This window comes from Microcebus murinus, chromosome 2, assembly GCF_040939455.1.
Source record: "Microcebus murinus isolate Inina chromosome 2, M.murinus_Inina_mat1.0, whole genome shotgun sequence".
In the NCBI taxonomy this organism is placed as follows: Eukaryota; Metazoa; Chordata; class Mammalia; order Primates; family Cheirogaleidae; genus Microcebus; species Microcebus murinus.
In genome coordinates, this window is record NC_134105.1 from 68,523,544 (window position 1) to 69,057,440 (window position 533,897).

At 34.9% G+C, this 533,897-nt stretch overlaps 2 protein-coding genes, 1 long non-coding RNA gene and 1 pseudogene across 3 annotated transcripts; 2 read left to right on the forward strand and 2 right to left on the reverse strand.

The window, feature by feature from the left end:
* Positions 1–914: 914 nt before the first annotated feature.
* ZNHIT6 (zinc finger HIT-type containing 6) lies at positions 915–50,756 on the reverse strand. The gene is made up of 10 exons (XM_012747571.3): positions 49,921–50,756; positions 48,624–48,689; positions 48,431–48,537; positions 48,248–48,333; positions 44,428–44,531; positions 27,639–27,707; positions 26,204–26,284; positions 24,417–24,494; positions 7,860–7,984; positions 915–4,194 (listed from the first exon to the last, which is right to left on the reverse strand). The coding sequence occupies exons 1-10, from the start codon at positions 50,589–50,591 to the stop codon at positions 4,154–4,156; spliced, it is 1,428 nt and encodes a 475-aa protein (XP_012603025.2). The 5' UTR covers positions 50,592–50,756; the 3' UTR covers positions 915–4,153.
* Positions 4,425–14,058, forward strand: LOC142866360 (uncharacterized). The gene is made up of 4 exons (XR_012916367.1): positions 4,425–4,506; positions 4,623–4,848; positions 6,190–6,299; positions 13,973–14,058. It is a non-coding gene; the product is annotated as an uncharacterized LOC142866360 (long non-coding RNA).
* An 18,735-nt stretch (positions 50,757–69,491) lies between the features above and the next one.
* COL24A1 (collagen type XXIV alpha 1 chain) lies at positions 69,492–349,214 on the reverse strand. Its single transcript, XM_076010342.1, has 59 exons — positions 349,190–349,214; positions 346,951–348,317; positions 339,818–339,871; positions 336,605–336,658; positions 330,206–330,259; positions 326,668–326,721; positions 314,126–314,170; positions 309,175–309,228; positions 307,805–307,849; positions 292,525–292,578; positions 292,143–292,187; positions 277,974–278,027; positions 275,790–275,834; positions 271,005–271,058; positions 270,884–270,928; positions 270,582–270,635; positions 269,945–269,998; positions 265,667–265,720; positions 247,499–247,552; positions 242,256–242,309; positions 240,447–240,491; positions 235,893–235,946; positions 232,759–232,803; positions 197,444–197,497; positions 196,053–196,106; positions 194,769–194,822; positions 193,261–193,314; positions 185,545–185,598; positions 185,218–185,262; positions 185,057–185,101; positions 179,016–179,069; positions 172,237–172,290; positions 166,873–166,926; positions 166,599–166,652; positions 165,064–165,117; positions 164,801–164,908; positions 153,286–153,339; positions 151,413–151,520; positions 140,238–140,291; positions 139,933–139,986; positions 139,100–139,156; positions 137,103–137,156; positions 132,425–132,478; positions 132,269–132,322; positions 125,694–125,747; positions 124,439–124,546; positions 109,570–109,677; positions 107,826–107,933; positions 107,680–107,733; positions 107,050–107,112; positions 103,497–103,550; positions 98,754–98,789; positions 88,143–88,178; positions 88,021–88,047; positions 80,097–80,162; positions 79,316–79,484; positions 75,339–75,448; positions 72,684–72,899; positions 69,492–70,722 (listed from the first exon to the last, which is right to left on the reverse strand). The coding sequence occupies exons 1-59, from the start codon at positions 349,212–349,214 to the stop codon at positions 70,576–70,578; spliced, it is 5,046 nt and encodes a 1,681-aa protein (XP_075866457.1). The 3' UTR covers positions 69,492–70,575.
* LOC142869775 (uncharacterized) lies at positions 156,720–156,810 on the forward strand (annotated as a pseudogene).
* Positions 349,215–533,897: the final 184,683 nt, after the last annotated feature.

Sequence of the window (533,897 nt, forward strand, 5' to 3'; positions counted from 1 at the left end):
GCTAAGGAGTTTTGGTACTTTACTCAGCAAGAAAATGGAACTGGAAACAGAGATATGTAATATCTCGTCAAAGGCTATTGTAAAGGATGCATTTGGTTCTAAAGCTCAAAATAAGTGCAGCCCACGACACTCCAGTACAGAAAATGTTTATATCAATAGTTCATTTTAAAGAACATATGCCGTTTAAAGAAAATACTTTGTAGCAAAGTGCAGATAACCCAATGATTTATTTAAGGCCAATTTTTTTTTTCAAGTAGTCTTCACATTTGAAGCACTTTCTCTGGTACAACTCTAATTTCAAAATCAGTATTTCTCAAATGATGAAACTGGGAAAAAATTTCCAAATTGGTGATGGAAATGGTGCTATGTACATCTGATCAAACCAGCAGCAACATAATGTCAAACATAAATGGAGAGCATTAAAAAACAAATAAAATACCTCAAAAGCCTATAATGGCAACTCCAAGCATCAAAGCAGCAATGGTATAAAGCAGAAATTAAAATCTCTAGTTAATGCCAATGAGGACTTGCAGGTTAATTTTGAATTTTCCTCCTCCTGTTAGTTTAAAGTAGAAATCTCTTGCTACTCAAATTCAAATAGGGTGCAGTGGACATCTGTTACTTTTGTATTCTCAGTAACCATGATTCCTTACCTGCTTCCTACATCCTTTCTTAATGTCCCCTTCCTTTGGGGGAACTCCTTGACTGTTTAGCTCAAAGATGGAATATGAGCCAATCTGGACAAAATCAAAGCACTTCTCCAAAATTTTATATAGATTGCTGCCAGGCTTTGGGTTATTGGCTATGATGAACTAAGCTGAAACATCAATCCACCATCTTATTCTCCTCACTGCCCCTCACCCCTAAGAGAATATCCCCACAAAGAAAATCTGCTTTGAAGAGAAAACCAATCTAGGAAAAAAAAAAAATCAGAACCAAGTGTGGAGGATGGCCAGATGACTTCTTTAGATGTTTGGATCTAGTCATGCCTGGACTTTCCTGTATATGAGCCTTTTATGCGGTTTAGTTTAGTTTTAACTTAAACTAGTTTGAATTGAGTTTCTGTCACTTGCAACTTAAAGATGACAGGTTAATAATCAAAGGTGCACAACATCTACCTGAAAATAAACTTAATGCATTTTAGTGCCAATAGTGCATGGCTTAGTCCCTTTTGTGTTGCTATAACAATATCTGACTGTACGCATTTTGTAAAGAGAAGAGGCTTATTTGGCTCACAATTCAGGTGGCTGGAAGGTTCAAGATTGGGTGGCTGTATCTGGCAAGGGCCTCATGCTGCTTCCACTCATGGCAGAAAGCAGAAAGGAAGCAGGCATATGCAAAGAGATCACATGGCAAGAGAGGAAGTGAGAGAGACAGAGAGAGAGAACCAAGGAAACAAGACTATTTTTAACAACTCAACCTCACCGAAACTAATTCATTACCATGAGAGCAAGAATTCACTCACCCCAGTGGGAAAGCATTAATTTACTCATAAGGGATCTGCCCCCATGGCCTAAATATCTCCCATTAGGCCCCTCTTCCCATGACTGTCACATTGGGAATCAAATTTGAACACAAGTTTTGGCAGTGATAAACCACATCCAAACCATAGCACTGTATGATCAAACAAAAGTAGACCAGCACCTTTATGTAAAATTTAGTAATATGAAATCAGGTACAACACATGATATGAGTTGAATAACAAGATATCAGGTACAAAACACACTATATATCAACCCAATTAAACAAAATGTATAAAGGAAATTGTTGGCATTATAGTTATGTGCTTAACATTTTATTATATTAAATATATCATGAAACCTGAATCCTGCTACTTGCTTCAGAGAAACAAATTGGTTCAACCACACTTTGGAATCTTAAATATTTATTATAACTTTCTTTAACTCACATTTATAATAGGAAGAGGTGCAAGTTTTATTTACTATAATTTATAGCTAAGGATCCCATATGTAATAATTAGCAATTACAAAAGGCCCAACTTCTCTTTGAAATTATTGTATAAAAAATAAAGAAAGCCAAGTGGAGTTTTTCTCCTTTTAAAATGTCATTCATGAACAAAATGCAGGATGTTGAACTTAATATGGGTCAAGGAGTTTGTTTACTCATCAGAATTTGTCAAGAATCCAAAATGGAGAGGGCCTCTAAAAAGAAATTGGGTCTTAATGCTACCAACTTCTAGGGTTTGCAGTGAATTATTCCAATTTCATCCCCTCCAAGCTTTTGACATGGTTACCACTAAAACACATGTTTACTACAAATCCTATGGGTATAAATTTGTATATTAAACAAATGAGCTAATGGTTATATTTAAATTCTTTCCTAGGAAGTAGCCTAAAATTGAAAAGTCTAATAGAATTCTAGAAAATAAAGATGGCAAAGATGCATTAGATCACATAGATATATATTTTTTTCTTTCTTTCATTTTCCTTCTGGGCAGGGGAAAGTAGAGGATAAACTGTTCGAGTTTGGTCCAGTTTTCAACTAGGAGGGATGGAAGTTGACACTTTTCTCGGAATTGAGACTACATAACAAATTTCACTGTAAGAAATTCCTCTCCACCCTGATATTCAGATCACATGTTCTTTTTGAGTACTTTATCTCACTTTTCCCAATAACAATTTTATGACATGTTTGACTCCATTCATCTTATTTCTTTCCCGTTTCAATGAGATACATTTCACTTTTAGATTAAAACTGAATTCCTTGAAATCCCATTTAGTTGTCTCTCCATTTATGTGAACAACATAATTCCATACAAATTCTTCACTATACCAGAAGATTCCTGAAGTTGCTTTTGGGCAGGGGGAGGGGAGAGAGATAGTGAGAGCATGAGAGAGAGATCTCCCTCCCCCCCAACTTACAAGGCCTTATTTTCTATGAATCACATTTCCATTATTACTTTTATACCAAGGGGCTTTTTGGCATTATTGTTTTTGAATTCTCTTCTCCAATTTCTACCTGAAGTTATATATATTTGTGTTCTACAAGTTTCTCAATGCTTATATCTCATTATCTTTTCAGATTTCTAATCTTTCTGAGTCTCTTTAACTAATGTCTCTGGTTTCTTTTTGCTCTAAAACTTATTCCAATTGTAAACTAAAAATGAATTTCATTAATGTCCAATTTTTATCATTGTTTTTTAACCATTAAGTACACACATGCAATACAGATGTAATAATCTTTTACTCTTTCATAGTCATATTGTATTTTTATAATGCTATACATTCCAATAAAATTAGGAAACTTTTCAATATGTGAGATCATAATGTATACAGAGCTGCCATAAGGTATAAATTAAGCCATGTATATACATGAATACATACATATACATTTCAATAATACATTGAAGAGCTCCAAGTTTTTTTTTCTTTAGTTATTGCTAGACACATCAAAACACAGTTTAAAACTGGTCATCACAACATCCCTGTGTGGTAATGATGAGAGTGGATTGGGAATGTGATGAAAGGCACAGAATTCATAAGACATAGCTCACTGTATGAAAACGTACATCCAAATTCCTTAGCACTGATGGTTCAAACAATGTGAAGCCACTGATTTTCTGAACTGAATATAAGAAAATAGCTGTTAATAGTACTTATTCACCTTCCCAGCACAAGACATGGTATGGGGAGTTTACCAAGTATGAAAGTTGTCACAAAAGTGATAATTTACATATATAAACCTCAAAGCCAAGAATGGGCAAGTGATGGAAGATTAGTTCTTCTCCTGTGGCTAGATGTACATCAGGCATGGCCTTTCTGTTTAGTGAGGTTCTACTACAGAGAATGCCAACTTTGTGGTTGATACAGGTGATCCTTAGGTTTGGTGTTACATCACACTAACAAATGAAAAAGTTTTCAGCATATGGAATTAAGCATATTAAAAGCCAGGGCTTATGAAGCATTATGCTGATGAGAGTTCTTAACATGACTAAGAGTCTCTGGTCTTACAAAAGTCAATTAATTCAACAGGCTATAAAATACATTTTTTTAAAAGTTTAGATTGTTTAATTACTTTTTAGACAAACAAAAAATTCCAACCATCTGTTGATAATACCCTAATCATCCAACAGCCCATCAATGCATAATCCTCTGCAACTGTCTGGAAATTTTCACCTTCCACAGAAAAATGCTCAATTTTCATTGCCAAGCTTCTTGGTAGATTCACTTTTCACTAGGGGAAAAAAAAAAGTAAACATATAGTCAAGTGTTTATACTGTTTCTCTTTTTTCCTCTTTTCTTCTCTGTTCTGCTGCATAGCAACAGCAATGCTCATGGGGACAGACAAACTGTGTCATGTCCCAGGCAGCTAGGATATACAATTGTGGCCACATAAATGAGGAAATGATGTCTGAAAGCGGCAATTACATTTAGTGAGATAACTCTGTGGAAGACTTGGGAATGGTCACTTCACAGTGTGGTTATGATCCCATACTCATGCCACTGAATAACAGATCACTATTATCACACAGGCTACTCACATGTGGTAGGAATAAATTTTTCCATGATTTGCTTTTACAACTTAAAATTGAGGGTCGGTATACATTGAGTGTACGTGGGCTGAAGGAAGACTAGCTAATCACTATCTCCTTCCTTTCACAGGAAAGAAGACTCAGAGTGGAAATGGAGCTCCTTTGAAGATCCTGTCTTGCTTAGAGTGAACACTATTACTATTCAGTCTCTATATTGAGAGTTCCTTGAGTATAGAAACTGGATCTTTCCTCCCTGTATCTATCTTCACAGTGTAGAGCATGTTTGTTGGATCAATGTAACTGCAAGTCATTCTGTCTTTTAGTTTTTTCTTCAAATCTGCAAAATGGAGATCAGAGTAAGTGCTCTACTTATTTCATTTATTGTGAAGCTAAAAGGAGCTAATAGATAATAACCCTTTGAAAATTATTATGGTTAAAATATAGGTTATTTTGCTTGAGGCTTATAGCTATTATCACCAATAGGTAGATAAGGAAAATGAAGCTCAGAAAGACAGAGTGAATGCTTAAAACCCCACAGTTTATAAAAGCTGATGCTAAAACCATAAACCTGGATCTTTGCCTCATATTCCAATTGGCAAATTCATTGGAATTTGCTAATATACCTAGATTTCAGATTGTACCAACAACCAAAATGCTGTTTACTGAGTCCTTTTTATGAGTAAGGCACTGAAAGTTCCATCCAAGACATGATCCCTATCCTTGTGGAATTTTATTAACTCTAGTAGAGTCTTTCAAGTGGCTCCATATTACAAGTTGGTTGTTTTCTCCTCTGGCTTCCTCTGTACTGTAGGCAAACTCTATAATAGCACCTATTGTAGTATAAAGTTTACATGTGTGTTCTTGTGCCCAAAGCTCCTCCCCTTGCTCTACCCTATCCCCCTGGAGAAAAGGAAAGGAAAAAAGAGAGTAAGGAATGAGGAAAGGGCAGCAAGAGAGAATAGATGATTTACTGGCCCAATAAGAGACTGATATGTGAGTAGCTGCTATGTCAGGTATTTTCACTAATTTGAGTAATTGATTTGAGTTCCTTCTCCACAGACAGAGGCATTTTCTAATCTTGAGTTAGATTAGAACATCAGAGAAATATATCTGGCTGTTATTTTTAAATAAATGGGGCTTTATAGCAGTATAGGGGATACTTTTCCCTTTCTCTGTCTACTGAAGGTACCTCGTTTTCTTCCTTGAATAGGGATCCATTCTTTTTCCTTAGACTGAAATGCAACATGCTTTTATCAAATCATTTAAATCCACTAGTCTAACTATGGCTAATAAGAGCCTAAGAGGCATGTTACACCATTGTGAGCTCTTCCCATCAGACTGACCTCCAACCTAGTGGGCTACCTTAACTGCTTAACCTATTACAATTAACTTTTTTCATTCCTTAAAAAGCAAAAAGCAAAACAAAAAAATCTTGCCTATTGCAGATTAATAAAGGCAGACTTTTAAAAGAATAAACTGGCCATCTACAATCCTAACAAACATTATAACAACCATCAAGTGTGGAAACTACTGACTCCCTGCCCAGAAACACATTTACCCTCCAAACTAGAAAAGAGACACCTTGTACTATGAACTCAGAATCAAAATCCAACTTTTTTGCCTCCGGAGAGTGAAGGAATTTTAAAGACTTTCCAAAGAAAATGCCCTGTTCTTATATAATTCCCTCCTTCATCTAGAAACCACCCTGCAGAATATCCAATGCTGTGAGAATGTTCAAAGAAACAGACATCTTGAAGTGCTTATAGAAAGAAATGCATGTACAGGAAGACCTGGCATTATTTTTAAGGTGTGTGTACTTATGCTGTGACAACACTGGTATGGTTCTTAAAATCCTGTCAGATCCTCTTCAGTTCTTTGCTAAAGCAGTTCTAAATAATCCTCTGTACTAAAAGCAGGAGCCACCTGTGTTCTTGTAAATAAGTCAAATATCATATACCCACCAGAAAAATAGCAAATTTTACTTAATAAGGTACCAAGTACATTGCCAAAGTAGTCTTTTCTTATTGCTTCATTACAGGACTTGAATGTGCATTCCTAAACAAGGTAAAAGGAGAGCTGTGTGCTGTGTTTATTTACACAGACGATGTTTGCCCTAGCTAGGAACCCACATTACTAAACAACTTTCCCTGAAACCAACATTTAGAGAGAGCAATGTGTGAATTTAAGGAAAAAGTAAGGTATTACAAGCTTTAAAAAAGTGAAAGTGGACATGTAAAACTAAAATTCCTAATTTATTTTAAGAAAATAAAATCAAATATTCTCAAATTGTAAAAAATATAAAGACAAGAATAAAAATAGGATTTAAGAGGCCCATAATTTATTATTAGAAACTTCATCTTTGCTCATGAAAATCTAGTTTCCACTTGTGGCAATGACAAAATCTTGGCCACTTTGAAAAAAAAAACGTATTTTGCAAAGAAAAAAGGTATACACATGTACAGAGAATGGACTACAACATAAGCTACAGCCTGTTACAGCCTGTAATGCTGGTATAACAATAAAACCTGAACCATACATTTCAAATACTATTTAAAAAAACAGAGTTCAATCCAAAACAAAGAGTCTATGCTTCTCTGGAATTTGTTACCACGAAACCTGGCCTATACCTATAACTCTTGGCTGAAAGTGGTATCTAATGGTTTTGCGTTAAGGTGGGTACCTCCCTCATCTTTTTAAAGTAATTACTGAATTTTATTCATCCTCTAGAATCTTGCATTCAGAAACACAATCACTTTACTCAGTTGTTGCAAATATGGAGAAGTCTTTTTATACACCAAACCTTTCTGTACATTTTTTCCAGTTCTAATACTTCCCCATATGGCTAATGAGACAAAATCAGAAAAAATAAAGCCAGCGGGTTTAAAAAAGAGATAAAGGGTCAAGGCAATGGCACTAGCTTATTCTAAATGCAGTCAAAATTTTAAACATAATGTTCCTAGCAATATTATCCCTCTCTATAAAGTAAAATAATAAAAGTATTTTGTAATTCCTCATTTTAGAAATGTTTATAGTCTTAATTAGGGAGTAAATCTATCTGATTAATGGACAGACTGTTAACTAAAAACTATTAGCTTAAAAAAGACAAAAATATACAGAATCACAAGCAAAAATAAAGTCCTTTTATAGCTAGACATTCAATTTGATTCATTCAAAATAAGCTTACATGCTCTCAAACAGAATAGAAGCGGCAGCTCATTTGTTTGGTTCTTTACATTAACTGTAGCTATAGAGTTAATTCTGCAAATATATAAATATAGTGGTAAAACACAAAGAATGAGGGTGGTCACATTTTGCTTCACTTTCTCTAGAGTTGTTCTAAGTATTGTAGGAACAAATTTACGCTTACCTTGGTGAAGAACTTTCATGTCATTACTGGATCCTTTTAATACTACATGTAATGTTGGATACTCAATGATTACTTTGTTTCTCAAATTGTCTAGGAGACTTTTACAGGGATCTAGTTCATGATATCTTATTAATAAAAAAGCAAAACAAAAAACACAAAACACATAATTAATATGCAAAATTACTCCCAAATAAAATACATGAGTCCCTTACATCAAAAATTATTTAAGGTAATGACACTATTTCAGTAGTTATTTCCTTGAAACATAGTCAGTTTAATACCTAAGAAAATCAAGTAAAAGAGCTATTATTATAGAGGTTCTGAAAGTAAATCAAAAGTATATAAAATATTTTGATACTAGGAAAGCTATAGAATAAGTTATCAATTTTCATATCAAGTAGGAAATAAATATTTTTATACAAGGCCGGTGGTACATGCCTGCCTGTAATCCCAGCTATGTGGAAGGCAGAGGCAGGAAGATCACTTAAGCCCAGGAGTGCCAAGACCAGCCTGGGCAACATAGCAAGACCTCGTTTGGTGGGGGGGGGGGGGGGGAGACTTTCATAAGATCTAGGTTTAATGTGTTATTTTGCTTGGATAAAAGAATGACTAGCTAAAAATTTAAATGTCTCAAATATATTTACTTTGAGTCTTAAAAGAAAAACAAACAACTTGCCTATGGTAAATAGTTTCTAGTAACATGATAGGAAAATAACTGGCTACAAAATACTTTTATAAAAAGTCAATTCTAATTATAACACAAATTCAGATTTAAAATTAAATTTGTCCTTCCTTCATTTTGAAATATAAAAAATCAGGTTTGGGTTTCTGACTTACGCGGAAGCACAAAATTTAGGAAATAAGGAGTTTATCATGACATAGCTATCATAGCTAATTACCTGTGAGTAATTAGATACTAATATTCATTAAAGTATGAAATTCTCAAGTCATTAATTAAAAAAAAACAAGTTGGGTTGACTACAGATGCCTCCTTCGAACATTCCCTTTTGCTTGCTTTTTGGGGTGACAGAAAAAGGGGTGGAAAATTTTAGCTAGCTCACTAGTGACTACATAAGGGAATATGCTGGCATATGAATATCATTTCATGTCAAATGAGGAAAAAGTTGAGAACATGTCTACCAGTGTAGTACAGTTCTCCATTTTTTTCTCCATCTCCACCAATGACAGATGATATTCACGTGCAAAATACACAGCCCACGGGATATTCAGATTGATAGCTGCAATTCCATGCTCTTCCCTCCTGCTCAAGAAAGCACACTAGAATACAAGTGATCAAGAGGTTATCGTCAGCATGCATTTCAATTTGCTGTCACTTTAAGAACAAATCATTTACAAACTTTGGTATTTAATTGGCTTATTAGTTAATTTCTTAATTAAATTATCTGTGCCATAACTCACAGCTGACTGAGACATGTAATCATTTATTAAGAACTTGGTGTAGTAATTTCTCTGGGTTCTAAGTTTGCCCCATGCGATAGTTTTCAAATCAGGGAAAATAAAGTGCTTAACAAAATGCAAACCCAAGCCCATTATAAAAACTGATTTCTTTTTAAGAAGGTGATAAAGTGAAAGAACTGTAAAACCAAAACTTCACTTATGCTTCCTTGACCACATGCCCTACCCCAGAGTTAAATTATTCATTTTAGAATCACAGAATATTCTTTACATCAAAAAGAAACTTTAAATACAAAATGTTTAGGTTTTCTAAAAGAGCCACCCTAGTGCCTGTGGACCACAGAACTCATACATTCTTTTCCATGTGTAATGTAATACAGATGTGCTTACAACACTTTAAAAGTGGTTCCAGCATTCAAGGAGTAAATGTTTCACATCTTTTCAACATTATTTCCCTTTGAAATAGGCAGTATTTTCTAAAAGTTAGCAGTAATTATACAAAAGAGAAAAATAAGATTTATTAGATACCCAAGCAGAAGGTTAACTTACAAAGTAAAATATAAAATGAGCATAATTAAATTTTTCTTGGGAGAAAACAAGACCTGAATCCTCAAACAGGAAATTTTCAAGTAGTATCCTACAGAAACCTGTGAAAAGTAATCTTCCGTGCATTTTAACTGAATCGTAAAGCTTCTATTGAAAGAGATTTTTCCAATAAGGGAACGTTTTTCACTTATTTCAGTTTTGTTAAATATTTTCAGTGCATACTTAAAGGTTTTAGGTATTTTATTTCTTTTGTACCATTAAATCTTCATTGGGTTTCTTTAGATTTCCAAAGTTGAAACAGTAAGAAACGACAGCAAGAAAAAAGTTATTCAAAAGCCACACGGGAATCAGAGCCTAATATTATTGCTGATACAGTATAAAGTATGTTCCTACCAGAGGGATGTTCAGATATACATAAAAATTACCATATAACAAGTTATACATGCTTTCAATCTTAAAACTGTAATAATTACACCTGTTAAACTTAAAAAAATTGGTCCTTATTATATGTGCCAAGCAGGCATTGTGCAAAACACTTAGGATGCAAAGATTTATAAGATACTTGTCAACTAATGATTTAAAAAATATTTTATATAAATGCAATGAAAACCTGGGTGTGGTTTTGATTAGAATCACTAGATTTTATTTAGTGTTTACCCTAAAATGTTGCAAACTTCTAATCACAATATTGCTATTGAGTGTCACTGAGTTTCTAGGCTGCAGCTTTCCAGTCTGTTACCTGAAGAGGTCAGAGTTCAATAAATAATTTAGCTGAAATTCTGAATTTCTTAGATTTTTCTATTACTAGTGGTATTACTCTTAGTCTACCATTAATATTTACCAGTAATTTAAAAGTAAACTGTGTAAACTGTTCATAAAGAAAGGCTATCAAAATGAGGTTAACAGTTTAAGGACTTGGAATTCAGTTAAATGAAACAGTTAACTTTTAGTGGTTGCTTGTGTTTGGAGTCTAACACTGTGTTAAGGTTCTAGTTCCATCATTCACTGGTCTGTGTTCCTGTATAAATTACTTCTCTAATCCCCAGTTTCCATGCTTCACACTGGGGATTATGAGAGTACCACTTCAGAGTTATTGTGAGGGCTGAATGATAAAACATAGAAACTGCTAGCTCATTTATTTAAGCCATGAGCACACCAGTTTTACATCTGCATTTACTTAAAACAACAACACATTCTTACAGAAACTTTAGTTCAGAACAAAGTGATTGGATTTCGTTAATAACAAAGAATAGGACTTATTATATAAGCACTGAAGGACGTTTGCCTTCGTATGCATTTTGCCTTTTAAGTGTAGCTTTACAACTTTCAGTGCAAACTTCAAACCATTATTTTATTATCACATGTACTTCCAATAGGCTCAAAGTACTTTTATGTTTCTGTTTCCCTTATTTTGAGGAAAGTTTTAAGAGTCCAGCTTTGCACTACCTAAAACATTTAGGCCTTAGCTTCTTTGCAAGCCATTAAGTCACTGAATCCTGAGGGACAGCTTTATCTTTTTGAAATTTTTACCAACTCTGGTATTTCCATTAGTATAATGGCTCTGCTACCATAAGACAAACTACTTAGGTTTGGAAGAATTAAGATACCAACATTTGTCTTTTCTCTTATCCTTTGGGACCCTGCTCAGACATTTCCTCTTGTTATTTCACTTGCTCAACCTCACGGGCTGACCCTGCTCTGGGCAGCTTCACAGGGGCATTATGAGGGCAGCATGGCTCGGTAGGCTAAACAGGTGTTACAGTGATATTATATAAATAAAAGTTGCCTTGATACTCAAGGGTGTGCTTTTAATCTTGGCTCTGTTACTGACTTTCAAAGAAACTAGTTAAGTTCTTGAACTTTTTTTTCTGTACTTTATTAACAAATTAGGGTACCTTTTTTCTTCTCCTAATTCAAAGAGACGGGTTTTTTCTTTTTAAAGGGAGTCACAAACTACTCTATTTCTTTTCTCATCACTGATACTCCCCATGGATCATCACCTCTTCCACCTCCTTAAAAGTATTAAAACTAAGTTTGAATTTCTCTAAATTTAACAATCTCATAGCAGTCCCTAGGCCATAGTATTTTTCCACTAAAATAAGGTCACTGAATGAGGTGATCACTAAGAACCCCCTAGCTCTAAAATTCCACAATGCTGCCCACAGATAGCACTTAACCTATATTCTTGTATAGTTGCATTTATTTCTCAATCTGGGTTTCTGGGTTAAAAGTACAACTAATTGATTCCAAAATTACATAGGTGAATCTCTGACTTTCTAAAAAAGAATAAATATAAATCCATCCATTATTATCTGATAGCTAAATGTTTTTAGTATTCCATCCTAGCATAATGGAATTATGTGCCTGAATAAATATTTTAGACTATAAATATTTTAAAAAACACAAAATTAAAAGTACTACATAATAGAGTAGAAAGAGAATAGATTAAGTAAAAAAACTGACTTTTAAAATCCAAAAGAAAAGGAAGAAATCAGATTATTAATGAAGACAGAAATAAAAGGAGAAAAAAAGATACATAAATAAAACATAGAAAACAAAACTAAGTACAGGCTCAAACAGGTTCAATTCTTTTTTTTTTTAATTTTAAAAAGGTAGTATTTAAAATCCTCCAGGTATTACTCCCGTGTGACAATTTTTTGCAACTTACAATGTCTAAGTCACATAGAAAAAGATCTTGTCAAAGTTATTTTTTTCTTACTCAATTACAGTTTTTACATTTTAAAAAATCAGTAACTGTTAGTGGTTTGCTGTACTTTATTTCGGCACTTTTATACATCCATGTAAATGAGGACTACTCATGCTTGATCATGAATTACGTAGTACAGAGATACGCCTCAATTCAGAAAGCTCAACAGTTCAGAAGCACACTGGTCAATTTTCCTAATCTAACTATGATATGAAAACTATGGATATGGTGAAATAAAATGATCAATTATACATTTTAAAACTTGTTTTAAAGAGGAGCTTAGACGGTTCTGATTTGTTCTAGATGTTATTTCTTTAGTCTTTTCTGATTCTCAATGGTAAGTTCAATTACTTTTATTTATTTATTTTTTTAGACAGAGTCTCACTTTGTTGCCCAGGGTAGAGTGAGTGCCATGGTGTCAGCCTAGCTCATAGCAAGTCTCCTCAAGGAGACTCAGTTTTCTTTGTCAGTAAAATGGCAGAACAGATATCTACTAAAGGGCTAGTTTGTAAAGATTAACTATAATAGATGAAAATGTTTCTAAAGTGTAATTTGTTAAGCTAGTATCAGTAATAAGATTTTATTCTGCAAAAGTAATTTGGTACCCCTAGCAGGGAAATGACATATTTAGCAGGAATTATGTTTATGATTTATTTATGATGAGACTACTCGGTAGAAAAAGCTTATACTGAACTTTGGTTGACAAACAGAACTGAGTCCAAATCCTGGCCCTGTAAACTATAACTTGGTTTCTTTGGGTAAGTCAATTTCTTGGAGCCTAAGATTCCTATTTTATAAAGTAGAGATATATCACACACTTCATTAGAATAAATGCATGTGAAATATAAACACAGTGCCTGGCATTTATTCATTAATTGATTCCTCAAATATTTATTGTCAACCATGTACAGGTAGTTTGCTAGATAACAGAAGTTCATAGAAATAAACCCCACACTTTATTGTCAGACAAACTTTTCACTGGCACAATCATCATGATAGAAAAATCTAAAGCTAAGTAGATAATCAATAAACATTCTTTCTTGTTCTGTACCCACTTCCAAATGTCTTATAAACTGTCAAGTGCTTTTAATATCTAGGCACTTCATTTCCTAACCTTAGTTACCCCTCTCTCCTTAACTAGTTCTTATTCTTTGTCCCCCCAAATTTATTGAGATATAACTGATAAATAGGAATTGTATATACTTAAGGTGTACAACTTGATTGCTAATTATTTAGTTTTTAAAATCCCTCCTTCTCCAAGCACTTTCTCTTAACTAGAGAATTTTAATTAGTCTTACTCTTATTAACAAAAATATATTTCCTGTGGAGCTAAACTGAATGCAAGAGTCTGATCTTAAATTTTTAATCTTTACTAGCATGTATTACTTTGCAAAATATGATTAAGAGTTGGAAGGAATGTAATACAGTCTTTCCTGTCTTCCAGGTGAGGATACTGAGGACTTGACAAGTTAAGGATCTTACTCAGGGTCACTCAAGGAAATGCAGAGTTGGGACTATAAAGCAATCTTGTGAGTTCCTTCACTCAACTGTTTGCTTGTTCATTCATTCCTCACTCAACACATATTTATTGAGAGTCTACCATGTTCCTGACATAGTTCTCAGCACTAGGAATATAATGGTGTACTATAAGGTATGCACTAGAGGTGAAAGGGTAAAGGCTTTCTAGGAAGAAATGTATGTTCTGTTAGCAAGAGTAGGGTATGTGTAAGGTAGAGGCAAGGATAAGGCAGGTCTGTAACACCGAGTAGAGAGTAGATATGGGAATACACAGAATTCAGATAGTTTTGGTACTTATAATATATTACAGTAAAAGGTCAGTTAGAGAGGAGGTTAAAGCTGTTAGGCTTTAGCTAAAATGAGTATCTGAACTACTTAGACATTTCAATTACTCATCATTAATCCTTCTGAAGAGAATTTACATTGGCTACAAAATATTCTATAACATAATTAGGATGGATAAATTTAGTAGATTAACATTGAGAGTTAAAATACTTCCCAAGTTTTTAGAGAAAACTCTCATTTTATCTTTCACATAATCCCCTTAACCAATAATCAAAATAGTATACATTTAAAACGAGATCATCGCTATGGAAATTGTAGGCTTGTAACCTGTTAAGAATATGACTGTCATTTCATTTTAGATCTACTCTTTGGTATAGCCTCTCAAGCTAAAGTTCTCAAGTTCAAAGCTACTGAGACTTTGACAGTTGAGTCTGTATCTGTCCTGTTAACACTCACCCAGTTGTGCCAATTAGCTGAGCTTCAGCTTCCTTACAATTCTTATCATAAACCCTCTTTAAGAAGAGTACCATTCCTGAAGCCCATTCCATCACTGAAGAGTGTCATCTCTGAGAAGATAAAAATGTTTAATACCCTGCTCTATGTATTTCCTTTGTGTGTGTGGACATTCTTCAGGTTTATTCTAACATTTTCTAATCCTTAAACAGTATCTTGCTTTCTTTGTTCTAGTACTTAGATCCAAAATGTAGTAAAGGTTAACACCATTCTGAACATACTTATCCTGACCATGACTATTTTGAAAAATAATGAACAATTCCAACCAGGTATAACAAAGAACTGTGGCTGGGTTTCACAAAATCCAAGAACATGCATTATGGCCATTTATGGGGCATGTGCTGTACTGCAAAGAACATACTAAGGTATTGGAGGCAGGCCTGCCTAGGTTTGGATCGAGGTTCCACCATTTAGTGGTTACACAGCTGTATGTAGGGCTCTCCATGCAATTATAATATATTTATAATGTCTAATTTATGTATAATATACCATAATTAGAATATTCATAAAAGTGCTTAATAGAGTACCTTCATAGTATTAAGGCACTCAATAAAAGGTTGTCATTAATACTTATTATATTCCATAAAGACAATTATTAGCCTCCAGATTAAACCCTGATTTTAACTCACCTTTGGCAGCAAACTTTTTTTTTGTTTTTTGCTTACACATAACCTAAAATAATTTGGAAAACAATGGTATTTTTGTACATTTTTAAACAGATGTCTAAAATTTCATTTAAAATCTTTACTCACAAGTTTAAATAGATGCAAAGTACATAATTTATGGTATATTATAAATATCGATGATTTAAAATGAAGCATATATCACTCTTAAATAAATTCACTAGAATCTAAATATTATGGCAATTTGATACCAATATCATCCATTTAAAAAATATAAGAACAAGTTATTTTTTAACAGTTAGAAATCTTACTTAGTCTCTTTTCTCCCTGAACTTATATTTCCATTCCAATTCTCCCACAGAATTTTACTCTAAATAGTATGTTTATGCTTGAAAATATTTTACTGATTACCCAATCGTACTTCTCTGCAACAAAAATATATATGTAAATTAAAATTTTAATTTTATTATCTATGACTTTAATGTTTTAAATATTAAAATTTCTTCTGGATTGAATAATTTTAATTATTTTAGTATAAAATTCATCAAAACAACACAAATATATTATAAACATTTAAAGTAAAATTGTATTGAAAATGCATCTTTTAACATGATGGATGAGTACTGATGATGGCATCTTCTACTAGAGGCAACTATTTGATTCTTAGATTAAGTGGTTTTCTCCCATTTATCAATTTAGTACCCATTAATAGAATCAAATTTCAAAAGGAACACGAGAAGTTGTTTAATCCTATCTAGAGAGCAAACTCCTGCTCTTCACTAACCCTTCTTTCATTACCATTATTTTTTTTTTTTTTTTTTTTTTTGAGACAGAGTCTCGCTTTGTTTTCCAGGCTAGAGTGAGTGCCGTGGCGTCAGCCTAGCTCACAGCAACCTCAATCTCCGGGGCTCAAGCGCTCCTCCTGCCTCAGCCTCCCGAGTAGCTGGGACTACAGGCATGCGCCACCATGCCCGGCTAATTTTTTTATATATATATCAGTTGGCCAATTAATTTCTTTCTATTTATAGTAGAGACGGGGTCTTGCTCTTGCTCAGGCTGGTTTTGAACTCCTGACCTTGAGCAATCCGCCCGCCTCGGCCTCCCAAGAGCTAGGATTACAGGCGTGAGCCACAGCGCCCGGCCCATTACCATTATTTTTAAGAGATATACCTAAAAGGCAGAAATGGTCTCTGGCTATTTACATAAGAAAAGACATCTAAAAGTAATTAATACTGTTCTTAGAAATTTTGGAATTCCCTCAGTGTTCTATAATATATGCTTAATTCTGTAGTATTATCAAAATAATCTTCATGTTCAAGATCCTTAGTTTTCTAGTGATAGGAAGTTATTTTTAAAGTCCTAACTTTTAACATATTATTATAAATTTCCTGCTTAGAATATCTTAAAAGTATATTTTAAAATTATTCTCTATAGGCCTAAAACAAGATCATCTAGTTTTCAAATTCCAGTTCAATTAGGCAATGGTTATAGGCTAAGAAATGTGATTTTAAAAAATCCATTCTAGTATCAGTTGATGTATTTCTTTATACAGCTTCAACAACTCAAACAAATAAACGTCTACCTAAAACTTATGTTGAAAACTTGTCAGACACTATATGGGAACTAAAAATGTCCTCAAGGGGTTTGCCCCCCTGGCCAGTATTTCTCAAAATGTGGTCTCAGGAATAAATTATATCAGCCTCTCTCCAGCTTTTGAGGCAGACAACGTAAAAAATGCAGGCCATTCATAGTTTCTGGGTCCTATTACAGATTTACAAAACCAGAACCTCTGAGGGTGGGCTGGTAATCTACATTTTCAACAAATGTTCTAGATGATTACAATGGAGACTAAAATCTGAGAAAAGAAGAAATATAGTTTACATGTTCAGCTTGGAAGATGTTTAGAGTAAGGGAGAATAACTGGCCAGTAGAGGCATGGGCTAGGTGAAAAGCAAAGGGATCTAGCAAGGACCATGCAGCAAGGCAAGTGTGAGTTCATGTCTTGACAGGCAGAGTTGAGAGTCTAGGCATCAGAGTCTGAGCAAGAAACATGAGCTGGGAGGTCAGCTCTGCTCTAAGGGAGAAGGGGGTTGCTGCTGGTGAGTGAGTGTTAGTAAGACTTTACATAGGCAAAATCAATTTCTCTAGTAGGACATAGGAAAAAGTATCTACCTCTTAACTTCACTGAAAATGATTTAAAAATATTTCATATTAAAGATGCATAAGGATCCAAAAAAAGTAAAGTAACCTTAGTTTTTTTGTTTAAAAACATGCTGTCAGCATGGAAATTAAATCATCCAAGAAAAATAGGTCATACTTTTGTTGGTTGCTTTTCAAACAAAATGTATTCCAAAATTATTAACTAAAACGAGCATAGTAGGAAACGATCAATAGAGTCTGTGCAGGTACAACAAAGTAGTATGTTTAGGAAGAGTAATAATTTTCTGTGATACCCATGAAATCAAAGCCTAGCTAATGCTTTAACTTTGGCTTTGGTTTAAATCTGAACTCTTGGTTTATATGCCAATTTTTAGAAGCAGAGAGAAAGTAATCGGTTTGTCCTTCCATCAAAAACTGATAAGACTGAAGTGTCCATGTAAAGATGCCCATGTCCTCCACTGGGCACCTTTTATGCCTTATATTTTAAATACATATTTTCTGTGGTATTTACCATATACCCATCTCCCTACCTAGACTGTAAGCTTTCTGAGGGCTAGTCTTTTCAATGTCTACATATTCCTAGGACTTAGCACTGTGCTGGCACATGAAAAGGGCTCAATGATTATTAACTGGATAAATGAAAAATACAGATTTGATCAATCTTAACTTACTGATATTTTAGGTCAAGTTCATGTTATCAAAAAGCCTACCCTCTGAGAAGGTGCTATTTTTTTCTGAAGTAACTTTTAATTTTATACTGGGCCCTTATTACAATCTCTTTCTCTGTCTCTATCTCATTACATTGAGAGTTGAAGTCACCATTATGGTTAAAAGATATAAAGTCACAAATGACCAATTAAAAAATTCTTTAGAGCAGGGATCATCAAACTATGGACCAGCAGGCCAAATCCAACCCAATGTCTGTTTTTGTAAATAAAGTTTTACTGTAACACATTCCAGTCATGCCCACACATTTACATGGTCTATAGTTGCTTATGCGCTACAATGACAGAATTGACTAATTGTGAACATATGGTCCACAAGGCCAAAAATATTTACTATACAGCCATTTACAGAAAAAGTCAGAAAGAATCATCCTGCATTCGTTTAAATCACCAAAACCACAATGGTTTACAAACATCAAAGTAGTAAAATAAATGTAAAGAACAGAAAATGTATTGGAACTTCTTTATGGTAAATAATTCTATTAGTAAAAGTAAAATCTGGGGTAAAAATTGAACATATTTGAAAAATTACACTTGAATAGACAGAGTCAAAGCTTGTAGTTTTATACACTCTTCAGTCAATAATAACTTAAATAAGTAGCGATACAAAAGCTGTCCTCTGACAGTGTCTGGCATTAGCAAGGTAGGCCTTTCTGGTTCAAAAATCACTCATTCACCTTTTGAGAACAGAAAGTTGGTAAGAAAATAAAGTGGCAAGAGTAGCTTTACTAAGATAAGTATCTAAAATGAATGATTTTCTCTACTAGGAATATAAGCTCCAAAGGGGCAAGAAGGCTTTTCTTTATTCCTATAGCCCCAATGTCTAGAAAAGTACCTGGACCTTAGTGGGCACCCACTAGGTGTTTGCTGAATGAATTCATTTAAAAAGCTATATAAGCTTTTATAAGAGACAAATTTAAACACTATGTATTCTGGAAAGAAAACTCCCAAATAGATCAGCAGCAAATTCCTTAGAGTTAGACATGGATTCTATGGTTACAATTTAAAAGTATCTGTCACATATGGCACAGCTAAAACCTGGGAAAAATTTAAGCTTGCTCTAGCTGATCAGGTATATCATGAGACAATTGCCGCAAACCTCCAAGAATGGAAAACAAAACCAGTGGAAACTGGCAACATCAAGTATATGGTAAGACTTTACTCTGAAGTTAAGGGAATTCTGTAAACTGTAGGATACATTTAAAATCAAACAGCCACAAGGAAACTACACGTTTCTGCCTCCTAAGCACTTTTCAGCAAATAATAAAATCCTCTTATTTAGAATGCTTATCTTAAATTAGAGCCTAACATTTCATAACCTATAATAATCTTCCTTAGATGTTCCCTGAATGTATTTTACTTTAATGATATAACTGTAATTATATATATATATATATAATCAAATGTAAATGTTCATCTTAGCCTAACCATGAATGTATTATATGGAGAATGTTGATTTAAAATCTGATTAAAAAATAAATAATAATCTATGCATAAATCTATCTCCACATTAGTTTCATTATTCATAATTAGAAAATACTTAGAAAACTGGGAGGTTCTTTAGAAATTAGGATAACAACATCTTGAGGCTGACTTAATAATCAGAAATATAAGGATGTACCCTATGCCAATTTAGGTCCACTTTCAGAATAAAAGTTACCTCGACAGGCATTTCTGATATTATAATTGCTGTTGAGTGTGAGTAAAGGACTGTGAAGGAAAATGAAGGTCAGAGAAGTTGAATGCTTAGAACCAGGTCATCTGAACTTCACTTCAGTGCACTTCTTCGATATTTTTTTGATTTACGTTTATTCCCTTTGGCTCTTTGTTAAAATAAGTATTACCAATTTGACTGGTAGCTCCCGAGTTCTTCTCTCTAGCTTTCCTGATTCCTTTCTATGCAACTGCATGAAAGCTGTTTCCTCAATTGCTCTCCTTTGGGTCATGTCATCTTATACACATTTCTGTCACTCTTCTAGAAAACCCTGATATGCTAGTGAAAGCTGAGATTTCCATTCACTTTGCCTCTTCATGGACTTATAGTACACATTTCTAAGTTAAAAATAAATGCTATCTGGGCCCAAGTAGTCTGTCCTATATTATAAAGTTTAAAATAATCGGTATCCCACCATTTACCTTTTCTCACAAACAATTCTGATTTTTTAAACTTTGGAAGAAGAGGATATTTTGCCAAAGTTCAAGTTTGACAGGATTAGTGAACTGGCCCATTGACCCTCAGAGGAGTTCTCTTAGCAGGCTTTTGAGACTGAAGCCATAGTATAGTCATCAAGTGTGTAACATGGTATAGAACATGATTAACATTTAAATAAACTAAATAGACAATATATGGTGCACATGAAGAAAGGAACTGAATGTGAAGAAGAAACACAAATAATAAAAGAAGGGAGAATTGTTTAATGATGGACCAGAGGTAAATTCCAAGGAAATGGTGAAAACTGTTTTGTTTAAACATGAATTATATGGAATTCACTTTAGGGTTTTACTAAACAAAACTGAAAAAATGTTACATTTTATATCAGTACTTATTATTAATTATGTAAGTGTTTGATTCCCAATTTCAGAACTATTGACTTTGGTTAACATGGATATTTTAACTCTGGATAACTATCTTTGCAGAAACCACAGAACTTTCTATCCTCTCCAAATCTTTGAGGGGAAGGTAGGGACTTAAAACATGATGCATGTAAATATACTGAATGTAAATATATTGCATATGAATGTAAATGTATGTAATGTAGATACACTGCATGTAAATATACTAAATTGAGAAGCCTAGGGAAAGGACTATGTAATAGAAAATTTGAATTTTCCTCACTCAACTGTGATCAATAATATAAAGTTTTTTAATAAAGTATTTGAGATATGTTGGTAAGAAAGTGGTCAAGATTTGGTGTTAAAAAAAAAGATTTGGTGTTTAAGATCTCTTCTTATCTATAAAAGTCTTGTAATTTTATATGTAGATCTTTTTTAAGAATCCATTTATCAGTAATGGTAGGGGAAATAATAGTAATAGTAGTACTAGTAATAGTAATAAAAGCATGCACATACTTAGGACATTCATGTGCTAAATTAATTATATTAATCTTTCATGACAGTCTTAGATATTATTATCACCTCCATTTTACAGATAAGGAAACTAAGGCAAATGCGGTTATGTAATTTACTCATGTCAATATAATTAGAGGCAGGCAGAGCTGGGATTCAAATCCAGCTTTACTTCCACAACTTAGACTCTTAAACTTCTACGGAACACGAGCAAATCAAATAATAAAAGAGATCAATCAAATCTAGTTTGAATTGGATCTAGTGTAAGTAATTTCGTTAATCAAACAATGGAAAACAGGAAAAAAGTATCACAGGTCTTTAAAGAACAGTGTTTTGCAATTTAATACGCTGATACATAATTGGCACAAAAAGTACATTTTGTGGGGACTCTTCAGAGATCATCTTGAGTAGTCTAATTCATCATTCCATTAATGAAGGAACAAAAGCAAAGAGATGTTAAGAACTTTCTCAAGTCATATGGCTTGTGAGAATCTGAATCTCTTCCCATTTAAATGCAGTGCTCTTTCCACTACAATATATACAATGGTAGCTTGGTCATATGAATTTTTATATTTCTAAAGGTACACACTGGAACATTGGAGCTGTGTTGTATAAAATATTTCTTGAAGTTAGTTAAGATGGGATTAAGAAATCTTTTAGTTGCATATGGTAAAAATATACATACACCAGAGATACTGAAGCCATCCATCTTCCCTCTCTCTTTATTGCAATATTTGCTTTATTGTAGTGTGGAACCAAACCACCACAATAAAGCAAATATTGCAATTTGAAAAGTCATACAAATTTTTGGGTTTTCCAATGCACATTCAAGTGTTTGGACTATCCTATAAAGTATATAATAACATGACGTCTAAAAAACGTACATACCTTAATTAAAAAACATTTTATTGCTGAAAATGGTAACAATCATCTGAGTCTTCAGCAAGTCATAATCTTTTTGCTGGTGGAGGGCCTTGCCTTCATGTTGATGGCTGCTGACTGATCAGGGTGGTGGTTGCTAAGGATGGGGTAGCTGTTGCAATTTCTCAAAATAAGACATCAATGAAGTTTGCTGTATTGATTGATTCATGAAATACTTCACTGCAGCATATGATGCTATTTGATAGCATTTTACTTTCAAAAGTGGAGTCAATCCTCGCAAACCCTGCTGCTGTGTTATCAACTAAGTTGATAAATGAATGGCACTTAAGTACATTTTGTGTTGTTCTCTGAACAATAATCACAGCATCCTCACCAGTAGATTCCAGTTCAAGACAATACTTTCTTTGCTCATTCATAAGAAGCAACATTTGTTAATGTTTTAACATGAGATTGCAGCAATTCAGACACATCTTCATGTTCCACTTCTAATTTCAGTTCTCATGCTATTTCTACCCCTCTGCAGTGACTTCCTCCACTGAAGTCTCAAACTCCTCAAAGTCATCCAGGAAAACTGGAATCAACTTCTTTTAAACTCCTGTTTAAGTTGATGATTTGACCTCTTCCCATGAATCACCAATGTTCTTAATGGCATCTAGAATAGTAAATCCTTTCCAGAAGATTTTCAGTTTACTTTGCCCAGATCCATCAGTGGAATCACTATCTATGGCAGCTATAGCCTTATGAAATATATTTCTCATATAATAAGACTTAAAAGTTGAAATTTTTATGGGCTATAGAATGTTGTGTTAGCTGGCATGAAACCAACATTAATCTCCTTGCACATCTCCATCAGAATTCTTTGGTGACTAGGAGCATTGCAATGAGCAGTAATATTTTGAAAGAAATCTTTTTTTCTGAGCAAGCAGTAGGTCTCAGCAGTGGGCTGAAAATATGCTATAAACAGAAGTGCTGTTATCTAGGCTTTGTTGTTCAATTTATAGAGCACAAGCAGAGTATATTAATAATTAGCATAAGGCCCTAGGATTTTTGGAATGGTAAATGAGCATTGGCTTCAACTTACAGTTATCAACTAACTGCATTAGCCCCTAATAAGAAAGTTAGCCTGTCCTTTGAAGCTTTGATACTATGCCCTGACTTCTCCTCTCCAGCTATGTAAGCCCTAGACGGCATCTACTTTCAACATAAAGCTGTTTCCTCTACATTGAAAATCTGTTGTTTAGTGCAGCTACCTTCATCAATTATCTTAGCTAGATCTTCCTGATAACTTGCTGCAGCTTCTACAACAACATTTGCTGCAAAAACAACGATGATCTAGTACCTCTTATATTATCCTGGATAGACATTGAACCCATCCTTTGAAGTAAGGTATCACAAAGATGGAAAAACATGCACCACATGTACTCGCTATCAAACCGGTACTAATTGATCAACACTATGGTGCTCACATGGTGCCGGTCAGGTGGGAGGTGGGGGTTGGAGGGGGTGGGGGGGTAAACCCACAGTTAATGGAAACAGGGTACACTGTATGGGGGAAGGACATGCTTATAGACCTGGCTTAAGCGAGATTTCATGTAACCAAAATGTTTGTACCCCCATAATATCCTGAATTGAAAAAAGGAAAAAAAGTGTAAGTAATAGTGATAGCTAGATAATTAATTTAACAACTTGCCACTTTTTTTTTTTTTTTTTTTTTGAGTCAGAGTCTCACTCTGTTGCCTGGGATAGAGTGCTGTGGCATCCACCTAGCTCACAGCAACCTCAAACTCCTGGGCTCAAGAGATCCTACTGCCTCAGCTCTCAAGTAGCTGGAACTACAGGATCACGCCACCATGCCTGGCTAATTTTTTCTATATATTTTTAGTTGGCCAATTAATTTCTTTCTATTTTTAGTAGAGATGGGGTTCTGCTCTTGCTCAGGCTGGTTTTGAACTCCTGACCTTGAGTGATCTGCTTGCCCCGGCCTCCCAGAGTGCTAGGATTACAGACATAAGCCACTGCCCCCGGCCAACAACTTGCCACTTAAGTTAATCAAGCTATTTGCTTAAATTACAGACTTAGAAAATATTTAAGTAAATGAGGAGGGGAGAAATTTTACCTTACTAAATTTTGCTGCATATATTCAACCTTCATTAAAACTTGGACCCCAGTCTGAGAGCGAATGTAGGCTTTCAACCTGAAATAAAAGCATCATATTTAAGGAAGCAAAATTGATTTTTAGTATATTTCAGGATAGTCTTATGAAGACTAAGCATTTATGTATAGCTAATAATACTTAACGTTCATCTATCCAAGTATAGAAAAGGAGGTAAAGATGTTTTCTAACCAAGATCTGGAGGGAAAAAAAAGTCACCATTCCTCTCTGTTTAAATAACATCTTAAATTTAAAAATATGTGTTTCAGTAAATTAAATTAATCTGGCTATTTGACATATTTATTTATTTATTTTTTATTTTTTATTTTTTTTTGAGACAGAGTCTCGCTTTGTTGTCCAGGCTAGAGTGAGTGCCGTGGCGTCAGCCTAGCTCACAGCAACCTCAAACTCCTGGGCTCAAGCGATCCTTCTGTCTCAGCCTCCCAAGTAGCTGGGACTACAGGCATGAGCCACCATGCCCGGCTAATTTTTTCTATATATATTAGTTGGCCAATTAATTTCTTTCTATTTATAGTAGAGACGGGGTCTCGCTCTTGCTCAGGCTGGTTTCAAACTCCTGACCTCGAGCAATCCGCCCGCCTCGGCCTCCCAGAGAGCTAGGATTACAGGCGTGAGCCACCGCGCCCGGCCTGACATATTTATTTTTAAAAAATATATACAATTTAGTGACAGATATTTTGTCTTACTGCCAAGTATATGACTAATGATAACTATATTATCAATTATAAGGAAAGAATGTCAACTATCAGAACTGTCCGGAAGACACTGCTTAATATATGACATGGGTTTGGTTCAGTCAGGGTAGTACCTTTTATCAAAAGCAAAAGAATGAGATTTAATTAGAACTGGATCAGACATTTTAGAATCTACCCATTCTAAATTTTAAACACCAGGTTACTCTGGAACCAAACCAAGCATTCATTCATATCCCAAGCAAGTACTATCTGGTGAAAATAAAGTCAACTGGGTTCCTGCTGAGGAGCACTAATAACTCACACTATATTAACAGTTTCTTTTTTGAGTAATGCCTACCATACGCTAGGTCCTGTACTAGGAACTTTATATATGCTATTTCTTTTATGCTTCATAACAACTCTATCTAGGAGATATTATCATTCTTAATCAGGAATGGAAAAAATCAAGGCCTGGAAATTAAGTAACTTGCTCCTAATCACACAGCTAATAAGGGACAGAACAGCTATTCTAACCCCGATAGCCATGACTGAATCTTTCCACTATGCTGCATTAACCACTTTTGTCCATGCTGTATTTCTGGATAGGAGGCAAAGTATACCTTACTTAGTTCTATGAAGAGTTGGCTGAAATAGGATTTCCTGTCTTTAATAGTTACTTGAAAACTCTTAATTTTCTGAGTTTTTAGTTCAACTTGAAAGGAAGTTTAGTTTAAGGGTTAGGAGTATAGACTTGACTCTAGACTGCCTGGGTTTATCGCAGCTTCCTTGTTTACTAGGTATATGAAGTTATTTAACTCAGTTTCCCATCTGTAAAATGGGTATAATAACAGCAATCTACCTTAAACAATGAGTATAAGCTACTATTGTTACTTATACTGACTGACCTTCAGTAAACACCAAGGAAATGTGACAGAAAGTAAATTACACTGATACATAACATGCTAATAGTCATGGCTTTGCTTAATAAATACGCACATAACAAGTACTTAAACATTTATAATTATTTCAGAAAATTAGAAGATTTTGGAAACATACCTTTGACGAATTACAGGGTCAGACTTTTCAGGATCAATGTAAGGTTTTAGAATTTCATTAATAGTTTTATCATCTGGTACTCTTTTGAATAAAGAAAAAACAACCAGCTATATTATTATTTATTACTTTCTGCTAAAGGTGTTAAATCAGAATTCCTAAATGTTATGAACTTTTCGTTTAAATAACTAATAAAGACCTTTTATTTTACTCCTGGCAAAATAAAACATCCTTTTAAGCAAAAATTACTTAGGAAAAAAGCTCAAAAAGACTTCTTGGACGCACTTAACAAGGTCTTAAAAAACAACATTTTGAGAAGCTCCTTATAAATCAATTATAAAAACATGAAACCTCTTTTAACACACACCTGTACTCAAACATGAAAAGAAAGAAGTCAGGATAAAATACATTTGAAACTTGCAGAAATAAAAATCAGATGATACTAATTTTAGTCAATGTTGAAGTTTATTTAATAATTCTAAATCCTAAAACCAGGTTTAAAAAATTGGTATTAATTTCCTTGGAAACAAAACATTTTAAGTTTTCCAACTTTCTTTTATATACACACACTGTTATAAACTTATACATAAAGCTGTATAAACAAAATTAAGACACTTTTAAAATAGGAATTTTCCTCAAACCTTTACACATATTTATATATACTATTGGCTACATATCCCTATCTATAAAGTAAGTCATTAGTCTATTATGTAACTTCAAATAACGAAGTTCTTCACTAAAATCTATGTCATGAGAGAGGACATTTACGTATAATGTGGATATATGCTAAATATACTACTTAAATGACAACTTTAAAATTATTCTAACCCAAGGAGTTAAATAGTACAGTCATTAAAATTTTTAAATGACAGTAGAGTATGTTTATATATGAAAAAAGTAGGATAAAACCCTTATGCAAATTAACTCCAATTAGGAATATACACATATAATTTCTAAAATAATGTATTTTCTGAGGGATATACTATAATGTTAACAGTAGTAATCTTCGCACAGTAAAATTTTCATCCCTCTTGATTCTCCTTTTATCCCTCCCTTAATATCTGGCTCCCCTGCTAAGTAACCATCATCAGGATTTCTGTGTTACTCATTTCCCTTAGAGCTCGCTCCACCACCTTTGTAGGTATTCATAAAAAGTATACTATTTAGTTTTCTGAGTTTTTTTCAGATTTACAACAGAATCGTACTCTATGCATTCTTCCCTAACTTGCTCTTCTTACTCAATATTATTTCTGAGATTCATCCATGCTGATGTGCATAACTATAGTTCATTTTCAGTGTTGTTTAGCATTTCATTATATGAATATACCACAACTTAGTTATCCATTCTACTACTGACATACATTGAGTGAACAGTTTATTTTAAATACAGAACCTTAAAGTAAATACAAATCAGTTCTTAGTAGTGATGATATAATACCTTTTTTCTATGTACTCAGCTTGACTTTGAGGAAATCGGAGCTTCACATGCCAACAAAACTGTTGTTTTCTAAGAGAGAAAATAATCATGTGAGGATCAAGATAGACAATAAAAGTTTGAATGCAAATAAAACTTTGTGAATTTTCATTTTAAGATAATTCTAATATCATTCTTGGAATTCAAAGTATCTTTTCTATTGAAAGCTAAATTTCTCTTTTCTAGGATTTTAAAAGCTATGTTTTTGAAAGAATATACTTGCAAGGGTTTTTAAAAGAGGAAAAAAAAATAAAGTGAAGCAGTTCTGAATTCCAAGGACTTTACATTCCTGAATTAGAAGGCAATTTCTCATACTTTAGGGGCTTTTGAGATCAATGTGCTACTACTTGAAGTTTACCAATAAATTTACTCATGATTAAATACAATGTCTTTGCCTGACTAGTCTGGAAATTAGGTGAATGAAGTATTGTCCGGTTGATTCCAGCTGGCTGCAGATACACTTCTGAGGCATGAGTACGTGCATTCAGTAGCAAAACAGTAGACAACAAGCTGGTTGCTAAGCAGAATGCACTCTGAGCTAGAGTTCCTTTGCTTTCAGGTCTAAACTTTGGTTTGATATAGCATCAACAGTAACAATTCACTAAATGACTTATTTTTAGGAAAATGACCGTATGTCCTATTTAATATAATCTAAATTTAGTGACACTAGACACCATTTCTTCTTAAAAAATCTAATCCTCCAAATATTGAAACCATTATAGAAATGTAAACATTTTCACTACATGATGGCTTTACACAATGCTTTCCTTACTTAACAGAAATTTTTAATAACACATTGGCAAATTTAACAGCTGGCAGCATCTCTTCCAAACAATGGCCAGCATCTCCTTGAAATGAACCCCTTAGCAGTAGAGCCTCAAAATCTAAAATAATTTTCTTTTAATATAATCTAATAGAGCATCTTCCACCAAACATTTATGTTAGTCAAATTTTTGTCAGAAAACAATTCCATAAACTCAAGTAAAATTCCTTTCATTAGGATAAGTTATCACAGATCTGCATATGGCAGTTTTCTTTAACAAGACAGTTGTTGACACAAACTAGAGAAAGATATGCTTTATTATGCTTATGTTGATAGTGCCACTTATCATACAAGAAACACTCATGTTAAGTTTAATTTTTTTTGATAGAACAAAGTCAAAAAGCACCCTTTACTAACCTAAAGGCCAGACGTTTAAAATCTCAGAGGAAAAAACATAAAAAATATTTCAATGCAAATGCAACATTAACTAGTTTTAAATAAATAATTCTTCCAAAATGAAACACCTTGCAATGTTCATTATTTGTGAAATAGGCAAATATTATCAAGAGGCTGAGAGATAACTATTATACATTTTTCTAAGAAATAAACTGATTTTGTTTATCTTAATGCATAATATGGATTCTTGTTTTTCCATTTTAGCTTATGGGGGGAGATCACCAACTTGTCATCCTACAGAATTATAAATCATACTCAATCACTCCAATCACTGTTCAAGTAATTTCAAGAACCATTCACTTTTTAAATATTTAGTAGATGCTAAATACCTTCAGAAAGTACCTAACATTCTAAACACAAAGAGAGAAAAGCCCTTGGAAATCAATTTATTTGCTGTAGTTAACTACTTGTGGTTATAATAAAGTCATTCACTACTATTTTATTACATATACATTGCTAACTTATGACTATTATAAAATTCTGTATTTGGCCTCAGTTCAAATATGAACAAATTTGAAAAGTATATTTACTTTACAAACGTGATCATGCAATATTTCAAAAACAAAGGAAAAAAGAATAATATAAAAACATTCAATATACCCACACTCAAATTTAGCCCACTTACACAGTGACATATTTTTAAGATTTTTTTTTTCTTCTAAGAAATAAAAGGCTATTGATGTGGTTGATGATCTTTTGTAGAGATGTGGTCTCACTATGTTGCCCAGGCTGGTCTTGGACTTCTAGCCTCAAGCAATCTTCCCACCTCAGACTCCCAAAGTGCCAGGCATGAGCTATGGTGCCCAGTGATCCTTTGTACTACACTTTGATCCAAGGTGGGCAAAGAGAAGTTGGAGGGTGTTATATAAAGAATTGCTGTGAAATGGGTGAATTAATTTTCCTAAAATTCACGTAAGTTCTGACATGGGCAATCAAATCTCTTCATAAGACCCAAGAAAGTAAGTTTGTTTCCCATTTTTCATAATTATATATACTGACATATGTCCCACTTAAAAAATACACATAAGTCAAAATCCCAGCAACATTACTTGGATTACTTGGATTACTTGGAGCATTTTCTAAAAATAGATTCCAAGAAGTACAATCATTAGCATAGAGCAGGGTTTCTCAAACTGAGCAGCGGTGATGTTTTAAACTAGAGAATTCTTTGTTATGGGAGCCTCTGTCTATTGCAGGATGTTTGGCAGCATCCCAGGACTCCATCTTCTAGATCCCACAAGAGGTAGGGAACTCCCACACCCCCAGTTGTGACAACCAAAAATGCTACCAGACATTACAAATGTCCACTGGGAGGCAAAATAACCACTGTTAGAGAATCACTGGGACAGAGGTTTGAACATTTATTACCACTCCTAATGCATTATAGATATTGTTCCTAAATTCAACAAAATGCCTTCAACTACAATAATGCCAATTGTGCCCTTGGCATATTTATATCCTCAAGAATGGAAATACTGTACCTAGAATATTCTAGGAAACTTACAAACTCCAAGGCACTATGTTTAGAATCTGATGATAAGACTAGTAAAGTAATGGTGGTGATTATTAAACCTAATGTTTCCTTCTGGACAACCTGACAAAGTAACAGAAACACTGACTTATCTGAGGCCTATGAAACCCAAGTAATTATTCATGCATAGCAAAGTTTTTCCCCTTCCTCCCCCAAATGTCAACACACACACACACACACACACACACAGACTATGCATTCTCAATGGGGGCAGTATTACCCAAAGGGAGCAAAAATTGGTTCTTTGAAATACCAGTAAAAATTTAGATATGATAATGTTTGTGGTCCTCCAAAGGACCACTGTGCATAAATAAATGTACAGTTTATCTATGGTATCAAAATATTAGTATTATTGGAGAGAAACTGGGGGACAATGTCTCAAAAGGTTCCTTGGGGGACAATAATGAAAAAAAAATCCGAAAACACTTAAATGGTATATGTATTAATGAGGGAAATAAACATGATTTTATACTTGTTCTTAGTGAGTTAATACAGGTCACTTATTTGCCAACTCTTGCTTACTAGAAACTGTTAAGGATCATTTTCTCCCATAGTTTCAGGAAAGTAACATGTGGCTGAAAACATACATTTGGGGAAAGGGGTTGTACGCCCGTGTCATCAGCTCCTCTTAAATGGCATTTCTCTCATATTACAATAGGGTGTAATTCATTAATGACCATAGAAATGTATAGAGAAATGACAAATTTTACCTATAAGATTTACAGAAATGTTTTTAAAATTAGAAATTTTAGGGAGATGTGGCAAAATGGACACTCTCCATTGCTGACAGGAGTATAAATTGGTGAAAGCTTCTGGTAGTTCAATTTCATAAAAGCTATAAATAAAAATTTACAATTGAGGGCCGGGCGCTGTGGCTCACGCCTGTAATCCTAGCTCTTGGGAGGCCGAGGCGGGCGGATTGCTCAAGGTCAGGAGTTCAAAACCAGCCTGAGCAAGAGCGAGACCCCGTCTCTACTATAAATAGAAAGAAATTAATTGGCCAACTGATATATATATAAAAAATTAGCCGGGCATGGTGGCGCATGCCTGTAGTCCCAGCTACTCGGGAGGCTGAGGCAGAAGGATCACTGAAGCCCAGGAGTCTGAGGTTGCTGTGAGCTAGGCTGACGCCACGGCACTCACTCTAGCCTGGACAACAAAGCGAGACTCTGTCTCAAAAAAAAAAAAAAAAATTTACAATTGAAAAAGCACAAATTTTTATTTCAATAGTTTTATTCCTAGGAATTTATCCTAAAGAAATAATTGAGTATGTACCAAATGTCCACTAAATCACTTTATCTAATAGGAAAAAAAATTAGAAACAACCTAAATATACATCAGAAAATTGATTAAACAAATCATGGTAGATCTATATACTGAATTTTAAGTAGTCATAAACGAGACAGAACTAGGTCAGGTGTGGTGGCTCACACATGTAACCTTAGCATTTTGGGAGGTTGAGGTTGGAGGATCACTTGAGGACAGGAGTTTGATACCAGCTTGAGCAACATGGTGAGAGCCCTGTCTCTAAAAAATATTAAAAATTAGCTGGGTGTGGTGGCTTATGTCTACAGTCCCAGCTACTTGGGAGGATGAGGAAGGAGAATCACATGAGCCCAGGAGTTTAAGGTTGTAGTGAGCCATGACGACGCCACGGCACTCTAGCCTGGGTGACAGAGCAAGACTCTGCCTCGGGAGAAAAAAAAGAGGCAGAACTACACACTGACATAGAAAAATGTACATGTTGAATGATGGCATTTATATTCAAAATACAGATTTATACACACATTTACAAATACGAAGAACATGGCCCAGACTTTTAACTATGGTTAGCTTGATATTATAAAAGAACTTAATTCTTACTTAAGAATATGTCTGTATTAAATAAACCTTTCACATAATGACTTGTTATTTCTTCTACTCAGCAAAGTCAGAGATAGTAGTGATAAAAAGGACAGGAGTAATTTTAACAGTCTTTTTAAACTTAAAAAATATTTTATTATTACAAGTATTCATTTAAGGTATCTCTTTTTTATCTTAGAAATTATTACCCAACCAGAACAAGGGTCACTTATCTACTCATTTTGATAGTCTCAAAGCTATCTTCCTAAGAAATCCATCATAACTAAGAGTTACAAATGGAAGCTAAATTCTAACTAGTATTTCTAATACAAAGCTTAAAGGAGCTTGAATATTCCTGTTCTTAAAAAAACAAAATCAATTCTCATTCTACTCCATCACTGACTAACCAACATTTACTCAAAGAACACTTCTGAGGACTCACTAGGGATTAAGAACACAGAGACTGAGAACGGGATGAACCCAAGACAGAATTCTTTTTAGGCAGTGAAGTCAACCACAAACTTTGGGCACTGCATTTTTCCTTCCATTTCACAATTTTCATATGAGAGCTTCTTGTTTTTTATTGACACTGTTACATAGCAAGAATGCTCAATACATTGTGATGTCCAGAAGCAGGACAAGGGAGAGGTTAAGTGGAACTCTTGTTTAAAATCCTGTGCTTTAGGCTTCTCACAGTAAAACAGGGATGGTAATGATATTTATATCACAGGATTAAAAAAATAAGTAATATGCCAAGAGTTTAGAACACAGCACTCAAAAATGTTAGTTATTGTTATTAACACTGTTACAATTCTGCATCCAATTCAATGTCCTGAATTATGAAGCTTAGAATAGAAATAATGGCAGTGCCTTTAACTGAGAATATTTTGCTGTGAGTTCATAAGCAAACTCTACTTAAACTGAATTTTGTGTTTAGTTGGTTAGAGAAGAAACTAGACATGTACATTATTAATACTAGATTATAAGGGGCCCTGAATGCTCTGCTAAGTAATATGGATTCTATCCTGTAATTAATGTAACAACTAAGGTTTTAAAGAAAAGTGAAATGAAGGGTTTACAGGGAGACCCATGATCCTAGTACTTAACTTTCCTAATATGTGTTTCTGTAAGTATGTTCAAGACATTAACCTTTCAGCCCCCGTTTGTAGTTATTAAGAGTATTTCCAACTGCTTTTGAGAATCACATTGACATATCATGTCAATTCAAATATGCTTAAAATTTTTACCTCTGATTTTTAAACATAGGTGACTTCATGAGGTAAGCTAAAGCTAGACTTTCCATACGTTTGATTATCAGTTTAAAATTACCAGTAGATCCTTTTACCAGAGAATACAAGCAAGTAACAACAGTGATAACAATAGTTTATTAAATGTTATTTATGTCAGGCATGGTTCTAAATGTAGTAATTTATTTAATCTTTGTAGAGGTAAATATTATTTCATTTTATAGATGAAAACACATAGGTAGAAGAATGTCACTTCCCCAAGGTCATTATTCAGCTGGAAAGTAGCAGAGCTGGCATGTGAACTCAGGCAGTAATGTACTATACCTCTAGAGTCCACACTCAATCTACTATGCTATTATGAGCTTTCCAGAATTGAAAGTTCAACAATAAACCATGTATTTTTCTGTTTTGCTAATTCAAATGCATCTAAGTTATTTACTTTAAATATGTGCCTCCGTATTTTAAAATCATTTTTAAGAAGTATAGTAGAGGCCGGGGCACAGTGGCTCAAGCCTGTAATAATAGCACTCTGGGAGGTCGAGGCAGGCAGATCGTTCAAGGTCAGGAGTTCGAAACCAGCCTGAGCAAGAGTGAGACCCTGTTTCTACTATAAATAGAAAAAAATTAATTGGTCAACTAAAAATATATGTAGAAAAAATTAGCCAGGCAAGGTGGCACATGCCTGTAGTCCCAGCTACTTGGGAGGCTGAGGCAGGAGAGTCGCCTGAACCCAGGAGTTTGGGGTTGCTGGGAGCTAGGCTGATGCCATGGCACTCTAGGCCCGGCAAAAGAGCGCGACTGTCTCAAAAAAATAGAGAAGTATAGTAGACATTTTGATTATCTACTTGTAAACCATTCCCTACCTCTCACCACCAGCCTTTCTCATACTTTGATATACCATACTTTGATAAATGGACCCCATGCCTACCCTCCAAGGGTGTGTACCTGTTGGCTTAAAAAAATCAATATATTACATTTTCATGGATAGCTTAGGATTGAGCAGATTACCTAGATGGCCTAATTATGATGAATTTCAAGGTTCCTGCTCAGTAATGTTAGGAGAGAAGCACTCCATCTAGATATTTACTATAACCCTGTTACCAGCAGCATCCTATAACCATGAGGTCCAAGCTGACACTGTAGAGGATACAATAGAGAATTAGACATAAAGTGGGTTCCTTGATGATATAAAGTCATTATAGGTATTAACTCCATTGTATCTCTGGACATTCAGTTATGAGAGCCAAAATGTCCTTTTTACATAGTTCAAATGAGTTTGAATTATGTATTTTACTTCGTGCAACATAAAACATCATAACTGATATAAGGGATTAATGTTTTCTTCTTTCTAGGTTTCCTCTTTCACTTATAAGCAATAGAAAAGGAAGAAAGACTAAAATTGTCAACTGTTATGACATTTGGAAGCAGCAAATAATACCTGATAGAATTTCAGGAAAAAAATTTTGTTCCACTGTCAGCTATAAAATGTTATTTTAATTTAAAGTTGAAAGAACATCTATCGAATTTTACAACCCTTCAAAAAAAACCAAAAAAACAAATGCATAAATAGCTATATAATCCTTCGCTCACTGGCACTGAATCTTTTAAAATACATTTCAAGATGAAAATTTAAACTCTTAAAAATAAACATAAATAAACATTCCTTATAAAAATAATCTATTTGATTAGGATTAGTACCGCTATAAGTGTTTTTGGAAGCATGAATACAAAGGATCTGTTTAGTTACTTAATATGGATTGAAGTAACTAGAATTTGGGAGAATGAAAACCATAATTTTATGTTGCATATCATTATGTAAATACTTTGAAAAGTAACAGTTATATATTATATTTTGCCCTTTGAAGAATTAGTAACACCATTACATGATAATAATAGGAAACAGGTTAACTATGTGGCTTTAGTAGACAGTATATTAAGAAAATGGATGTAGCAGGGGAAGATTCAAATGAAAAAGAACATTTTTATTTCCAATAATTGATGAATACTTGAGTACTTAATAAAGCAGTTCTAAACTGGTGGTAGGTGGAATGGGTGGGGACATTTGGAAATTACTGGGCGGTTTGAGTTGTTCCAAGACTGGGGAGCACTTGAGGCGTTTAGTGGTAAAAGCAAGTAACGCTAACCTTCCTGTAATGCATGGGGAAGTCCCACACAACAAAAACTGTCCCATTCAAGATGCCAATAGAGCCCCTACTAAGAAACACTAGAAAGTAGAAAGGAGAGCAGATACATGCATACCAAAAATGAATACCAGCACTAAATGCTGGCATCTGTTTCATATCAACTGTGGAGAAAATATGTCCCATAGGAACTTAGGCTAAAGAGACATAATGGAGAAGATGAGCTATCACATATACTTTCATAGATGGCTAGAAAATATGAAAGAGTAAGACATTCTAGGATTTAGAACAGTGACCAGCCTGAGTACATAAAATTGAATTCATTAGGAAATTAGGTGAGGACAGACTTTAAAGATCCACATTTGGATATGAATCACTCAGAGGGACAGAAGGATTTTCTGCTCAAGTGTGACTCTACCTAAATTCCCTGGCATGGCAGAGTGGGCCTCTCTCCAGCTGCATCCCCCATCACTCATCAACCCCAACCAATCTTTTAGGCACAAAAAAACTACTTATGTTATCCTAAATTTGCTCCACTATGCTTTTGTATCTGATATTCTCACCACCAGAATAACCTTTCTCTCTGGATAAAAACCTATATATAAAAACTGTTCCTCATACTTCAAGAATATGCTCAAATTCCATCTACTCTAGGAAGTCTTTCCTGACCCCTGTTCTCAAAGAATAACCCTTCCCCACAAAGGCTGCAGCAGTGAGCCCCCCCTCTTTGCTACTACTGCACACCATGAGTACACCACCAGCATTAACTATACTACATTGTAAGAGTTTATAGTCTTGCCTTCCCACTGACTAAACTGAGAATAAGGTCAGTGGTTTTCAAATAGAGGTAAATATCAAAATCATTTGGTGCTTTTTAGAAATAAAGATGTCCTAAAGCCCAGTGAATTAGCAGTTCTGTTGGTCAAGCCTAGGTATCTACATTTTGAAATTGCCCCATAGTTAAATCTGATATGCATTCTAGATTGAAAACCACTGTACACAAAACAGGCACTATTACTGTCTTCATCTTACAGATTAAACAACAGGCACAGGTAAGTAACTTGCCAAGACAACACTCTTAAACATAAAGATTAAATTTAACTTTCTATGTTTAATATAAAATAAGCATTCAAGAAATATTAACTATATTATCATTCCTCTTTAAAAAATAAAATACATTGAAAAAGACTTAACATTATTTTGTTTAATGAGAATACTTGAAACGAATTATATTTCCAAGTGCCTGAAAGGTAGCAATTTCAAATGAGAGGGCGATATGCAGAGGGAGTTAATTTCAGGATATGGAATAGGGTACAACACTTGAGAGTTCTAGACAGTACAAGACCAGGAGATGAGATGACATCTTTCACCTACTGGCAATGCTACCTATGGCCAATGGACGTATCTCTGAACGACTCCTGTGGGCACAGAAGCATTAGAGGATTCTGAGTAGGTGACTGACCACTGTGGTAAAGCATGTTTTAGAAAGGTATCCAGCAGCAGTGTACAAGAGTGACTGAGGTGAGGAGACAATGAAGGTAAAGAGAGCACTCAGAGGTGCCCCAAAAGTCCAGAGAGAGACAAGAAGAGCCTGCATAGGACCGTATAGCTGATAAATGCTATAGTCAAGGAAATAGAAAGAAAGGGGCACCTTTCAGAGGCATATTACCAAGGACCAGACTTTGTGACTAGGAAAAGACTTTCCTAACTGAATCAGTTTGGGGACCTCGACATGATCAAGTGTTTGGTTTTCCATTTCCATGAATGTGGGCTAACTGCTGCTGTGGAAGCAGCACCCTGTGATGCGATGTCACAGGAACTGCCTTACCACTGTCTGCACGGCTGCAGTAAGTAAAAGCCTAAGTGGGAGCCATTAGGATTCTATTCTTTCATACCGTTTTTTAAGCCCTTGCCATTGCTCTGAAATTCTTCCATTAAACTATATCAAAGCTGTCACGGCAGAGAAACCACAGAGCTCAACATTTCAATCAGTCAACAAGTTTGTACTGAGTATCTATTATGTAACCCCCCAAGCTCACTGCAAAATCCTCTTGTCCCACCATGACCACAACTGTTAAACCCATCATCTAATTTTCCTTTGCTCTTTTTCTAAAGGCAGTTTGCAGCGAAGTATAAACCTATACTACTTATAAGATATCATGTAAAAATAAAAGTCCTGTGCTTTAAGAAGTATATAACCACATAATTGTTTAAGGACAAATGTGCTACTGATGTTAAACAAAGGTGGATGGGTAGGTACATCACTGCAATACAATTAGAATGCTGTAATTTTATCCAAAGGATAAAAAGTAAATTTTTGGAATTTGTAAAAGGTTTGTTATTTCTTTACAAGAGGGACACCTAGTGGCAAGCTTCTAAAACAGGACTGGACCTCTTAAATACTAATTCACACTTTTGTTTAACAATGGACACACCTTTATTATATTAATACTGTAAGTGCAAGAGAGACACACACACAGGGAACTAAAGAACTCTAAGTCAAAAGGATGGATTGAAAAGTTAAGGACTCACACTTTTAAGCTAACAGTGGCAGAAGAATGGTAAGCAGAACGACTGGGTTGCTTAGAACTCTGGGTCCAAGTCATGTGGAGACAAACTGAGGGCGTGGGTAAGAACGTCAAAAGTTGGATCCTTAATTAAGGATTGGGTGGTTAGGCCACACAAAAGAGTCCAAGGATGGAATTAAGCTAAAGATATTATTGGGAAGGGATCCCTCAGTCCAATTCATTCTTCTAATTGAAAAGTCAAAGTGCATTGCCTCTGTACTTGACCTCTGACCAAAATAGCCAGAAAAATGAAATTAAGGACTTATACAACCAAATGAGATATGTTATCTGAGCACAATCAGTACAGACTCCAGGTTTGATATCCATGCCTTCCTATAGCAAACCACTAAAACTCAACTGAAAAACAGTGGTGGCTATGGATAAAATCATGAAATTTTGTATGATAGTATCAGAATGCTTTTTCAAGATTACATTTATAACCCAAAATGTGTAATGGTCCTGTCCACATATGTCAATATGTCTTTTAGGATTATTTTTAAAAATCCATTTATCTATTCTTAAAATGCATATTCAACAATGCATACTCATGGTCTAAAATTCAAAAAGGTATAAAAGGGCACATAATTACCATCCCTGTCCCCCACCTAATTTCTCTCCCTGAAGGTAACCACTGTTACCAGTTTATAATGTAAGCATATATGTATGTAAATTTTATTTTACACACAATGGCAGCTTGCAATGAACACGGTTCTACGTCTTCCTTTATTTACTTAATATTTCTGGCAATTATTACATATTAGTAGATTTAAATCTGCTTCACTCTTTTTCCATTGTAAAGGCATACCATAATTTATTTAAGCAGTCTACTATCAATGAACATTTAGATGCATACTATTCTTTTGCTATTACAAACAATGTTGTACTATGTATTTTTATACATACTTCATTTTCCATCTATATGGGTGTATCTATCAGATAAATTCTTAAAAGTAAAATTACTAAGTGAACAAGCAATTACCATGCTTTCTTCATTCACCTCTTTTCCACTACTAATCTTACCTTTGTACTGGGACCAATGCCTATTTTAAACAATTATAGCAACATGGTAGAGAAGGTGACCTGAAAACCCTCCCAATAGCACACATTAAGAAATCCTGAAGAAATACAACAAACATATTGAGCTCATCAACAAGGAAGAGAAATCTCTAGGGGCCAAGAGGAAGCAGGAACTAAAAATCATAATGAAAAGTTGTATGCTATCTTAGTAAAAGATCCAGTCCCCCCCCCCATGGTAAGCTGTCTCAACCCTATTTATTGAATAATTATTTGTATTTAAAATGCTACCTTGATCATATACCAGAGAACCAAATATACTGTTAATCCAAATGAACTATAGATTTCTATGCCAACACCATAAAACTTTATTATAATTTCATAAATTGTAATGAGTACAGCCTCATTACTCTTCTTTTTCAGGTTTTTCCTGGCACTTCTTTCATATTATTCTTCAAAATGAACTTTAGTCATTTTCTCAAGAACTCTCTTCCTTCTCAATAGATAATTAAATGAATAACAATAAAAAATAAACAAAATCCCACTGATATTTTGATTAGGCTCACATGAGACTTAAAGGTCATTTAACAAATGTTATTTCTACAATATTGACTCCCCTAAGAATAAGGCACTTATTTCTACTTATTCAAATTTTTCAAGTCATTCAGTAGAGTTTAAACTATCTTCATACAGATCTTTCATATTTCTTTCAATAGTTTTTTTATTGGCACTGGATGAAAGTGAGCATAAAGTTATAACCCCTATAAAAAGATGAGGTAAAGGTGTTACCTCTGAAAGAGCCACAGTCTTAAAGAAGTTTGGGATCTGTTCCAAAATAAGTAGGGGAGACTACATTTCTTTATGAAGCTCCCCTATTTTTAACAGAGAATGTCAATCTTACTTTGGCTTAACTTATTCTTAACATAAGCATTCCTCAACTTCTCTTTGTTCATTAAAGCTACCCATTATGATATTCTTGCAAATTCACTAGTCCTCTAAAATTCACCTCATTGAATATATTTTGACTGATTAATGTTATACCTCACTATGACTATTCAGTGAAAATTATAGTTCCTATTCTTAGAAAAATTCACACATAATTTTGCATATAATTTTAGGAGATCTGGAGTCATACTGGTCAAAATTGCTGCCTGGGTTAGAATGAACCTGTTCTTCTAAGGTACCTATTTCATCTGCTGCTATAGTCACCTGCTGGTAGCTCTTCAGAGGTAATTCAGGCACAATAGCACATTAGTCACACTTCATATGGGGGACATTTAAATTTAAAACTTTTCTTTGGGAAATAATTTTAAACTTTCTGGAAAAGTTACAAAAACAGTACAAAAAATTCTTGACTCAGATTCCTCAAAAGTTACCATTAAAATATTTGAATTTCAAACTTTAATCTGAGTTTTTGACCATATTGTAGCTCAAGCTACTTAAACAAGCAAAGAACCAATTTAATACCTAGGGGGTATTAATAATAACCTTAGTACAAGACCAAAATCTCATATCAATAATTCCCAAATCCCAGTCCCTAAAACTGAAAGATTTGTCTTAACTCCTTTGATGGCAAAACCTGACTGGGCCAGTTTACAGTCATTATGTATTACTATAATGTGAGCATGTATAGGTTTCACTACAGAAATAGTATTATGGTTTGATTTTGCAGTGCTAGCTCAAACCTATGAGAGGTGAATGTAATATATAGTATATGTAGCATATTCTCGAGGATTTCAGATAAGCAAACGTAGACCCTTAAATGTCATTGTATATTATTTGCTATGTCCCAGCACTGTCGTTCAGTTATTTCATTTAATTCTCTCAATAACTCAGTTAAGTCAGATCTTGCTCAAGGTCACTTGTGTATCAAATGATAAGAGGCAATATGAAAATTCATGTTTATCTGTGTCAAAGCTTTAACCAACTTTTGAAAGTTAGTTGGAAAAAGTACTGAAAACTAGTTTCTCAAAAGCAGAATACTTGCTGCATAGTAGCTGAACAGAATTCTTTGGAAAGATTTCATATCCCTTTCTTCTCTCCTTCCAGCAAATATCACTGCAATCATCTAAAACTTTGGTCATTTTCATGTGGATGACTGATAAAACAGGTATTGTGAACAAGGTACTTCTAAACGTCTTTTTTCATTTTTTTCCCCCTAAAGAGGAAAGATAGGACATCAGAATCCTGATTTTATCATATATATCAACAAAAGATTAGAACTATAAAGTCAGTAAGTGTGTCTTCTATATTCATCATAATCAGTGATTCTCAAATAGGGGTAATTTTGGTTCCTCCAGGGGACATCTGGCAATGTCCTAACAAGAAACAAAAAATCCAAGAAATCAGCCTCTCTAATAATTAAAGATACAAAAAAAGTTTGGTAATATTCAATAAAAGTGCAAGTATACCTAAAATAGGCACTATCTTTTTTTTCTTTTGATGAAGGTACAAAGTAGTACTGTTTTGAGAAGGACAATTCGGGAGTTTCTCTCGAAAGTTTAAATGTATGTACTCTGATCCAATAACTTCGCTTTCTAGGAAGTGATCATATAGAAAAATGTCATTTAAGCACACAAAACAATTTGTTCAATAATGTTTATTATAGCATTATGTGTAATACCTAAAAACTAGAAATAAGCTAAATGTTCATGGATATGGGAATAATTAAATAAATTAGGATATAGTCAGAGTTGGAATATACTACTTAAAAATAATGAAGTAACTTTACATCATCAAGAAAAGAGGTTCAAAATATATTGCTAAATGGAAAATCTAGCTGCAAAAAACTATGTGCATATATTCATAAAAAATTAATAATCTTTAACTTGGGGAGAGTCATGTCACTTTTTATAGTTTTATTTAAGTATTTAATATTATGTTTTACTTTATTAAATGAAAAGAGAACATATATGATTAGAAGGAAACATTATGAAATTTTATCAGAGGTCTTCTGTAGATAATGGAATTCTAAGAACTATTTCTCCTTTAAATTTTATGATGTGCATGTATTATTTTTACAAATGCTATTATAAAATGATTCCTTCCTACATGCCATTACTGCCTAGGTGAATTAATAACACTAAGGGTTCCCAGATGATGATTGTGCCATTAAAAACAAACAAACAAACAAACACACACACAAACAAACACACACACACACACACCCCACTAACGGCCACAACTCTACATGGTAGCTATCATCAGCTTCATTTTATAGATGTGAAAGATACTAAGACATTGACTCTAATAATAAAAAAAAAGAAATTCACTCTAAAGCCCATTATGTAATATGTTGCTAATTTTCTTGTGGGAGAACACTAAAAATGTAAGAAAACCAACCCCAAATCTCTATCATTCATGAGCAAAAGGCTAATGCAAAAGTCTGATTTGATACTTCAGAGACCTGGGATGTTTCAAAATAACAAAATATTAACATAAATTTGGTTACTAAGCCCAGAAAATATACTGAAGGTAATATTCTTGGAAAAAATTTCCCACATTCATTCATGTACCTAGAGACACAAAAATGTTACACTTGAAGCTACTAAAAACTAATCTCTGATGACAATCATTCTGAATGGCTTCCTTTGTGTAACAAGAATACATTTTATATTTGGGAAGGCACAAACCAGTTACCCTAAACTTCAAATAAATTATTTCAATTTCTACATATGTCAATTTAAAAATGTACAAAGGAATCCTCTCATACTTGATAAATGTAAGACATTACTTTTGAAAGCCAACTTCCTGGAAAACCAAAGGAAAACCACTTTTACAAATATTTATATCATGAAACATTAAATAAATGTATAACACCATCTCCTAATTATCTAACAGCCTTGAAAAGATGAAAGTTTTATTAGAATAATGATAGATAATTCTAGTGGCTCTGTCTTTTCAATTTATGAACTAGTAAAATTTGATGGTAACCTTAGAATGTGCCCAGCCCAACTCCGATATACAGATGAAGCCCAGAGAACAGGAAGTGATTTGTTCAAGGCCCCACATTTACTAAGAGGCTGAAGAGGAAGGGACTTCCTCAGGTTTTTTTTTTACTCTAAACCAAAATCTTAACTTCTGAAAGGTATTATCCAACAATTTAGCTGGCTACTTAAAGTACTTTCAGATCCTGTTTTCCTCTATTCTGGGGATCTTTCCAACTCAACACTTTAAGAGAGCAGCAAATTAATCTGTTATGTTATCTGTACTCAAAGATTCACTATTAGAGTAAAATGTTTTCAAAGTCCCCTTTTTCCTCATTTCTAGCTTTTAAATGAAATCTCATTTGCAATCCCAATGTAGAAAGGATTATAAAAGTAGAGCTGCTCTAATTAAAACAGTAGAGGGGTCCTACTTTTTGACTTGCTGCTTTGTCCTGGAAGCCCCTGAAATACTTTCATGGTATCTTAGGTCTCAGAGAAACAGTCTTGGTTTTTTTTTTTTTTTTTTTTTTGAGACAGAGTCTCACTTTGTTGTCCAGGCTAGAGTGAGTGCCATGGCGTCAGCCTAGCTCACAGCAACCTCAAACTCCTGGGCTTGAGTGATCCTTCTGCCTCAGCCCCCCGAGTAGCTGGGACTACAGGCATGCGCCACCATGCCCGGCTAATTTTTTATATATATATCAGTTGGCCAATTAATTTCTTTCTATTTATAGTAGAGACGGGGTCTCGCTCTTGCTCAGGCTGGTTTTGAACTCCTGACCTTGAGCAATCCGCCCGCCTCGGCCTCCCAAGAGCTAGGATTACAGGCGTGAGCCACAGCGCCCGGCCAGAGAAACAGTCTTATATCCAATGTATGAGAGTGTTCTAGGACACTGCTACTCAAAATTTGCTTTTCAAATAATGAGCACTACTGGGGAGCTTGTTGGAAAGGCACAATGTCAAACTCCAATGTCAAACTCCAGGCCTACTGAAAAATCAAAACAAGCATATTTAACAAGATGCCTAGGTGATTCATATACACCTTAACATCTGAGAAGCTTCTCAAAGGCTATCACATACACACTTTAAGCCCTAAGTTTTATCCGAGTCACATGACATAATTACTACAAGTTATCTTGTCAATAACCAATAAGAAACAGTCCACAGATCACACTTTGGGCAGCAATGCTCTATAAAAAAACCACACCCTAAAAGAGGTTCATGATCAATCAGAACATACAATACACTAAAAAGAAGTTAACAACTTACTTCTTATCGAAAAATGTTGAATTCTCTTTTCTCTTGGTGAATCCATTGGGTAGAAGTTTTAAGTTAATACCTTGCCTTCGTGCACGATTTTTCATAAAGTACATCTAACAACCCAAAACAAACACAAATTAACTTTAAAATGCCTTAAATTTCAAAAGTGAGTAAAACAATGTTCAATAATATGACAGTTAAGATTTATGGAGTACTTATTATGCTTCACAAACAGTTCTAAGTAGTAATCTCATTTCATCTTCACAATGATTCAATGAAATTGGTATTAATTATCATCTCCAGTTTAGCAGTAAGAATTAATGAGATTCAAACATCATACAGCTATCTCTGAGAGGTATAACTTGTATTCAAACCCAGGTCTAATTCCAGAGCATGTGTCTTTTTTTTTTTTTTTGAGACAGAGTCTCACTCTGTTGCCCAGGCTAGAGTGCCATGGCATCAGCCTAGCTCACAGCAACCTCAAACTCCTGGGCTCAAGCCATCCTTCTGCCTCAACCTCCCAAGTAGCTGGGACTACAGGCATGTACCATGCTTGGCTAATTTTTTCTATATATATTTAGTTAGCCAATTAATTTCTATTTTTAGTAGAGATGGGATGTCCCTCTTGCTCAGGCTGGTTTTGAACTCCTGACTTTGAGCGATCCGTCCACCTCGGCCTCCCAGAGTGCTAGGATTACAGGCATGAGCCACTGGGCCCAGCCTAGACCATGTGTTTTTAACCATATGTTCTGTGAGCCCAAAGAACATCACAGAGATTTAAAAAGAAGACAGGTCATTTGTGGCAATCATAGGGGATACCTATACAATTCTTTATTTCTTTTACTGATGGTTTTATACCATAGTTAGCTGTACATATCCATGATTTTATACTAGATAGGTAGCTCACTCAAGGGAGGAACCATGACACTACCTAGTACAAGGCCTAACTTAAAGTAGCCACTGTTGTGGGCAATACAAAATAGGATATGAGAACATTCTGGCCCTGGCATGTGTTAGATCCACTGACCACCTGGGTTGGTTAAGCTGAACTTGGCAACTCCAGAGTTGTGAAAGAAATAATATTATATCATCAGATTGCTATTAAGTCAAGGGAAGAAGAAAGGTCACTCAAAGAAAAGGCAAGGTATAAAAGCAAGTTTTTTTTTTTTTTTTTTTTTTTTTTTTAAGTGAATGAGGATCTAGAATTTGTAATGTAAAGAATTACAATCAAGTCACAAGCCAAGGGAGAGGAAGGGTCAGCTATCACTGGCTAAGTAGGAAAATGTTTTAGGGTACTCTAGCTTCAGTAATGGCAGTGATTATTATAAGCGATTATAATAGCAATGATCAACCATCCAACTGAAAACAAATTAAGCTGAGTGATGGAATAAAACACCTTCAGGATAAAGGGGAACCAGAAATAAACTCTACTCCCAGAGCACGCTAGGAAACTTGTATGGTCAGACAGGAACAGAGAAAAAAGAAAAAGAAATCCATTGGAAGTTGTGGCCATGGGCCAGTCCTTCCTCAGATTTGCAATGATTTGCCTTGCTTGTGTGCAAAAAACACTGAATACTCATACTCTAGAAAAAAGAACAAAGTGGGAGGATTTATTCTATTAAATAATGAATTTTAGCAAAAAACTGCAATAATTGAGAGAGTGTAGTACTGGTGCAGGATAGACCAGTATACCAACAGCCAGAGACTGGTCCAAGCATATATGGATGCTTGACAGATGACAAAGGTGGTACTGCAAAACAGTAGGGAAAAGATGAATTTTTCAATAAATGGTATAGGAAAAGTGGATTATCCATATAGAAAATTAAATGGGACCTCCACTTTAAATGATACCAAAAATCAATTCTAGGTAGTTTAGAGACATAAATGTGAAATGTAATACTATTAAGCTTTAGACAATAATTATGGGAGAATACTTTCCTAACTTCAAGGTAGGGAAGGATTTCTTTGTAAACACATGTAATAATAACTATAAAGGAGACAAATAATAAATTTGACTACATTAAAATTAAGAACATATATTCACCAAATCTTTTCACTCTGACACTACAGAGTGAAAAGACAAGCTATAGAATAGAAGAAGATATTTATAATAATAGAAGAAGATATTTATAATGAACACATTTAAAACCATAGTAAGATTACACAGCCATCAGATTAACAAAAATCTAAAAGGTCTGACCAAATCAAGTACTAGAAAGAATGTGATGAAAGAAAGAAGGTACATTTACGTGCCACTGGTGGGGTTATAAACTGGTGTAACTACTTTGGAAAATGTTTTGATAAAATCTAGTCAAATAGAAGACATGCATACTCCACAACACAGCAATTCCACTCCCAGGCATAAAACCTAAAAATACATGTTCACATGCAAACCACAATTTATAAACAAGAGTAGTAGCATTGTTTCTAAATTTTTTTTTCTTACAGAAAATCCAAAGCCCATAAAAATAGAATGGATAAATAAATTATGGTATGGACCTAAGATAGAAAAATAAATTTGGAAATGAGAAAGGATTAGGGAAGGACACAAGAGGGTGGCAGGGAACTTCTGAGAAGCTGGTAATGTTCTCATTCTAGACCTGGTGGTAGTTACATGAATGTTTCTTTAATAATTATTTACTACACTGCATATTTCCACTTTATGATTTTTTAATATACATGCTATATTTCATAATTTAAAAAATTTTAAAAGGTAATTTATCTTTAAGTAGAATTTTAATTATGCATAATTAAGCTTGAGGAAAAATAAGTTGATACATGATAATTACCCTTCAGATATGTGTAATGTCATGTCCATACCAATAATACCAATAAAATAAAAGGTTTAAAGGATATGAAAATCTTGCAACTCTAATATTAAAATGGTCTCTGAAAAATGAACAGAATTCCATGTAATATACTACTAATGAATCTCTAGAATAATACCAGTTGCAAACTATTTCTAATATGTAAGCTTTAATTTTGTGTAGTTTTTAAGGAATGAAAAAGGGATGCAAGAGTGTGAAAACTAAGCATATTAGAACAGCAAGTCTTATTAGTTATTCCTTCAAAACCAGAAACTAATGAATTCCTAATAATTCTAACAGAATGACCAAGCCACTATCATTTCACATGGATCACTGGTCTCTCTGCTTCTAATCTTCCACCCTTCCACCTAAAGTCCACACAGCATCAAGAGTGTTCTTTTAAAAAGCAAACATATTCAAAACCTTCCAAAGGTTTCCATTTGCATTTAGTCTACGTTAGAAACCCTCCCCAGTTTCTCTAACCTCATATTCAACATGCTCCTCCTCACCACTATGCTTCAGTCACTCTGCTCTCTTTTAATTCCTCAAACGTATCAACCTTGTTCCTCACTCAGGTCTTTCCTTTTACTTTTGTCTCTACCAGAATAATCTTCCTCCAAATATTCACATAGACAGCCTCTTTCCCATCATTCAGATCACTGTTTAAATATCATCCCTTAGAGAAGCTTCTCCTGACCATTGTATCAAAAATACTACTCTAACAATCTCCCCGCAACCAACACCATTTTCATTCAGGTTAATCTCCTCAGCTACCTTTATTTCTACATTTACTCAATTCTATTTGAAATTATATTTGTTGATCTAAGCATGTCCTGTCTCTCCCACTAAATATAAGCTCCATGAGGGGGAAGGACTTTGCTTTGGTCACTGCCATATTTCTAGTAACCAGAATAGCCCTAGATCATGGTAGCCATGTAATATATTTGTCAAGTGAAAAAAATGAATCTAATTGATTGAAAGGGATTCTAACTGGAAGGGATTAGGTAAAAAAGAATACTTACATGTTTATTGCTTATTGGTCTTTTCAAGAAAGCATCTCTAGAAATATGGTCTGCTGTTCTCGCCACATCTTCCAAAAATCGATAATCTAAAAATGTCAAAATAACAGAATAAACAGAAGAATAAACAAATGACATATACTAATGGCCAGGAAAAATCAATCTGCTATGCATAAAATGGCTTACCACTTAGGAGATTCATTTCAGTGAATTGTTGTATTGAAACATAAGCAGTTTTATCTCGAACTCCATTACATGTCAGTTCTGCTTTGTGTTTCTTTACACAGGGCAAACTAAAGAGACAAAGAGGAAGTACTTTTATATTTTAGAGTAAGAAAGATACAAATGTAGGTAATAAGGTAGGAAGTTACATATATACCTGCAGGAATATCGCATACAACGTGGACATCTGTACTTTGCTTCTTCCGTACCACAAGTTTCACACCTACAAAAGCCCATTAATTAGTACAAAAGCCCAAGTAATTTAGTAAGTTATCAAATATTAATTCTACTTATCTGTTTATAAACTTTGAATGCTGATTGAATTACTTGTCACAATCAATTTATAAACATTAGTCACAGTGAATAAAGTACATGCAAGTATAAGTGGATGGGATTAAGGGATTAAGATTGTTTTAAAAAGTGTATGCAGGTAACTGATAAAGTATTCGACAGCTGTTAAACATCATTTGAAAATTCTTCTTTATGAAATTGTCTCCAAATAATAACTACATTTACCATGGTGTTAGTAATATGTAACTCAAGAAAGCATGTACTAAATTTTTAAAAACTCATCTCACTTTTGACTTCTTTTTCTACTATAATTAGAGAATGAGATTATTCACTGATATTTTAACTTGTAATTCCTGGCAGTCTGGTAATGACTGTGTGATTGCATGTATGTGTATCCAGAAGTCCAGTCCATAAGTTATGTTTAGATATTTTAAAAGCATACATACACACCAGAAAAAAGAATGTAAGACCTGGTCCAATTAAGAGACCAGCAGTAGCACCTTTTCTCCTCAACTCCACACCTAACCTAGAATGGGCATCAAAATAGTCTAGAAATGCTTTTAACCATCATCTGTCCTCAACTGCTCTTCTAGGATCTTGGGACAACCAAACTGCAGCTACTTCTATTTGGTCTACTATGTTCTAGACAGTAATATTCACAAGAATTTGACCACTTTTATTTCCTTTGTTGTCAACCTGATCCCACACTAAGGAAATTAAAAGCAGCGAATATTCATAGCATCTTATAGAAATTTGACAATTGAGTAAGGTCAAATGTGTTTTTGTCTAATTTTAACTTAATCCACTTTGTCATTATTGGTTTTATTAGATTTTTCTCATCTCTATCGTTTCTCAAAGGAATACTGAGTAAAAAGCACATTAAGTCAAGCCAGATCCTGTTCCAAAGGATCTTATGGTCCCTGGAAATTTCATTTTCCTTACTTAATCATTACCCACTGGTCACTAACAACTTCAGACATTTTCACTGAATTTGTGGTCATCTGACAACATCCTCCCCTTCCCAACAACACCAAACAATACCACTCAGACTCCAGAAAAGCAAACTTATTCTTATTTTTCCTTCTGCTGATAGTGTAGTTTCCATCATTCTAGACAAGAGGACTTTAGTTTTATTCCCCCAATTGGCTTTCTCCCCGCCTTACCTTGACATGGCCAGTTTCCGCTTGCAGCCCACCAGGTGATTCATCTGAGGCTCTTCTTTCACCTTCGTATCATCCATCACTTCTTTCTTCAGGAAATCCTTCTCTTCTTTTACAAGCACTCCATCCATCATCTCCTCCTCCTCTTTTATGTTCTGACCAACAAACACCTCCTCCTGCTTTATCTCCAAGTTATCCTTCCTCTCTTCCTTCACTTCTGGCCAGTCTATTACCTCTTCCTTCACCTTCACTTTCTCTTCCTTTACCTTTGGCTCATCCATCTTCTCTTCTTTTATCACCCAACCACTCTGCATCTCCTGTTTCACCTCCAATATGTCTGTTTTCTCTTCCTTCACCTCAGGCCCATCCTCCACCTCCTGCTTTACCCACTGGCCATCCACCGTGCCTTCTATTTCTGGCCAGTCCATAACTTCTTGCTTCACAACCGTTAAGTCCATTCCCAACTCCTCTGCCCTTTGCCCACTTCCTTTCTCTCCATCTCCTGTCTTCTTCATTCCTGTCAATCCATTCCCCTCCTCTCCACCGCCGGCCTTCTCCATCCCTGCTAACTCCCCGACTTTCTCCCTATCCGACTTGGGACTTAACCGCGCCCCCTCAGCTACACTCTGGAGATCACCTCCCGACATCCCTTCATTTTCCGCAGCAAACTCCATCAGCTCACGACCCTTGATCTCTGCTGCCACTCTGTCCTTAGATGTGGCTGCTCCACGGCAACAGGAAGAATTACGGGCCGGAACACAGACACCAGCCCACGTGTAGAGCCGAGAAGACACAACCGCGGGACGCCGGCCTGGCACTGTCGCCCGAATCGCCGTAAAGCAACGCTTTCGTGCCTCGCCACTTTACGACTTGTAGCGGTCTTTACGGCTCTGCGGCGGTCCCGCCCAGATCCTCTGAGAGAATCCGCGTGAGGCCACGCCCACTGTGACTGTCCCCAGGGTTTCGCCACTCCCGGACCCTGGGGACGCCTCCTCCGCCGGCCCTCGGCGACCCGCTGCGCTCTGCTAAGTGTAGAGTGGAGGAGGAGCCCCGCCGAGGGAAGAGAAAGGAACCTTTTACACTCTTGAAATGGGAATACCCACCCTAATCTGTATCAACAATTTAATCTAATCTGGTATGAAAATGGAGTACACACCTGATGTTACGCCTCTCCAAAGCTTTAGTTTTTTTAAACCTATAAACTAGGACGATGGTATTACAAATCTCATGCATGGGACTCAACTAGCAGTGACTGACAAACTCAATGTATGGTGGCTGTTATTAGGTTTCAGGTAGGAAAGAAGGTGTTAACGTAATTCCTTCAACTGTTCCTCAGTAACAGCTTGCATCCGCCTGTTCCCCATTCTCCGCATTTTACAGGACTCTGTAAGAGAACTTTATATATATGGTCGACTTTAAAATTACACAATTTAAAAGCTTATTTATTTCTTACAGGTTACAGCCTGCAAGGTGGCTGTTCTGACAGGTTTAGAAGCACAGCCTCTGAGGAGGCTGGAAACAGGCTGTTTGAGGGAGGGGAGGGTGGAACAGGAATTTATGCCAAATGAGTTGGCCAAGTATATATATTCAATAGGTTATAGGAGGATCTATGAATATTCATGGAGGGAAGACAGGCATGCATGATAAGCAAACATGCATGTTACACATGACCCATGTTAATTTTGGATTGGAGAGTTAACATGTAAATACATTATAATGAGGCCCCATTAAATCAAAAGGTGAAGCAGAGGCAGCAAGGCACTCAAGCAGGCAGCCTCGGTAAAACGGCCAGAATCAGTCCTTGGTTGGTGGTCTTATCAGGAGAAAGTTGCTGAACTCTTGTCCAATCAAAGTTGTAGTTATGGCTCTTGGACCAGGGTCAGTTAGTCAGCTTCTGTCAGTGGGTAAGCTGCAATTGTTTTAATATTGCTTGTCTTGAGGCTAGTGCTTCTTTAGTTTCTAAAGAAAAAGAAAAACCTGTTTATTAGAAATAATAAATAATAAACTGTTTTTTATAGAAAAAACAGTTTATTCTATACAGTGTAGGGGTGTGTGACTTAACACATGCTGGCATGGCCTTAGGTATCTTATTGCCACACAGTCCCTTTTGTCAGTATTATGATTTCTATTTTAACATTAATGCTGGTCAGTTGTTGTGTCTAAATTGCAAAAAGGAGAAGATACGATGAGGTTTGTCTGACCTCCCATTCCGTCATGGCTGGGAACTCAGTTTTTAAGGTTTCTCTGGGGTTCAGTCGGCTGGGGGGCTTACGATTTTATTTTTAGTTTTCTCTCTCTCTATATATATATATAGAGAGAGATATCAGATATATATATATATATATGTATATATATATATATATATTTTTTTCCCCTGTTTAGAGACTTGACCAAAGTTCAATCTCCAGGAGTGGATCTAAACACACACACACACACACACATACACACACACACACACACACACACACAACCAAAACAACCCTTGCATCTGTTTCAGCTACTTTTAAAAATTATTACTATTGCATACTGGGAAACTGGGCATTAGGCACTTTCACCTAATCTTCACATAATGTCTTGTGAGATATATATTTTCCTCAGCTGATGCATGAGGAAACTTCAAAGAAATGGCTTTTAGGGTGGGCTGCTTTGTGCTACCCAATCAGAGACTATTAGTTTGCAGGGCATTCAGCTATTATCATTCATGCACATATTGGTGAGGGAATGGGAATTTTAAATAGGTGAGCAGAGTGAGGAAGGGGCACTTAGTTGGGGCACTACTGATTGAGCAGTGCTGAAAGGAGCATTGAAAATCCACTGTGAGTTGTGAGGTGGTAGCTTCCAGAAGAACAGACAATCTCTTTTGGAGGTACTTAGAAGTGTTAGTTGCCGTTGGGATCAAAGAGAAACTACTGGATCTTCACGCTAGATACATCTTCACACTAGGAAGAGAGGCTAAAAAATGACAGAAAGAATCCATGTTGAACATGTTTTAAATAGTAGAAGTTTGTTCTTTTTACTGCTTTTGTTATTTATTGCTAAATAATATTCAGTTGTATGGATATAGCACATTTGTTCATTCATGTACCAGTTGATAGGCATTTGGATTGTTTCCAGTTTGAGCTATTAAGAATCATTCTGCTTCCACATTTGTATATAAGCTTTTTTGTGGACATGTTTTCATTTCCCTTGAGTAGATCCTAGGAGTGGAATTGCTGGGCCGTATGGCAAATTTATGTTTAATTTTTAAGAAATGGCCAAACTATTTTGCTGTACCATTTTACGTTCCCACTGGCTGTGGGTTCCAGTTTCTCTACATCATTGCCAATGCTTGCTATTGTCACTTTTTGGTTTATAAGTGTGTACTGGTTTCTCATTGTGAATTTCGTTTGCATTTCTTTAATGACTAATGGTGTTCAGCATCTTTTCATGTGCTCATGACCATTTGTATATTTTCTCTAATGAAATGTATATTCAAATATTTTGCCCATTTTAATTGATTTGTCTTTTTATTATCAAACTGTAGTAGTTCTCTCTATATTATGAATATAGGATTGTGGTAGACAGCCACCAAGATGTTCCCCAATAATCCCCACTTGGTAGTCAGACCAATGTGTAGAATGCTGCTTCTTATCCCTGGATAGCATACAGCAGAATTAATATTATGTTACCTCTGAGATTAGGTTTGGAAAAAGGCTGTTGTTTCTGCTGTAGGCTCTTGCTCTTTTGTTCTCTCTCCCAGAGCACTCCCTCTGGGGAAAAAAAGCTGCCTTGTCTTGAGTAACCCTACATACAGTCGCAGGGAGTTGAAGTCTCTGGCCGTTATAAGCTGAATTGTGTCTCCTTAAAATTCACAAAATTCTTCCCCAGTACATCAGAATGAGACTATATTTGGGGATGAAACCATTAAAGAAGTTTTTAAGTTAAAATAAAACCATTAGGGTGGGCCCTAATCCAATCTGACTGGTATCCTTATAAGAGGAAATTTGGACACAAAAAGAGACAACAGGGAACACACAGAGAGAAAAGACCGTGTTGAGATACAGTGGGAAGGTGGCTACCTGAATGTCACCAAGAGAGGCCTCAGGAAAAATCAAACCTGCTAACACATTGATGTGGCGCGATTACAGGACAGGGGATGACACAGAACATAAAATGACGACACAGACACACATGGACATGACAATGACTCGAGTGACCAATGCACCGGTTGCTTTATTTTTATACTTCCCAGACCCAAGGTTAGTTCCGTGTACGTGAGCATCTGAGCATAGCAGCGATATCAGCCAATTACGGAGTTGTTTCAAAAGGGAAACAATTTCCTATGGTCTCAGACCTCAAAACGGTTACTAAAGTTAAGGTGCCGGACAGAGCTCAAAAGCCAAGGCCGAGATGGGCAACATAAAACAATGCAGCCATTTGAAGTGCTTCTTGGTCTCAATCCCAGGTGGGCGGCTCCTTCCTGGCCCCCACGGTTGTGCCTGTTTTAGGTCGCCCCCCTCCATGGGGAGTCTTCCCCGTCATTGACTACCAATCATCAATGGGGGGGGGCAGTTCTTGGGAGAGTTCTTCTGAGTTCTTCTTGTTCTTGTTCTCATGGCCTCCAGACTCCCACCACGGGGGCCCTCCGTGTGGGAGTTGGGAGCATTTGCTTTTGTGCAACAACTCAGGCTTCTTATCAAGTCACAAGGCAGCAACCGTGTCTGAAGAAAATGCTGACTACTGCTGCATCAGACAGCACATGTACATTACAGACTATAGTGAATGATTAGTATAAGGCATAACACCAGAATCAGCCCCCAACAATTGATCTTGGACTTTTAGCTTCTGGAACTGTGAGAAAACAAATATCTGTTATTTAAGCCACTCAGTCTGTGCTATTTTGTTATAACAGCCCTGGAAACTAATATACTGCCCAACAACAAGCAGAGAACTGAGGCCTATGAATAGCCATGTGAGTGTGGAAGAAGATTCTTTAGTCCTAGCCCAGCTTTGACATGACTATAGCTCTGGCTGACAGCTACACTCAGATTCCTGACACCCAGAAATTGCATGAGATAATAAATGTTTATAGTTTTAAACTGCTAAGTTTCTGGATAATTGATACACAGCAGTAGACAATTAATACCTATTTCTTGCATAATTTGCAAATATTTTCTTTTAATCTGTGGCTTTTCATTTCTTTAGTTGTGTCTTTAAAAGAGCAAAAGTTGGCTGGGCATGGTGGCTCACACCTGTAATCCTAGCACTCTGGGAAGCTGAGGCAAGTGGATCATTTGAGCTCAGGAGTTCGAGACCAGCCTGAGCAAGAGTGAGACCCCGTCTCTACTAAGAAAAATAGAAGGAAATTAGCTGGACAGTTAAAAAAATGTGTGTATACATATGTGTGTGTGTATATACATATAAAGTTAGCCGGGCATGGTGGCACATGCCTATAGTCCCAGCTACTCGGGAGGCTGAGGCAGTAGGATTGCTTGAGCCCAGGAGTTTGAGATTGATGTGAGCTAGGCTGATGCCATGGCACTCTAGCCTGGGCAACAGAGTGAGACTCTGTCTCAAAAACAAAAAAAAAAGTTTTACATTTTGATCAAATCCAGTTTATTAATTTTTAAATGAATGGCACTTTTTGTGTCACACTAATAAATCTTTGCCTAGCCAAAGGTTCCAAAGATTTTCTCCTATGTTTTCTAGAAGTTTGAAAGTTTTAGTTCTTACATGTAGGTGTATCACCAATTTTGAATTGGTTTTTGTATATACAGTCATACTACTGTATCTGCAGGGGATTGTTTCCAGGACCCTCGCTGACAGCAAAATCTGAGAATGATCAAGTCCTACTGTCTGCCCTCTGCATCCACAGGCTTCCTACCTGCTGGGTCAGCATCCATGTATTCAACCAACCAATTCAACTGTGGATCAAATTTCAACAACTGGTTGAATCTGCAGACACAGAACTGAAGATACATGACAGCCAACTGTAGTACAAAGTAATGGTTTTATTTCTTTTTAAATGGATATCTTATTGTGTAAGCACCATTTGTTGAAAAGAGCATCCTTTTCCCTTGAATTGCCTTGATGTTTTAAAAAATCAATTGATCACAAATATAAGGATTTATTTTTAGACTTTATACTCTGTTTCATTGTTCTATATGTCTATCCTTACACCAATATTCCACTCTCTTGATTATTATAACTTTATGGTAAGTCCAATTTTGCTCTTTTTGAAAATAATGTTGGCAATTGTAGGTCCTTTGCATTTCCATATAAATTTTAGGGTCAGCTTGTCAATTTCTACAAAAAAGCTTGTTGGGATTTTGTAGGATATATAGATCAATTTGGGAGGATTGTTATCTTAATAATATTATGTCCTACAGTCCATGAAAATGGAATGTCGCCTATTTATTTAGACTGTCTTTAATATCACTTAACAATGCTTTGTAGTTTTAAGTGTATAAGCTTTTCATGTCTTTTGCTAAATTTACTCCTAGGTATTTGATTCTTTTTGATGTGATTTTGAATGGGATTATTTATTTAATTTCATTTTGGATTTTTCATTGCTAACATACAGAAATACAATTGATTTTTATAAATTGATTTTGTATCTTGCAACTCTACTAAACTTATTTTATAATATATCTATATAGCTTAATTCAATTAATTAATATTTTGTTTAGGAGTTTTCATCTGTGTTTATGAGGGATATTTGCCTGTAGTTCTCTTGTAATGTCAGTTTTTTTTTTTTTTAATCAGAGTTTTCCTCATATCTTTATGTTTCCTATTTCTTTATTGCTTCCAGATACTGTTTGGGAGAATTCTCCAAGTAATTTCTGCCTCACTATTTTGTTATTTGATGGTATCCACTCTTTAAGTCAACCTATCCACTAAGTTCATTTCAATTACTATATTTTCATAACCAATATCTCTAGCTTTTTATTGCTTCATGTTTCTAATATTCTTTCTTATCTCTGAAGATATTTCTTTTACTCATTTTAAATTCTTCACTTTTTTCCATTAATTCTGTTCCTCTAGTATAAATTATATCTCTAGCTTTTTATTGCTTCATGTTTATAATATTCTTTCTTATCTCTGAAGATATTTCTTTTACTCATTTTAAATTCTTCACTTTTTTCCATTAATTCTGTTCCTCTAGTATAAATTGTCTAGTTTTAACAAAAACCTCTTAGGGAATGACACTCTTCAGATGTTGCAATATTTTCCCCTGTGATCTCATATTCCCTTGGGAGTATCAGCAAGCACAGTTGTAATTCACATTTTCAAGGGAGGATCAAAAGCATAGGACTTGGATTGTGACTCTTCTGGTGATTCTTTTGGGGGCAATGGGTAAGGAGAAGAGTGAATGAGCCTCATGGTAGAAAGCCTTTGGTGTTATAATCTGGGCTCCATCAGTTCTAGTCTACCCTCCTACAAAGAGAACATGCCTCTCATGTTGACTCCCAGTAACCCTACATTGTCATCATTTTCCCAAGAGCTCCTGTCTTCTATGATAATCATCTACATCCTTGGGTGGAAAGAAGAAGAGGAGTGCTCCTAACCAACCCATATGCATAGCTATGAGGTTCCCTGATGTTCTTCTGCCTCCTTGGGCAGGTGCTGGGATGATCTTGCTGTTTTTATGCCTATCTTCAGTTGGGGTGGGCTGTGATCCACTCAGGCTAATGTGGGGTAGAAAAGGGCACAAACAGAGATTCTATATTTTTATTCCACCCTCTACCTCCATTAGTGTTCCTCTTTGCCCCTTCAGGCTTTCTTCTTCCACCACAATGTGAAGCAACTTCCTTTCCTCTCCAAGGGTTTTACAGAGTTTCCTAGTTAGGCTTAAATTTGTCACCCTGCCTCTCACTTATGTGGAAACTTTAGGATTGTATTTGGGGAATTGGGACAATAGCCTTGTATAGTTTGCTATCTTTTCAGGAGCTGGAAGTCTCTAGATCAAACTTTACAGTAATATTGTATGGTAAGGAATTTCAGAAATTATTTGAAGGGTGTCTGGAATATCCTTCCTTTTGGGCTTCCCATGACATTGCTCAATTTTTTCCAGAACGTCTAAAGGTTTCATTATATTAATAACTTTGAGGCAATGCTTGTCCATGGGCTGTTGCATTAGCATTGCCTGGTGTATTGGATCAAAAACAGATTTCTAGGTCTCTCCCTAGAGTCATTTAATCAAAATGGAGACAGTTACCAGGAAATATTTAACAAGTATTTCTGGGTAGTACTTCTATGAATAGCCAGGTTTGAGAGCCACTGGGTGAAGGCGTTATACCTGCACTTTCCAATATGGTAGCCATTAGCCACAATGGCTATTGAACACTTGAGATATGGTTATCTGAATTGAGATGTGCTGTAAGTGTAAAATACACACCAGATTTCAAAGACTTAGTATAAAAAGGTAAAATATCTCATTAAAATACTTTAATATTGATTACATGTTGAAATGATAGTATTTTAGATATACTAGGTTATGTATGATATATTATTAAAATTAAATTTACCTTTTTCTTACTTTTATTAATGTGGCTATTAGAAAATTTGAAATTACATATGTGGCTCATATTATATTTCAGTTGGACAGTGCTATATTGGCAGTATTATTAAAATTCACATTTTAATTAGATAAGGTTAACATAAAGTAAATATTTAAGAATTAGCTAAGTGTGTTAATTTATAAATTTGTTAGTCAATAAATATTTTTCTCTTCAATCCATTCTCCAAACTACAATCTGAGCATCTTTACAAATCAAAGTCTCATAATGTCAGCCACCTCCTTAAAAACTTTCAATGCCTTATTGTTGCTCTAGTCTAGGATAAAGAACTAAATCCTTATCATGGCCTTGCAAATATCTCACATATTCTGGCCTACATCTGTTTTCCAGTCTTCTCTCTACTTACTCATCTTTCAGATGGCAAGTGAAGCTCTACTTTCCTAGGGAAGCTTTCCTTGACTGCTCCTCCTACACCAGCTCGGCCTAGGTCAGTGTTGTGTGTGTGCATGTGTGTTTCAAAGCACTTAATTCAAATTATAATTATACATTCATTAATATTATCACTGATTAACACCAGTTTCTCCCCTAGACAATGAGTTCATTGGGCACAGTGACGCTGCCTCTTTGCTCAGCTTGAATTGCCAACTCAGAGTATAGTATCTGGTACACATAGACAATAAAACATACAGACATGAAGAAGTTGTGTACCTATCATGTACCACACACTGCCATGCTATATAATTATAAACTTTAACATCTACAGTTTGCCTTCAGGGAGCTCACAATTTAGTGAGGGGAGACAGTCATATAAATAGCAAAAACAAAATACTGAAGCGACTATAGAGCATGACCTAAAGTGGAAGTAGTATGTATTCTTTTGTGGGGCAAGTTGGGAAAGCTTTCCTGATGAGCTAACTTGAAAAATGAATAAGAGTTGGCTAGGAGGAGAAAGCAGGAGAGGTTTCCAGACAGAGGAATGAGAAAGTATAATATGTTTGGGAAACATCAGATGGTGCTGTGGTTTGAATGTGTCCTCCAGAAGTCCATGTGCTGGAGACTTAATCCCCAATGCAATAGTGCTGAGAAGCAGAGCCTAATATAAGAGGTCATTGGGTCATGAGGGCTGTGCCTCATGAACACATTATTATCATTACTGTGAAAGTGGGTTAGCTATCCCATGACTGGGTTGTTATATAAACCAAGTCTGGCCCTGGTTGCCTCTTGAGTGATCACTTTTACCTTCTGCCATGGAATAATGCTAACCAGACACTGGCAACATGCTCTTGAACTTCCCAGCCTTCAGAACTCTGAGAAATAAATTTCTTTATAAATTACCCAATCTGTGATATTGTTGTACCAACAGGAAATGGACTAAGATAATTAAGTACAGCTGGAGTGTACTGACTCTGATGAGAAAGGTTGACAGGTAATCAAACACCAGGTCACCAAGGCCTCGTAAGCCTTTCAGAGAAGCTGCACTTTATCTGGTAGATGATAAAGAGCCAGATTCACTTCCTAAGCTTAGGTTCTAAGGTTGAGGCACAGAAATAAGTAGTCAGGGAATAAACCACAGGTTGTTTCTGGGTATGATTATTCTTGAGCAGGGCATACTGACTTATACTGTGATTTGGATGGACCTATTATTATAACACAAGTAACTATTTCCAAAGAATTGGCTGGATCTATTACTGACAAAACATTATTTGGATCAAACAAATACATCATGGATTTAGGAAGTTCAATCATAACTGATGATCCTCTAGAAGAATCTAACAATTGGGCCATTACTATTAGAGGAATCCATGACCTGATACAGAAGGCATAGTATTTGCTGCAGAAAAGTATGTGAAATAGATATCTAGAAAGAGTTCAGAAAATTTTTAAAAAATTTTAAATTTATTATTACTGCTTTTTAACACAGGCTTAAAAGCAGCAAGTTTTACTAGCCAGAATAATACTTGGTTATGAAGCCAACCTAAAGAAATTCTGATTGTTTTAATTTCTTACTTCCAACTATTAAACCAAAAACTTGCTAATGTCTAACTTTTGTACAAAGTTTTATATTTTAAATTGTAGGAAAACTCGAAAGAACAATACATAGTATTTTCCTGTGGTATATTTATGTAGGATATATTTGGGAACACAAATTATTTTAACTGTGAATATTTTATATAGTATTTTGGCATTTGTGTTATTAGTTAAATGGCTTAACCTCTTTTATAAATTAAAAAGGTTCAAATGAAAAAATTAAAAGTAATATCAATAAAGTTTAAATACAGTTTTTATTTCCTAATAGTTGAGGGAGAGCCTTATCCCTTCATGACAAATTTCTTTTTCATGAAACCGGGTTTCCATTGTTTGCTTCAAGAAGAAGTTAGAAGTTTTCTTGCATTTCAACTGTAAATTTGTCCTGAACTAGATACCTAATAAAATAAAATTATTTTTAATGGATTGTTACTGAGATTATTTTTTGTACTTGTGTACAGTCCTAAAATTCTGCTAGGTACAGCCAAGATGATGGCTCAGATTCCCCATCAGTTGCTCTTCTTTATAGAGGTATCATTTCTCTAACTTGGCTTCAAATTGTACCAGGACTCTGAATCCAAAGCACACAGATTGCATAATTGTGTACCCAGGCTGAGGTGACAACGACTTCATCATACCTATCATAGCCAATTAGCTATATAGGTCATGAGGAAAAAGTTACCCTTTAATAGGCAGAGAACTATAGATTGAAGCCTTAGCCTATACTTATTTTTGACACAATAAAAACTGCTAGTCTAGGGTGGGAGGGTCAAAGTCACTTATTTTGGTCACGACATGAGGTCTGCTCAAGTGCCTGCTGCCAAACACCATGTTCCTATTGCTCAGGTGGTTTCTGTGCCACTAGCAGCATTCCTTCTCTTTGTTTACTGCAAAGTCATCAAACAAGCAAGCACATGAAATCTTTTGGCTTCCTATGGAAAGAACTGTGTTTAGGTTTTTATTTAAGGTAAAAAGCAGAGGCAGATCTAGGTTTTGTGAAACCTGAAGCTCATACAATTTAGGGTCTTCTGTATGAAAAAGAGCTAAAAATTATTGTACTTTTGCAAACTTTACAAATATATATGCCCATGCAAACACATTTTGAAGTCCACTTTAGGGCCTAAAGATTAAATTTATTATCTTCATGGTAATTCTGCCTGAATATCTGATTGAATTTTTAAAAATTAACTTGCTGTATCTTTTAGATTTTAGTTTAATGTGTGCAGTTGTTTACAGTGAAATTGATGAATTTACCCATTATACTTTTGACTAATGATTACCTTTCTCTATGTGTATAAGTATTTTGGTTTGAATATTTGTGCTGTTACTGTCTAAGAATGAATATAACACAAGAAATTATAGGTAAAAAAATGTTGTAATGTGATGATATAGAGCCTTTTAGACCTGAGCTCAACAAACTGCAAGCAGGATAAATATAAATGCAGAGGCAAGTCACAGATAAATTGCTGAGAAAGCCAAAAAAAAAAAAAAAAAAAAAAAAGATTAAATCTTGAAAGAAACAAGAGAAAGCTGATATATTACAAATGGGGAATAAAAATAAGAATAATGGCTAGCTTTCCATCACAAATATTGGAGGCCAGAAGATATTGAACTGACATATCCAAACTACTGAAAAAAATATGCAACTAGAAATTCTATGGGTAAAGAAAATATCCTTCAAAAAGAAAGATGAAATAAAGACAAAAACAGAAAATTTATCATCAGCAGACCTACACTATAAGAAATGATAAGGGAAATCCTCCAGATGAAGGGGCAACTTGGGCCTACAGAAAAAAATATTTGTATATTTTAAATTTTCTTCTCATAATTAAAACATGTATAAAATGTTTAAAGCAAAAATTATAATCCTATATTGTTGGATTTATAATACATAGAGATGTACTATATATGACAACAATAGCACAAAGGATGAGGGGATTAAGTAGAAGTATACTATTGCAAGGTACAAGGTTCCAGTAAGCTATTTTACTTGAAGTAATTCAGTATTAGCTCTAACTAGATTGTGATAAATAAAAGCTATTGTAATTCCTATAGCAACCACTAAAAAATGGAATAGAGGGCAGATATTCTCCCTTTTTATAGATAAGGAAATTTATGCTTCTAGTTATGATGGAATGCTCATATCAGACCAAACCTATTCCTAAGAACAACTATAAAATCCGGATATATATAAAAAAAATAGATGTTTGACAGCATCGATGATCATCCAAAGCATCCAGGGCTAGAGGATTAGTGAGGTAGAAGAAAATACACTGAAGTAAACTGGACCTTCTCCAGCACTTTTTCCCTGGAGGAAATTGCTGAGCAGAACAACAGTGCCCTAGAGCTTTTGGCCATCTCAAGACTGGTGGGGTGGGGGAGTGGGGAGAAGATGGCAATGAAACTGGAATTCAGGAGCAACAAAGGAGGACAGGATCCCTGTAACCACCCTAGGCTTTCAGTTGAGAAAACCAAAGGGCTACCCCGTAGGAGTAATGGAAAACTAGAAATAAACCAGCTCTCAAAAAGTCCTAGAGTCTAGTCTTGAACTAGCTCAATACCTTGATTGGCTTCAACTGCCTGGCAAAAGGAAATTAAATCCTCTTTGGAGGGAGTTATTATCTTACAGAGCCTCTGCAATTTTTTACACCTAATATCTTGCATCTAATAAAAAATGTGTTAAATATGCCACGAGACAAAATCAAATGACTGGAAACTAAAAATTAAAAAACACGCAATAATATAAGTAAAATAGGACATGTAGATGTTGGAATCATTAGATATGGACTTTAAGTCAGCTGTGATTATTATGCTCAGTAAGTGATAAATAAGATGGAAGATTTCCATAAAAAATGACATGAAGACATAAGAATTAAAAAATTATACTATCTAACATTAAGAACTCAAAAGTGAGTTTAACAGCATATGAGACACAGCAAAAATAGGGTTAGTGAACTGAAAATTAAATCAGGAACAATAAAAAATGATAAACTGAAGCATAAGGGGAAAAAACATGAAAAGGACAGAGAAGAGCATAAGAGATATTTGTGACAAAGTAAATATGTCTAAAGTATGTGTATAAAATTTCCAGAAGTAGAGAACAATAGAATTGGCAGTAATAATATTTGACAAAACCCTGGGGAAAAATTTTATAAAGTTTACCAGAGAGATTAAATCATAGATTCAAAAAGGACTTTGAATGCCAAGCAAATAATTACACAGAAATCTACTCTAAGCATGTGGTAATAAAACTGTTTAAAACCAAAAACAAAATAAATCTTCAGAGAAAAAAGACCCAATGTCCTCAAATTAACAAAAATAAAACTTAAAGATGATATTTCAACAGAAATTATGGAAGGTAGAGGACAAAAGATTAACATCTTTAAAAGAAAATAAATGACAATCTGCAATTCTATTCCCAGTGAAAATGTCCTACAAAAGGAAGAGTTTTCAGATAAATGAAAAATGAAGAGAATTTGTCACCAGAAGGTCCACATTAAAAGTACTTAAAGGGGTTCACCAGAATAAGGCAAAGTATCCTAGATGAAAGCATCATAATGAAGGAAAGAAAAAAAAGCATAGATTGGGGGGGGGGCAGTAAGACTGTCAAAGCACAGGCAACAAAAGCAAAAGATAAACAAATGGGATTACAACCAGCTAAAAAAATTCCCCATAGCAAAGGAAACAATCAACAAAGTAAAGAGACTATTCACAGAATGGGAGAAAATATTTGCAAATGATCCATCTGACAAAGGATTAATAATCAAAATACATAAAGAGCTCAACTCCATAGCTAAAAAAAAAGTAATCTGATTAAAACATGGGCAAAAGATCTAAACAATTTTTCAAAAGAAGACATGCAAATGGCCAATTTGTATATTGTAAGTATGTTCAACATCACTAATCAAAAGGAAATGTGCAAATCAAAACCACAATAAAATCTCACTCCAGTTAGAATGGCTATTATTGAAAAGACAAAAATTAACAAATGCTGGCAAGAATGCAGAGAAAGGGAAACATTCATACACTGTTCCTGGGGGAGTATAAAGTAGTATAGCCATTATGGAAAAGAGTATGGAGGTTCCTTAAAAGACTAAAAATAGAACTAACATATGATCTAGTAATCCTACTACTGGCTATCTACCCAAAGGAAAAGAAGGTCATTTTATAAAAAAAAGACACCTGCAGCCAGGCACAGTTGGCTCACACCTATAATTCTAGCACTTTAGGAGGCTGAGGTGGGAGGATTGCCTGAGGCCTGGAGTTTGAGACCAGCCTGAGCAAGAGCCAGACTCCATCTCTACAAAAAATTAGCCAGGCATGGTGGCATGCATCTGTAGCCCCAACTACTCGAGAGGCTGAGGCAGGAGGATTGCTTGAGCCCAGGGATAACCCAGGCGACAGAGTGAGACACTGTCTCAAAACAAACACCTGCACCCAAATGTTTATTGCAGCACAATTCACAATTGCAAAGATAATGGAATCAACCTATATACTTACCAACTGTTGATATATATATATATCATACACATACACACACACATATACTCTCAATGGGATACTATTTGGCCATAAAAAGGAATGAAATCCTGTCATTTGCAGCAACATAGATGGAACTGGAGGACATTTTGTTAAGTGAAATAAGCCAGGCACAAAAACACAAATATCACATACTTTCACTCATATGTGGGAGCTAAAAAAAGTAGATCTCATGGGAGTAGAGAGTAGAATGGCTGTTACCACAGCTTGGGAAGGGGAAGGAAGAGGAAAGGATGAAGAGAAGTTGGTTAACGGGTACAAAAATATAGTCAGATACAAGAAATAAGTTCTAGTATTTAATTGTTCAGTAGGAAAATTATAGTTAACAATAATTTTTTGTATATTTAAAAATAGCTAGAATAGTTGTTCCTAACACAAAGAAAAGACAAATATTTGAGGTGATGGATATCCCAATTACCTGATTTAATCATGACATATTGTATACATGTATCAAAATATTACATGTGCCCCAAAATATGTATGACTATTATATATCAATAAAATATATTAGAATTTTTTAAGTACAGAAAAGCATAAATAGGTGGACAAAATTAAATGAATATTTCCAGTTAAAATATTAATAACTAACAATATCCTGTAGGGTTTTAAATATATGCACAATAAAAATACATGAGAATAATGCCCCAAAATATCAGAGAGAGAGATAAGTGAAATTTAAGTGGTGTTTCTTTTGTTTTCTGAAAAGTGGAGAAGTATTAATTTATATAACCTCTACAAAGTCAGGGATATTTACTGTAGTCTCTAGTGTAGCCACTAAAAGAAAATAAAAAAGTGTATAATAATGTATAATAGCGAGAAGAGGAAAATGGCATAATAAAAATTTTTACCAATCCAGAGGAGAGCAAGAAAGGGGGAAAAAGAAACAAATTACAGATGAGACAAATACAAAATAATAGTAAGATAAGTTTGAATGCAAATATAGCAGTAATTACATTAAATGAAAACAGGCTAATTACTCTAAATAACAGTCTGAAATTGTCAAACTGGATTAAAAATAAAAATACAACTCTATGCTGCTTATAAGCGATACAACTAAATAAAAGGATGCAGAAAAGTTAAGAATAAAAAGATGGACAAACATATACCATGCAGACACTAACCAAAAGAAAGCTGGTATAATTATATTAATAATAGACATAATAAACATTAAGGCAATAAGAAGTACTAGAGATAAAAAAGATATTTCATAATGGTAATCAATCTAACAGGATGATATAACCAGTGGTATGCTAGAGGCAACTTGAACTTGCCTGTTAGAGCCACTGTGTGTACCTCTTCCTGTGTCTATGTTCAGTAATAACTTGTAGCTTGAAATTGACCATGGAATAAGTATTTACACCATGCAAATGGCCAAATGCTATAAATTAGGGATTGTGTCTTCTCTCTTGGAGAACTGGTTGAACATTTACCAGCACACCACTGGAAATACCAATTGTAAATTTGAATGCAACTGATTACATGAATAAAGCAAAACAGTGGGAACCAAAAGGAGAAGCAGGCAAATATGCAACCTGAGTTGCAGATTTTAACACACTTTTCTCATGTAATTGATAGGACAAGCAGACAAAAATAAAAAACTTACCAATATATTCTTAAATGGTCTCTAGAAAAATAATTTATGTTTCTGAACTAAGTTATTATTATTATTTTTTTGGAGCAGAATATATATAGCATGTAGACTGATAAGATATAGTTTTTTAAATTTAGAATCAACCTCTGTGTTCCTTTTTAAAAACATTTCTATCTTCCCTAAACAGGAAAAGACATCTTTGTCATAACTCCATTTTAAAAATTGTGATAAAGGCCGGGCGCGGTGGCTCACACCTGTAATCCTAGCACTCTGGGAGGCTGAGGCGGGCGGATTGCTGGAGGTCAGGAGTTCAAAACCAGCCCGAGCAAGAGTGAGACCCCATTTCTACTATAAATAGAAAGAAATTAATTGGCCAACTAATATATATATAGAAAAAAATTAGCCGAGCATGGTGGCGCATGCCTGTAGTCCCAGCTACTCAGGAGGCTGAGGCAGAAGGATCCCTTGAGCCCAGGAGTTTGAGGCTGCTGTGAGCTAGGCTGACGCCACGGCACTCACTCTAGCCTGGGCAACAAAGCAAGACTCTGTCTCAAAAAAAAAAAAAATTATGATAAAACGTACATAACATAAAATTGACCATCTTAATCATTTTTAAGTATACTATTCATTAGCATTAAGTATATTTATATTATTGTGCAACCATCTCCAGAACTTTGTCATCATCCCAAACAGATACTCTATACATATCAAAAATAATTCCTACCTCATTTCCACTTCCTCCAGCCTCTGGTATCCTCTGTTAAACTCTCTGTATGAATTTGTCTATTCTTGGTATTTCATTTAAGTGGAATTGTATAATATTTGTCTTTTTGTGTCTGGCTTATTTAACTTAGCATAATGTTTTCAAGGTTCATCTGTGTTATGATATATATCAGAATTTCATTCCTTTTTAAGCCTTAATAATATTGTATGTATATATTACATTTTATCTATTCATCTTTTGATCAACCTTTGGGTTTCTACAGCTTTTAGCTATTGTGAATAATGCTTCTATGAACTTTGGTGTACAAATACCTGTTTGAGTCCCTGCTTTCAATTCTTTGGGGTATATACCTAGAAGTAGAATTGCTGGATGATATGATAATTCTATATTTACCTTTTAAAAAACAATACATATATTTTTAACTTTTTTTTTTTAAATCCAAGATCAGAAAGAATACATACTTAACTTTTTAAGGAACCAACAAACTATTTTCCACCTTGGCTGTACCATTTTACATGCCCACCAACTATTCACAAGCCTATTCACTATTCAATTTCTCCACACCCTTGAGAACACTTATTTTCCTTTTATTTTTTTTTGTAATAGCCATCCTAATGGGTGTGAAGTTCTGGGGTGTTTTCCAACAGGAATAACTAATTCTCCAATTCTCCAGACACCATCTTGGATGTCTAACAATTAAATTCAATTCTGACACTACCACAAGTTAGGGTCAGATCCCATAGATAAATGGGTTCAGTCTCCTTTTCAAGTCTTCTTCTTCAGATGCCAACTGCAAGTCCCAGGCTGCTTGTAATTCTGACCAACCAATTATAAATGGAGGATTCCCAGGACCCCTCCACATGTTCAACAATTTGCTACAATGCTCACAGAACTCAGGAAAATACGTATTATTATTTTTTTTTTATAAAGGATACAACACAGGAACAGCCAACTGGACGAGATGCATTGGACAAAGCATAGGGGTGTGGTGCAGAGCTTCCACGTCCGACCAGGGTGTGTCACCTTCCCAGCAGGTCAGTGTGTTCACCAACTGGAAAGCTCTCTGAATCTCAGTGTTCAAGTGTTTTTATAGAGCTCAATCTCCAGGACCTCTTCTTCCCTGTTCCCAGAGGTCAATAGGTGGAGCTAAAATTCCCAATCCTCTGATCACTTAATCTTTCTGGTGATGAACTCCATCCTGAGGCTCTTTAGGGGTCTCACCCTAAAAACCCTTATTAGAATGGTCAGATGTGATTGAAAAGGGCTCATCATAAATAATAAAAGATACTCCTTTCACTCAGAAATGTCAAGGGTTTGAGGAGCTGTATGCCAGGAAAAGGGACAATGACCAAATAGATTTTTGTATTATAACACAGAATTGGTACCTCCTTATGGTTTTGATTTGCATTTCCCTAATAACCATTGATTTTGAGTATCTTTTCCTTCATTGGACATCTGTCTTCTTTGGAGAAATGTCTATTCAACTCCTTTGCCTATTTTTAAAATTGGTTTGCTTGTTTTTTGTTGTTGAGTTGTAGGAGTTCTTTATATATTCTGGATATTAATCCTTTATCAGATATATGATTTGTCAATATTTTTTCCCATTCTATGGGTTGCTTCTTCACTTTCTTGATAGTTTTCTTTGATGCACAGACATTTATTTTTATGGAGTCCACTTTATGTAATTTTTTCTTGTTGACTGTGCTTTTTGTACCCTTCTAAGAAATGACTGCCAAAGCCAATGTCATGAAGACTTTCTCCTATGTGTTCTTCTAAGAGTTTTATAGTTTTAGCCCATTGTTTAGGTCTTTGATCCCATTTTGAGTTACTTCAGGTAAGGGTCTAACATCATTCTTTTTACATGTGGATATCCAGTTTTCCCAGAACCATTTTTTGAAAAGACTGTCCTTTCCCCACTGAATAGCATTGGCACCCTTATTGAAAATAATTTGACCATATATGTGAGGGGTTATTTCTGGATCATGCCCTTATTTTGTAAAAACAGGAAATAGGCCCTATAATCCTTTTGTAGGCCTATAACAGATATTATCTAATAATGCAAATATACATAATAGCACAGAATGGCTTTGCCAGAGGGGCTATCACATATAATAAAAGCATATTGTAACAAAAGAAGAAAAAAATACCACCAAAAATGATTTACAGCTACATTTTTATTATAGATAGGTAAGTGTAGTTTGTTGTGGCTAAAGATATGTTTATAATGGATGAACAAGCTTTTCTATATACCAAGAGGTATAAGCAGAAATATAAAGTTTTTATAATTTAAAACAGCAGCAGCATTTCAAAAGATTTGCTAAATTAAAACTTTACAAAATATATATATACAAAGTATCATTCCAGATGATCATGGATTTTCAAAACAGTATATCACAACTCCTAGTCTCTAACCCAAACCTACTACTGGATGTAGCTGGCCTATAATAATTTTTACAACAATTTAAAAAATAAAACAAAAACAAAAAGAAACCTCCCAATTCTTTTGTGTACAAGCATAGGTTACAATGTGCTGGCTTTGATTCCATACACACAAAGAGAATTTTAAAATAAAACAAGGACTTCACATAAATAGTTTTACTTGTTATTAAGTATGTGACCAAACAAATTAAAATAAGTACTAACAACCAAAACATATCTTGATGTAACCAGTACATACACTCTTAAAGAAGGACAAAGATGAAAAAAGAAATAAAATAGTCTACGAAAGCCATAAGCACCTTGTTTTAGAAAGAGCACCAAGCAACACAAAAAGGCAACACGTAAGAGGTAGTGTACCACTGGCTAAGATGTATATCCCACTGGGGACCTGAATACAACTTAGTGTTTTGGAAAATAAGACATATTAGACTGTGGCTTGTAATTTTTAGACAGAAGCATTGCACATTTGGGAGCATTAGCCAGTATTGCTCCACAGTGCTCTGCGTCTCCAGCTGTCTAATGGGTACTTTGCTCTCAAACAGTCAAAAAATATAGGAAACCCTGAAGAATTCCATATTTATAAATTTTCAGTTCTAGGGAATTCTCTAAGAAAGCTGAAATCCATATAATTTTTAAAAGAATTAAATACTTTATCAATCATAGTCCTTTGAAAAATGCCTTTTCTCCTTCTTAGGAGGAAGTCTTTTCTTCCTGAGATTCTTTAAGATTTAGCCAATGCTTTATTCCATGTGTTTCATAATGACAGTATCTTTCTGCCTACGTTTTTCCCTCTTCAGCAATTACCTGGCCAACAGCGTGAATTCTGAACTAATTCAGAAACTTTAAAGAAAGCACACAGAACTGCTTTCAATGTAATATTTCTGTTCGGTTTTGAGATGAGGAAGTTTTTGTACTTCAATCACTGGAAGTTGGTTAGGCTCCTGGGTGTGAAAAAGAAATGTTGTCTTATGCCAGCTGCCATCTTGAATCTGTAAAATAAGAACAAAACATATGTATTTCATTAGTAGTCATTGTCAGCAGACAATGCCCTTCATAAACAACGTAGGCTTATTTTTACACATTTACTGACAGGAGAGTTGTATTTAACTCACCCTAGTTTTGACCCTAGGGCTGTGTGAGGCACATATAAAATCTTACTTGTCGATTTTCTTATTACAATTAATATTGATAATTTAGTTCTAAAAATGTGGATTAAATGAATAGAAGTCAATAAATTTCGTTTTTCTATTTATGTTTACCTTTAAATTACACTCAAAGTTTTATTCTATTTCTGTAATAAAACACTGGCCCCAAGGAAAAGTTTCTGTTTTTTGTGTGGCAATGTGTTAAGGATTAGAGATAATGAATGGAAAGCGCTTAGAACAATGCTCAATAAATGCTAATAATTACTATTATTAATTGAAAATATTGGGCTTATTCTTTTCTCTATAATGGCATTTTATATTCTAATTTTTTGCTTCCAGAAGCTAAAACCAGGCTTCTACTTCAATTGTCTGTGGATCACTGGACAGATATGAATTAAAAGGCTGCACTATTCTTAATACACGTCATACTGTTCTGTTCTCTCCCATCTGTCCCATCTGTTCTTTCATTTGGGACCTATTCTTCAGGATGGGTATTTTTCTTGGATAAAAGGAAATGAGCTATTTAAACCTCTGTATTTTAGGTAGGATATAACTAGAATCGCCTCAGTCAGAAATAGTTAAAATTATAATATGTTCAATCATCTTTTAGTTTTCTTATTTTCCATTTGGTGGCTCTCCATTTACATTTTTTTCTCTTTGTAGGCCTTTCTGTTTCTTTTATTAATATATGCTCCTTTGTTTCTAATAAAGTCTATGGAACAAAAACATATCACAAAATGTCCTAAGATTAAGATTCAAGAAGACACAATGGAGAACCACAATTGACTAGTTTTGTAGAGTTTTATTCAGTAGTTAATTCACTTACTCATTCACAGAATTATTATGATAGGAATTTCAAAATTTGAAGGAACCTTAAAGATTATTTAAACAGTAAATTTAAGCCATAAATTATTTAAAGTAATTAGTGATATATACATAGAGTAGACAACTCTACTCTCTATAACAGGGGTCAGCAAACTCTTCTCCAAAGAGCCAGATGGTAAATATTTTAGATTTTGGGGGCCATATGGTCTTTGTCACATCTACTCCAATCTGCCTTTGTAGTCTGATAACAGCAGTAGATAATAAGTAAATGAATAAGTTTGGCTGTGTCACAATAAAAATTTATCTACCAAAACAGGTGGTGGGTCTGCTGACTGTATTTTGCCAACATGTGCTCTATGAAACAATGTTTTAAAATTGTTAATTTTTTTATAACATTCATTATTGAATTTTAATGAAAAAATTGGACTACATTTCAAATATTGATTACTAGGGCCAGTCAATCTGCAATGATACCCATATTTGGCATCAGGTACAGGAACTGACAAAACGAAACAAAACTGACCTCTATAACTTGTCTTCCATGCAATAATGAGATTAAAATTACAGCATTGAAAACACATGAAATAAATCTATTTATGTATATGCTCTGATTATCTATCCATCCATCCAGGTATGATATAATTATTTCATATGGGGAATATAAATTAAATTTATGTATTAACACCTGTTTTGCATGTAAAAATCTATGATCAATTGGTATGACAGAAGTTGACAAGATATGATACAAACAAATGATAGATTCTGAAAAATGTATGGTTTACAAGTAGGCACATTAAAACCTACTACCTTACTTACAGATGGTGATTATAAAAAACAAAAACTAAAACAAACTCCCCATACCCCTTACTACCATTCTGTATCTGCAGTTTGTAAATAAAGTCTTACTCTAATTATCTTAATTTTATAATTTTATCAATTTTTAGTCATATCAAACAATTCTAAAAGTACCATTTTCTTACCTTGCAGTCATCTGAAAGCACTTTAGGTTCAAGCAGAGTGTTTTCTTCAAAAAATTGGCCATTCCATCCCCTGAAACCAATAGGTGAGCCTGGGCCACTTGTTTGTGCACTTGACCACTTTGGGGTGTTTAGACAGTGAATGGTGATGATATGGGTGGCTTCTGAGCTCAGTAAATGAAGGAAATTCATCTGGACTTTTCCAACTCCAAACTCCAACTAATGTCATAGAAACAATATGCAGGTTATGAGATACAGCAATTGAGAAAATTATAGTTTGGGAAACTAGAGGAAAGTCCTTGAAAGGCAATCAAAATCTACTTTTTTTGGAATCTAAGCACCAGTTAGTGGTGCTGGTAAATGTTTAACCACTGGCTCTTGGGGGAAAAAAATCTCTGATTTATAGCATTTTCTGATTCCCATGGTAGAAATACTCCCATCATTGCTGATTTCAGGCTACTAAGGTGATGTCACTGAATACGACATTGGGAAGAGATGTTAACAGTGGGCTCTCCTGAGCCTGTATGAACTGGCTGCAGCATACCATTAGGCTACTACATTTAGTAAGAAAATGAAGACAATTTTTATGTTACCTAAAATGCAATAATTATTTGTTTTTAGTTAATGCTCTATTAATTTTTTTCATAACAATCTCAAGTTCTGTCTATGCTTTCATTTGAGATTTTTTTTGTGAGAGTTTCCAAAGATAAGTTACAAGTTGTAATAATAATTTGGTTGAGAAATTTTAACTATGAGAGCTTGAAAGGGCAAAGACAGAATCTTATTCTTTGTGTTGCCAGTCCCTAATACAGTTTCAGTCACACAGTGAGTCATCAATAAATGTGTATTGAACAAATGAATGAATGCATGAATAAGGATTAACTAGAAGAGTGAACAATGTAGGGAAAATTGGAGTTAAGAAGTCTGATTGCACATTTTCCAGGCTTGGACAGGGAAGTAGGTTTTCCTATAGCTCTAGACAGTATTATTATTTTTGTTGTTGTTGTTATTTTGGCATTATCCAAGTAGGGGTATGGGCATAACGTAAGTGAATAGAAATATTCCTAGTGAAGAATTTATACTAATCTCCAAATGTAAAATTACAAAAATACCAGTTATGAGGTAATGAAGAAGGGAAAAAAAACAACAAAAAGAAAAAAGAAAAAGCAAACAACAACAACAAAAAGAGAGGAAGGGCAAAAGAAAGGGTGAAAGGATAAAAACATGGAAGGATAATTATAAGGAACATTAGACTTTAAGTAGTAATAATTCAATTCTTTCATTTTACAGATCACTCAGAAACTTGTGAAATATTTAACCTTTCTGAGCCTTAGCCTCCTTGGCAGTAAAGTAGGGGTTTAACATTAACCTGACAGGGTTGTTATAAGCTTAGAAAGGACAAATGTCCTATACCTAGCATTGTGCCTGGCACAAAGAAGGCCCTGCAGTGGCTTGCAATTTCATTCTCCAGGTTAGGAGAGGAGTAGAAAGTAGAACCCAGGTCCCTGATTGCAAGTCTACTATTCTTTCCACTACCTCCCCAGTCTGCCTGAGGTTGGGTTTATGAGTAGGAGAAATGGGAGCATTGACTCAGTCATGGAGAGAACCAGAGTGCAGCTCCCTTGCTGCTCCTGTCTCCTTCACACAGCTCCCCCACTCCCAACCTCTTTCCTTCTATGATCATCCTGGGCCAACTTTCAGGGGAGTGAGGATGACCATGTGGATATTTTGGAAGTCGGACTACCATGCTGCTCTTCGTTAGAGGTGCACGGGATTCCCTAGGAATGGAAGCATCTTTCCCTCCTCTGTTTTGGGGGTAATAATGGTGAAGGCCTATTGAGATAAATCAATGAAACACTCAGGTTAATGAAGGAAGACCTTTTGGGAAGAGAGGGCAGTTGAACACTATGCAGCGAAAGAGACCATCCATGTTAGCTGCTGCCCTTTTATGATGGACAAAACAAACAATAGGCACATGTATCAGTTCTTTGTCAATGAGATATAAATACTTGGTCTTATATCAAGCTGGTTTAATCACAAAAAGGAAGAAATGCAGTTTTGATTTTAACGTGTTATAGGTAAAATTAAGATTTAGGTTTTATAGATACTTGTTATAACATCTAGTGTTATGACAAACAAACTTGCATTCATTCTAAACATTTGGCTTATAGAATTATACTTGAAAGAAGTCTTAAATAGCATTCAGTAGATGTTTAAGAAAGATTATTGTGTGGCTGATCACTAAAAATTGCAAGCTTTTTTGGCAAAATTTTTCTTTTAATGATGATGATGTAATTTTCAGCAAAACTTTAGGTAATTGATTACTAATTCTAAACACTTCAGCTGTTCAGGGATTTTCTAATGTATATGCATAAAAACATAACATATGTTGCACAATTTTTAAGGAATTTTAAAGAATTTAAAAACTTGATCAGAAGAGTAAGCCAAACTAAGCTAATCATAAAAATATACAATCAAAATGTCAAGATTTACTGCAATTAAATATTTTTAAAACAAAACATTTATATCTTATACAGTGAATTATACCTTGTTTTCATTCTTAAAATTCATAATTATCTAAAGTGACAGAATTTTAAAAAGCATTGTTCATTGATACTGTGCAATATACCAACATATGTTTAAAAATTCAATACATACTTTTGTCACAGAAACAGGAGATAAACACGTCTGGCCACCAGCACTGAAATTGCAGAAAACCTCAATGGCATCTGAAGGACACCCAAGATTTGGATCAATCCAGTATTTTCCTATTAATTTATAGTAAAACACAAAGTTATTTAAATGCCATGCTAAAATATATTTGAACCATCTTTATAAATTATGATACTTTAAATATATATTATCATAGTTTTACCCGTTAAAAAATTTAAAAGATTATAAATATATTTGCGTTAAGTGAATGACTGAAAGCTACAAGCATTATATAAAATCGGTACTAAAAATGCTCTATTTTTCACATACCTATCAATTTCAGGGCATTTCATAATTTTAATCAAAATGACAGAATGGCTTAATTTATTGCTTCATTCCACAGATAAAGAACATGAGCTCAGCAACTAAAAGTGAATTGCTTGAAGTTATATCGCTAATAGAAAAGTTGAACTTATGAGAGTATATATATATATTTCTATTATTAGAGGAGCTGTACACCTATAGGAGCTAATAATAAATTCTTTATGAAAGGTTTTCCACCAAGCAAACTCTTGCTACACAGGGTAAAATGCTTTGAATTAAGGCATTATGTTGTCTAATGGTGAACTGGTAGGGGTTTCATCATTTCTTTCAAGGTAGGCTGAGCTATAACATAAAGTCCTATATCATAATATATCTTTTGTGAGCCTAAATGTTCTGACTCAAACTCGCTCTCCCCTGAGGACACTACTCCCCTTGCAGCCTCTACAGTATTGTGCTTGACAATGGAAAGGTGTCTTTTGTGCTCTTCGTTGCTACTTCCAGACCATTCTTGCCACTTTCTCCCTGAAAACACTACATGTTGAAATTCTTTTATCACATCATATCTACCACTCATTACCCTTCCTGGTGCTGGGTGCAATCATTGATATTTTTCTTTGAAGAGTTTTAGCTTCTGGCTTGCTATCATATTCAGAAAACCTATGAATGACCAAATTCTTGGTGATTTTAAACCCATATGGATGATTCCTCCAACCTTAGCCTCTCAATTCCTTAAACTCTCCTCCACCCCCTTACTTTTCTACCAATGATCTTGTACCCTCTCCCTAACCCCTTATCTTATTTACTAACATCCAAGGCCATGCCATAGCCTTTAATTATCTACATCTGCATTTCCTCCAGAATTTCACCTCTCTTCTCTTTCCAGCTCACTCCTTCTAGAATTCTGACCCCAATAATTTTTTTTTTTGGTCTCATCAGGACCTACTCTCCATTGATATTACCACTTTTTCATTGTCCCTCATGATCACGTGTTCACTTCCCTTCTTACCCAGCTTAAAAATCACAGTCTTTTACTATAATCATTTCCTTAGAAACTTTTTTAATGCCCTTGCCCTACCTTACTTCGTTGTACTTGTCTTATAAATTCCCAACCCTACCTAAATTCAGTTTTTTGCCTAATCTGTGACTGTACCTGCACAGATAAATGTGGCTGGAGAAAAACACAACTGTGATGATGGACCTCAATTTAATTTCAAATGTGTATATAAATCTGCTAGACAATAATACCATGTTTCCATATTCAATCCCTCTGTCACTTTTCTAGTTATCTATCTTAGACCTATTCAATCTTATTCTTGACTGATAATCTTCCAGTTTCCCTGAGACAACTGAAGGAATCTGAAGAGAACTTAAATAAGCCCCCCACTATCTCATCTACCCACCTGTCTGTACTGGCACACATATATTCTGCATTCTCTCTTATAGTAAATAAACTGTGTTCCTATGTAAGACTTATCTTATTCATTATGCCTACAGATTTAAATTCTACCTCTCTCATTCTCTCTTTTGAGTCTGTTTCTGTCAGTTTCCATTTGTTGATTATTATAGTAAAGTATTACTTGGAAGAGAAGATATGTGTTTACCCTATTGGATAAAAGTGGAATCCTGCATCAGATCCTGAGAATTTCTACAAACTTTATAAAATGTTCAAAATTCTGAAGAAAAGGGACTAGGAGGGGTGGATTTATTTTTGCCCCCTAGCCCCACGAAGTCACCAAAAGTACCACTCAGCTTTTTAACATACCTAGGGCAAAGGTAGCTCTACGTGTTAGGTTAATCTCTCTGCTGTCTTCTTCAAAGTTTTGCTTGAAAGTTTCTCATTATTTGTCAGCTATTTTATGCTTTTAACTTTTTTTGTGAAAATTAATTTAGCCAGGTAATTTCAATTACCTGCTTCATTACTAGGAGTGAAAAGTCCCTACCTCCATCATATTCTCTTCAAATCTGATGAGGTTTTAACTACTACCATTACTCTGAACTGCTCTTGATGAAGGTCCTCAATGATCTCTGTACTGCTAAATCCAAAAACCTTTCTCAGTCTTCACCTTACTCAACATTGACCCAGTCGGTCCTTTCTTCCTCCTCGGGCAAATGTTTTCTTTGTTTGATTTCTAGTCTATATTTTGGTTTCTTGACATTTTTTTCACTTAATTTCCTACAACTCTCCCTCTTCTGCACTCTCTCCCAGTCACAGTGGTCTTTTTGCTAACCCTAGAACATGCTAGGTATATTCCCAGGCTCAGGGCTTTTGCATTTGTTCTTTCTGCCTAGAAAGCTCTTTCTTTAGATTTCTTGTGGCTTGCTCCCTTATGTCCTTCTGGTATCATTCAAATATCACATTCTCACAGATGCCTTATCTGGCTATTCTATTTAATTGCACCTTCCACTCTACTTTTTATCATATCCCCCTTCCCTGCTGTTCTGTTTTTCTCTATAGCACTTCTTGTCTCCTGGTGATGAAGTATTATGGAGCACAAAGACCATTCTGACACTTCACAACCCATACCACTTAGCTATTTCTCCTACAAGGAAGGCAGACTCTGAATTAGATTTCATACTGCTTTTGTATGTCTTATAATGTCTTTGTGCCTTTAAAATCTATAGCACCACATTTTTATACCCTCAAATACAGGAAAGAATCAAGCTTAGTGTTATTATAGGCAGCTACAATTGTAAATATTATTTTAGTTCTTATGTTTCTCTAAGGCAGGAAATATCTATAGAAGTTAAGTATTTTATTGATATAAGTAAAATGAATATATTCATTGCACTTGTAAAATGGAAGAAGATGTTTTAGACAAGAATATGTATGTATGTGTGTATGATGTATATATATATACAAAATTAAAATGACCACTATTCACCGTATAGAATTACATAACATAGCTTTTTCAAATAACCATTTTTCAAATCACACATTTTTTCAAATTGGTCATTGGGTTAAGATTAGAGTTTTTAGCAATGACATGACATAATATGATTGCACAGCTGACCACAGACCAAACAGAAATGAAAATAAAATGACATACTATAGCAGACAGGGTTTCCCCTATTTAACTGATGAGTGCTCCTCTTGGTTTAAAACCTGATGATTCTAATTTAATTTATTTTTGCACCTCTGGTTAATGAATTTGGGGCATCTGTGTGGGGATAAGAAACTTCTAAGAATGAAAAACCATCTTCATAGTCATTAATTCTATGCCATTCTAGAATTTCAATGCCATTTTGTATAAAAACCATACTTCTAGGAGTGTGGTGAAGGGGATTCTATATCTTTCTTTATGCTGTTAACTTTGGTGGTTTTTGAATTACCAGGTCTGACAGGAACTGCTGTCTGTCAACCCAAAGGTCAATCCTGCCTATTTTAATTTTCAACAATTTTTATCATTTTGATAAAACCCTGGCAGAGGCCAATTTAATGTCATCAAGAATAAAATACTCTTAATATAACTAGGGGTGGGGCAACATTGGAAGCATATCTTCCTCTAAGAGTATTTTATTCTTGATGACATTAAAATGGCTTCTGCCAGAGTTTTATCAAAATGACTACCATTTGTAATGAAGGCATTGGCAAATCTCAAACACACTTAAATAATAAAAATGAAATTAGACATCAGAGTTTGAGGAAACCAAGAACTTACCATCTGATACTTTGTGTTCACAGTTAAGCAAATCTTTGCAGATTCGTGCTGGGTTATCTCGTGTGCCAAGAGGATTCTTGATGCTGTGCAATAAATTGCTAAGGTAGCTCAGGGTTTTGAATATCTCTGCACTGTGGTTGATTAAAGTCACTTCAGTATTCTGGTAGCTCTGCCAAGTCATCATAAGAATCATATAAGCAAAAAAACCCTAAGGACCAACATTGAGCAAGGCAGAAGAAAGATGTGTTCCTATTGTGTGTAGTGAGTTCGGGGCAGGATGTAAAGAACAGTTTATATTTAAGCATAGACAAATGTGAAGGCTTTATTAACCTTGTCCTAAATAAGATTAAATTCACACTTGATATTTTGGTTTTCAAGCTGAAATAAGAATTACTATGCCTACTATATAACATTTTTTAAGAACACACATTAATTAGAGTTTAAATAAGATAAATGAGTAGTGATGATAGATATATCCCATTTTAAGAATCATGTCTAATTTCATTTAACTATTTTCTTCAGTAGTACCAAATTCCTTACAAATAAATCCTTTAATATTACATTTTTGTTTAAATTATGTTCCTTACAAAACATTCTATGCATATATTTCTGTTTAATTATATTAAAATCACTTGCTTTGTCCTTGAAAATGGTTTCATATTTCCAATCTGGTTTAAGTACAATCTTTGGGATAATGCCACATTTTGGCCTCCAAAAAAATTAAATTTCTGTTTAATTTGTATATTGTCAGTGCCAATATAAATAAAACCAGATATATTACCTCCATCTGTAGGGCAGTATTTGATTCAATCAAGGCCTGAATAGCAGCATTGATATCCATTTGTTTCTGTGTAAAACAAAACCATTTGAGATCAGCAATAATATCAACACTGAGTGCTCTAAAGTAAAGGCTGTAAATTCTGAAAGCACTGCTGTTAAAGTATACTAGACTTATTATCTGAAGGGTGTTTGTAACTCTTATGGTTAGACAGATTTTTTAAATATTGCCTAGTTATCTGAAAGGACAATATGCTGCCTTCATCCAAATCTCAAAGGCCTCCTAATTAAAATAGGACCAAATTCTAGAGCTCTCAAATGAAAAACCATTTGTCTCTGCTGCATGAAAACACACACAGAGTTACTCAGATGGAAGAGAATGAAATATGATTCCCCTCAGTTAATAAATTGTAAAGTGAAGAATAAATAACTGTAGTAGTTTTTAACAGTTACATTCTTGGAAGAAAAATAGAATAAAATACTACTGTCCTGAGGTAGTCACCACATTAGTTTAATGTGATACTTTTGTGGTCTTAAAAATAATTTCTGAAGTTGGAAAATGTTCCATTAGTCCCCAAAGAAATAATACAGAATGAATTCAATCTCCTCCTGCATTTAATAAAAGATATTTTTAGAGAAAGACTCAGCATAACCATTAGTAAAAGTCTTTTTTATAATTTTTTTTTTAAGAAAATAAGCTTGGAAACTAAGAAGCATGAGTTGGGACAAGCTTCTGGGAAAAAGCCTCTGTGTAAGTGAACCAAGTGATCTCATTTCTTTCAGAGTGATTGTCCTGCTAAGGTATCTTTTTACTTGGAGGTCTGTATAATAAAAACTGTTTTCAACAGATCTCTCATAACTCATGGTTGGTAATTTGAAAAACTATTTAAAATGATGGAACAATCGATAAAATGCCGTCTTCCCTGCCTCAACATGTGGTTTTCATATTGGAAAAGAATTGACTCATTCTGCATATATATACTGCCAAACACTGATATATACTGAGGATAAAATGGTAAGCAAAAGAGAAAATTGCCTTTATGGAGCTTCAGTTTAAAGGGGAGAGAGGGATTAATCAAATCACCTCAAAAACACGTAATTACAGATTGTGATATATTCTATGAAAGAAAAGTACATGAGCCTATGAGAGAAATTAAAGTCAATCAAATCTGGAAAATTTAAGAAGTTAAAAGAAATAGTTCAGGGAAGGCTTCCCTGAGGTAGTGACATGAGAGCTAACATCATAAGAATAAATAAAAATTGTTAGAGGAAGGGGTAGGAGAGCTTTCCAGGCAAAAGAAACAATCTTACACAAGGGCTATGAGACAGAAGGAGCATGGGATATTTAAGAAACAGAAAAGATTAGCCTAAAATGTTCTCTGAAGATTAAGTAATTCTCATCAACTTGCTTGTGTGAATGGGCAGGTTTTGGATATGTGTCACACAAAAATCTTGGCACTAAATATGGGAAACTGAATTAAGTGCCAAACACTAGCCACCTTTATATTTTCCACTTGGTCCTCTGTCGGTGATTAAGGGCTTTAATCAGAAAACCTAGCAAAGTTGTTCTCAAACTCTTCAGAATCAGGATCCTTTTGCACTTTTAAATATTATTAAGGGCCTTTAAAAACTTTTGTTTATGTGAGTTATAACTTTTGATATTTACCATAGAAATCAAAACATAAATTTTAAAACTATTTATGTGTTAACTGCTTTAAATAACAAACTCACTACATGTTAATTAAATAAAATATTTTTATAAAAATTGTATTTTCAAAAACAAAAAGTGAGGCCGGGCGTGGTGGCTCATGCCTGTAATCCTAGCACTTTGGGAGGCCGAGGTGGGCGGATTGCTCAAGGTCAGGAGTTCGAAACCAGCCTGAGCGAGACCCCGTCTCTACCAAAAATAGAAATAAATTAATTGACCAACTAAAAATATATATACAAAAAATTAGCCGGGCATGGTGGCGCATGCCTGTAGTCCCAGCTACTCAGGAGGCTGAGGCAGGAGGATCGCTTAGCCCCGGAGGTTGAGGTTGCTGTGAGCCAGGCTGATGCCATGGCACTCACTCTAGCCTGGGCAACAAAGTGAGACTCTGTCTCAAAAAAAAAACCAAAAAACAAAAAACAAAAAAAAAAAACAAAAAGTGGGAAGAATGGCTCTGTTTTACACTTTTGTACGTCTCTTTAATGTCTGGATTAATAGATAATGACTAAATTCTCATATTTGCTTTTCTACTTAATTGGTCATGGTATGTTATTTTAGTTGAAATATATGAAGAAAACCTGGCTTCATAGAGACATGTGGTTGGAAAAAGAGGAGTATTTTAGTAGCTTTCTTCAGATAATTATGGATTTTCTTCTTTGATGCTATACCCAAACTTGACAAGTAGTAGTTTCCTAAAGGTTAGTTGCAATATGAAAACTGAACCCACACCAATGAACTTTTTGTACTCTTTTACATTAAGATCAACGGTTATCTTATACTTTGGTAGAATCTTTTTCCTGTGCTTGATTTTGTTAACATTATGCATTGATCATTCAGAGAATACTGATTCATGGGATTACAGAGATCTTTCAAATACTGGCAAATGTCATTACTTAATGTTAAAAACGACATTTGTTAACATAATTGCTTATGAGAGAAATGTAAGTACTAGAAAGCTGTCAAATTCATAGTAATAGGCACAAGTTTTCCCCAATTTGAATTTTTTACTTGAATGCTTAAAATTTATCATTGGCATCAAATTCTGTCAGTTGTTTTCCTTTTTCTTTTTTTTTGAGACAGAGTCTCACTTTGTTGCCCGGGCTAGAGTGCTGTGGCGTCAGCCTAGCTCACAGCAACCTCAAACTCCTGGGCTCAAGCAATCCTTCTGCCTCAGCCTCTCGAGTAGCTGGGATTACCAGCATGCACCACCATGCCAGGCTAATTTTTTTAAAATATGTATTTTTAGTTGGCCAATTAATTTTTTTTTATTTTTTAGTAGATACGGGGGTCTCACTCTTGCTCAGGCTGGTTTTGAACTCATGACCTTGAGTGATCCACCTGCCTCGGCCTCCCAGAGTGCTAGGATTATAGGCATGAGCCACCACGCCTGGCCAGTTGTTTTCCTTGAAATGGCAGGCTTACTTCATTCATTTTCAAGAAAGCTTCTGTCAAATACTCATTTCTTAATAACATTGGTAGCAACACTGGTAGTCACATGTACTCACCATTAAATTGGAACTAACTGATCAACACTTATGTGCATATGTAGAAATATTAATAATATTCATCAGAAATCAAGCAGGTGGGAGAGGAAAGGAGAGGATGGGTAAATTCACACTTAATGGTTGCAATACAATCTATCTGGGGGAACAGCACACTTGTGGCTATGACTCAAATGCTACAAGGGCAATTTATGTAACCAAAATGTTTGAATGCCCATAATATTCTGAAATAAAAAAAAATAACACTGGTATTCTGTCAAGTAAAAATGATATTCCATGATAAAAGCAGTTAGTTGACTTTGCAACTCAAACAGTTGTACAGAGCTTTCACTTGAGGCAACTATTAAACTTCAGTGTGTAGCATAAGTGCTTTATATGTTCTTCCATTTTATCACACAGAATATTAAAAAGATCTGTACTCAAGATGAGAGATTTAGGAGACAGCAAAAATGGTGGAGTAAGGACCTCCCAGAATTCTCTCTTCTATAAAAGCAATGAGAAATGAGAAAACTGGCAAAAATTGTCACCGAGTTTTCAGAATTATAGAAATTAACAAAATGCTGGAAGAAATCTAAGGAGCATTTATTTTTCCAAAAAGAGCTGACTCAGCTTTATGAAATTTTAACTTGCCCGGTTCCCATGCTCATCTTTCCAGCTCTGTAGTAATCTTGAAAACTGTTATAGTTTATGGGGGCCGTTGTTTTGGACCAGCCTCCTCCACTAGGCCCCAGAAGACCAGATCAAACCAGAATGGAGTTACTTGTGCTAAGTACCATGTATAATCAAATTGAACTTTGAAATGGGCCAGTTTTCCAAAGATCAGGAGATTCCAGTCAACCTGAGTCAGGGAATGAGGAAGTCTCCTCTCTGTTTTGAACCTATAAAGAGAGTAACTTTGAAATGATTGATCTTCGTTTGGTTTTTTATTTCTGCTTTCTTCAGCTCTTTTAAGCCAATCCCCTTTGCTCAGCCACTGGAACACTCATTCTATTTTATAGAATGAAGTGTTGCCTGATTCTGGAATCTCAAATAAAATCCAATTAGACCTTTAAACTAAATTTGTTGTAATTTGTCTTTTGACAAAACTAACAGCCTGCCATCACAATGAAAACCACCAGCCTGATAGCCATGGGAAGAAACAGAATGGGGTTGGCATTATTTCAAAGACTCATTTCTAGGGAATTGTCATTATATGACCTGTCTGGTGGCTTCCTGGAAGTCACCATGTGCAAGTCTGTCTTTATGTTCCCTGACTCAGATCATCAATGCAAAAAGCCTTTTTCCAAAAACATTTAGAGAAAATTGTTTGACTCTGGCTGCCAGAAGCATAGAAAACAATTGGAGAAAACAATAGGCTAACCAAAAAGCTTACAAAAAAAAAGTTGGGAATGAGATGTCCATAGAGATTTTGAAAAGCTCTGACATATTTCTGGGACTCTAGAAATCCATGCAAATGCATAGGGCTGTGCATATATTTAGGAAAGACCGAGAAGGCCCTAAGCTCTCCCTTCTAACTGACTTTGAGGCACAGGCTCTGTGACAGCAGACATGAAGGCTAAGGCATAGTTGTAGTTGTCAATTGACTGGCTTAGCATTGAAGAGGAGCCCCAGTGTGCACACAGACCCCCTTGACAAAAACTGAGAGGCTTACCGGTTAAGAAAATCACTTAGGAAGTCTCTTAAGAAAATTATTAATAGCTGCCCACTAAGCTAACTGAGCAGAGATGCCATTTGCTCACACATGTCAATGAATATAGATTTTATAAAATTCATAAAAGTCACTAAACAAACAATAACAATAAAGAGCAATAACACCAAATTTAGGGTTGGGGGAAAAATCTGATTTCTAGAGATGCCACATTGTATTATTTAAAATGTCCATTTTTCAACAAAAATATTATAAGACATGCAAAAAAATATGAAAGTATGACCCATATACAGGAGAAAAAAGCTATCAATAGAAACTGTCCCTGAGGAAATCCAGATGTTAGACTTAGTAGACAAAGACTATAAGTTAGCTATTTTAGGTATATTCAAAAAATTAAAGGACATCATGTCCACAAAAGTAAAGTATGACAAACATGCCTTACCAAATAGAGAATGTAATAAAGGGACAGAAATTATAGAAAAGAACCAAATAGAAATTCTGGAGCTGAAAAGTACAATAACTAAAATGAAAATTTACTAAATAGGCTCAATAGTAAATTTCAGTAGGCTGAAGAAAGCATCAGTTAACATGAAGATAAGTTTGTTGATATTACCCAGTCTAAGGAGTAGCAAGAAAACAATAATGAAGAAAAATGAACAGGGACCTAGAGACCTATCAGACATTATCAAGCATACCAACATATGCATAATAAGAGTTTCAGAAGGGAAGGAGAGAGAAAAAGGGGCAAAAACATATTCAAATAAATAATGGCTTAAAACATTCCAAATGTGATGAAAAATATTAATCTACACATCTAAGAAGCTCCACAATCTTCCCTAGGCACATGATAATCAAACTATTGAGTGCTTTCCAGGGGTTGACAAACTTTTTAAATAGGGGGCCAGTTCACTTTTTCTCAGACCATTGGAGAGCGCGCACTGTGGGCCCGGGATGAGTCGGCTGCTAAGCAGGACAAGCAGTGGTGGCAAAAACACCCAGAGGGCTGGATAAATGTGCTAGGCGGCCTGTATGTGGCCTGCAGGCCATAGTTTGAGGACGCCTGCTTTAGACAAATAAAGAACCTTGAAGGCAGAAAGAAAGGAGACTCATCATGTCCAACAGATCCTCAAGCAGATTAATAGCTAATTTCTCACAAAAACCATAAGGGTGAGGGAGTAGTGGAATAACATATTCAGAGTGCTAAAAAAAAGACTATCAACTAAGAATTTCATATCCAGTAAAGATCTCCTTTAAAAATGAAGGAAAAATTAAGACATTCCCAGATAAATAAAAACTGAAACTAGCCTGGGCAACATAGTAAGACTCCATCACCCTCCAAAAAAGTAAAAAAAACATTAGGCAGGCATGGTGGCGGCGAGAGGATGGCTTGCGCCCAGGAATTCGAAGTTAAGTGAGCTATGATGACGCCACTGCACTGTAGCCCCAGTGACGGAGTGAGACCTTGTCTCAAAACAAAACAAAACAAAACAAACAAGCAACCCAATTCACAAAATGGGCAAAGGACTTGAATAGACATTTTCCCAAAGAAGATATATGAATGTCCAATAAACACATGAAAATATTCTCAAGATTACAAATCATTAGGGAAATGCAAATCAAAACCACAATGAAATACCACTCCACAACCATTAGGACAGCTGCTATTAAAAAACAAAACAAAACAAAACAAAACAAAACAGAAAATGACAAGTGTTGTTACAAGTGGAATCTTCTAGTTTGGAGAATTTCCACTGAAATTTCCTAAGAAATGTGACCTATTTTGTATGCATGCATGTATGCATGCATGCTTTCATCCAACAAACAGAAAATAAATTAAAAAAGACAGTCTGTAACTTCAGAGGGTTCACAATCTAATTGGGGAGACAAACATTAAAATAAGTAAGTAAGTATGAATAAAGTATGAATGAAGAAGGGGAAGTGATCAGCTCTGTATTGCAGTTTGATGAGGGGTTAGAATTAAGAAGAGTTTCATGGAAGGAACAATGATAAGCTGACTGAAAGAACAAGCAGGTGTTTTCTCATTGTCATTTAGACTTCTGCTCTAGAAGTCTTATTCTTAATGTTACCACTGCCACTTTCCTACAATAGACTCTGCAAGTTCCAGAAAAACAGTATTATACATGTAAACATGTATTCATATTCACCAAGAAGGGAGAAAGAAAGGAGAGAAAGGGAGAAAAGAAGGAAACTAATATTTATTGAGTACCTATAATGTATCAAGCACATATATTTTTTTAATCTTCCTAATACTTCCTCAAAGTATATATGTATTTTTATCCACATTTTGCTCATATCAAAAATTTGTCACATGTCCTACTTCATTTTGGCCAGATAGGAACATACACATTTTTCAAGTGAGACAGGAATTTAAATGACACTTAAATTAGTGAAAATTTCCATTAAATACCTGTCTAATTTGTCAGCAATGTATGGTCCTTTAGAACTTGTTCTTTCTTGGGAAGGCAGCTATGACATATCAAAGTCAGGAAGATAAGGATTGCTGAATATAAGACTGGATTCAAAGCATAAGGAAAACCAAAAGAATAGCAGAAGTAACAAGTGTTGCCCCAAAGACAAGGGTAGCAAGCTTTAGGCTGTAGTAATCAGATAACAAGCAAATGCATGAGAAGTCTGAAGGCTTCTGTAGCCACCAACAACTTAGAAGGAATAATGTAAAACCTAAGAAGTGGGTAACTCTGGCTGGAAAAAAAGAACATTTAAAAAGGGAGAGTGAGGACCTAGATGTAGGAAAAAGGAGGGAATGAGCATTTTTTGAGCACATATCATGTGTCATACACTGTGCTGAATGCTTTGCTTCTTATTTGATACTTAAAACCACCCAAGAAAGTAGGAGATAGCATCTCCATTTTATAGATAAGAAGTCCGAGGTTTGGACTTAACAAGTTAATGTAGTAGGGACAGCCCCATATCAGGTTAGGAAAAAGAAAAGAGTTATGCAAGAGGGATACCTTTTAACAGTGAGTTAACACAAGAAGCTTTAAAAAGTTAATATGACATATTAAGATAAAACCAAACCAAGAAAACTTACTCTTGGGCCTGGTGCTCCAGGTGGACCCTAGAACATAACAAATTTTAAAAATTATTTATTTAGTGGACAACCCAAGAATATAAGCATCAATGGTAAACAGATGTAAATGTAAATAAACTCACTGGAGGCCCTGGTTGACCTCTCGGTCCTTGAGGACCCTGGAAGAAATGGAGACAGAACACAATAAGTATATATTATGCTTCTGGTTGAGAATAGAACTAATATGTAGCTACTGTCATTGCTTTTTTGTGTCAGGTAAGTTACACAATTTAAAATTGTCTTAGTATTTTGAAATTATATGCTCTTGTACTTAGCTATCACCCATGTTCATGAACAAGCTGGATATTTTCTTTCCTGTTTTACTGATATTACTAGAAACTGGATTGCTTATTTTAATAAACTATTATAAATGTAACATTTAAAAATGTTGATACTGTCTAAGCATGTTTTTCCTGTTATTTCTACCTAGCACCCACCTAATCATCAAATATAGAAACTTCAGTGCTCTCAGACACTTCCTTTTCCTTAATCTACCTATAAAATGGTTACCAACTGCTGTCGATTTTACCTCCAAATCTCTTCATCCTCACAGGAACTGTCTTAGTTCAGTGTTAACCATGTATTGTGGACTGAATGCTTGTGTTCCCCCCAAATTCATATGCTGAAACCCTAATCCCCAATGTGATGGTGTTTAGAGGTGGGGCCTTTGCGAGGTAATTAGATCATGAGGCTGGAACTCTCATGAATGGAATTAGTGCCCTTATAAGAACGGACATGAGAGATGATCTGTTTCTCTACCATGTGACGATACAATAAGGCAACCTTCTACAAACTAGAAAAAGGGCTCTCACCAGGTACCACATCACTGGCACCTTGATCTTGGACTTCCCAGCTTCCATAACTGTGAGAAATAAATGTCTGCTGTTTAAGCCACCCAGACTGTGGTAATTTGTTATAGCACCCTGTACTATGACATAATGTTTTTGCCTGTACTCCTAATTTGACTTCCTGACTTTATTCTCTCCACTCAGTTAACTACATTCTACTTATAAAATGGAAATCTAATCATATCATTATTTAGTTAAAATACCTTAGTGGCTCTTTATTGTTTAGAGGATAAAGTATACACTTCTTAATAGTGATAGCTATCATTTATTGAGATCCTAGTATGTACCAAGTTGTGTGCTATATTTCCATTTTGCAGTTAAAAAAACGGAATGGTTAAGTAAACTTGCAAATAAAGGGCAGAGGTAGGATTAAAATCCAAGTCAACTGAATACAAAAGAATATGCTTGTAGTCAGTGTACACTGCTGCCTCTTCTTCAAGGTCTGGTCCTCATTTCCACTTACTTCCCCCAACATATCCTACACACCATCTATAACCAACTAATTGTAGATCTCTCAATTGCCCAAGTTCTTTCACACAGGCATTGTCTTCCATGTACTATGTACTTGACCAGGAATGTTCCTCCCTATCTTTTCTATTTGTTGAAGGTCATTTCTCTTCCAACACTTCTTTAAAACTCTATACCCACCTTTCTTAGCACTCGTGCCACTTCTCCCCTGCTCAACTAACCACTTCTCTTTCTATTTTCTAGAACACACTGGAAAGGCTCTAAGGATCCTTAAAGTGTCTTAGTCACCTTTTCATTTTCTGGAACAAGAGTAATGCCTAAACACAGTAGGTATTCAATAATTTTTAATTGAATAATTAAATGAATGAACACTGTTAAAATTAATAAGTATTAATTTAGAAACTAGAAAAGTTAAAATGTGTATAGTAAGATGTCAAAAGTTATGTTGACATTTTTTCAAAATGAAACAACAGTTATAATAGCTAAGACTGCTTGAAGACGTTGTACATCTGCTAAAAATTAACTTACTTGATGGTGAATTGAATGTTAAGACTATATTGAATCACACCGAGTATAGTTAAAAGATGGCAAAGAAAAATTTAACTTCAACTGAGTATTGAATAATGTTGACACTATGCTTGACTTAATATTATGTATCTTTTATTGCCAAAGCTATTGATTCTAAGTATACTGTGATAGAACAAACAACACATAGTAACTTAAAAAGTGTAGAGTATTCCAACACTATGCCTGATGGACATTTCTAAATTTGCATGGTTTATGATTACAATTTTAAGCAGAGAATGTACAAAAATTGTACCTCCGAAACTACATAAGTTACAGAAATGTCATGTTAGAGATAGCCTTCAAAATATACAGAGGCTTAAAGTGAATTTGGCTATGTAAGTTGCTCCATTTGGGATCAACTTTATAAAACTAATAAACAGTTGTGATATTTTATCCCACTTAGCATATTTATGACATTTGCAAAATCTCACCAATGGTTCAGTACAAAACATTTGTCCTATCTTTGACTTTGAAAGAGGAATTTATCATAGAAGAATGAAGAAACTATTTCTACTGCTGGTTTTCAGTTCATTTCTGCTTGTTACCCAGAACAAGTTAGATCACCACAAATATGATCAAACAAAATACTTCAAGTCCAGCAAGACAGGGCAGGGCAACCCCAAGGTAATAACTGCATAGAATACGGCAAATAGCCAAGTAAAACAAAGTATGATTCCAACAATACAACATTTTATTAGTTCTTTGTTATTACTCTAGTTAGTACAGCATTAAGGAGAAGTGATTCACTCTTATACTATAGAAAGAAGTTTATAACAAAACTATAATTGCCTATGTTATTTTTCTAAAGGGGAACCAAATTAATGTGAATGGTTATAGTTGTTATTTGACTATCGTGAAAGCACTGCCATTGAAAATAGATTTTCTCTCTACTTAATTGCAGAATTTGCATATGATCTTCCAAAAGTAACATTGTGTCATCAGAATTTAAAAATACTGATGACTGCAAGTCCTTGAACCTAGGTGTGTTAGTCTTTTCCTTTTAGTAAATTCCTTCATTTTGTTTCTTTATGTAATTTCCTTTAGGTAAATGTAATCTTGATTTAGCTTCATGATCTTTACTTTAGGCTGGCTGAGTTGTAGAGAGCTTTCCCTTTTCTTAATTATAAATTAAGAAGCTTCCATTGTAGGATGTTTAGCAGCATCCCTAGTTTCTACTCACTAGATGCCACTAATATCTCTCCCTTTTTCCCCACTTGTGATAACTGAAACTGTCTCCAGGTATTGCCAAATGTCTCTTGGGGTAGGTGGGGGCAAAAGGCTCCTGGTCAAGAATCAGTGATTTAAAAAGCTTTAATAGAGAGTTTAATAATATTAAGTAAGATTTATTAGATAGTAATGTAATTGGGATAGAATCAGTGAGCATCACAAGACATAAGGCATGAGTGCAAACAGGAATCTGCCCTTCAAGCTACCATGTTGGTGGTTGGGCTACTCTTGATACAGGTGGAGATCTTCCTCATCCAAATTGCTTCTGACCCTTTTTTTCTGAGAGGCACTATGATTTACAGAAAAACACAATTGCATGGGAATTGGGAGACCTGGGCTCTTATCTTGTCTTTGTAATTAATTTGTTATATATCTTTGAGTGAGATGCTGAAAGTTTGGATCTCAGGTATCTCAACTGTAATATAACAGGTCTGGTGAAGATAATCTCTAACATTCACTTTAGAATTGTGATTTTCAAGCCTTCTATCAATTTTTTCCCTCATGTTTTGTATCTGGAGAAAGAAGTATACAAAATGCACACAGGATGGAAATTTCAAATCTGAAGTCTATATAAATATAAGGGGAATGCGTAATTGAATTTTAAAAGTTTGATAATTTTTCATTTGAATGAATTATACAATCTATGAATTTAAAAATATATATATACATATATGCTTTACTTTCTTAATATGTTAATATTTAGGACATATTTCTCCTTATATAAGTTTCTCCTTATAATGCTTAAATCATCCTCCTCATTTTTAAATTAGAGGCAAATAAAATAATTCTGCTAATCAAGAATTGTGAAGATACATTAACTTAGAGGAAATATTTGAGAAAACATCAATGAGATTCTTCAGTAAATTCTTTACTAATTTTCATTAAATAATATGCTATAAAAATGAAGCAGCTAATCTAAAACTTCATTCTGATTTTGGTCTCTATTTTTTCTATTTTTTTTTTTTCAGAATATTATGGGGGTACAAATATTTTGGTTACATATCATGTTTTTGCCTCGCTCAAGCCAGGGTTACAAGCTTGCCCTTCCCCCATGCAGTGTACACCGAAGCTATTAGCTGTGACTTTGCCCAACCCTATCTGCCCCCTCCCACCTGACTGGCACCCAATGAATATTACTTCCATGTGAGCACCTTAGTGTTGCTCAGTACCAATTTGATGGCAAGTATAGGTGGTGCTTGTTTTTCCATTCTTGTGATACCTCACTTCAAAGGATAGGCTCAAGCTCTATCTAGGATAATAAAAAAGGCGCTAGTTCACCATGGTGTTTTGTAGTTGAGTAATATTCCACGGTATACAAATATCATATTTTATTAATCCACTCATGTATTGATGGGCACTTGGGTTGTTTCTACAGCTTTGCAATTGTGAATTGTGCTGCCATAAACATTAGAGTATAGATGTCTTTATTACAGAATGTCTTTTTTTCCTTTGGGTAGATGCTTAGTAGCACAATTGCTGGATCAAATGGTATTTCTATCTTTAGCTCTTTGAGATATATCCAAATTACTTTCCACAGGGATTGTACTAATTTGCAGTCCCACCATCAGTGTGTGTTCCTATCTCTCTACTTCTAAGCCAGCATTTGTTGTTTTGGGACTATTTGAGAAAGGCCATTCTCACTGGAGTTAGGTGATATCTCATTGTGGTTTTGCTTTGCATTTCCCTAATGATTAGAGATGTTGAGCACTTTTTTATATGTTTGCTGGCCATTATAAAGTCTGTCTTCTTTTGGAAAGTTTCAGTTCATGTCCTTTGTCCACTTTTTGATGGGGTTGTTTGATTTTTCTTGTTAATCTTCTTAAGTTCTATATAGATTCTTGTTATCAGCCCTATATCAGATGTGTAGCATGAAAATATCTTCTACCATTCTGTAGATTGTCTATTTGTTCTAATGATAGTTGCCTTGGCTGTACAGAAGCTTTTTAATTTGATCAAGTCCCATTTATTTATTTTTGTTGCTGTTGTGATTGCTTTGGAGGTCTTATTCATAAATTATTTGCCTAGGCCAATGTCTGTAAGAGTTTTTCTGACATTTTCTTCTAGAATTCTTAAGGTTTCACATCTCAGGTTTAAGTCTGTCATCCATTGTGAGCTGATTTTTGTAAGAGGTAAGAGGTGGGGATTCAGTTTCAATCTTCTGCATGTGGTTATCCAGTTTTCCCAGCACCATTTATTGCATAGGGATTATTTTCCTTGTGTATGTTTTTGCCTGCTTTGTCAAAGATTAGATGACAATATGAGGATGGTTTTATATCTGGGTTCTCAGTCATGTTCCAAAGGTCTATATCTCTTTTCCAATGCCAATACCATGCTGTTTTGGTTACTAGAGCCTTGTATATCACTTTAGGTACTATGGATAGTTTAATAATATTTAATTTTCTTTGATGCTGTTGTAAAAGGTGTTGGATCTTTGATTTGATTTTTGGCCTGACTGTTATTGGCATGTATGAATGCCACTGATTTGTGTACATTGATTTTGTATCCTGAAACTTTACCAAATTCATTTATCAATTCCAGGAGTCTCTTGGTTGAATCTTTGGGATTTTCTAGACATAATATCATATCATCAGCAAAGAGTTTGACCTCTTCTGCCCCTATTTGGACACCCTTAAGTCCGTTCTCTTGTCTGATTGCTCTGGCAAGGACTTCTAGCACTATGTTGAATAGAAGTGGAGATAGTGGGCAACCTTGTCTGGTTCCAGTTTTCAGTGGGAATGCTTTCAATTTTTCCCCATCCAGTATGATATTGGCTGTATTTTTTCTTCTTCTATGGCTTTAAGTTATGTTTTAAGTTGTGAAATTTTGTCAAAATCATTTTCAGATGATTGACACTAGGATATTATTTCTGTTATGAGTTAAAATTTTATTTTATTACCAATGGTATCCCATTATTCCCAGCAGTCCTCTTTGAATTACTTACTCCAAAAATTACTAAATTATATTCTAAAAATGTCTGAGGTCTCATAGAAACCAGGAAATTTTTGTAATCTTTCAAGATTAATTTGCCAATAACATAATAGTTTTAAAGTAAGGGAACAGGAGAGAATTCTACTTGCTATCTTTAAGGAGTTTTTCTTGGGACACCACAAAACTCTGGCTATGTTTACAGAAGACATATGTATCCAGGGATTTATTTTAAATATAACCTATAGGCAGGCAGAGAAGGAACAAGTATAGAAAAGAAAGGAAAGAAACTCTTTTATAGATGGCAATATAGAAACAACTCTCTCAGTGGTGGAAAGGACTTACTTGGGATCAATTCTAGGGTTTACCATATTAAGTTGTAGAATATATGAAGCTTTCTAACTAAGAAACCCAAGTTTATGTTAAAGGGTTTACTCTTCATGTGTTGTGTAATGAGCTGTAAACTTCTTTGTATTTTTTGAAAGTCATTGAATCATTCTTTGGTCTAGGTATAAAACTTGGTAAGAAGATTGATAAAGCCCAATTTGATAGACTGTTGTAAATCTGATCTTTGTACAAAGAGTTGAGCATCTTATTTATCTCAATACAGTAAGTTTTAGCTAATAAAATCCGTTTCCAAAATGCCCCACTTACTGGTATTATCTGAGACTGATCCCCAGGAGGATATTATATTCTGAAACACAGTACTGACAAGGCGTTTTTAGCCAGTCAATTATTTAAACTGTCCCCTTAAAGAAAACAAACCTGTAGAATGTACTGAAAACATCCCAATGAGAGTATAAGAAATGGTACCAAACTTTTCCATAGAACATAGAGAAAAAAAAGTTTAATGGCACATTTTATGGATTAAAGTAATTGCAGAATGATCTCTAGGAATTAAAAGATTACCTTTATAAAGCTCCTTAAACTATAATGAAATCAGAGGAAAGAGGTGATAAAAAGATATTTAGTATCAGTTACTCAACAATAAAAACAGAATAAACTCATAATTCTAATGTGCCAGTTAATCCTTTCTTTCAGTAGGATTTAATTGCCTACAATAAATGCCACTGTGCCTGTTCCTCCTTCCCTTGGGTACTGGGATTTGTACCTTATTTATGAAAAGAACTATGGTAATCCACAGAGCAAAAAACTATTGAGCATGTTAATTCTCGAAATACTACTTTACCAGGCTTGAATTGGAAATGGCTGTTAACTTTTTAATTTTAGGGCATAGTTTCATTTATTTATCAATTTATTTACCAAATATTACCTACTACGTGGCAGGTTCTGTTCTAGACACTGATAACCAATGTACTGAACAAAGTTTCCAGCTCTCATGAAGTTTACATTCTAGTAAAGAAAACAGAAAACGATTCCAAATATTGTTTAGTTTTATCAACAAAACAGGATATATGGAAGAGAATGACCAGAAATAATGAGACAGAGTGCTCAGGGAATGCTAAGATGATATTTGAATAGAGACCTGAATATTGAGATAAAACCAATCATTTGAATAGTATGTGAAAAAATTTTCTAAAGAAAGGCATATTTCAGAGAATAGAAAGAAGGTCCATGTAGTTGGCATGGGGAGTGTGATATACTGTGAGATTGGAGAGGCAAGCAAGGGCTAGTTCATGTAGGGCCTTGTAAGTCAACAAAGGAAATTTAGATTTTATTCTAAGTGCAAGAAAAAGTCAAAGGAAGGGGTTTTAAAGAGGGGAGTGTTATAACCTGATTTATGCTTTAATAGTATCACTCTATTTACTATGTAGAGAGTAGACTATAGTGGGGAAAAAGTGGAAGCAATGAAAAGAAGTCGGGAGTCCAAGAGAGAGATCATGATGCTCTGGCAAGGGTGCCAGTGACAAAGAATGAGAGAAGTGGATGGAGTCAGAACAGTATTTTGAGATGATGGGAATTAACCTCCACTGTCAAGAACACTTATTTATGTTCTATGCCTTTGTTAGTTCTTTTGTGGGGCGGGGGGCTTATCTATTTTTCTTTTATGCAGAATCACAGACACTCAGATCTGGAAGGGAAGTTAAAGGTATCTCTTTTATTAATAATTCCCTACTCTGTGCAGGAATGCCAGTGCAGTAACTCAGAGAGATTGATTAGGCTTTTAGTGAAAGGTGCTCACTATCTTGTAAGACTATCTTGTTGTGCAGTGTTATTTTATTAGGCAGTTCATTTCTACATTGAGACCCCAGCAGGGGTGGGGACCCTGCGGCCTCAAGGCCACATGTGGCCCTCCAGATCCCCAGGTGTGGCCCTTCGACAGAATCCAAACTTCACAGAACAAATCCCTTTATTTAAAGGATACAGTCAAAAGTCCCCACTTAGGGATCCAGAAGGCCACGTGTGGCCTACCCTGATGCCCTCATGGAGCTCGCTGTTTCCCAGGGAGCTGAGCACAGAAACTGAAAATACGATTCATTAAATGTATCATTTAAATTTTGTCCTCTAGAGTTACTCATATTATTTCTATCCTCTCTTTCATAAGACAATATTTCAAATATTTGAGGACAACTATCATGTTCCAATACCTCAAACCTTCTCTAATTCATTTACCAATAATTCATGAAACATTTATTGAATGTCAACTATAAGACAGGTGCTGTCAGGGGTTGGGGACACAGTGTTAAAACAAAAAACAATAATAATAACAACAGATAAAATGTCCGTGTCATGGAGCCTACAGTCTAATGAGGGGAGACACAATAAACAAAAAACCAAATGAATATGCAATATGTCAGTGGTAAGGACACAGGTTAAGGAAAGATAAGGAAGAAGGTGGGAGCACTGCTATTTCACAGAGGCCAGTCAGGAAAAGCCTCTCTGATAAAAGGATATTTAAGTGAAGAACTGAAGGACAGGTGCCAGGCAGTGTACTAGGTCCTGGGTACTAGGGATTATGTGTAGGGGTGGGACCAAAACATCAGCAAGTCTACCCTGAGTAAAGATCTTTAAATAAAACCTCAAGATGAATAGGAACTCTCCATGGAACTCTCCACCATACATAAAGAGTATGGTAGAGAAATGGTAGGTACAAAAGCCAGGAAGAGAGAAGAGAACAGAAAGGACTAGGAAAGGGATGAGATCAGGCTATAGAATCTGTCAGAGGCTGTTTCAGCTGGTCTTTCCAGACATGGCTCCCCTCAGATCCTTCACCAATCTGAGAGATCCCTTTTCTGAATGTGCTTTACTTTGGTCCCTACTTCTCTTTAGGGATTGCCTGACTGGCGCCACTACCTGCATTATTCTGGATGCTATATTTCTACCAGCACAACCCAAGATTGCAGTCATAATTCATTGAGTTTGTAATCCATCAGAACCACCCAATTTTTTTCTACACAAAATGCTTTGTGACATTGTCATAGGTACTTGAGGTTTCCTAATCCTGACGGAAACTTATGTTCCAGCCACAGTACTTGGAGAGGACGTCAAGGAGGCACGCAGAGCCAGACAGGTGTGGAAACTGGGATAATTCCAAGCCTTGTTGCTTTTCCTTTCCCCTTTTCACTTCTCCTGGGAGATGTGGCTTCACTGTGTACATGTGCTCTTGCTTCCTGTTATATTAAGTCTGCTGAGAAAAGGTGGGGGGTCACATTTCTGCAAATTGAACACATCTATTTGAATGCCCTTTAGGGATTCGTAGGCTATCTGAAATAACATAATTTTCCTTTTTAAGATAATTATTATAACTGAAACTTCCTTATTCTGAGTCCCAAGCATATTATATGATGAGAAGCAAAAATCTCGGCTGTCACTATGTAATCTCTTTACTTTTGAATCAAGACTTTATTGCTATATTTAAGTTTATTCTTATGGGCCTTATGTACTTAATTTCAATCTTTGTCATTTCATTCCATGTCTGTCCACTGTTTATGGCTGTGGCTTTAGTAAGTTCAGCATGAATCCCATGCTACGTAGATTTTAGCTGCTCTTGCTGCAACAAGCAAACAAAAAGGGTAACTATGTGAGATGATGAAGATATCAATTTGCTTTACTATAGCAATCTTTTTACGATTCATATGTATCCCATAACATCATGTTGTATACCTTAAATATACACAATAAAAATTTTGTTAAAAACTAAGTTCAGCACAATCTCTGGGGAGGTGGCTCCTTTACAAAATATCTTCTTTAATGTGGAAGAATTGGCATCCTAGAAATGTTGGAAATAGTGCTAGTACAAGCTACTTAGGTCACAAAAGTGCTGTGTACCTTTTGCTTATCCTCTCACCATTGCTTCTAATTGGCTGAAATAAACAACTAATGATTTGAAGCTCTCTTTGGTGCTGACTGGACATAGTAGGTGTATACCTAAACTGAGTTGGCAGTGCTCTTGTTCTGGAACTGGTGAAGAAGACCCACATCTCCTCTCCTGATGCCTGACAAAGCAAATGCTCTGTTTCATACAATGATCTGGGGAGTATGTGACTGGCACGTTCTTAAAATGTTTAGAGCTTATCTGATTTCACTGCAATATACCACATAGGTTAATTCTATAATACTTCCTGACAACTGTAACTTTGTTTTTATTCTATAAGTGACAAAGACATAATAATGAATAACTCTAACAAAGTTCTTGCTTTCATGGAGCATACAGTCTAGTGTCAGGGATACTATCGTCACAAATTTAGTTAAACTTACAGTTTCACCTCTAAAGCCCTTTTCACCTCTGAGTCCCTAAAAAAAAAAAAAAAAGTTGTTAGTTCAGTGTCAATAGTTATTTATTGTTATTAAATGTAGCTGAGATTGTACAAAGAAACATGACAATTTATGATTTTGCTTTTTCTATCAAGACTTCTTTTGTTAATTTACATAAACTGTGATTTTCTTTTATATTTATGAAACAAATACCTCAAAGTAGAACTCCTTCATTAAAGGATATATGTATATGTATGTTAACAAATCTTTTCATTAAAGCTCTAACACACATTTTTACTAGTGATAAAACAGAATACCATTTTTCCCTATATTCCCTTCTGAGAGGTTAGATGTAATATCTCATTTCACTTTAATTTGTATTTCTCTGATTTAAAGTTAGGTGAGTATCTTTCTAAAATAATACTTGACCTTTTCGGTTTGTTCTTCATTTTTCTATTGAGTTTTCTATCTTTTCAAACCAATATATAAGAACTCTTAGTATATTAACTTGTCATATGTTGTTTGTTTTAAACATATTTTTCTTAATCTATATTAATTTTTATTTTATTTATGGAATCTGTTTTCTATATAAAATTTAAAAATTTTCAACTATTCAAATATATTTTGTTCTTTCATAGTTTTCAGATTTCCTATCATATAAAAGGTCTCCTCAACCCTCAAGCTATATTCTAGTTTTCTAGATTATTTTTTTAAAGATTTTTATTTTATTTTTTATATAAAAGTCTTTAAAAGTTCATCTAGGATTTTTTTATTTTATTATTTATTTATTGACTGATATAATTATTTTTTATAGATTTATTTGGTACATTGCAGATTTTTTACATGGATATTTTGTATAGTGGTGAAGTCTGGGCTTTTTTTTTTTTTTTTTTTTTTTTTGAGACAGAGTCTCACTTTGTTGCCCAGGCTAGAGTGAGTGCCGTGGCATCAGCCTGGCTCACAGCAACCTCAATCTCCGGGGCTCAGCGATCCTACTGCCTCAGCCTCCCGAGTAGCTGGGACTACAGGCATGCGCCACCATGCCCGGCTAATTTTTTGTATATATATTTTTAGTTGGTCAATTAATTTATTTCTATTTTTGGTAGAGACGGGGTCTCGCTCAGGCTGGTTTCGAACTCCTGACCTTGAGCAATCCGCCCGCCTCGGCCTCCCAAAGTGCTAGGATTACAGGCGTGAGCCACCGCGCCCGGCCAAGTCTGGGCTTTTTATGTAACCCTCACCAGATTAGTATACCCATTAGGTAATTTTTCATTCCACACCTTCCTCCCAACCTCCTGCCCTTCTGAGTCTCCAATGTCTATTATTCCACTCTCTATGCCCCTGGGTAATTATTATTTGGCCCTTCTTATAATTGAGAACATGCAGCATTTGACTTTCTGCTTCTCAGTTATTTGACTTAAGATAATGGCTTTAAGTTCTATCCATGTTGCTGCAAAAGATATGATTTCATTATTTTTTATCGCTGAGTGACATTCCATGGTGTATGTGTGTGTATACACATGTGTGTGCACACACACATGTACCACATTTTCTTTATCCAATCATCAATTTTATTTAGGATTTAAAACAAATCTTTGGTGAAATGGGTTTCCAATTTCTTATAGCAGTAGTGCTACTCAAAGTAATGCCACCTCCCTTCCCTGTCATTGGTGTAGGAGTGGGCATGTGGCTAAATGCTGGTCAATTAGACATGAAAAAAAAATGCAGTAAGAGACTTGTGCAGAAATCTGCATTTTTGCCATGACAAGATTATAGATCACTTTTTTTCCTTTGGAAAATTGTATCTGGATGTGTCTCTTGAGAAACTGTAGTCATCTTGCTATAAGCCTAATTATGAAGCCAACATTCAAGATAACAAAATAGAGACATGGAAAGAACTTGGTCTTGAGTACCAGGATTGAGTCACAAAATCAACCAAATCTGAAACCTTTCCTACCTCTGGACTTCCTATAATGTGATAAATTTCCTTAATGTTAAGGCTAGTTTGATTTAGAGTTCCCTACTGCTTGCAGCCAAAATCATCCTAATTGATATATCATTTTTATTATAATTAAATTCCTATAAATATCTTAGATTTGATTGTGAGTTCTAGTCTATTACACTGATCTCTTTGTTTCTTTGTACTACCATACAGTTTCATTTACAGTGACTTTATTGTTTTCTTATCCAGAAAAGCAAGCCCCTCACCCCCATCACTATTTTTTGCACAGTGATTTTGCCATTCTCAAATGTTTATCCTTTCATAATGAACTTTTCTAATTAGAATAGAAAAAATAGAATATGGAAAAAATCTGATGTGCATGTTGAATATTATAAGGCCCTTTAAGGTCTATCTATAAACAAAACAGTAAGAAATTTTAATTGAATCATTTATTTGTCACATTTTCCTTAACCAATTAATACATTACAGTCTTGACAGAGAACAATCATTCTATAATCAGAACCATATGTGTTCTTTAGCTTGCTGAAGAAATACCCACTGAAACATGAGAATTCTTCCACTCACAATCTTAAATAGCTCTAAGAGGCAAATATTGAAAGTCTAGGGAAATGTTATACATTTTATTTCCTTTGATTAAAAATCCAGTAACTATGGTGGTGAATTGTTCTCTAAGTTTATCAAAGAGAACAGTTGTACTTAATATTTGAAGCATTCCATTTTTATATTTTTAACCTCTGTATGTATATCCATAATACTTTCAAAGGATTCAAAATATTGATTCTCTACAGGCAATGAATCTTTCCTGTCCAAGTCTCAATTTGACCCTTTTCTGCTGTGCTCCTTCTCTTGTTTGTTTACACTATTGACCAGCAGCGCACAACTTTCCCATGACCACCTCCCCAGTCATTGTCTTATTTCTCTGTTTTATTTCATAGCCAAATTTCTTAAAGCATGGCATATACTTTCTCAATCTCTTCTTTAGACATAGTTTGAATGAAATGGAAAGAACACTGGTCTTGATGTAAGGAACACTAGGTCTACCACCTTGAATGACTTGGTGAACCTCTATAAACCTCATCGGTTTTCTCATCTATTAAATGAAAATAATAAGGTTTACTCTAAAACTTTGCTGTAAGAATTTGAGAAGTTACTATTAAATATTTTCATTTACTCCCTTCTGTACTGTAACTTTTGTACTGTCTTCTACTGCCACTTATTCTCTCAAACATCACTGTTGACCATTCCTTTCTTGAAACTCACATCTTTGTAACCTTGTACTATCCTGGTTTTCCTGCTGTTCTCAACAGTGATTTCTTTCTATCCCTGACAGTGGTTACTCCCAAAGACTCAAATCTTGGATGACTGCCATTCTCTTGCTATCTTTGTTCTCTCCTTCAGAAAAATGGATTCATTTTGATTGCTTCAGAGATCATCTCTATGCTTATGATCCTCCTCCCTCCCTGATAGTCTATTTTCTTTTCTCAACTTCAGTTTGAAGTGCTCACCTATTTATACCTTCTTCATTGCACATATGCTCCTTAAGTTTTCAGGAATCAATTTCCAGAAGAAAATGTATGTCTATTTTTATCATTTGCTTCTAAAATACCCACTTGACAAGGCATTAATAACTAGAATATATAAGGAGCTCCAATAACTCAATAGGAAAAAATTAAATGCTCCAGTTAAAACTGGGCAAGTGATCTGAATAGACATTTCTTAAAAGAAGACATACAGATGGCCAACAAGTACATGAAAAAATGTTAAACATTATTAGTCATCAGAGAAATGCAAATCTAAACTATAATACAATAAGATATCATCTCACCCTCATTAAAATGGCTTTTATCAAAGACAATAATAAATGCTGGCGAGGATAGAAGGAAAGGGGAACCCTCATACACTGTTGGTGGAAATGTAAATTAGTGCTACCACTATGGAGAACAGTATGGGGTTTCCTCAAAAAACTAAAAATAGAACTACTATATGACCCAGCAATCCCACTGCTGGATATATATCCAAAGGAGGGGAGTTCAGTTCATTGAAAAGACATTTATACTCCCATGTTTATTGCAGCATTATTTACAGTAGCCAAGATTTCGAATCAACCTAAGCACCCAGCATCAGATGAATGGATAAAGAAATTATGATTAATATACACAATGGGAATATTATACAGCCACAGAATAAATTAAATCCTGCCATTTGCAACAACATAGGTGAAATTAGAGAACATTATGTTACATGAAATAAGTCAAGCACAGAGACAAATTTTGTATGTTCTCACTGATTTGTGGGAACTAAATTTAAAAAAATTGATCTCATAGAGACAAGAGAGTAGAATGATGGTTACCAGAGGCTGGAAATGATAGTGGGGAGGGGAGGGAAAAAGTGGGGGTTAATGGGTGGAAAAATATAGTTAGATAGTTAGAGAGAATGAACAATATTTGATAGCTTAACATCATGACTACAATCAACAATAAGTTAGGGTATACATTAAAATAACTAAAAGAGTGGAATTGGAATGTTCCTTACAAAAAGAAATGATAAATGCCTGAGGTGATACCCCAATTACCCTAATTTGATTAATTTACATTTTATGCATGTATCAAAACATCATATGTATCCCGTAAAGTTATACAACTATTATGTACCCACTATAATTAAAAATGAAAAATTAAAAAAAAATAGAATACCCAGGCTGATTCTTTGGGGGGTATTCTAGAAATAGGATTAAAGAAAAAAAGTATGAAAAAGAAAAAAGATCTATATTCTGACAAACTTACATTTCTACCTGTTGGGCCTATTATACCTTCTCTGCCAAGGGGACCAGTGTTTCCCTGTTGAGGTAAAAGAAAAATAGTGTCATTATCAACACAATTCATAAAAATTTATCAATTTCTTATATAAAAATTTATAAAATTTCTTGTGCAATGGTAAGATAGCCATGTTTACATAACTGTACTTTTTATTATAAAATCCTATGGCATCAGCACAAATCATAGTAATCTTGATTAAGCAATGTGTGACACAGTTCTGCATATTATTATAGTTACCTATCAGGAAAGTAACATCTGAATAATTTCTAACAAATTGATAAACACCATTATAATTCCCCCCCATGCCTGCCCAGCATTACAATTTTTATGTGGTGATAACTTCAGTGATGCATTTTATATGTGTGTCATTACATAACAAATAAAACTATATAAAAATGAAATGATGACATGTTTTTGAACATGATGAAATGAAAACATGTTTTTGAATAAATTTCTGTGCAGATGTTGAAGGAGCAGATGTTTGAGTAACATGAAGCATGGAATAGAGAAAGTGTATTGGAGGGAACCAGAAGGCATTGTGTATGACAAACTAAACTTCAGTTTCTTCATCTGTAAAGTAGGAATAAGAACATAGCATCATTGTTAGAATATAAAAAGTGCTTTTCAAACTCTAAGCTGTTCTTTGATTAGGAAGTAACCTTCAATAAGCTGGATTTCTGGTCAATTTTTCCCAAACTATTTATGGAGTCTATCATTTTTTGATTAATACAAAATAGTTTTTTTCCAACAAACTCCATCCCAACTTCCACTGGCTGCAAATTTCTGGTCACACTTAACCTGGAATACATAAATGCAGATATCTATCAGGGTTTTTCTTCAAGGTACAGAACATACTATGGATTGAAATAATTGTGCTTTTATCTAAAGTTCAATTCTTAATTATCCGTAGATATATTATACATGGACAGATTTATCTATAATAAATATTGCTTTTAAGCATTTATGTTAAGATCTCTCACTAGTTAACTCTGTTCATTCTAGTTTTATCACAGTCATGTGGTACATTGACTAATGGTTTTATTTTATTTATTTTAATTTCTAATTTTCTTTAGAGACAAGGTCTCAATTTATTACCCAGGCTGAAATGCAGTGGCACGATCATAGCTTACTGTAACCTAAAACTCCTGGGTTTAAGTGATTCTCCTGCCTCAGCCTCCTAAGTAGCTGGGACTACAGGCATGTGCCATCATGCTCTCCTAATTTCTGGCTTTAATATTAAGTTGACATAGTATAAGAGAAATTACCTGATATTTTAAAAGTAAATCTAACAGAATCACTTTTAAGCACAAAAATCAACTTTAAGTGATATTTGTAAACATAGTACCCAAATTTCAAAGATCCACAATTAAATCAAGGACTATTTCTTAACCTAATTGAATGTATCCTCTAGACTGGTTTATCACTAAAAAATGTTAAGAAACTTAACTGTGATGACACTCTCCGAAATAATGATTTGTTAAAAGAATGGAGAGGTATACATGGACTCTAGAAAAAGTGGACCAAAAGAGCAAACAATTGTTTTTATTTACCCTAAATATGTTCAAAAGATGGGGTGTTATAATTTTAATGGTGGGTACCAGTTATCTACATAAATATACCTTTGAAATGGAGAGTAATTAATCCAGGTTTCCCAGTTCAATTAATTTTATTTAATCATCAAATATTTACTGATTTTTGGGCTAGTACTAGGCACTAGGCCACTTCATATCCATTCTATATTTTAATTCTGCAATTTGCAAGCAAGCTTATAACATGATTTGGGCAATTAGATGGTAAATTCAAATTCTGCCTCCTCTACAAAGTAGTCCCATAATGGCCTTCAGCAAATTATCTTTCAGAGACTTTGTTTCTCTACCTGCAACATGAGGATAACAGCATCTCTCACTCTCATAGAAATTTTATGAGGATTAAATGAGATACGGGACACAAACTGAACACCTTTACCTGGTACTCTGTCTCTTGCTAAATACTAGCCTATCAAGACTTTTCATTTATTTCCTATAATGGCTTATTAAACAAATATCTGTGCTTATAAATTAATATTTGTGCGCTAGTTACCAGAACTTTACTATTGGTGGGCTGGAACAATTCTGGACCTGCAAAGCAGTACAGGTTCAGATCCTGGCCTGCAGAAGAGACCAGCACTTAGAGACTCTGCTTCGAACAGGTGCTAGGTAGGTAGCCAACTTTTCTTTGACAATATCAAGAAAGGATTTAATTAATTGAGAATGTAATAAAACTTGAATGAATAAATTTAACTAATGGGAGAATGAAATATAAATTAAGAACTTAAAAGCAGTATTTATTACAGAGAAGCCTATGTGTGTATAACCTGCCTGTGGATAATCAAGAATTGGACTTTACATAAGAGTACCAATTTTCCTTGGTTCTTCAGAAATGATGAAAATAACCAATACATTTATACCTGTAGAAATGTTTAGAAGGGTCTTTAAACAAACAATTCCAATGAAAATATTGTTCTTTGTATTATTGAAAAGAATTTATTGCACACTCAAAACTTTGACTCAAACTGTACAAAAGCAAACTATATAACCAAAATGTGTGTACTCCTGTAAAATTCTGAAATTAAAAAAAAAAAAAGAGGGAAGGGCTGTGGGATTTCAAAAATTTGACTCTCACTTCATAGTTCTTTAAGATTCTTTGCTTCTACAACTGAACTTTGTTCAGATACAGGCCCATCCTTCTTCCTTTGTTCTCTCCACACTTGCTCTAGCAGCTGGTGTTACTCAGAGATATACTCACAGTAATAGCAGCTGCTATTACTATCGCCAAAGTGTTGTTTAAAGTTTAACCTTTTTTTTCCTTTTCAGTTTTATAGACCATTTCATCAATTAAGAGGATGTGATTAATAAAAACTAAAACAAAACAAAAAAGCAACAAACAAAAAAACAATAATTAGTAACTATCGGTGACTTATTTGTCCTATTTATGTTTTCTACAGTATGCAATTACAGGCACTAAATTGCTAATTGGAGTTCTTTAGACTTTGAGTTTTGCAGCTCTTTAAAAGTAATTCCTCATCACTCTCTGGGGATACCTGCCTCTGAGTGGGAAAACATAGCTATTGGGAAATATTTTTCAAAGTGTGGTCTGAAGAGCTCTGGTCATACTACAGCCTCCTCCAGGTGGTGCATGGGGGTGGTGTCTGGTCTCTGCTTGTATTCATGCTTATAACATGAAATGGCTTTATGTTGTTGTTCCTGGTGTGAGTTAATAAATACATTATCCAGTCTTCACAGTAATTCTGGTGATTCTTTTTTAAAAATAAGAACTGGGAAGTATTGGTGGTTGATGGGTATTTTGCTCAAACTAATATATGAAATGCAAAAGGTTGAACTTGGCATCTGCTCTTATGAGTTTCTATCTTAAAAGTCATCTTATTAAATTATTTATCAGAGTATATTAATTTTAGAGTTCTTAAGTCCTACAAAAAGCAAAGAACCACAATTTTGGGTAGGCAGAATGACTTCACACTTACTCTCTGTCCGATAGGACCTTTAGGACCTGATATTCCAGCAATGCCAGCATCCCCCTCAGGACCCTAGATATATAATAAAAAACAAAAGATAAAATTTTTAGCTCTGTATGAACATTTTACAAATGAAATAATATCATATCAATCTATCAAGAATTGGCACAAAAAATGAAAAGTGACAGTTGATGTACATGCTGAAGTATTTAGAAGGAAGTATACTAAGGGCTGTAATTTACTTAGAAATACACAAAAAAATGGAGAGAGAGAGAGAAATGGATAGATAGGCACATGATATTGCAAGTAAGTAAAATATTAATGGTAAAATCTAGTGTGCATAGGTGTTCATTGAAAAATTCTCTCAACTTTGCCATATGCTTGAAATTTTTCATAATAAAATGCTTTGGAAAAAGGAATGAGAGGGAACAAAAGCAAATCATAGGTAAAACTGTTAGCAAAATGTACAATTACGTAAGTTGTAAAACTAACATATTAAAGACACAAATATATTAACTCTGTACCAACTGAAATTTTGCAGATAAAAAAAAGCTTAAATCAGAGATTAAATATTGATATTTCAACATCTCTCCTTTTTTCTACATAGCTAGAAGATTAGCAGAAAATATGTAAACATACTTTGGGGCCTGGGAATCCTTGGAAACCTGTCAAACCTTGAACACCATGTTCTCCCTGCAATGTGAACAGACAAGATAATCATTACTGTACAATGGAGGCATGGTCTGTAGAGTAAGTGCATGGTGAGTTTCTGAGTTGGCACATACAGGCTGCCCTTTCAGGCCGGGCTCTCCACATGGTCCTTGATCACCTTGTACTCCTCGGTGACCTCTTTTACCTTGAATTCCAGGTTGACCAGGTAGCCCTTGTTCACCCTATGGACAGAGCAAAGAAAGGTGATCTTAACTTTAGACTAAACCATAAACATACTAGCTTTTAAATGAAACCCGAATACAGGCCCATCTGTAGGCATAGTATAGGCACTGGGGAAATCAAATTCTGCATGATCCTCTTCACCAATATTTTCCACACAAGTAATATTTAATTAAATGAACAAGAAGAGTAGCAGTGGGAAAAGAAAATTCCAGAGACTGTGATAATAAGTGTGGAAAGAGAGAAGGGGGAAACCTATAAAACTAGGAGGGGGATAGTAGGGCTTCAGAGAGGACGGTAAGGCTGTGGTGTATGTGTGTGTGGCGGGGTGTCTATATGTGATGGAACTCCTTTTTATTTGAACTGATACCATTTTGCTGTGTTTTCCTGCCATCCAGAGATGATTCAGTGAACTGATACCAGAAGCAGAGTAGTCATCTTATGTGTGAACCCTGGTTTTAGTCATGATTTTCTTAACAATTCCATCATGAAAAAATTTCCATTTTGTTTCCTTAGTTCCTTTGATATAAACTGTATTTATCTCTCAAAAGTTCACTTTAAGTATATACTTAATCACCATTGTAATATTTTTTAAATGTTTCTGAAATGAGAGTTGGAATGCCTTTCATACCATTTCAAAAAATAAACTTAAGAAATCAGGTGGATTTTAGAGATAGGCTAATGAAAAATGATAGTGGCAGATTTTGTCTAAAGATTCTTTAAGATTAGCAAATTACCCTTCAATGTCTTGAGACAAAGCTATAACTTCGGGACTTAATAAATATGGCTTTCAATTACAGATTCACGCATAGAAGGTAGGGATCTTTTGTATTTCTTTTCCAAGGTTTAGCACTTGCTCAGGTGGCTTGGATTTTAGTATACCAGGATATTCATGGAATAAACATTAACAGAAGCCTAAAATTGTAAACAGTAAGCAACTGGGTCATAATTTTCAATTTACCCATATGAGTTAGAAACCTGAATATTTTTTAGAAGTGGAACTGTGAAAATCAAGCTAAGAGGTAACAATGATAAGGTTGCCAATGTCTCAGTCCTAGGTTTTTATGAAAAAGCTTTAGACACTTGATTACTCTGTAAGTTATCTGGGCCAATCCTGCATTGAGATACGTCTAAGAGAAGTTTTGTCTGCAAAGTCTAGTGATGTAACAAAACTTCATGCAAAGAATACTAAAGCAAGCCTTAATTACTGTTGCATTGACTCTAAGAAATAGTCTACTGTTATCAGATTTACTAATTGGTTGGTTAGTTCAGAGTTAGCAGAACAGGAAGTATATTTAAGAAAGTATGTATCTGGAAGTAAATAAGATTTCTCAGATTTGGAGGAGAAAGTAGATGATTGAGAAGGAAGAAGAACCAAAATGAGTCAAACACAGAATTTTTTAAAGCACCAGTAGTCCTGGGTTAATGAGTTGTTATGCCAAAACACATGTGCTGTGGCAATCATGGATGATGGCTATGTCACGGCCACACACTTTCCATTTTCCCTAATGTATTTTTATTACTAGTCAAATTTTATTAAAAGCTGTTAATCTTACCATCCTGTGATCTAGACAATAAACTCAGGGCCAGTAAGGATGGTCAATACTGCACATCCATCAGAACAAGATATTAAAGTACCTTTGGGCCTAGAACTCCTGGGCTTCCTGGCAGGCCTGATGAACCCTTTACTCCTCGAGGACCTGGAGATCCAGCCAGTCCTGTTCTTCCTGGGCTGCCTCTGATTCCCTAAATAACACAGATAAGAAATGAATACTGGGGAAGTTCCTAGAAAATCAATCTAGAGGCTCAATAAATGTAGAAAGGGTTGTGTTCTGAAAGGCTGCTGTAGACACACTGCCCACCTTTGGGGATTATCCTGGGCTTCTTTCCCAAATAAGTGAAATGTTTAAAAAATATTTTGGGAACACCTACTACTCACCTGAAATCTCTAATTATAGTAAATATAATGATTTGGGGCTTTTAAAATGAAAAAGCTGAGGCAGTACAAAGTCCACCAGTACCTTCTAACTTATGCAGCCTGGGTGTGAAGTGTTTGTTGCATTCTAACTTTGGTTTATACTCTGGTGTACATGACAACTCTAATAACTGATTAATGTCTCCTTAAGAAGAAAATTCTATTCCTCAACCATACATGATTCCAGAAAATTTACTAAAAAGAGTTTGATTGGAAATAAAGTTAAGAAAATAAACAGTATATACTTAAACCTAAATCCTAAATCAGGGTTGGCAAACTATAGTTTGCAAGCCAAATCCAATCCATTACCTGTTTTTGTAGAGCTCATAAACTAAGAATAGTTTTTACATTTTTAAATGTTGAAAAAATATCAAAAGAAGAATATTTAAAAATGTGAAAATGGTATGAAATTAAAATTTCAGTATATATAAACAAAGTTTTATTGAAACAACCATCCTCATACTCATTTATATATTGCCTATGGCTGCTTTTGCACTATAATAGCAGAATTGAGTAGTTATGGCAGAGACCCTATGTGACACTCTCATTGCTTTGCACTGATGCTTGGTGTACTACAAATTGTAGTGATGCAGTTATAATTTGACAGTGTTTCAAGTGGAACATACGTTGTATTACTGTGATATTTTATTTATTACCAGTGTATATCTATCACATCAAAACAAGAAGATGAAAGTGGACTTTGAATGTTGTATTTCTAAGGCACGTGGAATATGGATTATTTTTGTTATTAAATTAGATGGCAAAACCTTGTGTTTATTTGGCAACAATATCATAGCTGTGCTTAAAAAATACACAGTATACATCAACATTATCGGACCAGGCAGTCAATACAATATTCCCGCCTCACAGGAATGGAACAATCAGAAAAATTAGAAATTTAAGATGGAGTATTTTATCACAGCAGAATTTCTTCACAAAAACATAAAAATGAGGCTGCAACTAAAGTAAGTTTCTGAGTATTCATTTCATTTGTTAGCCCAAAAAGGACAGTCATTTATTTATGATGACTTAATTAAATCATGTAGCAAAAATACACTTGTTTAAGATTATTAGCATTTTGGCAAGAACAGTTGCTTGAAGTGTTGAGGATACTGGAGCAGCATCAATAGTCAATTAGAAAAGAAGACAAACATTTTTGAGCGGTTTTCCTTGGTTTTGGATGAGTCATAGAAGTTAACAATATCGCTCAGTTGTTTATTCAAAGGTTAATGCTGAGTTTAAAGAGACTAAAGAATTAACCTGTATAAAAAGTCTGTAGGGTGACTAAAAATAAGAATATTTTTAAAGAAGTTAAGAAAACACTAAATCAGTACAACTGGAAGTGGAATCTGCTAAAATGCAATAAAACTGATAGCTATAGACCAGATAAAAAGAGTTATTTGACAAATTAACAAAGCTTGTGAAAATGTAAGGTGTTTAAAACTATTGATATTCATTGTATTATTCACCATCAGGTACTACCTGTGTGAAAAGAATTTTCAAAGATGAAATATGTAAAATATATAGAATCTCATTACAGGTCAGCGTTAACTGATGAACAGAAAATTTTGATGATGGGCAACTGTAATAAGGCAAATGTCCCCTCCAAAGACGCTATTTTTTCTCATTGGTAGACTTGTATACAAAAATTTGTACTCAATTATATATTTAATTTCATAAATAAAAATTTTGTGAAAATTTGTTTTCTTTTTTGTTATATAAAGTTCTTAAGTAATATCCTTGATTTTGCTTCTTGTCTTGTAAAGCCTAAAATATTTATTCATATTTACAGGGAAAGTTGACCTCTCTTCTAGGAGATGATTGTTACTCTCTCAGTTGATTCCTGGGATACTGAATTTGGTTATGCAATAGTTCTTCCATGCATTCAACAATGATAAGGAAGGTACCATGGGAAGCCCTCTAAGGAATATAGATATAAATAATACATGGTTTTTGTTTTTAAGAAGCTTAAAATTAAAATTTAAAAATGGAATATAATATATAAATAATTATAATGAAGGCAAATATATAAAGAAAAAACAAACAAAAACTCTTCCAGATCAGAAGATATAAAGTAAATACTAGAGTGGTTCTGAGGGAGGGAAGTTATCTTTAGTGATAATCAGAAAAGAAATTAGTGAGAAGGAATTCAGTGGTCCCCAACCTTTTGGCACCAGGACCCAGTTTCATGGAAGACAACTAGGGTGTGGAGGTGGGGTATCACAGAGGGGATACAGAGTTCAGGCAGTGATGCATAGACTGTTTCTTAACAGGCCACTGATGGGTTCCAGGTCGTGGCTCAGCGGTTGGGGACCACAGGGACAGATAATTTAGCTCAAGATAGACTAAAGTAATTTCTGTGGAAGGCATGGTTGAGAGTGGGATTTAAAAAGTAAAGCCAACTTTTAAGAGTAAAGCATTTTTCCAATAATATTTTCTTCAAATTATGTCATCCCTATTTTATTAATCTCTTACTTATGGTAAAAAAAGAATTCAATATACTTTTTTAAATTATGCATTCTAAACAGATTTTCTTTTGACCACCACATTCACTAAAATAATGTATTTTATATTCACTAGGTGCCAGGCCCTATGCTGACTGCTTATAGCAGGTACATATAGGACAGAGGTTTACATTTCTTAGCTTGACTTTTAAGACTTTTTTGTCCCAATCTATATTGACCATTTTACCTAAATGGAGCTCAATATTTTTAAGGAGCCATTATGAAGGCAAAATCCTCATAGAGGGAGGAATGGAGGAGCTAAGGGAGGGAAAAGGAAGAGGAGGGAAGGAGAAGAAAAGAAGGGGAGAGAGAGAGACAGACAGACAGACAATCTTCACATTGTAGACTTAGGATTCAAGTGGTGTGGTTCTTCCAAGTTGCTTGAACCATAGGCTAAGTGTATTAACCCATCCTATTTCTTGCCTCTGTGTGTTTTACATGTGATTTAATTTGGTTGTGAGCCTTTTTGTTCCACACCTCTGGGAAAGAGTATTTGGGAGTGTAGTTTCCACATAAATGATGAGAACCCAGGGGTCATGAGATGGTGCCATTTTAGAGCTCATCAATGCAAATGAAAACAAGTCTAGTCATAGTCATCTGAGAGTTTGGGATATAAAATTTCAAAAATGTTCAGAGAAGACACAGGTGTTATAACAATGACCAGGTCTCTAATGGGAATATGACTTTACAGGAAAGGCAAGTTAAAAACAAAATTCCAACGAATAGCACCCTCCCCAGTAAAAACAAAAACAGACAAAAGACCTAAAGAAACCAATGACCTGCAGTGAAAGTAGATTTTTAGAGGTCATATATAAAAGATGCAAGGAAGGGCATGTAAGTAAGGAAAAAAAAATAGACTTAGACAAACAGAGTAACTCCACAGTTAAACTAATTGAAAAATTAAGTTACAGATGTAGATAATGTAAGAATTAAAATTTAAGAAGTAGCGGGTTATAAGCCTCCTGTACCTGAATGTGTTATAGAAGAAATGGATGTCACAGGGAGAGATACATTATGTAAACAGATCACCTAGATGATTTAAAGAATCCTTAAGATTTCATAATTCTAAATAGTACCATTTTACCTCACTTAACCTAAAATAGACCTAGACAATATTTAAGACCTTTACTTTCCAACAGAAAAAAATGTATCTTTTTGGTGATACATGATAATGGACATTCAGTTACTATCGAATACTTCTGAAGTCAGTAGACATTTTTTGCTGAGAACAATAAGGATCATAAAACTAGTCCTTAGGGTTAACTGTACACTAGAAACTTCATTTTACTTGCAGTGCTGTCAGACATTTAACCCAGCACAATGAATATATTCCAAGTAATTTACTTGTTCATGTTGGTTTCTTAGAGAGAAATTTGAGGATCGTAGCAGAGTGTTCTCTACAAAGTTCCAAACAATGTCTCATACAAGTAAAGAACAGACATTTCTTATTGTGAATACACAGATGGATGATTAATTTTGCTTGCAAAAGAAGCAGATGTTAATCCCTAAGCATTCTTTGTAATGTCTTCTAAATGATTTGTCTAAAACTATTCAGCAAAGGGTAAGTCATTAGAGCAAAGACTTTAAAGTAAATAGAACCATAATTATTATATTATTATTAATTTTGGTCAGAGATGCTGAAATAAATGAATAGTTTACCTGAGTATTAGAAAAAATTAATAAAATAGTAAGAGTACATGATGTCTCATGGCCAGAGACGTCCATTATTTTCTTGGTCAGGAGCCAGTCTCCCTACTGAAACCAGTTTTAAACCCTGCAGGAAAGTGTTACCAATTTTGATACGACTGAACCTGATGGTTGCCTAAACCTTGCTACTCTTAAGAAATAAGTATTTGGATCAGTAATGACAACATCAACTACAACAACAAGAGTTACTTTTTATTGACTGGCTTCTATTGATCAGAAACTGTAATAGCATATGTTTGTGTTGTTTTATTTAACCTAATGTCAGTTAAGGAAAGAAGAGGGAGTTGCCTTTCACTTTGTCTTCCCTCTGGGGAAGGAAGAAATAGTTTAGTATACACCTGTCTTTATTTTAGAACTGAATGAAAAGATTTAGGAAGGAAAATGGGGCTATATGCATACATTTAGAAGAAAGACACAGAGACAGATTTTTGGAATGACGATGACTGATATGTATATAATAGCGAAACATACCAAAGAGAATGCTCTTTGGTTTAGCTGTCTTATTCTCATTAATATTGAAATAAATATATTAATAAATAAGTAATAAATTTGTTAAATCTTGGCAACCATAGAAATGCACATTTTAAAGAGGATTAGCTAAGGAATACTATATTTAAAATTATGTTGAGTGAAATTATAAATATTTCTGATGTGAGTATCATTGATTTCTCAACAGCAGAATGGTCAATTTAAAATTAAACTGAACTTCAAATTAGTTGATATTTTTCTTTAAAGTACTACTTTCAAAAATTATAGAAAAACTGTTTTTTCCTTTCTAGTGAAAAACACCAAGCACCTACTTTGCACATAGTATTATGTTTATATAGTTATTAACTCTGTAAGAAGACAGTAACTAAAATTAATTTACATTCCAAAGTACAAAAAGTAAGTATGATGTCCTGAAGTTTTTTTCATTATTAGGCAACATAAGTACCGCATTTTTTTAAGCCAGCAAACCAATGAGTTATGAAAGTAATATTTTCCTTCCTTTACTTTAAGCAACTCAAAACACTTCTGTTTAAGTAGGAATTTCTCATTTTATTTGGTTTACTAAATATATCCCTCCTAGGAAAGAAGCGACTGTTTAAAAATATGTGGGATAGTAGTTATTAGGTAATTATATGCAAGGCTACATTGTACATAAATAATGTAGCACTCATAACATTTTCCTACAGTGCCAATCATAAGTAACATAGCCATGTGCTAGAAATAAGATTTATGAATGAGCTGTATCCTGAAGTTAGGAGGTAATTTTAATTTTGAATCTCTAAACATATTAAAGATTATGGAGCCGAAAGCAGGGTTGAGGGAGGTTTTAAGGTAATGAAGTCTGCTTGACTTAAGTCCATTCCCAAGAATATACAAAAAAGTATACAAACTAACCTCTTATTTAGCCTTAATGAATACAGGCATTTTGACATTGTTTTACTTCACAAAGATTATTTAAAATTGGTGGTTTTATCAATCCTGAAAAGTATACAGTGTAAATGCCACTATAATATTGGACAATATAAAAGTATTCTATGAACTCTCTTTTACCCAGGTCTCAACACATAAGCAAAGGACTAACAGGGATTGAAAGAGGACATTTCATTTATTCTTTGGCTTTTAGATATGTCTAGGCTCACACAACTATGTGTTCAGCCTTTTGTTTCAAAAATAAAAAATGCTGTATCTATGTTATCTTATTTGATCCTTCAACAATCCTGTGACCATGCCAAACACCATGAGGGCAGTTTTTTGCCCACTATTCACTGATACATTCCCTAACTCCTTGCTCACATTAGGCACTATGAAAATATTTTTTAAATAAATGGATGTTAGCTTAACCATTTATATTATTATTATGGAAAGATGATACTAACTCAGTAAGTACATGCAGTATACTATGCATTTTATGTGCAATGTTCATTTGAGTCTTGTAAAAACCATATGAATTAGGTATTTTGTATTCATTTTATGGATGGTGCTTAAGACATTAAATAGCTAACACACAGCTACTACACAAAGAACATTCATTCCTCAAATATATATTGAGCTTCTCCTATGGGCTGCACACTGTAAGGTGCTAGGGATACAAAGATGAATAAAACATAATCTCTTCTACAGGAAGAGTTTATAATCTCTACAGGAGTTTACAATCTCTTGGGAGAGAAAGACATGAAGACAAGTAATTAGCAACCATATTATCCATGCTCTGATAAAGGCAGTTCACTGAGGGTGCAGAAGTTCACAGCAGACATGCTTAACTCAGACTGAAAGAGTGTATGAAGGAGGTGACAGTTCAATTAAGTCCTGAAAGATCATCGTAAAGTTACAGGGAAAGATGGAAGAGCATTCGAAGCAGAGGGAATAAATTACATGCACAAAGGCAAGAAAGTAAGGGAAATAACAGAATGTGGGGGGATGTCTAAGTAACTAAGCATACATGAATGAGTATGCATGGTGGTTAAAAATGTGGGCACTGAAACTAGACTGCCTGGTTTGAATTCTGGTTCCAATACTTATCTGTGTGACCCTGGGCAAGTTACTTAGTCTCTCTGAGTCTCAGCTTCCTTTTCTGTAAACTGGATGTGATAGCTATATCTACTTCATGGGGGTTTTGTGAGGGTTAAATAACTTAATACACATTCATCTGTAATAGTCCCTGGAATACATACATCTGGAATAGTCCCTGGCATATAGTAAGCATTTAATAATCGCTAGCTGTTATTATGATTTAAATGCATAGCACACAGGAGGATCAAGGTAGAATATAAGCCTGAAATGTAAACAAAGGCCTGATCATGAAGGAATATCATCCCAAAAAGCATAGGAACTTTATCTCACTGGGAGTCATTGAAGATTCAACTGGGAAGGTTACATTGTGTAGCAAATCTTTCATTTTATTATGAATAAGAAGCCAAATAGACTGAGCTTTGTCTGTTCTGGAAAAGTTCCTAATGAGCAGAAAATGGGCCAAAACAAGCAGCAGCAGGGAGAAGAGAGAGAAAATACCAATCGGGATGAACCATAACTGGATAATCAACCTCTTAATAATCAAGAGTGGACAGGATTTGCTAAATGTAGATCTAGCCAATGCAGATATTGTTTCTTTCTCCAAAATACTGTGAAGAAAATAAATCTATCTTCTTAAAAACAGAAGTTTCTTTAGTGCGACTAGCTCATAAACTAGGGAATACTCAGCCCAGACAAGTGGCAGAGTGGCTGGTGTTCCTAAAAGAAGCTTTCATGGTGGTCCTGTTACTCTATGCTTGGATTATAGGGGTCTGATGAAGTATGTTTTTCCCCTTATACTGGACACAATTCAAAAATGGAAAACTCAAGATTTTCAATGTTCTTTTAAGACAAGAATCTCATTTTAGACAACACTTAAAACTGTGTTCACCTGACAAACTGCAAAGTCAAGATTGAAAGGCCTTGATTTATCCTAAGTCAAGTTGTTAGTTTTGTTTCTTTCCATCCTTTCCAACGACCAGTTTTATTAGTTGCAGCAATAAAAAAAAAAAAAAGACTGGTAAGCCTCCCTTTTGGTGAAAAATGGATTTATGATCTTTGCAAGGAAAAGTTGTTTTCCTTTTCCTAAATGATTGAGGTACTATGCTTGTACAGAAGTTGAACACAATGAAAACAGCATGCTATACTCATTTACTACAGATGTGCTAAGTTGACTGGCCTCAAAACACTCATTTTTACAGCAGGAAATTCACATAGGTATCTGTGAGCCCCAATACTATCCTTCAGTTATAGTCACATGACCTTGAAAAACCATTGAAACTGAAGAGTGAATATGCCAGGAATTCTTTAATTCCTTGGCCACATCAAAAAAAGAGAAAGAACATTGTTTAGGAAAATCAGGCAGTTGCATAATGCTAGAAATCCCAGAATAAATATTTTTCTCAGTGGAAAAACCCAGCAGTCTTTATAGGTGAGCCAAGAAACACCATGGTGCCATGAATTAAAAAAAAATAAAAGAAAAACCCATGGAATGATGTCCTTATCCTTGGTTGAAAATATTCCAGGGAATTTGCTAGTACTTAGAGATGGTATTATTTTCACTTAAGTAGTTTTTCTATTGCCACAGTAGGTTTCAGAAATAATTCTCTTAGAAATAACTTTCCCTAATAAAAAATTAGCCATTGCTGCCTAATTTCACTGAAAAATAGAATGATTCCTTATAAAGCATTATAATTCTAATTTCATTTCTAATATTCTGCAGAGAACAGAGACATTTATAGAAAATATTTCCATATTCATAAACACCAACAGAATGAGCAAATGGTGGGGAAAGTTACTGCTTTTATTTTTATGAATATAAACATTTCAACAATTATGACATCCTAATATCCTAAGTATGAATGCAAAATTTTTCTAACTTATCCTGTGAAAATGCTAAAAAGTAGCAGATGATAACTTATGATCTGATAGCTAATTGCTTACTAATGGCATATCTGCTACCATTCAACTTCATGGCCCTGGGAGATATACTGCAGCAATATTTAACACTACTGCATGTCATCTCAGTTTCCTTCATCACAAAATTCAAGGTACTAATCATATATAAAGGGACACATGGCTCAGGGTGTCTAGGTAACTTGTAAGGTTACTGTTTTTTTTATCATGGTAATATGTATAAAACATCAAATTTATCATTGAAACCATTTTTAGATGTGCAGTGCAGTGGAATTAAGTACACTCACATTGTTGTACAACCATCACCACCATTCACCTCTGGAACTTTCTATTTTTCAAAACTGAAACTCTGTACTCATTAAACAATAACTCTCCATTCTCCCCTTTCCCCAAAACTCTATGCCTATTTCCTGTATCTATAAATTTAATTATTCTAGGTACCCATATAAGTGGAATCATACAATAGTTGTCCTTTTGTGTCTGGCTTATTTCATTTAGCATAATGTCCTTCAAGTTTCATCCAGGCTGTAGTAGGCATCAGCCTTTCCCTCCTTTTTAAGGTTGAATAATATTCCATTGTATGGTTTATGCCACTTTTTTTTTTTTTTTTTGAGACAGAGTCTCACTTTGTTGCCCAGGCTAGAGTGAGTGCTGTGGCATCAGCCTAGCTCACAGCAACCTCAAACTCCTGGGCTCAAGCGATCCTACTGCCTCAGCCTCCCGAGTAGCTGGGACTACAGGCATGTGCCACCATGCCCGGCTAATTTTTTATATATATATATCAGTTGGCCAATTAATTTCTTTCTATTTATAGTAGAGACGGGGTCTTGCTCTTGCTCAGGCTGGTTTTGAACTCCTGACCTTGAGTAATCCGCCCGCCTCGGCCTCCCAGAGAGCTAGGATTACAGGCGTGGGCCACCGCGCCCGGCCTATATGCCACTTTTTGTTTACCCATTCAACCATTGAAAGGCATTTGGGTTGTTTCCACCTATTGGCTATTATGAATAATGCTGCTATGAACATTGGTGTGAAAGCATTTTTAATGATGGATATGTTAATTTGCTTCACTACAGTAACCTTTTTACTACCTATATGTATCCTATAACATCATATTTGTATATCTTAAATATATACAAAAATTATTTAAAAATAAAATAAAATAAAAATATCTTTAAGTAAGTCCCTGCCATCAATTCTTTGGGGCATATACCTTGAAGTAGAATTGCTGGGTTATAATTGTCTATTTAAGTTTTTGAGGAACTGCCATACTGTTTTTCAGTTTATACATCCTTTTATATTCCCAACAGCAATACACTAGCATTTTAATTTCTCTACCATCTTGCCAACACTTGTTGTTTTCTGTTTTTTTTTTTTTTTTTTAAGTAATAGCATCATAATGTGTGGGAAGTGGTATCTCAGTATGGTTTTGATTTGTATTTCCCTAATGGTAACAATGTTGTACATCTTTCCATGGGATTATTGGTCATTCGTCTATCTTCTTTAGAAAAACATCTATTTAAGTCCTTTGCCAAGTTTCTAGTTTTGAGTAGACCCAAAAGCAAGAATAGGCTCTGCAGTAGATTAGGGAAGCTTTGTAAGCTACACTGCTATTTGGACCTTATGACTGAATAGATCTAATAACATCAGAAGAGTCTATAGCCAGTAGAAATGCTATGTGGGCCTTTTGGTAGTCTCCCATAAGAGAATCACAGCTTATATCCATAAGATTTTGGTGATAGGTCATGCTCTCTCTGGTAAATGCAATTTCCCATTTGGAATGCAGCTCTGAGCTTTCTCTGGTTGAAACTGAATGACCGTGGGAGATCAAATGGTTATATGCTCTGATCTGTCTATTATAAACAGAATCCACTGAATCATAAAATTGGATGTGTACCCCAGCATTCTACTCTTAAATGGAAATGGCATATATTGAGACTAGTCCCTAGGAGGTCCAGAAAACACAGAAAAATTGCAAAGGCAGCCAATTCAAATTTCCATGATACTTATTTCTATTGTTTGATATGGCTACATCAGCCTTCCTAGAGAATTTACCAGTTAATGGAGGAGAAAAAAAGATCAGGCCTGATTTATGGATAGATCTGCATTGATTGTCAACATCAACCAGAAGTGGATGCTGCTGTATTAAAGCTAGAAAGATATTGGTATATCACTCTTTCCAGTGGGCAGAACTTGGGGCAATATACATAGTTGGACAGAGAGATGACTTGGAATACAGATCTACACTAATTCAGAGAGCAGAGGCTAACAGGTTGACCAGTTGACCAGGCATTTCACAATGATAATATTAAAAAATTAATGGTGAGTATGTCTGAGGAAGATGCATTTAGATAGACCTCTGAAAATGGAGTCAATGTAAAGATAATTATATTCCATGTAAATATTTACCAGAGAGCATCTTCTATAGAGTAGGCTTTCAATAATCAGGTAAACAAAATGTACCTTTAATAGTTGTCAGTTAGCCTTTTCCTATAGTAATTATGGTGTTTGTTCAAGGGGCCCAAAGGCACAAATCTAATAATGTGAACTTTTCTTCACCAAGGCTGATTTGGCTACCACCCTTGGTGATTGCCAAACCTGCCAAAAATAGAGGTCAACACTGAGCTCCCAACATAGCAATGCTCTCTGAGGCTATCATTTGGAGCTAGCTGCTATTGTCCTCATAGGGGTAGAGACATATTCTAGATATAAATTTGCTGCTCCTACTGAAAGTACTTCTGGTAGTTAAAATGTAGTTCATACATAGCATGAAGAATTATACATCAGTTAGGAGAGACAGAGCTGATGTACCTATAGCAATATGAATGAATCTTAGAAACCTAGTGCTCTGTGAAAAAGCAGAATGGCTTAATATTATTCCCATAACTAAAGGTGAATTTATAAACAAAGTATGTTTTTGGAAGAACACATTCAGATAATATTATACATTAAAATACATAAAATAATTGGCTATTTTAGGGAGAGAGGAATGAGGGGGGGGATTAAAGGAAATCAGTCAAAGACTAGGTACATGTAAAATCTGAGGGCTAATATGCCATAAATTCATTAACATGATTAGCCTAACAACCTGTACATAGGGTAAAAGACAATGAGAGGGGGTGAAAATGCTTAAAAAATAAAAAAGCAAAAGTTGAAAGATCTTTTTTTCTTTCTCTTCTGGCATCTGGGATTCTGGCAGGTGGCTTAGCTCAAATTACTGCACACTCTCATTTAGGTCTCTAAATTTTGAGGAAGTTGCATGAAGATGCATGCATGACAGTTTAGAAATTACATACAGTGCAGTAGAACTAGCACTGAGAGTCCAATGGTGGCAGTGTCAACTGGTGCCACTGACATTGGTGGCATCCTAATTAGACTGCTCCTTGCCTGCAGTGTCTTGTAACAAATATTCCTTAATTTCAGACTGGTTTCTGATCCTCGATATTCAGCTTTTTTGATGATTGTGTAAGCTACCCAGTTTTCCACTTAAGTTATTAGTCAGAGATGATTTTTGCTGTTTGCAATCAAACAGCTCTAGCTAATACCCCAAAGTCCTAATTGGGTTTTGGAATGCAAATAGTCTCATCATCTGGCCTTATGTCCCCTTCATTCTTGTCTATTTTAGATAAACTGGTGTTTGACTTCATGCATAATCTTTTGCATAATGTATAATTCTACACAGCCAATAAAACTAGTGTGACAGATTCTAGGAATAAGGCTTAGAGTGGCTTTGAATGGAATCAGCACCTTATTTGCATTAATTTAGTGTTTTCTGTGTTGGCTCTACTTAGCCATTAAATTATTGTCCTTTAATTATTACTTCACTATTGAAGTATCATGTAGAGTTGTTAGAAAATGTCTACTTCCTTGCTAGAAACTATTAACAGAAGCAGACAACAATCAGTTGCCATATTGCAGTTTTTATGCACTAGAGAACAGTTCATAATTTTATAATCCATATCAATGTTTTCATTCCATGGAATTTTTAGTCCTTCCTATGGGATCTTTAGGTATCACATATTGCCAGAAAGAAGTAGTTTATCACAATGAACTATTAAATGACCTGACATAAAAAATAATTGATGACTAATGTTTTGGTGGATACCTCATATACCAAATATCTTGTATTCTTGATAAACATATATGTAGGATACTGGTTTCTATTATACATATCTGTAAGGAATATCTAAATTAGTAGTATTTTGGCCTGAGAAAAAACAACTTCCTATTCCTATTAATTAAATAATAAGTTAACTATTACTAATATATTAATGAAGTAATTAAATTTATTTGCCATGATTAATATTTATAATTCACTTTTTCCATTTTTTTTGACTGACAAATAATATTTATATATATTCGTGGGGCACCTAGTGATACTTTGATACATATGATGTATAGTGATCAGATTGGGATAATTAGCATATCCATCATCTCAAACATTTGTCATTTCTTTGGTTAACATTCAATATCATCCTTCTATCTATTTGTAATTATATATTATTGTTAACTATAGTCACCGCTGGGCCCATTCACATATATGCTATCTCTATGATTAACTTATATGTAGCAGCAAGAAACATGACATTTTCAAATGCAGTTTTGCTTGTTTGAACTAAAAGATGCACTATCACATTTCTCAGTAAAATTTAATCTACAAAAATGCAGAACTTCAGACGAATTCAAAGGTTTTACTGTTATATTTCTATAATTTCACAATCTCATTATAACACTATCAAATGGTGAGTCAGGAGAGTAACACGAAGATTCAGGCTCAGTGCACGAGCTTCCATTAAGCCCGTGCTCTCAAATGAAAGTACTCTTTTAATCAGACTGATACTACGGGCAGAAGGCTAAAAAAATGCCTATTTTAATTAAAACCTCAGCCTGGCTGTCAAAGTTTTCTAGGCCTTAACCTGATGCTCTGAAGTTCTGACATTCTTCTTCCAACACAAATAGAAACCATGTTAAGAATCCTTAAAAATATTCATCTTTTCAGATAGACTCTTACTAGATATTTATTTCTGAAATAATTAAATTGGTTAGGTCATAATTTCATAGTTATTTTTTTCAATAAATGAGATAACTCACCATAGTGCAAAAGAATATTAAGTTGGGTTTGGGTTTAGGTATGGCATCATACTAGATTTGAATAAACAACTAGGACTGATTTATTATTAAAGAACAACAAATCAACAGATAACCATATCCAAATAGCAAAATAGAAAAGGATAAATTTTACTGTGTTTTAAAAGTATGTGGTTAATTCTTCTTCTAATGTTTCAAGTGAAAACAACCTGGGATAACAAAGTATCTAGAATGGGATGATATTATGGAAGGAAAGAGGGAAAATCACTAAGTAAAGAAAAAAATATGATTTTTAAATTTCTGCTCAAATAAATAATATAGAAATTTGCATAAAAAGAAGAGTGAATCTATAATGTTGCATCATCACTAGATGGACACAGAAAAAATATTCATATAATTCTTGTAAAATATTGATCTATGAAAGTAAAAGGAAAATTATTTTTGACAGAACCTATCTGGAGTTACTGTCAAGACCAAAATGTTCCAAAAGAGGCGCAAAACCTTTGATGGGTTCACAGCACAGCCATGTAATGTAGCCCCTACAATTTTACTTCTTTATAGTCCTTCTTTATAAGCTTTTATATGTATAAAATGGAATAAATTATTAATACTATAGGTTATTAGATATAAAATACTCAAGAGAATGTACCCATTGCCATTCCCTGGAAATCATAAATACAGTTCCAAAATAACTATTAAAGAAATGATTGGCTTAATCTAAGCCAATACCAAAGCTATGAAAGACAGCAGAAATATGCATGGTCTAGCAAGAAGACACTTATGCATAAGAAATAAAGAGCAAAGAGATATTCACACTACTCACAGGAAGTCCCTGTTTTCCTGGTAGCCCAACTTTTCCAGGGTTTCCTGAAATGCCATCTGCTCCATGATATCCTTGCATGCCTTTTGGTCCAGGTAGGCCTGGAAATCCCTTGATAATTAAAAGTTACTTGGATTATAGAGAGATGCTAGACATGTTTAAATGACAAATACCTTTTTTATTTATTAAGGGGAGGGAGTTTACATTTTTATACTTTGTCCTAGGACAAATTTTTCTCTGTTCCCTGTATTCCTTAATGATTTACTATTTGGATTCAACAGATACCTGTCTTTAAAAGTTCCCTAAACAAAGATGCTAAGATAATTGGCAAGTTACTGTGTAACTTTTTGAGCCTTCACATAATTCTCTGGTATTTCTCATTGTGCCAGCCAATCCTTTATACAGCTGTGGAGAAAAGATCAGCTATATGCACCTGTCAGCTAGGATACAAGCTGTCATTCACCATCTGTAAAACCTTTTATTGTGTTATTTTTCCAAGAAACAAATTATGGCTCTTTTTGTTGCTACTTTGAAGCAGATAATCATATGACTGAAGAAAGATCTCAACATTTTGATTTTACTGTTGGGAAACTGAATTTTATCTGTAAGAATCTCTAATCCGAATGTGCTAATAATTTACATTCATTTTCTCTAATTTTTTGAACCAACACAGGCCATCCAAAGTAGGTATCTAAGCCTTGACTAGGGGACACCAACAGGAAGTCTTTGCTAACAAGTCAGTCAACACATATATGCCTGGTCAGAGAAGGAAACTGATGACTAAGGTAAAATCAATCTTGCTGTGATGAAAGGATTTTATAAAAAGTTTCTAATTACTTTTTGTTCTATTTGCCAGGAGAATGAGAGGCTGAGTCCTCCAATTAAAATTCTAGCTCATGTCTTTTTCATTTTGCTTGAGGATCTCTGACCTTTATCACTATTCACTTATTCATGATTTCAAGTTCCCTGTTTTTCAGTGGTTCACTGTCAGAGAGAAGGATGAGTCCACAGGAAGGGCTCCATAACACGCGAAAATAGCATCCTTCAATTGCAGGGACTTATATTTAAACAGCAAGTTTGGTTTTAAGATAATAGTCACATTTTGTTCCCTCTGTGTTCCAGGATGGGCTTAAACATTTTTTTTTCAAGACAAATTGATTTTATCCAATATGACATAACTGGCCCCAAACATTTTGCTTGCTAAAATTGCCAATTCTATTTAGAAAAGCAAGAAAGATGAAAGATGTCTGTTACTTACAGGAATTCCAGGCTTCCCGGAAGGACCAGGAGCTCCTTTTTTCCCTTGTTGACCCTAAAAAATGGGAAGCACAGTTATCAATGGACTCTAATAAATTTACTTAAACCGAAGCCATAGAAAAGAATACTGGGACCTGGATCTTGTGCCACTATCTAGTTGTGTATCATTGGGATTGCCATTTACCTCCTGGGAGTCACCTTCATCTGAAAATGAGACAATTTGATTAGCTTATCTATAAATTTCCTTCTACCTCCAAATTCTATAATTTTATAATTTAAATCATAGCTCTAAAAGGGAACTGAATATATTATTTAATAAATTTCCTGACTTTCAGGAATGGCCTTTGTCTCCTTCTGAAAGTGGCTAAATACTTAATTCAGTAAACATTTATTGAGTATCATGTATCAGGGATCTTATTATGTGCTAGAAATGCAAAGGCAAATTTCCTGCTTGCAAGGCACTTGCAGTGTAGTGAGGGATATGAACCGATAGCCTAAAAATATGTTTCTCTGGAAGCTCAGAGAACAACATACTTGTGACTCAAGGAAGAGATATTTATTTCCCACGGAACTGTTTGTTTTTCCATGTGAGATGTCTTAAATCATAATTGATTCAGCAGTAACTGGTCTGCCAGGCTAGTTAGGAACTTTGCCTTTGCAAATCATGCCCTTGTTCTGATGACATCCTGAAAGTATTTTAAGAAGAAAAATGTGGAAAAGGTGACCTGGTTCACAAGTAAGAAAAAGAATCATATTGTCATTACCAGACACATTTCTGAGAAATCATCAGAAGTTCTCACAAACAGGATAATTCCACCAAAATGGGATGTTAAGTTATTCAAATATGAAGACAAATAGTACTAAAGATTCAACTGAATAAAAACAACAAAAGAAGCAACTTCAGAAGATGTTACATTTTCTGAAAATGAGCTTAAACATTTTAAGAAGAAATAGCATATGCTGCCACAGACAAAAATAACATTTTCTGTAAAAGATAAAAATCCAACTTTGTTAGAATTTGATACTGGGAAGATATATGGATCAAGGGTTCTATCTCCAACTCTCAAAATTATTATTTTTTTTTATTTTGGCATATTATGGGGGTACAGATTTTAAGGTTTCAATAAATGCCCAATTCCCCCCTTCCCCCCAAAAGTCTGAGTCTCCATCATGACCATCCCCTAGATGGTGCACATCTCACTCATTATGTATGTATATACCCGCCCCCCTCCCTCAAAATTATTTTATAATACTTATTGTAAAAGTCACTAATGCAAAGTCTTTCTAAAGGTGAGGAAACCAGAAAATGGGACAGTTGGTGACCTGGATTTAATTGAAGTATATATAAGTTCTGGAACATATGATCCTATAGTAAAATATGTCTTTCAGAACACAATAAAAAGTAAAATAAGCAAATAATATTATTTTAAATAGTTAAAAAAGGTCTGATTTCAGTCAGCATGAATAGCACTAATTAAATAGCATATAAATGATGATAATATTTAAATGTTAACCAGTGTTGTTTTTTCTTCACAATAATGCAAACAGGTATATCTCTGTTCTACATTTTTGATTTTCAAAATAGACTTTTCCTTGGCTTATGAATTTCAAAATAGTCTAGTGAAACTCATGATGAGGGTAATGTATTTTCAGTTTCAAAATCATTCTTTTCAAATACAAAGGCCTGACTCTTAAATATTAAAAAGTCTATCTTTGAGTATCAAAAACCAACTTATAAATAACTCAAGTCATAAAATTTATGCCATAAATAATAGATTTAGAATAATAATAATAATGAAAGAAACTTTTCCTATATAAGGGGATATAAAGATCTTCAAGTTAGGGAAAGAGAAGAGGAGGAGTAGAAGAGAAACAAGACTGTTGGATGCTGACAGGGATTTCTGAGGATCTTTGCCCTGTCCTGCTCTCTATTTCTGGGGTGAATAAAATCACTAATACTCCAGGTTTGGGTTTCTGGGCACAGAGATGTTGCCTAAGTCCACAGAAGGTACACTGAATGTCAGCAATAAAGTAGAAATTTCTGCATGAGATACATAGGACAGTGGGCTTAAGAAAATTTATTTGAGTCCCCCAGTTGCCCTGCATGGTGTGGGGAGCAGCAGAATGTTATTTCCATGTGGCCAAGAAAAGAAGAATAAGGCCCTGAGAGTCTTGAGGAGGCCTTGCACTTGAGATGAGAAAATAGCTGTACATGCCAGCATAGGTCAAAGAACCTCTGCCAGGAGGGCTAAGGTAGATCCCAACATGGTGGAATGATGGTAACTGGGTGCCAAAAAGGATGATTGCATTTCAGTGGATGCCAGTGTGAATAGATGATGACCAAAGACTAAACCCACTTCCCACTCCCCTTCCCTACCACTACCGCCCAGATTGTAACTGCAAACTCGAAAGCAGTGAATGGGGAAAACTCTAAATCAAATGCAAGGTACTTGAGTGGATGGAGTTAAAGGCAGTCAGTTGATTAGATTTCCACCAATTAGGATCCCACCACAAGGAAGGATGGGCAGTCCAGACAGATGTTGTTTTATAAAGAACATAAACAAAGATATATTTTTATTATGATATACCATACATATATACATCTTAATCCAACCATTCAAATAACAAAATAAAAACAAAGAGATTTACATATTATCACAAATCAATTACATTTTTGGGTGACCATTTTGTCAGAAATTATTTCCAAAAAAGTTAAATATTGTGTCTTGAAATCTACATCTATTGGGCTATCATCATGAAAACTAGAAAGTTATTCAGACTTGGATAGGCATCAGGAAGCAGCAGCTCACAACAGAATAACACTAAAGAAAAATGATGAATATGAAAAATATTTTAACAGTATATTTTGTTAATTATAGTAGAAGAATAATGGCTAGAGCTATCAACTGAACACTAGAAATGTTTAACAAGTAAGACTACGTTCTCTGCTGTTCTTACACTTTTGATACAGGAAAGATTTCCTTTTGCAATTATTGTAACCATAACTAAAAGAACATAGGACAGCTAGAAAAACCATAGTCCTACTATGGAGGTTTTAAATACATATGATTACCTAAGTATAGAACACTGTAACCTGTTATGAACTGAATGTTTCAGTGCCCCCAAATTCATATGCTTAAATCCTAAAACTAATGGTAATGTTTAATGGTATTAGAAGGTGAGACCTTTGGGAGCTAATGAGGTCATGAAGGTGGAGCCTGCATGAATGGGATTAGTGCCTTTATGAAAGGGAGCCTAGAGAGCTCTTTCACGCTCTTTCAGTCATGATGTGAGGATACAATGAGAAGCCTGCAGTCTGCAACATGGAGAAGGACCCTTACAGAACCTAACCATGTGGTACCCTATCTTGGACTTTCAGCCTCCAGAACCTTGAAAAACAAATTTCTGTTGTTTTTAAACTACCTAATCTATAGTACTTTGTTATAGCAGCTTGAACTGACTAAGACAGTGCCTTTTTGAATTTGTGCATTTTAAAAAACCCTCAAAGTTGGAATTACTGGATAGTCTTATAACTAAACCAAGAGCTAAACATTACTAAACATTAATCCTATACAGAGGTGGTCTGTTCAGTAGGAAATTACAGACTGGACCAAAGGCAAAGAAAATATGTTGTCATAAAAGGTGCGAGTAGATGATTGATTGAGTTGGTACCATAAGGAGGAAAAAGAAGTCAATTTTCAACCAATCCCCCAAATTCAAATACGGTAAAGGTAGAAGTATTCTATGCTACTGTCAAACTTAACTTAGTCATATTATTTTATTTAAATATAAGTACCTCATAAATAAATGAACAGATTTTTCTGTTCTCATAATAGGAAAGGCAAATGAATTTTATTTAGAGTACATATAAAATTGTGCTTTCTCTTTTGCCTTGCTAGCACTGAAAAATAGAGTAGCCCATTTGAAATCAGATTCATTCAAAGAGTCTTATGTTCAGACTACTAGATAAAGTAGTCTAGTTCTTTTGATAAGGGGCATTTTAAAATATACCATGCTAGTCCAAACTCTTGTCTGTTTGTTTTATTTAAATGAAGCTGAAGGACAGTTATTGCAATACTTTGCTGGTTTTAACTTCTTTTCAGAGAGCAGCTTTATAAAGCAAACATAGATTTAGAGCGTTAAGCAAGAAGTATTCTCTTTAACTAAGAAATTTCAATTCACTAAAATCTGGAATTTAGTTTTGGGAGATTTTGGCTTGAGTCTGGGTCTTTGAAAGCCATTATAGGACAGTTCACTCATATTTGCATTACAAAAGTCTTTTTGAAAATGTAGTGGTTCTGTAATTGGTTTTGACTTGCTCTAACTTTTTCTTTATAGGTGCCCAATGAATGAATTAGTTGGTTTAGTAAAATCAATTATATTTAATTTAACTTATAAAATATTTAAAAATAATAGAAGGCTTTTATATAATAATAGGAGCCAAGAAATAGTTTCTAGTGTTGGTTCTGCTGCTAACTAGTTCTGTGATTTTAGGTAACTCATAATCTCCCTGGGATTTAAATTTCTCCAACTGAAAAATGAGAGGGTTATTCAGATGATTTTAAAGGGCCATTTCCAAAAAATTAAAGCTTTGCAAAAACAAGATGATAGCAATTGGACAGGGCTCACCTGGCCACTGAAGGTGTCCCTAGTGAATCATACACAGTCAATGGTTTCTCTTGTAGCAATTAACACTATTTCAAATTCTAAGAGGCTTTTTAATATGTGCTTGGATTGTTTGCCAGCATTGACCAAAGTAGGAAAGAACTAGTTCCCTTGAATGATACAGAATTTTAACTATGACTTCTTAGCACTTTTCAGCTCTAACACCGAGGGACAGCTGACCATGTAGGCTGGAGAGGCAGTTGTCTAGTAAGAGTATTTGATTTTCATTAGCATAATTTTAACATATATAAGCATCAGAAAATTTCTTCCTCCTGATATATATCAAAAAGGAAAAACAAAATTTGCAAATATTAAAGTATTAATTGTAAAAAATTAGACATTTTAGGATCAAACCTTGGAGAACACTTGGATTCTCAGACACTTAATACAAACATAAGGAAGCAGCCTGACAGCCGTACAAGTGCTCTAGGTTCACAGTTTTTTCCATGACTTTTTCTAATTTGTATACTAAAAATTCTAAATAAATGTGGCAACTATTTTATTTCTCTACATGTTTTCTTGTTCAGGCTTGCCTCACATGGAATATTTTTATTTCTTATTTCTTAATGAACCTGACAGGAAGTTACTGAGTAGATGCCAAGACTATTCAAAATGGCTGCTAGGTGAATGAATGCCTATTAATATATCTGATTCCACTTCATTTTATTATTTACTGCCACCAAGTGGGAGACACAAGTATGGTTGAAGACTAATCAATAAATTAGGAGAAACATGATCTCAAATTCATTACATTTAACCCATCCTAATCTAATTTATTATTAAACTACAGTGCATTTTCTTAAGAATTTCATTTAAAATCAATAGCACATCAGAAAGCCATGCAAAGCAGGACAACAATTAACTGGAGGTGCAAATGACAAAGTTGGTTACTAAGTTACTAAGGCTGAGGCAATGTTTATCAGTGCATAGGAAAAGAGAAGGCTACATTCAATAAACCAACAGAGTTTTCATTTGCTTGAAAATAAATACCTAATTTTTCTTAAGGAAAAATGTCTTTTAAACTAATTATGAGTCTGTGTCTCATCCGCAAATTACTATCTCCACCCTTACCCTGTGACAAAGATTCTTTGCTTGGCCAGACTTTAGTCAGGCTCCCAAACCTTCTCTTAGGCTCATCTGTGTACTTCCTTGTAAAATCCAGTTTTAGCAAAGAACCCTGCTACATTAGTTTAGCAAGAACTCCCACCCTTGATACTTGATCACTCTCGATATCTGATATTTAATCCTCTACCATTCCCCAGGTGATGTCTGATCACCCTGTCCTGTCTTCAACAAGAATCTTGTTAGGTTGGTTTAACCAGAATTTCCCTTATCCATGATGTTTTCTCTGAGCAATTTTCTATTCATTGATACCTGTTCTGCTCCTAGGCTATAAATTGCCACTTGCCCACTGCTATATTCGGATTTGAGCCCAGTCTCTCTTTCCCACTGCAAAATTCCATTGCAGTGATCTCAGTACCTATTACAATAGTCCTGAATATTATCTTGCTTTAACAAATACCATTGGATAATTTTTTTCTTTAACATCTTCTACAACAACTATATAGGTTTGATTGATATGCTTTTCTCTACAATGCTGTTTTTAAGACTTGTTGGTATTTCTGTTTGAAACCTCAAGAAGAGACTGAGTTTGGGAAAATGTTAGGCAATTTTCACGAAGCCAGAATAGGCTGGTGGTAAAGGAAAATTTGGATAACAGTAAAAGCATATGAATCAACCAATAATTATGTTTTAGTACAATTACTGATAAGCACTTTATTTAGAGGCCTAAAGCAATCATCTCTTTTCTGGAGGGATGAATGATCATTTGAATTACAATAGAAATTCCTTATGCCCCTACTGTTTAAGCTAACAGTAAATTTCAAATTGTCTTAAAGAATTTTAACTTACTTCAGATCCTCTTTCTCCTTTTAGTCCTTGTTCACCCTGATCACCTGGCTCGCCCTTTAATTGGAACCAAAATAGAAATCATATATGAAGCAGAGAATAAATAAGTTATATCAATATTAAAATGCCAGAATTACAAAGAATGTTTTCAAAACATACTGGGGGCCCTTGTTGTCCAATGGTACCTCTTAATCCTGGTACACCCACATGACCCTAGGAATGGAAAAGATTATATTATTAGAGTAAGCAGAGACATAATTTAAAAGAATAGGATACTATTACTTAAAATGTTAGCAAAGTGTTGCAAAACTCAATTTAAATATCATAGAGATTATGATTCTTCTTGGAAATAGGATACGACATAATAGCTGCTGGATATTATGATGATTGAGAACATGTATAAAGTAGGATTTTTTTTCTTTTTTAATATGAGTTAATGTAATGAGTTGAATGGTGGCCTCCCAAAAGATGTGTCTCTGTCCTAATTCCCAGAATCTGTGAATGTGACCTTATTTGGAAAAAGGGTCTTTGCATATATTATTAAGTTAAGGATCTCAAGATGAGATTATTCTATATTATCAACATGGGCCATAAATCTCACAGAGGGGGCCTTATAAGAGACATAGACTTATAAGACTTATAAGAGACTGACACAAACGACAGAGGAGAAGGCCAGAGGCAGAGATTGGAGTGATATAGCCACAAGGAATGCTGACAATCACCAGAAATGGGAAGAGACAGGGAAGGATTCTCCCTTAGTGTCTCTAGGAGTGTGATCTCACTGACACTTTGATTTTGAATTTTTGGTTTCTAGAACTGAGAATAAATTTCTGTTGTTTTAAGCCACCCATTTTGTGGTAGTTTGTTACAGTAGCCTCAGAAAACTAATACAGTCAGTAACCAAAGGAATAAAGAGCTTGAGGATAAATCTATTTTTTTCAACTTATTCCTCCTATGAAAGTATACTATGGTCTCCACATTTACAAATTAAGTTCACAGTTGCTTGGATAGTAGATTTACTGGGCTGAAGATTGGGAGTGGTTACTATATAAAATATCAAATGGCTTTGACATTCACTAATCTGTCATCACCTTAGCTCTCCTAAGAAGGAATGCTGACCTACCACATTTCCCTTTTCAAGTGTGTAAACAGAAACTAGCAACAACTCAGGAGCATGTCAGGTGAGAGTTAGGCAGGAAGAATTCCACATATAATCTCTTTATCCCTTTCCCTGCTCTTCACTCAGATTTCTTTCTTCCTACTTTCTGTATATTACAGAAAGAATGCCTTTGGAAAGACAGTTTTCCTCTCCTTTTCCTGGGCTAGGCAGAGACAGGATTGCATATATAGGCTAACAATATTTATTTTCATAGGAAGGTCAATCGAAGTCTTCTTTATTTGCATTCTGTGAGGCAAATGTTTATGGTTTTACGTTTCAACTTCCAGAGGAAGGAAATGAATCCTGTTATAGGCAGCGAACAGTGGCAAGAGAGAAAGGCTAGTTTGGAAAGCTTTCTGTATAGCACATGGCCACATTAAAGAGAAAATCATTACCGCATATGACCCTTAGCAAAACATGAGCAAAGTCAGCAGATAACAGAATCAGGTCAATTAAGACGGAACCTGGTACAAGTAAATATGACAACTCGTAGGTCACTTATCAAACAGGATTCAGGAGAGAAGTGGCTGGTGAAAAGTTGGAGTTGTAAAGTGAAGTCAGAGTGAGCATACGAGCAAACTATAAAACTTAGAACTATCATGGCAAATTATGGCTTTGCTACGACCCTGTCTTTAGTTTTACAGAGATTTTTTCAGAACGATCATAGCCAGCTCCTCTCTTGGCTTTGTGAAGTTTGAATGCAAATCTCACCAAGACGTATCTGCTTTCTAGGAGTTTCACTACAGTTACTCTGGTCTAATATATCCCAATAAAAATTAACAATGACCATTTTTCTGTAGTGGTAAAAATTGAATATGCTATGGTAAATGTTATTATAAAGTAATGTAGAAAAGGTTATGGATAGATGGAATTTGCTGGATAATATTAGTGATGGGGTGAGTTGAATGGCAAAAGGAAGCTTGGAGAGGATTTTATAAAGGAAGTGATGATAAGCTCAGTCTTGAAGGGTGGGTGGTCCAAGTGGTTAAGTGAGGACATTTTGGCAGAAGGAATAAGGTGGGAAATAGAGGTTCATCTGACAGAACACGCTAAGCAGAGTATGGATCAGAGAGAGCTGTGACTAGGGACAGGGAGTCTAGTTAGGAAGCTATGAAAATTATTCAGACAAAAAATGATGAAAGCCTAGAATAAAGTAGGGCAAAGTGGCTACATTCCAGAAATATTTAAGAATCAAAAGAGCTGACCAATTGAATGTGAAAGATAACTGTGAGTTGAGGGGGCGGAGGCACTGAAAGGGAGGGAGAGACAGAGAGAAGAGAGAATTCATTTACTGGCTTGGACATCCCAGTGGGTGGTGGTATTATTCACTGAAATGAGGATATAATCAGAGGATGATCAGGATAAATTTATAAAGGATGAGATACTATCTATGGTTTGGGACATACTGAGTTTGAAGTGTCCATGATGATGTCCAACAGCTATTTGGATATGTATGACTGATGTTAAGGAGCAAAGGCCAAGTTGGGATTTAGTTATTTTATTGTGTGTAAAAAATTCTATGGCCTTTGCCAGACCTAAGTAAAAAGGAGTTTGAGATATAGTATAATTTATTTAATATATTTCTGGAAATTTGTTTTGTATACGTTTAGCTTGACTTAATCTTGGGTATCCATGTGTTTCTGTTCATACCTTTAAAAAGTGGATGTTGACAGGATAATGCTTATTCCCTCCATGTCTCTGGCTCTTTCAAGCCTAAAAATATTTATCTCCACCTATGTAATGTATAGTTTTGCAGGATGACAGTCATAATTGTTTTTCCTTTTATTTTTAGTTGACATGTCATAATTGTACATATTTTACAGCTATGATTTACTATGTCTATTTTATAGTGATTAAATGTTCTTATTCTATATATCTCACATATGTCCCCAGGGGCAGGGACTGTGTTTTGGGTGTTATATATGGTACCTAGCTCTACTTCTGGCCTATGGCAGACATGCAATACATGATGAATGACCAAGACAGAATTTGTAGAAATTTTATCATACATAATACATAAAGTGTGACAGTATATATAAGTATTTGTTAATAATAATAAGCAAGACATTTGACTTTTGTCATTCTAAGTTTTTTTAAATACAAAAAGAACAAAGAATAGTGAGAAGAATTTTAAAAATTTCTAATAGTTCACAACCAAAAGAAGCAAAATATGCATTATCCATTCCATTTTTCTCCTGTACAGTATAATCATGAGTTCACCACAGCTGTAAAGATGTTTGTGACTGTAAAAGTATTTTTAAAAAGCTTAAGCATTACTCAACTATAAAAGAGAATGAAGTATTGATACATTCTACAATACAGATGAACCTCTAAAACATTATGCTAAATGAAAGAAGCCAGACACAAAAGGCTACATATTAGATGACTCCATTCATATGAAATATCCAGAATACATAAATCCATAGAAACATAAAAAATAGTGGTTGCCAGTGGCTGGAAGAAAGGAATAGAGAGTGCTTAATAGGAATGGGGCTACCTTTTGGAAGTGATAAAAATGTTCTGGAACATTTTCTAGAACACTGGATCTAGATAGTGATTCAGAGAGATGTATCAAATCAATTAACCCATAAATTCATTACTTGAAGCCTAGTATGCATAGGGATCATAATTAGTTACTGTACAAGAAAGAAAGAAGTCACATTCACACTGGGGAGTTAAGACATTTGCTCATTAAAGAACAATTAGCAAAGTAAAGTTAGCAACAGAAGATGGTAAAACATTTGTGTAGAACGACTTAGATAAGCAATAATATTATAGGACTACAGAAGAGGGCAAGATTACTGCTAGAGTCAGAAGAAAAAGGAGTTTGAATGAAATTATAAAGGACAGATAGGATTTATGTAAATAAACATTACATAATTTTGTAGGTGGTCAGAGAATGTTATGAGGGAAGGAATAAGACAGGAACTATAGGCACAGAGTTAGCAGATGACCATTTTGTTTAGCAACTGACACTGTAAATAGTGAGGGAAAAGATACAAGGCAGGGATACAGAACATCCTCAATGCAAATGTGATTCTAAAAAATAACACTGAATAAGTTCTACACATAGTCTCATATATTTGTAGTTGATTAAGTTGGTCTTATAAATCCTTCTAAGGAATGGAAGAGAGTAAGAACTGACTTAAATCTTGAGAGTATAATGGCATTTATCCACCCATCTGACAACTCTTTATTGAATTGTTACCATATACCACGAACTTAGTGTTTTAAAAATTGGGAGTATAATGATGAAAAACAGAGACAAGATTTTATTCTCATGGATGTTACATTTTGGTGGAGGAAGATAGACAATAAACAAAGAAACATGTATAAAAAGGTGATAATATAGCACAAAACGTCATAAAGAAAATCAAGTAGTATATCCAAAGTGATGGTTGTAGATCTATTTTAGGGCATTCACAGAAGGTCTCTCAGAAGGTAACATTTTAGCTGAGATCTGAACAATGATGGGGAAAAGCAGCTGTGGGAAGAGACAAAGAATCTGATTCTAGGGAAAAGGAACAGAAAGTAGAACTAGGCTTCTTCTAGGATTAAAAAATAAGGCAGTTCTATTAATAGCTATGTCAATGATGCTTATTTTCATTTGAAATTGAGTAGAACCACAGAGAAGCCTATTGAAATTCAGAAGCAAGGTATATAAGTTGCAGTAATTACCTTATATCCCTCTGCTCCAGGCTCTCCTCTCTCTCCTTGTTCCCCCATTGGACCCTACAGAGACCACACACAAAAACAATCAATTTCACAGCTGGAACTGAGTATTCATGAATGCAGATTTAATGTGGTTTATTCTTTTACCAAAAATATAAAAACTAATGTATAATAAGTTTTTAGTTCCACTAAATAATTTCAAAATATTGAATTTCAGTGATACTAAGAACATCATTAAAATATGCTAAGCATTCAATTATATAAATAGAATTTCATAATGATTCTGCTAGAAAAAATATTGAAGAAATGGAGTCCAATTAAGAAATATAAATTTTAGATAAGTGCAGTATGTTATAAATATGCCAAAATAATGTGCATTTTTATTTAATGTTAAAATGATTGAAAAAATTTAAGCAGGATTGTTCAGCCACTTACTTAATTCCATTAATTATATAAGATTATATTTAAATGATCTTTCACAAAGTATTTAATAGTTCATCCCACTTCATCATTCTTCATCAAAATTTCTATTATTGATCCTTTAACCTGTGGAATTTTTAATTCTCAAGGCATAAATTAACCTAATAAAACTGTACTTCTTAACTTTAATATTTAAGGCAGAAACTAGCCCAATAAACTCATACCTACAAATTTTTTTCTAAACATTTCTAATACAAAATCTTTTTTATGATAAATTGTTCAAATTATCAACACTAAAATGAACTTGAAATATCAGTTATTGCATATTAGGACCTATTGTCTGAACAGAAACTTAAATTGACATTAGTTGGCAAAATAGAGTTTATTATGGAGCACTAATTGATAAATTTTAACTTACTCCTATGTGGATGAAGTTAATAGACATAATATAAATACAACAATCTCTGACTTTGCTTTAATTATTTAGATTATTCTTGGTTTAAATTTCATGCCTGTACCATATCTACTGTATAAAAAACTACCATTGTTGTGTGAGATTTTTAATAGATTTATTATAGTTTAGCTGACATTCTTTAATTCTGGCATACCTGAATCTGGACTAAACAAGCACTGCTATATTCCTTTTGCCAATTTTTTCCCATTTGATTTTAAATTTTTACATTGTTTCCATATACGTCCCTCTCTTAGTGGTTTAGAGAGACTAGAATATATTTGATAATGAAACTTATGTATTCATTCAGACAAATTCATCTCTATATAAGATGGCTTGATTTAATCAGAAAAAGTTTAGAATATTTCCTTTTTCTCAAAGTATAATTTTTAATCATCTCCAAAAAATGAAATCAAAATATCAGGAATGACTACATATTCTGATCCTTGTGCCTTAGAATTCTTTTATCCTATATGATACTATGTGAAAAATGGAAAATATAACCAATTATATTTATTTCTGTGAACTAAGAATTTTGTTTTACCCATTTAATTTACATATGTTCTTTAGACAGTGTTATAGGCAAACATGAATATAGAGACAATTATTCAGATAATCAAAGCTATAATAGCTACTTTTCAAAAACCATGGTTACAGTTAGCCTTTAAAATGCTTAATTATAAGACAATTGATCAGTGATCTTTAAAGGTTATTGGTTCTAATAAGTGGCTAGAAGGTCTTGAAATCATCTGACAACTGTGTGCAAGATGTTATAAAAAGTATATAAATCAGACAGAAATAAACCTGAACTTGATAATTAAAGAAATATCTACCCTATATAATTTTTTTATAATCTCTGTAAAACTTGTTATGACTCATTCAGTGCTGAAAGTTAGATTTGGGTAGTCACTATATTAAACCTATTTATTATGTTAAGGATCTTGAACTGCATATTTTTTATATCCAACACTTTTACATCACTTAGATTTTGAGACCACAAATACTGTTCTCCTATCAAACTATGTGATAAAACTAACAAAACTTCTTGAAAAGATGTGATTGGTATTGTGAATTTATTATACGAACTGCATTTTATCTTGAAAGGTCAAAATAATTTTAGAAAAAGACCTACTGGTTCACCTCGAGGCCCAGGTGGTCCTAGGACTGTACTATCTTCTCCTGGGTAGCCCTAAAATGAAAATAATGATTTATAAACAAAACTAAATTAATAAATCAACCTTCAAAAATACACAGCCTACTACTTTTTAATATGTTAGGAAATAACACAATTTGATTTTATCTCTTTCAAGTGGAAAATTTTTACCTAAGAGACTAAGCATATGATATTTTATACAGAGTTGTAATTTATATAAGATTCTTCTTGGTAGTGTCTGTGTGCTTTAATTACATAAAATACAGCTTAGGGATTTTCTCAAAATGTTGGGTTTTCAATGATATAAATCAAGAGGACTTTTGTAATTATTCCTAAATCATCAAAAAATTTTAATATAAATGAATTGGGTGTGGTAGCAGCTACTCGGGAGGCTGAGGCAGGAAGATCACATGAACCAGGGAATTTGAGTCATCCTGGGCAATAGAGTGAGACTTTGTCTCTAAAAGAAATTTAAAAAATTTGATATTAATATACTGTAATTAGTAATTTAATCTAGAGCCTTACAATCTCTTAATAAGTAATTAATTTTACTTTTACAAAGCTCTACAGATTGCAAAGAACTTTAACATATATTATTTCACCTCAGTCTTGAAAACAGAACATGGAAGATATTTTAATAATTTTTTTAAATTTTAGTAACTTGACATTTATTATTTTTTTCTAGAATTTGTAAAGTTTTCAACTTGAAAAGCACTTCTTTTATTCCTTAAAAATGTTTGCATGTATTCTTTCAGAAAGAATTCACTAATTCAATGTTTTACTTTATGATTAAAAAGCCAGTATATACATACCTTTTCTCCTTTAGGTCCTGGCAATCCAGAGAGTCCTGGCTGACCATGAGGGCCCTACAAAAGGACAAGTAGATATTCTCTAAATCATTTATATATGCTCATAGGCCTTCAAGCCCATGCTATTAGATATTACACTATTCTGAAATGAAAAATAGGGTTCACTCTATAGAAGGATGAAGCCTAAATATGTTAGAAAGGTTTATCAGAAAGATTTCATCGTAATATGTATATTTAGGATATAACCTTTAATATATGTTTTCATGTAAATATGTACTGTATATATTTTTTCAATTAGAAATAGTTACCCTATATCCTGGAATTCCTGGTTCTCCATCAGGTCCCATCAATCCTAAATGTCCCTGAAAAACAAAGTAAATATTAGTGAGAAAGAACATAGACAAATGTTTAAATCATTAAACTTGTACTCCTTCTGTTTAAATTGTTACCTTTAGATTTTTTATGGTTGAAATTCTACCTAGTCTGAAATGGGAAAACAAAAAATAACACCCCAACTTTGTCTTTATTTATCTTCTGAACCAGAAAAGTCCCACAAAAATATCTTTTTGATTTATTTCTGATATGAATATACTTAATCATATTAAAAGAAATACTTTATTCTTAACATGGATGAAGCAGAGCAAAAAAGACAAAAATAAATAAATAAGTAAAAAATATTAAAAGAAATACTTTTGGTTGTCAGAATTCTAATGGTCCCTATCAATTTATTGGAAATGTAGTTTATATATGTCAAAGTTTGTGGTAGATGTGTATCATTGAATATTAGAGTGTGCTGTCCGATGATTTTTGACATTGTCACTATGAGATCCAGGGGAACTCCATACTCATTGTTCATTACAGATGCTTTGATAAATACAGTTTTTATCCTGGTTATAGCTGTTAAAACAGCAATGGTTGACAATTTACGTGTAATAATCACTCTATGATTACTCTCATTATTAGTATTTTATAGATGGGGAAACCATATAGATTAAAGGCTCATCATTAAATGCCCATAACCTACTAAAAAGATGATTCAGACAATTGAAAAAAGCAAAAATAAAGATTCTAAAATGTCCTATATTTGATATTATCAAAAAGATTCCATATCAACTCTTCTATTTGAGTCTCAAAACAAATAGGAGATGAGCAAATTAAGGCACAGAACACATATGTGATTGTCAAAATTCACACTAACTAGGTACTACAACCAGTTTTCTTGATTCTACATGTAGAGTATTTCCCATCTGATCATACTGCTTCACTATATTTTGTGACTCCTAAGAAAGTTGATACTGCAATTATTAACCATTGATCAGTATATTTAGACCCATTTGGTTAAGATCAAGTTTCAGTCTGAATAAAGAACTGTAGAAAATCAATTTTAAAAAATAAGATCTCAGCCATTGTCTAGGTGAATAATTTTGACTAGAATGTAACTACTCAGTTCATGCTAAAACTGAAAATAACATAAGAAAACTTGCTAAAGCTCTCCAAAAAACTAGTGCATATTAGATCAAGATGGGTGAATGACATATATTTATTTCACTATTCCCATGTGGGGAAGGTGACGAGAAAGAGAGAGAGAAGAAAGCTATTTAATTGAATAATAATACTGGAAAACAAGTAAACATCATCAATGGACCAAAATTTTATGATTTGAGACACAAAACTAGGGCTGAACATATGCAAAGAAAAAAAACTGCTGCACATGTGCAAATACATGGTCTCAAGAAAGTTTCAAACTCTGAAATCAAGAGATTAAAGGGGCAGGATAGCATCAGGTTGACTAACTGAGGAAAGGAGTCAAAAGGTCTTCCTATTCCTCTACTTGTGCTGGGTATTTGATAGCAGCAACATTTTCCTGGAAGATAAATGAGTAAATATGGGAACTGTGGCCAGAAAAGCAGGCAAGGTTAAAGGTTGCTACTGACTCTAGAACCAATACAAAAAGTAATAAAATGTGTGATTCATATAGAAAATATGAGTCATGAACCTTAATGTACCTACGAGCATATTTTCAAAATATGTAATCTCTAAAATTAAGTGGGAGAGAAGTCAACACTAATGAAGAGACCTCAATAACTGCTTTCAGAAATCAATAAATCACACTTTGAGAGGCCAAGGTGGGAGGATTGCTTAAGGCTAGGAGTGCAAGACCAGCCTGAGCAACATAGTGAGACTGAGTCTCTACAAAAAATAAGAAAAACTAGCTTATAAAACAGTAACAGAACAGAGAAAACAAAGCACCCAGGTATCATTCAACATGAGGCACAGAACAGTATCTCACATATCAATACACTGAGTGTAAATAGTCTTAATGCTCCACTTAAAAGATATACACTGGCTGAATAGATGAAAAAACAAAACCCAATTATATGCTGTTTCCAAGAAACCCATAAGTCACAAGGATTCTCATAGACTCAAGGTAAAGGGATAGGAAAAAATACTACACATGAATGGAACCAAAAAACAAGCAGGAGTAGCTATTCTTATATCAGATAAAACAGACTTTAAATAAACAATTATAAAAAAAGGTAAAGACAGTTATTATATAATGATGAAGGGAGCAACTCAGCAATGAGATATAACAATGCTAAATACATATGCACCTAACACAGGAGCTCCAAGATTCATAAAGTAAATTTCACTAAATCTAAGCAAAGAAATAAACAGCAGCATCATGATAGCCAGGGACTTCAATACTTCACTGACAGAACTGGACAGATCATTGAGGCAGAAAGTCAACAAAGAAACATGGACTTAAACAGGAATTTAGAAGAGATGGACCTAACTGACATTTACAGAACATTCTGCCCATAAATTACAGAATATGTATTCTTCCCAACAGCACATGGGACATTTTCTAAGACAGATAATTTTTTAGCCCATACAATAAGTCTCAGGAAATTTAGAAAAATTGAAATCATACCATGTGTCTTCTTAAATTACATGGTAATTCCATAATAAAACTAGAAATCAATTCCAAGAGAAAACCTCAAATCTACACAAAGTCATGGAAATCAAACAACTTGTTGCTGAATTACCATTGGGTCAATAATGAAATTAAGATGGAAATCAAAAGAGAATTCAAACTGAAAGACAATCATGCAAAATCTATGTGATATTGAAAAGCAGTGTTGGCAGTGGGGGTGGGAGTGTGTGAGTGTGAGGTGGTTCATAGCCTTAAATGCTTACATCAAAAAGACAGAAACATCACAAATTAACAACCTGAAATCACACCTCAAGGAACTAAAAAAGAACAAACCAAAGAGAGGAGAAGAAATGAAATAACAAACCTCAGAGCAGAACTAAATGAAATGAAAATAAACACACAAAAAATTACAAATGGTCAATAAAACAAAACGTTGGTTCTTTCAAAAGTTAAACAAAATTGATAGACCACTAGCCAGATTAGCCAGAAACAGAAGAGAAAGGGTTCAAATAAATTCAATCAGAAGTGAAAAAGGAGATATTACAATTGGTACCACAGAAATAAAAATTATCATCTATCACTTTATGAACAATTCTACATACACAAACGAGAAAATTTACAGGAAATGGATAAATTTTTGGAACCACATGACTTCCTAAGCTTGAATCAGGAAGAAATAGAAATCCTGAACAGACCAATAATGAGTGGCAAGAATGAAACAGTAAAATTCTCCAACCAAAAAATTCCCCAGACTGGACAGATTCACAGTTGAATGCTACAAGACCTACAAAGAAGGAATGGCACCTATTCTACTGAAACTGTTCAAATACATTGAGAAGGAGGGAATCCTCCTTAACTCATTCTACGAAATCAGTATCACCATAATACCAAAACCAGGAAAGGACATACAAAAAAGGAAAACTATAGACCAATATCCCTTACGAACCTAGATGCAAAAATCCTTAACAAAACACTAGCAAACTGAATTCAACAGCACATCAAAAAGATAATTCACCACGATCAAGTGGGTTTCATTCCAGGAATTCAAGGATGGTTCAATAAAGACAAATCAATACATATGATTCACCACATAAACAGAATTAAAAACAAAGATCATATGATCATCTCAACAGATGACAAAAAAGTATTCTATTGACAAAAACCATCAACAAACTAGATATGGAAAGAACATACCTATAATAATAAAAGCCATATATTACAAACTATACTGAATGGACAAAAGTGGAAAGCATTCCCTTTGAAAACCAGAACAAGACAAGGATGCCCACTGTCACCAATTCTATTCAACATAGTACTGGAAGTCCTCGCCAGAGCAATCAGGCAAGACGGAGAAATAAAGGACATCCAGATAGGGAAAGAGGAGGTCAAACTATCCCTGTTTGCCAAAGATATGCTCTTATACCTAGAAACTCCACCAGAGACTCCACCAAAACTAGACTCCACCAAAAACCAGAACTGATAAATAAATTCAGTAAAGTATCTGGTTAAAAAATTAATGTACAAAAATCAATAGCATTTCTATATATGAATACTAGTCAAGCTAAGAGTCAAATAAAGAACTCAACACCATTTACAGTAGCTACAAAGAAAATAATACCTAGAAATATTCTTAACAAAAGAGGTGAAAGATTTTCTACAAGGAGAACCACAAAACACTGATGAAAGAATCATAGATGACATAAACAAATATAAAAATGTCCCATGGTCATGGATTGGAAAAATCAACATTGTTAAAATGTCCATACTGCCCAAAGTGATTTGTAGATTCAATGCAATTCCCACCATAATACCAACATCATTTTTCACAGATCTAGAAATAGAATCCTAAACTTCATATGGAACCAAGAAAGGGGCCCAAATAACCAAAGTAATTATAAGCAAAAATAATAAATAAAACTGGAGGCAGCACATTACCTGACTTCAAATTATATACTACACGTAATCAGAACAACATGGCACTGTTTAAAGGTAGACATATAGACCAATGGAACAGAATAGAGAACCCAGAAATAAAACCATATAGCAACGACCAACTGATCTTCAAAAAGGAGACAAAAACACACACTGGAGAAATGATGCCCTATTCAATAAATGGTGCTGGGAAAATTGGATGGACACATGCAGCAGAATGAAACTGTTTCTATCTCTCACCATATATAAAAATTAACTTAAGAGGCATTAAAGACTTTGTATGTAAGACCTGATACCATAAAAATTATAGAAGAAAACATCGAAAAAACTCTTTTAAACACTGGTCTAGGCAAAGAATTTATGAGTAAGACCCACAAGCAAATACAGCAACAACAAAATTAAATAAATAGGACTTAATTAAATTAAAACATTTCTGTATAGCAAAGGAAATAGCCAACAGAGTAAATAGATAACATACATAATGGGAAAAAATATTTGCAAGCTATACATTTAACAAAGGGTAATATCCAGAATCTATAAGAACTCAGACAAATCATCAAGAAAAACCAAATAACCCCATCAAAAAGTGGGCAAAAGATGTGAACAGGTTTTTTTCAAAAGAAGATACACAAATGCCCAACAAACATCTGCAAAAATGCTCGACATTACTAATTACCAGGGAAATGCAAATTAAAACCACAATGAGATACCACTTTACCCATGTCAGAATTGCCATTATTAAAAAGTCAAAAACCAATAGGTGTTTGTGCAGATGCAGTGAAAAGGGAACACTTATACACCGTTGGTGGGAATGTAAACTAGTAAAATTACTGTGGAAAGCAGCACAGAGATTTCTCAAAGAACTAAAAGTAGAGTTACTCCTTGATCCAGCAATATCTCTACTGGATTCCCAAGGAAAAGAAGTAATTGTATCAAAAACACACCTGCACCTGAATGTTTAGTGCAGCACATTTCACAACTGCAAAGATATGGAACCAATATCAACTGATGAGTAGATAAAGAAAATGTGCTGTGTGTATGTGTGTGTGCATGGATATAATGAAGTACTACTCAGCCATAAAAAGGAATGAAATGATGTCTTTTGTAGCAGCTTGGATGGAACTAGAGACCTAAGTGAAGTATCTCAGGAATGGAAAAACAAATACCACATATTCTCACTTATTAGTGGGAGCTAAACGAGGGACATATATGGTCATAAAGAGATGTAATGGACATTGGAAACTAAGAAAGGTGGAGGGGAGGGATAAAAATTTACCTGTCAGGTACAATGTGTGTTATTCTGGTGATGGGTAACTGAAAGCCCTAACTTCTGCATGATATAATTCATCTATGTAACAAAAGTATATTTGTACCCCCTAAATTTTTTTTGAAATAAAAGAAAAGTCAATGACATAGCTAGGTTAAAATAAAAAAAAAAAAATAGAAAAAGAAAAAAAATAAGACTTTCTAGAAGTCATGTACGATACTTCTCTCATATCCCATTGGCTAAAATTTAGTCACGTGGCCACACCGAGCTGCAAAGAAGGCCAACATTTAGTGTTCATTCTGGGTAACTATGTGCCTCACTGAAAATCAGGGTTCTATTACTAAATAATAAAAGATAATATTGGAAGGCAACTGTAAGGTTTTTGCCATGCGTTTCTTCATCAAACAACTGTTGGAATTCTTCCTAAAGCAGGGGGATTCATTATTCCACTCTCCTTCAAGACTCCATGACTTACCTAATATCTTATCTCTACCCAAGTCATGCATACTGGGTTCCATATAGTAGCTCACAAATGCAACTTGGTGCCCAATAAATTCCTAAGAAATTCATTGAAAATATAGATTCTTGGGCCTCAAAACTTTGAGATTCTGATTTAGTGAATCTGAGAAAGGCTCCTGCAAGTTAAATCTTAAAAACAAAACTCTAAATGATGCTGGTTAATGAGTATGTTCGATCTGTAAAAGTGCATCAAGTTTACACTTACAGTATATTTACAATATATGCATTTTTCTTTATTTATATTATGCTTCGATAAAAGGAATTTTTAGTGTTAAAAAATAAACTCAAAGAGGAGAAAGATTAATATTAAAGCATAAATAAATGAAATAGAGAACCATAAATAAAAGTTGATTAAGAAAACAAAGTACTCTTTGTTTCTTTTTTGTTTTTCAGATGAAACTCTATTTTGTTTTACTTACAAACAGTAAAATTCCCTTTTTTTATGTATAGTTCAGAGAGTTTTTTACATGTATAGATTTCTTAACTATCACCATAGAGAGGATGCAAAGCAGTTCCAGTACCGAAAGACTTCTCTCCTGCTGCCACTTTGTCTTCACACTCTCCTCACTTCTAAGCTCTGGCAAACATAGATCTGTTGTTTATTGCATTTTTTGTGAGGGGAGGAGGAGAGGGTATTTCCAGAATATTATATAAATAAAATCGTATATGACATGACCTTTTGAGTTTAAGTTCTTTGAGCATAATTCTTTGAAGATTCGTCTAAGTTCTGATGTGTATCAGTGGTTCATTCCTTTGTATTGTTGATACTATTCATTATGTAGATGTACCACAGTTTATTCATCCACTGAAGGACATTTTGGATGCTTCTAGTTTTATAATATTGCTATAAACATTTATGTGTGGATTTTTGTGTGAACATAAACCTTCATTTCTCCAATATGCATACCTGAAAGTGAGATTGTTTGGTCATAAAGCAAGTACACGCTTAGCTTTTTGAGAAACTGCCAAACTGTTTTCTAGAATGGCTATGCCATTTTGCATTCCTATCAGCAATGTATGAGAGTTCCTTTTGCTCTGTATCCTCATCAGTATTGGATATTATCAGTATTTTTTATTTTAGCCTAACTCTAAAATAAAAAACTACCACTCTCCTGGTAGTTTTAATGTCGATTTCCCTAATGACTAATAATACAGAAGATCTTTTCATATGCTTATTTGACAACTTGACATCTGGAAAGTACTCTTTGAACTGACTAATAAAATAGCTAAATCTTTGGCAAATCTGATCAAGAAAAAGAGTAGACACAATAAAACCACATTAGAGACAAGAATAAGGACATGACCACATGAAAAAAAATTAATTCTAAGAACATAGCAATTATAAGTTTTACCCACTACATTGAAGATCTAGATAAAATAGATGATTTTTTTGGGGAAAAAACTTTAAAAGTTTAGTCAAGAAGAGAGAAAATTTGAAAAAAAGTCAAAGACCTACTGCTAATAAAATATCATCATGCCCAGATTATTTTAAAGGCAAGTTTTATCAAGATCTTTAAAGAACAGATATTTATGTTCTGAAATGTTACACAGAGAGAAAAATCTGGAAAATTTACTACCCCTTTTTTTAAGGATTACTCAACTCTTATACCCAACTTAATGATACTACACTTTAAAAAAAAAATCCCCAAAAACTATAGGCCTATTTTGCTTACAAATACAGATACAACATTCCTAAGATAAACTAAATGCAATAAACTAAAACAAAACTCTTAAATAAAAGATTAGAAAATGGAATCCAGTATCATTAAAAGAATCATATTAATACAATCATATCTAAGTAAGATTTACCGTAGGAATTTATAGTTAACTCAACTTTTAGAAATCCTTGTTTTAACAAACAAAGGAAAGAAAGCATGGGACTATCTAAACAAATGTTGTAAAAGCATTTGATAAAATTCAACATCTACTCCTCATCCAAACTCTCACTTAAGAATGGAAATTTCTTTAAACTAATAAAGGGTATGTTCTAAAAAAGAATTGCAAATAACACTTGACAATAAAACATTAGAAGCATTTTCACTAGAGATAGGCACAAGACAAGATTTCCACTATCATGACAGCTTTCTATTCACCATTATACTAGAAGTTCTAATCAATATACTAAGCCAGGAAAATAAATAAGGGGAGGCGATATTATTTGCCTAAAGAATCCATGAAAATAAGCTACATTCAGTGACGTAGACATAATATCAAAATATAAAAATAAGTAGTTTTCTTACACAGCACCTCCAATATGATGAAATGGAAAAAAGATTACATTAGCACTGAGAATAAAACCCTAAAAAAACTAAGAATAAACCTAACAAATGTTTAAGAACAGAGATAAGGGAAATAACAAACCTTTGTTGAAGGATAGAAAGAAGATATGAGTAAAAGGAAAGACATATGGTGTTTCTCTAGAGAAAGATTCAATATTAAAGGAAATTGATGAGGCCAGGAGTGGCACTCATGCCTATAATCCCAGCCCTTTGGGAGGTTGAAGCAGGAGGATTGCCTGAGGTCAGGAATTCCAGACCAGCCTGGGCAACATAGTGAGACCTTGTCTCTACAAAAAGTTAAAAAGAAAAAAAAAAAGGAAATTGATGAGCTGATTCTAAAGTTCATCTGAAAGAGGAAATCACAGTAAGAGCCAAACTTTTTTAAAAAATGAATTATGAATTATTTGCCCTAACAGATCTCAAAAGGTATTGTAATAGTATAATAATTAAAATAGTGTTATTGACTCAGAAATACAACTACCAAATCAAGAGAAGAAACTAGAAAAAAAAAACAGACCAATGAATACTTGAGAATTTACTTCATAGGAAGGGTAGCATTTTGGAAAAGCACATTTTGGAAATGCATTTTGGAATTAGGACAATTATCTATCAATTTGGAAAAGAAAATTAGTCTTCTTCAACTCATACGCCAAACAAAACAAAACAAAACAAACAAAAAACTCCATATGTCCTAAAGAGTAAAGGGTAAAAATGAAGCTATCAAAGTATTAGAATATGGAAAAATATTTTTATATATTTTAAGTAGAGAGTGCATTTCTAATAAAGAAATAAAACTCAGAACCTATGAAGGAGGCCCGGTGCGGTGGCTCACGCCTGTAATCCTACCACTGTGGGAGGCCAAGGTGGGTGGATTGCTCGAGGTCAGGAGTTCGAAACCAGCCTGAGCAAGAGTGAGACCCCGTCTCTACCATAAATAGAAAGAAATTAATTGGCCAACTAATATATATATAGAAAAAATTAGCCGGGCATGGTGGCACATGCCTGTAGTCCCAGCTACTTGGGAGGCTGAGGCAGAAGGATTGTTTGAGCCCAGGAGTTTGAGGTTGCTGTGAGCTAGGCTGATGCGACCGCACTCATGCTAGCCTGGGCAACAAAGTGAGACTATGTCTCAAAAAAAAAAAAAAAAAAAAAAAAGAACCTATGAAGGAAAAGACTGACAAGTTGGACTATGTAGAAATTAAAGTGTTGTGTGTAACAACAGATATGTACAAAGTCAAAAGAGAAATGACAGAAAGGGAATATATTTGTAATATATTTTATAAAATATTTAACAAAATTATGTTAATATTTAAAATTATATGAATGGCTACAAATCAATAAGAAAAAGACAACAAGATAATTTGTAAAGTATATGTGAACAGGCAACTTTCAGAGGAAAAAAGTACCAATTACTTAGCTGCAATTGGAAAATGTAAATAGAAAGAAAAAAATGAGATATACTTTCTTATTTATCAGACTGGCAAACATTAAGAGAATTAATATGAAATGGTGGTGTTGGGAGTGTAAATTTGGTGAAAACTCTTGGGAAGGCAGTTTGGAAATGGGTCGAAATTTAAAAAGTAAATACTTTTATAGTGAAAAATCCAAAGTAGGAGCCTACTTTGAAGGAAATATTTTTTGGATGTATCAGTTCTTATGTTTATTAAAAATTAATCATATTATAGAATGTTTTTGAACATATAGGCCAAATATATAGGAATATTAGTAATTTAAATAAAAGAAAGTAAGAAAAGCCTGGAGTAGTAAAGAAAGGAATACTTAAAATGAGCCTGGGGGAAACTTTCCCCAGACAACAAATGGATTATGCAATGGTCTCCAAAAAGCCTTTCTGAAAAGTCTAGCCTTTGTGGCATTTAAATGGAGACCAGGAAATACACATGCATATCGTAAATAAGCTTATGAAACAGAAGATTAAATTGGAAAATCTTTTAAATATTTTGCATCTCTTTCATGCTGTGACTTTCTGAACAATTTTCTGAATAATTTTGCTACTATAGGTTCTGAAGTATCATGCCACACTTGTTTCTAACGTCATGCAAAATTCATGCAAAAGACTGAAGATATAATTACATGTTAGATTTATTACAGCTGGTTAGACAAATAATTTCCAGATAAAGTATGTGGAGTCCAAGACATAAGAAAACTCATTTCAAGTAAACCTAATTTTCAAAGCAATTTGTCAACCATAACAGCATAGTTCTGTACAGATACTAAATCCTGATTTTAAGTGTGAGGCATATAAACTTTCCTACTTAGGATAGGAGTTATCTGATTTTTTTAAAACCTCATTTCATATTTTATTTCCATTTTCAGGTTTTTTTTTCCCTTTCCTTCCTCATGTCCAGAAACCACTAAGCCATTTAAGTACTGTGGAATGCTTACAATTCTCCACATCCCACGGAGGTAGATTATTTTCAATGGAATTATTGCCTTCTCTGTAAAGTTAATCAAGGGATGAAGCTTTAAGGACATGGATACATTTCTTTCCCATCCACAGTGACTCAGTTCTGGAAACAAAGCAAATACTGACCACAGCACCTCTTGTTCCTCTGGCACCCTTAGGACCACTTTTCCCAATTTGTCCAGGAGAACCTCTGCTTCCAACTTCTCCTATGGGTCCTATTTGTCCTTTATCACCCTGTGGATGACATTAGTAAGAGAGAAAGTAAGAAAAAACAAATTTATTCTTAGATAATGATATCATACACCTGAATGTCTCTAGAGGATATTTATTTGGTAAGCAAAATTCTATAAAGAGTTACTTTGCTTTAAGTTAACAGCATTACAGACTACCACTAACAATAATAACATACAACTTCCACACGTGTTATTTTAAAGATAAAAGTAATTTTTGAAAAAGAAGATTAAAGAAATAATGTTCACCAAACAAGCACGGGACATCTGGTGTTCATGCTGAATTCCAAATAAACAATTTTTTTTTTATTTTGAATTTCGCTATATATGTATTTATGCATATATATATATTATTATCATGAGAAAACAAAGGCCCTATGACAAGTCTGTTTCTATAGACAATTTCAAAGCCACAATGATCTGTTCAATGCAAAAAGGGCTCCAATGTGCAGCTCTGTATACTCAGATTATCACTGACTGGTTTAGAGTATACATTCAAATATTTGTAACATTTTTATATTATTTTACATTTTCTGAAAACTGGTTACCTTCTGTTTTTCATTAGACTGACTGACCTTTCTTTAGCACCAAAATACAGCTGCTCTTAAACAACATTGTGTTATTCATTTTCTGAAAATGGAAATCAACCTATTCTATTATTGATAATCAAGAAGATGAAAAGAAAAATAAGCTGGGAACACAGTCAGGAAATTTTTGGTATTCTTAACAGTTTCCAGGTTTTATTTTACTTTCCCAGGGGTGCAGGTTGTTGTAAAGACCTGCACAAAATATAGTAAAACTATATTTTTACTAATGTTGATTTTAGACATGGCACAATGTATAATGAAAGAAACTTCAATAGTGGGGTTATTTTCATGGGCAAGAATAGCAACTAAAAGTTATCTCATTCATTTCTCTTTGTTGTTAATCATCCCTTCTACTGTTCAAAAGTTCTGAGAAAGGTAGACGAGGCATGTATGTGTAGAATGCTAGAAGAGGACTTTGGAAACCACAATATTGTGTGATGTAAAGTTAATTATAATAAATATGTTTTGAACTTTCATAGTACAAAGGGAAAATGATTCCCATGTTTCATCAATATTTGAACAAATTATTGATTCTATAAAAAATAAATTTTTCATTATACTAGAATTTAGAATTTTTAGAATCTAGAATTTTTAGAATCTAGAAATTTCATATTCTGGCTCATGTATTAGAATTTTATAAATATATCAAGTTTCTTTAGTAGAATACAAAGCAAGCAAATAAAAATATTCTTGATTTGTAGTTCCTAATATATGAGAAAAATAAAATCAATCATTAACCTTTTCAACTTAGAAATATAATAATAACAAACCCAGAAACAATTATAATCATATTATTTTCCCCTCAAATATTTTACTAAAGTTGTTATTGAATAGCACAAATTATATAGTATTTTCCTTTTACCTCTTTTCTTGCCCATGGTTTACTAAAATAATTTTTTGGCAAACAGGAGGTGAAGTAAAAGCCAAGGTTTTCTTACAAGCTACACACTGGAAAATTTGCTTTCAAATAATCAAGGTGATAAGTACTCCTAAATGGAATTAAACATTACTTTTTACAAATGTTCTTTTTTTAAGCCAAATTTATAAACCTTTATTATTTGATATATAGTACAAATAAAAACATTACAGCATTCTATGGAGCTTGGGATACATCAGAAGAAAAAAGAACCAGAATAAAAAGATGTTAAAAAAAAACAAAACCCCAAAACCCCCTAAACTTACCTTTTTTCCTGGACGTCCTCTTTGTCCTGGAATTCCCAGAATTCCTTCAGGTCCCTGAAATATTTAATATAAAAAAGGAAATACACAGTTAAAGAAAAGATGAAATGGAGTGTTTGAATACTTATATTAACAATAGAACACTAGGTAAGAATGAGGGTTCATTTTCAAGAATATTATGTTTCTATAATTACTTATAAAGAAATCATAATGATTTAGGGATGTAGCTGTTACTAAATATAAAGTTGACACACACAAACTGGCCAAGATAGATAAAATCACACTGTTTGTTACTCTAGGAAGAACATTACTTGGTTTCAGGACAACAATTTTAATTAGTAAGGATTTAATTAAAGTAAACTCATGCCTTCTATGGCACAAGTTCTTATAAAAATAAAACAAAGTAAACCCAACTGCATCCATTGCAGCACTTCTATGAGCTATTATGAGCTCCATAGGAAAAAAAAAGAGTAGGAAATACAGGGAGAAAAAGGAGGTAGTCATATTAAACTATTTAAAATAATATTTTCATTTCAATCTGTATTTTGTTTAGCTAAAAGTAGATTAGAAGTTTTCAATATAAAATTTTTTAGTAAAAAGTGGGACACTCTATGAATTTTCAGATCAATAATAGCTAGGCTTAAGTGAGATCCACAGTCAAGTTGCAAGTTCTAAAATGGTTAATAATTAATCACAGCATTCCAAGATTCCTTTCATTGGTTGGAAATGAAAATGGAAATCTTAAATTTGTGTCCCCAAAGCTTGGCAAACTGAAAAATGATGTCGACAAGAAATAAATTGTGGTTTACCGCTGTGCTATGTAGGCTCTCGATAAATATTTGTTGAACGAATAAACAGATACCTAAGGAAATGACTCATGCCTTATGCTTCTGAGCAAATGCTCTTCTAGCTTCAGAAAGTTGCTGAATTTAGAGGCTAAAGCTATTATGCTTGATTGCTGTAGCTATAGCTGCATCCAGAGGTAGAAATGATAGTTGCACTATTCTGAGGATTTCTTTGCAGTTAATGAGGCCCTTTAAAAAAAGGCTGATTAACCTTCATAGAGATTAAGAATGTGAAGTTTTAAAAATCAGACTGTTCCAGTTTCATATTCTGGCTCTGGCACTTATTAGCTACGTGGCCATAGGTGGAATGTTTAACTTTTAAAGGCCTCAGTTTCCTGTTAAATAAAAGGGGCATAATAAAACTCTTCAAAGGCTAAGATTAAATAAGATAATGCATGTAACGTTTAGAAAGGACTAGACATAAGGAAGAACTCAATAAATACTAGTTCTCACTAACTTCTGCTGTTTTTCAAAAGTGTATTATGCAACATTTAAATATATGTAAAAATGTTAAAAGGTACTAGAAGTATATATAAAAATGTTAAAAGGTATAATAAAAACCTATGTACCCACCTCCTACATTAAGACATAGAGCCAATATATGCATTTATAATTAAAGCCCCATATACACAGCCCCCATATACCTTTCCCAACACATCACCCTCTTTCCCCATTCAGGTGCAACCACTGTTCTGAATTTTATTATTCCCATGCATTTCTTAATACTCTTATTCTATTTGTATGTATCCCCAAGCAGTATATGGTTATTTTACATCTTTTTATACCCAAGTAGTATCATACTTTATATATTTTTCTGGAACCTTTTTAAAAACACAGTTTGCTTTTGAAATTATTGTGTCTTTAATTCATTCACTTTTTTTTTTTTACACTACTGCAGGATTCTATGTTATTATCAAAACACACTTACTTAACCATTTTTCCTATCGATTAACCTTTAGGTACTAACAATGCGCAACACTCAGTGCATATCTCTATGTGCTCATGTCAAGAGTTTTTTAGAGTATATACTTTGAAGTTGAACTGCTGGGATGTAGGATCTATATATCTTCAGTTATACTAGATATTGCCAAATTGTTCTCCAAAGTGGTTTTGCCAATTTATTTAATACAGTCCCACAGCTATGTTTAAGAGTTAGTTCCTCTATATTCCCTACAATGCTTGGTACTATCAAACTTAAAACGGATACAAAATGATATGTTATTTATGATTTCAATTCATATTTTCTTATTGCATTATATATATATGTTTTTATAGATGTTTGTATTTTGTTCATTCTATATATCACAAATCTCTTCTAGCTTGTAGCTTATCTTCTCACTTTGTTTATTGTAACTTTTACTTAACATAAGTTTGCAATTTTAATGTAGTGAAATTCATCAATATTTTCTTTTCATTTCTTTTAGTGTTTTGTTTAAGAGATCCTTACTGTTTTCCTTCCCCCCATGAGATCAAAACATATTCTCTTAAATGTTTTCTTAAGAGCTCTAAAAATTTGATTTTCACAGTTAAATATTTAATCAAGTTGGAATTTATTTAATAATTATTTGTGTGTGTGCATATACATGTGGAGGAGTTTCTTTTTTTCTATTTCGATAACCAATTGTACTAATACCATTTATTGAAAATTCATAATTTCCCATAGATCTGCTATGCATAATCAATTTATCAAATACCAAGCTGCAAAATATACTTAGATTTGGGTCTAGGTTTTCTTCTATTTCCATTGGTCTGTCTGTATGTTTATGAATGAGTGTGACACTAACTCAATTACTCTAGCTTCAATAATAAGATATCAGGTAGGTCAAGTTCTCCATTTCACCTCCTCCACCAACCCCCACCTCTGCATAACTTGTTATTTAAAATTGTCTTAATATTGGCCATTTGGCTTTTCACATAAATTTTAAAATCATGTTTCATCGATTGAGTTTTATTAAAAAAAAATCCCATATGGATTTTGACTGAATTCGTCCTAAATTTATTAACTAACTTAGGACAGAATTGATAATTTATATTGAGCTTTCCTATCATGAAAATAAAATAACTGCCCATTTTTCTAGATCTTCTTTAATACAATGTTATAATTTTTTTTAATTGTAAAAATTGTCTATAAAATTTCTACAAATATTTTATTTAGATTTATTTCCCAGGTACTTAATTTTGTTGCTAATTGTGTTGAAAATTGTATTAAAAATAGCTTTTGAACTGCTTGTTGCTGGTGAAGAAGAATGTAATCTATTTTTGTTTGTTTGTTTATTTATTTACTTAGAGATAGGGACTCGCAATGTTGCCCAGGCTGGACTTGAACTCCAGGGCTCAAGTGATCTTCCCACCTTTGCCTTCCAAGGTAGCACTACAGGCATGTACCACCACACCCAGCTTATTTTTGTATATTAATTTAATATCCAGAATCTTGCTGAACTCTCATTAATTCTCATAATTTATAGATTATTTCTTTTGTTTTGCCATGCTGGCTAGGACCCTATGTAAATGTTAAGTAGAAATGATGAATAGTGGTAATCTTAGCTCACTTCTTTCAAGTTTTACCATTAGGTACGATAGTTAAGTTTGTTCTTGTTTTGGAAGCAAATATACTAAAATGGGAATAATACAGAGAATGGCCCCTGCATAAGAATGACATGAAAATTTGTGAAGCTAAATTTAAAAAAGGATAATAGTTAATGTATGATATGAATATTAAATTTTACTAAATGCTTTTTGTTTCATCTATCAAGAGGATTTTAATTTATTATTTTCTCCCTCCCCAATTGTATAATTTTTTAATATATTAAACTTATGTTGCAATACTGGTGTCAGAGGGAATTCACAAACCCCTTCATTATATCAGTACTCCACAACTGCACTAAATTCATGTATTCTCATATCAGCTGACACATGGTGATGCTACCTGCCAATGAATAATTCAGTTTAGGCATCACTGTGTTTATATAAGTATTTAAATATTAATAAAAACTTGTGTATCTGCAGTACATAATCAAAATAAAAATACAAGTTCTGATACTGGTAACAAGCATTAGTTTCATAAATGTATATAATTGAGGCAGGTGGTATTATTCTGAAAGATGACTTACACATTTAGTTCTATCTTCAAACGTCCATTCTTGCCTTATTTTCAAGTTAATAACCTTGCCTCATACTTCATCTAGATATAGTTGCAATCAAACATGAGCTGCTCCTCTTCCTAACACCTAACCTGCTGACATCCCTGCTCATGTACCCACATGTTCTGCCTCCTTTCTCTTACAGAGGAAGAAGCGTCCTTCCCTGGGGGAGGCCAGCTCCTCACTTGTGCTCTGAAGTCCATGCCCTCTCACTTATACAAGGCCCTCCCTTCTGAAAGAATCCCCCCTCTTTCTCGCACTATCAATTTTTCTCTGGATCTGGATCATTTCCAACAGCATTCAAACAAGCTTAAAATTACTCATTAAAAAAAATCCTCGACTTCATGTTTCTTCCTCCTTCCCTCCCTCCCTTCCTTCCTGTTTCTTATGTACTTTTAGAGTCCCATTTTCTGTTCGCATTCACAGCAAAACTTTTTGAAAGACTTGTTTATGCTCATTGTCATTATTTTCTTACTTCTCATTCTCTTTCATTTCATTTCATTTCTTACCACATCTCTCAAAGTGCTCTTTTCCAGTTTACCAACTGATCTCCCTAGAGCCAAGTCAGAGATCAATTATCTGGCTCACTTTATTTGAAATTCTTCTATTTTTTCACAGTCTCGAAACTTATTTAAGCCTTTGTTTTCATGGCAGCATGCTTTCTTGGTTTTATTTTATTTATTTATTTATTTATTTTGAGACAGAGTCTTGCTTTGTTGCCCAGGCTAGAGTGCTGTGGCGTCAGCCTAGCTCACAGCAACCTCAAACTCCTAGGCTCAAGCAATCCTCCTACCTCAGCCTCCTGAGTAGCTGGGACTACAGGCATGAGCCACCATGCCCTGCTAATTTTCTTCTATACATATTAGTTGGCCAATTAATTTCTTTCTATTTATAGTAGAGACGGGGGTCTCACTCTTGCTCAGGCTGGTTTCGAACTCTTGACCTCGAGCAATCCGCCCACTTTGGCCTCCCAGAGTGCTAGGATTACAGGCGTGAGCCACTGCGCCCGGCTGCTTCCCTGGTTTTGCACTAACATTTCCTAATATGCAAGGTCCTCCTCTGCCCAACCTTGTAATATTGAAGTGTCCTCTTTATTCTTTTTAGGTGATATCTTCCTGTTCTCAGCATCAAAACCTAAGGCATTGTCATTCTTGCCATCACAAGACACACAGATTTAATATTGGAAGGGAGTAAAAGAGGGAGGTCAATGGCTGATAAATTTAAGAGACTAAGCATTTTGATAGTCAGAGCATTACCTGAAGAGACTACTAAATTATAAGATTAGATTAAGCATTCAGCTGAATTGGATTTTAAATTTTCTCCTTGCCTCCTGCATTCACCCACTATATCTCACTGATCAGTATGTAGGGGCTTGTGAGGAAAACCAGATGAGTCAGAAATAAAGAAACTACATATTTGTACATCCTTAAATACAATTTGTAGCCCTGTTATGCATTTAATGGTATGACCATCCTCTCAGTTGCTAAGGCTAAACCTAGAATTTTTTCTTTTTTCCCACTTTCTCAATATCTAAACCAGCAGCAAATCCAATCAGCTACACCTCCAAAATGTCTTCAATCTGACCACTATTCACCATCTCTATTGCTTACTTGCATTCAAATCCACCATCTTTTTCATCTAGACTACTGCCACAGTCTTCCTTCTAAGTGGTTTTACTCCCATAGTCTGTTTCTTCACAAAAGCCCAAATGATTGTTAACAATGTTAAGCATACACCTCTCTCTGTTTAAAACCTTCCAAATGACTGTCCATTGCAATTAGAATAATCTCCAAAACTATCATCATGGTCTGTAATACCCTGCTTGATCTGGCTACTGTTCCTCTGACATCATGTTTTCCAGTTATTTATTAATACTACACTCTAGCTACATGGGCCTTTTTCCTGTTTTGCTTTGGTTTGTTTTTTAAAAATAGGCCAGGACCCTTTCTGTCCTAGGGCCTTTGCATTATATATTTCCTTCTTCCTAAAAAGCTCTTTTTCTTAGCTATTCACATGGCTGGCTTCCTTCTATGCTTAAGTGTGTGTATCAATGTAAACTTAGGTGGTACTTCTGTGACAATTCCAATTTAAGGTACACATTTTATTTAATCCATCAGGTGATGATCATTTGGGTTGCTTCTAATTTTTGGCTATTATGAATAACATGCTATGAACATTCATGTATAAGTTTTTGTTTGAATATCTGTTTTTAATTCTCTTGGGTATATATGTTGGAATGAAATTGTGGCTCATATGGTAAGTCCATGTTTAACATTTTGAGGAACTGCCAATCTGGTTTACAAAGAGGCATCATTTTATATCTCATTAACAATTTATAAGGGTTTAATTTCTTTAAATCCTCATTAGCACTTGTTATTTTCTGTTGTTTTGGTTATAACCATCCTAGTGGATGTGAAGTAACTCATAGTTTTGATTTGCATTTTCCTGATGGCTAATGATGTTGAGCATCATTTTATGTGCTTACTGGCCATCTGTATAATTTCTCTGGAGAAATTCAAGTCCTTTGCCCACTTTTCAATTAAGTTATTTGTCTTTTTATTATTAAATTGTTAATATATTCCAGATATAAGTCCCTTATTATACAAGTCCCTAATATGATTTGCAAATATTTTCACCCATTCTGCATGCTGTCTTTTTACTTTTCTGATGGTGTCCTTTGAAGCAAAAAACTTTTAATTTTAATGAAGTCTAATTTATCTTTTTTGTTGTTGTTACTTGAGCTTTTGGTGTTATCTAAGAAGGTTTTGCCTAACCCGAGGGCTTGAAGATTTACTCTTATGTTTTCTTCTAAGACTTCCATAGTTTTAGCACTTACATTTAGCTCTATAACCCATTCTGAGTTAATTTTTGTGTGTGGTATAGGGAAAGGTCCAACTTTATTCTTTTGCATGTGGTTATCTAGTTGTTCAGCACCATTTGACAGAAGACTGTTCTTTCTCTCACTGAATTGTCTTAGCACATCACATACTTTTCTAATTCAATTTATTTTATTCTTTTCCTGCAATTTATTTCATCCCTTGAGACAGCCAATGACATTATTGTTAAACAAAGTTGGGAAATTATAGAGTGATTTCCATCAGAGACTATGTTCTTCTTCTGCTTGAAACATTTCACTGGCTTCTCACTGCACGTTGAATAAAACTCAAACTTCTTACTACGACTTAAAGAGTCCTTCATGATCTACTTCATACCTATTTCTTCAAGTTTGTCTCAAACAACTTTTCATTATTCATTATGCTGTAGCTGCAATAGCTTCCTTTTAGTTTTCTAAAATACTTAGCGCTTTCTCACTTCTACATCTTGGCCTTTGCTGCCATCTACCTTGAAGGATTTTCCCACAGTTTTTGTATGATGGTTCCTTTTTATTCTTTAGGTCTCAACTTAATCATCCCCTAATCAGAGAAGCCTTTTCTAACTGAAATATGTTCTTTACTCTTAACAAGTTGGTGTTCCTACCCTTAATCAGTTATTCTCTTTCATTACCCTGTTTATTTCCATCATCATATTATCACAATTTGCAGTGATCTTTAATCTGCTAGTCTTCTGCACTAGATTATAAAGTCTGAGATCAGAAACCTTGCTATTCTTGTTCCTCACTGTAGCCCCAAAGGTTAAAGAGTTCTTGGCTCATAGAAGCTACTCAAAAACTTGTTAAATTAATGAATGGACACCTACATTTTATGGAATCACAGTCTGTCAGGCCGAATAAAAATTTAGAAAATCTAAACTAATGCTTATTTATTAAATTAATTAATTTCTTTTGTTTTGAGAGAGAGTCTTGCTAGTCTAGCCCTTGGTGGGCTAGAGTGCAGTGGCATCATCATAGCTCACTGTAACCTCAAACTCCTGGACTCAAGCGATCCTCCTGCCTTAACCTCCCATGTAGCTGGGACTACAAGCATGAGAAAAAAATGTCTATATTTTTAGTAGAGATGGGGTCTTGCTCATGCTCAGTCTGGTCTTGAACTCCTTGAGCTCAAGCAATCCTCCTGTCTTGGACCCCCGGAGTGCTAGGATTACAGGCGTGAGCCATTGCACCTGGCCACTAATGCTTTATAAAGCCATAGAATCTTTTCTTCCAAAGAAAACCTATATAGAAGCAATCATTTTTGACTGACACAGGAATAGAAGGAACAGAGGCCTGCTAATTCAGTGTTCCTCGAGACACAACCATCTTGGGAGGTTCTGCATATCTCCAACCCCTTTATTATTAATACAAAACCCCTTTATTATGAACTGAGAGACCAAAAAATGACTTGTCCAACAATGTACAGCCCTTTAATGGGAGAGCAGGAGTTTGAACAATGGGTGAACGGTGGTCAGTGTAGGGCTTTCTATTTCTGTATTGCTTTATGATCAAACAGTTCAGAACAAACAAGCCTAACACCAGAGTTACAGAAGCCTTTCAGATGACAAAGATTTAGATAATCCTTTACTCCTGAACACCATAATGCTACTCCAAATTCCCGACTAATTGTTTTTCAGGGTTTCCAAGGAAACTGCCTCAGAAACAAAGGTTGTGCATATCTTATTTTTTTCTAACTATTAATATTTCTCTCATCTTTATGACTTCACTGTTAAGATCTTATTTAAAAAGCTTCTTTGAGAAGGGTGTTTTATTTCATCTTCTCTTAAGATACTCACTTCTACCTAATATACTACCTTAAACAAATCAAACACAGTTTCAATAAATCCAACTGAATTAAGGAATAAAACAAGACAATTTCTTTTTAGTACATTGAACTTTGGAGTTTATAGCTCCACATCTGTTTAGATCTTAGATACCACAGTGGTAGATTTTTTAGCAATAGATGACAGACCATAAGTCAAGCAGATGTTTTTTTCAGATGCTTCCCAACTTTTCTCTCATAAAGATTTATGCATTTAGGTAACTGAGCATTTTAGTACAGAATCAAACATAAAATATACAATTTTTTTCATATGTTCAAAAAAGTCTATATCTTGGGTTTGGAATTTGTTACTGATGCTTCCCTTGCCTTAGTTTTTAATCCAGGCCTCATTCCTTAATCTTCTAGGAAGTAAGAAGAACTTTTATTTTCTTGAAAAAAAAATTATTTCTTTCTCCTACTCTCTTTCTTGTTTATTTTGTAAGAATTCAAGGTAGCATCCTTGTGACATTGCCTAAGAAAGAATTTTAGAAGTGCAAAAATAATCAGACAGCATCAGGCTGTCTGATTAAGCAATAGTTTCTTGGATCATAAAATTCTTTTGAAAAAATATGCCACAGTATTTTTTATTGAGTTTATAAGCTGAAAGGCATTTAAAATTCCAAGGAGAACAACAAAGAGAATAAAAAAGAAACACACATGTGTTGTTACTAAAAAAAGGCACCAAAGATGTGTACTAGGCAGGATTGTTCCTGGGAAAAATTATGAAGCAGATGAAATCTGTGTTTATCATTTTTCCATGAGTTGTTTTGAGCCTCTTTTTCATCTGTGCTCTGCCCATCACCAGCTGTCATGCTACATCATCCCTCTCTGGGATTGTCTGCTGTGTTATTCTGTGATGTGTGTTTGGGTCTTCTTTGTTTTCTCCATCCCTATCAACTCTTAAGATTCTGGCAGGGAACTAGGCTAGTTGATTTAAAAAAATACATGCTAAGTATGAAAATTGTTAGTAGCTTTTTTATATCAAAACATAAATTTGACAAAAATTCTCAAGAAGATAATCACACTTTCTTGACATTTGGTACTTGGCTTCTCTGTGGGTCCATGCTAATGGAAGAGGGATGAGTTCTCTAAAAAGATGAAAACTACTAAGAACCCTAAAAGGGCCAAAGCTGGTTACCTCATGGATAAATGAGGCTTAGAGACCTGCAAGTCAGAAAATAAAAGAATTAGTACCAGCTCTGCCATCTGCTATATTATCTTGTAGAAGTCTCTCAGCTTTCTCTGAGTCTGAGTTTTTTCCAGTTGCAAAATGGGGAATAATAAAATCTGTAGGTTATTGGGAGGGTTCCATGAGAGTATGTAAGTAAAATTATACTGTTTTGTGCCTGGACCAATGATGTCTAAGATTGTTTTGGAGAAGATTTCCTCACATTTTGTGTTTGCTGTGGTGGGATACCCAGCACAATTTCTCAGGACTGAGAGGGCAGGCCAAAGGAGAAATGGGCACTTTACCATTATCGTAAAGCTGAAGGGAAAAAAGACTCAATTTGCCAGTGTTCAAAACATGTGTGACATTTCTGATTTATCTTTATTCTTCAAATGTCCATTTTAAATATGCTGGTATAAATATCTATTATTTTGAGGAAGATATGTTACAGCATTAATTTAATTGCTGCTAAAGGAATTATAATCATTGGTAAATATGAATGGTGAAATGGCCAGTTTATACTTCATGATATTTGTTGTATTCTTCCAGATAGAACTTTCCTCTTAGTCCTGCAAACCTAACTGAGACCACTGGGGCAGGGGTGGCCATAGGATTTTCAAAGATCTGGAGGTTAGAAGCCAGAAGAAGAGAAGTACAGGAAAAAAAACACGAAGATGACAAGTTTTATAAATCATGACTTTGTCTCCCAAACTGAACTGCATGTTCAGTTTACTCACGATTAGTTCCTTAGTCTTTCCTGAGCCCCCATGTGGAAATGCTGAAACACAGAAGCCCGGTGGTTTACGGGAAGGAGTAAAGACAGAGTGTCTGCTTTTGAAGAGCTATGAATTCTCTGAGGGAAGAGACCCACATGTTTAAAAGGTACAATCTTTAAAAGGTTGAATAAGACCGCCAGAGTCCAGAGAAAAGAGAAATCATTTTCTGATGGCGTCCAAAGGAACAACTCCCAAGATAGGATAATATCTCAAAAGGTAAGAAGATTTAGAAAAGCAAAGACAGAATAATCTTGGGAAGAACTCATGTTTACAGGTATGAGACAAGAAAGAGAGAACAGTAAAGTAAGACAGCAAAATGACCAGAGAGGTTGTCTCTGGAAGAATATAACAAATATCAGAAATTAAGTGTGTTTAAGCAAAAGAGATCATATTATTATTATTTATTCACATCTTCCAACTGCCTCAAGGTAAGAGAATTTGTCCAATATGATATTTAGAATTTCCCTTGAAATAATGTGACAATTTAGAATCACATATTGATTGCTTATATTATGCTTGCAAAGAATTTCTTATTGCATCCTGGAGCTAAGATATTATTCAACAACAATAATGTCAGTTCTATAAAGATCTAAATATACAATCAAACTAAGTTTGAGACAACACAAAACATTCCCTTATACATGCTTTACATCAGAAGTACTATGGCTATGAAAAAAGTGTCCATAAGACACATGGAAGGAGTCTCTTTTCTCTTCGGATCTTAGGAGGGCTGATAATCCATCCTTGATTTTGTCCCTCTTTCAAGCCACAGTTCTACACCTCCAATTACTCACTGGATATATAAGGGGTTAGAGTATGTATGTGCATTTGCATGTGTGTGTACACATATGGGGACTGAATTCACTTAGAATTTGAAAATGAATGCAGTTGTACTCACTGGAAGACCCATTGGACCCATTCTGCCCACAGGGCCTACAGTTCCTGGTAAGCCCATATCTCCTTTTTCTCCATCCTCTCCAGGAAGTCCCCTTCCTCCTGGGGGTCCCTGTAACCCAATAAAAATATTTTTAAAGAAGAATGCAGTGAAATAATTATGCCACACAATAAGCGGGTTTTTGGCACACAAAAGAAATTATGTCTTATATTTTAAAGAGTCCGTAAAACATCTACTTCATACATAATGTTAAAAGTATAATTTACCTTTAATCCATCTTTTCCTTGGAGACCATCTTCTCCAGGAGCTCCTGGTTCACCCTATTTTTCAGCAGAAACAGTAAGGTTTAATTTTTTGCTATATCATTTATCTTATTTTATTTTTTGCCCCTGGCACATAGAGAAAGTAGTATGTTTGTATTCATTTATTTTTATTTCTAAAAAGGATTTGACAGTACAAAAAGTACAATTTAATTTTCCTTGAACAGCTCTGCAGATGATTCAGAGTCAGTATTCTAAATTCAAATGTGAGATGGTCCCAGAATATTCATAAATTTTAGACAATTAAATGTAATATATATCCATTTGATAGCTACAGAAATTTATACAGCTAGACCTGTGTTTCTGAGTTCAATGTAAATACTGCACCTCACAAAATCAGAGTGCCTCACTACACTTAATTTACATGGGTTAATACAACTTGATTCACTCAACCAGAGTTAGATCACTCTACCAGAATTTTAGAGTTTCTATACTTTCTTCCTTACAGAGGAGAGGCAAAGATTAAGGACCTAGTACATTAAAAAGCTGTCCTCTAAATAGATATGAAACTTGCAGAAATGCAGAGCCACACTTTATGGAGATATCAACGTAGCATTGGCTCTCCTGATACTTAAATTATTTAAAAGCACCTTAGCACTTATTCATAGTTGCTGTATCTCTCCTATCACCAACATTTCCATTATCCTCACCTCCCACTCACCCACCTCCCCCAAAGATGGAAAAATGAAAAGACAGAAGCCAAATGCAAAATAAATCTCCCTACTTTGCCTTTTAGCGAACAAATGTCTCTTAAAATTATCTTGGGCACTGTTATCTTAGGGAAAAACTCCTTACCACATTTCAAAATAAAGTCTGTCTATATTAGTATAACTTTTCTAAGCTATCTAGTTACAACTATCTATTATTATGTTCTTGCATCTTGTCAACTTTGCATGATTATAGGTTTGATTTTTTTTATTTTTTAATGATTTTTTTCTTTTATTTCATTATATTATGGGGGTACAGATATTGTTAGGGTTACATATATTGCCCCTGCCACCCCTCTCCCCACCCCACCCACCATGCCAGAGATTCAAGCGTGTCCAACCCCCAGGTAGTGCGCACTACACCCATTATGTAAGTATACACCCTTTGATTTTTTTTAAAGCACAAATTGATTTCAATCTTTTATCTATCTAGTTAGGTCAGGAAATAGTCTAAGAGTTGATAATTGGTATTTTAAAATTCTTTCTTAATGCTAATATTAGTGACAATCACAGTGACTCCACGTTTCTGGCAAGGGTTCTCCAAAGTATACCTGATTTTCAGAAAAGGTATGAGGTTAAAAGTATAAACGCTACTAAACTAGAACAGGAACAGGGTTTGGTATGCAGTTTTAAAAATTATGAAACAAAGACAAACATTTTCTATAATGTATCAAAAAGGTTTATCATGTTATTTTTTAAGTCTAGGTTGAGAAGCTGTGAGTTTCTGAAAAAAAGTGGGTCAGTACATTAACAAGGCTTCCAGTAGGCACTTACCCGTAACCCTGGTTCCCCAGTTCCTCCAACACTGCCTACAGGTCCAACATCTCCCTGAAGAAACAAAGGGAAAGATTAAATTCTTTTCTACTAGAACTGTGTGTCTAATTACGGAGGGTATGTCATAAGGAAGAGGAATTCCAAAACACTTCTCATTTTTATTTGCTGGCGTTCACCTGCTTTCAAGATGGTGGGTGTTTTGCCAAAATGTGGCAAATGTAGGAGATTCTATGGTGAAAGTTTAGAGACTTCCTCTACTTTTTAGGAAGGTTACCTTTGGACCTGGCTCGCCTTGCAGACCAGATTCTCCCTCAATGCCTGGAGGTCCCTACAAGACAATGATTTGACACATTATAAAGGCAATAACCATTTCATAAGATGATGGTGCTAATTTTGAGCTCAAGGGTAAGATATGTGTGTCCAAAAGATTGTCTTTGTTACCCCTTTATATATTTCATGGTATGAGACCAGATACTTTCTGGGATCCTTTAACAGTTCAAATGCCAAAACAAATTCATTTGAAATCAGGACTTTTAAGACTAGGTTCTTCTAATCTTTCCTTTAAACCTTGGTCAAAGAATAAAACAAACAAACAAACAAACAAACAAAAAAAACTACCTCCTATTTCCTCTTCTAATTTTCCACCTTCAAACTTTTAACTATTCTCTGTGTTTCCTTACCTTTTGCTTTTTCCATCCCTTTCTGGTATGCTTTCTGTAACCCACTTCCTTATAAAATTCATTTTTCCTTATTGGTTTCATAGAAAATATCACACAAATAAGAGATGAATTCACATTACAAAAGACTCACATAGCATGCGTACGCACACACGGAACTTCTTTTCCAGTCTTCTCTCATGAGTGGTGCAGTTTTGTTGGGAAGTTTTGGTTCTTATTACTTTGAAAACATATAACTTCTTGCATTTCCCAGCCTGGCTATTTTTAGACCTGAAGCTCCTGATAATGGTGGATGTATTGTTTTTGTCTCCCAGAGACATTTATCTCATTTTTGAGCATACTATGTGTGTCCCTCCCTTTCCCCTTCCTTCCTTTCCTCACCCACACCTCCTTCCTTTCTCTCCCTCTTCTCTCCCTCCCTCTCTTCCTCTCTCCTTTCCTCTCTTTCCCATTTGCTTTTTGTCTTTCAGGGATTCCTCAATGTTTCTGATCCATGGATGACAAACTTCCTTATAACTATTACAGATTAAAATTTCTTTTATATCATCTATGCTATTTTATTAACAGATGGGAGAAAGTTCAGTTTTCCATTTTGACTCAGCTTCTGCAATCCATATTCACTTTGATTTTTGTTTTTTTCCAAAATAAATGTTATACATACACAAAAGAATAGATGGGCTTATAATGAAAAGCCTCAGTCCCATTCTTCAGAGGCAATTACTTTTTGAATACTTTTTGTTTTTAATTCTCCTAGTGGTTACTTCTATAACCCCATAAGTATACCTTAACTTTTGGATGTATTACTTTGCTAAAAGTTTAGTTTCCTTACACTACCTCCTTTTTTTATCATTTCCTCAATTTTTAAATAGTTGCTATATTATTTTAATTCTTCCACTGGTTACCTTTATAACGTCTTCACTGTTATGAAAGGGAGTATAGTGCAGTACTTAAGTGAAAGGGCCCTGAAGTGAGACTGCCTGGGTTTCTGCTCTGCTTCAGAAATTATAGAACTTAATATGTCACACTAAGATTAAACTCTCTCTTGAGAGAATTCCAACTTTATCAGGACTTCTTCCATATCATAATTGTTTTTTGTTTTTAATTTGTTGAGGAACCTCTTACGTGTGTAAAGGTTCCCTATTCTCCCCATCCTTGCAGTATTTTCTAATTTTTGTCTTTTTGACAATATTCATTCTAACTGGGGTGAGGTGATAACTCATCATGGTTATGATTTGCATTTCTTTGATGACTAGTGATGTAGAGCATTTTTTCATATATCTGTTGGTCATTTATATGTCTTCTTTTGAGAAATGTCTGTTCAGGTCTTTTGCCCATTTTAAAATCAGGTTATTTATTTTCTTGCTATTGTGTTGAGTTCCTTCTGTATTTTGGATATTAATACCAAGTCAGATATATAGCTTGTAAATATTTTGTTCTATTCCATAGATTGTCTCTTTACTCTGTTGGTTGTTTTCATTGCTGTGCAGAAGCATTTTAGCTCAAAGTAATCCCGTTTGTCTATTTTTGTTTTTGTTATCTGTGCTTTTGTTATCTGTGCTTATCCCCCAAATCACTGCTCAGATCAATGTTGTGGAGCTTTTCCTCTGTGTTTCTTCTTGGAGATTTATAGTTTCAGGTCTTAGTTTAAGTCATTAATCCATTTTCAGTTGATTTTTGTATATGGTGAGAGCTACAGGTCTAATTTCATTCTTATGCATGCAGACATGAAATTTTCCCAGCACCATTTATTGAATATGTGAATTTGTTTCTAGGCTCTCTATTCTGTACTATTGTTCTTTGTGTCTGTTTTTATGCCAGTACCATGTTGTTTTGGCTTCACACCTTTGTAGTATATTTTAAAGTGAGGTAGCATTATGCATATAGCTTTGTTCTTTTTTGCTCAGGATTGCTTTGGTTCTTTGGGGTCTTTTTTAGTTCTATACAAATTTTTAGTATTGTTTTTTCCATTTCTGTGAAGAATGTCATTGGCATTTTGGTAGGGATTACACTAAACTTATAGATTGCTTTGGGTAGTATGTATATTTTAACAATATCCAAAGAAAATGAAATTGGCATATTAAAGAGAAATCTGCACCGTTATGCTTATTTTAGCATTATTCACAATAGCTAAGATATGGAATCAACATAAATGTTTAACAATAAATGAATGAATAAAGAAAATGTCATATATATATACACAATAGAATACTATTCCTCCCATAATAAAGAAGGAAATTTTGTCATTTGAGAAAACATAAATGAACCTAGAGGACATTATGTTAAGGGAAATAAGCTAGGCACAAAAAAATATTGCATGATCTCACTCATCTATGGAATCTAAAAAAGTTGGTATCATAGAGGTAGAGAGTAGAATGGTGGTTATTAGAGGATGGGGTAGTTAGAGGGGAAAGGAGTTAGGAAGATGATGATCAAAGGATATATAGTTATAGTTAGGAGGAATGATTCAAGAGATCTATTGTATAGCCAGGTGAGCATAATTAATAATATATTTTTGAAAAAGACAAAGAGAGTAGATGTTAAGTGCTCTCACCACAAAAAGGGTAACTATGTGAGATAATGCATTTAATTAGCTAGATTTAACCAACCCACAATGTGTATATACTTCAAAAGATCATGTTATACATGATAAATACATAAAATGTAGCTGTCAATTTTTTTTAAAAAGTAAAAAATTCATTGCTTCTTGGCCTTTTGGCTAAAATCAAGTGTAGTAAAAATTAAAAAATAACCTGATTTTAATCTTATAGACCTCCTGCAGTCCTTCTTTACTCCCCATATGTCAGTCCCTTTTGGCCTCCTTTATTCCTTTCCTAGGCTAAATCCAGTAGCTGATCACTGTGGTACACTTTTTTATTATGTCAATCCTGGATCAGCACTTTAAATTGCCTTTACCATTTCTATTCCCTGATAAATACTGCTGGAAAAAATTACACCCTTACACAAAGTGGCATCATTACATGTTGAGAGGCACAGTGGCTAAGAGCATGGGTTCTGGAGGCAGATTGTCTAAGTTTAAATCTAGGTTCTACCACTACTACTAGCTATTACTCTTGAGTAAGCCACTTAACAATTTCACACTTTAATTCCTTTATCTGTAAAATGGGGATAATAACTGCACCAATCTCATAGAGTTATTGTGAGAACCATTAATACAGTAAAGCATATAAATAAAGCTAGGCACACAGAGAGTTCTCCATCATTAAGCATAATTATAATTATTATTATTAATATACTTCAAATACACCACCTCCTAGTTTAGTTTGACTTTGAGGTATATCTGTTTTTTTACTTGTCTTTGGGCATTTCCCTCTTTCCTTATCCTCAACCGCTATTCTAAACCATCATATTTTCATCAAGTTGCCTACTCAATCCCCACTCTTTACCACAAGAGAATGTTTATCTTATTCTCTTAAATAATTTCAAGCTATGAAGCATGATTTCTCTCAGCTGTCTTTAGGTGCAGAGGATATAGCATAATATAGCTATAAGCATTAACTTTTGAGTCAGATCAAAGCCAGGCTTTGCTACTTGTTAGCCATTTACCTTGGGCAGGTTGGCAAATAGGACCTTAACCTCTCCAACAGTCTTTTCTGGTCTCAGGAAAAGGTACTGCTATACATCTTGCAACACCTAATATTCTGGGAATAGTTTTTGACTTCTATTTCCGCTTTACTTTCCAAATTCCACAAATATGCAGGTTCTGCAGAATTTATATAACAAATATCTCTCAAACCGATCCCATCCTTTCCTATTCTATGCCTGCTGCTTTAGTTCAGATGCCACCATTTCTTGCCTACTTCAATGTAACAGTTTTTTAATAGGTATAACTGTCTTCATTCTTGTTTCCTCAAATACATCATTTATGCAGTTGTTAGAATTATCTTTCTAAAATACAAATTTGACTTTATTATTGTCCTGTTCTATACAATTATTTGCTCTAGCCTGTAACAAAATTTCAAGCTTCTGAACAGAATACATAAAACTTTTCATGATCTAATTATTTTCCTATAACTTCATCTGTTACCACTCCTTGCTTCGACTTTAAGTATTAAAGAATCCATACTGCTTCATATTTGCATGTTCTTGCTCATACTATCCCCTTTTTCTGTATTTCCCTAATCCTTATTCCCTCTTTTTATAAGGCTAACACCTACTCTTCCTGAAAACTCTTCTGCTCAACACCTCTTCCTTCACACACACACACACACACAAGTCTTATTTTTCCTTTTCTCTAGGTGGGGTTAAGGGCCCATTGCTGTGCTCCTATATTGCCCTGTCAATAGCCCCATCACTGGGTCCAACACATTGCAGTATAATGACCTTTTATAAGACTATCTTCTGGATTAGATTATAAACTTCTAAAGGAGTCAGGGATCATGTATTTTCATCATCATTTAATCCCCAGCGGATACACAGTACATGGTAAGAAAGCATAGAATAATCAAGGAATACCAAATAGGTCAACAAATCTTTCATGTGGGAAAGGAGAAGAGTTGTACTGGGGATATAGTTAACAGGTTTGCGGAAGTTTGATCATGTAGAACGTTATTTATCACGTTAAGAAATTGGCATTTTATCTTAAAGGCTATGAAAGGTCTTGAAAAATTTCAAGGAGATGAATGATGTAAGAAAGATAAACTGAAAACAAATGGATGATGAAATGATAGGACTTGGAGGCGACATGGCATAAGAGTAGAGGACTAGGGCACTGGCAATAGGATTGAAAAGGGAAGGATAGATTTTAAGAGAGAAAGGGGGAGGGAAGCTTACTCAAAGGGAAAAGATGGATGATTGGAGAGGATGATGTAGGCTTTATTTACTGAATTTGAAACAAAACACTATAGAATTATTCTTCATAGTAGATATATATTAACTTTACCTTAGAATCTTACAAAAGGTATTGAGTATTGATGTATAAGAAAGAGCCACAAAAAAATTACCTCAACGCCCATTTCCCCAGGAGGTCCAGCATCACCTTGCAGTCCTCGTGGTCCCTATATTAAAATAAAATTTAAGATATGAGAACCAAAGTTTATTCTATTTCAATAAACACTGTACCTAGATATGGAATTTATGCTATGACATATAGTTATATAATACATTTATTAATGTTTTACTCTACTGTATATAAACAAAATTGTATCTTTAGTTGATTCTTCTGTACTTGTTTATGCACAGTGTTAAGTTTTGCTTGGATTCAAAAGAAAAGGAAAGAAAGGAATACCATTCATTCCTTCACTCTCTAGTTCACTCATGCATTCGACAAACATTTATTAAGCACCTAATAAGTATCATATATAGTGCTAACTGCTTTAACAAGTTATATTATTTGATGGGTATAATATAGTCATACATATGCTTCATATTTCAAGCAAATATATGACAAACAAAACAGTATTTTTAAATAAGAAGTAAATACATGATCATTTTTACTATCTCTATAGTTTTGCCTTTTCCAGAATGTCATATAGTTGAAATCATACCGTATGTAGTCTTTTTAGACTGGCTTCTTTTGCAGTATACATTTAAGGTTTCTCTATAAATTTTTGTGGCTTGATAGCTCATTTATTTTTATTGTAAATAATATTCCATTGTATGGGCATACCATGGTTTGTTTATCCATTTACTCATTGAAAGGCATTTTCTTAATTTGTTCAGGCTGCTATAACAAAATACCATAAACTGATAGCTTATAAACTACAGAAAATTATTTTTCATATTTCTGAAGGCTGGGAAGTCCAAGATCAAGGTGCTGGCAGATTTGGTGTTTGGTGAACCCATTTTCTGCTTTGTAGATGGTACTTTCTAGTTGTACAGAAGGGGAGAACTACCTCTGTTGGGTGTTTTTTTTAAGGGCACTAATCCCAACTGTGAGAACTGTGTCCTAATGACCTAATCACCTTCCAAAGATTCTACCTCCTAATACCATTACTTTGGGTATTAGGAGTTCAACATATGAATTTTAGGAAGACACAGTCTGACCACAGAAGACATATTGGGTACTTCAAATTTTTGGCAACTGAATAAAGATATTATAACATTCGTGTGCAGGTTTTTGTGTTGACATAAATTTTCCATTCATTTGGGTAAACACCAAGGGGTACTGATTACCTGTTTGTATAGTAAGAATATGCTTAGCTTTGTATTAATAAAAAACTGCCAAATTGTCTTCCAAAGTGGCCGTACCATTTTGTCTTCCCATCAATAATGAATGAGAATTCCTTTTGCTCCACCCACATCCTCATCAATATTTTGTATTGTCAGAGTTTTGGATTTTGGCCATTCTAATAGGTATATAATGATATGTCATTGTTGCTTTAATTTGCAATTCCCTAATAACATATGATGTTGACATATTTTCATATGCTTCTGTATCATTTCTATATCTCCTTTGGTGTGCTGTCTGTTCAGGTCTTTTGTCCACATTTGTAATTGAGTTTGTTTTCTAATTGTTTCCTCCCTCCCTCTTTCTCTCTTTCTCCTTCCTTCCTTCCTTTTCTTTACACATACAGGTCTCCTCACTCTGTGGCCCAGACTGGAGTGCAGTAGCCCAATCATATCTCACTGTAACCTTAATTCCTGTGCTCAAGCAATCCTCCCACCTCAGCCTCCTGAATAGCTAGGAGTACAGGTGTGTACCACCGTGCCTAGATATTTTCTTAAATTTTTTGTAGAGATGCAGTCTCACTGTGTTGCCCAGGACTGGTCTTGAACTCCTGGCATCAAGCAGGCCTCCTGCTTTAGCCTCCTAAAGTGCTAGGATTACAGGCCTGAGCTACCATGCCCGGCCTATTGTTGTCTTTTGGGCATTCTTTCTATATTTTGGATACAAGCGCTTTATGAGATATGTGTTTTGCAAATATTTTATCCCAGTATATAGTTTATTTTTTCATTCTCTTAACAGTATCTTTTGCAAGGCAGAAATTTTTAATAAAAACCTATCACCAAACCCAAGGTCACACAGATTTTTTCCTATGTTTATATTCTAGGCATTTTATAGTTTGCATTTTATATTTTAGTCTATGATCCATTTTGAGGTTTTGGGGGGGGGTTGGTGAAAGGTGAAAGATCTGTGTCTAGATCCATTTTGCATGTCGTCATCCATTTGTTCCAGCATCACTTGTTGAAAAGACTCTCCACTGTATTGTCTTTGCTCCTTTGTCAAAGATTACTTGACTATACTTGTGTCTATATGGAATGTATATTGTGTAGAACAAAGATTATATCTGTCTATATTTCTGGGCTTACCATTCTGTTTCAGTGATCTACACTTGGTCCTAGAACAACATGGGTGTTAAGGATGCTAACCACCTGCACAGTTGAAAATTTGCATATAATTTTTGACTCTCCCAGAACTTAACTATTGATAACCTCCTGCAGAACAGAAGCCTTAGAGATAACCCAAGCTGTCGATTAACACATATTTCATATGTTACAAGTATTAGATACTGTATTCTTACAATAAATTAAAGAAAAGAAAATGTAATTTAGAAAATCATAAGAAAGAGAAAATATATTTACTATTCATTAAGTGGAAGTGAGTCATCATAAAGGTCTTCATCCTCATTATCTTCACATTGAGTAGGCTGAAGAAGAGGATGAAAAGGAGGGGTTGGTCTTGCTGCCTCAGGGGTGGCAGAGGTAGAAGAAACTCCATGTACAAGCAGATATTTGCAGTTCGAACCCATGTTGTTCAAGTGTATTCATCTATTCTTTTGCCACTATCACACTGTCTTGATTACTCTACTTTTATTATAAATCTTGAAGTCAGGTTGTAGTCTTACAGTCTTGTAGTCTTACAACTTTGTTCTTCAATATGGTTTTGGCTATTCTGGGTCTTTTTGCCTTTCCATAAGAACTTTAGAATCTGTAAATAACTACAGAGGAATTTTCTGGGATTTTAACTAGAGTTGCATAGAATTGATAGATCAAGTTGTAAAGAACAACTTAAACATCCTAACACTATTGAGGCTTCCTATCCATGAACATGGAATACCTTTCCATTAATTTAAATCTTTAATTTCTTTGACCAAAGTGTTATAGTTTTCCTCTTGAAGATTTTGTACATATTTTGTTAGAGTTATACCTATTTCTTTCTTTCTTGTTTGGTGCTAATGTAAATGGTATTATGTTTTCATTTTAAATTCCAATTATTTATTGCTGGTAATATAAGAAAGCAACTGAATTTTGTATATTAACTTGTATCCTGTTAACCTTGTTATCCTGCAACCTTGTTATAATTGCTTATGAGTTCCAAAAGTTTTTTAAAAATAAGTTCTTTGGGATTTTTTTACATAGACAACTAAGCCATCTACAAACAAAGATAGTTTTATTTCTTCCTTCCAAATCTGTATACTTTTTTATTTCCTCTTCTTGTCTCATTACACTAGCTAGGACCCCTAGTTCAATGCCAAATACATTTACAAAAGGAGAACATCATTCCTTGTTCCCTTGTTCTTAAAGGGAAAGTAGTTTCTCACCATTAAGTATGATGTTGGCTATAAGGTTTTTAAAAAATATATGTTCTTCATAAAGCTGAGGAAGTTTCCCTCTATTCTAAGTTTGCTGAAAGTTTTTATCATGAATGGTGTTGGATTTTGTCAAATGATTTTTCTGTACCTTTTTATATCATACTTTCTTCTTTAGCCTGTTGAGGTGATGGATTATGGTAAGGGATAGTCTAATGTTCAAACAGCCTTGCATATCTGGAATAAATTCAACTTGGTCATGACATACAATTATGTTTATATATTGTTGGATTCTATTTGCTAATATTATGTTGGGGCTTTTTAAATCTGTATTTGTGAATGATATTGGTCTGTTATTTTCTTTTCTTGTAATGTATTTATCTGGTTTTGGTATTAGCACAGTTCTGGCCTCACAGAATGAGCTGGGAAGTGTTCTGCTGTTTCTATTTTCTAGAACAGATTGTGAAGAAACGATATCATTTGTTCCATAAATGTCTGGTAGAATTCACCAATGAGATCATCTGGGCCCAGTACTTTCTGCTTTGTAAGGTCATTAATGATTGGTTCTATTTCTTTAATCAATATAGGTCTATTCAGATGATCAATTTCTCTTTGAGTTTTGTTAGAATATGTCTTTCAAAGAATTAATCCATTTCCTCTAAGTTATCAAATTTGTGGACATAGAATTGTTCATAATATTACTTTATTATCTTTTTAATGTCCATGGGTCAGTAGTGATGGCCTCTCTTTCACTTCTGATATTAGTAATCTGTGTTTCTCTCTTTTTTCCCCCTTCATTAACCTTGTCATGGGTTGAACAATTTTATTGATGTTTCAAAAGAACCAGGTTTTGGTTTCATAGATTTTCTCATTGTTTTCCTGTTTTCAATTTCATTGATTTCTGCTCTGATTTTTATTATTTTCCTTCTGCTTAATTTGTATTTCATTTGTTCTTTTGTTTCTGTTTTTCTAAGATGAAAGCTTAGATTATTAATTTGAGATCTTCTTCTTTCCTAATTTTTCATTCAAAGCTATAAATTTCCTTCTAAGAACTGCATCTCACAAGTTTTGATAAGTTGTATTTTCATTCAGTTCAAAATACTTTTTCATTTTTCCTGAAACAACTTCTTCGATAAAAATGTTATTTAGAAGTGTGTTGTGCATTCACTAATGTTTTGGGATTTTCCAGCCATGTTTCTGCTATCGATTTTTAATTTAGTTCTATTTTGGTCTGATAGTAGACATCATACGATGTCTATTCTTATGATGTTTAAATTTGTTAAGGTGTGTTTTATGGCCCAAAATGTGGTCTATCATGGTGAATATTCCATGTGAGCTTGAGAAGAATGTGTACTCTGCTATTGTTGGATAAAGTATTTTATAAATGTCAATTAGATCTAGTTGACTGATAGCACTGCCCAACTTTCTTTTTACTGATTTTCTGCCTTCTAGATCTCTTCATCACTAGTAGAGGGGTGTTAATGTCTCCAACTGTAATAGTAGATTCATGTATTTCTCCTTGGAGTTCTATCCGCTTTTACTTCATATATTTTGATGCTATGTTGTTTAATGCATACACATTAAGTATTGTTATGTCTTCTTAGAAAAATGACTTATTGCATTATGCAATGCCCCTCTTTACCCTGATAATTTCCCTTGCTCTAAAGTTTGCTTTGTCTGACTTAGAAAGGCTACAGTCTTCTTTTTTTTTTATAGGGTGTATGTATAGTATAGGTATGTGTCAACATATCTTCTATACCCTTTATTTTACCAATTCTCTTCTGTTCTTTTCTATGATTAGGCCAGGCAGCTCAAATATATAAAACAGAACATATCCATTATAAATTGATTATATTTTATTTGCCAGTCCCACTGACCTTGTGACCTGCATGTTAATTTTTATGTGGTGTTACACCATTAGTTATTTAAGGCTACAGTAACAAGTCTTTTCTTATGTAAATCCTAAGATACTATCTATGCTGTTGCCATAGTTCTACTGGCACACTTACCTTTACTTAAATGTCTTCTTTAATAAGACTCAATTAGTTTTCATTCCATTTCACTTCATGTAATGTTACCTACCAGCTGAATGACTATGCCTTGGGGTAAACGACCTTTGAGAAAAGGTTCAGTTTAACAAACACACATTGAGTAGATTTAACGTGCCAGACATTATACCAGGAAAGGCGATTGCAAAGATAAAAATAAATGATCTTTCACTTTAAAGAGCTTACAGAGCTTTTAGGTGAGCCAGATATTTAAGTAAATAATGCTAAAGATAGTTGTATTATTTTAGGTCCAATAAATACTAGAAATGGGATGGCAGGTTAAAACACAAAATAGGGAGACAATCACGAAGGATTTAGTAGAATAAAATCAATGCCAAATCTAACATTATTTATTTGAAAAGAATTATACATATTTCAAATCCTTACTTATTGTTTAGAGAACTTATAGGTTAAGTATATATATGAGAAAAGAGCTATGGCAAGAATAGCTCTTTGTTAGAATTTTCCACTTGCTATTATCTAAAAGAATTATGTAAAGGCCACCTATAAACCTTTGTGTCAACTGATGATAAAATCAACCCAGTGGTCTGAAAGACTATATTGTATTGTAAATCTAAGAAGCACATTACAGCATATTACATCTGACACCATTAATCAGAAGAATGACTTCAATGGCAATAAAGAATAAATTGTAAGAAAGTAGGTGTGACAAGGTCTTTCCTTGTCACAATTTGTTTTCCATGGAAACTCTATAATTGAATCATATTTATGAAATTGTGATGTAAGCTTTTGTATTGTTGATGCCACAACATTTCTGTCATGTTTGTACCTTTTGGCCCATTAGATGTAGAGTTTGGCTTCTCTAAGAGGTCTTTTATTATAGAATTGGCTTCATAAATGTGATTGTGTGTGTGTGGCAATGTAATAATTATAAGAACAGCAAGCCATTCAGAAAGAGAATTTCTGAGATTCAATAAAACAAAGTTTTCTTTGTTGAAAATAGCAATATGCTCAGTTTTAACACTTCCAGAAGAACAGTACTATATTTGACTATATGAAACCAGAAAGGCACTAAAAGCTATATTACAGCAAAATTTTCATTCTCTATAATTACTCTATGGTGTCTATCATAAATGCTTCTTTCTAATACATGTCAGTCACAGCACAGCAGAGAAGTAATAATGGAAAGATAAATGTACATTATGAGAAAAACACATTAGAAAAGTATAAAGATAAACTTACTGGTTCTCCTGCAAGTCCCCTGTCTCCTGTACTTCCAGGGGGTCCCTGTAAACCCTAGACAAATAAAGGCAAAACTTGTAGAAAAAGTGATGTTTGAAAATGTTTTAGTCAGTATTCTTACCTTAGCTTTCCTTATGGATCATTCCACTTAATTTTTTGTCTACCTCTATTCTTATTTTTTCTTTTGTGGTATAAAAGAAATATTATATTTTTATGTATAAAAATATACATAACATAAAATTTACCATTTTAACTACTTTGAAGTATACAATTATGTGTCATTAAGTACATTCACAGTATTGTGCAATCATCACCACTATCTACCTCCAGAACTTTGGCATCTTCCCAAACTGAAACTCTCTACCTATTAAACACTAATTTTCCATTGCCCTTTTCTCTTATTTCTGGTAATCACCATTCTATTTTTTGTTTCTATGAATTTGAATAGCATAAATACCTCATATAAGTGGGCATACAATATCTGTTCTTTTGTGACTGGCTTATTTCACTTATATAATGCCTGCAAGGTTCATCCCTGTTGCAGCATGTGTCAAAACTTGATTCCTTCTTAAAGCTGAATAATATCCCAATGAATGTTTATCTCACACTTTATTTATCTATAACTGGACACTTGGGTTGCTTCTACCTTCTAGCTATTGTGAATAATGTAGTTATCAACCTGGGTGTACTGGTATCTGTCTGAGTCCCTTTTTTCAATTATTTGGGGATTTACCTAGAAGTAGAACTGATGGATCATATGGTAGTTCCCTGTTTAACTTGTTGAGGAACCACCAAACTATTTTCCATAGTGTCCTCCCATTTTACATTCACACCAGCAAGGCACAAGGGTTCTAATTTCTCTACATTCTTGCTAATGTATATTTTGGGTGTTTTTTTCTCTTAAATAATGCTTCAATAGCATCCTCAAGTATATGCGATAGGATCTTATCATGGTTTGATTTACACTTCCCTAATGACTAGTGATGTTGAGCATTTTTTCATGTGCTTATTGGCCATTTGTATATTCTTTGGTGAAATGTCTATTTCAAGTCCTTTGCTCATTTTTTCACTGGGTTGTTATTTTGTTCTTGAGTTGTAAGAGTCCTTTATTCTACCTCTATTCTTATATTTAATCATCACTAATATACTATGAGAAATATTTATCCAGAATTATTTTAAATTTGAATTTCCTTAAAATTTTAATATTGATATAAAAGGTTTTTTTTTCTTCTCAAAAATAGTAATGGTCTTGTGATGTGTTAACAAGTATGCCTTCTCACCTTTAAACCTGGCAAGATACAGAGGTCTCAGAACCTAGATGACCAGAAATGAGAATATTGGACCTCTAACTTCCTGGTTTTTTTTTTTTTTTCATCTTTACACCCTGTACCATAAAAGACAGTCTTGGCTATGAAGTATGTTATAAAATGGTAAACAGAACTCTAAACCAAATTCCAAGCCTTCTCTGACCCTTCCATTCAAAGATTTACTGAGCATTTACTGTGTGCCAGCCACTGATGACTAATGATGATATATAATAAATTGCCCCATTTGCAGTTGTACCTTCTATATTATTGACCTTGGGAAAACTGACAACTATGTTAGCTAATCACAATTACTATTTTGCCTTTAAAATTATCAATAAAAGCTAAGAAAAAATATGACATTAAATTGGAAGTAAAGATATTTAAAATTCTTAGCAACACATATCTTCTAAGTTATAATCATCAATGCTCTGTTTAGTTTCTTTGGTTAGAGAAAGGGAAATACGTAGAATTATAGACAAGCATATGGTTAAGGCCTTGTTTCAATCATGAAAATCATATGCTGCTCATTCACTTCAGGCTCCTTAATTAAAAGACACAATCAACATATGGGATCCCTCTGTGTGCGGTATACTAATGGAAACATACAGCAAAAGTTCAGAACTTTAAATAATATCTGCCCAATTTTCTTTGTATAGCATGTGTGGACATAATTTCAAGTTTACTATGTATTTTTAATGCTGTTGATAAGGCGTAAAAGCTGTTTTGCAAAGTTATGAAACTATTCAAATGAACTCTAATTTTATTGGGGATGAAGAAGAAAAGCACAAGCTGGAACAAAATAAAAATTCTCTTTAAGGCTTTTCAGATACTATTATATAACACTAATGATATATTACTTATAGTAGAATTCCCTGCTACATAACTACAACTCAGTAATTATGATAATGATGATCATTAGCATAATAATGCCTACTGTGGTTATTATTTATTGAGAGCCTGTGCCAAGAATATAATAAATATTTTTTGTTATAACTATGACAGATATCCCATTTTAAAGATAGGAAACTGAGACTCAGGTTAAGTAATTTGTACAAAGTCCAAACAGCTAGCCAAACAGCTAGTAAGTAGCAGAATCAATATTTGAAATCCAGTATGTATGACTCCAAGACAATATGACACATTATATGCAGGAGAATAATGATGGACATCTAATAATGATGGACTATAACTGTGGACTTCTCATCAGAAATACTAGAGGCCAAAAGAAAATGGTAAATCATCTGTATAGTGCTGAATGAAAATGCAACAAAAACACCACCATGTCAACCCAGAATTCTACATCCAATGAAACTCTTCTTTAAGAGTAAAGGAGAAATAAAGACATTTCATAAACAAAAACTAAGAGAATTCAGCACTTGAGGACTTCACTATAAGAAATCTAAAGGAATTTTATAGACTACAGGGAAATGACACCATTTGGAAACACAAATCTTCAGAAAGGAATGAACAGCACCAGAAATGGCAAATAGATTGGTAAATGAAAAACACTATTTCCCTACTAAACATCTCTAAAAGTATATATTTCATTTATATTTAAGAAAATAATATTTTATTTATGTTAAAGCAAAAATTATAACTTTGTAACATGCAATTTATAATATATGTAGATGTAATACATAAAACAGTTATAACATAAAGATAGAGCATTGTTAAATGGGCCTATATGGTTGGCAAGTTTCTTACACTTGTGTTAAGTATTTACATAAAATATTTATTTTGTGGCACTTTACAGAAAACGTTTGCTGACCCTCGACTTAGAGTGACCACTTAAAATAATGAACTATAGCTAAAAAGAACTATAGCTAAAAAGCCAACAGATTAAAACATAATTTTCAAAATTATTCAATGCCACCAGAAGACACTGAACAAAAAGATACAAAGTAAAATAAATCATAAATGGTAGACTTAAATCAAATCATATAAACAATCATATCAAATGGAAATGGAACAAATACTCTAATTAAAACGAAGAAACTGTCAGAATGAATATAAAGCAAGATCCAACTATAAGACATTCACTTTAAATAGCAAGACATAGACAGGCTGAAAGTAAATTAATGGAAAAGATACACCATGTAAACAGCAAGCATAAGAAGGCTGGAGAAATTATTTTTAATATGAGATAAATTAGATTTCAAATTAATATCAGATAAGGTAGATTTCAGAATTAAAGGGAGAATAGAGAAATACAAAATCATAGAGATTTTTAATACCTTATTTCATTAATTGATAGACTATCTAGATAAAAAAATCAGTAATATATTAACTGTTATAGTTTTTATATGATTTAGAAAGCCATGACCCAGGCTTTATTACCTTAATTGGATTGTGGCCTTTTCTTCCTGATTTTCTCTCTGAGTCAGATCTATGTGTTGATGGAAAGCAAGTACTGTACAGGAAATGATATTGGTTCACAGATAAAAATATATTTTTACTAGTTATCTGGACCACCAGAGTATGATATGTGTTGCTAGTTTTCATTTAATACCTGGCTTCAGAATTATGGCAATTCATCATAGATGGAGGGAGTCATAGAGATTTTATCAGTCTCTTTACTTTTTTTTTTTTTTTTTTTTTTGGAGATAGAGTCTCACTCTGTTGCCCAGGCTAGAGTACTGTGGCATCAGCCTCGCTCATAGCAACCTCAAACTCATGGACTCAAGCAATCCTTCTGCCTCAGCCTCCCAAGTAGCTGGGACTACAGCAAGAGTCACCATGCCCAGCTAATTTTTTCTATATATTTTTAGTTGGCCAATTAATTCTTTCTAGTTTTAGTAGAGATGGGGTCTTGCTCTTGCTCAGGCTGGTTTTAAACTCCTGACCTTGAGTGATCCACCTGCCTCGGCTTCCCAGAGTGCTAGGATTAAGTCTCTTTACTTTTACCAATGAGAAAAACATGATCCAGAGAGCTAACCAATTGTAACATGTTTATACAGTTTTTAGGATCATGCAGAACAAAGGTCAATTTAACCTCCAATATATCTATTATATAGCACTGCTTGCAGTTGACAGTGCATAAATGGCTGGAGACACTAAGGTTACTCTGAAGGATCAAATCAATCTTTGGGGCTTGTCTGACTTTTTTCAGCTGTTTGTTCTTAGCTTCTCCAAGATCTCAATTCAGTCAAGGAGACAATGTAGGCATAAACTTCAACAACTAATACAAACTCATGATTTAATGTACAACCAATTTCATACACTAAGGTAACACAACTCTTTCAGCAGTCCATGAGACTTGCTTGTCATAAACTAAGGTTACAAAATGATTCTGGTATTTTTATTGAGGACGTCAAACATCAAATATCACACTTTCCAAGCATACCTGCTGGGATGAAAATGAGGATTAAATTCTAAGGAAGGTCAAAAAGTGGTAATTATTTTTATTTCTCTAGGACTCATTTTTTTTAAATGAGAGGAATGAATTTGATGAACTCCAAATTTCTCCACTCAGTGCAACATATTAGCTTTGTATACAGTACAGCAAAGTGGTCAGAATCTATAGAAACACCATTTACACTGATATAATAGAAACCCAGATGATGAATATTAATACTCAAGGAATATTCTTTGGGGGAAAACTTTAATTAATAATACAATGTTGCACACAAGTTCTTTCCCTGGACACAATCATTTTTTTTCTTTTAGGTCTCTGATATTTTAGACTTGACCACAGTCAATTATATAATGCTATTGTGACAAATAACTGGCAGGGGGCAGCAGATTTCAAAGAGGAACAAGCATATGCAGTGATATTAGTGACAATTACTATAGTAGCTAAAACATTTTGATTCTATCCTTTTCTGACTCCTCAGCTGCGATCTATTTATATTATCATCTAATGTTATAACTTTATATTATATACACACGTATATGACAAATAAAAAGGTCATCATTAAAAATTATGATCCTGAATGAAATTAAAAATACTCATACATTTAAGCTTATGGGCTCATATATATGTAATATCTTATGTGTATGTGTGTATATATATATATATATGTATGTGTTTATCTTTCTTTTATTTAACATTTTTTTTCCTTAGTGATGATAACCACAGAACTTGCTGCCTCTCAGGGAATAAAAAGTGTCTAACTCTGGTGAGATTCTTCACAGTAGGAAAATATCCAGCATTATAAAATATTAAAAATCCTTAGAGCAGTGCCATGGGAAAGCATGATGATACACACAGCTCCACACTCCAAAGGTCTAAAAAGCAAAGTTGAGTTAAAAAGAAACTAGGCAAGAGGCCTCAAAGAAGGTTCTTGTTGCATAAGCTTTATTAACTCCCATTATATTTATATGTCACACCATTTTATTTTGAAATGGGTTTTAGAGAAAAACTAATTTATCGTAACTAGAGTGAAGTAAGAGTAACAGTTACCACCACCAATTTATAGATAGGTACAAACAAGGCCCAGAAGGGTAAGCAACTTGCCCAAACGAAGCAATGACGAATGATTAAAGGAGGAAAAGAACTTGTATTCTCCTAGTCTAACATACTGAACACTAAACAATAGTTGTATAGAGAATAAAGCAGATAAAGGCACTCATTTCATAATGTATCCATACATCAAAATATCATACTGTGCACCTCAAATATACATAATTTTCACTTGTTAAAACACCTCCCCAAACATTAAGTATGTCCCCAACTCCCACCAAAAATAAAGCAGATAAAAATTGTTCACAGTCTGATTATTTTTTATTACTTACTGGTTTTCCTTGCACTCCTCTCTCTCCATGGTTTCCAGTCTTACCCTACACGAGAAATAAAATGCTTGGGTTAAGTAACCTCCCAAAATATTAATCACACACCAAGAAAAACACAGAAATTTTAAATGTTCATCTTTAACATGAAATGTTTTATTACTTACAATAAGACCATGAGGCCCTCTTTTTCCTTGATCTCCTTTTTCACCCTAACAAAGTATCAAGATCAGGTGAGTTAACAAGAATGTGAATTATGATCTTATACATGTAGCATATACTCATACAAAAAATAAGACATTAACTATATAGTGCAATATTGAAAAGAAAATATTTCTGTGTATGTAGTAAAAACTTTATGTATATTTCATACGTAGACTAAAAGAAAATTTAGAACCATACTTTTGTAAGGAAATACATAACTTTTTTAGACCAGTAGGACATATGGCTCAATAAAATTTAACTGCATATGAAATGAGAAAATCAGTGATTACCTTGGCACCCTGTATACCTTGTTCCCCTGAGAGACCATCTGGTCCTCTTGATCCCTAGAGGTGGAAAAAATATTTAGCTGGTAATTTGAAATGTTCCTTTTTTTACTGCTAGATGTCTTTACAGATGAAGACACTGTGCCCTTCTTTACTTGACAAACTCATTCTGCTTGTTTTTATGCTCTGACCACAGAAAAGAAAACAGCTGGGTATTTGGCTGAATCTATTTACATGGGAGAATCAAGCCTTTGTTTTTAAAATTTAATGCTAAGGAGTAAAATGAGCACCAGCATAGCTGATTCAGTTGTCGAGGTGGTTATTATATAGATGTGGTATGTGAGTATTTTTTTCACTTTATCATTTGTTCAGCAGCCAGCCAGGATATATTATCAAAATAATGCTAAATTAACTTAAAAGTATCTGGTTTGTTTGCCTAAACAGTTTTCTCAAGTTTCATAGTTTTGGAATGGTGCTCTTCTCTTCACATTATAGAAAATGAGTCCTGCTTGTATTGTACCTACTATGCACTTGCTTGACAATTGTTAGTGGGAGATGGCAAGGCACAGAAAAGGTACAAAAAATACAACAGAAAATATTCATGTAAATTAAAAAAGTCTAAATATTTGTTCAATAATTAGTTACAAAGAAGGATTCGTTGTAAAAGTCATTCTCTAATAAAAATGACAGAATAGTCTCCTTGCTCATATTATAACTTTCCTTGAAAGACCTTAAAGTCTTTTTTAAGGGACTTAATTCATTTTGACAGCCTCTAAATGAACCTCTGTGCAAAAGGAAATGCTTTAAGTGTTATGAGAATACAAATCATGAGAAAGTTTCTCCATTATGAGGCTGATAGAATGAAAAGGTAAATTATACAAATGACTATAGCACAGGGAAGGATAAGACATGTTAAGGGCCAGAAGAAGGATTCACAGAGGAAGACAGCCTTCACATGTTTGTAAGGAATGAAGACACTATTTTGGCAGTTGGAAGTCAAGCTCCCACAGACTTACTCAAAACAGAAGGAACTTTACCTTGAGGGATAGTATGAGAAAGAGCACAGAGGCCTGAAAAGAGATACTCATAGGAAAAAGTAGCTTGTTTGCCCAGGCTATTGATCACATGTAAAGAAATATTATCTTAATATTTCCACACTTAATAAGTATACAAAGGAAGATTGAGACTTAAAAGGTAAAGGATTGGAGTTTATATTTAAATCAGTTGGCAGAAATCTTCTGTTGAAGATTTCTATGCAGAACAGTGATACAAATCTCCTAGTACAACATGCTAATCTGAAGGAGTTCCTTAGGCTGCAGGACCTACTCTTGTATTCCCTCTGACATAAGCTTTGGTTTAGATTTATATTATTAAAAGCTGCTTGCTATAATAGGACTCTCTTCCAGGGTACTCTTGGGTTAGTGACATTTCTTGATTCTCTTTGGCACTTTCATGGATTTGGAGAGAACACTCACTCTCTATGAAAATCTATAGCTCCACTGATACTATTAAAGTTATAGCCATTGCTCCAGCCCTATAATTTCTGTTTGTGTTCAAGGTATTTCATAATCTGTCTCAAACTTCCTTTTCTGCCTATTTTCCAATAAAAGAATGGAAAACTAAATTACAATCTTATTGTGCAAGAGCTTGAAGATCAAATTGAGGAGTATGGACTCAATTTAATAGATGAATAATTTTCACTGTGTGTTATTCCTTCAACAAATGTTTACTAAGTATTTTCTATAAGCCAGGCATTATTTTAGGACCAGAGGACATGGTAGGGAGAAGGGACAAACCTCTGAATTAATAAACAAGTAAATAAATATGTCGAATTAAAATATAAAATGAAAATAAGTAGTTAAGTATAATGAAGAAAAATAAAGGAGATTATCCAAAGTGACAAGCAATACTTTAGATAGGGTGGTCTAAAAAGTCTCTGTAAAGTGACATATGGGTAGACACCAGAAAGAGGTGAAGTTACAGGCCATGCAAATATTTTGGGGAGGATCACTGTGGCAGAAGAAATAGCAAGTACAGTGGTCTTGAGGTGGGGCATGCTTGGAATGTTCAACAATTGAATAACTGAAGATGAAAAAGAAAAATGATCAAAGGATGACTGAATTTTTTAAGTGTGAAGGTCTCTCAGGACTTTGCTCTACTTATTACCCTCATCTTAAAATTTCAGCAGCCTGTATTGATTCCTTTTCTCTGGCACCTTTAATGCCTAATTTTTCTCTTTCTGCCCTATAAGAAACACTGCTAAATTTTTTGGAATAACAAAAGAAGAAGGCTGAGACAGTGTGAAAAGGAATGAGTGCTCAACATCCTAAAATACTATAAAATACAAGTAAGATCTAAACTGAAAATGTATTCACTGATAATTAGGCAGTTAAAACCCCTTTGCAACGTGGAATTTCTGTCTTTCTTGGATATTTTGTTGCTGAATAACAGGTAGAATGATGACAGCTTTAATAGAAAAACAAATTAGGAATGTAAATTTGTTTGGGGTGAAGAGGGAGGAGTGGTAAAAGATAATGAGTTCCACTCTAGACAATCAGACACAATGAAGCAGGTATCTCCAAGGCTAGTAATAGAGAGTTAGAAGTCATTCTAAGTTTAAATGGCAGTAGCCATAAGGATCAAGTTTCAAAAGGCCCCCCAGACACAGAACTATAAATTCAGATTTTTTTAAAAAAGACTGGCCCAAAGATGGCAAATAAATTTCATTTCTTGGATAAAATTAGATTAAGTGACTGCTTAGATACATATGTAGAAAAGGATAAATCTAGCTGGAGATAAGTCTCAAAATTAACTGCCAGTTTCTTGTCCTGGCACATAAATCACCTATTACCATGGCTGAAGTAGTCCAAATCCACTTTTTAAGATGAAGAAACTGAAATCTGCAGATGTTAGGTGAGTTGCCTATCTCCCATGATGTTTAAATATCCAGTGAATGAATAATTATGCTTTATTAGGTTTATAATATTTTTCAAATGTTAAAAATAAAGTATAAAAATACTAGCAAAAACACAGGGGAAATACTTCAGGACATTGGTCTAAGCAAAGATTTTATGGCTAAGATTTCAAATGCATAGACAAAACCAAAATAGACAAATGGGATCATATTAAACTAAAAAGCTTCTGCATAGCAGAGGAAACAATCCGCAGATTGAAGAGACAATCTGTTGAATGAAAGAAAACATGTGAAAAATATTCATCTGACAAGGGACTAATATCCAGAATATACAGAAACTCAAACAACTCAATAATAAAAAAATAAATAATCCCATTAAAATGGGCAAAGGAGATGAATAGATAATTCTTAAAAGAAGACACACAAATGGCCAAAAGGTATATGAAAAAATGCTCAACATCACTAATATCAGGGCAATGCATATCAAAACCACAATGAGATTTCATCTTATTCCAGTTAGAATGGTTATCATTAAAAAGACAAAAAAATAACAGATGCTGGTGAGGATGCAGACAAAAGGAAACTCTTATACACTGTTGGTAGGAATGTAAATCAGTGTAGCCACTATGGAAAATAGCATGGGGATTTTTCAAAAAACTAAAAATAGAACAACCATATTAGCTAGCAATCCCACTACTGAATATTTATCCAAAGAAAATCAGTAAAACAAAGGGATATCTGTACTCCCATGTTTATTGCAGCACTATTCACAATAGCAAAGATATGGAATCAACCTCTTTGTCCATCAAAAATGAATAAAGAAAATGTGATACACACACACACACACACACACACACACATGCGCGCGCGCGCACACACACACACTAGAACCATATATGTCCATGAAAAAAATGAAATAATGTCATTTGCAGCAGCAACAGGGATAGAATTTGAGGTCATTATGTTAAGCAATGACCAGACACAGAAGATAAATATCACATGTTTTCACTCATATGTGAGAGGTTAAAAAGTTGATCTCATCAAGATAGAGAGTAGAATGATAAATATCAGAAGCTGGTAAGAGTGTGTGAGTGGGTGGGTGATGAAAACAGTTTAGTTAATGGATACAAACATATAATTAGATGAAAGGAATATGTTCTAATGTTTGATAAAAGAATAGAGTGACTGTATTTAACAAGATGTATTGTATATTTCAAAATAGCTAGAACAGAGGACTTGAAATGTTTCCAACACATAAAAATGATCCATACTGGAGGTGATGGATATACTAAATACTGTGACTTGATCATTACATATTCTATGCATCTAACAAAACATCACATGTACCCCATAAATATGTATAGTATGTATCAATGAAAAGGTAAATCTAAGCATTGTTCTTTAAAAAAATACTTTTATATTTATTATTTCATTTCTTCAGTCAGGATGACACAGGGAACAAAGAGAAGTTTCTCTGCCTACAGTGATGATAAATGTATTTAGTTTTTTTTTCCAAAAGGGTTTAAGTAATGCAATTATATTAATTAAAGGTTGCTAGTTAAGAGTTTAAGGCTGGAAGAACTCTGGGAAAGGTTGGTACTCTCTATGTTTAAGGCAAGAGTAAGCTAATAAACTAAAAGTTTAGCTTTATCAACATCTGTACATTTCACTGAAATTGGTTGTAGAAGTTATCCCATGAGTTAGTGTATATTCCTGCTTTGACTCCTAAGACAAAATAAGCTTTAGGATAAGCTCTAAGAAAGTTAGACAATAGCATTATAATAGGCATCTAATTTGGCATAAAGTTATTTTTTTAAATAACTGCTTTAACATATCTCATGGGTATTCTCTTAGAGAAAGTATCCTGGCTAAAAAGAAAATCTGATATTTTCTTTATCCTCTTAGGAAAGTTAAAGTTGGTTGCACTGAGCTATTATTAGAAGGTCTCAAAGTTAGAATAAAAATCTGATAACTCAGGTATATAAATTAAGCATGTTTTGTAAAGTAAACACTACTTGAATTGTAGGCAATGGTTTTGAAGAGTTAACCAAATTTGTTAATTATCAATTTAATCCTAAATGCATTAGGTGGTAGGGGACAGAACCACTATTCATGTAAATGCTAAAATTAAAAGAAAAACATATGATTAACTAAGACATTAAGATAAACTACAACTCATTTATTTAGCAAGACTTTTATGAGAACTCCAAGTCCATCTCTATAACCCCTGTAATTAATTTTAATAGGCTAAGTATCTATGAATGAAGGAAACAGCCCTATTCACAGAACAAATGTCTTTATAACTTGGACTCACTATATTTATATTTTCTTTTAACTATATCTATCTGTCTTTGCTTAACCCCTATATTAATTTTAAGTCACTCACATGCCTAACTATTAATATGTCTAGAATTCTCTTCTTGCTCTTGACCTACACAGCTGGAAGAAAATGTTCCATTAAACAAAAACCAACATTATCAGTGGTTTGAGGGAAAATATCTTTTTGATTCTATTCTTGTTATAAATTTAATTTCAGGGGAAGAAACCACAGAGGAAGCTTTGTCTTATCACTTGGAGTGCTTCAGGTACTAATAGCATTGAATCTCAAGGCAAATACTGACGACTGCCTTCCCCTATGCGGTATGCATTTCTTTGAAGGGCTCAAATTTCAGAGTTTATAGTCAGATCTATTTTACTTCTTCCAAAGAGGACTTTAAAATGTTACATATTACCAATATAGGTATTTTAATCTTTCCTTCCCATTTATATCTTGAGCAGCATAGTCAGAATAAAGAGTTACTCAGTTGTATGCCTCTACACCACCCCTCTAGAGAAAGAGTGCAAAACTTAAAGGTGTTTTCCGGATCACAGACCCAATTCAAGAGCAAGAAAGAAGATGAGGTTAACTTTGCTTTGTGTGTCATATCTCCTGTATTGGGATCACAGCTCTAGGAGACAATAGATTGAAGATAGAAGAAGATACAAACAGGAGGATACCAGAAGGCTACCACAATGGAAGTTCCTGATACTATATTCTTTCTTAAATATTCTGTTCTTCAGTTCTTTTTTTTGTACTCCCAAGGCCCATTGGTTCACCTAGTAAAGCAAGCTCTTTTTATCCCCCCTAAACAAAGCCCTTACTTCAAAACAAAGCTTCCTTATTTAGAAACTACTGGGTAAAATTTTTTAAATTATGAGCAGCAATTTTGGCAAAGAATCAGTAAAATGCATTTGGAGGATGAGAGGAAAAGTGATCCTTGGGGAAGTGGGAATTGAGGACAAAGTGACACATCAGGAGAGAATATAATAATCTACAAGAGATCATAGTCAGGTTAGAAAACTGCAGAACAAATGAATTTTCTGTATGATTTATGAGATAGCACAAGTGATTCAGGAAAAGACTGTGCTAGATACATAGTGTCTGCCTGTGTCAGTAAGACCTAAATTACTTAATTAACAAAAGGCACAAATAAGTATTTCTTCTGTTCTTTCACCTGTCACAAAACTGGTTGAACTTTCCCACTATGACTAATACGACGCTGAACAAACATATTTGACCTGACCAAATATTGAATGCTGGCAGGGTACAAACCACTAAATGACAGTTTGAGTATAGATCATCTGCTGTCATTTTTTATTATAAATCTTATTTTTAAAATTGATGTGGCCATCAGGATTAAAACTGTAAATCTGTAATCCAGGACAGAAAATACTTTTTCAGAAAAGAAGTAATAATAAAGACAAATTTGCTCTCTTTCTTAAATCTTTATCTAAAACATAGGACATGAAATTAAAGGCTTATTTCAAACTGGGGATTTATAACACTCTTTTCCCATTTGCCAATTGGAAACCTGCAGTTTTATTTTTATTTTTTAACTATTTTTAGGTAGAGGCCATGTTTTTAGAATTGTATTTTCTTCACTAGCTCTATTTAAATCAAAGTAAGGCCAAGTCACAAAACAGAACTCTTAAAGCCCACATATTCAAATTAATTAAAAAGTACTCCTTAACATTCCATGTGGTATTGAGTAAGCACAGGCTTTGGAATCAGACATGGTAAGGCTTGAACATTGGTTGTGCCATTTCTCTGTGTCTACAGCCTACACATTGATACTCTTTGAGCCCTGGTTTCTTCAACTATAATACCTGAGCTATAACACTTCTCCTTCCTGGGATAGTTTTGAGTATTAAGTGAGTTAATATATTAAGAAGTACCTGGCATGTGACAGGCATGCAATAAATGGTGTTTCTTATTTCTTTAAAGAAAAAAGAGGATTTATATTTAAGAAACAACTTAAATGAAGATATTTATTTTAATTCTGTATGTATAATTATTTGAAAATGAGTATCCCTCTGATTTAACATTAATAAACTCTTATTCATCCTTTGTATCTTTGTTCCAATTTTTAGTGCTCTTATTTTGTCATGATGTTACTTTTCTTTGTTATGTAAGTCTATTGTGAGTAGAAAAATATTTTATTTAAAGATCTTCACATTTATAATTCCCCAAAGAAGGGAATTAGAGATTGGGAATAAGAAAAAAGAATTCTGTATGAGTTAGTGATATATGTAAAAATTAAAATGGAAAAATATGATCTTATAAATACACATGATTATGAGTCATATTTCAATTAATATAGGTAGTTCATCTACTATAGTGAAAACAAGGAAAAAACCTGACAATTTCTAAGCACAATTTTAGAGGGCATGATGCTATTTTTGTTGAACATTTATCACTATTCTTGAAGTGATTTTTTTTTAGGTTAATGTACTTCTTTTTAGGTTAATGTACTTGTTAGGTTACTTACTCTTTGTCCTTTAGGACCTTGACTCCCTGGTGGTCCTCTTGCCCCCGCACGACCCTGTATGTTGCAAATTTAAAAATCAGTTATACAATTCACAGGCATGTTATTAGAATAGTAGTCATACCCTTTCTTATAAGTAATTCCCCTTGGGAATTCTTAAAATTATATTGACTAGGTTTCTTAAAAAATATGCTTTAAATCTTACCTCCCTCTCTCAATATTCTGCTTTTGAAATATTCTATTATTTGGAGAAATGTCATTTCTGGGTGTGTACACCCTGAACAAAGAATGGAAAGCTTTTAATATTTACCAACCAAGTAGTTTTGGGGTAGAAGACATATGGAGTAAGGGAGGAAGGAGATACCCACTCAGCCAGTCAGAACAGTCTAATCTGCCTGGCTCATCAAAGAAGCAATGGCTATCTCTGTGAAGTTTCCTTACCATTATTCTAGATATTAATGACAATCCTATCACATAAAAATAGATTTTTTTCTGTTCTCATGAAAAATGCCATAAAATGTTTCAAATTAATATGCCACAAAAATAGCCTGCAATGGAAATTAAGATGTTATCTATTATTAAGTCAATTATAATAAATTATTTTTGTACCTATAGTCTTCAATCAAGGCTCAGTTGGAAAACAATCTTTATTTATAAACATCAGGCTGATAAAAACAGTGATTTTGGGATCTCAAATTTATTTATTATTTTATGTAAATAAAGAGATTAGCAATTATGCCCTGGGCCAGTCTTCTTCATTTTGGAAGCCGACAACATGTCTATGAATGTACTAGAAAATTTGGATTATTTTTAAAATAGAAGTTTTATGAAACTTAGTATAAAGAATTTCTGATATGAAAAGTTCTTCTCAGGATATCCTGAAGGCTGATATATATCCCAAAGGGCAGGTATCTTTTTCATATTTATGTTTACAGTAACTTTCAAATTTTGATAAGCAATATTTAGGGGTAAGATTTCATTATTTTTCTGTAAACAACAAATGAAGCATTTTTAATACTCAATTTTTATTTAATAAAGTATATTTTCTATAAATTTTATCTGGTTATATAAGAATATTTGCAAATTTCTGAGAAAAATATGTTGGAACTTAAAATTTGTTTGTTAAATTGGTTTCACTTCTAATCTTGATTACTAACCCTATTTTCTTTTTCTTTTATTTCAGAGTATTATGAGGGTACAAATACTTTGGTTACATAACCCTATTTTCTCATATGTGGTTATTCAAAAGAAAATTTAAATGTTATTTAGGTTGCAGAACTGACACTGGTTACATACCAAGTAGAGGTGAGAAAGTTCAAGATACCATGACATATTCCAGAGGGTTTTGTGCAGTCTGGGAGAGAAGCAGTCTTTACTAGTTTATACATGATTTATTTTGCATGAAAAAAAAATTTTTGCTTTTGTTCAGTAAATTTTTGTTCAACAAAATTTATGGATTTAAATTAAAATAGACATTCTAGAAGAGATCATAAAATTTTTCCTGTACTTACAGGTAATCCCAATGGACCCATGGGTCCTGGAACCCCAGGAAGACCTGGATATCCCTATGGTTTAAATAAAATATGAAAGACATGAAAATCTCAATTATAGTTAATTATTTTCATTGAAGATAAACCAGTAAATTATAAATAGTAATGAAAAGGGATAATTTGACAATCTCTCCCTTTCCTATTCAAGATATGAAAGGTCGTAGGAAGTGTTCAGCTGATAGAACATAGAAATAAAAAAACATGACTATATAGAGCCATATATCTATTTATTAGAAGGTCTTTGTCTAGAAATGAAAATTGTTAGCTAGAATCACCTACTACAGCTTGTTGAGAAGAGAACATTCATTTCATCTTTCTGTAGGTTATATTATCTTATGCATGAATGTATGCTATGTTATATAAATTATGAGACCATATAATTTTTAGAGATGTCAGAGAATTCTATAATTAAGGTATATGAATGTATACAAATACTTTAGTATGTCAAATTTTAGAGGGACCACATACTTTATGATATTAATGCTAATTCTGAAAATGCCTTAGGAAGTAATGATTCCTAAAATTGATTAGTTTTATGGGTATGTTAAATTTCCTAGTTGACAGCAACTGGAGATAGCTAAAAAAAATTAGAGAGATTTTCTGAAAATATAGAAGTTAAAACTAAAGAATAAGTTAGGTAAAATGAATTTATAGATAGTATTGTAGGCCACCATATCCATCACAATGTATTTTCTGAAAGAAAGATCACCTTATGGATAATAATCATTTATTCTAGCTCCTACCACACTTAGAAATGATTTAATAAACTAAAAAAATGTAACCCAGATATAAAATTTGTCACCTGTTCCTATCTTAAAGATACAGGAGAATGAGAGGAATTCTGAGTCCTGACCTCTCTATGGCAAAAAATTACATGTGACCACAAACTCATGAAAAAGTGGCAATGATGATATGTGCCATATCAACTATAGTTTGTAGAAGAATAAGTAGAATTCTAATTGATTTTTCTTCTGCATCTGTTTTAGCTAATTTATGGTATTTTAATTCTTTTCCTAAAACCATAGAATCATTTAACTAAGCTATCTCATTTGCATGCTTTTTAATGTCTTAGTACTACATAGCATTCCAGGAGTTAAACCACTTAGAAAGAAAATTCTAATAGAAATTTCTTATAAAATAGCATTTTTTACTTACTTAAATTCTAGTCAAGGCAATTTTACCTCTGGAATACCTTAACTTTATTATGGTCTTTGGAAACATTTTTAAAAATCACTGAGCTCTTACCATAATGCCCTTTTCCCCTTGGGGACCTAGTGGGCCTGGACCTCCACGTTCTCCCTTTTAAAACAACAAAGAAAAAAGAGGATCATTGAGGAATTTTAATTAGTCATGATTGGGTTAAGCTTAGAATGGAAAACTGTCAGAATCATATACACTCATATTTCATCCTAATTCTTAATAATTTTTGATTTATAAATTTTACATTTTTATCCTAAAATTGATAGACTTGTAGTACAAAAAACATTCTATTAAGATGTTTTTCAAGGCAAAAATGCTGAAAATCTTATTATTATAAGATGAAGTAAATATAAAATTATGGATAAACACAACTTAAAATTGAGCATGTATCATATGCTAAAATTTTGTAAGTAGAAATAAAATTTTGAGACATATAAAATATGAAAATAGTTAAATATTAAAGCATATTGAAAAACTAAGTAATCTGTATAATCATTGAAAAATTTTATTTCTACAGTCTGTCTATCCCAATTAAGTGTCCCAGAAATAATTCTGGGAGATCATGATACTCAAATTTGCCACAGCAGATTAAAAAGACTAAACTGATACGCATGAAAATTCTCAGGATTGTAAAATCTTAGTGTAGATAATTTAACCCAGCATAGAAATAACTAAATAAGAATGAAAAAATTATAAAACCATCTAAATTTTTTGAACTGAATTCATATTATATTTTGTTACATTGTTAATAAAAAATCAATAAGTATATAATTAAGCACTTTGAATGTATAAGTGAGAGTTAGGAGAGATATAAAAAAACTTAACTTAGATTCTGCCCTAAAGTAACTGCAGATATAATATTAGCAGAGATGAAACAATTGGAGGACGATTAAATTTTGAACAGTGTGGTACTTGTGCTAAGTCTAGGAAGGGAAGAAATAGGAAGGATTAGAGCAGTCTGTGGGGACTTCGTATAGGGGATGGGAATTCAGCTGAGTCCAGTTTGGTTTTGAATAAACAGATGGAAGAGGTACAGAATCATCTAGACCAATAAAAGAGCAAGAATAGAAATAGGAACAAGTACATAATACATGAGACAGGGAGTGAGAAAGGTAAAACTTGCTCTTCGCTTAAATCTGCTTCCTATAGATGGTTTGTTCTCATTAAGTAGATTTAAATATTTTCTAGTCATAAACCTAGACTGTTTCATCTTTTCTTTTCAGACCACATCTTTATAACCAGAACAGTTCTATGCCCTTTAAAAATTAGAAACATACATGCTATTAGCTATATTTCAATATACTTAAAAGATTCAATATACATAATATGCTAAGGTTATGAGTGATTTCTAATCAACATAAAACACCATGTGAAAGTCTTTCTTTTGAATTTAGCCTTAAATTATTACTGGAAAACAAAATAATATAAGATATTACCTTTTCACCAATGCTTCCAGTTATCCCAACTTCTCCAGGTAAACCGACAGGTCCCTTTTAGGAAAATACAACAGAAAATACACATACATTTCACTAGTCTTAAATAACCTATAATCACTGTTTCTTTCTAAATCATTCTAAATTTTATATTGGAGTAAAATTCTCCTAGTATAAGTACATAGTCTATGGGCTTCATATCAAAATTAATTTATTCAATCAACAGATATATATGAGTGCCTAATATGAGACAGGCACTACGCAGGGAGGCAATGAGTTTTAAATCCAGTCTCCATCCTTGTGAAACTGAGAATCTACTGGATGTTATTTTTTAAAAAAATCTGTAGGATACTTATTAGTTGATGCCATTTCATTTGTCTATTTTTGCTTTTTTTGCCAGTGCATGTGAAAACCAAAAACCATTGCCAATATCATTGTCAAATAACATTCCCCCATGTTTTTTCCTAGGAATTTCATGGTTTCAGTTCTTATATTTAAGTCTTTAATACATTTTGAGTTGATTTTGTGTATTTTCTAAAGGTCCAATTTCAATATTTTGCATGTAAATATTCAATTTTTCAGACACCATTCATTGAAGAGATTGTCCTTTCCCCAAGGTGCCTTTGTCACAAAGTAGTTGACCATATATGTGTGGTTTTATTTCTGGGCTCTCTTATTCTGTTCCATTGGTCTATGTGTTTATTTAAATCTCTTTAAGTGACCATTGAGTAAGGCTGGAATGTGAATGACTGCTAGCGGGCATGAGGTTTCTCTATATGGTGATGACAATGTTCTAAAATTGGAATAGAGTGATAGCTGTACAATTCTGTAAATATAAAAATATTGAATTCTATACTTTAAATGGGCAAAACTTACACTATATAAACTATATCTCCAATGAGTTGTTATTAAAAAAACCCTGCAATTTTCATAGCTGTCTGATGTGGATATATTATTTAAGAAATCATTTCTGTGACTTTCTTCTATAAAAGCCCCTTAATACATGAGGGAATGATACATCCCTATCATTCATTCATTCACTCAAGAAATATTAATATTTGGTGCCTACTCTGTGTGAGGCACTGTGATGGCTACTGAGATTTCCTGAGTGAGCTAGATAGATTTATGCTTTTGACCTATGAGGCAAAAAGTCTTGTAACACAGAGACAAAAACAACTAAATTAAAAATTAAATAATTACAAATTGTGAAATAAGCTCACAAAGGAAATTACTATGATGACGAAATGGAGAATAAAAGAGAAGACCTATTTCAGCAAAGTTGGTCAGGGAAGGATGAGACCTGACATTTAATCTGAAACCTGAAGAGTAAGAGGAGGCCAGGCAGTGAGGTGAAGAAGTGAAGGGTATTTTAGGCATAATAGATGGTTTGAGTAAGGAATGGATTTAATGTGCCAGAAGAAGTGAAAGAAGGCAATCAATAATACCGCTTCAGAGTGAACGAGGCTTAGGGTTTATCCACCTTTGTCTATGTCTATCATTCCTTCTTCAAGCAGCATAGAAAGCAAAGGAAATATCATAGAACAAGCTTTACAATAAGAGCATAATCACTTTCCTGACCTTTAAATTATAAGGAAGTATATTTGCTACTTTTATTCAAAGATGTAAGAAATTTTTTTCCAATGTCTACCAAGCAAAGACATTGCTTAGATTCTCCTATAATAATATATATTAGCATATAGAAATCACTGAGTCATGAAAATATGGCTTGCTGTATTGTAGCTAACTGAAGTTAATGCATGGAGCATGTATTAGGTGGCTAATACAAATTGGCACATACTGTAAATGCAAAAGACACCATATTTTGAAGAATTAGTACATAAAGAATGCAAAATGTCTAGTTAATGATTAATTACATAGATTACATATTAAAATGATAGTGCTTTGAATATATTGCTTTAAATGAAATACTACTAAAATCAGTATCACCTCTTTCTTTTTACCCTTTTTAATGTGGCTACTAGAAAATTTAAAATTATAATACATATGTATCTTGCATTTGTGAGTTGCATTATATTTCTGTTGGACAACATTGATGTGTACTCTTAAACACTATGCTAATGTTATTACTTATATCTAGTTGGAAGTGATCTAATAGTTCATTTCTGTGGTTTTTAAATTTAAGAGACTGAAACTTTCTTTCTGAGGCAATCAATGATTAATGCTCATGCTCATGGAATTCACTGGTCTTATTAATACTATGTTATCTACCATCCTGAGACAGTTGGCTTGATAGAATGGTGGAATGGCCTTTGGAAGATTTAGTTACAATGCCAGGTAGGTGGCAAGACCCTGTAGGAATGGGGAAAGGTTTTCCAAAAGGCTATAAATACTCTGAATCAGCATCTAATATATGGTACTGTTTCTCCTATAGCTAGGATGCTAGGGTCCAGGAATCAAGGGGTGGAAATGGCATTAGTATCACTCACTATTACCCCTAGTGACCCACTAAAATATTTTTTTCCTGTTCTGGTGATGTTATTCTCTGTTGGAGTAGAGGTCTTAAGTCCTGAGGAAGGAACACTTCCACCAGGAGACACAACAATTCTCATTAAACTGGAAGTTAAGACTGCCATCCAGCCACTTTGGGTTCCTTATGCCCCTGAATCAATAGGCAAAGAAAGAAGTTCCGTGTTGGCTAGGTTGATTAATTCTGACAACCATGAGGAAACTGGACTACTACTTCACAATGGAGGTAAGGAAGAGTATGTCTAGAATATAGGAGATCCATTAGGGTGTCTCAATATCACCATGCTCTGTGATCAAGGTCAACAGAAAATTAAAACGATCCTATTCAGGCAGGACTACTAGTGGCCCAGACCCTTCAGGAATGAAGGTTTGGGTCATCTCATGTCTTAGTCCATTCAGGATATTATAACAAATATACTACAGGCTGGGTGGTTTTAACAACAAACCTTTATTTCTCACAGTTCTGGAGGGTTAGAAGTCTAAGATCCAGGTACCAGCAGATTCAGTGTCTGGTGAGGGCCTGCTCCCTGGTTCATAGAAGGCAGAGTCTTCATGACCTCCTAGAGCCTCCACCTCCCAATACTACCACATCTGAGGTTAGGATTTCAACATATGAATTTGCAAGGGGAGATAAAAACACTCGGTTCATCACACCCTACCAGGTAAAGAACCCAAATAACTGAGGTGCTTGCTGAAAGTAAAGAGAATACAGAATGTATTGTGGAGAAGGTAATCTTAAATACCGGTTATGAGTACATGATCAGTTACAGAAATGAAGACTGTGATTGTCATTAGTATTTCCTCATTATTTTGTTATGAATACATTTGTGTATATGTAGCAAATATATTTGCTTTTTTTCCTTCTCATTCCTTATCACGAGATATATTGACCTTATATCATACATAGTATTTAAGTATTATTAAGTTTACATCATGTTATTTAAGTTATGGGATATAAAGAAGAAGAGTAAACATCACTCAAGGACTTTACCACCTTTTGTGGAGAAGAGGTTAGTGAGTTTGGGGTTGCATTTAGGATAGTTGTTATCACATTAGGTTGAATTATGACCTTGTTATATTTATTTGGATATTAAGTACAGTTTAAGGAGACGCATTTGGGTGTCAAATTGACAAAGGGGAGACTTGAGATGCTTAATTTTATGTATCAATGTAACTGGGTCACAGAGTGCCCAGATATTTGGTTAAACATTATTTCTGCGTGTGTGGTATTTCCGGATGAGATTAGATAGATCAACTGAATAAAGCAGATTGGATTGCCCTCCCTATTGGGTGGGCATTATCCAATCTGTTGAGGGCCTGAATAGAACAAAAAGGCCAACTAATAGACCAGACCTACATATATCAACATGAATAAACCTTTGAAGAATATAATGTTGAATGAGAAAAAAGTATAAATCATTTTCAAATGGAAACATCATTATGATACCATTTTGTGCAAAATTTTAAAACAAATAATAGTTTAATTTCTTGGTGGTATAAAACACACATGGGGATTATATATATAACATTAGGATAAATGGCTAAGTCTGTGTATAGAGTGGTAGTACATTATTATTTTAATTTGCATTTTTCTGATAACTAACGAGTCTGAATTCTTCATACGCTTCTTAGCCTTTTGGAGTTTTTCTGTGCAGTTCTTTTTTATGTTTTTTATATAATATTTACACATATTTATGGGTCACATATTATACTTTGTTACATGCATAGAAGGTACAATGATCAAGTTAGGGTAATTAGGGTATTCATCATCTTGAGTATTTATCATTTGTATGTGCTAAGAATATTTCAAGTACTCTCTGCTAGTGATTTTGAAATATACAATACACTGTTGTTAAATAGTCACCCCACTCTGCTATTGAACATTAGAACTTATTCCTTCTATTTAACTCTATGTTCGTACCCATTAACTGAACTCTCTTCATTTCCTCCCACCATCCCTTAACACACACACTTTCAGCCTCTGGTAGCTATCTTTCTGCTCTCTACCTCTATTGACATCAACTCTTTTAACTCCCAATGACTAAGAACGTGTAATATTTGTCTTTTGTGCTTGGTATATTTCAATTAACATAATGACCTCCAGTTCTATCCATGTTGCTGCATGTGACAAGATTTCATTTGTTAATAGCCATATAGTGTTTCATTGTATATATATCACATTTTCTTTATCCATTTGTCCTGTGATAGACATTGAGGTTGACTGCATATCTTTGGTATTGTGAATGGTGCTGCAATAAGGATGGGTGTGCAGATATTTCTCTGATATACTGCTTTTCTTTCCTTTGGATAAATGCTCAGTAGTGGGACTGCTGGCTGATATGGTAGTTCTATTTTTAGTTTTCTGAGAAATCCCCATCCTGTTTTCCATAGCGGCTATACAGACTTAACATTTCCACCAACGGTGTTTAAGAGTTCCCTTTTCTCAACATCCTCGTCAGCATCTGTTATTTTTTGCCTATTTAGTAACAGCCATTCTAAATGGGGTAGGATGATGTCTCATTGTGGTTCTGATTTGCATTTCCCTCATGTTTAAAGACGTTGAGTATTTTTTTCATATACCTGTTGACTATCTGTATGTCTTATTTTGAGAAATGTCTATTCAGGTCTCCTGCTGACTTTTGTTTGAGTTACTTGTATATTCCAAATTCTTTCTTGTGATCAGTCAGCTTTGATATTACTGTTGACATCCTTCACTGACAAGAAATCCTTAATTTTAATTTAGTCACATCTAACAGTTTTTGCATTATGATTTGTACTTCCTTGATTTTGCTTAAGAAGCCTTTCCCTATTTTTATGTCATTAAGTAATAAGCATCCTTTTCTATCATTGTTAATATTTTTATTTAGATCTTTAATCCATCTGGAGTCCAGTTTTCAGATGGTATAAGATAGGGATCAATTTTGGTTTTTTCCATATAGTGACCCAGTTTTCCAAATACTGCACATATAAAATATTTCTTTCCCCCATTTGGTTTATGATACCATTCTTATCTTATACATGGCTTATTTCTAAGCTTCTATTCTATTCCATTGATTATTTGTCTGTTATTTCCCCTTTGCAAATACTGCTCAACTTTTTCTAATTTTTTATTGCTGTCTTTACTACAGACTAAAAATAAGTATGCGGGCACAGTTTTATATCAGTGGTGAAGGAATCTGAACTATATAGGTTTTAAATATATTAATTCTTTAAGCCTTTATTATGCTTTGATTTGAAATTGTTCCCACATTTGAAAATAACAGGTGAATTAGATTACTTTTAAAGTTAAAGCTTACCAAACTTTATTACATCTGAGATGTCACTGATTATAAGAGGCACCAATATTTTTGTATCTCTAAAAAGAAAAAAATTCTGTCAAATAACTATAATTCACTACTGATTGTGAGAAATATTCCAATTTTAAAATGTTAAAATGTGAAAAAAATGTGCAGTAAACTGTATTATTTTTAAAAAACTATTCTCTGCTCCTTTGTGCAGAAGGGTTATACCTCCCTGTGCTATTGATTTCAGATTTGGCCAAGTAATTTGCAGTACCCTCACCATGGGAGGAACATACTCTTCCACCCTACTGACATCAGGCTTCTATATATAACTCTGACCAAATAAAAATGTGTGGAAGTGACATTTGCCACCTTTTTTTTTTTAAGCCAGTTTCTTTTCTTCTTTTTACAGTAAGACTAATCACATCTCCTTAAGCCTGGGCACTGCTCCTTAAGCCTGGGGCTCGGAATGCAGATGGCAGGCATGGGAGAGCCACAGCTACTCTACAGTGAATAAAGTGCAAGTGAAAAATAAACCTTTGTTGTTGTAATCCACAGATATTTTGAGGTTGTTACCTATTTTGAGGTTGTTTCCAGCATATTTTAGCCTAAGCTTATTAATGCAATGTGCATTTTAAAATTGATAAGGCATGCTATTTATTAACATGAAAAAAGGTGGTTTTTCTCCACTCTTTTATTCCTTGTACTAATGATGAGGGGATGCCACAAGAAATGAGGAGCATGGTTTTCTTACTCACCTCATAGGGGAGAACTACTTAGGAACACCTGCATTGGACAGTTAACATGGGCAGAAGTAACTGTCTATTGTGTTAAGCCAACAAGAAATTTTAGGTTTATTATTAAAGTAGGTAGTGTTACCCTAAAAATACAGCGAATTACAATGTATGTTGACATGAAATTGATAAACTTTGTAATCTAGCTCAACTAGTCCATTCGAAAGCTAGTCTCACAGAAATAATTTTATAAATGAAATGTCAGAAAAGTGTACTAAACTAATTTCTAGTTTAGAATGCAAATCAACTTTTTCAATAAATGTGAAATAATCTGAAAAAAATAAAATTAAACATTTATTTGTTCTTGTAACATGTCCTCTGCTAACAGTTGCAGAGGATACAAAAATGAGTAAAACATAATTAGGAGTTCAAAATCCAGTGGATTGGAATAGGTAAAATGTTTATTTTCTATAAGTTAGAAAACAATGCTATATAACACAAAGGCAGGGGAGAATATATCTGGGTTGAGAACAAAAGGAAGGGTTTTACAGAGAAGGCAGTATCTGAAATATGACTAAATATTGGCAAGATGAAATGGAGAAAGTGTATTCCGAGCATAGGGAATGATTTGAGCAGAAGGTGGGAAGTAGCAAATGATAAAACATTTGGCAAACATAAAGTTAATCCAGATTGTTTGATATAAAAGATATGTGTAGGGGAATAGAATGGGATAGAAATATCAGTTATATACTATTGAGGCTTTGCATGCCAAATGATTAGGTTTGCGTTTGTGGTGCTTGCAGAAGAATGTGTGTTTATAGAAGAGTCATTGTCAGTTTGGAGTAAAGGAGGAGTGTAATCATATCTGTACTGAATGAACAGTAATTTAACAACACCATGTTTAATGTGTAAAAATAGGAAAAAATAGAAAATGGGACAAACAGAAGCTACTGTAATAGTCTGAGTTAAGTGTAGTGACTCTTATGAGGACAATCATATCATTATTAAAAGAAACAGTAAGTTAAGAAGAAAAACTAATGTCAGCAGAAAGATGATCAATTAAGCCATAGGACAGTTGTGGCTCTTAGGGACTCTACCCTGAAATATTAATTGGAGTCTCCACGGAATAATCAACTGTTCAAATCATAAGAATGATACAGTACACATGTAATAGTAAAATAGGAACAAAGAGATAATCTTTTTTTTTTTTTTTCTTTTTAAGAGACTCTGTTGCCCAGGCTGGAGTGCAGTGGCTCAATTATAGCTAACTGCTGCAGCCTGGAACTCCTAGCCTTAAGTGATCCTCCTGTCTCAGCCTCTCTACTAGCTGGGACTACAAGTATGTGCCACTGCACCTGGCTAATTTTTTAAAAAAATTTTTATAGAGATGGGGTGAGAGGTGGTCTCACTATGTTGCCCAGGCTGGTCTCAAACTCCTGCTCAAGCAATCCTACTGCCTCCGCCTTCCAAAGTGCTGGGATGACAGACATGAGCCACCGCACCTGGCCATTTTTTTGTTTCAGACTTCAAGATGAAGGAGAAACCTTTTATCAGCACAGACATTCCTTGTTAAATCGACAGGGTGAAGCAGTGGTTTTCCCAAACTATTTTCACCGTAGTAGTAGAGGTTCATAGGTCACCAGTAAGTCATGAGCAATCAGTTTGCTTTAAGCCACACCATTAGGAGGCAATCTGTAAAACCAGTACAGCTCTTCCAACTATTAGACTTGTTCATTCACATGATCATCTGAGGTGCACAAAAAATAAAACTTCTATTAAAATCATGCCAAGGACAAGATCAGAGACATTGCAAAGCTCAATAGACACAGGAGTCCTGGAAGAAAGGGCTGCCACACCACACAAAGAGAGAATCTTAATGAAGATTCTTGGGAGGCAAAAGGTAGAAAACAAAAGGAAGAGTCAGATAGGACAAACACTGGGAATGGGCAAAGAAAAATAAGAAAAGGGAAAATCTCAAGGAGAGAGACATCTGTGTATTGTGGAAAGGGGAAGGGTTAGGAAGGATAAGCACTGAGACAAAGTCACAGGACTTGGCAATTACAAGGTTGATGGTGAGCTATAAGAATAATTTCAGCAGCTTTTGTGTGTTTGGACATGTTTTACAAAGAGTTAAGAATGTATAGGTGAACTTCTCTTTTAAGAAGCTTGGCAGCAAAAATGAAGAGGCATGATAACTGAGAATATATTTGCAAAATTATTCTATTCAGAACCTAATTTTTGCTCTGTCAGCCAAATAAAAGAAAGTTCATCTACAATATAAACTTACCCTTCTGAGCAGAGGAAACTTCATACAAAACCTACTCTTTTGCTTTGTTTCATAAAATTATTTTTTTAACAGCCTAATATTATGCCATAATCTACCATGATTGGTTGGGAACCAACACATCTGTGACAGGCAGAACATGCTGGCAGGTTTAATCTTTCCCCAAGGACCATCTCCCAGCCAGCTCCTTATGCCTAGATAGCTTTCCTGCACTGGGAATGCTCCATGAGTCATAAAGTTCATGGATGAGAGGCATGTACCTTTGTACATGTACAAAGGCGCCATGTCACATTCTCTCCCTTCTTAGCAGAGCACTTTTACAAAGGACAGATTATGGTGCTGTGACGTGTTCTCATATTTTTTCCATGAATCCCTCAAGTCCCATATATGCAAGTGAGAACCAAGGACAAAAATATATTTTCAATTTTAAAGTGCTCAAAGGCAAATTATGTGCATGTAGAAATGGTCATAATTTATTCGTATTTATTACCTATGGACCTTCAGGATGGAGATGTGGATAATTGCTGTTTTTGTTCCTATTCTTACTCTTCATTTCAAAAGAAATGTTGAAATTTATATTACAGTTTTAATTCTCTATTGCTGCAATACAAATTATCCCCCAAAGTTAGTGACTTAAAATAATACACACATATTATCTCAGTTTCTCTGGGTCAGGAATTCGAGAGTGCATTAGATGGGTGGTTCTGGCCCAGTGCCTTTCATGAGGTTGCAGTCAAGATTTGGAATGCACTGCTGAAGGCTTGACTGAGGCCAGAGAATCCATTTCCAAGGAGGCTGTTTGCAAGAGGTCTCACTTCCTCACCATGCAGGCCTCTCCACAGGGCCTGACTACACAGTACTTAGTTTCCCCCAGATCAAGTGAACTGAGAGAGAGAGGGCAAGAAAGAAGCTGTAACACCGTTATGACCTAGTCACAAACTATCACGTATGCCATTTTCTATTCATTAGAAATGTATAACGAGATCGACTCCACATTCAAAGACAGTAAAATGTCTACCTTGCATCTTTTGGAGGGAGGAATATCAAAGAATTGGTAGATATATTTTAAAGCAATCACAATAACTAAATTCTATTCTTAGCTTGATTTGACCTTTTATTCAGACTTTGTATCCTGACAATACTTTTCTTTAGCTTCTTGTATTTATTTTTAAGTTACAAACTTCTTCAGAAACACCATAAATCAGTGTTGTTGGAATAATATACATTATCCTAAAGATGAAATACATAAAATTTCATTCTTCTTTCATTAGTTATTATCTATCACGTAATAAGGTACTATACTAATCAATTTAGAAATAATTAATAACTAACATATAAAGCACATAGCCAAAAGATGCTAGAAGAGAAATAGAATATGAGATAAAGCAGGAGTCAGACAAATATGGCCCTGGGAGCTGGCTGCCCGTTTTTGTAAACAGCTTCATTGTAACTCATTGGAACGCAGCCATGCCCTTTTGTTTACCTATTGTCTCTGTCTGCTTTCTAAACATGAAGGCAGAATTGAGCAGTTGTGACAGTGACGATATGGCCCACAAAGTTTAAATCATTTCTACTGGGTATTTATGGAAAATATAAAGCAGTCACTGAGGCGATAGCCTTCACTTATAACAACTAACAACGACAGATACCTTTCTGACCAAGAATTTTCATTAAAAAAGCTTTCAAAACACTGATTTCACATCTAACACACAATAAAGAACATGACAATGTGCTTAGCCAGAATATGCTGTGGTTGAAGAGATTGGCAACCATATAATTATCGAAAACATTCCACATTTTGCAAAATAGGATATGTAATAGTCTACTTGAATATTTTGTTAACTAAAGCAAAAATTCAGAAGGCCAAAAAGCCTTATGCCTAATAAATCACTCATTAGAATTGAGAAGAAATATTATTTTTTTCTGAAAGTCAGTAAAAACTTTTAAATGCTCTACCTCTATTTTTTTTAAGTAACTATATTCTACTTATTAACTAAGAACTGATATAAAATTAGACTATGTGCTAATTGAAACTAAAATGTTTTAAAACATTTTCATACAAAGTTTATATAAATCAGCCACCAAAGAGAAAGTATGTAAACTGAGAAGAGGGAAAGGCTAAGAGCACTAACATTGGGTTTAGACATTTAGAGAGGAGACTGAAAAATAGAAAACTTATGGAGTTGCCCATATACAAAGACAGTGAACTGTCAAAAGAATACTGCATATTATGGGATTTTTTTTTTTTTTTTTTTTTTTTTTGAGACAGAGTCTCACTTTGTTGCCCAGGCTAGAGTGAGTGCCATGGCATCAGCCTCGCTCACAGCAACCTCAAACTCCTGGGCTCAAGCAATCCTCCTGCCTCAGCCTCCCGAGTAGCTGGGACTACAGGCATGCGCCACCATGCCCGGCTAATTTTTTCTATATATATTAGTTGGCCAATTAATTTTTCTATTTATAGTAGAGACGGGGTCTCGCTCTTGCTCAGGTTGGTTTCGAACTCCTGAACTCAAACGATCCGCCCGGCTCGGCCTCCCAGAGAGCTAGGATTACAGGCGTGAGCCACCGCGCCCAGCCAAGGGATTTTTTGTTCATAGTGTTTCTTCAGACGTTTTCACTGGAGAGTAATTCTATGACTTGACAAGTATGAATGGACCCTTTGTTTATTTATAAATACATTACTGTTTCTAAATAGTTAACCTTTGGATCACTTCCCTCCTATTTTCAAATGAAATCAGTAAACTAAGAAGTTATTTCTTTGACAGTGTGAGTGACTTGGAGCCAGCTACCTTAGCTCATTGTGCTTCATCCACCATTTGGGAAGATGTGATTATAAGTTCATTGGTCAGTATGCTCTGGAACGTAGGGATGATTTCTTGTCTATGTCTAGCATACTGCATGGAATACAGAAGTTAAATAGTATATGTTGAATGAATGAATGAACAAATTAGATAGGGTAGTTGTGGTGGAAACACAGATGAGCCACCCACATCACCTTTTAAAAAATATCTTATTTTCCCTACAATCAATTGCTTCTAGATTTAGTCCTCAACAGAAAGATCTACATCCAAAGCCTGACTAAGGCAGGGGTATAAAAATCTGGCCATTTTTGTCCAATATCTGACTATTCTGATGGGCTATATATGCCCCAGTGCTCCCCAAAGAATTGGTTGGGCCCTCCTCTCTTTCAGTGGGAGGGCAGAGAAAATTTAGTAAAGGCCCAGCATTTAATAGTCAGAGTGACCAAATTCCACAGAAAGTTAAATTCCTAACTAAGACAAGTCTGTTATGCCAAGGTTAGGCTCTTGGTTGGAAAAAAAATGGGACTCGGACACTTGTGAATGGGATATCTGGACAGAAGGCCCTGAAGATTTTGAACTGCTAGACTCTGAACTTTACCAGCTTATGGAAGTGGCCCATCCTTATTATAAGCTAGCACTGGCCCCTCACAGGACCTGTCCCCTGTGAGAAAACATGTAATACAATTAGAATTTGCAATACCTCCTTTTTCGGCCATTATGCCAATAATTAAGGTTAAATTACAGCATAACCCACCTGGTAACTTGCTGTACTGGATATAGGCAGAAGGGACTATATCCCAAAGGAATAAAACATCTAGCCAGTATATACTGGTAGGAGCTGGGGGAGTATGTGTGGGATCTGATTCTATAGATACTTGATCAACATAACAAAAATAACATAAAATTAGATGTGGAAGAGTTTATTAATTTGGGATCACTTTTTCAAAATATAGGAGTTAACACCCTGGCAAGGATCCCAGTAGATTGTGCAAATTCCTACACTGGGTCCAAGCTGTGAGGCAAACAGTCTCGTTACTTGGGCTGTATGACCTGGCAGACCCTATGGTATTGGAGACATCAGGGTGGGAAAGGAGGCCATTTAGATCTTATGGCAATGATGAGAGATCACAATGCAGGCTCCTGGGATTGTGGAGTAAGGTTATGCCATCTGTGACAGAGAATTAAATACACTTTAAAAACAAATTCTAGTGCAATAGTAGGCTCTGGTAGAGACTGAACACATAATCCTGGGATACCAAATGACCACACAACTGAATCTGTCTATTACCAGCTGAGTTCCATCAGATTCATCAAGTCATAAGGTCAAACGGTTCCAGTGTAATCTGAGATGGAATATGAGCAGGACCGAGGCATAAGCAGACCACGTGAACAAGTAGTCCATATTCCCAGTCAGTGCCTCTTCTATACCTGACACCTTTGCTATCTGGGGGAATCCCTTAAGACCAGCTGATAGAGAAGGAAAAAACCTGAACTTGGATTATGGATGAATAAGCTTAGTATGTAGGTGCAAACTGAAAATGAATGTCAGCTGCGTGACAGCTTTACTCAGGAGTGCCTTCAAAGGTAGTGGCAAGGGAACATCTTCCTAATGGGCAGTTTGAGGCAGTGCACCAGATCATCCACTTTGTGAGAAAGAGAAGTGGTTTGAGATTAGAATATGTACAGACTAACGGGGATTTGTGAATTACCTGGTAAGTTGGTTAGGTACCTAAAAGGAAGAAATTGTAGACTGGGGCCAAGATGATTTGAGAAAGAGGAATATGGATGGACATACGGGAGTAGGCACCAAAAGTGCAGATCTCTGTATCACATGTCGATGCCTACCAGGGAGGGTCAAACATGGAAAAGTACCCAGAGGAAGATGAAATGACTTAGAAAGTTGACATCAGCTAGCCTTGGTCATCAGTCACCTCAGTGCTAGATACTGGGTATGTGAATAGAATGGGCATGATGGGAGAGATGGAAGGTATGCATGGGCCTGATATCACAGATGCCCATTTAACAAAGCCAATTTATGAATGATCCCAACTGCCAACAACAGAGAACAACATTAAGCCTGCACTGTGGAGCCATTTTTCAAGGAGCCCAACCAGCCACTGGGGGCAAGTTCATTCTGGAAAAGCCAAACATTTATTCTAACAGAAATGACAATACTTTGAGAATGAGTTGCCTTTCCCATACTCAGGCTTCAATTATCTAATGGCTTATAAGCTATCTAATCAACCATATGGCATCCCACAAATATTGTGTCAAACCAGGGGGCCCATTTTATAGCATGTAAGGTGTAGAAGTGAACTTATGACCATAAGATCTAATTGTCATATCATATCATACCAAGAATCTTCCAATTTATTAGAAACATTAGAATGGCCTGCTGAAGGTGTAGTTAAAGTGACAATTAGGAAGTGATATTTTTTGAGGACAGGGCATCATCCTATTGGATAAAGTATGTACATTGACTCAAATACATTTATATGCTACTGTGTATCCAATGGGAAATACTGATGGATCAAGGCACCAAGGGTGGAAGCAAAATTAATTCCACTTACTATCACTCCCAAGGTTCCAGTGAAGGACCCTGTTCTTTCTATCCCCAACAAAATGTGAGCTATGCAAGGAAAGAGGCTCTGGTCCCTGAAGAGGACACATTTTTACCAGGTGACATAATAGGAGTCTCATTGAAATGTAACATATAGCTATCTCTTGAGCACTTCAAGTTCCCTGTGTCTAGGCATCAGCAGGCAAGGAAAAGAGTTACCATCTCAACACAGTTAATTCACCCTGGTCATCAGGAAGAGAAAGAGGTTCAATATCATTTACAGTTCTAAAATTATTAATAAATACAGTGTTAGGGGCTCTAATTTCTGCCACTAATTCCTCTTCCAAGTTTCCCTCAGGAAGAGAATCTACTAGATTCCTAGAAGAGCATCTCCCTGAAAGGATGTGAAGAAGTAATATAAGCAGCACAAAGAGTAGACTGAGGTGAGCACCAAGATAGGCCACCCGGGTGCTTGTCTACTTCAGTTTCATTATGTGAGGTGTGCTTGTGTTGTGTACTTACACAATTTCACTATACCAGTATCTAGTGTCTAAGGAGTTCAAATAAACCAAATGAGGAAATGCTGTAGCACAGAGATTATGCCAAATCACATGTTACTGAACACAGTAGATACATTGCCCTCTTAATTTTTTTCTGGCATGAAGTAGTAGTATAAATAAATCAAAATAATGATTACTCACCTGGGCTATCTACTTGCTGAATTAGTCTTTGAAACTAAGAGTGTGCCAAGAATTTGCCTTATTAATTTAAGATTTCTAAATACTGAAGATAAACTGTCCACAAATACTGGTGACTAACTGAATAAGAAAAACAAGTTTATAGAAACCCTGTATTCATTAACACTTTAAAAAGTATAAACTTGCCACAAAATAAATTCATTCATTTAGTCAGCAAACATATTTGGGAGCATAACACATGCCAAGCATACTATATATTATAATGTATAATATTTCATATTGTAAGTTAAATTTAGGACATAGACAGATACTTCATGATTTTAAAAGTTCTGATTAGAAAATAGTCTACCTATAGGTCACAGTTTCTCCCCTTTAGGCTCTTGACATTTGGATACTTATGGGTTCCTAAAAGATATAACTGGTCTGATCAGTATCCAAATAGGGATTTCAGCCTCTGACATTTCTCTAACAACTATTTGACTCTTATTCACTTGCATCAAACATGTAGTCATAAAATAAAAGTTCAGAATGAAGTTTTGCATCTGGAAGGTCTGGCAATAATCAAGAGGATATGCCTGGAATTACTAATCAACAGATGCTTCTACTCACACTTATGTTACGGGAAACTCAAGAATAGAAAGACAACTTGTGCTATATTCCCTGCACTGAATTTGGCTGGCAATGCTCTTCATATATTCTGTCCTTTTGAACGAGTCTCTGGTAATAAATCAAAAGTGATAATGTGAATATCAGAATAGGCTACCACCTATCTTAGTTGAACTTAGATTTTTATTAGTTTTTTTATTATTATTTTTTATTATTAGTTTTTTTTTTAAGTAAGTTGGATAAGAAATAAGAGGAATTCTCTTGCTATCACTCTTGTGCTGCAAAACATTTGAATTGCAAGCTCTAAGACTCTAATAACTAGCAGGGTTGCTCACAGAGAATATGTGCTTATAATCGCAGAACATTTGAACATTTTTTCACATATAAAGTATTAAATTAGATCTGTATTTCTTCCATGCAGAGCTCACAGGTATTGTGATTTTTGTGAATTCTATCTAAAGACAAAATTAGAGTGAGAAAATCTACCATTTGATGCATCCCCATTAACCCTCCCTTTCCCCCAAATCTCTCTACCTAAAAACAAGGATGATAACAGCATGGTATGGTGGATTACTAGTCCAAAGATTTGAGTTCCAGCTTAGATCTCAGTTCTGAAGCAAGTCATAAAACCAGTTTGGATCTTACCTTCCCAATTCTAAAAAACAAAGAAGATGGACTAGATAATCCCTCTCATACTTTTCAGCTCTAAAATTCTATGATTTCAACCACAAGAGAGACAAAAACCACTCAGGTATTTATTATAAAAGGCATTTCAAATCTTCTGGACAGGTAAGAAAAAGGAACCTAAATTTTAAAAATTTAGAATACTTTTATTGTTTCATGGTGAGGTGGCTATGTCCAGCACTCTGGATCTTCAGTATCACTAAGAAACTATTTACTGACCACATCTATATGAGGCAGACTTTGTGACCTCTCAGAGCTTACTTTATCATTTTCTTAGATCCTAAAACCTTGTCTCCTAAACTTGTGTGAGCTCTTTGAGAGTAGGTGCTGTGTTCTGTTCATCTTGATGTTTATCTACATGCTCATCTTATTGCCTGGCACCATACTTGGCACATAGTAGGTGCTCAGTAAATATATATAGAATGAATGCATTGCATAAATTTGGTACTTGTTTCTTAATTAAAATATAAAATTGTTCAAGTTCCCACAATTTACTTACCTATAGGGATGTTAAGATTTTTACTCATTTAAGTTATAAAAAAAATAAGGAAATAAAAGAAGGTACCACAGAGGGGGAAAGATGTCCTTAGGAGACTGTCTTTCTTCTCTCTTTAGGTAGTAAGAGATCCTTCTGTCTGCCAGTTGTTTGGACTATGGTTCTTTTCAATACCACTTGATTGACATATGACATTTTTTAGAGCTCAAGTATAGGATAGCATTTTTAAAATATGCTGCAGAAAAGCTCTTGTGAAAGGTGAAGACATTGTTTACCAGAATAAAATCATCCTGGGTCACATTTCTCCTTTCTTCTTGCACTGTGATCTCCTTTGTATGTTTTCTTCCTGCTGGTATTGAGTTTCTATCCTACACAGTTGTGGCTTCAGTGATTGGTCTGTTCTTGGCTTCATTCTGTGCCTTCCAGATTGGGTATGATGTTGCTCACTAATTCTCTAGTAACTATTGGTTTTTAGAGGGTTTGAATTTTGATTTTGCTACACTAAAGACTACTCCTGGGTAAATTAGTAATCTCTGTAGTTAGTGCCAATCATAATACCAAAAGACACAATCTTGAACACCATAATCCCAAATGTTGAAACTAAAGATAAAAATCTCAAGTCTAAAATCTCAAATGTCTAAAATTCCAAAAATTATAATCTGGCAAGATTAAAATTCTGACTGTTGAAATCCTGAAAGTTGAATTTTTGGGAAGAGATTAGTGCATTTTCAGTTGTATGCAGGATAGTTGCATCATGTTACCTGCATTATGTTATGTGGAACTATTACTTTGTTATTGTCTTACCTGGAAATTAAGCAATGATTTAGGCAAACATGTTTGGGTGTGAAGTTGACGAGGGGTAGACTTGTGGACTTAATTATAGGTGTCAACTTGACTGGATCAAGGAATACCTACAAAACTGATAAAGCATTATTTTGGATGTGTCTGTTAGAGTGTTTCCAGAGGAGATTAATATGTGAGTTTGAGCAGGTTAGGTGGGGAAGATCTCCTCTCAGTGTTGGTGGGCACCATCCAATTGGCTGGAGTCTGGGATGTATAAATCCAGAATTTGAACTGGGCTCTCTCTGAGAGCTGGGACACACTTTTCTGCTGTCTTGGATGTAAGAACTCCAGGCTCACCAGCCTTTGGATTCTAGGACTTCCATCAGCAGGCCCCTGGCTCTTGGCCATGGACTGAGGGTTACACCTGGTTCTAAGGCCTTTGTGCTTGAACTGAGCCATGCTACTGGTATACCGGCATTTCCAGTTTGCAGATAGCCTATGATGGGACTTCTCAGCCACCATAGTCATGTGAGACAATTCCCCAAATAAACTTCCTTTCATATGTCTATATACATATCATTTTGGTTTTGTGTCTCTGAAAAATCTTGAGTAACACAGATTTAGTATTGAGAAAGCTGAATATCATTCCTTCTTAATATATTTCTTAGAGCGCAATGGAAGAGATCTGTGAAATTGTTCCCTCATAAAAAGGCTATGATAAGTTAAGTGCATGAGGCTATTTAATGGTGAAAGATAAAAGTTTAAAAGCTAATTATTATTGGTGCTGCAAAAGCAGAAACTCGTTTAATGGCAACAGCTGAGCAATAACCAAACTTTCAAATGGATAGCATATATTTAGAAAATTTGCAGACCATACTCACTCTCTAAATGTAAGTGCAGTGAGTGTTTTGAAGATGACAGAAGTGAAAATGCAGGTGGGCCGGCCATGGTGGCTCATGCCTGTAATCATGGCACTCTGGGAGGCCGAGGCGGGCAAATTGCTCGAGGTCAAGAGTTTGAGACCAGCCTGAGCAAGAGCGAGACCTGTCTCTACTATAAATAGAAAGAAATTAATAGGCCAACTAATATATATATATATATATATATATATATATATATATATATATATATATATATATATATAAAATTACCCGGGCATGGTGGCACATGCCTGTAGTCCCAGCTACTAGGGAGGCTGAGGCAGGAGGATCACTTGAGCTCAGGAGATTGAGGTTGCTGTGAGCTAGGCTGATGCCACGGCACTCATTCTAGCCTGGGCAACAGAGTGAGACTCTGTCTCAAAAAAAAAAAAAAAAGAAAAGAAAAGAAAAAAAAAACGCAGGTGAATAATATAAGAAATGTCTCCTGCCAAATTATTTAATCGTGTACTACTTCTGCCCCTTCACATATAGTGCCAATCCATCTTCAAATCATTTCCAATACTGGAGGCATAAATTATGTAAAGAGTTTTAGAAAGTTCTAATTCATTTTATGAATTTTTTACAAATTTGACTCTATGAAAATACACTATCACAACATGGACTTTGTGCATAAACATCATGCATGTATGTAAAAACATTAAAATTTTCCTCATTAATGAAGAGATATACTTTTTGTACATCTGCATTTGTGGAGGATAAAATTTCTAGAGATCTCAGCTCTACAGGTGATTATACATGACGTGGTGACCCATGACAATTTTTGATTGATCTCATCAAAAGACTTAGGTTTTCTGTCACATTATTTCAGACAACTGCAGTTATAAAGCTGGGTGAACCAACTTTACCAACAATTACCAACTATAGTGATATGATTTTAACACATTTCACTTTTGACCTATTTCTTTATGAATATGATTCATCTGCTCATAACTGATACTGTCATTAGTATATATGGATGTTTATGCTTACAAAGATATGTATCTTATTATTGCCTACTTTTCTCTTGTACTGGAGTCCTGCAATAAACAGGGGGAAAAAGTAAGAAATGTTCTTATCTTTTAGAACACTGATGATTGGGACCTCAAGACCATCATCAATTGATCTGCTAACCACTGCCACAGACGCTACATAGGTTGTTCTAAATATGGGGTAACCAGATACATACCAAGCTAGAGCTTTGCAAGAGGGAGGGGAGAAGGAAGTTCCAATTTCTGGTGGTTCTGGACCCACTTTCAGACCTCCTATGGGTATTTTAAGTGAATATCTACATCTTTAAGTCTCTGAAATGTTCTTGAGAGGAATACTAATATACTTCTTCATGACTTATTTGTTTGGTAAATCATTGGTTACTTAGAAGATATATTCTGCAAATAATGTCTATTTTGAACATTTCACCTGCATGTCTGGGCAAAAAGGATTAACAGAGCAGGACTGAGATTGCTATCTTTACAATGGCTGGCTTACAAAATTGACTCTTGGCTAGTCTCTGGGAATTTGGATTTGGGGAGGATTACTACCATTTCCAGAACTGGTAAGAGTGGCTCACTGTGCCTAAATGGTTTGTGCAAACAATATGGTTTTATGTTGAACACCTGGTTTCCTTCTGAGAGTCTGGAATGTTGCTACACAATAGTCAGAGGGTGTGTATCTGACCAGCCTTCAATGAAATACATGGGCATTGAGTATCTAGAGAGCTTTCATGGTAGACAATATGTCACACATTGTCACAACTTATTGCTGGGGGTGTTAAATACATCCTGTATGACTTATTTGGAGAGGACTCCAGGAAGCTACACCTAGTTTCCTCCAGACTTCACTCCATGTGCCTTTTCCCTTTATTGACTTTGCTCTGTATCCTTTTACTGTAATAAATCTTAGTAATGAATATGACTTATGCTGAGTCCTGTGAGTCCTACCAGTGAATTGCTAAAACTGGGAGTGGTATGGGGGACCTTTCCACACAGTGTCCTAAGGTACCTGTGTTAATATTATCTCCATGAGAAACTTGGGGAAAAAATAGAAACATAACTGCCTTGTTATCTTTCTTTTTATGCAGCAGCAGTAGCAGTAAATATAACTACCACAATTTAAATTTAATAAATGAACTCGGCAAAGTCTCAGGTTATAAAACCAACATAGAAAAACCAATAACACTTCTATGCACCAACAAAGACCAAGCTTAGAATCAAATCAGATCAAGAATTCAATCCCATTTACAAGAGCTGCAAGAAAACCCCCACAAAACCTAGAAATAAATTTAACCAAAGAAGTGAAAGATTTGTACAAGAAGAAGTACAAAGCACCATTGAAAGAAATTGTAGACACAAATAAATGGAAAAATATCCATGCTCATAGAGTGGAAGAATCAATATTGTTAAAATGACCACTTGTATTAACCTGCATGGATGGAACTTGAGACCATTCATATGGAATTAATACTCATCACTCACTGAAAATCAAACAGGTGGGAGGGTGGAGGAGAAGATGGGTAAATTCACACCTAATGGGTACAAAGCACACTATCTGGGGGCTGGGTACACTTGTAACTTTGACTCAAATTGTACAAAAGCAATTTATGTAACCAAAATATTTGTACCCCCATAATATTCTGAAATTAAAAAAAAATAAATAAACCAATTGGAAAAAAATCAATATTTATTTGAGCTCTAATGCGTGTTTTGCACATTCACTTAATTCTTTAAATATTTTCTAATTAAGAAAGAATTTTCATTATACTTTAAAGAAACAGCCTCCAACATTCTAAATTATTGGCCTATTTTCTTGAAGACAGCATCTTTTTTTCCCCCTAGTATTGCATGGGTTCAATCTGATGACCTTAAAGTGGTGACTCTTGTTTGTTATTTTTTTCCTCATTATGGTTCTCATTTTTCTCTTCCTTTAATAATCTGCATAAGCTCTAGTTTTCCCTTTAATATTGTGAAAAATAGAATCCATAGAGTAGCCAAATACTATAATGGCGTAAGTCTTATGTCCATGTTCATAAAAATGTCTGACAACATGCATAGCAACCAATTTGCCAGATACATTAAACACTGGGGAGCCAGAGGACCCATCAGAGAAGCAAGTGTCATAAGTGTGTATCTGTCCCAAGCCTGTGATTGGAAACTTCTTTTGGTAAACACAGGGAAAACATTACCAGTGGCAGCATGGAATTCTACAAAACCCATCATGATAAAGCTCTAGATAGCTTTCTAACCATTCACTTGGAGATATCACAGCACAATGATCTATTTGCTTGACCTGGCCTTCTAGATGACCAATTAAAAAAATGAACCAATAGATGGTTGAGGTCCAAATGGACCTAGAGGAAATGCATTTCCATTTTCTTTTAGTTTTAAAATGGCATAATCTAGAGCAGGGTTCCTCAAATTTTTTAAACAGGGGGCCAGTTCACTGTCCCTCAGACCGTTGGAGGGCCGGACTATAGTTTTAAAAAACTATGAACAAATTCCTATGCATACTGCACATATCTTATTTTGAAGTAAAAAAACAAATGGGCAAAAACACCTGCATGTGGCTGATGGGCCATGTTTGAGGACGCCTGATCTAGAGTTTCATCAGGTGCTTTAAACCATGGCTTGATTTCCATCACCAATCATCACTAAGAGTAGAACAGAACTCTTTATAAGTGAAGGTTACCTTTGCACATTTACTAATTGTATCTGGCCACAAACTTGGATCTGTGCGTTCATCCACTATAAAATTTACAACACATCAACAGGTGAAAATATAACCGTGATTGAAGACCAAAAAAAAAAAAAAAAAAAAAAAAAAATGACCACACTGCCCAAAACAATCTACAAACTCAATGCAATTCCTATAAAAATACCAATGTCATTTTTCATAAGATTAGTAAAAAACAATTCTAAAATTCATATAGAACCAAAAAAGTACCTGAATGGCTAAAGCAATCCTGAGAAAAAAGAACAAAACTGGAAACACCCCATTACCTACCTTGAAATTATACTACAAGGCTACAGTAAGTCAAACAGCATAGTATTGGCATAAAAGTAGACACACAGACCAATGAAACAGAATAGAATATTCAGAAATAAAACCATATACCTACAGCAAACTGATCTTTGACATAGCAGCAAAACATGTATTGGGGAAAGAACACACCATTTAATAAATGGTGCTGGGAAAATTAGATAGCCATATACAGAAAAATAAAACTGGATCTCTATCTCTCACCATATACAAAAATTAACTCAAGATGGATTAAAAACTTAAGTGCAAGACCTAAAACCATAAAAGCTCTAGAAGAAAACCTAGGAAAAACTCTTCTGGATTTGGCCTAGGCAAAGAATCTAAGACTAAAGCAACAAAAACAAAAATAGATAAATGGGACTTCATTAAACTAAAAAGTTCTGCATAGCAAAAGAAATAATCAAAAGAGTAAATAAAAAAACCTACAGAATTGGAGAAAATATTCACAAAGTATGCATCTGACAAAGGACTAATATCCAGAATCTATAAGGAACTCAGTTCAGCAGGAAAAAAACAAACCCCATTAAAAAAGTGAAAAAATGACATGAACAGGCATTTTTCAAAAGTAAATACACAAATGGCCGACAAACATATGAAAAAATGTTCAACATCACTAATCATCAGGGGATTATAAATTAAAACCACAATGAGATACCATCTTACTCTAATTATAACAGCCATTATCAAAAAGTCAAAAAACAATAGATGTTGGTGTGGATGTGGTGAAAAGGGAACTCTCATACACTGCTGGTGGGAATGGAAATTAGTACAACCTCTGTGAAGATCAGTATGGAGATTTCTCAAATAACTAAAAGTAGATCTACCATTCAATCCTCTAATCCCACTACTGGGTATCTGCCTACCCAGAAGAAAGTAAATCATTATATCAAAAAGATAGCTGCACTCATATGTTTATCACAGCACAATTCACAATCACAAACATAGAGAATCAACCTGAGTGCCCATCAATTGAAAAGTGGATAAAGACAAATGTTTACTATACATCAATAAGAAAGAATGAAATAACATCTTTTGCAGCAACCTGGATGAAAATGGAGGCCATCGTCCTAAGTGTAGAAACACAGTAAAAGAAAAATCAATGCTACACATTCTCACTTATAAGTGGGAGCTAAACTATGGTTACACAGGGGCACACAGACTGGTATAATAGACACTGGAGACTCACAAGGTGGGGAGGAGAGGAGGTGAGGGATTAAAAATTCCTATGGGGTACAATGTACACTACTTGGGTGATGGGTACACAGAAAGCCCAGAGTTTACCACTATATAGTATATACATGTAACAGAATTCAACTTATACCTCCTAAATCTATTAAATATTAAAATTTTTAAAAGGAAAGGAAAAAAAGTAAGTGTAAAGAAAAAGAGAGAATGCAAAGAAAATGCTGAGCTTTCAACGCTTGCTAACTGGACACTGTGGTGCCTATTACTGGAAACATGGATAGGAGGGATTGGAATGGATTTTAGAAGAGAATTATGAGTATAGATTTAAATGCAGTGAGTGTGAGGCACGATTTTTAACTTTATGAAAAACTACAAATCAGAGAAAACTTTTGGATTTACTTTCATCTGTTATTGATTTTTTAAACAGAAGTTACACTCTGTGATTTAGTTTTTGTTTCACAAACCACGGTCCTTAAAGGATTTAAAGCCAAGCAGGGGAAGACATATGCAAATAAGTAAAGGCAGCAAGTGGTGATAGAAGCATGTATAAAATAGAGAGGACACCTGGAGGGAAGTCTATTAGTAATACTTGAATTGACTTGTGGAAAAAGAGTAGGTATTTGTGAGCCAGAAAAGTTGGGAAGGACATTGCAAGTAACTAGTTAGGGCCAGGTGAGCTGTGGCCCATTGTGCTTTACCTCCCTCCAGCTACTCCAAACTGCTTACAGTACAGTTCTACAAACACTTCAGGTCCTTTCATGCTTCCATAACTTTTTCTCATGCTGTCATTCTCATTAAAATGTCCTCCCTTATTCTGAATGCATCACAAGAATCTGTCTTATTTAAGCACATTAAAGTCCTCTAAGAATACAACCAGTAGTAAATATATTTTTAAAATTACCTTTCATTTCTTAATTTATCACAGTGCAATATATTCTTATTGTCAATGTGCAACATATAAGGCATGTGTTCATTGCTGTAGGAGAGTTTTCTGTAGAGATAGTTCAAGTAAAAAAGTAACTGTGATATAAAGCAATATATGCTAAGGACCATAATAATGATGATAAAGTGCTGAAGGGCTTTTAAAGAAGGGGAGGAAGTGGATGTAACTGGGGATGGAGATTAGAAAAGACCTCATGGTTGAGCAGGTGATCAGAGACGGTTCTTGAAAGTTGGTGTTTGGTGGACAATGGGAGTGAGAAAGTGAGGGTCTTTAGAGGTGACAGGAACAGACTGAAACAAAGTCAAATTAATGAAAAAAAGAGATGTTTCATAAACAGAAGATAGAGTGAAAATGCAAAATATCTCCACCTAATTGGAAATACAAATTTAATGACATTCTCTGGGAACTTCTTAAAAATACTGAAAGAAAAACTCACTAAAACTTAATAGGTGAAAATGCAAATGCTTTGACCCTTAAAGCAAGACTTCAAAAACCATGTATAGTGTTCAAAAAAACATGTATAGTGTTCAAAAAAATGTTTCTAGTGAACACATACACATAAAGAGAAGATTTTACTATTCTTGAAAATATTTTCTGGTTAGTGTTTGTTAAGGAAAAAAAATGATAAATTTCAGTAAAGTACTTTGGATATATATGTGGTATACACATAAATACAAATTAATTCATTATGTTCACAGTACACAAAATGAATGAATGGTAGCAACACAATCTGTCTGGTAATTTGAATCTGTTTGAGAGTAAGATTTGAAGAAATTACATTTGTGTTTAATGTTTTTTTCTTAATCATAAAAAACTAATGAAGCAGAATCACATATGCAGACTCATTTAACAAAATCTGGTGCATCTCAAATTAAGTATAACTTTCTAGAACAAGAAAGGGCAAACTAAAGCCTGTAGGCCATATCCTGCCAGACGTCTGTTTTTGTAAATAAAGCTTTCCTGGGAACAGAGCCAGACTCATTCATTTATGTATTGTCTATGGCTGCTTTTGTATTATAACAGCAGGGTTGAGTAGTTGTGAAAGAGACCATATGGCCTAAAAGCCTAAAATATGTACTTTCTGTCCCAATACAGAAAAGTTTCCTGACTCCTATAATGTTTGTAGCCTTTAAGTTACAAAATTTAGGACATTAGTTACATAGGTCCTAAATATTTTTTAAAAGATCAAAACCACAAAAATTTTTCACTAGCCTATTCTCAGATTATGATTGGCCATCACCTTCTGTAAGAACGGTAATGCCAACAAGTGACCTAAGACAACACTTTTAGCTTGGACCCAACATTATTTCCATCAGTCCATCCCATTCTTTGATATGAAGAAGAAATATATTCTCCATTTTATATATACTGAGCATAAAACATCATCAGAAATCTTTGTTATTTTTATTGATGTATAAATATCTAAATAAAAATAAGACAGTGCACTACTAATAAGTACAAATGGTATAGTTTCTATGGAAACACAAGTTCAAGGGAAAACCCTTAGTATCCCCTTCTAACCAAAATGTCACCCCTTGACTCCTTCTATATAGAGACTAGGAGCTTCCATTTCCTCCAGAGTTAATATCAACTCTTTGTAATATCCTTACCTAAGAGAACAGTAACACTTTTTCTATTCAAACAAAGCCAGAGTTTCTCTATCAACACATATGTCCTTATGATAGGTGCCAAAATAATTTTTACTTTTTTTCTTGGAGTATCTTATATAAGAGGACTAATCTTTTATAAAACTATGTATATTATTCTTTTCTCATTTTCTAGATCATACACCACTTAAGGATCAAGTCTTATTTAACTCTATCTTTAGCACACAGTGAATGGTCAATAAGTATTTTCGATGATATTACAAATAAGTGAATAAATGTTTTGCCTGTATTTCTCATTTTTTTTGGTTATAAAAGTCACAATATCCATCTAAAACACAGAAATATAAGTACATGTTGAAGAAATGCATAGGAGATAGACATACTTACAGACAATGAATTTACTTCAAATCATAGAACAATAATCTTTAAACCATTTGGATTCTAAATCTTAATGTCCCAAGGACAAATATAGAATTACATTGAATGTGATTTTGAAAAATAATTCTTATGAGTAAATATTTAGAAATCAGAGGGAATAAGAAATTATTATTTCTATCAATTCTAAATCAGGTAAAATGATCAAGTTTATGTTTCCTTAGAAGGCTAAAGGCTAATTGCTTCTGGGCACTCAGTATACTAAATGTTCATGTCTAAAAAAGACTGATGCTATTGGAAGCACAAAACTTTTTATATTTTGAGACAGGGTCTTGCTCTGTCACTTGGGCTAGAGTGTAGTAGCCTGATCATAGCTCACTACAGCCTCAAACTCTGGGCTCCAGTGATCCTCCTGCTTCAGCATCCTGAGTAACTGGGACTATAGGTGTGCGCCACTGAACCTGGTTAATTTTTGTATTTTTTTGTAGAGACCAGGTCCTGCTATATTGTTCAGGCTGATCTCGAACTCCTGGCCTTAAGTGATCCTCCTACCTAGGCTCCCAAAGTGCTAGGATTACAGATGTGAGTCACCATGCTTGGCCACAAAGTTCCATTTTAATATCTCTTTTATTTGATTCTTTAAAAGTAGTAGTTTATACTATTCCAATTTGGGCAATCTGAGAAACTTTATTAGACTAGGTAGGATACTGCTTTATTACGCTTGAATATGGCTTTTAATATGGCAGGTATGATAAATATTTTGTTCTTTAACAGTACTTAAGTACTAGATCTTATTCCTTTTCCTGGAATATTTTACTTTTTAATTGTTACTAAGTGTACATTTATTAAGAATAAAAGAGAAATATACTAAATATAAAATAGTGTCTAGAAGCCTTTATATGTTCAAGGTATGCTTAGTTTTCAACAACTTCTGTTTTTAGACTGCAGCACAGACATGTGTATCATTTATTTTCCCTGTGGACAGACATTTTGCCTTTTCATTTTTATATTATAATCATGTGAATTTTTCTTTTCATTTTTGTTGCTTCCCCCCTAATAACCACTTACATATGATTTAATCTTGGTTTACCTCTTACCACTACATTTAAAAGATTTTTTTTTTTATTTTGTGATACGAACAACTTTCTGTAGTCTTCAATTTTTCATACCTTTTAACTTTCATAGCTGTAGGAAAAGAATACTGTAGGAACACATCTAATACAGTATTTATTGTTCCCCTACTAATTTGATTTGCTATTTATACAGAGATGCCACAACTGTCAGGAAAATAATATTTCTAATAGCAGCCTCAAAGACCCAGAAATCCTAACATCCTTATAAGTACCACAATGGTATTAGAAATTTGCTCAATGGATTAGAAATTTTATCATTTTCTTAGAGAAATTTCTTTTGTTTATGATTACAAAACTATTAGCATCTCACTAATAATGTATTAGGTCATTAAACATGATTTTGAATCAATAGTTTAGTTTATTATATCTCAAACAAGATGTAGCACAATTAATCAAAGTATGTGTCTAAACTATTGACACAGTTTTGCCATCTTAACAGTATCTTGTTTATGCCAGCAGCAAAGAAGGCTGGAGAGCGAATGGCAATGAGAGCGAGAAAGGCATTTTTCACAGCTTGTTGAGAATTGAATACTTTTTCCTATAAGAAGTGGTCCAAAGTCTGGAAGAAGTGGTAGTCAGTTGGTGCAAGGTCTGGTGAATACGGTAAATGACAGAGAGTTTCCAAGTCCAGCTTTTGTAGTTTGAGCAGTGATGTTTTTTGCAACATGTGGTCTTGCAATAGGATTTGCCTGTTTCTATTGGCCAATTTCAGTTTTTTAATCTAATCGAAAGCATCCTTATCATTTTGTCCAATTTTGGTTGCAGTAGACATCCGCTATAATCAATTGACTAGGTTTTATGAGGCTGTCTTGGATAATACCAGTGCTGGACCACCAAACAGACACAATTAGCTTTTTTTGATGAATATTTAGTTTTGGACTTTGTTCCAATACTTTATCTAGTCATTGTGCTGAATGCTTGTGACTGTCAAAAACAATCTATTTTTTACCACACGTAACAATATGGTGTAGAAATGTTTCCCCTTTATGTCATGACAGCAAAGAAAGGCAAGCTTCGAGATGATTTTTCTTTTGATGTTTGTTTAATTTATGTAGTACCATCTATCCAGCTTCTTTTAAATTGTCTAATATTGTTGGATTAGTAATGTCAAACGTTTTTGTTAATTTACGCTTAGGTTAGCATGAATTTGCTTCCACTACAGTTTTTCATTTATCATTATCCACCTTGGTCTCACGTAATCCATGTGGCTCATTTTCAAGATTAAAATGACCAGAATAGAACTTTTTAAACCATCAGCATATTATGTATTCATTAGTCACATCCTTTCAAAGACTTTGTTGATATTTTGACCTGTTTGTATTGTGTTGGTTTTATGATGGAACTCATATTTGAAAATAATGCTAAATTCTGACTTATCTATGGTTTTGTAAAAATTGTTCTAAAAAATCTGAAAGATAATCACAAGTCAAAATATACATTTTAAAGAATGAAGATGTACCTTTACAATAAAAATAAAACAAGAAATGTCAAAGAGAAATGTCACAGATATTAACTATCAAACTTAGTGCTTAAGGAAGTCAGACATTTCATACTTAATAACCTAATAATAATTCACCTTGAAGTTACTTGCACCTAGTTTTCAGAGAATAGTGGGTTGAGTAGATTGTGCTTTTTGAATTCATTTCCCTTTAATTTACCTGGAATTATAATGTCATTATCTTTTCTGTTGATATCCAATGATAAGTTCACATCCTTTTTTATTTTACCTTTCGTTGCCATTTATTTACATTCTTTTCTAATTTTCTATACCTTCAAAGATATAATACTATAGTGAAATTAATTCACTATGACTCTATGACTTTTTAATCAAATAAATGATGGCATTTATGCATTCCAAAGATGATAAATGCCAAATACATGATCCAAAGACATAATTTTAATATGCTTGTGGTTTTTCATAATTGCTTCTCAAACTATAATGTGGTGCTTGTGGCCCCATAACCTCTAACTTCATGCAGTAATAACAGAATAGTACGTATTAATTACAAAGACTACTGGAAATCTTAAGCTAATTGTTAAGAGGAAGCAGGATGATACTGGCAAGTTAGAGATATCTCCTTTTTAGTTCCAGCTCTGCTACTATACTAGCTGACTTAGGACAAGTTTTTTAACTTCTCTGAAACTGAAGTTTACTTTTATATAAAATAGGAATAATAAATATTTCCCAGAGTCTCTATGATGATTAAATGATATAATATATGCAAAGTAACTGGCATATCATAGGTTTTCATTAAATGGTAGACATTTTTACCATATTCAGGTAAACATCCTTCTGATGATGGAATATATCATGGATATATATTTCATATACTTTCTATCCCCTGAGAAAAATTACCACTCTCTACCATATAAGAGGTATACAACAGCTTTGCAGCTGTGCTATAGTTATGAATAGCTTAAGAACAGGAGGTGGTAGATGATGTTCTTTAAGATAAAGGCACTGAAACTACAGAGGCTCTACTCAGGGCAGTTGGTAGAGTTTTACTTTAGTTCTTCTGATTTGGCTAAATGGTACCACCGACTTCTGAGTCTGTCCCTTAAGGAAATTTGACTTCGTATGATTTAGGTAGGTCCCTCTAAAGCTATCATTCTCCTATCAAAAAAGGAAAAACGAAACTCTTAAAACAAAATAAAATAAACTTATGTCAAGCTAATTTCATAGTAATGCTTCCAATAGCAGCAAAACAACACAATACTGCAGGTGTCCTCAAACTACAGCCCGCAGGCCACATGTGGGTGTTTTTGCCCATTTGATTTTTACTTCAAAATAAAATATGTGCAGGGTGCATAGAAATTTGTTCATTGTTTTTTTAAACTATAGTCCGGCCCTCCAACGTTCTGAGGGACAGTGAACTGGCTCCCTGTTTAAAAAATCTGAGGACTCCTGCACTACTGTATCAAATGAGGTTTTGTGCTGAGCACTTCTAAAATATTTTTTCCCAGCTCCTTCAAAATCTTTCTGGTTTCTATTTTAAATACATTAAATTATATTTTCATACTTCTCAGAGATTAATAACATTTGACAATATTTTAAAATTAAATTACCAGCTTGGCCTAGAATATTATAAGTTAAAATTTCATTTTACCCATTTTCAAATTTCCTAACCATTAATTCAAATTTTTCTAACCATTAATTCCCAAGGATGCACTTCGTGTTTCCATTTAAAGACAGAAAAAATTGATGATTACTTGATGCAGAGAAGAGGCCTTAGAATTGTTGATAGAAATTTTGGATTTGAAATCCAGATTGGCTGCTTATTAGCTGTATGAATTTGAACACATCACATAACTTCAATAAATTTCAGTTTCCTCATTTATAGAACAGCAATAAGAAGACCGATTTTATAAAGGTTGCCTCAAGATTAAGTGAGATTAATAGGTTATCAATACATAGATTTATTTCCTCTAATTTCCTCCTCTGACTCCACCTCTACTTGGTTTTGAATGAACTGGTTATAATCCAGCTTGGAATGAACTGTCAAAAGATCTATGATGCTAAAGGTTTTGCAATGAGGAGTAGAGAAGTAGAAATTTTGAGGATTATCCATGGCCTTTCCTCTTCCATTTATTATACATTAGCACACCAGAGGGAAGACAGAATAAAAGAAAGGACACAGTAAATTGCTCATGAAATCTTGCTAAATTGATGTTAAGAAATGACTGAGGTAAACCAATCAAATCAGTTGGGTTATATTTTAAGAAATAAATCAATGTGGCCAGACTATAGAACGATCATATGAATCTCTTCAAGTGGACAGAAATGTGGCAACTGAAATTTAATGTAATTAAGGGCAATTTATGAAAAAATAAATCTACATTTTATACGTAAAATAACCAACCAGGAAAGAGTCTTGGGAGTCCCCTGTTAATTATCTTCCAAAGACATCCCCAGTTTTCCTGTTATGGGAAAAGGCCTGCCTGGATTTGAGTATTGTCAATAATAAAGAAAACATAGTAGAAATCATTATGCTACTCATGGAGAAAGCTGTGAACGTATCACCTCTAAAATACTTAATCTAGTTCAGTTTGATCTAACTTCAGAAAGATGTAAAGAAAACTACGAAAAGGCCAGAGAAAAGAAGCCAAATTGGCAGGTAAAAGGAAGGTCAGAAAATGCTAAATTCTAAAATTCTTAGAAACAAGACATGGTCTCTTAGAATTGGAATTATCCTTAGACATCATTCCTATGCTTCCAGAATATTTCTGATAAATCATAAATAGTTTAGTTATCAAAGGCATATTGTATGCTGGGGACTTATTAGACTTCTTTCTTTTTTGCAGCCTACATCCAATCTATCACCTCACATAAATCTCAAATACATCCACTTCTCTTTATCTTCACTGCTGCCAGTCTGGTCCAAGTCATCTTTCTGTCTCATTTCGACTACTATAATAGAATCCTGAATGCTTACCCTCTTCTACTTCTGCTCCTTACAACCATGTCTGAATTCCCAATCCTTGCAACCAGAGTGATCTTAAAACATAAATTAAATCATGATACTGGCATACTTAGAGTATCTTCAACAGTTTTTCATCAATCTTAGGATCAATTTCAAAGTAATTAAACATAGCTCGGAATGATGAGCTTCTGCCTCCTTCACGAGTATCACCTCATGTGACTTTTCCCTTTGTTCACCAAGGTATATCCACACCGGTTTTCTTTTAGTTCCTCAAAATAGCTAAATGTTTCCCCACTTAAGACTGTCACATATAACAATAACCACCAGTGCAACGGCTAACATTTATCAAGTGTTTACTATGTGACTGGCACTGTGCTAAGTGCTTTATGTGTATTATCATGTCTAATCCTCATAAGAAACTTTATGAGGTAGTTATTTTCATCCTTTTATTGATGAAGAAACAAATCTTTAGAGAAATTAAGTAATTTATCTAAAGCAAGGGAAGTGGCAAAAGTGGGAAATATGTACAGTGCATATTTCAGGAATGTTCTTTCTCCCTACCTTCCCTGGCTAACTCATACCATTCTTTATGGTTACAATTCATATGTCTGTCCTTAAAATAGCCTTTTCCCATCTCCTGATAAGAGATTTGGCACCCTTGTCATAGTCCCTTAAACTTTTCCTTTATACAATATATCAGAGTTATATGTTTCTTTATGTCAATAGTTAATGCCTGTCAAATCTCTGATAGGCTGTAAGTTTCATGAAGGCAGAGACCGTATGAAGGTGCCTGCTGCAATCAATAAATATCTGCTGAATAAGTGATTGAAGATAGTCCTCAGACCTTCCAATAATGAGGTGTTGAATCACTCTATGGAAGAGCCTATTTGAGTGTTAGAAATTCTGTTAAAATACCCTTGCTTACATTAAACCAAAATCTATTCCCTTATGATGTCTATCTACTAATCCTAATACTAGTCTCTTGACCAATATTGAAAAAGCATATTCTTTCTTTTACAGCTCTTCAAATACTTTCAGCCTACACAGTTTAAGACAGAGAGGACTAGTAATTATGATGAAATAATTCTAGGTTTATTCATAAAAACTGAAATGCTAGAATAAGGAAGAAGGCAGGGCATCTTTTGAAAGTACAGACTCATTTAGAGCACATTTATAAAAATTAATTCTTTGTACACAGCAAGTATTGCAAGAAGTAGACATGAAATGTAGATGCGACTACTGTGCTTGGCATGCTCTATCATAAATTGGGTTCTAAGTGGTATAAATCAGAAAGAAAAGAAAAGAAAAGAAAAAAAAAGAAAAGAAAAGAAAAGAAAGAAAGAAAGAAAGAAAGAAAGAAAGAAAAAGAAAGAAAGAAAACTAGAGAAGGTACAGTTAAAGCCAATTGAATTACTGTATAAGAAAATTGGGCAAAATAAAAACTATTTTGCAAGATTGATGTGATAAAGTATGACCCTATTCTTCCTATATCTCTTTAGAGTTTTCTGGGCAACAGAACTCTAGAGTAGATGAACTATATTTTCAAAACTTGGAAATTAACAAGACAAAAATAGAAGCTGGGAATTACTGACAGCCAAAAATATTCTTTAGACATTTTATATTGTTAAATTAACTCAATATAGTCAGTAGTTTTTTAAGGAAGTCTTTATCTCCTATTCTTAACGAGCAAGAATCTCAAAGTTGAAAAAGTCCTTTTGCATGGCAACTTATCTGATGCTTAAAGCATCTCTAACAACATTTATGCCAAACAGCTGTTGAACTAACATTAAAACATCTCAGCATGGTATAATGCAGAGATTTGGATTTTGAGTTTAGAGTTCTGGGTTTAAATCTCAATTCAGCAATTTATTAGCTATGTAACTTTGAACTATTAATAGTTACTTACTGAACTCCAGTTTCCTAATTTTAAAAACTGGAATAACAAAATGCATCTTCAAAAATATCATAATATAAAACATTAATATTATGCCTGGCACATAGCAAATGTTCAATCACTATTATTTTTCTTTCCAGGAACAAAAATCTACTACTTGCCAAGACAGTCCATTTCCTTTTTGGATAGCACTGGCAATGGGTTCTTATCCTGTGTGTGACTAGTCCAAAACTATTAAGTAAATAACATTTAAAAGTTTAATATATAAGATGTTATTTTAAGAAAAGATGTTCTTCAATGGTATTTTTACTTTGGATACTAGCCTTCGTTTATAGTTTATATATATTTCATAAGCAATCTGTCACTCAGAAATGGCAGAATTTAATCTGAGTGACTTTAGGGAAATGTTACAATTATATTTGATAAGAAGCTTTTAATGATCTAATTTTTATAAATATCACATTGAAACTTCCTTTTACAGCAAAAACAGGAACAAAAAGCTCACTTTCAGGATTAACTGTGGTAAAAATCTTTTAAGATTAAACAAATCCCTCCTTATTTTATTAATAATTAATGATAAAAATAAGAGTATCAGAAATGTTTTATTGTTTTATCATAAGACTAGGAGTTATAATTGTTTAATATAATTTATACTTACAAAACAATTTTGTAGGAAATTTTATTTTTGCTTAAGTCATAAAATAGGCTGGGAATTGAATTTGTTCATTAAAGTTATCAAATGATATCACCTGTTTTGTGACAATTAGCACACTGTAAATAAATTCACTTTCCTTGTGCTAATTTAATTTTCTGCTTTATAAATGTTATGTGAGTTCACTTGTTAAAGACTACATTAGCTGGCTTTGTAGAAAATCAAATTACTTCTAACAGACTTGATTTAAATATAACAGGAAGCCTTGTACTTCCACAATAATGTAAATTCAAACAACTCAAACTTTATTTGAGAAAAGGAATTCTACTTTCCAGTTCATTATCTCTTGGTTCACTCCAACATTTCAAATCCGAAGAAAAATTATCTCTGAGCTCTTAAATTATTTTATGATTTAGTAAGCTTTTTAATAACGAAAAATTTTAAGGTCAAATTTAGATTGAAGTAATCAGAACTAAAATTGAGAAAACCAAATATGAGAAACAAGAATGTTCCTAAGATCATAAATATAATTTAGATTGGATGAAAACATCATTGTGTACTTTCCCTCATTTCTCTTTTGTATAGGTTTTGTTTGCAGAAATATTACAAGTGAGTTTAAATTTGTACTAGAAAAGAATTATTCTGATTCTGAGTCACATGATTATGGCTAATAGATCATGGTTAAGATGATTCCTAAAAATGCTTACAGATGACTGAAAAAAAAGAGCATAAAAAAACTTACTGTTTCACCAATCTTTCCAATATTTCCTTGATCTCCTACTTCTCCCTGTCAATAAAGAATATACAGTTGTAAAATGATTATTTTTCAAATAAGATTATTTATGGCAGATCTTCTGTTTCCCTTTCTAATGTAACTAAGTTATTCAAAATTCTATTATAGTATTTCTATGGAATGTGGTTTTTTCTCTATTTTCATTCAAATAGTAATAACCTATATTCTTAAATTACATTCTCCTATTTGTGACTTTTAACCACTTTTAAGATACTTGTATAGATAAGTTTTTTAAAAATAAAATATTTATTGAGGTGTACTCTGTAAAACACAGAGAGTGGTAGGCACTGTGAAAGATATTAAGAAGAATAAAAATGAAACCCTTGCCCACAGGGATGTTCTGTTTGCTCAGGTAGAACAGAAAGAATACCACAGATTAAGTACTACAGGAGCTCTATGAGCAGCCACCCTACCAGCCGGGTTAGCCAGACTGGCATCACTGAAGAAGCAACACATGTTCATAACCCCAGAACCATAATGTTGCAGTACATAAAGCTCTGAAAATCCAAAGTTTTTCACAACTCATTTGGTGGCATACTTGACCTAACCTGAATTTATTTGGCAGCAACACTTAATTTGATCTGAGTTCATGTATAGCCTTGATTTATTACAATTAATCTGAACATCCTTACATTTCACCACAGAAATATCAATGTACCTGAGTATTATGATCTGCTGTCCCACAGCCTGCTGGGAGTGTTAAGTAAAATACAGTCTATGCACCATGCTACTTTTCAAACAATCCAAACATTATTAATTTCAAATAATGCATTATGAAACTGTATTTGAGCTGGGCCCTGAGGAAAAGGTGATACACCAGTGATGAGACGGGGCCATTGTTAGTGGTGGGGGTTGCATGAGCAAAGGTATAGATTAATGACAGATAAAAGATTGAGTTTAGAGTACCACATGGACTGACTCTAACAGGAATGTACATTTTGCTTAGAGAAATAGGGAGTTAAACCATCAATTACTATCTACAAATTAATAATTTATTGCAGTGTGGAGTAGTAAGATTTTAAGACACTGAATGATACTATAGCCACTAATGATGCTTTCATTTAAAATGGGCTAGTCTGAATTTAAAGGTGATGTAAGTATAAAATACACATCAAATTTCAAAGACTTTGTACAAAAGAAGAATATAAAATACCTCAGTAATAATTTTAATATTGATTACATGTTACATATTTTGATATCTTGGGTTAAATATTATTAAATTAATTTTACCTGTTTCGTTTTGCTTCTTTTTTGTTTGTTTTTTATTTTTACTTTTTAATGTGGCTCACATCTGTGGTTAATATTATATTTTGATAGTACTGATTTTAAGCACTGAAGCCAAATAATCATCACAAGTAAAACTTTCAAAGTCTACACAAATTTTCATCTCAATTTTGGTATTCAGATAAATAGTGAAGAGTAATCCATTGTAGTACATTGTAATGCCTAGTTTTTGACAGCTCCTTACACAGCTTTCATAGAAAATTTATGGCAGGATAATATACAGATTATTTATTTTCTGTTATTTTTCCTTCCTTACCCATAAGTTGCCCCTCTCAAATTCCAAGAAGGAAGATGAACCCTTTGTGCTACTTAGTCTTATGGGAGGTTTGTGTTAATAGTCAGAAAGCAAAGTTGTTTGGAGATTATTTGCTTTCTTGCTTTAATTTTCAGAGAGCCTGAAGGTAAGAGGTGACTTGTCTCTGAGGACAGTGACAGAGAGTATATTTCCCCAGGACTAGGAAGAGAAAAAAGATCCTAGGGTTCTATGAAAGGTGGTGATCCTTAACCAACTCTCCCAGAGAGTACCAGGTCTGATTGTTATGATACACTGAAACACAAATCTCAGTGGCAGCTAGGGAGGAATAAACATTAGAGAACTTCCTCTATTTACTGAGTAACATGGAAGCCACCTAGATTCTGGTGTGATTCTAGAGAGAAGGCAGGATATAAATAATGACTGAGATTCAGTTTCTTGCCAGTTTTACTGGATGGTAGCTCACAGGTGGATTGCCTAGAGCTATATGGCAATACAGGGATTAATCCCAGTAAAGCAAAATTGATTAAGCTGTCTGTTTATAAAATTCTTCTATTTTTGAAGAGCTTTTGTATATGATTTGAGAAAGAATCAGGTATACATATTCCTCAAGGATAATTTCAACCATAGACATGCTGCTATATTAAAAAATACTTTAGCTCATATTTCTTTATTTATCTTGAAAAGTGTTTAGCTTTTCCTTAGATTCCAGTATCATAAAAATAATGTTTGCTATAAAGAACTCCAGCTTTAGGAAAATTAGCAATAGTGCTGTGACTTTTTTCAATTCTTAGTTAAATTTTAAATTTGCAAAAATTATCAATTCTTATAAGCTAGTTTGTTTCAGGCCTTAATGCTGTCTATATACATTAAACCATGGGATTACTTTATATTTATTGGTGTTATAAAAAAATCAGTCAAACCTTGGAAATAAAGCAAAAAGTGGGTGATACATCTTTTCAGTGTCATAAAGTGATGAAATCTACCCAATGATTACCTAGGGAACACACGTAGCTAGACTCGATGTTTACTTGTGATTAAGAGCCCCAGACTTAGTAAAGTTATATTAACTTGTAGATTTCTGCCCAATAGAATAGATAACTATTGAAATTATAGTTTACTGCCCTGTATCTAACCTAAAAATCTTATCCTAACATTTCTTTATTCAATTCAATATACAAATATTTAGTTATAGACACAGTCATAGATATACAGGTTGAGCATCCCAAATCTGAAAATCCAGAAGCTAAAAACTTTTTGAGCACTAACATGACATTCAAAAGCAATGCTCATTGGAGCATTTTGGATTTCAGATATTTGAATTTGAGATCCTCAGTTGGTAAGTACTATTATAAATAATGCAAGTATTCTCAAGTCCAAAAAATCTAAAATCAGAAACACTTCTGGTTCCATGCATTTCACATAAGGGATACTTAATCTGTATATAGGCAGATATAAATATATAGATTCTCAATTGTATAAAAGTCAGAATTTTATCTTTTTAACGATTATACTTTAAAACTGATAATAAAGTCAGTTGCTTTACCTTTAAGCCTTCTGGTCCTGGTTCACCTGCATATCCCTTTTGACCTGGTTTTCCCTAGAAGAGAAGAGAATAAAAGAAAAAAAAGATATGTTTAGTCATGCTCATTTTTGAAAGTTTCCTAAGGTTTATGAAATTTAGAGTATTCGTATAAAATGAAATTATTTGATTAATAAGAAATTAATTAATATTGATATTAATTATTGATTAATAAGAAATTATTTGATAAATGTTTTTTATCATATTCATTAGCCATTCATTCTACAACTATTTGACTATCTACTATGTGCCATGCAGAGTTCTAGGTGCTGAGGATCGAGGAGTACACTAAACATACCTGCCCTCATAGAGCTTGTATTTTAGTGGGGATAACAAGACTTTTAAAAATAAGTAAAATACATAGCATGTTAGGTAGTGCTAATATGAAGGACAACAAATTAAGCAGGGAAGAGAGATATAAACTGCTGTGAGAATTTTGTTGAAAGTTTTCATAAGATTTCCAGGGAAGAAGACCTCACTGAAAAGGTGGCATCTGAGTAGACAGATAAAGAAAGGGACAGATTATGTGGCTATCTGAAGGGATAGTATTCCAGGTACAGAGAAAGAGCAGGTGCAAAGGCACTACTCCTGGGATGCACGTGGTGTGTTGGAGGAACTATGAGCTGGAGAAGAATTAAGAGAAGAGAAGAGTAGTAAGGAGATGAGGTCAAAGTAAGGAAAGAGGGCTGGGAAGTCAGATCAATTGGGAGTTACAGTAAGGGCTCTGGCTTTCATTCTGAGACAGGAAGGCTTAGACAAGCTTTGACAAGAAAACTGTTAAGCTCTACGTTTTAACAGAATCACTTTGATGTAAGTACAGAAGCAGGGGGTCCGAATAACAGTCTGAGTAATCCAAATAATATATTATGGTGGTGTAGATCAGGGTGGTAGTAGAGGAGGCTCTGAAAAGTGGTAAGATTCTGGACAAAGTTTGAAGGTAGAGCCTTCAGGAACAGCTGGTAGGTTATTTGTGAGATACAGGAGAAATAGAAGAGTCAAGAATGATTTCAAGATTTTTAGTCTGAGTAATTGAACAGATTAAATGAGGAAGGCTAAACAGAACAGATTTAGAGAGTAAGTTAGAAGCTAAGTTTTGGACATTTTAGTTTCATATGCTTGTTAGGCATCTAAGTGGAGAGATACTGTGGTAGTTATAACAAATCCAGAGTTCAGCAGATAGAAGGTTCTGATCTGAAGTTATACTTTTTGAAATCAATAGCATTTTGGTGGTATTTAAAGCCATAAGACCAGAGAGCTCATCTAGGCAGTGAGGGTAGACAGAAATGATAAGAAGGTCACAGACCAAGTCTTGGGGCATTTCAACATTGAAAATTTGAAGACATGAGGAAAATATGAAATTTGATACTAGAGAGTTAGGAGGAAAGTCATGCAAGTGGAGAAATTGTTTCCAAGGAGGGTGATATTGTCAAATTCTGAGTGCATGAGTGCTGGATAATATGAGGATTATGAGGACTGAGAAATTACCACTTGATTCAGCAACACAGAGCCCACTGATGACCTTTGCAAGATCATTTGTGTTAGAGTGCTAGGGACAAAAGTGATTTAAACACATAGAGAGAAGAGAAAAATGGGAAAGAGCATGTATAGAAAACACGTTTGAGGAGTTTTACTGAAAAAGCCAAGGAATGAAAAAAGGTAATACCTGGAAGGAAAAGTGGGGTCAATACAAGTTTTGTTTTTGTTTTTAAGATGGAAGAAATAATACCATGTTTATATGCTGATAGGATGATCCAATAGAGAGAAAAGAATTAATATACAGGAGACAGAGGAGAGACCTTCAGGACCAATGTTCTTGAGTACACAAGAGAACAAGGCATGTAGTAAACAAGTGGAAGTTTAGACTTTAACTAAAAAGATGGCCTATTTATCCACAATAACAGGAGAGAAGGCAGAGTAGTAACTGGGCATAAAAGGAGGAGGGTAGATGCAATGACAGAAAATTGTGAAAGTTCTCTTTTGACTACTTCAATCTTCTCAGGGAAGTAGGAAGCAAGGTAAAGGTTCAGAAAGAGGATGAGAAAAAAGTCAATGGAGTTTGAAGAGAGAAAAAGTTAGAAATAATTTAGAAAAGTAAAAGAATAAATGGATATGAAGAGAGAATTCAGAATGTAATCAAAGGGATAATTATAATGTCTTAAACAGGATTAGGAGGAATATGGAGTCTAGAGGGAGATAAGGAAGAATGGAAAAGTGACAGGATTAATGGATTGAAATTCCTATTGGGGCTGTTAGATTGAATTATAAGAGAAAATATATTACAAAGAAAGATGATGGTGGTTGGGGAGTGGATAAGATCACTGGAGGAGAGAAAGTCAATACCCTGGATATTGGCTGTATTAACCTATACTGTATTAATATCAGTCAACTGCTATCTTATTATAAGATATTTGACTAGGGAGATCCCTATGCCTCAACCAATATGGGTGACAAACTAAAATCTATGAGGAAAAAAGAGGTGGGGAAAGACTGCTACATAGAACACTAATTAATAGTATCTACCAGGCATTATATATTTGGATTTTACTATTGTTGTCTGTTAAATACTCTCATACTTTTCCTTCTTAAAATACAGTGAAACAAAACAATCCTCTGGATCTCATTCTGCTTTGACCATATACAAAAGCTTTAGCAACTTAAAATTATATTTAGGACTTCTAGCCAAAAAATTCTAACTTTTGCTTCTGCCTTGTGGAAATTATCTAATGGTTTTCTACCAAGCATGAAACAGAGCAGAGAATTGAAAATCATCCTATTTTTGTTACACATCATTTTTTCTCTAATTAATTTGGTGAGATAGGATAAGAAATCTAATTAAGAGTCAAAATTATTGGATCTGTCTATGATATTTACAAAATAATTTCAGTAATCTATTTTTATTTACATTGGTTGGAAAGAGCCTTTGTGAGAATATTCATTTCATGTTTAACAGCATAGAATTCAGACACTACAGTATTTTAAAAAATAGCTATACATCATATCTACATTATGGAAAGAATCTCATTTGAATCTGGCATCAGCACATTTATAATTTCTTTGAAATCAAGTAATTCAGAGCATTACTAATAGAGTTATAATTTTTGTTCCTATTTAAATTCTATCATATTAGATTGATTTTGAGAATGCTATGCTTAAACATGTAATATTGAAACCTTATTTATACATCTAAAAAATGGGGGCAATATCTTTTACAGTTGTTTTAGGATAAGAGATGATTTATATGATACATTTGTAGCAAATCCAGGCCCCAAACTGATTCAACCAACTGTAGAAAGAATAATAATAAACAAATAATAAATATAAAAGCTGAGTAGACAATAGGTGAGTACGGTTCTCCTATTTTCCAGGGGCAATAAGTTGATTTTAAATAAAATTGATTTCACTGGGCTCAAATAACACTTTTTCTGTTATATAACTCTCCTTGAAAAACATAAAATAAAAATTCTTTTTCTTTCAATGGGATAGTCACAATATATGTGCTAGTGGGGTAAAGATGCAAAAGAAATAATTATTATCACTTTAAATTTGAAAATGTTTTAAGAATCAGCACTTTATGTATTATGTTCTCAAGAAAAGAGAATGAGATATGTTTCATGTGAATCTAAGCCCTCTTAAAGTAAATGTAACACATATACTTTAATTATTTCATGATAATATAAACTTTGGTCATAATACCAAAAATGCTTTAAGAATTCATTTCAGAACCTGAAAGCAAATAATTCATATATAACCACATGGTATTATCTGATGAAATTGGCATAAAATTCATATTATTAGCTTTTTATAATTTTACTAACACACTTAGAAAACAGAAATTTCCAGAATATGAATAAAATGGCTAAAGTATTTAGCTCCCTATTATATTTTGAGAAATTTATAAATAATTTGCACAAATTACTAGGACTAAAAGACCACTGAACAAAACAAGTAAATATGTTAATAGGAGTAATATCATTCAAAATATCCCTGAGAATTCTAGTTATTGGCCTATTTTATCTTTGGAGGTTTTACAGCTATAGTTTGTTTTAATTTTTGTCTTTTGCTGTAATTTAGAATTTTATGCTATTAAAAATATTTACAGGCCGGGCATTGTGGCTCACGTCTGTAATCCTAACACTCTGGGAGGCTGTGACGGGCAGATCGTTTGAGTTCAGGAGTTCCAGACCAGCCTGAGCAAGAGCGAGACCCTGTCTCTACTAAAAAAATAGAAAGAAATTAGCTGGGAAATTAAAAAAAAAAAATATATATATATATTTATATATATAAATTTATATATATAAATTAGCCGGGCATGGTGGCACATGCCTGTAGTCCCAGCTACTCGGGAGGCTGAAACAGGAGGATCGCTTGAGCTCAGGAGTTTGAGGTTGCTGTGAGCTAGGCTGACTCCACGGCACTCTAGCCCAGTCAACAGAGAGACTGTCTCAAAAAAAAATTTTTTTTACAGAACAGCTGATTTCAAGAGAAGCATATGTGGAAAATTATTTATATCATACTTACTCTTGGCCCCAGTTCTCCAAAGGGTCCAATTGGTCCTTCTTCTCCCTTAAAAAAAATGAGAATAGATTATGGCCTAAAACAAGTCTTTAAAAATGTAAACCCTTATTTTCTCTATTTGTTATGAAGTGTGAAGCTTGTTCTGAGATGTGATGAAAATAATGCTGCAATCTTCTCGTATTTTAGAACTGTATCACCCCATGCTACTTTTTTGTTTGATAACCCCACGTCTACCTAAGAGGAACATGTATTAATATTATTGAGTTATTTGTTTAATTTTTATTTTTAATTATTATGGGCACATAATAATTCTATATATTATGGGGTACATGTGATTTTTGATACAGGTATACATTGTAAAATGATCAAACCAGGGTAATTGAGATATCTGTCACCTCAAGAATTCATTATTTCTTTGTGTTGGGAATATTCCAATTCTTTTTTGGTTTTTAAAAGATATGATAAATTATTTTTAACTATACTCACCTTGTTGTGCTACCAAATACTAGATCTTATTTACCTTATTCATTCTATCCAACTGTATTTGTGTACCCTAGCCACTCCCACTTTATTCCCCCGATCATCCTACCTTTCCCAACCTCTGGTAATAGTCAATCTGTTCTCTATGTCCATGATTTCAATTTTTAAAATTTTTGGCTCCCACATGTGAGTGATAACATGTTACATTTGTCCTATGCTTGGCTTATTTCACTTAACATAATATCTTCCAGTTCCATCAGTGTTGTTGCAAATGATAAGGTTTCGTTTATGATTGAATCAATTTTCCATTGTATATATGTATCACATTGATAGATGATACAAGATATATACAGAATATTGTGAGTGGAGAAGAGTGAAAGTGATTAGGGTATCATAAACCAGGATGATGAATCACTGAGAGTGCTAGTTACAGATAATCTTTAATTTCTTGGGATTAGTATTTCTCTGACACAGTGAGGAACTGGACTAATTTCCTAACAAAAGAAAATAAATATACATTGGTAAATTAAAAATTTACTTATATAGATTATGTTTGCTGTAGGTACAGTTTGATACTTCTTTCTTTCAATAACTATGTATTTGAGATTCAGTTCTCTCTTAAACTCTAGAAATACAAAGATATATCAAATCCCATCTAATGGAAGCTAATGTCTACAGCTTATTTTTGACTAATTTATAGGTTCAATATTCTTAGGGTTAAATCAGCTATAATGTCATAAAATATAAAAATTTGGTATATTCTTGTTAGGATTAAAAACTATATGGTGAGACACAAAAATGAACTTTTATCCATTATTTCTAAGACAATAAAAATGTAATAAATGTTTTCACTTCATTTAAAGACATATTTACTAAATATACTGATTTATCTTTACATAAATAGTTAATGTTACCACATCTGAACAACATATATAGACCTTGCTAGAATCATAGCGTATCTTATTCATTTGATAAACACATTCCTTAATTCATAGTTATATTAAAATATAATTTATTGGGTCACTAATATAAAATAGTCACAAATAGTAAATGTAAGTTCTAGTACATATGAGTGAGACTATGGGTTCATATTCTTCAGATATTCCATTGGGGACCACTGACATAAATCACTTAATGAATTCAGAACACTGAAAAATGATTCCAAATATCCTATAATGGCCAATATAAAATGGTAACTCAAAATTCTCGATAGCAAAAATTGTCCACACTAGTATAATGGTTGCTTTAAGCCAAAATTAAAGCCCCATAATTAATAAAAAGGGAAAATTTAAATTAACAACCTAGCTGACTGGATATTCATTTCCTCCATACCTGAGTTCCTTTGAGACCAGGAGGTCCAGGAGGCCCTCTGTTTCCAAGGAGTCCCTATAAAACCAATATAAGAACACACAATAAAAATTCTAGATCAATTGACATTTTGATCAGTCAGAATTAATCTGGAAAAGGGCAATACTAATAGGCATCATGCATTTCCCATTAAAAAGTTACCAAAATAGGGGTAGGAAGATAGATGAGTGGAAAACCACAGGGCTCCAAAACATTGGGAAATAGAATAAATTTATTTTTAAATAGTATATTAATGTTCAAATAATCTGCTTGGTATGCTATTCTTCAACCTCCAAACAACTTTTCAGAAAAAGTATTTCTAACTTTAAAGTAATGGGTCCAATTGTTAATCTGGTAATAGTATAATACATATATAATAGTGTGTCCACAAAATCCGAAAACAGATGAAAGGGATAAATAGTGTTTAATATCTGTGAAGAGACCAGCAGAGTCTGGAACTCATTACTTGTTAGTTGAATAATTCACTAGTTCTTCATTACTCATTAGTTGAAGAACAAAATGTTATTTTCAAGACAAGATGGTAAAAAGAGAAGGGCAATTTGCAGAAGAAAATGACAGTATGAATTGGGCCAGGAATTTCAAGTCTATAAAAAATATTTTGTTAACCAAAATACAAGTTGTTAAAAATTAATTGCTCTTTGGATGAAAACCTGTTCCAAGTAACTATTTAAAAAATTTCCTAATTCAGAAACACCCTACAACATGTATTTAACATGGCAACATTATATCCAATGTAGTGTTAATATTCAAAATACATAAGGAACTCCTATAATTCAATAGCAAAAAACCTAAATAAGACAATTAAAAAATGGCAAAAAGATTTCTAGGTATTTATCCAAAGAAACTGAAAACAAGATCTCAAAGAGATATGTGTACTCCTATGTTCACTGCAGCTTTATTCACAATAGCCAAGAGGTGTAAACAACCTAAATGTCCATTGACAGATGAATAAAGAAAATGTGGTATATTACTGAGCTATAAAAAAGAAAATCTTGTCATACGCTGCAAGATGAGTGAATCCTGAAGACATCATGCTAAGTGAAATAAGCTAGTCACAGAACAAATAATGCATGATTCCACTTACGGAGGTATCTAAAGCAATCAAACTTAAAGAGGCAGAAATTGGAATAGTGGTTGCTAGGGGCTGGGAGGAAGGGGCAATGAGGAGTTGCTGTTCTATAGACATAGAATTTCAGGCATGCAAGATGGAAAAGTTCTAGAGATCTTTTGTATATGTGCATACATTTTAAGTGTTATAATACTGTACACTAAAAAATTTAAGACAGTAGATTTCAAGTTATGCATTTTTTACCACAATTAAAAAAAAAAAATCTCCCATGGGCTTGTTAGTATTCAAACTCTTCTACTTTATAGTTAAGATCTGTTGCAATCCACGTCCTGCTTTTTTCTTTTTTCAGTCAGGGAGGTTTACTTTTGCCCTCCATTCCGGTGTTCATTTTGTACCTGTTACATGGAATGTCTCATCCCTTGGCTCCACTTGGCCAAATCCAACCTATCCAACTTAAATCCCAATTTCTCTATTAAGTCTCCCCGAAAAATGGCCACACAGATTATTCTCTCCTCTGAACTTACTACTCACTTATATGAATTTTAACTGTTTAAAAGTGTTCAAGTTTCAGAGGATTACAAAGTTCCTAGTAGACAGAAGATCAAGTTTTAATTTTGATTACAAGTCACAGTACACTGCCCATTGTACAAACTCAATAAATATTTCTCAGCTAACTAAATGCTGCCTGGAGAATAAAATGGTTTATATTAATATAAGAAATCTGTGTATAAAATCTTGATACAACACACAGAATGTAAATCTTCAGGGCTAGGTCGAGGTAATTAAAAAACGGCAAACTCTAAACTCTATTTAGAGTTAGCATCTTCCTCTTACCAAGTTACCTCACCTCTATACAGATAAATACATGACATATTGTAATAATTCAGTGCAAGAACTATTTCCACATATTATGCAACATAATCTCACATATAGTAAGCATTCTCTAAAACCTTATCAGAGCTGTTACACAAGAGACAATAAAAGCATGTTTTAACATTTCTAATTCCATAGCTGTAGTAAAAACATAAGCCTTTATAGCAACAAATAAATTATTCCTCTGTTTACTGGAGAACAGAGAATATTTATTGGGTATTCTTACTTTCTGCAGTAAGCAGCAAAGGATGTGGTTTTGCTAATGTTACAGGATTTCTGAAAGCAGACTGCCAAATTGGGTAGCTCTCAAGAAGGCTTACTGAAGAGTTTAGTATCTTCATACAAATATACATGCACATACAACTCTATAATCAATAGAACCATAATTAACACAAGTTTCCAATCTTACTTTGAGAGTTTTAGTGAACTGGCAGAAAATGAACAGAAAATAAAAGGCTTCTTTAGAGCTGTGCCAAATTGCTCTGGAAAGGACCCAATGTGTCTGCAAATAGGGTAACCATGTATTTCAAAGACAGTACACATGATTTTCTTGATGACCACATTGCACAGCCTCAACAGAGCTTTAGTAATTTACATTATCCCTTCTTTCCAAACAAGACATGTATATAAAAATAAAGGAAGTTGTAAGGTGCTTCTATGATACAGTATACACAGCTGAAGAAACATATCGTGTTAACAAGGTCAGTATGTTGGGCTCCATTTTTTCCCCTCTATTTCTAGAAATAATTTCAAGGCAAATGAGAAAGATCAAGAGAGACATTAACAGATACTTCTCAACCTACAAAACATAAATTTATAGGCTTAGTTTCTTATTCTTTTGATAAAATGATCCATTCTAAAACATTCTTTTAAAATTCAGTGATGTGTATAAAATCAACTACTCTTACGTTGTTGGTACTGATGATTCTACAAACTCATGTTTATTGAATACATTTAGATAAAGTAAATCACAAAGTAATTATTATCCATTGGAAATTCAACAATTAGTGTTCATTAAAATGTCTAGCTCTCCAGTCTTTCGCCCCACTTTTAACATTCTAACTTTAAAATTAAAAGAAATAGTGAGAAGGAAGTTTTAAAGATCACTACTGTAATAATATTAAAGAGGTCAGTTGGCTTTCTTAATTTCTGATATTTTCATTTATAAAATTGCAAGATAAACAAAATCTCTAAGCTGAAAGAATTTTGAAAGCTATCTGGTTCTTCACCTCATCTGAAGGTATGCTTTTGGAAGAGAGATGTTAGGTATGGCTATATAACTACAGAGTTATAGAGAGAGGGTTAGGTCATAAAGAACCTTGTATAAAAAGTAAAGAAGTATAAAGCCTTAACCTGGAGGCTGTGGAGATCCCTGAGGACTTAAGCACAAGAGTGAGATGACTAGATCCATACTTTACAAAGATTATTCCATCAGCAGCTTGAAGGTAGATTTGAAGAAATGCCAGACTGGAGGCAGGAAGAACAACTGGAGAACTATTACACTAATCCTGATGAAAAGTAAAGAGGATCTAAATTACAACATTGGTGATCAGAATGATTTTTAAGGGCAAAGGGGAAATTTGGAGTCAAAGGAGAGATTAGGATAAAGGTGATAATTGATGGCATGAGGTTGTTCAGGAGTCAGGAGAGGATTTGATGCAAAACACATGTCTGCCTTGAACAGGCAGAGGAATATTTCTATGGAAATAGGAAAAAGGAGAGATCACTGTATATTGGGACAAGTTTGTAGGTCGCAGGTATAATATAGGACACTCAGCTAAATCTGAAATTCAGATAAGTAACAAATAACTTTTAGGATAAATATTCTCCATCTCATCACAAGTTTCCTTTTCCTGAATGCTATACATTCCACTTATCTGCTTCACAAATTCCTACTCAATTCATCAGCTCAAGTGCTACCTTCTTCCCCACCCTGTACTCTCACAGTAATATATATTATATTTATTCATTTTGATTATTATAAAGGTTTTCCTGCACATTGTTCTCCAGATTATAAGTTTCTTGAAAGTAGGAATCTGTGTAGCCTTAGAGTCTAACACAGGGCTATCACATAAGAGGTAGCCAATATCTGCTGAATGAATCAATGTCTTATTTCAGATCTTTATTATTTGTTGCCTATTTTTTTCTAGTTTATCTCCCTACCTGCAACTTTTTTCCTCTTTAAACCATCCTCCATACTGACAAAAAAGTATCTTTTAAAAATATAAACCATCTAATACATTTTCCTATTTGAATATCTTTGATTACTTCATGATGCCCACAGGATAAAGTAGCAGCTCTTCAGCATGGTACTGAATATTCTGCACATTGAATCCTGAAACTAAGTGGTTAAAAGCTCAGACTTTGAAATCATACCTGGGTTAAAATCCTGGCTATACGACTAATAGTTATATGACTTTGAGTGAATAACTTTATCATCTGTAAAATGGGAATAACTACCTCAATGCTGCTGTGAAAATTAAATGAGATAATATTTGTAAAACATTTACTCAAGTACTATACTACTTTACACTATAGTACACTAACATGCTATAGCTATTACTAAATCCTTCCCAGCTTCATCTCTTATCACTTCCTCTCTTTTTACTCACATTGATACCTTCCACAGCAGCTACACTTCATAACTTGCCAAATCTCCAAACTTCAGGCTATTTCATTCTTGCAAGTAATTATTCACAAGGCTTTATTTGTTTATAATGCCTATACCACATCAGCCTGCATGACAAAGCTTGGTATTTAAAATTTTGCTATGGATAATTCCTAGTATACATAGAGAATAGTAAAGAAAGTTTAAAATGCTTAGCTTTCTTCAGGCATTTTGTGCTCTGTAAAGGTTCCAGGACACCATGGGCTTTCTTTTATTTTAATTAATGAATATTCTATGAGACCTATAGGGTTTTAGTGGTCAGATGATTCTCATCCATTTATTTATTCTCAGCCGTTAAAAATCTCAGCCATTTATATACTATGGCTTTTAGAATTGGGTTTTTTCCCCATCTCTTCTAAGAAATCCTTTTTGTGAAATTTATATGCTTTGCAAATATTTTTACCCTAATCTAAGTCCATACCAAACCATGAAAATAATTTTCGATTAACTGAACCTTGAAAAAAGTTTGTTAAATGTATCTGAGACAGCAAAATGATACTCTTAAATGTTCTGATATTCCTAAAATTTTTTCCATTCACTGAGAATCCAGATTAAAAAATTCAAGATATCTATAATTCTTTAGTCTCTCTCTTTTACCTTTGGTCCTTCGGGGCCGTTTTGTCCAGGAATTCCAATATCTCCTGGAAAACCCTAGGGAATATAAAATTGTAGAGTTTACTCCATAGAAAATTATTTTAAATCTCTTAAACATATAAAAATTCCCTTTACCTTTCTTTCATGCCCAGTTAAAACAATTTATACCCCCCAAAATTCTATATTAAAGATTAGTTACATTAGGCAGTTGTTTTACATTGGAATACAATACTTATAAAGTGTACTAAAACAGAATTTACTTCTTCAGTTGTGCACAAACAATTTTCAGATATAACGAAAGTCCTCTAGTTCAGTATAAGAGTGGAATTCTTATTCAGAAATTATCCATAACTTGATACAAGTCAAAAAGGTGACATGTTGTGACATGTTTCAATGTTATATGGGACACAGGGCCACCAAAGATTAGGGAGTGTACTTTGTTAGACTCATAGTTTACTAAATACACATCAACTTAAAGATTTTTGTTAGGTAGAGATGCAAATCAACTTCTGTCTGATAAAAAAAAATAATCCCAAGAGTTATGGCTTAATATACAGTTTAATCAGCTTTGTATCTCACTCAACTATATTATCCTAACATTCCAATATTTAATTGTCTATAAATACTTAGTTTCTCAAACGTTCTTTGAACTCAACATCTTACTGGTTCCATCATTAATTATTAATAGTAAGTTAAATAAAATCTGTAACACATGTTTAGTTTATATTTTCAGGATAATCATGATTTTACCTTTTTGGAAACTACACTAGCAGTCTAAAACAGTTGGCTCAAGAAATAGAAATTGACCACAGTACTAAATAAAATCTGTGCTGGGAAAGGGCCTAGAATATTTCTCTAAAATGATTAGATTAAAATTTTTGCTAAAATAATAGATTAGAATGTGATTCATCAAGACAAATTTCGATAATGATAATAAGCTAATAGTTGTGGTGTTTCTACTGTATTAAAATTGTCACAGATAAAACTGTTTCAATGTTTTCCATTAACATAGACAAAGAACAGAAAAGAAAGAAGCATCTTTAAAAATAAAGAAGGCTGCAATTAAAATATGCATGTCAGCAAGAAAAAGTAGTTTAATAGGGGGATAAATATGAAAGAAATAAAAATTCCACTAAATAATATGGAACAGCAAAAATGATTCTGGGATACTTGCTCCAGAAAGAAAAATAAGCAAGTGATACCAACTCATCCAGTCTGGATTAAGACAGAAATGCCTTGACTTGGATTTAAAACCTGCATCCTGTGAAGAAAAATATAACTTGGAGACATTTCTGACAAAAGGAAAAGCAGTAGTAACAGAAAGAGTGATCACAGGATCTACCAGATTTCTGGAATGTTCTGGAACAGTTTAGTACATATATGTTTAATACAGACTTGTTGATTGCTTTACTAATTGAAGGGTGTCAGGTTCACCTATGTTAATATTTGTATATATGACCATTTAAAAAATATTATTCTTTTCCTGATAATTTCATATGCTTTCCCTAGAACACATTCTTTGATAGTATGCTTAGTGTGTGCGTGGTGGAGAATCCTTGTGGACTTGAATCAAGACATGCTGTGCTAGTTCCTGTTGTGATAGTAGCTAGTTGATCAAAATTGAACTCATTATGTTCCCTGTTATGCTGCTGCCACTTCCTGTGTTCTCTATTTGAGTGAATGTTACCTCAATCAACCAGTTTCCAAGCCAAAAAACTGTCCATCACCTTTGAATATTTCTTTTTCCCTCCTCATCACCACCACCACCACTACCACCTTCCCATCATTAACTAAGCCTGTCCATTCCACCTCCTAATTCCCTGTCAATCTGAGCCACTTTTCTCTATGCCTGTCTCCACTACCCTAGGGCAGGCAAGTCCTTATCCCTAGCCTCAAACTACTTTTCTTGCTTTTATTCATGTTCCCATCCCCTATACAATGCATTTTTCACTCTGTAGCTACACTGATTATTCTATGCAAATCTGATCATGCTACTTTGTCACTGGCTTTAGAATAAAATCTAAATTCCTTAACACATGGTTTACAGGGAGTTTTCATTCCAGTCACTGAACAATTTTCATACTCTGAAGATATACATTTTCTTTTACTTCCGGCATTTTGCACATTTTGAGTTGGCCAACTAATTTATTTCTATTTTTAGTAGACATGGGGTCTCGCTCTTGCTTAGGTTGGTTTCGGACTCCTGGCCTTGAGTGATCCTCCTGCCTCGCCCTCCCAGAGTGTTAGGATTACAGGCGTGAGCCACCACACCTGGCCACTTTGTATGGATTTGAAAACCTTAAGAAAGAAAATAGAATGTATTCATCTAAGGACTCTCCAGATAAAATCAGTGGAAATCAGATTTTGGCTTGTTTTAGAGGTAAATAGCATGTTAAATTATAATAATAGCTTCACAACAAAGTATATATTTTGGAAAATTCAAATTTTCTGATATTTTGTAAGGTAGCTTTAAAATATTCTGTTGTTACCTATAAGAGTGACACTTAACTCTCATGAAAAATTTCTAATTCTCATTGATTTGTATAACATTGTGCTTTAAATACATAAGAACATCATATAGTTTGGCCTATATTTATTTTCTGAGTAGTTTATAAGCCTGAACAAAGTAAAGATGACTATAGACCTTGGAAAAACAGTCATTACAAAACATAAAATTAATAAAGGCAACATGTAAATCATGAATTCCTAGAGGCAAAGTTATGCAGAACTTAGTCTCGTGTTGTGCATACACTACATTCAATAAACATTTGATGGCCTATTTTGATGACCAAATTAAAAATGAACTCTATCTGAATAATTGTATTTTTAACTATGTAGTTTCAAAAGTTATCCTTTGGTGAAAAACAAAAAACTAGCATAGCTTCTATAGATAGGATTAAAATCTTACATATTCAAATAAGAAAGAAAGCATCCAGAGGGAGCAAGGTTCTATAAGGGGAATAATTTGGTTTGAGACAGGGATTCAGAATACAGTTATAAAATTTTGTCCTCTAGTACTTGTGGAAGGACATGTCATGCCAGTAATATGGTGAGTCCAAGTAGGAAAGTAATAAAGATTAAAATGACTTTTTCTGAATGAGAATAATCCATCCAAAAATTTGTGCCAAAAATATTTTAAGAGGCAAAAGTAATAACTTCATTTTGCTAGTACACTATTGAAATAAAGTTTAGCATAGAGAAGCATGTAAACTACAAATGAAGGAATTCTTCTGTCTTCTGAAAAAACCACAAACAGACAATATAAGCATTTGGAAAATGCAAAATAAAGAATCCGTCTACGTATCTGGCTCTCTTTCATTCTCTTTTGCTGTTTTAGATCTAAAAATCCATCAAAAACAGGTTTTTTTTTATTATGACACTGTTGAAAAATGTGCAATTATTACATTCATATATTTTCCATTTTGTTTATATACTTGAGCAGAAAATATAACATAACTGAATTCCTAAAAACTCAGCAGTATCCTAAAAACTGTGCAGATAAAGTCCACAAAACAACAAAGACAATAAAATTCCTTATGATACAACATATATTCTCTGATTCAAATAAGACTTTGTTTAGCTGGTTATCACAGTATCTTTGAAATCACTTTTAAAGCAACTTACAGAGTTAATTGAGAACTCAACTTTTATTCCTCTGAAATCTACACAAAACTATAGGAAACTAATAATTTTAAAATAAAATATTGTGATCATTATTTGATATTTAGCTTGGATAATTCATAGTGACAAAATACAGATTCCCCCATGGTATCCTGGGGAGGATGGGCGAAAGAGAGACAGAAAAGAAGGATTACAAAGGCAAACAAAGGAAATTTTGGGGTTTGATGAACATATTTAGTATCTTGATTTTGGTGATAGTTTCATGATTTATATATGCCAAAAATTACCAAATTGTACAATTTAAATATATTTTCAGTTTGTTATATGTTAATTATACCTCAATAAGATTGAAACCAAAAAAAGGTCATTGGTACTGGGTGTTTTAGATAACCATTCCTTCTTAGTAGGCAACAGTTAGTAATGATTTGAAGATCTCTAGAGAGAAAATAGAATTTATTCATCGAACTTGTCACCAGATAAAAATCAGTGAAGCTCAGATTTTGAATTGTTTTGGAGATAACAGCATAGCCATTCATTGATACATATACCTGGATAAGTATATTTTTGGTACTAAGTATCTACATACTCATTTAGAATTCTTAATCAATGCTTTAATTAAAGAATATCAGTTCACTTGTTTAACACATAGTTACTCTATAATCAGGTACTGTCCTTGGCATTGATCTTACACTAGAGAACAACAAAAAACATTATCTAGCTTGATTGACTGTATATTCTGGAGACTCTTCATTTTAAAGATTCTCTCCCTTTCAGCGTGTATATGTTTGTGGTGGGGAGTGGGAAGTTAAGTGATTACAAAAGCAGATTTATACTGTAATAAAGAATTGGCATGTATCGATTACTACGGTCCACATCCCAGTTTCTAGATGTGGGCATATGACTCAAACCTTGCTAATTACAGTATTCCAGTCCATGGCTATTGTGATTGATTTAAGGATGATAGTATGATCCAAGCTGAAGTTCTCCTAAGAGTTCTTGCTGGAGACATAAGGAAAAAAGAGTGCTTTCTTTTTGCTAAGATTCCTAACTCTTAGGGCAATATAAGCCTAGTGTTATAAATGATCAACTTTTCCAACTTTTCCAATGTGTTCCTGTGAACAAAGCCAACAGGGATAAGCCTGGCTAAGAGTTAGAGAGTGCCTTTGTTTTATTCACTGAGTTCCTATATTCAGCCAAACTTTTAGGCACATTGCTCTGCCTGATTTCCTGATTATATTAGACAATCTTGATTTTTTTTTTTTTGCTTAAAACTGTTTGAGTTAGGTTTCTATCACATTCAATGGAAAAAAACCTAACTAAAACATTGAATTATTTGCAGTTCTTTATATACACTTTGCTTCTGCATACATCTGTGTTTTTACAAATGCTGTTCCTTTTGGCTGGAATGTCCTTGACATTTTGTTTCTGCTTCAGAGATCTCTGCTAATTCTTCAAGTTGCGGTTCAAACAGCCATGTTTCTTGGCAGTGTTCCTTAACTCCCTGCCCAGCTTCCTTCATTATGTAACTTGTTACCAACTCAAATGTAACATGGTCTATGAAACCTTTCATGGTCCACCTCAGTCAGAATCAGTAGCTTGTTCCCTTATATTCCTACTGAACTGCTAATATGGCAATGAATTAGCACCAGTCATACTATATTCTAATTGAGGACATGTTTCTCTATTCCAATAAAATTTGAGCTCATGGAAGAAAATAAATGTACCTCACCCATTTTTATACCTCCAACATTAACTTAACATGTCACTGGGAGATAATTCTCCATTGGTTCCTTGCATTTCCACACATTAAGCAAATGAGGTATTAATATCCATTGTTCCAGTCTATTGTTTCAGGGATTTTTGTATAGCAAAGGTAGAGACAATGTCTCTCTCTGTAGCAAAGGGCAAGAATGCTTGCTGTCCAAGATAATAATGATAATGTCTCTTTATGAAACACATTATCTTTTATGACTGCCCCATTATAAAAGATTAAGTTTCCCTAAAATCAAGATTCCTCTTTTGAAATTCAATCCACTGCATCTGAAGCTATTATCTAGCCCTCTTCTCATCACCTAGTGCGAAGTGAAGGTCAGTCAACCAGTTCAAAAATGTTGATACTCTGGAAACTGCAATTGCTAAGAGTAATAAACTATCTTTGTCTCTGTCCCAAGATTCTTATGTCTTTTACCAGGATCCTTGAAAATGTTAGGCTAACTTGTTAGGCTTGCAGATAAGATAAAATCTCAGATCCTGCCAGTTCTGGTGATGAGCATGGGATACTGATAGAGACACAGCTTTCTGGAAGAGGAAATATGAGGGCCTCGTGAGATGATTAATAGGACTTGAGAGATGGTCATGGAAACTGGTAATGAATATGTCAACCAAATGTATGGTCAACCAGGCAATAAATGGTCCTCCACTTTATTGCCTGGTAAAAGGAAGAACTGGAGGAGATGGCTTTAGGCTAAGTACTGAGAAATAGGTTTCAAAGATAGTTGCCCTCCTTGTTGCTCACTCTCCTCTAGGCAGAAAAGATTCTTTCATTAATCTGGTGAGCAGCCTCAGGTCTGCTGCATTGTAACAACCAGTACTACAATTCATCCTTGGTAGGTAGAAGATTCCATCCCCTTTCAGGCAATGGTTACAGAGACTCCCATCTACAATTAGTATAAAAGGAAGGAAATTTGTGATCACTATGGGTAGAAACCAGCCAAATCAATGGAACTTAGGTTGGTTCACTTGAGAGATGAGCGGGCATGTCTCATATTTCCTCACAACACAAGAATTATGATATTAAGCCAGACAACCTAACCAGTGAATATGCTGCCTCTGACATAGCCCAAAATCTAACGTCTTAGGCAATTGGATGCCAACCTACTTTTACAACCTTATCTATCAGTCTATGCCAACACAAAAATAATGCATCAGCTAGCTAGTTTTACTTACTCTCTGTAAATCCATCATGCATACTACCTGGATCTCTAGGCTTTGCTTATATGGTTCACCCTGCCTTCTTCTTTTCCTGTCATTTATTCATGAACAGTCTAATTTAAGTTCTATCTTTTCTGTAAACCCTTCTCTAACCCTTCCATTACATGTTAATCTCTCTCTACTACACTGAACTGTAATAACTACTTCCTTAATTCTCACATTATGCCTTCACCATTATCTAACAGTTTATGTATATACCTTATTTTTCCCAACTAGCACGTAAATTTCCCCAAATTATTGATAACATTTTAGTTTTTCATATATCTTACAGTGTTTACTAGGCACGGCTTAGCACACAGTAGGAAATAAAAATCAATAAATAATTTATAACTGAGTTAATCACATAAACTCTTTCAGCATGACTTTTTAGTGGTCTTGACTCATTTTTGTGACAAACAATTGGCCCCATTTACCAAAAGCATTATCCAAAATTCAAATATTTGGCAATCCCTATAGCCCAGAGGAGTTAACACCTGAACCAACACTCTAACTCTCCTGCTGCCATATTAGAAGGTGGTCTGCTGCAAGAAGTGGGAGGACACATGGGATTGGGGCTCAAAACTGATATTACTATGCTTAAAGAAATAGAAAAGACTCCTATATAGCATTTTCCATATGTTTTTATTAAAAGCAGAAAAAGAACCAGTATGGAAAAAACTAAATCTTATGTCTTAAAGCAAGTGATTTTTTATCTTGGGACACCTCTAATACTTACAGTTCTGTGAAAAGCTAAATGCACACACGTATTTATTTTATAGTCACAGTAATTTAATAATTTGCCTAGGATAAGTAAAGCACTAAGAGAAGAAAAAAAAATTTGAAGTGGTTTGAAGTGACATTTTCTCAGCTGGTCTTCAATGACAAAAAATTCTCTTCAATGCTGATACCAAATACTTAGCATTTACAACTCGTAACTTCAGAGTACTTTGCTTTTACCAACTCATATGAAGATCTGAGCTTCCTGAATAGAAGTCACTAGCAAAAACTATTGGCCAGTCCTATTATGCCTTGTTGGTTGAGTAGATGGCCATTTGCATGGTATGATTAATTTGACGGGTATCAAAGTTTCCAGTCATCCACAATTTTTTCCCTGCTCACTAAATGATACCCCAGAATCTTCAATTAACGACTTACCACATTACTTCCAGGTTTCTGTTCAGTGTTGAAATGTAACTATCCTTGAAAGAGGACAGCAATTAGCTGTTAATCATTTCCTGTCTGGAGTGAAATATATTTACCATGTCTTTCTATAGAAGCAGGTTGTGATGAGAAGGGTAAATTACAGAAAGAAAAAAGAGCACACTGGCTGTTCGAGATGGACAAAAACTCATGGCCAAGAGGGAAATAATATATAAAGGAGAGACCAAGAACCTCAGAAAAGATATTCTTTGATTATTTTACAATTGCCTCTGAGGACTGCACTGATTCCAATCAGGTCCTACATGACTAGCTGGAAGTGGAGGAAAAGCCCAAGCTTGGCTTATGGTTGGGTCAGCTTGGTAGCAGGTGCCAGTTTAAAATGAAGAGCAATTGCATAACAGGCACACTCCTGGGTAGCATGAATAAAAGGGGAAAGTAAAAAATCATACTAATGGGTAGATCTTTGAAAAATGTACCAAATATCATCTTTGTGTGCAAAGAGAAGTGACATGAAGTGAGGGTATATAAGATTCCTGGGCAGCAGTCAATGGCACACCATCTGGCCAGTGGCCTTGGGGGAAAAGAAATAGAAGAAGACAAATCTGAGATAGAGTCACATGAATAAACATGTGGGATCAGGCACAAAATGTGAAGACTTTGTACAACACATTAATGCCCACCAGGATGCATATACCATGAAAGAGGTAATAAAAAACTAAGTAGTGACTAATTGACATTAGCCAGTCTTCATCATTGCCCACCTCAGACTGGCATGAGTAGCACAAAAATGAAATAGGTATGGTAGCAGAGACAGAAGTTATGTATGGGTCCAATATCATGGATTATCACTTACCAAGGCTGATCTAGCTTCTGCTGCCTCTGAAAGTCCAACTTGTCAGCAATAAAGACCAGCAAAGTTCCTGTTATGGTGCCATTCCGAAGGAGACCAACCGGCAACTTAGTAGCAAATTTATTACATTGGATCCCTTTCAGTTTGGAAGTATCAGCAGTTCATCCTCACAGAGATAGATATATATTTTAGGTAAGAGTTTTCCTTTCTTGCCTTTAATGGTTCTACTAGTATCATTACTTATAGACTTACAGAACTCTTGATGTATAGACATGAAACTTCACATGAAACTTTCTGAACCTCCAGGCATCTGAACTGGAGACTCTTTTTACATTGAAAAAGGTACAGAAGTAGGCCCACGATACAAGCCCTTGGTCTTAATCCATCCTTCACAATGTAGAGGCAGTCAGTGTCTAGATAGATAGATAGATAGATAGATAGATAGATAGATAGATAGATAGACAGATAGATAGATAGATCATGTCCTTCATAATAGATTATCATGAAGTCATGATTACCATTGATAAGGTGGACTTAAAACCTCTGTTCTGAAAAACACGACTTCAAGAAAATGAAAGGACAAGCTACAAACTGGAAGAAAATATTTGTAAAAGACACATCAGATAAAGGACTGTTATCCAAAAGAACTCTTAAAACTCAACAATAAGAAAACAAACAACCTGATTAAAAATAGGCGAAAGACCTTAACAGATACCTCACAAAAGAAGATGTACAGATGGAAAACAAGTATATGAACCACATTCTATGTTATCAGGGAAGTGTAAACTAAGACATCAATAAGGTACCATGGCATACCCACTAGAATGGACAAAATCCAGACCACTGACAACACTAACTGCTGGTAAGGATGTGAAGCAACAGAAACTCTTACACATTGCTAGTGGAAATGCAAAATGATACAGCCACTGTGGAAGACCATTTGGCAATTCCTTATAAAAGTAAACACACTTTTACCATATGATTTGGCAATCACATCCCTCAGTATCTATCTACCCAAAGGAGTTAAAAATATTGTCCACACAAAAAAATATGCACATGAATGTTTATAGAAGCTTGATAATTGCCAAAACTTGGGAGCAACTGGACGTCCTTCAGTAGGTGAATGGATAAACTGTGGTAGAATCAGACAGCAGAGTATTTAGTTATTTTAAAAAATGAGCTATCAAGCCATGAAGAGACACAGAGAAACCTTAAGTGCATATTAATAAGTGAAAGAAACCAATATGAAAAGATTATATGTTGTATGATTCCAACTGCATGATAATCCAGAAAAGGCAAAACTATGATAACAGTAAAAATATCAGTGGTTGCCATGTGTTGCTGGGAGAAAGGAGGAGGAGGCAGGATGACTAGGCAGACCATGGAGGATTTTTAGGACAGTGAAAATATTCTGTATGATACTATAATGGTAAATAAATGTCATTTATTTATTTATTTATTTATTTTTTGAGACAGAGTCTCACTTTGTTGCCCAGGCTAGAATGAGTGCCGTGGCATCAGCCTAGCTCACGGCAACCTCAAACTCCTTAGCTCAAGCAATCCTGATGCCTCAGCCTCCCAAGTAGCTGGGACTACAGGCATGTGCCCGGCTAATTTTTTCTATATATATTAGTTGGCCAATTAATTTCTTTCTATTTATAGTAGAGACAGGGTCTCACTCTTGCTCGGGCTGGTTTTGAACTCCTGACCTTGAGCTATCCTCCCACCTCGGCCTCCCAGAGTGCTAGGATTACAGGTGTGAGCCACCGCGCCCGGCCAATACATGTCATTATACATATGTCTGAGCTCATAGAATGTACAACACCAAGAGTGAATCCTACAGTAAACTATGGACTTTGGATGATTATGATGTGTCAATGTAGATTCATCAATTGTAACCAATGTACCAGTCAGGTGGGGGATCCTGGGACCACCACAATCAAGTAGAATTTGTTTCAATGATACAAGGTTAGGACAATACAAAAATCCATTAATGTACCATATAAACAGATATAAAAAGAAAAAAAATATAAAATTACCTCCATAGATGTTGAAAATATAACATATTTAACAAAATATATATTTGACAAAATATAATAACCATTTGATTTAAAAACACTCAAGAAAATACGAATCGATGGATATTTCTTTAATATAATAAAATGTACATGTTTTAATCTTACTGCCAGCATCTACTTCATGAGTAATCACTATAATATTTCCACCAAGGTTAGGAATAAGGCAAAGATGCTCGCTACCTCTATCTCTTCAACATTGTACTAGAGGTGTTATAGTGCAATTAGCCATGAGAATCGAATTAGAGGTATACAAAGTGGGAAAGAAGAACTAAAATGATCTCTGTTTGAAAATTACATGATAACATGCCCAGAAAACTCTATATAATCAATGGCAAAACTAACTCCAAGGAAAGAAACCATTAAGGTAACAGGATATAAAATTAAAATTAAGAAATCGAAAGTCCTCATACGCATAAACAAAACTATGTTAAGAGAATATAATAATAGATAAAATTCCACTTACAATAGCAACAAAAAATATAAAATACTTAGGAGCAAATTTAACAAAAGATGTACAAAACCTGGAGGAGGAAAACTTTAAAACATTCCTAAAAAACACAAAAACCGATCTGTACAAATGAAAAACATCTACTGTTCTTGTAGAGATTAACACAACATCATAAAGATGTCAGTGCTCCCTTAATTTATAAGTGTAACTTTAAGTTAATAAAAATATTAACATTATTTTTTAATGTAGCTAGTTAGATTAATGCTGAAGTTTATATGGAAAAACAAGTATACAAGTATAGCCAGAAGAGCACTGAAAAAGAAAAGCTAAGAGGACTTACAGCCTTTCCAGACATTAAAACACACCATAAAGCTTCTATCATTAAAACAATATGGTACTTGTACATGAACAAACAACCATTCAAGTGGACCAGAAAACAAAGTCCAGACATAGACCCAAGAACTATAGAAATTTAGTACTGACATGCTTTGCCTAATGACAGGAATATGACATTAAGCAATTTCATCATTGTGCAAATAGTAAGAATGTACTTATACTAATCTAGATGGTATAGTCTACTATACACATAGGCTATATGTGATATAGCCTATTGCTCCTAGGTTACAAACCTATACAGCATGTTATTGTAGAGAATACTGTAGGAAACTGTAATATAAATGGTAAATATTTGTGTATCTAAACATAGAAAGGGCACAGTAAAAATATGGTATAAAAGATAAAAAATGATATGTCTGTGTAGGGTACTTACCATGAATGGAGCCTACAGGACTAGAAGTTGCTCTTGGTGACTCAATGAGTCATGAGTGAATGCAAAGGCCTAGGACATTACCGTACATTTTATAAGACTGGCAATGTAGTAGATCTGTTTACACCAGCACCCCACAAAGACATGAGTAATGCATTGTACTATGAAGTTACAAGGGCTACATACGTCAATAGGCGATAGGAGTTTTTCACCTATTTTACAATCTTACGGGACCACCATCACATATGCAGGTCCGTTGTTGACAAAAATGTTGATATGTAGCACATGTATATGATATAGGTGGCATTTTAAAAATCACTGAAGCAAAGACAGATTGTTTAACAAATGGTTCTGGGACAACTGATTAGCCATTTAGGAAAAGGTAAAATTAAAAAGATACACCACAACATTCACATTTTAAAAAACCCTTCTAACATATCAGGGACCTAAATATATAAAAGGAAACTAGTCAAGAACTAGAAGAAACCATGGGTGATTTCATTATAATCTGGGTATAGGAAAAGGTTTTCTATGACTCAAAATCCTAATTCAATAAAAGACAGATTTGGCTACATAAAATGGTGAGACTGTTACATGTAAAAAAAAAAAAAAACACTATAAAAATGTCAAAAGACAAGTGACAAATTGGGAAAAATATTTGGAATATTTATCAAAAGTAAAGGGCTAATTTCTCTAATATACAAATAATTCTTAAATATCCAATAGTAAAAAGTCTAATATACAAATATACAATATTTGTATATTAGACTCTCTAATATACAAATAATTCTTAAATATCCAATAGTAAAAAGTCTAAATATCCAATAGTAAAAAGTCTAAATATCCAATAGAAAAATGGGCAAATGACATATAAATATTTCACAAAACAGATAATATAACAGCTCTTAAACATGAAAAGATATTCAGTCTCATAATTAGAGAAATGTCATAATTAAAGAAATGTTGATAGGAATACAAATTGTTACAGTCTTTTGGAGAGAAATTTGGCAATATCTAACAAAATTAAATATACATTTTTCTTTTACCCGGCAATCCCAATTCTAGCAATTCACCTTGAAAATATACCTCTGACCATATGAAAATACATAAGCACAACTTTATCCACTGCAGCAGTGTTTATCATTGCAAAATACTGGAAACAATTCTATAGGAGAATGATTGAATAGGAGAACAATATATAGGAGAATGACTGAATAAACTATGACACATCCACAAAAAGGAATATTATATAAAGCTACAAAAGTGAATGAAGAAGAGCTCTATGAACTGATATGCTATGCTTTCAATGATATATTTTTACGTAAAAAAAAAAGCAAAATACAGAAGAATATCTATAGTATGTAACCTTTATGTAAAAAGAAAATATAAACAAGAAAATATCCATATATATGCTCATTAAACAAAATACACATACACACAACACATATAAGATAAAACATAAACTAATGAGATTAAATACCTCAGAGGGTAGGTGAGAATACTAAAATAGAATAGGAGGATGGTCACAGGGTAAAAAGTACACCTTTTTCCTATATAGCTTTGCCTTTTAGAACAATTTATCCAACTCTTCTGGAATTCTGAAATTATTTTAAATATGCATTTAAAAAATAGTGCTTGCTTAATGTAACTGCTGTTTAAATATGAATTTCCTTACATGGTTTTAAAGAAAAAAGTATAGATTATTTTTCTGTACCTTGCAGTTATATATGAATAAACTCAGCCTAACCATTGATTATACTACCCCAAAGTGGTAACAGTGGGAACTACTGAAGAAGGCTTAGCCCCTGATTATAGCCTTGTGTAATTTAATTCCTCAATGGAAACACAATAATGATTAACAAATATAGTTTCAAAATAATCTATTGACTATAAATTGTTAGAAAAATTTATAAATAGTTCACTGGGCTGATTCAGATTAAATTTTTTTTTTCTCTGTTGGACTATGTTCTAAGTTGCTTGCCCTTCTCCCAATCTTATCTCAGGCTTCTCCATATGCTCTTGGTACTATTAATATAAAACTTCTGCTTTGGGATCATATTCACCATGTATTCCAAGTGCAGTCCAGCTCTCTTCCTTCTCTGCTCCAGCTCCTATTCAAACTAAATGTTAACTGGAAAAATTCCATAACAAAGCTTATTAGTGGCTTTATTGTTTATTTTAAAAACATTTATAGAATGCTATCTCTGGGCCATAGCAGTAAATGGTAGTAGTAACTCCAAAATACTGTACTTTTCACATATTAACTTAAACCTTTTATCATCCAGTAATTGACAAAAGTTATCATAGAGGTATATACTTATGTTTCATCATTTGGTGCCCTAATAGAATTACGTTTCCTGAATAATACATTTTGGCATTATAACATTTATGTATACCAAAAAATGCAGCCGGGTGTGGTGGCTCACATCTGTAATGCCAGCACTTTGGAAGGCCAAGGCAGGAGGATTGCTTAAGGCCAGGAGTGCAACACCAGCCTGGGCAACACAGTGAGATCCCATCTCTACAGAAAATAAAAGAAATCAGCTGGGTGTCATGGCACACACCTCTAGTGCCAGCTACTTAGGAGGCTGAGGCAGGAGGATGGCTTGAGCCCAGTTGTTTGAGGCTGCAGGGAGTTATGATCACACCACTGAACTCTAGCTTAGGCAACAGAATGATGCCCTATTGATAAAAAAATAAAAACAAAACAACAATCTATCTATACTGAAAAATGGAAATCACACAGAGAATTGCAACCTTCCTTTGTATTAATATGTTTTTGTCCAAGAGAGAGAGGGGAATCTCATAACTGATCCCCTTTCATTATTTTGGCCAGTGAGAAGTTTGGATTCAAATCTGAAATCCACTTCCAACAAAACTTACAGTTAGTTCTTTGTGGTTGTATTTTGGGCAAAAGCCTTTTACATTTCAACCTTAATGCAACTCAAATTATTTTATTAGTCCCCAATCATTCTTAATTTTCACAGAACTCCTCTGGCTCCCTCCTCAGACACCTTTCTCTTTAGATTTAGTCTCCTAAATCTCAGAGAAAACACACCCTACTCCATTTGACCTCTTTCAATTTCTTTCTCCTTTTGAAACAAATTTGTACAATTATGATCTACAAAAGTTATTTATACTTTATATTCCTTTCTTTTGAGAGAAATAGATTTGTCTATAAATTTCTAAGTGTTGCTTTCGCTGCAATACTCAAGTTTTTGTAATGATTTGTTCTCATTCACATTCAGTTCTAAATATTTTCTCTCTCTCTCTTTTTTTTTTTTTTTAGAGACAGAGTCTCACTCTGTTGCCCGGGCTAAAGTGCCATGGCGTCAGCCTTGCTCACAGCAACCTCAAACTCCTGGGCTTAAGCAATCCTTCTGCCTCAGCCTCCCAAGTAGCTGGCACTACAGGCATGCACCACCATGCTCGGCTAATTTTTTTCTATATATTTTTAGTTGGCCAATTAATTTCTTTCCATTTTTAGTAGAGGCAGGGTCTTGCTCTTGCTCAGGCTGGTTTCGGACTCCTGACCTTGACCGATCCTCCCACCTTGGCCTCCCAGAGTGCTAGGATTACAGGCATGAGCTACTGCGCCCAGCCAGTTCTAAATATTTTCTAATTTCCATTGTGATTTTTTTCTCTTCAGACCAGGAGTTATTTAGGAGTGTGTTTTTCATCTACTTTATTTTACTGCCCTTTTATTAACAACTTAAAACTTAGTTGCACTAAGACAAAGAGTGCAGCCTTCTGGGGGTAAGTTTCCAGGTATAGTATTAATATTTTCAAACCTTGTTTTATAAACTCACCAGAAATGATTTCATGTATTACAATTACTTCATTTAACACCTCAATGTGGATCATTATATAAATATGTGTCTCTAGTCCACGCTTCTCCTCTGAGCTTCAGGCCTACAGTTCCTATACATTTATTAGAATAATTTTTATATATGTCCTATAGGCATTTCAGCCCTAACAGATTTAAAACCAAAGCATTATTTCCAACTACCTTGAATTTCCTCTTGCTCCTTCTCCTCTTCCTTTATTCTCTATTTTCAGAATGATGATCCATATTCTACCCTCCTTTATACCTCTGTCTCACAAATGGAATGAACTTAACTGAATAGTTTATGTGCTGTGAATTATATTTTCTAATTCTCTCTTGAAGCTATGCTTTCCTCTCTATTGTCACAGGACCTTGTCATTAATCCCCTGCTCTACTGCATTAACCTTTTAAATAGCCCTCAATTAGTCTCCTTATCAACCCTCCTTCCTCTGACTCTTTTATCTTTCCCCCTGCTACTGCACATACATCTAGAGCACAAGCCTAATCGATGATTCCATTCCCTTGCTTAGAAATCTTCGGATTTCTACACCTACAGGATAAAGTCTAAATTTAGTGCAGCACATAACACCCTTTACCTGAGAAATCTTTCTACACCTACAGGATAAAGTCTAAATTTAGTGCAGCACATAACACCCTTTACCTGAGAAAATTCATCCATTGTACAAACAGAAACTTTTCAGGCTTGATTTACGATTAAACATACTATTTTAAATTCTTAAGCCCGCAATTTTATTAAAAGCTTAATGTTGAAAAGGATATGAATAAAAGTGTTATATCATATATAGTTGCCTATGTACTATATTTTTATGATCAAGAAAAAGTGATAATCTTTGGATTAGGCCTCATTTCTCAAAACAATTTCGTACCAATTCTTGAGATAGTACAAGTTACATCTTTAGCCCCATGAAAAATTTAATATAAGTGAAGAGTAAAATAGGTATAGTCTGACAAGGTTGGGTTCAGGACTTTGTATTAGTAGTATCAAAGATAATGAGATAATGTTGAGAATGTGGATGGCAAATTATAAAATTTCAAAGGAAATAGAGAAAAAAAGAAACATCTTTGGAAGGCCAAGTAGTAAATGAAAATATTGCTCATGCATCCTTTCACCAAGCTTCATGAGAAAGAAGAAAATGACCCCAACCATACTAAGAGCAAGGAAGCAACACAGTCCTTCCTAGAGCATACACCAACTGTCACTGCAGTTATAATAGGACAATTCACAGTCATAAAAATAGCCTTTAAACATAATGAAAGTTAAATTAGAGTCTATATACTCAGTATGAGATGACAGGTAAGTACTATTCATTCCAGGAAAGTTTTCATTAAAAATGATTAAAATAAAGAATGTAGGCTCATATAAAGAGAAAACCTTATATTAATCTGAAATTTTAATCACTCAAAACAATTTCCTTCTCACAATGATGACATCAATATACTATATTTTACTTCCTATTACCTCTCTATTAATAAAACTAAGTACAATGTACTTTTGTAAAGTTTTGAACTATCAATATCTAATGTGTTTTTAAATTAGACAATAAGGAAGAGTAGGCATTTGCAGAAGAAATCATCAACCTTAAAAGACAGCTGTGGAGTAAGAAGTAGCTCTTATAGTTTACAAATAGGAGAAAGCATCAGTACGATACTATTCCTAGAAACTCTGTCTTCTGCTCTGAGACTATGGAGACTTTATTGCTCTGATTTATTTATTCTGAAACCAAATTCATTCTCTCAGCTTTACTGCTGCATCTATGCCTCTGAATTAGAAGTCTAGGTATATTTATATGTGTGTGTGTCTAAAAATGCACACACACACATATATTTTTGTTACATATTTCTAAAACTAGAGTGACCTTCAGAACCTTCATCTCCATGTAGTATATCTTTGATTCATAATATGATTTAAAAAACCCCAAATGTTTCATTTCAGAAGCTTATGGCCTATGTCAACTTTCAGGAAAGAAAGCCACTTTATATTAGGCATTAAGCCAAAGTCAAAATTTTACAGAATATACAAACACATTTGCTATATGTACTACATACTTAATTATATTTATTCTAGAACACTGTATGAAATCTAAGTGATATATATGAATATAGCAAGAATTAGAAGCATTTTGTATTAACAATTCAGTGGCGTTTACATCCTGAAAGTTGATTTATGTGCTATTAACAGTGGTTATACAGAATATACAAATCAACTTGATATAATCAGAGTCCAGTGTGACTAATACATTTTTCTGTTTCCTTAGGATCACTGTTGCATACTTCCTGACATAACAGAAAAATTTAGTCCAAACTATTTACACAGATATAAATTTTAAAGAGACTCTTTCTTAAGCATACTATGTTAAAACATGTTTCACAAATCAAGTTTAACTTCCACCATTTGGTTTCAAATTTATTATCTTTCCATCAATATTTTACCTCTGGTCCTGGAGGGCCAAATGGTCCTTGGAGTCCTGGGTCACCTGTTTGGCCCTAAAATGGGGGAGGAGAATCACAGTATAAACATTAACTTAATAAATACAATTAAATAAGGAAACAGGCATATGGTAAGCAAATAGCACTCATTACGTTATTTCAAACAAAGTTGTAATGACTTTTCAGAGATTTAACTGGTAACCATCAATACTACAAAACTTATTTAAATAAAATTTTTATATACTTAATATATATTTATTCTTAAGTGTTAGAGATATAAACAAATTAATGAGTTAAGTGCTCAAGACAAGCAAAAAAGTGTATGTGTGTGTGTTTCCCAGAGGTAAGACAATAAAGCTTGACTCAACAAAATAATGAACTCCAGATGAGGAACTGCTTTTATAAATAACCAGAGTCTTAAGTCTCTGGAAATTCCTCTCCCCTTTAATACTATAAGTGGCCTGAATTAGTAATTAAGAATAACCTGGATTGAAATCCTTGTTGCTTAGTCTCTCTAAGCCCCAGCTTTCTCATCAATACAATAGTAATAATAACAGTGCTAACATTCTCAAAGAGTCATTGCAAGGATTATATGAGACAATATATGTAAACCACTAAGCACAGTGACTAGCACATGGAGTACTTATTAAATGTCAACTACTTTTAAAATCATTAATCCTTTTCTTTATACTCTTACTCCTCTCCTGGCTGCTACCTATTAATAGAATTCCTAGATTGTTTTGATCCTTTAATTGAAGTTTAGAGGTTTCGGTTTCAGTATCTCTGAAGCCAGTTTCTGACATTCATATTAAATATGTGAAAACAGGGCCAGAGAAGAAAGTGAGAGGAAAGAGAAATGGGTATAAAGCCTGAAACTAGAGAAGGCTGGCGATGCTCTCAGTTGATGAAAGTATGGAATAGGGAAGAACAGTAGAACATAGTCACCCATTTTCATAAGAATAACTATCAAATTCATTATTTCTGTCATGTTATATTTCTAGGCTTCAGAACACATAAAATTCCAAGATACAATATGGGATTATTTTTCAAGAACTGAAGCACAGTTTTCCATATGCATTGAATCCATGCTCAGTGCTTAAGGTATCTGGACATAAAACAGGACACAATATAACTACCGCAATCAAATATATAGAAAGGTAATGAAATATTATGCAAAGGCTCATTTAAGTTTCTCTTTACAAATAAACAAAGACAAAAACTGTGATCCATCAGAATCGATATGTAAGAGATTCTTAAATCCTTAAAATGACAAGCACCTCTCTTAAAGAGATAGAGATGGGATTTTCACTGAAGCCCTCTAGTGGCAAAATCCAACCAAGAAGCTAAATTTTCAAACAGGAAAAAACTGCACACCCTAGGGCTTTGTTTTCAAAAAAGCTGGTTTACAGCCAGATATTTAAAAACATAAATTGTGTAGTAACTTCATTAGTTCTTTAAAATAATTCTTCATTTTACAAAACTTTAATTGTAGGTATCATGTAAATGACAAATTTCCTTTATAAAACTGAGTTTTCAAGTGACTTTTAGAGAACTTAGAATGTTAAGTAAACCTCAATAAATGACAAAAACTTCTAGTTAAAATATGGAAAGAGCATAAGAATTGTCTCAAGAAAAGAGTATTTACTAGCTACTCCATAGCGGTAATTTTCTCTATTTTTTGAATACTTGAAGAGCAAAAGCTTCTTTATTCCAGAATTGTAAAAACGTTCCACACCAGGACATTCTTTCTTATGTCTTGAAAATATTTTTTCATGTTACAAATTAGATCTATTTGGAAACAGTATCAGTAACACCAACATCTTAAATGACAGAAAATCAAAAATAGGATCTATAAAATACGAAAGACGTTGTTGGCATTCTTTCCATGATAGTAAGCAAATGTTTTAGGTAGGCAGTAACTTGTATAATTGAGTGTGATAGTTTGTTTCTTAATATGATAACTGAATCTGCTTAAGCACCTTTTCATCAAACAGGTGTCTCCTTCCACAAGTAGGAAAGGTTTGTAGGTCAAATATCTATAATTTTTTCTATTAATAAAACAAGTAATAAAGTGAGAGACTAAAGACAAGGCCATCCCACCAATTTAATTCATGAATTGCTATCCTATTTTCAGCCTAAAGTATATATTTTTCAAAGGTTTGATAAAATAAACAACAATCAATTATCTCCCTGCCAAAGTAATCCCTGTTAGCATTATAATTTTTTTTATTAGAATAGTACAAAAAGGTAAAAAATGAGCAAGTAAAAGCCTCACTCTCACCGTCTCTTGATCCCTGCCCTAAAAGAACCTTATTAGGATTTCTTGCAATTTCTTTCAGGAAAAGAAATTAAAGGTTTTAAGATAATGTGTTAAAAGTAAAATAGGTTCTCAGTCTCTTTTTTAGCTTAGACTAGGGAAATACTGATATGCACTATTACTAAAAGAGAAGAATATCACAGTCACAGGGCTATAAGGAACCTTAATCATGATATAGTCTGACTTTAATTCGAAACATGAGAAACTGGGTACCATCGTGGTTACATACCCACAGTCATAGCAGGTTAAGTGTCAAAGCTAAGATTCGAATCCAAGTCTCTTGTCTCTCAGAGCAGTGATTGTTTTTCTCCCATAAATATGTTATCAATGTACTTTGAATCAAAGAGTAAGGAACATTAAAATGATTAGCCTTGCCTAAGTATATTTGACTCCAGCTTTTTCAAGAAGTTAATTGTAAAGCATAAGAGAATAATATTCACATCATTTCTTAGTATTGGCTTTAGATAATGTGTTGTATCATTTCCTCTTATTATCAAAGTTTTAGAAAACTGTCACATTAGAAAAATGCAGATGTAAAAAGTTAGGGTCTTATTTTGCCAATCACTGCAGATATCAGAAGTCCCTGTCATATGGTTTAGAATCATCCTTGAAAAACGGAAGCTGTTTTTAGCTTCATGACCTATCCTCATGACCCTATTTATGCACTTTAGAGTTTCTAAGATTCAACTCAAGGGTACAAGTCTGGGTACATGGCTGACTGGGTTAACTGCTATAAATCACGAGCAAAAAACTAGTAAAAGCAAAGGTCACCACTAACATTTCATCAAACAGATACCAAAAATTATTCTTCAGTTTAAATAACTCCTGAGAGATGTACATAAAATGCTGTCACTGTTAGAAGTCACAAAGAATGGGATACATAAGGTTCTGTAACTTAATACTGCTTCCTGAGATGCAAAATTAATCCTAAAATGGGAGAGTGGAGTTAGAAGGAACATGATAAATTGCTCAGTAAAATAACACTCTTATTTTTAAATATACATTTTAATGTTACATTAACACATTATAATCACCTATATCTAATTTTTCTTCCTATAATCATCTTCACTTTCACAGAGTTGTAATGAATATTAAAACCCTAAAACAATCTTAAAATATTAAACCATAAAACAGTATGGCTTAGTGGGAAAGAGTATGGTCTCTGACATACCTGATTGCCTAGGTTTTCCCAGATGGCCATCTACTAACTATGGGGCCAAGGGCAAATTATCTAACACTTTGTGTCTCAATTTTCTTAATATATAAAATAGAAATAATAATAGTACCAACTTTACAGGATTGTTGTAAGTATTAAATTAGATCCATAGTCCTTAAAATACTGCCTAGAATTTTGTAAACACTCAGTAAATGTTAGTTATAGTAATTATTATGATTTTTAATATTTAGAGATATATTTTGACTCATGTTTTAATCATTTTATTTAAATGATATTAATTACTAAGTAATTTTACATTTATAATTTGTTAGGTTCTATGTTAACTATGATATAAGGTATCTTCTTTCACCTAATTGATGCTCAAGGGTTAGAAAAAAGACAAAGAATTAGAATATTTGAGCCCACAATAGAGTGTGACATGCTATTATTTTTTCAGAATGTTTCCTTAATGAAAACTAATATTTGGAAAAGTTAAAATATGTTGCTTTATATTTTTGTCTTAAAATCCCATTGTTTACTGTCTATAATAGATCATTCAGGGGAATAACATAACTAAGCTCTTTAGACTTCACTAAAACTTGGTGTTGGCCAGGGATTAGAGGTAGGGAAGGTCCAATAGTCTATGGAATGTGAACTAAATCATTAAGGGATTAGCTATATTCTAAAACTGAAGAGAGAAAATGCAAGACCAGTAGGCTTATACCCTATATACATCAATAATATCAAGACTCATGCCATGGCCTGCATTCCATTAATCATAAAGAACAAAGCATAAATTCAAACCTACTGAAGGTCCTGGCTTTCCTCTCATTCCTGGTGGTCCTGACAAACCAACAGCACCCTAAAAGCAGAGAATAGTAGAGGAAGAGGAAGGAAAGTTAATATATACAAAAGGCGGATTATACCTCTATTTACAAACTACTAAAAAAAAATCATGGAAGTATACTAAAAAAACTGAGAAAAAATTATTTTAAACAAAAACTCAAAACCATATTGATAATGTATCCTAACAAAATACATAGGCAAAATAATGAGCACTTCTTTCTTTTGAATTTATACTTCTTCATATTTCCATTAAATTAATAGTAAAAATGTGGCCAGGTACAGTGGCTCACGTTTGTAATCCTAGCACTTTGGGAGGCCAAGGTGGGAAGATTGCTTAAGGCCAGGAGTTCAAGACCAGCTTGAGCAACAGCGAGACCTGGTCTCTAAAAAAATGTAGAAAAATTAGCTGGGCGTGGTGGTGGTGCATGCCTGTGGTCTCAGCTACTTGGGAGGCTGAGGCAGGAGGATCACATGAGCCCAGGAGTTTGAAGTTGCATTGAGCTACAATGATGTCACAGCACTCTAGCCTGGGAGACAGAGCAAGACCTCTCAAAAACAAAAAAAAAAAGAAAAGAAAAAATTGAGATTAAAAATGCTACCTTGTCTCCAGGATACCCTGGTTCTCCTGGCTCTCCTGCAATGCCTTGTTCACCCTAGAAAGCATAATTTCATACAAAGACACTTAAGTATCACAAACATGGCAATATCATAAGAAAGCAAATGATAATTATAGAAACAAAATTTCTCTATTTTTCCTACTTCTAAGAGAAATTAATATAATAGTACAAATTAGACCCCATATAAAAAATATAATATTGTATAAGTTATGTTGACCCAAAAGAAAGAAAAAGATAAATATCATTAGAAATTATCTTTATGATAATATTAATATTTAAATCACCTTATCACCTTTGATTCCAGGTAGTCCCTTATTCCCTGAAAGGCCCTGAAAGAAAAGATGACATTTTGTGACATCACAGGGAAATTTAAGAGAAATATCAATTATGTAAATTGAACCATACCATTGGGCCAGGAATTCCAGAAGGTCCAATAGGTCCCACAGACCCAACACTGCCCTGAAAACAATAAGAAAGGCATCATTAAGCATTTACTAGGATTAGAAAGAGAATGTGAAAAATTAATTAATAAATTAATGAACCCAAAACAGTCATCTCATTAAGCTCCGACACATGCCTTGTTCTTCAACAACTTTTTTGCTTCTCCACTTTTATAAATCATACCAATCTTTCAAACTTTAGTGAAGTCCATCCTATTTCCTTAAAACTTCTCATACTGGTATAGTCCACAAGGGTCCTTTCCTCCTTTGAGCTCCTATAATACTGTCCATGACTTGCATCCTATAGTATTTCTCCAACTAGATAACATCTTAAATATTTTACTGCCATGTTTACAGGAAGTATTCAATAAATACTTCATTTGACTGTCTTAGATTTTTATTTTATTCATTTAGTCAGCAAATATTTATTGAGCAGTTGCTATGTGCCAGACATTCCAATGACTTGATTTTATGATTTGAAATTTGCAGAATGAGAAAATTGACCATAATTTCAGGGATAAACTGAGTAGCAAACAAAAGGCTCTGCTTTTCTGAGATTATCTCATTTATTTGTCATTTAATACTTATGGGGCATAATATCTACCAGACACTGTAGTGTTGAAGAAGAAAAGATAAAAAAGACATAGTCTCTAATGTCAAGGTTCTCAGTTTAATGCTCTGATTCCTCAAAAACATAGCTACCACTATTGGTCTCCTGCAAGCAAGAGACTTAGAAAAACTCTTTAAACAGGTATGCTTAGAAGACAAAGGAAAATAGCACCAATAAGTATAGTTGAAAGAAAAATTTGAAGAAAATATGGGCATCCCTTGAAGGTTTGGGATCAGTTACAATTCTGTGTCATTGAGGCCTTCAGTGTCCTTTTTCTTGCTACCTCTCTATGCCTGGCTTCCATATCATTCTTCATCCTAGAAAAAGTTGATTCAAACTTCTCTTGTATCATTTCAAATGTTAGGGAATGTTTTAAGTTGCATTTGTGAAATGCTGAAAATGTTGCCCCTGTTAGTTAGACTCTAATTTCTCAGGATAGCATTCCAGGCCCTTTCTACCTCGGGCTTCCACCAATCCTTCCAGGCTCCTCATCTTCCATGTGTCCTCCCACCCAATCCCGTCACTTCTCCCTCCCCCACATCCTACATTCTAGCCACGACCAGACTGTTTTCCATGCTTTCCCTTACCACACACACACTCGGAGCCTTTGAAGATACGGTTCTTCTACTACACTACTTAGTGCACTACACTACTTTTTTTCTGTCTTCCTAGTCTGTGCACTTTGTGAGAGCAGAAGCATGCTTCATTCAATTTTTATTTCCCAGATTCAATATAGTAACTAATGCATAAGAGTTTTGAAATAAAGTGTGGAATGAACACTGAAGAAATTAATTAACTTAAAAATAAAATTTTAAACAGTGATTTCCAGAGCTCTATCTCCCAACAAACAGTATTTCTAATAGTCTACATTTATATAATACAAATTTCAGAATGGAAAATATGACTTCTTTACTTTTGGGTGAGTCTTAGAGTCTGTGAAATATAACTAAGATAAATCATTTCCAACATCTTTAATCATGAAATACATGAGACTGCTAAAGGCAAAGGGTAATACTTTCCCACTTAATAGATACGCAACATGAATACATCATTGCTTGTAATTTCAAATTCTGTCAATAGGAAAAAGTTATTCTGATGATTACCACGGCTAGTTTATTCAAAGTTCATAGCTTTAAAACTTATAATAGGTTCAAAAAATACAATAAACATCTCTGTCTGGAAGTTTTGTAAAAATAATCCATGTATATATGGAAAGAAATATCTTACAAACAAATCTTTCTTTGTATCCTGTTGTTTTTCTCCCTGAACAATGCAATAGTCTTAACTTTTTTTTTCAGTGAATATATTACTGCATTTAATCTTGCGTCTTCACATGAATGTACTTTGTATGCACAATATACTATTTTACATTTTAGTTACTCTGAAAGGGAAATCACAAAATAGTATTCGGAGATATCAAAAAACATGTATTTTATAAAGGACTTAGCAAAACGGAGAATTATAAAGTAAAAAATTGAATAATATGGAATAGAAATTTCCAAGAAACACCAAGCTTTTTGTGACACATAACAAGTTGAGTTGAAATCCCATTCCTGAGAAACTAGAGCTGTGTGAGAGCAATCCATGATAGCTTAAAAGAAGTTTTCAGTTCTACATAAGGTAACTTTAAAGTCCCTCAGCATTTCCTACCTACAACATTTATCTTCCACGAGAAGGTGGAATGGACAGAAGAAGTATTTCTCTGCATGGGTGTTAAGGGTGTCTGGGATATAGCACTAGAGGCAGAAGAGCATCCACACAGCTATAAATTATAGAGAACTTTTGGGTTAAAGTCAAAGCTATAAATAATAGAGAACTTCTGAGTTAAAGTCAAAGAAACAGACCCAAAGGATACATTCTTTATATTAAAAACAGCAGCTGCTGGCCAATTAAGGAGTTCATGTGAATACATTGTGTATATTATGGAAAGGCCGTTGAGCTCCACATTGGGCTTTTCAACCATATCCACTATTCTCATGGGTGATAATCACTGTCATTAGGATCACTAAAAAAGCAAATGACAATAACCACCAACTGCATGGAAAAAATGATTTAGATAAAGCAATAGCATCTCTTGTCAGAAATCATACCTGCTGTAAGGGAGCACCTGAGAGAGAAAGCAAAGGCTGCTGCTATGGGCAAGCAGACAACTGTCTTCTATGGAATATAAAGGTTCTTCATAATCCTGAGTTACTTCCAAAACCTCACTTCCATTCTTCTCTCAACACCCCATACTTCTAGGCACAATCCCACTACCTCTCTTTCCATTTTCTAAACATTCATTTTTCCCTAATATTCTGTGTATTTGAACACATCATTCTTCTGTCTAAAGAACATCCTTCCCTTTTCCACCCCATCCCACTCATATATAATCTTCAATACAAAGTTTTAAAAAATATCTTCTTTGTGAAGTCTACTCTGACTTTTGAGATAACACAAATTGCTCCTCTCTCAGTGATTTTACATTTAGTTTATTATAGCAGTAATCACAATATATGACACTGCTTATTTTTCCTTCTATGCCATTACATTGTAATGTTGCCAAAATAGGAATCTTAACTTGGTTATATTTTTAGGCCTAGCATCTAGCTCAGATATATAGCAGATGCTCACAGTGTTTTAATTTTTAAAAGTAATGAATGTAAAATGGAAGTAATAATTCCTGGTTTATCTATTTTACAACTAATTGAAAAACAAATTATAGATAAATAGATAGAGATATATAACTACTTTGAAAAGTATAAAGTACCATTCTATATCAATGCAGAAGAGATGAAGATGACAAAGATGATTGTCAGTATCATTAGTCAATTAGTCATTTCTTTTTCTGTGGAATCTCTTCCCATCGACTGAAGTGTGAGTAGAGAAAGAGAAAGGATAGAAAACCCCAGTTATTTTTCCTGAGTTACTTTTACTGAACACCATCATGTGCCAGGCACTGTGCCTAAGTTGAAAGATGAATGAGAGTTAATTAAGCAGAAAAACAGAGGGAGAGTGTTTCAGGTAGACAAAGTACAAAGGCCTTGGAGTAGGGATGTTGCATGGCATCCTAGAATGAATGAATAGCTTTGACAGTACACAGAGCATATACTTAAGGTACAGGTAAGAATGAAACCAGGTTAGATATCTTGAGCCATGTCAAAATTTTGCTCTTAACCTTAGGAGTAATAACAGAGGCTTTTAAGCTAATTAACTCAATGCTAATAGATTAAATGAAGAATGTATGAAGAGCATCTTTGGAGTTTAACTCCCTTCACCTACTTCCTTTCTCTACCCATTGATAAGGCCATTGACTACTTACCTACAGCTTTAACCCTATTCTAAGTTCAGAGGAATAAAACAAAGAAAAACTGGTCTGTTGTGCTTCATCTTCATTTAGAGCTTCTCATAAAAGATTAAAAAAATCTCTTAAGGTAGATAATATATATTTTAAGGTAGTGTAAGTTTTAAGGAGGTAGTATAACACAACTTTGTACTCTGGATTTAGATGACATGGCTTCAAATCTAGGCTCAAAAACTTAAGTAAACTGTGTTTTGCCAACCTCAGAAACTCCAATGAATCTCAGAGTTGAATTCACTGTATAAAAACTTATTAGGTGGACAAATATTATAGTCATTTGTATTTTTAGTATAATAAGTAAATTAAGTATTAAATTGTTTAATGGCATTGGTGAAGTCTACCTCCTACCTTTGTTCAAGATGGCATTCCTAACCATTTATTCAATTTTATTCTATAAACAAAAGTCTACAGTTGCCCTGTGTTTTTGTTTAGGTTTGTCTCTTTCCAGACTAGATGGTATAGGAGATTGTCTCAAAGGAAAGAAATGGCTGTTCTATGTTTTATGCTTTTGTGGAAACTTAGTCTTGATTAAATATCTATTACTGACACAGCTATAAATAATACATACACATAAGTCTATAGAAATATGTTATTTTAGCTTATCATAATATATAATTAACTTTTAGATCCATACTTCTGATATAATTTTCATATCTAGTTGAAAAATACATTTAATCAAGGTTGATATCCAACAATGACACTAAAACTTCTCATTTTCCTAAGTTTTAAAAACACACCTAACAAACATAAATTGCACAATAAAATTAATTTTTTAAATGATGAGATTTAGTGATACTCACTCTAAGCCCAGGAAATCCTGGAGGACCAATGCCACCTATAAGTCCCTATTATAAAAGAAATGTGCAAAATTTGTTAAATATAATTCCCAATTACTAAGGGTATTTTTTGAGAATGAAGACAAAAATTTCTAGGAAAGAATACATCAAAATTTACCCTCTGCTACAGCTAACTTCTTAAACTTCCCTACTCTTATGCCTCTTCCTGAGAAATGTAAATCTGTGGTAGCGATTTATATTCTTTAAAAGTGCTCCATGCTTTTGAATGCTAGGACTACTACCTAGCCTAGGAGATAGAATTCTCTATGCCTTCTATGAATTTAATCAGGGAAGTAAATCCCATCAGCAATCACATTATAGCTATAACTAGCCTATATATTGTATGAAGAGTCAGGTGCTCAGCATATAGGATTAGAAAAATATTTTTAGATAGTTTAAAACACTATCAACTCTTTTCAAGTATACTATTTAAATGCTCTAAGCTTCATTTTTCTAATTTATAAAACAGGAACACTAATATCTAATATTTTCATTGTTGTAAAGACCATTAAGGGCTGAGAGGGAGGAGGGGATGGATGAAGACCTACCTAATGGATACAATGAACACTATCTGGGTGATGGGCACACTTATAACCCTGACTCAAGCATTATAAAAGTGATACATGTAACCAAAAATATTTGTACCCCCATAATAATTTGAAATAAAAAAGTCATAATAAAATTTTTCATATATATAAAAGGTATTGAAAATTTTTTATAAAGCACTATACAAATGTAAGAAATTATCATTGTTAAATTATTTATATAAATATATTATTAATTATCAATATTCATTTTTACAGCTGGCTATGATCAGACTTTTGAATTTATTGTCATCATATTAACACTTTATTGTCTTTAAGATATTAAAAATCCCTAATTCACTCCATGTCAGTGTTACATTATTTACATGCACAAGGAATATAAATAGCACCTCGCCACTTGTTTTGCATTTCAAGTTCTGTTTTGAAATAAATGCATATATAGAGAATTATAAATTAATAAACTAAAAATAGCCAGGTTACTCTTACATTTTAAAGGTTTTACAGCCTAAAAATACTCTTCAAGAAGCATTATATTTTAAATGAGAGCAGATTTCAAAAAGAGAATTTTATATAGGAGTCCAACTCTACAAGACTTCATATATATGTAACTGACAAAAAAATTGAATAAGATAGTTTTACACTAGGTACTAAATTACACAAATGATATTTTAAAAAAACTAAATAATTCTTACTTTATTATGCTTGATATGGTAAACCTCTCAGAATAATGGGCAAGAAAAAGGTGATAAACATTCTACTTACAGCATTATTCAAGTTTTTAACAACTTATTTATAAGAAAATCAGTTCTATTCTTCTCTTACCTGCCATGCCTTATAACAAATAAATATTTGGTTAAATTTGATGAATTAGCTAATATAGTTATAGTTTGGAAAGAGAAGTAAAACATAAGCTAGTTCCAAACTCTTTATGTTAGTGATTTATGTATGTCTAAATATAGGAACTATACCTAATTTAGGCCACAAGGTTTTTGTGGTTGATTTTAATGAGCTTTAAAATCTTATGAAAAGAAAATGTGTATGACATAGATTGGGGGATAGCTATTAGATGTTTTTGAGGGCAAAAAGTGAAGCTATATCAACCTATTGTCAAAAAAATAGCAAACCAGCATCATTCTTTGATAATATAATTTACTACTAATATTAGAACAGTAACTCTTCCTCAATCTTAATATCAACATCTGGATAATCCCAAAGTAGAAGACTTCTCTATAAAACACTAAGAAGGTGGAACTATGACAAGTCTGAGTTTAAAAGGGTGATCACTAGTGCACAATGTTTACATGAGGCTTATTAGTACCTTCATGTATAAAAGTGAGCATTGTGATCATATATTTTTAATATTTTACTTAAACAGTTACATTTAACATGGTCAAGTAATTTTAATGATTGTGATGACAAAGTTTATCTAAAACACTTTTGACTTATTTCCTATGTTGAAAAATCAAAAATTGGAGTGTGTAGAGTGGTATGGAAACTGGCCAATAGTGCTTATTCAAAAATATGATAATGAGGATGGTGAGTGCAATTGCTATGAAGGATGAATGATTTCAGAAAGCAAGGTGGACCATCACAATGTACTCACAGGACTACCATCAAGACCAGCAGGGCCTCTGTCTCCAAAGTCACCTGGAAAACCCTGGCACAGGGAAAAAGGAAGAATGCTGTTAAAGCTAACTTATATAAAGAATTCATTTTTTTGCTGTATTTTCTAATAAAAAATTTAGTAATGGAAAATATTTATTTCCTAGCCCCTTAACTTATAATGCAACAACTACTTGCACTGTTTGCATAATACTTTATTAATTTTAATTATCATATTTCTAAATTTTATAAAAATTATTTTACTTGTCACATAATATATACAGAAAGTTAAGCTGGAGAAGAAATTTGTTCATTATTACATACAGAACCACTGAATGAGAGGGAACATAACCAAGATTCTGGCTGACCAGTCTCAAGTTATCTCTGCTCTTTTACACTATTCCTATACCCACCAACACAGAGAATAAAATAGCTAATATTCTTAAGCACTTACCATGTACTAAGGATTTTACATACTTAATTATATATGCAGACTTCATATTATCTTCACAACAAGTCTAGTCATTGGGTACTAATATCTTCATGTTGCAATAAGGACATTAAAGCACAGAGAAGGAACGTCACTTGCACAAGGTTAGACCACTAGAGATGAGTAGGTCTGAGATTTGAATGGAGGCAGTCTGATTCCAGAGCCCATGCTCTTTCTACCATGCTACACTGAATATTTTAAATCATCATTCCAAGATATAACATGTAAAACAAAAAGTCCTTTAAGTACAATTTTCTTGGAGAAAGGTATAATACACAGAAATAGTACAAACATAAAATGTGGTGAAAATTAAAGTGTCCCAAATGCCTGCTGAGAATTCTACACTGTAAGACTATGAAGGATAGCAAAGTAACAAACTTTCTCATTATAAAATAACTCAATACTCAACTACTCTTAGTTTAAATACTAAAGTTTTTCTCTAAAGATCATTCCTCAAACTTTAAAGCTCACCTTTAAAAGCCTATTTATAAAATAGTTTATAAGACATACTATTATAAATATTTTCATAATATTCATTTATAAAAATTCATAAGAATAACAAAAGTATATCATTAGATCATTATAATCTATTTAGGCAAGCCAGTATTAAATATTACTGTTAACAAAATGTAACAGATAACCAAAAATCACTGGATCCCCAGTGCAAGTAGGAATGGGTTAAATTTAAAAGACAGTTTAACAATGGCAAAAATGTATAATGTTTCTAATAATAAAAATGGAAAAAGGTATAATGTTTCTAAAACATAGTTAACCCATACTAGAAGCACAGTTTCTCTTATTCTGTAATCAGAGGATAATGTAAAAACCATCTGTGTAGTCAAACATATTGTAGCCATACCTCCTTCAAAGTCAGTTGAAATTCAAGTAGGAACTTGCTTCCTTGGAAGTCAAATTCTGTTGTCAACTAGCTTATAAATCCACAATACATCATTCTATTCAAGATGACCTAATATGGATATTTGAAAGTATTTATGATGCACAGGTAATGGAAAAAGAAGAGGAAAAATACTGTAATAAATCTAAATCATTAGAGATGATTGATATTTTTAGATAGATCCTAAGTAGGTTTTCCAGAAACCGCAGTGAAATAACAAAGAATGGGGGACACATTGCATGATTCCATTAATGTGAAATATCCAGAATAGGCGAATCCATAGACATATGAAGTAGATTAGTGGTTGCCTAGGGCTGGTGATGTGGGGGAGAAATGGAGAATGACTGACTGCTGATGAGGATGGAATTTTTTTTCAGAGTGAGGAAAATATTCTAAAATTAGATAGTATGATGGCTATAGAACTCTGAATATATAAAAACCCACCAAATTATACACTTTAAAGGGGTGAATTTTATGGTATGTGAATTATATTTTAATAAGTTTCTTAAAAAAGAAATTATTAATCAGTGTGAACAAGGTACAGGATTGCTGAAAACATCCTTAAGGATTCACTTAGGATTCCTAGAGGATTTGCTATTAGGGACTTAATTCCCTCTCCCTTAGCTACCCTAAACCAGTGGGAGGAGCTGCTCACCAGCTCAGCTTCCCACAAAATTAGTGATTTCTCCCCACCTGAGAGAGGGAAGCAAGAAAGAACTATGATCAACTCTTTATTTATCACAAACCTGTATTTTCTACAACCAGCATAAAAATAATAAAATATCTGTTAATTTCAACTTCCTGTGCTTCTGGTAGTTCAACATGTATAAGCATTAGCTGTTCATCTTGACTTTGCCCCTGAAACAATTTAGTTAAGCTGAGTAATACCTACTTTTAAAATTTTTATGTATTGTTTCTCCTCTCACTTTACTACCTATTAAACAATTTGTTTCATTTTAAATTCTCCGTTCTAAATGTAATTTATTTTATTTTTATCCTTCTTACATGTTGATGATCATTGTATTATTGATGTTTGAAATAATTTCTACTAAATATAAATACTTTATTGTTTAAGTGATACAAAGCATCATTATATTGGGCTATATGTAAGACACATAATATTTTTTTAAAGAACATTATGCCAATGTTTTATATTGTTGAATATTTCATTGTTTGCTTGCAATTTATTCGGTTGTTTCAGTTCTAGTAACTACATGCATATTGTGTTTTTTTTTTTTTAAATACAGCTAATGTACTATATTCTTTTAATAAAGAACCAATAGCCATGTAGCTTCATGGATAAAAAATGATCTTGAAGATTGATAGTAAAATATGGAACAGTATTGACAAAATACTTTGCCTTTGATCTTAGAATACAGAAGACAGTTTCTACAGTTTCTTTCTCCACTTGAAAGAATTTGTGCAAAATGAAATACTATACTTTCTGTCATATTTGCCTAGTAGAAAATTATAATCATAAATTTAAATCAAACTGTGCTTTCCTAAAAATACTTTCATACTACCAAATGGCCATTTTCCAGGATTATCATCCAACAGAGATAGGAAAGATCCAGAGTCTTTGCCTTTCCTTGCCTAATTTGCCAATCTCACGAATGTACTCTTCATCTTCTAATGGGTATGCCAGAGTTGCACTGTATATAGTTCTCCTTTTCATATTCAGATCATTTTGATCAGTCATAAAATATTATGTTATAAAGAATGGTGTTTCAGGGGTTTCATCTAATCTTTTACAGTTGTGAATAATTTTCTTGCTCATGTCCACTGATCAGTGTGGTGGATAGACTGTAAGGTAATCTCAAATGATTCCCACCTCCTATTGTTCACCCTTTTGTATGATATCTTCCCATTGACTAAGGGTAGTAACTATGACTTGCTTCATTTAATACATAGCAAAGGTGATGGGATGTCACTGTCATGATTATGTTATACTTTGTAAGACTGTCTTAGCAGCCTGGAACTGGGAGGTTCCCTTGTGAGTTTGATAAAGTAAGCAGCTTTGTTGGAGAAGTCCATATGGTAAGAAATCGTGGGTGACCTCTGGGAACTGTGGCTATTCTATTGGATCTGAGGATAGTCTATAGCCAAGAGTCAGCAAAAATCCAGGACCCTTAGTTCTACAACCTCAAGAAAATAAATTCTTTCCACAACCTGAATAAATCTGGAGCTGAACTCTTCCCCAGCCAAGCCTCCAGTTGATAAAGGTAGCTCAGCTGATACTTTGATTGTAGCCTTATGACCTGAGCAAAAGACTTAAGTGATACCTGGATACCTGACCATGAACTTGTGAGATATAAATGGGTGTTGTTTTAATCTGCTAAGTTCGTGGTATTTGTTATGTAGCAACAGAAATAGAAAAGTAATTTGGCAATCAAATCTTTTTAAATAGAAAATGAGAAAGTCTTATTTGCAATTTTTACTGTAGGTAATGCTCAATATAAGTCTACTGCCATGGTTTCTAGTTTTTTTTTATTTCAAGAAAATACGAGAGTACAAACATTTTGGTTGCATTTTATATCTTTCCTTCTCCCTAGCAAGAGTTAGAGGTATGCCCCTCCTCTCCACAGTGCTCACCACATCCCTCAGATGTGGGTCTACCCCCACAAACCCCAAATCTCTGGTGGACACCACCACCATTTGAGCACCACAGTGTTAATCAGTTAGTACCAATTTGATGGTGAGAACATGTGGAGCCCATTCTTCCAATCTTGTGTCACCTCACTTCGGATAATGGGCTCAAGTTCAATCCAGGATAATATAAGCGGTGCTAGCTCACCGTCATTTCTTAAAATTGAGTAATATTCTATTGTAAACATATACCAAATTTTAATAATCCACTAATGAACTGATGAGAACTTGGGCTGTTTCCACGTCCTTACAATAGTGAATTGTGCTGCTATAAATATTCGGGAGCAGATGTCTTTATTATAGAATGCCTTATGCTCTTTTGGGTAGATGCCTAATAATGCTATTGCTGGATCAAATGGTATTTCTATTTTTAGCTCTTTGCGGTATCTCCAAATTCTTATCCTTAAAGGTTGCACTAATTTGCAGTCCCACCAGCAGTGTAAGAGTGTTCCTGTCTCTCCACATCCTCACCGGCATTTGTTATTTTGGGATTTTTGGATAGAGGCCAATCTCACTGGGGTTATGTGGTATCTCATTGTGGTTTTGATTTGCATTTCTCTAATGATTAGAGATGTTGAGCATTTTTTTATATGTTTGCTGGCCATTATTCTGTTTTCTTTGGAAAAGTTTATGTTCACTTCTGTTACCCATTTCTTGATGGGGTTGTTTGATTTTTTTCTTGTTAATTCTTTTGAGTTCTAGATAGATTCTTGTTATCAGACCTTTATCAGAAGCGTAGAGAGCAAATATTTTCTCCCATTCTGTAGGTTGTCTATTTGCTCTAATGACAGTTTCCTTGGTTGTGCAGAAGCTTTTTAATTTGATCAGATCCCATTTGTTTACCTTTGTTACTGAGGTAATTGCTTTGGGGGTCTCAATATCTTTAAAATGTCAATTTTACCTAAAGTGATCTACAGAATAAATGCAATCCCCATCAAAGTACCATCATCATTCTTTACAGATTTAGAAAAAATAATTCTTCACTTTGTATGGAACCAGAAAAGACCTTGGATAGCCAAAGCAATCTTAAATAAAAAGAACAAACTGGGAGGTATCAGTCTTCCTGACTTCAAGCTATACTATAAAGCAATAATAATTAAATCAGCCTGGGATTGGCACAAGACCAGAGGCATTGATCTTTGCAACAGGACTGAGATTCCGGAGATGAAACCATCTGCATATGGTAATCTAATCTTTAATAAAGCAAACAAAAATATACACTGGGGAAAAGGATCTCTTTTCAATAAATGGTGCTGGGAAAACTAGATAGCTACATGCAGAAGAATGAATCTGGATCCCTACACCTCTCACCTCTCACAAAAATCCACTCAAGATGGATAACAGACTTAAACCTAAGGCATGAAACCTTAAGAATCCTAGAAGAAGATGTTGGGAAGAACCTTTCAGACATCGGCCTAGGCAAAGAACTCTTGAAGAAGACCCACAAAGCAATCATTGCAGCAACAAAAATAGTTTTTAAAAATTTAAGTAGATCACCTCTTTGAATATTTTCTAAGGTTGTCTATTTTCTATTGCAAATTATAATTGATAATAAAATTTAAATATATCAAAATTTTGTATTTACTTTTTAAAACTTTAACTTAATCTTATTAAATATCTATATTTTAAAAACTTTTTCATTCTAGCACTTCATGTCCAGCTAGGTGTCAATATAAAAATTTTATCATGTTTCATAAATTTTGTGTCTATACCCATGTAAATATAAATTTGATAATAATGTGACTTGTTTAATAGTGCAAAATGCTTCTCAGGCTCCAAATGCAACTGTTGAAAATATCGCACTAATTCTACTACCTCTAAAACCATGAATAAGAACAAAAAGAAGAGCCAAAAAATAGAAGCTGTGAAACAATATTTCATCATTCAAGATTCTATTACATTCATACTGAGAAAAAATGAGATAATTTATCTTTTCTCCTACCTAAGTGCTTCCACTTGCTTGTTCAAATCCCCACCACAATCTTAAAGTTTCTGTCTCCAATGGTACCACCTACAAACCTTCACAACATTCAGACATGAAGACACAGGTAAGAGAGGTACAGAAGAATTTCTTTTGAGACCTAAACATTATTAAGCTCTGGTAGCCAGCCTCAATGATGGACCCCAGTGATCCTTGCTTGCTGGTATTCATGCTCTTGTATAGTCCCCTCTCATCTTTAATTATAGCTGGCCTACATGACCAAAAGAATATAGAAGCGACAATGTGTGATTTCTGAGGTTAGGTCATGAAAGACACTGCAGCTTCCATCTTACTTTTATGGACCACTCACTGAGGGAAGCCAAAGCCATGTTTTGAAGACACTCAAGCAACCCTGTGGAGAGGTTCCCATGAGGAGGAACTGAGGTCTCCCGCTCAACAACTAGCACCAACTTGGCCATTCAGTGAAGTAAGCCACCTTAAATGCAGATCCTCCACCTCCAGTCAAGCCTTCAGTTGACTGTAGCCCTAGCCAAAATCTGGACTATAACCTCAAGAGTAACAGAACTGCCCAACTAAACCACTACCAAATTCCTGATCCATAGAAACTATAAAAAATATATATATATTATTGTTTTAAACCACAAACTTGGAATAATTTGTTTTATAGCAACAGATAAATAATACAGAGTAACAGGAGTGGATGTCTAGAATTATAAGGCATGCAATGTCAGTGCTAAGTGCTGGATCCTGAGTGACAGAGACACACAACTGTTTTTTAAAACATTTACAGTATTTGTGATACACAGAGCCCTCTGAAGTACACTCCCCACAGCAAGTTTCTCTCTTGCCTAATGATGTTACTGTTATCAAAAATGGCAGTCATCAAATACTAAGACCAAAAGATGTATATTACTTGAAGCTCTGACTCTGGTAGGGCAAGGGCAATATACATAACCTAAACATTTGTACACTCATAATATGCTGAAATTAAAAAAAAAGGCAAAGAGCATCACCAAAAAAAAGACATATATTAGACTTAATATGCCTGAATACATAGTGATATTAATAGTTTAGATCGCTCATAGATACTATATTTGTTAGTATATTTAGATATCTTTAAACAATGGAAATCTTCTTGTTTAGGGTGTCTAGCAAAAGGATTATTTTCCTAGCTCTACAAAGAAATTACAAAAATAACACGTATAAAATAATTAATAAAATACAAGAACCAAAATAACCATAAAATGGTTACAATGACTATATTTACAGAATTTTTAAAAATAGCGGCTGGTGCAGTAGGTCATGTCTTTAATCCTAGCACTTCTGGAGGTTAAGGCAGCAGGATGACTTGAGCCCAGGAGTTCAAGACCAGCCTGAGCAACATAGTGAGATCCTGTCTTTACAAAACATAGAAAAAATTAGCCAGGTGTGGTGGCACGTGTCTGAAGTCCTAGCTGCTTGGGAGGCTGAGGCAGGCAGATCACTTGAGCCCAGGACTTTGAGGCTGCAGTGAGCTATGATGACACCACTGCACTCTAGCCCAGGCAACAGAGTGAGACCCTGTTGCAGAAAAAAAAAAAAAAAAAAAAAAGGAAATTTTAAAAATAAAAGCTACACAAAAAGTCCTCTGAATAATGTATTTTGTTCTTTCTATGGTAAGGTTTAGAAACAACATATTTAATCTAAAGTAGAGATAAAAAATTATCATAGAAGTTTTGATAGATGCTAAGCAGGCATTACTGATGAAAGAAATAAATATTTTTCTGAGACTAAGCATTGACATGTAAAATCAGATTCATTTTTCTAGGATTAGAAACACTACAATAAACCCTAGAAGTTACCTTTATACAATCTACATATGAATACACATTACCAGGAAATACTTATATTTTAAAAATCCTTCAAAAATGAAACACAATCATTGTAGGAAAAGGCTAGAGTGTGAAGTATTCTGTGTTGACCCAGTCTCTGTGCCTTTCTTTCTCACAGCTAGGACAATTTCATCTACACTCCAAAGGTCAATCCATCCTCATAGTTTAGATTTATTCTAAGCTTCAGTAGAAATGTGAGTAGTTCTAGCCCAATTCTTGGAGATTTAGCATCAACGCAGGCTTAGTGCTAATCTGGGCCCCAGTTCTCAGATTCAAGTGCCTGTCTTATTCTTAGATTGGTTACCATCTTCTACCCCAGTTCTTAGAATTGACACTTGCCTTTTTTTGGTGTCTCAAAACCAGATATGGTACACAACATCATGTTCTATCCCTCAGTGATAAGGGCCCCACCTTATTCTTGCCATTTTCCCTCTCAGAGACTATAGTCCCCAAACCCAAGCCAGGCCTAACTGCCAAATATGTACTCACACTTCTGAGTACATATATTCTAAATTTCTGATTTTGATAACCTACAAGGCTGTCTGGGTTTCCCCTTATGTTATCCACAATGAAAATAACTGGCTGCCTAAGTTTCTAGCCTCCGGTCTCACATCTCTATGAAATCATGCTCTGCCTAGACTTCCTCCAAATCATCAGATGTAGTTCACTGGGTGTCCCTCTTAATGCCTATCCCAACGTGTGGGTGGGGCTAATTGAAATTCCTGGAATCTTCCATACATCTTGATATACTATAGATAAATACAGCTACTACAGACTATGCCCAGTAAAGTAGAATCCAGAAAATACATTTTTTCCTGAAAGAAGCAGACTCACTTAAAAAGTAATGACAATTTTTCAGAATGCTCTAGCAACAGTAGCACTTTCTTTATGATCTAATTAACTGCATCCTTTTCCTAAAACAAAGAAAACACTCCCACTAAATTCTCCATGAAATGTTTGTATCTGAGACACTACTATGCAATATGTATTTAAGACAGTCATGGGCTAAGGCTAAAAAGTAACAGATGTCAAACGGAAGAATTAATACTCTGAAATTCTAACACTGGAATTAGAAGCCAAAATATAGTTTACTTGAAATAAACTATTTTAGTAGAAAGATATATGGGAAAAGAGGAGGAGGCACTCCTTTCTATAGTTAGAAAGGTAAACATCTCTCTGAAGCCTGGGTGCCTTGAGGGTGTTATTTTGCCCACCATTCTAAGGCTGTGATATTTTTATCTTCATAGGAAAAAAACTGGGGTGAGAACAGTTTTGCTCTTTGTCACACTTTAAATATATTGTGATTTAATTATTTATAATCTATTCCTATAAGGTCTGAGAAAACTCCTTGAAAAACATCCATATTTCAACAACAGTTTTCTAGGTATTGTTGAGAGTAAATCCCTTCTCCAATTTCATGTTTGTCTTCCATTCTGGCAAGTTAGTTCTGGCGTAAGTTTTTTAGGTCTTTGGAGCCATATAAATTTGCCTGGCTAACTTAGTACAACGGAGAGACTGATTAAATCAAGCTGGCAGCCCTGTAAATTCTTTTTTAAAGAACTATAGCATTTCTTGACTACAGCACTACAGAATGAAGTTTGAAAACCTTACACTAAAAAGGAAGCGACTTGATATTAGGTATAATATAAGAAATCTGAAGTTATCAAATACATATATATCCTCGCTCCCTGTCTCCCTATTTTTTAAAAACAGGACTCTTCTTTTCTATTATGAATCACAGGATGGCTTTATGCTTTTAAAGAATCTGGCTCACATCAGATATGTTCCAAGAAGCTTCTCAAATAAAGACAGTCAAGCATGTTAAATACAACAGTAGTTCTTGGCATTGAAAGATTCCTGACCAATAAAGATTGGTTTTATCTGAGGTCTCTAGAGAATGAACTTTAGTTGAACTCAAATATCCACAGGTACAGAACAAAAGGATGGATTAATAATAGCGTCTTGGGCTTCTCCACCTTCAAAGGTTAGTTTTACTGAAGGCACCTACAGCCCCAAGGGTGTCTTCTAATATTAATTGGAAATAAGGATTTTGATCCAATTATGACAAGTAGGGAGTGCACTAGGGAAGTAGAGGGAGAGGTAAGAACTATAATACCTTGATATCAAAAGCATGAGTACACACATAAATTGACTAATATGTAACTGTGATTACACGAGGTCTTTAAAAATAAAGACCTGGCATGCTTAGTAAGTACCTTTTGCTAAGACCCTGAAATCAAGAACAGATTATAACACAAGCAAGAAAAATGTATCTCAAATGCCAACAATCTAAGACCAAGGAACAAATGAATTTAATACAACTATTTTTTAATAATCTTTGACTCTAAAATATACCAAACTCCCAACACACATAATATTCTGGAATTAAAAAATATATATACCAAACTCCTAACAAAAACAGTTCTCCTATTTGAAATCAATGGTCTTGGTTGAACAACAAACAAAATACATTGTGTTACAAATATCAACATAATCTGTAAACACGGAATGTTTTATTTTGGGGAAAAAGAATTTTGGGGGAAGTAAGATTTAAATGGAAATAACTTTTAACACATTTTAATGCAGACATCAAATTTGAAAATACCAATATGATGCTAAATAATAAATAATCATCTCTTTCTCAAAAATAATTACCTCTTGAATAACCAAAATAATATATCATTTAAAAATATGTTCATTTCAATAGCATTCATAAAGTATTTAAACTGTCTAGAAGTACCTCTTACTCATAAGTCTATAATTTCATTTAAAAAAAACAGACACCACTAAGTTTGTTCAGAACAACTTAATTCCATGCTTAGTATTTTCTCAGGGAATAAGTAATCATTTGGTTAGTACTATGAGCATGTGATTTATACCAACATTTTCTCAAATCTAAGATTAGTAATGTTACTAACTCATCAGACCATTTTGGATAAGACTTTTACTCCTCTACATTTCTGTGCTATACGTATAAATGATATGATGCCAATTAATATTTTTGCAAACTATTCATATCAAACATGGTACTTTAGTACACAGCTGAGAACCTAACTAAGTAGTCCAAAAAAACTTACCCTTATTAGTATTCAGAAAGACCTGAACTCAGATTTTGAAGTTTTCATGCCTATTACTTTCTCTATATTGACTGTCAGAGTATTTCATATCATACATAATACAGAAAGTTAAATAATTTATTTTACCAATTTCTGGCCTTAATTTAAGAGACTTTAAATATCTAAGCATAAAATGTCACATAAAACATGCAGATTTCTCTAAGAATAGTTACTACTGTTCTATAAATTATATGTCCTAAGTATTTAAAATGGAATCATTCTCTATGTTCATAAGACTCAGTACTTCCAGCTACTTAAAATTTGAGGAAACAAGTTCATTTAAAACCCATAATGAAAACTTTAAAATAATTAAACAGGAATCACAGTTGTAACAAAGTATATCTTCTAATAGTATTCTACTAATGATAGTACATGAAATAATACGGGATCTACACAGCAGTACTATAATGATACATCAACACAAACTTCTAAATAGCTCTTAAACTAGCAGAAAATTGAAAGTAACATCCTTTGACATATGCATAGCCAAAAGTTTCTTAGATATTGGCATGTTCAGATTTTAGCATTTCCAGGTTTCTATCATATTCTGTCAAATGTATAGGTATCTGCCATCTATTTTATGGTAGCCTGGAATCCATTAGTTCTGCTTCTATATTTGACAACAAGTAGTACACATAATTTAATAAATCACCAGTAAAACATGGCCATATTCATATTTTACACACCTAATATTTACTATATCAAAGAGAGTGGAAATATTATCAAAAAGATATTTTCCTCTTAAATAACTGTGCTACTCATGGAATTTTAATCATATAAATCGCACTACAAGAATGTTGAGTTACATAATATATTTTTAATATTATTTTATTCATAATAAACAGAAAGAATAAGGGTGAGCATTTACACACAGAGTAACATTCTGTAACAGTCTCTGAGGTCAGCCTTGGCATAATTTGACTTGTGGCTATAAATGTATCTTACTCTAAGTACTCATATTTTCCTTATAAATATGGCCAAATCATTTTGTGGTAAAAACAAGAAAAAGTACATATAGCATACATGCATATTACAACACCAGAATGATTTTCTTTTATAAACATGAGTTAGGAAAAATGTAATACATATGTTTTTCAAATATAATTTTTTTAGGGATCCAAATCTACTACAAATGCATACATTTTTAAAGCCCTAAAACTTCGCAAATTTTATAATATAAAAAACAGTGCAATCAAAGGGCCCAGTAATCATTTCATTCACTATTTTTCCATAGTTTTCTTAAACTCCCCTGTTGATTTCAGTAAAATAAAATCCTGTTGGATAATTTTATTAATTCCCTATGGAGTAAGAAACCAAAAGTTGTCTATATATTTCTCTGGATAATTTTATAATTCACTATGGAACAGGAAATTAGAAATTACCTATACATTGCCAAAGCCAAGATCAAGTTAATATGTATATAAAAGCTGCCGTAATAATGGCAATTTCCACCAAGGAAATTGGTGGTTACCTAAGTGATATATAACAGAGAATTTGAGAAAACACTGAATTTGCTCACCAATGTCTAAAATTCCACCACTGCAGATTATTTTATATTAGGACTCTCTCACTTAAAATAATTACTAAAAGGTAAGGTAGCATTTTAAGCATTGGAAGTAATTTATATATTATTGTAAATGATTTTCTTAGTTCTTTTATTGGCAGCATACTTTGGTAAGAGGAAGATGGAAAAAAATTAGAAGATACAGAACAGAGAGAACACTTATAAAGAAGATAACCTTCATCATCTGTCAATTTTGAAAAGGTCCAGATCTGCATATTTATATTAGAAATTTTATACATAATAAATAGAGAGGTATTTCTGTTGGGGAATGTGTCTGAGGGCTAAAACAAAGAAACAGCATACTAATGGATTCAAGTATAATAGAGCATAATTAAACAAGGTGGCATACAAATATTTAGCAAGTGCTTAAGAATAACAAAATGGTGATGATGATAATGGTGATGGTGGTTTCTATTGTTACAATTGTTATAAGACTAACTTTAAAGTTCAACATAAATGCAGGAGAGCAATATTTGGCTTGCTTTGTATTTCTTGACAGTTTGGTAAGTTTATCTTAATACATAAAAATCTCTAAAGTGAATCTAAAATAATTTTATCACATTTTGGCCAAATGTCATGTAAAAACAAGTCATGCCTCTTCTAAGCAGTATGAGTAGAAGACAGCAGAAATCTTTAAGGAGTAAGGAAAAGGATTCTAGACTTAAATTCTAAGTAGCTGTGCTCAATTCTTGATTTTACCACTTAATAACTATGATTCTGCACAAGTCTGTTAATATCTCTGAGCCTCACTTTCCACACTTATATACATTTAATGGTGACTTTAATTCCTACTCTAATCTACCTTCAAGGAATATTACAAAGTTCAATGGATAAAATGTTTTCAAATGATTTGAATATTCTGGTGTGATCTATAATCCTCTAGCCTTTCATTATGATTTTATTCAGGTAAACCTCAATTTTAGAAAAGCTGTTACCAAAAACTCAATTTTTCTCCTCATAAACTGTAGAACACAGAACAGAATGTCTTACCCTAAAAAGTGTGCTTAAATAGTAATAAAAACACAAGTAGAAAGCAGGTACCAAATTAGTTATACTAACTCAGCCAGGGTAACGTGAGGATGCTTCTCTGGACCACACTTTTCTCATTTGTTAAATAATGGGACGTTGGATGACATCAAAATTTCCTCCTATCTCTGAAATTATTATATTACCTACTAAAATTTACTTTCCTTGATTTTTTAAACTTGAAATATAAGAATCTATAGCAAACTAGTCTCTGAGTTAACAGCTGAAGCAGGCATTTTAAAAACCTTTAGAATATGAGGTTGAATTTCTATCTGGTCATGTAAGAAAAGGTTGGATAATGCTGCTATTAGAGTTTTAAGTTGTTCATGCATTTTCTGTGACATTTCAGCTCCTTTCCATGGAGAAAAGGGTTTCTTCCACTGATATAGTAAAAGGGTTAGAAGTGTTAAATTTAGAGTTATTTTTAAATCTAAATTTTCCTTTATATTCTCTCAAGAATTATTTGATATACTGTCCAAGTGGCAAAATTTAAACTCTGTTAAATGGATAAGAACAACAGCAAAAGGAAAAAACACCTTAATTTTTAATAGGTAAGCAATAAACACATAATTAGATTATATTGCTCTAAAATAAACCTCTAAAAACAAGAATTGAGTTACCTGTCTTCCCTTAAGTCCCTTCTTTCCACGGATCCCAGGAATGCCCTAGAATATAGAAAAGTCATAAAAATTTATTGAATTAATTAATTAGATACTACAGAGCTTTATTCTCAAATATCAATTAATGAAGTATGTCAAAAACAGAAATAAATTGTTCTACAAACTGGTGTGATATTCAGAAAAGCTTCACTATATTAATTTCACTGAAGCAGTATCTTTCTTTCTTTAAAACAAAATTCTGATTTTATTCAGGTATCCATCCATCTGTATTTCCAAATGGGATCCTGGCATTCTCCTGGCAATAGTACTTTGTCCATTGGTGGGCATACTACTATCATAAATATATCACTTTAGGAATAATATTTGAAGGAAATGGACTTACCCTTTCTCCTTCAGGTCCCAATTTTCCTGCTTCTCCAGGAGAACCAATAAAACCCTAAAAGCAAGAAAAGAATCTTTATATTATTTCATTTGAATATTTACCTCAATAAGTAATTCTGAATAGAAGTACTTCAAGTTTTAATTGAAATAGGTTAACCAAGAGAGAACACTGGAATTCAACAGAAAAGTGACAGGAAATACCTAAAGCAAGAAGGGGTAAGGAAGCAAGGCCCCCTGCTCAGCTGGGAGCAGAGAGAGACTCTCAAATATGGGGAAAAGGTAAGCGACAGACGCTCAGTAGTCTACATTCCCATTGTGGTCTATTGGAATCCTAGCCACGGGAGAGCCTCTCTACCCTTGCCAGCCATGAAACTAACATAGGTAGCTGCAATGGCACTGCCACAGGGAGGCTGGGTCCCACAAACTTGCTGAGACCTACGTAGCAATGGCAAGGCACCATTTTAGAGCCCTACCCCCAACAGACTGCACTGCCCTATAGTCCAGTGGCACCAGGGCTGAGGACCAAGAAAAGCAAAGGCTGCTGCCCTTGGGCTGCTGCCCTTGCATAGGTGTGAAAGACATTGGGCTATTATGTACCCAGAGGTGAGGCATGAGAGAGGAACTTGCACAGAGGCTCAGGCATGAACACTGCAGGGGTTGAAGTAGTGTGAGTAGCACATGTGTTCTTCACACACCAACCTTGGCTCCCGTCACTGGAGATGGCACCAATCTCTCCAGTGGAAGGCCAGGAGTGTCCACTGCCATCCCCCAACTAAGCATTCCACAGGTGGTCTGGGGATCACCCCACCCCTACCTACCATGGCTAGTACCTATACACACCATCAGGGCACATAAGGACAAGCCCAGTTGCTCTGACTTTGCTAACCCTGATGCCAGAGCGGCAGAGAGGATATTTTCCAGCCTAGTCCACTACTCTTGGCATCTGAACACTACTCCTGGGGGCCTAAGGTTGGGCCCACCTACCTGGCAACCGTCATAGCTGACACCTACCTACATGCCAGGTTGCATGGAAACTGGCCCATCCAGTGCATCACAACCAATGCCAACACCAGCATACAACACTCAGGACCCAGATGGTCATCCTGTCATTGTCACTGCCATCACCCATGCCACAACGGATGCTCAGAGGATTAAAAACCAGCCAACCAGCCTGGCTCACTAATGCCACTACCAGCATCTAGTAAGCCACCAGGAGGCCTAAGAATTGGCCCATCCAAACTTGTTAACATTAATGCCAGTGTAAGCTGCCCTGGGGACCAAGGACAGGCATGCTCAGAACACTGCTGCCACCACTGGGGCAACCAACATCATGCATACATCTTCAGAAGAATGTCCTCCCCTGTGAAAGCAAATTCAAAAAATTGGAAGACGTGACTGTTAGATCAGATATGCAGGTAACTTAAGGACATAGGAAACATGAAAAAGCAAGAAAATATGATACCTTCAAAGGAACACAATAATCTTCCAGCAGCAGATCCCAATCAAAAGAAATTTAAGAACTTCCTGAAAAAGAATTCAAATTATTGATTCTAAAGAAGCTATTAGAGAATTCTGAAAAACAATACAAAGAAATCAGGAAAACCACTCAGGATATGAATAAGAAATTTATCAAAGATATAGATATTATATAAAAAAAGAACCAAACAGAAATTCTAAACTGAAGAGTTCATTGAATAAAACATAAAATACATTTTAAAGTTTCAACAATAGACAAGATCAAGCAGAAGGAAGAATCTCAGAAAGTGAAAACAGGTCTTTTGAAATAACTAAATGAGATAAAAAAAATTTAAAAAGAATATTTAAAAATGAGCAAAGCCTTTGTGACATATGAGACACCATAAAGTAATAAAATATTTAAATTTGGGAGGTACCAGAGGGTAAAGAGAAATCAAAAGGTTTAGAAAACCTATTTAACAAAATAAGAGATAAAACTTCCCATTTCTAGCAAGAGATTTATACATAGAGATACAGGAAGCTTTGAGATCACGCAAATAATACAATGTAAAATGGTCTTCTTCATAGCACATTATAGTCTTTCTATAGTCTTTCTAAAGTCAAAGACAAAATTCTAAAAATGGCAAGAGAAAACCATATAGTCATAAAGAAAGCCCCATCAGATTAATAGCAGATTTCTCAGCAGAAAACTTATATGCCAGGAGAATATGAGATGATGTGTTCAAAGAGTTAAAAGAAAAAAACTTCCAGGCAAGAATACAATATCCAGAAAAATTATTCCTCATATATGAAAGAGAAATAAAATCATTTCTAATAAGCAAAAGCTGAGGGAATTTGTCACTACTAGACATGCTTTACAAGAAATGCTCAAGGGAGTCTTAAACCTGTAAGCAAAAGAGTGACATTTACGATCAGAAAAACATATGAAATTATAAAACTCACTGGTAGAGCAAAAGCACAAATAAAAAAGAAAAAGGATTCAAATGTTTCAACTATAGAAAACCACAAGATCATGACAATGACAATAAGAGAAAAGAAATAAAGAATACACAAAACAATGAGAAAACAATTAACAATATGGCAGGAACAAAATTTTATAAATCAGTAATAACTTTGAATGTAAATGGATTAAATTTTCCACTTACAAGATACTGACTGGCTGAATGGATTAAAAAAAAACAACATGATTCAACTATATGGTTGCCTACAAAAAATGCACTCACCTGTAAAGATGCACATAGACTATAAGAAAATTGATGGAAAAGAATATTGCATGCAAATGGAAACCAAAAGTGAGTAAGAGTAGTTACATTTTTATATCAGATAAAATAGACCTTAAGTCAAAAGCAGTAAAGAGAGTCAAAGGAGGTCATTATATAATGAAAAAGGAATCAATTCAACAAGAGGATATGAAAAGTCTAAATATATATGCAACCAACATGAGAGCACCCAGGTTCATAAAGTAAATATTACTAGATCTAAAAAAAGAGAGAGACTCTGATACAATAATAGTAGAGGATTTCAATATCCCACTCTCAGCATTAGCCAGATCGTCTAGACAGAAAATCAACAGAGAAACACTGAATTTGAATTGGACTTTAGGCCAAATAGACCTAACAGATATTTACAGAATATTTTATCTAGCAACTATAGAATACACATTCTTCTCATCAGCAGATAGAGCATTCTCTAAGAATGACCATATATCAGGCCACAAAACAAGGCTCAACAAATTTTAAAAATTCAAACTCATATAAAGTATATTCTCAGACCATAATAGAATAAAACTAGAAGTCAATACCAAGAGGAACATTGGAAAATGTACAAACGCATGAAAATTAAACAACATGTACCCGAATAACTATCAGATAAAGAAATGAAAAATAGAAATCAAAAAATTTCTTGAAACAAATGAAAATGGAAACACAACATACCAAAACCTGAACAATACAATAAAAGCAGTATAATAAAGTTGATAACAATAAATGCTTACAGCAAAAAAGTAGCAAGATTTCAAATGAACAATCTAAGGATGCACTTCAAGGAAGAAGAAAAGCAAGAACAAACCAAACCCAAAATTGGCAAAAGGAAAGAAAAAATAAAGATCAGAGCAGAACTAAATGAAATAGATATTAAAAAAAAAAAATATATATATATATATATATATACACACACACACACACATAAAGGATCAATGAAATGAAAATTTGGTTCTTTGAAAAGATAAACAATATCAACAAACCACTAGCGAGATTAGCCATGAAGAGAGATGACACAAATAAAATAAGAAATGAAAAAGGAGACATTACAGCAGATATCACAGAAACACAAAATCATCAGAGACTATTATGAACAACAAGAAAGCCTAGAGGAAATGGAAAAAATCCTGGAAACACACAACTTACCAAGATTGAATCAGAAAGAAATAGAAAACACGAACAGACAGATAATATGTAGCAAGACTGACTCAGTAATAAAAAATCTCCCAACAAAGAAAAGCCCAGTACCTGATGGATTCATTGTGGAATTCTACCAAATATATAAAATAGAACTAATACTCATCCTTCTGAAACTATTCCAAAAAAGTGAAGAAGAGGCAATCCTCCTTGACACATTTTAAAAAGCCAATATTACCCCGATACCAAAACCAGACAAAGACAGACCAAAAAGAGAAAACTTCAGGCCAATATCCCTGATGAACATTAACACGAAAATCCTCAACAAAATAATAGCAAACCAAATTCATTAGCACATCAAAGAGATAAATACACCATGACCAAGTGGGATTTATCTCAGGGATGCAAGGATAGTTTAACATATGCAACTCAATCACATCAACAGAATGAAGGACAAAAAACATGTGATTAACTCAATAGATACAGAAAAAATATTCAATAAAATCCAGCATCTCTTCATGATAAAAACTCTCAGCAAACTAGGCAACCTTAAAATAATAACCATCATATATGACAAACCCACAGCTAACATCATACTGAATGGAGAAAAGCTAAAAGCCTTTCCTCTAAGAACTAGAACTAGACAAGGATACTCACTTTACCCATTCCTCTTCAGTATAATCTGAAAGTCCTAGCCAGAGCAATTAGGCAAGAGAAAGAAATAAAGGCATAAAGATCATAAAAGAAGTCCAATAGTTCTTCTTTGTAGATAGCATGATCTTATATTTAGCAAAACCAAATATTCCACAAAAAACTCTTAGAGCTAATAAACAAATACAGTAAAGTTGTAGGATACAAAAGCAATATAAAAAATCAGTAGCATTTCTATACATCAATAATGAAATTGCCAAAAAGAATCATGAAGGCAATTCCATTTATAATAACTACAAAAATTATAAAATACCTATGAATAAATATCATCAAGGAGGTAAAAGATCTCTGTAGGAAAAACTACAAAACACTGATGGAAATAACTGAAGAAGTTACAAACAAATGGAAAATAATTCTATACTCATAGAATAGAAGATTTAATATTGTTAAAATGACCACACTGCCCAAAGAAATCTACAGATTGAATGCAATTCCTATCAAAATACCAAAGTCATTTTTCACAGAAACAGAAAAAAAATCCTAAAATTCATAAAGAACCAGAATAGACAAAACAATCTTAAGCACACTATCTGACTTCAAAATATATTATAATGTATGCCATATAAAACAGCCTGGTATTGGTATAAAATTAGACACATAAATCAGTGGAACAGAATAGAGCATCCAGAAATAAACCCACACGTTTACAACCAGCTGATTATCCACAAAAGTGCCAAGAACATACACTGGATTTCCCCACCCTCTTCAATCAATGGTGCTGGGAAAATTGGATATCTATATGCAGAAGAATGTAACTGGACCCCCATCTATTTTTGATATACAAAAATCAACTCAAGATTGATTAAAGACTTTAAAATAAGACCAAAAACTATAAAAAACACTAACAGAAAATACAGGGAAAACACTTCAGGAAATTAGTGTAGGAAAAGATTTTATGGCTATGACTTCAAAAGCATAAATAACTAAAACAAAAATAGACAAATGAGATTATATTAAACTACAAAGCTTCCACATGGCAAAGAAAACAATCTATAGAGTGAAAAGACAACCTGTTGAATGGAAGGAAATATTTGCAACCTATCCATCTGACAAAGGACTAATACCCAGAATCTACAAGGAACTCAAACAACTCAACAATTTAAAAAATCCCATTAAAAAGTGGGAGCAGCATCAATTTATGAGTGGAAAAAGAAAATGTCGTGTGTGTGTACACACACACACACAATGGAGTAGTGGAAAAAGAAAATGTGGTATACATATATACCATGTAGTATTACTCAGCCATAAAAAGGAATAAAATAATGTCATTTACAGCAAGTTTGGTGGAACTGGAGAACATTATCCTAAGTCAAGTATCCCAAGAATGGAAAAACAAACACCACATGTTCTCATTAACAAGTGGAAGCTAAATTATGGGTATTGCATGGTCATAATGTGGTATGAGGCAGTGTTTCCCAACCTTTTTGGCACCAGGGACCTGTTTCATGGAAGACAATTTTTCCCTGGACTGGGGGAGAGGGGATGGTTTTGGGATGATTCAAGCACATTACATTTATTGTATACTTTATTTCTATTATTATACATTATAATATATAATGAAATAATTATGCAACTCACCATAATGCAGAATCAGTGGGAGCCCTGAGCTTAGTTTCCCACCCAGGGGTGATGGGAGACAGTGACACCTGAAGTGTGTTGCTTATGTCCAGTCTACTCCATAATCTAATTTTGCTATCACTGCAGAAAACCCTGCTTCACAAAAACAGGATGATGGAAATGGAAGCAGGCTTTTCAGAGCTTTTGTCGAAATCTCAGGATCTTCCACCTTGACTTTAATACAGAACATATGGAGATCTGAAATGGTCCCAAACATACTTTTATGGCCACCATCAATTGCAGTCTCAAGCAGTTGATTCTCTTCTAGCATAGACAAAGTTGATTCATCTGGCTTATTCACAAATGGGTTGTGGATCCATTCCTTCCCAGTTCGGGGCTCTGTTGTGGTTGGGAAGTAATGCTTCAACTCTTTTGAAAGCTGAAATAGGTGATCATGCACCAGCTGGGAAAAAGAAGGCCTGGCTCAGTCACTTTCAGAATCTCTACTAATGTTTGAAACATGTCAAAAAACCAGTGTTCCCTTGGTGCCCCCATAATTCCAGTTTGGCTTTGAATGCAGCCACTTTATCTGCCAACTTGAACACAGTTGTTGTTCTCCCCTGAAGTGACAGATTGAGTTTACTGAGCAGGTTGAATATGTCACAAATAAGCGAGTTTTGTGACCCATTCTGTGTCACTGAAATGTGCTGCCATTGGTGACTATTTTTCTTTTTCTTTTTGTTGTTGGGGGGTAGATAGAGTCTCACTCTGTTGCCCTGGATAGAGTGCAATGGTGTCATAGTAGCTCACTGCAGCCTCAAACTCCTGGGTTCAAGTGATCCTCCTGCCTCAGCCTCCCTAGTAGCTGGGAATATAGTCATGTGCCGCAATGCCCAGCTATAATTTTTCTATTTTTAGTAGAGATGGTTCTCTTTTGCTCAGGCTATTCTTGAACTCCTGACCTCAAGCAATCTTCCTGCCTCAGCCTCCCAGAGTACTAGGATTACAGGACTGAACCAGCACACCCACCGTGACTGTTTTTCTAAAAGAAATCTCTGGAGTAACTTTCATAACTCAAAATCTCTGGCCAGTGATCTACCTTTAGAAAGCTATCTCACTTCTGTGTATAAGACATGTGTTCTCTGTGTCCATCTCCTCACAGAGCTGCATGAACAGATATGAGTTAAGGGCATGTACTTTAATGTGGTTGATAATTTTAATTACATCCTGCAAAGCATTGTTTAGTGCAGGTGACGTTTGTCGGCTAGCCAGCTTTTCTCTATGGATGCCACAGTACATAGACTCATGTTCAGAAGTGAAACCAGAAAGCTGTCTAGTCATGGCAGCCACTCCACTAGTGCATACACAGACACAAAATGACCAATTCAGTTTTCCTAATATGTAAACATTCAAAGACTTGAATAGTTATGCAGCTGTGGTGTTGGTTGGCAACAAAAGTATACATAACACATCCTCATGCACATCCTCCTAGGAAGTATATTAGGCAAAAACAAGCATTGTTGCCTGTTGTCAACATTGGTAGACTTGTCAACATTGGTAGACTCATCAAACTGGACTGTATAACACAGTGACTCATCAATCCCCTCTAACCATTATGCCTCAATATCTTCCACAATTTCATCAATTCATCTAGGTATGGTGTTAGCCAAAGGAGAAATATGTGCCACCTTTGAACCACAGCCTCTTCTAAAAATTCACGGCAAATGTCCTTAGCAGCAGGCAAGATCAACTCTTCACCAACAGTAAAGGGCTTCTTAGCTTTAGCAATGTGATTAACCATTAAGAACGATGCCCTCAGTGCAGACACATTTGATGAAGTGGTGGCCTTCAAAAATTGCTTCTGTTCTTCATGTTCACAATTTTTTCTTTTGAAAAACTCCAAAGGCTTGTGTTTTAATTCAGAGTGCTTGATCTCCACATGGTTAGGGTTTTGATATGAATCTGTAAGCCACTGATTTATTATGGTCTCTGTGCAGTCAAATCTCTCTGCTAATGATACTCTGTATTTGCATCCACTCCCCAGCGCTAGCATCACCACTTCAATTCCACCTCAGATCATCAGACATTAGATTCTCATAAGGAGTGTGTAACCTAGACCCTTGCACATGCAGTTTACAGTAGGGATCGTGCTCCTATGAGAATCTAATGCTGCAGCTGATATGAGAGGAAGTCAGGTGGTGATGTGCTCTATTGGGAGCAGCTATAAATAAGCTTTGCTCATTCGCTCACTGTTTTGTAACAAGATAGCAGCTTCTAATGAAGCTGGCAGCAGTCAACTTACTAAAGAAGTCATTAGGTGGAGAATTAGGAAAGAGATTCAGCAACAAATAAAAATAAGAGTAGCCCAACCTGTGTATGATCTAGTTCCACAAAATGTATATCAGATTATAGCCTATAGGAGGGGGTTGGTTTTATTTTGCTTGTTACTGTTTTCTTTTGGGGGGGCATGGTGATCTGGAAATCTTTCATAACAGTGTATGGCTGTCAGATTAATTCATTCAACAAATATTGTATATATATAATGCACTAGGCACTGCTCTAGGTCCTGGGAATAAAGAATAAAGCAGGGCTGGCTGAAGCCCTCAGGGTGTTCAGGTTCTCACCTGGGAGACCAGACTGACAGCTAAACAGATATCACAAAACAGCCCTTTTCCTCCTACCCCCAACCACCCAAGAGCTTGAGAGACCATTTAAAGGGCACCTAACAAATTGTTGGAAAGGTTTCTTAGTAAGGAGGATATTTAAACTTAGGGGTGGGAAACCTGCTGCCTCAAGGCCACATGTGGCCCTTCAGATCCCCAAGTAAGGGCCCTCAACCAAATCCAAACTTCACAGAACAAATCCTTCTACTAAAAGGATTTGTTCTGTAAAATTTGGATTCAGTCAAAAGGCCATGCTCAAGGATCCAGAAGGCCACATGTGGCCCCCAAACTTCAGGTCCCTTAGTCCTTAATGTGGCTAGAGTTAGCCAAGTGAGCCAGATTGGGATGGGGGAAGGAACTCTAGGTGAGGATGCAGAGGTGAAAGGAGGAGAGGGGCTCAGTTGCCTGCAGCTATTTGATTTGTCAAGCATAGAAGTGATATGTGCCCTGCCATGCACACACTGTTAGGAGTGGAAAGTGGCAGATTTTTTAGGATATGAAAACAAACTCTTAGAGATAATGACTTAGGCTTAAAGACAACAAGTTGAGTCCCAGGTGTTTAACTGAACAAAACAAAGAGGACAGTTACGCTGTCAGTTTTCTTTAAAGGGGCAATTATGTGCTGTGAGCTTATTTTCTTTTACTCTCTGTTTGACAGTTTATCTTTCTCTGTAAGCTACTTTATTAACAAGGTCACCCTATCAGTAACCACTAATAGAAATATAGAAAATAGTAAATTTGGGTTTGGTAAAAAGAGAATGAGTTTTGTTAGACATTTTGAATTTGTGGTTACGATGAGACATTCAAATGTAATTATCTTAGCAGGGAATTGAAGATATGGGATTTACAGAGAGAGTTCACATAGAGATAAAAGATTTGAGGGACAGAGACATCTGAAGCAGTAAAGGTAGACTAGAGCTCTGAAGAGCAAATAAAGAGAAAAATTATCACCAAGGTTGAAATAGAGGTGGTAGAAGAAGTAAAGATTTTTGGACATAGAGAAAACCACAGTACAAAAGAATGTGAAGTAGAAATACAGGAGGCCATTTTACTAATTTCTAAATAAAGTCCACTTATTTTGAATCAAAGAATGGACAACTTTTCAGAGTAAATGCTTCCATAATAATAAACACTAAAGAATTCAGGCATTTGAAAAGTAAATGTCATTTGAACACCCATAGCAGAATTATTCCCAATTATCAAAAAGTGGAAGCAACCTAAATGTTCAACAGATAAATAGATAAACAAAATGTTGTATACACATACAATGGAATATTATTGAGCCTTAAAAATGAAGGAATTTTGACACATACTATTACATGAATGAACCTTGAAGACAACTATGCTAAGCCAATCACAGAGGAACAGATATTATATTATTTCACTTATGTGAAGTACTTAGAGGAGTCAAATTAATAGAGACATAAAATAGAATGGTGGTTGCCAGAAGTTGGAGGTGGGAGAGTGGGAGATGGAAGTTGCTTATTGGGTAAAGATTTCTGTTTGGAAAGAGGAAAAAGTTTTCAAGATGGATGGTGATAATGGTTGTACAACAATGTGAATGTACTTAATGCTACTGACTGTACACTTAAAAGGAAAATTTTATGTTATGTATATTTTACCATAATTTTTTTCTCAAAAAAGAAAAAAGCAAATGTCTCAGGAATCATTTCTATGTTCTATAATAAGAACTTTGGTAGAGATTTAGTTCCTGAGTATGGAAGCTGGTTAAGTATAGCCATACTAAGAGGAATATTTTTCTTTGAATAAGAACACCTAAAATTCCCTTATGTTCTATAGACTGTATGAAAAGGCAAAAAAATAGAATTAGTTCCCTTATATTTCACTTTAATACAGTGTAATAATTATAACTTGCTTACTTAAAAGCTAAGCATCTTGGCCAGGCGCTGTGGCTCACGCCTGTAATCCTAGCTCTTGGGAGGCCGAGGCGGGCGGATTGCTCAAGGTCAGGAGTTCAAAACCAGCCTGAGCAAGAGCGAGACCCCGTCTCTACTATAAATAGAAAGAAATTAATTGGCCAACTGATATATATATAAAAAAATTAGCCGGGCATGGTGGCACATGCCTGTAGTCCCAGCTACTCGGGAGGCTGAGGCAGAAGGATCACTCAAGCCCAGGAGTTTGAGGTTGCTGTGAGCTAGGCTGACGCCACGGCACTCACTCTAGCCTGGACAACAAAGTGAGACTCTGTCTCAAAAAAAAAAAAAAAAAAAAAAGCTAAGCATCTTGAGAATGGGAAATGTTTCTTTTAAAATGAGCATACGAAAATATTTCTGATACTAAAGCATTTAGGATTATGATGACAAGCTGCCTGCATTTTCAGAGTCATCAGTTACAGATGACTTCAAATGTAATCAGCTAATTTTGTTTTAATATATCCAAACAGGAGTTTGGGTTGTAAATAAAAGAAACAGACACTACAACTGCTGTATACTTATCAGTGAACTAGATAATGAACTGCGAACGCAAGAGGTAAAGTCAGACCTCTACTCAACATAGCCTGCACAGGGCATAAACACAACATTTTACAATTAGAGATTTTAAAGGCAACAATGCTATGAGTAATTACTTGGAGTAATTACTTACAAATAAAATGTCAACAGTACCAATAAAGAAATCAAGCAAGGCTTAGTCATTCTTAAAATAGCACCACTAACTGCAGTTTAGTATGTAATGAAACAAAGAACATAAAAAAATAACAATACCACATATGCTTTTACTTTATGGAGGGAAGGCTGTAGATCCAGTTAGAAGCAATTTCATGTCACCAGCAGGACCACTAAAGGATCAAGAGAGGTCCTATACACACTTTTACTTTTTGAGGTACTTTGCATATTATTACATATAGAAACGTCAAAGAAGGACTAGAAAAGTATGGTCTGCTTTAAATGTTTACATTTAACAAAGTATTTATCTTAATATCAAAAATATCAAATAACTACCAGTCAAAAGATAATTTATCACATGAGTCATAAAAATATTCATATATAATGCATAACATGGTATTGTTCAGTAACAGGACACAAAATGAATGAAAAACATCTTATAATTCTGTAAGTGTGTTTCTGTGATTTTTGTCTTTTTAACAGAATTTAAAGTTAATGTCAAAAGTCTATATTTGAGACCCTTTGTGAATGTAAAATGCCCTCCTGATTCCAACCATACTTCCAAAGGAAGTTAAAATATAAAATATGGAAATGTCTCCATAATGTATACATTTCTATATAAATAATAATTAGTTTTTTATTATTTTGTTATTATCTAATATGACTAATTATAGGCTTAAATCAATCAGAAAAAAATTAGATTGTGATTTTTTAAAAAAATCACTATTATGCTATTACAAAGCTGGCTGTGAAAACCTACAAGTATAACTTAAAAGGCCTAGACAATAATTTTCAATACAAATGAGAAAAAAGCAACAAGGATACATAATACAATGCAAAAATGGTACAAAGAAGAACTCAGAAAGTATTAATACATGAATCCCTAAAGTAAGATGAGAAAACACAATATAAGTAACTTGTACAGTGCCAAATATATTTTGTATACATGTCTTGGAGTTATTAGCTCATGCATAGAAGAAATCCCCAAATTCAAACAATAATTATAGTATCTGCATAGTAAGTAGATGCCATATGCTAGACACTGTGCTTTAAGAATGCCAATCTCATTTAATTTACACAACTACTTGAAAAGTCAGTTTCATTATTACCATTTAATAAGATAAGAAAAGCACAGAGGGTTGAATGATATCTAAAGTCAGTAAGCTAGTAAAAGCAAATGCAACAAAAATACAAATAGACAAATGGGATATAATTAAACTAAAAAGCTTCTGCACAGCAAAAGAAATAATCAACAGAGTAAATGGACAACCTACAGAATGGGAGAACATATTTGCAAACTATGTATCTGACAAAGGACTAATATCCAGACTCTATAAGGAACTAAAACAACTCAACAAGAAAAAAACAAATAACTCCATTAAAAAGTGGGCAAAGGGCATGAACACACATTTTCCAAAAGAAGACATATAAATGGCCAACAAACATGAAAAAATGCTAAACGTTACTAATACTCAGAGAAATGCAAATTAAACCCACAGTGAGATACCATCTTGTACCAGTCAGAACGGGTATTATTAAAAAGTCAAAAAACAATAGATGTCAACAAGGATGCGGTGAAAAGGGGAGCCCTTATACACTACTTATAGGAATGTAATTAGTACAGCCCTTATGAATAACAGTATGGAGATTTCTCAAAGAATTAAAAATAGACCTACCATTTGATCCATCAACTCTACTACTGGGGATCTACCCAAAGGAAAAGAAATTATTATAGCAAAAAGATAACTGTATTCGTGGGTTTATCACAGCACTATTCACAATAGCAAAAATACAAAATCAACTTCTCTTTCCATCAGTGGATGATTGGATAAAGAAAAAGTGGTGTATATATACACATACACCATGGACTACTACTTGGCCATAAAAAAGAATGAAATTATGTCTTTTGCAACAACATGGATGGAACTGGAGGCCCTTATCTTAACTGAAATGACTCAGAAACAAAAAGTCAAATACCACATATTCTCACTTGTAATTGAGAGCTAAATAATGTGTACACACGAACATACAGAGAGCAATAATAGACAATGAACACTCAGAAAGGTCGAGGATAGGGCAGGAGTGGGGTAAGGGATGATAAATTATCTAATGGATACAATGTACACTATTCAAGTGATGTTTACTCCAAAAGCCCAGCCTACCAATATGAAATATATCAATAACAAAACTGTACTTGTACAGTGAAATAAATCTATACAAATAAAAATATAACATTAATTTTAAAAGAAGTTTTAAGGGAAAAAAAGGCAGCCTATCTAACTGCACAGCCCATGTTCTTGGCCACTAGTTCATTCTTGCTTCCCAAATCCAAGTTGACATGAGTTTTCAGTGAGATTGCTAGTAAAAATAACACAACTTTTCCCCATTATATTTTTACTTAATGCAAGGACAAAGACAGCATGGGATAGTGTAAAGAAAAGAGTACAGAGCTAATGGTGAAAAGACCTTGGTTCTCATTTTAGCCATCTATACCTGTAGTCCCCAACCTACAGAACATGGACTGGTATTGGTCCATGGCCTGTTAGGAACTGGGCGGCACAGCAGGAGGTGAGTGGTGGGTAAGCAAACAAAGCTTCATCTGTATTTACAGCTGCTCCCCATGGCTTGCATCACCCCTGAGCTCCGCCTCCTGTCAGCATTACATTCTCATAGAAGCGTGATCCCTGCTGTAAACTGTGCATGCAAGGGATCTAGGTTGTACACTCCTTATGAGAATCTAATACCTGACGATCTGAGGTGGAGCTGAGTTAGTGATGCTAGTGCTGGGGAGTGGCTGCAAATACAGATTATCATTAGCAGAGAGGTCCAACTACACAATAAATGTAATATGCTTGAATCATCCCAAACTATCACCCTCCTCCCTGCTGGTCCATGGAAAAATTGTCTTCCATGAAACTGGTCCCTGGTACCAAAACATTGGGGACTACTGATCTATACCTTTGACAAATCAATTAAGTTCCTTAGATTACTATTTTATCTCTATAAAATGTAGATGATGGCCTGTTCTCTTACTGAAGAGGACTGATGACAAAATAAATGAAGAAAATACATATGAAAGTATTTGAAAATGCTTAATAATTTTTAAAAATTTAAGGCATTATTATTTCACATATTGTTTAAATACTTTATGCTTTACTCATTTCTAAACAGTAGTTTAGATAACGTATGGCAAATGTAAACTATAGAAAACTAGTTGTTAAAAATAAAAAAAAATTAAAACAAACAATTTGTTAACTTTTACTAAATTTTCCTAGAACCAGCTTTGATTTTAATTTGGTTATATACATATCTTTGATTTTATACACTATATATAACAGCAATATTTTATTCCCTTAATGATTAAAAATGACTAACATTTCCATTAATGGTTTTGAAGTAGGACAGGATGTTCTTAATATGATAAGCTTCTGTCTCTCTTTGCAGATATTTCTTTTCTTGACAGTTTTTGTATCATAAAATTATCTCAGCCTTGAACTACTATGAATTTCTTTATTATTTCATATTTTTGCATCATGACTTCTTAGGTCTATATGTGTTCAAATATAAGTAATACTACAAATGTTTATAGAGCACATTCTAACCTGTCATATACTATGTAAGTAATATAAATTAATAGAATAATGATGCAAACAAAACCTAGCCGTATGAGACTATTTCCTGTCACCATAAAAATGAAAATAACTACTGTTTTAAGCAAGTGTATTCTTTTCAGGCCAAACTTACACCAAATGTAAAGCTCCTAAAAAAGTGTAAAAATGGAAAGTATTTTGTATGTTTCATTCTACTTTTATTCAAGCATGCTTAACAAAATGATGAAAATGCTTACTTACTCGTACACCTTTAGGACCTGGATTACCTTCTGGTCCAGCTAAACCCTGGTGTGAACAAAAGACAGTGTTATCATACTACAGTACTTTTTGAAGACTTGATAAACAGAATAATAAAAAGGGTATATAAAGAGGTATCCTTTTCAAAACTATAAAATTCAGAATTCTGTATACCTAAGGAAGATTGTAAATGTTCAAGGAATTTTAGCATTTCAGAACCAGAAAAGGCACTAGATACAATCTATATACAAATATATTTTGGATATCTAAATAAAGTACATTAACATATATTGTCAGATACAAAAACTTTTTTATTGAATTATTTCTCATTGGAAAACTGTCTATGTTGTTTTAAAACATTTGTAATTCACTTATTCTAAAATGCCTGGCTGGGCGAGGTGGTTTATGTCTTTAATCCTAGCACTTTGGGAGGTCAAGGTAGGAGGATTGCTTGAGCCCAGGAGTTTGAGATTACAGTATCCACTGCACTCTAGCCTGGGCAACACAAAGAGACCCTATCTGACAAAAGGAAAAAAGATAATTCCCATAGATGTTTAAAAATATGAATACATTTGAATCTTCAGATTAATGTCCATATGATTAAGTATTCATATTTTATCTTTTTCAGATAACATATCACCACTTAAGGCAGAACTCTAATATACAATATCTTCAGGTATTTTTAAAAGCTTAAAATGGAATTTTGTTAACAATAGATTGTTTTTTGTGATTTTATTTCTCTCATTCTTGAAAATAAAAAAGAGATTATAAATATAATTTTATATATTTAATTAATTTTAGAAGTAATCCATTCATGAAACCCTAGGAAAGAACACTTACTTGATTGTTAATCTACATCAAGTAAAGTTAAAAATCAGAGGTGAATAATATGAAATTATTAGAATGAATTTCTAAAACAGTATACAAAGAACTGAATTTGGTTCAGATAAAAGTATTTGGTAGTGGTATTCTGTTTCCCAAGTTTTTATAACTGTCTTATCAAAAATCGATGTTTATTATAGAGTCTTAACTCCTACTATTACTTCATTTTGGTCAGTAGCAGTGTTATAAAATCAGCATCAGGGCTATTTTAAGATCTTATTGAACCCTTGGTCATTTTAATTTCAAAGGTTCCACTATACATCACATCAATCACGTTTAAAAGATCCACTCCTATTTTAAACAAAACTTTTTGCAGTATAATTTTTAAAGGGTTTCTACAACTCTGATTTTGAAATTATTTCTCTATGAGTAATTCATTATTTAACAAAAATATACTGACTGTCACTTGAACATTAATTCTCAAAATCAGAACACAGAATGTATTAATGAAGAGGTGTATAAAAGGAGATGTGTAGACATAGTTACTGCACCTGCCTGCCGGGATAACCAGGTGAACCAATATTACCAGCAAATCCTGGAATTCCCTGAAATAAAAAATGAAATACATAAAACAGTACAATAAAGCCAAAGAAAGACCAAGGAAACAAATTTGGTATATTTGTAATATGTAAGTTTGGAAAGAATTTTTTCTCCATAAAAATACTGAGTCCTGCACATGGTTTATCTGATTGATAACACCTATTTGAAAGAAAATGGGCCAAAATTCATAAATAAAAATAAATAATGTTTTTAGATTAGGGCCCTAAATGAGACATTGATCATTAGTAATGATAAATCTGGGATGGAAAAATCCAGTGCTACACAACTAAAGAAGACATTTATTCTAGAAGAAGAGCTGGTAGATTTCTTAATAACCAGTAACTTTTTTGATCAAATTCCTTCTTGTCTCAATGATTCTGTAACACTCCTTCATTGAGCATGAGCCTCAGAAGACCAAGGGGAGCAGTAAACTTCAAAACCAATTTCTTCTTCCTTCCTAAAATAAGCTTAACCTTAAAGCAAGTCTGATTAAGTAAATGGATATTAAGTGGTCGATATCTTTATTGTGTTATGGGTCAGTTTGAAAATTTGCACAGTAAATTTGGAAGGTGCTATGGACTGAATGTTTGTGTGTCCTCAAAATTCATATGGTGAAATCCTAACCCTAATGACAATGCCCGATGGTTTTAGGAGGTGGGGCCTTTGGGAGGTAATTAGGTCATGAGGGTGAAGCCCTCATGATGGGATAAATGCCCTTATATTAAGAGGCTACACTACAGGGCTAGTTAGCTCTCTTTCTACCCTGTGAGGATATCGTGAAAAGTCAGCAGTCTGTAATCCAGAAGAGGGCCCTTACCAGAACCCAACCATGCTGGCACACTGATCCAAATTTTCAGCCTCTAGAACTGTTAGATATAAATTTCTGTTGTTTATAAGCCACCCAGTCTATGGTATTCTGTTATAGCTGCTCAAACGGACTTAGACAGATGATAAACTCCTTTGGAACTGACAACTTAGAGTTCCTGATTTAAAACAAAGTTTGCTCATGGAACGCTGATAGATGGAGACCCAAAGGCATAAGAAAACTGCTGCAGAACTGGATGGTAAAGTGAGACAAAATAGCTCCTTTTTTTTCTTTTTTGCTTTATTTCATTGATACAGCATTCATTCATTATCAGTTTATTCAGAGTTTAGGTCTATTAAATAATTCTTTTTTTTCTTTTCCTGAAACAGGGTCTTACTCTGTCACCAAAGCTATAGTTCAGTGGCCTGATCATAGTTCACTGAAGCCTCAAACTCCTGAGTTTGAGTGATCCTCCCACCTCAGCCTCCCAAGTAGCTGGGGCTACAGGCAGGGGCTACCACACCAGTTAATATTTTTAAATTTTTCATAGAGTCTGGGTCTCGCTATGTTGCTCAAGCTGGTCTTGAACTCCTGGGCCCACATGTTCCTCCCATCTAAGCCTCCCAAAGTGCTGGGATTACAACCACCGCACCTGGCCTATTAAATAATTCTTGAACAAAGGAAATGCCAGAAAAATGTGTACTGAGCTGCCTTTACTTAACTTAAAATGGTAACAACAATGATAAGCTTTTCAGATTCCTTATTTATTATGTAAAATTCATTTCCTCCTTGTGTGTAATAGAGATAATAAAATAGCACTTTGTCCCTCTGCTCCAAAGTAGGTAGAAGATTATTACTTCTAGTTTAATTATAGAAACACTAAAATTCCTAAAAATTTGGAAAAATCTATAGAAAGAACAGTCAAGGAAAAGGCAAATGGAGGATCACAGTTGAAAGTTTCTTCTCACACTTTTCTCAGAATCCATCTCTCAATTTTATTCTCTCTCATTTCTCTCCCTCATCTCCCCTTCTTGGACCCAACAATTGGCATTTACTGAGCACTTTTTTATGTAGCACTTTGTGTCTGCTTTGTGTTTATGAGACAGATACTATTTCCTCCAGTCTACATTTGAAGGAACTAAGATACAGAAGGAGTTATGACAATGGACAATTTAACAGAATGTGAATAAACAGCAGCCTTCTGAGGATTGCAGAATAAAGAAATTCTTGTCTACATTTAGAGAGATTATATCCTATGAATTTCAGAAATATATTTATGTACTAAATATTACCTTATTAATATTATATGGTACATATAATATTTTATTCCCATAACATTTACTGAATATTTATCATGTACCAGGCACTATTTTAAGTGTTTTATATGTATTATATGCTCAAAAACCCTCTAAGGTAGATATCATTATCCCTAGATTAAAGATGAGAAAAAATGAGACATAAAATATTTATCTCATCAGTTCTAAGTCACTCAGAAAGTGAGTAGGATTCTAGGATTAAAGTTAGCAAATCTAATTCCAGAGACCACCATGCAAGGCTGCTTCCCTAGTGTGGGTCTGAAGTGCATATAACGTCTAATAGCACTCCAGGGAAAGCCATCTAATTATGAGATTTGCTCCAGTATATTTACAACTGCCTTCCTTTATACCTCATCCAATTCCAAAATACACAGGCCTATATCTTGTGTATTTGTGAATACAAAGCCTTATATTTGGGTATGCCAAAAGAAAGGAATGAAACAAATTTGAAAGATTGTTTTTATTCTGTAGGCTAATGGCAAACACCATCTCTTTCTCATTCCTTTCCTAGTCAAAGTAGGTTAACTGACTTCAATAAAAAGCCAATCTGTTATAGGATGTAAGTAAAATCTGATTTTGAATGGATTTTCATAGAGGGTATTAAGGCAACATATAGAGATCTAACTAATACAACCCAGCTGCTTAGAGAAAGACACAAAAAAGTTCTGCTCAATGTCTAAGTTTTGCTTCACTAGAATAGCAGTAAACAAAGTAAAGAAGACTTTAGCATAGTTTCTATATACTATAAACATATTCTGAGCCAACTACACCCTAAAATCACTGTAACAACCATTGAAACTCAAAACAAACACCATGACTCAAATCATTCTGTGCTTTAAGATAGATTTAAAGAAAAGTTGGCTTATTCAAATCTGTAGATTGGATGGAGGAATAGAGATACTGTCATATCACCATGTACCTTGAAAAATTAGGAGCAGGAAATTAGGAAGCCTGCCCAATCTCAGTTCTTACTCTGAGCATTAAAACACGTGCTCTGAGTCAGTCAGACTTCATTTGGAATCCCAGCACTGCTACTATGGGTCTTATCCATACCTCAGTTTTTTTTTATTAGTAAAATAGAATAATAACACCCAGGTCACAGGATTCATATTATTATTATCTGTGGAGAAAACAGAATGTGTAGGAATATATTTAAAAGTGGAGGTAGCTGCAATAACTATTAGTGTTGGTGGGCATTAAATTAGTTAACATATACAAAATATTGAATAAATAATCTATTACTAGAAGTTGTTAACAGGAGTACAGTTTGACAAATAATAAGGTCTCAGTAAGTAACACCTCTTTTTATTAGAGCTCACACATGCTATGATTACCTTTCCAAATGTTTGCTGACCAATTTCTAGATATTTATTTTCAAGAAGTGAATGTCTTCTAGCAAATCAGTCATGCTTCTCTTAATGTTCACAGTATTTTCACAGTTAAAATGTAAAATTATTTTAGTTGTTCCTCAAAGTTAACACAAATTTTTTCTATTTTATTCTGTAAACAAATAGAATAGAAAGCAAAAACTGGTTCCCAAATACATTTTCCAATCTTTAAAACTAATTTTAGGCTCTTCTAAAAGGTATACTACCCTCAGAATAATAACATAACACAAGAACTAGGTTATAGAGCAGTTGTGAGAGAACTGGTCAGTACTGACACATGGCCAATTTTTCACTTACTTGCAAAGTATCAAATTGCCTTCATTGGAATCCACACATTTCGGCCAAAGCAGTGTTCTGAGAGATTTTTTTTTCTCTCCAGGGACTAATCCCTATTACCCTTCTTATTTTTTCCCCCAAATGCACAAATGCTTTTCAGCATTTGTTTGATCTTCAGGAAACCAAGATTGCACCTGTCACAAATACATCTGTTGCTTTGCTGGCCATGTCTAGTAATTAACAACTTTAAAAAACTGTGCCTCAGAGACTGAACCAAGTGTACTGTCTCACTTAACATGAATGAAAGAGAAAGTTGGCTTTGTTTCCTCAGTTACATCTTTCCCTCAGGTATTATTTATCATGTATCTTCCTGAATCTCTTTTAGGGCTTCCTGAGACTCTTTGCTGATTCCTTAATAATGGTATCCATCATCTTAGTTTCTAATCTCCTCACTTTTTCACTGTTTTATCCATATTGGCCTAGTACAGACTATATTGAAAACAAGATATATGACTTTAGTTTTTCTTATGACATATGATATACTATTTTCTGGTGAGAGAGAGAGAGAAACAATAGCATGATCAAAATCTAAATAGTTCCAAAACTATTCTGAGTTTTAAGTAGTGTGAATATTATGGATAACAATATATGTACCATTCTAATTTGGATTGTTATTAAAATTTATTTGCATCTCCTCATGCAAGGGTCAGGGAACTAACAGCTATGGGTTAGGCTTTAATGAACAGGTAAGTCCCTGAAATTGTACAAAAATCAAATGTGTATATGAGTGTGCATGGATTACGTACATTTTCTGGGAAAGGGTTCATAGCATTTATGAGATTCTCAAAGGAAACTATAAACCACAGAAATTTAAGAAATACTGTTCTGAAACATGTTAGGCAAATAGTAAAAGTGAATAATAGTGAAATATTATGTTATATTTTTTATATTGAAAGGTCTAAAGCTAATCAATTAAAAGGTTTTCCTGCACTAAGTAGAGTGAAAATCACTGTGAAGACAAATTGAAAAAGTGAGGGAAAATAATCTTTCAGTGGAGCTCCCTAAAATGTGCCTTTTGCGCTGGAGAAGATACATGTTTGATGAAGGAAATACTTACTTGTTCACCTTGGAGTCCTGGGAGCCCTGGATAGCCTTTGAGACCCTGCAAACAAAAAAATGAAGACATGCTATGAAAAGTAAATTCATATAAGCCAAATAAGGAAACATAGGTTCTAAGTTGCCCCAACTTTTAATTTCCTCATCAATACAAATTTAATTGTTACTAATTTATTTCTTATTAAATTTAAACTTCTAAATTTAATAAGAATTTCATTTTTATAAAATAATAAATGAATTCTTATTATTAACTGCTAATTAATTTTGATTATTATTTGAATGATTTATTATCAACTAAAATGGCAGCACAGTGTGAATAAAAAATAAAGTACATCTTTATAAAAGGCTCATGTCTAGCAATGGATCTGTTAAGTTTGCTGAAGCTTTTTTTTTTTTTTTGAGACAAGTCTCACTTTGTTGCCCAGGCTAGAGTGAGTGCTATGGCATTAGCCTAGCTCACAGCAACCTCAAACTACTGGGCTCAAGCAATCCTACTGCCTCAGCCTCCCAAGTGGCTGGGACTACAGACATGCGCCACCATGCCCGGCTAATTTTTTCTATATATATTAGTTGGCCAATTAATTTCTTTCTATTTATAGTAGAGACCGGGTCTCGCTCTTGCTCAGGCTGGTTTCGAACTCCTGACCTCGAGCAATCCACCCGCCTTGGCCTCCCAGAGTGCTAGGAGCTGAAGCTTTTTAAAAGTTGGTCTTAGTTCAATAATACTAAGAGAAAATGCCCTCAGACTTATTCTGTTTGTAATTATTGAAAAACTGGACCATATCCAGGCAGTTTCTCTAATCCAAATCATTGTTATAACATCCCATGAATGAGCTAACTGGATAAAAGAGGATGCTCACAGGTTCATCAAAAGGGGTAGTATAAAGTTGTCTAGGGAATTTGAAACAAAAATATGTTCCAAATAGTAGAACCAAAATCCAATCTTAATCTCTATCATTAACACCAAATTTATAAAACAGACTTCTTCCTCTAGAAAGATATTCTAGAAGCAAAATGAAGGAAGCTAAAAGAAAGGACAGAAGAAATAAAAGAAGATTTTGGACCTTATTTGTATAGTTCTAATTAACAGTGATTTGATCTACTATTTACTAGAAGATTTCGGTGCTTATAAAAGAAAAAGAAACCTTTAGAACCTCATAGGATTTTAAACAAAATAAACTCAAGAGCATGTGATAAATCATAGTTTACAAATAGCAAAGACTTCCAATTAATATACTATAAACTGAAGACAAGTTTTTAGGGTTTCAAAATACAGTCTAATGAAGTAAAAGAATCATTCAGGATTAAGCACTAAGGGTTTATCAGAAGAGATTGAGTTGGGATTAATGGATTAGAAAAGGAAATGATGCTTTCCTTAAACAATGGGGAAATGAGAAGAGATGTCTACTAGAAAGATAAGGGAATGATTTAAGCAGCTTTTGAGATGTTAAACTTAAAAGGACAGTAAATTCTTTAAGTTGAGAGGTCTCTTGGGAACCAAAGAGAAGACTGGAAAAAGTAAAGAAGCAAGTTTGGAGATAAAAATGTTTGTGTTATCTATACAGCATATAAGTAAAAAGGATATAATATATGATATAATATATATAATATATAATATAATAAAACAAAAAACTAGAGAGAATGGGGAAAAGCTTATACTCTCGAGAGTCCAGTTCCTCTATAATTAGGCCATTAGAAAGAGATCAGGGAAGTAGCCATGAGAAAGAAGGGAGAAAAGGGAAGGAAGGAATGAATGAACTTCACTGAGCTACTATGTGCCAGGCATTGTGCCGGCTACTTCTGAATATCTTAGTTAATTCTTATAGCAATCCTATAAAGCAGGTATTATCCCTATTTTTACAAATGAGGAAATTGAGCTCAAATGAGAAATTAAATGACTTGACCATAGTCATATAGAATCATATTGGTTTGATAGTTTTATTTATAAATAATTGTAAAACCTGCCATTTTACTTACTTTATATTATACGCTTATCATTTTCTCACACTCAAATATAATCTACAAACTCATTAATTATAGGCCACCAAGACAAATCAACAAAAACAATTATACTTCAAAACTCATGGTTCTATTAAAGTTACATGTTTACCAATAACATCTAATATATCCAGTATTTAACTCAATTTTATTCTGAGATTTTATATTTTTAAGATAGCTAAAGATTAGCCTAATTACAAAATATGAGATATCTTGTGCTCAGTTGTCCCAATGTTTACACAAGATTCCACAAATAAAAATATACACAAACCTAAGTTTTTTCACTTTTTATAAGAGGAGATAAGAAACATCCCCAGCACTAAGACAGTGGGAATGGCTCCATGGGATGAGGCAGCAGGTCTAGGAGGGTGAGAGCTAGAAGTTTCCAGGGACACTACCAGGAATATGAGGAACAAAGAGCCAGGGTAGGAGGCACATGGTTTAGAGAGACTCGTTGCCATGGGCCTATTTCTTTTATCTTTTTAAAAAATAAGCATGTATTCATTTATTTACTTACTTTTATTTCTGTGAACCTTTGAGACTTAGCTAGCTACATGCTTCATTTTTTTGGCTGCCTTTTTTTTTTTTAATTTTAGCATATTATGGGGGAACAAATGTTAAGGTTACATATATTGCTCATGCCCCACCTCCCCTTTCGAGTCAGAGCTTCAAGCGTGACCATCCCCCAAACGCTGCACATCTCACTCATTATGTTTGTATATGCCCATCCTCCTCCTCCCTCCCACCTGCCCAACATCCGATAAATGTTATTCCTATATGTCCACTGAGGTGTTGATCCGTTAATACCAATTTGCTGGTGAGTACATGTGGTGCCTGTTTTTCCATTCTTGAGATACTTCACTTAGTACAATGGGTTCCAGCTCTATCCAGGAAAATACAAGAGGTGCTATATCACCATTCTTTCTTAAAGCTGAGTAGCACTCCATGGTATACATATACCACATTTTATTAATCCACGCATGTATTGATAGGCACTTGGGTTGTTTCCACAACTTTGCAATTGTGAATTGTGCTGCTATAAGCATTCGAGTGCAGGTGTCTTTTTTGTAGAGTGTCATTTGATCTTTTGGGTAGATGTCCAGTAGTGGAATTGCTGGATCAAATGGTAGATCTACTTGTATTGCTTTAAGGTATCTCCATATTGCTTTCCACAGAGATTGAACTCGTTTGCAGTCCCACAAGCAGTGTAGGAGTGTTCCTATCTCTCTGCATCCATGCCAACATTTATTGTTTGGGGACTTTTTGATCTAATCAGAGTTTCTTTCCTCCCTAGCCTACAGTGATACAGAATGCAGTGGTGGCACAACTTCTTTAGCTTACTTTCCCCAAAGCACTTTATAATTGTAAACTATATATGTTAGTCATGGTATCTTCTGCATGTACAATTCCATTTTAAGGGATTCTTCTTCATTCAGAAACCCTTACAAAGTGGTAGCACCATGCAATCATGATCTGTTCTTCATGGACTCACCCCTACTCACCTCAACCATAAGAGTTGGCACTTGATCTAAGATAGGACAATGCAAAGTCTGGCCAATATCCTATAAGGTCACTTGGAATATGGTTTTGTTTAAATAAAGAAAAACTGGGCCAATAAAATTCTCTCTTTTAAAAAAGCATTTTAACTATTAAAAACAATAGAAAAATTTAGGTACTTAGCACTTCGGTGGGGGAAAGCTGGAAAGATTCACAAAGAAAGAGGAAGAGTGGGGGCATTAAGATGCTACAAGAAAGCCAAGGTACAACTAAAAATTAAGAATAAGTAGATATTATGTTGAGAAAGAAAGTTGTTGTCAGAGAAGAAGATAATGCAAAAAGGCAGATGCAGAGAGAGTAATATTAACAACAACAAAAAAACCACACAGTAAAAAATCCACAAACTAATGTTGCTAAGATACTCAAAGATGCTAAGAGCTCATTTGAATCATGTCTTTCTCCATGATACCAAATCATATTATAACACCCAGTTTTATATTCCTTCAGATCCCTGTTTCCTTTATTGCTACAGAAAAGACTGAAATAACTCACTTTCTTCCTTGAAATAACGTAAGTCTCCATTCTTTATAATCAAAAGAACCTAAGTAAAACAATATTTTTTGTTTTTATTTTTGTTTTAACTGCTAACAATAAGCACAGACCAAATACATTGATTTCTAGATCCAGTTTTGCCACTAACTAGCCATATCATGAGCCTCAATGTCTGTATTTGTAAAATGATAGCATTCAATTTATTGCTAAATTTCTTTTTATTTCTTGAATTCTGTGATTACTGGAATCTGTAAGAAAGTCACTACTTTGTTTTCTTTAAATTTATCTGTCATTGAATGAAAAAACAAAGGTAAATATATGAGTCAATTCAGGCTTGGAGACATAGGAAGAATTCAAGAAAATCAGAGAAAACTCAGGTTCAGGCTCCGAAGTGCATTTCCTCATATAACCTAAAACAAAGATGAGGACTCTGAGATAAGCAGAATGGAAGAGAGTGGGTCGAATAGAAGTCTACTGTGATAGTCTAGCTGAAAGATAATTATAAATTACACTAGGGTGGTAGAGTTAGAGATGGTGTAATGAACCCCTTGAAGAGCTTAAGCTTAATATAAGCTTCCTGTCTATTTTATTGAGTCTGATAGCCTGAGTGCTTAGAACAGTGCATGGTGCATGGTACATAGTAGGTGCTCATTAATTAACTGATGAAGAGAAATGGATGAACATGTAAATTGATGGAAAGACTTGGATGCATTTGGACATTACTTGTGTAGAAAATAGATTCTAAAACTATTTAATATGGTATCTCAATTTTCTTAAGGTTGAAATGAAAGGCAATAAACAGAATAAAGACTCCTTTTGTTATTTTAAATGTACATTGGTAATATACTAGAGTTATCATCAGCACTGTTGTATAAAGACTTACATTTACTTCCTAAATTTCTGATTATATGCCTCATTTACCTTTTACTTAAACATGAGTCTGTATAGCTTTAAAAAGCAAGGGGGATAATCTGGGAAACCTGTCTATATTCAAGCTTTGACATAGCTCCAACCTACGGACTTGGCATATTATCTTTAAAAATTAGTTTCTATTACAGTTTTTGAAATATTATTTGAGTCATTATTTTCTATACTCATATAGGAAGAATGACAAAAAAAGTCTAGTAACTAACAACATATGATATTTCTCTGATGAACATTCTGGAAAAAACTGATGCAAACACATTCCTTAAGTAATACCAGTAGGAAAATTTACAAATTACATGCATGTTTTCAACTTTATATATGAATGGTTTGCTCATTTTAAGAATTTTCTTTCCCCCCACTAAATGGGAAGCACTTATGTTCCTGGAAAAAAAGACTTTTTCTACATATGGAAAGTGTTCCCTGTGGCACAAGTTAGCTTCTGTATAATCACCCTGCTTTTCTATTATGGGCTTCCTCTTAAAAACTTTTAGGTTTCAGAAAGGTAGAAGCATTCCTCTCCAGAACTCACAAAAATTCTAAAGAAATTGTGGAGACTAGAGGATTTGCCTTTGGCATTCTCCTTAAAACCCTGCAATAGGCTCTCTACTACATGATAAATGTTTTAACATGGTATGTAAATCCCTTTATAATTTGGACCTTAACTACCCCTCAAGCTTTATCTCCTGATGCCTCCTGCCTCACATGTCAAGATTCAAGAACAAGGAATTGTTTCTTACCTCCAAGCCTTTTTTTATGCATCATCTATGTGTAGATAGCATACTTGTCCACTATGTACAATATCATCAGGATGACTTCTGCTCATCCTCAAGACGTAAGTTAGATGTCACTTCTTTATCTGCTCCCTGCACCCACTGCCCCTCACCCCCAGGAAGTTTATATAACCTTCAACTATGTCCTATTCATATCTTTATCATTACACTTTCCATAGCATAATATACATTTGTGGTTTATTTTTGTACAGGTTGAGTATCCCTTATCTGAAATGCTTGGGACCAGAAGTGTTTCAGATTTCAGATTTTTTTTTCAGGTTTTGAAATGTTTGCATTATACCAGCTGAGCATCCCAAATCTGAAAATCCAAAATCTGAAATGGTCCCATAGCATTTCGTTTCAGCGGCATGTTGGCACTCAGAAAGTTTCAGATTTTTTAGCATTTCAGATACAGGATTTAGGATGCTTAACCTTTATCTGTCTCCTTTTGAAAACAGTAAGGTACTTGAAGGAAAAAACTTTATCTTCTTTACATAATATAGGTTTGCTGAATGAACTTTAGGACAAAAGTATGTGATTAAAACAACTGCAGCATTCTAGGGTTAGTGACAAAATTTATCTGAGGAAAAAAACTGCTTTTTTGTTTGAGGCAACTTCCCTGGATCATTTGCTCTATCTACTCTTGAGAAAGTGAGGCAAAGGTGAGCTAACCATTGTAGATAATAATGTGAAAGGCAAAATCACTGAGTGACCAGTAACAGTTAGCTAAGTAGAAATGGAATGATGGATGTTCGGAGCTATAGGCCTCAGGGAAAATAAGACAGCAGAGAGGGAACACTGCTTTGAGAAGCAGACCATAAGGTGGAGGACTGCAGTAGGACCAGGTGAAGAGACACAGTCTCTTGAATTTAAGAGCAGCAGTGCTCATTCCTTCATTAATAATATGAGCTTGTTTGGTGCCAAACACCGAACTGAGATACCACAGTGAAAGAAACACAGTCCTGGCAACTTGAACAACTTACAGTGTATATATCTAGCCACTGTTACTGCATTGCTGTCTGAAAGTCAATATTACATTTTCTTTCTCTACAATGCAACAGCTTTAGTTTACAAATAAGATAGTTGTAAGAATCTAGTAAAGTTTGTCAAATACTATGGTACTCATGTCAGCAATGCCTTGAGGAATACAACAAACGCCTATAACCATGTTTTGACCAAAATAAGCAGAGAAAGCCATGGTAAAACTGAGAAATAGTGATTAAGATAGGATGGTCATAGTTGATCAAGACAGAATTCCTAAGCAAGAATTCAGAATAAGATAAAAATCAGCAACTATAAGAATGTAAACACTTTTTGGGATAAGGCAATAAATTCCCTAAAGTTCTAAGAATAAGGATTTTAATTATTTTTAAAAAATATTAAATAGAAGAACGATCCCAGATAGTTGGAGAACTTGGATTATGGGATTAATACAATACAAATCTCTCTATTCTGCCTACCTCCCCTTTAATAACATATGCCCCTCATGCATACAACATACAACCTTTGACCCAAACTCCTTGCAATATTGACTGGCTAACCTCTTTTAAGTAGTACTTGGCATTTACTGTAGTCCTGTCAACCCTAGCTGTAGTGCCTCTCAACTAGGTCTTATATAGAAAAACTGTATAATAGTCTATTCTCAAAATGATGCTAAATGACAGAAAGCATCTTATTCCAAGGACACAGAAATTTTTTTTAAAACTTCGGGAAACTGAAAGACTTTTAGCCAAATGAATTTATCCTTAATGTTGTAATTTCAATCTCATGAGCCAGACTGTGGAAAATGTCTTTGAACACAGAAGTCCCACAAGCTACACCACTTGGCAACCATTGGCTTGCCTGTTGGGGACTTCAGTACTGTGTTCGGCTTGTTCTCAGCTTCCCCTACCATTAGTGGGAATGGCAGATTGCAGAGGAGATGGTAACAATGGTAACAGTACAGCCCCTAAGCAGCAGCATTTGTATTAGACTTTCAGTATTATATTTGAACTGGGAAGCAACTCAAAACATAGCTCTGCAGAATTTTACAGGAATAATGGGCCAGTGAGAGATGATCTATAGAGTCAGCTATGGAACAGTAAAAATCTCCATATTTCTCTTTAGGCACTGATTTTCCGCCAACTTCTGTTTTGCTTTTTTTTTTTTTGTTATAGTTCTCAGTGGTATTCAGCATTACAGCTCTTTAGGATTGTCCTTGCTTTAAACCAGGGGTCCTCAAATTTTTTAAACAGGGGGCCAGTTCACTGTCCCTCAGACCATTGGAGGGCTGGACTATAGTTTAAAAAAAACTATGAACAAATTCCTATGCACACTGTATATATCTTATTTTGAAGTAAAAAAACAAATGGGCAAAAACACCCACATGTGGCCGGCAGGCCGTAGTTTGAGGACGCCTGCTTTAAACAGTTTATGAAAACCTGTATACTTTTTGACTGACTGATAAATTACATTGTGTTCCACTTTATGCTTTCAGTTCTTCTTTCCTTTCCAACTTTGTACAGACATTTACTGTATACTTCCTATGTAATAGAAAGATTTTAAAAAGTTAATTAAAATAATTCTATCAAAATATAAGAACTCACACTGATTTATAATTGTCACTAAAACTCACTATAGTTTTACTACAGTTATACTATGTTAGTATTTTTAATACTCAGAAAAATACTGTCATACAATATTCATAAAAATGTTTTTAAATGTATATACATTGCATTTCACAATTGCTCTGAATTATAGCTCCATGCTAGAATGTGCTTAACTGCTCCTATCTAGCTTATCCTTATGAACCTAGAAAAATTGTTTCAGTTGATTGAATTGCCAATGTTCTTACAATTTTAAGTAGAAGTCGTCCAATTTTAATATAGCAACTGATCAGCTATATAGAAAACAATTTAAAAAGCCTTCTGAGTCCAAGCTCAGAATCATGACTCCTGTCTTCCATCCAACCCAGCATGCACTCTGGATCCAACTTATTTGCTTTTTGGCAAAAATTTACACACTTAGTGAGACATGAAACTATACTTCAGTTCCTAGGAAAATAAAATTTACATGAAGGTGGCTAAGTTGAAGCAAATATTGTTTGTTAAAGATATTAATGCTGGTTTTGAAAAATGGGAGTAGGGGATAAAATTAAAAAAAAAAGAAGCAGCAAACCAAAAAAATCTATTGAAGATTGAAGAAAATATTACTGCTATCTTTGTTTGTTGTGTTATTTCTGTCTCAATGTTACTTCTAGTTTTCAAAACGTTTTTACATTAATCTTCTATTTATCTCAACACTTTTAGTGAATTGTTAGTGTGTTCCACCACCTTTCTTACAGCCATTTGAGCTTTAGAATTACTTGAGTTTGGTTTCTATTAGAAGAATTTTAATATTTCCAGATACTTTCCAGAGAAAAAGAATAATGAAGTAATTATTATTTGTCATCCAAAACCATATTTGTCCCCTTGGCTTTCATGAAAAACAATATTGTACTTCCTCTTGCATACATGCTAGGGACAGTCAGAATTACTTAAATACCAGTATCAAATAAATATAGACTTAATTAATAGAGAAGCATTATCCAAAGTTGTTAAGAGCACAGTCATATGTGTTAAATATGCCTGGATTTGAGTCCTAAATCTTCAAATTAATAGCTGTATGGCCTTGGGTGAAGGATTTAACCCCTGTACACCTCAACTAACTTATTTATGACATACTGGTATATGGTATCTGTTTCAATAGGTTGTTTTTTGTTTTATGTTTTTAACAGATGGGGTCTCACTATGTTATTCAAATTAGAGTACAGTGGCTATTCACAGTTTCAACCATAGCGTACTGTAGCCTCAAATTCCTACACTCAGGTGATCCTTCTGCCTCAGCTTCCTGGGTAACTAGGACTATAGGCATGCTGCTAATGCCTTCAATGGGTTGTTTTTAAGATTCAAAGGAACAGTGCTCAGCAGAGAGACTGAAACACTGCACATAATAAAAGAGCTGCTTTTAATGTAACAGTTATAATAATTCATAAAATAATTTAAAAGATAAAAATATATAATTATTTCATAGTACTCAAAACCCAAGTATCTTACTCATGTCTCATAATGAGTACTGAACAGTACTGAATAGCATTTAGCACAGTTTTATCAGTTTTATCAGTTTTATCTCTTGATTCTGCCATAACTCTCACAGTGACTCTGAGCAATTATCTTAATTTCTCTGGGCTTATCTTAGATTTCTCACTTAGAAAATGATTAAGTTCTTCTCTTGATTCATCTATCACTTTGGGGGAGAACTTAAAGATGAAGGAATAGGGGTCCCTAGGTCGCAGCATGTGTCCTATTTGCAAGAAGTAACTCTGTAAGTTACTTCAGTGGTCCAAAAATTGAACCAAATTAGTTAATTTTATTTTTAAAAAGCTCATAATTTACCTAAAAACTCTACCCAATAACCAGTCTTGCCCTTTACCCTTCCAAACAAATCGTAGTAATGGTATATCATGCTCATTTTGAATGCATTTCCATAATGCTTCTTTTTCAAAGATCTATACATAGTTAGTTTCCATTAATAGACATACTCTGAAAAGGGGGAAAACATTCTCAGAAAGACTACAAAATCAACTCAAATATTTCAACACTGTTCTGAACTACTGTCAAACCATACTAAACCAGGGATGCTTCATTTATCAGAATTGATCAGTTTCTAAATACTTTCAACAAAACCTTCTTCTAGAGAAACTTTAGTAACAGCTACTAACTGATAATATATCAAGATTCCTGACTTCTATAGGGATTATTTTTACTAGTTAGCAATATGCCAAATTTAAAAGGCTTAAAAAAATCGTATAAGGGAAAAAAGAAACCTGTGAAAGACATTCACTTCATGGCCCAGTTTGTTTAAAATAATGCAGCTATTTCACTTTATTAGACTTACCTAGACCAAATATATATATATATATATATATATATATATACATATGTCTTAATATCTTAAAATACTAATGGCTCATGTAACATACACAGGTCTCTGGAAGTTAATACTTTCTGCTTTAAGGAAACACAACTTCAAAGTTAAAATGACAGTCTGCTCTAATGGATAAAATCTAAGTCCTTTTTCTTTTGTTTATAAATAACATTTCTTCCCTCTACACAAAAACTAATCAACATTTACTTAGTGTTTACCTTTCTGGATTGCTAATTTCATGAACCACAGGTATCATTTAACCTCAGAAAATAATGAGGTTCATTCTTTTCTCATATGATTTATCACTGTGTAGGATGTAATGACTATATATTTAATATTAATAACAAATAAAATAATGGAGATCCTATCTATATTATTAAATGATCTTTGTTTGAGGCTATGTCAGTACAATTCCCTAAGAGATATATGAGTAGTCAGAGGTATACTAAGTAGAATTAAACAAACAGATTCAGGATCATATATCAAGATTAATACCGTTAGAAATGATCACTCTGAAGTTTCATGTTTCTATGCAGGCAAACAACAACCTCAAGGGAGTTATCAGATTCTAACTACTGTCTAGGATGAAGACTAGTCTGAAAGCCATAAAAATAATGGTGTAGTCATTGGATGGAAAATACTCTCCTAAGATCAAAACCTTTTTCATCATTTTACAATCCAGCCCTTTAACAAGGGTTATGACAGAAAGCAAAGATGTCAGGATTCTTTCTGAAACCAAATAAATAACTGATGGTTCACATTTATTATTATAAGGGCTGGCTATTTGTCTGACACTGTATTACATGGATTATCTCATTTCATCTTTCTCAAAACTCCCTATGAAGTGAGTAGTATTATCTTCACATTTTACAGATGAGGTAAACTGAAGCTTAGAGAGGTTAAGCAATCAAGGTTGATGGAACCTAGAAAATCAAAGGTGGGATTTGAGCCAAGCAACCAGAGCCTGAATACCACCTGCAGCCTAAATCTCCCAAGAGGAAAGGAACTAACATGCTAAGACATCAACACAGCTCATTATTATACATATTTAAATATTCATATCAAGTCAAATACTACCCTACAATATTCTAGAGCCTGTAATATCTTAGAAAGAAATTTTGTTACTTCCTCATTCCCTCTAAAAATCAACAGTTTAGTGTTTGGGGGAAAACAAGTTGAACAGAGAGAAACGAATTTATATATGTATTAATCCACGAAACTGCACAATATATTTCATGAAATAATGATAGCAGCTGTATCAGCACTCCTTTCTACTTTAGAAAAACCCTAGTCATATGCATATGACAACTGCATTTTACTAGCATCACCAAGACTTACCTCCATCCTACACATTTGTATATATATCATGGCAGAGATTATTATTTCCCCCAAAAATGAGAACCCCTTAAAAATCCAAGTGTATTACCTACATGGATTTTTAAGGGTTCTCATTTTTTTGGGAAATAATAATCTCTGCCATGATATATATACAAATGTAAGCCTCACTTTGGGCATATAAAAATTATAAATTGTCTTTAAGGTTTCACAAGCCAGTCATTGTCCTAATATAATTTAAAAAGAGGAAAGCTTCAATATTCTATCGGTGACTTTGACTTTCTCTTACACATGAATTTTGTGCCCATCATTAACTGAAAGTTCTTTTTTTATTTTTCATAAGATCCTGCCTTTTGCAGGCACCACTTTCCTGGATTAGAACAGCATCTTAATTTCCTTTTGCCGAAAAAGAATTTAAAACATTGGTTTGGAGCTCAACTTCAAAATGAGATCATAATAGTTGAAGAGCTCCTAGATCCGTATGACATCTAATATATGCCAAAGTAAAACTACATCTTACCTTATTACCTTGTATACCTGGGAACCCCATTAATCCAGAAAGGCCTTGATCACCCTATAAACAAAACACAGAGGTTTAATATCATGAAAGAGAATTGAAAAGTAGAGCTGCTTTGAAAATTAGAGCTCCCTTTAATCTTGGATGTTAAGCTCTTACTACATTCATGGCCAATCTTCACAATTGGGCTCAAGTTTCACCTAGTTTCTGAATCCTTTTGATCCCTTTTCTGAGACTCCCAGCCCTTATCTCTCCCAGGGCTTAATACCTGGACTATATTTTTCCACCTCCATACTCTTGCTCCTTTCTCTCTTATGTTCTTTTCTCTAGGAATGCCCTCACTCCCATATTTCCCATCAGCTCAAGGTCTACTGTGTTTTTAAAAAGCTAAAGTAGTTTCCTTAAAAATTCCACAAATGCTTTTGTGAGACAGCTGAGGGAAGGTTCTGCCCTACCCCCTTCTTGAGGACCTGAAGCCTGGTTGTAAACCCCAGTTGGAATTATCCAGGGGTGTGATGGCCTAGATGGGTTCATATGACCACCAGGAGCAGGGGCACTTCCCTTTCCAGGAAAGAGCTGGTACCTTCCACTATGCCTGCCTGCACCACAGAACATTAACCCTGGAAGTGACTGAAGCGAAAATTTATTGGGAGGTCCACGTGCCTGGCTCAGACAGACGACTTTACTGATTATGGCCGTCTTTCCCCAACCTTGAAGAGTACCTGCGGGCCCATCTTGTGGAAGGAAGGAGAAAGTACACCAGTGAGGGGGAAGGAGTGCCTGTAGTGGGTAGAAGTGACAACTAGAGACATAGGAAGCAGGAAAAAATGTCAAAAAGAGTTGGGGAGAAAGTAGAGATGGAAACATGGGTCATTTTGAGCCAGTTTACTCAAGGTACACTTTTTCTTTACCTTTTTCTCCCTCTTCCCACTGTAAGATTTGTGGCACATGGGAAAAAAATAATGTGTTTGAAAGAAAAAAAGAATACATAGCTAATAATCTTAAATAATAAACTCCTTAGTAACTATGTTCTGTCTAGTTTTTAGTACATTATATTCTTTAATATGCCATCACATTAAACAATCCGAAGAGAAAAGTATGTTTCTGGTTATTAACAATGGTGTGCTTTTCCATTTGTTCTAATATTCACTTTACTGCTTCTCAAAGTTTTATTAGGATGGCTTCCTTTGCAATGGGATGACCAATTTTTACAGGGCTTTTTGTTTGTTTGTGTAACATTTATTACTCTGATAGAAAGGAAAGAAAACTGCACCAGGAAAGAAGAGACTTGGAGGCTGGCCCCCTTCCACTAGCTCTAATCATGGATGAATCACTTATTTTCTCTTCCTCCATCTGAAAAATCAGAATTATGATGACAATGATGATGATGATGATGATGTCATCCTATTTGTCTTATAGGAAAGGAAAAATGACACCATTTAAAAACTATCTATGCATGCCCCTGAGGTCCCAAAAGGGCTTCAAAGTTTGTGTATGGTCTATTATAGATGTTACGTGGTGGATGTTACATGGTGAAGGACTGTATAGGCCCTGCATTTCCTATATTCATTAGTGACCACATATTTATTATAAAAATGGCTAAATAGTTAAAATTATTTTCCAATCCCCCTCTACTCCCACCAATTTAATGTTTTATTTTGTTTGTGTTCAGATGTATGTGTATAACTAATCTTCTGTCTCCTTGGTATATTTGAACACAATTTAATGTAAATACAATATCTAAGAGATTGTTTTTAAGTTTTACCATTTTAGAAATACATCTCTTAATTTTAAAAATTAGATTTCACCTAAAGCTGAATGGCAACATGCTATTAAATTTTATATCTCACTACATTTCTCTTAGATAGGAAGGACCAAAATTAGTACATGAGGAACTCAAAAAGTAAAAAAAAGACTGACATACTTCTACGTCTTAACTCCCATATTGAACAAGCCTGTATTTTGTACAGAGAAGCCACAAGGAAAGATAAAACCAAGCATTTGATATAAATGTGAATGTTTAACCTGAGAGTTTTATTTAAAGCAGTCACCAAAACAGAGTGGGCCTCTAATTTCCACATTTTAGGTAAGAAATCAAATATAGTATATCTTGATATTTTAAAAGATGACATTTGTTTCTCAGGTTGCAGGATTTTTTTTCTTGCAATAATTAAGAGACTAGTGAAATATGAAGTTGCTAGTAATAAACTTCCATTCCTTTTCTAAGTTATTTAGGCTCAGTGCACTCAATTCCATCACAGTAATACAATTCCCAAATTTTGAGATAAAAATGATTTTTAACATGTACCCCTCCAAATATGTACTATTCCATATCCATAAAAAATTTAAAAACAAATGTTTTTGAAGATTTACTTGGTAGTATAATATCTATAGAGTCCATTATTATGATGTGATTTTTTTTAAGTTTATAAGAGTTTTTGTAAGCCAAAGAAAAAATTAGATGTTTTAGATTTGTCTAAACAAATCTTCCCAAATGTCCTCCATTTGTATTGATCCTCACTGGAAAACAGCATCCCCCTCCCAATAAAGATTTTGTTGCTATCTTTACTTTAAAAAATGACTTTTTACCTAAATATATATATGTTTGTATTGAGAAAATTATGATAAAATGAAAAGCATACTGGACCAGAAGTCAGGAAATTCAAATATATCATTAAGTCTGCCACTTACTATCTATGTGATAAGCCATTTAAAATCTATAAGTTCTAGCCGGGCGCGGTGGCTCACGCCTGTAATCCTAGCACTCTGGGAGGCCGAGGCGGGCGGATTGCTCAAGGTCAGGAGTTCAAAACCAGCCTGAGCGAGACCCCGTCTCTACCATAAAAATAGAAAGAAATTAATTGGCCAACTAATATATATAATATAAAATCAGCCGGGCATGGTGGCTCATGCCTGTAGTCCCAGCTACTCGGGAGGCTGAGGCAGGAGGATTGCTTGAGCCCAGGAGTCTGAGGTTGCTGTGAGCGAGGCTGACGCCACGGCACTCACTCTAGCCTGGGCAACAAAGCGAGACTCTGTCTCAAAAAAAAAAAAAAAAAAAAAAAAAAATCTATAAGTTCTGTTTTCTCAACTAGAAAACTAAATAATGATGACTGTTTCTCTCACAGAGTTACTGTGGCACTTAAACAAGATAAAGTATTCTAAAATAGTATTCTAAAATGGTACAAAATGTCATTGGAATTTATATATTATTGTGTGCATGTACATCAACAGCAAAATCTTTGCAGTTAGGACCACATCCTACTCTAATTTTTTATCCCATCTATTTCTTATTGGCAGATAGCACAACGACAGGCCACAGTAGACACTACATAAAATTAATGTTAAGTTTTAAATAAATAAGTTAAAGTGATGATATAATTTACTTAATTCTTGAAATATTTCTTCCTTCATTAAAATCCAATAGTTCTCTGATATCTTTTCTGATACAGTAAAGATATTTATATTTTAAAAAGATAAAAATGATTTTAAAATGCTTGAAATATATCATCATGATTTTATTTCATGAACAAATAATTACCTTTTCTCCAGAAACAGCTTGACCTGGGGAAGATCCTGGATCTCCTTTGGGACCCTGGAGAAAATAGTTATAAAACACATGGTAAAGCATAAATTATGTATAGTATATATCTTCAGTATGTATCATTAGATGCTATATACATTATATAGTATTAAATAAAATTATTTTAAATTGAGATAGGTATGGGTTATTGATTTTGTTAATATACCTTCTTCTTAGTCTTATTTTTAAATGCTGAGAAGATTGCTCAAAATTCCCTAGATATAGTTGATTTTTTTAAATCTAATAAATATAAAGTTATACTGCTATTGAAACATTTTCCTTGGGGGACCTAGGTAAAGGCTTTTGTCTTTTCCATTTTTGTATCATACTGCATTGTTATTCCTATTTTAGCTTTGAAAGACTAGTTACATTAGGAAAAGAAAACTTCTTATAATGATTCTCAAAATTCTAAGTTTAAATATTTTCCAAAATCTTGCAATGCCCATCGATTACTTTTATAATAAAGAAAAAATTTAAAAAGATATCTCTTTTGTCAAAATTCTTTTTATTTTGTTCTAAAAATAGATACTTTTTATAGTTTAGGGACTCTTTATCTTTCACATTTCAAGAGGAATATGACATTAAATTTCAGCTAAAGTTTTTGGAACAATATTAAAATAATCTTTCTTATGATGAATAGTAGCAAAGTATCTCTTTTTCACACTTCATAAAATATAGGGGCCAAAATGAAGATTCTTTAAAATTCAAATCCTGATTTCATTACCATTCTCAACAAAGGATAAATAATTCTCCTTTCCTAGATACTATTTTTACCCTTTGGGGAATAGGGAAATAGACATGTCTTCTTTCACAAATTCAGGGATGATTTTAAATAGCTTTCAAGCTGACTGATGAAAAAAGGAATACCAAAAGAAAAGTCCTGCATGGTCCTCAGTAAGTCTTTTAATTTACAAATTCTAAATGAATGCTCACTGGCAAAGAGTCCTGTGTTCTATAGTAAAAGAAAATTTTTAAAGAAAAAGTTGTGCTCTAGGCTGACCTCTTCCCTTTTATAGACATCATTCCTTCTACCAAGGCTACAATTTTAGATTATTGGTTATAGAATTAGGGAACTTAAGAAATGGCGTTGGTGATGTTTTAATATTTATGAACTAAACTCTTCACCCCCCCAAAAAATGGTAATTTACTTAGAATGTATAAGAGATATTAGAGATTATCTAGTAAATCACATTTTGTATTACACATAAAGAAGCAGTGAGGTCCAGAAAGGTTAATTGATTTGCTTAAGATTGCTTAGAAAAGTATCAGCAAACTAGGTCAATTTTCTTTTTTATATCACAATACCTATTAAATAAAATCTTATTTATTGGTTTCAATATATTTTAATCTTTTATTATAAAAACTAGCTAATTGATTTGAGGCAATAATTTACAGTGAATTTAAAAATAACTTGAGAAATGATAACCCTTGAGAAGTTTAAATATAATAAAATCCTTTGTGTCCAATGTCTTCACTTATGAATATCATGTTAAAAATTCTAACTTTTTGGTCATATTTGAATTTTCTATTATCTATTAGCTTTCTTAATATCATCAAATAATTTAACATTTCATTGTCCACTTTAAAAAAAAACTGAAGGAATGGGCAAAAGTGATCAATTGGGAAATAAAAATTAGATATAAAAATGGAACTTTTTCTTATTCATATGTTGTATTTCTGGACAACACATTTGACACATGTGTCAAATTTCTTTTTTTCACACAAATATGACTGAATTAATTTATCAAGTGATGTTCTAGAACTGGAATTTCAGGTCAGCATTAAGGAAATGCTCTTAACATGGCTAGTTGTGCATATAAAATGCATTACGTGGAGATTATTATTCAATAATAACTTTACCTGCCAACTTTACCTGAAATGTCAAAGAAGTAGGTAATACTTTTCTGCATTGAAGGAAAAAACTCCCAAATTTATTACTTTCTCCCTCATTTTGTACCAACTCTTTGATTCCTGACACATTTTTGGTCTTACTTGTTTTTTTAAACCCCCTTTAGAATTAAATTTAATATTTATAAATTAATTAATTAATCATAATTGACTTTGTACCTCAAAGACCAGTGACATGCTACATTCAGGGAATAACAATGTGAATGATGGCTAATTTCACCTCAGAAACAGTGTAAGCTGAAAGTTGAACAATAGGCATCTTTAAAGTGCTGAAAGAAAAACCCAGATTTGTATACTCTATAAAAATATTTTTTAAAGAATATAAACAACAAAATAAATTTATTGGCAAACAAAAACCAAGAGAATTCACCACCAGGAGAATTTCACTACACATGTAAAGGAACTTTTTCTAGCTAAAGAGAAGTGACATCAGATGGAAACCTAGATTTATAGGAAGGAGTGAGGAGCACTGGAAATGTAAATAAATGAGGAAATGTGAACAACTTCCTTTGTTTTTTTAGATTCTCTTAATTTCTTTAAAAGATTATATAATGCAAAAATTATAACATTGCACTGTGGGATTTATAATGACATAGATATAAAATAAATGACAACAAAGCACAAAGGATAGAGGTAATGGATAAATGTAATGTCAAAATGTTCTTATAGTTTATATGAAGTGACACCATATTAACTGTAAGTAAACTAGAATAAGTTAAGGATGCATATTGTAATACCTAGAGCAATTACATAAATAATTGGGTAGGTAGGTACATAGATAAAGAGATATAGCTCAAATGCCCTTAGAGAAATAAATTGAATGCCAAAGAATATTTTATTAATCCAAAAGAAGACAGAAAAAGAGGAAGAGAGGAACAAATAACAGATTGGATAAATGGAAAAGAAATAGCCACATGGTAGGGCAAGACCCAATCATACATAATTACATAAATATAAAGTGGACTTAACACTCCAATTAAGAGATTATCAACTGGATAAAAAAGTAAGATCCAACTACACATTGTCTATAAAAGACGCACTTTAACTATAAGACACAGATAGGTAAACGAATAGAAAACTATATCCCAGGAAAACAATAGCATTCAAAACTGGTGTGGCTCTGTTACTATCAAACTAAACTTAAAGAAGAGGAGTATTACCAGAGATGAAGAGAGACATTTGATAATGATGAAAAGTAGTTCATCAGGAAGACATAAAAACATACATGCAGAGCACAGAGCTGCAAAATATATGAAGCAAACACTGACAGAACTAGAGGGAGAAATAGACAAATCCAAAATCATAGTCAGATATTTTAACACACCTCTCTCTGTAATTAATGGAACTAGACACAATAAAGCAGTAAAAATAGAGAAAAATTTAACCCAACCACCATAAACTAATTGACATTTATAGAATACTATACCCAACAACTGCAAAATATACAATCTTTTTAAGTATGCATGGAATATTCACCAAGACAGATCACATGTTGGGCCATAAAATGCCTCAATAAATTTTATAGGATTGAATTCCAGTGTGTGCTCTCTCATCACAATGGAACTAAATTAGAAATCAATAATAAACAAAACAACATACTTCAAAATAACTCATGGGTCAAAGAAGAATGCATATATTTTTATCTGAATGATAATGAAAATGCAACATATCAAATTTTGTGGGATGCAGTTAAATCAATCCTTAGAGGGAACTTGTAGCTTTAAATTCTTATATTAGAAGATAAGTTTTGAAATCAATGATTTAACTTTCCACCTTAAGAAGCTAGAAAATGAAGAACAATTGTAGAATAAGTAGAAGGAAAGAAATAATAAAGAAGTGAAATTGATGAACATTAAATAGCCCATAGAGAAAATTAACAAAGCCAATGTGTTGGTTCTTTGAAAGATTAATGGAAGTGAACTCTTGATTTTCTCCCAGGCAAAAACAAAACATACAAAATGCTGATAACATGTTCCTCCTCATTCCAGTAGATGGCAGCTCCCATAACACCAGCTCAAGCCTTAGAATTATCTTTGACTCTTCTCTTTCTCACTGTATATGTAATCCAACAGCAAATCATGCTGACTGTAACTCAAAATATACCTAGGTTTTGAGCACTTCTCACCACCTTTATTGCTAACACTCTCATCCATGCCACCATCACCAATGGTATGGACTAGGGTAGACCAGTAGAGTAGACTCAAACTGGTGTCCCTTCCTCCACCTGTCCCTCGTTCCAATCTATTCTCCACATGACAGCCATATCCTAACAATATAAATTGGATGTAAATTAACTGCCTAGAACTCTTCAATGAATATCCAACATATCAGTAAAATCTAACCAAAATCATTACCAACAAGGTCCTATATAATTGACTCCTACTACCTCTGATCATATACCTACCACTTATGTCATTCAGCTATTCTTCAAAGATTGTCTCAAGGCAATCTTGGAATTGTTTTTCAACCTTTTCTTCATCAGGGTTGCAAAAACAGTGATTTTTAATTCTAGCATTCTTTATTTACTAGCATTTTCTATAAAAATAAACTTCCTTTATCAACCATTTGGTTATCCTGAGGTTCAATTCTATAAGAAGGGAAAGGCAATTTTTAAAATCTTTTGTTTTACTTAGCATTCTTTGAAATAATAATGTGGTATAATAAAATATATATATTTGGTTTTTGTCCCTAGCTCCTGGCACAGAGTTCCCAAACCCCTTGGAATTTCCTGAGTGACAAGGGTGTCTTTTGTTAGTCACAACAAGCCCCTTTTGATCATACCTAAGTTTATACTAATAAAATGACTCAGGGAGGAGCCCCTAAATAGCTTTCAGGATTGGGGTCTGTCCCCAGAAAGTTACACAAGGGATGAGAGGGTGGGAACTTTCAGTCCTACTTCCCCCTTCTCCCACTGCCAGGGATGGGGGTGGGGAGAGAAGTTATGTTATAAAAACATAACTGGGAAGGTAGTGGCAGGAGAGAGCATGGAAGCTCTGTATTCCCTACCCTCAATATTTTGTCTTATGCATCTCTTTCATTTGGCTGTTCCTGAGTTGTAGCCTTTACAGTAAAGTGGTAAAGGTAAATAAAGTGTTTTCCTGAGTTCTGTGAACTGTTCCAGCGAAATATCAAATCTGAGAGGGTGGATCATGGGAACACTTGAGTTGGTAGTCTGTCCAGACTACAAAGTGTGGGCAGCCTTGGCACCCCATTTTTGGGGTGGCATCTGAAGTGTGTGCAGTATTGTGGAATGGAGTCCTAAACCCAGTGGAGTCTGATACTAGCCCCAGGTAATTAGTATCAAAATTGAATCGAATTGTTAAGATATCCATTTGGTGTCAGAGGATCTGAGAATCTCACAGATGCAATTCTGTAGCATCATCTAAAGGTGATCAGGGAGGGTTTGTCTGTTTGTTTTTTGCATCATTATAACTCATGGATTTAGAAATATTTGATGTGATTTAATCTACTGACATTATTCTTAATGATGTTCAAATAACACCAATTTTTGATTATTTAAGTTGGCACCTGAACCCTTTTGATATTTCACTAGTAGTCTTTGATAACAAGAAATAAGCATTTTTAATATACTTAAGTAACATTTTAACTGTAAAACCACAAACAGAATCAAAGAAAAGAATCATATTTTGTCTGCCTTTCCAAGAATGTCCCCATGCTGTCTAGAAGAATGGGAGCAGCTCAGTCTTTAGCATTTTATCATTGTTTACATTTTCCTAATGTTGAACTGACGATTTTTATGGCAATTTGACCCACTAAAAAATTTTTAGAATGGGTCAGCATCTATACTTATTTATTTAATTTACATGCAAAGAAAAATAGTACTTCTCACTAGATGAAATACATAATGGAGACATGGGAGCATAGAATCAAAACTAGTAAGAGAACATAGTACTAAGATATTACTGTTTGGTGTTAAATACTTAATATTATTAATATCATTAAATATTATTAATGAAGCATTGTTATTGCAGTTAATTAAGGCTAGATGTTTTCATTTAATTGGATTTAATTTGAAAAACAGATTTTTTTCAAGTTAAAATATTGGGGAAATGTGAAGCAGGTAAATAAATGATATTTTATTTTCTTGGTGTTTATTTACAAATTAAAATGGCCCTAATTTAAGGTAATTTACTCAAATCATAATCTATATATTTCAGAGGTTTCCATATATAGCTATTATACTTTGACAATAAAGAATTTGTAATACCAAAGCAGGCTTGTAGCTGACTTTGCCACTAAGTAAATAAATCAAAGTGTGTCAGGCTTTCAGAGGAACCTAGCTCTTTGCCAGCATAAGACAATTGTTTTCAAGAATCATGATCTGTAGATGACAGAGATCCTCGGTGTCCCAAGGCTAGCCTTAAGAGTTAAGGACCTTTTTTTATAAATGTCAGGAAAATGATCTGATTTTTATTAGTAATCACTCACCTTTGGACCTGGTAATCCAGGTAACCCAGGATTTCCATGTGGCCCAGGTATACCCTGCAAATAGCAAAAAAGTCAGATCATGCCTGGAATAGATACAAACACAAATAACAGTGTTTATTATACCATTTCAATAAATATTTCATAATACAATAATATAATTCATTATACAAACATAATACAATTTCATTAAAATGATACTATCTTTTTTTTTCAAGGTTGTTTATCTCTTTTGAGATTTTACATGTTTCAGTCTTGGAAAGGATAGCTACATTAATTATAGAGCAGAACTATAGTTTCCATCTTTTGTTTCAAAACACTACCTCATAGTGTTTACCTCCCTATTCACCACCCCTATCTCCAGCCACAGGATACTGCTTAGTGCTATTTCTAAAAGCTGTGCAGAGTAAGAAACCTACAAATAACAAAGTATAGCTGTTTAATTACTCTCCTCTCAACATGTGTTATTCCTTTTGCATTTGAGTTTTTGTATATGCCATTATATATGCCTTAAAGCTGTGGTCCACAACCCCTGGGCTGGGCTGCAGACTGGTATTGGTCTGTGATCTGTTAGGAACCAGGCTGCATAGCAGGAGGTGAGTGGCTGGTGAGTAAGAGAAGTTTCATCTGTATTTACAGTTGCTCCTCATTGCTCGCATCACCGCCTGAGTTCTGCCTCCCGTCAAATCAGTCACTGTCTCCCATCATCCCTAGATGAGACTGTCTAGTTGCAGGAAAACAAGCTCAGGGCTCTCTCTGATTCTGTATTATAGTAAGTTGTATAATTATTTCGTTATATATTACAATCTAATAATAATAATAGAAATAAAGTACACAATGAATGTAATACACTTGAATCAACCCCAAACCATCCCTCCCCCCTCAACCTGGTCTGTGGAAAAATTATTTTCCATGAAACTGATCTCTGGTGCCAGAAGGTTAAGGACCACTGCCTTAAAGGCTTACTTCTTACTTACTATACTTACTCAAATCATTCTTCAAATCTCAACTGATATCCTACCTCATTTTTAAATCCTAGCCACACCAGCATGAAGTAATTTCTCTCTCCTACAACTTCTATAGAAATTTCTTCAGGTAAAATTCATTTGCCAATTAGTTGTATACTGCCTTGGGAAATTTCTTACACTGTTCTCATCTGTTATTTAAATATTGTTTTATTGCTATTTTAACTGCCTATGACATGTTCTATTTCGTTCCAGGGTTATATATTCTTTGAAAAGAGACTTTTAAATATTACTAGTGTAGCACTTAACACACATTAGCCACTCAATATTCATCAATTTGATTTTGTCCCATCGATAAATTATATAATCTGAGTTCAAGAATTGATTCTATTTACTGAGTACCTGCTATGTACCCTGGCTGTGTTAATGCTTTATATGTCTCATTACTAATCCTTACAAAAATCCTGCAAGATTATTATTTTTACTCTCATTTACAAATCAGGAAGCTGAAGCTCACACAACAAGTAAGTAGAGGAACTGAGAATCATCCTCTCCAGAAAGCCCTCCAGGTATCCAGGCCCCCTGCCCCCAGTGTTTATTTGGGTTTTGTACCCCACCTCTGTGCTCTTTAGCCATACCTCCATCTTAACACATAACATGTAGTTAATAATTATTTGTCTGTCTCTTCAATTCTGAATTAATAGAGCAGAATGTTTCAGAAAGACAGGGCTGTGACCAATATAAATATTGAAGATATATCTAACAGGATCAAAACTAAAGAAAAAAAGATTAGATTTTAGGATATATGTCATTGGTAACCTTCAAAAAGTACATTTTAATAAAGTAGATGGAAAAAATATATGGGGATTAATGAATGATTTGTTGGTGTAAAAGTAAAGACAATGGGGATAAACTATTATTTCACAAAGGTCAGTAGTGTAACAGTGAGCCAGGTTAATAACTTTAGGAAAAATTAATATCAATACAAGTTTGGGATTTTTAAAAGTGCAATAACTTGTTGGTTGTTGCCAAATGATATAAAACTTGGGGAGTGTGAAGTTTTAAGTTAGATGATTGAAGGGAATGAAATTAGGAACATTAAGTGAAATATTAGCTTTGAGAAGAATACTGTTCCTTCCTTAACAGAAGAAGGATTGGGCAAACAAATGAAATTTTAAAATAGGATATTAGAGAAGGAAACTGCTGTATTATGAAAATAGAGGGAAGATTCAGAACCTAAAGGTGATGGTGTTGAAGAACAGCCTTAGCGGTAGAGAGGGAATAGAAATAGTGCAAAGAGGAACTCAGGTCTCAGAAAAGTAGGGATCCAAGGTCTTGCCTCACAGAGAGGTAGGAGGATGGAAATGGTTCACAGGCTAGAGAAGAATGGGCATGGTTTAGAAGGAACTATGGGAGGAATGTGATAGCTCATCAACTACAAAGAAATTTTTTAAAATGCTAAACAACAGCTAGAGCCCAGTGAGAATTCATCTTAGGCTTCAAATGGACATGAGTTTGGTGTGAATATGGACAACTCAAAGTAATACTTTACAGTGATTTTTCTTTATATTGTTTATATGATAAAAATCAAGATAAAAAGAAAGTGGATTTTATAAAAGGTATTTGCATTTGTCTTTATAACACACAATTCTTTTTCTAGTTTATCGAAGAAAGGTTTTCTTTAGTAAAAATCCACATTTTTTTAGGTTTGAAAGAAACTAATTCTAACAGTAATAAATCTTTTGTTGGACCTGTGTAATGTGAGAAACTACTGCTGATCCTTAAGGCAGCTTTTTCCCTCAGAGCAATTTTTTTCTAGTCAATAGCTCCAGCATTTTCCACTATGTAATCCAGGAATGTACTCTTAAGGCAGCCCACTCCTCTTCATTTCCCAAAACAAATGAACCTCATCTTGGACTATTGAGACCACTTCATAACTAAGAATAATGTTATAATGAACACCAGAACAGCCACTAATTTACAAATTTGATGATCTTTCTTGGACATGTATGTGTACAGAGTCTGCTTTGGCTGGATGTTTACATTCAAATAAACAAGGATGCACGTGTTCTTATGCTTCTCTTGAATTGGCAAAGGTAAGGCTAAGTTTGAAGATCCAGGCAGGTTTCCAAAGGAAGTACATACTGTAAAATACTAGAAAAAACACACTAACATACAAAAAGTTACTAATTCTAACAGCCAGCAGGAAATGTAGCCCTGTAGGTCTACTCCTACATGTAGGTCTACTCACCCGTGGACCTCTCTTTCCTGATGGACCTGGGATACCTGCTGGACCAGGTGGACCCTTGGAAAAGAAATGCCAAGACATTAGGCATGATAGTAAACACACCTTTTTCACAAGTCTTAATAAGATTTCCAGGATAACTATTTTTCATTCTCCAGTTCCCAGTTGTCAATGATTTTAAAGTAACATGAATCTCCTCATCCTAATCAGCAGGGGTGAGTTGAAACTCAAATGTCCTCTTTAATCTGGCCAGAAATGGCAGCAGGAAGTCTATGACATATGATTACAGCCACTGTATCTGGTTTTTACAGGGACCATAACTAGTAGTTTTGTGGGTAAATTTTACCTAAATTTACTTTTACTATGGAAGGAGGAATTCAATTTAGGGTTTGGAGACCAACAACTGCAGGATTTTCAAACACATTTCAAAAGAACACTTGCCTTGAAAAATGAAAGCACTGGCCATCTTATGTTCTTTTAAAAGCATTATACCAAGGATCTATTTAATGTGTTAAGCTGTTATGCTGAGATCCTTCTTGTATCAGATATATCCATTAATACCTGATTTATACTAAATGCAGCACACCAGGAGGTCACTAATAGAGTTAAGTGATTTATAAGTATAAAGGCAAAACCTGATCAATTGTTAAAGTGTTCATAAATTTTAATATGTTACTTTTTAAATACATCAAGTAAGAAATAGGAAACTAATTCTTTACTTCTTCATATAATGTCTTATGTTATCTTTTTTATTTACTTTAACAATCAACTGTGGAAGAATAAATGCTCATTTGTGATATGGTTCATTCATCTATCTGTTCACTCATTGAACTGTTACTGAGCTCTCTACTGATATGGCATTGTCTTGGTGTCTATAGAGCATACACATGTTCTATTTAACAAATATTTATTCATTATTTCAGTAAAAATAGTACAAGCTTTGAAATTAGACACAACAGAGTTAAAATACTAGTCACACTACTAACAAGTAAAATGTAAAATGTCTATATATCTATGTTAATGGCACATAAAGGTATGACTCCATGTTAAACTATATGTGATTTCCTATATGTGACCATTTGTTAACATACAAAAACATAATTTCATATAGTTTTATCTGTAGCATGGCCAGGTACACCTAAAATTTACGTTGAGTTTCAAAGGAGGAGAGGGAAAATGGATTGATGGAAAAGGGTTATTCTAATTCAAAAACACAAGGGGAAACAAATTGTGTTGAAAAACAAGAATTATGGAGCATTTTTTTCAATATTAACTTCTACTTGAAACTTTTCCCTTTATTGATATTATCATCATATTGCAGTTTTCTGATATTCATTACATATTTCCAACTTCTCATTTCCCTTTAATTATATATTTTCTTCCCCTACCTCCTAACTTGATAAAACTTTTCCTGAATTTCTTAATATTGAGAGAGTACTATTTCTATTCAAGCCCAAACTGAGAGCATTCTCCTTCCGAAGCTCTGTAAATATTTGAACAGCTATTACCGTATCACTAGTTTCCATCAAAAATTGATTTTCACTTATTATCAAGAAAAATTGACATACTTTTCTAATTATTTTTGGTTCTGCTGTTATAATCAGAAGTTAATAGCTTTTGATTTTAATTTAAGTCCCCCAAAATAAGAGCAAGTAGGAGAAATTATAACTAAAATGAAAAAAGTAGAAAATTTTCTTTAAAAATGTCTAGTTTAGTGCTCCATCTTACTACTTGGTGACAAAAGAAAACACTATGCCATTCACATTTAAAAGGCAGTTTTGTGTGGCTTGAATGTTTGTGTCCCCATATTCATATGTTGAAATCCTAAACACAGAGTGATGGTATTAGGAGGTGGAAATTTTAGGATATGATTAGGTCAGGGATTAGAAAAGAGCCCAAGAGAGTTTATTTGTCCCTTCTACCATGTAAGGACACATCGAGAAGACACCATATAGGAACCATAAAGCAGGACCTTGCCAAACACGAAATCTATGGCCACCTTGATATTGGACTTCCCAGCCTCCAAACTGTGAGAAATAAATTTCTGTTGTCTATAAACCTCCAAGTTTATAGCATTTTGTTATAGCACCCTGAACTAAGATGCAGTTAATATTAGATACTAGGGAAAAATAAGGCATACTTTATGTTATAAATGAAATATTTGAATCACTTAATGAGCACTAAATGAAAAGCAATTTTCGTATCTTCATAATTTTGCCTTTCCAGATCTTTAAAAACAGAATATTAATAGGTATTTTATAGAAATCAGAGAAGCAACATGATTTTTTATGGTATACCTTTTTTTTGAGGAGAATAAATTACTTTCTGTAAATAAAGTACTAGAAAAAACACTGTAACTTTCAGATTATTTGTTATTAACAGAAAATACAATTTGATTTAAAAAGCAATGGCTTTGCAATCATGCAATCTAGATTCAAATTATGCCTCAATTATTTACTAACAGGATAACCCTGGACAAGTCAGTTATGTTTCTAACTTAGTTTTCTCATCTTTAAAATATTAATGACAAAATATCTACTTTTTAGGATTATTATGAGAATTAAAGCTATTATATATAAAGTACCTATCATTGTGCCTAGTATATAGTAGTTAACCAATAAACTGTAGTGTAACTTTTTAAAGGTATACATGGGGCCCGGCAAGCACTCAATAAACGTCATCTATATATTATTACTAAGATAATATATATACTAAGGTAAATATATTCAATAGACTAGTACTTCTAAAAGACAGTAACCTCAGGCCATTAATTTTGGAAGTCCTGCATCTTATATTCCTTTTTAATTCATTCACTCATTCATTCATTCATCCATTCATTCAACAACCATTATAAAGCATCAAGCCCTCCTGGAGTTTATGGTCTAGATTAAAGGACACATATTAACACACAATCACAAATTTTACTTAGTAATATGGAAGAAAAGAACAGGCAATCAAAAGACAGATTAACAAAGTGGACCTAATTATGTGTATTGTGATGTCAGAAAAAGCTCTGAGGAAGTGTTAAGTTAGACCTAAAAGACAAACAGTAGTTAGAAAAGAGGAGAAAATAAAATTCCAGAAAATAGGAATAAGTGAATTAAGGTATGAGTAAAACAAAACAAACAAAAGACAGAGTCTTTCTGAGAAATTGAAAGAAAACTAATAGAGCAAGGGGAAAAGTGAAAACTAATAGAGCAAGGGGAAAACCTCTACAAGGTTGCAGAGGTAAGCAGGAGCCATATCACATATGTCTGTCTGCACAGGTCACGATACAGAGTTTTCAATTTAGACTAAGTGTTTTAATCTTCCTCCACTGAAAGACATAAGCTGATAAATAATGTGATCTGATGATCTGATTTATGTTTTAAAAAGATCACTAGAGAATTTTGGTAAAAGATGGCAGAGTGAGAACATTTTTCAAACTACCCCCCTTCCTTCAAAACCCACTGAAAACAAACAAAAAAAATCACCAAAAGAAGAAAACATTATCTCCAATGAAGAAACAAGGAAAGGACTACGACCACAAACCACAAAATATGAAGATTATCTGCCAAATACTGAGAAACTTTGGAGCAAAGATGTTGAGAGATGACCAAAAACAAAAACCTCCTCAGACCTCAAACTTTGGTCAGGCTACAGATATCTCTAAAAGTATATCAATCTTGAAAATCCATTCCAACATTTCAACAATCCTTTGATTATGATGATGAGGTTTAAGGGACTGGGCAAGCCACAGAAGAAATAATTCATGACCCATTAAAGACCCAGTTCAAAAAAGCCAAGAATAGGAAAGGTAGAGCTGAAGAAGAAGAATCCATCATTTTTAGGACCTACAACCAAGCCTGCTAAACATAGATTTCTGGTGGTGAGAGGGGGCATAAAGCACCATATCACTTCTCAGACAGCCTGTGATACAAAGGGCTACACAACATATTTTACATGAAAATGAGAAGATACATGCCTCTGGGTAGAAGACAAAACAAATACGGCAAGATCCTATTTAAGGCAACAATCTAAATTTGATTCTGTGTACCACTTCACTTTACTTCCCTTTGCCTCTTCCTATATGATTCTAAAACAAATAGCTCATATAGAGTTGTCTGTATTTTTTAAATGAGTAATAACTAGAAAGGAATCAGTATGGAACCTAAACATAGATATTGGGGGAAGGGAGAAGTGGGAGGACAGGAACATAAATTTAAAGAGGATGAAAATCATTTACCAGAAGAGGAATTACTCCATACAACAGAGAAAAATTTCAGTTATATAGCTCACTATATGTTTGAAGAATTTCAAGGCGACATTAATCTACAAAAAGAAAGCTCAAAGAAGAGTTACAAGAGAGAAAAAGAACAACCAAAGGTAATAAAATGTGAACCAGAAGATCTTAAGAAAAATATGAAAGAGCAAAAAAGAAGCCATTGTATAAGAAATTAATGTCATAGCAACAAAAACTGATCAAATACAACTAAAAAATAGATAAAGGGCAATAGCTGTAGAATAAATGAATTCACACAAAGTGAGATGGAAAAGGGCAAGCACAATGACATGGTTGTAGAGAAGATAATAAATACTATCTATCACCAAAATTACAATGTATGCAAATTGGTGGTACCTGAGGAAGAATATAGCAAAATGGAACAGAAAAATATCTGACTATGTAAGAGGAGACTTTTCTATTATAAACATTATCTTCACTTCAAAATAATACCAGAAAAAAATTGATACAGAAATGGGTTTAATGAACTTCAAAGACAATGAAAAAATTGCATGGGTATACAGGCAGGAAAAAAAGTCATTTAAAAGTAGGAAAACCTGGCTGGCCTGAGGCTTTCCACAATCACACCCACTTCAAGAAGCAGTGAAACAACCCCTACAAGATCATCATTTTTATCACCATTCATTCTCTCATTAGCTTTATAAAATCTACCTTTAGTTTTCTACACCATGCTGAAGTTGGATTCTCAAACAATGATTTCCTCATCAGAAGATCCAAAGACTTCCCCTCTTTTTCTCAGTTCTTTGATTTCTCTGTATCTTTTGGTACTGCCAATCAATTTCTTCTCAAGCTCACTTTGATGTTCTGATAATTCACTATTCTTCTCTCCCATCTCTCTGACTATCCTATGATATTTTTGCTTTTTCCTTCTATAATGGAAAAGCAATCTTTACCATGATATGACTCTTGATCCTATGCCAGGCTCCTTTCTTTGAAAATCCTGTGTAACTCTATAGCTTCAACTATAATATTGATGGGAAGGCTTGCAAACCTATCTCCCCAGCCTTGACCTTCTTCTTTACCTCAACTTCTTCAGCTCTTCCAACAGCTTAATGAATTACCAACAGTTCCTTAAATGCTTTAACATTTTCCTCTCCTAAAATCAACTTCTACAGTTAATTATTGTTTTTAATAATGGTATCATCCTTCTCTCAATCTGCAGACTTAAAACTTGATAGTCATCTTTGATTCTCTTTCTTTTTGCTTGTTCCCAGGTCCCACTGATCTGCTAGTTCTACCAAATCTTCCTTTAAAATCTTTTAAATCCTACCTTTCCTTTGCATTTTCACTGCTGCCAACCTAAATAATGTCATATCCATATAACACCAAGATGGTAACAGAAAATTCCTGTCTGTTCTGGGCACTGTTGCCAGATTGGCTTTCCTATTAGAAACCTACAAAATTTCCCATTCAAAATAAGATGAAATTAGAACCATCTGTTTGATTGTTAAGACTCTCCACAACCCAACACTATCTAGCTTGGTCTTTATTCATCTGAAATATCATGAAAGAGTTTGGGCTTTAGAGGCAGAAAACCTGGGTTCAAATCCTGGCTCTATTAATTACCAGCATTATTGTTATGGGCAAGTATATTAACTCCTCTAAGCTTTAGTTTCTTTACCTGAGAAATGAGGATAATAATATTACCCTTACAAAGTTCTTTTAAGATAATATAATACATGTAAAGAGAATGGAAGAGCATCTTCCACAAGGTAAGAACTCAACAAATAATAGCTATTATGTTGTTTTCCATAAAGAACATACCTGTTCCTCTTGCCTATCAAAATCTTATCCATCTTTTGAGCATAAGGCATAACTAACTTTGTCTACAAGAACCTATTCTGATCTGCTCAGCTTTATATGGTCTTTCATAGAGATCCCCTCAAACAATTTTTACCTTTGAATATCTCTATGCTGTACATTTTGTTTGTATCTCTCAACATTTATCTTACTTTACCATATGTTTATAAATGTATTTCATTTACTTCCATTATTGAAATGTAAGCTCCTTCTGAGCAATGACTACATTATATATATTTTGTGTTCTTGCCTTGTATATAGCAGAGACTAAGTAAATATCCATTGAAAATTATTGCTTCACCTACCAATGTTGAATGACTACTTTGGATTTACAAAAGAGACTAATACTTATCTGACTTTTTCTGAAAAAGTAAATGGCTTCCGTTAACTATTTGCTTAATATGACCTGCCCATGGATTCAATTTTGTAACCAATATGTTGATGATTGTCATAATTAAAAAGTTTATGTCTCTATATGTCTCTATAGCATATTCTTAAGACATTATTTTTTAAATTAATTGACTTGTAATTTTGAAAAAAATTAAGTTTCAAAGACACAAAGGTAAATTATTTAAGTACACAAATATGAAAAGTAAAAACAATGTTTCCAATGTTGTGATTTTAAATGGCTTTAAATGGTTTTAAATGACTTTAGAAAATTTTAAATGTTGATCTCTTATTACTCCTACACAACAAAAGAAATTCAGAGCTGAAAAATTTGGTTTTGTTTATAAAGTATTGAATCCTGATCTATATTTAGCAGTTGAGTTGCTGATTTAATTTCACCTGAACAAGAAAAACACATAGTTTGTCCACCGCTTTACCAGAATTAAGTAACCTTTCAGCCTGCCAATTAAAAAAAAAAAAAGTACAACATTTGAGCCAGGGTTGCTTTCTAGCAGATGTGTTACAGCAACCATAAATTCACTCGCTGTGCCAGATTACATTTCTGTGACAGATCAGATCTGTTCTGTATTGTTTGGTCCAGAGAACTCTCTTTAAAATGTATGGTAAGTTAGTGCATTAAGACATATTTAAAAAAAAAACAAAAACTTACAGGCGGTCCAGTGTCTCCTTTTGGCCCTCTCAGATACTCCATTTCAGTCATTCTATCAAGATCCTCATAATAATAATAATCATAAAGCTCAGTTTCATAGTTATTTTCAATGGGATAAGTAGCATCAGGATAAAATTCACCTTTCTTCCTTAGATCAAGGTGATTATCCACAGACGGCTCATCTGTTACTCTATACAAGGTTGTGTTTAAAATCTGGTGCATTTCCATGAGTTCATTAGTGTGTAAATTTGTTGTGATAGCCTTCTTGAGATTAGTAATTGTATCTTGTTTTATTTGTGGAAGAGATGACATCTTCTTAGACAGTGACAGACCAGTTACTCTATCGTCATGTTGTGTGATATTATCAGATACATTTAGGAGAGAACTAAATTTCTCCTTGGTATTCATTCTTGCCTCACTGAGGTGATGATGGGTCACTGACAGTCTTAAATTAGTCTGAGCATGTTCCTCGGTGATCATTTCTTTGGCCTGACTTCCTTGGTTTGTGAGATCCACAGAAGAGACGTTTTCTGAATGAAGAGAAGTGAACTGAGATTTTGATATCTGGTGTTCTTCTCTTTTATGTACTGTTGCAGAATCATTATTTATGATATTTGGAATGCTTTTGCCTTCAGTAAATGCATCCTCTGAGAGTATATTTTCAACAAATTGCTTAGGCCGAGGAGGTTGTTCCAGTATCTTAGTTGGTAGGATAGTTGTGCAAGGAAGTCTTGTTTCAGGTCGGTATTTGTTGGCTTGGAGACACTGATGTTTCATGTATCTGCAGTAGCCCGCAGATTCTTCTATAGAAGGAATAATATCCAACTGACATATTATTCCTTCAAAATGGATAGAATTATTATTCATACTTCCCAAGGTAAATACACTGTTAGAATCAAAGGTGTGAACTTCTGACATAGTGTCGCTGCTAAAATACTTCTTTCCACACTCAACAAACATGGAAACAACTCGGTTTCTAATAGTGATGGCAAATGAGTGCCATTGTTCATCATGAACACTGTAGTTGAAAAATACAGACTGCTTTCCTCCAATGTATACTATTAATTTTTTAGGTAACAATTGTACTCCTAATTGTAGTCTATTTTTATTTCTAATGCTGAAGAGAAATGCATTGTTCACTCTATGGGACTGCAACCCAATTAATATTGTAAATGGCTGCCTTAAGTTGACTGGTAAAATTTTCATGAGAGGTGACTCAATATAAGCATCATTTTTTAAAATGACACCTGATTCTGTTAATTGAACCCCCTGAGGTAATGGTGTAGATGATGATGGTGCAGCAGTCACTGATGATGAGTGTCTTACATCTTTGCCTCCAAGGCCTAGTTGATGAAGAATATCTATGCCTGGAAATTAAAAAGAGAGAGAGAGAGAGAGAAAGAGAGAAAGAATCTTACTCTTATGCATTCGTGTGTTCATATGAATGTTTGAGTATGAGAAAATCTTCATTGTATCAACCGTAATTTTAAAATAAGTATGCTCCATCAATAACTAATTTATAGGTAATAAGAGGTAGGGAGAGGAAGAGTAAGATGTTATACTTATAATTCGAATAAAATGTGTGCACATGTGCAAACACATATACACAGCCACACACCAATATCTCTAAACCCCAAATTTAAAGAATTAGCTCTCTCATTTTTCCATTTCGCTAGGATTCTTATTTGTTACTCGAATGAATATACATGTTCAAAGATTCCTAGGTGACATTTATATCTTTAATTTAATAAATGTTAATGATATCTATGTTAAAAAGAAACTAGAGTCATACTTACAAAAACAATTTGTGATTTGGAAGCCATTTTATAGATTAAGTTCAGACAATCCCTTAAAGTATAATTTTTCAGGCTTTTTTCCCTTCTACCTTTCTGGGAATTTGCAAATCACATGGAAGCTCTCCCAGTGTACAATACTTTAAGTGTGTGCTACACTTAAAGCACTCTGGTCACCAAAATCCTTTTATGATTCCTGGATAAGAAAATTTAAATTTGTTTTGTTGGTAAACACCGTATTTCTTCTGTCTCTTCCAAGTTTTTCTCTCTTCCCTTTTTCAGTCTTCCACAGACATTTTTATTCACTTTGTAGACTCTTTTCCAATATTTATTGTTATATGTATTTTATATAATGTGGATTTGATATAATTATGGTTTTTCCTGTTTACTGTTAATTGTAATATTACCAATACCATACTGCTCATCTCTCTTACCCTATTACAAACTTCTAGAAGACTGGTTCTGATTCATTATTGGATCTCTACAGCACCTGCCTTGCATATATTATAGTTCTATCATTTCTGAATGAATGAATTTGCCCCACCAGAATCTGATCAGACCTCATAGTCACCTCTAGAGTCATATAAAATTAAAGCCACTTGTAAAGAAAGAGGAATCCTGTATTAAAAATATAGAACAAGACCGGACGCGGTGGCTCACGCCTGTAATCCTAGCACTTTGGGAGGCCGAGGCGGGCAGATTGCTCAAGGTCAGGAGTTCGAAACCAGCCTGAGAGAGACCCCGTCTCTACCAAAAACAGAAAGAAATTAATTGACCAACTAAAAATATATATGCAAAAAATTAGCCAGGCATGGTGGTGCATGCCTGTAGTCCCAGCTACTTGGGAGGCTGAGGCAGTAGGATTGCTAAGCCCAGGAGTTTGAGGTTGCTGTGAGCCAGGCTGACGCCACAGCACTCACTCTAGCCTGGGCAACAAAGTGAGACTCTGTCTCAAAAAAAAAAAAAAAAAAAAAAAAAATATATATATATATATATATATATATAGAACAGCTTTGTCAGCCACATGATCTTTATTATTCTTTGGGTTTTAAATCTCCCATCTGTATCTTTGAATCATCTCAAACCTGAAATGTTAGAGAATTGTGATAATTGAAAAAACATAAATAAAAGTTTTTGAGGATTAGCCAGGAACAATTGGCCTCACCTTAATTTTCTTTTTATGGAAAATTAATAGATATTTGATAATTCATGCTCATGGCAAATATCAAAACATAATGTAGAATCTCAGTCCCAAGTCTAATAACTGTGTACAATGAAATAATTACTGAATATCATCCACACATAATGTAGCAACACAATTAAAATGTTATCTCAAGGAGATCTTCACAAAACACTCAATTATTTTATTTCAGGGTTAGAACCACCATCATTTTATTAATAAAATAGTTGCAATTTTGTAAGAGTTTTAAAGGATATAACCATATCTAAGATATTGTATGATAGAGTGTCTCAAACTTTTCCACCAAAATATTCTTAACACCAGTGTAAAATTATATGCAACTCCAGGGATTTGGTGTCATATTTTAGAAGCCCCATATAATCACCAAAAAAACCTTTCACTTCTCATGTTTTATCATTATAACTCATGCAAAATTTTAACTTTAATCCATGATATGGTTGTTTGTTTTAATATACAATATAAATTACTTAACAGCTAAATCAGTTAACTGTACCCATCCTCAATCTTCAATGAAAATTTACACTACTGAAACATATTCTATGTTAGTCTGTGACATTGGATATCCTCTCCCAGTGCTACCTAACTCTAAGGGTATGCATACCACAAGCTGAGAAGTAAACTATGGAAGAAGCACTACTTCTGTGAAAAATCACAATGCTTAAATTTAAAGCATATACAATCATAAAGTATGTGAAAGTTATAATTCTATGATACCAAATAAACTATTCTTACACAAAGAGTCACACGTGGTATTATCTCAGGAGCTGCACTTTGCCCCAAGAAAATCTCTCCTTACATTTAACAAGAACACCGGCAATCTATTGCCTCAAATTTCTGATCCTATTAAAAGGAAATATTATTGGGAACATTACTATTTGAAAACTTCAAAATGCACATATTTATCATCAATATTTACTTTTATGTATATCAGTATGTTTCCTCCAATTCTATTTTATTGGAGTTTTATGACAAATATTAATAGCTGTTTTGTAAAAATCAAATGTCTTTGAGTATTTATACTGAGTAAATTTTCTGCAATCACGCTTATTGAACCATGATTGCATTTCTAAAGTAAAATCTTCTTACTAGTTATATGTCATTCTTTTGGTACCTTACTGGATTCCTGAGTAGTAATTTACGTAGAATCATTGCATCAATATTTATGGGTTAGATTGAACTGTTTTTCTCTTATTGTCCTATGTTTATCAGATTATAATATTGAAATTTCATTATTTTCTATGGCCTACAATTATTTAAATAACTTTGGAATTATCTTTTTTTCCCCCAAAAGTTACATAAAACTCATCTGTAAACCAAACTTATCATGTTGGCTCTTTCACTGGTAACTATTCACTTTCCTAATCTCTTCTATGATTAATTGATTTTCCAACTGCATCTTCAGTCAATTTTAGAAACTTGTATTTTCCTATGAAATAATAAATTTCCTCTAGGCTTTGAAATGCATTATCCAGAGAGATCTTCATCCATCAAGAGATCTTCTTACAATTCTTTTAGTTTTTCTATTTCTGTGATTCCTAATTTTGAATATTTTGCTCTGTTCTTAAGTCAGTGTCATTATTGGTCATTTAAATAAAAAGGATTTATTTTATCCTTTCTACTATTTTTGTTTGTTTTTTATATCTTTATTTAAATTTCAAAGTATTAAGGGGTACACATGTTTTGGTTACATGTATCACTTTTGTCATGCTTGAGTCATGGCTATAGGTGTGCTGATAATGACACGGAAAATGTCGCCCGGGACACGGCTGCTTGCCACCTCCCTGCCACTCCACATCTCCAAGAGCTGCCCAGGGCCCCACTTGCTGGAATGCCACTGGGGCCATGCTGCTTGCGTGATCCTGATTGGGTAATTTTTGAATCCCACTGTTTTTGATTGGATGCTAAAGGTTGTTGTTGATTGGATGTTAAAGCTTGATGTTGATTGGATGTTAAAGCTTATAGTTGATTGGACACTTTTTGAGCCCTACCAAGGGTATAAATGCAGGAGGAGAACAAGGAAGGGGGGAGTCAGAAGATTAGAAGATGAGAAGAGAGCTGTAACACTAGCTGTGCTGAGCCTGCTGTGGAGGAATAAAGACTATTCTCCGACTCTTCGTGTACCACTCAGTTCTTTCCCCGGTCAAGAGCAGTAATGCTAGCTGCACACCTTGCCACAACAATAATCCAAATAGTGTTCATTGTACCTATTAGGTAGGTTTTTCCCTCTCCACTCTTCCCCCTTCCCCCTGATTGATTGCCACTAAATTTTATAGTCCTCTATGCACATGTGTGTTCATTGGTTAGTTCCAGTTTAATAGCAAGTATACGTGGTGTTTGTTTTTCCATACCTGTGATAATTCCCTTATGATAAAGGTCTCTAGTTCCATCCAAATTGTTGCAAAAGGCATTAATTCATCCTTTAAATGGCTGAGTAATCGTCCATGGTATAAATATACCACAATTTGTTAATCCAGTCATGAACTGATAGGCACTTGGGTTGATTCCACATCTTTGTGACTGTGAATTGTGCTGTAATAAACATTCAAGTGCAGGTGTCTTTTTGATAAAATGACTTCTTTTCCTTTGGGTAGATACCCAGTAGTGGAATTGCTGATTGAATGGTAGGTCTACTTTTAGTTTCTGGAGGAATCTTCATACTGTTTTCGATAGAGGTTGCATTAATTTACAGTCCTACCAACAGCGTATAAGTGTTCCTTTTTCTCTACATCCATTGCAACACCTATTGTTTCTGGACTTTTTAATAAAAGCCATTCTAACAGGGGTAAGGTAATAATATCTCATGGTGGTTTTAATTTGCATTTCCCTGATGAGTAGTGATGTCTATGTCATTAGTGAAATCAGCATTTATCTTCATTAATTATCTCTCTCCATTTTCTGTTTTATTTTATTCTTTCTCTAATTTCTGAAGGTATTTTTTTGTTTTTCCTTTCTTTTTTGGTAATGAAGGCATTTAAGTTATACATTTTCCTGAGTACTGCTTTAAGTGTATGCCATAGATTTTAATATGTGGTAGTTTCATTTTTGTTGTTTTTTAGAAAGTATTTTTATTTGCAATTTGCCTTTGACACCAAATGGTTTAAGAAACATGTTTTAAATTTCCAGTTATAAGTGTATTTTTGTTTTCTGATTTGTTATTACAATTTCACTTAAAAGCATGTGATCAGAGAATGGTGTCCAATCTGTATTTTCTAATAGGTTGTCAGTTTTCAACCATATTTTATAAGCATTTACAAAGGTGTTCCAGGTACAAAATTTAATACATACCAGTTACTTGTACCTCACTGTTTATGTTCTTTATATTCTCTGTATACTTTTTTATTTTTATATAATTATAATTAATCTGTCATGGACTGAGAGGTAAAGAAAGTCTCTTGCCACTACTATGTCTACTTAGCCTTTTATCTCCTGTGGTCTTTGCTTTATGAATATTGATGTCATGGTTTTTATGCATAGTCATAAAATTCATATATTTGTTAAATACTATAACTTTTACAACTGTAAAAAGACCTTCTATGTCTAGTTTATTGTTTTTTTGGCATTACCTCACATGGTAGTAAAAGTATGCTCCCTTTCCCCCACTTTCTTCTTGTTTCCACTTGTCTGATATACCTTTGCCCATGCCTTTGTCTTCATCTATTTTGAAACACTGTTTGGGGTGAAGAGGAAGAGCTTATATTTGTTTGGTAACGCAATCTGAATTTTTTCTTTGATTATAGATTATAAATTAAATCTATTTACATTTGTCAATACAATGGTTTGTTTACTCTGTTATATTATTTTATGTTTTATGACTTTAAATTTTTAAAGTCTCACTATGTGGTTTGTTTGCTTTGTTTTTGTGTGTAGTTCTTTTGAGATTTAGAAAGGTTTGTATGTTTTTTCTAAGGGTTACCTTTAAAATTATAAATGTATACAACTACCCTAGTCCTTTCTTTAGATGTATCTATTACTTCTTTTCTTTGAACAATGTTTTCTTTTCCTCGCTTTTAGCCCTTGACTTTACCATCTAATATTAGTCAATAGGAGCACTTTTTTTAAAGTTTACTTTTTTATTGTTAAATGTCCTTATACTTCTTTTATTTGATTTATTATCTTTGGATGATATTTAATTCCCAGCTTCTATAAATGAGGATATCAGCAAATTAATCTATTCCCCTTATTATTTCCCTTCTTCTCCTCCTAGGTTTTAGTAGTTGTACCATTGCTACATTGTTAGTTCATATGGCATTTATATTCTGCTTTGTTCCCACATTTTCTTCTGATAAACAGAGCCAGCCCAGCAATTTATAGAGAAGAAGAAAGAAGGCCAGGCCTTCTAAATCTCAAAACCCAAAGATTCTGCTTTAGCATTATTAGAATTTCCTTCTAAAATGACTCCTTTCTATAGCCCCACCTTCTCTGAACCAAACCTAACCCAGAACTTCTACAGCCAGATCTACATACTGGCCCTCACTCTCCTTCCTCTGTATCCACTCACACTGGTGCACATATTCAGAATGAATCCTTTGCTTTCTGAAGTAGATTTTTGCCTTTTCTGAGATCTGGCCCCACTGATCCATTTAGTTATTATCTGTTCTTCTTTCTTCTACTTTCCCCTGGGTGGCTTCTGCCCTCTCCAGATTTTGTAGCATTAAAGTACAAGGGTTAAAGGATAAGTACTTCATGGTGTGCTCCTCACCTCCAGGAAATTTGGTTTTGCTGGTGCTTTCTCAAACCCCACCATTGACTTTACTCCATGTAGCATCTACTTTTCTCAGCATCTTTTGGGGGGTTGCAGGTTATATTAGTCCCCTAGTTTTGCTGAAAATTAAGTTTTTAGGTTTATTCATTATTTAATTCACCTTTTTTTTTGTCTAATATATAGGAACAGAAGTGGGAAGGTAATACCTCATGGTTTCAAGTTTATACTTAAAGTCTATGCTCATTTCACAGATGAAGAATCTGAGGCACAGAGAGATTAAATAACTTGGTCACGATCACATAGTTGACCAATATGTAGAGTAGGATTTGAGCCCAGTCTGACTTCAAAGTCTATACTCTCTGACTGTTCCACCACACTGCCTTGCTGCCATTGATTTTCTCACACCACTCCACACCTCCCTTGGCAAATCTTACTAATTAATCATAGCAGGGTTAATTTTCCTCCACAGAAATCTCACAGTGGAGAATACTTTCTAGGTATCCACCCAAATTGGTACCTGAGATGAAATCATCAAATTGTCATCCTGATTTTAAACTTTCATACCTGAGTATGAATACATTTAACAAATGTGTTTGAGCAGATGTTGAAAGAAGCGATAATAGAGAGCTGCTAGGGGTAAAGGCATAAAGGCATATATGAAAAGGGTTGGAGAGAATAGAAGACAAAAAAAAAAAAAAAAAAAACAAGAAGAAGAAGAAAAAGAAGAAAGCTTTTTAACCAGAAGAAAAACTCTTTAACATTTAACTTAAGCCTGGCCCGGGATATTACCAAATTTGAAGTTAAATTTAGATATTTGGTATCAATATATACAACAAGATGTAACTGAGTTGTCTCAAATAAACTACTTGTTTTGTGAGTGGCCCTATCTACAAAATCAATCCAGTACATATCACTTAGGTAATCAGTTATTATTTAAAGAATATTGATTATCAACCACGTACTGTGTTAGGTGCATTACATCTTTTTGAGAATAAGAATTATAGCATTTATTAAATCCTTTCTTTATACCAAGCACTATTCTAAGAACTTCAATGTAATGTTTTGAGTCACATAATTCTCACAATAACCCTATGAAGGTAGGTACTATTATTATCACCATCTGACAATTATGAAAAGTCACAGAAAAGTTAAATTATTCGCCCAAGGTCACTGAACTAGGAAGTGCAGAGGCATAATTCGAACAAAGGTAATCCTCTAGAGCCAATCTCTTAACAGGAATGCAACGTCACCTAACAGCAGAATTGACTGTGTCTCCTTCCTTTCTTGCTTCTTAAATGTAGAATAAGTGGTGGTGTCACCATGACAACACTTTGCTCTTTTTACTGTAAACACCAGGCCTAATCACTTCACCAAAACCATTGCTTCAACAACCACATATGATGACTCACAAACCTCTCTTCTAGGCTTGCATATTCCAATTGTCTTTTGAATTTATCCAGTAGAGATTAGATGTCTCCGAAGCACTTTTGACTGAATAGATTTTCCCAAAACCTTATTTTTCTTACTTCAGCGTTTCTCTCAGTGAAGAGCCCTATAACCCCTATAACTACACAAGCAGCCAGAATAATCTTCTTGTATTATAAAATAGATCATTCCACTGGCCAAAATTCTCCAATGGTTTTACATGGTATATGAACCCTATGTCATCTATTCCCTTCTTAACTCTCTGATCTCATCTGCTATCATTTCATCCCACTTTACTTTGATTCAGCCAAACTAGTCTTTCTTAATCCTTAAACTATATTAAACTAATTTTAATTCATGGTATTTGTATTTATTGTTATTTCTCTTTGGGATGTTCTAAACTGTTAGCTCATTCCTTGTACTGATTTTAATCTGTAGCCTTTTGTTGTAATAAAATCATAACTGTGAATGTAAAACATTTCAGTGAGTTCTATGAGTGCTTCAAAGTATTATTGAGGCTGAGGGTAGTCTTGGGGACCCCCAAACTTAAAGTTGACGTCAGAAGTAATGGTGGTCTTGAGGACTGCTCTCTAGCTTTACACTAACCCATACTCATTTTTTTCTTCTCTTACATATCTGCTTACTTCACACCATTTTCCATTCATTATATTTTTCCTATTCCTTGAATTTCTTGCCATATCAAAGCTTATCTATTTCACAGTCCTGCTGAGTGTGTCCCTGCATACCAAGCTTTATTCATTCTACAAGACCAAGCTCAAGTGTTACTACCTCTTTAAGACTTCAGTGCAATTTTTGTTTGTTGTTGTTTTGTTACACACTAATGAGAAATAGATCCTGTCTCGGTACTAATAAAACCTGTCTTCTAAGCTTGCAAAGCTGAACTCTATAGATGTAAACAGTCAATCCAAACTTACTTGCCTTTCATTTCAAACTTGTATAGTAAGCAACATTGATATTGTTATCTTAAGTTAGAATAAAGAGAAAGTTGGGGGAGGAAGAAGGAGACAGAGAGAAGGAAGAAATAGGGGTGGGGAGAAATAGAGGGAGGAAGAAGAAGGGAAAAAGGAGAAATTGAGTCTCAGTAAATAATCAAAGTATAACTCATACCCAATCTTTGACTCTAATTCAGTGGCTATATAATTGACTCTCTGGGAGAATAGAGTATATGGTTAAAGAAATAGACATGGGAGAGCCAATGGTTATACTTGTTTTGTAAGTACAGAGAACCAAAGAACCATTATACCTGTCAATGTTCAACAATATTCTGTCACAAATTGGAAGAACAGAGTAGCACTTTGTTTGCCCCTCAAAATGTAGGGGTTTTTATATTTCTTAGTAATTGGTAGGATTTAAAAGCAAGTTATCAATTTTTAGATAAAAATTAAAGAGTTATATCACTTTATAGAATATAACAAATTAGAGTGTTAACTCAATTATTAATAAATAAATTAATATAATATAGCATTTAATTTTAATGAATGCTCACTGTTTTAAATTTTCGTAGTCTGGGTCAGTTAAGTTCCCAAAGCTATATTCTTTCCAGTTTGTGAGAAAGAAAAATATAAAATGATTGTTTAAAATCACCAAAATTGTAAACAAGAAAGATTATATAGGTCTTGATATACTTTTCTTTTTTCCTTGCCAATTTACCCAAACTGACTAAATTAACTAGATAATTGTCCAATATCCACTTTGTATTGTTTTATATAGTCTCAGCCAAATAGCCAATGCCAGAATCAAGACTCAAATACAGCTGCCTGGCTCTTGTTCACTGAGTTAAAGAACTAAAGGAAATTGTTTAAAATCAACTCTTTTATTTTATTTTTTCAATATTATGAGGATATAGGTGAAAAAAAAGATCTGGAGTGTTCCTTTTTTTTCCTACTAAAATGTGTCCTTATTATGTAATAGGCACTGTGCTAAGCACTTGATATGTGTTATCTCATTTTATCCATACAACAGCTTTTTGTAGTGAATATTATTATTTTGATCACTATAGAGTTGCTGAAAATGAACCTCAGAGTATTTAAGAAACTTACTCAAGGTCACTTAGTTAATAAGTGGCATAATGTGGACATAAACCCAGGCTTCTGGCTCCAGAACACCTTTAAGCACCACTGTCACACTGGGTATGTTAAAAATGGCAATGATTTCTTTGTGGTATTCTTAGTTTAAATAACACATCTCTTCTGTAGGCAAATTTATTTATAAAATGGGAAATGAAGCTCTAAGCTATGTGTAAAGTTTTTGGCTAAGTGCCCATAGAGGGTTTGGCAGAAAATACTTGGAGTTACTACAGCTAGAATGAGCTGCTTCTCTGTTAACAATAAACACATTTTGGATTAATTTCTACAGGAAATACTTTTCTTGGAGATGAGCTACACACAGATTTCTATACATGTGGTTTTCACACCTAGGGATCATGAACCTGAGAATGATGCACATGTTGAGAATTAGTTACACATCTTGCATGGTGTAAGTCCTTGTGGGGAAGTACTGCAGCTATGTCAATATCTCACTGGCAGCCAGCCCACCAATACAAATAATAAGAAAAATATACTATATCAGGTAAGAAAAGGGATCTATATCTGTCAAATCCTTAGAAAACTTAGACTTACATAATTATTTTTCTCTTGAAATAGAACCATTTCTTCATTAGATTATATCTAAAACTTGGCTATAAAACAAATATTAAATGTGTATCAATTAATAAGATACATAAAAGGTTTTTTACTAGCTATGTTAAAATTTAAAGGAATAACTGAATCCATGGCAAATCATAGAGGTGCTTATTTCTCCTCAGTATTAAAATTGATCTAAAATGAGAATAAGAAAATGTGTTTTAAAACTACATGGATAAAATGAATCAGTAGGAGAGAGAACAGCAGACAAAAGATATCAACAAATTTTTGAAAAATGAAAAGCACATGATGGAATTAGCAGGGATGAAAAAACTGAACAGTAAGGGCTTGCAGAGGCAAATGCTAGTGATAAGCAGGCCAATTCATAACACAAAACCCTGAAAAGGCTCAAGAATGAAGGCACTAAATCACTGAATTCAGGAATGAGGCATGAGGTTTCAAATGGGGGGGTGATGAATGTGTGGGGTGGGGGGTTGAAAGTTTATATAAAAGGCTTTGAGGCCAAAGGAGTTAAAAGGTTAATTATGTAGAAAAATTGAATCAACCATAAAAGAAAATGAAAAAGAAACACCATATTGAGAACAAGGGATTCAGCCAAAATCTCTATACTGAATTATGACACCTCTACCCCCTGCCCAAGAACCTCTTTATATCACTTAACTTTGATAACAGCTGCAACAAGAATTATATTCTACAAGTGAGACATTGGAAGATTCTTCTCTAAAGAAACTCTGCAGCCTCAGACATTTGTAGTCCAACAAGATGGTCAGCCAGGTTCCTACTTAATCACCCTCTATGTGAAATATCTCAGTTGACAAGCCTACCCATGCAAACAGTTTCCAAGCCTATTTTTAATGTTTTACTTTTAAATGATAACAGAGGTACTGTAGATTTACAAAGAACTTCTCCAGCATAGAAGACAGACCAAAACAAACAAAGAATTTGGAGAAAACAAAAATAATGCAGGGAGCAAAAGAAGAGTCGGAAAAAATTATCATTGTTATCCTTAGAAAGATAAGAGTAGATACCGCATCAAAGAAACAAGAACAGGATGCTTTTATTTATTTATTAGAAAAAGGAATAATCTGAGTGAAAAAGCTCATTAAAAATTTAAGTAAAACAGAAATAAAAAATTTAAAAAAATGTTTGGAAAAGTAGCTGATGAAAATCTCATATACAATAGAACACAAACCAAAGATGGAAAATAGGATCCAAAATTAAGAAAATAAGGAGCTCAATACCAAAGATTCAATATATTAGAGAAATTACAGAAAGAAGAAATAAATATATCAGAAAGAAAGAAACAACACAGGAAAATTCCCAGAAATTGAAGGATAAGCTTCCACACTGAAAAGGCCTGAGTGTCCAGCACAATGAATTGAAAAAAGACCTATCCCAAGGCAGATTATTGTGAAATTCCAAAACATTAAAGATAAACATATGATTTTAAGGGCTTAAGGAAGAAATGTAAAGGTCACATATAAAGGATTAAGAATTAGTATAACATCAGATTTAACACTCACCTCTGGAAGCCAGATGAAAAAAGACAAAACATGAAACACTTTCAAATTCTGAGGAAAAAAGATTTACAGCCTAAAATTCTATACTCACCTAAATTACGTATAAATATACGAGTGAAATAAACATATTCTTGAAAATGCAATGTTGTAAAAATGTACCACATAAGTACCTATTCTCAGGATGCAACTGGAGGATATGTTCCACCCAAATATGGAAATAGATGATGAAAAAGGAAATATAAGTTCCAATAAATTAGATCTAACAGAGATGAGAAACATCAACTCTAAAGGATGCTTAGAGAACTACCAATCTACAGTAAAGCAGAAGAATTTTAGCTTCTAAAAGGAATATCTAAAAGGAAGAATATTTTTTTATTCTAAAAGAAAAAAATCAATTTGTTGGAGTACTTTGGTGTGTTCTGGGGGAAAATATTTTTCAAAGAAGTTTTAGAATTCTTTGGGAGTATCTGAGAAGATTTGTTGATAGTGACATAGAATATAAAACAAAAAAAGGAAGCAATCATGTAACATTTACAGAAAAGAAATATAAATGTACATGGTTCAGAGGTACAAATATGCACATGGTCGTAATAAAGTAAATTATGAATATTAACTTAGTCAAATATTTGATAAAACTACATTGAGAAGATGGAAGGGGAGGAAGAAGGGCATACAATAGTATAAAAATGTTAAATCCTCATCATCAAGAATAGGAAGTCAATATAATATTTAAGCATATTACAGTATTAAGAAATATGGAGGTTAAAATCAACAGAAGGTGCTAAAAGAGTTTGGGCAGAGTATCTCAAGAGTGGGAAAGGGTAAGGGTTTCTGCTTTTTGCTATATGTTTTGCTATATATTGTAGTACAATTTGACCCTTAAACTATGTACAGTACTTGAATTATTTCATACTTTTTTTAAGTGTTGAAAAATCTCATAAGCACATAAATATTTATTTGAGAAGTCTAACTTGTGATAATCTCTAGCTCAAGTAGACATAGTTAGCAGTATTAAGGTTGTAAATGATTTACCTGTGATCATTGTAAAAGCATAATGTGTCAATAATGTTTTCCTAATCTTCTTATTAGATGTTGCATATTGTATCATATCAATCTATTAAAAAATTTATTTTAGGAAAAAAATGTTTCTAAGTTTCTGATAACATACTATTTCCATTTCTTTTCTGTGCTCAAAAAATATCCAATTTTCTAATGTCTGAGAGATTTTCTAAAGAATTTTTCTTTTGTTAAGAACTGGCAATAAAATTTTATGCTTATAAGAAGACTGAAAGTTATGTTTGCTCTAAAATAAAAGAACATATATTATATTCTGCAAATTTTAAGATTGAAGGAAAGACACTGTTTCTTTCACTATTTATACCTTTAACTGGTTCTAGATTTTTAAGAAATCTGTTCATAAATATTTAATCTTCTTTCCCTGTGTCTTTCTTTGCATGGATTTCTAGTATTTTAATGATGATGCATTTGGTAAACTATAAAACTTATAATGCCAGTGGTTGGCAATTATGAAGCAAGGGGATGTGTAGGGGAAAGAGTTTTATCTTCAGAGATGGAAAGGCCTAGATTCAAGTCTTGGCTGTATAAGCCTGATCAAGCCACTTCCTTGACCCTCAGTTTCTTCATCTATAATACCTACTCTGAAGATTCATTATGAGGATTAGGATAATACAGGTAAAGTATGAGCAAAGGACATGACACAAAATATATATTTATTTAATAATTGATATTCTTCTCTTTCTTATCTTTTCTGTGGCTTGAAGAGGCTTAATTTTAAGGAATTTGTAGACTTTGAATTCAAAATGTCTAAGTTCAAATATTGGTTCTTCCATTCATTAGGCTGTAACCCTGGAAGTGGTTATCTATTCTCCTTAATATTAGTTTCAGCACTTCTATAATATCATGGGCATAATAATAAAAGCCCTGTGATGAGGCAGTGATAAAGAAAACGTATATTCTACCAGCACAGCAATTAGTACATAAGAAGTTCTCAGAAACAGTTAACTGTAATAACAATAAATTAAAGATATCTCGTCTCTTCATGGCTACTTAAAGTAAATTGCAATAAAAGAAATCAGTCAAGAATAGTATTTAGTGAAGTTACATGTGACATGTGGCCTAATTTAATCATTTCTCCGTAAAAGAGAATTAGAATAAGTCTTCCAAGAAATATTTTAATTCAATGAAGTGATATTTGACAGAATACTTACCTATATTTGCTTGTCAATTTGGTCAATCAGAGTACTACCCCTTCCTTTGTGTCCCCTCTCTGCACATATTTCATTCATAATTTGTTTACTTTTCCTCACTGATTTGGTCTACTAACCAAACAAATGGCTCATTGAATTGATCACTGAATTGAGAAGTTGGTTCTGTCAGACTGAAAAATTTGGCAGCCCAATACAGCTCTGCTACATATAAGGCAGAGGAGAAAAAGAAAAATTGGGGCCATAGCGATACTGTCTGTAAGTCCAACACAATTCCAGGATTTTTCTCTTTGACTTTGGTATTTTTTTTCCTCTGATAAAGACATTTTTTTCACTTTGAAGCTAGAGACATTATCTTATTCACATTGCAATCATTGGTAAATAGGATATTACATGGAGAATAGAAGATAATTTTAAAATGTTACTTAATGAATGATTAGGATGTACACAGACTCCTTAAAATCTTATCATACTACCAGAGCAAGTATCTAACAGTCAAAAACAAAACACTAAACTGTTTTATAAACCGCTCTATTTGAATTAAATAAAATCCCAAGCCCACTAGTATGCAAATTTTGTTTCCTAATGATGCAAATCCAGATGGAACATTTATTATATGCTTGTGTTGTTTCAAGAAGTGCAAAGGTAATTCAGTCACAGTTTGCCACCCCCAAGGACTCCCACTTAAAATGAAGTCACAAGCAAAGCCTATTTACTGTACAAAACTTCCCTTTTATAGAGAGTTTGCTTAAAAATGTAAGCAATTTCACAGACGGAAGATCTGAGTAATTTCTTAAAGGTCATATTTCCCCCCAAAATTGGATTCTTTACCCTTACATTCTTATTGTACTGGGTGGAATTGTTCTTTATTGTTTAACATTAAATTTAAGGTTATGATGTCTTAAAGGTCATGGACTTTCACTATCTGGAAGCAGAATTTTTATACAAGCAAATAAGTAACAAGGTAATTTTCTTACCTTGTTCCTGTGCCTGAACAGCAACCCCAACCACACATAGCACAATAAAATGAAGAAGTGGTTTCCTGAGAAAAGAAAAATGCATTTGGGAAAAAACTTATTAGTTGGACATTTACAATGATATAAAATCCCAAATGAAGTCTAATACAAGAATTAAAGTATTATTTTAATTAGCATGGTATTTTAATATTCATAGTGATTAACAGCAAAAGCTCTGGATTAAAGTTCCAGTTTTGCTCCTTACTGTGTGACTTGGGCACTTTTTAATCACTCTAGTTTCTCATATATTAGTTTATCATATATTAAACCTATCTCATAAGGTTTTTTGAAGATTAACTAAAAAATTTCATGTAAAGCACACAAAATAGTACCTGGCCCAAAGGAAGCAATAAATAAATGTAAACTAGTATAGGTGATATTATTATATATGTCAAATTATGATATATGCAATTTCATATAAAATAACATTAATAGAAATTTCCACAAAAGAACACAAATTACAGTCACTTAAGTATAGAGTTTATAAATTAATGGAAATATTAATAGATATTTATTTACATGAATGTTTATATGTGAAAGCTATTTGAATATCATATTTAAATCACCTATGCTAGATTCATGATTCTTCAGTTTTGAAAATAGTAATGGCCTATAGATATCAACATTGCACATTTTGATTAGTAATTATGAGCATGATACCCAATGCCTACAAATAAAAATGTTCATTCATATTGATTAGCTATTAGCTATCAAAGCAAAAATGTTTTATGACATTTTTAGTACAACCAAAATTTTGACAGATTTTGTTGAACATTTTTCACAATTGGCTGTATCTAACTCCCAAATGAAAATTATAGAAATAATTTTAAGAAGAGCTGATGAGCAAGCTCAAAATAGTACTTCATTACCTAATTCCTGTTAATATAGACCTTGATTCTGTTTTTTATTCTATCCCAGGGACTCTTCAAATGACACATCTGTAAAATGCAGTTCTGCAAGGAGTGATTACAGAGCTTCCTGGAATCATTTATTCTTTTTAGCAAGTTCCTGGTATAAAAGTAATAATAGGTACATTTTCTATTTATTACTAATAAGATGTTTTTACCTTTGTCTACTAGTATAAGGAGAATCTTAATGTAAGAAAGATAATCTTTTTACAAAGTTTAAGCCACCATATAAAATTATACTATTTATAGTGAGACATAAACTTCATTTGTATTAAAATGGTATTTACCATTTGTTAGTGAGTGAAAAATGTACTTTCTATGCTCATATTCAGTCCAAAGCATAGCTCTTATAAGACAAGGTTTTGATAGAATACTTAAAAACTGTCACTAACTCTATAAACTAATCAACTGAATCATTTCAGAAATTTCAACTGATATGGACAAATAGCAGAACCACATATTTTAATGAAGTTTATAAGACATTCCCATATATGGTATCATCCATTTAGATCAATGGTTCCCAAATGTTAGTTTGCCAAAGAATCACCTGAGGTGCTTGTGAAAAATGCGGATTCCGGACCCTGCCACAGAGATAATGATTCGAGAATGTGGGGTGGATCCCTAGGATGTATACATTTTAACTAGATGATTCTAATACAAATTTTTAAGTCCTTTTCTACTGCACTAGGGCAGTGTTTTTCAACATTTAGTGTGGTCAGAATCACTTGGAGGACTTGTTAAAAATTGCTGGGCCTCACCCTCAGTTTCCGACTAAGTAGTCTGGGGTGGAGCTCAAAAATATGCATTTATACCACATCCCCAGGTGATGCTGCTACTGCTGCTCTGGGTCCACATTCTGAGGACCCAAGCTCTAAAATAGATGATGCTCAGTGATGATACAAGGCCCACCTGTTTTGGATCTTTTTTTACTTTGGCTGCACACTGCAATCACCTGGAAAGTTTTAAAAACTAATAAGTGGGTCCTGCTCACCATGCCGTCAGAGATTCTGATTTTAATGTGTCCATGGTACAGGCACTTTTAAACACTAGCCAGTAACTCTGATGTGCAAACAAGGTTGAGGATCATTATGTGAGATTAAAATTATTTCTGTGCTCTCCATAGTGGATTGAAATGTGATCTAGGGCATGAGTAAGGAGGCTATTTTCCTTGCAAGTTTATATTTCAATGCATAACTGACAGAATACCTATCACGGAGACCAGACAATTGCTTAAGATCACAGTTACTGAAGGATAGTGCATCTGAATCATGCTGTCATAGCCGAAAGTAGAACGTGAATGGAAGCACGTCTCACCTGCCCAAGATAATCAAGCTCACTTAGATGCTTAGAAACAACCTAATAAGTACTTTTCCATTCAGAATAAAGCTAATGAGTAGTAAAACAACCAGCACTATTCACTTAGCAATTTAGCAAACTCATAGATTTCTCCAATGATCTCATGGGAGAAAAATAAAGTTCTTTCTAGACATGTTAACAAGTTCATTCCTGATATGAGACAGGAAAACCTGAACACATCAAACATCATCCTTTAGCCAAGTGATCCTAGAGGATTATGACAAATGAGTTCAGCCATACCTTATTTAAGTGTACCTACATACTAAAGCTGATGACTAATGGAGAGATAGAGATCAATGACTGAAATAGAGATTGTCTTTCTCCTTTTCTGTAATACCTCCCCAAACCAATAGCCAACTAAAGAAGAAGGATAAGTCAAGTTCCTTACAAAGCATTCAAGCCCCATATTATTCAGCTTCAACTTCCTTTTTTAGGAAAATAGATCCCACTACACCTGATATCTCCAAAGCTCCAGTCATACCAAGTTATTCTCTATTTTCTGGACAGACCTTGTATATGTCTGAAATGCCCTCCCAGTCTCCACCTGTTATTCTTTAGTATATTCAAGTGCTATTTAAAACAATACTAGCTCCATGAAGTTTTCCATCATTCCTAAAAAGTAATGGATCTTTCCCTCATCTCTGTACTCTTGATGCTTTAATTGTAACTTTATTATAGCCCTTATATGCTCTACTTTTTGTGATTAATTAGGAAGTAAATATCTGAGCAAGAGGCAGGTCTTTACCTTTATCTCTTGCATACCCATATCTTAATGAAATCAACACTTAATTCATATTTTTAAAAAGGAAAGGAGCAACAGTACCCTCTCCCAAAGATTGAGGAAGTCAATGCTTCTCTATGGACCTGATTCTTTTAACACTTGAGAAAAGTGAAGTAAAATAAGGTTACTTTTAGTTAGGTGTCCAAAGGGAGAAAGACGAGAAATAGAACTTTTAAAAATCTGCCATGGTAGGATATATGGAAGGCATCTTTTTCTTCCCCCACCCCACACCTTTTTTATTTTAACTCTTTCTTTTTTTTTGTCTCTGAAGTGCGAACACAGAGAAGAGATCAAGTTTCATTAACAGTCATTTTGATAAAGATCCAAACTCCATTGTTGTATAAAATAGATATTTAATGAATACAAATTTTTGGGGGGAGTGGGGGGTGTCTGTTAGGCTGAGCTTGTTTGTTTCTTTGGAGTTTTTTCCCCTATATTCCATTTACTATATATTTCTGTAACAAAGAAAAAATATCAAGTTTCTACATTATCAGTAGATGGTAGAGTCCTCAAGGGCAGCAGCTGTTCTTTGTCCTTTTCTGGGTCTTAGCTGGCTCATCTAACATGTGATAACATAAACAAGCACCACATGTACACATCATCAAACTGGTATTAATTAAGCAACACTTAAGTGGACATATAGTAATAACATTCATCGGGTGTCAAGCAGATGAGTGGGGGAAGGAGGGGATGGGTATATACACACCTAATGGGTATGGTATGCACCATGTGGGGAATGGACATGCTTGAAGCTCTGACTTGGGTGGGGCAAAGGCAATATATGTAACCTAAATATTTGTACCCCTGTAATATGCTGAAATAAAAAAAAATGAAAACAAAAAACAAAACAAAAATAAATAAAACATTTAAATTTTAAAAATTAATTTTATATTTGTACATTTTATATTCCAAATTTAAAATCCTACAATTTGTGTGTATGATGAGATCCTATTAGTATACTGGCATTAAAGGACAAAATCAAATTATTTAGCAAGATCATATATTAAAATATTTAATAACATATTTTAATAAATATGTTATTAAACTACAAATCTGGAAAGGTCTTCCTACAGTTTGGGCCAAATTCTATATTAATTAAATAACTGAAAACAGCCTACTAAACTTGTTAATTTGTTCATATATTTAGTTTACTCCAACAAAAAATATAGTAAATATGAATATTTTTCAAATATTCAAAACAAAAACGTTTTTATTTACTGTTGTGTATGTCTGGACTGTGTGACACTAATACAAAGTTACAGAAGTACATAGACCCAGACATTTAACAAAATCAGACCAGATCTAAAAGAAGTCAACAATATGATAATAAACATTTAATAAAAGTCCAAAAATATAGACCATGATATTGATATCTAACAAAATATGAAACACACTGCAGAGTCTGGCTGGATAGCCACATAGGTTAACATCAACCACAGTACAAATATAACCAGACATGTGAGGGTAAAGGCCTACAGTAGATAAGGCAGAAATAGATATCCAAAGACCATATTCTGAATATTTAAGGGACTAATATCCATCCCAGGCATCTTCCCTAGATGATTCTTAGAACTAGTCAACTTTCTTTTTATTTGAAAGGTCCAGGTTATTTTGTGGGAATCCCAGAGATCTATTTGTTTGGGGTACCCATGAGACTCTTAAGTTAGGTATTATATGTCTTCAGGCTACTGTGACTCATTCCTACATAGATACAGTTTACAACAGTAAGAAAGACTGGCGAAATCTTGTGACTAGGAAACTTTTTTTGAGTTGGTAGTTTTCTTTTAAACCAATTAGAAAGGGTGAACTAATCTGAGAAACACACACATGTGATATACAGCAATAATTTCAATGATTTCCACCACACTATGTTTACATGCCAAAACCTTTTCAAAGCCATGACAGCTTTACAGATTTTGCTCTTTACTAGCTGCTATTACTAGATATAGTAAAATTTGTGTTCTTTGTTCCCAAAATAACTGAAAAAAGTTCTCATCACAGCAGTGGGGATAAAGTTGGATGATTCAGGGAGCAATGTAATATTGTTATTAACTTATATACAATGAATTCTTCAGATTATCAATTCAATTTAGTAGGTACTCTGTATAACTAATTCAGTGTGAAACATACTACAGGTTGAGCGTGTCTAATCTGAAAATCCAAACCTAACTGCTCCAAAATCTGAAACTTTTTGAGGGCTGACAAGATGCCACAAGTTGAAAATTCCACGTCTGACCTCATGTGATGAGTCACAGCAAAAACCTTGTTTCATACACAAATTACTAAAAATATTGTATAAAATTACCTCCAGGCTATAAGGTGTATATGAAATACAAATGAATTTCATGTTTAGACTTGGGTCTCTTCCCCAAGATATCTTATTATGTATATGCAATTATTCCCAAATCTGAAACACTTTTGGTCCCAAGCATTTCAGATAAGGGATACTCAACGTATAGAGCTTTGGGTTAATTCTAATCATTCAAGCAATTCATGAGTACAAGAAAGATAAATGCTTAAGGACTTCAAATAGTCAAAGTACCTAGAATCCAGTTAGTGGGATGGAAGAAAAATACATCTAAACTAGTCCGTCATAGTAAATACCACAGAGATTGTGATTGTGACCTAGCCTAGCAAGTCCTAGTGTTAAATAAAGATTTTTAAATGAATGAATCAATCAATCTTCAGCCAAGAAAACTATCAGGTGGTCTTGAGTTTCAACAAATATATTATTGCTCTAACATCTTCTACCTGCACGCTGATCCCAAGATCAAGAAAGGTCAAGTCTCCCTAACCTCCACTTATTTAGCTAAGAAAGTAGCATGGCTTAAAAGCCTTTCAGGATCTGGTCTCTGTTTCTCTCTCCGGCTCTAGCTTCGGTCACTGTTTCCCTAGACTGTGTGCTCCAACCAACTTCGTTTCTTTTAGGCCCTCAAACGCACTGTGCTGTCTCACCTCTGAGCCTTTTATTGTTCCTTCTGTCTGGAAAACGCCATGTCCTTTCCACTTAGGTATCAGGCAAGATTTCATTTCCTTTGGTTGGTTTTTCCTTCCAGTATCATCCTTCCTTACCATACCTACCTACCCAGGACTGCTAGATGCCCTTCCTACATATACCATCATCACATTTTATTATACTTGGTTAGTTTTAATGTACTATTTCCTCTATTATACTGTACATATTGGGAGGGTAGCAATTGTGTCTCTGTCTTGCTCGACCATTGTGTCCCTATTGCCTAGAACCCCACTGTGTACATATAGTTATAGCTCAGTAAACATTTCTTGAATAAATAAGAGAATGAATGATGAGTAAATGAATGGCAGGAATGTTAGCCTTTTATGAGAATGAAAATGTAACAGTCTTCACTTCTCACTCTGAGTTATAAATTCTAAAATAAGTCACAGTTGCAAGACATGGCAAGGAAACTAGCACAGCTATTCTAATGCCCATAATAAAATTTATTTTCCTTCTGCAACTTCACAAATTACCAAGCAGAATGTCTAAACAACACTCAAAATTACTTTCCGTAAATTACATTTCTTCTCCCTGAGACATCAGTTTATTTTAAACATTTATTTCAACAGAAAGATAACTAAGCAACTTTAAAAAATAGAATTTCATGCCAGCTAAGAAATGGATCTTTATATCCAAAACTTTGTTTTTAATGTTATAGAAACACTTTAATTATCATAATAGCCTGTCCAGGAGCCTTTCTGATAATATGTTAAATCCATGTATCTAACACTGACTTTGGGTTTCAGTTCCCTTTTATTAATTCCACAAATTCACATTAGGCAACTCATACAAAAGCAGTCCCATGAAAGAAAATGTCTTTAAGGATCCGGTTTTAAAAACTGTAAATGTTTTTGAGTGACTAATCAGAACTATGATTTTAAAAAGCTGTTCCTGCTCTTACAAAACGGCACCACAAAAGGATGGTAGAAAATTAAAACCTCAGGGATTTCATTAGGAACTTCAGTGGCTTGACATTATCGTCAGCTAAACAGCTGCTTCTCCCAAGTCTCTCCCCCCCATCCAAGGGTTTGTGGCATTTTTTTCAAACCGAAGAACTCCAAATTCTTTATGAAAATCGGATTTTTTTCTAGAAACTATTTTCTCAGCCCAGTCATTGACTACCTCTTCCTCAGTCCGCACGTGTGTGGTTGGAGCTGTGAGTCGTGTAATCTGACGCAATTATGAATTTCTCTTAATTCTCTGCAGCCCACCCCCACTAGTTCCTGTAAGGAAACAAATTGGATATTGTGAGGTACCCAAGGTCCACAAGGCCCCCGACCCAAAGGCCCTCTAAGAGGTCAGGGGCGACCAGCACCTTCACCCAGGACCCGCTACCCATCTCGACGTCTCTCCACACGGGTTATTTTCCCATCCCACGTAGTCTAATCTTTCCTCGGAAGTTCCTCCGGTGTAATCCACTCTATTCGGTTTCCCTGCCTCCCTCCCCCCAATCATCTGGACCCAATTTACAAACCCCAAACTGCCCAAGAATTTATGCAGGGCCTTTTCTGGGAGCGTCTGGAAGGGAAGTGTAAACCAGACAAGACAGAGGCCAGGAGCAAAAGATCTGCTTTAATCCCCTAGGCCGGTCACAAGCACCAAGGGGAATGTTAGTCAGACGCGGGCCTCGCGCAGTGGCAGAGGGAAAGCCCTCATGGCGGGAGCGGCAGGGAGCGCAGCACGCGGGGGCTGAGGCTGCGGCTGCACCGGAGGTGGAGGGCCTCTCCCGGTGTCTCCGGACCCGCGGGGGCTAGAGCCTCTTGGCCCCAGTCAGGGATCAGCCGAAAGATGCGCCAGGTCCCACAGAATCCGCGGCGCCTCCCGTCACGTTCTCAGGCCAGTCCACACAGAGGGACATTTGACAAGAAAAGTGGCGGGAAACCTCCTCCCTGGGACTCCCGCGCGACCTGCGTGAGCCCAGCGGCTCTGGGAAGGCAACCAGCGGAGCTTGACCTCTGCCAGCACCCGGGGCTCCTCGGCCTCTATCACTGCGCCCCTCACAGGGTTGCAGAGGCTGGGAGCCTGCTTCCCCACTGTGTCATTCGGAGGCCGCGGAGAGGCGCGTCCTGGTCAGCGGGGGAAGCGGGCCAGAGACAGAGGCTCCCAGAGGCCGGAGGAGAAAGCGCGCGCGAACGCAGCCCGGCTCTGCGGCACGCGGCTGGGAAGCACGTGTTCACACAAACACCGCCACGGGGCGGTCTCTCCCCGCGCCCCGCCCCCGCGCCCGCCCCCAGCCCACGCGGCCGGTTCGGGCCCGGCCCTCCTCCCTCCTCCTCTCCTGAGGCGCAGACTCTGCAGAAAACCACCACAGCCGCCTTCGCCCCTCTAGTGCCCAGAGCCAGAAGCAAACTTGTGTAACCCACTGACCTCTTCCAGCGGGACCAGGGCAGCCAGCCAAGGCCGCGCACCCCACTCCATGCCCTTTTCCCAGCGAGGAGGTGGGAGCAGATACAGCGCCAAAAGGGGAGGTGGGTGCCCGTGAGGGCCCGCCCAAACGCTCCCCCCACCGGGAGCGCAGCCCCGCCCCCGCGCCCTGCCCCCCACCAGTCCCGAGGACCCCCCTGCGAACGCCACTTCCCCACTGACAGAGATCGGGCGCAGCCCCGCTCCGGATGGGCAGACGTTTGCTGGCCTTCTAACAGGAGCGATGGCCTCTGAGCCGTAGGCGCAGCAGCGCCCCAAAGCCCCGGCCCCCGCCCGCCACACACACACACACACACACACACACACACACACACACACCCCCGGCAGCCCTGCCGCGCCTGTGCCCAGAGGTCCGGGCTGCGCGAGCAAAAGCAGGGAAGCCCTGGAGTCGCAGCAGTAGCCAGGCTGGACGCCCCCAAGGAGCGCCGCGGGGAGCAGGACCGCGGCTGGGGCCGGGGGAGGGGGAGGGCGAGCGCCGGGGCCCGGCTGAGGACGTCGGGACTCCCGCCAGCTAGCCCTTCCTCCCGAGCCGCAGGATCGCTGTAGCATAAACTGTCTGAGACCAGCTGGCACGAAACTTCCCTTCAAGCACAGTATTTTACACACTGAGAAGACAAGGGGAAGATGCCACGGCTGCTCGCCCGCTCCCGACGCCAGAAAGTGCCAAGGAGACGAACCACAGATCTCCAGCCGGCTCAGCGGGTCCAGGGGGTGGAGAGGAGGCTTGGTCTAACCCCTACCCGGCCGGGTGGGCTACTTACGTTTTTGCCGTGGGGGAGACTTTTCCACGCCTTGTCCTGTGGGCTTCTAAATGCATTTGTATGCATTTGTCCGTGCAGCAAAGCGCTAACGGAAAACAGAAGCCAACTCGAAACTGCTAAGGGTGCAGGTACTGTCCATGAAAAAGGGGGAAAGAATCACATGAAAACCATGCTCCAACTTTGCCACAAGAAAAAGGAAAAGGAAGGGGGGTGGAGGGGTAGGAAACAGCACCCGAAGGGGAGGACAGATGGGCGTCCTAGCGCCCTGGCTCGGTTACGGCCCGGCCCGGGGCAGTGCTCCCCTGGGAGGCCGGGAGGGGTGGACCGCACAGGGAGGCACCGGGCGGCAGCGGGAGCACGGCGGCCAGTGCAGCCCTCGAGTTCACTTGCGGTTCAAAGGCGACTCTGTGACTCCAGTGGAGTCCTCTGATTTGGGCTTGGGAGGAGAAAAGAGTGGGGGGAGGGAAGGAGATGAAGAGGGGGAGGAAGTCCTTGGAAACAGCCCGCGCCCGAACATTTGTCCAGCAAGCACGCACACCCACTTCGGAAATCAAGTCGGTGCGAGGGGGCCGGTGGCAACTGCAGGCGCTCGGCGTTGACTGCTGCCGACTGCTTAGCCTGGGAGAAGAGCAGCCAAGCAAATCCGGCCGGTGTTAAATTTCACCGCTCACTGACTCGCAGTGACATCACCAAACACAGTGCACACCTCCCCCCATGCCCCGCAACCTTCAGCCACCCAGCGCCCGGCCCGGGCGCCCCGGTTCCCCAACACTGCGGGGTCGGCCCGGCGGGCCGCACCCTGGGCGCGCACTCTGCCTCCCGGCACCGCCCGGACGCTTTCCCTTCCCGCTTGGAGGTGACGAGTATGCTTCCGTCTTCAGTGTCCATGTACCATTCCCCATCGCAGTAGTTCCCAAATTGATGTTTTCCTCTTGCGTGTCTCCTATCCCCAAGCTGTTTCTCTACGCTCTTCGCCCGCACCTTTTGAAACCACACTTAGCTGAGCGGAGTCCTTCATCCCCATCCCACCCCCCTTTTTGCTTTATTTGCAGTTAGTCGTGTGGCCTAAGTCGTATTATTAACTGACTTTTAACTTTAAGTTTTCTCCTTTCTACCTTTCTGTTTTAATCTGTCCCTCTTACTACTTTCTACTGAATTTTGTCCTGTAATCCACCTCTCTGACTTCGCCTGCCCTTTTCCTGTTCACAAACTTGGATTAATGGCCCACAGTTATGCATCAAGACCGTGCTAACACACCCAAAACCTTACCAACTTGAATACCTTCTTCAATTTTTGTAACAAATTTCTTTTTTGACACAAGCCTCCATACCTCCACAGCCTTATCATACTGAGAAGTCTACCTTCTAATTTTTGCAAAAACAAAACAAACAAATCCAAAACTAAAGTTCTGGTTTTGTCTTCTTTAAGACTGGAAACTCCAAGAGGCCAGGGATCTATTATTATGCTTAATGCTGTGTGTGTTTAGCATCTAAAATACTACACCCAGCGTGTCTGTTGAATGAATGACTGCTGCATATCACTCTAAATATTTCCTTTCTATTCCATGTGCCATCCACAGCCAGTAACCCTTGCACACACTGAAAGGGGCACCACATTACACACACACACACACACACACACACACACACACACACGAGGGTTAAAGTGACTGTATTGGTGAATGAAAATGATTAATGTCACCCTTAAGCTTGGTATTCTTTTCAATGCAAGAATATAGAGTTTAATTCATCTTCCCCTCTCTCAATTTTCAAGTTTTTATTTTGAAATAGTTTTAGATATATAGAAGAATTGCAAAACTAGTACAAAATTCCTGTACAGCCTTCCCCTGGCTTCCCCTAATGTTAACATCTTACATAACCAAATTACAATGATCAAACCCAAGCTATTAATACTAATAAAATACTGATAAATAATAAATCTTATGGAAATGTAGTCAGTTTTTTCATTAATGTCCTTTGTTTGGTCCAAGATCTTACCCAGGATCCTACACTGTGTTTAACTAATTAATTAACAAAGCAATTAGTTGAATTGCTAGGTCTCCTTAATCTCCTTACATCTATAGCATTCCTGCCTTCCTTTGTCTTTCATGACTGTGACACTTCTGAAGAGCACTGAGCAGTCATTTTGTAGAAGGTCACTCGATTTAGATTTATGTCAGATAGTCTCGTCATCACATTCAGGTTATGTATTTAGGGCATGAATATCACTGAAGTGATGTTGCACCCTTCTCGGGGGATCATCTTGAGTGTACATGATGTTGATATATCTAATACTAGTGATGTCAACTTTCATCACTTAGTTAAGGTTTCCTCCTCCCAGGTTTTGCCACTGTAAAATCTCCCTCCAATTTTCATTAACAGATAACACCAGCTTTCTGAAATCCTCCTAGAAATCCAGGGCTGAGGGAATATACTCATTCCTAAATGGCCTTAAAATCTGGTGTTTCTGCTTTTCACTAGTCAACTAACAGAGGACGACTAATTGATCTTAATGGAAAGAACAATAGATGAGAATTTAGCTGATCATAAGTACCAATCTTTGTCTCCATTTTACCATCAGTTACTGGTATTTAAGAAGTTAAATATTATTTTCTATTCACAATATTGATCTGAACAATGGAATACAGTATAAAATGAAATAATTAAAATGCATCTCTGGTTCTTTGAGTGTAAGAAGAGAATATTTGCTAGTTAGAGTTAATAGAGTCCTTATTATGCAGATGCCAAAGAACATACATACTCTCAGAGCACATTCATTTGGAGAGAGGAGACATTTGCCCAGTAACAGATAAACAATGTAAGGTTTAAATGCTTATAGACTGCAGGATGATGGAGATTAGCATAGATCAAATTGATCAAGACAGATTATCCAAAGACCTTAGGACTTAGCTGGTCCATGAAAAGCAAAAACGATTTACACAGGTGAGGAGAAACATAGTATGATTGGAAGACTAACAGAAAATAGACCAAGAGGAGGATATCTAAATTATTTTAAGGGAAAAGAACAGATTCATCAGCGTGAATTAGAGGTTTGAGCATTGGAAGAGGGGCTAGGGGCAAGCTCTGGAACTCCTTAAATGTCAGGTAAAGGGCTCTCTCAGTTGTTCAATAAACATGCATCACATTACCTGCTATGTGCCAAGAACTCTTCTAGGTTCTGAGTTATATTAGTGGACGATATACATGAAAATTCTTCCCGTCATGGACTTTGCAGTCTACTGTTTAATATTCACTCCTAAAGACAATAGGAAACTAAAAAGTTCCAAACTGATAAATAATTATGTTCCATATTCCATTTTAAGATCAATCAGCATCAGATGTTAGGATTGAAAGGATAAGTTAGGTATAGGTGTTGAGATATGTTAATATTTTGAACTATGATGAGAATGGTAGAAAAGCTAAATAAGAGAATAATTATTAAAATAAATCAAGAAGAGCTGATAACTGGTTTGGGAAGGGAGAACATACATGAAATTAAACCTATATAAAAAAATGACATTGGCCAATGTCAAAGGGGAAGACAACAAATTCAGACTGAAACATGTTATGTTTGAGATGATGGTAGGACATTCTATGGAAACTATTTGATAGAATAAAGGAGAGAGAGAAAGTTCAGGAAAGAGGCCAGAGTTAGAGTTTTAGATGTCTTCATCATCTGCACATAATGTTATTTGAAGCCTTGATAGTGGAGTCTATTTTCAAAGAAGAGACTATTGAAACAGAGAACAGAGAGCCAAGAATATAAACTTACAGAAATTGGGAGGAAATAGTACAAAACTAAAGGAGATAGAACAAGAAGCATATAGTATTATTAATTAATAGTCTAGGAGCTCAAAAAATAATATACTTCACAGCAAAGGAAACAATCAACAAAGTGAATAGACAAATCACAAAATAGGAGATGTTTGCAAACTATTCATCTAACAAGGGATTTAATAACCAGAATATATAAAGACCTCAATTCAATATCAAAAAAAGATCCAATTTAAAATGGACAAAAGATCTAAACAGACATTTCACAAAAGAAGACATACAAATGGCTACCAGATATATGAAAAAAGGCTTAACATCATTAATCATCAGAGAAATGCAAATCAAAACCACAGTGCAATATTGTTTCACCCCATTAAAATGGCTTGTCTCAAAAAGATGGGCAATAAATGCTAGTAAGGATGTGGAGAAGGGGAACCCTCATACACTGTTGGTGGACATATAAATTAGTACAGCCACTATGGAGAACAGTGGGAAGGGTCTTCAAAAAACTAAAAATAGAACTCCCATATGATCCAGCAATTCGACTACTAAGTATATATCCCAAAGAAAGGAAATCAATATATCAAAGAGATATCTACACTCCCATTTTTATTGCAGCACCATTCACAATAGCCAAAATATGGAATCAACCTAAGTACCCATCAACGGATGAATGGATAAAGAAAATGTGGTATACATACACAGTGGAATATTATTCAACCATAAAAAATGAAATTTTATCATTTATGCAACATGGGTGGAACTGGGGGCCATTATGTTACATGGAATAAGCCAAGAAAAGAACAACAAATATTGCATGTTCTCACTCACATGCAGGAGTTTTAAAAGGTGGATCTAATAAAAATAGAGACTAGATAGGTGGTTACCAAAGGCTGGGGAAGGGGACGGGAGAAAGAAAGAGGAAAGGAGAAAAAACAATATAAATGTGTTTATTACTACTGATCTGCACACTTAAAAATGTTAGTGATGGTAAATTATATATGTATATTTGACCTCAATAAAAAAATTTTTAAAATTTATTGGAACAGTGCTGTTATAGGGCTGTTCCACCAAGATATATTATCAACAAAGTTTAATTCTAGGGCTAGTGCATCCCTTGAACATTTTAGATTCTAAATAAAAGTTTAATGAAAAAAATAATATTATAGCAAATACTTTATAGTGCTTTCTATGCAACAGTATTATTCTAAGTGTTTTTATTTTATCCTCTTAATAAGTCATATTAAGTGGGTATTTATTATCTTCACTGTAAAGAGAAGTAAATAAAGAAAGAAAAAGATTAATTAAATTGCCTGAGATTGCAACACTGGTAATCAAGATTTAAACTAATTCATACTATCTCTGGATAAAGTCTATGCTCATAATTTCTCTCTTTCTCTCTCCCTTCTTCTCAAAAGAAAAGAGTTTCAAGATAAGGGGCTACTGAAGTAGAAGACAACATTCTGTCATAGATCTTTATTAGGATATAAAATTCAGTATACAATGAAGGTGGCATTACAAAACTCTGTAGAATTAGAACTACCATTTGATCCAAAAATCCCATTACTGGGCATCCACCCAAACGGAAAAAAAAATTCTATAAAAAAGACATCTGCACTAGAATGTTTATAGCAGCACAATTCACAATAGCAAACATGTGGAAATAACCTAAGTGCCCATCAATACATGAGTGGATTAATAAAATGCAGTATGTGTATACCATGGAGTATAACTCAGCCACAAAACACAATGGTGATATAGCACCTCTTGTATTTTCCTGGATAGAGTTGGAGCCCATTCTACTAATTGAAGTATCTCAAGAATGAAACAACAAGCATCACATGTACTCACCATTAAATTGGTATTAACTGATCAATACTTACGTGCACATGTAGTAGTAACATTCCTTGGGTGTCAGGTGGATGGGAGAGGGAAGGAGGGGCTGAGTATATACACATCTAATGGGTGCGGTGAGCACCATTTGGGGGATGGACACCCTTGAAGCTCTGACTCGGACAGGACAAAAGCAATATATTTAACCTAAACATTTATACCCTAGTAATATGCTGAAATAATAAAAAGAAAAAACTCTGTAGAAAGGAAGACCTGCTTTACAAATAGGGTTGAAGCAATTAGTCTTAAGGGAGAAAAAAAGTTATTGCTATCTCATGCTGTATTCCAAAGTCAATTCCAGATACATTAATGGGCTATAAAAATATTAAATTCTGTGAAGACTTGGAAATATATATATATATATATATATATATATATATAAATTTATCTTATTTAGAGGTGAGGAAGATCCTTTTATGAATAAAAGTAAAGGATAAAACCAAAAAGATTATTAAGTTGTTTATCAAGTATTTATGGGAGAGCAGTAGGTCCAGACACTGCTAAGAACTGAGGATGAAATCATCAGACTTCCCCTGGCTCTCAAAGACACACAGTCTCTCAGAAAGACCTTGAAGTACAATTTAAAATTTTCAAGTGGTAAAATAAAGAAACAAAAATCATACACAGTATAAACAAATGAAGAGACAAATGACAAACTGGGGAAAATATTTGTAGTGCATGGCAGACAATATTGAAATAATTTCAAACTTATAAAAGTTGCAAAACATAGGGGAAGAATCTCCATATGCCCTTCCCCCATGCTCACCAAATGTTAACATTTTAACATTTTACCACGTTGACTTTATCATATTCTCCCTCTCCCCCAACTGTTTGAGAGTAAATTGCATACATTCGGCCAGTTTACCCCTTCAGTACGCCCCTTCTGTGTGTATTTCCTAAAAACAAGGATATTCTCTTCCATAGCCATAGTTCAATTATCAAAAGTGGGATATTAATACTGACAAGGTACTATTCTTTAATCTATAGACCTATTCAAGTTTCACCAATTATCTCTGTATGTCGTAGTAAACCTTTTTGTTTTTTCCTGCTTCAGGATCACATCTTATATTCAGTTGCATTTAGTCTCCTTTAATCTGTAACAGTTCCTGAGTTAAGGTTACCAAATCATCATTATTTGCAACTTTCTTGCTTTTGGCACTAAAGTCCCATGTCCTGGGAACCCCACTCAGAACAGTTGGTCACAAGGTCACTTCATGACCTTGACCATTTTGAAAGAATTCAGATTATTATTATTATTATTTTATAGAATGTCAAGATCTTTAATATGTGAAGGTTTCTTATTGATTTATAAGAAAAGTGTTGAATATAGAAGTGTAAACAATGGGCAAAAGAAAAATGCAATTTATATAGGAAGAAATAAAATTGGTCCAAAATATATAAAAATATGTAACCAATTCAAGTAAATGACAAAGATTTTTTAAAGTTATAACATCTAATGTTGGTGAGGGCAGAGTGAAGCAAGTACTCTTATAAATAGGTACAACTAGAGAGAAATTTGCCAATAAGGAGTAAGAGCTTTCAAAATGTCATATTTTTTGATCAGTGATTTTGGTTCTAAAAATGCATCTTAAGGAAATAATAATCAGATTTGCCTATGAAGACATATATATAAGGATAATCATTACAGTATTACTGTACTCCTAAATCTACAAATCATAGTATGTTCATATAATGTAATGTTATACAACTATTAAATAATAATATTTTGAAGAATATTTCCTAACATGGAAAAATTCTTAAAATATTTAGTGGTTAAAAACAAGATAAGACGCTATCTACATATAATATATATTGGTGCACATAATGTATGTCATGTATCCTAGAATAAAGACTGAAGGGAAATATACCAAAATATAGTAGCATAAAAATAATTTCTTGGTGGTGAAATTAATGATACTGATTTAAATTTTATCTTTATTCTTTTTTATTTTACCATTTTTATTTTTTACACTAAAAGATATTATTAAACATAAATCAGAAAAGAAAATAATAAGTTTCAAGATTGAAGTAAATAGTTAGATCTGGGCCCCTGAGGAGTATATGAGTGGTTTGGAATAACTAGCATGGAGAATATTCTAGGGAAGAAGCAAAAAGATTAAAAGTAGATTAAAAAGATTAAAGTAGATTAAAATGTGTTTGTGTAGCTAGAGAAAGGCAGATCCATAAATTGAGCTGGACTCTAGGACAACCACATAGGTAGGTAAATACATACACACTTGCATAGTCATAACAGGGAGAAAACTCTACATTTTAAAACTTTTTGTTTACAGATCTTCCTATGATTTTTTTCTCCATAATGTGTTAAAGCAAGCTAGAGCCCTCTACTGGAATAATTTTCTAGGAAAGGTAAAATTTATATTTGAAATTATAAAATGACAGGTTTACATGCCTTCATCCAGAGATGGAGTTATTCATATTCAGTTCTCCCAAGACTGATTTTCTACTAACTGGATACTAAGTTTTTCAATGTCATCTAGTATAAGGGAAAAGTTATTCTTATACTAATAAAAGAATAGGCTGAATAGAAATAGACTACAGAGAAGCCACAATTAGGTGAAATAGTTACACAGCAACTGGCAGATGTTTGCTTGGGTATTCATGGAATCTTATGTATAAGTTAACTGAAGACTGAGTAGGCTGAAGTAAGAATATAGTAGGAAAAAAGTCAAGATTTTGAATTTCAAATGTAAGGAAATATAAAATATAGTCTTTGCCTTTAGAAAGTATTTCAATAATAATTGCCATTTGGAATTAATAAAAGACTAAATAAAATGTCTTGCTTCTCTCACGTTTCATTGTATCTTTGGTCCTTTCATAAAATGTTTTGTTTTCCCCATCTGTGATTAGTACTACAATTTTCCAAAGGCTTATGTCAAGTGTTTTAGCATATTTTGCATGAATGCTCAGAAAAAATGCTGTTAACTTTAACAGAGAACTTCATTTATAGAAATCAGTGATACGACAACATTATCGAAAGTCACTTCAGAACTGATTGTGGATAGTTATCTGCCTGTGGTGACGTATAAGAACTCTAATTCAAACTCATGATCCTTTATCCACCTTAAGTTAAAAATTCCTCTCACTTTACTAATTGCATTAGAAAATTCAGTATGGAACATTTCTATTTTCTCTTTCCCAATAATTTCAAAGTGAATAAAGACCACACACTTCTCAAAAAAGAAAAACAGACTAATGGTAAGAATAGTTTCTGAAGTGTAGAAGTGGAAGAAACTTTTCCACATTTTGGAATAAGATTCTTTCAACAATAATGGCAATATTATGAAAGATCATAAAAAGATCTGTTTTCCACAGAAGAGGAGGAAAAGTTAATTTGCACCAGGCCAGTCTCTGAAATTAATAGGGAGGCAATGAATGCCTACAATCATGCCTCACATGATTGCAAGTCTTGGCATAAATGAGAAGGGATATTCATTTCTGCTAAAGTAAAATTTCAAGACAATCCATATCAAAATCTGATTAGTCGCCGGGCGCGGTGGCTCACGCCTGTAATCCTAGCACTTTGGGAGGCCGAGGCGGGCGGATCGCTCAAGGTCAGGAGTTCGAAACCAGCCTGAGCGAGACCCCGTCTCTACCAAAAATAGAAAGAAATTAATTGACCAACTAAAAATATATATACAAAAAATTAGCCGGGCATGGTGGCGCATGCCTGTAGTCCCAGCTACTCGGGAGGCTGAGGCAGTAGGATCGCTGAGCCCAGGAGATTGAGGTTGCTGTGAGCCAGGCTGACGCCACGGCACTCACTCTAGCCTGGGCAACAAAGTGAGACTGTCTCAAAAAAAAAAAAAAAAAAAAAAAAAATCTGATTAGTCCCCAGAAGGAGATCAAAACACAATATGAATATTTTAGCATATGCAGAGTTCAAGCAATAATATTCAAAATTATGATGATGTCAAGATTGTTTGAATTCTGCACAGGGGAGATCTAAGGATGAGTGCGGTGTTTGATTTCAGGTAATCCGATTGCTGAAGAGACTTTGAGGAACCAAATGAAGCTGGGAAGACAAGGAGAGAATTGATGCTACTGAACACTTCTGTGTAATGGGCATAGTTCTCAGTGCTTGACCTTATTTTATATAATTCTCTCAACCACTCAATGAGGAAACAATATTGTATTCATTTTATAAGTAAGAAAAGTGAGGTTCTAAGAAGTCAATTTACTTTTTGAAGGTCAAACAGCAAATAAATTGTAGAGCTGGAGCCCTGGCTCAGATCCATCAAATTCTAAAATTCATGCTCTTTGGAATCCAATGGTTCTCAAACTTTTATGTGTATGTAAGTCACATGAGTTGCATTTTACAATTACAGATTCTTGAGTCTAAGGCCTAAAGATATATTCTGAGTACATCTAAGATGGGCCTCAGGAATCCACATTTTTAACAAAATACTGAAGGTAATTTTGATGCAGATAGAGCAGTGATCATATATTAACATGTTAAGTCATTCTTGATTTAGTTACCAACATAATACTTATTGATTGCATGCAAAATCTTTTAAGGAGTAATACTCTTATTCATATATTCCTGGGAAAAATAGTCATGGCTTAATTGAAATTTCATGCTTAAGTGTTTATTGATTGAGTGAATGAATAACAAATAAGAAATTGCATGCCTACTATATAACAGGTAATGTTCTAAGACCGGGGTTTATAAAAATATATGGTATAATATAACTATTACTCTTAAGGAGCTTATAACCTGATAGGGACAGAATCTAGTAAGAAAACCCAACTGGTATAGATGATAGAAAAAAGTAAGAATAACCAACTAGTGATATAGGGCAATTGGGGCACAAAGGAATAGTGCACATTTCTATTGTAGGTGAATGGGAACATACAAAGCTCAGGCCTTTGAGAATGAGTAGTATTTTAGGCTGGGTGTGGTGGCATGGGTGGTTCACTCCTGTACTCTTAGCACTCTGGGAGGCCAAAGTGGGAGGATAGCTTGAGGTCAGATGTTCTAGACCAGCCTGAGCAAGAACGAGACCCCATCTCTACTAAAAATAGAAAAATTATCCACATGTGGTGGCATGTACGTGTAATCCCAGCTACTTGGGAGGCTGGGGCAAGAGAATGGCTTGAGCCCAGGATTGGAGGTTGCTGTGAGCTAGGCTGACACCACAGCACTCTAGCCCAGGTGATAGAGTAAGACTCCATTTCAAAAAAAAAGAATGAGTAATATTTATCAAGCCAATCTGGGGACAGGTGGCAATGTGGACAATAGCATGGAGGTATGAAAGGCCGTGGCACTGTCACTGGGGACCTGAAGTTGGAATAGCTACAGTATAGAGATGAGGCTGAAAAGATCATAGAGAGTCTTTCAGGAATCTGGACTTAGCCTAATTTTCTTCTCTATTAGACCAGAGCAATTTGAAAGATTCTTTTATATTAGTGCAAATGGCCATGATGCCTTGGAAATCAATGAAACATTTGAGAGAAGTATGCTTAAATTTTACTCAGTTTAAAATATGGATCCTGGAAGTTAACAATTTTTGTGTTTGGAACACGAGGCAACTTAGTTTGAGATATATATAGACTTTGTTAAAGTAACAAGGGAGGCTTACTCTGGTTGCAATAACAAGGAGGGGGTCTATGCCAATTCTTTTTTTTTTTTTTTGAGGCAGAGTCTTGCTCTGTTGCCCTGGCCAGGGTGCAGTGGTGTCATCAAAGCTCACAGCAACCTCAAACTCCTGGGCTCAAGTGATTCTCCTGCCTCAGCTTCCCAAGTAGCTACAAGGAACTACAATAATACACCACCACCACGCCCAGCTAATTTTTGTATTTTTTATAGAGACAGAGTCTTGATCTTGCTCAAGCTAGTTTTGAACTTCTGACCTCAAGCAATCCTCCCACCTTGGCTTCCCAGACTGCTAGGATTACAGGCGTGAACCACTGAGCCTGGCCTCTATACCTTTTCTTTAACTAGGGACTTTAAGAAGGTGACAAAAAGATACATAAAAAAAAATGACTTAATATTCACTTTGGGAAGAGAACTACATACATTTTGTCGCATAGTTAACCAAGACATGTTTATATACAACAGATTAAAAATTAAAAAAATCTCTCAATCCCTCTTCACAAGGGAAACTGATCAAAACCCTTGGCTTGGTTGGCGAGGGAATTTTTTCAGTTCTGATCCTGACTGGATTTCCTTTTATTATTCCAGCTTTGTTGATCTTTGCTGCTACTGTTTCCCTCCCAAGTTTGTTTATGTTAGGATATTTCTTCTTTTGTTTTAGGCCTTTATTCTCTGTCTCTTATAAATTTACTCAGACGAATACCTAAAACAGTTGGCAGGATGATCTTTCTTTCTTGGAAGATCTTCCTGGATCTAGTGAGCTCCACATAATGTGTTTTTCCATGTGGATCCCCAGGGTCTTCGTGGGGATGTACTGTGGGCCACGTACTGCCGGATTCTGAGTTTGTGAAGGCAGTGTAAAATGTTGATGGGGACTAGACATGAAAACCAGTAGTTCCCTTAGACAGAAACATACACTCAACATATTTTGCATAAAACTAAGAGTCCACCATTCCAGTCCCACCAATCATATTCCCTTTGAGCAGAATCTCAAGGTTATGCAGTTCAATCACTTCACACCTGCTGTAGCCTAGCTAGCCTGTTCAAACAAACAAAAAAAGGAACTAAGATGAACCCATTGTCTATTAATTACATTCTCTGCCATCCCAATTACCTCTTTCTTATTCTTCCTGTCTCATAGTTCTAACCCTTTAGAATAGATTCCATATTGCTCATTTGTGAAGTGAACTAAATGTAGGCACTAAATGATTTGAAGTCAACTCACTTTTCTCTGGCAGGGGGCCTTAATCAGTTTTAAGGTCAGAACCAAGGGTCTAGAATAATCTGAATCCAAACATCAACCATGATAAAATAAAAGGGAAACATATGTGTGGTAGGTTGACCCAGTAGCTACTCTGATATTTTATTTTGGTCTGCCCTTCAAACAAGTATGTGTGTGTGTGCATGTGTGTGTATGTGTTTAAAATTTAAAAAAAAATTAAAATATGGCCAAGAGGATGTTTGTTATAATGGGCATCATGCCTATATAGTGAAGTGTTACAGTGGCACCATTCATACCACTCAAGTTCACAATCTGTCAGCATTTCCATTTTAAACCCCTTCTGAATGAATTCCAAAAGCTACAGCATTACCAGAGAGCCCATTAATTTTCAAATGTATATTCTGGTATTTCAGAATTAGCTTTTGAAACTTCAGAGATTTCTCCCCTGACTCCCTCTTCCCATTAAAAATAATTGCTACAAATAATGTTGTCCTGATACCAGATGTTATAGCATGTTGGAGATAAGAGAGAGACTTATTGGGGGAGAACTCTATATAGAGATATATATTTTTCTAAACCTTTTAGCGTATCTCCACTCAAATTATTTTATAGCACTATTATTACTTATAGAGCAATTTATGGGAATATTAGGTATTTCACTAGTGATAGGAAAGTTTCTACCCAGATTTATTTTTCCTGAATCTCCTCTGGCAACTTCTGTCATTTTTCATAGGGCAAAATTCTATTCTAAAAGTTGCTTTAAAAAGTTTAATGTTACACTCTTTAATTAGAATGCAATACTGTTCTAGATGTGCATAAATAATTTTCAAATAATAGTTTGAAAATATGCTACCAGATAATTAAACTGCTTAGAATCATAATAACACACTGAATGGCAATTCCTAATCTTAAAAATAATTATTAAGAAATGTGTCATAAAAGAGAGTTCATCATGTGTATGTAAAATTTAAAGCAAAAAGAAATAATAATATCATATAAGAAATATTAGATTATCAGTACCTTTGACACCTCTGTGTGTCTCCCCTTCTCCTCTCCCACACCTTACCCCAAGTCACAGCTTCTAACATTTAAAAAATTATTTAAAACAAAGGCTGAAACAGTTTTGTTTTTCAGTACATGAAGAATGAATATTTACTTAAAGTCTCTTGTAAAAGAGTATAGCAGGGACTGTGATCTTTCTTTCCCCATTGAAAATAAATCCTTTGGTTTTTAGCTTCAAACACTTTGGCATTTGTCAGTTATTCTGTCCATGACTCCTTCTCTAAGACTCATCTAGATCTTTGCTTGAAAAGAGCTCTCCCATTTCTTATCCCTCTGTGCCAACTCAATCTGTCAGCCACAGTTGTTTCCCGGCAGAACTGAAAATAAGAAAAGTGTGTGATTAATAGTAGGACTCAATATAACTACACTTACCAGGAACTATTGGCTTTCACCCAATAGAAAAATGAATCTAAGCAATTATATTTGACCCTCTTGTACTCTAAAATAAGATTTCCGACTTAGGCACACTTTTATTTATTCAAAGATCTCAAAGGTTTTAGATTGGCAAGACTTCCATGATGAAATTTTCTAAATTCACCATTTGAATTGCACATTCTAAAATTTTTTTCCTGACAAATGATTCTTAGTCTTTAACATTTACTATAATATAATACTTCTCCTGTCTTTGTTCAAGCAAAAACTGAAGTTTATACTAACCATGTGAAAGAATCATGTAGAGATATTTCTCTTCCTTTTGTTTTATTTAGTGTTTGTACACCGATTATTACATCAAGATTCTTTTCCTCTGAACCTACTATGTGTGTCTGTGTGTGTAGAGACTCACAATTCAAAAACCTTTCTCCTTCATTGTTGCTCTTTATTTCAAGTCTATCTTTTCATCTCATATTTCCATATTTTAATTTAGGAAGTAAATTGACTGAAAGGTATTAATTGGTTAATATACAAATTCTCTCTTCAGAGGAAATCTTAGTCATGTTTGAAGGATCTATTAATACAATGCTTCTTTAAATTAATGGAATTAAATTATTAATGGAATAATTTGTGTTAATATTGACTAAAACTAAAAGAAATACAAGAATACCTTGATGTTTAAACTGTCTCAAAATTAGGAACTTAGGATGGTAGCTGCTCCTTGTAATCACCTATCCTTTTCTTCTCAGAGGGTGTTTGGATTTTTAAAATTTTTCCCGCTCTCAAAACCACTATATGTGCTGTGTAAAACAAAATATTTGTAGCCTAAGACTAGAACAATATATTTTGGATTATATACTCAAGGGGAAAGTATTTAGAATTCCATTAGTGCCAGCACAAAAGTACGGAGCATTACTTTGGTTAAAGAATACTAAATATGGATAGAAAACATTTAGGAAATACAAGAAATGGAAAGAATTAGAGTATGTCTTCAAGGGTAACCAGACTAATTCTAGGAAAGATGGATGTTCTTCCTAAAAATCTTTGGTTTAGACTTTGGTTTGAATAAAATGCAAGAGAAACATCTCAGAAGAACACTAGCTAAGATGGATTTTTCCCTGATTAGCATTTTACAAAAGAAGATGTGAAAGGAAAGATTTTTAGGCTCATGTACCAAATTGCATAAAAATTGTTTCCATTATTTGAATGTTAGGTAGCATTTGAATATTATGAATGAATATCTGCTTTGTGTGAATGGTTCTTTTAAGTGCATTATGATATTAAGTACATTTATGCAAATGAGTGAACATTTTAATATTATATAATTATCACCTTTTTTATGTGATACTTCTGAAAGATTCTGCTAACTCCCTTACATTTGGCTTAAGATATCAGTGAAATCATATGGGCTTTTTAGAAAATCCATAGGAATATATAAAATCCCCCTCCTACTCTGTATGAGAGAATCAATGCTCCTTTCAGGTACCTACATTTCTGTAGGTAAGTGTTAATATATAACGTACAGCTGAAAAAGTCCATGCACATTTATATTTGATATACTAGAGTGGACTTAGCCCAACATGGAATCAAATCCTAGCTTTGCCACTTAGATGGGCAAAATCATGGGATCTCAGGTATATTATTTAACCTCTCTCAGCTTCAGTTTCTCTGTTTGCAAAATGAGGCTAATACTACCATGTTAATAGAGGTACTTTAAAGATTATGTGAAATAATCCATGTAAGATCCCAAAATGTCACTGTCATATAACACATGCTCAATAAATGTTACTGTATCCTAGCTATCCTTTGAGATCTGCAGTCTAAGTAATTTTAATCCTAATTTTACAAATGATGAAACAGACTTAAAGACATAGTCACCGAGCTAATGAATAGCAGTCACATTAGAAATATAGATCTTTCTGATAATAATGATATAATAATAATAGTAGTAACATTATGTTTACTATTATTAGGTAATGAATTCATGCTGTTTGATGACATTTTACTCTAAAACTTAAACAACATACTTCTAGAATGGTGTCATGATTAGAAATTTGAATACATTCATTGTGCCACAATAAAGACATAATTATACATCATGTACATTAAATAACAAACACTTTTTCTTTCTTATGCTTTAAATTTGTTTCTATTTGCAACTAGTGTAAAGCTTACATTGCAGGCAGGGAAAAAATAATCCTCAGAGAGGAAAAAAGCTCTCTTCCCTAGCTGCATGGTCCAAACCCAGGACAACCAGAAACAGCCTGTTTTCACTTGGAAGCAAAACAAAACAAATTCTGCAATTACTTAAGGTATCAGTTTAAACCGAGATGCATCTGCCTCCAAACCTCTCCAAATGGTAGCAATTATTGGTTTAATGTTGCTGACTTGCCATTAATCAAGACATATACTTATATCCTTATAAATGAGTGTGTATTCATATAGCTAGTTTACATGTGAAACAAACATTTCTATGAATCCTAGAGTTGGTATTTGCTTCAGACTCAGCCATTTCACCAGGTATTAGCAGGCGGGAGCTGTGTGCTGGGAAAGACCATTTCAGTAACACAGATACTGTTTTATACTGGCCTCTGAATCTAACATAGTCAGAAGAAAATCCTTTCTTCCAGTGTAATATTTCTTTATACATGTATAAATGTTGAGGGATTAATTGAAACAATTGTTCACACACACCATACACAAACTGACTACTGTGAAGCCAGTTTGAGTTTACAAAGAACAAACTCTGACAGACAAATTTCCTTCTTGAACAGGTTGGAAAAACTCATGAATCAGCATTATATTGAATAGGAGTGGTGATAGTGAGCATCCTTGTCTTGTTCCAGCTCTTAAGGGGAATGCTTTCAGCTTTTGCCCATTCAGTATAATGTTGGATGTGGTTTTGTTATATATGGCTTTATAATTCTGAGATATGTTCTTTCTATGCCTGGGATGTTGAGGGTTTTTATCATGAAAGGTTGCTAGATTTTGTCCAGTGCTTTTTCTGCATCTAGTGAGATTATTGTATGATCTTTGTTTTTGCTTCTGTTTATGTGGTGAATCACATTTATTGATTTACATGTTGAACCTTCCTTGCATCCCTAGGATGAAGCCCACTGGGTGCTGATAAATTTTGTTTTATGTGCTGTTAAATTCAGTTTGCTAGTATTTTATTGAGGACTTTTACATCTACAGTTATAAGGGGTGTTGGTCTGTAGTTTTCTTTTTTTGTTGTGTCCTTTTCTGGCTTCAATATTAAGATGATACTGGCTTTGTAGAATGAGTTGGGAGAATTACTTCCTTCTCAATATTATGGAATAATTTCTGTATTGTGGGTACCAGGTCTTCTCTGTAAATCTAATAGAATTCAGCAGTGAATCCATCTGGTCCAGGGCTTTTTTGGGTGGGAGGTTTTTCGTTACTGATTCACTCTTGGTCTGTTCAAGAGTTCTATTTCTTCCTGGTTGAGTCTTGGGAGGTTGTGTGTATCAGGCAAAAGAAGAATATTAAGGGTATCCAAATCAGGAAAGAAGAGGTCAAACTATTACTTTCTGCTGATGATATAATCTTATATCTAGAAAAACCCAAAGATTCCACCAAGAGTCTCCTGGAATTGATAAATAAATTCAACAAAGTGTCAGGATACAAAATCAATGGACATAGATCAATAGCATATCTATATATTAATAAGAGTCAAGCCAAGAGTCAAACCAAAGACTCAATACCATTCATAATAGCTACAAAGAAAATAAAATACCTAAGAATATACTTAACTAAGAGGTGAAATACCTCTATAAGGAGAACTACAAAACTCTGAGGAAACAAACTGCAGAGGATACAAACACATGAAAAAGTATATCATGCTCATAGTAGAATCAACATTATTAAAATGCTCATACTACCCAAAATGATTTACAAATTCAACACAATATCAAGTTTCCAAAGTCATACTACACAGAGCTATAAAAAATGATTCTACACTTCATTTGGAACCAGAAAAGAGCCCAAATACCCAAAGCAATCTTAAGCAAAAAGAACAAATCTCAAGGCATCACATTACCATACTTCAAACAATATTACAAGGCTATAGTAACCAAAACAGCATTGTATTTGGTACATAAATACAGACATAAACCCCAGTGGAACAGAACAGAGAACTTAGACATAATACCATCTACCTACAACCACCTGATCTTTGATAAAGCAGACAATGTACACTGGGGAAAGAAAGCCTTATTCAATAAAAGATGATGGGAAAATTGGACAGCCACATGCAGGAGAATGAAACAGGACCCCTACCTCTTACTACTCACAAACATTAAGGCAAGATAGATAAAAGACTTAGATCTAAGGAAGGAAACCATAAGAATTCTAGATTAAAATGTAGAAAAAACTCTTCTAGATATTGGCCTAGGCAAAGAATTTATGAAAAAGACCCCAGGGGCAATGATGACAACAACAAACACTAATAAATGGGATTTGATTAAACTAAAAACTTCTGCATAGCTAAGGAAAAAATCAACAGAGCAAATAGAAAACCTAAAGAATGGGAGAAAATACTTTCAAGCTACAAATCTGATAAAGGGCTCATAACCAGAATTTACAAAGAAATCAAGCAAATCAGCAAGGAAAAATCAAACAACCCTATTAAAAAGTGGGCAAAAGACACTAACAGAAACTTTTCAAAGGAAGATAACATATGAAAAAAATGCTCAGCATCACTAATCATAAGGGAAATGTAAGTTAAAACCACAATGAGATGTCAACTTACCTCTGTTAGAATGACTTTTATTAAAAAGTCCAAAAACAATAGATGCCAGCATAGACACAGAAGAGAAAGGAATGCTTATACATTGTTGGCAGGACTGCAAATAAGTACAACCTCTAAGGAAAATAGTATGGAGAATTCTCAAAGAATTAAAAGTGGACCTACCATTTGATCCAGTAATCCTACTACTGGATATTTACCCAAAAGAAAAGAAATCATTTTATCAAAAAGACACCTGCACTTGAATGCTTATTATAGCACAATTCACGATTGCAAAGATGTGGAATCAACCCAAGTACCCATCAATTCATGAGTGGACTAACAAACTGTGGTATATATACCATTGAGTACTACTCAGCCATAAAAAGGATGAATGAATACATTTTGCAACAATCTGTATGGAACTGGAGACTATTCTCCTAATTGAAGTATGGAAATGTAAAATTGAAATACCTCTACAAGGAGAACTACAAAACTCTGAGGAAATAAACTGCAGAGGATACAAACAAATGAAAAATGTAGAATGTAAAATGTAGAATGTAAAAACAAACACTACATGTTCTCACTTTTAAATTGGAACTAACTGATGAGCACACAAGTGCACAGAGGGAAGTAAAACCCAGTGGAAAACAACCAAAGGGGAGGGGGAAAAAGGGGAGGAGGTACCCACCTCCTCCTAGGTACCCACCCAACCTAGTGGGTACCATGAACACCATTTGGGTGATGGGCACACCTATAGCCAGGACTCAAGCATTACAAAAATGATCCATGTAACCTAAAACATTTATACTCCCTTAATATTTTGAAATAAAATTAAAAAATAAACTGGTGAATCAAAGAACACATTTCAATACAGTGTATCTGGATCTTAACAAGGTATTTGACTAGATTCTTATGATATTCTTATGGAGAAAAGATTGAAATTATATTTCAAATGAAAACATAAACCAAAGAATATAATGTATTATTATTATTTGAGGGATGTTAATAAATAAATATGAACCTGCATAAATATCTTTCAATACATTACAGAATTCTGACGTTGGCCCTTTCCAAGTAGAGATTATCAAGTTTTTAGATGAGGACATTTGAAAATGCTGATCAAATTTGGAAATGATATAATGTTGGGTTTTGAGAGGAGTGTGTCCCAATTTTTGTCCCTAGTGTGTCCCTAGTATGTCCCAATTTTTCTTAACTTTCCCAGTTTGAGCACTGAAAATCCAGAGTCCTAAGAACCCCTCAGTTCCAGCAAACTGGGATAGTCATCCTAGATTTGAGCAGCACCTAGAAAGAGGAGTAAAAAATTACCAGGCAACACTGAGGAAAACACTGATTCATGAGGGAGCCTAGTATGTTTGAGGAGATATAAATGGTTCAGGGTTGCTAAAGCATGTGTTGGTAGACAAGAAAAGATAGCTAAAAGTCAGGTTCCATAGGATCTTTTTTCTAAAATTGTGATAAAATATACATATCATATACATAAGATTGGACATTTTAACCCTTTTTAAGTGTACAGTTCAGTGGCTTTAAGTACATTCATGTTATTGTGCAACCATCACCACCATCTAATCTTGAACTCTTTTCATCTTCCCAAACTAAAAATCTGTACCCATTAAACATTAACTACCCTCAGCCCCTAGCAAGCAGCATTCTACTTTCTGTCTCTATGAATTTGCCTACTCTAGATACCTCATATAAGCGGAATCATGCAGTATTTTTGTCCTTTTGTGATTGGCTAATTTCACTTGGCATAATGTCTTCAAGGTTCATCCAGGTTGTAATACATATCAGAATTTCTTTCCTTTTTAAGGCTGAATAATTGTATGTATATACCATATCTTATTTGCCCACTCATTTCATTCATCTCATTTATCTGTCAATGGACACTTGGGTTGCTTCCACCTTTTGGCTGTTGTGAAAAATACTCCCATAACCATGGGTGTGCAAATATCTTTTTGAGTCCCTACTTTTAGTTCTTTAGGTATATACTAAGAAGTAGAATTTCTGGATCATGTGGTAATTCCATCTTTAACTTTTTTGAGGAATGACCATACTGTTTTCCATAGTGGCCACACTGCTTTATTAATACATTCCTACCAACACAGTGTTACAATTTCACCACATCTTTGCCAACACTTCAATTCTCCTCTTTCCTTTCCTTTCTTTTCCTTTTCTTTCTTTCTTTTTTTTTAAAGACAGTATCTCACTTTGTTGCCCAGGCTGGAGCCCAGTAACTGATCATAGCTCACTGTAACCTTGAACTCATGGGCTCAATGGGCTCAAGTGATACTCCCATCTCCATCTCCAAAAGTGCTAGGATCATAGGCACAAGCCTCTAGCACCTGGCCTCTTTTTTCTTTCTGATGGTAGTCATCCTGATGTGTGAAGCAGCACCTCACTGAGGTTTAAGATTTCCCTAATGATTAGTGATGTTAAACATCTTTTCAAGTGCTTCTTAGCCATTTGTATATCTTCTTTGAAGAAATATCTATTCAATCCCCTTGCCTATTTTTTAATTTTTTTAGTTGTAGGAATTATTTATATATTATTACCCCCCCCCCCAATGGATGTGTCTATAGGATCTTAAATATCATCAAATACATTAAGGTTATCTTTTTGCAAGATGAAATCATATAAGAATTTTGAGATTGTGTCAAGAGATTTAAATTTTAAGTGGTCCAATCTAGACAAGTTAAGGGGAAAGACTGAAGAGAGTGAGGCCAGAGGCAGAGAGACAATAGAGAACCTTTAATGATTGTCAGTCAAGAAACAATGAAGATCTTTGGTAGTAGAGTTGGGAGGAAGAGATATATATGAGATTTTTAACAGGGCAATATCAAAAGGGCTGCATGGTTGATGGGAGAAATAAAAAATACTTCCTGGTTTCTGATATGGGAGACTGAGTGGATGGTGGTATCATCCACCAAGTTCAGTAGTCTAAAGAAAGGTAAAACCAATTTTGAATAAATTAAATATGAATAAACTGTGAGGCAGACAGATGGATATGCCTAGTTGGTGGTAGAATATATTGACCTGGAGCTCAGCATGAAAGTCTGGGCTTGAGATATACTTTTCACTGTGTGAGTGAATCCTGAATCCATAGATTGTCCAGGGACAGCATGTGAAATAAAAGAAGTATGTTGGTTTTGGAGGAACACCAAAATCTATGGGCCTGGCAGAGGAAGAGAAACCCATAAACAAGAGAAAGAAAGAATATCCATGGAGGTAAAATATACAGCAATATAATTTCAGCTCAGGGTAAGAACTTTGTAAAAATTAGAGTCATCCCCCAAAATGGGGAAAAAATCCCCTTCTTTGGTTGTTTGGAAAACAACCACTTGTTTGGATATCACAGGAGGGATCCATTCCCTGGTAAGGATTTGGCTTCCATGCTAACAGCATAATGTTTAATGACTAGAAAAACCTACTGTTTCATCAGAAAACAACATGAATTAACAAAATCCTGGGAGTTCTTTACTTAATACTCAAGTTTTCCAGGACTGATTGAATCCATTAAGGAGAAATACATGAGCCTTTTTTTAGTTTTCCAAGTTAAGGGCCAGGCATATCCCACTCAGAAATCGCTGCAAATATTTTGAGAATATAAGCCAAAATAATAATTGTGATTCCCTTATAAGCAATGCTTGCTGAAAGACTCAGAATTAATGGCCCAAATACTCTTGTTCCAGTAAGATGAGTAAGAGAATTTGCCAGCGCTTCAGAATACAACTCCTCCTGGGTCAAAGGAAGGCTCTGTGTGTGTTACAGTTTTATTTAGTTATTAAATAGAAAAATAATCAATAAAGGAAATATGAATAAGAGCATACACCAGAATTACTCTTGTTTTCTGTCCCAAATCACAAGGTTTACAGAATCCCAGGGAAATGGAAACCAAAAGAGTAAAATCTCTCCAAAGAGCCACTTGATAAATATTCCATCTTCTGGCTGGACAGAGAGATAGCAACCTTTACCTTTGAGTTCTTTATTTGATTCTCTAACTCATAACAAGGCCCATCTTCCCAATACACTGACTGACAGCACAGCTGCATTCCCTCAGACAAGGTCTGAGACTTGGGTCTCCAGAGACTCACCAGACCTGGATGAAGTTCAGATCAGCAGTTAATATAATCCCATTCAGTCTCCAAGGAATAGTAACTGGCTTTCCAAACAAATGTGACTAGCTTGGGAATCAGCTCTATCGTCTACACATAGGTGAAGCTGTTTGGGAATGAAGGGATTAAATCCTTGTTGTTTTGAAATCTGAATTATTCCTATTTGATGCCCCTCCATCCGCACAGGGGATGAGAAGTAAGATTTCTATAAAAACTGTACCATTCTAAAAATCCTTCTTTCAGTGTCAGATAGTGATAATTTGAATCCTGCCTCTATCATTTATTAGGTTATTATATAACCTTGGATATTTTTGCCACAGTTTACTTATCTATCAAATACGGTTGTTGTGAGGATTAAATGAGTTAGAATACATAAAGCACTTAGAACGGTTGTGGGTACATAGTGCTCAACAAATGTATTCTGGGTTTCTGTTTACATGGAGAACTCCTCAAACCAATTGATGTTATTCCTGAGCAGGAAGAGGGAGAGGATCAAGGATGCTTAGTAAATTAATCTTATGTTCAAAATCACTGATTGCCTCACTTGTTGAACTATTGATTCATCTTTTCACATCCTTTCACCAGGGTCTGGGGTCTCTAGTCTTTTCCTGATGAGGAGCTATTTATGACATAATGACACCTCCAAAATCGTCCACAAGTTTATGTTATGTGAGTGTTACGTGAGGAGTCCTGAGAGGTCCAAATGATGAGAGGTTTGGAGGCAGGAGGAAGCCAGTTGCTAAGATCTGATATCATCTAACTCAATACATTTTTTACTAAAACATCTTTCTATTTTAAGCTATTATCATCATCATCAAATCATAGGATTTTAGAGCTGGAAGGGGTCTTTTATTATTACTAAACCCAACTCCTTCATTTTACATATATAAGGAAACTGAGCCGCAGAGATGCTAAGTCATTTGTTTAATATTTCTGAACAAACTAGTGGTAGAGGATTAAAATGCATTCCTCCTGGTCCGTTTTCCTCACTTATACTTTTGTTCAAAAACTAGTTCTGAGACTCTTATCATGAGCAAGGAATTGAGAATAAGGAGGTAAATAAAACAGTCTCAGCCTTTAAGAATCTTCTAATCTAGAGGAGAATATTCTACCAAGTAAACTGACAATTATCATACAGTGTGGTAAATATTAAGTGCTACAATGTTGCATGGAAAGATGTCAAAGGGGCATGTTATACTCTACTGATCACATCTCTTCATCACTGAAGGGGACCTACTGCATGCTAACATTGTTGAGGCTCTAAGGATACAAATGTGAAAAGGTACAACCCCTGCCCTCCAAAGGCTGTTAAGCTCATCACAAATACAGCACAAAGCATCACATCCCTGTTATATGAGCGTTACAGACAGTAGAGCGCTGATGGAGATTAGAAGATGGAGAGCTCACCAAGGGATGGGACAATTGGAGATCAAAATGGCATTGGACTTTGAAGGAAATGACAATCAGAATAGGTCATTTTGTGCTTAGAATTTATTCCATGAAGGCAGAAATGTAAGTCTTCTTCATGCCACTTCTAAGTCTGATTCTTTTGTCCAACATAATGGCTGTTTTCACAACAGTCTTTCTCAGAAATTACAAGGAAGAACTTAAATGTGATGGACTTAGAGCATCCTTTCATCTTCCAAATGACTTTTCATTATGCTTCCTCATTTGCTCTCTCTCAAGGATTCCTCTTATATTTAAATGTATTTTCAAGGTTATTCACCTATTCCCTTCTCAGCATCCTCTTGTAGCTGTTCCTCAACAAGTCCTTTGCCTAATCCAGCTTCTTAAAAAATATTTCAAAATAGGTTCTATTTTTCATATTAAACTTCTTGACATTTTCCAAACATAACTCAATGTGACTTTTAAGTTTAAACAGTTTTCCAAACAACAAAATTGTCACAATAAATAGCTTCCAACCATACATGTGTGAATGTTTGTATGTAATTTTAAAGTATTAAAGCCTGCTAAGTAAGTGAATATGAAAAGATTCATATTATATTAAATGCCTAGACATTATTATCTAAACTTGGACAAACCAGGATTTTTTCCAAATCAAATATGAAATCATCAGCCTGAGATGATTAGGAGAAAAATGATGTAATAAAATCAACTTTTAAATAGCTATAGCATGTTGCATTGCTTAGGAATCTTCAAATGTTTGCTTAATAATGGCCAAAACAACTGAAATAAAATATAAAGTATCAAAACAGCTCTTTGAAATCATATTCTAAAAATTATAAAACTTCTCCCATTCTCTACATTATTTAGAGAAAGAGTTACTTTCCCAGGAAGGAAACTTCACTTTAAAAAAACCACTCCAGTATTTCCCTTGCTAGGAAATAAGCCAGATGGTTCCAACACACAAATTTTATTTGGGAAAAATTCAGAAATACAAAAAAGTTTATTACTCTTTTGGTATTAACTGCTATTGTAATTCCCAGAAGTTCTATTTTTGATGAAAGATTATAATAATCAATATCTATTAAAAAATAAACAATAAATCTGGTAACCAGCAGCAAGTAGTTATATGGGATCAGTATTCTAGAAAGAGCCCGGACTGAGATCAAGGTGCATGGATTTGCTGCTAACCAGAGAAGAGGATAGATTCCCTAGATGTGTTTTCAAAATGTTTCACTATAAGTGTACCATTTGCTGATTTTGACAAATATATATATACCTGTGAAACCATCACCCTAAACAAGACATGGAACATTTCCATCACCTTAGAGAGTCTTCTCATGCTTCTTTGCAGTTAACTACCAGCCCCCTCACATACACATACACACCCATCTGTGATCCAGGGAGCTACTGACTTTATTTCCAGCACTATAGATTAGTTTTACCTTTTCTAGAACTTCATAGAAATGGAACCATATAATAGGTACTCTCTTTTTTTCTGGCTTCTTTTTGCTCAGTTGTTTTTCAGGCTCATTCATGTTGTTCTGTGCATTGATAGCTTTTCTTTTTGCTACAGAGTATATTCCATTGTGTAAATATACCACAATTCATTTATCTATTCACCTATTGAGAGATATCTGGTTTTCTCCAGTTCGGGACTATTTATAAGTAAAGTTGCTGTAGATAATCTATCATCTTCCCATTTGTTTTCTATTTGTACTTTCAAATATTTTTTTTTTGTCTTTTTGAGACAGGGTCTCTCTCTGTTTCGTGGGCTAGAGTGCAGTGCTGTCATCATAGCTCACTGCAACCTCAAACTCCTGGACTCAAGCAATCCTTCTGCCTCATCCTCCTGAATGGCAGGGACTACAGGTGCTCGACACAACACCCGGATAATTTTTCTATTTTTTGCAGAGACTACGTTGCTCAGGCTGCTTTCAAATTTTTTATTCCTCTTTTTTCTCTTTTTCTGCTCTTATTTGGGTTAATAAAATGTTTTTAGTATTCTTTTTATTTCTTTTATTGGGTTCCTAATTATACCTCTCTGTTATTATTTTTAAGTGGTTGCTGAAGCACTAACAACTTAATTTATCAAACATATTTAATTTATCAAACATATTTAATTTATCAAAGATTAGAGTGTTATTGTCATATCTTTTACTTTCACATAGCTACCAACCTCACTTTATTATATTGTTATATTTCTTTTAAATTATGACTTTTATACTTACCCATTTATTAGCTATTTCTAGTGATTTTCATTCCTTACTGTAGATTGGAGTTATATATATCATTTCCTTTGAGCCTGAAAAATATTTTTTAGCATTTCTTATATAGCGCAGTTCTTCACTACAAGTATTTTTGAAGGATATTTCCAAAATCATCCAAAAACTTGATTGACAGGTTTTTTTCTTTTCTTTCACCACTCTAAAGGTATCATTCCATTGTCTTCTGGCTTCCATTGATGTTGATGAGAGGTTAGCCATTATTTGTATCATTGTTCTTTTGTATTTAATGTGTCTTCTTTTCTCTACTTTCCAGATTTTCTCTCTTTGGTTTTCAGTATTTTATTATGATATGCCTACATCAATTTTTTTCTTTATGTTAATACTGCTTGAATCTTGAATATAAGTCAATATTTTTAATCAAGCTTAGGAAATTTTCAGTCAATATGTCTTTAAATATGTTTACACTGTTTACTCTTTGGATCTCTATTGCATATGCCATACACCATTTGATGTTGTCCCACAGATCCTGAAGCTATATTCATTTCTCTTCAACTCTTTTTCTCTATTCTTGAGATTTGAAAGTTTCTCTTCAACTTTTTCTATGTTCTTCAGATTATAAGATGTCTAGATCTTTCTTCAAAATCACTAACTTTTTCTTCTGACACAATACTTTTTCTTCTGACACAATGACATAATACCACAATGTGGTATTATGCCCATACAGTGAATTTGTCATTTTTGTTATTCTAGAATTTCCATTTGCTTTTTAAAAAAAAAATGGTTTTAAGTTCTCTGCTGAGATACCCTATCTGTTCCCTCATTAAGTCCAGATATTCCTTTACTTATTTGAGAACACTTGATTCTTTTGACATATTTGTCATGGCTACTGTGAAGTCTTTATCTGCTAAAACTAACATGTGAACATTCTTGGGGTTGATTCATAGTAACTGCCTTTTTTTGACTATGGGATTTCTTTGCATGTCTAATAATTTTTGTTTATACAAAAAACTTTGTGAATAATTCATTGTAGAGACACTGGATACTGTTATCTTCTTTTGAATAGTGTTGATATTTGTTCTAGAAGTAGTTCAATTGCTAAGCAACCAACTTGAACTTAGGTAGGCTTAGTCGTACACTTTGTTAACATGGATTTGTGCAAAGTCCAGGGTGTTTTCCAAGGCCTTATTACTTGGCCATATTTTTTTCCACAGGGGAGCAGAGTTTGGAGGTTGAGACTTTGTCACAGTGGATCTTGAGTAGGTCTTTTTCTAGAGTGTGGTCCTTGTTCATAAGGTGTGGTGTTTCAGTTGAATGCCAGGGATGTTAATGAGACATTAACTCAATCTCTCTATTCTGTTTGGACTAGAATGTTAATATCCCTCCGCACTGTTTGGACTCTAGACTTGTTCTGGGGCTAAGAAACTATCCCCAAATAGAGGACAAGGGTAAGATTTCCTTCTCTCAGAGATTACAGTTTTTTGCTGCCTATTGTCTAATGCCTGGAAATAGTTGTTTCATATATTTGGTTTGATTTTATAGTTGTTAATGGCAGGGCACTAGTCCTGTGCCAGTTATCCAGTCTTAAGCAGAAGCAGAAGTCCTCCACACATATAAAATGACTTTGACTTCTGGCTTAGATGACAAGGCTCCATTAACTGCCACAGGGAATCTAGGATCAAGAGCAAGTTTGAGAGAAACAATGACGAGGTCAGTTTTGTTCATGTCACATAGGAGGTATGAAAGAGGCTAGTAGAGATAGTGATAGTTGTATTTATTTATTAATACCTACACTTAAAATTGATGACCATCTATGCATTCACAGACTGTTTCTTCCTATTATTTTACCTTTAAATATCCTCTTTAAATTATAAAAAAGTACATATCAACAGCATTGGTTTTGACTTTTCAAGTTATTTTAGGATTAAAAAAGTTACAGTAAAAAAAAAGTTTCTAAAGTGATTTTTCAAAAACTTGAGAATTTTCTTTTTTTCTGAGAGGAGGAGGGAATGAGCATCCATTTACTCTTGTAGTAAAACCGTCTCCCTCCTTTTCTTCCACTCACCATGAGTATTACCTCTTAGCTACAATAGACCAGCTATAACTCTGTGCCACACAAGGTGTTCTCATTGAATACAACTCCTCCAGTGAACCAACCACAAATATGAAACTAAGGTACATACAAAACTGGAAGAACATGAGCAATAACAATGAATATATTTTGAGTCTTTCTGTGGGCTAAGGCATTAAAAGGCAAAAACATCCTCATTGTACAACTCTGAAGCATTACTGTTCCACCAAAAGTTTTAGTTTTACCAGTTGTCAAATAAAGGATAATCAGGGATGAGATTGTAAAACTCTTTTAGCAGTAGTTCAGGAGTAGTCACTGGTGAGTAAAACTTGTACCAGGCCCATTTCTGCATACCCCTGCAGGACAGCTTCTTGCTTGCATCCAGTTCATGGTATTCCTCATTAGTGACTGGCAGCTAAGAGGACTGCAACCTAGAGCCAATGTCCACAGTGATGTATGTCCTCAGGCTTCCCTTCTAAATCTGTTAATTGCTGTTCCTCAACAGAAGGCACACTCTGGTGCTACAAATTTACCAATTTCACTCTACTTCCTCCTCTCCATTCCCTTTTCCTACCTCTTTCCCTTACTCTTCCTTTCCCTCCCCCCATGACCTGGTTCTGACGATGTCAGTTTCTGCTCTTGATGCTGTACAGATGCATATTAATTTAAAGTAATCTTGGTTACATGAAGACAAACAGCACAGTATGATAACTTGCTTTGAGAGTTAAAGAAGAAATAATGAATAATGTTTTAACATCCTTTAGCCAGTTTTGCAACTACTAAATAGTAGGCTGCTCTAAAGTCTGTATTTATTTATTTATTTCTGGTACGTAACTCAGTACCTAACCCATGGAAAGTGTGGTTGACAAATCTTTGCTATTGAATGAACAAGTGGACAAGACACCTATTACAGTTACTTTGGCACAGGGGACTCTACAGAAGGGGAAGGTGTTGGCACCCTGCCCAATAGATTGGTTTCCTGCCTTAGTAAAATGGCATAGGCATTCTTTATCAAAGAAATAGGTGTTGTCAACCTTAAATCTTGACTCCTAGCCTTATCACTTACTACTTAGCTGTGTGACGACAGACAAGCTACTTAATGTCTCTTGGTCTTGGTTTTCTCATTTGTAAAATGAGAGTAATAATTGTACTGGCTCATAAAATTATTGTTAGGAATAAAAGATGAATATAGTAGCATTACATATGTGCAGTAAGATCACAGTAAGATCTTTATGTGTAGTTATTACATAAACATTACTATAACATATTACATAAACAAACATTACCATAATGTTTATAAATGCTGACCAGAAGCAGTAAATACACATACTTTGATTATTAACCCAAAATATGTCTATAGATCAAGATTTTATTTTAGGAAATAAACTAGTTCTTGTGTAAGCAAAGATTTCGAAATACTTGTAAACTGATTCTCGTGACTGAAGTAATATATAGATGTATTCATTTATTCAGCAACTATAGTTGATTGAATTGTGTCTCCTAAAAAGCTATGTTCAAGTCCTAACCCCCAGCACCTGTGAGTGTGACCTTATTTAGAAATAGGGTCTATGCAGATGTAATCAAGTTATGATGAAGCCATATTGAATTAGGGTGGGCCCTGAATCAAAGGATTGGTGTCTATGTAAGAAAGGTGAGGGAGCAGTTTAAAAACAAATAAAAAGAAAGGAGAGGGATATTCAGATTCAGAGACACAGATAACACAGGTAAGAAGGCCACGTGAAGAAGGGAACAGAGATTGGAATGATGCACTGCAAGCCAAAGAATGGCAACACCGCCAATCACCAGAAGCCAGCAAGAGACAAGGCAGGATTCTTTCCTATAGCCTTCACAGAGAGCAGAGCTTGCCAACACCTTGATTTTGGGCTTCAAGTTTCCAGAACTGTGAGAGAATAAATTTCTGTTGTTTTAAACCATGATGTTTCTGGTACTTTATTATGGCACTTCTAGGAAACTAATACAATCCCTTAAGAAGAAGGGGCCCATTTTTTCCTCCATTTTTTTAAGTTCATTGTAAAACAAAGCTTTAAGAATCTTTTGAGTTGGATTTTGTTTAAAATATATGGGTTGTAGGCAGGAACTTCACACTTCATTTTCCTTTTAAAAATTTTTGGAAGGGAATGATATTTATAAACTATGGAAAGACAACTACAGGAAGAGGTGTTTTAAACATGGGGATATGTTTAAGTAATGTTACTGATCTTGAAGGAGTGTGAGTTACATTCTAATACTGTGGAAGTTCTTTATAATGTTTTCCAGGAGACCAGGTTTTTGAACTCTATGTGCAGGAAACCATTACATGGGGGAAAATATTGCTTTATGGGTCTCTGGCTGGGACTTATAAGTGTTACGTATGAGAAAACATTGAAATTGGGGGAAGGGAGAGACATAACAAAGTGATCTTATATTATGTTCCAATATGTCAAATTATGAGAATGTTAATTCAATTTCATTCCTATTCGATTGTTTGTGTTCACATTTCTGGAGCTGATTTTACTTGCATTTTAAAAACATAAACACAAAACGTTTCAACCAAAAGCACACAGTGCTTCTTGAGATATCCCAATTTTCAGTAGAGTGTAGAGGGCACAGGGCCAGCTCCCTAACTTATGAACACAAAACTGAGGTAATTAAATACTAGGGGGCATCCTGGATTTGGAAAGTACACAGTATGAGACAGAAGAAAGAGCTTTAAAGTTATATACAGCCCAGATAGTTGTAAGATATTTTTCAATTCAGTTACATTTCTTTTACCTTTTCGTTTTCCCACATAAATAATGGGATAATTATTACTTTGTTGAATCTTAAAAGGATTATTTGAGCTCATTATATACAAAGTAGATAGAATAATGCCTAGCAGTAATAGAAGCTCAGTAAATGTCTTTTCTTCTTCTTCGTTGTTGAACATTTAATGCATATTTAAGATCACCTCTCTACCTTTATATCCTGTAATTGAGAGAGGCTGGATGAAATGTCAGCACTATGTTCATAGACCCAAGTTATGGCTCAATGACTATGCAATTCCAACATCTGCCTTAGTAGCATGGAACCTGTTAGATTTCCTTGGATGAAGTGGAGGCTTTCTATTATTCCAAACAGTGCCTGGAATTTCCTGTTCAGGTATAATCACATTGTCCTAGCACTTGAAGAAGATTTGTGCTCACTTTGCAATTTGGCATGGTGCAAAATTGGGAGTAATGAGAAATAGGCCAGGTGAATCTCTCTAATCTTGCTGGTCCCTAATTCTTTCAATTGTAAAATCATCAGGGGGGAATAGATTGATCTCCAAGATTATTATGGAGATATGTTAGCTAAGGTGTATTTTAGAATCAGACAACTACTGGTTTGAATCTCAGCTCCATTATTAATAGTTGTTTGATCTTTGACACGTTCTTTAACCTCTCTGAACCTTAGCTGCACCAGTTGTAAAATAGGGAACAGAAAGCATTGTTGTAGGAATTCAATAAGAAAACATATTGGTAGCACCTGGCACAAAGCAGACACTCAATAAACATTAGTTATGTTTTACTAGTTCAATGGTTCTTTAGCATGAGTCAGAATTACCTAGAGGGCTTGTTAAGACACAGAAGCGGGCCCCAGAGTTTCTAATTTAGTAGTTCTAGGGTAAGGCCCCCCCCCCCAAATTTGCATCTCTAACAAATGCCCAGGTGATAACTGCTGGCTAGGAACCATTCCTTGAAAACCACTGCTCTAGACCAGGGATTGGCAAAGTACAGTACTTGGGCCAAATTTGGCCCACTGCCTGTTTTTCTAAATAAAGTTTTATCGGAATACAGTCACGCCCATTGGTTCATATATTGTCTATGGCTGTTTTTGCACTATAATGGCAGAATTGAGTGGTTTCAACAGAGATTGTATGGCTCACAAAGCGTAAAATACTTATGATCTGGTCCTTTACAGAAAAGTTAGCAATTCTATTCTAGACCATCATATAGGGTTCTAAAGAAGTCCGGGGTCTCTGACAATTTAATTTTTTTTTCTGTCAAGAGGCCTAGATATTTCCCCAAATATTAGAAAACATGACCTCTGTAAGCATGAAGACTTGATTTACTGAAGCCAGAGAGAGATAATGGTGTTCTTACACAGTGTAGTTGTTAAGAGTCCTCTGGTGTGGGAACCTTAGTGCTACCACTTACTGCTTGGTGGCCTTGGATAAATTATTTCACTTACATGCTAAATAGGGATATATTTATAGTGCTTATAGGGTTATTGAGAGGATTAAAGAAACAAATACATTTGAAACATTTAGAAAAGTTCCTGGCATATAGAAAGTCCTCAGTAAGTGTTAGCCACTACCATTATTATTATTATTATTATTATTATTATTATTAAAGAAAAAGAAGAACCTTATGAGCGCTCTATTCTCACAACCATATTTCCCCTTTCCAGGTTTTTCAAGCTTTTTAATTAGTACTTGAGATTATTACATATATTCATTGTGCGTTTATGATAGCAATGCAGCCACTTACTCTACTTTAAAATATTTAATCACAAATCTTGCTATCTCTAATGATTATCAAAAGCAAAGAGACAGAATTGCATTTTTATGGGAGAGATTCATTAGAATTAATGACAAAATTAATATACCAAACTTACCCAAATCTTTTCTTTTCCAGCAGTCCTTTGTGGAGCCTAAAGGCCTTTCTGAAGTGGGAAGGAGATCAAAGGTTCTTTAAATCAGAAAATCCAGCATATCATACTGAGGAATCTCTGTGGTCAAGGTTAAATTTCTACCCTGAGTTGTTTGTTCTGAGTCTGAGGCTCTCCAGAAAAGTCCTGGGAAATGATAGGTTCTTTGGGGTTCTGTCATAGTGCTGTTTTGCTTGTAGAACTTTGCGTTCTAATAACATTTAAATTTGAGGCACCGCGCACACAAATGATGAAATACAGAGCCTTCCTTCAGGACATGAACACAGCGTCAGTCAGCTCCACGCTCTTTCCCATCTTGTCCTGACTGCAACCTTGCTCTCATTCTACATTTTAATCAACACGTTTTTTCTTTTATCTCCTAAAAACACAACAGTCAGGTATATCTAGATTCAAATCCTAGCTTTTATTCCTTCTTAGACACTGTGAGCTTGGGCCTCCAATTCCTCTATTCTAAAATTGGACAATTTATAGAATGGGGTAGATATTGTGAACATTAAGTATGCAAGCACATAAAAAGCGCCTGAGTTATAATTGATGCTTGTAAACGCTCCACAAATGTTAGAGGTTTGTCTTCCACCCCTACCACCCCCATATTTTTTGAACTATGTAATGAGATCATGTAAAGTAATCTGTCTTTATTTAGTCCTTTAAAAATGGTTTTCTAAATAATAAGAATCTGGATCCTTTAAACTGAATTGTAGCCTTCACTCAGGGGAACAGCCATCAGTGAAAGAATTAAAAGCAGCTGGGGGCAGGCAAAGACTTTCCTTTAAAAAGGCAGTTTAGGGAGTGCTAGAGAGTGCCAGACTGCCGGGGAATCACTTAGGCCAGGATAAATTAATTGCTGCTTGGGAGCAATTAATTGCTGTAGGAGAAGCCTTGTGGTGTTAATGAGGCAATTTACACTTGGGTTAAAAATAGTAACTAAATTCAATTTGAAACAGATGGGGTTGAAAGCGATGACAATAGCTTAGGACAGTTATAGGCAGAAATAAGGTAGAAATAAATAAGGAAGAGGCAGAAACACAAGTATTTAAATAAACTGAACTGGTGAATTAGTGAGGGTACAAACAAGATTTTTAAAAAGAAATGCCCTCCAACCACAGCATTACATGGGTAAGAAAATATAACGTATAGCTACTATTAAAGAACTTATTTTGAGTAAAAAGCATGGGTGGATGGAGAGCTTATTCCTACATCCATATAAGTACCTCTGCACCCTAGAAATAAGTCAAGCTATCTTACCAATATTTCCCCAATTCTGTATTTCCTGGTGATAGCTTCGGAATTGCTGGTGAAAGCTCCCTAGGCCTGTCCATCATTGCAATGGATCCAAAGTTGCAGAGCAAAACCATGATTTGCACCTTTCTCTTGAGTCAAAACCAAACTCTGAATCTTTAGTTTTGGAGGTAAATCTCTACAGTTCAACCTTCATTTCCTTCTACTTCTCTACCCTCAACCAGATAATTTTTTTCTCAACTCCTAGCGTTGATCCTCTATTTCTTGATCTCAAACACTGCAACTCCTTCCCCTAACACACACAGAGCATCAGGGGTTACCTGGAGTTTCAGTATTCCTCCTGTTTGTGCTGGATGATTGAGAGGACCTGCTGAAGTCTGAAACTAGTACTGCTCATTCAAGTTGTGTCCTGTTTTACATGACACTCTGGTCTCAGTAACATCTCACTGCTGCCTACTGGAAACTTCACAAATACTTGTTGATTAAAAAATATATATTAACATGATGATTAAAATATGAAGTAGCCCATTTTCTTCCAAACAGAAAAGTTTTAAAATCTGATGGCAGAAATACTGTGAATGCAATATTAATTTTATAGCAGATTTTTCACGTGTTTTTATTGATGATGTCTTTCAAAGTTTCCTGTAACCTTCATGTAAACAACCAGAACCTGTTAAAGGCACTGGAGAGCTGAATTAAGAAGTTTCAAATATGCTTTGTCTGCTAGAGAATGTAGTATTTATAGAAATTCATCTGGTTTGTAGTTTAAATTTCCACCCTAGCTCTAATTAATCAAGAATTTAAACTTCAGAAGGCAAGGAAAATTTGAGTAGGTTGGTTTGACCAAGGTTGGTCTGACCAAGATTTTCTTTTTAAACCCAGTTATTCCTAATTTATTCCAGAATCTTTCTTCCTGAAAAGGGTTTATGTACAATTGGCCATGAACAATAATCAATGGGGCTGACTATAACTAAGTTAACTTATTTATTGTTTAGATGTCGTAGAAACATGTTAGAAATATTTATAAAACATGACTAGTGACAACAACAAACACTTCAGAATTTATCTAACATTCTCAGGAATTGAACTATGATGTCAGGGGACAGCTGGTGTGGTATTGTGACACAGTTGGATGAAGGAAAAAGGCTCTGAAAAGAAAAGCCACAATAAAGAAAGGAAATTACACATCACCAGGTAGAGTTACTCATAAATGTATAAAAAAAATTTTTCTAAAAAAGGAAGGAGACACTGAGAAGCCACTGAACAGGACTAATGAAGAAATTACTGATGCCTTATGTTGCCATTAATTTATAATAGTCATCTTTTAGTCCTTCAAGATTAAATCATGCACGTTTAACTTCTTAAAAGCACTGGCTCAGTGGCAGAGAATAACTTATCAAGAGGGTCAGACAATTACACAATGATCTTAGGACAATGTGTAAAAACTATCCTAATGATTACAATGATGTCTTTGTTTTATGCCAGAGCATCTTAATTTTACTTGGCCTCCTTGATGCTGGCGTTGGAAATCACAAACAGCTGTTTTACATCAATGCTCATTTAGTACATTCCACACAGTCCATCAGTTGTGAAGTGCAATCAATCAATTTCCCAATTTTTCAACAACCACAGGGCCAGATAAGATATGCTTTCCTAAGACAAAACAGTTTCAATTCTAGCCAGCAGTATTTTATACTAACCATGTACCTTCTTCTTATCCACTAATATATTTTTTCCCATTGCTCTCAGCACCCATGACTAATAATACCACGTGCCTAATTTCAGACTGTACCCTTGTCCTCATCTCAACTTTATTAGTTCACCCAAATCCTGTTTCCTTGAGTGAGCATCACAGGTGGCATCTTTTATAATTAGCACGTTGGTCATACAGAGTTAGTACTGTTTAGTGGATGGTAGGATAGAATTTTTGTCCAGTGGCCCAAGTCTACTCCACTCTCTCTTATATACTCTGGGACCCTCACTAATTAAAATTTTATGTTTCTACAGCTGAAAAAGCTGAAAAATATTTTTTGTCATGCATATGTGTGAGTAGATATCCTCAGAGGAAAAATGACAACATGAATTCATGACATCAATATTTTCATAATGCATTATAAGTAATACATTGTGAGAAATTCTTACTGGCTTTCTAAAAAAAGACTATTATAGTTAATGATGTATGTTTTAGGTAGTAAAATACCTAATAAATATTTGTTCATCAAATATGTAAATTACCATGAGTAAAATTTCTTTTACTACAAGCTAAACTCAAGAAAAAATAAAAATTAATAAAATATTTTAGATATTAATTCTTCCAAATACTGGTTAATTTGACACAATATAGAAAAATTTCCTTTAATATAAATGAATGGAATGCCACATAAAGTGATCTATGAACTTGACAATAGGGAGGGAATAAAAGTGAGACTGAAAAAAATTATTATAAATTAAGGCACATGGGGAAACAACTGAAATGAAGCAATCTTTCAATATTGAAGAAATGACATGCAAGCTATATGTCAAATAAACTTAAATGTGTCGCCTTGTGTCAAACTTATAAGGTGGAGAATGAGGACATTACTTCTGCAGAATTTAGAATGACTCAACCAAGGCTAATGACCACTGTTTCATGGGAAAATAACAGTTGTTAGCTATTATTAGTGATATTGTGGACATGACATCTTTCTTCCATCACTTAGTTGCTAGAAAAAATTAGACTATTCTAAACCAATTCCTCTGTAATAATGTAATGCCTGGTGTTTCCCTAAATCCACACCACCTCAAGATTTACTTTCACCCTGTGTTCTTGGAGCAATGCTGCCTCTGATCAGGGTGATCTGAGAAGTCTTCCTCTGAATTTAAAACTCCTGTTTCCACCAATTGGACTCTGATATGGTCCCCTAAGTGGCTCTGTCTCCTAGTCAAGTTCAGGTCAACTGTCTTAATTGGTAGGTGTTCCTCAGAGATCATATTTCTATCTTGATGCCACTCCTTATCTTGTCACAGTACCTAAAAAGCTCTATTTCTTTACCTGCATACCTGTATGTAAGTGAAAGGGATTTATTGTTTTTAATTGCTCCATCCAAAGATGACTTTATTGCTCCTCTGCTAGAGAAAGGCTAGTGAACTTATAGTCTGAACTTCAAGTAACAAGCCAATTCTGAGACAAGTTTTCTGCAATTGAAATCAACTGCAACATTGATTAGAATCAAGAAACAGCATGGCAGCAGAGGTTAACGCATCATGAAAAGAAAGTACAACCCCTCACCTGTTTTCCTAAGATGTCTTTCAAGGATCTTTTTGAACTAGGAATCAAGATCATTTTCTGATTAAAAAGTTCTATATCATTAAAGCAAAGGGCACAGTGGGCTTTCCAGTCTAGAATATTATATTGACAATGCCAAGCTTTGATACTGTATATGTTGTATATGTGCTAGGAAATTTGAAATAGGCCCTGGAGTCTCTAGTGTTGTCAATGATTAGACTTTTTTTTCCTGAATATCAGCCTCAACTTCTGAAAACTAATTTTTTTTCTGACATCTACTGTTCTGGTGCCTAGACTTTGTCAGATGATCGTCACACCTGTTTCAATGAAAACCCTGATTTTGGTCTGGCTTTGGATCTTACGTTTTTCATGCCTCAACCCATCGGATTGGCCCACCTGGGCTCCTATTCCAGGCCTTGACTCCAAGTCTTGGATTTCCTGTTGCTGCCTGGACCATCGCCATGAGTTATGAAACTGCTCCAAACTCTACAATACCCTAAGCTTTAACTGCAAAGAATCCTGCTTCCGGACTGACTGAATGGGCCATGCTGTTATCTCAGGTCCCTCCTTGGCTTCTGCCTCTGAGGAAAAAAACATACAACCTTCTGGTCAGAGCTGATAATATCAGTGAAATAAAAAGGTTGGACCAGATAACTTTTAAAATCTCTTTCCAGTCTACGTGCTGGGTTTCACATTTTATGGATAAGAATACTGAGGCTCAGAAACACTGGCTTTCCAACAAAAAGAGAAAAAGTGAAGTTGCCTATTGATAAACGTGGAGGATCCACCAGAGGTGTGCTATAAATGTTTAACAACCAGATCTCTTGGGGGAAAACAAGTCCCGATTTGTAGCTTTTCTGTCGTGTAGTTCTGTGGTGCTACTTCTGTGGTACAAATTATTCTGTGATAGCTGATTTCAAACTTCCAACGTGAGTCAACCAGCTGCAAAATTTCTTAAAATTTAACAATCTCCTTTGGGAACTGGTACCAGTCCTTTCATTTCCAGCATAGTTCTGGTTTTATAGTAATAACGGAAGGACCACTTACTTGGTTCTACTGCCCTGCACTTCCCTAACCTTTGCAGGGAAAGTCACTTACCTCCAACCTGTAGGCATGGAACCATTCCAGATTTTGATACTAGTTTTATCCCTAGATCTGGGAAGGATAAGGCCCCTAAGCCAGTGATTCACTGACTCAGCACTGAGTTCTTCTGGCTTTCTCACACCCCTGTTCCCTGCCTGTTCTCCAGTTCTACTATGAGAATAATCCAATCTCCCCATGGCTGGCTGCCAAAGGAAGACTCCTGTGCACCTCAACACGTGGCTTTTCATAGATGGTAACCAAATCCATTCCAAGACACATATATCAATTTATCTTACTCTAATATTTTATTCAGTTGTGCAGGTGAGAACTGAAACACTGTGAGAGGCAGCTACAGCTGACTTGGAGAAAGTACGGGTGGGGTAGTTTGAGAAATGCTGCTAATGAGTAAGATTCCAGATTTATAGGCACTGTGAAAATGTATTATTTCTAAAGACATTGAGCTCCTTTGTCTTCTTTCACTTTTGACTTATAAAAGACCACAAATGCATAAAAGCCTTTGATGCTGAGTCAAAGAAATATCAGATAGAGTGTGTCCCCCTTGAACAATAGACCTTCCACTATGATGTCATCAAAGATATGTAACCTAGGAAACTCTTCATGAATAGCAATGATTTTGATGCCAGAATTTTTAAAATACTGACTCTGGCACAAAAATGAAATGAATAGTCATACATAGTCAATGACCACATAGTTCACTGAACAACTTGTTAATTCTGAGAAAACCAATCCAACAATAGAGAAATAAATAAATTATAATGCATCCAGTAAACAAACTGTTATGTAAACCTTTAAATAATAGTTATAAAGACCATGTAGCCATATTATTAATAAGAATTTTTATGATTTGTTAGGTAAAAAGATGTAAAATTGTGTATCACCATAAAAATATTTAAAAATGCACAAAAGAAAAAAAGTTCTAGAAGAAGAAACTTCTAAATTATTATATTAGGGTTGATAAGATTTTTATTTTTATTTTTTCCTTTTTTCTCACTTTCCAAATTTTCTGCAGTGTGACTACATTGTTCTTATACTGAAGGAATATCTAAGTTAAAAACAAATACTAAAATAAAAAAATTCACAAGCATCCTGGATTCCCTCTCCAGGACCCTGACCACTGTTCTGAACACTGAGAAAGCCCTTGGCCTGAAGTGGGCCCTCACTGGCCCTTTGAAGGCCTTGTGGCAGCCCTCATCACAAGTCTGAGACCAAAATTACCACTTTAAATACACCAAAGGACTTGTGGCAAAGTTAGGACATTTGAAGTTAATAGTTGTTATCTGTGCTTTTTGCTGCACTCCCTAGAAAAGGCCAGGCTCCTTTCCTTGCCATGCTCTTACTCCTCACAAATGCCTCATCTCAGGTGTTGTCTACTATTGACTACCCACTTTCTTTTTACTGTGGCCTCTGGGTCCTTCATTCCATCGCTGACTAACTTCCTTACACCTTCAACCTCTTCAGATCCTTGGGCCAAGAGAAGGGCTTGGCCTTCTCCTGGCTTCCCTCAGTTGCTTCCAAGCCTCTGATCCTTCCAAGCCTCTGATCCTTCCCACTCTAGTAAAAGCTCACCCTTGCCAAGGCTCATGTCATTCCTCTGTCCCGCTTCTACCCTTCCTTAGTAATGTCATTTACTGTCTCCTTGAGACTTTCTTTCACCAAAGACTTAGGCACACAGCTCATTGTCACCCTCTTCACCCCCACCAGCAAATCTGGACCAATGCTCTATCTACATTTTCTATCCACATGTCTGGATGGCTGAAAACTGATGAAATAGCAAACAGCATAGTGGAGATGCTGCAAATTCACGATCTCCCAACTTAATCACTTCATTAATCCTATCTCATTAATCTTTACCAGAGGTGGAAAGAAAGGTCTCTAGGAAACAAAACAGCAAATCGTGTGGAGTCTGTGCCAATACGGACAAGTCTCCTGGCTCCAAATAAACCCCTCACTGTATGCTCTGTGACAAATGATGGGACTCCTGTAAGCATTTCTCTGTTAAAGTGAGTGTGATGTTAAGCTTTCTCAGTAGAGAGCACTGGAGAGGCTCTCCCATGGTTTCTGGCTGTAGCTTAGTGGGTCAGCAGTGTGAGTGTGGGGACATCTGGTGGTGCTTGGTCTCAGCCACTAGCCCAGAAGGCACTGGGCTTTGAGGGCTTTGTGGCCCCAGCATGATGATCATTTTCTTGCTGCTCCAGCTTCCTGCTGGCATCCTGTGCTCCAGCCTCCTGCTGGCACCGGCTCCCTGGTTGCTTGCATGCACCACCCTCCTCAGGGGCTCTCCTCTTGATGCTGTGCCCTTCCAACCTCACGTCCATCCCCACAGGGACATTAGGCTTCCTTGTAACCCTGCAGTCCCATTCCTACTGTACGCCCATGCATTGGCCACCAGCTGTGGCTCCCCAGCCGCGTGTACACTCCAGTGGCTCCTCCTACTCATCCTGTGACTATGGACCAGTTCTGATCGGCAAACCAGCAAACTTCTCTACCATCCATTGAGTTCAACTACACATTCTCCAATGAAATTTCAACCACAGCTTTGGGAAAGGGGCCCCCTTCCAAGTTTGTCACTCTCTGTCTGCCCTAGGTTACCATATAATCTTATATCCTATAGATCCTCTGCTATCATACTTTAATAATTCTAATTCTTTATATTAAACTTCTCCCTGTTTAAATCATGGTGTGGTTTCACTCTCCTGATTGGATCCAGACTGCTAGAGTCCAAGAAGCAATCTCTTTATTCACACAAGGAAGATGTTGGTCCATGGAAGATTTGTCTGCCTTTGCTGCTTCTATCGCTTGACGTCTTATCCATTCTTCATCCTACTGCACTCCAGCTTCCACCCCCACCATTTCACTTAAAATACTCTCTCCAAGATCACCAATAACCTTGTTGCTAGACATTTTGGACTTCATCTTATTTGACTTATCCGTTCCATCTGACACTGACTAGTCACCTCTATTTTGTGACACTACGTTTTCCTGGTTTTCATTCTACTTCTTTGACAGTTCTCAGTCTCCTTCAAAGGTCTTTCTTCCCTCTACCTATTTTGTCTGTTGGTGTTTTTTTAGGATTCTGTCCTTGATCATCTCTTACTTCCTGTAATTCCCTGGGTGACTTCTTCCACTCCTCTGGTTTCAACTGTCATTGACATATGGTTACAGTTCAGATCTCTGTCCTGAGCCCCATCTTTTATCTATACACCTTCACCTTGATGACTCACAGGAAGCTCACACTCAATGTGTCCAAATGATCATCTTCTTTGCCAAATCTATTTTTCCCCTCCATTTCTTGCATCAGTGAATGATACCACCAATCACTTTGCCCAAGGCAGGAACCTGACAGTTACCCTATGTTTTCTTTCCCTTTCCCACTTTTCAAGTATGTTAGTCACCAAGTCCTATTGATTTGCCCTCCTGAATAGCTCTTGAATATCCCGATTTTTTCCACCCCCATGGCCCATACTTTAATGAGGGGGTGAAATCGAATGCTTAAGTAGGAAACTTATTTACGGAATAAGGAACAGCACGAGGGAGGGCCTTCCGAATATCAGTTACAGCTTGTACAAAAGCACAGAGGCATTAAACAATATAATCTGAGCCCATGTTTCGGTGTATAATCTGTGCTTTACCATGCCTGTCGTGATGGTTAGTTTTAGGTGTCAACTTAACTAGGCTATAGTACCCAATTCTTTAATCAAACACGAATCCAGTGTTACTGTGAAGGTATTTTTGTAGATGTAGTTAATATCTGCCATCAGTTGACTTTAAGTAAATGCATCTACTTAAATTGAACGTGAGTGAGCTTCATCCAATAAGTTGAAAGTCTTAAGAACAAACACTGAGGTTTCTCCGAGAAAAAGAAATTCTGCCTCAAGACAACAGGCCTGAGTTTCTAGCCTGCCTAGAAATTTCCAACTTTCTAGCCTCTCTCTCTCTTTCTCTCTCTCTCAACACACACACACACACACACACACACACACACTTCTCTGGAGAACCCTGACTGGTATACCTGCAAACTCCTGCACTTCACCTACATGGCGGGATATCCACCCATGAATGGTTAGCCCCATAGATAGGTCTAACTAAGAGTCTGATATTCTGCATTTAAATTCTTTTACATTCAGCATTTCTGCATTTTAAATTCTTTTACATTTTAAATTCTTTTACAAGATATAAAAACTAAAGATCATGTTTTTCATATTCCATGTGCAGAATCATGTGGTATTTGCAATAAAAACTGTACTTTTTAGCAGTTGGTAATAGACTTTGTTGAAATGTTTGTTTATGAGACAAGAGAAAACATGATATGTAAGGAGAAAATCAGTTTGGTTATCAATTAATTGGCCTGACATCTTTAGGAAAGATTGGTAATTAATTTCTCCTTTGAATAGAAAAATAAATAATCAGTGAGTTCAGCACATAAATGGGAAGAAGTCAAGAACTAAATTCGATTTTTGGCTACTGTCTCAGTATCTTTTCTTTTAAAACAAAGAGAAGCTGTGATAACAAGGCAGCGAGAAGTATCTGCTTGCTGGTACATTTCATTTAATTTCTGGTGTTGAGAACTAATAGAAAGAAATATTCTTATCAAGTTAGCATCTGTAGCAGTCAGGAAAGCCCAGTTATACTGGCTGAGTATCTAGTGATTTGAAGGAGATCACTGTCCTTCAATCAAATTTACCTTGAGAGATTATCTTGATTAGTTCATTTCTGCAAATGCAAAGAAGCCTTCATTTACAATAATTCCCTGTCCTGAAATGTTATATAATATATCAAGTTTGAGGGAGCATCCCAAATCATGTGCTCCTTACTTAAGAAAAACTCAGCACAACCAGTGACCCCAGAAATGGTGCTGTGACTCATGCTAACCCCATAGTTCCTGCCTAGAACTAAGAGGATTCATTCCTTTGTTCATTAGTCAGACAGATATTCTCAAGACTTGGTTTTTCCCTCCTACTTTCAGGGAAGAAATTAGAAAAAAAAAGCAGCAGAATTCTTTTGAAAGATTTTTAGTTTTTATCAGAAACAAGTCCATTTTAAATTAAACAAGTGGACTAAAACACTTCAAGTTAGAGTCTAATATCGTTTTGGCAGATTTTCAGCTTCCTATCAGTTCCTTGCACTTAGAATATGTATTAAAATAATTATGGAATGTATTACCTGAAATGCAATCCAACTATCAATTGAACTGCATGGGGAAATCACAAAGTAAGCTCAAGAAAACCTTAATAATAATAGAACAATGGAGAACTAAACATTTGGGGTGGAATTCAAATGCACTAGTAACTGTCTCAAGAAGGATAATTTGGTTTTCTTGTCTGAAGTTATCAAGTAAAATCTGATTTGACCTTTCTCTTAAACATCAAAATTTGCCAAGCAACCAAGTTTGTAGGTCCCCTGCTGGCCGTTATGACAAATGTTAGTGGTATATGATCATAAGAATCAGAATCTATACAAAAGCCAGAAATTTTTCTGGTTTCTGTTGTGGAAATTTCCATTTCTGAGTCTCATCTTAACATTACCACCACCACACCACCATTTTAATGTTATAAACATTCTGGAATGACATAAGTTAGTGAATTAGGGTGTCAAGTACTTTCTCAGCATTCAAACATTTTGTTAAAAGAATAAGAATTAATGAAATTTGGATGCTGAGGGGAATTCTAAATGCTTTAGGTAGGAGCACCAGATCATTATCCTAACCTGAAATGCAGTTACCAGGAAGGCCATAGTACTATGTACAAATAACAAGCGTATCCCAAAACTCCTTTTATGGGATCTGATTTTACTCCAGACAAAGAAGGCATGAATGCATTCTACCTCAGTTTGGACATTTCTGGAAAGTAAACAATACTATGAGAGATAAAGAAAACAAACCAACAAACAAAAAACAATTACACAGACTTATTTACATTATAAATATCACATATATTCTCATTTAATGGGCTAACACATTAAATCTCTAAGAATAGAATCTGGCGCACAAGAGGCACTTGAATGTTTGCTAAAAAGTATTAATTAAATAAGCACATGATTGTTTTATGTAATAGGGAAAGTTTCTGGGATTCTTTCATTATTTAGCAGTTGTTGGACACATTTAGCACAAAAATTGGTATGTCAGTTCGGTTCCAGTTGAAGTAATTGTCCAGTATTGGAGGTCCAGCCATGCATTGGTTTTGTGTTAGTTATGCATTAACGGAGACTGTTTGACAGTGGTGTCAATTCTGGACCCTCAGAGAATTTATATACTAAATATACTGCTGGATTTAAAGTTCTGCAGATGGATTTGCAACAGGGAAAACTTCTCTTTTATGCCCACCCTTCCCAGGAAGGAGGGGGCAGTGGGGGCAGACTTTGCCTCTTGGTAGCAGTTGAGGCCTTGCCAAGAGTCTGTTTCAGGAGTGGCTGCTGGGAGGACTAGTCATCACTACCATTTGGGAAGGGGCGGGGTGGTGGCTAAGCTCTCTCAGCTTGGCTAGCATCCCAGGAGGAGGGAGAATACTGGAAGTGGAAGGAGTGTGGTGGGTGAGAATGAGGCAGACTGGCATGTAACTGTGGCTGTCAGCTCCCAAAGGTTGGGCTTTCCTCAAATGTCACCAAAGGAGAACTAAAGGCAAGGTCTGTAAACAACCACAGAGATAATAGGAGGCTGGGAAACAAGGCTCAGTCAAAAGGTTTAAGGAACTGGGATGATTTATTCTCAAGAAGAGAAGGCGGAACAATAAGTAGTGGGGGCTACTTACGAGGAAGAAATAATTCTACAGTTTACTGAGGACTTACACAAAGAGCCAAGCATTTCACGTGCTTGATCACCATTTTATCTCAATAGTAATCGATGAAGGATCATTTTATGGATGAGGAAACTGAGGTTCTCCAAAGTTCAGCAACTTACCCAAGTCACACAGGTGCCATGGATGGAGCTGGGCCACTGTTCCAGATCAGCCTGACTGTTGTGGTCCCTACATGGCAGTGGCTGCCCTATAAAGTACCCTACTCACAGGTAGATTCGGTTACAGTCCCAGAGTTGAGGGTCTAGAAGGGTAGAAGCATGAACTGTATAAACATTTTAGGCTTCTGGTTGCCCTGTGTTTGCTAATGGCAACACAAATTTCACCTTTCTTTGTCCCACCCTACCACAAATGCCACACTTGTTGCAACAAAGGACTCTCGAAGGACTCTCAACTCAAATCCCTGAGTGACTCCAAAACTTAAAGGCAGTTTCTATACACACACACACACACACACAAACACACACACACACACATACACACACAGACACACGCACTCCCTCCTTAAAGCTTTTGGATTGAGGTCATATATTTCATAATGTTTTATTTCGTAAAACAGCCAATGCTTTCCGGTAAAGAAGCATAGGAATCTGACTTGGCCAATGTTTCCTGGAGAGTTAAGCAATAAAATAAATAGTCACTACTATAAAGATGCTTCAGGCAGAGACCAATAATATTAAATAGTAACTCAATAGCAGTCCCTCCACCACATCCTGGGAACATGGATGGCACCACTGCAGAACGATGTTAGGTTATGTCTGACACTTCTAAAATCACAAAAAGGCAAAAAAGGACCTGATATCACCTGGTCCAGTTCCTGCATCACTCTTGAGGACTCTGCCACCAAATAATCTTGGTTTAGACAAAACCAGGATTAGCGTCTCTGTTTCCCAGCTACTCTAAGATGCTCCCACTAGCCTCCAGTGCAGAATTAGTGCTTGGCAGGTCCCAGAAACGTTAAGACTCACATATTCAATTTTTTCAGGCAAAATACACATGCTCTACTCTCAGTCACTCAACTTTTCTCTTCATCTCTCAGCTCTAGTCTCATATATCCTATCTTCCAGCCCCATTCCACTCCATGCTGTTTCCTGATCACTCCATGCATGCTTATACCTCTCAACTTTTGCTCATGCACTTCCCTGGGTAAGGAATTTGCCTACTGCTTAATCTGGAAAACTCTTACTTATCCTTCAAAGCCCAGGTTAAAATAGTTACCTCTGTGAAAACTTCTAAACCTTATGCTCGATGGCAATTAATGTGCACTTGTAGTGTGGTGTTTACCTTGACATATTGCATTTCCCTGTTTCCAAAGAAATACATGTCTTTATTGCATGCACTGATGTAAACATCCATGCTACTTCCCATCTCTGAGCTCTCCTCCTTCCTTTTGTGGTATCAGTGGCATTTTGCCTTAGGAAGTACCTGCAATTCTAGGGATGTAAAAGGGGTCAGGTGAAGGACTGCAGGATGGAAAGCAGGAGGCTAATCTCTTGGGATCTTCTCTGGGTTTAAGATAAAAAAAAGTAATGGGGACCTTGAGGTTCTGCATAGTTTATATCCCCCAGGTCACTAGACTTGAAAATGAGGCAGCAGTTGAGTGCAGAAACCCTTTCCAAAAACGAATATTATATTTGAAGTGTCCTTAGAGTTCAATTGGAGCTTGCATGAGAGTGAAAAAACTTCAGTCCCTGCCACATATTTGCACTTAATGTTTTCTCTATTGGCTTGAAATGAAGAAAGTTCTCTGACAGTATGTAAGTTTAATTCTTCATCCAAACCTGGTCTGATAATAACTAGCTTATGTAAACCCCAAAAGTTTCTCTAACTCTGCCCCATGAGATTCTTGGGGCTAAGTCCCTAATGGGCCCTGTTGCATATGGAGGGATTAGACTGTTACCAACCATTGTTCCCATGGCCCTGATTACTTTTTCCAACTGACTAGTTAGTTGGCCAGGGGCTGGGGAATGATGAAAATGAAATTCAAATGCTTAGAGAATATATTTGAAAATGCCTGAAATTTCAGGCATCATGAGGAAGGCAGACACTATGGGGAAATGTGCTAAGAAACCCTAATGAGAAAATTTTGCATTCTACACAGGTGGGAAGAGGTATTAGGAGTCTGGAGGTGACTAGAAAAGACGCGAGACAAGAAAAGATAAAAACTGAAAGTTGAGCAAGCATGTAGATCGACTTTGTTTGACTTTTGATATGGCTATTTCATACCCACATCTCACTCCAAAAAAAGTATTTTGGATGCTGTATTTTCTGGAGTGTTAAGGTTGCTTAAACAAAATAAAAAATGACAGTAGCTTCAACAAAGCAGAAGTTTATTTCTCTCTCATGTGGAAGTCCAAGCTGTGAGATGGTTCGGGGAAATGGTGGGGCCATGACTCTGCTACTTGGGTTGTATAGCCACCAAAGTTCTCTCTATTGTATTGCTTCCCCACCCCTTAGTGTGTGGCCTCCATCAACTGGTCAAAGCTGGCTCCCAGGCCGGGCGCTGTGGCTCACGCCTGTAATCCTAGCTCTTGGGAGGCCGAGGTGGGCGGATTGCTCAAGGTCAGGAGTTCAAGGCCAGCCTGAGCAAGAGCGAGACCCCGTCTCTACTATAAATAGAAAGAAATTAATTGGCCAACTGATGTATATATGAAAGATTGGCCAGGCATGGTGGCGCATGCCTGTAGTCCCAGCTGCTCGGGAGGCTGAGGCAGGAGGATCGCTTGAGCCCAGGAGTTTGAGGTTGCTGTGAGCTAGGCTGATGCCACGGCACTCACTCTAGCCTGGACAACAAAGTGAGACTCTGTCTCAAAAAAAAAAAAAAAAAAAGCTGGCTCCCACAACTACATCTACTCCCAGAGGAAGTAGAGGGCAAGAAGTGTCTTTTAAAGGGCATGATTTAGGAATTACAAAGACGACTTCCACTCCAATCCCAAGGACTGGAACTTAGTCACGTGGCCACACTTAGCTGCAAGGGCTTCTGGGAAATGTAGTCTCTAACTGGGCAGCCACAAACTCAAAACTCAAAGGGAAAGTAGATGGTGGAGGTCAGCTCTTCATACCTGCTGCAGACAGAGAAGTGGCTCTATCTTGAAGGAAACTGGCCAACCAGCTAGAACTTCAGGGGCCCAGGACCCTCACCAGACCATGCATGAGAATGTCTCCATTGTTACATGAGAACATGTTTCTGTATCGTTGTTATACATGTTCTTTGCAAAAACCCTGTAATAGGGCACATAATAGGGTGTTTTCAACTTTGCTTAAGGAAAAATTATTCATGTTTTGAGGGTGTTTCCTAAGTAAAATACATTGAGTTAATCATTACCAGATATTTATTTAGAACAAATAAAAGCTATTACGACTACATAAAATCCAAAATGCATTACATTATTTCATGGCAAAGAGCAATTACTACAACCTGTATTCTTGCCAAGGAGCCTGACTGATTGACTCCTAGACCCATTGAACCACACATAACTGGATCTCTGTCACAGAGTTATTGTGATGATATTGCTCCATCTCTCAGAACAAAACCATGGTAATAGACAATAGAGCACTGATTATCATATTATGATATATAATAGATTACATATGACCAATATATAATCACTGATTAAATGAGTTAACCAGTTGTCAATTAATGAAATAATATATGACCTTTACAAAATCTCTCTTAGTGGAGAGACAAAGCCAGAACATATTATTCTATTTATATAATAACACAAACTGAAGTGAATTTGAACAAATACAGTGTGGCCACAGGTATAACTTTCTCTCAGGGCTATGCTAACCCCAGAGTCATCTCTATTTGGACAATACTATTTAGTTGTAGTGTTGAAATTAAAATTATATAGATGCCACAAGAACATTAAGCTTAGTACGCTATGGCATACTAAGGCTGTGTGACATAATCAATGGTTAACATTTATTGAGCTCTGCTATAGTCCGAATGTTCCCCCAAATTCATGTGTTAAAACTTAATTGCCAATGTGATAGTATTAAGAGGCCTTTAGAAAGTGATTAGGTCATTAAGGCAGGGCCCTCGTGGATGGAATTAATACCTTTTAAAAGGGCCAGAAGGAACTAGTGAAGTTCTTTTGCCTCTCAGCCCCTTCTACCATGTGAGGACACAGTTTTTTCTCCTCTGGAGGACACAGCTACAAGGCTCCATCTTGGAAGCATAGAGCAGCACTCACCAGGCACCAAATCTGCTGGCACCTTGATCTTGGACTTAGCCTCCAGAACTGTGAGAAATAAATTTATGTTCTTTATAAATTGCAGTTTACCCTTGAACAACACAAATCTGAGCCACACAGGTCCACTTATGTGTGGATTTTCATCCTCTTCTGCCACCCTTGAGACAGCAAGAACAACCCCTCCCCCTCCTTAGCCTACTCAACATGAAGATGATGAGGATGAAGAACTTAATGATGATCCACTTCCACTTAATGAACAGTAAATATATTTTCTCTTCCTTATGGCTTCTTTATAACATTTTCTTTTCTCTAGCTAACTTTAGTGTAAGAATACAATATATAATACACATAACATGCAAAATATGTGTTAATCGACTGCTTATGTTACTGATGGGGCTTCTGGTCAATAGTAGGCTATTAGTAGTCAAGTTTTGGGGGAGCCAAAAATTATATGTGGATTTTTGATTGTGCAAGAGGTTGACACTTGTAACCCCTCATGTTGTTCAAGAATCAATTCTACTAAGTCCCAGGTATTTTGTTATAGTAGCACAAATAAATTACGACAAGCTCTTTCTCTTCTAAGTACTTTTTACACAGATCATTTCATTGAATACTTACAATATCCCCATGTAAGGACTTATGTACCCTTATACAATTTTATAGGTGAGGAAACTGCCCCACAGAGTGGTTAGGTAACTTTTCCTGAGTCATGCAGATAAAAGGCGTTGTCTAGTTTGACTTGATAGATCACACTCTTGACTACTATACAACATTGCCTCTTAAACAACAAGCAGCATCTGCTTACCCATTTTACCTCATTTCTTGCCATTTCTAGCTCTGCGAACTAAGCTGTGTAACTATACTGAGCCACTGGCATTTCCTGATACATACCCCATTTCTCCTTGTTTCCTCTTCCTGGAATGCCCTTCTTCCAGCCTCTTCATCTTGATAACTCCTGTCTGTCATTCATGTCTCATCTCAGATTGTGTCCCCCGCCCCCAGCAACAAGTCTTCTTTGCTGTCTCTTACCTCCAACAGGAAGCCCAGGATGGGTCTGCCATTTATGCATTTCCATCGCCCCTGTGCTTACCCCTACCTTAACCCCTATCATGCTGCGTGAATTTGCCTCTTCCTTCTTTGTGTGGTTCCTGGGACAGGGAGACACCTGAGTGCAAGAATTCCATCATGATGAGCTTGTGGCTGGCACATAGGAATGGATACAGAGATGAAGCAGGAGACCTGGCACTTGAAGGTGCTGTTCCCCACGCTCCACACTCCACACTCCAAGAGATAGTTTTTATTTTTGGAAGTTTTATAAAGACTTCCACTAAAAGAATGTAAGTTTTTGAGTGTAGAGATATTTGTCCTTTTATTTACTGATGTACTCCCTCAAGAACCTAGAACTTTGCCTGGCACATGGAAAGCACTCAATAATATTTGTTGAATGATATAAAACAAAATATATCTATATTTGTTTAAAATGTCATTTATTTGAAAATATTTACATTTAGAAGCATCTTTAACTCTTTCTCTGAAGTTTTCCCATACCCATCCCATTATTGAATATATATTTAATGTTATTTAGTTATTGATTTTATTTTTATTGTGGTTTACAAAAATGCATGTATGTAGACAGATTTTGCAAAATATATATGATTTTATATGCTTTAAAAATGTCCTAGAGTACATTGTGGGCATTTATACTTTTTATTCAAAATAATACATGTTGAGCAAAAAGTAGAACAATAAAAACTAGTCATAATCATTTTGTCAAAGTGATAACACCTTTTAAAATCTTGCTATCCTTCAAATTCTCATATTATTTTCATTTATTCTCTCAGTCTGTACATACACATGATATATGTGTGGTGTGTGTGGTATATATATCAAAAATATGTACAGATTAAGAGAGAGAAAAAAATATTATATATGTACTCATGTGTGATATAGACACACATATGCATATATACAGCTCTATCAATGTACTATGCATACTATTTTATAAGTTCCTTTATTCACTGAACAATTTATTATGAGCATATTTATGGGCCAATAAATATTTTTCCGCATTGTCATTTAATCTATTTTATGGAATTATCCTCTATCAGTAAGCTGGTTGACATACCTGATTCAATGGTTTATTCCAAATGAAGTCTAGCATAGTAGCCATCAACAAATACCTGTTGATTGGATGAGTATTGCACTTAAATACCTAAACATATCTTTGGTGATTTCCACTGGAAACTTTTTTTACCCAGGGCTCATGTCTCAGTGAGGCATCATTCACCTGTGAGTGGTGAGCAGCAAGCCAAGCTACCTTGGTCATAGAAGGAGGAAAATGATGGCATGCAAACAGCAGTCGGAAACCACAGCTGGACCTCATGAGGTAGTGGAGACAGGAAGCCCCATCCCTGGAACTCCATTGGTATCCCATTTGGGCCACTCTATGTGCCCCTGCTTTATTCTGACCTCTCACAGAGAGCAGTTTTCTCTGCTAGGTGGACAAGCAGAGCTATCACAGAGCAGAACTTAGTTCACATGTTTTCATCCAAGCCAGGAACAGAGCACAGCTAGCATCTCTGAGTCCCATGGCCACCCTCATAGAGAATCTGACCTAAGCAGCTTGGGTCCTGAGTCCATTCCGGGTGCAGTCTGCTATAGCAGGGAGATAGAACAGGTGGTGACAGTTCTGTCAGTAAGAAGAGCAAGTCTCAGAGAAGGGGGACCATGAGCCAGTCTTGTTAGAGATAATGCAATATAATTAAGCCCAGGTGTAGGACTTGGAAAGAAGTAGAAATGAATGGGAGTGTAGATGCTACTAGAATTGAGGCATACAACAATTTTCCACCAGTGTTTCCAGCAGTAATTTAACTGATGGTTCTGCATCTCCAAGGGCCCACCCTCTGCAGAGCTGTGAAAAAGGTCAAGTTTGTCATCTGTGCTGTGACCGCTTCAACTTTAGGATCCTCCCTCTACTCAGTTAGCACCCTTTCGCCCTCCTGTGCAGAAACCCAATCCCTATTCCCCATCGCCGGGCAGCCTCCCCCCAGCTCTCATGAAACAATGTTCCGCTCCCTCAGCATACTGCTCTCTTTCTGCAAATCTAACAAACAAGGTCTTTACTAAGTTAGCAACTGTGGTGACTTATTTTTATACACTCTTCTCATTCCAGAAAGGATTAAGGGCAGCTTAAGAGGATACTTAAAATAAAGTTTAAGTAAAAGTAGGAAAGAAAAACAATGGAAGGAACATAAAATGATGCCAGGGATAAGGTTAATTAAAAAAAATTGTTTTTTTTAACCCATAAAGGCCTATGAGTTTTCTGTGAGTAGGTTATTAATTTAGCTCAATGTTTTAATAAAAAGCATTAAAAAATATAATCAGTTGCCCATTTCATAGTGTTTGAAAGGTAAACATAGACCAATTGCTCAGAAGTAATTCTTAGAATTAAGACTAAAATGGAATTGCTCCTGTCTCTAGAAAGATGACACAATTCAATATCATAAAGAAGTCCTCATAAAGATAAATTTATTCAGGCTTTAGTACAGCAGACAATATTATACACATAGCTAAAGGGGCCAGCCTGCTGGGCATTTTCCAGGGGTGATGGTTTATAAGAAGCATGAAAACATTGTCTTTCATAAGTTGGAAATCCAGAGCCAGTTGACTCAGACTTTTATATGTGACTTAATACATATCTGGTTAAACATAAGCTCATTTTGCCAAATGAGAATCTGCTGAAGAAAATTGTCCCTTTGGTAAAAATGGGGGGAGGAACCCCACACCTCATCTCTCAGTTTAATCTTTTGTGATACATACGTGCAAGTTTTATGGTACAGTGTAGCTGTACCACCAGCTCCAAGACCAGTCATTTCTTAGGCAATTGAAGCTGAAATTCTGAATCTGAATATTTCATGGGGTTGAAGCATTTATTGGGAAGGAGAGATTTATTTTATTCACATTTTGCATAATTTAACATATCTCCCAAGGAGGTGTCTAGTTTCAATAATTCATGTTATAAATTTCTCATTTTAAACACAAAGTCAGTAGTATTTTATTTCTAACATTAGAAACTATTTTTTCCTGTATCCACTAAAGTAATTATTGACAAACACTTTTAAAACATTGGTCTGATGGGGGCACTCCATTGTCTTACGCAGGTCTCCCACCTATCTCAGTCTAGACCTGATTCTACCAACTTGATTCAATAAAAGAAGCTCTATTGTAATATTGATGACATAATGTTGCTGCTTCTTCCAGAAGAATCTAGAGCAGCACAAAGATAAATGATTCCTATTGTGTGGTTAAGTTCCCCTATATCTACTTATTTACTAGTGCAGAAATTCAGGTAGAATGTAACTTGGCCATGATCCAATATTACCAACCAAATGGCAATCTGCTTTGGAAAATTATCAGCAACTTGGTTGGAGCCAAAACAGAAACAGAGACCAAACAGATAAAAGAGAAATGCAAAGAAAGCCTGAAATACTAAGAGACTGTTTCTAATTACTCTGCATTTGGCTGTATAGCTGGAGACGGCATGTATTACTTCAGTCTACAAAGAGGAATCATTTGACCTTCATCAGCCCTTTATTTTTTGCAAACTTCACAAACACAATGTAAGAAAGAGTGTTTATCATCTTGGAAAGAGTTCTGACTTCTTTGAAGAAAGATCAGATTGTTATGTTTAAAAATTCAAGGTGATGCAATAAAAGTAATGGCTCCACAGAGAACCTGGAAGTCCAGAAATTGAGCTTCATGGCCTCACTAATAAAATTCTGCTGATAGAAAAGTATTTCTGGAATAAGAATAACTTCCCAAACTTTTCAAGAAAATTTAGGCAACTTGTTCTAGTTTGCACATAAGACAGTACAAATAAATATATTTTTTAAAACTATCAGATCAAAATGCCTGAATCTTCATCCCTGGAAGAATTTTAGGGGCCCTAAAATCTTTTTAAAAGTGCTATCACCCTCCTGAGAATTGCTACCTGCAATAACATACCCTGTGTTTTCACGTACAAAATGCTGAGAAGAAAAACAAAAACATATGTGGCTGGGGTTTCTTTTTTAAAGAAAAGAAAACCATATTTAAGGTTTCCTGTCCAGATGCATCAGTGAGACACATCTTGCTTGTCTGCCTCTATCACATCCGGTTATGGTGCACAATTTTATGTCAACTGACAGATTCCTGACACGGGGGAGGAAAGGAAAGCTCCTGAATTGTGAGTGAATTTATGCCACAAAATATATAAATGTTTAGGATGGTGGTTTTTTTCCTCATCAAGTCATGTGATTTAATTTAATTTGATTTAAAATCCATCACAGTTTTTGTCTGAATAACAGGAAGAAATAAATATGGCACTTTGGGCCCAAACTGGAGTGCTATTTCTGACTCTGTCTCAGCCCCATTTAAGCAAATTTTAAAAAATGTCTATGCTCTCTTCTTTCTTTTTAAAATAGTCTGAGTAGACTAATAACTAAGACTGTCCCTACATGATGCTTAGCTTCTAGGCTATAAAAGTTAATGGTGGGAGACAACACAGTTCAGTATTTTAATCCTAGGCTTCGGAGTCAGGCCTGAGTTGACCCCTGCTTACTGCTATGTGACCCCGGGTAAGCTACTGAATTTCACTAAACTTCATATCCTTAACTGTAACATGGGCTAATAATAGTACCTATCTCATAAGGGGGCTTTAAAAAATAAATGAGACAAAGTATATAAAGGGCTTACACTAACAACAGAGTAAGCATGTTAGTTTAAAAATGAGCTACCAATAGGAGCCTTTTCTCCCAGCAATGGAGGACTAGATAAGTTGTACCAATCCTCCCAGTGATAATAACTGGGAGAATTGGACAAAATATACTTTAAAAATTGCTCCAATACATCAGAAAGCAAATAAGATGGTAAAGAATTATGAGAGTGATACTACTAGAAGACGCAAATTCAGAGTGCTGAGCCTTGCTTTGGGGGCCTTTTTTACTCCTAGTAGTTTCTTCCAATTCTGGAAGAAGTAGCTGAGTACCTGAGAAACTGACTAGAGCTTTTGTAGTACCTGAGTAGAGCCCCTAATGGGGCTCAGAACAAAAATTGGAGTCCAAGAGCTTCCAAAGAGAAAGGTTTGGGATTAGAAAGTGAGAGTAAGGGTCAACTTGAAATAGGCCCTTGCATTGCTGGAAGCCCTGTTTCAAGTCATCTCAATTGTGAGTTTATAATATGGTGAACTGGCATGGCTAAGGACCCTAACTACCTGCAACAAGGCAGATACTCTCTGGGAGAATAGAACGTCATTCTGGGATTCACATTACTCCTACCATTTTTTATAAGCAATGTCTGGTGCTCAATCAAAAACAGAACTTTCTTCCTTCTTATAATAGATAATTTACTTCATAATCCATTAGATGGGGCCTAGCAAGGCAGTTGCTTTTGAGGGTTGTGGGGCACTAGTAGAGACTAAGCAGGGTCAGAAGAGCATCCATGGAGTAGGGAAGGATGAAGGGGATGGGAGATTTTGTTACATACAGAAAGAATTTATCCAATAAGTAAACATATTGAGGATGATTGGAGCCAGGTTCCTTCTATCAGAGAAGGGAGCTATACATATGGAAAGAAAGAAAACTATAATAAATCCTGTAGTGCTAGATTAGAATGCGGGGTTTCAGTAAGAACCTATGTTTTTCAATATATAGAGATTGGTATAGAAACAAATATAGTTGTGAATCTGAGTACACATACACACACACATTCCCTAGCTCTGTCTAATGGCAAGGCCTAAGAACAAGTCAACCTAATAGTATTGACACATCTAGCACCCAGGTCTTGTTTACAAAATTCCATCTTCACTAACAAGAATTCTTTGGGAAAATGATCAATTCTACATTTATTCAAAGAAAGTACAAGCTGAACCTGGGATATCTTTTTGTAAGGTAAAGAAGTCCTCAAATAATGATAGGATGTGTTAAAAAACCAAAGGAAGTGTATTAGTTTTCTATTGATACATAACAAATTACTTTAAAATTGGATGCTTAAAACAATATATGCATATTATCTTATAGTTTCTGTGGGACAGGAGTCCAGGGATAACTTACCTTGGTCCTCTGCTCAGGGCCTTGCAAGGCTGCAATCAATGTATTGTCTAGGGCTAGGCTATGTTCTCATCTGAAACCTTGACTGGGGAAAGATCTATTGCCAACCTCCCACAGGTGGTTGAAAGAATTAATTTCTTTGCAGCTATTGGATGGAGGCTTCAGTTTCTTGCTGGTGGCTACCTTCAGTTCCTAGAGGCCATCCCTGGTTCCTTTCTATGTGGAACACTTAACTCTTGATAGCCTGCTTCTTTAAGGGCAGACAGAACATGAAAACAGTCTGCTTGGAGGCCAGAATAAACTTGTCCCCAAAACCTGACAGTGACATTGCAAGAAAGAAAAATTGCAATCCAATCTCATTCTTGACCTTGAGAAAAAAATTCTAAACAAAATACTGACAAACAAAATCTGTCTATAGAAAGGATAATATGTCATGACCAAATTAAATTTATAAAATTACAAGATTGTTTAACATTCAAAAATCTATGTAATTCACTACATTAATGTAACAAAAATAAAAAATATGGTTATCTTATAAAGTATACAAAAACTTTTGATAGGCCGGGTACGGTGGCTCACGCCTGTAATCCTAGCACTCTGGGAGGCCGAGGCGGGTGGATCGCTGGAGGTTAGGAGTTCGAAACCAGCCTGAGCAAGAGCGAGACTCCCGTCTCTACTATAAATAGAAACAAATTAATTGGCTAACTAATATATAGAGAAAAAATTAGCCGGGCATGGTGGCACACGCCTGTAGTCCCAGCAACTCGGGAGGCTGAGGCAGGAGGATTGCTTGAGCACAGGAGTTTGAGGTTGCTGTGAGCTAGGCTGACGCCACGGCACTCACTCTAGCCTGGGCAACAAACAGAGACTCTGTCTCAAAAAAAACTTTTGACAAAATTTAATAGCCATTCATGATAAATATTCTTAGTAACTAGAAATAGAAACTTTCTTAATTCGATAAAAGGATATCTACCAAAAAACCTATTGTATGCATTACACTTGATGGTGAAATGGTGATGGTGTTTCCTCTAAGATTAAGGAGTCAAGTGTATTCTCCACTGCTACTACTACTACAAGACATTGAATGTGAAATGTTATATAAATGAAACATTGTAAATGAAACATTCACTATCAAATGAGAACATTTTGAAGTAATTACCTACCTCTTCCAATCATCTTTCTTCCTTTACCAAAATGAACTCGAGATGACACCAATGTCCTCATACTATAATGTCCCATGAAGTTTTTAGGAACTTGATTTTTCCCAAACCTGCTATTTCTGTTGTAATCAGTCAGATCTCCCAGGTGACAACAATGGTTTGGTTCAACAACCATACATTGACCATCTACTGTATTCTAGGAATCTTGCTTCAACCACTCTGAGAAGGGCTGTGTCCCATTCATCAGCACAGATATTAGACTTTCTTCCATAGGAATTTCCTGGTGACTACATTGCCAAAGCTTATTTTGGGATTTTGCCTCACTTTATGGTGAACTTTAGAGTGACTGTTTTCACTTAAGAAATCAAATAAATTGGAACAGTGCTGCATTCTACATGTATGCATTTTGACTTTCATCTCTCACAAAAGGGGTTGGAGGAGTAAGGTCATTGGGAAACATAAGAAACAGAAGGGAAAGAGCATGACTTTTGTATAGTTTAGTCAGGAAAGTACAATTGAAACCCAAGTTATGAATGCATCAGGTTATACAAGCGTGTCTGTCATTGCACCATAATGTATGTATAATAAGGCATAAAAGAAGTAGCTGAATAATTGAATGGGATTAGAGCTAATTGAACTGGATGCCTCTTCACATAAATAATATCCTATGGCATAAACATACTTTGGGAAGTGTCTAGATTCTGTAAGTAATGAATGTGAAGAGGAAACAGGAAAACAGATATGTTTGATTCCTTCAGGAAAATATTTTAGCATAATTAAAAGTGCATAACTTTGCAAGCACTGGATAATTCATGCCAGTGCCTAGACCATTTGAATCATTTGATATAGGCTATGAATTCTACAAGTGATTATGAAACGACTTTTCTTATATCCAGAGATCATACAACAATTATAGGTGGTCAGATTAAAGTTTTCTAACGTAAACCCACACAAAGCTAACTGTCCCCAAGAACACATACTAAATAGTAAAATGCCACCACAGACTGCTACAAGCTTGATGGCAGAAATGGCTTTTCCATTTCATTTCCTGATGTAACAATCCTGAGTTACATAACATGTTTAAAATGAATGAATTTGTCTCCTTGATGACTTTCCCAGCCTTCAGTTTTAAAGAGGAAATGGAAAAGACTGTGGTTCCCGCATAAAAAAAGGTTGTGTGTGTAAGCTTCTCACATGCCTCATCTTTATTCAATCCAAAATAAACTTTGACCCTCTGATACTGTAGGTGGCTCCTTGGGGAAGGATGGCTGGACCAAACCAGAACATAACTGTGGCATGTAAATGAATGCTCTTGGTCAGGCCCTTTCAAACCACAGAACCCCACCCCTTGTGCGCAGTGCAGGTCAGAAATCCCTATCTGAAGACACAAAATTCTTCCAATTTGTTTTGATCTCCTAATTAGAAAAAACTATGCAAAATGACTTAACCAGACCCTATTCCTAAGCAATCAGTAATTGCTTTTTAAAGCCTTGCAACATTTTGACATTTGAGTTATATAATCAAAAAATAATTTCAGAGGATAATTAATTTGGATCTTTTTCCATTTAGCTTTGTTTCACTTTATCTTCCTTTAGGATATGTGCATGGGGCTTAATAAGCTATAGATTCCATGGAAGTCTATGAGTTATGTTCAATGCCAGTCACTGGTACTGTTGTTTAGAGTTCTGTGTTTTAAGCAGTGTGTCACTCCCAGAACATGTCCTGGGAGATCTTTACCACACCTAGATTAACCTCCTGGCCCAGCGCTTGTCTCATGAAATCATAGTTCCCAGCTTCGCAGCCCCTACCTTAGCATCCACATCTGTAGAAAGGTACCGATGTTTCTTTTGCAAAGAAACCATCTAAACATGTTATTGTGCTGAGACACCTATGAGAGATGACAGTGTCTTTAAAAGGAAATTAGCCTGATGGAACAAAGCTGTTGCTAATTTTCTTTTTCTTTCTTCAGCTTTGTCTGCCTCTTCTTTCCTGCATTCCTGAAAAGCAGTACCTTCTGGGAAAATAAATACCTTTTCAAAGCAAAAAAATAGGTTCTGGTTGAGACACCCCAAACTTGATTTCTAGTGTTTTCAGGAAGGCTCAGGGGACCTACCAAACTAGCCAGAGTTACTTAAGATTTGGTTTTGTTTATTTTAGTATAATGATGATTACAATGATGATAATAATAATTATAGTTAATATTTGTTGGGTATTTACTTTATATGAAAGAGGTACTAATATTATTCCCATTTGACAGGTAAAGAAATGGAAGTTTAATAGATTTAGCAACTTGCCCAAAGTGGATTCTTAACGTCCAAGTTATATCATCTCACAATTTCTTTTTCTCTTATTTCCTTTTAATTTTATTTCTTGCCTTGTTCTAAAAAGAGGATTTGAGGTAGAGATGTCATTTTCTATGTATCAGTAGCAAGTTGACTAAAGTAGTATTTTCTCCTATCTGTCCATCATAAAGACATATGAGAATATTATGAGTGATTTTAGATGACCACAATCAGATTATCGGGTTTGAATAAATTGTAGCAAGAAAAACAGGGGAGGAATTTTCAGGATCTTAGCTCTAGTTCCAACTCTGTCACTTCTCTCTTTGCTACCTGACCTTGGTTGCCTGAGCCATGTGTTTTATCTGAGACTAAATTTTGTTATCAGTAGAATGGATAATAGAACCTGTCTTGACCATACCACAGGGCTTAGTGGTGACAGGAATATTTTACAAACTCTGAGGTGCAGCACAGGTGTCAGATGGAATTATCACTATGTCTAGGGTCCCCTATATACTGAAACATCCCAGGAGGTCCTGCTTCTGCCTTGGAAGGACTAACAGTTCATTGTGGAGGACTAAATGTGAGGCATATGCTAAGTTACATATGCTCAGGATTCAGCCTATCAAACACTGTGAGCACAGCATGGGGACTCTGATTTCCCCTGGTTGAACTGGCATGCTCTCAACTTGATGTCTCATGAGTAGGGAGGCCCTGGAGACAAGGATGATGCCCACAGCACCTAGCAAGGTGTTTGGCATATAGTAGGTGTTCAGTAGTAATTCGTTAAATCAAACACACCAGAAAAATGAAACATGATCATGGATCCAGAGGGAGAGATTTAACTTTCTTTCCAAACTCACAAGTGGGGAACCTGTTAATTTACTCCCAGAGAAATGTTAAACTTGGCAGATTAGCAGAGTTTTGAAGATTTGGGATTTTATCTCTGACCACTCTGTTGCCTCTCTCTCTCTAATTTAGGCCAGGACAAGTCTGATATTTTAGCCTAAGCAAATATCAAAAATAGAAAAAGCAACTGTGACAACACAGTTCCTAATGAATGTAACAGCAAGGCAGAAAAGAGAGCAGAGCAGCATTAGGCTGTGGAAGAAAAAGACAAAGCGATTGTGAAAAATCCTAGGAAACTGTCAAGCCCACAGCTTCAATGAGAGCCAGAATTCCCCTGGCGAACATAATGACAAGTGACACCCGAGCTGCCTTTTTATAGCTTTCAATACAAAAGGCATTTGTGCCTCTGAGCACAAGGGCTGAAAGCCTAGTCCAAGCAGCGCGAGAGGAGGTTAGACAGTCATGGGAGGCCAACGTGGAGGCAGAGTCCAGGCACAAGAGGGCTCTGTGATATAGTTTAATACAGAATGATTCAGGGTGGGATGGCTCGGTCCAGTTTCCTGAAAAGGTTTATCTCCACTCAACAAAGACACTTTGGGGTTTGAAAACTTCACCCAACTCCATAAGAACCCTCTGAATGGACCAGGAAGTGTTTCAGACAAGGTCACCCTGGAACAGTCCTTTGGACCTCTCAGGACAAGATATGTCATTATCCAGCTTGTGTTTCCTTCCAAATTGAGCTCGGTTTCACCAGTGGGATGGGCTGAGGTAAGGGCAGGGAAGGGAGGAGAGGTAGAAAGATCATCAATGTCTGGTAATGATCTCGTGTTTGACATTTGGCTAGACTCTAGAAAATCCTACCCAGGATAGAGTTTAACAGACTCAAAATGTCATTATATTCTCTCTGCCAAGTACGTACTCTGTATTCAACATCTCTGAGAAACAGGAAAATGGAAACATAAAGCAGAGCAACAGAAAGAAGATATACACCTATTCTCTCCCTGGAACATAATTCTGCAGCATTTTTAGCATAGTGATAGCTCTCTATTTGGTGCAACTAACATGCACACACGCTACCTATATGAATGGAATCTATATTCATATTTATAGCCATAGCTATCCCTAAGCTTAAAATCATTTCAACAAATTCATTTAGTCAATACACAAATATCAATTATCAATAAAAGGATGACTTATACTTTCTTACTCAAGAAGGGCCTAAAATATCTTTGCTTACTTGCTTGATGCAGGGTTGCCACAAACCTTCAATTTGTAAAAAATGTGGTATCTGTGAACCACAATTGTTGGGAAAATATGATTGAGGAATTAATGAGATGTAGCTCATAAGACCATTATTTTATTATATTGCTCTATATTACTATATTAAAGACAAAAACAGGAGTCTGCAGGGTTTTGCCCTAAAATAATGTGTAAACTCAATGGTTCACTTATTAGAGGCTGCTATCATGAGAGAGCTCTCAAATCTCTGATAAAGATGTTTTCCAAAAAGGCTTCCTGATATCTCAAAATCTATAAGCTTCTCTGTGTCTTGAAAGACAAGGCAAGGCAAATATGGCCCACAGGATGAGAGCCAGATACAATAAATGCCCTTTGCCCAGAGATGCACCCCAATGGTTATAAACAACCTGTTTTATAGACATGGGCTTCCTGCTCTCTCCTTTCTATCTACCTTTAAGTCCACAATTACTAATCAAAAAAATATAAAGTCACTATACCTCTTTTGTTATACCTTTGTTAATTAACAACTACCTCTAAAAACTTAAAAGTTAAACCCTAAAAGACTTTATACCTATCTGTTCACCTAAATAAATTAAAATCCCTTTAAAAAGACTTTTAAGCTCAATCTACTACCTGTCTCCCCTAACAACTATATCCTGATATGCAAATATGTTACCCTAACAACTGATAATTGATGTCTATGATTATAAAAACCTATATAAATCTAACCATATTACTAAACATTCATAAAAATATATCCAATTTCCTAAATAACCCCACTAGTATTTCTAATCTTTTTATATAAAACTATAAACTATACCTTAGTCTCTATATATTATTTTATTCTCTCTATTTCCTATCAATTTCCTTATCCTCTATGGTGACCCCCATCTTAAAAACTTGACTCCGCAAACAAAACAAAACAAAACAAAACAAAACAAAACAAAACAAAACAAAACAAAACAGCTAATCTCCTCACAGGCCTGCCTCAAACACTACCTCCCCACACACAATAAAGTGAGGTGCAATAGGATGAGTTGTGTCTGTAATGAAAGTTTTAACTTCTAAAGCTGCCTTAAAACAGCTGATATAATTTAAGTGGACATATGCAAATTAAGTTCTACTGTTATGTAAATAGCCTCTTCCGGTATTTCTAACAATTTCATACACAGCTGGCTCTTGTCCTTAAGGAAACCCTGGTTAAGAGCAATGCTGTAAATTGGATATTTGTTTCTCATCTCCTCAAACTTCAAACATTCACCAACGCCAATGCAGCCCTGGGGACAGATGATCTTCCTAAGACCTCAGTGGTCTTTTTTTCCAGACACTCAGAAAAAAAAGTCCGGCGGTTTCTTTCTCTTCCATCTCTCTTTCTAATAATCTCAGAGCTATAGTCAACCGGCTGGTATGTGAAGTGTGAATGGCTTTTATCAGGGGGAGACATGACCTTGGCAAACAAACTGGAAAGGCAGATTTAAAAAAAGGCAGACACCTTCTTATTTCCACCGTTGGGCTCACTAAGAAAATAGCAGCTTTTCATCTAGCAGCCTGCGTTCTTGAAAGTGGAAGCAAATGGTAAGCCCCAGTGAATGCTCAATTATTCTGCATAAATATCGACAGAGGCTTTCTTTCAGTCAAGGAAAGCTTTGCACTGTCACCATTGGGTGGTAAATGCTTCTTTTGCATATGATTAAATGGAGAAAGATCAATGGTGGGGAGAAGAGAAGCTGGAACCCTGCAGAGAGAATGAGATATGTTTCATGCAACCATTTCTGTCCACTCCAGTAGAATATCATTAACATAGAACCAGGTTCTGTCACTGAAGAAAGAGTTTTCTTCTTCTTATCTGTGGTGCGGTTAATGTGGTCATTCACATGATAGTTGTTATGAGTTGCAATGTGTCTCCTCTCAAAAAGATGTGTTGAAGTTCTAACTCCCAGTACTTCAGAATGTGATCTTGTTGGGAAATAGGGTCGCTGCGGATGTAATTAGTTAAAATGAGGTCATACTGGAGTAGGGTGGGCCCTTAGTCTAGTGTGACTAGTGTCCTTATAAGAAGATGACCATGTGAAGACAGATACCTGCAGGGAAAATGCCACGTGATGAAAAGGCAGAGATTGGAATTACGCAGCTGCAAACCAAGGACCGCAAAAGATGCTGGCAAACTACTAGAAGCTAGGTAGAGGCAAGGAAAGATTTCCATACTGGTTTCAGAAGGAACATAACCCTTCCAACAATTTAATTTCAGGATCTTAGACTCTAGGACTGTGAGACTTTAAATTTCTTTTGTTTTAAGTCACCCAAGTTTATGGTACTTTGTTACGGTAATCCTAGAAAAGTAATACAAGTGTTTTTAGGTTCAGTCAAATTCAGCCCGTGAGTATTGTGGTATCTCCAAGCTATAGCTCTCATTTTAAAGACATATGCCCAATATATATCACAGCTATGGTAGAAGCCCTGAAGTGTCAGCATTCCCAAAGGAGGAGGGCTATACAGAGCTGGGTCATCCCCAGAATTCAACTAGAACTCCCCTTCCTCCATTCCTCCACTTCTCCTCCCTCCACGGACCCCAGGAAAACACAGTTCCCCATGTGTTAGTCCCACTATTAATTTTACTAAATCCTTACATATCACAGTTGAAATATTAAAACTATCTAGGTGCCCTGCCAGATGTCTTTACTTTTCTGTTCATAGTATTTAGCCTTTGAGCTGTAAGTAACAAGCTCTACAAAGGGCGAGGCAGCCCCACCCTGGCTGTTTAGATTGTATTGCACGTATGTGTTTGCAATTATCCCAGACTTTACTCAGAATTTCAAGGAGAGATTTATACTATAGAAATATAAGCAATCTTAACTGGAATACTAGGTGCCACCAAGGCATTTCACTGGCCTGCCCTGTATCAGTCACTCTGAGGTTCTGAAGTAACCTGAGAAACCCTCCAGTTGACAAGTAGCAAGAACCTAAGAAGGGATATAGACCACATGGGGCTAATACAGGCCTCAGACACCTGGAGAAAAATATGCAGTCCCTCTTTTCCTCAGGTCAATGTCAATTCAAGTTGGAGGACCCATATTAAGAGAGCAGAATGCTAACCTAGCTTTCCTTAATGTCTTTAAACTCCGAGATTCTGACAGCAAACTTTGTTTTGTTTTTACCGTTTCATCTGGCTTTGATTTGAGTTCACACTTCAGCAAATTCAAATGCCGGGCCAGCTGGTTCCTCTAATCTGCAATTTTTCTGACTCTAAAACTTCCAGCTATGTTCACTGGAGCTTTCTGACTCCTTTGCTAAAGTCGTTTTCTTGCAAGGTCTCTCTGAGATGGCTGACCCCAGGAGTGAAGTGTTTAATACTGACACACACATTTTACGACATCATCAAAGTCTATCCTTCATACGCCATTGACCTCAGTTTCCATTTAAAGCCAGTTCAATTAGGTAAAAATCTCAAAGCTTAGACTAATATGGAAAGATAGAGAACTAAGTTGTTTTTTATTTGGAAAGCTTCGTATTAATAAGCCACGGTCATCTTTTCATTTATCCAAGCTATCACTGTCTGGATTCTTTATGACCCTTGTTTGTCCTTAAAGTGGGTATTTCTTTGTGACGGGTTTTATATTAATATTTATACTGTAGATTATCTAATTCAATTAATTGTTCTAGAAGATATGGATACAGGAGTGAATAAGACAGAGAAGTCCCTGGGGTGTGTAGGACTTACAGGCCAAGGCAAATTGTTGCAAATTGTTTAATCTAAATGCAGTGGTAAACTACTAATAGTAGTTCTCAATCTTGGCTACACTTTAGAATCACCTGGGGAGAGTTTAAAAGATCCCAATGCCAGAACTTCTGGTACTAGACATGATGGAATAGTTTGAATTTGAGTAATTCTTCCATTGAAAATGACTTTGAAAGCTAAATGAAGTACACAAAACAACTGCTTAAAGGCATTGGAGAGCAACCAACTCTGACAGGACTTGAGGGTCTATAATTCCTGAGAGAAGTTAATCATAGCTTCACATTCATCCTGGCTTTTTTCCTTAAAAAGTAAAATCTCAGAGGTGGGGATTGCAGAAAAGCAAACCCAAAAGTTTTGTGCAATTCCTCCTCAAATTATTGAATGACTGCTAAGTTGTGCATGTATAGGGAAAGGCTCCAAGAAACTAAGAAGAAAGCAGCAGATCAAGGGTAAATTGCTGAGCAGAGACTTCAGCAGCCACGTGGTGCTGGGGAGATGGAGGTTGGAGTTTAGTCCCCACCAAGGAGCTGCCTAAGTGGAGAATCTCTACACAAAAGGGTTTTAAACAGAGGGTGTGATATTCTTTAGACTTATGTTTTTAAATATCACTGGTTTCTATAGAAAAATGAATTTAAGAGGACACTGTAGCAGCAGGGAGAGCAGGTAGAGTGATTTATCAGTCTATTGATGTGGGCCAGACAGGAGATGATGGTGGCTTGGTTGTGATGGAGGGTGTATCACAGAGCATATCTCATGGTACAAAGTAAGATCTAAGGTAAACAAAGGCCAGATAATATAGGACTTGCTGACAGATTAATGGGAAGCAATGCTGAAAGAAGAGGATTTATTGTTTAACCAAAGGATTCTCATACAGGAGCAATTTTGCCTCCCAGAAGACCTATGGCAAAATCTGGGGACATGTTGGTAAACATCCTACAATACATTGGACAGCCCTGACAACAAAGAATTATCTGGTCTAAAATGTCAATAGTGCTACTGTTGAAAAACCCTGGTTTAACCTATTAAAAAGGTATGTCTTATCTTTACAAAGTAGCTCTTCTCCCATGCATTTCTATAAAATTCTAGGGAGTGGAGATCATATCTTTGACTTTTTTTATTTTCACCTACAATGCCTTGTGCATTAAAGAAATTAATAGATTTTATTTTTTAAAGCAGTTTGAGGTTTATAGAAAAATTTAATATAAAGTACACAGAGTGCCCATGTATTCTCTCTCCTGCCCCCATACAGTTTTTCCTTTTATTAGCATCTTACATTTGTTATATGTTTCTTACAATTGATGAACCAATATTAATACATTGTTATCAACTAAATTCCATAGTTCACATATATCTTTATGTAAATGATATCTGTTAATAAGTAATCAATTATTAATTTAATCATTTGTCAAGGAACATGACAATAAAAAAAGAGGAAGAAAGGACCTACCAATGATTATTTCTTATGTACCAGGCACTATATAGTCAATCATGTGTAAATATATTTACATGCATATATAATATTTTTATATGTAATCATATCAATAACTGTGAGCTGAATATTATAATCTCAGTCTTAAAGATGAGGAAATTTAGGCTCAGACATTTTAAGTTATTTGCACAAAATCATACAGCTAATAAATGGAGAAGTTTAAACACAATGTCAGGGCCCATAGTAACGTTGTTACACCAGATATCCCTCTTTTTCTTTTTTTCTCACATTAGAAATTGTATTGCCTAATTTTTCCTGTTTTAAAATGTCTTCACCTGCTTCTGGCACACAGTCTCAAGGAGTGAGCAGTCCCACCAGTGCTTTTCTAGCCTCTTCTCTCAACTCCACTATTGGAGGTCCATGTGGTTCCCGTCTGCACCAAGAGGCTGCCCCACCCCTGATACTTCTGAGCCAGGCTACCACACCCACACAAACCCATAAAATCAAGCTGCAAATGTTAGCAGATGTTCTAGTCTCTCAGCTCCCACTCTCACCTCCCTTTTGATCCTCATCTAACTGTGCTTGCTCTCAGCAATCTGGTTCCAAACTCTTGGCTCTCTCCCTACAACCCAGATTTGGACTCTTACTGACATTTCTTTAGTAACTTTCTCCTCTGGGTTTCCCTGCGTGTTTTCTGGCTTGGTTTGAACCTTCCACCTTGTTGTTTCTCCTTGTCTCTGACGTGTTGGTGAAAGACATTTTTATTTCCTCTCAGCCCTAGGTCTGGTCTGGACTCTCAACCCAGGGTGAGCTTTGACTTTAAAATCTTATGTATGTTAAGACTGGATGGGGTCAACTTATGGGAGGAAATGTGGGAGGGGCCTGGAAGGCCTGTTCTACACCAGAAATAGTTCATTAATATCCTCTCTGCCCTCAGCTTTAGGAGTCTCAGGAGGACGAACTGTCATGAACCACATCCTGGAATTTAGAAACGGCCCACACCAGGATACTAATGCTTGAACATATGAACACGGGGGGCACTCCTGTATTCCCACCTACCTCCTTCCCTTCTTCATTTATATACATATTTATGTTCTTACTCTAAGTTGCAAATTCCTAGGGGAACAAGAATCATTTTCATTGCTAACGATGGTTTCCTTTCCTTAAAATTGCAAGATCTGTACAAATCTTTTGAACTTCTATGAAGCACATTGTTCTATTTTGCTTCTTTTAAATGATATAAAAAACTCTAGTTCTTTGCCTCTCTCTATAGCATCATTTTACTGTGAATGAATCGCCACCACTGTCAAAAGTGCTATTGAATGCACTGCAGGAACTTGAGAATGGGGTCCCAGGGATGTTTGTCTTGTTTGTCTTCCTTTTCTAAGCCTTTCCCTTGTTCTTTTTAGTAACATTGGGAGAAATGCAATTTATCTAACAGAAAATTTCTTCTCATCAATTATTATTTTTTTTTTTTTTTTTTTTGAGACAGAGTCTCACTTTGTTGCCCAGGCTAGAGTGAGTGCCGTGGCATTAGCCTGGCTCACAGCAACCTCAATCTCCGGGGCTCAGTGATCCTACTGCCTCAGCCTCCCGAGTAGCTGGGACTACAGGCATGCGCCACCATGCCCGGCTAATTTTTTTGTATATATATTTTCAGTTGGTCAATTAATTTATTTCTATTTTTGGTAGAGACGAGGTCTCGCTCAGGCTGGTTTCGAACTCCTGACCTTGAGCAATCCGCCCGCCTTGGCCTCCCAAAGTGCTAGGATTACAGGCGTGAGCCACCACGCCCGGCCTTCATCAATTATTGATATTGTTTTTTTGTGTCATCTCAACTGAGCAGTAGTCCTTTGCCTTTTCCTTCTTTCTTTCCCTCCTTCTCCTTCTATTTTTATCCCTGTCTTTTCCTTAACTTCCCTTTCCGCCTTTCCTGGTAGTGCTGGCTGGTGTCCACTTAAGGAAAAGGGGACTAGTTTCAGAGGAATTTTAAGTGGAGAAATCACTATGCTCATGAGAGATTTCTTTTCTTGAAGCTTAAGTTTCCATTTATTCTAAACATTTTGCTTCTTCTCCCAAATCAGTCTAGTCATTTTGTACTATTTCTTTTTCTTCTTTTCTTTATTATTATTATTATTTTTTAGACAGAGTCTCACTCTGATGCCCTGGCTAGAGTGCAGTGGCATCATCATAGTTCACTGCAACCTCAAACTTCTGGGCTCCAGTGATCCTCCTGCCTCAGCCTCCCAAGTAGCTGGAACTACAGGTGCTCACCATCACACCCAGCTAACTTTTTTATATTTTGTAGAGACAAGGTCCCACTATTGCTCAGACTGGTCTTGAACTCTTAACCTCAAGCAATCCTCCTGCTTCAGCCTCCCAAAGTGCTAGGATGCGGATGAGGAACCTGCAGACTTACAGACTTAAGGCCATTTGTGGTCCTTATGTGAGGCCTTTTGACCGAGTACAAATTTTAGAGAACAAATCCTTTCATTTTTATTAATATATTTTTGTTCATATTTTATATTTCTATTTTATTTTTAAAATGAACATATTTAAAATACAAAAGAATAAAGTAAGTTTCAATGAAATAATCTTCCCAGATTGACCAGCACAATTAGAATATTAGTAAGCCACGAGGGTTAAATTGATATCTGCTACATTCATGATTTAGTTCTAACTTCCCCTACCTGGCTGGTGCCACTACTGTATGAGGCTGGTTGCAAGGGTTTATGGGGATCAAGTACACTAGTCTATTATCAGCTTTTGACAATGGTGTACTGAGTTTCTGTTTGAAGAGGAATTTGTGAATAGTTGCACAGCTCAACAGTATTTTTTAATTCTGTTTGCTTAACAACCCATCATGTCAAAGAAGACCAAGAGAATGCTGAACGAATAAAACAGATGTTTTAATGAGGATTTGGAATTGTAATAGTATCTTGTTTCTGCTAAAGATAAAATGATTTTCTTGCTTTGTGATACTGCAATATCAAAATTAAAGAAAGTCAATACTCATCAACATTATAACACTCATAAGGACCACAAATATTTTAAATTAGAGGGAGAGGCACAAAAGGTTGTGTTGCAGAAATTAAAAGATGAAAAGCAGAAGCAAAGACAATTCTTTCAAGCAGCCGTAAGACCTAGAAGTAATGCCACTGAAGCGACTTATAGAGTAGCTTATATATTCAGGGGAAAAGGGAAGCCATTCAGTGATATAGAAATTGTGAAAGAATGCATTGTTGAAATTGTGGGATGTTTTGACCCCGATAACATTTCAAAGTACAAATAACTGCCTCTTTCAAGGAGAACCATAGCTAATTGGCAGCATGAATTAGCCTTCAACTTAACAGAACAACTGCATGCAATACTTCAAAAGGAAAATATATATTATTCAATCACTTTGGAGGAATCAACCAATACTGCTGACTTGGCACAGGTTTTATACTTCATTTGGGTAACAATAGAAGATTTCCTTTGCTACTCACCTTGGGCACTCTTGCAAACAGAACACAGGGAATAGATATCTTCAACAATTTTCAAGATAATGTTGAAAATTGTTGGACTTCAAAAATGTTGTAAAGTTGGACTGAATTTGGTAAATTTAATGAGTATATGTACAGACAGTGCACCTTCCATGACAGGAAAACATGAAGGGTTTATTGCACAGATTAAAAAAAATATTAACAGATCCACATGGTTGCATTTCTTTTCATTGTGTCTTTTTTGCAGCAGCAAAATCTCTGTGCTAAAGCTACTGTTTTAAGTGAAACTTTGCAACAAGTTTTAAGTATTATTAACTATATTCCTGCAAAAGCAATGAGGCATCGTCAATTGTGTAACATGCTAAAGTTGAACAATGAGGCATTCAGTGTAGATTTGCTGTATTATTCTAAAGTGTGTTGCCTATCATAGGGGACAGGTGTTAGCCAAAATTTTACCTCTGTGAGAACAGATAAATTTTATGAAGAAGAGAATCAGGAATGTGAATTATTGAAAGAAGATTTCTATAGGAATGCAGCATTTCTGTCTGATATGTCAAATCAAAACAACCTATTTCTTTGCAAGGTAAAACTAAGTCTATATATGATATGTAGCAAAAAATCCAAGTATTTTGAAAAAGCTATCTTTTTTCAAAATACTTCATCAAAAGGAAATTTCTGATAAACATTTTCCTCAATTAGCAAAGGTCGTTGATAAGCAGAATGATATATGTGAATCATTTGAAGAAAACACAGCTATTATAAGCCTATTAATTGGAGAATACAATGAAAGATTCACTGACTTTGAGAATCATGACATCACATTCAAATGAGCATTTCAGACTCACCTACTTGATATCACCAAGGCATCTAAAGAATTACAGATGGAATTGATTGAGTTCTCAGTAGATGACATTTTAAAGTCATTGTTTGATACTATTAAAGATCCAATTGAAATATGGAAAAATGCAGTGGAATACCCATGCCTTCAGCAACATGCCCGAAAAATGCTTTTCAGCTTTTCAATCATTTATTATGGCAAATCCATATTCTCCTACCTAACCCAAATCAAGATGTTCTTAAGGTCACAAATGACTGATACCATCTAGAGGATCAACTGAAACTATGGACCCCCATGCTGCAACCAAATATTCAAATGCTTTCCAAAAAAAGCAGACACAACAAAGTCACTAGAAGGTTAGTTAACTTTAAAATTAACAAATAGGCTAGGCGTAGTGGCTCATGCCTCTAATTCTAGTACTCTGGGAGGCGGAGGTGGGAGGATTACTTGAGCTCTGGAATTCAAGAGGAGCCTGAGCAAGAGTGAGACCCAGTCTCTACTAAAAACAGAAAAATTAGCCAGGTGTCCTAGTGTGTGCCTGTAGTCCCAGCTACTCGGGAGGCTGAGGCAGGAGGATTGCTTGAGCCCAGAAGTCTGAGGTTGCTGTGAGCTAGGCTAATGCCACGACAGTCTACTCTGGGCAAAAGAGTGAGACTCTGTCTCAAAATAAATAAATAAATAAATAAACAAACAAACAAACAAGCAAATTTAACACATAGTTTTAATTTTTTGAAATTATTAAGTACATAGTAGATTTTTGCAAAATAATATACATTTTTAAGTATATCTGATTGAAGTTTCTTGAATGTAGCCTTATTTGATTACAGCTAAATTAATGCAGGCTTTCAACATGAAAAGGTCCCCCACCCCTGTGTTAGGATTACAGGCATGAGCCACTGTGTCCTACCTTTTGTACTGTTTCTAGCAGCTCACATGCTTGAGATAGGAAATGCAATAGGAGGGAGAGAAAATAGAAATTTTTGTTTAGTAAAGTAGGATAAGAAGGTAAAATTTTGTTATTTAGGCTGCTGGGAAAAAAAGAAATCCCAGCCCTAGGATAGAACAAATTCTATTGAAAAAAAAAAATATATATATATAGTTAAGTATCCCTGACATAAAAATGTATAAAACATAACATACAATTTTTAAAATGACGTATAACCACAAATAGCATTCCTTTCCTTAAATAATAGTCAGAAACAAAACCTTACAATCATTCTTGACTTTTTTCCTCTCACACCCACACCTAATAAATCTACAAGCAAATCAAGTCACCTCTACTTTAAAAAGCAGAGAAATGGATCTCTTCTACCTCCATTATCCCATCAAGATTGAAGCCACTATCATCTCTTGCTTGATTATTACAAGAGGAGATCTCTCTGCTTTTCCCTTGCCTCCCTACCTTAATCTATTCCCATCACAACAGACAGAATGGTCTTCTGAAAAACTAAGTCAAAACCTGCTGCCCTTCTGCCCAAAAACATGCAATGGCTCCCCATTTCACTTAGCACAAGAGTTGGCAAAACCACAGCTAAATCCACTCTCCATTTGTTTTTGTAAAGTTTATTGGAACAAAAACATATCTGTTCAGTACATATTGTTCATATTACGCTGTTGACTATCTGCAACAGAGACCCTATGGTCAATAAATACTAATATATTTACTATCTGCCCCATTTACAGAAAAAATGTGCTGGCCCTTGACCTAGCAAACAATGTCCCATAGGACCCACTGACACCTTTACCTCTCTGAGCATATTTATTATCTTGTTCCAACTTTAGCACTCTTCCCATTACTCTCCAAAGACACAGGGCACACTGCCACTTAAGACCCATGCACTGGCTGTTCCCTTTGCCTGAAATGCTACTCCTCCAGATATTCATGTGGCTCACTCCCCTTCAAATCTTGGCTCCAATATCACCATCTCAGTGAAGCATGCCTTTATCATCCCATTCAATTCTGCAAACTGTACACCCAGTTTGATCTGACTTAATCTTCTTAAAGTATTTTTTCTGTGAAATTTATCACCTAACACAATAATAATTTATTACATTCATCATTTACTTTTTTTTTCTTTTTTTGCCTTTCCTTTTGGAATAGATGCTACATGAAAGCAAGAGTCTTTGTTTGCATTTTTATCTCAAGTACTTGTAGCAGTGTCCAGCACATAGTGGGCATTTAGTAAATGTTGGTTGAATGAATGATACTGAAGAAACAAAACAATACCATTCATTTGAATCCCTCTTTATGTCTCTGTTATCACACTCTTACCTACCCTCCTTTTGTGTAATGCACTGGATATTTTGTTAGTAATTTCTTTGCTTTTCTTCATAGTTGAACCAAATTTTTTATATCCCTACAAAATATATTTTAGTTTAGTATAACAAGCTTTTTAACTTTATGTAAACTGAGTAATGCTTGTATGTATCTTTCTGAAACTTCTTTTTGCTCAACATTTATAACATTCATCCATATTGATACATATAGCTATAATACACTAAGTTTCACTGCTGGATAGGATTTCAGTGTACAAGTACACCATAATTCATCTTTCTCTTCTACAGCACATGTATACTTAGTTGTTTTGGTTTTTGTTATAAGCTATACTGTCAAGAGCATTCTTATACACATCTTCTACATATGTATAAGATTTTCTCCAGGGTTCACATATAGGAGTGGTATTTCTTGTTAGGATAAACATACTCAACTTTATCAGGTAATGGCAAATTGTTTTCTGTAGAGTTATTTGCATTTCTACTAGCAGTGTAAAAGAGTCTATAGCTCCATATCCTTACTAACACTTTTTTTTTTTCAGACATCTTATAATGGTGGTGTACTGTCAAAATTCATCGTGGTTTTGCATTTGCATTTCTCTGACCACCAAGAGATTGACAATCTTTTTGTATGTTTATGAGCCATTTCTTATTCTTTTTCTATGAAATGTATGTTTACGTTTTTCCTACTGGGATGATTTGCTTTCCTTGAGTGATAGGAGTTTTTTTTTTTTCTCAAATAGCATATCTTTTCAAAGCATTGAATTTAGGGCCAATTGCACTGTACAACTTGATGACCCCATGAGGATACAACTGTCCTGTAGCTTAACATAATTATTAATGTAGAATAATGGTGCCAACTCACCAAGAAAAATTTACACATAATACAGACAGTCCCTAGCTTATGCTGGTTGGACTAATGATTTTTCAACTCTGTGATGTTGAGAAAGTGGTACAACATTCAGTACTCCATACTTAGACTACCCATACAACCTTTCTGTTTTTCACTTTTGGTACAGTGTTCAATAAAGTACATGAGATATTCAACACTTTATGATGAAATACGCTTCATGTTAAATGATTTTGCCCAACTGCAGATTAATGTAAGTGTACCGAGCATGTTTAAGGTAGGCTAGGCTAAGCTATGATGTTTGATAGGTTAGTTGTATTACTTGCATTTTCAGCTTATGGTATTTTTAACTTATGATGGGTTTATTAAGATGTAACTCCATCATAAGTTGAGAAGCATCTGTACTTTTTGACAAAGTAAATGAAGGAATAGATATTCAACAGAATCTGTTAAAAGTGTGGTCTTGTTTTAAGTTAGCCAAAAATATAATACTTTGAAAAAGATTTTAAGTAAAAATAGGTAAAGTGAAAAAAAGAGCATGTATATATTAATACACTTCTTTGTAGAACTGATAATTTCCTAAAGATGTCTGATAAATTAGGTTGATATTCTATAGAACAATTGACTTTATAAGCATAATTAGGAGAATATATGTTCGATGTACTGATCTTTAGTCTTCATTCTGTCGGAAGACTTTTTTCTTTCACAGCTCTGCACAGAAACAATGATGAAAAGCAGATGTTAATAAATAGTCTATAAACATCAATATTTTCCCTCCAGGGTTATAGTAATGTGCTTTTAATGTATACTCCAGCCAAATTGCATTTACTGAAATTCCAAATGAAAATCTAATCATTCCTCTATCCTAAAGTGAATGACACCTGTTAATTTCTAATTTAGTATATTGTGCCAAGAAACTGAGAAATAAATCCTATGACACTTTGTTACTGGACATACTCTGCTTACCTGGGAAAAATTCCAGCTACTCATGAATGTTCTCTATTTTGTTTAGTTGTAAAGGGATATCCTGTCTGTATATCTATGTTAGAAAACAGGTTGGGCCTTATTCATCACACAACCTAAACCAGGAAATCCCATGGTTTATAGCAAGTGAAACTTATCACAGAAAATTCAATATTTATTGAGAAATGTCTTTCATATTCTCCTAATTCCAGCCTCTTTATTCACTTAAAAATGATGTCTGTCAGTAAGTCCAATGACAAATAAAACAAATTTGAAAGTAACTTTTCAACTTGCGACTTTAGAGTATATTAGCAATATTATTTAAAGTATTATTATTTAAAGTATTATTATTATTAAGGCAATAGTATTTAAATAGTACCATCATTTCACCCAAAAAAATATTTACAAAAAGTATAAATATCCTTTCATGACATTTGAACACATCTGGTAATCTGTCACTTTGTAAAATACATTTCTCTTGGAGTACTCCATTCTCTTACACCAAACTGGACTAGCTACTCTCTAGCTCTACCATATAACTGAATTCCTGGAAATTTCTCTTTCTGCCATCCTCCTGGGATACTCTTTCCTTCAGTCTGGTAATAGATTCTCTGTTTCCTGGATCCCACATATTATATAAAGAAATATTATTTAAAAAAATAATATCCAAATATTATTTAAAGAAAACTATTTTAAGTATTTAAAAATGGAAAGATGCCTTTACAATTTGAAAGAGTCCACTGAGAAGCCAGCATAATAAATAAAAGTAGATCAGAACACACAACTGTGGACTTTCAAAACACTAAATATTTTAAGTTTACAGGTATTAAAAATCAGAAAAACACTTGACTTTTTAATAGCAACACTGGAAGCTGGAAGACAATGGAGTAATGCTTTAAAATCTAAAGAAAAATCTAAAGAAAAAAATATTGCTGATCTAGAATTCTATACAAGTCAAACCATCAATCAAATGTAAGGGTAGAATAAAGACATTTTCAGATATGCAATGTCTCAAAAACAAAAACCCAAACCATTATTCCCTTTTTAGAAAACACTACTGGAGAATATACTTTTCCAAAATGACAGAGTAAAGTATACTTCTTTTGGAAAAGAAGTATACTTTTCCAAAATGACAGAGTAAAAGAAGATATGGAATCCAGGAAACAGAGGATCTATTAGCAGAGTGAAGGAAAGATATCCAAGGAGGATGGCAGAAAGAGGTTTCCAGGAATTCAGTTATATCGTAGAGCTAGAAAGCAACTAGTCCAGTTTGGTGTAAGAGAATGGAGTACTCCAAGAAATGCATTTGACAAAGTGACAGATTACCAGATGTATTCAAATGTCATGAAAGGATATTTATACTTTTTGTTAAGATTTTTTGGATGAAATAGTGGTACTACAAATAAAACTAAGCAAATAGCAAAGCAAAGCAATCATAACTTTCAGGAAAACAAAAAGGTTTTGTAAGGAAAGAAGTACAATAGAAGGTAATCATATTCATTACTGACTTAACTGTGGATAATAATGTAAATTTTGAATATCTAACCCAAATTTATGATATACTATATGGGGAGGATACAACATAAGCTCTGTTTGTGCGTGCGTGTGCGTGTGTGTGTGTGTGTGTGTGTGTGTGTGTGTGTGTGTCTGACAGGAGTGTTAAATTCTTCTCTCCTATATGGGGATATCAATAAACAATAATTGAGACTGACAAAACAATCAAGAATTGCAGTGTAAGAATGTTATTTATAAATGTAGTGGTAAATTCCCAAAGAAACAGTTAAAAGTGTTGAAAGTGGTTAGCTAAGATTGGGTGTGGTGGATGGAGAAGGGAACTAACTTTTCCATTAGAAGACTAACACATTATTAGTCTTACATGTTCAACTTAGATAAAAATAAAATAAAATAATTCAATAATATAGTTAACTAAGATAAAAGAAATAATATATATAATGGCAAGGTATTTCTTCTTAACAGGGCAGTTGCTGGGGTTTAGAAACAAAAAAGTCTAGGCTTGAAGATAGCCATCATTGGACTGTAAGGAGTTAAATTACTCATTGGAGACAGAAACTGTACTAGGACCCAGTGTTCTGACTTTAGTTTGGTAAGCTTTTCTTATCCCTCACTGAGGAGTTTTTATAGTAGGATTAAATATTCATCTATAGAATTTTGTTGCTTCCAGATGATGCTATATAAACATTCATGAGAAATGGGAATACAGTCTCAGAATTAACATTTCTTGAATGCCTACTATAGACATCCACTTAACATATCTTAACCAGTTTTATTTTCACAACAACCTGATGAAGTAGAAGTCATCACAATTTTACAGATAAAATGGAGGCTTTAAAAGATAGATTACCTTGCTCAAGGTCATACAAGTAGTAAGTATGGATTTGGGTTTAGAACCCAGATTTGCCTACCTCCTCAGTTTGTATCTTCTCACTTCACTCATGTGACTTTTAAAAATATTCTGTATTAATCATCATCTTTGTTTCTTTAAAGAACTGTGAGAAGGTACATAAGAAAAACTTGTCACTTAATTAACCAGTGCTATATTTCACAGCCCTGGTTTTTAAAATCATGCCTACTAAGATCATTAAATTGGACAAGACTCAAGTCTCAATGGACAAAACTTCAGGGATAAGGCTAGACATGCCAGTGATGAATAATGACTTCCTATGACACAATTTACATTGTCTTTACATAGGTTCTAGAATTCAGGAATCATTTCCCATTCCAGCAATATTTCTTATTTAGTTTCTGACAGCTGGGCTCTGCCAACATGAGAGCAGACTTCTCTTTGACTTTCTGGGTTTTGCTCATAAGCAGTTTAGTATCAAGATCAAAAAGGTTTTTTTCAGTGAAAAAATCATATATGCTCTAATCTAAACCCAATGAAACATGGAAAACTCAATGTTGAAAAGAATGATAGAATCATAAAGATAGGAGAGATGTTAGAAATCCAACCTGAATCATTATTGAATCAAAAAAGATCTGTTTCTTTCAAGGAGCATACAATTTCATGATTTCCTGATTCTTTCATCATCTTCCACTGGAAACCAGACCAGAAAACTTACTTACACAACAAAGCTTTATTGAGAACTTGTTCTATGGCAGGCACTGAACTGAGTACCTGGAATATAAAGATGAATGAGATATATCTCAATTTTATTGATATATGTATGTGTGATCCAAAGGACATATCCTGCAACCACCTACTTCTTGAACTGCCTCAGTATGCCCACAAAAAATTTCAAAACAGAAATCAGGAATCTGGAACTATTTCTCACTTAGAAAAGACTGTGTGATTGGACCAGAACTTCTGGGGGATGCTTGTTTAAAGAATTGTATCCTTTTAGCAGATGAGAAACATTATTTTCAAAATAGTTGAATAAATGAATGAAAAGATAATAACTCTGGGTTGTTTAAATAGAAATATTTTCAGTTGGTTGGCCAAATGTGGCAGCACTGACCTCCTAATCTGCATGTTGGCACTTTCTGATCGAAAAATATAATTCAGCTTGCTTGATGTTTTTGTCCTGAGATAAATTTTGCTTAACATGAGATAGCTTGTAGGACCAGAGGTAAGTGATGGGCAGGAATCCAATCTATGGGTGGGCTCTTATGCCAGACAGGATTAGAAGCTAAAGAAAAAAACCAAACAATAAACAAGTAGGTTTTCCTTTCCAAAGTGGAAGAATAAAAAACATTTGAGTTTGTTATTACAGTTCTTCCAGAGGACTGGAATTCTGAATTTCAGCAGCTTTCTACATGAACACATTGAAAACACTACACTGATTTGTGCCATCAACTGTGCTATTTGACTTGAGAACATGCCTTGAAAAATTAGAAAACAATCAGTCCTATAAGACTAGTCTGTTTGTTTATTCTTTATAAAGTCCATAATTGTTTTCTCCCACTAGTGATCTCAACCTTGTGTCTTGGGCCATTTAAGAAGGAAAAGCCTGAGATCCTTTTGTTAAAAATTGGAAAATCAGCATTCTTGCTTAGGCAGAAAGCAGTGGGCCAACTAACTCCCTCTCCTTATTTGCACAGTTCATTCAACAACAACAACAAAAGGGAAAAATACCACATTTTCTTCCATATGTAACCTCAAATGTGACTGTAGATTCCCAAACTGTTTATAGCAAAATGTGGAACAGTCTGCAAGCCAGTCCAAATGTACATTGCCTGGATCTTGTCAAATCATATTCTTTCCCCCTGTGGAGCAAAGGCCCTAACTTAGCCTGAAGTTTGGCTTGGCAGGGAGAGTGGACTTGTTGTTCCAGCTGTGTGTGATAAGCAGATGACAGGATAAAATATGCACTTCATTTGAATTTTACTAACTAGCAAAGTGTAGAAAATTAAAGACCAAAGTGTACAAAATGAACTGGGCCCTGTATCTGTAATCTTGATTTAAGTAATAAAGAGAAATATTCTTCACTCTTAGAAAATCTGTGAAGTAAACTTCTAATTCTTGTTTATAACCCTTGATAAGTTATAAACATATTAAATAACAAAGTATCTCAAAGTCCTTGAATATTTCTTCTAGAAATTGGAAATACTGATGGGGTTTTTTTTGTTTTTGTATTTGCCTTTAGTGGTAATATATCGGAATAGTCAGAAATGAGAATAATTCACTGATAGTGAATTATTATTTACCAAATGTTACTATTTTTCACTAGGCTTTACATTATGTAAGGTATTTTTGCATCCATTCTATATTAGTCAAGGTTCTACAGAGAAACAGAACCAACAGGATATGTATGTGTATATATATATATATATAGAGAGAGAGAGAGAGACAGAGAGAGAGACAGAGAGAGAGACACAGAGAGAGATTTATTATGAGGAATTGACTCACAACTGTGGAGGCTGAGGAGTCCCATGATTCACCATCTGCAAGATGGAGGCCCAGGGAAGCCAGTGGTATAATTCCAGTCCAGTCCGAGAGACCTGGGAGGCTGATGCCCAAAGGCAGGAGAAGACCAATATCCCAGCTCAAGCTAAAAGCAAATTCACCCTTCCTCGATCTTTTTGTTCTATCTGGGCCCTCAAGAGATTGGATGAGGCCCACCCACACTGGGGAAGGCGATATTCCTTACTCAGTCTACTGATTCAAATGCTGATCTCTTCTGGGAACATCCTTATGGACACATACAGAAAGAATGTTTTACCAGCCATCTTGGCATCCTTTAGCCCAGTCAAGTGAACACACAGATTTAGCCATCACACATTACTTCTCTTAATTTTTACAAATCTGTCAGGTGTATGATTGTCTAACAGGTTGGGGTTTGTCTGAACTCTCAGCATGGCACTGGCTGAGTAACCTTGGTGCAAGATACTTAACTTGGCCAAAGGCTCAATTTCCTCATCATAAAATGTGGGTTAATAAAATTTACCTCATAAAAAAATCTCTGAGGATTAAATGAAGTGATCTTTGCTAAACTGTTTTGTGAGTTTTGAAAGAGATAATTATGTAAAGTTTTTAGCACAGGCTTGTCATATGGCACATGCTCATTAAGTGATAACTCTTACTATTTTTAGACTGGGCGGGATAGATTACTACATTCAGAGGGGTTAAATGATTGCTTAAAGGCATATAATCAGTTATTCCAAGCACTGGGGATTTGAACTTAGGCTGTCTGCCTTCTACCACTATATATTTCATCTATATACATGGAGCCTTTCTCCATGCAAATGGTACTATACTAGATAAAGCAAGGGATAAAAACAAATGTTAAAAACATAGTTCAGACTTCCTCTTCAGGGCAAGATGAAGTCACAGAAACCAGATTTACTCTCCTGCCTGAAGCTACCCAAAAATAAATAGAATGTATAAAACAAGAGACTAGACATCAGGCAATGAAGGACAGTGGTCTCTGAGAGACAAGAAACAAATAAAGTGAGCCCTACAAATCCTCAGCTTCCTGCAAGAGTTTCCAAGGTGTGGAACAGGGAGGAGATACATAAGAGGAACCCAGTGGACACCCTGAGTTGAGGAGATGCAGTTATGGAGAGTGAGGCAGTGAGTTCATAGGAGAGAGTACCAGAGAGGCGAGAGCTGCTCAAAGAGAGGACTCCAGAACTCTGCAGAGGGTTCAGCTGGATACTGATCAGATCATATGTGTAAGAAAATAACAGAAAGATAATCTAGAAAACCCCAAATTATTTGGAACTAAATAACACAATTCTAAATAAACTATGGGTTGAAGAAAAGCTTAAAAATAAATTAGAAAGCATTTTGAACTAAATAAAAATGGAAACACAACATATCAAAATTTGTAGAACCAGCCTGAGCGAGACCCCGTCTCTACTATAAAAAATAGAAAGAAATTAATTGGCCAACTAATATATATAAAAAAATTAGCTGGGCATGGTGGCTCGTGCCTGTAGTCCCAGCAACTCGGGAGGCTGAGGCAGGAGGATCACTTAAGCCCAGGAGTTTGAGGTTGCTGTGAGCTAGGCTGACGCCACGGCACTCACTCTAACCTAGGCAAGAAAGCAAGACTCTGTCTCAAAAAAAAAAAAAAATTTGTAGAATGCTGTCAGCAATACTAAAGGAGAAGTTTATAGTGTTAAATGCCTACCTTAGAAAAGAAGAACAGTCTCAATCAATAACCTTAGATTCTATCTATGTAAACTAGCAAAAGAAGGGAAAATTAAACCCAAGATAAATAGAAAAAAAAAGAAAAGAATAAAGATTAGTACAGAAATCAATACAGTAAAAAACAGAAAATGTGGAAAAAATCAATTAAAGCAAGCACTGGTTCTTTGAGAAGATCAGTAACATTTATGGACCTCTAGCTAGACTGATCAGGAAGAGAGAAGACAATTATTAACATTAAAGCATATAAAGATGGCATCATTATAGATTTTATAGGTGTTAAAAGTATAATAAAGTAGTGTTATGACAACTTTATGTCAATATATCTGCCAACATTGGTGAAATGAACAAATTTCTTTAAAGATACAAAGACACAAGCAATCAAATTATTTAACCTGATTATCCCTATACTTGTTAAGCAAATTGATTTCATAGTTAGAAACCTTTTCAACAAATAAATGCCAAGCCCAGGTATCTTTACTAGTGAATTCTACCAAATATTTATGGAAGAAATAATAACAATTCTACATAAACACTTCCAGAAAATTGAAAAAGGGAGAATACAAACTAACACATTCTATGAGGTCAACATTACTCTGACACAAAAATAAGACAAGGCCATTACAGGAAAACTACAGACCAACAAATAAATCTAGCAAACTGAATCCAACAATACACAAAAAACATAATACATATGTCTCAGAAATATAAGGTTGCTTTAACATTTAAAAAAATCAATCAATGTAATTCAACATATTAACAAACTAAAAAAGAAAGTGCCTGATAATCTCAATAGTTAGGGGAAAAGCATTCAACATTCAACAAAACATTCAACAAAATTCAACATCGATTATTGATCAAAACTCTCAGAGACCCAGGAATAGAGAGAACTTCTCAACTGGATAAAGGCCATTGACAAAAGTCAAGGCTATAAGTAAAAATCTTTATGTAAAACAGATAAAGGCGAAACTGCTTTGATGAGAGAAAGCTCAGTTTGACCTTCAAGAAATCCCTCCCCACATGTGGAGACAAGGCACTGGGTCTAAACTCCAAGACCCCAGGGACTATGATCTGAAAATCACCCCTATGTGCCTTGAGGAACCATGGTCACTTGTCCATGGGGATACATCTGAGAAGTGTGTTGTTAGGTGATTTTATCACTGTTTGAAGATCATAGAGTGCACTTACACAAACCTAGGTGCTACAGCTTACTATATACCTAGGCTATGTACCATAGCCTATTGCTCCTAGGCTACTAACCTGTACACCATGCTACTGTACTGAATATGGTAGGCCATTATAACACAATGGTAAGTATTTGTATATCTAAGCATATCTAAACATAAAAAAGATATAGTAAAAATACAATATAAAGGATAAAAATGGTACACCTGCATAGGGCACTTACTATGAATGAGCTTCCAGGACTGGAAGCTGCTCTGAGTAGTTAGTGAGCGAGTGGTGAGTGGATGTGAAGGCCTAGGACATAACTGTACACTACTGTAGACTTTATAAACATCATACATTTGGGCTATACTAAATTTATTTCGAAGAATTCTTTCTGCAAGAATAAATTAACCTTAGCTTACCATAACTTTTTTACTTTATAAACTTTTAAATTTATTTTAACTTTTTGACCCTTTTGTAATAGCATTTAGCTTAAACTACAAATATATTGTACAGCTGTACAGAAATATTTTCTTCTTTCTTTATATCCTTATTCTATAAGCTGTTTTATATTTTTAACTTTTTATTTTTTTTAACTTTTTAAAATTTTTTGTTAAAAACTAAGACACAAACACACAGATTTGCCTAGACCGACACAGGGTCAGAATCACCAACATCACCGTCTTCCACCTTCATAGCTTGTCCCACTGGAAGGTCTTCAGGGCAATAACATGTATGGAGCTGTCATCTCCTATGATAACAATGCCTTCTTCTGTAATACCTCCTGAAGGACCTGCTTTAGGCTGTTCTATGTTAACTTCTTTTAAACAAGTAGAAGGATTACAATCTAAAATACTGATAAAAATAGTATAGTTAACAGATAAACCAGTAACATGGTTGCTTATTATCAGTATCAGGTAGTATGCATTGTACATAATTATATGTACTAGACTTTTAAACCAATGGCAGTGCAGGAGGTTTGTTTACACCAGCCTCACCACAAGCATGTGAGTAATGCATTGTGCTAGGATGTTACAATGGCTACAATGTAACTAGGCAATAGGAATTTTTTTTAGCTCCATTATAATCTTACGGGATCACCATTGTGTATGCATCGTGTATGAGACATTGTTATGTGGCGTGTGACTATACTTACTGAGCCCTCACTATGTGCGACAGTTTTGCCATGAACATGGGCAGCAATGAGCCTCAAGATTGTTGTGGCATATAACACCTTCGTCCAAGACTAGAGTCTGCCTATATGCCTTGCATATGGTATGTGTTCTACCAGCATTGGCTGGATTACAAGGAACATCTATATAAAGTATAAGATCATAGAGTAATGACTCATGCATCTCAAACTGAAAAACATTACTCTGTACCAGAGGTACATAAAGCCATTAAGTAAACGTGGCATAGCTTACTTAAGTTTTACTTTGACTTGAAGATTGGGGCAAAAGTTATTTTGCTGTATAACATGTAGATATGTAGCAGAATATACTGCGAATTTACCTGCATTTTAAAAAAATGTAAAATTTCAAAGAATATTCATGCTTATAGCAGGCAGCCTCAAGGTCAGAGAATAGGTACTCAGTTTCCTCTGCCATGAGGGGTACCTAACTGAAGAGATCTAAGAAGCACTAAGTCAGTCATTGCCTTTACTTCACAGATGAGAAGTGTTTGCTTCTTGCTTCACCAGCTGGGGGTTAACTTGTTTTTATGAGCTTGTTTTGCAGGATGGGAAAAGTACTGAAACAAACAAAAAAAAGGCACATAGCTCCCACCTGTCCCCCAGCATCTGCCAGGCCACACTGTATGAAGTCAGATAAGACAAGGCCCAACAAAACACAACTGCTCTGGAAAATAACCACCTTTTCCATTATGATTTTGCATCAACAAATGCTCTGGAAAACAACAGCCTTTCCTTCAAAAGTTGGGTACCTGTCCCTGAGGCTGCATCAGAAAAACAGGACAAGTGATTTCAGGAGAAGGAAAGAGATTTATTAACTTGTCAACAAATGAAGAGGATGGAGACTTGTGTCTTAAAGTGCCATTGTCCTAACCATAACCAGAAATTCAGAGCTTTTAAAGGGGTGGTTTTCAGCTTCAGGCTATTGTTGTTTAAATATAGATCAGGTGTCCTCAAACTACAGCCCCATGGGCCACATGCAGGTGTTCTTGTCCCATTTGTGTTTTTACTTCAAAATAAGATATGTGCAGTGTGCATAGGAATTTGTTCATAGTTTTTTTTTTAAACTATAGTCTGGCCCTCCAACGGTCTGAGGGACAGTGAACTGGCCCCCTGTTTAAAAAGTTTGAGGACCCCTGCGAAGGTTCTGAGGTTCTGATCCATCTCATCTCTAGTGAAGACAATCTCTGACCTCTGCCCTTGAGCCATATCCTGTGGTGCAAAGAACAAAGGACACTCCCCTGACAGTCTGATCACTGGCCTCAGGCAGGAGTGTAGGTTTTAATTCTTAAGAAGAGTGGGGGAGGTTTTAGAGAGACAACTCGGAAAAGTTTTAGAGAGACAACTTTGAAAACATTTCACCCTTTTCAGGCTGTTCCCTCTGTTACATCTTTATCATTTCTCAACAACTACTGCTCTGCTCTCTAAACCCCAATAAAAAGCCCAAGCCACATATCCTTGGGCTAGTATTTCGTCTTTTCATGCTTAGAAAGTAAAATAGCTTCAAAACCTATCTTAATCTTTCAGTCAAGAATTCTTTCTCATCCTGCAGTATGAGTCCCCTAACACAGACTATAAAAAATAAATGCCAGGTACGTATTAAATACACTGGATATAGAATATATACAGTAGAAAGAGAGAGAAGGAGAGACAGCACTTTCAGTTGGGATGGAAACTTGCAGTTTGGTAGCTTCCCAATGGAAAGAAGGGGAAAGACTTACATTTTCCTTAAAGCATGCATAGCTGATTCAAAACACACCAAATTCCAAGACTCACATTTTCACTGTTTACTTAAACTACTCTCTCCAGGTCGAATGGGATTGCCATGTTGAGGACTGGATTACATGCCCTACCAGATCCCTTTCAATTCCTAACAGTGCATGGTTCCACAATCACATGAAACTGTTCCTCTCTGTCTGCTATGGAATTTATAAAGTACATTTGCCTAATGTTTGCCTTGTGAGAATTTGCTATTTACTCATTTAATTTCAAATGAGGCCTTCAGAAAGTAGTTTAAGGGATAAACTGTGAGAGGCAAAATACCTGTTTCATACACTTATAAATGAATGTAAATAATGACAAAATTCACAACCGCTCCCAGGGGAAGAAGCAGAGCGACAGACTCTGCGGCAGGCATGGCATGGTATCACTTGCAATACCGCAACAGAAACTGGAAGGAAGAGGCTTTTGGAATTCCCACACCAAGAATGTTCCTAGGTTACTGTTAATGGAAGAGGGCTGTTGGACATGCAGCTGAGTCTCTTACTACCACCAAAATGAATGCTTTGCTAATCTAGCTTTATTTTTTAAAGGGGAAATAACACTTTCAATTAACAGTGCTTCCCTGAGGGCTTCCACTGGGCATCTTTTTCAGTGTTCTGTCATGCAGATGTTCACTTGGTTAGCACTCAAGAAAGAAGCAGAGTCATCAAGAGACAGGCAGATATACAAATTGTTCTCTGGAAAATTCACCACAAATTTTCTTAAGTGCTTGCCTTTCATGGTAGCTGTCATGGACATTTTGCATCAGGTTGCAGCCAAGCCTGTTTCATTTTGAAAGCTACTGAGGGCCTCCATCCCCTGCTAGACTTCTACAAATAAAGCACTGGGCAGGGCAGGGTCGAAGAGCAGCAGGGAAAGGAGGCATTCTGGCGCCTGATGGCCTGTTCTTACACTATATTCCATTCTTCCCAACATTACCCACTTTACTCATGGGTTCTCATTAATTCCTTCCAGCTTCTACCCCAGTCAAATCCTACCTCCCTGATTATATTCTGGGATTAGTTTGCTGGGCCAGTGCCTAGCCTGGTTACACATGTGTAGCTACTATTGAAACCTAATACTGCACAGTAGAATGCTGGAGGCTGAGTTGGCTTTCTCATCAGTGGGTTGATTAGGCAAACTAGAAGATGACTACCTCTCAACTAAAAGCTTGTGCTTTCTATTACAGCTCTGAGAGCTTCTCTGCTCTTAAATCCTGAAGGAGAAAAACAAGGACTGCTAAGTCCATTGGCTTTCCAAAACATCAGCACATTCTCCCCACAGAGTCAGCAGACTTCTGCTTTACAAGCTCCTTAACACTCTCTCTGGATATAGTCATATTCTGTGTGGCCTTAGTATGAAGTCCATACTAAATTGTGGGCTGCTAGGGAGATGAGATTGATACTTAGGGAATAGAACAAGGACACTTGCAACCCATATCACGATGAGGTCCACCAGTCTGATTCAGGCTGGTGGTGATATTCCAGAATACTCTGAGCAGAGGTGGGGCTCATATTTACATGGGTGACAGGGTTGTGGCATCAAGAAGTGTGTCCAGGCTGAAGCAAGGAACATGGAGCCAGCTCCTGGTGGATGAGGACTGGAAGGAGTGAAGCAGGTAAGACATGGAATAAAAATCTGGAAGCTAAGCAGAAACTCAGAAACACCTGTACTACAGAGCAGCGGTCCCCAAACTATTTGGCACCAGGGACCGGTTTCACAGAAGATAATTTTTTCACAGACAGGGGGCAGGGAGGAGGGGGTTGGAGCTCAGGCGGTAATGCACAGCTCTGTTTTCCTAACAGGCCACAGACCCAAACTGGTACCCAGCTGCAGCCGGGGGTTGGGGACCGCAGCTATAGAGGACAGTCCCTCAGTCCTCCAGGCACCTATGGATTCATGCCACACTAAGTTTTAAACCCTTTTGTAAGTTCAAAAGTTGCTCCTTGTAATCTGCTAGACTTGGCTCATGGCATGCAGATCGTCTATCAAAATTATGGCATAGGATTGGGGCAAACAATGGTTCTGACAGCTATTTTTGCATCATTGATCAAACTGTAAAATACATCAAGATCATTAAAAAATTCTTCTTGGGGCTAAAGAAGGGAAGAGAAATTAGCTAGAGTGATCATAAAATATTTAGCTGGCTTGATTAAAATTTTTTAGTTTACAAGGAGCCATTTTTCCAGAAGCCAGTCTAGGTCTGTGATTTTGAAACTTTCCTAAGTAATCTTGGTTGAGTTTTTTTCTTTGATGTTTACCTTAGAAAATTCTTCACCATTTGGAGAGATTTCTGAAAAAACTGTACTTATAACCTGCAGACATGTTATCACTCAGTTTCTCTTGCCACATTTCTGGTACCAATTGTCAAGTTATTATGCTTTACAAAGCACCAGTTCTTTTCTATCTTCTTCAAACTCAAGCCGAAGCTCTTAATGGAAATTGATTTCATTAGCAGCTCAAAAGACCCCAGAATAACAGAAAAAGCTATTTAAAAAACATAGGTTGTCTCTAGAAGTTTGTACACTAAGGGATGAGGTGACTTTCATTTACTATTATTATTATTTTTTGTTTTAAATGGATTTATGAGAAGGTAGAAAATAAAGTTGAAGAAAAACATGTTTTATTTTGTGGATTATGTATCATGTTTACCTTTCCTGGATTATTTTTCTCACACACTCCTTTGCTAAGGAAAGGACATCTCCAAAACTGAACTGTAAGGGGAGAAATGTATGGGCTATTTATGGAAAATAGGTTTGGGTGAGGTCATGTGAGTAATTGGATCAAGTGTAGAGTCCATATAACTTCAAAGTTTTGCACATGGCAGGATAGTAATTTGGAGATTCATGGATTTAAAAAGCCCATTGGAGAAGGCTTGAAGATACCTTTACATCCTCAAAGACCAATACTATATTTCAAGATTCTCTGTAGTTAAATTTAAGTAATTATTTATAAATTAAAAAAAAATCTTCTCGATGAGTCAGAATTGCAGATTATAAGAGTAAAGGAAAAGATGAGACTTCTGGAATATTGTGTTGGTTTCTGAGTGATTTGCGCAGAACTAATGAAATAGAAACAGAAAAACAACAGAGACAATCAATGAAACCAGCAGCTGGTTCTTTGAAAAAAGTCAACAAAACTTACAAATTTTTACCTTATTGACTAAGAAAAAAAGTCAGAAGATAGAAATTAGCAAAATCAAGAATGAAAAAGGGACATCACTACTGACCTTATGCAAATGAAAGGAATGACTTCATGCCAACAAATTAAATAACTTGAAGTAGATACATTTTTAGAAAGACATAAACTAATAAACTGAATCAAGAAATAAAGAAAATATTAATATATTGACAACATGTAACTGAATTAGAATTAAAAATCTTCCCCAAAGAAAAGTCCTGGTCCATATGGCTTTATTGGTGAATTCTATCAAATAGTTAAAAAGAAATGCTAATCCTTCATAAACTCTCAGAAAATAGAGAAGAGAATACTTCTCAATTAATTCTATAAGACCAGTATTACTTTGATACCAAAGCCAGAAATAAATCATTTCAATAAAAGAAAACCAGAGACCAATGTTCCACATGAACCTAGATACAAAATTATCAGACTGAATCCAGTAACATATAAAGTGAATTATATACTATGGCCAAATAAGATTTATCCCAGAAATGCAAGATTGGTTTAACATATGAAAATCAATTAATGTATTGTGTCATATTGACAGAATAAAGGACAAAACCACATGATAATCTCAATAGATGCAGAAAAAGCATTTGAAAAAAATTCAACACCCTTTTCTAAGAATATAAGGACAGATCCTCAACCTGATGAAGGACATCTATAAAATATTCCACAGCTACATTATACTTAATGTTGAAAAACAGAATACTTTCTCCCTAAGACTGAAAATAAGACAAGGATGTTTACCACTACTGCTTCTACTCAACATTGTATTGGAGGTTGTAGTGAGTGAAGGGAGAAAAATTAAGCATCCTTATAGAAAAGGAAGGAATATAACTCATTATTTTTAGAAAACATGATCTTAAATGTAAAAAGTACCAAGGAGTCCATTTAAAAAACCCTGTTAGAATTAATAAATAAATTTTCATGTTCACAGAATGTAAGATCAATATACAAAAATCAATTGTATTTCTATATTACCAGTAAGCAATCCAAAAATAAAATTAAGAGAATATTTCCATTTATAATATCATCAAACAGAATAAAATAGTTAGGACTAAAAAATTTTTTTTCCTTTGAGACACAATCTTGTTCTGTTGCCTAGATTGGAATGCAGTGGCATGATCTTAGCTAACTACAACCTTGAACTTCTGGGATCAAGAGATCCTCCTGCCTCACCTTCCAAGTAGTGGGGACTACAGGCATGCATCGCCATGCCTGGTTGAGATTTTTTATTTTTTTGTAGAGACAGAGTCTCACTATGTTGCCCAGGCTGATCTCAAAATCCTGGCCTCAAGCAATCATCCCATCTCAGCCTCCCAAAATGCTGGGATTATAGGCATGAGCCACCATGCCCAACAGGACTAAATGTAACAAAATAAATGCAAAACTTGTGCACTGAAAACTATACAACATTGGTTAGGGAAATAAAAGATCTAAATAAATGGAAAGACAGCTCATGTTCATCAACTGTAGGAATCCATATTGTTAAGACAACAATTCTCTCCGAATTGATCTATAGATTCAAAGTAATCCTTATCAAAATCCCATTTGAAATTTTAATAGAAATTGACTAGTTGATAAATTTATACAAATATGCAAAGGACCTATGTTAGCAAAAACAATTTTGAAAAACAACAATAAACAAAGTTCAAGGACTTATGCTTCCTTACTACCTAATCTCAAAGCTTACTTTAAATCCATAGCAATCAATATCCTGTGTTATTAATCACGTGATGAGGTGATTGCCTTTTCATGTTTACTCTCCCAGGAGTTCTGTGTGCTTCTGGTATCTGAACATCAAGATTTCTGGCCAGGCCAGCATATTTGTGCAACCTTTGTGGAAAAGAATTTGGAGATACCTCAAAGAGCTAAAAATAGAAATACCGTTTGATCCAGCAATAGCATTATTAGGCATCTACCCAAAAGAGCATAAGACATTCTATAATAAAGATATCTGCACCCAAATGTTTATGGCAGCACGATTCACTATTGCAAGGACATGGAAACAACTCAAGTGCCTGCCAATTCATGAGTGGATTATTAAAATTTGGTATATGTTTACAATGGAATATTACTCAATTTTAAGAAATGACAGTGAGCTAGCACCGCTTATATTATCCTGGGTTGAGCTTAAGCCCATTATCCAAACTGAGGTGATATAAGATTGGAAGAATGGGCTCCACATGTACTCACCATCAAATTGGTATTGACTGATTAACACTATGGTGCTCAAATGGTGGTGGTATTCACTAGAGATTCGGGGGTTGGTGGAGACCCACATCTGAGGGATGCAGTGAGCATTGTGGAGGGGAAGGGCATACCTCTAACCCTTGCTAGGGAGAGGCAAAGATATGCAACCAAAATATTTGTACTCTCATATTTTCTTGAAATAATAAAAAAAAAGATACCGTGTTATCGATATAAGAGGGGTCTCTCTGCACACTGATCAAGACACTTGCAAGGGTAATAGGCATATAGAACAATGGAAGAGAATTGAAAGTCTAGAAATAAACCCTTATATGTATGGTTTTTTGGTCTGGGGCAAAGGTGCAATGATAATTCAATAAGAAAAAGGATAATCTTTTCAACAAATAATGTAAGGACAATTAGATATCTTTATGCAAATATGATCTTAGATCCTTACTTCAAGTCACACACAAAAACTAACTTGAAATGGATTATAAAATTACATTTAAGAGTTAGAACTAGAAAACTGGAGGAAATATTAAATAATAGGAGAAAATCTTTGTGGCCTTTGATTAGGCAAAGAGTTCTTAGATATGAAAGGACAAGCACACTCCATTCAATCCATTAAAAAAGATAAAATTAGAAAAATTTAAAATGTTTATTTCAAAATTTGAAACTTTTTGTTTTCTTAATGGTATCTTTTTAAGTACAAAAGATTAGCTATAGACTAGGAGAAAAATATTTGCAAACCATATCTCTAATAAAGGATGGGCATCTAGCATGTACAATGAACTCTTACAACTTGACAATACAAAGATAAACAACTCAATTAAGAAATGGGCAAAAGATATAAAAAGATATTTCACCAACAAAGATATGTGGACTGCTAACATGTGCTAACAAGCAGATGAAAAGATGTTCTACATCATTACTCTTTAGACAAATGCAAATTAAAGCTAGAATACTATATACCCACTAGAATGGCTTCAATTAAAAAGGCAGACAATACCAAACAATTGGTAAGGATGTAGAGAAACTGGAATGCTCTTATATGGCTGGCAGAAACAAAATGGTGCAGGAACTTGGAAAATGGTTTGAAAATTTATTAAAACGTTAAATATAGATTTATCAGATAACCCAGCAATTCCAACTCCTAAGAAGGATAAATGAAAATATATGTCCACATATGACAGGAATGTCCACACATGACAGGAATATTAATGTATGTATAAGCATTATTTATCATAACCCAAACTGGAAACAATCCAGTGTCCATCAACTGGTGAATGAATGTATGACATATGATATATTCATATCATAGAATTCTATTTGGTAATAAAAAGGAATAAGGAACTGATGATACATGCTACAATAAAGATGAATCTCAAAATCATTATGCTAAGTGAAATATCCAAATGTAAATATTATATGATTGCATTTATAGAAAATGTTCATCAAAAGCAAATATATAAGGGATAGGAAGCAGAATAGTGGTTGCCTAGGCAGAGATCAACTTCAAACAGACAAGAGGGAATTTTGTGGTGATGGATATGTTTTAAAACTGGATTTGGATTGCAGTGATGGTTACACACTTCTATAAATTTATGAAAAAATAATTGAAGGCTACACTTAAGAGTAGTGAATTTTATAGTATATAACTCATATCTCCCTAACATTGTTTTTTTAAAATGAGTAAAGAATAAACCATTCTATAGTTCTTAGCTATAACAAAACTTAAATTTTCTGGACTTCTTCCTATTTATTGAACACTAATGTGTCAGGGACTGTTCAGAGCTTTATGAAAATTGTTTTATTTAATTATCACAATAACTCTGAAGTAGAAATTATCTTCCTGTTTTACATATAAAGAAAAAGCAAATACAGAAAAATAAGCAAATATCCAGGGTCACTCAGCTGCTGAGCAGGAAGTTGAACTGCTATTTGATGGTAAGGCCCAGGTTCTTAACTATAGCAAGAAATCCACTGTGTGTCCTTCTAAGCAAATTAATTCTAGCTTTGTCTCATATATAAGATAGGTACCTAACTCTTGACAATTTCTTCCTTTAAGATCTTTGTGGTCATATTGAGTTTATTTTCCTCCTTCCTGTCTGGGTCATTCACTTTCCCATCAATTTCTGTACTTTGGTTTTTTAAAATCTTCAGCTGTGTTTCAGCTGTGTATTGGGGGAGGGCTGTGTTTTGCATCAGGTAACTGCAGCAGTACTTGACATCTTGGATCAACAAAGCAGAGGACTCCAGGTCATGGGGGAAACTTCTTTCTTAGTGTTTGGAAAAGCAAGCTTCCCATAGCTTAAATTTTTCATGAACAGTAGGCCTATTGAGTCCATTGAATATTGCAAATTTTTGGAGGAATATAAATTGATTATACAATGCATATTACAGAAACCCATTTGTCTCTAAATGGGTTCACATGAGACATAGTTTATTTCACAGGTTAACTTTCTAAATTAAATCCTTCTCTAAAGTCAAAACACTAAGAAGAATTGGACTTCATAAATGAATAATGAATTTTTTCATTAATAACAAAAACAGCTTAAAGTTGAAAGGTCCACTGGGCAGATCTGAAATGTGGGAATAATTCATAATTGAGGGCCTAATGTTCCATTTTAAAAAAAAATCTCTTTGAGGTATCATCAGACAAACTTAAAAATTCTCCACCACTGGCCATTTCCAAGTAAAGATGCCAGTTTGACCACACATTTTAAACATGTGTCTGGAGAATTTTATGTAGCTCCTTTTACAAACTTAAAGAGAAATATATTCTCTGTTACCAAAGAAAATTGGTCTTTTGGGAGGATTTAGAAATGGAAAAAATGTAGAAAATAATCCACAAGTAAATACTGGGGCAGTTTCCATTTGTACCTGTGCCTGCACTGGTTATAAGTTGGGCTTATTGGAAGACTCCACACATATGTTATGCATAAATGCATTCTGGAAGAAAGGTAATAAGAAAGGCATCATGACTGGAGCATGGTATAATAAGAAATCTATGCTATTTCACTGACTATTTGTTGCTAAAGTCTACCTTCAACTAAGACCATCATATGGTGAACCAGGCCCCATAAAAGACCATACTGATAGACACTTAATTGGACAATAAACCACAATAGTGTTGTAGCACAATTGTAACCAGAGATATACATCCCTATTCAGATAGAGGAAGTGCTCTTTCATTTTTGCTTTAATTATCAGATAATTTTTTGCTACCATTTATCTCTCTGTTTTTACTTCAAGCCAATTGTAACCAACTTTTGAACTCACATATTTGTCTGAGGGTTTGTAACAATTTCCCTCTTTTAGACAACGAGAAATTCAAAAATAACAATCTTCAGCTATTGCTGGAAAATAAAAGTGACCACTGGAACTATGAACCAGAGTTATGGGATCCGATCCCTGACTCAGACCACAGGTTGACGGTGGCAAAGGGCCTTCATCCTGCAGGTCCAGGCCCATAACCTCGCACCACCACTCCTGGAGCAGGATGAGTGGGAGTGAGGCACCATCCTAGGCAGGTTCTGCTCTCAAGGTTGCCTAAACCAACTGAAGGCAAGGGTGGGGGCGTGCACCATGCTAGTGCCCACATTGTGAGATAATTCTCCCCTCCTGTAGACTAATGAAAGGAGAATGGAGGATGGGTCATAATGTGGGCTCCAGGACAATCATGTCCCTCTTCATCTGCACCCCAGAGTCTGAGTATCTGGAGGGGTGAGGCTGGGTCTCTCCCTCTAGTGGGAAAGCGTGAAGTGACACTTTATACCTTTCAGTGTGTTTTTCTCACTATGACCTGCAAAGTGGGTATAACTGTTAACATCCACATTTACCGATGATGCTTCTGGGTCTCAGGGGGAACAAGGGACCTACAGCAAAATGTGCAGCACATTGATAATGAAGCCAGGATAGAACCTCGTTTCCTGAGCCCCACACTGACACCTCCTCCAGTAAACCACACTAGCTCTCTGAAATCAATGTTGTAAGAGAGGTTTGCTACTTATTCTTTTAAATGTAGTCATGGGAGGGAGACTGGACTCTAGTTAAGATAACAAGAAGGATCCCATTGTACCAGCAACATATAAAACCCAACTCTGAACAGATGGTTTTAGCATTTCCCCTCGTATTCCTTCCCTATTCTTTTTCTTGGTTGGTATCCCACTGTGTCTGTCCTTGGAGACCAAGGTAGAACTGCCAATTGCCACTCTGGCTAAGGGGCTCCATGGTTTCCATTCAGAGGTAGGGGTTATAATTCCACATTAAAATTTGGTTTGGATAGAACTTGGGGCCACAATTCCCATATCCAAAAAGAAAAAAACCTTCTTTACAAATAATTTTTTAAAGGTTTTCAAGTTTCGAGTAGAAAGAGGCAAAAAGTCACAAGTCCAAATTATAAATTATTATTTTTGATATGATGATCATATGCATCTTTTTTCAGAGATCATTGTTCTAAATAGAACAGGTCATGACTGCTGGAACATTGTCAGGACCTACTACTCTGGAAACTGCTGAAAATGTGATGTCGACAGAAGAGGAGCTCATATTTCAAGAGGCAACTGTGTTGTAAATACTCTTCCAAAACATCTTCTAAAGACTAACCTGTCCTCCATCCATCTCCAGTGAGAATTTGTATTCAAGAGGCTTTTGGGAATGCAAATGGTGATAACCAGCTAAAAAGAATTTTAAATATTAATCATTGTTTTATAATATTTTAAAGTTTGAAAATGTTATATGTATGACATATATATAAATGCTTTCTCTATATATGCTATTTATTAAAAGCCATTTAAGTGTGTGTATATGTATATATGTGTGTGTGTATACATACACACACAATTAAATGGCTTTTAGTATCCTTGCTGTATGTGACAGAACTGAGTCTTAGCAAAGCAAAGCAACTTGCTCAGCTTCTAAGACAGCTACTAAGGGGCAGAACTGACTCAGAAGTGGTGCTGGGAAAACTGGATGGCCACATGTAGAAGACTGAAACAGGATCCGCACCTATCACCTCTCACAAAAATCAACTCATGGTGGATAACAGACTTAAACTTAAGGCATGAAACTGTAAGAACTCTAGAATAAAATGTTGGAAAAACTCTTACAGACATTGGCCTAGGCAAAGAATTTATGAAGAAGACCTCAAAGGCAATCACAGCAACAACAAAAATAAATAAAATGAGACTTGATCAAATTAAAAAGCTTCTGCACAGCCAAGGAAACTATCATGAGAGCATACAGACAACTTACAGAATGGGAGAAAATATTTGCATGTTACACATCCCATAAAGGGCTGATAACTAGAATCTATATAGAACCCAGGAAAATCAGAAAAAAACATCAAACAACCCTATCCAAAAGTGGGCAAAGGACATGAACAGAAACTTTTCAAAAGCAGATAGACCAATGGCCAACAAACACATAAAAAAATGCTCAACATCTCTAATCATCAGGGAAATGCAAATGAAAATCACAATGAGATATCACTTATCTCCAGTGAGAATGACCTTTATCAAAAAGTCCCAAACAATAAATGTTGGTGTGGATGCGGAGAGACAGGAACACTCATACAGTGCTGGTGGGACTGCAAACTAGTACAACCTCTGTGGAAATTAATATGGAGATATCTCAAAGAGCTACAAGTAGAATTACCATTTGATGCAGCAATCCCATTACTGGGCATCTACCCAAAGGAAAAAAAGACATTCTGTGAAAAAGACATCTGCACAAGAATGTTTATAGTAGCACAATTCACATTTGCAAAGATGTGGAAACAACCCAAATGTTCATCAATACGTGAGTGGATCAATAAAATGTGGTATATGTATACCATGGAGTTCTACTCAGCCACAAAAACAATGGTGATCTAGCACCTCTTGTATTGTCCTGGATAGAGCTGGAGCCCATTCTACTAAGTGAAGTATCACAAGAATGGAACAAGCACCACGTGTACTTGCCATCAACTTGGTATTAACTGATCAACACTTAAGTGCACATATAGCAATAACATTCATTGGGTGTCAGGCAGATGGGAGGGGCGAAGAGGGAAGGGGTTATACACACCTAATGGATGTGGTACACACTGTCTGGGGGATGGACACAATTGAAACTCTGACTTGGGTGGGACAAAGGCAATATGTAACCTAAACATTTGTACCCCCATAATATGCTGAAATAAAAAAAAAAAATCTAAATATGAGATTACACATGTGGAACTCCTTAGGTACCAGCAAACACTACACAGGCCCCAGTGATTTAGATCATGATTGCTACCTGGAAGCTGCTATCTGGAAGCCACATTTGAAAAAAACTGCAATCAAGTGAAATGAAGTAGTAATTTCAGAACATATTCAAGAAAGTTCAATCAATGAACTTTTGGTAACTGACAAATATTACATTTGCAAGCGATTATTGCAATGTAGAATTCTAAGAACAATTTAAACAGACAATGGTTAACATTTAATTTCAGAGCCTACATTAAGAACTTTTTTTGAGAAAGTTGTCTTGCTTAATGGTTTTAGAGTTAAAATGGAAATCATTGTCAGTGTAATTTCAAATTTAAAACAAAACAAAATACTTAGATTTAACTAATGATGCAAGTTCTTAATTTGCATATAAGCAATTGTTTAATTTTCAGAAAGTTAACTCAAACTCTTTAAATTTGATTTATTCAGTAAACATAAAAATGTAAAATATGTAAAAACAAAAAAAATAAGAAGTACAAGCCGTACTCATGACATCTCCACACTTCTCATGAATAATTCTTTAGAAAATGAAAAGCCTCAGGTGTGTCTGTATGTGAATATGCAGTGCCATGTGAAATGAAAGCGTTTGGATTTGCCCAGTGCAGGATTCGGTGCCACCTGTAAGATGGAAGGCAGATACCTCCCTATGCCACACTACCTGGGATGACCTTGTGACTGCCAACTTCTCATTCCCTAAATTCAGATGGGTAAAAATATTGAATTTTACTTAAATCTCTATTTCTGAAGTTTTCAATATCCTCTAATCTGCTATTGAGAATGAGAAATGAATCTGAGATGATGAACAAACGTGTCTACCTCTTGCCTATCTGTAGCCTGCTGCGGAACAAACACCAAGGCAAGCTACTCTGTAGTCTATTTTCCCAGAGTGAGAGGCAGGCACAGCTTCCCTTTCCCTCATCACCTTTGAACTTTACTCAGTTTTTTCTCATAGCATATTCCATATTCTATTGTAATGTTTTGTTTATATAATAATTCCCTACTATATTATGACCCCTTCTGGGACAGGGACTGTTAACCATCCAAACAGCATGGGACCTGGCAGAGCACAGGCTGACTGAGCAGTCACTAAGTGAATGGGTGCGACACAGGGAGACGTGCCGTATGAATGAACTCAGAGACTCACGGAACGTTTGCACTGAGCATCCCCACGTAGCAGGGATTTGTCAGGTTGGAGAGGTGCGCTGGCTAGATCAACCGCCAAATCCATTTTTGGCCAGGAGGAAATGTTGTTCTGGAGTTAGATAAATAATATTTCTCCTCATTTCAATTTTCCTTTTCATGTCAAAGAAAGCTTTTGTTTATAGATATGACATTACCTTTCCATTAACGGGAGGAAAAGCACACATCTGTTTTTCCAACAGTGAGAATGTGCTGAATCAAACCATTTACACGCTCTTACCTTTCTCCCACCCCACCAATAGCGTTATTTACAGGCTGAGGAGCCTGGAATAAAAGTGTAATTTGGGGTCAGCATGCAAAAAATGCTTCTGATGAAGAGGCTCTAGCCATGTTAGGCTCAAGGAAAGTGGTCATTTGTTATGGATTGGCACTGAAAGAAAAGATTCTCACCATGATGATCAAAGATGGGCTAGTTTTTGGTCTTCGGTCTCTAACTTGCATCTCCAGTATTGTTAGTAAAAGACAGAGGCATTAGTACCTTACTGACAAATCTAACACTCAGAGCCATTAAGAGGCGGAATGGGTCTTTTCTTCTAACTCCAGAGCTCATCACTAGCCCCTCCGCAGCATTTGCTCTTTCCAAAACACTTTTACACACACTTCCTTAAATAATCCTTATGGAAGAAGCATAACATAGCTGTTAATAGTTCATTATATAGGCCTCGAGTCAGATTGACCAGGGTTAGAATCCTTGCTTCCCGTACCTGCTACTTTGACCTTGGGCAAAATCTAACTTCTTTGAGCCCTAGTTTCCATCATATTAAAAGAGATAATAATAATACCTACCTCAAGGATTGTTAAGATTAAATGAGATGATGTACATCAAATATTTGGCCAAGTGCCTGGCATATAATAAGTGCTTAATAAAAGTCAGCTGTAAATAATGTAAATATTATTCTCATCATTTATAAAACACCTCTCTGCTTCCCCATTCCCAGAGAACTCCTCTAGACAAATGAAAGAAGATCTCCTGAAATGCTAACTCTTACCAGATTTCAAGTGTGTTGGCTCAAAACCCCGACAGTCTCTATTTAGTCATAGTTCCCACTGCCTTGAGTCAGCCTCCTGCCCATGTCAGGACCAAGCCTGCAGTTTCTCCTCATCATATGACTCCTTCCTCTAATCTTCTATCTCACACTGCCTGAGCTCAGCCCCGGGCAAGACACAGGCCATTGCAGCAAGATGTTTCATGAAGTCAGCCAGGAAGACAGCTTTTCTTAGAGAGACTTTTTTTTGGAAAAGAAATTCCTCCTTTCAAGTAAAAAAACTGACTGAAATCACTGGGCTATGCCAGAGACATCAGGGCATCGTTAAAAGAAAAGCCTTGACTAAGCAATGTTTATAATTTCAGAGTTGTTTGGAGTTTACAGTATAATTTATGCCATGTGTTCTATCATTAACAGTTTTAAGACCGACCTATTTTTCTTTATTCAACTGGGTACGAAACACCCACTTATGACACGGCATCTCCCATAGTAAAGAGGACACTCTTTCATTGAACTGGGAGGCTTCCTTTGGAAACCATTATTTGTTGGTTAGCATTTCCCTTCAACCCTAAATGGATGGAGACAATAAAAACAACTTAAATAGAGAAGAGTTAAATTTTGGGGTCTACTTGCCCAGAATTTGTATTACAAGTTGTCTGTCGGGATAATCTGGCTTATTGGTAGGAGACTCCCTTGATTTTTGTTTAAGAACCTGGAACCCCTCTGGGGCTGAGCAAAGCCTCAGAAGTATCTTTTAAGAAAATCTTCAGGGAGCAACAAGGCAGTGACCCTTTATGAGGAGCAGCAGGGAGGCCACAGCTGTAGGGGTTGAACTCCTACCCACAGAGTTGCCAGAAGTACATTGTTGAGCACGCCACAACACAGACCCTTGAAAGGGCTCAGTTCCTTTTCAGAAGTCTGCCTATGAAATATGGGCTGTGTAGAATGAGTAAGTTACTGAGGAACAATGAACTAGTTGAAGATGTAATGCAGCTTTTTAAAAAATCTACTAACAAAACCACTTGAAAATAAAATGAAATAAGACATATACACACTCAGTCCAGAAACCTAACACTGCCTTAGTTTCAGTGAAGAGGAATAATACTTGAAATGTTAACCTCTGTAACATCAGAGGTAACACAACTGGGTCCACAAGGTCAAACTATAATGGAAGGAAACTATTTGTCCCTGATTTATTTCCATATCTGTGCTGCTTATACAAGAGGCAGCATGATCTTGGTCATTACCAACAGCCCAAACACGTAAGTGTGCTGATTCTCAGGCATTCCCAGGTCACAGAGGAACTACAGGCATGAGTAACCTGGCTTTGGGAGTCCCATGACAAATATTGGGACTAGAAGTATGTGAAGGATGCAAGATAACAGACATCTAAACCACACATCCATCCCGAGTCACCCTTCAGCACCTCCTCTCTTTTATACTCACATCCAGTTGTTCCCTAAGTCCTATCTGCCTCCTAGGATATCCTTTAAATGCAACCCCTGCTGCCCTAGTTGGTGCCACTGCCATGATCTTTTGCTGGGAGTGTTTTAATAGCTTCCTCACTGAACTCCCTGACTCCTCTTTTGCCCTTTTCTACACTATTCTCTATACAACTCCCCTAATGATTTCCCTAAAACACCAATCAACGCAAATCTGCTCTCATTACTCTCTTGCCTAACAATCTCCAATGTCTTGTCATAGCCCACAGGATAGAGCTCAAACTCCTTCCAAGAGCCTTTCTAGTGGTCTAGGAGTCTGTCTGTCTGGGTTCTGTCATTGACTGGTGTTTGTCCTTAATCTCTCTGAGCTTCAGCCTCCACATCCATAGAGTTAAGATAATAACTGTACTGATTTCACAAGGTTGTCATGAGGGTTCAATGAGATATGATAAGTAAAAGTCTTAGCATAACCAGACAAAGAAATGCTAAGTGAATGCTGTTATTATTGTCTTTAGCATATAGCCCTTACATTCAACAACTTGCAGTTCCTGGGATAGGCCATGATGTCTCATATCTCAGAGACTTTGTACCTGCTGTTTTTAATTGATTAATTGATTGACTATTCATTCATCAGATATTTATTGAACAATTCATTGTATGCTGAGGATACAGCCATGAACAAGATAGGATATGTTAATAGCTCTTGTGAAGTTTACATTCTTAATGTAAAATCCAGACAATAAAATAAATTATTTTTGTAAATAATCCAATATTACCATACATTTAATATTTAATACTAAGTAAGTGAAAAGTCAAATACAGTTTTGAGCTTGAAGAAAATAATCCAGGGTAGTGGAATTTGGTAGTGGCAGGCTGAGCCACTGTTTTTCAGAGATCAGAGCAGCTCTTTCTGAGACAGTGACAAAAAGGAGTCAGAGAAAGATGTCTAAAGGCTGAAACCACTATAATCTAAGAAAGGATCTTTAGTCAAAGTGAATGCATATAAATTATGGGGTTGTATTTTTTTATGAATAGTTTGCTAATTCATTTGAGTCTCTGTGGTCTTTATATAAAATGCTCATAATGCTAGTTTTAGATGAATTGTAAAAATCCTTCCCAGCAACATGCTTACTTTTAGAAATCAACTGCATTTGGTGTTTTAATTCTGATTAGCATAGATTCTTTACTCAAATGGTATAATTTCCCAGTTTATATCTTTTAATTATGAGTACAGGTAAAATAATTATATTTGTAATAACTGCTATCACTTACTGAGCTCCTCTCAGGCACTGCACTAGGAGCTCTATAGTTATTATTTTAAAATCATAAAATAATCCTAGGGTATCGGTATTATTAGCTCTATTTTGTAAGGCTCAGGATAACTTGCCCAAAGTCATAGCTAGTAAGTAGCAGTCAATATCTAAATTCAATTTTGACTCCAAGGCTATGATATTGCCATTGCATCCCAACTGGTGATGTTGTAGCTAATGTTTAGCTTGTCCATAAAGTAACATCTAATATAATATTAAGTTAATAGTAACCAGTTAATATCAAACATCACAATAAATGACCATTCTAAACATCATTAACCATAATGAAAATTCAAATTAAATCGCAAAATACCACTACATACCCAGTAGAATGGTTAAAAACAAAAAGACTGATAATACTAAGTATAGAAGAGGACATAGGCCCATCTGTACTTCTCATACATTGCTAGTTGGAATATAAAATGGTGTAAACAGCTTGGAAAATAGTTTGGATGTTCCTTATAAAGTTAAACAGATAACTTACCATATGACCCAGCAAATCTACTGTAATGTTACTACTGAAAACAAAGGAAAGCATATGTTCACACAGGATGTGTATATTAATGTTTATAGTAGCTATGTTCATAATAGCTCAGAACTGGAAATGACCCAAATGTCTGTCAACAGGTAAATGGAAAAATTGTGGTATATCCCTGCAATGGAATACCACTCAGCAATATAAAAGGATGAACTGTTGATATGTACAGCAATATGGATACATTTAAAAACATCATAGTGAGCCAAAGAAGGCTGATATAATGAATATATACTGTTTAATTCCATTCATATGAAATTCTAGAACAGACAATACTAATATATGAATGGAAAGCAGACCACTAGCTGCCTAGGGCCAGGTGTGGATAGAAGGGAAAGGAAAATATTTGGAGTGAGGGAAATGTTCTGTATCATGATTAGAGTGATGAGTGTGTATATTTGTACACTTACAATAGGTGCATTTGATTGGATGTAAATTATACTTAAAGTTGATTTTTTAAATGTTTAATACCTAACAAAAACTAAATGCAAAGAAATCTATTACTTGTGTAATGAGCTAAATCAACCAATTTAGTCATTAAAATTAAAGTTAAAGATTACTTTACATTTCCAGTGGATATTTTAGTGTTTTAATTTAAATTGACTATAATCCAGCTAGTTTGGGACATTAACCAGCATTTCTGTATGCCAAGGTCATTTAATGATTTCTCCTGTGACAGGCAATGTGCTAGGCATTTGAGCAACAATGATAACAGTCTTCACAAGGAAGACAGATAAGAAAAAAGACAATTAAAATATAGCGTAATAAGTGTTTTAATAAGGTTATTTACAAAGTGTTATGGGATACAAGAAAAGCTACACGATTTTGGCTTAAGCAAATAGGTAGAAAAGGAGTCAGTCTGAAGGAGATGTGAGTTTCATTTTGTACATGTAAGCTGGAGGTGCCTTTGATACATCAATTGTAGACATTGACCAAACATTTGGATGTCAAGACTTGGAGTTCTCTTGTTGCTAAAGAAAGATTTGCGAATTATCAGCATGCATGTGGTAGTTGAAGTCATGGGAATCGAGATTGCAAAAAGAACTAGTGTAGAATGAGGAGAGAGCTGAGGACAGAACATGCAGGGTCAAGAAGAGGAGGAGAAACCTTTGGAGGAGTCTGGGAAGGAGTAGCCAGAGCTGTCATGGAAACCAAGATAGAAAGACTTTTGAGTCAGAAGGAGTATTCCCTGCATCAACTGCTGCAAAGAGATCAAGAAAGATAAAGATTTGACCACTAGTTAGTCACAGGCAAGGGCCATGGGAGCAGAGGCCAGACTGAGTTGTGAAAGTGGAAACAGTGATCTGTGGGAGGCATGTGGAACAAGAGTCAGACAGCAGCATGGGGCAGGGAGTTTTAATAAACACTGAAGAGACTGAGGCCCAGAGAGGTGAATGGCTGACATTTCTGAAAGACTTGATTGAAAAATCCAGGAAAGTATGCAGATTTCATCTCTATCCATGATAATTCTGTTAGCAAAACTAATTCTAGTATAAACGGAAAATCTTAGGTTGGCACAAGCTCTCGAGACCTGCCCCTACAGCTGCCTTATTTTCCCATTATATAATGGCTACCATTATTAAGGACCTCCATGTGCCTGGCACCAGGCTTGTGCTATCCATAGATTGGTCTTTGTGGCTTGTCTGTCTGTGGGTATTGTGATAAGTACAAACTCCAGGCACTTTTATTTTTTTAAAATTCTTCAAGTGAAAGAGAGAAAGGATGAAATCAGAGGCCAAACATCCATTAGAATAATGCTGTTCTTGGAAGGTCCTTTGATATGAATTATTTTCATGCAAAAATCCAGCTCCTTTTCGGTGCTACTCATACATTTGAGACATCACACCAGGCCATTGGTTCCCAAGGCCAAGCCAATAGCTGCACTGAATTGCCCCGTGTAAGCTCCACGTTGCCTAAGTGTGTCACCTACAGTGGCTGCTGTGTCTGCTGCTGCTTCTCTTTTGATGGCATGACATGCAAGAGTGAGCACTAATCTGGACGGTGAAACGTGGCTGTTTTACTGTGTTTCAAATCCTAAATAGAAGATTAAACGTTCTCCATGTTCTGCAAGACCCTAATTTCAATATTTATCACTCCTGCCAGGTCTCAATTTCTAACTACCAAATGAAAGAGCATTGCGTATTAATCTACATTTCTGAGTATTTGTGAGTATGTGCTATCAAAATTCTATTTATACTTCATAATCACATACATCGCTCGGTGTAATTTAAATGTAGAGGTTGTTTACTTTGAAAAAAAGAGAGCTAATGATTTTGCTTGACTAAATCATGCAGTTAAAAAAATTTCCAAGAGAGTCAGTAATCCAGTATACTTTAATTTAGTCTAACACTACCTACCTTAATTTGCATTTGTTCTTTCAGTGTGGTTCAGTTAAAAATAAAACAAGACTTTTATCTTAGATGGTATCTCTGATGTAAGATCTTAATGATTTCATGAAAGTAAAGCAAAACAAAACAAAACAACAGTCCATTAAATATTTAAATCAAAAAATTATATACAAGAAAAATAAGTCCTATTCTATTTAAGGGATTACATATGGCAGGTTAGGGGAGAATCCTATTTATCTAATATATATATAAATGCTGTCATCCCTAAGCAAAGTTTCTGTTGTTTTAAGGTTATGTGTCTATCATTAAATAACGCTACTTTATAGAATAATTCCTAGAGAATGACTTTTATTAACTGAAGTTCTGAAAAAAACAAACGAGTTTTATTTTACAATAAAATATGAAAAAATTCTCATTTTAACAAAATGGCTACAGATATGACCTTTATTTCTTTATTTCCAAAGAATCTATAGTAGGACCTAGACACCAATTGGATAGAGGAAAAGTAATGGATAAATTAGAAACCAGTTTACAAGGAAACCTAATAAAGAACAGTTGATACTCTGTCTTTTCAAAGGATTTATATAAAATAATTCTGAGGTCTGAAGCAATTGTCAGATGTGCAGAATTCAGGAGCCAGTGAAAGTGAATCCAGCTCAAAGGAAAGAGAAAAGCCACATGGGGCCCATTTATGGAGTCTCAAATTTGATTAAGTTTTAATCTTTATGATTTAAGGAAATAAGGAACCTCACAAGTGAAATCGTCTGAGCACCAATCACAACATCTCCTTGGTTGACTGGGTATAGGCTTCTGAAATGGTCTTTGCCATCTTTTCTTCCCTTCGAAGCCATTAGATAACTTTGGATAAATATTAAGATGGCAGTGTCTTAGTGAACCAACACTATAGCTCTGTGATAGGCCCTGTGTACATATACAAGCTACTCTTTAGAAGAAGATAAACCTGAAATGTGAATATTTTTAAAACATAATATTAGGTTTCTGTATAATTTAAAAATCTGCAAGAACTATATGATTTCTTGTAAAGTATAAAGTGCCAAAATTGATCCAAGAAGTGGTTTAAAAAAAAACCTTAAAAGACTCTCAACTATAAGCTAGATTGGATAGGTAACAAAGATCATTCATTTACAAAAAAAGTAAGCCTCATAAACATGTACCAAGACAAGATAGTTTTGTAATTGGGTTATATTTTACCCATAAAATAGGTAATATCTATATTAAATATTTGTGTTATTCAAACACATAGAAAAAGATGGCAAGCTCTCTGTTTCATTTTAGGAAGCAAGTGTAATTGTAATATTAAAACTTGGCAAAAACAGTATAAACCATAGGTATAGTTATTGAAAAAGGTGAATCCAGTCCTGAACCACTGTATATATGCTCTCCCCAAGCCACTTTGCTGGCCTCTCACCCTCACTGTCTTTGTATATGTTATCATTTTTGCCTGGAATACTTAACTAAAATAATAATAGTAGTTATAGCAATAATAAAGTTTATTATTAAAGTAAGTGGCTGACATCTATTGAATGATAAATATGTTCCACGTACTGTGCTAAGTACGTTATATGCATTGTATCCTTAAATCCTTTTAACAACCCTGAGGTAGTTATTATAAGCCCATTATTCGACAAAGCATGATGAAATATGTGTTTCAAAGGCATAGTGGAAAGGTTTGGGAGAGCAATTGTTGGTGAAAGATTGGATCAAATAAGTGTTCTGAAAGGAAATATTAATATCTTGGTGGGCAGCAACATATTTTATCAGCCTTATATATTTTCTAAAGAGAGTAAAAACCTCAAATTCTAAGATTACATTTTTGCATATAGTTTCACATTAAATGGTCATTAATCAAGCTAAAATGAGCTGTTGAAAAGACTTAGAATAGCATTAAAAATATTTCACATGTAGCTAGGAAGATAAATGAATCAACCATAAAATAAAACTCTGCTTAGAAAAGAGAGACATCCATTTTATCTGACCTCACTAATTTCAGCATCTATAAGTCTGGCATCTTCAGGTAAAGTTAGAAGCTACTAATACAGCAGAAGTCAACACTACATCTTAACTATTCAATATTCTAAATATGTAATTTCCTGTCTTCCATGGTACTGATAAATTGGCCCAAGGTAAGAAGTCCCTAAATAAATACTACTTGATCCAGGACAATGTTACTGTATCTTAACTGAAGTATTATTTTTGGTAAATTTGATAAAATAGCACAAAGATTTTAACTCCACAAAGCAAATGGTAGAAATACAGCACTTTAATAATTATCATTAACTTACATGGTTTATTGATATTTAACTAGTTTGATTGAAAAGAACTATCCTTATAACTCAACAGGAGCCTCTTTTATAGTCTATGTTGAGTTAGAAAAGACAGTTATAAAAGATATTTTGGTTTCAATATAGGAAATTTAAATATGGATTGTAACTGAATTTCTTGATCATGATAATGTTATTACAGTTATTTAAGAAAATGTCTTTGTTCTTAGATGACACATGCTGAAGTATTTTGGGGTGAGGTGCCAGGATGTCTACTCTTTTAGTGATTCAACAATAACAACAAAAGTGGAAGATACAACAAAGTATATAAAAGTAGTGAATCTAGGTGAAAGGTATAGAGGTTCTATTTTACTAATTTTTCAACTTTTCTGAAGAATTACAATTTTCAAAATAAAAATTCAAGGGAGAAAGTATAATTACAGAGAAATGTATCTGCCTTTCTATCTTATAAAATATTTTATTACCTGACACACAAATGATAGAAACCTTTCATTTCCCTATGTTCTCAGCTAATATTTATCCTTAGGTGAGCAGCATCCCTAACATTAATTAAAACCTACCCATGTACCAGAAACAGATTAGCATAAAGAGATACATTGGTCCAAAGTGGAAAACTCAGACAAATACAATTTCTTTTAAACTTCATTAAAAAATACTTAGGAAACAACACAGAACCTTCGTCTATTAATGTGACATGCAGAAATACTTTGAACATTTTGGAGTGGCTGCATGATCCTGATGACATGGATTCCTGTCCTTCATCTTTTCTTTTCAGCATGTACAATTGCCATGCCTGGAGAGGAGCAATCTTACTCCAAGCTTGTGGGGCTTACTCTTAACCCCTATTGATTGTGGCCAGAAAGCCTGAGGAGGGATAAAAGATCCCGGAGTCTTGTGTGGGATGGGATGGGGAATTGTCCACCAATGAAAAGGGTTGGAAATATCAAGATTTTTCAGTTTCTCAGGTGATTCTCATGAGCAGTCAATTTGAGAATCACTGCTCTAGAGACTGTTCTCAAAGGTTGGTCTGTGGAACAGCAGCATCAACATCACCTAAAAGCTTCTTAGAAATTGAGAATCTTAGGTGGCACCCCAGACCCACTGAACCAGAATCTACTTTTTAACAAGATCTCTGAGTGATTCAAAAGGATATTAAAGTTTGAATACAACAATGAGTGCAATGATCCGACTGGTACAAGCTGATCCAATACTTTGATGACATTTTGTGTCCTTACACTACAGCCAGCCTATAGTAAAAATGTCCTAAAGAACTGAATCTTGAATTTGTAGATGCCATATTCTTCCAACTAGATAATAAGGCTTTATAGGACAAGGATCCTTCCAAGTTCTCCCAGTCATTGCAAGGTCTAGCATGGTGCTTCAGAGACAATGAGTATACAATAAATGTCTCATGATCATGTCAGTAGAAATAAGAGTGTTTTGAAATTAGGAACCATATTTTATTAAAGGACTATGGATCTCATGGTACTAAATACAATGTGCCAGTCCTTCTTCAGAAGTTAAGGGAATATCAAGAAAGAGAATAATTCTATTGGCTTCCTGATAAATTCTTGACAATCTGTGGACTTCCAGCAAACTTAATGGTCAGAAATACCTTTCATATTCTCCCAAATCACCACAGCTTCCAACTGCCGAATTATTTCTTTTATCTGAATACATTGAGGAGGCTTGTGGATTTTTACCATTTCATTCTTCTGTTTACAGTTTTAGAACGTAAAAATAAAGTGAACTTTAAAGAAAAAAACAAATTGCTGCAGGTGTTCTCTAGAGAAAGGCAGTGAAAGGTGAGATAAATTATAAGTTTATTGATAACAAACAAGTGATTTTTTCCACCATAAGTGACTCGTTCATTCAAATATGTTGAAGATATGCCTCATGAGTAAAAATTTTGTGCATTTTGCTTCTTTGGGTTTGTTGTTGCTATTAATGTATGCATACAATGTTGTGAAACTTTTTCCCAAAAGCAAATTTGACACATGACCAATCAAATAAATTATTATTCCCAGTTTGACTGTTTCTGGCAAGAATAAGAATTTCACATTCTGAGCCATAGTATGTATGTCTTCACTAAAAATATAAAGAATAGCTAACATTTAGTGAAGGCTTAAAATATGCCAGGCGCTTTAAGTATTTTCATGCTTCGTTCAAGCATGTTTTATTTTCATGCTTTGTTTTACTCAGTTCTCAAACAGCTCTCTCTCTCTCTCTTTCTTTCTCTCTCTCTCTGTCTCTCTCTCTCTCTCTCTCTCTCTCTGTCTCATACTGCTTATAGTTACTGAGAGTCAGAAAGTTCTTTTCCAGTGACATCTCTTGACCTGAGCTGGAATTCTGTGAGACATATATGGTGGCAGAGGCCTGGTCTATGGGGCTTTTGTACCTTTAGCTCATCTTTATCTTGTTCGGGAGGAATGCCATGTTGGCAGGATCCTCTCAGCAGAAATGGCACTATCTATCACAGAGACTACTTACAATACCAAAGATTTTTTAGAAAGGAGCCACCTTCCTGCTTACAGATTCTACCTCCTAACTCTCCACATTTCTTAGTCTTCTGAGGAGGGGATGGTATGCAGGGAATGTTGCAGAAATTAATAATTTATCAGGATAAGTCTCTTAAACCATCCCTTTTAACAACAACAAAAAAAATCTAGATTTCATATACTGTATTGCTTTTGGTATACATAGTCATTGCCTGTTACCAGAAATAGTATATGTCTGGCTAAGACATAATTGTACTATAATTTTAAAAATGTATTGGAAGTTCAAGTACTTTTTTCTAGTTTTTTTTAAATGATGGAATCTCTTATATTTCCAAAGTTATAAGGGTAAGATGACTTATCTAGAAAATGGATAACCAAAAATAATATTTAACACAAATAGCATGAAAAGTACCCATTGAAATGCAATCATATTTTAATCATTAGGGAAATCTGTGATCTCCATGTCTGGACAAGTCATATAAGCCTTACATTTAATATGCATATGTTAATGGAACACAGAAATACCTCTCACATCTACTTGAGAAAGAAATTATCTGACTGAATGCATCATAATTTATTGAGCCATGTCTTACTTTCAAATCTGCCAGCTTTAGCAACAGTATGTCTGTATATACCCAAGTGACTAGTGAACTTTAACAGATGTCTATACTGAACTGAGAATAGTCAATCAAATCAAATTAAATACCTACGGGAAATTTTATTTCAAGTCAATAAGATTACATGGGAATAGATAAAAATTAATAAAACATTTATTACTAATTTATGTCCCTTTCAAATACAAAATTAGTAAAAGCAACATTAGTTTTCAAACTCAAGTTACACTCAATAGAGCAAGATCAGAAATGGGTGAGCTCATCCAGGAACTGAAATAACCATCATTGCGTGAGTTGTGAGCAAACTGAGTTCTCAGGTCCTTTGAGAGGCTACTGATGTTCAAATGCAGGCTTTTAAAATTCTCTGCACCTAAAGAATCCATTGCATTTCTAGGAGGAATGAGTTTGGTTTGATGGCGTGACAATAAACAACTGCCTTGGGTCAGCACAAACTTGGGATAGTGCTTTTCCCACATTTTTCATGTTGGATATTATCCTGACTTCAGCATATTTCTGTGTCAAATAGATGTCATCATCCACTGGATATCAGGAGAGTTCAACTTTGGCCTAATTCCAGTTCCAGTGGATGAATATATACATATATTTTTTCAAAAGAATTCTTCAAGTAAAATACCAATAGGAAGTCTGAAAATCAACATTTGTTCTCCAAATGTCCACATTGTCCATATGTATTTACTCAAGTCTTTATTGTTCTTAAATTTTTGAAAGAAAAGTGATGAGGTTCTTCCATGCTGCAGTATTACAAAGCCAAAATTAATAAAATAGATAGCATACTTACGTGAAAAAATTTAGGGATATCATAATTAAGAACACAAGCTTTGTGAATAGACCTCAACAAGGTCCTTGAGCTTTTTGTACTTGGTTACCTGATTGACGAAATGGAGTAATTATACTCATCTCATAGGATTGTTATGAGATAACATAAAATAATGTGTGCCAAGTACTTAGTACACTGATTGAATCATTGTAGTAAATGCAGTGTTACCAAATATTCTTATCAATAATTTTAATTAGAGAAAATGAATGAATACTCAGTCTAAGTTGTATTTGTCTCCTTCATGTGTGGTTCAAGGCAATGTCTAGAAACTGGTAGCCCAAAGACCTTAAAAGCCTTGGAAACTAGAAGACTTCTTGTGCCACCCTTACAGCCCATGAATGACCTGAAGAAAAATGTAATAGGCTAAAATTCTGCGGGACTCCCAGTTTCTATTTGCAGTCTCCAATTCAGTGCCTGTGATCTAGTTTGCATACGTTAAGCCTGTTTCTAAAACATAAGTTCAGAGAATCTTTAATGGGGAATAGAGGGATTGTCCACCAAAGGGCGTGTTTTCAGAAATTTAATGGGTGTTCAAAGCCTGATCATTGTAGGACAAGTCCAATGCAACAGGAAAATTCCTCCCAACTGTTAGGCCTGTTTGAATAATAATCTAGTTGGTTTTGAAAATCAGAGTCAAGATTTCAAAGATGTACTGATTAAAGTCAAACTATCAAAATTCACAAGATCAAAAATATCTACTCAGAAGCTTTTAATCACTATTATGTTTAAAAATTTGTTCAAAAGTTTGTCCCATTTGGCAATAGTTTTGTTAGCTCCAATAAAATCCTTATTCACCAGACTTTTTTTTTTCATTTTTAGCCAGAAGTTGCATACAAGTCACTTATTCGCTAGATTTTAAAGCATTTAAATATGGCCGCTTTTGTGTTTTTGTAGCCCCAGCTGGTGCCAATGTGTTGGTAAAAAGTCATTCGGGAAAGCAAGTCCAAGAATATAGCCAGCATGGATATTCTCTCCAGGGTAGGTGTGCAGAAAAAATGTCAAGCTACAACTGCCAGCTCTGATGGATCATTAATAGAGACTTGGACATTTAGCATATGGCAGTATGGAGCTGCATAAAGAAAATTAAACACAATTTTAGAATCGTACTATGTGTTCTCTTCCACTTATTTCCATCACTGAGATTTGGTTTTATGCATTTTCCTCCCCTTTACCTGCCACCAAACAAAATTAAATAATGCCACTTTCCTATTGGTTTAGTACTGTACAGCTTATAAACTACTTTCACATGCATTGCTCATTTAGCCCTCACATCCAAATGAAACTAGCAAGGAAGACATTATTATTCATATTTTTAGAGCTAAGAAAGTTACTTATGCAAAAAATCTAGATAAACAATAAACCCATGACTTTCTTCCTTACCCCAACTCTCAGTGCATCAACAAAATTAAGATAACCATTCTGGAATGCATGGAACATTTAGAAACCTTTGGCTCACACTCTTCTACTTGGAGGCTAAACCAGCTCCCGAAGTACCAAAGAACACGATTAGGGTTTGAATGGGCTCTGGAAGAACACTCTTAAAGCTCTTGAAGTCCACTCAAGACCTGTGAACTAAAGGCTAGCTCTTAGGATGTGAAAGGTTAGAGGAGATATTAATCCTGCGATGCGTTAAGTTACAATGGTATATTCTAGTGGGTAGAACTGAGAGTACTTCCATTATCATCTAACAGAGTTAATAACACTGATACTATCAACTAAAAAAAAAGTTAAGCATCTGCCTTTGCTTATATATGGCTAGGTCTCAAATATTTTCAAACCATATGTGGATTTAACATGGATTTGATGACACAGTATAGCTGCTTTTTGATTTCTTGGTTGACTTTTTTTGGATGTTGGAAAGAGAACAGAAAAAGCCAAATGAAAAGGATTATTGCCAGAAAAATATTTTAGTCCATATTTCTTCTCAAATCATTGGATTCAAGAGTTCAATCTTGTTTTATTGAGTTTATAATTTCCTGATGGTTTTGCTTAATTTTGCTTAAAGAAGATATATAATTAAATGTATACAAATTATTCTCATAATTTCATCCATAAATAACTTAAAATTTCATGATAAATATACAGGTTCATGTGTAAAATGTAGAACTAAGGCTAAAAAAGTGAAGATTAGAGTGACATAAGAGAATATAAATATTGTGTGCTCTAACATGGTAGAAATTGTACCATTTAAAAATTTGGAAGAGGAGTAGGAAAGAAAGTGAGAGAAAAATAAACTGATTCCCTCATATGTAGTTATATGAAGTAAAAGGATATCATTTTAAATGACACATTAAGTAATATCTGTATAAATATGTCACAATACAAAGGTAAATTCTAAAGCTAGGTGATAGATGATGTAGGGAAAGGAGGAAAAATAGGAAAGATCCTAATTTTGTCATTGCTTATATAAGGGAACTAATAGGCAGTATCTAAAGATATGAAAAAATAAAAATATTAAATAAAGCTATAATTATAGCCTTACAAAAGTAACAGTGAGAACAAAATTTCAAATCTTTTTCAATAGCAGTAGAGTTACACACAGAAATCAAAACAAAGAAAACAGAGAATAAGCCTCATGAGACACTGCCTTCTTTCTCACAGCCTGCACCTATGGCATCGTGGGGAGTTCTCTACAATCATCTGAAAGAGGAAGAGAAGACTCCAGCCTGGTTCACAGATGGTTCTCCGTGATATGCAGGCATCACCCAAAAGTGGGCAGCTGCAGCACCACAACCCCTTTCTGGGACCGCCCTAAAGGACAATGGTGAAGGTAAATCCTCCCAGTGAGCAGAACTCTGGTCAGTGCACAACTCTGGTTGTGCACTTTGCTTGGAGAGAGAAACGGCCAGTTGCGTGATTATATATGCATCCATGGCCTATGGCCAGTGGTTTAGCTAGATGGCCAGAGACTTGGGAGGACCATGATGGGAAAATTGATGACAAGAAAATGTGAGGAAGTGGTATGTGGATGGGCACAAAAATGGGGAAAAGAACCATGAAGATATTTATGTCTCATGTAAACCTTCACCGAAGGGGAGAGAAGGATTCTAATAAAGTAAAATAGGATGCCCCAGTCTGTGAACACCAGTCAGCCTCTTTCCCCAGCCACTCCTGTCAGTGCCCAACAGCCTCATGAACAAAGTGGCCATGTGAGAGGGATGGAGGGGTGGAGGTCATGTGTAGGCTCAGCAATAAGGACGTTCACTCACCAAGTCTGTGCTGGCTATGGCCACTGCTGAGTGCCCTACCTACCAGCAGCAGATACCAACAGAGTCCAGATGTGACACCAGTCTCCAGGGTGATCAGCCAGCTACCTGGAAGCAGGTTTATTACATTGAACTTCCATCACAGAGAGAGCAACATTTTGTCCTCACTGGAATAGACTTAACTCTGGATATGGATTTGCCTTTCCTGCATGCAAGGCTTCTGCCAAAACTACCATCCGTGGACTGACAGAATGTCTTATATACTGTCACTGTATTCCGTATAGCTTTGCTTCCCATCAAGGAACTCACTACACAGCCAAAAAAGTGTGTCAATGGTCCGTGTGTATGAAATTCACTGATATTACCATGTTCCCCACTATCCTGAAGCAGCTGGTTTGATAGAAATGGCCTTTTGAAGACTCAGTTACAGCACCAGCTAGGTGGCAATACCTTGCAGGGCTGGAACAATGCTCTCCAGGAGGCTGTATATGCTCTGAATCAGTGTCCAATATACAGTGCTCTTTCTGTCCTAGCCAGGATTCATGGGTCTAGGAGTCTAAGGAGTAGGAGTGAAAGTGGCACCACTCACTATTACCCCTAGTGACTCATAAGTAGAATTTTTGCTTCCTGTTCCTGTGACCTTATGCTCTGATGGCACAGAGGTCCTCAAACTTTTTAAACAGGAGGCCAATTCACTGTCCCTCAGACCGTTAGAGGGCCGTTGGAGAGTGCGGCGCACATTCCACACATGCGCACTGTGGGCCCAGGACCAGTCAGCTGCTAAGCAGGACAGGCATCAGCGGCAAAAATACCTGGCAGCCAGATAAATGTCCTCAGCTGGCTGCATGTGGCCTGCAGGCCGTAGATTGAGGACCCCTGGGCCCTAGAGGTCTTAGTCCCTTGTAGGAAGAATGCTTCCACCAAGAGACATAGCAATGATTCCACTGAACTGGAAATTAAGCCTGCTGCCTGGCTACTTTGGGCTCCTCATGCCTCTAAATCAATAAGAAAAGAAAGAAGTTAATGTACTGGCCAGGGCGATTGGTCCTGACTACCAAAGGGAAATTGAACTGCTGCTCCACAATGGAGGTAAGGAGGATTATGTCTGCAATACAGGAGAACCCTTAGGGCATCTCTTAGTATTACCATGCCCTGTGATTAAGGTAATCAGAAAACTATAACTCAATCCAGGCAGGGCTGCAGTACTAATGTCTCAAACCCTTCTGGAAAGAAGATTTGGATTGCTTCATGAGGTGAAGAACTGTGACTAGTTGAGGTGCTTGCTGAAAACAAAAGGAATACTAAATAGGTCATGGAAAAACATACTTATAAATATCAGCATGACCAGTTACAGAAACAAGAACTATAGTTGTCATGAGTATTTTCTCCTTATTTTGTTATGAATGTGTGTGTGTCTCTCAAAGGAGTTTCAATATTAGAAAATCTATTAATCTATTAATAAAATCTACCAATTAGTAGGTATAAGGAGAATCATATGATCACCTTCATATATGCTGAAAAGACATTTGGCAAGATTCAATATTCACCCTTGATGAAATTTTTAAGAAAGCATTTATCAATGGATATAATATCAAAATATATTTATTTCATCTCCCAAATCAATATCATGGTTCAGGGGAAATACTAGAATATCCCTACTCAGGAACAAGGCAAGAATGGTCCTATCACCACATTGTACTGGAAGTACTAACTAATGCAATTATGCAAGAGAAAGAAATTAGAGATGTGAAAATTAACAACACAATAAAACTATCACTATATGCAGGTCATATGATAACATACCTAGAAAACCCAAAGAAGTCAATTAAAAAGCTACTACAAACAAAGAGTTCAGTAAATTAGCAAGGTACAAAATTAATATACAAAATTGTTCATATATACAATTAATATTTATTGAAAAATATAATGGAAGACCACATTCCTAGGTAAAGTGCCTAAAAAGAAACATTCAAGGCCCTCTATTCTAGAGAAAAAAACTTTAAAACATTCTTTGGAAGACAAAAGGAAGTCTTGAACAAATGGAAAGGCATTTTGGATAGGAACACTCAACATAATAAAGATGTTGAGCCTCTCTAAGTTAATTTAGAAATTTAATGTGATTTCAATAAAAATAAAATCTGGGTGTTTTATAATTTTTTTCAGCACCAAGCTAGACTGGAAGTGATTTTAAAGTTCATATGGAAATAAGCTGTGCATGGTGGCATGTGCCTCTAATCCCAGCTACTCAGAGGTGGGAAGATCACTTTAGCCCAGAAGTTTGAGACCAGTCTGGGCAACATAACAAGACCCTGTCTCAAAAAGTTAAAAAGAAAGGGGAAAAAAAGTGCATATGGAAATACAAACAAAAAAATTTGAAAAATCTCTACAAAAGGAGAGCCCTAAAGGGGCATTTTCTCTGTCAGATAAGGCCTCAGTAATTAAGAAAATACAGTACTGACACATAAATAGGCAAACAGTAGTACTAATACAACAGAACGTATAGTCAGAAACAGACCTAAATACATGTGGAGCTTTAGTATATAATGAATGAGGTATCTCAAATCAGAGAGAAAAAGGAGCACTCTTAAGGAAGCATCTGGGAACAACCAGGAAGCCACATGGAGAAAATATGGCTTGATGTGGATCTCATATCATAACTCATAACTCCCAAATGGGTTGGGAATTTATCCTATAGATACAAACACATAAGAATGAAATGACACTTGGACATTATTCAGTGAAGCACTGATTATAATAGCAACACACTGGAAACAACCTAAATGCTCACCAATAAGTGACTGGTTAAATATATTAATAGTGTATCTATAAAATGGAATACTATGGTTTTGTAAAAATAAAAAGGACATATTTATTAATATATCAAAATATCTCCAAACTATATTAAATGAAAATAGCAAGGAGCAGTAAAATGTATACAATATCCTATTATCTATAATTTGAAAGAAGAAAAACAATACATATTTATTAGTTTTTAGATAAATACAAATTATTATCAAGGATAATAAGAAACCAACAACAGTGTTACCCACTGGGGAGCTACAGAGGTCAAGAATATGAGGAAAAATTTTGGCCATATACATTTTCACACTTTTGGATGTTTAAACCAGAAAAATGAATACCTATTCAGAAAATTAAGTTGATATATATTTTAAATGACAAAAGTCCTAATCTAATCATAACCAAAAGGATGAAATAGGATGGTCTGTAGAGTAAATGATTTGCCAACCAGCAGAGATAAATTTTATTTTACTATTTATCTGTCTATAATTTTTTATACTTAAGTATCACTTTAAGAAGAGAATGCATTCCTGATACCTACAGACTTGGTCAAATCCTGTGTTACATACATACTTATATCCACCCTGTACTTCCTTGGTGCACTTACTATATTAATAATTAGTTAAATAATCAACTCCCAATAAATTGTTCAGTGTGTATCTTCCATCCTGGTATATAAGCATAACAAGGGCAGCAGCCAGGCTTGCCTTGTTTACTTCCGTATCTCATAGTGTCTACACAGAGCAGGTTCTCACTACATTGAAGGAAGGAGTTGATAGTTTTAAAGTCTAGATGTTTTAGTTCTATTAAGAGGGTCAAAACAGCTATGGCCCTCTCCCCATTACATTGCTACTGAGATAGGGGGCATGAGAAACAACTTTCTGATCTTCCCACTGTTGTGCTGCTTCTCGCAAGTATCTTTGCCATAGGGGAAGAGGATGGAGTGAAAGCCTATGTGCAGGGGATGTCTGTCTCAAAAGCTGATCATGTCCTCTTGAATAAAGTTTTGGAGATTCTCCCATATCCATTCGTCTCTTCTTTTCTTACTAAAGGAACTCACACTCATCAAATTTTGGCTAAGCTAATGCCCACTCCAGTTAGGGATTACATTTTCCATCTTCTCTTGGTGAGGCTTTAAGTTTCGGTTTTAGCTTCTAGGTTTTAGTAACAACTTATGCCTCATGTTCTTCAAAATGAAGTTGTTGACCTCTACATTTTCTTTTTTCCTTTCTGTGGCCTGGAATGTAGACACAGTGCAGTTGAGGACAACTGGAGAGAAAAGCCAAATGTAGAAGATGGCAGAGTTGCCCCACCAGCCTAGGGACCTAGATTATTTTGTGGAGCTTGGCCCAGATACCCATCTTGAACTCTGATATGAGAAAGAAATAAGCTTGAAAATATTTAAGCCCCTGTATTTAGAGTTGCTTTCTTTTTTTAACAGTAGTAGTTTAGCTTATTCTCTAATAATGGCAACAAATACCCCAACTGGCAGGGTTCTTAGTTGCAGGATCTGTTTTGTAAAGAACAAAATTCCCTCTAGATAGTTTTAAAAGAAAGGGATTTATTGTAGCCCATTAAGTAGCTTATGGAACTTTTTGGAAGGCCAAGGAAACAATTTTGGATTATATACTGTCAGAAGCAATGTAGCCAGAAGAAACATTTGGCTTTCTGCAGATTTATTCCAAAGGAAAACCCACTGTTGCCAGCACCCTATACAGAGCACCCTACCAGTATCATCTATTTTCTTGGGTCATATGCTGACTTGTTGAACTGTAAGAGGAGTATGGAAGCTGCCCACAGAGCTCGACTGACTCCTGTCTCTTTGGGTTATGCCAGGGTGGACTTGGACCTTGCTAAGATGGATTCCAACTATGCAAGGTTGGGCTTGGGTTATGCCAGGGTGGGCTCCTCTCAGCTTTCTTTCCTTTCTGGCATTAATATCTCCTGTAAAGACACTTTTGTTTCAGTCTGTTGGAGTCTTCAGTGCTTTCATTTGTTCCCAGTGATATTACCGAATGGCCCATTTCTTCTTTAGGAGTTCCTAGAAATATGATCTTTTAAAATTTTTCATTACACTCTTAGCAAAGCAAAATGGTTTAAACAGTGGATGTAATTTTCAGTAACAGAAGAGCTTAATTCCAGAATCATCCTTTAAAGGACAAGATTTATGGTCAAAGAATGAATTAAAGTAATAAAGCTGGCGAGTAATCAAAATAGATCAAATTTCCATTATTGACATTCTGAGCCATATGTGAAATGACTGGAAACCAGGTCTTGGAGCCATAAGGCATTAAGACTTGTTCTTTCCTTCCTATCAATTTAAAACACCGAAAGTGCTTTAGGAAACCAAAGAAACTTGCACATTTGTATAGGAAAAAAGACTGGAGTGAACTTATTTTGCTTCCAATATTGGAATATTCTTTCACATTCTTTCCAATAGTTTGAATCCAATTGCTTTCTGTAATTTTTAAGACTTTCCTCAAAGGCACTTCACTGTGAGTCCACAAGGTATGCCACCTTCATAGATTTTCACATAATCAAGAATTATCTCTTCAACTTTTTGGAACAGATATGCACCCAGAAATTTTTTTAAAAACATGATGAAATAACTTTGACAAAGCCACACCACTCTGGCTGAATACCTTACTTTCTAGGTAAGTAAGTACTGAAAACCTTTTATAGTTCTTCAGGATTGAAAACCTTTTTCATCTAATTTTTGTCAGAAACCTTTTTTATAGTATAGTATACTCCTACCCGCCTTATTAAACAGAAGATACTGTCCTTGGTTATCTCAATGAATCTCTAGATGATGCTTTACAGAGTGAAATTCTAACTACTTTTCAATGTTCTTTTCTGTTCCTATAGTATTGATAATCACTTTTCACTGGCCTGCCATCAAATATATTTATGTCACCTCTCTTCAAATGTGTTGTTTATAACTTATCAAGCTGAATTGAAATAATGTGTTAAGTAAAATCAAGCAGACTCTGAATGAGAGTTTAAAAGGTCACCTGGAAAGATTCATTGCAAACAGGAAGACACCACAACACACAGTCATCAGACTGGCCAAAATAAACATGAAAGAGGCCCTTCTCCAGTTAGGGATTACATTTTCCATGAGGACTAACTGCAGACTTCTCAATGAGACCTTATAAGCCAGAAGAGACTAGAGCCACATGCTCAGTCTTCTCAAACAGAATATGCCCAGCCTAGAATTTTGTGTCCTGCAAAACTAAGCTTCTCATACAAAGGAGAAATAAAGACCTTCTCAGACAAGCAAACACTGAGGAAATTATCAAGACAAGATCTGCCCTCCAGGAAGTACTGAGAACAGCCTTACACATGGATCAGCACAATAGACACTCACCAGTATACAATCACCCAAAAGCTATAGGTCAAAGGCCAGATACCACAATAGCTCAAGAGAGAAAACAAAGCAACAAAGTTTAACTCAACAGGATGAACAGAAATCTGCCCCACTTATCAATTTTTTAAATAAATGTGAATGGTTTGAACTGCCCACTAAAGAGACATATGCTAGCCAAATGGATCAATGTACACCAGCCAAGTATCTGCTGTCTTCAGGAAACACATTTAACCCACAATTACATATTCAGACTCAAGGTACAGGGATGGAAAACAATATTCTATGCAAATGAAAACCAAAAGAAAGCTTGTGTAGCAGTTCTGATTTCAGATAACTTAGTCTTTAAATAACAAAATAATGAAAGACAAAGATGGTCACTATATAATGGTGCAGGGTACAATTCATCAAGAAGACATAACAATTCTACATATGTATGTACCTAACTGAGGTGTACCCAGATTCATAAAGCAAATCCTACTTGATCTAAACAAAATGATAAACAGCAGCACTGTAATAGCGGGAGACTTCAACACCTTTCTGACAGAACAGTACAAATCCTCCAAACAGAAAATAAACAAAGAAACAATGGACTTAAACAGAACTCTAGAACAAATGGGCCTGACAGACATTTACAGAACTTTCTACCCCAAAACCTCTGAATATATATTTTTCTCATCAGGTCATGTGACATTCTCTAAGATTGACCATATCCTTACCACAAAACATATCTCAACAAATTTATAAAAATAGAAACTATAACATGCATTTTCTCAGACCAAAGAGGAATAAAATTAGAAATCAACTCCAACAGAACTCTCATCTCTACACAAAGTCATGGAAACTAAACAACCTTCTATTGACCAAGTATTGGGGTAAGGAGGAAATTAAGATGAAAAATCAAAAGATTCTTTGAACTAAATGATAAAGGAGACAAAGTTATCAAAATTTGTGGGACACAGCTAAAGCAGTCCTGAGAGGAAAATTTATATCCATAAATGCATACATCCAAAAGACAGAAAGATCAAAATCAACAATCTGGAAAAGGATGAGCAAACCAATCCCAAACCCAGCAGAAGAAAAGAAATAATGAAGATCAGAACAGAAAAAAATGAAATTTATAAAAAAAAACACTATACAGAAGATTTACAAAACAAAAAGTTGGTTCTTTGAAAAAATGAAACAGACACACCTCTTGCTAGATTAACAAGAAGCAGAAAAGAAAGGACTCTAAAAAGTTCAATCAGGAATGAAAAAGGAGAAATTACAACTGATAACACAGAAATACAAAATATCATCTATGAATACTATAAAAACCTCTATGCACATAAACTTGAAAACATGGAGGAAATGAACAAATTTTTAGAAACATACAGCTGCCCTAGGCTCACCCAGGAAGAAATAGAATTCCCGAACAGACTGATATCAAGTACTGAAATTGAAACAACAATGAAAAACCTTTCTAAAAAATAAGAAGTCCTGGACCAGATGGTTTCACACCTGAATTTTACCAGACGTATAAAGAACTGGTGCCTATCCTGCAGAAATTATTGCACAACATCAAGAAGGAAGGAATTCTTCCCCAATACGTTTTATGAAGCCAACATCACCCTGATACCAAAATCAGGAAAGGATGCAACAACAAAAAAAGAAAACTACAGTCCAATATCCCTTATGAATATAGATGCAAAAATTCTCAACAAAATCCAAGCAAACCAAATTCAGGTTCTTATCAAAAAATAATTCATCAAACCAAGTGGCCTTCTTCATCCCAGAGATGCAGGAATGGTTCAAAATACACAAATACATAAATGTAATTCACCACATAAATAGAAGTAAAAACAAAGACAATATGATCCTCTCAATAGATGCAGAAAAAGCATTCAACAAAATTCAGACTCTTTTATGATAAAAATGCTTAAAAAATAGGCATTATGTAAAAATGCCTATTTTGGACTTAGGTAAAAATGACAAAAGCCATATCTGACAAACCCACAGCCAACATCATACTGAATGGGAAAAATTGAAAGCATTCCTACTTAGAGCTGGAACCAGACAAGGTTGCCCACTATCACTGCTTCTATTCAACATAGTGCTGGAAGTCCTAGCTAGAGCAATCAGACAAGAGAATGAAAATCAAGGACATCCAAATGGAGGCAGAAGACGTCAAACTATTGCACACATGTAAACTATCCACAACTATCCAAACTATCCACATATGTAAACATACCTGCATGGCATAAGCAGTTCATTGGCACAGCATCTTTACACTAGCAGCTAGTCTCTTTGAATGTATGGTTACTTAAGGCTCATCACTTTTGTCTTAACTTTTTAAGTTAAGAGTTAAGAAAAGTTAGAGTATTACCCTTACGAACATGCCTCCAAAGCAAAAGTCCACTGCAAGTCCAGGTGAGTCTGCAGCAAAGAGAAAGGTGATGACAGTGGAAATGAAAGTAGAAATAATTAAGCATTCAGAGAAGGCCAGATGCCACCACTCACTAGGAAAGCATTAGACTTCAGTTGCTCAACTATCAGAACAATTATAAAGGATTAAGTGAGAATAAAGGAACATATAAAAGGCAGTGCTCAAAAGAGAGCATCAGTTATTACTAAGTAATGTAGTGGATTAGTTACTGAAATGGAAAAGTTATTGATTTGGTTAGAAGGCCAAAATAAGCAGAACATTCCTATTAGCCTAGGAATTAAAAGAAAGCACAATAGTTTCTATGACTTATTATTATATTAGAGGGGTATTATTATTATCACTACTACAGTATTACACTATATTATTACCACATATGAGCCATTATAATATTATTATCATTATTATTATTATTACCATACATGTACTGTTTGTGAGGGATCTGAGCTACATGCAAATCTGACCTAAAGACATTCTCAGGAACATATCTCCTCCATAACCCAGGGACCACTTGTATTTCAGCACTTTGATACAACAAATGTGCATTTCTCCCTCACATATATGTCCAACATAGATTGATGGGTGCTTTGCTTATCATGGTCACTCAGGACCCAGACTGATAGAAACTCCATCTCAACATATGCTTCCACAATCACAACAAGGAAAAGCAGAAGCGTCTAGCCAGAAACTATTATTCTGACCTTAAAGGAGCCACATCACTTCTGGCTGCAATCCATTGGCTAACACAAGCCACATCAGATGTAAATATCAAAGGAGTAGAGACTAGTACAATCCTATCAGATCCCTGAAAGGAGAAGAAATGAAGCATGCTGAACAGACTTCTGTTTCCTTGCCTTAGTCCTCACTCTAATGAGAATGCCTCTAGGTTTTAATACCAGGCATGATTTTTGTTTTGTAGTTGTTACTTTGTGCAAAAGTCTTTTTATCATATTAAGCAAGTTATCTTCTCTTACTGTTTTTATTAGAAAGCAATGGTAAATTTTATTTTTAATATTTGTAGAAATAAATGCTCATGTGTTTCCCCTTTAATCTATTACTGTAGTTGACTGTATTAAAGGATTTCCTACTTTGAACTATTCTTGCATCACAGAGGAAAAACCCTACAAAAATCACAGTTTATTATCATATTCTCTTATTCGTTTAAATGTTCTGAATATGATGTCTTTCAACAGTTTATTTTGGAATTTTTCATGACCATATCTAAGATTGGGCTAACTAGTTTGATATTTTTGAGCCATCTTTGCTGATGATCTGTAGAACTCACCAGAGAAACCTGTTGGATCTGATGCCTCTAAGAAAGTAAATTTTAAACCTTTTAAATTTATGGTTATTAGTTCATTTAGATTTTTGTTATTTTCCTATTGATTTTGCTTAGCTTAAACAATCTATTCTATCTAGATTTTTCTTGAAGGCCAAAGTTGTGCATGGTCATTTTACTTATATTTTTAATCTTCACATTCATAATATTTGCATTTCTATTCTTCATCATTTTATTTGGTCGGACTTGCCAAAGATTTATCTATTTTACTGGATTTTCATAAGATATTAATTAACAAATTTTGTTTGCTTTATTGCTTTCTTATTCATTAATTTCTGCTCTTTATCCTCATATTACAATTTTGTTCAATTTCTTGAATCTTTTCTACCTTCTTCAGACAAAGCTTAGTTTGTTTAATTTCAATTGCCATAATTCTATGTTCCATCTCTACTGTATTCCAAGCTGTCGCAATTTATAGCCATCATCTAACAAGTTTCTATCTGGAGTATGCATGTGTGTGTGTATATTTTAAAATCAATTATGTGGCAAACATTTATGCAAAAAGGAACAACTTAAGCTTCCTGTGGGCCGGATTGCCCATTTTATGAGGGCAAATTTTGTGCTTTAAAACATTTGGTGAATGAATAAATTTACCTATTCCTGCCAGACTTATTTCTCCCGTTCTAGTCTCTGTACTTAGAATGAAGTTTCTCATTTTTTTCTAGGTGAATGTGTATTTAATTCTTCAAGACTGGTTCCGGGTCAATTCGCCAAAAATCAAACTTCAGAAAGCCAACTTTCCAAGGGCCAATTTGCCAAATTTTCTTCTTCCTTGGAACTATTTACAAAGTTTACAGAAATTCACATTGAACGAGATAGTTTTAATAGCTTTTAAAGATTTATGTAAACTTTCAGTTGACCAGTTTGCCTAACATCATTTTAAGGAATGTTTAATTTGTCTTTACCCAGCTTCCAGCCGCTGCAGCTGGAAGGGGCTGGGGCAAAGATCAGGGACTGCTACTGGGGAGAGATGGAAGGAAGGATCAGCACACATTGCTGAATCCAGAGAGAAGACGTAGGTCATGAAAAGAAGGATGCATTCATGGAACACATATATAACAACTTGTCATCAACAAATTCTTCTTAGAAATAAGAAACTGCCCTAGCTGCCCCTGTCTCTGTTCCCCAGGCATTCTGCCTGTTTCTCCCCTCCCTAATGTCTTTCCTCCCTGTGAGGGCTGTGCCTCCTGCTCTCTGCTCCCTGTCTCTCCCCACGGAGTCGCTCCCTCCTGCTCCTTCCTGCGCAAGCAGCAAGGAGCTGGGGCAGAGACAAACCCAACATTCTTTCAATGCTATTATGAAGACCAGATGAGAACCAGCCCATCGAAACTAAATAGTGAAAAGAAACAAGTAAATTCAGACAAGTGGTTAATTAATGAATTGGACTCCTTTCTCTAGAACTTCACTCGCATAACTGCTTTTCTGCAAAACCTCCTCTGACTCTCCTTAGTTGAGTCCTTCTCTGGGGTCCCAAAGCATCACTTAGAGATGAATTGCAGATATAAACATTCTTAGTTATTTGATTTCATAAGGAGCTTAATTTCTAGATTATTTATTCATCCAACTACTTGTAAACAAAATTTCTTCAATAAACAAATGTCTAATGAAGAAATGTAAGCTATGAGCTGGCACTGTGAGCTATGTATGTATCAGACAGTGGAACAGATGCTGGAGATTAAGCTTAAATGAGACCCGGCCCCAGTCCAGAGCTCATATAGGTGGCAGGGACCAAGTCTTAGATATCTTTATATCCACCCTGCCCCTCACATCATAGAGTCTGTGCCCAGTCGAAGTGCTAGGTGTATTGAAGGCATGTTGCCACTAAAAGAACTAGAACTACAAGTCCCAAGTACAGTCACATGTGTCTATAACTAACACTTTAAAACAACAGCAGAAAATAGACCAAGTCCAAGAGAGTTTATGAGCTCTGAAGGCTAAATTTTTTAATTCATCAAAATATTTAACAAAAAAAAGGACAAATTTTACATTGCTTAGTGAGATGATAGTATTCAGAAGAACTTGAAATTCAAGGAAAAAGCAGGGATAGTCTTTGTATTTCAAGTTTGGATCCTGAAACATGCTACTGGTCTTTCCATTTAAACTTCAGCAGTAATAATTCAGTAACTATGCCAGAGGTCAATTAGCATATACTAAATACCCTGTGGGGTATAAATTCATAAAAAATGTATTAATTCAGCCATAATCTAGTTCAAGTGTAACCTTTTAGTCCCAGAGTGATAAAAATTAAATAATGTTGAATCATTCCAGATTCAAGGTCTTATACCTTCCACATAGCTGATCAGAAATAAACAGAAACACATGATAATTTAGGAAGTTCAATAAAATATACAAAATGACCACAATAAAATTTAATTCAAATCCTACCCTCAGGATTTTTGAAGACTTGTAAATTAGTCTGGATAAAAACAGAAATTGTGTGGTCAAATGTTCCTAAAAACAATCCTCTTTTAAAATAAACTTCTTTAAAGATCTAGTAGTGAGTATACCACTCTAGGTTATAATAGCAAGTCAAAAAAAAAAAAAAATAGGCAGTAAATTAGGTTTGAGTTTTTGTGCATTTTCAGATGGCATATGTGTTAGGCTGAATAATGGTTCCACCTCAAAAGATATCCATGCCTTAATCCCTGGAACCTGTGAATGTTACTTTATGTCACAAAAAAAATGACTTTGCAGATATAATTGAATTACCAATTTTGAGATGAGGAGATTACCCTGGATTATCTGAGTGGATAACCTTTATTGTAGTTCTATTTTATAGTGGTATTATAGTTATACTTTGTAAATGTAACTATTTACTTTAGAGGCAAAATGGATTAGGGTAAATCCTACAGTCAAATTGATGTGGAAGACAAGATTATCTGGATAATAAAAGTCAACACTTTCTGCTCCACATTTCCTGAATTCCCTTATTCTCTGCTTTGGCTCATGGGCCAGTCTATACCTTCAAGCCATCACAACCAGTTACCACACACAATTGGCTCATTGATTCTCATGAAGTAACTCATATGCTCTGAGTTATAACTGGATCTAACTCAGGACCCGTCAGACTGTCAGGCCAGATTTCCACAATATAGCCCCTGAGCATAGCCTCTAAGGATGGAGATTCCAAAGACCTCTTTTAACCTCTTAAATTTAAAGAATCTGTGGAGCAAGCCCTATACACTACACCACTTCTTAGATAGTCAGGAAAGTTCTGAGAGGTGCAGCTTTGCTTTCTGAATTGCTTTGGCTGATCAGATCATCCAACAAATTCCCAGCTGTCCTCACCATCAACCACAGCTACACAATTTAGCCTGTTAATTAAATCTCAGGTAAAAGCTTTAACTTTCTATCTTTGTAATTAAGAGACATTTATATACACACACACAAAAGCTTTTTTAATTAAAACATTTTGGGGAAAATACTTTTACTTTCCATTTTGGAGATGGCGAGAAGTATAAGAAAAGTTTGAGTCTGCTCAGGGCCTTCCTGTTTTAAATCAAACTAATTTTTCCATAGAATATTCTGTGACTTTCCCACTCTTAATATACCTTAGCCAGACATGTTTCCTTTGAAATTAATTCCAGTTTATGAACACTGAAAAGTGAAGACTAGAAGGAATGTAATTTCATATTACTGATTTCTGTTACTGAATAAACATCATTAATGTTTTCATATTGGCTTAGTAAGTGATTTAATTATTTAAGTTCAGTGGACATATGGTACCATGTTTACATTAGTTATGCCCAGTATATGAAAAGAAATCACTAGATGGAATTCATATACCTGCTTTTTTTCCTCTCACCCATTGCATTTTTTTAATATATATGAATTTGTCACTAGTAATGAAACTGTCCAGCTAATAGAAACTATGGCAAGAGAGAGTATATCATTAAATATGTATGTTGATAATGACAGCATATAAAAAGTGGGTGATTTGCAATTCAAATATTGTGATCATGCTAGTATGTGACATGCCCTATAGCCTAAGCTAGGGGTAGAGAGAGGAGCCAGATCCTGCCCCTGCCCCATGGCACTTAGTGCCACTCTTTGCCAGAATCATTATGAAGATGACGGGGAAGTAGGGAAGGTAAAGTGGTTTGTCTTACTCAGTATCCATCCTGTACTGCTAAGGTTGCAAAACTAGAAACCACATTTCCCAGATTCCCTTATAACCAGGGTTTAGTATGTGATTTGGATTCCACCAATCAGATAATGGCTAGCTACATACTTTTGGTGGCCCAGTCCAAAATGAAAATGTGAGGCCCCTTGTACACAAAGCAGGAAAAAAATTGTTTCTTCCTGCAGGCAGGCCATGGGCAGATTAGCTTTTTTTTTTTTTATGTGAGAAACTAGGTCTTTTAGGTACGAGTCGTCATAGAGGATAAGAAATTAATAGGAAATAGAGAGAATGATGGAAATAAAAGAATAGAGACAAGGTATAGTTTTATAGGTTTATCTGAAGAAATTAAGGTAAAGTGAGGGTATTTAGGGGGTCTTTGTTATATTTTTGTTCGTAGTGAAGTTATGAGGTTAGTTTTATATAGATTTTATAATCATAGATATTAGTTATCGGTTGTCAGTGGTAACAGATTTATATAATAACAGGGAAGGTGGTTGTTATGGGTAATAGATTTATATAATAGGTAGTTTGGGTTTGAGAGAAAGATTTATATAATAATAGGCAGTTTGGTATGGATTAAAAAGTTTTTTTTAAAGGGCTTCTAACAATTTTTAATTTATTTTATTGATGTGAACAAACAGTTATAAAATCTTTTAAGGATTAAGTTTTAAGTTTTAAGAGATAGTTATTAATTAACAGAGAAGTAATAGAGATATAGTGGCTTTGTTTTTTTTTTTTATTTAGGTATTATGGATTTGAGAGAGATAGGAGAAAGTAAGAAGCTTAGCCTTTTATTTTAAATTGTTTATAACTATAGGGGTTTATCTCTGGGCTGGGGCGCTCATTGTTTTAGCTCCCACCCTGTGACGCCAGGTATGTATCTGTCTTGTCTTTTAAGATTAGGGAGGCGTCACAGATTTGATTGAGATATGAGAAGCCTTATGGAATGCATTTATTGGAGCTTTGAGAGCCCTCTCAAGGTGAGGCAGCCCTTGATATGTAAACTAACGAGTTTATATATTTTTTAGGGCAAAACCCTGCAAAAACTCCTGAAATCAATTCTGTGTTTAATATAGCAATATTGGGCAATACGATAAAATAATAATCTTATGAGCCACATCTCATTAATTCCTCAATCATCTTTCCTCAACACTTCCTCCCCTGATCTTTCCCACAATCTTTCAGGGTTTTTGTTTTCTTTTCTTCTATTTAATGTTGCAATCCCAGAAACATCAGGATACCCAGATATGAGGGCAGATCCTCACTGGCAGCCATAATTCAGTGTACGTGCAGCCCAATGACTATGGGACCAGCTGCAGGACCAAGGCCTCCACAAGTACAATCAGGCATCTCTTTCCGTTGGCCCACCACCCTGATTCACAATGGATGGGTGACTTCCCAGAAGATTGTCCCCTCCATGCACAGATACATGAGGCACCTGGATGGAGGTAAGAGGCCCCGGCCAAGTCACTCACTGAATACTCTGTGATGCTACCAGCCTCAGGCAAGGACAGCCACTGCCCTGCCCTGCATAGAGATGTCCCAAGGTGCATGAACCCTACTCTAACTAACTCCAGTCCCACCAAGGGTAGGGGAGCTGTTAGTAGAGAACCTATCACAGGTAGGTGGCAGGAGGAAGAGCTGAGGCTTCAAGCCCCCAGGGCATACTCTGTTGCCCCAAAGGACATCACTTATAAAATAGAAATTGAAAGATAAATTATTATGAATTTCAAGTTGGTAACCACAGAGCATTAAACTCCAAGCATGGGGCCCTTCTGAGCTCAGCCCTGAAAGACTACACAGTTCACCTGATCATGAAGCTGGTCTTGAACGGAGAGAAATGACTGTATTTTATGCCTGCTGATTGTGACAACAGCATTGAGGTTCTCCTGTCATTAGTTTCCTTCAAAAATGTCAGGAAGAGACTGTGAGATTCTTGGCTATCCAAAAGCTGAGTGATTTTGGAAATTGGAAGTTGTGCCTAGAAGTTCAGCCTAGAACCTGTTCTTATAGACCTTCCAAAATTTTTATAAAACTTCTAATAGCTGGTAAAAATTTCCTTTATCTTAACCCAACCAGAAGGGTTTAGTTGCAAACAACAGAAACCACAACTGATAATTCTCTCTGGAGAGGCATAAAATAGAAAGATTCCAGAAGTAAATTGCCTGTGGCTGTGGCCACCAGTCCAGGCACAAAAGAAAGAATTTGATATTGCAGAAGGTCACTCAGTGCTAGAAGACAAATCATTTATGCTGAAGGAGAGGCATCATAGAAATGGAATAGCAGTGTTGTTCTTAGCTTAATATTACAGAGTAGGAGAGAATTATTGAAACATACCAGTGATTTGGTTTGAAAGAAATAAGTTGTATCCTTTCTCAGAAAAAAGCAGGAATTGTCCTTATGATATAGGAAGAAAAACATGAGCTTTAGATTTAAGTAAATGGAAGTTTGAATCCAGACTATATTTCTACTTTCTGTGTTACCCTGAGTAAGTAACTTAACTTCTTCAAGTATCAGTTTCCTCAAACTAGCCTTCCAGGGTAGTTAGAGATGATATATGAAAAGAACCTAGAGCCAGGCATGGTGGTGCATGCCTAAAATCCTAGCTATTCATTCTAGAGTCTGAGGAAAGAGGATTGCTTAAGCCCAGGAGTTTGAATCCAGCCTGGGCAACAGAGCAAGACCTCATCTCAAATAAAAGAAAAGAACCTAGAACAATGTTTCATACACAGTAGATATCAATAACTACTGTTATTATGATAATAAAAACTGAAATTGATACATAGGAACATGTGAATGACTTTCCCAGATCACTACTGCATTTGGGTACATTGTCTAAGCAGAACTTCAATAAAGCCATATAACACTCCAAAATCTCTATTGGATTTTTTTGGCTTCCATCTGCTATCTTCCCCCCATCCACCTACCCACTCAGTTAACTCACCCATCCACCCTCCCATCCACCCATCTACCCCTTTCTCCCTTCTAAAACTGTCATATGAGAGGTGGAATTCAATATTCAGAGGTCTCAAAATTAAATAGACCAGGCGTGGTAGTGGTTCACGCCTTGCAATCCTAGCACTCTGAGAGGCCGAGGTGGAAGGATCACTCGAGGTCAGGAGTTCAAAACCAGTTTGAGCAAGAGCGAGACCTGATCTCTACTAAAAATAGAAAGAAATTTTTATCTGGACAACTAAAAAATATATATATAGAAAAAATTATCCGGGCATGGTGGCATATGCCTGTAGTCCCAGCTACTCAGGAGGCTGAGGCAGAAGCATGGCTTGAGCCCAAGAGTGTGAGGTTGCTGGGAGCTAGCCTGACACCATGGCACTCTAGCCTGGGCAACAGAGTGAGTCTCTGTCTCAAAAAAAAAAAAAAAAAAAAAAGATTAAATAGTAACTCCACCTATCAAATCAAGCCATGAATTAGAGAAACAACTAACTCCAAAATAAAATTAGTTTAAAATCCATATAAAACCTTCTCCTTCAAACATTTTATTTGCTTTGTAACAACTGCAGAAATGCTAAAGATCTCTATGTTTGGAGGGGGGCAGTCAGAGGCAAGTCCTTTTATGTCAGTTCCATCTACCATGTTGCATATTAATCAGAAATCTTTCTATACCTTTGCATGTGCTATTTCTGCAGCTTGAGCTTTTTTTCCCCTGCTTGGTTTGATAAATTCAAGGCTCATTTCACATTTCTGTTCCTCTTTCTTCCCCAGGGCCACCCTCCTTGCCAATATGGCACCTTGTGCACATCTCTGCATAGCTCTTCCTATAGTAAGTTACAACTATTTGTTTATCTATATTTTGTCTATATTTTGAGATCCTGTTGGCAGAGACCTTATCTTGTTTATATTTTTTTTGTCTAATGCCAGCTCAGTCTGATACGTAGGGGAGCTTAAGCCATGCTGAATTAATCTAGAGCCTTAAAAGTAAGCTCAAGCCCTTCGCTCCCAGCTCTACCCTATGCTAACTCAGCCCAAGGCTATGATCTGGGCTTCAGCTGTGATCAGCAGCGCCACCAACCTTCCTCCTTTTACCAGAGCTCCCTGGGAGACCAGCTCATTGTGCAGGGCAGAAGCATCTCACCTGGGTCTCATCCACACATTCCCAGGCCCCTGCTTTGCCCTGAACCCTCACAGACATGCCTTCTGGCATTTAAAGATATGAGCAGAAGAAAACAAGGAAGGGAAAGGAAACAAAGAGAGGGTTTCAAGAACAGCAGGGCCAACAATGACAAATGTAGTATGAGGTAAAGAGAATGGTTAAAATGTCTAACATATTGAGCCAGGCTCTAAGGAGATGTAAAGGGGAGAAAAACCAACGAGGTAGAAGAGCCCCTTGCTCTTTGGGGCTTTACATCCTACTGTGCTACACATGCTGCACACAATCAGTGAGTAAACAAACAATGTCATCACAGCTCACGATAAGTGGCAGAAGGAAAAAGGCAGAGAGATAAGAGGATGATGCCAATAACAGTAAGCAGTTATCTGTAAGTGATCCTAAATTACTACCATATGTCGGGCTTTATTCCAAATACTTCCTGTGTATAGTCTCATGTAATCCCTACAATAACCCTAGGAGGTAGGTATAATTATTTTCTCCTTTTTAGATGAGAAACTGAAACACAGAGAAGTTAAGTAACATTTCCAAGGATACACACCATGCATTGATTGGTCTCACTGAGGAATGCATATCTGAGTCAAGACATGAAAGATGAGGATGGACCAGACTCATGTGGGCTGAGAGAGAGAGACTCCCAGACTATGAGGAGAACAAGTTCAAAGGCCTGGAGATGCACAGGAGTTTGGGGGACGCAAAGACTAGAAAGGAGACTGCAGGAGCTGGGGACAGGGAGCAAGGAGGACAGTGCAAGAAATGAGGCTGAGAGGGAGCACATGCTAGATCATGGAGAACTGGCCCTGGGGAGAGGAAATCACTGGTGTAGCCCATGTGTCCTGAGCTGTTGCAGGGATCCTTGGAGCAGAGGGCAGCCTAAGCGGTGGAGGAAAGACTGGAAGGTGCAGAAGTATAAGCAAGTATTCAGTACCGCTTAAAGAAGCCTAGCTTTAGAAAGGAGAGAGGGGATGGTGATGAGAGGCAAGATGTGGGGTTGAGAAACCTTAATATGTGTAAGTGCTATAGAAAAAGAAAGGTCTCAGACATAGGAGAAGATACATCCTGAGTACAGTCTGAGCATGCACCAGAGGGATGGAATTCAGGCCACAGCAGAGGGATTAGGTTCAGAAGGTGAGCGACAGTGACATCCAGTGTGGCTGGAGTGATGGAAGGAAGGAGGAGTAGGGCGAAGATAAGATCACAGGTGAAACAGAAGGAAAGCGGAAGAGTTCTCATCTCATTCTTCTATTTTCTCTATGAAGTAGGTTCTCCAGATGCTGTGTCCCATTTACTTGATTATAATATACCGAGAGCCAGACTTGACTGGAATTAGGACAAGACCCTTACTCCACATGGACCTTGGCCTGGTGCTGCCTGCCCACTCCCAAGTCAGGCTTTTATGAGGGTCACTGCTCCTGGCTCCCACACAACCTGGTCCCTCCTTTCTAACCAAAAGGTGTTCAGTACAGCAAAATGCTTTGTGCCTGTGTTTTCCTGAGACTTGGGAATGCCTAAACTCTTTAAATGGCAGCAATGTGCACTCAAAAATTTAAAATAACACAAGAGAAGCAATCTCTTTATCAAAGAACTTTATAAAAAATGACTCACAATCTACTCAAAATTTATACTATGAGATTAAGCCAAGGAATTCCATAGACTCATTATTGAGGAAAACATTTCTGTAGATTACTCCCAAAGGACCAAAAATTAAAAAAAAACCAAAAAACATTTCTGTAGAGGACAGAATTATATTCTATGAACAGTCCCTTCTGGCAGCATTGATATTATCAACCTATATTTCATATAGATTTGTGTTAAATTAAATTTAGTCTAAAGGTCCCTCCCAACATATTGTGAGTTTTGCCTAAAGGTTTCTCTGGATATAGTGAACACTCAGTTGTAACCAATCCAGCTATTTCTGGACTTCACTTCAGTTTTCCATGTCACTTCCTTTTTCTGTCCATAAATATTATCCAACCATTCAGCAGCCCCAGAATCTCTGTTAACCTATTCAAGTTCTTGGGGTTACCCAATTAACAAATCCTTCTTTGCTCAATTAGACTCCATTAAATTTGTCTAAAGTTTTTCTTTTAACAGCTGAATGGTATCATGGATTCTGACAGATATGAAATTCCACTGGTGCAAGACATTAATGAACAGGTTTAATAAAACATTTACGAAGAAATGACATGTTCATTCCAAAACACTTGCCCACACCTTAAATATTTTAAGATTCCATTTCCTTTGAGAAACTCTAAATGGTTGTGTTTTTCTCCATTAATAATAAAGATAATAAGGACAATCTATATAGAATAGAATGGGTTATTTACTTGCATCACCCAAAATGAATTTGATTTAGCAATTTACCCAGTTTTGAGAAGTAAATTTGGTCTTCCCATCAAAGGCTAAAATTGTTGACCTATAGGCAATTATAGAAGAAAACTTTCTTAAAAGCAAAGTAAGCTCTGCTGGGAAGGAAAGACTATCTACTCTGAATGAAAGAAAGATTACATTATGTTCAGGAAAATTTTATAATTAAGTACATTATACTAAATTATGTACTAATCTAAAATACACATAATTATATAAAATTATATAGAGTGATTATAGTATTTTTCTGAATATCTCACAATGTACTATTTTAATCTAGATATTCTATCAATATTATTAATCTATCAATATTATTAATCAAACTATTCTTCAGTGATGACAAATATAAACACCTTTACCACATTACTAGTCTGAAATATGAATAAACAAGACTGGCTGAGATTGGGTAGAACAAGTATGGAGAAAACATGTGAAAAAGATTATAAAAGAAAACAGTAAGAAGCTCCAACAAAACAGGACATATTTTTCTAACAATACTACTATATGCTTAATCAATGTTTCTCATGATGAGATGCTGAAAGTACTAAAAGTTACTTGGGAATCTTCTATTAAAAAATATCATGACCAATCATGTTTCTAGATGTTTGCATTACAACTGAATCTAAGAGAAAAAGTTGGTTTCTATTAAGTTTTTATAATGTCTTATTGTTAAAGAGGAAGAATGTTCATTTAGATAAATCCTGGACATATATTATTAGTTAGAATGGAAACTAATTATGGTATGGAGACAAAAACAAATGACTGAGTTGAAGAAAAAAAAGAAACCTGACTTAGAAGAGCCTGTGTAGATTCCCTGTTGGATTTAATTAAATTGACTGAACATTATTTTGCCTTCAGAAACTTTTGTTTGCCAATGGTTTTCAAATAAAATAACAAAAATACATTATTATTTCCATGTTTGGGCAAATGTATCAGTTAGGGTCTCCTTCAGCTATAAGTGACAGAAAACCCAACCAAGAGTGGACTGAGTAATTAAAGGGCTAATTTTCTCTGATAAAGGACTGGTACATGACTCCATGATTTCATCACAAACACTGAATCCTCTTGTTAAATATCTTTCTATTCCACCATTCTTGGCATGTGGCTTTTCTCCACATGGCAACAAGATGGCTGCTGTACTACCTCAAGACCCATTTATATTCAGGGCAGGGACATCTTAATTTATGCCTTTAAAAAAAAAATGTTTCAAAGTTTCATTCAATGTCATCTGCTTACATCTAACTGGCTAGAATTGGGTCACATGGTTACTTCTAGTGGAAAGACTATTGGAAAAGTGAATATTTTAGCTTTCAAGCCATGATGTAGAAAAAGGCAAGAATGAAAGGCTGTGAATGGCTTTTGGGTAGCTGAGCCACTGTGCCTACACGGTGATTCTACATGTTAGAATCTCCTAGGCAACTTTTAAGAATGCTGATACACTGATTTTTTTTAAAACAGCTGTCTAGATAATTCTAATGTGTAGCTAATGTAGATGACGAGATAACAGAAGAAAAGATAAAAAGCTAGAAATAGCATGGAAAACCTTGAGTATATTATTAAACTTTTTTAAACTCAGTTTTCTCATCTGTTAATTAGATGAAATAACCCATATAAACTTAGTTTAGTGCTTGGCACATAGTAAACACTTAATAAACATTAGTTATTATTAATATTGCTTTGTTGACAGTTATATTTTTAAAAATCACTGTATTTGTGAGCAAATGGGGTTTCTCCAAGGCAAAGAATAATATATAAGAGCATAGATCTTGAAGATAGATCCTGAAGATAGCAAAATTTGGACTTTAAATCTAGCTTGGCCACTTACTAGTTAATTTAACAGTGAATGGGCAAGCATTTGATCTGAGTCTCAGTTTTCTCTTCTGTTAAATGCAGATGATACCTACCTCTCAGGCTGTGGAGACCAAAAGGTACTATGTATGCTAAAGTATAATTTTCAAAAAAGTAAAATCATCCCTCTCATATAAATATAAAAAGAACCTGTATCATAGATTTTATTCAACTCTCTAATCACTGAGGGAATCAATAAGATGATAAGATATGTTCAAATGAGAATATGATTTATAGAGCTTTATAATCTACCAGTCAAAATTTGTTTGCATTGGTATAAACAAAAAGTATTTGCAAAGGAAAAAAAAGGCATTCCATAAAAAAGACATCTGCACTATAGAGTGTTTATCCCAGCACAATTCATAGTTGCAAAGATATGGAAACAACCCAATTGTCCATCAATACATGAGTGGATTAATAAAATGTGGTGTATGTATACCATAGAGTTCTACTCAGTCGCAAAAAACAATGGTGATTTAGCACGTCTTGTATTATTCTGGATAGAATTGGAGCCCATCTACAAAGTGAAGTATCACAAGAATGGAAAAACTGGAGGGAGGCGGGGCAGGGGCAATATTTGTAACCCTAACAATATTTGTACCTCCATAATATGATGAAATAAAAGACAAAAAAAAAAGAATGGAAAAACAAGCACCACATGTACTCACCATCAAATTGGTATCAACTGATCAACACTTAAGTGCACATTTAGTGGTAACATTCATCGGGTGTCGGGCAGGAGGAAGGGGGGAGGAGGAGATGGGCATATTCACACCTAACGGGTGCGGTGAGCATCATCTGGGGGATGGACACGCTTGAAGTGCTGACTCTGGTGGGGCAAAGGCAATATACGTAACCTAAACATTTGTATCCCCATAATATGCTGAAATTAAATAAATAGATAAAAACAAAAAGAACTATTTGTGTTGTGATCAGTTTTCCACAATTTAACAGCTACTTCCAGACAGCTGCAGAATAACCTAGTCCATAGGAAGTCAAGGTGTGAATTCTTGGAATTGGATAATGCAGAACTCCACTGAAATGCCCGCACTCCGAAAGGCACAAACGATCCTTGCTCATTTCTGAGTCCTGACATGTGTATAAAGCAGGTGGCAGAGCGTAAATGCCATATAGTCAGTACTGATTAAGTGGTGGTTGCAGTCATTATTTTATTATTTACAGGTGATGATTTACTTACCTAGAAAACCCAGGCAACTCAACTAAATGTATTATGACAGATAAGACAATTATAAAAGATAATCGTTAAGATTTACCATTGCTGTGACTCTATGAGTTCAAGCTTTGCTGTCTTCCTTCCAATGTAAACATACTAGTAATATGATTTTTTTTTAATATAAAGAAAAAGCATAGCCACATTCATAAGCAGGATAACAGATAACCTGCAGCAACGTGCTGGAGCTGAAGCCTCAGGCAGCACAGGCAGCCAGGAGTTGGGGTGACAGAGCAAAGCCTTCTTCCTAATGCTGGGAGCGAAAACAACATTACCTTTGCCAGCTTAGTGACTGGATCTCTGATGTGTCCAAAGACACAAGTGAGAGGAGCCCAAGCCAGCAACTAAGACCATGGTCTGTTCTAGAAATGGTGGGAGGAAAGTTGGTGAAGGCGGCCAAAAAATGATAGACAAGGAGTGCTGCAGGGAAGGGAGAGGGAAACTCCCACATAAGCTGAACCTGTAAACTAAAATTTCAAAGAAAATGAAGAAAATTAACACTAACAATGATAGCAAATAAACTCTTAACCTGGACTTTAATAATTAATGGAGAATATGATGCAGCCATTAATTATGGAAGAATAATGACAAAGAAAATGTGTTAAAGGAAGGAAAACATTTCAAGAGAAAATAGATGTTTTGAAGACTGGTTTGCTCACTGGTCATTGTCACCTTTCTATGCTTTCCCTCCATTGCAAGGAGCCAGAAGTCTGCCTGTGTCAGTGTCTTTTCCATACTCCCCTTCCAGCTGTCTCTCAGAGAATCTGGCAATTTGGGGAGGCAATGGGAGGCACTGCCAGAGACTGGACATGAGGCAGATCTCCCTTCCTCTGAAGGTAGTTCTCGGAAACATGGTAGCAGCAGCAGCAGGAGCAGCAGCAGCAGGCAAGCCTGAGCCACTGGACATCTGCTCAGGCAACATGATTCGGACAGCAGATGTGGTAGCAGGTACGCCAACAAGCCCAGCAGCACAGTGCCCCTTGGCTACGACAGGAATTGCAGCTGGTGACTCTAAGCTCCTGGACCCCTGCAGCATTGGCAAGAGCACTGACTCCCTGCTTCCTGGGCAAGCTGCAGTGCAGTTCCAACAGCCTCAAGGGCACAATGATTGTGGACTCTGGCTAACAACATCTTCCCTTTTGTTTCCTGGTGTGGTAGTGACTTCTAGAAGTTACTAACCTCTAAGTAAACACATCTTCCATCTTTTGCTCCTCCAACCTTTTCCACATGTTTGTAGCCAGTTTTCTGCACTATGTTCCTGCCGTTGGTTCTGGCTGCTTGAGTGGACACCGGCTGATGGAGTTGGCTATGCCAGCAGGATACAGATGACATTCAGCATTCTCAGATGTGTTGAAAAATCAAAGAGACAGTGATACTTAAGGAACTATAATTTCAACAAGAATTGATCTGTTGTGCTAAAAAAAAAACCCACTTATACATTATAAATGTATATGTGTGCCTGCAGAAAGAAGGCTAGAAGGCTATGTATTGACTAGAACATTTAGAAACGCTTGCAGGTAGTTTTTATGTGGTAATAGCTCCATGAATGCCAGAACTAGCCTACCTGCTCAAATCCCAGTTCTCCTGCCTCCTGTGTAGCCTTGGACAGAATCTTTAACTGCTCTTTGCCTCAGTTTCTCCAAATGCAAAATGGTTGAAATAATATCTCAGAAGTTTACTGTAGAGAAAAAGTGAGTTAATAAATTTAAAGAATATAGAAGACAGCCTGGTTCATAGTATTCTACAAGTTGCTTTTTAACAATGGTTTTTCTTTATTTTCTAATTTTAATAAAGGATATATATTACCATTGACCAGAAAAATGTCATATGTAAAAAGAAAAACATGATATTCCATAAAAAAGAAATATAAATTATCTTAAAGCTATTACCAAACTTGTGATTTTTACATTATTACAGCGCTGCAAAGCCCCATAGAAGTTAAACTAGACCCTCTCTCTAACTTTAAGCAAGTCTTTTTCTCTACTTTCTTCAAAGAAATTTCCAGTATTCTGTTATGAAAATATTCATTTTGTGTAACCTAAGTCCCTTTAAATATATGTTTCCGCCCCTCACACAATCATCAAATTAGGTTTAGAACTTTTGATCAACATCTTACATGTAACACTATTCTCAGTATTTAAACATTATGTTGTGCCTTTTCTTATTTATTGTCAAGGGAAATAGATCTTTCTATAGTTATTCACAAAAATGTTAAGGTAAAAATGACATGAACTAATGAATTGATGAATTGATATGCTGTGTTAGGGAGAATGCTTGTTTCAAATTGTAGGGGCCACCATTGTCTCTACCCCTGGCCTTTCACTCCTCCCCATGGAGGGTGGAGTTGCTGTCCTGATGCATGTGCGGCTCAGCCCCCGCTTTTGGCTCCATCTGTCTGCAGAGATCTCAAGCTTTATGTGTTCTCTCTCTCAAGGGACACTGGAGGTCTGTGGGTAAGCCAGCTTCGTTTAGGGGGGGACACATTAACAAGTTTGTTTAAGTAGCTTTATCAGCAGTAAAGCCTTTATTTTGATTTCTATTTGTTTTATTTCTGTATCTGTTACTCTCAATTTGTTCTAAAATCAGGTGAGGAAGAGAATCATGTTGTACATTGACCCCCTCAAACGTCAGCATGTTAAATGTTAAAATATATCCCAAACATATCATTTTAATTTAATTTACACTTAAACCACAGGTTCCTACTTGGGGTCCATGAATGCATGCATAAACATGGATGGGAAAAATAAATCACATCTTTATTTTCACTAACTTCAAACTAACATTTAGCCTTTTCTTCAATTTTGAATATAAACAGCAAATCACAGTAGTAGAAGCACAAGTCACTTTGTCACCAACATTAACTACAAATATTTTCATCTCACATAACTGTTGTTGCAGATATCTCTAAATACCATTTACACTCATCACTACTTTGAAATTATCACACTTACTAGGCTTGCCATTAGATTGATTGGACACGGTTGCAGCCTTTCTGTGTTAGATACCTGCATGAAGTAGCTGCCCAGCTACCCTACAACTGTGTCTCCTTGGTGCTTAACCTCCCATCAATGAAGTCACTTCTCAATCGGTAACCCAGATATTAGCATAACCTTCCAGTAAGTGAGTTGTTTTCATTGTTTGAGTTTTATAAAACAGGACTGCTTTCAAATGAGAATTTTTAACTCTCAGTAAGAGTGTGCAACCTTATGTAACTTGGACAAACACAGGAGCTGCATGCAGACATGGCAAGTTCAAATACATCTGACGGTTCAGATCACTGCTGAAATGTGAAGTAGCTTCTTGTTATTGCTAACAGATACTGATCACAGTGTTGTAAGACCTTGAGTAGCGGAATTCTTTTGTTTTTCTTGTGCCTCCTTTGTTGTACACTGGCTGTATTAAGAAGTAAAGGCACGTATACTCAATGTGTTGTTCAAGTGGTGTACCTGCATTATTCTTCTGTGAAAATATCGCACATTTGAAAAATAACTGGAAGAAAACTATCTACAATCCCAGAAATGAGAGCCATTTATTTCTGAGAAAACAAGAAAGCCATATGACTCTGCTGCTGGGGAGAGTGCTGAGCCAAGATGAATTTGAGATATAAAATTTGGTCAATTTCTTTAGGAAAAAAAAGAACTCTGCAAACACCTGGAAACTATTTAGAACTTTTTAAAAAGTGACTTCTGTTTTGATGACATCAAAGTTAAAGCATAATTATGATGTTGGAATGCCCTTAAGCTCCACTAGCCCTGTCATCTTCTAGAGCTAGACCTCAACGAGTGCCATGATCTAAATATTAATAGCATCTACATATGCTTATCTCAGTTCTGACAGCCCCGTCAGCTTGACAGGATTTCGCAGCCAATTAAGTTTGGTTTTGAGAGCCTATAATAAACTATTCTGCACTATGAATCTTCAAGAAATTGGTGATGGCTCCTGAATTTATTTCCCCTGCCCCGATCCCTCTCTCTTATAAGCACATAGTCAAATATCCAGCTCAGTTCTCTGATTACAATTTTCATATGAAAATATCACAGATATCTCAAAACAAACAGGAGCTTTTGCCACCCAAATATGCTCCTCCCGGTCCTTGCCCAGTTTGTAAATGCATGTTCATCCACTGAGTTCCTTAAACTAGAATGAGAGGAGTAACCCTTTCTTGAGTCCACTCTGCCCCCACTGCTCTCCCAGGTGCACATTGCCAGTGCATTATCCTTATCAAGTTCTACTGTTTCTATTCCCAAAATACACTGCAAATCTGTCCACATGACTCCTCTCCAATGACATCACACCAACCCAAACTATAGTCATTCCTGACTGACTCTGACATATTCATTCATCCACTTATCTCACACTCATGCATATAGCTCCTACTATGTGCCAAGCACAACTGCCTTCTTGCTATTCTACTCAATCAGCTCTAGCCCTTGTCTCCAGCTTCTACCAAGCAGCCCCGTGGATTGTTGTAAATACACAAATCATGATGTTGCCCTGCTTAAAACTCTCCAGTAGTTTCCTGTTGCACTTCTTGCCACGGCCTACAAGGGTGGGCCCCACATACTTTGTTTCTTGCAACAAGAAGCCACTTTCAAAGAGCCAGGCCCTCATGTTATTCTGTCATTCACTGTGTCTCAGCCATAATGGCCTTTCTTCTATTGCTTAAACGAACTAAGAATTCCCACATTGCAGCCTTCATACACCCTCCTCCCTTTGCTTGGAATGGACTTCACATGTCTAGCTTCTTCTAACCATTTATATTTCAGTAAAAACGTTCCATCTTCAAATAAGCCACTCTCTCAAAAATCCAGCCATCCTCATCCTGAGTCTGTCATAATTGTTTTATGTCCCTCATAATGGTCAGCCCTATCTGAAACTGCCTTATTTATTTACACATTCAATTATTTGCCTTGTGCACCAGAGTAAGATTTGCATGAAAGCTGGGACATTTTCTGACTTGTTTAATGAACTCCATTTGTATTCAATATATTTGTGACCCAGTAAGTAGCACTTAAACATTAAGAGGACCAATAATAATAATAATAATAGCAAACATATAAAGCCATTTATTCTAATAGGAAACAATTTTTTACCAATATATACAGGAATTATACACTTCCTATACCAAAATGTGCTATCAAAGAGCTATAAATCAAATATTTATAAATTGAATATTTTTAAAGTGCACCATTTGAAACACTGTAATGAATCCATTTGTTTATTATTTCTTTATTGTTAAGTAATAAATTGCTCCAAACTTAGCAGCTTATAACAACTATCATATATCTCACATTAAGGATCAGGAATCTGGGAGGGCCCTTGCTGGGTGGCTCTGGCTCTGGGTCTCTCACGAGATTGCAGTTATCTGAAGAGACCACAGAATCAGCTCCCAAGCTCAGTCACGTGGCTGTTGGCAGGAGTTCCAGTTCCTCACCATGTGGGTCTCTCCATAGGCTGCTCACATAACATGGCAGCTGACTTCCCCAGAGCAAAAAACCTGAGAGAGACAGAGAAAGAGAGAGAGAACACCCCAGACATACTTTTATAACCTAAGAAGTGACAACCCTCACTTCTGCCATATCCTATTGGTCACACAAACTCAAACCAACCCTGGTAGAGGGTGGAAGAGGAACTACACAAGAATATGAAGGAGCGGGGATCACTGTGGGCCACCTTGGAGACTGGTCACTACAATTTGGAATATAAAGACTACTGTCATGCTTATTGCCAAATTAAATTTTTCCTGAGTCAGTAATGCATGGAGCTAAGAGTAACAGAAAGCCCAGCTAATGGTCATTTAAACAAGGAAGAGGTTTGTTTATTTCATGACACAAGAAGTCCCAGAGTAAGCAGCTTATCCTACACAAGGAGTATGGTGGGTTAAGGATGCCTTCAGGGACCTGGGCTCCTGGCTTTCAGCTCCACTGCCCTAGTGATGGCAACAGCACTTCCAGAGCACACTAGAAAGAGACCATGTGACATCAGCAGCCTTCTCTTTACATCTCACTGGCCAGAGTCATATATCTTTCATCTGTGAGGCAAGCTAGGGAATTGAATTTTTAGATATCCCAGCCTCGATACTAGATGAAGGCAAGAAAAAAAACAAAGGAAACAGGTGCTAATTTAGCCCATAGTATCCATCACATTTTCTAGGTTCATATTTTGGACACTGCATTTTCCTAAGGTGGATGATGATACAATAATTTATTGGAGCTACCTTATAACATAAGAGAAGTACAGGGCCTTGCACATAGCACATTCCCATCAACTATTCTTAAATGAATGCATTATATACTATTAGGTGTTTGGTATCTCTTAAAAGCATTAGTTTTATATGAGCATTTTCTAAAATGACTTTGTATTCTATTTGTATTAATTTGGGGGAAAAAAAGATTTTCTAGTACCAGGAAGTAAAAATAGTAAGAGAGCATAATAATTCTATGTAGCTTACGTTTCTCTTAATTTCGGGATTTGTATTCTAGGCTTTGGTCTATGCATAAAACACTGAGCCCACTTATACTTCAGCTCTCTTCTTTCACGCTATCCCCTGTGCCCCCAAGCCCTCTCTCTTTACCCTACAGCCCGACCTCACACATAAATTCTTTTTCTATCATTGTTATTCTGGTTCAGAATTTGATTTTCTAAATAACATAAAAATATAAAATAATAGGGTCAGTTGGTTAAATATATTCCCTTTCTTTAGGAAAAAAAAATTGATGTTATAAGAAACTACTTTAACTTTGTAAAAGAGAAAACTCAGAAACAAACTGCATTCTGAAAATACCATGAAATGCCAACATAGCATTTTTGTACTTCAAAAAAATGTCTACAACTTTTATGCCAAAATTAACTTCAAAATTGAAGCTGTTAAAAATACACACTTAATTTAGTAGCTTTTAATTCACAGGGCTTTTTCATGGGTGGGGTTGCTAAGTGGTGAGTTGACTTTTGCCGCAGAGAAGTATACTGCCTCTGTAAAAGTCAGACTTTTTACTAAGAATAGACTTGTGGGCTGCAAGATAATTAAAAAGTGCTTGGCATAATTGAAGTTCTGGTGAGGAAATGATTAAAGTCATGGCCTTGCATATTGGGTGTATACAAACTACTTTAAAACTTGGATATTGGAATGTATGGCCTTAAAAGGATTGCATTAAGATGAAAAACATTTAAAATACCATTGATAAACCATACTTTTCATTTTTAAATAGAATTAGAACCACTAAAACTACATATTGATTGGGCATGAATAGTGAAACTTGCTATATCTATTAAAAATATAGGAACACATCTTTTAAAAAGTCTAGCTTATCCTTTTACTCAAAACAATGGAAAACAAAATTGACTTGCCCATTTCAACAACAATCAGACCATCTTATTATAAACAGTTTCAAATGTTTTCAATACTACTCAATACCTCTAGGTTTATGAGTTACTAAAATTTAAAAGTTTTGAAACTTAGTTCCTGTTACTTGTAAGAGAACTAGATACCGTTCTGGTATCTAGTACCTGAACTAAATGATTTAAAGTTAAAGAATCAGGTTTTCCTTAAAGGTTGAGCAATATGATTAGGCAACCATGAACAGCAGTTAATTTGGGGAGTTGAATCTGAGATGAGAAGCAGCTGAAGTAATACTTTCATATCATATCTTTTGGTATTATTTGAATTTATTTTTAAATAAAATTATTATTTTCATAATTAAATTATTAATGATAAAATAAAGTTAAAAGCTTATAAGATCAAAACTCACTGAAGGGACAAAAAATAACTAATGAAAATAAGAATTGCCTTATCGAAACTTGAAAAGTAGTTTCACATATGATATGAATAAGCAAGTTTCAAAACAGTAAGATCCAATCCTAAGATCTTATTAAACCCAAACAGGAAAACTTCTAAAAGATTACATATTATTTTGTGTTGTAGTTTAAAAAAAAAAAATCTACCCTAACAAATCTGACTGGGAGTGGTGGTTCATGCCTGTAATCCTAGCACTTTGGGCAGCAGAGGAAGGAAGATCATTTGAGGCCAGAAGTTTCAGGTTGCAGTGAGCTATGGTCATGCCACTGAACTCTAGCCTGCATGACACAGTGAGACCCTGGCTCAGAAAAAAAAACAAAAAATCAAGAAACCCAAAATTCCTTTTTATTAAACACCAGTTGACTTGGTAATGGAAGGAAAGGCCATTTTCTTTCTTTCACGGTAATTCTGAAGTTTCATTAACTTCTATTATCAGTTTGAGTACCAAGCATAGATATGGACCCCTTATTACGGTGCACAAGGAATATTTTAATTTGTCAAAGAAAGCAATTTTTCATAAATAATATTAATTTCAAATTTGGCTAAAACCTTCTTAGTCTGTTTTGTGTTGCTATAAAGGAATACATGAGGCTGGGTAATTTATAAGAAAAGAGGTTTATTTGGTTCACTGTTCTGCAGGCTGTACAAGAAGCATAATGCCAGCATCTGCTTCTGATAAGGGCTTCAGGCTGCTTTCACTCTGAAGGGAGGCATGTGCAGAGATCACATGGCAAGAGAGAAAGTGAGAGAGTGAACAGGGAAGGTGCCAGGCTCTTTTCAACAACCAGTTATAGCAGAACTAAGAGCAAGAACTCACTCACTCCCCTAAGAATGGCACCAAGCCATTCATGAAAGATTCACCCCCACAACCCAAACACCTTCCACCAGGCCCTACCTCCAACACTGGGTATCAAATTTCAACACGAGACATGGTGGGGATGAACAAACCATAGCACCTTCTACAACCCCTTAATTGATTTAGGATTTCTTTGGAATTTTTTTGTAAGATTAACTTAGAGCCTCACCTAATTCAAGGCTTTAACTAAGATTATTAGATATTAATCTATGTACTTATTTAGGGCTGTAAAGGCTAATGGTGTTCTGAGTCTACCCCAAATACATAACAAAAATATATGATAAATATGATAAAAAACATATGATGAATATTTACATTATTATGTAAATAATGTAGACACCGGAAATAAAATAAATTTAACACATGAGCAACAATGCAATAACAAAGAACAAGTTGGAAAAATTCTCATACTTCTTAGATTAACCATCATACTTCCTCCCCAACAAACACACAAAAATACATTATAAAATAATTTGACAAATCCATAAGTTAAAATCAGACAAAAAATATAACCAATATAAATTTAGCCTAAAACTAAATTGATCTCTCCCTCAACCCTACTTTTTCCTCTTGTATTTTAGTTGATGTCACTAACTGAGTATCTGATCAGCATACTGTGCATCCCCTCCCCACAGAAGCCAATGGGTCACCAAGGCATGTGGACTTCATGTTATAATATTTCATGACTTTATCCCCTTTTCCTTATTTAATTATCATTTACTATCTATGACAGAGTCTCCTGCAGGTCTCACAGACTCCAGTGTTCCTTCTCCCTCTTCACCCATTCCCTATTCTCCTCCACAAACTTACCAGAGTGATCCATATAAATGAAGGTTTGACCACATATGTCCCTGCTTGAACAGAATTCTAGAAAAGATGATGCCAGGAGTGCAGGCCCATTTCCTCCTTCTAAAATACCACTTTAACAAGGAAAGAATACACAGAGAGTGAAATATCTGGATCTTCATTAAAAGGCAGGACTGGGCATCATCTGGTCAGATGACTTAATGGCATTGATCCAGTGATGATATTGGCTTAAAGGGACCTCTGGCTGGAAAAGAATCCACAGAAATCTAGCAAAAACAATTAGGTTATCTACAAAAGAATAAGAATTGTAAGGCCTCAGATGTCTCTACTGTGGGCTGAGGACAGAACTTTGGAGGAAATAGTTGTAACCCTCAGGTTTTGCTCCCACTCTGATTTGTGCTCAGGTTTCCATTTGTGAATGAAGACAATAAAGAAACTCCTGGACATGAGAACCCTAAATGTATACCAAACAGGGATAATTACTAAATAAAATGTTTAAAGCATATCCTAGAAAAATTAAACATTAACCAAAAATAACTATTGGGTGTTGGCACTAGAAAGAACTAGCCTTGAACATGAAATAAGCTAAAAATAAAAATATAAATTTAAATGATTATTTTACACATGGTTATGATACATTTTTATTTTTACAAAAACAATAATGAGAATTTATAATCCCAGACTGGGAAGAGAGGATGAGAAAAGTAGCAAATTTCTTATCTCCAAGAAAAGGTACTGAAACAAAATGATAAAGGAGGATAAAACAATGAAATAGGCACAATTTATCAGGCAGATGTGAAGAAAGAAGTAAGCAGAGATGGCAAAAATATGTAGAATAAAAACATTAGACATAGAAGGATAAATGGACAGAAACATACTTGCAGTAGGAGACTTTAATATTCATCAGTATTAATCTATAAAAGGCAAAACAGACAAAATAAGGAAGTTGTAGCAACTTAATAATGGAGTAGACAAAGATACTTAATAAATTCCCAATGGCAGAAATTATGAAGACCATAATACAGTCGTCCCCCTTATCCTTGAGGGCTATGTTTCAAGACCCCCAGTGGATACTTGAAATGATAGATAGTACTGAACCCTATATATACTATGTATTTTCCTACACATACATACCTGTGAAAAAAGTTTAATTTATAAATTGGGCACAGTAAGAGATTGGCAACAATAACTAATAGTGAAATAAAACAATTATAACAATATACTGTAATAAAAGTTATGTAAATTTGGTCTGTTTCTCAAAATATCATATTGTACTGTACTCACTTATTTCCTGATCATGGTTGACAACGGATAACTGGAACCATGGAAAGTGAAACCATAGAAAGAGAAACCATAGATAAGGGGAAATTTCTATAATATAAAAATGAAAGAAAGAAAATTCTTAAAAATTATATCTATGAAATAAGGAAAGTATAAACCAAAACCAAAGCCTCAAAAAAATACAAAACACACAAACCCACACACAGCTGCACACACACACTCACTCTTAAGGGAAGTAGCCAAATCCATATTTCGGATATAAATGAAGACATTCATTATTAAAAAAATTACTTACAATGGATTAAAGTAAATGAAAATATATAGAAAAATATATATGTATATTTCATGTTCTGGAATGAACATGTTCTGGAATAATACACCAAAATAAAAATAAAACTAAAAACAAAACTTATTTGTCAATTCCAGAGGCACTCACTCATTATTCTGCAAATGGAATGAAGCATTCATACTTTCCCTTATATAATAGCCTGTATGTCAGGATAAATAAACAGTCGATGAAGGAAAGTTCTTTACAGAAAAATCACAGTGAATAAATGCAGAAGAATAATAGAATTAGAAAAATCACCCTTTCAAGATTCTTTAATGAGATAATGGATCTTGGCAATAATCCTTGATGGCTGCTTAAAAGCCTTCGGTTAAAAAGTTGATCTAACTCTTTTTAATGACTGAATCATTCTGACCTCACCTAAAATCACTGATCCATCATTTTAACATTAATAAAAGTGTAACAACCAGACATTACCATGCTCCTAATGTGGTGCAAATGAAAGTATACAGTACCGCTTATGAAGTATTCTTGCCAAAAAATTTTAAACCTGAATTCAATCAAGATTTTGGACCTAACTACTGGTTTATAGAAAATAGATGGAGAAACATGTTAAATAATGTCGTGAGGATATAATCAGAAACATACAGACTATGGGAAATTCTACAGGACAGATGATCCAATTTGTTCCATAAATAAATGTCATAAAAATAAAGGGAGTTAAACTATCAGATTACAAGAAACACATCCACCAAATGCAGCATATGGATTTTGTTTGGAATCTAAAATGAATGAATCATTTGTAAAGACATTTTAAACACTCTAATTACTTAATAACAGTACAATATTAACAATATTGCTAATTACAATCTTAGATGGTTTATTTATAAAAGGCAAGAGAATCAATTAGAAAACTGACAGAATTACTAATGTGATTAAATACAAGATAAAAATTATAGTATTCATTTATACTACTAACCACTAGTTATAAGTTAACAATTTTAATAGCTACACACAACTCCAACACACTTAGAAATAGCTTTATCACAAAATATGTGTAAGATAAAGAATTTACAGAATTTATAGTGATAACTACAAATATTTACATAAACTAATTTTATACTCTATCATTGCCTTAAAATCATTAAACTAACATGTGCTTTTACACATTTTATAATACAACTTCAATAATCACTTTCTTACCAATCTATTAATCCATAACATATTATAGGCAATTAATTATTAGCTTATTTTTATAAAAATGCCTGTTTCACTTAGGAATCCTAAAATCATATAATGAAGTATGTGGTTACAGAACCACCTCATTATAAGAAGTTGAAGAATCATAATTGGATCCTTTCGCCTTTAATGATTTGAGGGTTGCTAATTCATTTCTGACTGTTTAGGATTAGGAAGTTGTTGTAGCCTCATAAAGTTTTATTATGGAGGCCTCAGCCTTTACCATTTCCTGTGGTCTCACCTCATTAAACACCATTCTGCTTGGCTAATGCTCACTAACACACCTACACCAGCTCCCACCACCTGCAACAATCTGATGACTGTAAACCAGCCTAGGGAATCTTGTTCTAGCCATTTCAATTATCCCAATCTGAGTATTTATGTGATTATATTGTCAATTATCATCTAATCCTAGTAAGAATTAATGCTACAACCATAGGCCATTGCTCCCTCTACATATTTATCCTATCATAAAAAGATATCACATTGAATCAATTAAACTCCCATTTGTGAATATATTCTTTTTTTATTTTTTATATAAATTTATATATTTTTTCTTTTTTTTCATCATCTGGTTTAGTCATCCAACAAGATGTGAATATATTCTGATAATCTTCCACATCATCCTTCAGCTAGGTATTACAGTAAACCTATCAATTTATTATTAGATCAACATTTTATAAATTAGTTTAAATAAAATATTTGTGAACTAGACATAAGTCTATATTTTTTATAACCCAAGATATTTTTCTTAGACCTGTACAGAAAATTTGCATTCATCAACTGTAAAGAACTTAAAAAATTATCCACAACTTAGAACAAAAAAATAATACATTTAAAAAGAAGCATAAATTTGACTATTACATATCACTTTATGAAATGCTTATGTATCATTTTACTTCAGCCATTTTTCCATTGCAGATGATAACTTCATCTCAGCTTTTTGAAAGCCAAACTATACTGCACTCCATATAATGGAAATTGTGTGTTCCTCTGGATGAGGAAAATACATAATACATGGAGAAAGAACAGAAAGACAGAAACTGAGGCAGTTAACAGGATAACAAAACCCTAATTTCAGCTTTGATGCAAGTTGTGAGTAGTCTAGATGTACCATTGAATAGATACCCAGATTGAGGAAAAGTATAGGGAATCTGGCTCACCTACATATTTTCTCAGACCCAAAGACATCTAGAGTTGATACCAGTTCTCCTGCTGGGGACATAAATTGTTCACAGTTTTTCACAAAAGAAAGGTTAGAGCATAAGGGAAAAGGCTAGCAGGGGATTACTTAAAGGCACAAATGGGGTATGATCACAACTCATAAAGTAGAGTAGCCTGGACAATACCTATGTTGGCTAGAGTCCTGGGCCAGAAATTTCTGGCTATAAACAACCTCTTCTTACTATAGTTTGACAAAAACATATTATTTTCTATTTGTGTCATGGTTTTCAAAAGGTTAGGAAGCACTATTGTAAGGGAAGGAAAGAGGTCTTATTTCTCTGCATGTTCAGTATCAAGCACAGCATCTGGTACATAATGGATTTCCACCTATAAAGTCGGAATATGAACATGCTTTGAAAACTGTAAAGAGTTCTGAAATCATAAATTCTCAATATTTTGTTTATATTAATATTTTGTACATAATTTTTAGAAGGGCCATATTTTTACTTCTCACTAATAGTTGACAGTTCAAGTAATTCCTGAAGCTGATGTTTATTCTCCCATACATCTACTTATTTGATTATCCATTGTATTAAAATTCTCCTAGGTTGTTAAAAATCAAAAGTACTAGTTAGTATAACATGAATTCTGGATATGAGTCTTTGATGAGTACGCATATGTAGATATACACATATATATCTAATATTTATAAATAATGTTTTTTTACCCCCGTGGGTTATATTTTCACTTTCCTAATTTTGACTTTTGATGAACAGAAGTTCTCAATTTTAATATAATCCAATGTATCGGTTGTTCCCTTTATGATTAGTGCCTTTTATATCCTGTTTAAGAAGTCTTTGCTCCAAGCTATTGAAGATGATATCCTATGTTTTCTTCTAAAAACTTTATTTTACTTTTCATATTATGTTCTGCAATCCATCTTGAATAGATTTTATGTATGGTTTGAAGTAGGAATTTTTTTTCATATGGATAGCTAACTGACCTGCCACCACTTACTGTAAATACAATTCATTCTCAACATACTACAGTGTCATCTTTGTCATGAGTTAAGTAAATCAGATATCATAAATCAAACGAGTGGGTTTTCCTTTGAACTATTTATTGTTTCATTGTTCTATTTGTCTATCTTTGCACTGGTACTATTCTGTCCTAAAAACTGTAGCTTTATAATAAGTCTTGATGACTTGTAGTCTAAGTGCGCATGTCTTGTTCTTCAAGCTTGCTTTCGCCATTCTTGGTCCTTTTTATTTCAGTATAAATTTTAGAATCAGATTTTCATTATCCATCTAAAAAAATAAAACTGTTGGATTTTTTATGTGGACTATGTTGAATTTATATTTATTGAATTTATTTATCTATAGATCAATGTGGGAGTGTTGATTAACATCTTTACAATTCATGAACAGGTTAATAGTATATCCTTCCAATTAGATTAAAAATTTTTCTATCAATAATGTTTTGTAGTTTTCAGTGTAAATGTCTTGCATATATATTGCTCATCTTAGGTATCTGATGTAATATTACCTACAGGCGAACGGTTTGGTGAACTGTTTGTTTTCATGCTAATATCCGTGATTTTTTAAAATTTCATTTTCTATGTTTATTTCTCTGATACAGAAGTAGACTGAATTTTTGCATACTGATCTATTCAGACATATTGATAAATTCACTTACTTCTAATATTTTATAAATTCTTTTGGATTTTCTATGTACACAATTATGTCACCTGCAAATAATGACATTTTATTTCTTTTTTTCCTTTCTTATGCCTTTCATCTTTCTTCCTCATTCACTGGATAGGACCTCCTATACAATTTTAAATAGAAAAATTTGAGCGCAGATATTGTTTGTTGTCTTATTTGTAATCTCAGGGAGAGCTTTCAATAATTCACCATTGAATATGATGTGTGCTGTAGGTTTTTTGTAAATACTGTATCAGACTAAATAAGGCCCTCTAATCCTAGTTTACTAGGAGTATTTATTATGAATAGATGTTGAATTTTGTGAAATACTATTTAGTATACCAAAGTGACTATACTATTTTTCTACTTTTTTGGAGAATAGTGTGAATGAAATTAATTAATTTTCAAATATTAAACCACCTTTCGTTTCTGAAAAAAATACACATTTGGTCATCACATATTATCCTTTTTGCATTTTGCTGAATCCAATTTGTTAATATTCTGTTTAGGGTTTTTGCATCTATGCTTATGTGTGAGGTTGGACTGTATTTTTCTTAAAAATGTCCCTGTCATGTTTTGATTATTGAAATTATGCTGACCTCACAAAAAAAGTTAGAAAGGCTTATGTCATTTCTTACTTAAATATTTGAGAAAACTCACCAGTGAAGCCTGGGTTTTTATGTTGTATGCTCTGCACTAGGGGAGGGGATCTCACAATAATTTTTATTTATTCAATGAATATTACGCTATTATAATTTTTTATTTTTTCTGTGAGTTTGGTAAGCTGCATTCTTTTAGGAATTTGTCAATTTCTTCTACATCATCAGTTATTGGCATAAAGTTGTTAAAACTCTCCTCTTAGTATCTTTTAACAACTTGAAGATTTGTAGTGATGTCCCCTTTGCATTCTGAATATTGATAATTCACTTTCTCTATTTTTCTTGATAAATTTATTAATCTTCAAATAATCAGCTTTGACTTTACTGATTTTCTTTATATATGGTTTTTAATAATTAATTTGTGTTCTTATATTTAATATTTCTTTCCTTCTAGTTTATTTGGGTTTCTTGGGGAGGAGTTCCTTTTCCAACTTATTAAGGTAGAATTGTATGACACTGATTTATAGCCTTTTTCCTTTTAATATATTCATTCATATAAATTTCCCTCTAAGCACTGATTAGCTGTATCTCACAAGTCTTAAATGTCATATCTTCATTACCATTCAGTTTAAAATATTTTTAGATTTGTTCTGATTTAATATTTCATCCATGGATTATTTGTAAGTTTATTTTTAATTTCTAGTCAGTTGGAGTTTTTTCTAATTATCTTCCTAATTTCCAAACATTTGGAAGTTTTTTTGGCTATTTTGGGAAACAACCCAATTATCCAATAATAAAGCAATAGTCAATATATTGTGGGGTACTTAGATAATGGAACAGTAAGTTCCATTGGTAGTATAAGAGAATTCTCATTTTATTCAATCTTTCCAGTACTAGGAATTATCTCTTTAAAATTATTGTAGATAAAAAGAATATACAAAGATTAGTTTTCCTTTACATTCCTTTACTAATAAATCTGAACAGCTTGTAAACATGTTTATTGGCCATTGGTAATTCTCTTGTGAACTGTCTGTTCTCATCTTTTGACCATTTTATCTCTTAAAAATTCTTATTTTATTAATTTGTAAAAGTTCTTAGTATGTCAGGCAAGAAAGGACAGACGTTTTTGAGTATCTATAAATATCATACTATCAAGTATTGTGCTTGGTGCTTTCACATGAATCAGCTATTTAAACTTATTCATATTTCTTGAAATGCTTCAATTGCCACATGTATGTCATCAGAAAGGCTAAAATAAAACTTTTCAAATAACACAAGTTCAAATAGTAAAACCAAGTTATGAAATGCAAATTTCTGAAGTTTTAAGACAATTAACTGTGTTTGTCCACAGAAATAAAAGCAAATCTTTTAAAATAGACAAACATAAATTTTAGTTGGGGTTACATTCAGGTGACATTCAAGACATTTTCTTTGCCATTACAATAAAATCCTTATTTTTTTGAAAGGTCATTTACATATATCTTCCTGCATTGAGTGAAGATGCCCTTTCTGTTTACTTCTTTTTTTTTTTTAAATGCAGCGCATTTTTGTTTTTAATTATAGGAAAAGATACCTACTTTACAAAAAAGTTGCAAATAAAAAGTTAAGTCTGCAAAAGTGGACACCAGTATATAATTAAAATGTTTCTAATCAAATAACATGACAGTTAATCACAGGTTTAATTTTTATAGTTTTAACTGTTGTCAATATTAATTTCATCTAATAATAATACACTAGATATAGAGGGCTCCTTGGTGTTCTTTCTACCCCAACCTTTGCCTGAATATGGCACAGTAAGAAACAAACCCAGCAAAATACTTAGGTTATTTTTTTAAATAAGTTTAAAATTTACACTTTTAAAGAAATTTTAAGTTAAATTTTATGGAAAAAATGTTTAATTATTTTTTGCTATTTATTTTTTCTTTTGTAGAAGTGTTATCTGAAAGTACCACAACTAGTTACAATATTAAATAAAGAAAAAAAATACTAAGTTATATTTGGGATTTAAGCACCTTTCTCAATTCAGTGATATCAAAAGAAGACAATATATGGGATTTTTATTCATAGTCACACACACAAATTCCTCTCAAACTATCTGAAGCAAGCAGCTGTAAAGGAACCCACTCCGCATTCCTAACTCACCCACACTGGCAACTCCTGTGGCTTCTGGAACACCTGTCTGATTATAAACAAGGTCTCCTGCACTCTGAATCTCTACCTCTGCCTGAAAGAAAACCGCGCTCCTCTTCAATCAAACTTGCAGCTCTTGGGAGTGAAAGCTAATCACTCCCTCAGAATCTGTATAATTTCCCTACTTTTTTTTAGGCAAATCCTCTCTCCCTACTTTACAACTCAGAACTAAAAGAATTATCACCATCCACCCATCCATCTATCCATACAACATGTACATAGTGTCTGGTGTGTGCCTGGCACAGTATTAGATGTAGGCTACAGAACATATACATAAAACATTTATACACACATGCACACTATATAAAGAACATATACAAAGTCTCCTAGAGGTTACAATCGAGACAACATGAAACAATCACACAAGTAAATAACTGCCAATTATGAAGGAAAAGAATAAGCAATATGGGAGAATGAGCAGGATTTAGACAAGAGGAGAAAGAGAATTCCAAGATGAGAAGAGGAAGGAAAAAAATGAGCTTGGATTTCAAGGAAGCCAAGTACAACTGGGTGTAGTAGGTGGAAAGGAGAGTTGTATGAGAGGAGGTAAGGGGCTGAGCGGGCAGGCAGGCCTTGAGGGCCATGCTGAGGACTTTGGATTTTATTCTCAGTGTAATCAGAAAACTTGACAGAGTTTTAAATGTTCATTCCTTGTCACTGTAATCTACTCGCCTGCTCACATTTAACCAGGATGCTTGCTCTTCAGCTTCCCCCCAGTTCCTGGCACATCCTAGACTGCTTCACCATCCAAGGCTTCTCAGTTACTGAACATCCTGGACTCTAGGGACCTCCATCTCCACCGCTACAAGGTGGCTCTTCATGCTTTTCTTGTCTACAACTACTCCATCTCTAAAAACCAAATTCCAGTGTTTCATTCTTGGATCATAACCTCTCACCAATCCCGTTTTCCCACTCCTTAACATCTATCATGCCTGTTCTCCTTTGGAAATTTATTTATTTGATTAGAAAAAAACAACAAAAGTAATAAAATCTCATTAGAATAAGTGAAACAAACAAACAAACAAAAAAGCACACACAGGAAAAATTATTACTATTTTCCCCATCCCTACACCAAGGCGGGTAGGTTTCTATACCTTTCTCCATGTGTATAACAATGTATGTGAACTTAAATACAAACATAAGTTTTTTTAAATTACAAAAAATAAATCATACTAAACACATAATTTTGTGACTTTTTCTCACCTAAAAGTAAAAATCATGAATAAACTGCAAGCCAGCAGAGGCAGATCAAATTCATTCTTTAAATTGTTACACATTTTTCCAACTACAGACCTTCCTGTGGCTCACCTCCAAAGAGGACTTCAATTGCTGTTTGCTGCAACAGATCTGCTGACCTCATAAAACCTTGAAGGGGCTCCCTAGTGAAGGGCTTCCAATCTTTGTAGTTGGGAAAGAACTGAGGCTTGCAACTAAAGTCTAGGAGCAAAACAGTTCCTCAAAGAAACTCATCAGATGGTAACAGGTCTCATAGGCCCATGAGAACTGAGGCCCTCACATCTTTCACCACTTGGTTTGCTACTGCCCAAGACATGTGCAGGCAGGCTGCTGGCAGATGTTGAGGAAACACAGCCATGAGTAGCCAAGGAAAATCAAAACTTACTTATGGAGCATGGAAGGAAAGATGGCCAGCAGAACAGAAATAAGAGATGTCTACTGAAGTAGAACCAATGGAAGAGACAGAAGAGAATTTGAATGAAAATACAATGGAATTACAGACCTTAACAAAAAGACAGTAAGGAATGTAAAAAACATGACTTCTTAACTAAAAATTCAACATGCAACGGAAAAAGAGAATGACTGACCTTGAAAATCACATTAGTCAGAAATATGGATAGAAGGAATATCTCACAAAAAACCCAGTGACAGATACCCCAAGGGGAAAGTCCCAGTTGCATGGAGGTCAGATCCAGGAGACTAAACAAGGAGGAGCAAAGGAACATGTGGCAAAGTAATAATAACATAGATAATGAAAGAAAACTTTTTTTTTTGAGACAGAGTCTCACTTTGTTGCCCAGGCTAGAGTGCCATGGTGTCAGCCTAGCTCACAGCAACCTCAAACTCCTGCACGCAAGCAATCCTACTGGCTCGGCCTCCCGAGTAGCTGAGGCGACAGGCATGTGCCACCATGCCCGGCTAATTTTTTCTATATATTTTTAGTTGGCCAATTAATTTCTTTCTATTTTTAGTAGAGACGGGGTCTCGCTCTTGCTCAGGCTGGTTTCGAACTCTGACCTTGAGCGATTCTCCCGCCTCGGCCTCCCAGAGTGCTAGGATTACAGGTGTGAGCCACCGTGCCCGGCCTGAAAGAAAACTTTTATAGCCTAAGAGAGTCTTGAAGCCCCAAATATCATCAAGAATAAAGGGAAAATCCTACAAACCTTTTAGTACTGTGGCTAAATGGGCTTTCTGGGATGGTAAAAACCTAGAAGCAAGAGACACTTCTCAGGAACCCCAGGGTACTGACTCTGGGGCCGCACTGATGCTGAGTTTGGTTCATACACCAGAAGAGCCTGGTGTGTTGTGCTCACTGCCTCACATGGAAACAACATCAGGCACAGAGACTGTTAAATTTCTTCTAGCATCCAGCAAATTTCCTTTGTTGTGTTGTGTCACTAGGAGCTAAGCACCGACCCTAGGAACTTTGCAGTAGTCATTTCCTTCCAAAATTTAAACCTCAGGTATCAATTTTTAAACACCATAGGCACAAGTTACTTTAATGAAAATAAAAGATCAAAAACATGAAAAAAGGAAGTATTAAAGGATGAGATAAATGCATTACTGTTTAAAAAAACTTTTATGTATGAAATGGATACAAAGATAGTATGGTCATAGTTAACGGCAGAAACTCTGGATGTCTATCACTAATTATTAGCTGTGTGACTTTGGGCAAGTTACTTAACCTTTCTGTATCTTAATTTCCTGAAAAATAAATGAGTTAATACATGTATCACACTTAAATTTTGTCTGGCACATAGCAAGTGCTTAATAAATAATAGCAATGTTGCTGCTGTGTTGCTGCCACTGCAACCTCAGGAAGATAGCACTGGATAGAGAATAATTTTACAGAATTGAATTGAAATACCAACTTTAAAACTTAAGTTTCATGCCACAGTCATGGTAGTTAATCCCTCAGGCTTACATTTTCATATCTAAAAGAGGAATATCAATATAAATACTTACCTCTTTCAACAACTATCCATTTGTTTATCCACAAATATCAACCAAGCACCCACCATATATCAAGCACTATGTGAGATACAGTTCTGCCCTTAAAGAACTTACAGTTTAGTGAGCACAACTCAAGAGCTCTGGTTTCCTTTCATGTGGACATTTCTTAGGAGATGTGTCAGGGTCAAGTATGTTTTTTAGTACCACAAATACTATGATTTTAAAAAAAGACAACACTAATTTTGTTAGCAATTTTTGGGCAAAAATTGTGGTCAGTTTCTGACATTCTATATTTTGCTATTTTAAAAAATGCCATGAAACAGTTGGGTCACTAGGAAGTAAGCCCCTGAAGAAGTTATGATGGTCTTAGTTGTAAGAGGACTCATGGGAAGGTGGTCTCCATTTCTGATCAGAAAAGAGGACAAAACATCTTGGAGAGAGAGAGCTCTGTTCATAGGCTGGAACTGTGTAGTACATAACCTGCCTTTTTGAGTGATCTTTTAAGATCTGAGTGTTAATTTGAATAAACAGCTTTCAACTCACTGTCCAAGAAAAGCACTATAACTTGATCCTTAGTAAACTATATTCATCTCCTTTTAGAATATCCTGCCTTCTTGGCACATAGGATGGGAGATTATAGGCAGCAAGTTCTTTGTCGACTTGGACAACCTCATCTTAATAGTAAACACCTTACCCTAAAGCTTCTTGGTACTAAAAGTGCTTATTTTGATCAAGCCATGTGAGCTGGCCATGGGAAGGGTGGGACAAGTTATTCCCTTTTAATCTTTCAGTTAATTCAGGGGCTTTAGAGCG

What these genes read in the sequence shown, in the direction of transcription:
- COL24A1 (XM_076010342.1), bottom strand. Translation starts at nt 349,214, where the DNA reads ATGAATCAGAACCAGTCTTCTAGAA. An exon ending in TGGGTCCATTGGGATTACCT is followed by an intron (nt 193,315 to 194,768) that starts GTAAGTACAGGA and finishes TGCAACATACAG; the next exon opens with GGTCGTGCGGGGGCAAGAGG. An exon ending in GAGGGCCTCATGGTCTTATT is followed by an intron (nt 185,102 to 185,217) that starts GTAAGTAATAAA and finishes TTTCTCGTGTAG; the next exon opens with GGTAAGACTGGAAACCATGG.
- ZNHIT6 (XM_012747571.3), bottom strand. Translation starts at nt 50,591, where the DNA reads ATGGAGTTTGCTGCGGAAAATGAAGGGATGTCGGGAGGTGATCTCCAG. An exon ending in TGAAATGAATCTCCTAAGTG is followed by an intron (nt 48,334 to 48,430) that starts GTAAGCCATTTT and finishes TGACATTTTTAG; the next exon opens with ATTATCGATTTTTGGAAGAT. An exon ending in CATGAAAGTTCTTCACCAAG is followed by an intron (nt 4,195 to 7,859) that starts GTAAGCGTAAAT and finishes TTTTTCCCCTAG; the next exon opens with TGAAAAGTGAATCTACCAAG.